This window comes from Pseudorca crassidens, chromosome 17 (genome assembly GCF_039906515.1).
Source record: "Pseudorca crassidens isolate mPseCra1 chromosome 17, mPseCra1.hap1, whole genome shotgun sequence".
Classification (NCBI taxonomy): Eukaryota; Metazoa; Chordata; class Mammalia; order Artiodactyla; family Delphinidae; genus Pseudorca; species Pseudorca crassidens.
The window spans coordinates 12,721,614-13,298,329 of record NC_090312.1 but is presented as its reverse complement, the minus strand read 5'-3'; the positions used below and the strand labels follow the sequence as shown (position 1 = coordinate 13,298,329).

Below are 576,716 nucleotides of genomic sequence, written 5' to 3'. Positions count from 1 at the left end.
GCTCTTCACCCTCTTCTCTGTGCCCCCTCTCCCCATCACGTACCCTACATAACATAGAACCTAGGGTCCCAGGCTAGGACAACAGACTATCTGTGTTTAAAGCCCAGGACCATGACTTATCCGTTGTGTGATCTAATCTTTCTGGGCCTCCATTCCCTTATCTCTACAATCTGAATTGTTATAAACCTTCAATGAAGTGATTCTTGTTAAGTACTAAACATGGTGCCTGACACATGGTAAGCAACTAGAAATGTTTGCCACTATGGTTATTATTCTTCAGCATAGTCTAAAAATACAAGTAAGGTTGCCTCTTTATTTTGTTTTCCAGACATCCACAGAAAAGTTTTAAAGACCATCAGTGAATCATAGCAGCCCAGGCTTAGGAGGAACCTCAGAGATCATTTGCGCCAACTCACGTTTAACCACAACAGGTCAACATCATTGTCACTCAGGGTAGAAGCCAGAGGGCTCTGTTTATGTGACCGACAGACCCAAGACAAAACAAAACACCTTGCAAAAGTCATTCTCACAACTTCCTTGAGAAACAGGTGTGAAGCAAGGACTCAGAGCCTCCGTTTTTAGATGAGGAAACTGAGTCACGGAGGTAGTGTGAACGGCAAAAGGTCACACTGTCAGCCAAGAGGGCCAGTTCCTAGATAACCTCCTCCATCCATCAGCTGATAATCTCAAGACCAGGAAGTTGTTTGGGTCACAAATAATGTTCTTGTGGGAAATGAATGTGAGGAGATAAACATGAGGTTATGAGAGCCAGAGCAATGAGGTAATGTTCAGGTTTTTTGTTGTTGTTCTTACTGAACATTTGTTTTCTTTAATTCCAGAAAAGCCTTGTAATAAGAATAGGTGATGAAGCATCTGGGGAGGCAGCATGGCCTCAGAGAAAGCAGGGAGGAGATGTAATCAGACGGAGCTATGCTTAAATCCCCTGCCTGTCACTGGATGGACATTTGGACCCATCCTGCAGGCTCTGAGAACTTCATCTTCATCTGTAAGATGGAGGTAATGGTAATGCCTCCCTTATGGAGTTCTCAGTAGAATCTTAGATGGTGTATCTAGAATCCTTGACACATAAATTCACTCTATAAATAGCTACTATTGTCACGTTTGGAGTTGTTAGGACAATTGTAAATGTAAACTCTTTAGAAGGAGGTGGAAAGTGTTTGAAAAGATTGGCTTGAGTGTTAAGGAGTTAGTGCCTAAAGGAAGTAAATATTTGTTGAGCACTTGCTATGTGCCAGGCACTGTTCTAGAACTCTACAAATGTGCTCTTATCTTTGTCTGCTCCACCCCAGGCACAGCACCTAGGAAACATTCAATAAGTATTTGTTATTTATTGTATAAGTTGAAGGTATGAATTGAATGAATCATTCATTCATCGAATCCCCACAGATATGCCAAGTAAATATTATCATTTTCACCTTATAAATGAAAAGAACAGAAGCCTGGAGTGAGGAAACCCCTCCTCCCAAGTCACATAGTAAGTAGAGGAATCAGCCGATCTTTTGAAAGTGTTTTTAGCTAAAACACAAAAGATGGGATGGATATAGCTAAGGCAAGAGCACAGGGAAGAGAAGTCTAGGTCGAGGAAATAGGCCGTGTGAAGGCTGTGAGGTTGGGTGGAGACCAGCATGTTGGAGGGGCCAAGAAAAGGCCAGTGTGGCCTGAGCACATGGACCATGGTCTCAGATGAACTTGAGGAGCACGTGAGGGTCAGAGCAAGTAGGAGATTATGAGCTTCAGTCAAGATTTTGGACTTTATTCCAGGCACAAAGGGAAGCCTTTGAAGCATTTGAAGCAGAGAAGGGACATGATTCAAATCTCATCTTGGTGCTGTTTCGAGAATGGCCAGGAAGAGGGACAGAGTAGAATCGAAGAGGCTATCGTAGCAGAAGCCCAGGCAAGCATTGCTGTGGCTGGGTCCCAGGTCGAGGGCAGTAGAGAGGGGGTAAAGTGGAGAGTCTGGAGGAAGCTTTGGTTAGTAGACCCACTAGACCATGCTGAAGGTTGACGTGGAAGCTTATAAAAAAGTGACAAATGAAACTTATTCCTCTGGCCTAAGCTGTTTCCTGGGGCTTTAGCTCTAGATGAAAAGCAGGTGGAGAGAAGATTAAAAGCCTTATTGGGGCATTTTAAGGTTGAAAGCCTTGTGAGACATCCAAGTGGAGGTGCTGGGATGAGACCTGAAGGCTGGCTGGAGACCTGCCTTAGAAAGTTCTTCGTGTAAGGATGGTATTTAAAGCTGTAGCAATGTATGAACTCACCTTGGTCTGGAGTGGAGGACAGGGGAGTTCAATGTAACAGAAGAAGTGGGCCAAAGCCTGAGCAGCACTAATATTGAGAGGCTGGGAGGAGGAAGAGAAAGAGGAGGAGAACAGTAAGAAGCAATTAGTCACCAAGGAGGAAAACCAGGAGAGTTTGGGATGTTTCAGAAACCAGGACCAGTCAGAATGGCCATCATCAAAAAGTATACAAACAAATGCTGGAGACGGTGCGGAGAAAAGGGAGCCCTGCTACAGTGTTGGTGGGAATGTGAATTGGTGCAGCCACTATGGAGAACAGTCTGGAGAGTCCTTAAAAAATACTAAAAATAGAGCTACCAAATGACCCAGCAATCCCAATCCTGGACATCTAACCAGAAAAGACAAAAAACTCTAATTCGAAAAGATGCATGCACCCCAATGTTCATAGCAGCACTATTTACAATTGCCAAGATGTGGAAGCAACCTAGATGTCCATCAACAGATCAATGGATAAAGAAGATGGGGTATATATATGCAAAGGAATATTAATCATAAAAAAAGGAAATATTGCCATTTGCAGCAAAACGGATGGACTTAGAAAACATCGTACTAAGTGAAGTAAGTCAGACAGAGAAAGACAAATATTATATGATATCACTTATATATGGAATCTAAAAAAATAATACAAATGAACTTATTTACAAAATAGAAACAGACTCAGAGACATAGAAAACAAACTTATGGTTACCAAAGGGGAAAGAATGGGGGGATAAATCAGGAGTATGACATTAACAAGAGAAAAGAAAAAAGAAACAAGGAGAAGAAACTGTTGTCGACTCAAAGGACATAGAAATCTAAAATTAGAAGGTCAAGTCAACTTGTTCAGCTGCCTTGTTTTCATATGGGAATCTGCAACGCAGATAGGGGAAGTGGCTTACCAAAGATCACACAATAGATAACCTCAGAAGAACTTTCTAACGATGAGAACTATCGCCCAGGAGTGAAATAGACTCTCCTTAGGCAGTGGACACTTTGCCACAAAGAGAAGCTGGATGGGACAACTGGATGCTAGAGGACAGTCCTGTGTGTCATCAGGACGATCGGGAGGGGCAGGGGGTAGGGGGATGACAGTGGAGGAGATTTCTCTCAATTCTAAGATTGTAAAATAGGTGACTCTCAAATATAACTAGAACACTTTGGATCTCAGGACCCCAGCGGTCTCTTTCATGAATGAAAACATCAAGATCCATAAATACAAATAAATGACCCTGTTGATGAGCAATAGAATATTTGCACAAATCCGTTTACAAAAGCATGCATCGCAGAAATTTCTTACTGATGCTCTCTAACGATGCCAGGAAAGAGATAAATTGTATTAGCGGGCTTCCATCTGACTCCCCACCCTGTTGGGGAACCTCTGCATCTGTACTGTGATTGAAAAGTATCAAGAGCTTAGAGATGGAAGATTCTGCATCTCCAATGTCCCATGAACTCAAGATGTGAATCCCAGATCCCACCACTCGCGGGAGCCCAGGTCCACGGTCCCCTCCAGGATTCGTGGGCTGGGGCCTCTGTGCAGGCATTTGCAGAACAGAGCGCACGGCCTTCTGTAAGTATTATCTTCATAACTTCTCTATGAGATAAGCGGGTGAAGCAACTCATCCCCAACGCTTGGAGGGAAGTGGGGAAAGATAAGGCCACTGAAAGAGCCCTCAGAAGTAAACCCCAAAAAACCTTTAGAACATTTTAGGAGTGGGGCTAAGTAGCTCTTTCACTTTTCTTCCCTTTATCACCACTTCTATCTTCCTATGTGTTTTCTCCTTTCCTCATTCTCTTCCCTCTCCTTCCTTCCCTTCCCTTCTCTTCGGCCCAAGTGCCCATGTCATCTGGTCACTTTATTTAGTCCCAGATGCTAGGAGTAGTACAATTTCTAACATGACAAAGATCATGTGGTCCCTAAAACATAAAAGAAGGAGGTAAAGGTGAGTATGAATGAAGATAAATTTTTAACTGTACAGAGGATGAAAGAACGAGAGGGAAATCACACTAGGGGCAGTGATTCTATTTTCTCCCAAAGTAACAATATGGGTTGAGGGGCATTAGGAAACTGAGGAAGAGCTGCGGAGTGGAATAAGAGAGAGAGCTGGCCAAGGGCCACCATGAGGAATATTAGACGGCACTGGGCATCAGTGGAGTTGAGATGCTATGAAATCGTGGTGACACCAACCAGCCCAGCTGTATGTTTTGCTCCAGTAATGCTCAGAGGCCAGGGTACAGGAGGAGAGAGCTGTGGAACTGACCACCTTGGGGGTTTTGGTGAATGATTGTGGCAGACCACCAAGGAGGCAACGGCATTATCAAGAGAAGCCTTCTGATAATCAACCAAGAGCCCAGGTTGAGTAGGGACACAGTCAAGGTGAGAGCCACTGACTAACCAAGAGGAAGATAGATGGGAAAACATGAAGGGCCCAGACATTTGGAAGCCAGAGTCAGAGGAGGAGAGACTGAAGGTGAAGGTTTCAGAGGTGGAGGTATTTGGTGTTGACATTGGACAGAGTATGACTATGGGGTTGGGATGGAGCAGAGGTGAAGACCACTGGAGTCGAAAAGGTCAAAGAATGAAGAAGCAACGATGCTGAATGCATTGTTCTCATGGACACTGAGTTCAGTCATGAGGATGGAAAAAGTGAAGTGAAAGGAAAAACACCGAGCCAGGACCAGTCTCCAGTGAATGGTGGGGAAGGAAGAACAGCAGTTAAAGGATGGTGTGAGCCCCAAAGGAGAAGCCAGCATGATAGGAGGCAGGAGAAACAAATGTCTGAAAGTACCAATGGGAAGTTATGAGGGAGTTGTTCCGCCACTGTGGATCCACCCAGGTGATGTGTTCATGCAGGTCCATGATGCTATTAGTCTCTCTAGTTTTGAATAAGTTGGAAGCCTTCCATAATAAAAAGTTGGCGGAAAATGGACTTTGATGGGATAAGACCAACAAGAAGACACTTTAACGGGCATACATAAATCCTAGGTTTGAGCTCAGAATGGGGGAGGGAAACCAGGTGTCAAGAATTCCTATGAAAATGGTCTGGGAATTTAGTTGGCCCCAGGAACAACGGGCCAGCAAAGTGAGGCATCTGCTATAAAAGTCAATCCAACTTTTGTCCAAGATCCCAACAGGATCCTCTGTGTCTAGGTTTGCTAAGTCATGTCTGGGGTAGTGTGCTCAATTCTAGACCTAGAATTTACAGGGGACATTGTCGAACCCTACTTACTGCCAAGTTCAACCTAGAGAAAATAAGACTCAGTTAAGGATACAGAAGGACACGGTGGTGGACTTTCCAGGGAGGCAGCTTTGGGCTAAATAAAGGGATTTTCTCCACATCAGGAAGTAGCCTGGAACATCACACTGCTTCTCGACATTTTTCACTCTATCACCCCTAAGAATACAGGAGGAGGGTAAATATATCCCTTGAGGTATCAGCACAGACTAGAAATGTCTCAGAAATGTGTCTGGTCTTTTAAAACCGTGTGGATTTGCACTCTATTCAATGATATCTTGGAGCTGGCAAAGATGATGATCTAGAACCTTGCATTCACCTTGCAGCTAGTCTGCCACTAGCTCACTATCCCATATTGGGGTGTAAGAGGTGATTTACCCCAGGGTTAGACTCATAAACATGTAGATAGAGCTCTTGCCGCTTCCTAGCTCTGTGTTCTTGAGCAAGAGAGTTAACCTCTATGAGTCTCCATTTTACTCATCTGCAGAATGGGATTCTTTATATGAACTTTACTGTATTTAATGAATGGATGAGATACTCTACATAACAATTACAGCTATCATTCATTGAACATTTACTGTGAATTCTGTATAGTCAGTTCTGCTGTAACGCTTATTTGGAAACATGAATTTGTCTCAGCACAATTGCTGTATTCGAGAACCATTGGACCATCATGCAGTCTGTGTTTGCTTATGTGAGATTTCACCTACAAGAAACACTGGATGCACCGAGCTGAACCAAACTATGTAGGAGTGTGCAAAACACCCTTCAAACATCTGCCAGTGATCTCAGTTGCAAACACAGGGTGTGTGTGATGAGCTTCACCTGTGCACATCTGGCATAACAACTTTCTGAGTGATTTCAAATAAGCCTCCTACCACTACTTCACAATAACTCACAAACTGCAGCCCTTCGGACACCCACTTACCCAAGTAAACTTTAGCCCTCTCTTATGATAAAGTACCATATTTATTATAGTATTTATGCACCGCTTAACCATTTAATGTGTAAAACTGTATTACTGGGTTTTTTTCCAAAGATTCTTTACTGAAGCAACATGTTTTGTGAAAAAAAGCAAAGTACGAAGCAAATAATTTCAATCTTGCTAAAAAAGATACGTATGCATTGCACAAACCGTAGCTTGGGAAGAAACAGATGAATATGTTCAACACTTGCTATCTTGGGCTGATGGGATTATGGGTAAATTTATGGTAAATTTTCCACGTATACAAGGATGTATACATCTTTTGTATACATCTGTGTACCAAAAATGCACACAAAATGTTGTATCGCCGTTTTGTTAGGTTTCTATATCTACCCATCTCACTTGTGACATTTTTAAGTGTTTTTCCCCAATCCCCTTTTTCCCATAAGCCCTGTGGTTTTTATTGTGTGATTTTTTGCATAGTACCGTGATTTTTAGGAACACATATATTTTGTTCTAACAGATCTGGCTGTACTAAGCAATTGACATGCTTTCTGTTTTCACTAACTCAATGAGATGGATGCTAATATTGTCCTCACGCTGTAGGTACTCAGTAAATGACAGCTGTTGCTGTTACTAATAATAACATGAAGTAAGTCCAGGGTTGTAAAAAGGGCCCTTGTCAGCACTGCCCCTTATTGATGGTCAAGCACTTGAATGATCAATGATGGGTTTTTGTTTGGGTGGTGGGGGCCCTTCCATTGCTCACAGTCTCCAGTTCTGGAGCTCTCTGGCCAAGGAGACCTAATCGGAGGCCTTGCTGAGCCAGCCCCCTGGCTGCCATTCACCCAACCGAGCAAGCCCATGGCTTGGCAGTTCCCTCCTGTTCAGACCTGTGGGATGTCTTCTTGATCTATCCCTTCCTCCGTGACTCAGTGACTTCACTGAAAGATCAACTGATCGATTTGCTGAAGAAGTGTATTATCACAACTCAGCCAGATGCTTTCCATAGAATCTACGTAATTACTTACGGCCCAGATGTCTGCAACACCTGCCACTTCCTGTCCTGTGTTCTCCCTGAAATGAAGACCCAGAGTGAGTCACTGGAAGATTCATGCAATGGATTGGGACTTGCTCCAGATGACCACCCAGGTCCCTGTAATTCCCAGTGTCTATTTCTACAAACCTTCCTTTTGGATTGCTTTTTTGGAATAAGCGACCTCTTGAAATCAAAAGCTAAGAAGCTCATTTGTTCATCAGTCAACACATTTGACTGAGAGCCTCCTTCGTGCTAGGTTCAGTGCAGGGTACTGGGAATAGAGCTGGAAGCAGCACAGCTGACATCATCTACCCACATGGAGCATACAGTCTAACGAGTTCATAGAAATAATATAACCCAGCCTACATATTTTAGGCATGTTTTCAAATTAAATTGTGGGAAATGTGCCCACAATTCTTCTGTTCATCGGATTTCTAGGGCAAAAGAAATGGCAAGGTAAAAATGTCAGCTTTGTTGCTTTCCAGATGTGTCACCTTGAATAGTGTGGTTACACTCTGTGAAAGCCTCCACTTTCTCATCTATGAATGGGGACCATGCCTATATTGAAGTGCTGCTATTTGAATTACAAAGTATATGGCACATAAAGCATCCAGCACAGTGTTAGATGACATCGAAAACATGTTAGCTGTTTGAAGCATGTTAGATGCCTCCCCTTTCAACTCAACTAGCCCTCATCCTTTAGGGTAGCAGGCACCTAGCACAGCGGCCTCCAAGCCAGTGTTTCCTGAATGTTTATCCATGAAGGAGGGCTTCCCTTATGCTTGGGATTCTCACTCCAGCCCTGGTCCTTGTGGGTCAGGATTCAGAAGACTGGGAAGTGTTAGCCTTGGGCTAAGTTTAGGAGAAACAATTGACCAAAACATCTTGGCATGAGATAGCCTCACCCCTCTGCAGCTCTCTATCTGGGCCTCCGGAAGAGCCTCTGGTGTTCTGGGTGTGGTGAAAACCAATCAGTCACTTGGATGGGAAAAGAAGCAACGGAGGAAATTCCCTGGTGGTCCGGTGGTTAGGACTCTGTGCTTCCACTGCAGGGGGCATGGGTTCAATTCCTGGTTGGGGAACTAAGATCCCACATGCTGTGCGGCACAGCCAGAAAAAAAAAAAAAAAAAGAATTTCTTGATGGTGACAGCAGAACATTAAATCAAGTGTGGGACTTCTTAAAAAAAAAAAAAAAGCAGCAACAGAAGCCATGGCTCTCCCCCATCCACATCTGCTTTGTTCCTCTGAAACTGAGTTTTCTTTATCTCTCTTAAATGGTCATTTTAATCCATAAATCCACTTCTCGACTGTGTGCGACAGAAACATTTCATTGCTGATTCATTTTTCTCCAGGGGCTAAGGAGGGAATGATTCTGATATCCATCAAATTCACAAAATTTTTTTATTTCATTAAGAAATAAATGATAGCTTATTTTCCCAGCATTGTCAGGAAATGAGTTGTGAGAAACCAACATGTATTACTTGCAAGCTGCAGCTTTAGTTTTGGGTCTAGGTATATCAACATGCGAGAGAATTCCAACTGCAGTATCATCTCACTTGAGTCACTTTTCCTGAGGACTTACCAGAACTGCATTAAAAGATGTTAAGTACACTATGTACTAGGAAATTTAAATACAGTATCTCTAACCTCTCAACAATCCTGGAAAATAAGAATGATTACTCTCAGCTTACAAATAAGGAAATTGAGATCCAGAGTGGTTGAGACCAAAAAAATGCTTACTAGCACATTTCTTGGGATGAGTCAGGAAACGGATGGCCTTTCTTGCCTCTTCTGTGTCCCCAAGGAATTCGGGGCCAGAGCACCCAACTATGTTCATATAATTAAACTCATTGAACTTGTGTTCAACAATCCATTTCATTTTTTGTTAAGTGCCCACTTTCCCCGTGGTCAGCAAAGTCCACACGGGTAAGGATGGCATTTGTTTTGCTCATTTGGTCAACAACTACGTGAGTCCCCTGGATGCCAAGCTCCAGTCTCACTGCTGGAGACTCAGTGGTGATCATGGTGACATTAGGTCCTCGAGACATTACACTGCAGCCCTAGCTCCCAGCTCAGGACCTGGCACATAGCAGGCATTCAGTAAACACCATTCACTCCATTAACACCTGAAGTCAGGTTCCCCGCTCCTGAGTCCTCATGTGCACAGGCCTCCACCACAGTGCCTCTTGGTGTGTCCTTCACAAGGTCTTTTGTGATCTGGCTACTTCCTCCTACTTCATTCTCACCCTTTACAACCCAGTAGTGCCAAACCAAACAAACAGTAATCAAACAATGCTCTCTCAGATCTCCCTGACTTTGACCTTGCCATTCCCTCCGCCTGCATTGGAAAGCCCATCTGATTCAAAACTCCACCCAAATCCACCTCCTCTCCAAAGCCTTCCCTGATCCTAACTGCAGACCTAGCTCACTCACCTACACCCTCCTGAAGCATCTGGTTTATACCTGCATTCAGGCATGTATCACAATGTGCTGACATTAATTATTGCCTTGCTGCTTTTGCAACTAAGCTGTGAGTTTTGGTGGATAGATAGGCTCCATGTGTCCCTCACTTGCTTCATCTTGTATGTATTAGGAAACTTCCAGCTGTAATAGCCAACCCAACTAAATGGCCAGAAGAGTAAAGACATTTCACAAAATAAGAAGCCTTGGAATAAAGAGACTCCAGGACAGCTTAATTCAAAACCTTAATGAACCCTTCGGGGTCCTCTCCACAATTTCTTTCTGCCCTCCCTGTTAGCAATACCTCTCCTTATCCTTACAAGATGGCAGCCACAGGTGCGGGCATCACACGTGGACACAGCAATGTCAGCAAAGGTAAAACGTGGAGAATGGAGAAACACTCCCTTTCTGATATCTCTTTTTAAGATTGAAAAGCCCTTTCTCAGTCATCCAAGCAGATTCTCCCTTACTTATGGGCCAGAAATATGTCACATATCCATAACTAAACCAATCTCGGGCAAGAAGAACGAGACCATCTTGATGGCTGAAACTAATTCTTTTTTCTCCCTCCGAAAGACATAGCTTCAGAGGTGGGTGAACAAAATCAGGGCTCTGTTAACAGGGAAGAAGGGTTGGAAATGGATTAACTTGACACACCAGTAAGTGTCTGCTATGCTTCTTGTGACTTTTTCCTACACAGAGTCACCATTCTCCTAAATAACCCAGTTTCGCTGGCTACAGTGAAACTCTTGCTTACGGTAGACCTAGGTAAAAACTGGCTGGTTTATTGGAGGAAGTTACCAGGTCCCCTTTTAGCTAGTGTCCACTATGCAGGACCAGCTCCACCCAGGTCCTACTGCTTGCTCTGGATTAGTGCTGTGAACTTATTCATTCGCTAAGCAGAAATGTGTTGCGGCCCATCCTGTGACGACTCGTGAACAAGGTGCTGGGGACAAAGAAAACAAGCCCCAGACCTCATCCTCAGGTAGCTTAGTCTACTGCTCAGTCTCATTTGATTTTTTCCACCAACTATGAGACAGGCAGGGAAGACACTCCCCTTGTACAGATTAGGAAATCGAGTACAAATTAGCAATGTAATACTCTTCCCAACACAGAAGCTCTTCTCCAACAGAAATGATCAGACATGCCAATTATAGATCCAATCCTTGATTCTGGTCAATTTACAGACAATGACTCTATCTGAGATCTACTCCATGAGATAAAGTGGAAGATAAAGCATCTCATCCTGTGAGATGTTCCTGGCAAGAAAATGGTTCTAGGGTCAAATAATTTTGTGACATGCAGCCTACTAGCCCTACCGTCCCTTGAAGATTCACAAATCACTTTAATGCACTTAAGGCTCTGAGAAGCCCTTCAATAAATAAGCTAGTTCAGCTCAGTTAGTCAAAATTGTATTTGCTCACAGAGCACTTTCTCATTTCATAACCCCTCCTAATATCATTCATACCTTAAATAAATAGTTATTGAGCATCTACTGTGTGACATGCACTATATACTTTTGAGCAAAAACAACATGCCTTCATGGAGTTTATAAAGTAATGGAACAAAATTCCACACTACCAAGAGCAGTGCTTACTGGGGTAATAAATATCCATATGAAATTTTATGGTTTACTAAGTATTTTTATAACTAATTATTTAAATTGATCCCCACAGGTATTATTATCAATCCAAGGTGGCACAGATGAGAATCAAATCCAGGACTATCTCCCTGAGAGATTAGTATCTACATCATCCATGTGCTCCAGAATATCCTTGGACGTATTAGTCAGATGTAGGTACAGTAACAAGAAGCATCAAAATCTTGGTAGTTTAAGAAAACAAGAAACCTAGAGGGGTGGGATTGGGAGGGTGGGAGGGAGATGCAAGAGGGAGGAGATATGAGGAGATATATATATACATATATGTATAACTGATTCACTTTGTTATAAAGCATAAACTAACACACCATTGTAAAGCAATTATACTCCAATAAAGATGTTAAGGGCTTCCCTGGTGGCACAGTGGTTGAGAGTCTGCCTGCCGATGCAGGGGACACGGGTTCGTGCCCCAGTCTGGGAAGATCCCACATGCCGCGGAGCAGCGGGGCCTGTGAGCCATGGCCATTTTTTTTAAAAAATAAAAACAAGAGAAGGACTTCCGGGAAGATGGCGGAAGAGTAAGACGCGGAGATCACCTTCCTCCCCACAGATACACCAGAAATACATCTACGCGTGGACCAACTCCTACGGAGCACCTACTGAACGCTGTCAGAAGACCTCAGACCTCCCAAAAGGCAAGGAACCCCCCACGTACCTGGTTAGGGCAAAAGAAAAAACTAAACAGAGACAAAAGGATAGGGACGGGTCCTGCACCAGCGGGAGAGAGCTGTGAAGGAGGAAAAGTGTCCACACACTAGGAAGCCCCTTCGCGGGCGGAGACTGCGGGAGGCGGAGTGGGGGAGCTTGGGAGCCGCGGAGGAGAGCACAGCAACAGGGGTGCGGAGGGTAAAGCGGACAGATTCCAGCGCAGAGGATCAGGGCCGACCGGCACTCACCAGCCGAGAGGCTTGTCTGCTCGCCCGCCGGGGCGGGCGGGGCTGGGAGCTGAGGCTCCGGCTTCTGTCAGAGCGCCGGGAAAGGCCTGGGGTTGGCGGCGTGAACACAGCCTGCAGGGCATTAGTGCACCGCGGCTAGCCGGGAGGGAGTCCGGGGAAAAGTCTGGACCTGCCGAAGAGGCAAGAGACTTTTTCTTACCTCTTTGTTTCCTGGTGCACGAGGAGAGGGGATTAAGAGCGCTGCTTAAAGGAGCTCCAGAGACGGGCGCGAGCCGCGGCTAAAAGCGCGGACCCCAGAGACAGACATGAGACGCTAAGGCCGCTGCTGCCGCCACCAAGGGGCCTGTGTGCGAACACAGGTCACTGTCTACACCCCCTTCCGGGGAGCCTGTGCAGCCCGCCACTACCAGGGTCCCGGGATCCAGGGACAACTCCCCCGGGAGAACGCACGGCGCGCCTCAGGCTAGCAACGTCACGGCGGCCTCTGACGCTGCAGGCCCCGCCCCGCACTCCGTGCCCCTCCCTACCCCCGGCCTGAGTGAGCCAGAGCCTCCGAATCAGCGGCTCCTTTAACCCCGTCCTGTCTGAGCAAAGAACAGACGCCTTCCGGCGACCTACACGCACAGGCGGGGCCAAATCCAAAGCTGAGCCCCTGGGAGCTGTGAGAACAAAGAAGAGAAAGGGAAATCTCTCCCAGCAGCCTCAGAAGCAGCGGATTAAAGCTCCACAATCAACTTGATGTACCCTGCATCTGTGGAATACATGAATAGACAACGAATCATCCCAAATTAAGGAGCCCTGTGGATGAAAGGCTCTTGGTGCTACAGCCAGGAGTCAGTGCTGTGCCTCTGAGGTGGGAGAGCCAACTTCAGGACACTGGTCCACAAGAGGTCTCCCAGCTGCACATAATATCAAACAGCGAAAATCTCCCAGAGATCTCCATCTCAATGCCAGCACCCAGCTTCACTCAACGACCAGCAAGCTACAGTGCTGGACATCCTATGACAAACAACTAGCAAGACAGGAACACAACCCCACCCATTAGCAGAGAGGCTGCCCAAAATCATAATAAGTCTACAGACACCCCAAAACACACCACCAGACGTGGACCTGCCCACCAGAAAGACGGGATCCAGCCTTATCCACCAGAACACAGACACTAGTACCCTCCACCAGGAAGCCTGCACAGCCCACTGAACCAACCTTAGCCACTGGGGACAGACACAAAAAACAACAGGAACTACGAACCTTCAGCCTGCAAAAAGGAGACCCCAAACACAGTAAGATAAGCAAAATGAAAAGACAGAAAAACACACAGCAGATGAAGGAGCAAGATAAAAACACACCAGACCTAACAAATGAAGAGGAAATAGGCAGTCTACCTGAAAAAGAATTCAGAATAATGATAGTAAAGATGATCCAAAATCTTGGAAATAGAATAGACAAAATGCAAGAATCAGTTAACAAGGACCTAGAAGAACTAAAGATGAAACAAACAATGATGAACAACACAATAAATGAAATGAAAAATACTCTAGATGGGATCAATAGCAGAATAACTGAGGCAGAAGAACGGATAAATGACCTGGAAGATAAAATAGTGGAAATAACTACTGCAGAGCAGAATACAGAAAAAAGAATGAAAAGAACTGAGGACAGTCTCAGAGACCTCTGGGACAACATTAAACGCACCAACATTCGAATTATAGGGGTTCCAGAAGAAGAAGAGAAAAAGAAAGGGACTGAGAAAATATTTGAAGAGATTATAGTTGAAAACTTCCCTAATATGGGAAAGGAAATAGTTAATCAAGTCCAGGAAGCACAGAGAGTCCCATACAGGATAAATCCAAGGAGAAATATGCCAAGACACATATTAATCAAACTGTCAAAAATTAAATACAAAGAAAACATATTAAAAGCAGCAAGGGAAAAACAACAAATAACACACAAGGGAATCCCCATAAGGTTAACAGCTGATCTTTCAGCAGAAACTCTGCAAGCCAGAAGGGAGTGGCAGGACATATTGAAAGTGTTGAAGGAGAAAAACCTGCAACCAAGATTACTCTACCCAGCAAGGATCTCATTCAGATTTGATGGAGAAATTAAAACCTTTACAGACAAGCAAAAGCTGAGAGAGTTCAGCACCACCAAACCAGCTCTACAACAACTGCTAAAGGAACTTCTCTAGGCAAGAAACACAAAAGAAGGAAAAGACCTACAATAACGAACCCAAAACAATTAAGAAAATGGGAATGAGAACACACATATCGATAATTACCTTAAACGTAAATGGACTAAATGCTCCCACCAAAAGACACAGATTGGCTGAATGGATACAAAAACAAGACGCATATATTTGCTGTCTACAAGAGACCCACTTCAGACCTAGAGACACATACAGACTGAAAGTAAGGGGATGGAAAAAGGTATTTCATGCAAATGGAAACCAAAAGAAAGCTGGAGTAGCAATTCTCATATCAGACAAAATAGACTTTAAAACAAAGACTATTAGAAGAGACAAAGAAGGACACTACATAATGATCAAGGGATCGATCCAAGAAGAAGATATAACAATTGTAAATATTTATGCACCCAACATAGGAGCACCTCAATACATAAGGCAAATACTGACAGCCATAAAAGGGGAAATTGACAGTAACACATTCATAGTAGGGGACTTTAACACCCCACTTTCACCAATGGACAGATCATCCAAAATGAAAATAAATAAGGAAACACAAGCTTTAAATGATACATTAAACGAAATGGAGTTAATTGATATTTATAGGACATTCCATCCAAAAACAACAGAATTCACATTTTTCTCAAGTGCTCATGGAACATTCTCCAGGATATATCATATCTTGGGTCACAAATCAAGCCTTGGTAAATTTAAGAAAATTGAAATTGTATCAAGTATCTTTTCCGACACAACGCTATGAGACTCGATATCAATTACAGGAAAAGATCTGCAAAAAATACAAACACATGGAGGCTAAACAATACACTACTTAATAACGAAGTGATCACTGAAGAAATCAAAGAGGAAATCAAAAAATACCTAGAAACAAATGACAATGGAGACACGACGACTCAAAATCTATGGGATGCAGCAAAAGCAGTTCTAAGAGGGAAGTTTATAGCAATACAATCCTACCTTAAGAAACAGGAAACATCTCGAATAAACAACCTAACCTTGCACCTAAAGCAATTAGAGAAAGAAGAACAAAAAAAACCCCCAAAGTTAGCAGAAGGAAAGAAATCATAAAAATCAGATCAGAGGGCTTCCCTGGTGGCGCAGTGGTTAAGAATCCACCTGCCAATGCAGGGGACACGGGTTCGAGCCCTGGTCCGGGAAGATCCCACATGCCACGGAGCAACAAAGCCCGTGCACCACAACGACGGAGTTGCACTCTAGAGCCCGCGAGCCACAACTACTGAAGCCCACGGGCCTAGAGCCTGTGCTCTGCAACAAGAGAAGCCACCGCAATGGGAAGCCCACGCACCGCAACAAAGAGTAGCCCCCGCTCGCCGCAACTAGAGAAAGCCCGAGCACAGCAACGAAGACCCGAGGCAGGCAAAAATAATAAATAAAATAAATAAATTAAAAAAAAAAATCAGATCAGAAATAAATGAAAAAGAAATGAAGGAAACGATAGCAAAGATCAATAAAACTAAAAGCTGGTTCTTTGAAAGGATAAACAAAATTGATAAACCATTAGCCAGACTCATCAAGAAAAAAAGGGAGAAGACTCAAATCAATAGAATTAGAAATGAAAAAGGAGAAGTAACAACTGACACTGCAGAAATACAAAAGATCATGAGAGATTACTACAAGCAACTCTATGCCAATAAAATGGACAACCTGGAAGAAATGGACAAATTCTTAGAAAAACACAACCTTCTGAGACTGAATCAGGAAGAAATAGAAAATATGAACAGACCAATCACAAGCACTGAAATTGAAACTGTGATTAAAAATCTTCCAACAAGCAAAAGCCCAGGACCAGATGGCTTCACAGGCGAATTCTATCAAACATTTAGAGAAGAGCTATCACCTATCCTTCTCAAACTCTTCCAAAATATAGCAGAGGGAGGAACACTCCCCAACTCATTCTACGAGGCCACCATCACCCTGATACCAAAACCAGACAAGGATGTCACAAAGAAAGAAAACTACAGGCCAATATCACTGATGAACATAGATGCAAAAATCCTCAACAAAATACTAGCAAACAGAATCCAACAGCACATTAAACGGATCATACACCATGATCAAGTGGGGTTTATTCCAGGAATGCAAGGATTCTTCAATATAAGCAAATCAATCAACGTGATACACCATATTAACAAATTGAAGGAGGAAAACCATATGATCATCTCAATAGATGCAGAGAAAGCTTTTGACAAAATTCAACACCCATTTATGATAAAAACCCTGCAGAAAGTAGGCATAGAGGGAACTTTCCTCAACATAATAAAGGCCATATATGACAAACCCACAGCCAACATCGTCCTCAATGGTGAAAAATTGAAAGCATTTCCACTAAGATCAGGAACAAGACAAGGTTGCCCACTCTCACCACTCTTATTCAACATAGTTTTGGAAGTTTTAGCCACAGCAATCAGAGAAGAAAAGGAAATAAAAGGAATCCAAATCGGAAAAGAAGAAGTAAAGCTGTCACTGTTTGCAGATGACATGATACTATACATAGAGAATCCTAAAGATACTACCAGAAAACTACTAGAGCTAATCAATGAATTTGGTAAAGTAGCAGGATACAAAATTAATGCACAGAAATCTCTGGCATTCCTATACACTAAGGATGAAAAATCTTAAAGTGAAATAAAGAAAGCACTCCCATTTACCATTGCAACAAAAAGAATAAAATATCTAGGAATAAACCTACCTAAGGCGACAAAAGACCTGTATGCAGAAAATTATAAGACACTGATGAAAGAAATTAAAGATGATACAAATAGATGGAGAGATATACCATGTTCTTGGATTGGAAGAATCAACATTGTGAAAATGACTCTACTACCCAAAGCAATCTACAGATTCAATGCAATCCCTATCAAACTACCACTGGCATTTTTCACAGAACTAGAACAAAAAAATTCGCAATTTGTATGGAAACACAAAAGACCCCGAATAGCCAAAGCAATCTTGAGAACAAAAAACGGAGCTGGAGGAATCAGGCTCCCTGACTTCAGACTATATTACAAAGCTACAGTAATCAAAACAGTATGGTACTGGCACAAAAACAGAAATATAGATCAATGGAACAGGATAGAAAGCCCAGAGATAAACCCACGCACATATGGTCACCTTATCTTTGACAAAGGAGGCAGGAATGTACAGTGGAGAAAGGACAGCCTATTCAATAAGTGGTGCTGGAAAAACTGGACAGCTACATGTAAAAGTATGAGATTAGGTCACTCCCTAACACCATACACAAAAATAAGCTCAAAATGGATTAAAGACCTAAATGTAAGGCCAGAAACTATCAAACTCTTAGAGGAAAACATAGGCAGGACACTCTATGACATAAATCACAGCAAGGTCCTTTTTGACCCACCTCCCTAGAGAAATGGAAATAAAAACAAAAGTAAACAAATGGGACCTAATGAAACTTAAAAGCTTTTGCACAGCAAAGGAAACCATAAAGAAGACCAAAAGACAACCCTCAGAATGGGAGAAAATATTTGCAAATGAAGCAACTGACAAAGGATTAATCTCCAAAATTTATAAGCAGCTCATGCAGCTTAATAACAAAAAGCAAACAACCCAATCCAAAAATGGGCAGAAGACCTAAATAGACATTTCTCCAAAGAAGATATACGGAGTGCCAACAAACACATGAAAGAATGCTCAACATCACTAATCATTAGAGAAATGCAAATCAAAACTACAATGAGATATCATCTCACACCAGTCAGAATGGCCATCATCAAAAAATCTAGAAACAATAAATGCTGGAGAAGGTGCGGAGAAAAGGGAACCCTCTTACACTGTTGGTGGGAATATAAATTGATACAGCCACTGTGGAGAACAGTATGGAGGTTCCTTAAAAAACTACAAATAGAACTACCATATGACCCAGCAATCCCACTACTGGGCATATACCCTGAGAAAACCATAATTCCAAAAGAGTCATGTACCAAAATGTTCATTGCAGCTCTATTTACAATAGCCCAGAGATGGAAACAACCTAAGTGTCCATCATCGGATGAATGGATAAAGAAGATGTGGCACATATATACAATGGAATATTACTCAGCCATAAAAAGAAACGAAATTGAGCTATTTGTAATGAGGTGGTTAGACCTAGAGTCTGTCATACAGAGTGAAGTAAGTCAGAAAGAGAGAGACAAATACCGTATGCTAACACATATATATGGAATTTAAGAAAAAAAAATGTCATGAAAAACCTAGGGGTGAAACAGGAATAAAGACACAGACTTACTAGAGAATGGACTTGAGACTATGGGGAGGGGGAAGGGTAAACGGTGACAAAGTGAGAGAGGGGCATGGACATATATACACTACCAAACGTAAGGTAGATAGCTAGTGGGAAGCAGCCGCATAGCACAGGGAGATCAGCTTGGTGCTTTGTGACCGCCTGGAGGGGTGAGATAGGGAGGGTGGGAGGGAGGGAGACGCAAGCGGGAAGAGATATGGGAACATATGTATATATATAACTGATTCATTTTGTTGTGAAGCTGAAACTAACATACCATTGTAAAGCAATTATACTCCAATAAAGATGTTAAAAAAAATAAAAAAAAAAAACAAGAAAAACATATTTCTAGATCATGTTGCATGTTGATGGCTAAAGGACAGCAGTGGTAGATCTGCATAACGGACTAAATGTTAAGTCCCCCACAGTTCATGTGTTGAAACCTAATGCTCAGGTTGACGGTATTTGGAGGTGGGGGACTTTGGGAGGTGATTAGGTCATAAGGTGGAGCACTCATGAATAGGATTAGTGCCCTTATAAAGGAGGGTCCAGGGAGATCACTCATCCCTTCCATCATGTGAGGACACAGCAAGAAGACAGCCCCCTATGAACCAGGAAGCAGACTCTCACTGGACACTGAATCTGCCAGCACCTTGATCATGGACTTCCCAGCCCCCAGAACTATGAGAATAACTTTCTGTTGTTTATAAGCTACCAAGTCTGTGGTATTTCTGTTACACAGCCTGAACAGTCTAAGACACTCTGCTCCATGTGTCTTGGCATGTTGGGATCAAGGAACAGCCTTTATGTGTAGTGTGCTACTCTCATGGCAGAGGGAAAAGGCAAGAGAGCTCACAAAAGCTTGTAATGATTCATGAAGACTTCTGCTCAGACATGGCATGTGTCACATCTGCTCACAAGCTACTGACCAAACACAAAGTCAGTCAGGAAGGCAGAGAGTTGTCCTCCTTCCTCCTGTGGGAGACACTGCTGGCCACATGGCATTGAGGAGGAGGGACTCATGCAGTCTTTTTACAGGGAAGGGTCAGGGAGTGAGTAATTTTGGATAACAACACAGTGACATGGAAGGGAGAAGAACAGTATTGTGTAGGTTATAAAGCTGGACTCTGAAGCCAGATCAACCTGAATTTGAGTTCAGCTCTGTCAGCGATTAGCTGGGAGGTCTTGAGGGTGGAAGATAAACTTCAATCCTCAGTTGTTTCATCTATAAAATGGGAATAATGGTGTCTACCTCATCAGGTTCTGGCAAAGATTTAATGAGATAACTCTTAGGTTCTCAGCACAATGTCTGTTATAGTAAAATCCCTGGTGAATGGCACACATATTCATGCCAGAGTTTCCTTTGCAACTAAATTAGTGGTCTGCAAATGAAATCGCATGAGTGCTTACAATTCTTACTCCTCCTTGTGCCATTCTGACCCTCGCTCTGCAAGTCTGCATCTCCCAGCCTAGAAGAGGCCACTGGGTCCACAGTGAAGTGAAGGAAGAAAAACAAAGAAAAAGATAATGTGACAGGTGTGATGAGCTGTTCCTTTAGAAGCTGCTTAATCATAGACAAGTCAATCCTAGTGGCATATGCAAATGACATGCCCAGGAACAAGTAAATATACCTTGGACTCCTGGTATTCAAATCTGGCTTTGGAAGGAGAAGAAAATTTTCTCAGGAATCAAAAAATGAGTAAGTGAAGGCTTGCAGGAGGAAGGTTAGTGTGGAAGGCCCCAGACTCTCTACTACCAGCCTGGGTTACAGGAGGACCGGCCATTCTCACCCTCTCTACTCAAGGAGGAAAACAGCCCTGTTCCCACAAGTTCTAACTGTTAGGGGCACAGGCTAGGTACACCTCCTTCCTCTTTGATAAGGGGGGGCTGGTTTCAGCAACATGAACTCATACCCTTTCAAACTGCATCAAGGTCATTAACAATGGAGATGTTGCCTCACCATTTTCAGTGATGACCCGTTGAATCTTTGGGTTAAGATGTAGTGTAAGAAGCATCTCAGGGAACACTGGGACTCCTCCCCTGCTCTGTCAGAGAGAGAGCAGGAGTCTCAGAGTAGCTTCTCTGCTTCTTATGAGAGTGTCTGCAGAGGTTCTGAGTGTCAGGAGTCTAACACCAGCTCTGCAGCCTCTGCAGAGCCCAGTAGCTATGAACGTAGACTCTTGCATCAGCCAACCTAGCTCAAATCCTAGCTGTGTGACCTTGGGCAAGTTACATAACATATTGAGTTTTGGTTTTTCCATCAGTAAAAATGGGGATGTTCATAGAAGTTATTTTTTCCTCCTCATCTTTCAATCATCCTCACAACTCTCATTACCACCATCAGACAGGTGACTGATAAATCATCCCCTGAATTAATCTATAAACTGGAATCATTTCTCAAATGAAACAGCAGGACATCAGAGACTTACTTTTTTTTCTATTTTTTTCCAGCTTTTTTGCGACACTGTTGACATACAACGTATGTAGGTTTAAGGTATACAATGTTATGGTTTGATACAGGTATGTATTACACAATGATGACCAAAATAATGTTAGTCAAAGGCTCCATCCTCTCACATTACCATTTTTTTTCTTTTTTCTGGTGATAACATTGGAGATCTACTCTCTTAAGAACTTTCAAGTTTTTTTTTTCTCAATTAATATTTGTGTCTCGAAGGACAACATTTTTTTTTAAATTAAAGTGTAGTTTATTATATTAGTTTCAGGTGTATATTGATTCAATATTGTTATAGATTATACTCCATTTAAAGTAATTATAAAATATTGGCTGATATTCCCTGTGCTGTACAATATATCCTAATATCTTATTTTATACATAATAGTTTGTATCTCTTAATCTCCTACCTCTATCTTGCCCCTCCCCCATCCCTCTCTCCACTGATAACCACTAGCTTGTTCTCTATATCTGTGAGTCTGTTTCTGTTTTGTTATATTCATTCGTTTTATTTTTTAGATTCCACCTATAAGTGATAACATACAGTATTTGTCTTTCTCTGTCTGACTTATTTTACTAAGCATAATATCTTCCAAGTCCACTCATGTTGTTGCAAATGGCAAAATTTCATTCTTTTTTATGGCTGAGTAATATTCCATTGTATATATATATACCACATCTTCTTTATCCATTCCTCTGTTGATGGACGCTCAGGTTGCTTCCATATCTTGGCTATCATAAATAATGCTGCTATGACATAGAGGTGCATATATCTTTTTGAATGAGTGTTTTTGTTTTCAAGTATTGCTAATTATATTTACCATGCTGTGCATTAGATTCCCAGAACTTTTTCATCTTCTAACTGGAAGTTTGTATCCTTTGACCAACATCTCCCCATTCCCTCTACCCCCAACCCCTAGCAGCCATCATTCCACTTTCTGTTTCTATGAGTTTGACTTTTTAAAAAATTCCTCATATAAGTGAGAACATACAATACTTGTCCTTCTTTTTCTGACTTATTTCACCTGGCATAAGGGCCCTCAATATCTACCCACATTGGTGCAAATGGCATTTTATGGCCAAATAGTGTATATATTTTAGGCTAGAAAGGGACATTAGACCCAGTAGTCAGACTGGAACCAGGAAGTTTGAATGGATGACACACTTATTGCCCAAACTATTCACATCCTCTTAGCACTACAACCACCATCACTCAGGTCCTTCCCAGGAAAGGACCAGCGGCAGACTGAGTTGCACAGCTCAGCCCACTGGTACCTCAAACTAGGCCCATCCCAAACCAGCTTCTTAATCTTCTTCTCCAAACCTACCCCTTCACCTGCATTTACTGTCTTGGTAAGGGCACCACTCTGCGCAGTCACCCAACTCAGAGACCTGGGGATTATCTCAGCTTCTTCCCTTACTTCCCAGACCTAGTTAGTCACCAAGTCCAACTGATGTGTGAGATTTCTCTTCATTCCCTGGCTCTCCTGACTTCATCTCCTCTCACCTGGACGTCAGCAGGTGTTCTCTCCATCCCAGCTCCCTGGATGCTCTAAAACACGGCTGCTGTTGGACTTTAAAAATAAACAAATCATACACGTGTATACAAACAGTCATCTCCCCTGATTTAAAAGGTTGGAGGGGGTAGACTTTAGATTTTGTCTGGCTCTATGTTTTTCAAACTTGTTTAATCATAGGAATTACCTTAGGCACTTGTTAAAAATACTGGTTCCTGGTCTCCACCCTCAACCTACTTACTAGGAATCTCCTAGGGAGGCGCCTGGGAGTCTCTTTTTAATAAATGCCTCTTATGATTAGGCAAGGTTAGGAAACACTGACATAGCCTACTAGTTAGAATGAGATTCAGCTGGACTGGCTATAGGTCCAGAATCTTGACATAGAGAGGCTTAAATCGTATAAAGATTTCATCATCTTACACAACAGAAAGACTGGAGGTAAGTCATTCTGGGTTTAGTTTAGCAGCAGAGTAACATCACTACACTAGGTCATCATCTTTGCAATTTTCTTGGGCTTTCCCTCATGGTTACAGAATGGCTGCCACCACTCCATATATCAATCTAACATGACAGTATCCCAAAAAGGAAAAAGAAATAAAGAGAGAGAAGGCACAAAAGAAGCTTTCCTTCTGCCATTTTTTTCCTTTTATCAAGGAGAGAGATTTTTTTTCCCCAGAAGTCCACAAGCAGGGTACTGGTCAGAGCTGGGTCACGCGTTCACCTGTAGTCTAGACCAACAACAGGAAAAGAGAAATGGAATTGCTATGATTATATTAAAGCAATGGTGACTTTTCCCTGTGGCTTGGCACACTGCCACCCTAATAAAAACAGGGTTCTGTTAGCAAGGAAGAGAGGGAAATAGCTGTTGGAGGCTCTGGGAATCATCAGTGCTTTTCACCAAATATCTCTAGTTCTCCACCCATTCAAGATACATGGTGGGGTTGCCCTTCGCGTCTCTGTCCAGAGAAATGTGAGCAAGAGTAACCTGTGTCATTTCTGGAAGTAGCTTTAGGAGCCAGTACAAGATTTACCACATTCCCTTTTCCTACCTTGAAATTCATAGAACTGAATCCAAGGAGCTGGGTCCCTGAATGACAATATGAGAATCCCCTACCAACCCCCAGTGGACAAGTAAATAAGTAAGAAACAAACCTGTGCTGTTATAAACCACTAATACACAGGGGTTATTTGTTACTGCAGCATAGCCTGGCTGGAAAGAGAGCCTTGTAGCCCACACAATCTGGGAAGTACAGCATGGAAACACCCGCTGGGAAGACTGCCCAGAAGCACCTGCAAGAAAATTTCATTTGTGGCAGAAGGCATTTCTCCCTTTGAAAGAAGAAAGTGGTACCCATGGAGATGTGGCCATTTTTCTTCCTCTTCCCTGCTAATTCTGCCCAAATCCAGAAGGCAAGCAATCTCTGCAACATTACTATGTGCAGAGGCCTTCAAGTCTATTGTCCACCAGCAACCCCATGAGATTGCTGTTATCACTCCCCTTTTCCAAATAAGGGAATCAACATTTAAAGAGTTGAAGTAACTTGCTCCGGAATGTATAGGTAGTGAGTGTCAAAGGTATGATTCAAAGCCAGTCCATTTGACTCCTCTCATGCTTGTTATACGACAAGGACCTGTGTCCTGGGGCCAAGGAGAACACCAGCTGTGAAATCTGAGAAGATGTGGAAGATGCCTCTCTTCCCCAGGGACCGGGTAAGTCCATAATCGGCACATAGCCCATCAGGTCACGTGGTTCATATGAAGTGCACCAAATCACCAGCAAATGGGACAGATGGAAGTAGAAGCAGCATCCTCCCAAGTCATCCTCATGCCCACACTATTTGTCATCTTCTCTCTATCCCTCACCAGCAGCTACAGGATGAAACCATAACAGCAACAGCGTCCATCAAGATTATTTAGGCAGGCCCCGGGCTGGCCCAAATCATAAGGAATACAGAATCTCAGGTTCTGGAAAGGGCAGGAGGGGTGGAATCTAGACAAACAAATGCAACAAGGCTCACAAGGCAAAAGATAACCCTATAGTTGCCACTCACCATCCCAACCTCTATAACGACATATGAAATTTTGTCCATATGGGATGTTCTTTCCAACTCCCATTTACTACACTATATCTCTAGCTCCCCCATTGGACTAAAAAAGTGTGAATCACAGGGAGTATGTTTTATTCATTTTCACATCCCTTGAACCCAACCCATTGCTTGGTATCCAGTGAGTGCTCTGTGAATACACACATGAATACTATAGCTCAACGAGGTCCTGGATCTTCATGTTTCTACAGCACTTTGTGCTTCTCAACAACTCTCTGAGTCAAGCAAGGCAGATTGTATCCCCCTTTTACAGAGGAAAAATCAAGCCTCCAAAACATCAAGTGACTTGGCCAAGATCACCAGTAAGCAAGGGGTACAGCCAAAAAGGAGACCTTGTTAAACACACAGCAGGAGCACAATAAATACTTACTGAGGAGACAGGAAGAGAGGAGGAGAAATCAAGAGAGAAAGGAAAGACAGAGGTGATCTGGGTCCAACTCCAATTCAATAGTCTGACCACCTGCTCATGATAAGCTGGTGATACCCACGTTGAGAGACTGAATCAATGATTGCTTTTATTGCCAGAAATAAGTGGACACATTTTCACTTTGACGGATTATCAAACAGCAATTTGAGTAATGTTGTTAGACTGTAGTAGAGATAGAATGAAATTTAGATATGCATATCCTCTTTCTAATCATCATTTATACATCAGCTTTGGAGGTCAAGTTGAGTTTAATCTTCCTCAATGGCCGTATTTTTGGTTTCAGTCTTCCCATAGTCACTCTGACTCCTGTAACTTCCATTCCAGCACATAATGGGAAAGGCTTGTGTCCAGAGTCTGGGAGGGTAGGGTGGTTCTTTTTTGTTAAAACAAGACAAGGAAGGTTTGTTGTAACACTGGTTTTCCTCAGATATCCAGCCTTGTCCACACCTCCACAAACATACCCTCTTGAATACACTGTTGTAGAGTTTAGGAAACTCCTCCTGGCTCTGCAAACAGAGATGGCTGTTTGCATGGAGCTTTTCGGCAGCCTTAGCAAGCATGATGTTTTTGTTTTTGTTTTTGTTTTTGTTTTTGCGGTACGCGGACCTCTCACTGTTGTGGCCTCTCCCGTTGCAGAGCACAGGCTCCAGACGCGCAGGCTCAGCGGCCATGGCTCACGGGCCCAGCCGCCCCGCGGCATGTGCGATCTTCCCGGACAGGGGCACGAACCCACGTCCCCTGCATCGGCAGGAGGACTCTCAACCACTGCGCCACCAGGGAAGCCCAAGCGTGATGTTTGAATCTTTGGAATCCTCTATTTTTTATGTGTAAATAAACAGTGGGAGGAAAGGAGAAGGCATCCGTACAATCTTAATGAACAAGATCCCCACTGGTCACCAAAAGAAAAAAAAGACAGCTTAATGGGCACAAGGAAGCTATTTTTCAGTCATTTTTCTGCTCAGCTCTCCTGAGAAGAGGAGTGTCTTCTAAATTAAAAAGAAAAAAGGGTCCTCTGAGTATATTGTTTTCTGTCATTTCATTGTCTTTGATCTTGCGTTTCCTAAGAACGAAGCACTTAACCTCAAGTGTCAGATCCATGTTGGAAATGGATGCTTTATTTTAAGATCCTTTTCTGGTGCATAGAAACTCTGTGAATCAGGCCAAATCTGCATCTTCACCTATGAACTTAAACAGAATCAAACGGTGGGTGGCATTCAAACAACCAATATGCTTCAGAGCCATTGGCTGAATGCAGGCATATTACTGGATTTTCCATCCACTCTTCATGAATTATTTTTGAGATAGCAACTATTTTCCAAATAAAATGTGTTTAACTAAATTTAACCATTCATAATGTTTTAAAACCAGTTTACATATGGATACTAAACAAGTGGTGTCTCCCTTCACCAAATGGCGGATTCTCCACCGATTTCTCCTGAAGGGAGGTGAAAGTCCCCTCCAGTCGCTCAAGCAGTCTATCATGGATCTGTCTGAATTCCCTTTTCAAGTGAATGAAGTGTATTGTGTTGCCGTAAGGACACTCCATCTTCTATAATAAATATTCATCTGCATGTATCGGGCACTTGAGCTGCGTGACTGATGAACTCCCGCTGCGGAAATGAATGGGAAACTCGTTAAGACAAATGTCACTTTTCAGTACCGTTCTTACAGATAAATTGCAGTTAGATTTAAACAAAGTCAGTCATTGCATGCTTTCCAACTGGTACCCGATTCAGTTCAGGCAACCCCAAACTCTCTACATAACAATGCTAACACCCAATTTGATTGGTTGGGTTTTGGCCAGTTCTACCAGGGAAAAGTCAACAATTTCTGCTCAGTGGTCTTATTACTGAAATAGAATTATGCTAAGTACACTTGCCCAGGTATTTATGCAATTTGGCCAATTTAAAATTTGGGCAGGTTCATTCATGGTTGGTAGGAATATACAAAGGCACAGCTCTTTGGGAAAGCAATTTGGCCGCTATGCTAGAAAACTGCATTCACTCTTTGACTCAGGAATCCTCCATGGGATTAATCCAAGCTACTTGTAAGGGGTCTATTTATCCCCCAGTCTTCTGGGCGATTTTTATGGAGGGAAAATTCCGCACCCTAGAAGAGTCAGAATCCTCTCGTCTCTCGTGCGGTTCCAAATGGGAGAGGAAGACTCTTCTGACGGGTGCATTTGAGAGAGCGGGTCCAACCAGAGCCTTCTCACACATCAGACTCCCTTTCTCCAGGCTGCCTTCCAGGAGGTTTGTTTTGTTCTACGTTGAACAAGAAGAGATGTGAAGTTTAATTCAGGGAAAAATGTATTAGGAAATCCGTATGGCTGATGTCTTATTCGCTGTCCATCCAACCCTAGCATCTCTCTCTCACTGTATTGGATCCTGTGAGAGGAAGAGAGAGGTTTCATATATTAGCCTTCATCAAACATCAGCAAGTACTAGACTCAAAGATATCCATTGTGGAGTTATTTATTACCCAATAATGGGAAAAAGTGTAGGAGCATGATCCACTCTAGGTAACGTACAATGTTAGGCAGCCATTGCAAATAATGTAAATACAATGTGTCGAATTTGCTCTAAAATAACGAAGCAAAAAAATGAAGGGACAGATAAAACAATACTGGGAAAATGTCAATAAATGTTGAAGCCACGTGACGAAAATGTTGGTGCCCATCATACTGACTTCTCTCTAAAACTAATCAGAAAACAAATGAGATGTGTGTCACACTCATTTAACTTCTATGAAAACTATTTGAATATTTATTTTATATAAATTTTTATTTATTTTTCATATACGGTAATAAATGGTGCTTGTTACCTGCAGAGCAAGTTTTATAACTTGTAGCAGGGCAGAATGGGCAATGTTTACTGATGTGACCTAGTTCAAAACAGTATGTACTGAAACATTTAGATCTGGAAAGTGCTATGGTGTATACATGCCAAGGTGTTCACTTTATTTACTGTTTTGAGGAAGTAGGAATTGATACCTTCACTCCTAGGCACCTCCCATTCTGCCCCCATTGAAATGTTTCAGGTGCAATTTTCTTGCATAAGTTTGTCGAGAACTCTTAAAAATAAAGTGTATCTAGACTTAACAAATATAAAAGCAAAAACTCTAACACACAATCCAACAGTTGTGCTGCTTGTTATCTACCCAAATGAGTTGAAACCTAATGCTCAGAAAAGCCTGCATGCAAATATTTATAAGCTTTTTTCATAATTACCAAAGTATGGAAGCAACCAAGATGTCCTTCAATAGTTGAGTGGGTAAGTACTCTGTGGTACATCCAGACAATGGGATATTATTCAGTGATAAAAATAATTGAGCTATCTAACCATGAAAAGACATAGATGAACCTCAAAATACTGTGTTATTCCAACTATATGATATACTGGAAAAGGCAAAATTGTGGAGAACTAAAAGATCAGTGGTATTGCCCGGGACACAAGGGGAGGAAGGAAGGGATGATGAGGTGGACCACACAGGACTTTTCGGGCAGTGAAATTATTCTGTTTGATACTTTAATGGTGGATACATGTCATTTGTTTGTCAAAACCATGGAATGTACAAGGCAAAGAGTGAACCCTAATGTAAACTGTGAATTTCAGTTGATAATAATGTATCAATATCAGTTCATCAATTGTAACAAATATACCATACTAATGCAAGAAGTTAATAATAAAATAGAGAGTGGGAGTTGGGAGATATAAGGAACTCTACTTTCTGCAGAGTTCGGTAGACCTAAAACTGCTCTTGAGAATGGCCTATTAATTTTTAAAAACTGCTAATTCTAACACGATGGCTGCAATATCATCTCTGCAACCAAATACACAGAGATAGCATCAAAAGTGGTTAAGAGGTCAGTGGAGTCAGCCAACATGATTATCAGAGCATCACTTCTCTAACACAGTCTTTTCATGGCCAAGGCCAAGAGAAGTCCTCAGTGACATCTGAGACTGCTTCCTTGGATTCTGCCAGCACCTGCAGTTCCTTTACCTCTGGGAAAACTTAACATAGTTGGGAATGAGTCAGTGGGTAAAGCGTTTGAAAGACTTAAAGCCAGACAACTCATACATTCAACAGCTATCATCTAATCGATGATACTAATAATATTTATTAAGACTAAGCAGCAAAATCAAAATGCTTACATAGTACTGAATTCATAAAGGGAAACACAAGGATGCAAAATCTTGTAGGAATGAAACAATGATGAGAGTATGTTCTGAATTGAGTGTTATGATTAATATCTGATTCTGGACACCTGTGGTCCTAAAAAAAATCATTATGTGTGAAATTTGATTGAAATGACAGTTTAAACTGCACTTGAAAATGTAACAGGGAAAAAAAAAGAAGACAGGCAGAAAAATTCAAAAAGAGAGTTGTGATGTCAAGATGCTGCAATGTGTGTGATTGTAACACGTCTATACAACTTTCACCATTTAAGTACATTTTTTAGGGAAGTTGATCATCAATCATTTGATTGTTAAACAATGATTCTATGTAAGTACTACGCATTCTTAGGAATTGAATCCTTGGGTATGGAAAACATCTTTTACGTCTCAGGCTCAAATATAAAATGAGGAAATTAAGCCCAGAAATTTGCTGAAGTCCTCTCATTAGTAGCACCAGGACTAAAATGCAAAGCGTGGATCTTAATTCTTTTCTTGGGGAAACATTTCTAACATTGACTGTACCAGCCCTTATTGAAATTCTTGTCTACAGACCCCACTAGATTGTGAGAAATGTTCTTCTGATTCATTTCTGTCACCAGTACTCAACCTGGTCCCTGATACATAAAAGGTGCCCAATAAACGAACAAATGATTTCTATTCAGTAGTGCCCAGGCTTGTCTTTGAGTTGATCCCTCACCAAAAATTGTCAATTCTTTGACATCCAGCCTGATCTCATCTTATATTCTTTTAGCATCTTTCTGAACACACAATATAAGGCTAGGAAAACTGTTGAAGACTTGATTGATGTCTGAAGAGAAATTTAAAACTGACCAATTTACCAATTCATTTGGCCTCATTGTGGTTCATTGCCCTTGAGCATTTTAAACCTTACAGAGTTATAATAATGCTTCACATTCTATGTTCCAGAGACTGTATGGGGCATTTTATGTACAATTTCTTAGTCATCACAGTTCTAGGCAGCAAGTATTGCTTATGCCCCTATTTTCTAGTTGAGTAAAATGAGGCACAGAACAGCTAAGTCCAAAGTCCACTAAGAAGTAAATCAGGAATTCAAACCCAGACCCCAGAGCCCAAGTTCATAGGCATCACTTTGTCACACCTGTTCCTTACAAGTAAGGTCTTCTCTGGCAGAATTTTCAGGACAGGAGTAGGAATTTTATCCACAAAGGATCCTGGTATGTGTTTGTGATTACCAAGTAAATCTAACTGGCGTTATAGTGTATTTCATCCTTGTTTCCATACAGCATAAAGTCCGCCAATGTGCTGCCATACTATTTGACTTAACATTGACACAAGGAGATGAGAAGTCAGATCACGGAGGTAACACTGTCTTGATTTCCAAACAGATGAAGTCTGTCAAACAACATATTTTCCCACTCGACACTGACTACGACCCCCAAAATTTCTGAAGCTGGCAGGAAACTGGCGAAACAAAATGTAAACATTGTCAGTGCTTTTAATAAATGATAGTTAATAAAACCTGAAAAGATTATAGCTCAGAAACTTCACTTCCTGTGTTTCCCATTATTTAATAATTTATTATACGAAATCCATTGACCTTTCAGCGGGCTTTTGTTTTAGAGGAAGGTTGAGTCTGAATTATGGTTTAGTTACTTTACTGAGCAACATTAACATACAAATAGGACATCAATAACCAATTACAGTCTCCATCTTGGCAAAGCAGTTCTCTTCCAGAGCCTCTGTGACTGCTAACTCGGCCACTTAAAGGTCTCAGAGCTTAATGACGGTGGCATTCAAGGCTCTTCTCCATCAACCCACAGGGGGTCTCTCCAACCTGATGTTTCCAATATCCTGTTCCTCCCTCTGGCCCAGCCGGTCCACCTGCTTCATCCAAGCAGAGTCCATGCCCACTTCCCAGTGTTCCTAAACCTGTTCGCCCAATCTCTGGCCCTTTGTGGGTTCCATGGACCCACCTCCCATTCTTCGTTTATTCAGCAGATGCTTATTGGATCCTGGCTAATACCAGTCACTGGGTGGCTTTGGGGAAACACCCCAGGGTCCAGGTAGACATGATCCCTCCCCCTTGAAGCTACAGGCTAGTGCAAGGGTCAGCAAACTTTCTCTCTAAAGAACTAGGTATTTTATATTGTAGCTGCTGCAAGGCCATACGTTGTCTGTCCCAGCTACTCAGTTGTGCTGTGGTGGTGGAAAGTGGCCATTGACAATACAGAAATGAATGGATATGGCTATGTTCTAGTGAAGCTTTAACTACGGAAAACAGACAGGATGCTGGACCTGGCCTGTAGGACACAGTTTTCCAACCTCTGGCTTAGAGCCTGGACTCTGGAGTCAGAGAGAACTGGGTTAGAAGTCCAGCTGCCCTTGCTTACCACTGTGTGGCTTTCTTCAAGTTATACTGTTTCTCTGCACCTCAGTTTCCTCATCTGTGAAATGAGGATAATAAAACAATCCATAGGGAAGGCCGTGAACAATCTCTCTCTCGTTGATCTCTCCTAACCCCTTTGTAACCCGTCTCCCATTCCTGACTCCATTTCTGCTGTGCTGATCTGCTTTCCCAACCCAGCATCATCATAGTGATGCAGTCCCCAGTGCCCGGGACTCTCTCCCTCCTGCTTGTCACGTGCTCAGCTCCCATCCTTCAGGGTCCAATTCCAGACTTGGTTTCCTCTAAGGGGCCTGCTATGCCCATCCCATCTAAGGGCCCCCATGCACACAGGGAAATATGTCACTGGTCCTCCTCTGTCTCTGCCCCTCATTTCTTCTTATTGGAGCACTTAACGCAACTTGTATTTGTTTAATTCTTCATCTTATGTGCCGCCACTAAAATATCAGTACCCTGAGTGCAGAGACTTTACCATCGTGTCTCCAACATCTAGCCCAGTGCTTGCCATGAATTGTCAGTCAATAGATATTTGTGTTGTTAATAAATCAATCAATAAACATTAGTAGGTGAACGCATCTCCGTCAAGGAAATGGCCTGGTGTTTTCTCTCTCCCGCTGTTACATCAAGCGTGGTAGACCACGACTCACGTTTCTTCGCAGACTCCATTTCCTTTAATATTAATTCTACCTTATAGCATGGCTATATTGTGATTTCTGGAAGAATTAAATCACCGACTTTCATCATTTAATTTGAGTGTGTCCCAATGTCCCATGCTGAGCTACCTCTAGGGTTCCTAGGGCTATCTTCTTATTTCTGGTGAGATTCACTTCCTTCTATGGCAGAACTGCTTGAGGCCAAGGACCAGAAGGACCAAGGTAAGAAAAGCTGAGAGGCCTGGGTTCTGGTCGCAGCTCTCTCCAACTAGCTGTGTGACCCTGGACAATCCAAGCAACCTCTCTGAACTTGGTTTCTTCTACTCTAAAGGAAAACTATGAACAGTTTTAGTAACAACAATCTAATACTCTTTGAAGCACTCCCCAGCTGTTGAGCCACTGGTGTGGGCAGATAAAAGTGAATAAGAAAAATAGTTGAACACACCTGCTTCATAGGAACAAACCGCTTCAAAACACATACTCCAATGCTATCCACTCTTGCAGAGCTCTCAGCCAGAATGGACTTTCCGAGGCCAAGCCAGCCTCTGAAATGATTAATTATTGTAACAGCAGAAAGGTAGATGAAGCGACAGATGGCCGGTGCGAAATAGTCTAGAATCACCTGCTATGAAATTAATTCCACATCTTGGAGGCTCGGGGCTCAGAACACCATGCAAAAAAAATGACTGTTGATAAATCGTGTGTGTTTGTGTGTCAGCCTCTCTGCAAACACGTAAATAATATATGTCGTGTCATGTTTTCTTTCCTCCATCTCGTTTTAATACATTATCATTTATAGAAAACTGTGGGGAACTGTGGACCATCAATCAAGCCATTAATTACTGAGATTATGCTAATGAGATGCCTGGAGTGTTTGTTTCCCGGAATAGCTGCTCCCCCCCCACACACCCCCCACCACCCCGGGGAAGGATGCTCTCAGCTCTCCGCAGCTCAGCCCTCCCTGCTTAGATCAGGAACCGGTGCCGTGGTGTTCTTCTTAAAAGGGCACCCTGCACGTCGGCACTGGCAAGGGGAAGATTTACCCAGCCAGAGAGCAAAGGCCAACAGCTTCTCTGGCAAACTGCAGATGAAATGGGAACGTTTGAAACACAAAGGGGAGAACCCAGCTAATGAGTTTAGAAGGCCTCTGCCAGTTGTCACTCCCGCCAGGGAGCAAAGTGGAGGAGGAAAACAAAAATGAAAGAAAGCCTCCCAAATAAGATACCCTGTCAGCTGGGATGGCAAGAGGGGGCCAGGACAGCCGTGATTTCTATTCGTGCGGAAGAAAATGAGGGTAATGAGGTTGGTGCCAAAGGAGAAAACCTCGATTATAGTAACTGCCACTCACTAGGCATTTGTTGGCCACTGTACCACAAGGCTGTTCGTCATCTCAAGGGTGTCATCCCTGCTTTTATCAATAGAGATTGGAGAGGTGACTCAAGGTTGTACGGCTGTGAGGGGCTGTGCCCCACCTCATACTCAGGGGTGCTGGAGTCCAGAGTTTGTGTTCATTCTGTTTTGTGTGTTGTATACACATTAAAACTCTGTGGACTTAAAGTCACTCTTTTGAAGTCCTCCAGAGAAACAGAAAATGGGTGTAGCGGTCCATATCTTCAAGATGCTTCAAAACGAAAAGCGCAGACTAGCTATGGGTAGCACAAGGGAGGCTTGTGGCGACGGGGCTGTTCTGTATCTTGACTGTGGTGGTGACTGATTAATCGAATCTATATATGTGATACAATTGCATAGAACTACACACACACACACACACACACACACACACTCAGGAAGGCAAGTACAACTGGAAGCCAGATTAGGCTGCTGAGTAGCTATTAAATGGGAGGCAAGATGAAGAAGCCATGTATTGGCCAATGTCCATGCTGAATGATTTCCAGAGGTTATCTTGTTTAACATAAGATCATTTTCCCTCCTTACAGAGATGTGGACGCTGAGCTCTAAGGAAGGCGGCGCAACAATTTCCTGGTTGTAAGTAATGGGTCCAGGATCCAAACCCAGGCCAGCTGGACCCCAGAAATCACCATCCTTCATCCCTTGTCACCTCATTGCCTTTCCTTAAGGTAAATTCTTTTGCAAACAACCTATTCATTTGTACTTTCGTTGGTGGTATTTTGAACCATGAACCCAGATTCAGGGCTGGCTGGGAGCACTGACTCACCTGAGTTTAGCAACAAGACTAGCTGGGGGGTAGGAGCAGGGTCTGAGGAGACAGATGGATTGAGTTGTCTTTGGAAAGGCTCTAAAACTCTCTGAGCCTCAGTTTCCTAGGCTACAAAATGGGGATAAAAGCAAGAGTACTCATCTTGTAGGATGAAAAGAGAGAGTACCGTGGGTCCAAATTGTGTTTGGCATTTAATGGTGGCAAGAATTAATTTGCTATGTGACCTCAGGCAAATCTTCTTCTGTCACAAACTAATCCAAGCCAACTTGCTCATTTACTAACTATATTATATTAATAAATATTTACTTCTTAATTTTAAAAAAGAAAAGAGATAGTACTTATAGCAGGCCCAGCCTGGTTCCTGGGACAAGGCAAGAACTCCATAAGAGTTAAATATTATAAGTACTTTATGTGCAACCATCTTCTTTCTCCAGCTAGATTCTAAGCTCTTACTGGATGACTAGTTAACTCCTATTCATTTTGCATTCTGTGCAATGCCTAGAACGATATTTTCTATCTGTTACAAGTTAATCCACAGTACATTCCCCCAAAACAGTCTTTTACTGGGACTGCGAAATCTGGGAGTGCCCTTTCTATTTCCTGTGGCTTTCCATTCAGGACTCTTGGAAAACTTCAGCCCCAGAACAAATATTAGGATAGGCCCACCTGAGCAGGGTTGTCACCAAAAGCTGGAAATTGTGTACATATCAGAACTAAACGGCACATCTTTTAAGTGCTGTTTGGTTGAAGGTGGTTGGTTCACCTTGTGTTTATCCAGGAAAGACTTTCCCTCCTAAATTTCAAAATCCTAATAACCCATTTTATTACAATTGGAAAACATATACCTGAAAGCGCACCTTAAAACGTAGAACGTGAAGTCTTTTGAGAAACAAGTTGCGAAGGTGGCCAGTTTTTTTGGTTATTATGTCACAGTCAATTAACCAAGGGATATCAGACAGAAAAATGCCAGCAACAAAAGCATCCCACATTTGTCTGGCTCCAGCACATACAATGTTTCATTTGACCATAACTATAACATTGTTAGACCCATTGCACAGAAGGGAGAAAGTAAGATATCCAGAGGAATAGTCACATGACAAGATACAGAACCATGAGAGGGAAGAAGCAGAACGTAAACTCAAGGCTACTGACTCTAAACCAAGGTTCGTTCCTTAAGACCTATTACAGCAACTTCATTTCCAAAAGAACCTCTCCTTTCTGATCAAAGATCTTTTTCACTTTTTACAGTTCAAACAGCTGATTCATTAGTAAGTTTCAACTTTTGCTTGAACCCGAGCAATGACTTTTCCCATTCTTGACAGCAGTATTCAGCCTTGCCCACCTAGCAAACAAGATGCTTTTTTTTCTAGACCGATAGAACAAACACACCAGTTAAGAGGTAGGCACTGTAGACGCCAGTCAGAGCTCTCCCATTAATCTGCTGTACAGCTCACTGTGCTCTGCGTTAGTTCTCCAAATGGGAACTCCAGCCGTTAACCATTTCATTGGGTTGTTGTGAAGAGAAACCGAGATAACATATGTAAAGCATTTTGTAAATGTTGCAAGCACTATACAGATTTAGGCATCATTATTACAAAGGCAATAAAAGGATTGATCCCACTGATAAATGGTGAGCATGTTTTCGTGCCTGTGTAGTTTCCAAGAAAGACAGTAATTGCACTTGGCAGATAAATCCGCGGCAGTTAACCAAAGCCGAGAGTATTGGAGAAAGGCACAACTTGGCCACATCCAAATGATTTTAAAAGGCTCTATAAAAATAAACATGTATTCCAATATAATTAATTCCAGTTCCGTCAATCCTTCCTGCTACTTGGAGCAATGTAGCTTGCTATGAAGCAATTATCCTTTGAATCCTTTCAATCCCTGCTGACCATTTTCAGTTTTAATTGTCTTGCCGGGTTTGAATGTTATAGTTCAAATGCAGCCAATTAGCACAGGCCCGGCCATCTCGTGATGATCCCTGTGCAAAGAACACTCCTTGAAATTCCTGGTGGACTTTGTTCCAGATTATCCCAGTAGCCACAGTTTATACCCTCAGGTGCTATTTGGGGGAGGTAGGGCCAGCAGAGGCTCAGAGAAAGCCACGTTCACCAGGGCTCAACAAAAATGTATGCAATTCTTATAATGCTAGTGTCCAGGATATCTGGGCAGGACGCAAGCCCTTGTCACTGGAGATGTTTAAGCAGATGACACAGGAGCGATCTGAGCATCTGGACGAGGGTGTGGAGAGGCAGGAAGGTCACCTTTATGATCACAAAGATTTCTTCCTTCCCTTAGGGTTTATGATCCAATGTGAATTGGTAAGTGAGAAAACAAACATGGTGGAGGAAAAATGGCTTAAGAGTGTCAGCTTTGGATCCAGGAGACATAAATTCAAGTCCCAGTTTTGCCATCCACTAACTGAAAACTGTGAGATTCAGAGCAAGGGGGCACATCTCTTCAAGGCTTGTTCCGTTATGATAGGAACAGTTGGTATTTAACCTCTCTGTGCCTCAGTTTCCTCATCTGGAAAGTGATGAGAGTAGTAATATTCACTTCGTAAAGTTGTTGTGACTATTGAATGAGTGAGCACACGGAATACATTTAGCACAGTACCTAGCACTTAAGTGCTCAGTCCTGAAGCCATCTCATCACCATCATCTTTATTCTCTGTTTCTCACTGGTTATATAACTGCTGTTCCTACCTCCTGCCTGGCCCCCTGCCCCCTGCTCCTCTGCCCTCTACCCTCCACATTGCTGTTGGATGCCCTCTCTGAATATAAGTCTAATCATGTTCTTCATTTGAATAAAGCCCTTCTGTTTTCCCCAGCACCCACAAGATAAAGCCCATGTTCCTCAGCCCAGTGGATAATGCCCTTCAGAGCCAGTTCTGCCCTCTCTCTCTCATCATCATTCCTTCCCCCATTCCTCCCGTCTCCCTTGCAGCTTTTTTCCCAACCACTCATTGTTCTTCAGGTCCCCAGTGCCTGCCACACAGTAGGTGCTTAATGCATATTAGCTATCCGTTTTTTAATTCAATGATCTTGGTATATCATTCAGATATTTACGGAGGGAGTTTAAAGTATTGGGAGAAGTTTGAGTCCAAATCTCAATTCTGCTGGGTGGCATTGGGAAAGTGTCTTAACCACTCTGAGCCTCCATTTCCTCATCAGTAACAGATGGGAATAATAATTCCTTTGTCTTAGATTAATGATAAAGAATATATGGGATAACCTGTGTGTTGCTTCTACCGCGATGCTTGGCACACAGTGGGAGCTCTAGAACCTCTGGCTTTCCTCCTTTCACTGAAATCTTCCCTGGAGCCAATATGCAGAGCATCACCAGGAAAGACTTAAACACCCAGAACAGGCTTCACTTGGCAACGGATTTGGCTGTAAAAATACTCAGTGGTCAATGACCGACACAGGCACTGTGCTTGTTGCTGGGCACACAGAGGAGGAGCACAGACAGTGTTCCCATTCTCGGGAAGATTAGTCTCACTTCAAAGACCTCAAACCAGACCTGCGGGAACTCACTTAGTGAAGCAGGTTATAAGGCAAAGAGGAAATGCTGCTCACTGGCGGGTTCTGAGAGGGCATAAGTTTGAGAACCTAGTCCTTCCCCAAATTGGGGATAATTAGTCAAGCTTGTCATTTCCCTCATTAAAAGGCCACCAAGAATGAGGGAAGAATGTCAGAGACCCCTTCAGGGACTTCCTGATGAGTGGAGAAGTCCAAGCCACATTGACAAAGGCCATGGTATAAGGCTTCACCCTACCCAGCTATGTTATTCAAATCTGAACTAAGTAGCAAAATTATAGAAAGACTACTTGTCTCAGACTTTTGGGATCACTCCAGGTAGGTGGAATTCAAGGGTGATACATCTTCTGAATCCGTCATCAGCCAAAGCCCACGCTCACCATTGGGTCCACCGACTGCCCCATCATCTTCTAGATCCTTCCCTCCCACTGTATGCTAGGTGGATTTCTTTCCCCTTCAAGGTTGATTTTGATATACATTTCATTTCACCTGGTTATAAATATAGGGGAAAGCATGATGCATGACTTATTTGTCTACGTTACTATGCCCCTGGGGGATTATCTGGTGCCTGGACTCCCATATCCTTTCTTGAGAAAAGCCTGGGATTGGGGAAAATGGAAGAGAGAATGGGAGAGAGAGTTAGGAAGAAGAAGAAAGGAAGAAAAAGAAAGGGATGAAGGAGGGAGGGAAGAAGGGGGAGGAAGGAAGCGGGGGAGGAATTTACCAAATTTTGACCCTGAGGTAAGCACTACCACATGCATGTATCTCATTGGAAGCTCTTCGTAATGCAAGTTCTAGTAACAGTATTTGACTTTTATAAACAATGGCGTACATGAATTGAATTAAACAAATATATGGTTTTAAGTGTCCAGAAATGACCAGGCACCCATTTACAGATGAGGACACTAAGACAAAGATTCAGCAACTTTCCCAACACTCCACCATCGGATGGAGGAAAAAGGAATCAAACCTAAGTCTTCTGAGATCAAGTTTTTAGCTCTTACCCCACCAAGAAGGGGGTATTTGGTGACCTCTCTTTTAATTGATGTACTGCCTTGCTCCCAGAAGGATTTAAGGCACCTTCCATGACTCTTTCCAGTTTCAAAATCCCAAATTTTCCTATTGCATCATCCCTGCACCTTCCATGACTCTTTCCAGTTTTAAAATCCCAAATTTTCCTATTGCATCATCCCTGCAAGAGCAAGCCCAGACCAGGTGACTGCACTTATGGTCAAGATCACTTGACCCCTGTGTGGAAGGAGCACCCCTTGCTGTGGTCAAAGTTGCCACCCTCAGACATTGAATGGGACCCATGTTAATATGACCATGAACATCAAAGTTTGGAACAGTATCTCCTGAGTCCCTTTCTGAGCTATTTCCTCACTGATACTGGTCCATCTGAAGTCGCCCTGAAGGTTTCCTCTCAAAAGTTAAGACTAAAATTTGGAAGAAAAAATAATAGGGAGAGGTTATTCAAAAATTTATACTGGTACTTCTGAAACTCTAATATCCATACAAATCACCTGACATCTTGATAAAATATAGGTTCTCATTCAGCAGGTCTGGGGTAAGGCCTGAGATGCTGCATTTCTAATAAGCGTCTAGAGCTTGATGCTGAGCTGTGAACTAAAATTTGAAAAGCACGAGTCTACACAACTCATTATTATTTTAACTCAGAGATGCCCAGTAGACTCCCATTTTTGTCCAGGGACCAGATTTACCTTCCAACCTTAAGTTAAAAAAAAAAAATTTTAGACAAAGCAATAATTTTCAAGACGCTGGATCTCAGGCGCTAGACAGTGATCCCTGGGAAGTGGAAAACAAACAAGACGAGCCCTATAATTGCCCCAGCTTATTGCCTGGAGAGAGCTCCCAGGTCCTAGCACGGGGAGGGGCAAGCCAGGTGGAGCGCGGCACACCTCCAGATTTGAGGAGCTGGAGCTGACTATCCAGAGAGAACAGGGTGACTACACTTTGCAGGACTGAGGACCAGGGAGGAATGATTTGCACAGAGAAGGAAACCCAAAGATCTACACAGGGTTCCCTTCAAGCAGTCAGCAGAATACAATTCAGCTCCTGTTTGAGGAGCCTACCCAAGTCCAGGGGAAGAACAACCTGCAGAGATTAGAGGGAACACCCTACAGTACACAGCACTCTTACAGAATCAGAAAACGTGCCTGTTGGCACCAGCCAGACTAGAAAACTCCATAACGCACAGGATGTGGTGTGGAATACTCAGAAGTGTATTGCTTCAGTGGGGGAACATTAGCCCTTTACTAAACACAGCTCTAGTTCCACCTAAATAAGCTTAAAAGTGAGGAGAGACCTGAAAGAATAAAACTATTTCCAAGGAACTTAACTGCATCCCATAACCACACTCAAGAATATTTGTAATAATACAAAAGTATCCAGCACATAACAAGGTAACGCTACATTCACAATGTCTGGCATGCAATCAAATATCAGTCAAATTACCAGACAGAGAAGCAGGAAAATATGACCTCTACTGAGGAGAGAAAGCATTCAATCAACGCAGAAGCCAAACGGACACACATATTAGAATTAGCAAACAAGTTATAATAACTGCACCCCATAGGTTACAAAAGTATGTAGAGACATGGAAGGTTTAAAAAGAGCCAACTGAGCCTCTGGAGAGGAAAACTACAATGTCTGAGATGAAAAATACACTGGATAGGACTAACAGTAGATCAGATGTTATAGAAGAAAAGACACAGCAATAGAAACTATCCAAATGAAGCATAGAAAGTAAAAAGGAAATGAAAAAAAATTAACACAGCATCAAGGAGCTGTGAAAAAACTTCAAATAGCCAAATATACATATAGTTTGAGTCCCCAAAGAAGAAGAGAAAGAAAAGGTGGCAGACAACTACTGAAGTCCCCGTGCCTAGAGCTTGTGCTCCGCAACAAGAGAAGCCACCGAATGACAAGCCCAGGAACTGCAAGGAAGAGTAGCCCCTGCTCGCTGCAACTAGAGAAAGCCCGCGCACAGCAACGAAGACCCAATGCAGCCAAAAATAAAATAAAATAAAATAAATAAATTTACAAAAAAAAAAAAAGAAAAGGTGGCAGAATATTCTTTGAAGGAATAACGACTGAAAATATTCCAAATTGATAGAAACTACAAAACCTACCTGCCCAAGAAGCTCAAAACAAAAACAAAAATAAACAAACAAGCAAAAAAAAAAACCACCCAAGTTCAATAAACACGAAGGAAACTATATCCAGGCACATCATAATCAAACTGCTTAAAAACAGTGATAAAGAGAAAATATTAAAGCAACCAGAGAAATTGACATTTTAAAAGCAATACCATTTACAATAGCATTAAAATAGAAAATACTTAGAAATAAATCAGACAAAATATGTGCAAAAACTAAACAATGAAAATTATAAAACGTTGCTGAGAGAAATGAAAGAAAACTTAAATAAATGGAGAGTTATATTATGTTCATGAGTCAGAAAACTCACTCTTATTAAGATGGCAATTCTCCTTGGCAAAATCCCAATTAAAATCCCAGCAAGCATTTTTGAAAAAATTGACAAGACAATTCTAAAATTCATATGGGAATGCAAATGACCTAGGATTTATAAAACAAGAATAAAGTTGGAGGGCTAATATTGTCTGATTTCAAAATCAGATAATACAGAATAATCAATAGTAAAGCTACAGAATCAGAACAATGGAACAAGAGTCCAGAAATAAACCTACACATATATAGACAATAATGTTGACAAGTATGGAAAGGCAACAATGAAAAAGGATAGGCTTTTGAACAAATGATGCTAAAACAAATGGATTTTGACATTGAAAAGAAAGAAAAACAAACACATTGGTCCATACTTTACTTCATATACAAGAGTTAACTTAAAATGGATTATAGACTTAAATGTAAAACCTAAAACTATAAAACCTATAGAAAAAAAATTAAGAGAAAAACCTTCATGACCTTGGTTTTGGCGAAGATGTCTTACATATGACCCAAAAGCACAATTCGTAAAAGAATAGAATGATCAATCAAACTTCACAAGAACTAAGCATGTCTGCTCTTCAAAAGACACAGGCACAGACTTGAAGAAAATCTTTGCAAATTACAGATCTGACAAAGGACTTATATTCAGAATATATAAAGAACTCTCAAAATTCAACAATAAGAGAACAAAAAAGAGAAACGAAAAGAGATTAGAACAGACACTCTAAAGAAGATCTGTGGATGGTCAATAAGCACATGAACATATGTTTGTCTCCTTTAATCATTAGGAGATGCAAATTAAAACCACATCGAGATGCCACCACACATCTATTAGAAAAGCTACAATTAAAAACTCTGATCATACCAAGTGTAGGTGAGGATGTGGAACAATTAGACCTCATAAACTGCTGGTCAGAATATAAAATCGTACAATCACTTTGGAAAAGTTTGGAATTTTGTTTAAAGTTAAATATATACTTACCGGGCTTACCTGGTGGCGCAGTGGTTAAGAATCTGCCTGCCAATGCAGGAGATGTGGGTTCGAGCCCTGGTCCGGGAAGATCCCACATGCCACGGAGCAACTAAGCCCGTGCACCACAACTACTGATCCTGTGCTCTAGAGCCCGTGAGCCACAACTACTGAGCCCGCACACCACAACTACTGAAGCCCACGGGCCTAGAGCCTGTGCTCCACAACAAGAGAAGCCACCGCAATGAGAAGCCTGAGCACTGCAACGAAGAGCAGCCCCCACTCGCTGCAACTAGAGAAAGCCCGTGCGCAGCAATGAAGACCCAACGCAGCCCAAAATAAATAAATATATACCTACCACCTGATCCAGACATCCTTCTTCTAGATATTTATCCAAGAAAAATGAAAAGATATGTCTATACAAAGACTTTTATATAAATGTTTATAGAAGCTTTATTAATAATATCTGAAAACTAAAAGCAACCACATGTCCACTCATAATGAATGGATAAACAAATTGTGGTATATCCATACAATAGAATACTACTCAGCAATAAAAATGAATATAACTGCATCAATATGGATGAATCTCAAAATAATTATGCTGAGTAAAAAAGCTAGACCAGGGACTTCCCTGGTGGTCCAGTGGTTACGACTCCACACTCCCAATGCAGGGGGCCCGGGTTCGATCCCTGGTCAGGGAACTAGATCCCACATGCTGCAACTAAGAGCCCACATGCTGCAATGAAGACCCAGCACAGCCAAATAAATAAATAAAATATATATTTTTTAAAAAAAGCTAGATCAAAAAAAAGAGTACACAATATTATTCCATTTATGTAAATTTTTAGAAAATGCAAACTAACATCTAGTAGGGAAGGGGGCAAAAAGAGAAAGAGAGATTACAAGGGGATGCAGGATGCTTTGGGAAGTGATGGGTGTGTTCATTATCATATTTGTGATGATGGTTTCATGGATTTGTACATGTGAAAATTTAACAAATGGGTCACTTTAAATGGGTCAATGTATTGTGCGTCAGTTATCAGCTCAGTAGAGCTGATTCAAAAAGAAAAGATGCCTGATATACTGAAAAAACTGTCAAATGAGAAAAGAAGCAATAGCAAAGAAATAAATAAGAGGGGGTTAGGGGGAAACCTGAATCTTAGGTGCGAATCATGCTCCCCAAACACTATTGCCAGAACTGGACTTTGGCCTCCCAGAGTTCAACAGATACAAAGTAGACTGAGAAAAATACTGAGAACAGATCAATATGCTACAGCCTCGGGTAAAATCCAAAGTATTCAGGCAGAGCTGGGCTCCTCAGAGATGTGTTTGACTGAAAAACTTGGGTGACTTATTTAGAAAGAAGCACATACATACACACACACACATACACACACACAGAAGCTTAAAAGCAGCGCCAGTAACCAGTGTGAGAAGATGAGAATACATTTGAAACCAACTGATCATTCTGAACTTCTGATATTGGTGATGCGTCAGATAGTGGCAGCTGGAAGATAGGAATGTGAGTTGAGAAACCAGAGAGGTTTTAGTGAGTCAAAGGTTCAGACCAGAAAGAGGACAGGAGAGGAGGCTAAGCAGAGGGGCAGCAAGGGGCAAGACAAAACAGACCTGTGTTCATTTCATGGCCGAGAGGCGCTGCTGAAATGACCAATGGACAAGCGTCAGCTTTTTTTTTTTTTTTTTTTTTTTTTTGCGGTACGCGGGCCTCTCACTGTTGCAGCCTCTCCCGTTGCGGAGCGCAGGTTCCGGACGCGCAGGCTCAGCGGCCATGGCTCACGGGCCCAGCCGCTCCGCGACATGTGGGACACGAACCCGTGTTCCCTTCATCGGCAGGCGGACTCTCAACCACTGCGTCACCAGGGAAGCCCAAGCATCAGCTTTTAGCATTTGCTACTACTTGACACAAGTTAAGAAAGGCTGAAAGGGTTCACCTGAATGCACCCCTCATTTGGGGGATAAAGAAGCTGGAGTCCTGAGGGGAGAAGTGATTTTCCCCCTAAAATCGAGCCTGTCATGACTATACACCACCCTGAGCTTGTCTTTTTTTCTTTTTTAATTTATTTTTGGCTGTGTTGGGTCTTTGTTGCTGTATGTGGATTTTCTCTAGTTGCAGCGAGCGGGGGCTACTCTTCGTTGCAGTGCGCAGACTCCTCATTGTGGTGGCTTCTCTCGTCGCGGAGCACAGGCTCTAGGTACACGGGCTTCAGTACTTGCAGGACACGGGCTCAGTAGTTGTGGCTCGTGGGCTGTAGAGCACAGGCTCAGTAGTTGTGGCTCATGGGCTTAGTTGCTCCGCGGCATGTGGGATCTTCATGGACCAGGGCTCGAACCCGTGTCTCCTGCATTGGCAGGCGGATTCTTAACCACTGCGCCACCAGGGAAGTCCCTTGACTTAGACCATCCTGATTAAAACAATAATAGCAAAAAATTATATAAGGGACTGCCCTGGTGGCGCAGTGGTTGGAAGTCCGCCTGCCAACGCAGGGGACACAGGTTCGAGAAGATCCCACGTGCTGCAGAAGCAGTAGATGCTAAAGCCAGACTGCCTGGCCTTATGTCCTCTCTCCCCCTACTTCCAGGGAGTTTGACATGTTATTAAGCCTCAGTTTCTCCATTTGTAAAATGGAGCAAACCGATAATACCACCTTGCTGGGGCTGTATTAGTCAGGTTCTTCAGAGAAACCGGACCAATAGGGTGTGTCTGTGGAGATAGATTGAGAGAAAGAAATTTTAAGGAGGAATTGGCTCACACGATTGTGGAAACTGGCAAATCTAAAATCTGCAGAGTAGACTGGTAGGCTGAGACCCAGGGAAGAGTTGCAGCTTGAGTCTGAAGGCAGTCTGCTGGTGAAATTTCTTCCTCCTTCAGAGAGAAGAGAGAATAAACACACTCAACCAAGTAGAGCAGCTTACTCCAACTTGGAGTCCAAGGAGACACATGGATTCAAATTTTACCCATATAGGACGAGTAGTAATAAGAACTGCCATTAACTGGGTGTACTGCCAGACCTCACATTCAGTTTTCATGACCTCAAATCCTTACGACTCTAAGAAGCAGATCTTTTAATCCCCAGGTTAAAGATGAGGAGACTGGGACTCACAAACCTCTTTTTTTTTGGCCGCACCGCGCGGCTTGTGGGATCTTAATTCCTCGACCAGGGATTGAACCCGGGCCCCCAGCAGTGGAAGCACAGAATCCTAACCACTGCACCACCAGGGAATTCCTTGGGGCTCACAAATGGTAAGCAGTGTGACCTGGCCTGTCCAATTAAGAATAATAAGAATAAGAATAATAAGGATAATAAGGGGGGCTTCCCTGGTGGCGCAGTGGTTGAGAGTACGCCTGCCGATGCAGGGGACATGGGTTCGTGCCCCGGTCCGGGAGGATCCCACATGCCGCGGAGCGGCTAGGCCCGTGAGCCATGGCTGCTGACCCTGCGCGTTCGGAGCCTGTGCTCCGCAACGGGAGAGGCCACAACAGTGAGAGGCCCGTGTACTGCAAAAAAAAAAAAAAGAAGAAGAATAAGGGTATGATTTGCAAAGCATTTTCACATCCATCATGTCATTTGATCTTCAAATCATCTTAACATGCTTCCTTTTTCTCAGAACACTGTGCTTTTTTCTCTACCATTTCACTAAGGTATATATTTCACAGATAAGGAAACAGAGGCAACAAGAGCTTTTGAGGTGTCTTAGCCCAGGTCACATACCTGGTTAGCTGCAGAACCAGGACTTGTGCCCCATTTCCCCATGACAGCTCTTCCTTGCCTTCACTTGTATACGACCCTGTCTTTCCACTCACTGCCTTCCCAGAAAGCTGAACTGCTGGTATCTACCACTTTACCAGGGTGGCTGAATATTGGAGAAATTGCTCAACTTCAAATAACCCCTTTAACTTTCTCCACCACCTCCCATCCAAACAATGGGCTCCCACCAACCATATTTGACAATATCATACCTTATCCCCGCCTTGGTGAATTAGGCCAGCAATGGCCCTCTGGCTCAAGCTGAGCCGATCAGATTCTCTGCCTCAAGAATTTGGAATTACACTGAGAGAACGTCTCTTTCTCCATGTGGCCAGTACTGTCATGTGTCTACTTGGAAGCTTAGTCGTAATAATAATGTGGAAATCATTAGTGATGTTTGCCAGATATTTCCAGCTCCCTGCTTTCTGGGCATGTGGTAGGATTGCATTTTCTAGGCCCCTTGTGATTGGGTGGGTCCCTGTGCCTAGCGACTGCCAACGAGTCCTGAGTGGATCTGCTACGTGTATTCCTGTGCAGGCTCATTTAATCATTGCTGCAAGACCTTCCAAGGTTCTCTCTGCTTCTCCCTCAGAGGCCAGGAATATTTGGCTGCTTTATCAGCCTGGGTCTCAAAACAAGGAATTCCTGAGTGGAGCTCCCAGCCAACTTGCAGTGGATATGTAGTGCGAGCAAATACACAACCCTTCTTCTTTGGATAAACCGCTAAAGCTTTGGAGCTGTTTGTTAATGCAGCATAACCTAGCCCATTCTGATGGATAATTATAGAAATAAGAGTAAGCCCTTACAAACCACTGAGGTTTGGGAATTGTAACTGCAGCATAACCTAGACCAAGGGTTGGCCAAGTATAGCCTGTGGGCTGTAGTTTTAGAAATAAAGTTTATTGGAACGCAGCCATGCTGATTTATTTACATATTGTCTATGGCTTCCTTCACGATATAACAAAAGTACTACTGAGCAATTGCAAAACAGGCCTAATGGCATGAAAAGCCTAACAAAATTTACTATTTGGTTCTAGCTAGAAAAAGTTGGCTGACCCTTGACTTAGACCATCCTGATGAAAACAACAATAGCAAAAAATTATATAAGGGACTGCCCTGGTGGCGCAGTGGTTGGAAGTCCGCCTGCCAATGCAGGGGACACGGGTTCGAGCCCTGGTCCGGGAAGATCCCACGTGCTGCAGAGCAACTGAACCCGTGCACCACAACTACTGAGCCTGTGCTCTGGAGACTGCGAGCCACAACTACTGAGCCCATGAGTCACAACTACTGAGGCTGTGCTGTGGAGCCTGTGAGCTACAGCTACTGAAGCCCATGCGCCTAGAGCCCGTGCGCCGCGACAAGAGAGGCCCGCACACCGCAGCGAAGAGTGGCCCCCCTGCTTGTCGCAACTAGAGAGCCCGCGTGTGGCAACAAAGACCCAACGCAGCCAAAAATAAATAAATTTATTTTTAAAAATTCTATAATAGTGTGACTGTGACAGGTGCTATTCTATGTATTTGACATGAATTAATTCACTCAGTCCACACACTGAATCTGGTCTCCCTGTCTCCATGCTTGCCTCCCCTGGTCTCCTTAAATTTGTCACCCACACAAGAAAATCAAACCACGTGGGTTTAAAATTATTCAGTGCCTTTCCATCACTACCTCCCACCTGCTATTAAGACAAAAAAGAAAAAAATCCAAACTCTTTCCATGACTTACAAGGCCCTCCATAGCCTCATTTCTCTCTCGAGCCTCATCTTCACCACTCTTGCTATTAATTTTACCCTCAACACATTTTGCCAATGATGTGCCCTCCACCTGGAGCAACCTTCCCCTCCTTCTTGGCATAATTAACTCTTCAAGTCTTGATCAGGTTCTATCTTCTCAACAACGATTCCCTAGAACCTTCCACCCTGACCCCTCCAAACCTGGCCATGTGTCCACAGTCTGGGCCCACACACTGTTCTGTATTTATGTCCATCTTCATCACTTATCACATTCTTTGGCAAGACTAGTTCTTTATCTAGCAATCCGCTAGATAAAGAATTTTCTTAGAACCCGCGTTGATATTTATTCCATGATTATTGACTTGGGGAGGAGTGGGAAGGTGTTTCCTCTCCTAAGTTCAGAACCAGTGGAGAAATAAGGCACAGGAGACCCAGATGGAGATCAGACTATCTTCCAGATGGAGATGTTGCTACTGAGAAATCTAACTGGAGAATTGAGCTTTAGAGCTGTAGAGTACAAGATGCTGTGCTGCTTTAGTGCCCTGAGTTAGGCAGACCGACCACCCGCCCTGGCTGAGCTGGAAAATGTGGGGTGTCCCCAGGACAGGCAGAGCCTGCCCCAGTGAGCTTGAAGAGTGGGGTGTGGAGAAGGTGTGTATCCTAGGCAGGCTGCCCCCAGCAACAGGGAAGGGCACCAAGACAATGCTGCTCAGTCCTCCAAAACGGCCCTCCTCAGAGAAGGCGAGAGAGGTGCTAGAAAGGTTGTGCTCCACGGAATCCCCTCGTCACGCAAACAGGAAGCCTGGGAAACGGGGAACTCCAATGTTATTTTTTGCATCCACAGAGAACTTTGCAAGTAATAAAGTGCTATGAAATACACGATCTCTCCTGTTCTCCGATAGTATAAACTGGGATGTGCCTGTAAGTGGATTCAACATGCTTCTTCTTCCAGCCATCGATGGGTTAGCTGAGGGTTGGTTGTAGCTCCTACGCTGCCTCCTGGCATGGATTTGTGAGACTTTCCCAAAGGCGGCAGTGCTGTCGGTTGACATTCTGGCTCTCAGCATGACCAGGGCTGGAGCGAGCAGGCAGGGGCATTTGCACACATGCCCCTCCACCCCCACCACCATGAGATCTGGACAAGATCTTCAAAGGCTGAGGAGCTGAGGGGTGGCATTTTGGAGGATGAGAGACCCAAGATTACATCATGGCACTGCCTTTACTGGTTGAGTGTCCCTGGGCAATTGACATACCCTCTCTCTGAATCAGTTTTATTTTTAGCCAAACCATTTCATAGGCTACCACAATTGTTTAAGGCAGGGGTAGCGGACATCAGACAAGGGTTGTGAGTAGGAAGAGGGAAGAAGTTCAAAAAATACTTCCAAGCTAATTCTGCAAGAGTCTGGGTGTGATCATGAAGGTGAGGGAGGAATACAGACTTTAAATTGGGGGTATTGGATGGCTGGTGACTCTGTGATGAATTAATATTAACAGAATCAAACTGGGGGAAGAAGACACGATGAAGACTATTAATTCAGTTTGGGACATGTGGAGTTTAAGGTGTCCGAGGTGTCAAACAGACAGATGACCCTAAGGCTTAGGGAAAGAGGACCAGGCTGCAGGTGGACGTGGGCATCATAATCACCATGTGGGATTTACAACGAGTTGAGTTTCATTGAAGTATTTAAATAGTGATATTTTCATACAGTCATCTCTCCCCAGACCCCATTTTATTGTCTTCATAGCAGCTATTATCATTGATAGACTATATATTTTGAGTGTGTTACGGCTTGCCTGTCTCCACTATAGGATGTGACTTTCATGAGAGCAAAGATTTTTGCCCATGTTGTTCACTGCTCTATCCTAGTGTCTAGAAAGTTACCTGGCACATAGCAGATGCTCAAAACTTTGTTGAATGAATAACTAAATGACCCTACCATGGAAGTTTACCACTGTTTTAGTTCAGGAATGTAACAATGCTAGTTGCTGTAACAATTCTCAATATCTCAGTGATGCTATTGACATTTGCGTCCATACGCTATTTGAGTTGTGGGGACTGTCTCATGTCCTGTAGGATGTTTGGTGGTATTCCTAGACTTTACATCCTGGCTGCCAGTAGTATGCCCCATCCCCCACTTGTGACACCATAAATGTCTCCAGAGCTCGCCAAGGGACACGGTTTATTTTTCACTCACATCACAGTTCATTGTGTACGGTCCAGTGGCCTCCAAAGTACGTATTCAAGGACGAAGTCTCCTTCCATCCTGAGGCTCTGCCATTCTCTAGGGCCTCAGAGAGGATTATGTGAGAGCCTAGCCTAGAAGCGGCATCCATCATTCCACCCACATGCTCCACCTAACTGCGAAGAAAGCTGGGAAATGTAGTCTACCTCTGTGTCCAGAATGAAAGGAAAGGAAGTTGAGTGAAGAACCCTTATACACTGCTCGTGGGAATGTAAATTGGTGAAGCCACTATGGAAAACAGTATGGGGATTCCTCAAAAAATTAGGAATAGAACGACAATATGATCTAGCCATTCTACTTCTGGCTACTCATCCAAAGAACACAAATACACTAATTGGAAAAGATATATGCCCCCCATGTTCATTGCAGCATTATTTACAATGGCCAAGACATGAAAACAACCTAAATGTCCATCAATGGATGAATGAATAAAGATGTGATGTGTGTGTATACACACACACACACACACACACACACAATGGAATAAGATGAAATCTTGCCACTTGTGACAACATATATGGACCTTAAGTGTATGATGCTAAGTGAAATAAGTCAGACAGGGAAAGACAAATACCACATGATTTCATTCACATGTGGAATATAAAAGACAAACAATAAATAAACCAACCCCCCCCAAAAAAATAAACACATAGATAACAGAGAGCAAAGTAGTCGTTACCTGAGGGGATCAGGGGGAGAGCAAAATGGGTAAAGGGGGTCAACATATGGTGACGGATGGAAACTGAAGTTTTGTGGTGAGCCCACTGTAGTGTATACAGAAGTAGAAATATAACGATGTATACCTGAAACTCATATAATGTTATAAACCAGTGCTACCTCGATCAATTAATCTATCTGTCTGTCTGTCTCTCAGATACTTGTTGCTGGGAGAACTCAACAAACACAATCCAAGGGATTCCTGAAGCCAGCCACTGTGCTAGGCATGGAGGCCGTTCTCTCCCTCGAAGTACTCAGTCATTCTCTCCCTAAGTCCAGGGCAGGCTTTTCCTGAATTAAAGTCGATCATAAACATAGAAGACCTACCTCAACGCTCATTGTTGGATTACCACCCAGCATCAAGGGAGGAACCCTCCTGGTTAAAATGATCAGATTTGCCCCACCTGAGACTCTCTGGGGTTTTACAGTTTACCTCTTGCAACTATCTCCTCACCATCCCAGAGGTACTATCTGACTCACCTTCAGAACCCTGGTACTTCCTTCCCCAAATCCCTTTTCATCTAACAGGTGAGAATATTCACAGTGCTGTGTAATGCCAGCCCATAGTAGAGGCTCAATAAATATGTATTGAGTAAATGCATGTTTACTATTCTCATGCCTGATTCTGACTTCTGGGAACGGTGCTAGGGGTATCTCCTACCTCAGTCCCCAAATAAATACCATCCTCATTTGCTTCCCTGGCCCCATGAATGCCACTGGGCAATTCCCTCTGAAGCCATTTCCACTGCTGGGATGCTATGAAGGAGGTCGTTCCGTTCACTGTGTGGTGACCGCTGTGTCATTTTTAAGCAATGTATATTTTGAATGTCAAAGGAAATGTGTTATATAAAGAGGAACATTGTGTCGTGAATTTCCTCCAATGTTATCTTATTTACCTTTTAACTGGGCTTATGTTTAAACTTGCCTCTGGAGTCTTAGTCACTCAAAACACAAACACATACTTTGTAGAGAGAGTTTGCCACCCATAAGATCCACGGGGCAGAAACATTTGATGATTTTTTTCTTTCTTTTTTTTTTACATGCACTTTCCCCTTCTGTCGCTCTGAGCTTAGCGTAACTGTACCTACTCTCCCTTCTGAAATGCTGTCTCTGTGAATCTCGTCTTGCTCATGCTCTTAAGCTGCTGTCTTTCAAGAAGCATTTCAAGGGAAATACACCCTGAACAGTCTCATCAAACCTCAGTAATGTCTTTTGACTATACATGTGTGATCAATACAGACTCCATTTCTCTCTTCTGCTTTCCTCATCACAATAACTACAGTCCCTCCCAGATATCATCAACACACCAGCCCCATAAGGGACATAATGAGGAGTCCTTTCAGGAGATTAGAGTGAACATCTCTAATTGGTCCAAATTTCATTACAAGAAGCAGAGGAGAGGAGACAGTCTAGGAGGCTGAAAGTGCCCAGGACTCCTCTGAACACCAGCCTGGGGCATCTCTAGGAACAGAGACAGGCTGGCTGGAGCGTGTGGAGTCTGTCCCCAAAGCGCTATCCCTGTTATTGCCACCTCTAACCCACTTCGATGTATGTTAATTCCCAAAGATCAATCCAGAAGTTAAGAATCTAAAATTCCCCTTTTTTTTTTTTTTTTTTGCGGTACGCGGGCCTCTCACTGTTGTGGCCTCTCCCATTGCAGAGCACAGGCTCCGGGGGCGCAGGCTCAGCGGCCATGGCTCACGGGCCCAGCCGCTCCGCGGCACGTGGGATCTTCCCGGACCGGGGCATGAACCCTTGTCCCCTGCATTGGCAGGCGGACTCTCAACCAGTGCGCCACCAAGGAAGCCCTAAAATTCCCCATTCTTGATAATACTCTGCATAGCGCTCATGCTCCAGCCATGACGACTTTTTGCAATGCTTCTGTCATGGGTTGAACTGCATCCCCGCCGAAAGATACACTGAAGTCCTACCCCCTGAAACATATGAATGTGATCTTATTTGGAAAGAGGGTCTTTTCAGGTGTAATCAAATTAAGATGAGGTCACACCGTAGTAGGGTGTCCTTATAAGAAGAGGAGATGTGACACAGAGACATGCGGGGAGGGCGCCATGTAAGGACGGAAGCAGAGATTTGAAGTGACGCATCTCCAAGCAAGGAATGCCAAGGATTGCCAGCAACGCCAGAAGCGAGGAGAAAGGCGTTGAACAGATTCTCCCCTAGAGCCTTCAGAGAGAACGTGGCCCTGGAAACACCTTGATTTCTGACTTCTACCTTCCAGAAGGATAAACAAATTAATTTCTGTTGTTTTAAGCCACCCAGTTAGTGATACTTTGTTATGGCAGCTCTAAAAACCTAAAACAGCCTCCACCCTGCTCCCTCCTGCCTCTTTTCCTCTGTATGGGACATTCCCTCTGCCGACATGAGTGCACCGTCCCCTCGAACCTGCCCCAGGCCCTGGAAGTTTGCGCTTGGTCTTTCATAGCCTCTGCTTCCACACCCTAACACTTGCCAGGGTGCATTCTGATGGTCTCTCTGCGCCCACAAGTCTGTGTCTTGGTCAACTTTGAATGCTCTGCACAGAACCCATTGCTTCGTGGACATTCAATAAAGGGTGAAAGAGGAGAAAAGTAAGGGAAGCTGCCAGATGGAGGAGGTGGGTCATGTCTGAGGTCAAAAGTGAAAAGGTTCAAAAAAAAAAAAAAAAAAGAACAACAAAAAAAGTGAAAAGGTTCAAACAAAGGACGTGGCTTAAAAATCGGGGTACAAATGACTAAGGTCATCGTTTAGTAAACAAAATTTTTATACAGTTGTCTGGACAGAGACGTCTGGAGTCGTCTGGAGTCGTCAGGACAGAGACAGGAGCTAAAGCAAGGTACTCGGGGGCGAAGTCGACAGGGATATCCAAAGGAACTTTGAATTGTGCAGAAACATATACTGCTGGCCTGGGACACTTACCTTCCAGTTTCAGCCTTGGACCCATCTTAAAGACAGTGCCCACATGTGACTGGCATGAACAAGGATTCATTTACCAAATCCCAGCACACTCACCCTGGGGGACAGCAGCAGGTGATTCATCTAGGAAACTTGGGAGGATGGCTCTTAGCATGAACCTCCTGAAATGACTAGTAGTGGGCTTATGGGACTCGTACCCCATAGGATAACTGCTGCAAACAGGTGTACAGTGATAGGGCATCATGGGCCTCCTGTGGGCCTCCATAAAATTGTTTCGTTTAGACTTCACATCCACCATGCTTTCTTCTTTGTATTAATGTTACTGTTGAATTAATCATTGATACTCAAAAGCAGTATGACAAGAGGCCAAGCCTGAGATCACCAAATAGACCACAGTTGGAGAACATTCATTCCTAGTTATCCTTCCAGACTCATGTAGGATTTCACTTCTTATAGGAAGCCTTCCTCTATTCCCTGTTTTATTCAACAGGATAAATTCCTCCTTACCCTTTGCCTTCAGTGTATCACGCTGCACCATCATTTCTCTGTGTTTATTTGTGTATAAGTCCAGCCTTGGACCACGGGCCAGCTTCCCAAGGGTGGGACTGAGTGTCTGCCCTTGCCAGCTCCCCAGGATTTATCACTCTGACTAATGTCATCAGTGAGGCCTAGTAATGGTCTGTTGAATCAAACTGACATGAGTGTAGAAGAGAAACCCAGTTCACAGGCTGTCGGGTCTTATATGTTAACCGTCTGAAAGCCTTAACCTCGTCCTCAGCACAGTAAATGTGCCTTGGACAGCCCGTCAATCTGAAAATCAGAGGCCAACTGGAGGGATACGTCGCCTTGCAGAGACACCAACCAAAATGACAGCCAGCTTTCACTGCTTTGAAGTCACCTACCTGTGTGAAACTAAATTCTCCACTAATAACATGGAAAAGTCTACTGAGTCATTCTTGACCAAAACGAGGTTTCCAGTTACCTAAACTTCTCCAACAAAGACATAATCCATCACCTACGCAGGTTCTTAATTCTCTCAGGGGAGTTTAATAGACTGGCTATTGGCCAGATAAATCATCCAATTAACTTCCCTGCTTGGCCTCAGCCCAGATGGCCCGCCTCCTGCTGCAGGGGCTGATTCATGCCCTATGACACCTGCCAGTGGGGCCCCTGACCTGGTTCCCAGGGGAGGACAGGGCAGCCTAAGAGAGCAAGGCAGAGAGGCGGGGGGGTAGGGGGTGGTGGGGGGCACAGCCCATGGCCCTCGGGGAGGGAGGCTTCCCCAGAAGACAGTAGTAAGCAGGGCTCCAGGCGCACGGAGCACCTGTTTACCTGGGAGCCTGACACTCCGCGGCGTTGCGAGAGTTCCTTCATGGACAGATTGCAGCCTGCAGATTACTCAGCAGCAGCGTGGGTGAGCCCGAGGGAAGCAACAGCCTTCACAAGGAAACAGGCCCACGCCCAGGTTGCATCTTTTCCCCGGGAAATTTGCCCGGGGCCACTTCCTGTGCCCACTGCCAAGAGAAGCCGGGCTGATCTGTGCTTGGGGAGGTGGGGCTTGCTGGCGGAGCTACTTCAGGTTGGGGACTTGCTTCTCATCGCTTCTCCATTCTCCCTCCACTTGTCTGACTTTTCCTGTGTATTCTAGGGCCTCCCCTCCTGAGGGCCCAGGATGAACCGGAAGCACGGAGGTCCCAAAGAAGGTATTACCAAGGGAAGACGGCAGTGGGTGCTCGCAACGGCCTTGACCGCCCTCTCCCTCAGCTACTGTCCTGCATCATCTGCTCCATCCTCCACAAAGCTCCAGAGTGAATGCCTGAGAAGGCTCATCAAAACCTCTCACTCACCTTCAAGAACCCCTTCAAAACCTCCTTGTCTGCGCTCATCAGAACTCATTAGGAAGACAGACACAACCTCGCCTCTGCCTTCAATCTCCCCAGACCTGCCTCCAAGGTCCAGGGTAGCACCAAGGAGGGATGGGGAGCTGTGACCCCCATCACCTCCATTAGTCGCACCCTATGACACGTCGGTCTTTCCACAATCTCACGTAGAGGGCTGCGCCCACACAACTTCACGGTCCTCCCAAATACCCCCCAAACCGTCTTGAATACAGAGAATTCAGAACTATCATGTCGAAAATGCCTAATCACATTTTAGGCTCCGGAGTAAAGCCAACTTGCATTTTCCCAAACACACCATGCTGGTTTTTGTCCGTCAAATAGCAATATTTGTGGAGCCAGACACTGGCAACGCCATCAGGAACCACAGTCAGACGCAGCCTTCTGAGTCCCCAGAAGGGAAGATGAAACTGAACAAGCAAATATGCCTTTGCACGGGCTGCTCCCTCTGTCAGGGATGCCCTTTCTCCTCTGCTTCCTGGCCCAGTAGCAAACTCCCACTCCCTCTTCAAGACTCAGCCCAAATGCCATTTTATCTGTCAGGTCATTCTCAGCCTTTTCCCGGTGATATACCCTCTGGGTTCTCATCCTATCTTGGCCCATTTTGCTGTGTGTCTCTCCCCATAAGGATGCAACCTCCCTGGGGCTAGGAATCACATGACCTCATTTCTGCAGTCTCATGATACGTGCCCAATAAATATTGGTGGGTTGACAGAGCGTCATCTCATAGCCTTTTGGATCGCCTTCAAAATAGAGCCCCAATCTGACTAGCTCACCGCTCCACTGCCCCTGCTAGGGTCCAAGGCCCCCTGGACCTCCACATCACCCACCCTGGTCTCCCTGCTTCCCATCTTTCTCCCTACACAGTTCTCCATTCAGTGGCTCGTAGACCCCTTACAGCATAAATCCCATTACATTGTTCCCAGTTCAAAATCCCCCACACTGAGTCTTACCCCAAGTCCCCGCCATCGCCCATAAGGCCCTATGTGAATGGGCCTCAGGTAATTCGGGTACCTCCCCTCATTTTGTCCCCACTTTCTGTACCTCATGGCAGCCACAATGACCTGCTTCTGAAACCCACCCAGCATGCTCCCACCTCCCAGCCTTTGCCCTGCCGTTCCCTCTTCCCAGACACGTTTCCTCCGACACCTTCACGCCTCACTACTTCCCTTCCCCAGTTCTCTGCGGGCTTCCCTGGCCTCTATCTGAAACAGCATCCTCCATGACCCAGCCTCCCCTTGCCTGTTTCATTGCTATGTTTCTAGCACTTCTCCTCATTAGCACTGGGCTTGTTAGATGTGTTCATAGACTTGCTATTGGCCGTTGCCCACGCCCTGTGCCCTCAGGGGCCTGAGGTTTGCCCCAGGCCATATGTGCCACAAGTCTCTCCTGAGTAAGATGCTCTGGAAGCCCCATTTCCCACTCCTGGGGGCAGACACTAAGGGATCTTGGCGGGGGGTGAGACCGCCTTCTCCTTCTCCCCCGTTCTGGGGTGGAGCCGTGATCATGGAGCTCCTGGGGCAACAGTGAGGCTGGAGGACCCACTCACAGCTCAGCACTGATGAAAGGTCTATTTGTGGGCCCTCTCTCACCGCAAGGGCTGGCTCAGGAGGGTGGAGTGTAACCCAGATACCATCGTGCTTTGGCCAAATCACACTCCTCAAACCATTTCCTGGCAGAATATGGGGCAAGTCGAGCAGCGAGGACTGTACAGATTCATCAGTGTCTATACTGAAGCCAGGGACATTACCTGGTCACAGTCTTCCTCTGCTTGACAGCCCTGAAGGACCCCCTTCGCTTCTTTTCTGGGGCTTCGTGGAGCTGACAAGACTTTCCAGACGTGGCTCCTGACTTCCTGTCCACGCCCGACTCTCTGCGCAGTCAGGAGCTCTCCCCACTCCGCACATTCAGCACTTCCTACTCTTTGCTCCAGCTCTCCTAAACACTGCGGTTCCCCTGAGGCGCCACGCTCTCTCAAGCCTCTGCACCCTGGCTTAAGCCGGTCGTCCTGCCTGGGTCACCCTTTCCTCTGTCTTTGGTGAATACAACCCATTCATCTTTCAAGCCTCACTTCAAAGACACCACCTCCATGAAGTATTGCCTGACACCTCCTCAGAATTTGCCCCCAACCAGACACAAATGCTCTCCTGGGTGCCCTCCTGGAGCTGCCTCAGAGCAAGATCAGGTGAGCAAATACTTTGTAACCAAGAACAGGCATCATTGGCGACTTCCCCATCGCTAAAGATTGAAGTGCTGCGGGTTTTCTACCAGCAGATTCAATTTAGTTCAACAAGCATTTATTATGTAACTGTTTAAGCCAAACACATTCACAAATACCTACTGAATTATAGTAGATCCCTAAACTCATTACCTGGATAACCAAAAATGGACTGTTTTTAAGGTTCATGACTTTTTTTTTTAATATTCCTAAGCTTCTATAATCTTAGCCATATTATCGGAGTCTCACTGTCAGAAGCATTTGATGCTTGTTCCTAAAAAGGAAGACTCTAACAGACTTTTCTGGAGTTGGTGCACAAATGAGCTAGTTTGCATACTGTTTGAATATAGTTAATGTTGATTTCAAGGCTGCAACGTTAAGCACGTAAGAAGATGAAAAGAAATTAAGTAAGAATCCATCCAGCACTATGGTCCACACAGCCACTCACTGATGCTTAAAAAAAGTGTGGGTTTTCCCTGAGGTTACAGAATCCATTCAAAATAGGAGCTGAATGGACCACATCCACCATCACCACCCTGACCCCAGTCATCACACATATAAATTATCGCCATAATTTTTCAACTGTTCCACTGGCTTCTTCTCTTGACCCCCAATCGACTCTCCACACACCATCCAAGGTGACACTTTTCAAAATGTCAGATCACATCATTCCTTTGCTCAAAAACTTCCAATGGTGTCCTAGAAGCATTGCTGTCCTGACCTTGTGCCCTCTGCCTTCACCTGTGCCAACCAAAGGACATTCACCTGCAACTCTCTGCCGCAGAGCCTTTTGTTGTGGCTGGGGAAGCTCACATAGCCAAGCACAGGGCAAGCAGAACATGCCGGATAGTTAATGCCCTTGGACACAGCCCTCAACCATCAATGGCTGGGGAAGAGTGGACCAGGACAGCATGAAGGCATCCTCTACACCGGTCCCCAGAGCTCCCAGGAGGACCAAGCTCTAGTTGCTCACAGCTTGATGATGCCCCTTTTCTTGGTTTCCTTCTCTTCCCTGTCTTACTTCTCCACCCCTCTCCTGATATTTCCTGGAACCGCTTCCCACATAGACCACCCAGATGCTAGTCTCAGGATAGGCGTCCAGGGGACCCTACACAAGACAAGTGGCTTTACTGCCTCGAGAGTAAGGGCCAGAGTCTGCGCTGCGGCCCACAAGGGTCTCCACGTGCGGCCCCTGCATACATTCTCCCCCCGTTCACTCCATCCCAGCCACTTGGGCTTCCTGGCTGTTTCTAGAACATTCTAAGCATGTGTTCAACTCAGAGGCTTCTCTGCTACTTCCTTTTCCTGGAAGACTTACTTATCTGTTTATAAGTTTTGTGTTTATACGTTTATGGTCACCACCACCGTCTCTCCAAGTAGAACAAAATCCCAAGGAGGGGAGTGACTTCCTCTGTTTTGTTCACTGTACCATCTTCAGTGATCAGAATAGTGCTGGACACATGGTAGATGCTCAAGAGATATTTGTTAAATTGCTGAATTCGTGATGACACGAGTGAAACCTGATTAAGACCAGTGAAAATCCTTGTGAAACACCTGCAGGCCCCCAGCTACTAGTATTGGAACCACTGCAAGGAAGATTTCATCTCAGCATGAATAATCCAGTCCTTTTACTTCTTCTGTGATGAGGGCCAGAGAGGGTGAGCACAGTACCTAACATCACACAATTCCTCAGCAGCAGAGCCAAGAGAAAATTCCAGCTCCACCTGGGTTGTGGAGGGAAGCGAACCAGTCAGGCGACGTGTAATCTCGGGCATACCACTTGTAAGCTTTGTGACTTCAATAAATAACCAGGGCAAATTTCTTAACCTTTCTGAGTAGATGTTTTGTCATCAGTAAAGGAGGATGGTACAGCTATTTCAACAAATTCAGGTGATTACATACAATAACAAGTATAAAAAAGTTTGGCACGTAGTATTAAATAGATGTTCATCAAACCTTAAGAAACACTAAGAGACGCTCAGTAAAGACAGCATGCTGACAATAATAACAGTCATACTTTGTTGAGGCTGACGATGTCCCAGGCACAGTGCTGGGAGACTTCACCTGCACGATTTCATTTAACCCTTACAACATCCCCTGAGGTTGGTACTGATTCTATTCCATTCTACAGCTGAAGAAACTGAGGCTCATAGAGGTTTCCTAGGACTTCCCAGGTGGCGCAATTGTTAAGAATCCGCCTGCCAATTCAGGGGACACGGGTTCGAGCCCTGGTCCAGGAAGATCCCACATGCCGCGGAGCAACTAAGCCCATGCGCCACAACTACTGAGCCCGCACGCCACAACTACTGAACCCCACACGATCTAGGGCCCATGCTTCGCAACAAGAGAAGCCACTGCAATGGGAAGCCCATGCACCGCATCGAAGAATGGCCCCCGCTTGCCGCAACTAGAGAAAGCCCGCACGCAGCAACAAAGACCCAGTGCAGCCAAAAATAAAAATTTAAAAAAAAAAAAAGAGAGAGAGGTTTCCTAGCTTGCCCAGGATTACAAAGATGAACTCCCATTGGTCTGACCCTGGACGCTGGGCTCCCAACCACTATACTGTACTGCTTGAAGAGCATGGCCGTTATGTCCTTGGAGATCTCTTTAATATCAAAGACTTGTGAAATAGAGAGGACACACTTTGCTCCCAGCAGGACCAGGCTAAAGGCATTTCCCAAATCTGAGAATAGCTAACCCTTTGAAATTGCGGTAGAGGGAAACTCTTTGAGCTGCATTAGCCATATGTTCCAGGGCCTCCCAGTTCTAAAACCGGGAATCCAATTTGCTATCGTTTAATCCCATCTTTACCCTAGGTAGGAAACGTTCCTTCAGAGAGTAAAGTCACTGCTTGTGTGTGTCTGTGTGCGTGTGTATGTGTGTGTCTTTGTCTCTATCTCTCTCTGGTCTCTCTTTCTCTCTGTCTCTGTCACTGTCTCTCTCTCTCTCTCACACACACACACGCACACACACACACACACACACACACACACTCTATCTCTCTCTCACCTTAATTCACTGATCTCTCTAGCGCAGTGATTCTCAAAGTGCAGTCCGTGGACTCACGGCATCAGCATCGTCTGGAAAGTCACGGACATGCGGCATCTCAGGCCCTGCCCCAGACCTACAGAGTCAGACCCTCTGGATTCTTTGCCTCCATGAGCCCTTCAGGTGATTCTTACATATACTAAAGTCTGAGAAGCACGGCGTTAGCCGGCAAAAAGCAACGTCTCCATTCTCCCCGCCCCCTTCTCCCAGCTGGGCTTAAGAATAAATCACGGCTCTTCTTGGCCTTTAAATGTCAAGGATCCTGAGCTCAGAGAACAAGGGCTCTGCTAGAAAGGCCAAGCCGAAGTCCTGGTCTGGGAGGGTCGGGGCTCCAGCCTCCGCCAGAGCTGCATGTGCAGCTCACTCAGAAATCACAGCTTCTCAGAAAGGCGCCTCCCTTTCACGAAGAAAGACAATAAAATCCACAGTTGGAGGGACAATATAAAAACGGACCTGGTAGGGAAGCAGCAACCTCCAAATGGAAAGAGCTGGCTTCAGGGCGGGGAGGAGGGGCTGAGATGAAGGGGCCCCTGGGGCCTGGCAGCCTCTCCAAAGTTACCCCTCCACACTTGCTCAGCTCAGCCACCCAGATGGCCTCGTTCGCTGCGGCCCCACTTCAGTCACATAAAGAGTGATAAAGGAAGACAAGGGCGGAATAACCTCTAAATAAAAGATGAGGTAATTTTGAAGGCACATTAGGGTTTTCTGTGTATTGTGGCTCGTGGTGTTTTATTCAAACCCAGGGAGAGGCAGCTGCTCGACCGCGCGGGGCTGTCGCCCTCGTAAAGCACCACGGCCGGCCATGCAAATGGTCCAGGGCTGGGCTCCGCGGCCCCGATGGCTTGGGGAAGGATGGGAAAAATAGGGAGAAGACATTTGCCATCCTCTCGGCCTGGATTTCTTTGCAACAGGCATTGCCACCGCAGGAATAAAAATGAAGTATTCTGGGCTTTGCCCTTCCTCTCGGGCTTGTGTCTTGCAGAGGGGAGGGTCGCCGGGAACCCTCCCATAGTACAATAGAGACCAGTCCTGAAATGAGCTGGCTGACAGTAACACTTGACAATTCAGAGAGCGTTGCTTTTGCAGAATCGAAACGTCCAAATATCCCAGAAGCCTGGAAGAGGACAGGAAACGCCTTTTCAAAGGGGCCAAGAAGATTCTGGGAAGGAAAACGTGGGAGGACAAAGTGGATGACCCAGTGCAGGGTATTTCACCATTTATTTTTAGGCCCCTCAAGACAATAAGGAAGTCGAGCTTTCCTAGCAGACAGTAACCCTAAAACTGACCACGGACTCCTCTGCTCCCTGTTTATCACATATGAAACTGGGATTGTGTCACAAAGTCGCAGCTTAATCACGATCTCCATGAACGCCATTAAGGCCAAGGGTGTTCCCTGAGCACTTCTTTGTGTCTGCCCGAAACTAGGGGCTTTACAGGCATATCTTCAGCCCCCCATAGGGTAGAAAATTTATCCCCACTTTACAGATGTAAAAAGAGGTGCAGTAACTCACCCAAGACACAGCAGAAGAGCTAGGACTCAAATCTGGGTCTCCTTGACTCCCAGTATATGCAGCAAATGGTTTGAGGATATTACGTCTATGTTAATAATATTAGGGATAGTTAACACTAGTGGAATACTTACCAAGTGCCAAGCACTGTTCTAAATTCTGTATGACCTCATTTAATCCTCACAACAGTAGGGAATTGAGGCCCAGAGAGGCAAATGGAAGAGTGAAGTTCTCCCAGCTAAGAAGCCGAACATCTAGGCCACAAACCACAAGGGAATGTACACAGGAGTCACGTTACGTTCACCACTTTTTACGTTATTAATGCGTTTGCAGCACCTCCTAGGTACTGAGCACCATGGCAGGCACTTGCAGTGGATAGAAGCCCGCAAGGATGAGTCAGATGTGGTCCCTGCCTTCAGAGCAGCTTCTAATCTTGTGAAAGGGAGACTGAGACATGCCGACGGGGAATGAAAGGGGCAGGGTGAGTTTACACTCGGATCTTCTGTAAACGTGAGGTCTTCTGTTGACAGTGAGGTCTCCTACACCTGGCCTCCTAGATGGTTTCACTGGATTTGTTCCCATAGATACATGTAGACACAAGCAAGCTTTGAAAGTCCCCAATGTCAGCCAGCCTAATTCCCTGAGTTAGCGACAGCCAAATACAGAGGCTTCCTGAATCCTTTCAAGGACTAGCTAGCCCAGTGTTTTCCAAATCCTGGAGAGGGCATCCAGGTCTCCACCCTCACCCCTGAGATGCAAGAACTGTACTGTTTTGAGACTGCCTTGGATATCTGTTTGTACCCCCTACCCTGGCCTGAATTCCCCTTACCCTAGCAGAAAGGGGCATGGTGAAGGAAGGAAGGGCGAAGGGAAGGGAGGGAGAGAAGGAGGAAAGGAGGGAGACAAACTACAGGATCATAAATTGGGGAAGACCTGGGATTCCTCCTACCCAGGACTTCTACTCCAGAACTATATGATCTTAGGCAAGTAGTTTAACCTCTCTGCACGGCTATTTATTTTTCCATACAGAGATAATAGTTGCAGTCCCCTATGGCGAGGTTGTGAGGAATAAATGGGTTAATGCATGGAAAGCTCTTAGAAGAGGGCTACTATCTGGAAAGCACTCCATGAGCATTGCACATTGCTATTCAATTTACAAATATTTATTGAGGACCAGCGAGGGTTAGGACAACTGATGTGCACATGGTTCATACAAAGCACGGTGTCAGACATATTCCAGCTTTTGCAGCAGCCCTGGAGTGAGGAATCCCAGGATCTCCTCAGGCAGAGAGTTCCAGCATAAAGAGACCAGGGCTTTCTTAGCAGGGCTCAGCGGTCCGTTGGCTCCAGACAGCCTAGGACCGAGTCCTGATCCCTCACTTACCAGCTATGAGAACTTGGATGACCCAGTTATCTGTTTCTTCATCTATAAAGGGAAGGATAATGACACTGCCTCCTGGGGTGTGTTGCAAAGAGATAATCCATGAAAAGCACATACTACAGGGCACAGAGCAAATGCTCAAAAATGGGAACTATTATGATTATGTTATTATCATCTGACCCATCTTTTCCAACCCAGCTTAAATGGCACCTCTTCCAGGCAGCCTTCCAAGCTCTCTCCTGTTAAAAGTTCTAATCTCTACCTCTCTCTAGGCGAACTTATGACTTTTTATTCGATTTAAATTATCTATCTTTTATTTTATCCACCCCACTGGACTATGGGCTTCTTGAGGGCAGGGATTTTGTCGATTTGTTACCATATGCTCTGACCAGTTTCTGGCAAGTAGCAGGTACCCAATAAGTTTTGCTGAATAAATGCATGAAGAAATGACTGAATGAGGGAGGTGATTAGTCTCTGCCTAGGAGGAGAGGTAGGGTCAAGGCAGGTGGGAACTGGGGTAAGAGTCAAGGTTTACAGGAGCTTAGAACATGTGGGGAAAGGCACGAACACACGTTTTTGTGTTTTGCTTTGAACTGACACTTTGCGCCAGAGACTTGTCTAAGAGCTTTACGTGCATTGAACCATTGACCCCTCTCAAGAAACTGGTGAGGCGGTTTCTATTGTCATTGTCATTTTGCAGGTGAGGAAACTGATAAAGAGAAGGGTAATTTGTCCTCGGCTATGCAGCCAGCAGGAGACTGAGATGGGATTTGAACCCAGGCATTTGCGCTATGGGTAGTAGCATTCAGGTTGAGCGTCATAGGACACGACGACCTGTGAAATGGGCTGCTTAACACCTCCCAGGTGGCAACCCCTCACTGCAGCTCTAGCTCCTTCCTTCTCTGGCCCCGGGGGATCCAGCCCTTCCTGTCACCACCTCCTCTTCCCACTGCCAGGGTCAAGAGCCCTCTTCAAAGGTCTCCCCCCAGCAAGTCCCATCCAGGGCCAGCCGCTCAGCAGGTACAGTCCTGCAGCAAATTTTGCAGACCCTGTCCCAGAGCGGAAAAGGTGAGGGAATTGCACGCTTGGGGTTGCCAGATGAGTGAGTGCGGTGGGAACACCCTTCGTGCCAGCTGAGCTGAGCTCTGCACACCTGGCCACTGGCAGCCCTGGGACATCTGGAATCCTGTAAATGGGGCCTCCGTTCCATCCAGACAGAAACTCCTTCTCCTTATTTGGTCCCTCTGCTCAGCTGAGGCCAAACCTACCTCTGGGTAGGACGGAGGGTGGAGAGGCAGGGCCACCACACAGCCGACACGCCTACCTGGGAGCTCAGGAAGGAGAACGGGCGTTTCATTCCTTCCCCTTAGCCAGACTGTCCTGGTGGATATCCCACTCAAGTAACTTCTATCCATCCAGCCCCAGATCTGTGAGCCCCTCTCCAGCCTCTGCCTGCACCCTATTATTCACCCAGGAAGCCCAGGTTCTCATCAGAGGCTGTCCATTGCCTTGAACCTCAAGCCAGTCAGCCAGCAAACGTGCAGTGAAGACTCCCACGAGCCGGGGCCTCTGCTAGACACTGGGAATCAGCCCCTAGCTTCTGGTCTGACAAGCATGAAACCAATATTCGCAAATAATGAATTACTATGTGACGAGTGTTTCAAGACACAAGACACAAAGGGAGAGTGAAGGGGAAAAGGCATTTGAAAGCAGAGGGCCGGCTGGGAATCATTAGCTGAACACTGCTATGGGCTGGGAGGCCTTTCCATCCCTTTGAAAGGCTTGCCAGGTGCTGTCTGTGGACACGGTTTCCTGAACAGCCCCACGTGACCTACATGTCATGCAAGGCACAGGAGATATGGCCTCTGCCCTCCAGGAACATCGCCTTTGATTACTCGTTAACCAATGCAAAGATGGCAAATGAAGGCTACCAGGAGGTTCGCGTCCACCTATCCAGGGTAGCTAGTCAGTGTTCACCCCGTGCTTCTGGAAAGGAGCCAGGATGCTTCATCCCCGGCAGCCCAGCACACCGGGAACGGAGGCGTCCAGTGCATGACTGTCCAATAATTGAATGAGTGCATGATTCGGAAGAAAGTGAGGACAGAAGGAAGAATCTGAATCCAATTAGGGAGAGGGATGGCTCGTGGGTATGATGACTATATATCCCGGCTTGCCAGGGACAATCCCAGCACATACCTGTTATCCTAATGTAATTATGAATCACACCCTCTTTCACTCTCAGAAGTGTCCGGGGTTACATGATCTATTAGATGGCCACCCAGTTTAGAGTACCTTTTGTAAAGAAATGCAGCTTTATTCTTATTCAGGTAGTAACTGCCGATGCAGGTAAACGTTACCTAGTACAGGTGAGCTGGAGAGAGGTCAGCCAATGGCGGCTTGTGTGGAGGGTCTGGGGTGTGCCCTGGAATCGAATCTTCAGCTGTGAACTTTGAAAAACTCCAAGGAGGATGGAGATTTGGGTAAAACAACTCACAGGAAGCGAATTCGAAATGGATGGACCCAAGAGTCAGGTCCTTTAATGTATCATCAACAGTGGGCATTATATCTCACAAAAAGCAAATCATTCATTTACTTACCTTTCTTGAGCTTCAAATTCATGGTCTTTAAAATGTAAGCGATAGTACTGGTTCCACCTCCTTGCAGAGCTGTTGTGACTATCCGATGAGTTAATGCATACGCTTTCTAAACTGGGAAGTGCTGAATCAGCACAAGGTGTTATTGGTTATCATGAGTTAATTAGATATCATTATTAAGTCTGAACTGTTCAATTATATCAGCTTTCACAAACACAGCTCACACCCACTGACCTCCCCTTCCCTATGGAAGGCATGAGAACCAGATCACACTCTTTTTTTTTTTTTCTCACTGCCAACAGCTGACCTTCCTCTTTGCTATTCGTCTCCTCCTTTACCACAGGCAAAGCCTGCTGCTTGGCACCTTACAGACGCTCAATAGTTTTGCTGACAAATAAATAAAAGAAATCCCAGCTCCCAGGTCACCTCTAGGAAACCTGCCTCAACCTCTCCAGGCAGTTATTCCCCAAAGCCTCTGACAGATTCTATCTTCTTTCCTACATTTGTTCTCCAACTGGACTCCAGTGTGAGAACTGAATTAACATCACCTGAATCCTGCTTCTCCAGGGCCTGTGGAGAAGTTTCTCACCCGTGCCTCTCTCTCCTCCTGGTGCCTGGCAACCTTTCCAAACAAGGCGCTTAGTAATGGGTGTTAAGTGAATGCTTTTGCATCTCTTTAGTTTGGTGTGTTTCTGCATGTGCTGTTCCCTCTGGTGGTACCCTCTTCCCTCTCTTCATCACTTGTTTATCTCCTATCGCCCTCTGCAACCCAGCTGGAGCATCACTTCCCCTGAAGAGCCCTTGATGCTTTCCCAGATTTGGAGGAATCCTGGTCTCTTAACCCCCTTGGGAACATCACAGATCTCTAGTGCTTACCTCAGCAGGAACATTACATTATGGGATTCTTTTTTTAATGTTTGGCTCCTGAACTGAACTGTAAGAAGCCAGAGGGGAACCAGAGACCAGAGCCCATGCCTGTTTTGTGCACTGTCATATTCCCAAAACCTAACAGAGCACGTAAAGGGCAATATAGTGGTCAAATACATGAATCAATGTGATGGGAGGACACTCTAGCGAAAATGTCCAGAAGACACTCCGAAGACCAGGGTGGGCATTCTGCCAGCTCCCCCCAAATCATCATTGTGACCACGTCTGATCAAGTGCCTCCAATGAGTCTGGTCCTGAGATTCATGCATATATATATATACACACTCATTCATTTAATCCTCCCAACAACACACGGAGGAAAGATTCTTATTTTACCGATAAGAAATATGACACACAGCTCCTAAATCTGAATTATATCACAGAAACACTCAACTGAACAATTTTCTCCACCACGTTGCCCACAAGTCCTTAAAAACTATGAAGAGAGTCCTATTCCTTGAGAATACATTAAAGGGCCTTAGAAAATTCTAAGAAATATTATTTAATGATGACTTTTACTTTTTTGTCCTAGTTTTTGTTTCTTGTGCATATGAGGGTGTAGGAGGGAGAAAGCAAAGTGATCTGAATTTGTTTTCCTGCTTTCTCCTAAAACTGCATTCTAGCTCTGTTCTGAGAATCTTGAAGGAGGATGGGAAGGACACCCACCTAAGCGTCGTCCTGGGCAAATCTCTTCTCTCTGTGACTGAGTTTCCCCACCTACAAAAGGTGGATAAATACTACTTACCTCACTAGGAGTTTGGAGATTTAATTAATGCTTGCAAAGCACTTTGAGATTGGAGATGAAGAGGCTTCTTAGGGAACTGTTAGTATCAGCACCTAAGAGCAGTCAGTCTCTGAGGAAATGTAATCAGGATGAGGGATGCCGTGCAGGCCCCTCCTGGACCACCCTTTCCTCCTTAAGAAGCCATATTGGGCTTTTCCCTGTCTCCTAAACCTGGCATTCTTGCCACCAGGCCCCTGGCCACACCATTTCCCTGCCCGCAATTCCCTCCCTCCCCTTCACATATTTAAACTCTCTAGGAATACCTCAGGTCCCATTTGCTCCGCAGTCTTCCCTAACCGGTGACTCAATCATTCATTCATTCCTTCAACAAGGCTTGGTTGAGTGCCTACTGTGGCACTGGGAACACTGTTAATTAAAGATTCTTGTCCCCATACAACAGGAGTGGAGACTGAGGCTCAGACAAGTTATACAAGCCATCCAAGATCACACGGCGAGGTAGTGACTGAATCAGGATTGAAACTCACATTTCCCAGGCTCCAAAACCCACAGCATTTCATTTACTTTGTGCCACCTTCTGCCACAAATCACGGTACGTGGTCCAACAGGGAAAGAATTCTGACTCACCTGATTATAGTTTGCAAGCTCTGTACAAACTAGGTGGCTAAATCTCATGCACGGGTTGTCCTTGAAGTTCCTTTCATAACTAGGTCCCTTTCAATAGTGTCGCCAAGGGAGCGCCTTGAAATTGGAGTGAGAGGAAAGCAAAACACTTCATTCTAAGGAAAAAACAACCAAACAAACAAAAACACTTCTCACTCTACAGGCTCCACTTCACAAGTCCTCTGGCCAACGCTGCTTCAAATCAGTCTTCACCTCTCAAATGAAAACTCCAAGCATCTCACACTCTCTCGTTTTTGATGCCAGGGAAAAAACTACAGGGGAGTAGATAGTAATGTGGGTTTTGAACAGACCAATAAGAGATTTCTGCCCTGCCCGTTACTGACAACAAGACCTTGGGCAAATCAGTAAAATTCCCTGGCACTCAGTGTCCTCATCTGTAAAATGGGCACAATGATGGAGATTGGCACCTTCCCACGGTCACACACCAGTATCTCAAAAAATCATACAAAGTAACCAGGCCTGGAGTCTAACTATAGGCATTGTCTTCAGAATTGCACACAGGGATTACGGTCCACAGTATTCAACTACCTTACGTTCTGCGATTTTGCTCTGACACTTCTGCCGTTAAGAGTAGTAGGCCACAGACGGCTTCGCCGAGGTGCTGTGGAATTCTGCACATGGACTCATTCTGACTTCCTTTCCTCTTACTGGAGCTCGGTGGAGCTCGGCTGTTATCAAGACAGTTAATCATTGCACCAGTCCCATGGGACTCAGGCTAACCAGGAGGCAGAGGACAAAGTTTTGTGGTCAGCACACAAGAGAAGCTAAGTCTCCCCCAGACTTATAAAGAGCTCCTGAACGAGAGGCTGCAAGTGGGGTGCATTGGCCACTGAGAAGTTTGGGTCGGCCGCCCTTTGAAAATTAGATTTTATAATTAAAATTCAATTTCTGGCTTCTCTTGACACATTAGAAAAAACTGGCACATTTGGGCCTCTATTTTGGCATGGCAGCCATCAGCTGGAGCAGAGGGACCTGGGCTGTCCGCTTCTCCCCGACTCCACCCCTCAGGCACGGCACGCCACACTGGAAACCACCTGCTTCACTCATCTGCATTACTCGCCTAGGCTTGACAGGCATTTGTTTTCTGTCCCTAACCGAACAATATCCAGGACTCAGAACATATTGTTCCTTCTGCCTGGAAGGGCCTTACTACCCCAACACTCTTTCTCTGACACTGACTCTTACTTAGGACTCCTACTCATCCTTCAAGACAAGCTCATGTGTCACCTCCTCCAGGAAGCCTTTCCTGACGGCCAACTCCTCCCTTCTCTGACTGGTTTCCTGAGTGTTTCCGTTATCTACCGTTGCCTAACAAATTACTTGAAACAATAATAAATTAGTACTGGCCTTTGAGAGGAGGTGTCAGTTCCTCACCACATGGAACTTTCTATAGGGCTGTGTAAGTGTCCTCATGATGTGGTAGCTGATTTCTCCTAGAGAGAGTGATTCCCAAAAAAGGGCGGAAGCCACAACGTTTTTTCTGACTTCACCTTGTAAGTAAGTCATGCCCCATCACGTCTGCAGTATCCTCTTTTCTACGTGGGTCAGCCCTATTCATGGGAGAGGGGACCGACTACATAAGGGCATCAGATATGAGGGTCACTGGGGGTCGTCATGGAGACTGGATACCACACTGAGTTCCAATCGGCCTCCAACCTCTGTCCTGGCACTTTTCATGCTGTATTAAAGTTATTGCCTTACCTATCTCTCTCACCAAAACTGTGACTTATTAAGGAATTGTCTCTTTGATCCTGATATTCCCAATGCTGACAAATAGTGACTGTAAGCTCCCTGAGGGGACGAATCTTTGTCCGTCCTATTTCCTGATAAAGCTCTAGCACCTAGAACACCGTAGGTGCTCAAAAACTAATCGCTGATGTAAATGAATGGGTGAACCAGTTTACTGGGACCTCCTGGTCTAGATGTCAGAAAATTTGCCATATTATTTTAAATCATAGATTAAGAAAATTCAAGATTCTCTTTTGGTTTACAGAGAAGGTTCTAGAGATGCTCAGAGGTGGATCAACCTATGAGCATTTGTTCAGGACACAAAATGAGATCATGGGCCAGAGGCTTAGCCCTGTGCTCCGCATGCAGTGGGCACCCATCCAGGCTCAGATCTTTTCTGTCACCTCTTGATATCCCTCCACCCAGCCTCATCAATCCCCATCGCTCCTACAGCATGATGCTAAAGTGCGTGAACTCACTGAGGATGACTGGGGGTCAATCCCCACCTCCCCTCTTCATTAGCTAAAGGAGCTTCAGCAAATCACTGAGCCTCTCTGTGCCTCAAGTTTCTCATCTGTAAAATGGGAGTTAAAACAGATGCTTTCTCACATGTTTGTGGTGAGGACTGAATGAGATCGTGTGATCATGTGTTTCCCTTAGCACTGTGCCTGGCACAACTATAAGAAGCATTTCATAAATGCTAAATATCATCATTATGCAGCACTGAAGCCACAAGCCTGCGATGGATCATATTACAAACGTCAAGAAAGGGGCTTCCCTAGTGGCGCAGTGTGGTTAAAGAATCCGCCTGCCGATGCAGGGGACACGGGTTTTATCCCTGGCCCGGGAAGATCCCACATGCCACGAAGCAAGAAAGCCCGTGCGCCACAACTGCTGAGCCCGCATGCCACAACTACCGAAGCCAGCGCACCTAGAGCCCATGCTCCGCAACAAGAGAAGCCACCGCAATGAGAAGCCAGCGCACCACAATGAAGAGTAGCCCCCGCTTACCACAGCTAGAGAAAGCCTGCACGCAGCAGCGAAGACCCAACATAGCCAAAAATAAATAAATTTTTTTAAAAATGTCAAAAAGATAAATTTAATAAACAAACAGGGTTTTTAATGTCCCCATTAGTATGGATTAGAGGATTAAATCTATTCTAATTCCTGCTGTCTGGGTAATACGCCAGCTAGGCATCCTCAAATATAAAATCACTTCATCTACCTTTCATTTGAGGAGGGAAAAAAAAATCAATGCATTCTTGTTTTCCTCTCTTACCCTTTGCTTATCTATATACCAAAGAAGGTTACTGTGCAAACCACCATTGTGTGACCCATAAATAATGACCCGCCCGTTCGTGTAGTCAGCATCAGCACAGAAAAGTTCTAAATGGATTTCTTTTGTCCAAATCTTTTTTCTGTCCCAGATCTGGCTCTAAACTTAAATATAGGCAACCTGGCTGGCATATAAAAGACCCAGTTGACCTGCTGACCCAGTTTGCAGAGACAACACCGCACAGAACCACTTTAGCAGCGGCTGTGGAGAAACCTCCTGGCTGCACAAGCCAAAGGCTGCCGCTCACTTATTCACTCTGATTAGTCCTGGAGCCCTCGCTGTACGTGGGCCCTGGACTCAGAGATGTTCGTAAGCTGTGCCGACACCCAGCTCTGTCCAGGGCTGCCTTGAGTCTTGTATCTGTCATGAGCAAAGAGTAACAAAGGCTTTTCTGAAGTTCCTAAGAGAAGTGGCCAATGCTACTACTTCTAGATCTGAGAAAGCCCACCCGTGTCGGCTCCAGGATCCAGCTCTTCCCAGTAACAGCGGATCTTCTCTATGGAGCCAACATCTGTCTTTTATTTTTTCCTTTCTGTTGCCCTTGTCTGCTGTGCTATTCCTGCTGAGGAGGCCAGAAAGGCACAGCAATCCCACTGGGCACGGCTCTACCCACAGGGATAGGAGACTAAAGTAACGGGCAATGTGGGCTCTGCCCTGGGGATCACCCTAAAAACATCATCTCATGCCTACCACCTCACCTTTTGGAAGCTGGTGGTCTGGTAATCCCAGCTGCTCTGTCTTTACTTCCGTTGGAATTCAGAGTCCCATAGTCATTGAAGAAATCGCAGTCGGTCTGACTTCTAGCACTTTCCGGCTGACAAAGGCTTATCCTGTGTTGTTATTTCATTTGCTCATACGACCACTCAAGTATGTGTGTCAGCCCCAATGTGCAGATGGCAACACTGAGGACTTGTGAGACAGAGTAGTTTGCCCCGGGCCATGTGGTTAATAGGCAGTAAATCACGAGGCCAAACCATGTTTATCCGCGCTGGACCTTGTGGTGCGGCAGAGTAGTTAGGTGTGTGGCCCCTGCAGCTGGCCTGCCTGCGATCAAATCTGAGCTCTTCCCTAGAGCCACCTCATCTGTACAATGGGCACAATGCTAACAGTGCCTGTCTACCAGGGTGACTGTGAAAATAAAAGAAGGAAATGAATACCTGTGGCTCGCACATAGTAAGTTCATATGAAGACTTCCCAGCTGTGACCATCTAGGACCCACTGAGATGGGGACTGCTACTTGGCCCCCTTCTTCCAATAATAAAACCCCAGTTTTCCAGCCTTCCTGGCAGCAAAGTGTGGATATAAGCTAAGTTCTGCCCAAAGGGATGTAAGCGGAAGTGGGGTATCTTCCGGGAAATGTCCTTTGGGTCAGGAGAGGCCCATCTCTCTGCCCCTTCTCTTGGCTGTGGTTCTGAGCACATGCTCTTGAGAGAACCCTGAAAGGAGAAGATGGAAAGGAGAAAGTGGGGCGGGGGGGGGAAGAGCTAAGCAAAGGGGTGACTTGAGCTGAAATCTAGTCTCAGCCTCATCCCACAGGGAGCCCTAGGATGTGAATAGCACCATAGATCCCCCATGGGCTGTGAACCACCCATGCAGAAGGGATGTGCCCACCTGTGGTCAGGGAGGGCACCTCCCAGACATCTCAGGGGGAGGGGGCTTGTATTGGTAGAGGACAATTCCCCAGTGAATGGTGCAGTTGTTGGCCTTAGGGACCACCCACCCCAGCAGCCGGATCCAACAAAGGAACTCTGAGTGAGGCTCCATTAGCATCCTCTGCGTTACTACAAGTAACCAAATACCACTTCCTTCACAAGGTCTGTCCATTCTCCCAGCTAGAAGTCATCTCCAAGCCCCCACAGCAGTTTTACTTCACCATTCTTATAGAACTTCGTTTTTTTAACCTTGTATTGTAGCCACTCTTTATGTGTATTCTCTCCCTACCCCATCCTCACCCCTACAAGAGTCCCATGAGAGCTAAGATGGAATTGTCCATCAAGCCTACCACTGTATCCCCAGTAGCTAGCGCAGTGGTTGGCACACGCTAGGCACTCAACACACTTGAGTGCTACCTTAGACATCCCAAGATGCTGTTAATACAATGCCAGCTCTTGGAAATATGTAGAAGAAAAGATTAATATTGAAATTTGAAAGCCCGATGCCAATAAAAACTATCTTGTGCAATGAGTGTAGAGGGAGTGTCTGGTGTTTTCAATAACTCAGGGTGTCTAACAGGATGACCTTGGAGTAAGGACCTCTTTAATTTTTTGTCTTATGCACCTCACTCACATCACCCTTGTCCCAGCCCCAGTGCCCCAAATCATAAGATTGGTATCCAGTATATTCCCTGGGGGCAGCATTAAATAATTAATGTATTTGCCAATGACTTATCCCCGGGCCAAGCACTAAGGTCATGAATTGAGAAACACAGTCATTTTCTCAAGGAGTTCCCAGAGAAGGATAAAAACATGAATAAAGACAACTTCAACACAAGGGAAGAGGCATCAAGATGGAAAGAGCTACAAACAACAGCCCTGAACTCTGCATGGGTGGAAGTGATCATGGCAGGCTTCACAGAAGAGGTGATGCTCAAGCTATGTCTTGAAGGTTGAGGAGGAATTTGACACAAAAAGACAATGTGCCGGTCGTTTGATACAAAAGGACAATGTTGAGGTGAGAGAAGGGACAACGTGGATGCAAAGGGCAGAATTATTCAGAATGGTCAAATCTTCTGGGTCAGAAAATGGGTCACCTCAGATTCCTGCAAAGAAATGTTCATCGAGATTTCAAGTTGGTGAACACATCAAGGTGCTGGGACGGTGACGCACCTGGAGGGGGCATGAACGCCCTGGGCCACCACCCCCATACCTTGTCCTATGCATCTCTTCCATGTGGCCGTTGCTGGGCCGTATCCTTTATAATAAACCCGTAAATGCAAAAGAAAAAAAAGAAAGAAAGAAAAAGAAACATTTATTTATTTATTGCGGTACGCGGGCCTCTCACTGCTGTGGCCTCTCCCATTGCGGAGCACAGGCTCCGGACGCGCAGACTCAGCAGCCATGGCTCACGGGCCCAGCTGCTCCACGGCATGTGGGATCTTCCCAGACCAGGGCACGAAGCCATGTCCCCTGCATCGGCAGGCGGACTCTCAACCACTGCACCACCAGAGAAGCCCGAAACATTTATTTTTTAAACATTTTTATTGGAGTATAATTGCTTTACAATGTTGTGTGAGTTTCTGCTGTATCACAAAGTGAATCAGCTATACATATACATTTATCCCCATATCCCCTCCCTCTTACGTCTCCCTCCCACACTCCCTCTCCCACCCCTCTAGGTGGTCACAGAGCACGGAGCTGATCTCCCTGTGCTATGCAGCTGCTTCCCACTAGCTATCTATTTTACATTTGGTAGTATATATATGTCCATGCCACTCTCTTACTTCGTCCCAGCTTACCCTTCCCCCTCCCCGTGTCCTCAAGTCCATTCTCTACACCTGCGTCTTTATTCCTGTCCTGCCCCTAGGTCATCAGAACCTTTTTTTTTTTTTTTTAGATTCCATATATATGTGTTAATATACGGTATTTGTTTTTCTCTTTCTGACTACTTCACTCTGTATAACAGACTAATAAGTGAATGGACGAAAGAAGGGAGAAGGAAGGAGAGAGCAAAAGAAGGATGGAAAGAGAGAAAAGAGGGGACATTGTTGCTCAAGTAGATAGTAACATTATAATATTATAATAATAATAATCATGTTTTGAGAGTCAACAACATTTCAGAAACTTTACGTCCATTCCTTATCTCATTTAATCTTCACCATGATCCTGTAAGATAAGAATTAGAACCCTCTGTTTGACAGGTGAGGACCTCCAGGGGTTAAGCGACAACCCAGCATCCTCTAGCTGATTGGAGGCGTTGCTTGGGTCCACATTTGGGTCTTTCTGACTCTCTCCAAAGAGAGCTAGCTGCTACCCACTGGTATTGACCTTGGTGTTTGAAACCTGTACATCTGCACCTGAAAGGGTTTATAAAAGTTGGTTGAATCCACTGAATTTCTGAACAGTCTTCTTCCCAGTTGATTGTTAATTCCTTAAATATTTTCCCTACCTTAAAAGGATGACAGGTTCATTAAGCTATGAGACAGTATCTGCTCATTAATGCATGCTAAATTGCCATGCAATTTCTATAGAATTAAATTACATATTCAATGACTAAGCAAATAATTCATCAAGACTAATGTTACTGTTATGAATGCCAAAGTAAGATTTGGGCCATTTACTTATCAAATGCTGATTTTTAAAAACTCACAATGAAATAGTAAATAAATCATCAACTCAAAAGTTTAATTTGGTGTTCTGGCTCAGTCAGGAAAATACGCATAGTACCAGGTACCCTCCTTGCTTTCCAAATAAGGTGGCACTCAGAAATATGTGCCCAGGTGGCGCAGTGGTTGAGAGTCCGCCTGCCGATGCAGGGGACGCGGGTTCGTGCCCCGGTCCGGGAAGATCCCACATGCCGTGGAGCGGCTGGGTCCGTGGGCCATGGCTGCTGAGTCTGCGCGTCCGGAGCCTGTGCTCCGCAACGGGAGAGGCCACAACAGTGAGAGGCCCGCGTACCGCAAAAAAAAAAAAAAAAAGAAAAGAAATATGAGCCCATTCATTTTCATTCAGCTGTGTGATTACAGGTTAAGGCTGTACGGCCAAAATACACACACGCACAAGCTCACGCACACGCACATAGCCAAGCACAGCATCTGTGCTCCTTGATAGGAGCCATATGCAAAGGCAGTGAAAATAATTAAAGCAAATGTGATATTTTATGGGTTCTGCCTGACCCTGAGCACCAGCAGACCGAGATATGGAAGAGAGTCACCGCCCTGCTCTAGAATTCTTGAAGTATAGTCCCTAGACCCGCAGCATCAACATCACCTGGGAACTTATTAGAAATGCAAATCTCAGGTTCCACCCTAGACCTTCTGACTCAGAAACTCTGCGGGGGCGGGGGGGGGGGGGAAGGGGGGAGGCGGGGGGGGGGGAGGGGGGAGGCGGGGGGGGGAGGGGGTGATTCTTCCAGGTGATTCTGATACAGCAAATGTTTGCACCACTAGTCGAGCTGTAAAAAATAGCAAAAGACCTTGGGATTATCCCTTACATAGAACCAGGTTTGAATCCTGATGGCTAAATACCGGTTGTATAACCCTAAAATTTAAATTTTCTGAGCTTTGCTTTCATCGTTTTTTTTTAAAGGTTAAAAGATGAATGTGACCTCCTTCCTAACATTGCTGGTGGGTTCACAGAGACGACATGGGCGTTGCTGGCACAGGGAGAGCCCTAAGGTTAGTTGCCTTCTCCCTTGCATTGGATTGTGTTAAAGATTCAGCGTCATCCCTCCCCCTTCTAAGTTCACCTCCTCATTGCACAAAGGAAAACAGGACTCATCTCCCAGGATGCCTTTCCCTGTGTGGTTCCCGGCGAGAGCTGGCCAGTGAGAGAACTCAGGATGATCCGGAATACCCAGGGGAGGGGGGACCATTTGCTTGGGAAGCAGTAGCAGCCAGGCTGTGAGCTTCGCAGCAGCTTCCCAGAGGGTTCCTGAGAATACCAGCTTTCCTGCCATAGTCCAAGAACTTTGGATGGTGGCTTTCCAGACATTCTTGGGAACGAGAGCTCATGAGAACCTGTTTGGCTGCTTCAGGCTGAGACCAGCCATGGTAGTTTCCCTGATCTTTCCTCCTCCAGCTATTCCAATAGTCCTACATGCCCCTAATGCCTTTTAATAAAACACTTATTCCCTGAAATCTACAGAGTAGCTCTTGTTCTCCCAACAAAACCCCGACTTATTCACATCTATTTACCTCCCTTACTGGGAAAAAATATTCTTCCCATAATAAACTGAAGGATTTCACTTCCTTTAGAATTGGGAGACTCTCCTGGTTACCTAAGGGCACCCCAGGAAAACATGCAGTCCTCACCACACACAGAGCGTTCTTCCAAGAATCCAGTATGTTCACTGGCATGTTATACTCCTATTTCTGGCCTATTTTTGCTGAGTTACATAACTGCTTAAAAATTTTCTACACTCTGAGTGTGATTTCACATTGTTGCAAACCCCCTGCCCTCATGGAAACCAATCATCATTCTTTATGCAAATCGATGGGGAAATATGATTCAATTAACAGAAACTTGCTTAACAGTCATCAGGCAATGGCTCTGTTTTTTTTGTCCTTTTATTTTATTTATTTATTTTTATACACAGGTTCTTATTAGTTATCTATTTTATACATATTAGTGTATACACGTCAATCCCAATCGCCCAATTCATCCCACCCCCGCCGCTTTCCCCCCTTGGTGTCCATACGTTTTTTCTGTGTCTCAATTTCTGCCCTGCAAACTGGTTCATCTGTACCATTTTTCTAGGTTCCACATATATGCATTAATATACGATATTTGTTTTTCTCTTTGTGACTTACTTCACTCTGTATGACAGTCTCTAGATCCATCCACGTCTCAACAAATGACCCAATTTAGTTCCTTTTTATGTCTGAGTAATATTCCATTGTATATATGTACCACATCTTCTTTATCCATTCGTCTGTCGATGGGCATTTAGGTTGCTTCCATGACCTGGCTGTTGTAAATAGTGCTGCAGTGAACACTGGGGTGCATGTGTCTTTTTGAATTGTGGTTTTCTCTGGGTATATGCCCAGTAGTGGGATTGCTGGGTCATATAGTAATTCTATTTTTAGTTTTTTTAAGGAACCTCCATACTGTTCTGCATAGTATTTTTATTTGACTTTTAATGTTTCTATAATGTCATATAAGCCATTTTTCTCCCCTCTTCCGGAAAACGATTCTAAATATAAGAGGCAAAATAATAATGAAACCTCCAATAGGTAAAGCATTGACAGCACTTCAAAGCCCTGTGATATTTTATCTCTGGTCATCAGGTATTCTCAGATTCATACAGAGGAAGCGACTGAGACACAGAGAAGGCATGAATGTTACATCGGATCACAGAGATTGTGAGAGGAAGAATGATAGCAAGTACTCTAGTTCCCCCAAATGCCCCAATAAATCCCAGGTCCCTGTTGGTTGGAAATGTCTGTGATTAGATGCTAAATAAATTCTCTGCTCCTTAGGAGTAAATTCTTTATTAGCAGAATCAGGTCAGAACCACAGAAGTGGCTCTCTCTCTCTCTCTCTCTCTCTCTCTCTCTCTCTCTCTCTCGGAAGAGACTTTTTGGAATTTTACTCATGCAAATCTGAACAGGGATTTGAGTACTTTGGCTAAAAGGTCTTTTCCAGAACATGGGCAGGTTTCCAAACTTTTATTTTCTAATGAAAATTCCTACCGCTTTGGACTTCTTGGTTTTCCAAGGCCATGGTTACCCAATCTAGCTGTGGTAGGGATGTCGTTACACTAAATCAATTAAGTTCTGCAATGCAGAATTTTCCCCAAAACCAATTCATGGAAATGGTATCATTGAGGATATGAAGGAGGGGAGTGTCCTAACCAAGACATTGGCCCCATCGATTTTCAAGTTGGACACAGAAAATATATGGAGGTAAAAATGGAAGTCGTGGAATATTCGAAAATGAGGTCTTTAAACAAGATGCAAAAGATCATCAAAATAAGTGGCAAAGATCTCTACGTGTTCAAATCTCTCATACAAAATTGAGTGTATAGGGCTTCCCTGGTGGCGCAGTGGTTGAGATTCCGCCTGCCGATGCAGGGGACACGGGTTCGTGACCCAGTCCGGGAAGATCCCACATGCCGCGGAGCGGCTGGGCCCGTGAGCCACAGCCGCTGAGCCTGCGCGTCCGGAGCCTGTGCTCCGCAACGGGAGAGGCCACAACAGTGAGAGGCCCGCATATGGCAAAAAAAAAAAAAAAAAAAATGAGTGTATAGAAAGAATCCGTGCCGCCCAGAAAATGACAGCTTTTCTCTTCTAGAATGAGTTTGTCCCTCCAGGTCACCCTCTTTCTTGATCAGGACCTAAAATGATCCCACAGATAGTCTCTCCCCACGGTCCGTAGGAGGTATAGAGACTGACAGAGGATACTGGGAGATTTCTTTCAAGAGAGCTATTCCCCCATCCAAAGGGAGGTTTGCTTCCCGGTATTAGTTATCCTTTGCTGCATATCACACACCCCAAAGCTTAGGGCTCGAAACGACACTAAGGGTTGGTGACTGCTCGTGGTCAGCTCTGGCTTGGGCTCTCCTGAGGTTGCAGTCAAATGTCCAGGGCTGCATCCTCCAAACTCTCGACTGGGGCTGAAGGATCCGCTCCGAGGTGGCTCACTCCCACGGCTGGCAAGTTGGTGCTGGCTTTCGGCCAGGTCTTCTGTATGATGTAATCACCACAGGGCATCTTGAGTGTCCTGACAGCACGGCAGCTGCCTTTCCCGGAGAGAGAAAATCAAGGGATCAAAGACCTACCCTCGGAAGTCACACCCGCGGCTTCTGCAGTATTCTATTGGTCACACAAGTTAGCCCTAATTCTGTACAAGAGAGTGTGAGAAACAAGAAGCTAGGATCATAGAGCCATCTTGAAGGCGGCTAGCATTCAGCACGCTGCGTGTGACTTATGCTGAGAAATCTAAAAGGAAAAAGGCTGACGGAAGCAGTAGAGTCAGCAAGTGCGGGGCAAAGGGTGTGGGTTTCCCATGGACCAGATACGGACGTCTCTGAGAAGGAGCCCTGCTGTGGAGTCATCTTAGATTAGACACAAGGTGAATGTGATGGGCTAGAGACAGGGCCGGCTTCACACACGCTTCTCAGACCTGGGTTTAATGCTCAGCTACTGCCATTTTGAAATTCTTAATACTTTTTGAACAAAGAGCCCGATGTTTTCATTTTGCACTGGGCCACACGAATTATGTATCCAGTCCTGGCTAGAGGCTAAGGAAGAAGATAATCGTCCATGGAAATAAAGGTGCCATTGCCTTGTCCAGGAAGTATGGGTGAGAGATCCCCAGTGATGGGGTTCCCTGAACAACCCATGAATGCACCTCCAAGAGAGCCATCCCTAAACCGCTGAAAATCTGAAAAAGTATCTAATTCCTAGATCTCTGTTTTAGCCTGGGTTCCTCCAAAAAGCATAGCTTTAGACAAGGTCTTGCAGGCAGGTAGTCTGTTTGGGAAATGACCACTAGATACAGGATTGGGAGTTCAGGAGGAGCACAGCGTGGGGAGGAGGGAAAGCGGGTCCACGGTTGCTTCATTGAGCTCACTTGTCTGTGGGTGACCCGGGCTCCGTCTCACTGGGAAACGTCTGGGGGGTTTGTAGGATATGCCCCTCAGGATTAACCTTCTGAGACATGGGAAAGGGGAGCATTTGTCTTTCAGGTGCCCACTGGCCAAGTGTTGCCCCACAGGCTTCTGATCCCCTGTGCAGACATCAGAAAGGCTGAGCGGGTTGCATTGGCATCCTGCGGAGTGACAGCAAAGAAACCCTGGGACAGGAAGCAACGAATACGCTTGTGTTTCCGAGTTGCTCCTGTTTGCTACCGGCTGTGGAAGCAAGGGGTGACGTAAACCGTCAGGCTAAGAGGATGTGAGGGGCTCACGTGGCAGTGCCATCTCCGTGTCGGCATCAGCAGAGTGAAAGCCTTCGTGCTCCTCCCTGAATTCCAACGCTGGAGGGCTCAGAAGCTTTGGGTGGCGAGATGGCAAAAGAAGGACCAGCAAAGGATTGGAGAAGCCAACTCTCTACCCCTTCCCCGACCGCTGGCTTCCCTCCTGAGCTGGAGGAAGGCCAAAGTCTCAACCGTAATCAACTTAGAATAATATGGTATGAGACATTTTAATTCCTCCATCGAGGCGCTGTTTGATGATAAAGGGAAGAGGGACCAGGACACTCCTGGGGCCTGAGTTTTCTTCTAGGACCATGAGGATTAATAGGCCCCCAGAGTGGACTTAAAGGGATGGGGGACAGGCCAAATAAAGCTCCTTTCAGCTCACCCCCTAACCCCCAACAACTCATATGCTTGTACAGCCTAACAGAATATATTCGAAATATCCAGACGGTACTTGGGTAGAACAAGAAGACGATGCTAAGGGGAGCGAAACGTGTTGCTGTCGGAGTCCCCTTCACAGCACTGAGATGGAAGCCAGACCAGGTCCCTTTCACAACTTCTTGCTTTTCCATAGGCTCTTTATTCTGCCTAAAACCTCCTCTTCGCCATCCAATTCACCTACCCCCATCATGTGTCAGCTCAAAAGTCTCTTTCTGACAGAGAGGGGAGGTGTGTTATTATTTATTGCTGTCATTGTTATTATTATACCATATTTTTTTCTGCCTATAGCAAAAATATCCAAGGAAATTAAAAATTAGAGCAAAAAATGACACAAATTAAAAGGATCTGAAGAGGAAAGATAGAAACTTAAGAAAAGCTAGGAAATTACAACAGCATCTAGAATGACCGTCTGTAGCTCTATGCACGCCTTCAGTTACTGACAGGTGCTACAGGGGAGCTGAAACTTTGGTTCAAATCCCATCAGCAACTGATCTGAAAAGGGGCACCCGATCCCGTCCTGTTAAGGCAAAGCTGAACCATTTCTCGGGAAAAAGAGATTCGTTCCTGATGCTGAGGCCAGTTGGTTGATTGCTCTCCCAGCATTCTCCTGAAGAGGACACACAATGTCCACATTTTAAATACCATTCTCCACAGCATCTTTTCACCAATACTTTTTTATAAGGTCTCTTATGTGACAAAAGCTTCACAACCAGAAAAGAATCCCCTAGAACCAGATTGGTCGCCAACACCTTCGGGCCACCCTAACGCCCCTGCAGAGCACTTACCATTTCCTGTTGTAATCGTTTCTACACGTGTCTTTCTCTCTTTTAGTCTGGAGTATTTTGATGTCTCACACATCCCTGTGCCAACCCTGGCAAACATTTTGCTTGGTATACAAGCAAAATGAGTTCTGCCTAAGTGGGAGAATTCTGCCTAAGTGGGAGAATCACAGATTAACGCTGTTATACTATGTGAGGCAACATTCGGAGCACCAGACAAATGATGAATAGGTGTCATTTAGTCTGGGGTTCTGGAGAAATAGAAATCATAGAGTAACTGGATCAGCTGGCCTCTAAGATGCAAGAAGCCAGGTAGGAAGGCATAGTCTGAGTGAGGGAATTAGAACACAAAATGCAGAGATCGCAGCTGCAAAATTTCTCAAGACTTGTGTCAGTGCCCATGTTGGTTATTTATTTCTCCTGGTCATTTCCCCATAGGGGTGAGTGATAAAATTCTTTCAAAATAAAAATATCTTTTGTGTTCATCTTGAGGCAACAGAGAAGGAAAAACTATCCCGTGGTCTGCATCCCTCTTCATGTTGAGTGGATCTGTCTACCCAGAATTTCTAAGACTGTCTATAGAATGCACGGGCCAATGGTATCTGATCTTCATTCCTTCAACAGTCATTAACTGGACCCTACCGTGCTTGGTACAGGAGATAAAATAATGAACAAGGCACAGCCTTTGTCCGCAAAGACTATTGGTCTATTTGAGTCTCTTTAACGATGAACTAGTTTCCTTCAAATCCTAGTTTGGTCTTTTGTTTACCAAAAAAAAATACAATTTACCGCACACCTAAGTCAAAACCCACACCAAGACTGAACACACTGCAGTCTTGTCAAGAAGACACGTCTGGAGTGAAAACCAGAGACGGTATGAATCCTCAGAAGAGGGTAGCAGCCTACCCTGCAGCTTCGTGGTTTCCTGCTCAAACCTTGTATTTTCCCGCAGCTCTATGGGGTAAGCCTTCAATGGCCCTCTTGGGTGATCACGTTCTGGAGGACTCCTGAGATACGGAATGGAAGAACTAAGAACGAGTTATAACAGATTCCTCCTACTCCACTTTAATTACAGAAAAAGCAAATCCACTGCTCCCGTCACTCAGAGGGGACAGAATTCTCTTCCATGATGTCACAGTGTTACCTCCTTACTCACATGAGTCCAAAGGTACAATACAATTTTCAGAGAGAAAGTTGGCTAACATGTCCCATCTCAACACAAATGTGTGTTATTAAGTGTACTCGAAGCAGAACCCCAAACCAAACCTAAATGTGCTTTAAAAAAATTGCTGGGCTGGCTTAAAATATGCTGAGACCTCCTTCCAGAACACTGGGGAAAATATTATTACACAAAGTCTCATTGCTGGCCAGTGAATACCTGAACAGCGTTCCTCACTATGAACATAATTTGAGAAGAGCGGCTCCCTTCTAAACCCCTATTTTTGGTTCACTCAAAAAAATATTTCTTTCGGCCTTAAGTTTCTCTGCCTTGGTCTCTAGTCTGAGGACCGTATCCTTTTTGAAGACTTCGGCAGTTTCTGTGGAGCCATGTTTAAACTGGGTGAGTGAAAAACTAACTCTCTTTAATAAAAGTGGCATTGTTTTGCAGTCAGGTAATTCCAAGTGGGCTCACTTTTTACTTTCCATGGGAATAGTCCTTGAGGAAGAAAGGGCCTTTGTTGAGATTTGTTTTGTTTTGAGAACAGTCAATTGGTTCTTTCTACCCTTGCTTCTGGGGTGCCAATCTCTCCGAGAAAAACCACAAAGTTCAAGCAGAAGCGGTGAAAAAAGAAAGAAAAGAAAGAATTTGTACTGTCTGTAAACCCAATTTGTCATTATCTGAGGTTGTTTTGTGGCATTCCTGCCCCCCACGCACAGACCCCAGCCCGCACCTTGCACACAGAGAACCCCCAGCCCAAAACTCTTTGTTTTGTCCCCACTTCTGCATATAAAGACATGTGGAGGTGAAATTTTGTTATAAATGTCCTCTTTCTGAAGGAATCCTGCTGTCTGAGTTTCTGTATAAGGGACTTCTTACCTTCAGACTTACAGAAGTTGTTCTTGTTTGGCTTCAGATAAGTGGTTGCGATTTTAATTGTTCTCAGTTGGTCCGTTTATCAGTGCAACTGTTTCAGTTTCTTCAAGACAAATGATTAGGTCCTCCAGTCTTTATCAGTGTGTTTAAGTATGTTCTTCAGGTGTGGACTTAACTTTGACCTCCACTGCCAGCAGCCGTTTCCTTTCTATAACTAGGGTGTAGATAGTTTGAACACACACACACACACACACACACACACACACACACACGCACATTTGTTCTGAGTTATTTTGGAAAGTTTATTATCTACCAGTGACACCAAACCAACCACAAAAGAGTTGATGTTTTCTCAAAAAGGAAGCAATATTCTATTTCTGAGTATGGGTTGGGAATGGAGGAAAACGAAAGAAATGAATAAAACAGAGTGATAGGAAAAACTAGGAGATCTCAATGGCTGAGAAAAAACAGAGAATAAAGTATACGAAGTGCCTACACTAGACCAAGCACAGGAATAGATTCTTTATATTTTCTAATTTAATCCTTGGGACAGATTTGAGAAATAGGGAACATTACTATCTCTTCTACAGCTGCAGAAATTGAAGTTCAGAAAGATGAGTTGCTTGCTGAATGTTATATAGGCAGTAAGTGGTGGAACCTTGCAATAAGCCCAATCACTTTCAACTTTTTATCAATGAAGTAACAGAGGTTCGGAGATGTAAAGCAACTTGCTCAAAGTTATCCAGTGAATCAGTGGCAGAGCTGGGAGTCAAGCTAGGTCTGATTCCTTCAAAATACAGTAATTTCAAGGCAAAGCCTAAAAAACAAGAAATGAAAATTATATAAATGTATAAAACAAGACAATCTTCGGCTTCCCTGGTGGCGCAGTGGTTGAGAGTCCACCTGCCGATGCAGGGGACACGGGTTCGTGCCCCGGTCCGGGAAGATCCCACATGCCGTGGAGCAGCTAGGCCCGTGAGCCATGGCCGCTGGGCCTGCGCATCCGGAGCCTGTACTCCGCAATGGGAGAGGCCACAACAGTGAGAGGCCCACGTACTGCAAAAAAAAAAACAAGACAATCTTGCCCTCATTTAAATATATCTCAGCCAGCAACCATCCTAGGAGTCTACTGGAGGAGAAATATAGGTGTTTATTAATCAGGATAGGCTAAGGTATGCTGCAGTAACAAATAAACCGTGAAGTCTCAGTAGCTTAATATAACAGATGTTTGATTCTTACTCAACAGCCACTTCAGGTCACGCAGTTCTTTGCAGCTTTCTTTGGTGACTCCAGGATCCAAGCTTCTGCCATCTTGTGGTTCCACCATCTCATTAGAGCAATTCCATGGTCAGCCTAAAAAGAAAGAGAAAAGGGTAAGTGTGGTGCTCTTAATTGCCTGGGCTTGGAAGTAACACATATCACTGCCACTCACAGTTCAGTGGCCAGAACAAATCACTGGCCCGACCTTCCTGAAGGGGAAGCTGGGAGACCGTCTTGTGTGCACTCAGCACCGTTCTTGAGTTTTGAGTATCCCTGTAAAAAATGAACACTACTGAATTCCCTTATAGGCCCATTGGGAGAGGCAACAGGTTAACTGCAAAATGCTTTGCAAATTAGCAGCAGAAAGCTGAGTGATGATGGTTCTCTTTAGAGGCTCTAGATATTCCTGAGAAATCTGGAGATGACTACTGCAACCGTCAATGCATAGCTAAGGAAATGCTGGGGGACCCTCCCACCTCTACTTTGAAGAAGAGCTGATGACGCCTACATTTTCAAACACACTGTGACCGGTTATCCTCAGAACAAAAGAAATATTCCACCTTCAACTTCTTTAAAACAAATGGAGTGTTTAATATGTCAGACCTTTTGATTCCCACTGGAAGAAGTATCAGGAAAGCCTCTATTGTTAAGTGAGATATGTTTAGGGAGGGATCTCTTTAAATAGTCACAGGACTCGATCTGAATGGAGAGGTAATCAGTGAAATCGATCCAAGCTAGCAGGGGATTCAGATTCTTCATCCTCAGGCCTCATCTTCTTTATTCATCACATATATCTACAGCACGCCACACTCTGATTAGGTGAAAGAGTATTAGTCAGTTCCTTTTATTTTTCACAAGTGACAGAAACCCAACTCAAACTGGCTTAAGAATAAGAAGGGAATGTCTTGGCTCATACAACTAAAAAGTACCACATGGGAGAGACTGCCTGGGAATGAAGCCAACACAGAGGAAAGCAGGCCCAAGAGAAGGAGAGGGTAGAGTTTTGATGAGTTGGCCAAACCCCTTGATCCAACTGTGCCTGAAGGAAACATGCAGTTAGGTAAACAATAAATTCGTTTGTTTGTTTTTCAAATGTAGTGTATATTGTTTTGTCTGTTTAGACTCATTAGATATTAGCTTCTAGTGTTTACAACTGAAAGAGCCCTGACCAGTAAACATGCTGAAGTATTTGGGTGTGGTTTATAGACCATGGGGAGCTATGGAAGGATAGGATTAGGAACAAGAGCACACAGTCAAGTTTTCCTGTGACAAAAGCCACTGATCTGATCTCATGGTCCTTCCTGAATCAGCATTCACCTATTTATCCCATTGATATTTATTAAACACCCACTCAATGTCAGGCTCTGTTCTAGGTGTTTTATATAGACCTGAAGAGGGCAGCCACTGAGAACTTCTGCCACTGAGAAGTTTATATTCTAGTAGGGGAACCAGACAACAAACAAACGTGTAGAATGACTGTCTTTGGTCAAGTGGGAAAGTCTGATGAGCACTGCTTTAATTCCAGGGAAGCCTTATATGTGGAATCTAAAAAGAGGGTACAAAGTAACTTATTTACAAAACAGAAATAGAGTCACAGATGTAGGAAACAACCAGGGGGTAAGGGCGGGGGGAGGGATAAATTGGGAGATTGTGATGTACATATACACACTACTGTACATAAAATAGATAACTAATAAGGACCTACTCAGCACAAGGAACTCTACTCAATACTCTGTAACGGCCTATATGGGAAAAGAATCTAAAAATGAGTCGATACTTATATATGTATAACTGATTCACTTTGCTGTACACTTGAAACTAACATGACATTGTAAGTCAACTATACTCCAATAATTTTTTTTTAATAATAAAGGAAATAATAATTTTTTTAAAATTCCAGGGAAGTCTCAATTCCAGGGAAACCAACTGGTCTCAAATTCGACCCTGGAGGAAGAACAATTTTAGGGTAAATGTCATTCCAACTTCCCTTCCTCACCCCTGAGATAGTAAATTTCCTCTTCTTTTGAGCGCTGGTAGCCATTCCTTTTCATTAGCCAAGAGAGCAGTGGGACTTATGGAAAGAACCTCAAGTTATATGTTCATGGACCTGAAGTGGAGTCCCAGCTCTGTACCAATAAGCCATCCCTCCAGCGCCTCTCTTTCATAGTTTAGCAATAGAATGGATTGGATAAGACAAACCCTGCTTTCTGTGGCTCCAAGAGCAATGTGAGAGATTCTATTGTAGACGTCTACCATGTTTCCTAGTTCATGGCACGTGCACAATAAATATTTACTGAATTAGTTCTTTTTTTTTTATTTTGCGGTACACGGGCCTCTCACTGTTGTGGCCTCTCCCGTTGCGGAGCACAGGCTCCAGACGCGCAGGCTCAGCGGCCATGGTTCACAGGCCCAGCCTCTCCGCGGCATGTGGGATCTTCCCAGACCGGGCCACGAACCTGTGTCCCCTGCATCGGCAGACGGACTCTCAACCACTGCGCCACCAGGGAAGCCCTGAATTAGTTCTTGACTGACTGATTACTGAGGTGCATGGGAAGTTAACAATCTAATACCTGCAGCATGAGAACGTGGATATCAGAGAAGACCACAGTTACATAATTCTCTCCAAATTATTTGGCTACAGGGTTTATTGTGTAATTCCCTCCTGGCAAGTTTCCTGAGAGCAGGGATTTTGTCTGGTTCATGGCTGTGGCCCAAGACCTAGAAGAGTGTCTGGCACATAGATGGTGCTCAATAAAATGAATAAATGAGTGAATGAATACACTAAGGGTTTACAGAGTGAATCCGGGAAGGTTTATGAAGGCAGCAGCATTTGACCAGAACCTAGAAAGAGTCTTAGAATTTCAAAAGTGAAATTAAAACTTGGCTTTAGCACTAGCAAGGGAGGAGCAGTATGACGATGGATTGTTCACCAAAAGACTAAAATTGGAAAATGGTCCAGCAAATAGGTTGGAAGAGCCAGATTTGGAGAAGCATGAATGGGACAAGGAAGTAATACATAACGGTATCTACTGCTGCACACGAGCCACCCAAAATGTAGTGCCTTAGAAAAAAAGAGTAACTTTATTGTTAAGAAACCTGGCAAACACTCCTTTAACCAAGTGTCAAAGTTAACATCACCAGTGCTGTCCATTGGATCGCATGATAAGGACAATTCACTCCTGTGGTATTTTTTTTAAAAAAACACCATAACCCTGGCCTAATCATGAGAAAAACGTCAGACAAACCCAAATAAAGGGACACTCTACAAAATACCCAACTAGTACCCTTCCCAACCTCAAAGTCATGAAAACAAGGAAGACTGAAAAACTGTCACAGATTGGAGAAGACTAAGGAAACACACTAACAAAATGAATTTTGGTGTCTTGGTTTGAATCCTAGAATAGAAAAAGGGTATTAATGGAAACACTTGTAAGATCTGAATGATATCTACAGTTTTGTTCATACCAATGTTGGTGTCTTAGTTTTGACAAATGTACCACAATAATTAGGGGTAATATTAGGGGTAATTGAAGCTGGGGGACAGGTATATTACCTTTTCAACTCTTTCATAAATTTTAAATTGCTCCAGAATAAAAAGTTGATTTTAAAAATGAAATGCTTTCAAATGACAACCATTCATTTAGTGCACAGTCATGTGGGTAGGTGGTTTAGACTGGGCTCACTGGCTGGCTTCACTCATGCACACACAGTCCACTGTGGCTCAGCAAGGCAGCTCCGCCTCTGGGGCTTGGCTGGCTTTGAGCAGGTGCACCTTGGCTCTGCCCCACCTAGTCTCTCATCCTCCAGCATTGTAGCCTGAGTTTGTCTTCATGGTGTCTGGGCAGGTTTTCCAGGAAAGAATAAACAGTAGTACACAGAGCTTCTTGAGACCTAGAGTTGAAACTGGCACGCCATCAACTCCATCTTGTTTTAATGGCCAAGGCAGGTCACAAGGCTGGCCCAGATCCATGGGAGAAGAAACAGATATACCTCTTGATCAGGAGCTGCACCGGCATGTTACAAGGGGCACGAATTCTTATCATTTCTGCAATCTGTCTTTCATGTGGTGTCATTTAATCCCATTCTCCTTGATCCTTAGGGCAGTTATGTGTGGCCAAGAGAAGTTCAGTGGAACAGTTTCTTGTCATCTGTTTGCAGCCATTGGTAAGTAGAGTCTTGGGGTAGGGAAATCAAGCATCAGCAGTTCTCATTAGGACCCCTGGTATCTGCAGAAGAGCACAGACCTTGCAGACATAAATCTGAATCCCAGCTCTTTCACTTATCAGCTCTGTCACCTTTGTCGAATTTTACCTCTCTGCACCTCAGCGTGCTCCTTTATAATATAGGGATAACAGTAACAATGTTCAAGTGTCCTTATAAGGAGAATGTATATAAGGCAGTGTCTGGCCCCGCCTCCATCCCTCTGTCCAGCATAGACTTGACTGTAGGAGAGGAAAACATCACCGTGCAAATCTCACTGAATAATTTGCAAGCTCAGTGAGACATCACAGCTCTGCCAGAAGGGGCAACTCAGAGCAGCTGCTGGTTCTGCCTATTCTCTTGAAGGACCGGACCATCTTCTGTAGAGTCTGAATTGAACAACAGTTAACTAGACACTAAACTTCAGGTTAAGACACCCAGTTAAGATGGTGCTACCATTCTCCCTTTATGGAGAGCCAGGAATGGAGAGCTTGTCACATAGCTATGGAGTGAGAGAATAAGGGTTAGAACCAGACTGTTGGACCCCAAGCCCAAGCTGACAACTACAGTTATTGTCCCCACCCCTAGCTATGTTATCCTCCAACACCCAGCCCCCGCTCAACTACAGGCTCAGTTCCAAACACAGTATAGTCCTTGATGGAGACTGGGTTGCCCTAGCGACAAACTCGGAGCAGCGTTTGGTCACTAAGGTTCTACGTTGAAAACTCCAAATACCCTTTACTTTCCCCAGTGGAACTATTTCCAACATTGTTATTCCAACTGCCCTTCCACCTCCCCCAAGAACTACAGTTGGTTTCGAAGCAAAACTTTAGGGAGTAAGATAATGAGAGTTTGAAATTACCAACATGATTCAACCCCAAAGCTCAAATGGAAGAACTTACAGCTTCCTGTCTTCCCCCACTGATAGTCAGCATCTCTAAGTCACCACTGAGGAACGCAGGAGAGGTGTGAAGATGCAAAATCCTACACTTGCAGAGCTGGAAAGGAGCTAGTGCATTGCATCGCTAGTCCAATGCTTTTATTGCACAGATGCGGAAAGGTAAGCCCAGGGAGACCAAGTGACTTGTCCACAAGGCTAAGTGGAAATGTGAGCAATCCAAAGTGCTTATCCGCCCAGGACGGCCTTTGACAAGGACATTATGAGGCAGTAGAACACATAATGTTATTTTGCAGCAAAGAGAAGGAGTTAGCAGATCAAGGGCATCCGGAGTGTCTGGGCAAAAGCTGGGAATAGGACTGCCTTCTGACTCCTAGTGCATCACGTAGACAGCAAAGACTCTGTCTTGTCATGACTCTGACTCTTTACTGTGTGTCTTTAGGTAAATCATGACTTCTCTGAACCTCAGTTTTCTCATCTATAAAATAGGGATAAGTACAGTCATACCACAGAGCTGCTGGAGGGATTATAATGAAAGAATGGTAATCATGCTCCCTGCTATTTATCCAAAGGAGCTAAACACCTATGTGCACACAAAAACCTGCACACAGATGTTTACAGCAGCTTTATTCATAAGCTGCTTGCTTATGCTTTGCCAAAACACGGAAGCAACCAAGATGTCCTTCTGTGGGTGGATGGATAAATAGAGTGTGGTACCTCCAGACATGTCTGTTATTCAGTACTAAAGAGAAATGAGCTAAGAATGCATGAAAAGACATGGCAGAAACTGAAATGCATATTACTAAGTGAAGGAAACTAATCCAAAAAGGTTATGTAGTGTGTGATTCCAACTATGCGACATTCTGGGAAAAGCAAAACTATGAAGGTAGTAAAAATATCATTGGTTGTAGAGCAGGGGGTTGGGGGAGAGGATGAATAGATGGAACACAGAGAATTTTTAGGGCAGTGAAAGGGGCCATCATGATACCATGATGATGGATACGTGTCATTACACATTTGTCCAAAACCGTGGAAGTACAACACCAAGAGTGAACCCCAAGGTAGACCACGAACTTCGGGTGATTATTATGGATCAGCGTAGATTGATCCTTGGTAGAAGTGTACCATTCTGGGGAGTGTTGCTGATAATGAGGGAGGCCATGCATGAGTATATGGAAAATATACTCCATATGGAGTATATGGAAAATCTCTGCATCTTCCTCACGATTGCGCTGTGAGCCTAAAACTGCTCAAAAAATAAAAATCTCTTGAATTTTTTAATTTAAAAAACTAGTAAAATGAAATTATGGTGCACCAAGCTCTTGTTGTAGAAGGTAGCGTGTAGCACACACTGCACGAGTGGTAGCTGCTTGTATGATGATTTTAGTTCCAAACCCCAAATTTTCACAAAACATTACTTAGTAATGGAATATTACTTAGCCCTAAAAAAGAATAAAATAATGCCATTTGCAGCAACATGGATGGACCTAGACAATGTCATACTAAGTGAAGTAAGTCCAACAGAGAAAGACGACTATCATATGATATTGCTTATATGTGGAATCTAAAAAAAAAAAAAGATACAAATGAACTGATATACAAAATAGAAAAAGACCCACAGACATAGAAAACAAACTTATGGTTACCAAAGGGGAAGGGGAGTAGGGGGAGGGATAATTTAAGAGTTTGGGATTAACAAATACACACTACTATATATGACAGATGACCAACAAGGACCCACTGTATAGCACAGGGAACTCTGCTCAGTATTTTGTAATAACCTATAAGGGAAAAAAATCTGAAAAAGGATAGATAGATAGATAGATAGGTAATGTATAACTGAATCACTTTGCTTTACACCTGAAACTAACACAACATTGTAAGTCAACTGTACTTCAATAAAAATATATTTAAAAAAATATTATGCTTGGGCTTCCCTGGTGGCGCAGTGGTTGAGAGTCCGCCTGCCGATGCAGGGGACGCGGGTTTGTGCCCCGGTCTGGGGGGATCCCACGTGCCGCGGAGCGGCTGGGCCCGTGAGCCGTGGCCGCTGGGCCTGCGCGTCCGGAGCCTGTGCTCCGCAACGGGAGAGGCCACGGCAGTGAGAGGCCCGCGTACAGCAAAAAAAAAAAAAAAAAAAAAAAATATTATGCTTTACCTGGAGTTTTAAAAAGGCTTTGATTGGCTCCCTGGCCTCCATTCAACTCCTTTTCTTTTTCTTTTTCCACAGAAAAAGTAATTTGAAGTGTCACTTTAAACACATAGAAATTTTGTTTGAGCTCTGATATAATATCTAGATGATTTATTCACAGAAGGTAATCCACTAATTCAGGCACCTTGTTTCATGGCCCAAACTCTTTCCAACTCATACAACTCAGCTTTAGCCACTTCACCAGGGACAAAATCTAAGTGCTGCTTTCTGTGACGGAGATCCCCATTTTGATCCTAAGTAGCAGAAAAGCACTAGGTTTTGTTTTTGGTTTTGTTCTTCCCAGGCAGCCTAAAGGAACACAATTCACAATCCACGTGAGAAAGCCTTACCTCTGGGTGTGTCTGAGTCTGTGTTCCCAGTAGACCTTGGGTCCACTCCCTTTCTCCTGATCTATCGCTATGCTTAAATAAGTTATGCAGTCCTATCTCTCAAAAATTCTCACCCATCAACACATTTCACAGCAAGAGGCTTTGTACCTAAAACCTTTGACCTCAGAATTTTATCTTATCCCCTTCCTGGGTCATCCAAGACATTTCTACCAACCCAATGGAGTACAGGTGAGGCTAAACAAATATGTGTTGAAAGAAAGAATGACTAAATATTAACAGGTAACATTTATTGAGTATTTATGATGTGCCAGCAGTAGGACACATTATATACGTTATCTGATTTATTCCTCCCGAGAACTCTATGAGGTAGATACCATTATTATTCCCATTTTAAAGATAAGAGGACTGAGGCTCAGATTTTGGACCCAATTTGTAGAGCAGGGACAGCAGGATTTGAACCTGAGGGCTTCTTTTCTCTGACCACTCACTGCCCACTTCATGAATTACGAACATGAGAATAAACAGGCGCATGGATTACTGATAAGAATGTCCCAATTCTTTCTTCAGGTTCTTGGCCCTCAAATGGCTATGCATGGGTGTGTTGATCTTCCCTGACATCCTATTTCAACTGTTTGATTTAACTGATATCTTTCAGGAAGCCAAGGTTGGCTAAGCCCATCTGCAAGGAAAATTTAACTTTTTTTTTTTTTCCTAAATCAGGAAATCTACCACAATGGATCACATCTTCCCAGTGACTTAATCATAATTTTTGCTCTCCAATTTGGAAGTCTCTATTCTGCCTTCTTCACACTGCCTGAGTTTGAATCCCAGCTTCGTTGTTTACTAACTGATCCTAGGCAGAAGATTTAACCTTCTCATGTAGTAGTCACCTCTTCTGCAAGGTATAAATAAGAATGATATGCATCTGAAGGGGTTGCTGTGAGGTCTAAGTGATGAATACATGTCAGTGCCTAGAGGAAAGTCTACAGATGGAAATCTTCTCTCCATCCTCTCAGTGTGTCTCTGGAATTGCATTTGTAACCTCATGTGGAGACGAGGGACAACATCTCCTTGTGAACGAGGGAATATGGACCAAGTGGGCCTCCTGCTTCCCCCTCCCACTCCCCATCTGGGGTTCCATGTTGAGATATCCCGAAGAAATAAAATATTCCCCTGGTAAACTAAACTAAAATAAAATGTTGGAAGACTCTTAACCTCCCAGGGTTCGCTAAGGCTCTTCTAATCACGACATTTTCCATCTTAAGTCCCATCACACACTCCGGGCACAGCCTCCAGCAGCTCTGACTGTCTACCGCAATGTGCAGATCTTTTCATTGCACTGTCAAGTGTAGCCCGTCATTTACAGGGGAGCAGGCCTCTATTCTGAGAAGGTGTAAAAAATGAGCTTCAGAGTAATAATCCAGCGTATGTCCTTCTGCCTCATCTGCAAATCCCCTTATCAGCAGTTTTATTGACGCTGTTCAGGCCACCTCACTCTCTTATCCTCACCAACAAATGCCCTCATTCAGTCTTTCTTGGGCTCCTGCAGGAAAATGCACCAATAATGTAGTATCTGCTTTCTTAAATTGACATATCAATTAAGATGTGCTTCCATTGTTTGTGTAATTATTAGATTTGTCCCCACTGTTAATCAAAGAAATGCAGATTAAAGCAAAGCTTTTCTTAGAATGATAATATTCCCAGTGCTGACACTGTCATCTATATTGGGGGCAGTCTAAATCACTACAGTATCTTCTCTCTGCTAGTACTTTAGCAATGGACATCAAGGGCCTTGCAAATGCCTCTGAGTCAGTAATTCCACTTTTGTGACTCCACCTTGAGGAAATAATCCTAAACACAGAAAAAAACCTTTGTGCCCCAAGATGTTCAAATCAGTGTTATTTACCATAGCAAAAGCGATGAAACAATTTAAACATTTTTTAAAAAGGAAATCGTTACGTGAGTTATTTTATAATCACTTCACAGAATACTTTGGAGTCATTTAAAGTTATACTTTCAATTACACTGACAATTTTGTAATATCATGTGAAATGGGGAAAAAAGCAGAATACAAATGTACATGTACAGTCTAATTATAAGCATACAAAATAAAACCTTTTGTTTAAAAGAAAAATGAGAAAATATAAAGACACTAATAAATGAATGTTGTTATGGTAATGGTTCAGAGTGCTGTGAGAGTGAATAAGTGTTCAGATTTAGACTGGAGGGTCAGGGAAAACTCTCAGAGAACCTAGAAGTTAGCCAGGGAAAAGGACTACTCGAGGCAGAGGAAAGAGCGTGTGAAAAGGTGCTGAGTCAGGAAAAACACAACAAATGGGAGTTACTGAGGCACTGGCTACTGGGTATTAACTACGCATCTGAGTCTTCTTTCCAGATTTGCATTTCTATCCAGAACTGGGAACTAAAATTTCCTTGTATATAATAAGGGTTAATGTCATCCTCTAAAAAGAAAGCTTGCAACTAAAAGTCTGACCTTGGCATGTCATGGGGAAGTGTGGTAGTAACAGCACTTATCTCACGCAGTTGTCATGGAGCTAAGGATTCCTCCACTTAAGCACTTAAAACAGGGCTGGCAAATGACCAACAAGCACACGAAAAGATGCTCAATATTACTAGCCATCAGGGAAATGCAAATCAAAACCACAGTGAGATACTGCTTCACACCAACTAACATGACTATAATAAAAAAGACAGATAACAACAAGGGTTGGTGAGGTTACGGAGAAATCAGAATCTTCATACACTGCCGGTAGGAAGAAAAACTGGTGCAGCCACTTTGGAAAACAGTTTGGAAGTTCCTCAAATGGCTAAACATAGAGTTACCATGTGACCCAGCATTTTCATCCCCAAGAGAAAGGAAAACCCATGTGTACACAAAAATGTGCATAGGAAAGTTCATAGCAGCATTATTCATAATAGTAAGAAGTAGAAACAACCCAAATGTCCATCAACAACCCAATGGATGAAGAGATAACAAAAATGCGATATATCCCTACCATGGAATATTATTCATTAATAAAAAGAAATGAAATGTTGATAGATGTTACAACATGATTATTGGAAACATTATGCTAAATGAAAGAGACTGTCACAAAGGACCACATATTGTCTGATTCCATGAACATGTAATGGCCAAAATAAAGAAATCTGTGGAGACAGGAAGTAGAGTACTCAATGCCCTGGGCTCGGGTGTTGATGGGAAATGGAGAGTAGCTGCCAGTAGGTACAGGGTCACTTTTGAGGGTGATGAAAATGTTCCAGAATTGATTGTGGTGATAGTTGCATAACCCTGTGAATATACTAAAAACCATTGAACCACGCACTTTTTTCCTTCAGCCGCTGCCTCACGGCTTGCACGATCTTCGTTCCCTGACCAGGGATTGAACCCACACCCTCAGCAGTGAAAGCATGGAACCCTAACCATTGGACAACCAGGGAATTCCCTGAACCATGCACTTTAAATGGGTGAATTGTATAATATGTGAATTTTATCTCAATAAAATTGTTATCAAAAAATAGGGTCAGACAGATAGGCACATGGTATATGTTTAATGTTGGCTAATATCATCATTATTCAATAAATATTTCTTAAATACCTCTTTTCTCAGGATGAACTTTTTCCTTATAATGAGAGCTATGAATCGACCAGGAAATTTTATAAATCAGGGTCATAAACTCAAAGGCCCACAAAGACCAGGCAGAAGCCAGAAAGAGGTCATCAATAAAGTGAGGGTGGCCAGCATAAGGGAGTGGTAGAGACTGAGGCAAAATGAAGAAGCCAAGCCCCTTCTGAAACAGCTGACTGCTTATCACCTCCATCCACATGGGAATCTAGGCCCCAAATTACCAAAACTGACTTTTCAAGGGAAGGCAGACATTCAGATTTTTATGTGAAACCTATCAACTTCTAAGTATTGGCACCTGTTTTAAAATGTTATAAATACTGAGAAGGTCAAACCTTATATCTGAGGCAACATAACAGCAGGCAAATTGTGGTCTTCAAGCCAATTTGCTGTCTCTGCTCGAAGTACTTTAGCATGATTCCCAAAACGGTCCCCTACCCTCCTCCTTCCTCCCTAAATTCTGGTTAACCCTTCACCTCCTCTGTCAACATCTATCCAAGCTACAAAGAGAGACAGAAGAATTCATACATAAATAAAGAGTCTCAAAACATTCTGGTAGATACCAAAGTAAGGGTAGGGTAGCGAGGAGAGGGGTTGGGGGCACATAGGTTTTGATCCCTAATTCAATTAGAGAATCCTACAACAGAGTTTTTGTTCAAAGACCAAACTTAATTTGCAGTCGTTTATCTCCAGTGAAGGCAGTTTTCATTAATTTCCAGCACAACGTTCAGGTATACTGGCCGGAACTTCAATATGTTCTTATTTAGTGTTTAATCCTTTAATGCATGAAAACAAATTATTTCAGTTTTATGCCACACTGTCTGCAGCAAGCATCCAAACGGGGCACCCCCTGCCTCTCCTCCCACCCAGTCACGCAGAGAGGTGTCAATGTAATTACTTAAGGAGTTGAAAGGTAAAGAGCAAGGAATAGGAAGGGAACTGAGCCCGCAATTATGCACAAATGCTTAGACAGGGAAGCAGACGGCATGCCTTGTATAAACTGTTATTTATCCACGGAATTCCCCTCTGCCTATTACCAAGTCAACCCTTTTAAAAAATTCTTTGTTGGGCCTGTGAGGTCCCCTGGCCAGTTTCCAACATCGACTCCATCTCCCATATCCCTCCCTGCAGAGATGCAGGGAGGGTGAGAATTCCAAGATGGCCCGCAGGCAGCAGGCAAGGGTTTCTCAAGGCACTGATGTTGTAAATATGTTTGGACTGAGGTCACAGAGAGGAGTCCACTGTCTTTTGCAGAGCGAAGGGGGGGGGCAGCGACCGCCTGCGTGTGCAAGAAGAAAGCAATGAGCAGGTCACCCAGCCTCTGCTTCCCCCTCAGTAATAAGACCTACTGCGCATAGGCGCCCACCAAGATGCCAGCTCAGGCAACACGGCTCGGAACTTCCTATGCACGCTCTCACAGAATCTTTGCATAAGCCCCCGAGGTAAGCGATAGCACTCTTATCTGGAAAAAATGAAGAAACCAGAAGCTGTGAGATAAAGAATTCTGCTAATCCTAATGACAACGAAACAGCTATGATTTTTGAGGACAGCTCGTCTTCTCAGTTAACCTTCAGGACAGCTTGGGGAGCAATTATGGCTGTCACCATTTTCTACAGATGGGGAAACTGAGGCTCAGTTCAGTGAAGTCATCTCTCAAAGGCTCCACACCCAAAGTCAATGCAAGAATTGACTTACAGGGGCTTACAGGGATTCCTAGGACTGCCAAGCTGTGTTCTTTCCTCTGTGCACCACAACTGCCTCTTTCTCTGCCCTCATCCCCTCACCAAACACAAGAGTCTACTTCCCAACACAGATATTAGCTGCCTCATGGAATTTTCCAGCAGAGAGAGAACCAAGCCCCTTGGAGAACAGGACTCATCTATTTCTCTGTATCCGCTGTCTTGACACTCACGTTGCCCTTGATCCCTTGCCATTATACACCAGGAAAAGGGTAGCAGTGAGACGTAAAGTGTTCTATTTGACTCCTCCAGCATTTTCTAAAGGAAATTGGCCCTGGTCAGCAGTAGCAGCAGCAGAGACATGGCAAGTGCTGGGCATCAGGGTTGACTGGGGCTTGTGGTGGAGCAGATTCAGCCAAGGCTGTGGAATCAAAAGGATTTGGGTGAGGAATTCCACCTCTACCACTCACTGTGTGAGTTTGAACAAGTTCCTACGAGACCTCAGTTTTACCCATCTGTAAAATGGAATATTAATCTACACCTCATAGGATTACTATGGAGATATAATGAGATAATGCAGCGGCTTTCTAACATTTTTAACGGACAGTTAGAGATGCATTGCATCTCACATTATAACCAAATCCATACAGAGAAAGAGAGAGAGGATTCATAAAACCCCACTTAGTAACATTCTTTGATTGCTTTAATATCTTCTATGCTAGTCCACTTCTGTGAACTACCACACCACCACCAATTAAATTGAATTCATGACCCAGCAAAGGGTCATCCCTTTCCCTGTGAAAAGTCTGACACGAGCTTCTCCCTGGCCCAGCTCCTATGACCATGTGCCCACACCCCACACATCCCTTCCTCTCTTCAATTCTGGTAGGGTTTTCCTCTGGGTGGGATTATAAAATCGTGAGGAAAGAGGCCTGCAGGGGGTGCTGTTTTAAGCTGTTGTGAATTTCGGTTTGGTTTTTATTTTCTTGTTTTTGTTTTTTGGTCAGTGAGTCCAGTTCTACTCATCTGGATGACTTCTGTCTTTATCCTCTTCCCCAACTATCTTGGGGCCTCACCTATCATCAAGCACACACAAACAAGGCCCACCCATCAGTGGAATGGAAGCAAGGAGGAATTCTCAAAGCTTCTCTCTTTGGATTCAAACTGGGCTGAGCTGGGTATGTCTTCCTCTTGGGAGCTCCCTCTAATAGTGTTCATTCAATAAGCACTTATGGAGGGTCCACCATGTGTCAGGCACTGTGCTAGGCCCTGGAGATCACAGACTCCGTGAATGGCAGCCCTGGACTTGGGCAACGTGGAGGCTTTCTTGGTGGATGCCAAAGTGAATAAGACACAATCCATCCTGGACTTTCCTGGTGGTCCAGTGGTTGGGACTCTGCACTTGTGATGGGGAGGTGTGGGTTCGATCCCTGATCAGGGAACTAAGATCCTACATGCCGTGCAGCGCAGCCACACACACAAAAAAAGGATACAATCCATCCTGGCCAGAAGCTTCTGAGCCAGGAGTCACAAAAACCCATAAGAGCAGTAAACTTTTAGATTTTCTATCACAAAAGAATGAGGGAACAGTTAAGAATCTCAAGGGAAGGGGAAAGTCATCAGGAAAAGCTCCTAGAAGGACGTTCTTTAGCTGGCTTACTAACACCTAAAAGCAGAGATCTCAGACAGGCAGCCTGAGGGCTGAATCCATTCCACAGGCAGGTTTTGCTTCTACATATAATTTTTTAAATGAGTTGCCAAGATTCGAACATCTGAAGTTCCACCTTCCCTGAAAAACTGGACACGTTTCCACCAAAGGGCCCATATTGAAGGGCAACACCCCATAGATGCTGAGTAGCTGCTGCCAGCTTCACACAGGCAAAATGTTCTCCCGTTTTTTCACAGTCCCCACCACTCCCTATTGCTTCCTCATCAACATTCCCTGCTGGGCCCCTGTAATCATCCTAGTTTGCAAACCTTGATCTAAAACATGATGGGGGAAATGTGGGTTCGAAGTTAGAAAGAGTTTCTAAATCTGGGTGTTAGGCTATGCTTTAAAGGAAAAGCTTTTTCAATGTCCGGGTCAGCTCACCAGGACAAGAAAACAGTTGCAGATTCCAGCAGAAGCCTTATCCGGCCAGGAACCAAAATACTTCCTTGTGCTCCAGGGCTCCCAGGACCACACCCTGGTGCTCAGCCACTGGACAGCACATGAATTCAGTCAAAGGAGGGAAATTCTAACATAATGCCTGGATTTGTATTAAATAAGAACAATGCATAATTCAACCTTTCAGATCTTCCAGAACTTTGCTTTTTCTGGATGAAGGGGTCTATAAAATGGCATACGCTTGGAATGGTCAGTCAGTCTTGCAGCAGATGGAGACAGGAGAGGGGTGGGTTAGGAATTAGTCACCAAACGTTATGTGATCTCTTCGGGAGGAGAGACTCCAGGTTCTCCTCTGTCCAAAGTCAGGCTTGTATTCATCCACCATTTTTCATGCTTGATGAAGTGATAGGGGACAAAAATGTCACGGAACTCTCTGGGGAGCACCATGAAATACTGATACATTAAACTTAAAAGAGCTCGATCCAGGGCTTCCCTGGTGGCGCAGTGGTTGAGAGTCCGCCTGCCGATGCAGGGGACACGGGTTCGTGCCCCGGTCTGGGAAGATCCCACGTGCCGCGGAGCAGCTGGGCCCGTGAGCCATGGCCGCTGAGCCTGCGCGTCCGGAGCCTGTGCTCTGCAACGGGAGAGGCCATAACAGTGAGAGGCCCGCGTACCACAAAAAACAAACAACAAAAAAAAACAAATGTCCTAATGACCGGTAGTCCCATTTTACCGATGAGAAAAGTGAGATTCAGAGAGATCATGCAAATTGTCAGATTTAGCAATGAATGAACGAATGAGCAAGATTGAACGGAGTGGGACACTAGGAACTGTTAGGAACCCACTGCAAGCCGATTCTAGCAGCTACCTGTAGCAGGTGAAAGAGGAAGGAGAGGCAACAGGGGAAACGGAAGAAGCAACTGGAAATGTGGCAATAACATCCGGAGAAGGGGGAGTTACCCTGGGATTCTCACCTTGACATATCAGGGCTGATACCCTTCTGCTGCGGGGCTGTCCTGGGCACTGTAGGACATTTAGCAGCATTCCTGGCTGCTGCCCAGTGTATGCCAGCAGTAATGCCCCTTTGTAACAACCCCAAATGTCTCCAGACATTTTCAAATGTCCCCTGGGGGCAAAACTGCCTTCAGTTGAGAACCACTGATTTACAAAAGAAGCAATTATTTCCAACAGCCATCAGTTTCCCTGGCAGCAGCAAAGTCAAAAAGGAAAATGGGAAAGGGCCATTGGCTTTGGTGATCCACGGTCTCTAGGTACGTTCCAGAAATTTCCTTCTGTAACAAAGTCCATTTAAAAGTAGTTACGGAGGGAACAGAATTTAAAAATAAGAGCAACCAAGGGTGAGCTACTCTCAGAAAGCCAGAAGATTTGGTTTGGGATCTCCACAAGCCTGTAAAAGGAACAGGCTCCTAGCCCCCTGGCTTCCAGACACAAGTCGAAAAGCAAAAGTTTCCCCCTGTGAGTCTCCTTTTCAGTCATCTCCACCTCCAACCCAGCGAGGGTCCATCCTGGAGACAGATGTTGCCCAAAAGGACCATAGCGAAGACAGGCCAAGTGAGCGAAAGTGTGGAAACTTCTGAGATTTGCTTGGGTTTGGCACTTACGGAACAATAAACCGAGCCTTTGAAGAGGCTAAACAAAGGAACCATTTGTCTACTCCAGCAGCTACAAAGTAAGGCAGGATTACAGCGAAGCACTCAGGAATAAAAGAAGAATGCCAAGCTAGAGAGGAGACTAGAGTTTACTGAGTCCAGCTAGGACCCTCCACCAGAACCTAAGGTCAGTCGGTAAGAAAGCAACTGAACGTACCCAACGCGACACAGGAAATGCAGGGTCTAGAGCTTTATGTTAAAAATACTTGCTAATTTTTTTCCTTCTTGGCTGCTTTAATTTATGCAGTATGCTAGAAGCGAGAGTAGGTGGGGCAACATTGAAAAACATGCATTTTTAAAAAGACACAAAGATTTTCTTCGCTGCCGTTTTTGATATCATTCTTATGAATTAATGATGCCAGCTTTTATTTGCTTGTCTGCTGGAGAGCTTTCCTGTACTCCTCTCATCGGGACACATGGTCGGCATTAAAATGCTTGTGAGACTTTCTATTCCTCTAACGTTCCCTGGCTAGCTTGGATTTTAATCTAACAGCCCTTCTTCCCAAATAATCTTTCTGCTGGAGCTATGTATTTCTCATTCTTCCCCCACCCCTTCCTTGACAGGCCTCAATGACTTGAAGAGTTTTTGAAATAACATGCCAACCACCTTTGAGGGGCTTTCTGTCTCATCTCCAGGTTGGAGCTAGCTTTTTGATCACGGGGGTCCAGTTTCTTTCCACTACTCTTATCTGTGGAAGACCCACAGGAAACTTTCTGAGGGGTGGGAGAAGAGATATTCAAAGAAGGGGTGGGGTACAGGGAGGAGACATGTTATGTCATACAAGTCACACATTCTGAATCTCTCCATTGTGTGTCTGCAAAGAAAGGAGAAAGTCTGGTCAAGTTGTTCATTCTTTCTGTACTTCATTTTTCCTAAGTATGAAAGTGACACACGACTGTCACTGTGAGAATGTGCAGTTGTGAGAATGAATGACTCTTAGTTACACCATCCGGAGGAAAATATGTTCCCTGTAGTGACACAATGTTCTCTTCTGTGAGGCAATCTTACTGGACTGTTTACCTGGAGTCCCAACCCTGTGGGTGATAACAGACTTGCCTCTTCTTTGAAACCCAGCAGCACCCAAAAAAGGAAGGAGAGACACAGCCTTAGAATCTCCTTAGACCAGCAAACCAGGAATATTCACTTAATAGACACTTTCTACTGACTTCCAAAAGGAAGTGATAGAAAGACTGAGGTTGTCCCATAAAAAGTTTTCTTAAAAGACAAACTTCATCAGCTATCTTCAGGTGATCAGGTTCAGAAACTCTTTCCCTTTTTTTATTCCTTTTTCTACTTATAATGTTTCTTTTACAATAACATACATCCCTTTGGTAATCTCGAATGATATTATTAGTTTCTATTTACCCTGCCGTTTCTCAACCTAGTAAATGTCTCTTCTAGGTCAAATGGTTCTTAAAAATTACTAAAAGAAAGATAGTGAAGTCCCTTAAGTCAAGTCTTGCTGAGATGTGACTTTCCATTTCCTCGGCTGTAAAATGGGATGGCTCCTACCTTACTTGGAAGTACAAAATAACTCCAGGCTGGGGCTTCCCTGGCGGCGCAGTGGTTGAGAGTCCGCCTGCCGATGCAGGGGACGCGGGTTCGTGCCCCGGTCCGGGAGGATCCCACATGCTGCGGAGCGGCTGGGCCCATGAGCCATGGCTGCTGAGCCTGCGCGTCCAGAGCCTGTGCTCCGCAAAGGGAGAGGCCACAACAGTGAGAGGCCCGCGTACGGCAAAAAAAAAAAAAAAAAAAAAAAAGGTCCTTTACACTTTGTTTCAATGGAATCTCAACCCCCCCCCATCATTATGAAAAGATCTGGCTATTCACCTTTTTTTTTTCATTTAAAAAAATAATAAATCTAGTGTCTTTCTCTAAAACGTGGTCGTTAGAAGATGATGGCTTTCTAAGATGTGTAGACTAAAATGTGTTTTGCTGCCTTAGAGTTTTGCTGGAAAGTTTTTTCGTGTGTGTACTTGTTAATCATTTCGCGTTGCCCATAGATAGCATCATTTCTCTATAGGGTGATGCTCATTGCCCATAAGTAGTGATGGATCCATTTTCACCACCACTTATGCGGTTGAAGAGCCGCCTCTGAACCACTTTTCTCTCCAGCGATTCCTCTTCTTCCGCCTCTCCGCAGTCGGCCTGAAGGAATCTGAAGAAGGCGGCTGGAAACTCATTTTAAGGAACCGTCCCATCCTTCGCCCCGCTGGGTACCCTGCACTCCGGCCGCCCCTGCCCCCTCCCGACCCGCACGCCCTCGGGCGGCATCCGGACGCAGCGTTCGAGGCTGCCGGTAGAGGGCACACTTACTTTACTTTCGCAAACCCCGGGCTCGAGTGCAGCCCTGGGAGGGGGCAGGGAAGGACGCTTTGCAGCAAAGCCCCGACCAGGGATTGGTCACTCCCCGCGTTTGCGGCAAAGGCTTGGAGGTTGGAGTAATCTGCAATCCTTAAAACTGAATTGTGCCGTGTACCTGATTTGGAGGAAGTCACTACTCATTTAACAATTGAACGCCGAGCAGCAAACTCAACGGGTAATAATCTATCTCGAACACAAGCATGTTATACGCGAGCCCCTCCCCGCCCCGAATTTTTTTCTCTTTTGGAATGAGGGGGGAGGGGCGTGGAAAAGTTTACTTAAAATGCCTCTGGGTGAGGGACCAGGGCTGGGGAAGATTGCCTCTGTTTTTAAGGCCTTAGTGTAATGCAGAATAGCAAATCCCGAGGGAATATGTATTGTATACGAAATATAGATTCACTGAGGGAGCGAGCAAGTCATGTGCCGTGTTGGGCAAAATTCTAGGTCGACGTGTACGTGAAATGTACATAGACGTACGTGGATTAGGCATACGCACTTCACTATGGTATTCAGAAACAAATTTATAGTCAGTGAACTAGGAAATCAATGCCTGAAATTCGGCCAATTTTTAATTGGCTTTTTTAATTGGCGCAAGACACCACCCCTCCAGAAAAAAAGACACGGAAGTAATACTTGGCCCCTCTCCTTAGATCAGAATCGATGTTGGGGTTTGTTTTGGTTTTTTTGGGTTTTTGTCCAATAATAAAGAGGAAAGCAGACCCAGAAAGGAAGTCAACGTTCGATTTGTCCGAGGAGGAAAGAGTTAACGGTTTTCTTCACCAGGGACTCTGCTGACTCCCCAGGGTGGATCCACCAGCTCGCCTCCTTCCCTCTTCTGGGGAGTCTGGTCCCACGGCTCGCGCCCACCCCCTCCCCAGTCAGTATCCTTCCGTCTAGCGCCTTTGATTTCCCCCAAACCTGGGAGTCCCAGAGTGGTGCAAACCGACACCACGGGGCGCAAAGAGGATTCGTCTCTTTTCTGAAACCCGGCTGCAGAATTGGGAACTCAGAGTGAGAGGCGCGGGCGGGGGACTGGGGGTGCAGACCGGCCGAGAGCGGGCGGGGGAGGGGCCCCCGCGGCGCGCACCCGCAGGCGCGCTCCTGCCTTACTCCAGCTCCGGAACCCACAGAAGGATCTCAAGGATTAGCGCGTACTGGGGTGGGGGGCGGGAAAGCGGGCTCACGCGGAGATCCATGTAGGTCTGCGCGGGCGGGGCCGGGGTTGGGGATGGGGGGTCGTCTGCGGCTTTGGCGGCGATTTGGGGTATTCATTCTGGGTGGAAGGTACCCAGCTGAGATAGCTGCACACACACAGAATGCATAACACCCCCCAACAAATACAGTGGGTGTTTATTCATAACGCGTCCTCCAAGTATACGTGGCAGTGCGTTGCTGAATTATTTTAATAATTCCAGGCATCATTTTCCTCCCTATACCTCTGATCGTTTATCCCCATCGACATTCAATGCCCCACACACTCAGAGCGCGCGCCAGTCAATACCCCCTTCCTTCCTCCTCTCTTCGTAGGACTTATTTTCCAAATGCTACCCTTTTCCCGGCCTTAGGGAGGCGCCCGTCCGCCCGGGACGTGCGTGGCGTGGCCGTGGGTACACGGTGTATGCTCAGTGCAAAGAGTTCAGCTGTTCTGCCCGCGATGATTGAAGCACAGAGGACAAGTATGCTGTTTGCCAAACAGAGCGCTGCCCCAGAGGAGCCAGCAGCAGAGAAAGAGAGAAGGTTTGAGCGGGAGCAAAAGAAAATGGTAGGCGCGCGCAGTTAATTCATGCGGCGCTGTTAACTGTGTTTACATCCGAGAGCTCGGCGCACTGGAGTGCCAGCCTCAAAGGGCTGAGTCTCCTCCCCTCCGGCCCTCCCTCCCCACCAGCGCCCCTCCCGGGTTCCCAAAGCTGAGGGCGGGGGAGAAAGAAAAAAGATCCTCTCCTGTGAATCCCCGCCCACCGGCCTTTTATAGGCGAGGGTCCGCGCGGCCAAGGACCCCCGGGCTGTGCAACTCGCGGCTACCCCTGCTGCCGCCGCGCCCCGGCCGCCGCCTGGCTCCCCAACTGCCTCTGGAAGGGCAGGGCTATTCAGAGGCTTGGCGGGAAAAAGAGAACAGAGGGGAGGGGCCGTGCCTTAGCAGTATAAAAGCCGGTTTTCTGGGCTTTATCTGACTCGCTGTAGTAATTCCAGCGAGAGGCAGAGGGAGCGAGCGGGCGGGCCCTCGAGGGTGGAAGAGCAGAGGCAGCCAAGCGAGCGGAGTCGCGCTCCGGGCGCCCGGGGAAGGGAGATCCGGAGTGAAAGGGGGGCTTCTGCGCCTCGGGCCCGGCCGCCCCCACCCCACCCTTCCCGCCGACCCCTGCCAGCGGCCCGCCACCCGCGCCGCATCCGTGAAACTTTGCCCACTGCCCGCTGGAACTTACAGCACCCGAGCGACAACGCGACTCTCCGGACACGGAGAGGCTCTTCTGCCTATTGGGGGAGTCACTTTTCCCCGCCACTGCCCACGACCCGCGCCTCTGAAAGGCGCTCCTCGCCGCTTTTTGGACGCTGGATTTCCTTCGGAGAGTGGAAAACCCGGTGAGCACCCGGACCTATTGGCCTTTTAATTTATTTTTGCTACCGCAGTAATGCCGCGATGAGTCGAATGCCCGGATCGGTGTCTTTTCTCCCATTCCAGCGCTATTGACACTTTTCTCAGAGTAGTTGTGGTTGGTCGGGGTGGAGTGAAGACGAACCAGAACTGGGTCGGGGTACAGTGACTTGTCAAGATGGGAGAGGGGAAGGCAGAGGGAAAACAGGGTACGTTTTTGAAAGTAGCCTTGAGAGGTTTTTGCTTATGTAGATGGACGCTGACCCCGGCCGGTTGGACATTCTTCCTTTATTGCATTAATTGCTTTTGGCCTTTGGGGAGGAGAAGAGAAGGGTATGCTTCTCGGTGGCAGAAAACCCTTTACATCCTGAGCTCCTTGGAGTAAGAATTACATATTGCCGTGTGTGAGCGAGAGAGCTCCGCAGCCTCTGACTTTTCCCCGTCTCGGAAAGGGCATTTAAATTTCGGCTTACCGCATTTCTGACAGCCGGAGACAGACACACTGCGGCTTGTCCCGCCCGCCGATCCCCGCGGCGTTTCCAATTCGCCCCCGGCTCCTTTTAGAAGTTGGCATTTGGCTTTTAAAAAGGATAATAAAATTAAAGATCTTGGTCTACAGAGAGGTTAGGATTTGGTGTTGGCGAGGCGCGGGGAGGGGGGTGAAGGAGGCTGGGGCAAAGATGTGTCCGATTCTCCTGGAATTACTGACTCGGGGGGAAACGAGGACAAATCTCTGCACCCAGCCTTGGCTCCCAGGCCGCCTCTGGTGTCCCCGCGCGGGTGTCCCTGCGCCCCGGAGATGCGGAGGACGGCAAGGAGCGGGGCTCGGGGCTTTTCCAGAACAGCTGCTACCCTCGGCGGGTGAGGGGAAGACGCCTGGCTCTGGGCGCGGAATCGTAGCAGGGTCTCTGGCGCAGTTGCGGCGCCGTATTGGGTGTTGAAGGGAGGTGTCCCTGTTATTATTTAACACTCCCCTTTTATGTATTGGCGGGGCGGGGCGGGGGGGTCGGTTAAGGCTCGAAGCTGAGCTTGCCACTCCAGCCCGCGAGGGAAAAGAAGAAAAGCCGGCAGAGGAAGGAAGGGGGGCGCGCTGGGGGTAGGGATGCAGGAGGCGGAGAAGGGAGGCTGGGAGGGGCGGTGGCGCCGGCGGGGGAAGGAGCGCGGCAAGGGCGCGAGTGGGAACGGGTGCGGCGCGAGGGGCCCCGGCGCGGGAGGGGGCCGCGCGCAGCCGCTCCCGCCGTGGCGCCTCTCGCAGCCTCCTTCAGGTGGCGCAAAACTTTGAGCCTCAGCGTTTGGCAGATCGTATTCCTCCCCCCCCCGACCCCGCGCCGCCTCCCCCGGCCTGTTAAGGAGGCCAAAGCCGATTTCGATTGCTCGGCGGTCGCCGGGCCGACTCCCGGACTTGGCGCTCCGGGCTCCCGGGGGACGGAAGCTGCGCGGGCGCTACGGAGCTGCTTCGCCAAGTGTGTGTCTGAGATAGTAGAGGGTCACCCAGAAAGGGTAAAAGGGTGCCTTTTTGTTTTGTTTTGTTTTGCCCCCCCCGCCGGCCCCATTTGGGAACAGCGCTGGAAGGGGAGTGGTTCTGGATTGTGGCGCGCGCGGCGCGCTGCGCGGGATTTCGGCACCAACCAAGACCCCCTTAACTGAAGACTTGCCCCCGCCTTTGTGTGCCCCCTCCAGCAGGCTGCCGCGATGCCCCTCAACGTCAGCTTCGCCAACAGGAACTATGACCTCGACTACGACTCGGTGCAGCCTTATTTCTACTGCGACGAGGAGGAGAACTTCTACCAGCAGCAGCAGCAGAGCGAGCTGCAGCCGCCTGCGCCCAGCGAGGATATCTGGAAGAAATTCGAGCTGCTGCCCACCCCGCCCCTGTCCCCGAGCCGCCGCTCCGGGCTCTGCTCGCCCTCGTACGTCACGGTCGCGTCCTTCTCCCCCAGGGGAGACGACGACGGCGGCGGCGGCAGCTTCTCCTCGGCGGACCAGCTGGAGATGGTGACCGAGCTGCTGGGAGGAGACATGGTGAACCAGAGCTTCATCTGCGACCCCGACGACGAGACCTTCATCAAAAACATCATCATCCAGGACTGTATGTGGAGCGGCTTCTCGGCCGCCGCCAAGCTCGTCTCGGAGAAGCTGGCCTCTTACCAGGCTGCGCGCAAAGACAGCGGCAGTCCGAGCCCCGCCCGCGGGCACAGCGGCTGCTCCACCTCCAGCTTGTACCTGCAGGACCTGAGCGCCGCCGCCTCCGAGTGCATCGACCCCTCGGTGGTCTTCCCCTACCCGCTCAACGACAGCAGCTCGCCCAAGCCCTGCGCCTCCCCCGACTCCGCCGCCTTCTCGCCGTCTTCGGACTCTCTGCTCTCCTCCGCCGCGTCCTCCCCGCGGGCCAGTCCCGAGCCCCTGGCGCTCCACGAGGAGACACCACCCACCACCAGCAGCGACTCTGGTAAGCTGGGACCCTCCAGGCCCAGGTCAGAGGGGGTGGCTGGCTGCCTTTCCTATTCTCACTGGCGACCACTTCAGTTAACCCTGCTTTTTCTCTTTTCTTATATTTGGAAAAGAAATGGCAGGCCTGGAAGGGTTTGGGAGCTCATCATCCCTGAAACACTGGGCTTTAGTGTGCCTCCCATCCCTTCCCCTAAGATCGCCCTAGTAGCCAGCCCCCTCCTCTTCCCTCCCTCCCCTTAGGAATTTCATTTGGGTTTTTAAATCTTCTAGCTTATCTAGCAACTCTATCCGCTCCCTCTTACCCCTCTTAAGCATTTTAATTGCCCTGGGGGGTGGGGGGATCGTGATGAGGTTAAGAGAGGATTGATCTCTTCGAGAGTGAATGAATTACCTCCCTTAACTTCTGAGAAGCTGTTGGAATTTAATGGACTACAGATCAACAAAAATGAAGAGGGGCAGTGGACAGAAACTGGGCAGCCACCCACCTGAGTGCTATAAGCCAGTGAAAGTGCCTTAAAAATGTATGGACTGAGGAATTGGGATCTTTTCGGCCTCTTTTGAACACTTAAAAGCAAGTCCTTTCCAAAACTGTACTCCTTTTTTCCATCCCCCACCCCCTAGGACTTTTGGCAAAGCTGCAAGACTTTTTTTTTTTTTTTCCCACTTCCAGTAAAATAGGGATTGCTAAAGTCATACCAAAGATTTGCAGCTATCATTTGCAACACCTGAAGGGTTCTTGGTAAAGTCCCTTGCAAAGAGGAGGTGCTTGGGAATGTGCTTTGTTTGGGTGTGTCCAGCACCTCATTAAGTCTTAGGTAAGAATTTGCATCAATGTTGTATCCTGGTAAATTGTAATTTTCTTGTCTGTGCCATAAACCCAGCTGTCATTTTCCTCCCTGAGACTGTCTCTTCATGAGAAGAAGAGCAGAGACGATTGGCTAGTTCTCTGGGGATAACTTTGTGCCAGGGTCCTTTTTTTTTTTTTCTGGCCGTGCCACACAGTGTGTGAATCTCAGTTCCCAAACCAGGGATGGAACCTGCACCCCCTGCATTGGAAGCATGGAGTCTCAACCCCTGGACTGCCAGGGAAGTCCTCCGCGTCCTTTCTTACCTAATTATGCCTTGTATTTGTGCACAGTATTGATTTAATCTGGTCATTGATTGCTTTAAGGAAACCGTGGCTAACTGGGCGATTGCTTTTTCTTTTCTTACAGAGGAAGAACAAGAGGATGATGAAGAAATTGATGTTGTTTCTGTGGAAAAGAGGCAGCCCCCTGCCAAAAGGTCAGAATCGGGGTCACCCTCTGCCGGAGGCCACAGCAAACCTCCTCACAGCCCGTTGGTCCTTAAGAGGTGCCACGTGTCCACCCATCAGCACAATTATGCAGCGCCCCCCTCCACTAGGAAGGACTGTCCCGCCGCCAAGAGGGCTAAGTTGGACAGTGGCAGGGTCCTGAAACAGATCAGCAACAATCGCAAATGTGCCAGCCCCAGGTCTTCGGACACCGAGGAGAATGACAAGAGGCGGACACACAACGTCTTGGAACGCCAGAGGAGAAACGAGCTGAAACGCAGCTTTTTTGCCCTTCGTGACCAGATCCCGGAGTTAGAAAACAATGAAAAGGCCCCCAAGGTAGTTATCCTTAAAAAAGCCACAACATACATCCTGTCCGTCCAAGCAGAGGAGCAAAAGCTCATTTCAGAAAAAGACGAGTTGCGGAAGAGGCGAGAACAGTTGAAACTCAAACTTGAACAGCTACGGAACTCTTGCGCATAAATTGACCGATTGGAGGGAGGAACTGGAATGAATCCCTCATGAAATTCTCATTTGTTACTAAGGGAAAGTGAGGAAGAAGATTCCTTCTGACGGAACTCCCGACGTATGAACTTTCTGCATATGCATGACCAACCTCACAACCTTGGCTGGATCTTAAGACTGAAAGGTTTAGCCATAATATAAACTGCCTCAAATGGGACTTTGGGCATAAAAGAACTTTTTTTATGCTTACCATCTTTTTTTTTTCCTTTAACAGATTTGTATTTAAGAATTGTTTTTACGAAATCCTGAACTTTATCCAATTTTCCTTTGTAAATATAGCCATTAAATGTAAATAACTTTAATAAAACCTTTATAGCAGTTATACCATAATTTTTTTATTTAAGTACATTTTCCTTTTTAAAGTTGATTTTTTTCTATTGTTTTTAGAAAAAAATAAAATGCCTGGCAAATATATAATTGAGCCAGATCTTCAGTTGTGAGTGTTTTGTTTCTTTTCTTTTCTTTTTTTTTTTTTCCTCATTCTCTTTTCATCAATGACAAATTAACAGAATTTGGCCCTTAAGGGAGTGAGCTTTAGAAGATGGGAAGAGAAGTTATTTAAGAAAGGGTGAGGGCTTTCCTTTGTTCTAATGGGTCTGGGGCCTTAAGGTCTTTAAATTCTCAGGGTTATAAGATGCTTCCTGGAGATTTGTGATAAGGGCTAGAGTTGATACTTCAAAGAATGAAAGGGCAGTAAGCTGGTGAGGGTTAGAGGTAGGCAAAAGGGTTAAAGATAACAGTTAAGAACACAAAGGGGGGTGAGGACTGGGGTTTGGGAGGAACATGAAGGAAAAACTGGAGTTTCCATGCCATTCCCCAGCTCCATTGCAGGCCAGGGGTCCTGCCCATTGAAACAGTTGATGGGGGAAGAGCCGGGACCAACTTTTCTGCTTGCCTGCTCCTACCAGGTGCTCTGGGAGGCAAGTTATTAACCCTATTTTACAAACAAGGGAATATAGAAGCTCAGAGTGGTTATATAACTTCTCCTCAGCCACACAGTAAAAGGCTGAATCCAGGTCCCATGTTTGTTGAAAAACACTTACCACTTGGCTATCATGCTTTAGCTCATCCTGTGTCTGCAGTACAAGAATGCTTTGGGTTTGGGGCCTGATGGACCGATCCAAGGGGTAACTGTTTAAGTGCCAGGCATTTTTCTATGCATTTTCCTTATGCTAACTCCCCAGCAACCATATGAAGGAGGTACTGTCGATTTCCCATAATAGGGAAACTGAGGCACAGCAAGGCTTATCCATGTGCCCAAGGTCCACTGATAATGAAGGGTAGAGCAAGGATTCCAACCCAGGCTTGACCTGTGCTAGACCACCTCTCAGACAAGCCAGTAGCAATCAACTGGCCAGTCACGAGGACGGGAGTCACCCATCAAGTGGAATACGTGACTTAAGTTTCAGCATTTAGGGCTGCTGGGACTCGGTTCCTCTTTTTCCGTTTTGTTTTGTTTTTGTTTTTATTTTGTTGTCCATTGCTTAATTATTCCTTTCACAATGAGAAACCCACGGCTCATCCACTCCTACCTTAGCCATTTGTTAAATGAGGTTCACCGGTTGCTCCTGGGAAGTGGCCAATATGGAAATGCTACTGTTCAGATCATAAAATAAAACATAGTTACTCTTTGTCATGTGAGTCATTATTTTGGAAACAACAAACTCCCCTTCTTCCAACCTCTTTCACACGGGGACATGCATGACACATGCTCATCACTAGAACATGAAAAGGCATTTTTGAATGTTGTTATTATTAATCTTAAGCCTTTGAAAACCCCACGGTCCAAACCAGAAACTAGAACACTGACTACATAGGCAAATGGAAGTTACTATCACTGTTCTAATTATCTCATTGTCTCAGCGTCGGAGTAGATCTTGAGATCCCTGTACTCACTTGGAGATTTAAATCCACCATGACCCATAAGTCAATAAATAATTACAGTCTTTGGCTTTGACCCCTAGAATAACTTATTCAAGTCCTTAATGTCTTTTTCTTGATCCTTTATTCTGGATCCTAAATCCTACCCTAATAGCTTCAAGCTGTCACACCCTACACCCTAAATTCAAAGGGGGATACAATCCACAGAAGTTGAGTAGCTCGAAGTGTTACAGAAGTGGGGGCCATCTTAAACGATTCACTCTGCCGCTTTGTGGCTGGAGTACAGCCCTGGAGTGACTCACCTGGGAACAGGGAAGGTGTTAGTTTGAATCACGCAGTCCGGGCAAGCCTGAGGAATAGGAGAGAGTGTTCCTCATTAGGAAAACAACTCCCCGTTCCAAATTATCAGGAAACAACTTTCGGGATGCAGAGCTTGGCTGTGGAGATGAAAGGGAACCACGCCAACTACCTATCAGGCCCTCTTTTAGCTTTAGGAAGCCAGGGAATGTTCTGAAAACAGAATAGATGCCAACTTCTTTCCAGAAAATCAGGCTGACCTTGACCTCAACACAAATTGGCCCTCATAGCCAATCCAGAGAGTCCCCAGGGTTTATGCCATTGTGTAATCTATTTTGTAGATAACAATGATCAAGAATTGGAGATGGAGGGGCGGAGCTTATGATTTGGTCAGGAATATACAAGAAGGAATAAGTTAGTATTAACTATGCGTTTTACCCAGGAGACTGTCCAGGAATTAATGCCTTCCCCAGGGGATTCCCGGAGTGGTTTTGTTTAGGGATGGAATGTATAAAGAGGAAGGAAGTGTTACTTTACGATGCCATTTGGAAGCAACAAAGGAGATCCACATTATAAAAACAATCAATCAAATGTTTAAATGCACAAAGTTCTCACAACCCCAGCTTCAGAAGTAGGTTACTCACAGCTAGGATGTGTAAGTAGAGTTCTCTGCTGGTCTTTAAGACAAAGCTTGGTAAAGACGACAAAATAATTGTATTAGGGGGTTTTCTGCAGCTTGATTGCAATAGCTGATGAGAATTTGTTAGTATACACGCTAAGGGCCTCTGAAACATTTCTTCCCGGCAATGCATACCCTTAGGTTAAAAGAGGCTGAAGGGTGTCCCCTGACACTATCTATAAATGCACTAGGAGCTTTACAAGTTTCCTCTTTTAAGGTTATAGACCATTACACACCTATTTCAAAGGAGAAGGAGTGTAGACACAAGCCAATAGAATAAGAACAGGGACCTGTTTAAAAAAAAAAAAATACTAAAAAGACTCTACCACCCACCACGAAAGCTGTAGCAATAACCTTTCTCTAGTCTAGATCCTTTGGTGGAGAATCTAGACTAATTCCATTTGTTTATTTTTGGTTTTATTTTTATCACTCTAGAGACTAATTCCAAATGTAGAAGAAACACCCAAGAATGTTCACTTTGCCAAACTGGTTTGAGGTGATTTACAATGACTGAGTTGATTTCTCATTTTGTTTTAAATTTTATTTCTTCAATATTAGTCTACACTAAGCTCTTTAGGAAGACACAGTTGAGGGGAAGTGTTAACGGGTTGTAGATCTTCTGAGGTTAAAAGGAATGTGCTTTGTTTTTACACAATGCCTAGGAGCAGCTCAGTCACAGTCCCCAACACTTTCTTCCCCTGTCACCCCATCAGCCCATCTAGGGATAAAAGAGGCCAGTGCAGTCAGGGGTCTCTAGGGGCAGGGAATGGGAGAGCTCAGGGAGAGAGAATTAACCTTGTTTATACACCTCCTACCTGCCAGACCCTCCTTCTCACTGGACTCTCCCAGCAGCCCAGCGGGAGAGCAATTTCTGAATGTGACGACACTGATGAAGTTCAGACAAGTTCAATAGTTCTCCCAAAGTCACACAAGCGTCAACCATAAAAACCAAACAACAATAGTAGTCAGTCTTTACTAGGTGCTAAATACTTTATAGGCATCTAATTTCATCCCCAAAGCAACTCTTAGATGGTAAATTCAATTCCTAATCCCCAATTTACATATAAGGGGATTGAAAACTTTGAGAGATTAAGTAATTTGCCTGCATTCACAGAGTGAGCAAAATGGTGAGAGCAGGAATTATTCGTTCGTTCATAAATATTTATTGAGCACCTACTGTGTGCCCACAGTGTGCTGGGGGTGTGAAGAGATGCTAAGATAAATGAGATAGATAAGGTCCTAGCCCTGAGTCACCTATGGATTACTGGAGAACAAAGGAAATGAAGGCAATTAGACTCTAAGTTATTTTACAAACACTTTTTGAGTGTACTAGGTAGGAGGAAGGGGTTAAAGCTCTGGGAGCTGCTGAAGACCACCCCCCACCGCCCAGGGAAAATGAAGTCAAGGAAAGAACTCAGGAAATGCTGAAAGAGGAACAAAGGAGAAGACACTGTTTTTTTCTTTTTTTAGGAGGGAGACAACTCTAGGAAGAAGCTCTTCTATCAAAAGTATCAGAGGCAGCAAGAGGGGCAGCAGGATGTGCAGAGAATGGTCCACTGGACTTGGCAATATGGAAGTGTCTTCTTGACCACACCTCCTCCCCAGTGGACAGCAGCCCATCCACCCAAGATCCTTCCTCTCCTTCTTTCCTTCCATTCAATCCATCACTTGAAACATCTGCCTAACCATTCTCCCAGTACCCTGCCCTCCTGTAATACCTTCTCCAGGAGTTTCCAAAGTGTGATTCCTGGACCATCAGCACCGACGTGACCTGTGAATTTGTTGCAAATGCAAACACATTGTCCCTGAATTAGAATCTCAGGAGATGGGCCCCAGGAAACTGTGTTTTAACAAGCTGCTCTAGGGCTTGAAAAAGTTGAGAACAACTCCCCGGCTTCTCCATCATTGCCACCCCCAAGATCTCTCTAAATCGCAAATGTGATTATGCCCCTCCCTTGCTTAAATCCCTTCAGAGGGTTCCTGCTACCCACCAGATGATGTCCAAAGCTGTCCTACACCTCCAAGTCCTCCACACACTGGCTTCCACTGACTCAAAGATTCCATCTCTCTGGTTTCCCAATCAGATGCTTTGTCCCCTCTGCTCAAAACACTGTTGACCCAGCATCCACCCATCCACCAACACAACGCCCACAAGCCTGCCATGCTCTTATTCATCCTTCATGGCTCACCTCCTAGGATTCTCTGACTACTAGACAAGGTTCCCTAGGAAACCACAACTGACTACCCAAACACTCCCCACTCTGTATAGAAATCGTTCGTCTTGCCTTGAGGAATGGAATCACATCAGTCCTGTTCACCAATGAATCTTCACTCGGTGCCAACATGAATGCCTGGCATTGAACAGCGACTCAACAACGTCTTGGTGAACGGCTGAATGAAGGGCCTTTTGCATGCTGTTGTGGGCATTGAAAATGAGTAGGAGGAAAAGTAGAAACAGATTCTCAACAACCTTTTCAAGAAGTTAGCTCTCAAGATAAGGAAAGAGATGGATTTATCAAATGAAGACAAGGGTTTGTATTTGGTTGGATTTGCTTGATGGGATCTCGATTTTATCTTACTGAAGATAAAGAGATCATTAGTTTGTAGCCTGGTGGGATGAAGTTGAGAGGGGGAGAAGTGAAGATACAGGAGAAAAGGAATGATGGAGCTAAATGTAAGTATGTCAAGGGCAGCTTCCATCTTTGCCTGGTGCCAAGCACGTTGCCTGGAAATCTAAAGGGGAATATAAGTGGACTCGGTGAGAGGGGGATGCCTTCTTGAACATGGCCACTCCTACAGAGAGTGGCTCTTCCCAGTCGCAATGTTAAAGTCAAGGCCGAGTCTCTTCCTCTAGGCTCCCAGAGCCCTGTGCTCTTGCTCTATCGCTCTATGTTCATCTGTATGGAAATAACCCGTTTAATTCTCTCTCTCTTGCTAGACTCTAAACTCCTTGAGGATACATACTATGACTTTCTCCATCACTGTACACCATAGGGCAGGCCTAGTATCTAGCATATAAGATTGTGCTGAATGAATGAATGAGTGTATCAACAAATGAATGAATGTATTTGCCGTATATTTTAAGTTTCTACATCCCGGAGTTGTCCATCTTTTTTACCCTGTTCAGTCCAATGCTCTGTGCTCAGCTCATGCCAAATCTATTCCCCTCTGTGATGTCTACCTAATTCATTCCAGATGGCAGAAGCCTCAGCAAAAGTGTCTCTGAGTCTCAGTCAGGATCTATATGTCGCAAGCAACAGAAAATCAGCTTTAACTGGTAGATGCGGGGTTGGGGGACAAAAGGTATGTAATTAGTTTATGTAACTGAAAAGGCCCAAGTGTGATTGGATCTAGGGGCTCAAACAAACAGTGGCTTCAGGATTCTTTCCATATCTTCATCTCAGTCAGGATCTCCCCACCTGGGGCAAAGATGGCTGCCAGCAGCAATAGGCTAACACAGGCTCCTCAGAGAAAGCGGGTCCCTCTTTCCCCCTCAAGGAAAAGCCTCAGGAAGGATTCTGATCGGTCCCCTGGTGTCACATGTCCACCCTGAGGCTGGTTGATCAGCTTGGTTCCCAGCCCTCCTCCTTTGGTGGAGTTGGGGCCGCACGTGTGATTGAAAGCCCCATCCAGCAGGGGAAAGACGATTCCTGAAATGCAAAGGTTTGCTCACAGAAAGAACGGCTGTTCCCTAGACTGACCCACTGGGTAACGGTAGTGCATGGAAGAGGCCAGACGTTTTCAAAGCCTGACGAATTCTCAAAATCACCTGAGAATCTTTTTACGAAAGATCCACCTCGGAGCTCCTAAACCAGAAGGTCCAGAAGGGTGGGTCTAGGATCCGTATTTTTTTAAAGTTCCACAAGGGATGGGGATGAAGAAATAAATTTGGGAACTAATGGTCACCGCTGAAGACACCTGAAGTTTCAGTCTGGCTGTGCCACCTGCTGGCTGTGTGACCCAGAGCAAAGGACTTTGCTGCTCTGAGCCTGACTTTCCCAATTTGCAGGGAGAAAAGGAAATAAAGGGGAGGCTGGGAGGATATGGGAATCATACCTCTCTGCCAGGGCTGTTGAGAGAATTAAATGAGGTTGTATGTGAGAAAGGGTCCAGCACTGGTTCCGTAAATGAGAATTTCCTCTTCCTCTTCTCCCTCTCTCCTCCTCCATTTCTAACACATCAGCAAGTCCTTTAGCTCCTATCTCCTAACTTCCTCTCAGCTCTGTCCCCATGTCTCCTTGCTGATTGCCCCCACTGTCTGCTCACCACCACCTCGTGCCTAAGTCTCCACAAAAGCTTCTCACTGCCCCTAACCTGATCTCCTCAGAGCAACAGGAGTGGTCTTTGATGAGATCCCTCCCTGACATACAAGAATTTAGGAGCTCTCCTTACTCTGACTATAAAGTACAAGTATCTTTGTACCTCTTCATGACCTGCCCTAGCTTACCTGTCCAGCCTGCTGCTGTATCACTCCTTACAATTTTATTGAGGCAATTTGCATTTTTTCTCAAATGCCAGGCACATTCCCTCCTCTGGATCTCAGTTCCTCGACCTGAACAGCGTTCATCACACACATTCCATGTCTCGTTTTGAATGTCACCTCTTCAGGGAAGCCCCCTCTAACCGGAGGAAAGGGAACCCCTTTCCTACACTTTTGTTCATAGTAGCTAATAAGAGTTAAGCACGATGACAATCATCAGCAGGTTATTTGCCTATTTTATTTTATCTCACAACATCCCCATGAGATGAAAACACTTGCTTCCATATCATACACTTTAGGGTCCTGAGATTCAGAGTCATCAGGTGACTTTCTCAAGGTCATAGAGCAAGGCAGGGTCAGAGCAGCGATTCAGCCCTAGGTCACCTGATTCCATGTCACCAGGTTTCTCAACTTGCTGCTGTTTCCCATCTAAAAACTCCACTGGAATGGCCCAGGTTCTCCTCTTGCTTCCCTGCTGGAATTGGAGCTACTTGCTGACGTGTCTCCGTATCCCCAGTGCTAAGCACTGACCGGGCATATAGAAGGTACTCAATTACTGTTGCAAAATAAATGCAGTCAGTGAGGTCACGTACTAAGATCCATGGCCAGAAATAGGCAATAGGTTGATGTTTAAAGGAGTTTGTTCCTGCCATGCTCCTTGAGGGACACATGACATAGAGCTGGAGACAATGTTAGCCTTGGCTTTCTAGAAGGCCCTAGAGAAGCTGTAATCTTCCCAAGGGCCCTCTACTCATTTTGGGCTGACTTGGTTCAAGATCTCAGGTCTTTTGAGATAAAGGATTTGTTTCCTCGGCTCTGTGAATCCAGGATAATCTCCTAAACTAGGGACAGCTTACCACTGGGATGGATCTTCCAAACGCGCTCAGTTCCAAGGCCACACCAGGTCTTCTCCCCACGCCCGGGTCAACAAATATTTATTGTATACCTCCTGCATACAACGTAGGCACCAGTGTGGAAGAAATAGTTTCAACGATCTAGTGAAGACTCGTGATATTAAACAAGTGTTTACACAAGTAATTAACTAAATAAATTCAAGAACCCAACATAATGGCGTGAGGAAGAACAGAGTGTCATGGGCGTGTCTGATAGCCTAGGGGTTCAGGGAAGATGGGTATGAGTTAGTCAAGCCAAACATTCCGAGAGAGGAAGAACCTAGAGGAACGCAGAGCACACAAGAAGGGAAGGAGCAGGCAGCACACGGAGAAGAACATCCCTGGTTGGTGCTCAAGGGGCGGAGTCCAAGCCGGGTCACCCAGGGCCCCGTGAAGGGACTGGGACTGTTGTCTCAGGACAGACTCTGCCGTGGGGGAGGTCGTATCCTTCCTACTATGTTCGTCTGGATCCTCTGTGGCCTTGGGTTGTGGTCCAGTTGAAAGGCATGATGCTGAGAGCCAGGACACTGCATTTTCCTCATGGCCATTTTCGGAATGCATGGTATTCCGTACCTTCGTCTGCAACGTGGATCAGTGGGCTCAGACCAGATAATCATAAATATGACATTCTTTCCAACTGGGACACAAAAATAAGAATCCAAATGATAATAACAGCACTAACATTTATCAGGTGTTTTCTACGGGGCCAGTACTGAGAAAGCACTTCACACGCATTTTCTCCTTGAATCTTCACAACAAACACACAAATGGGAGACTGTGATTATGCCGCTTTTACAGACTAGAAGAAAGACGCAAAGGAAATTTAAGAAAATAGCGCGAAGGCCCTCAGTGAAGAAGCAGAGGTGGAATTCAAGCCCAGGTCTGCTCCTCAGCCTGACTTCCTTACCGGCCACTTCATCCAGCGACCATCCTTCAGAAAGTCCTGAAGCCTCGAGCACCATGATGGCTTGTGCCCGTCTAAACGTTTTTACGGCTGCTTTGAATTTATGACAAAGTACCCTGTGTGATGCTGGAAGGTCCCAGACGAAGCACTACAGAAGCCTTCCGTGATGGCTGGGAGCCGAGGCGGGTAGGACCACAGTTGAAGAACCTGGAGTCAGACAGGAACCACATCTTTGCCTCTTAGGTCCCGAACCACCACCAGATTAACCCAGGCCAGACAGGCATCCAGGGGCTGTTTCTCCAGGAGGCGGGCAGGCCCCTGTCTCTCTTTTTAACAAACTAAGCTGTCATTTCCCTCACCTCACAAATCTCCCTCCCAGGCACGGAGACTGCTGCCTTTTCCACAGGAAAATTGAAAACTTATCGTGGAATGCTTCCCAGGCTAGCCCGGGGGATTTCACCAGCAGGCTTCTCTCTGGCAACAGGCTCCTGAGAAATGGGCCTCTGACCTGAAGAGGTCAGGACTGTGAGCTCAGGGGTGGGGGGATGAGACACAAGGAAATGGGAGGTCAGAGCAGTGGGAGCTGCCAGGGGGCTGGGAATATTCCGGATGGGAAGCCTCCAGTATCACACGAGCTGACCATCTCCTTTTGCAAAGGAAAAACTGAGGTGCAGGCAGGGGAAGGGCTGTGTCCAGAGCACACGGAGTTCCAGGAGCAGGTTGGGAGAGCGACCCTTGAGTCTCCTAGGCCCGCTTTTAGGAGCCCTTGAGGCGCTGGGGCTGCAGGCATCCTCCTCTCTTCTTTGGATAAAGTACCCACATCCACTTTTGGAATTTCCTCTTACCCAATGTAGGTGATCTGGGCAGGTCCAAGGGAGTGCCCTGACCTCTTCCAGCCATGGAGGTGACCAGGGGAGACCAAGCAGATTTTTTTTTTTCTCCCAGCACTTTGAGTCTTGAGTGAACCAAGAACAGAACAGAGAGGTTTGAGCACATTCTTTCTGGTCGCTCCCTGTCCCCGGGGAGACTGAGTTGTCTGGCTCTGTAGGTGTTTGGCATTGCCTGTGTCAAGCCTGTCTCAGCCCTGGCTTCCCAGGTCTCCATCAGTTCTGGGAACTCCCCAATGTCCTTCTAGAAAATTCTATTTAGGATTAAATAACTCAGTAGGAGTTTCTATTTCTTACAGCTAAAAAGCTCTGTATGACGAAGCATTCTTCAAGTTTTCCCCACAATAGCAAAAAAAAAAAAAAAACAAAACAAAACTGCAGTGAAACAGGGAACTGAAAGCCATAACAAAGTGTAAATACAACCAAATCCTGGGGCCTAACATCTCCTGAGTCTTGTCTCTTTGGCTGCATATTTTGTTCTTTGATTATCTATAATTAAGGATAATTTTTACTGGGGTCCAGGCCCACAGATACAGCCGACACCAGGCCATCTGGATGCTGTAGCATCTGTACTCTTACTGTCTAGACTTCTTCCTCCAAGCAAACCTGAATAAACTCTGCACAGTTTAAGGGCGATTCTTTTTTTTTTTAACTCCCATTTAAGAAATAATTATTTTGTGACAGGTATTATGCTAAGGGTTTTACATATACCATTTAATCATCTTAACAATTCTATGAATTATGCACTGTTATTAGCTCCATTGCATTAAGGAAAAAACTGGTCCCCTGAGATTGGGGAGAGGAATGGTAAATGAATTGCCAAGGTCACATAGCTAATAAGCGGTAGACCTTAGAGGTAAACCCAGTTTGGTCCAATTCCAGAAGCTTTGCTCTAAAACCCTAAGCTAAATTGTCTGGGAATGAACCAAAGACATCTCATTCGAGTGGTTCTCAGTCAGGAAACCTGAATATCAGAATCTCCAGGGAAGTTGTTGTTTGAAAAGCATATGATATTATTATTTCGTATTTGAAAAGTAGAAAATAAAAGCAATCCCAAAGTTTTGTTTGTTTGTTTGGTTTTTATTTTATTTTGTTTTGTTTTGTTTTATGGCCGTGCCGCAGGGCATGTGGGATCTCAGTTCCCCAGCCAGGACCAAGGATTGAACCTGCGCCCCCTGCAGTGGAAGTGTGGAGTCTTAACCACTGGATCTCTAGGGCCAAGGAAGTCCTTTTTTTTTTTTTTGGTTTGGTTTGGTTGGTTTTCAATCCAAACCAGGGCACCATTGAGAGTGAAAGGGGCTGCCATGAATGATCAGGTCTGGGTATCCCTCAGGGGTACCCTGATTTGTGCTCACCATTTCACAGGTGAGGAAACTTAGCTTCAGGTAGAGAAGATCTCACAGCAACTAAGTGGTAGAGTCAGAATTGGAACCCTGAAAGAAATAAGGGAGGCCCCCAACATTCCGCTAGATGACTTTTCTGAGAGCCTGTCCTTCTAATCTTTCAAAATTCACTTATATCAGGAAGGCCTTCCTGAATCACCACAGTTGATTATTCTACAACTCACCTTGTCCTGCTCTTTATTAATTTTCTCTTGATTATAAGCAATTTGTGCTTTCCCAGGTTGGGGGGCAGTGCTGTGTATAGACAGTCGTTGCTTTACACGGTTCCATGTTAACTGAAACTGGACCTCAGTTACCATAGAACTTGCAAAGCGAGGACATGATTCTGATATGCACAAGTTTTGGTTAATACGGTACCTTGCAAAGTGAGGAGTGCCAACGTTCTGTTTTCCTCCTACAATGGTATAGCAGATTCTTGGGGCTGCCATAACAACTTACCCCAACCTGTATGGCTGAGTGAACAGAAATGTACTCACACAGGTGTCAGCAGGGCCATGCTCCTTCTGAAGGCTCTAGGGGAGCATCCTTTCTGGCCTCTTCCTAGCTTCCGGTGGATTCCAGCAATCCTTGACATGCCTTGGCTCGTAGCTGCATGGCTCCAGTCTCTGCCTCTGCCTTCACGTGGCCTCTCCCCTGCATCTATCTCTGTGTCTCCTCTCTTCTTATTATAAGGATAGTCATTGAATTGGGGGCCCGCTCTAATCCAGTATGAGCTCATGTTAACTAATTACATCTGCAGAGATGCTATTGCCAAACAAGGTCACATTCTGAGATTCCTGGTGGATATGAATTCTGGGGGGGGACACGATTCAGCCCCACGAGTCAGTGCAGGTGGGTAAGCTCCTCCAGGGCTGGATTTGTGGCACCGATCAACTCCACTCTCAGTGCCCAAACTGGGGAGCATGCGATAGGCCCTCCATGAGCCTGCTTGGACCCACTGATGTGGGCAGAGCTGGGGGAGGGCAACCAGGAACTCAGTTCAGTGGAGGCGGTTTCCTCTCGACTCCAACACTCTGCCCAGCAAACCACTCCCAAGACCCCTTCCTTCCTTTTTCTGCATGGCTTTGTCTTTCTGCTTCCTACCCACCCTCACCTCCTTTGCTCTGTCCTTCCTCCTCCCAGCCACGAAGGGCTGAACCCCCAGGGGGAGGTGTGTGTGTGCCACCTTCCTGAGAGGAGAACTCCCTCTCCATTCGGGGCCTCTGTTCTCTGCATTTTGAGCTCCCTCACTCACCCAAGCATGTCTTCACTCTGCGCCCTGAGGCTGCACGGCCATTTGTAGCCCCCCAGAAAGCCCAACGCAATTCTCGGCCCTTAGTCAAATAGCCTCTCTCGGCCACACACCCTTCTGATTTTTTTTCTCCAGAAGCCCCAGGTGAAAAGTTTCCTCTTGGCAAGCTCTGCTGGTGTCTTCCTCTTTCTTTAGTTTCTGGATACCAGTTCACTTTTTCTGATTAAAAATGATTAGCATGTTGTCACTTAATGACACTTTTACTCTGTGTCAAGCAGTGTGCCACACACATCACACCCATCGTGTCACTTACTCTGTTTTTTTGTACGTTGATGTTTTCCTTTATTATTTTTTTATTGAGGTAAAGTTGATGTACAAAATTATATGTTTCAGATATACAACATAGTGAGTCACAATTTTTAAAGGTTAGAGTCCATTATAGTTATTATAAAATATTGGCTCTATTCCCTGTGTTTTACAATGTATTCTTGTAGCTTATTTATTTCTTTTTATTTCTTATTGAAGTATAGTTGATGTATAATATTATATAAGTCCCAGGTGTACAATATAGTGATTCACAATTTTTAAACGTTATACTCCACTCATAATTATTATAAAATATTGCTTATTCCCCTTGCTGTACCATATATCCTTGTAGCTGACTTTATACTTGAGAGCTTGTACCTCTTCATCCCTTACCCCTGCATGGCATTTATTCTTGATGTGATTCTCATCGCACAGATGAGATGAGGTCTTGAGCAACTGTGTAGTTTGCCCAAGGTCAGGAAGCCAGCTCAAGGTGGAGTCAGAATTTGAACCTACATTCATCAGATTCCACAGCACTTTCTCTTCCTCACACTAGGGTTAAGAAAGGAATTGTTGGAGATTATCTTCCTTCACAATGCTTGCCAGCCAAGCTTCCGGAAAACATATGAGACCATTGAGTGTGATCTGTTGCTTTCTTTAAAGAATTAGGCAGTCTCTTCCCATTCCCCTCTCCTCTGAAATCATTTGGGGGCGGAGTTGCTATTAAAAGGGAACCCTGCAGACAAAGTGACAGCCTGCAGATCTTTATCAAAGGTTCTCTTGGAATCAGTTTTTCTCAGAGCAGCTGCTTTGGGCTTCTGGGTGCAATAACTTAAGCCCTAAAATGCAAACTTCTCACTATTTCAAAAAGCTTGTTGGCAGGTTTCCACTGAGCTTGATTCAGCATGCTCTTCGTGCTGGGGACAGCCAGCCAGTGATGCTTCGAATCAGAGTCAGCTGACAGCCTCACATAGCCAGCGCCCCAATCCTGGTAACTTTCTTGCAGTTTCACGAGCAAACCAGTTCACTCCTGTTTCTCTGCACCTGTTGGTCCCTCTGTCGAACACCTCCCCTTGAACCCAACTCACTGGGGAGTTTGTCCTTCAGGACACCATACCACCCAGGAAGGCATTTCTCCACCCTACCCCACCCTAGAGGAGTCCTCATCTGAACCCTAAAGCAGCCCCCTGAGGGGTTAGTCTCAGGGTAGTAGCGGGGAGGGGCTTTAACACCTGGGCCTTGCCCCAGATCTGCTAAGTCAGAGTCTCTGAGGTGAAGCCTGGGAAATACACATCTTAACTAGGTCTCCAGGCTCTTAGGAAGATGTCCCAGGCTGGGCTTCGTAGCTTCCCAGAGTCATTTAAAATTTTTACCCTGTACTTAAAAAAAAATTAACAAACACTTATACTGGGCTTACTGTGTTCCAGACACTGTGTGCATTTCACATGATCAACTCACATGAGAGTCAGAACAACCCTAGCGAGGAAGATACCCTATTATCCCCACTTTGCAGATAAGGAAACTGAGGCACAAAGAGCTTAAGGAACTAGTTCGAGGTTACCCATGGAATAAGTGGCAGAACGGGCTTATCTGTGGATTTCTTTCTTTAAATCATCTCGTGTTTTAATAAGTTATTTGGATTTGATGTGAAATCTATGAAGGCCAAGATTATTGGCCGTTTGTTCACTTCTGGACTCTCAGGGGCTAGAATAGCGCCAGGCCCAGAGCAACCATCACTACATATTTGTTAAACGGATGGATGAATGAGTAAATGAATAAAAATGGAAGCATTTAACATGGGAATTGTTTTCAGTTTTTATAGACTTAGTTTTATTATTTTTTTAAAATTTTTATTGGAGTATAGTTGATTTACAATGTTGTGTTAGTTTCAGGTGTACAGCAAAGTGAATCAGTTATACATATACATATATCCACTCTTTTTAAGATTCTTTTCCCATATAGGTCATTACAGAGTACTGAGTAGAGTTCCTTGTGCTATACAATAGGCCCTTATTAGTTATCTATTTTATATATAGTAGTGTGTATATGTACATCCCAATCTCCCAATTTATCCCTCTCTCCCCTTACCCCCTCCCAATTTATCCCTCTGTCCCCTTACTCCCCTTACCCCACTATGTTTGTTTTCTACATCTGTAACTCTATGTCTGTTTTGTAGACAAGTTCATTTGTACCCTTTTGTAAAATTCCACATATAAGCGATATCATGTGATATTTGTCTTTTCCTGTCTGACTTCACTCAATATGACAATGTCTAGGTCCATCCATTAACATGGGACTGAGGTGTTGGATATATATTTTTTTCTCATTCTTACTCAACATATACTGACATAATTATTGCTATTAAAAAAGTGTGGGGGCTTCCCTGGTGGCACAGTGGTTGAGAGTCCGCCTGCCAATGCAGGGGACACGGGTTCGTGCCCAGGTCTGGGAAGATCCCACATGCCGTGGAGCGGCTGGGCCCCTGAGCCATGGCCGCCGAGCCTGCGCGTCCGGAGCCTGTGCTCCGTAGCGGGAGAGGCCACAACAGTGAGAGGCCCGCGTACCGCAAAAAATAAAAAAAAAAAAAAAGCGTGTACCACCTAAAATCATGTCATATTTCCATACTGGGATCTCTACCTCAGCTTGGGAAGCCCGGTGCTCCAGTTTTCCCCTATCGTCATTATACTGACCACAGTTGATTGTAATTTTCTCTCCTACACTGTGAGCTCCTGGAAATAGGAGCTGGATTTATTCAACTTTGCACCCCTGCGCCTGGGGTAAAAGTCAGCTACTGCATTCTGCATTCTTGCCAGAGGGAACTGATTTTAGATTTGGAATCTAAATCCTTTCAAATCCTTTAAGATCAGAAAACAGGCAATAGGATTGAATGGATGGCAAAGAATAATTAGGAGTCTAAGGAAGCCGGGAATACTGCCCCAAAAGTGAGGACGCCCTCCTTTGAGATATTGGGATCCGGAGACCTGAACTCTGGCTGATTCTTCGTACCCCGGACACTGTCTTCCTTGAGCTGGTGGCCTTTCTCAGGTTGTAGATTCCTTGCAGATAAGGATTTGTCCTTCTTGTTGCTCCCCACTGTATCTTCAGAACCTGCTTAGTGCCTGGCAGATAGAAGACACTGAATAAAAACTGTGAGTTGAGGGCTTCCCTGGTGGCGCAGTGGTTGAGAGTCCGCCTGCCGATGCAGGGGACACGGGTTCGTGCCCCGGTCCGGGAGGATCCCACATACCGCGGAGCGGCTGGGCCCGTGAGCCATGGCCACTGAGCCTGTGTGTCTGGGGCATGTGCTCCGCAACGGGAGAGGCCACAGCAGTAAGAGGCCCGCGTACCACAAAAAAAAAACCGAAACAAAAAACTGTGAGTTGAATGAATAAAGGAATGAGAAATTATTAAATATGTTCTCATGAGAAAAGTATAACATGCCTTCCCACTCATTTCCCTGTTTCCACAGTCTCCTGTGGCTCTAATATTTCCAAGTAAAATGCCTTTGTGGTAGGCAATTTTGTTGGAAAGGCTGACTTGAAGTTGTCTGAGAAGAGCATTTTACAGAAGCTGGAAAAATAATAACATAAAAGGGGGGGAGCACTAGAGACTGCCAAGGAGAAGATTCTATGTCCAGTCCCACCCCAAGCCCCACTAGGTGCCTGAACTCCATTCTCTGTACTGTCAAATTCTGGGGTTGGTGCGGTGACCTCAGCAGACAGCATAAGCTCTGGCTGATTACTCAGCATATTGGTTCTGCTTTGGGACAAGAGGCCAACGAGAATATCATAAGCTGATGGCAGGGAGGCAGGCAGGCAGGAAGTCAGTGGTAATTAAACTTTCCTTGGTTCACAGCAGCCAAGCTCAGAGCACAGAGGAAAGATACAGGGCAGAGGCTGCCGAGACCTGAGTAGTGAGGAGAGCATGAAGCAGCAGAACTGAAGAAAGCACCGAGGGCCCCATCTTTGCAAGGAATACCCAATTTTAGAGAATATCCTGATTGGCTGGGGAGACAGCCAGGCCAATGGGAAAAAGAAAAGGAAGGCTGACCGTCACACAACAGGCCAGTAGAAAGATTAGATGATTTGTTAAGTTCTCTCCAACCCTGAGACCCCTGATAGAATGATGAGTGCCTCTAATAGCATTTACCCAACAGCCTGCCAATTCCTTTTTATTAACAAAGAGAGTCATCATCCTCTAATAGAACAAAGGGCATACACAGGGTCGAAGGAGGGGAAAGGAAGAGAGAGAGAGACGACAAACGAGAAACGGAGGCTTGGAGAGTGTTCGATACCAGCCAGGCCAGCCGTGTTCATATGTATAAGGGAATATTAAACTATAGCCCCCAGGAGGGTACATCCTATTACAATTACCCTCTTGTGTATAAGGAAGCTCAGGTGGGTTAAGTTGCCTGCCCGAGGTCACCCAATCAGTGGGCGGTAGAATTGGGATTTGACAGCAGTCTGACTCCACATCCCACTGGGGTAGGCAGCCTCTAAATGGCTCCCGCTGGCCCTCATCTCCTGGTATTCTGATCCATGTGTAATTCCTCTCCCCAATTGTGAACTGGACCTACAGTGACTCACCTATGACAAATATAATATGGCAAAAGTGATGGGATGTCACCTCTGAAGTTAGGTCATGAAAGGACTGCAACCCCCTTCTTGCGCTCTCTTAGATCACTCCCTTCACTCTGGGGCAGCCATACCATGCAGCTGCACTGTGGGGGGGCTTGCTTGGCGAGGAATTGATGTCTCCAGTCAACAGGGAGGACCTGAAACCTGTCAAAAGCCACAGCAGTGACCCTGGAAGGGAATTCATCCCCAGTCCAGCCTTGAAATGCCTGCAGCTCTGACCAGTCCCTGGAGTGCAGCCTCAAGAGGAAACCTGAACCAGAACCACCAAATAAACTGAGCCTGGGTTCTTGCCCCAGTGAAACTCAGAGATAATAAACATCTGTTGTTTTCATTCACTGACTTTGGGGATCATTTGTTACACAGCAGCAGATGACAATACACCTATTTTTAAAAATTACTCCATCAGAATAGTCATTAGTTCTGTTCACCAAATATTTCTAGTTCTTCCTTCTTCTGGGAAGATGACAGGATTACCTGTCCTATCCCTTGAGTTGGGTGTGGCCAAATGACCTGCTTCAGCCAAAACAAATGTGAGTGGAAATGACATCTGCCATCTCTGGGCAAACTTTTAAAGAGACAATATGGAAGTCACTAGGTTGCTTTTTTCCTGTGCGGCGATCCTGGAAATAAGGAGGTAGAGCCTCCTCATCAGGGCTCCTGGCGAGGATGACACAGAGCAGAACCACCCAGTAACCTAGGAGGGACATGTCCTGTGAGCAAAGAAGATCCTTTGTTGTGGCAAACCTCTGAGATTTTGCAGTTGCTTGTCACTCCAAATAACAAATATAGGCGGCATTACCTAGCCTATTTTGACTAATACAACCCACACTGTCTCCTTGAGAATTATAACTTAACTCAACCTTCAGTTCATCAATAGACCACATTATCATTTTGCCCACCTGAGTTGTTAACAATATTTGCATAATCAAAACTTACCTCTAGTCACATGATACCACAAAGAAGTCATGTCAGGAAGGACTGGTTCACCATACTCATCTTTATAAGGTTCCATACGAGAAACTTCTCTTCTGTCTCAGTACCAAGATAGCCCTTCTTTTTGGAGACAGACATTATAATCTTAATTTTTAAAATCTTTATTTTATTTTATTATTATTTTTTTTTTTTTTTGCGGTACGCGGGCCTCTCACTGCCGTGGCCTCTCCCGTTGCAGAGCACAGGCTCCGGACGCACAGGCTCAGCGGCCATGGCTCACGGGCCCAGCTGCTCCGCGGCATGTGGGATCCTCCCGGACCGGGGCATAAACCCGTGTCCCCTGCATCGGCAGGCGGACTCTCAACCACCGCGCCACCAGGCAATCCCTAAAATCTTTATTTTAAATTCTGGAGGCATTAGGAAAAAAATAACTGATGCTATTTCTTGCTTTACCTTGGCTGCTGGGAACTGAGAGTCAAGTTAACGTCCATCTGCAGCAAAGCCTGTAAGACTCTATGGCACTTATTTTCAGTATTAACCTTGTCCTGGGCTTTATTTTATTTTTCTTATCATTATTTTTCCCTTTCTTACTTTCCTTACCCTGATTTCTTTACTTATTCTTTCCCTTGGTATAATATATATCCGTAAGTTATGTAACATCCATTTCGAAATGAAGGAAGAAAACCAAAATACAAGGAGCATCACTTGGGAACATTGGTGACAGAACACGCTTATGCGTTGGCATTAGAAAAGAATTGGGGTTTCCATCTCCGTTTGACCACCTTAGTAGCTCTATGAACTTGCAAGAGTTACTCTGCCTCAGTTTCTTTGTTTTAGAAGAAACAGCCTTGAAATGACTTGCTTGGGGCAAGGGGAGTACTAATAATACCTTCCCTGAAATTTTGTATAGAGGATTATATTGGGAAAAGTGCTTGGCCCTTCCTAAGTGTTCTTACCAAATTCTAGTTCCTTCCTTCCTCGACTCAAAACCCCTTGAACAGCTATTTGCTCTTGAACTTGCTCAATCATGTTCCTGGGTGACCTGGTGAGCTCAGAAATATCTGCTGCTGAGGAAATGGATTTTAGCTGTGTCAGGAGAACCTTTGGTCAGAAGGAAGCTGGGGAGAAAGGGCTGGATAAGAGGAAATCACGGCCGTCCAGTGCTTGCAAAGGAAGTTAACATATATGAGCTCATAGAATCACAATGGGAGACAGGGCAGAAATTCAAGGCTGGGAGACACTGCAGTGTATCCTAAGGACAGCTGTGGGGCTGCCTCTGAGCGGCTTCCTGAAAAAGAACCTCTGTAGTGTGGACCTCCTGGAGAGTAGGGGATGGTTTTACCAGTGAACGTTTAAAAAATATTCTCCATGCATGTAATTGTGTATGATATGCAGAGTATAGAGCTCTATTGACATTTTGGGCTGGATGATTCTCTGTTTGGGGCAGGGGTTGCGGTGTATTGTAGAACGTTTGCAGTATCTCTGGCTTCTACCCACTAGATGCCAGTATCCCCGCCTCACCCCAGGTTAAGACAATCAAAAATGCCTCTAGATATTGCCAAACACCCCTTGGGGGCAAATTCGCTCCCTCGCCTCCTCGGAGAACCACTGGTGTAAACTAACAAAGCATCTGACATCTTTCAGTGTCTACTAAGCAAAGAGTTTGGGGAGACAAAAATGCCTACCACGTGGTCTCAGTCCTCACGCAATTTGTAGCCTGCGCTCCAGGTGGGGAGATGGACAAGTACACATATAATCTCTGTTAAGTCTGGCCAGCACGATAGCAGAGCAATAAACTAGGAATGAGCTACAAACTGGGCTCAAAGGGGGAGTGACCAGCTCTTCTGAGAGTAGAGAGTAAGCTTTCCTAGGAGTGGAATCTTGACCTGGAACCACTGGTCCCCTTTCGCCCCTCCTCCCACCTTTGTGATTCTTTTTATCAGCACTGTATGTTTCCTTCAGAGCAATGACTATAATTTGTAATTGATTTTTTTGGTTTGTTTCCTTGTGATTTCATTTGTTTCCCTCCTTCACCAGACTATAAACTCCATGACAGCAAGGATCTTCCGTCTTGTCTACTCTAGAAATCCTGGTCCCTGGCACAGGGCAGAGCCCAAGGCAGGGGCTCAACAACTGTTTACAGAGGAAGAGAACTAGAAAGGAAGGAAAAAAGGGAGGAAGGAAGGGAAGAAAAGAAAGAAGGAGAGAAGAACTAGGGATTTCCCAGGCAGGTGTGGTGGGAAAAGCACTCCAGTCAGGGAAGAGCATATGCAAAGGTGCAGAGGGGTCAACAGGCCTGGCTGCATTATCTGTAGGGCTCAGTGCAAAATGAAAACACCGGGCCCCTTATTCAAATGTTGTTATGACTTTCAAGACAGTAATAACAGAGCATCAGACAAAATGTGGGCCCGTCTACATTCAAGGCCCCGTGTGACTGCCCCGGTCGTCGGCCCACAGAGCGCGCTCTGGGAGATAAACATCATGGGTCATCGTCTGTGTGGCTTGTCTCTCACATTGGTCCCATGAGGTCGTCAGTGTGACCTCTAGCCACCACACCATGTTATTTCTAACAGCGAAAGCCGCTTTCTTAGAAGAGAACAGAGCCCAGCTAAGTGTGTTCTTCCAAATTCGATGTTGATATTGAGAAATACTGCAGCACTGGGGAGCTCGGCACAGGTTCTACAAAGTGCTGCTTGGTGGAAAGCTCGAGAAACCCTCAGCAAGCCCCAGACAAAGCCACAGTGTGTGGAGCTCTGGATCCAAGCCTAGGAGCTGAAGGAGGAAAGTGGACTGAGTTTCTACTTACCGAGGCTCATTCAGAGTCTAGTCAAGTCCTCCTCGACTCTGAGCCTGGAGAAAACGACAATTTGTTATCAGCCCAGAGAGTGAGCTGTAGATAAACGCCCTCTGATCCTGTCTTTGGTAAAACTATAATTTACAGGCTATCTGAAGGGATAACTTTAATTAGGATGTACGTGCTGTGTTTTACTTCCAGCTGTGATTACCTAAGTCACTTGCTCAGGTCCATCTAAAGGGCACTGTTCCTGGAGCAGGTGACTGCGCTGTGTGTCGTGTGAGTGGGTGTGGGTGGATGTGAGGGCGTGTGAGTGTGTGTTCATGCACACACGCATGCCCTCTCACAAGATTTGCACATATAGGATTATGAAAAGGATAACTTGTCTCTTGTAAGCCTAGAGAAAGCTGGTAATCCAAGAACCCTTAGAAATTGCATTTTCACAGGTCGTATAGAATATAACCTGATTATTAAGATCTCCTTCAGGAATGGAAAGGAAAAGGAAAGAAAGTCTCATTTCCTTGACACTTGCCTGCCACGCGTCAGGCTCTTTCATGTACCTGATTTCATGAACTTTCACAAGAACCCATTTCACGGATGAGAAAACAAAAACTCAGGGTTTTGGTGATATCTTCAGCTCTAACACCACATCAGGATTATAACCCAGGACTTTAAAGCCCATGTTCTTGCCATGAACCCACATTGGCTCTCAAAGGGGGTGAAAAAGGGATGGAAGAGAAGTGGCGAGTTAATTTCTTTTCCTTGAGTATATAAAAAAGCATCCTTAATATGGCCCCATGACTTAGGCATTATTAGCCTAGACCTAACACCCTACTTAACTGGCACTGAATGCTCCATCTTTTTCTACGTGTTCAACTTCAGAGAGGCAGTGGGAAATCAGTTAGGCATCATGGGTGATTATAATCCATAGTAATGGAAAATCCAAAAGAATAGTAATTTGGATTGTGTATGATTTCAGAAGACATCTTTCACTCCTTTTTTTTTAATTTATGTAGTTATTTATGGCTGCGTTGGGTCTTCATTGCTGCACGCGGGCTTTCTCTAGTTGCAGTGAGTGGGGGCCACTCTTCCTTGCGGTGCGCGGGCTTCTCATTGCGGTGGCTTCTCTTGTTGCAGAGCACGGGCTGTAGGCGCATGGGCTTCAGTAGTTGTGGCTCACGGGCTCTAGAGCGCAGGCTCAGTAGTTGTGGCGCACAGGCTTAGTTGCTCCGCAGCATGTGGGATCTTCCCAGAGCAGGGCTCGAACCCATGTCCCCTGCATTGGCAGGCGGATTCTTAACCACTGCACCACCAGGGAAGCCCCTTCACTGCCTATCTTTTGATATTGTTTGAAGTTTTTACTTTGTGCATGATCTGCCTGATACTTGCTTAACTAATTAAAATACATAAAAATTGTAATGTGGTTTGAGTGTGTAATGAAAACTCATAAGGACATGTGTATTACCAGTAGTTGTCTTGCATTGGAGATCACATGGAATTTTTTCCCTTAGTTATACTTTTCTGGATATTCCAAATTGTTTGCAACAAACAGTCATAACCTACAATGAAATAAAACAAAACAATAAAATACTTTCTGTTTTAGAAAAGCAAAAGCAGCCTACCAGCCCTAAACTCTTTTTACTTTTAGAAAGCTTGAAATAGTTATGAGATTATTATATTAGTTACCTTACTGTATAACAAATTACCCACAAACTTAGTGACTTAAAACAGCAATAAACCCTCATTATCTCAAAAAGTGTCTGTGGGCCAAATTTTAGGGACAGCTTAGCAGAGTGTTTGGGCTCAGGATCATTCTTTCTTTCTTCCTTTTTTTTTTAAAAATAATTTTTATTGGCGTATAGTTGATTTACAAAGTTGTGTTAATTTCAGGTGTACAGCAAAGCCAATCAGTTATACATATACGTATACCCACTCTTTTTTAGGTTCTTTTCCATATAGGTCATTACTGAGTAGAGTTCCCTGTGCTATACAGTAAGTCCTTATTAGTTATCTATTTTACACATAGTAGTGTATGTATGTCAATACCAATCCCCCAATTTATCCATCTCCTCCTTTCCCCCTCTGGTGACCATAAGTTTGTTTTCTACATCTGTGACTCTGTTTCTATTTTGTGAATAAGTTCATTTTCATCTTTTTTAGATTTCACATATAAGCGATATCATATGATTTTTGTCTTTCTCAGTCTTACTTCACTCAGTATGAAAATTCCTAAGTCCATCCATATTGCTGCAAATGGCATTACTTCATCCTTTTTAACGGCTGAGTAATATTCCATTGTATATATGTACCACATCTTCTTTATCCATTCCTCTGTCAGTGGACATTTAGGTCTTCCATGTCCTGGCTATTGTAAATAGGGTTGCAATGCACATTGGGGTGCATGTATCTTTTTGAATTATGATTTTCTTCAGATATATGCCCAGGAGTGGGATTTCTGGATCATATGGTAACTCTATTTTTAGTTTTTTAAGGAACCTCTATACTGTTCTCCATAGTGGCTGCACCAATTTACACTCTCATCGACAATGTATGAGGGTTCCCTTTTCTCCACACCCTCTCCAGCATTTATTGCTTGTAGACTTTCTGATGATGCCCATTCTGACCAGTTTGAGGTAATACCTCATTGCAGTTCTGATTTGCGTTTCTCTAATAATTAGTGATGTTGAAGTTTTTTCATGTGCTTTTTGGCCATCTGTATTTCTTTGGAGAAATGTCTGTTTATATCTTCCACCCATTTTTTGATAAGCTTGTTTGTGTTTTTTTGATATTGAGCTGCATAAGCTAGGATCTTTCAAGAAGTTGCAGCATGAGCTATGACTACACACATCTGAAGGTTTAATGACTGCTGGCTATTAACAATGGGTCTCAGTTCCTGGTCACGTGGACCTCTCCACAGGGCTGCTTGAGTGTCCTCGTGACATGGCATCTGATTTTCCCAGAGCGAGTATTCCAAGAGGGGGCAAGGCAGAAGCCACAATAGCCTTTATGACGTCAGACATCAACTCTAATCAGCATGGAGGGGACGACATAAAGGCATGAATACAAGAAGGCAAGAATCACTAGGGGCCATTCTGGAGGCTGGCTACCATAATTATATACATGAAGAGACTTCCAAAAACTTTCAAGCGCTACACAAATGAGAGGGAGTCTCACATTTTCCTCTTCTCTTCCCCAGGGAGCTTCCTGACAATAACGTCTATGTTTTTTCTTACTTGACCATTCCTTGTTTCAGCCCTGTGTCTTCAAAGAGCCCTTTCTTTGACATATTCTAAGTAATGTGTAGGACAAAGCAAGGGGTGGGGCCCTAAGAACTTACCGTCCATCTTTTTGCCCATGCACCATCCATTTTGCAAATGGTATCAGAACACTTTTCACAATCACTGGTGTCCTTCGCGCACCTGTCCATCTGCCTGTAGCTGTCCTGGACTCTCCCCAGAAATAAAAAATAGAGCCCATACCAGGCTGGAGCAACCAGGAGTGCCTTCAGGTTAGTACCAGCACTGTATTCATCTCTGTATCCCAAGGGCTTGGCACAGTGCTTTTTGTTAAGGTTGTTTGGGTTTTTGATATTGAGCTGCATGAACTAGGATCTGCTAGATCCTAGCAGCTGCTAGACAGTTGCTTGCCAATTTTAAGGAACATAAGGAAACCATAATCTGAAAGGCAAGCCTCCAAAAAAGTAAATGCAACCAATGGCAAAATGATCACTTGACCTCGTCAAATCTCATCTCCAATGTTCTGCCTGCTTTCACCTTCTCTGATCATCCTTCAACCTTGCCCCTGTCTACGGCTCATCTACCCTTAATTCCCCAAGCTCACCTCCTTGGGTCTGATCCCTGGCTCCGCCATGCATTAGCTATTTGATTTTGTGCAAGTTTCTTAATGTCTCTGAGCCTCAGTTCCCTGATCTGTAAAACAAGGATAATACTTCATCATATAGTACTTTTTAAAGCTGAAATTAAAGAATAATACATACAGTGCTGGGAACTTAGGAGAATTTAAATAAATATAATTTCCTTCTTGCTCTTTATGTTGTTGTGTGCTTGGTGCACACTTCGTTCTGTGGTTTACTCGTATCACTTCATATGATTTTGTAATCAGTTTTATAAGTTGTCACCTGGTGTTCATAGCCATATTTTTTATTGACTGCATAATATTTTATTAACCATTTCCGATTATCGGACATGTAAGTCTTTCAAAATTGTTTTGTTACCTATGACGTGTCCTGTCAGAGTTTTTTTTTCCATAAGAGAACTTCCCAGGATTGATATTTTCTGTCTACAAGGTAATTTGAAAATTTTTTTGAATTTTTAAATTAATGTATAAAGTTTAGGTGTCATTTCCCCAAGTGGCGTTTATACCCCTTGATAGCAGGGGTTATATCTCATTTCCAATGGGCAGTAACAGGTGTTGCTTAGGGGCACAAGATTTGGAAGCAGACAGACCTGAGTTTGGATTCTGGCTTTGCCACTCACCGAAACTCAGCATTCCCAATTGAAAAATAAAGATATCTACACCTACACGTTGGTATTAGTACCGGTTATATATTGCTGCATTACAAACCACCCGAAAGCCAAATGCCTTAAAATAACAACATTTATTTGGTTCCTCTATCTGCAATTGATCAAAACTCAGCAGGGACAGCTCATCTCTCCTCTATGCAGTGAGTTGAGGCAGCTTGGGGGATCCACTTTCAAGATGGCGCATGACTGCCAAGGAGGCTGGTGCCAAGTTTCAGTTGGGAGCTCAGCTGAGGCTGTGGTCTGGGATTCTTGGTTCTCCTCCACGTGGACTTTATCATAGATTTCTTGTATTTCCTCACACTACGGTGACTCATTTCCAAGAGTGAGTGTTCCAAGAGCTCCAGTCATTAAATGTATTGTCTTTTTATGACTATACCCCAGAAGTCCTACAGTACCACTTCTGTTATAGTCACAAGCCCATCTAGATTCAAGCAGAGGGAATACGGACCCCATCTCTTGATGGAAGGAAAGCCAAATAGCACTGTAAGAAGAGCTGATGGGACGGGAGATTGTGCTCAGGCTATTTTTGGAAAGTAAGTGGTTGTAAGGATTTAAAAATAAATGAATAATATATATTTAAATGCCTGAGAGAGTACCTGGCTCATAGTAGGTTCTCAATTCCTAGTGGACAGTTGACACACGGACAGAGAACCAAGAGTATCAGGGACTCAGGGTAGATCTTGAATAGGTATCCTGGGTTAAGTGATTTTCAGATTATCTATGTTGCTTTTATCAGGATCACATGTTCTCACCTCACAAGAATAATGAAGAGTTTGTCTGCCCTGATACTTTGCTTACCCAAACATTCTTCTCTCTTACAAGCTCATAACCCACTTTTTTGGTCAATCATGAAAATCCCTAGAAACAGGCAACACTGCGTGGCATTGTTCAGCCACAGCACATTTGTGTTGTGGTTGGGTCTTTCCAAACTGTCCTGTATGGCTTGGCCCTAAAATAATTAGTCTACAGTGTGTGAAAGAGGATGTTAGCGATAAGACAGGATGTGGACCTGACCCACTGTCAGACAGGAGGTTTTGCCTTGGACTCTTCCTGAGCCACTCAGTCTCAGCTGCAGAGATGCGAGCTGTCAAGCAGAACTTGCCTTTGTCCAGCTGGGTTGGGTGGGGCTAGAAAGAACTGTCCAAAGTGGCCTAGAGACAGGATGGCATTCGCCCATGGTCATAAAGCAAGCTGATGTCGGAGTTACAGATTAGAGCAGGGTTTCTCAGCCTCAGCACTACTGACATTTTGAACGAGACGATTCTTTGTTAGGAGGAGAATCACAATTCTTTGTTGTGATCAGCGGATGAGCAGGATGTTTGTTAGGAGGATGAGCAGGATGTTTGTTAGGAGGAGAATCACAATTCTTTGTTGTGATTAGCAGGATGTTTAGAAGCATCCTTGGCCTCCACCCGTCAGATGTCAGTAGCATCCTCGTCCCCATTTGTGACAACCAGAAATGCCTCTACACGTTAGCAAATGTCTCCTGGGGGATACAACTGCCCCCAGTAATGAACTACTGGACTAGGATGCAGGTCTTCCGGTTACTTGTGAATCTACCCAGCTAAAATATCATTTCCATAGACGCTGAGTTGATTTACAAAGAGTAAATTCAGGGTTTCTGAACTGGTCTTTGTGGACTGGTAAAGCTTTTGCTAGAGAAAGAAACCCCCCCCAAAAAGGCAAATCTAGAATATAGGACATTGTATGAAATGACTGCCCTGATCCCTTCTAAATATCAAAGTCATGAAAGAAAGGAGGTGAGGATGACTGTTAGAGACTAAATGAGTCTCTTTTTTTGTTCTTGATTGGGTCTGGGTAAATACACACACAGCGCTATAAAAGATATTTGAGGGATAATTGGGCAAGTTTGAATATCCAATTATTGTCTAACTTTTTTAGGTGTGCCTGTGGTATTGTGATTAACAGAATGTCTTTGTTTGCAGGAGATGCATGCTGAAATATTTAGGGGTGAAAGAAGAGTTATACCTGTAACACTGTGAAATGGATCAACCATCAAAGGTAGGAAAATATGCCAAAATGTTAATAATTGGTGAATCAACATGATAGATCTGTACTATTCTTTTATATTTTTCCATGTATTAGTAATTTTTTCTGAATTAAAGTGATGGGAAAATAAGTACACATAAAGGTAAAATGAAAAGAAAAAAATTGAAAAGTTTACGAAAAGAAACCCTCACATACATGCACAAAGATGTTCACTGCAGCATTGTGTATAATATGAAAAAATCAGAAGCAACCTTACTATTCCTCCCTAAGCAATTGTCAAATAAACTGTGACATTCTACATGATATAGAATACCATGCAACAGTTACAAAGAGCAAGACACAACCCTGAATCTGCTCATGGAAGTGAAAATATTCTGACCTGGTAACAACTGCCAGGAGTCCCCCCATCCTGGGATGTCAGTTCTCATGACGGTGGTCATGACTCACTGACTCTCATTCTCAGGCTGGTAATCAGCAGCCAAAGGACAGCAGCCACATAGATGCTGAGCAATGCAGATGAGTCCCTGCATAGTGTAGATGGAGGTCTCAATTCAATAATAACCCACCAGGCAAGAAATACAACTTTTATTTTTCTAAAACATACTTCGCATTTTAAGCTTACATTCCACTGAGATGGTAAGAATTCCACCTTGGGCCATTTAGCATTTCCCTTTTCTCAGAAATTGTGGCTAACTCCTGGAAGAGGTTTTGGGTTGAACCATCTGAAATGGTTAATATTTTTAACATTAAAAATGTCAATTTTGTATAGTTCAACAAAAAGCACAAGACCATTTTTATTTGAATGGAATTGGGAAAGGCACTGGGGAGAAGGAAGAATAAGACTGATCTAGATGTCCTACTAGGAAGAGCTTTTCAAGGTATATTTATTGTTGAGTGTGATATATATGTATATTTAGTGAAAACAGATACAGTGAAGACCACTGAGTAAAACAAGGCTCTATATTTTCCTTGATTGAGTGTGTGTGTGTACTTACGTTTGTATGTATGTTTTTTTTTTTTTTTTCTCTCCTTAATCTGACTACTTCTTACCACCTGCCACTGCACCCTCCCTGGTCCAAGCTAAGATGCCTGTGTTACTGTTTCCACCTTTGACCTCAGACAGCAGGCAGAGGTAGCTGGAGAGGTATGCTGGAGAGGATGTGGAGAGAAGGGAAACATCCTACACTGTTGGTGGGGATGTAAATTGGTACAGCCACTGTGGAGAACAGTGTGGAGGTCCCTTAAAACACTAAAAATAAAGCTACCATATGATCCTGCAATCCCACTCCTGGGCATATATCTGGAGAAAAACATGGTTTGAAAGGATACATGCACCCCAATGTTCATTGCAGCACTGTTTACAATAGCCAAGACATGGAAGCAGCCTAAATATCTATTGACAGAGGAATGGATAAAGAAGATGTGGTACATACATACGATGAAATACTACACAGCCATTAAAAAGGATGAAATAATGCCATTTGCAGCAACATGGATGGACCTAGAGATTGTCATAGTGAGTGAAGTAAGTCAGACAGAGAAAGAGAAATACGGTATGATATCGCTTATATGTGGAACCTAAAAAGAAATGATACAAATGAATTTATTTACAAAACAGAAACAGACTCACGGGCTTTAAGAACAAATTTATGATTACCAAGGGGGGAAGGGTGGAGGGAAGAGATAGTTAGGGAGTGTGGGATTGATGTGTACACACTGCTATATTTAAAACGGGTAACCAACAAGGACCTACTGTATAACACAGGGAACTCTGCTGAATATTATGTAACAACCTAACTGGGAAAAGAATTTGAAAAAGGATACGTGTATATGTGTATAACTGAATCACTTTGCTGTACACCTGAAACTATCACAACATTGTTAATCAACTATACTCCAATATAAAATAAAAAGTTTAAAAAAATATGTATTTGCTGAATGAATACAAAGAAAGAAACTGAGTCAATTTCTCATCTCTCTCTTTAGTTTTTTACACATTGCTGAGGATCAGTGCTAAATAAATCCAAATGCTCACAGGTTATTAAAGCTTTAAAGATCTCTAGTGATCATTCTGTACAGTTGTCCCATTTTACTGATGAGAAACTGAGACCCAGAAGTAGCAAGTGTATAATCCAATAACATAGTAGGAGCAGAATCCAAATGTCCTCTTTCCTGACCTTTGAACTACAGCCCCTGTCTTTATTATATGTAATTTTCCCAGCAGCTAGGAAACTCTATGATGACAATTTAAAAGCAATCAGCTGCTTTGTGTTTGACCAATGACAGATGGGCGCATCATTCTGCTTGCCCTAGATAAGCTGAGCTGATCAAAACATCAAAGACTGCATACCTGATGGGTCAGTCCAACCAGCCTACGATATTTAGGGTTGATGTCAATCCATTATAAAAGGTGATAAACCAACCCCATTCATCTTGGCCATTTATAAGGAAATGCTTCTGTTTAAGAGAACCTGTGCTTCTGGTTCTGGACCAAGAATTGCTCAGTCAGGACCTCACAGTGGGGCAAAAGCTCACAAGATCTTCTACCTGGCTTGGATTACCTGGGAGGCTGGAGGAAAGGGAACATCAGTCTCAGAGCTGGAAACACCTGGCATAATGCCTGGCACATAGTAGGCTCTCCAAAGATATTAGCTGAATCTAAGTTTAAAAAAAATGCTAAACTAAAGTGTTCTACAATGTTTTTGCCTCTTTCTTCAAAATCTAGCGATTACAATTACGGACTACAGAAATAGCTGAGTAACCTTGAACAAACCACTGAAGCTTTTGGTGCCTTTGTTTCCTCTTCTATAAAATGGGAATAATGATAGTGTTTACCTCATAGGTTGTTGTAAGACTTCAATGTGGTAACCCACAAAAATCACTCAGAAGGGTGTCTGGCGCATACTAAGCTCTATGTAAGTTTTGCTATTGTTTCTCCCTTAGTTCACCCATACATTTATTTGACCATATATTAGCATGTTTGGGGTTCTAAGCTCTGTTCTAGGCATTGGGGAAAAAAAAGTGCAAAAAACATGGTCTCTGTGCTCCTGCAGCCCATGGCCCACAGCAGATATTATTCATTGAGAATCCACAGACCCACAAAATTGGGGGCACAGGTATATGACTTCAAGGTGGAGGACTCATACTCTTCATTATTGCTCAAAGAGATGCATGACAACCTCCAAATTAGATTTTTAAAAGCTGGCTAAGTGTCATCATTTTTACAAAAGGAAACAGAAAATTCAGTACATGATCCTAAGGCTACGTGTTAGCTGCTATCTTTGAGGTCCGCACGATGCAGAAAGGAGCCCAGAGGACCAAAGCCTGCCTTCAGGTATCTGGTCTGGCTTCATGTAGGAGGCGGTCATGTTGAGCATAGGATGGCATCTTGGTGCCTTTGTTGAGGACTGGAGAACCTCAGACACACATGGGAAGGTAGGAGAAATGGGAGTGAGAACGTAATGACGCTCAGACTTCTTTTAGTTCTGGTCTCTGGAAAAAGAAACAAACTCACAACACATCGAACAAGCCTTTTTGTGATCTGACACTATTAAGAGGGGGCAAGGAAAAGGACACGAGTTTTAAAGTCAGATGGATCTTGGGTTGAATTATGGTTCTGTCGCTTACCAGCAGTTAAGAAGTTGGACAAGATTTAATCTCTCTGGAACCCATTTTCTCAAATGCAAAGTTGGGATTCATGAAATAATATGGTTATATCTTCATTGTGGCATCTGGCCATGATAGATTAATAGATCATAGCGTTTGTTCACCATTATTCACCTTCTCCCCATTCTTGCCCTATATCGCTATAGGTAGAACATACTTCTGTGCCCATTGACTTTGGGCTCAGCCATGTTAATTACTTTGACCAGTGGACTGTGAGTGGGTGTGACATATGTCAAGTCTGAGGAGAATCTTTAAATACACATGCTAGGTTTGGAAATGTCTACCCTGCTCTTACACTCTGCTGTGAGAACAATTTGTCCCATATCTGAGCTCATCAGCTCAGATCCAGGAACGGCTCAAATAGGCAACACTGAACCAAGTTGAGCACAGCCAACTGCACGTCAGCAAGAAAGTAAACTGTCAACCACTGAAATTGGCGGGATATTTGTTGCTGCAGAAAAAACTGACTAGTATACTGACCCATAATTCCTGCTCAATAACTAGTTTCTCCCCTGTTTCCTTGCCAAAAACAAAACAGAGAACTTGGCGGTGAGCTCCATAAGGATATAGAGGCTACAACACTTAAAGCTGTTAGAAAAAACTTCAAATATAAAGACAAAGGAAGAGAGTTACATGGGGGTTGGATGGAATCCATTGGAATGTGTTCCAGAGACTACTAGCTGTACACCAAGTCCATTTCCTCTTTTGGGGGCACACAGTATGTCACTGAGTTCCAGCAAAAGAATGTGAATGAATGTGATGGGAACCACATCTGGTCTGGCCCAAGCTCACTCCTGCCCTAGGATAACTAGAATGGGGATCCCCAGGGCAACTTGGAAGCTACACATTAAAGATGAGCTGTTATCAGCCTAGAGCTCCAAGTGACTGGCTGGCAGGGCTGCCTTTCCACCTGAGCATCTGCTGGGGACTATTACTGTCAAAGATGAACACAGTCAGACTTTAGTCAAAGCAGTGAAAACAAGTATTATTCAGTAACTACTGACAGTAGGGGAAGAGCTGAGCTCCACTCTGACTTGTACACAGGTGACTGGGTGTTTTAAAGGGAGAAGGAAGGAGAAGGGAGGGGGTGAGCGGGGACTCAGTAGAACCAGGGAAGTGAAAAATTACAAAAATTGGGAAGTGGGGCTTCCCTGGTGGCGCAGTGGTTGAGAGTCCGCCTGCCGATGCAGGGGACACGAGTTCGTGACCCGGTCCGGGAAGATCCCACATGCCGTGGAGCGGCTGGGCCCGTGAGCCATGGCCGCTGAGCCTGCGCGTCCGGAGCCTGTGCTCCGCAACGGGAGAGGCCACAACAGTGAGAAGCCTGCATACCGCCAAAAAAAAAAAAAAATTGGGAAGTGGAAGGGGTGGTGGGCCATGTGAAACCCATCTGGGTTTGCTAACGGGTGCTTGTTGAAATTAGGGTCCTTCCCTCCCAACAGAGGCTGGGAAGCAGGGTCCCTATCTTCAGGTGTTGGCTGGAACAAGCAGTCAATTCTTGGGCAGCCTTGAATTTTCTCAGGCTGATACTATTAGCAGGGCTAGGGTCATCCTAGGGGTACTGCCTTGAGCTCTTAGAAACTATGTTAGTGTTTGTTCAAGCCTTTATGGTCTAAGGTTAAGGTCTAATAGAGAAGAGAGCTCAGCAGAGCCTGGCTAGAGTTTGGTCAAGGACAGAATCTTTGTTATCCCTCTACTGGGTTTGTTCCATTAGTTTACAAGTGAAACCTAAGAGACACTGACAAAGATAGAAACAGGCCAAGGGTTTAAGTACTGATAATTCTTAACAATGTTTATTAAGAGCTTACTGTGTGCCAAACACTGTACCACAACCTACACCCACAAAGCTTCTTTTAGCCCATTGTAGGACTCTGAGAAATAGACGTTTTTATATGTTTATATATAAACACACACACACACACACAAGTTGAAGATCTGTGTGGTCAATAACATTTTTCATCATGTGTCTGGAGAGTGGCAGAAGCAGATTGGAATCAGGTCATTTTGGCTCCAAATTCAGTGTCATGACCACACAGCATTGATTTCTGTGTTCAACAAGTTTGGAAAGACTTGTAGATGCCAGGTAACCCATTTTGACCTGAGACCCAAGTACAAAGACCAAAGATGTTGAAAGGAAAAGATTCTACTTTTCCAGGGACCCCTGAGCCTGAAAGACCACTGAGTCTGGGTATTGGGGTGGATAAAGTGTAGAGGAGCCAGGAATGACAGGAAGATGGTGACCCCAAGAATCAGGACTGAACCAACAGCCAAGGAAACGTGGTGGGAAGGGACAGCATGTGCCTAGATTAGACATTAGCTAATGTTTAATCATGAATCGAGTCATAAGTGCCACACAAGACCACACATCTAACTTCCCTTGACTGTGTACATTGGAGGACCCCTAACTTCTCCCCAAACAGAGAAAGGATATCTATGCATTGAAATGATTTGGAGACCATTCTTCTGACTTCCCTTAACTGTGCAGACTGGAGTACCCTAATTTCTCCCAAAACAGAGAAATGATACGCATTCAAATAGCTTGAAACCCAGTGGACAGATAAAAGGCAAAGACACATCCAGAAAAATGAAGAAGTACTGGAGGCATATATACAGTAGAGGAAAGGGACTTTGGGAAAAATCTAACTCTAGTCCTGGTTTGGCCTGTAACTAGCTGTGTCACTGTGGGCAGGTCAGTTTCACCTTTCAGAGCCCATGCACACAGAGAAGATTGGTTTGGAAATTTTCCAAGGTCTCTTTTAGCCACGCCAGTCTGGTCATTGGCAGTTGTTCATCTAGGCTAGATTCCACGGGAACAGATCTCTCCATAAGGCGTCCTCTCTCCTCTGACAGGACAAGTAAGATAAAAAGTGTGGTCTTTCTTATGTATAGAGGCTGCCACTCGTTCAGAATCACAAGACTGTACCCTGTGGAAGAGCTAGAAGTGATCCTCTCCTTAGGCCCTTTCATTATACAGATAAAGAATCAGAACAGAAGCACAGAGAGGGGAAGTCATTTACTAAAGTCACACAGCTCTACACGAGCAAGCCTGTAACTAAGACCCTGCCTTTGGATGCTGAGTATGGGGTTTATTTCAAAACAGCCTACTGCACGGGTGTTGGAGAAAGAGTAGAAGGGAATTACTGTTTACTAAGCACTTACTACGTGTGAGACTCCACCTTTGATTCTGTACTCAGTGTACAAATATTTAACAAGTTTTACTGAGTACCTGTTATGTGCTAGGCCCTGGGGATACAGAGGTGAACACGACAGACAAAGTCTCTCCTTGGAGCTCACATTCCAATGACGGGGGAGTGAGGATAACCAATAAACCATAAATAAATAAATAAGAAAGTATCAAATAGTACTAGCAAGTATATACCCAGAAGTGATATCTAGAATATAAAAGTGCTGCGTACAGACCAGGCAGCTTCATTGTGTGAGGGGATGGGGCCCACCTCCCAGAGTTTATCTTATCTTATCCTCACAAAAATGCTGAAAAGTAGGTATTTTATTATTTTTATTGCTCAGATAAGGAAACTGAGATTCAGACTTGCCCCAAGTCAGATAGATAGTTATTAAAAGTTCACTGCAGATCCCATTGCCGATTCTCTCTGGTCCAAAGACCATGCCTCGCTTCATTGTATCCTGCATTGAGTTTTCAAAAAAATGAAAATATATACACAAAGCATATACATATTGGTACATACCATAGCTGACTGAGATTAGATGTTTGATAAATGGTAGCTGACTTGTTTCCTTGCAGTTCTTGTCTACTGGAGTCATCTTTAGTATCTCAAACCTAGTATCTATTTTATTTTATTTTATTTATTTATTTTTTTTGTGGTGCACGGGGCTCTCACTGCTGTGGCCTCTCCCATTGCAGAGCACAGGCTCCTGACGCACAGGCTCAGCGACCATGGCTCATGGGCCCAGCCACTCCGCAGCATGTGGGAGCTTCCCGGACCGGCTCTAGCAGCTAGCTCTGCAACTAGCAGAGGCCATGTGACAGCTCCAGCCAATGAGACTGGATGTCTACCAAGGGCTGCTGGGAAGACTTGCTTTTTTTCTGGTAAAAGGGTCAGACTTGGCTATTGCTGCTCATTTCATTTTGCTCTGCTTTAACCACAGACGTGATGCTTAAGGCTGTAACAGCCACCTGAGAGCTACAAATGAGCCACTGCGCTAATACCAGGTAGGCTCCAGACTAGTTTGTGGGAAATATAAATTCTTATTTGTTTAAAGCACTTCTCCTAGGATTTTCTGTTACCTGCAGCCAAAAGCACTCCTAAGGGTAACCATTGTCTTAAACAACAAAGAAATGTATTCTTTTTTTTTCTTTTTTTAACCTAAGAAGAGAAATGATACCTTCTTTCACCTCTCCCTTAGGATTAAGTTTTCACAGCAGTTCCCCAATAGCTTTCCTTTCGCATGCTGTTGTATAGAATTGGATCAGCCAGTCCATTCCTGAATTGATCACTAGCAAGGGAGATAGAATGACATTCTAGACTTACCCTGATTGTCGGGTGGAATAGACATTTATTTAGGCATCAACCAAAACATGCTCAACAGTGGATAAATGTGATCACAGGATAGGTAGGGACTTCCTGAACATAAAAAACGGTAGGAACACATCACACACTCAAGGACTGGTAGATATGAGCTTATTGAAATGAAAGAGTATTCATAAAGCAGCCCATTACAAACAAAAAGAAAAAGCAAATGAGAGAGCTGGGAGACATACTTGCAATTTATATAGCAAATGAAGTGTTAATATCTCATAAATCACTTCTGAGAATTTACCCTAAGGAAGTCATTGAGGACATATGCAAAGATTTAGTCACAAGGATGTCTGTAGTAGTACTGCGTTTAATAATGAAAATTTGCAAGTGAGATGAATTTCTAGCAATAAGGTACTAGTTAAGTAAAATATGATACAAACTTACAATGGAATGCTTTAAGACTGTTAAAAAGTAATGTTATTGGGACTCCCCTGGTGGCACAGTGGTTAAGAATCCGCCTGCCAATGCAGGGGATATGGGTTCAAGCCCTGGTCCAGGAAGATCCCACATGCCGCAGAGCAACTAAGCCCATGCGCCACAATTACTGAGTCTGCACTCTAGAGCCTGCGTGCCACAACTACTGAAGCCCATGCGCCTAGAGCCCGTGCTCTGCAACAAGAGAAGCCACTGCAATGAGAAGCCCGTGCACCACAACGAAGAGTAGCCCCTGCTCGCTGCAATTGCACGCAGCAACGAGGACCCAATGCAGCCAAAAACAAAATAAATAAATAAATAGATATAAAATAAAAAAATAAAGTTATAAAAATTACATTAAAAAAAAGAATCTGCCTGACAATGCAGGGAACACGGGTTCAATCCCTGCTCTGGGAAGATCCCACATGCCGCGGAGCAACTAAGCCTGTGCGCCACAACTACTGAGTCTGCACTCTAGAGCCTGCGTGCCACAACTACTGAAGCCCATGCGCCTAGAGCCCGTGCTCCGCAACAAGAGAAGCCACTGCAATGAGCAGCCCGCGCACTGCAACGAAGAATAACCTCCCTCGCCGCAACTAGAGAAAGCCCGCGGGCAGCAATGAAGACCCAAAGCAGCCAAAAATAAATAAATTTATAAAAAACAAAAAAGTATTGTTGTAGAAATATATGTACTGTCATGGAAAGACCATTGTGGTGTATTATTAAGTGACAAAAGTAGAATACAGATCATGTATATCATGTGATTCTATCTTCCTGTGTGTAAATAAGTATCTAGAAGGTTTTATGTCCAGAGTTAACAATAGCTATTTCTGGTAGGTGATATATTTGTTGATTTTCTTTTTATAGTGAGCTACTTTTCTTAAAAAAAAAAAAAAGAAAAGAAAAAACTAAATAAAAGGAACTTAATTTGGGGAACAAATACCGAAAAGTAAAAGAACACCTCCACAGAAAAATGGGCAGTGGGTCTGAGCAAAACATGCTCATAAAAAAAGTGCAATGAGCCAAAAAACACATATGGGAGTTTTCATTCTTGGTAATAATCCAACATGCAATTAAAACAAAACTGACATGCAATTATTTTCTTCCCTTCCTTTTTTTCTTTCTTTCTTGCCCATTGAACTGGAAAGCTTCTCCCACAAGAAAAGAATGCTGTCTTGGGGGTGGAATGAAATGTGCAATCTCACAGGTAAAACTTTTTGATGAAAAATTTGTCAATGGGCAGTTTCAAAAATCCTCATTCTCACTGACCCCACAAGTCTACTTCAGAACATGGAGTCTATGGAATGGAATAGAGGTTCCCAGTAAGGCTCATGTCCAGAATTTCCATGTCAGTTTTCCACGTAACGAAGAATGATTGATTGGAAACAGTCTAATTGTTCAGGGAGAGAGAAAGGGTTAAATCTCTTATGCTGGATGCACATGCTGCATTATTAAACAAGTATTTGAAAGCGTATTTAATTACAGAGATTTAATGCCCTAGGGAAATGTTCAGGATATGAAGATGAGTTAAAGAAAAGCAGGTTATAAAGAAGCATATGTGATATCCTAATTTTGAAGAAAAGAAACAAAATCATATTCATGTGCTTAAATTCAGCATACCTTTAAGAAAGATTGAAATAGTATAAGTCAAAATGTTACTAATAGGTATTTCAGGTAGTGGGATTATGAACAAGTCAAAATGTTACTAATAGGTATTTCAGGTAGTGGGATTACGAACAAGTCAAAATGTTACTAATAGGTATTTCAGGTAGTGGGATTACGAACAATTTTGGTGTTCTTTACATTTCTGTACTCAAATTTTGCATAATAAACATTGATTTGTACATTACTAACCAGAAAAAAAATCTGAAAACTATAAAGATATGCAATGAGCCCTGTGTGACAACGCTTGTTGAAATTAATAAGCACTAATATCTTTCAGGTACCTACAAAGTGCCAGACACTGTGCTATATGTGAATCGTTTCCATTCATTCTCACAACAATTCTGTGATGAAACTACTCTTTTGGGACCCATTTTATAGATGAGGAAATTGAGGCACAAACAGCTAAAGGGATTTGCCCCAAGTCATACAGCTAATAGATTCAAACTCAGGTGTGTCTGACTCCAGAGTCCATATTCTGAACCAACTCATAAGGACACTATTTCTCCAGAAGGAAAGTCCAACGCGCAGGCTCAGCAGCCATGACTCACGGGCCCAGCCGCTCCGAGACATGTGGGATCTTCCCGGACCGGGGCACGAACCCGTGTCCCCTGCATCGGCAGGCGGACTCTCAACCACTGCGCCACCAGGGAAGCCTTTGATTAACTATTATTTCAAAGTATAGGTCAAGAATCTTCTGGAACTTGAGTGATTCATTTGTGATATAAACAAGTCCTCTGTGAAATTTAGTAAAGAGGAAGAGTGTGTTTTTTTTTTTCCCCAGAGTCACTTTTTAAAAAGTTGAGATATAATAGATATACAACATTTTCTAAGTTTAAGGTGTACAATGTGTTGATTTGTTATACTTATATATTGCAATATGATTACCACCCTGTGTTGGCTAACACCTCCATCACGTCACATAATTATCATTTCTTTTTTGTGGTTAGAACATTTAGGATCTAGTCTCTTAGCAACTTTCAAGTATGCAATACAGTATTGTTATCTATAGTCACCATGCTGTGCATCAGATCCCCACAACTTATTCATCTTCTAACTGGCAAATTTGTACCCTTTAACCAAATCTCCCCAATTCCCCAACTCTCAGCCCCTAGTAACTACCATTCGACTATCAGATTCTGTAAGTTCATATTTTTTAGATTCCATATACATGATACCATACAATAGTTGTCTTTGTCTGACTTATCTCACTTAGCATAATACCCCTAGGGTCCATGCACATTGTTACAAACAGCAGGATTTCCTTCTTTCTCATGGCTGAATAATATTCCATTGTATATATCCATGTCTTCTTTATCCATTCATCCATTGATGGACACTTAGGTTGTTTCCATATCTTGGCTATTGTGAATAATGCTGCTATGAACATGAGAGTGCAGATATCTTTTCAATATCCTGTTTTCATTTCCTCTGGATGTATACTCAGAAGTGGGGTTGCAGGATTATACGGTAGTTCCATTTTTAATTTTTTTGAGGAACCTGTACTTTTATCGGTAATAGCCAAACCAATTCACATTTCCACTGTCAGTGCACAAGGGTTCCCTTTTCTCCACATCCTTGCTAGCATTTTTTATCTCTTGTCTTTTTGATGACAGCCACTCTAACAGGTGTGAGGTGATATCTCACTGTGATGCATTTCCCTGATAAGAAGGGTTTTAAACTACTGACTTAAATGCAGGTAAATGATCAGTTTTGATCAAAGTTCATAAGATTCTCAAAAAGTAGCTGGATTTAGTGTACCAGGCGATCTAGGTGTCAATGTTGGTGAGACATAAACTATGATGGCTCATTTAATTACACATAACCTGTGAAATAGGTATGTCCCCATTTTACTGATGAGAAAACGAAGACTTATTAGGAAAACATCAGACAAACCCCAAATGAGGGGCATTTCATACAATACCTGACCAATTATCACCAAAACTGCCAAGGTCATGAATAATAAGGAAAGTCTAAGAATCAGACCAGAAAAGACTGAGGAGACATACTGACTAAACAATTTTGTATTGTAGATGTGGTCCTTGAACCAGAAAAGGATATTAGTGGAAAAACTGGTGAAACCCACATAAAGTCTGGGCTTTAGTTATTAGTGATGTACAATACCAATGCTGGTTTCTCAGTTTTGATAAATGTACCAGGGTAATGTAAGATGTTAATAATAATGGGGCTTGGGTGATAGAGATAAGGGAAGGTTCTACACTATCTTTGCAACTTTTCTGAAAATGTAAAATTATTCCAAAATAAAAAGTTTATTTAAAACACCTGAACAGTCTGTGATTCCTAGAAAATTTAAAACTAGAGTTGCCATATTATACAGCCATCCACTTCTGGGTGTATACCCCCAAAGAATTAAAAGCAGGATCTTGAAGAGATATTTATACACTCATGTTCATAACAGCATTATTCACAATAGCCAGATGGAGGAAGGAAGCCAAATGTCCACAGCCTGATGAATGGATAAACAAAATGTGGCATATACACAGAATGGAATATAATTCAGCCTAAAAAAGAAGGACCTGGGCTTCCCTGGTGGTGCAGTGGTTGAGAGTCCGCCTGCTGATGCAGGGGACACGGGTTCGTGCCCCCGTCCGGGAAGACCCCACATTCCACGGAGCGGCTAAGGCCGTGAGCCATGGCTGCTGAGCCTGCGCGTCCGGAGCCTGTGCTCCGCAACGGGAGAGGCCACAACAGTGAGAGGCCCACGTACCGAAAACAACAAAAAACAAACAAACAAAAAGGAAGGACCTTTCAAAACTTCCTACGACGTGGACGAACCTTGGGGACATTATGCTCAGTTGAAATAAACCAGTCACAGAAACATAAATACTGCATGATTCCACTTATTTGAGATGCTTAGCATTGTCAAATTTGTAGAGACAGAAAGTAGAATGGTGGTTGCCAGGGGATGGAAGGAGGGGGGAATAGGAAGTTATTGTTGAATGGATACAGAGTTCCAGTTTTTCAAGAGGAAAAGAGTTCTAGAGTTGGTGATGGTGTCACAACAACATGGACTGTACACTTAAAAATGGTTAAAATGATAAATTTTATGTCATATGTATTTTACCACAATTAAAATAATCAATGTTTTAAAATCTGAGACTTTGATTAAGCAACTCACTAAGGGTCACCTGATAACTACTGGATTCAAACTCAGGTCTTTCTGACATCAAATTACATGTTCTTTCCAGTTCCCCCTGTTGGGGTGGTGACAGGCTAGCGATGATCTGTGTGGTTCCGGAAGTGTCCATTCACTGAGACCCTGCTTTCTCTATCTCTGCTGCCTGAAATACAACCCATCCTGGCTTCATTTCACCAGGAGGCAGGTGAGCTGTCGGGGACCCAGGCAAGTTGACTTGGTGTTAAGCCCTGGTTCTGCTACGTCCTGATTGTCTGACCTTAGTCAAGACCAGTGAGCTCTCTGGGTCTCATTTTCCCTGTCTGACTTGAGGAATGAGGGTTGAAACAAAGTCTCCGCTTGAGGGCTGTTCAGAGGCTGAAGAGCGAGGCGAGGTTGACTCACTAACCACTGGAGGTTGCCAGGCAGGGTTGGTGCCAACGTGACCATGAGTCCTACCAAGAGAAGGAGATGCAGCCTAGAGTATTCTCTGAACCGCTCATGGAAGAGGAGACACTGGGCTCAAGCCACAAAAGACAGAGCACAGGTGACCCTTAAAGAAGGATATTCTAGGAGAAAGAAAAAGCTAAGGAGACAGGGACCGTTAGATACCAGGTGGCTGGGAGCGGTGGGGAGAAATCTGCTCCTTTTTAAGGTAAACCTGGAGAGACTATTTTTTTTTCTTTTTGGCTGCATTGCATGGCTTGCGAGATTTTAGTTCCCTGACCAGGGATTGAACCAGGGCCCTTGGCAGTGAAAGCGCGGAGTTCTAACCACTAGACCGCCAGGGAACTCCCTGGAGAGACTGCCTAGAGGCTATAAGAGCAGAGAGATTGGAAGGCAGAGAGACCTGTTACCTGGCATCTTTCCACTCTCATTCTGCAGCCACCAGATCCAGGATGTCCGTTCATTCATTCACTCATTGGTTCTACATGTATTTACCGAGCTGGAGCAGTGGATGAAACGGTGAGCTGAAGACATTTGATTCCTGCCCCAATAGAGAAGGATGGCTGCAACTGTTTGCCTGTCTGGCTCCATGCACCTTTGTGGAATGACTGAGGATCTTGTTTTCATATGCCTCCAGGCCTTGGCCCTTGTGGTTCCCTCGGCCTGGAACACTCTCCAGTCTGCATGGCTTCTTCTTGCTGAGATGGTGTGGAGTCAGTTCCCCGCCTGCCCCTCCCCCTTTAGCTCTTCAGCCAGATTTACGAATCTCAGTACCATTTATCACTGTTGAAGTTCCTTTGCTTGTTGGCTTGTCTGTCCTTTCTCAGTAGAATGTAAGCCACTCAAGAGCAGGGTCCTTACCTGTCTCACTGCCCACAGAGTCTCAGGGACTAGTCCGTGCCTGGTAGCAGATCGGGGCTCGATAATGTGTAATAAGGGAATGCATGGATTTTGTAGATAAGGAAGCAGATGCAGAAAAGGGAAAGACTGGTCATGAGCGTGAAATTGTAGAATTATAGACCCAGTACTAAACGAGCATGGGCATTTCAGTGATGGAATGGAGGGTGGCAATTTAAAAACAATAACAAAACTAAGAGACAAAGGAGGTGAAGTAAGGGCAGGTGGGAGCAAGGAGTTGCCTGTTTTCTAAAATGGAGATATCTATAATCAACACCTTTTAACATATTTGTCGGCCATTTGTATGTCATCTTTGGAGAAATACCTGTAAATAAATAAATAAATAAATAAAGTGGAGAGATCTACAAAGAAAACACCATGACTTCACTCTCCTCTTTTTCCTCATCTCTTTTCTGAACCTTGGTTGCTGAATTATTTAGGAAGCACTATCTCTCACGTGGTAAAGGAAGATTTAAAGTTTAACAGTTCCTTCAGCTTCATGTTGGCTTCCTCGTCTTCTATTAAAAGAAAATGAAATAAATTAAAAAATAGCAACTATAAGGTATTAAGATTTAAAAATAAATGTATTTTTTCTGTCTGTCAACCCTGCACCTATCTCGATAAATAAATAAATATGCTTAAAAAGATGTTTGGGATTTATCTAATATTTATGAAAGTTATTTCTGGCTGATAAAATTTTGATTTTCTGTATTTTCCTGCATAGTTTTAAGTTTTTACAATGTACATGTATTATACCCCTTTTGCAAGAAGAAAACGATTTTTAAAAAACAATTGAGAACAGGTACACCAAAATGTAATTGATAGTTAATTTTGGATGGTAGGAATATTAAGAGTTTTTTTTCTTTTTTTTTTTTTTTTTGCGGTACGCGGGCCTCTCACTGTTGCGGCCTCTCCCGTTGCGGAGCACAGGCTCCGGACACGCAGGCTCAGCGGCCATGGCTCACGGGCCCAGCCGCTCCGCGGCATGTGGGATCCTCCCGGACCGGGGCACGAACCCGCGTCCCCTACATCGGCAGGCGGACTCTCAACCTCTGCCCCACCAGGGAAACCCTAAGATATTTTATTTGTAATTTTTCTGAAATTTTTTTATTTTAAAGAGGAATTTATAAAAGGAAAAATGTGAATTTAAGATTAATGCTTCAGGGATCCAGAGAGGGCAAGCAGAGTCAAGGTCAAGGTTGATGAGTCCTGGGTCAAGGCATCTTTTCAGCCAGGAGAGGCCCCAAGGCAGACAGCTAACAGGAAGGATACTGTAGCCAGATTAGGGTCTCAGGGAATGGAATTGAAGTTGCTATTGGAAGCTGGACCTCTCCTGGCTTGTGGGCACCCAGCAGGAGCACACCGGCTTCCCCCTGGGTGACAGAGGTCGGTTCCGGGGAGAATTTTTAAGCAGTGAAAGGGCTAAATTCTCACAGTTCCTACAGTGCCTATACAGATGCTGAGGTTTGACAACTGGAGCTCAGAGACCTGTCCAGACCCTCGCAGGAAGCCAGGTACAGAACAAGTGTTCCATGATTATAAATGAATCTGTGTAGTAGGCGGTACGTGGAGCATCACGTGAAGTTTGTTTTTTTTTTTTTTCTTTTTCTAGAGAGGAGAGCCATTCACTTTGGGAAGAAGCCACTGGAATAGGAGAAACTGCATAAGACAGGGGAGGGAAGGAGGGGCCCAAGGCCACTGGGTGGGTTAAAATGATAGGGGAGGTAAGGCACTGGGTGGGGGACAGAGAGGCAGCCTTCACTTCCATAATGTTGAAATCACAGACTTGTGTGTCTGTCTTTTCACCGGACTGTGACCTCCTTCTACAGCTTGTATCCCCATCGCCTAGCAGGGCGCCCGGTTCCCCTAAGTGCTCCATAGATGATGAACTGAACGGAGGCAGCTCCTCGCTTCGGTCCGGTCCCGGGCTCTTGTAGAGAAAGCAAGATAAACGCATTCCCCGCAGGAGGCCAGGGTTCTCTTGTTCCTTTGGGGGAGACTACTGGGCATTCACAGGGGTAGTTTAATACTCCGGAGTGGAGGGATTGGTGCAGACAGCCGGTCCTCTGCACGGATTTGCCAACCTCAGCCCTGGGGGACAGCTGGAGACGTCGAAGGAGGTGGGAAGGTGCGTGCGCCCCTCTTACCAGGCCCGCGGATGCTGGTGGTACCCAAGGAGGCGCCAGGATCACTAGGGATAGAGCACTTCTTCTGCGCGAAGTGCAGAAGTGCGCGAAGTGCTCCCATCTCAGAGCATCCTGGTTCACCTATTTCTCCAAACTCGCCTTTCCCATCTGGCAAGTGGGAAGGCTCGCTGCCTCCAGGACCCCTGGGGGCGGGGCGGTGGGGGGGGCAGAGAGCAGGACTGCTGAAACAGCTGCACGCAAGTGAATGGGCATCACCACGGGGTTCGAGCTGGCTCTCTCGGGCCGCGGCGCGAGCGCGGCCAGGTTCCCCAGCCCCGTGCGGAGCGTGCCCTCCCCGCGCCGTCTGGGCCCCCGGCGGCCCAGGCCCTCCCCGCCTCCGCGCGCGGCCCTCCGCGGCAAGATGCTCCGAGCTGCTCCGGTCGCGGGCGGAGGGGCTCGCGGGGCGGCGGGCCGGGCGGCGGGGAGCTGAGGGGCGCGGGCAGCGCTGGGGCCGAGGACGCACGCGGCCAGTCGGGCGGCGCGCGCTTTCCCCTCCCCCGCAGCCCGGAGCGCGAGCCGCCGTGACGTCACGGGCCGCCCTCCAGCCCCGCGCTCCAGCGGGCCGAGCGCGTGCGGCCGCCGAGCACATGGGCCCGCGGGCCGGGCGGACTCCGGGCGGCCGGGACCCGGAGTATCAGCGAGGGGCCGCGAGCGAGGGTGGGCCCCGGCACGCGCCCGGAACCCCCTGAGTGGATTTCCACGCGGAAAGGCTGTTGGCGGCCCCGGTGACCTGCGGAGACACGGCTGAATCCACCTTCCAGTAAGTTAGAATTCTGTCCTCTGCCTTTCTGGAAACTCGGAAGCCTCGGCCTTGCGGGTCGGGATGCGTGGTGAGTAACTGGACGGAAGGAAGGAGCTTTCGGATGCCAATGGGTGTGTTCACCGTGCACTTTTCTCATCCCCAGACTCTGGACTGGCAGCGAGTTTGGGCGTTTGGGGTGGGGGGAGGGGAAGAGGGTGACATCAAATGGCCCTTGCAGGGAGATAATTCTGGATTTGTGCTCTTGCTGAAAAGCGTGTTATTATCTAACCTCCCAATATAGACCCCCTCCCGTCGGTACGGGTTTGCATCCGCAGAGACGGTCTGGAGGCCCCTTTTGCTAACCGAGAGGTCTGTGAACCATACGATGCGACCTCCATCCTCTGACCGTCTCCTCCCCCTTAACCCCTACAAGGTGATTTCCGAAAACTCAGCAACTCTGTTTCTTGAAACTTTCTCAGCTTTTGCATTGCACTTACTGATTTGCCGGGGCCCTCCCACCCCTATCGTGGTAATTCTTTTGGCATGGATTGTTGATTTGGTTAGATTTACCCTCCCTAGGCTAATGTGCTCTTATTTATGCCAGTGTTTGTGGTCCGGAGTGTAGACTCTCGGGAAGGGCAGCCATGAGGCTGCATGTGTTCGGTGCGCGGATACACCATGAATTTTCCTGAGAGTTGGCAGGCATGGAATATTCTTGTGTTCACTCGAGCCCCTGATTTCAGGCCCTTCTGTAAGTTGGGAGAAGAGAGGAAATCCCTTGTGAGGGGTTTTAGGGAGAAGAGGGTGAGGTTGTGGTGTTTCCTTTCTGCTCTTCTGTTCTCCAGAGAGAGGCTGGCAGCCCCGTCTCATCCCTCCGTTCCCCCACCACTTGGCGTCCTGGCTACTGGAGCTGTTTAGTTGCTGGAGAAAACCCTGAAGAAACGTGTGTTTGTCTGCGGTGGCTGGGCGGGGCTCTGAGGAGGTAGGGACTGCATCTGCTCTGCTGCTTGTCATAGGGTGTCGCAGGCCTCTTTTGCATACTGGCAGCGACAAGTTGAGGCTTGTTCATTTGACACAGTCCTGTGGTCACAGCGAATCTCTCTAAAGCTCTAACCAGTGGAGAAGGGGGGTGTATGGATCCTCTGAACTCTGAGTGGGACTTCCTGAAAGATTTATTAGGAGAAAAACCTTCCTGGAAGCAGCAGAAGAACAAACACAGAATCTCTGGCTGGGCAGAGCCTCGTGGCCTGGTCTCCAGTATCTGGGAGCAGTTACATCTTGGAGGTGAGGAGTGCCTCGTGGTCTGAGGCCTTGGCACGAGGGTCCGACTGGAATTCCATGCATGGGTCTGGTGATGGAAAGGCTCGGTGGGTGCAGGGCCGGTCATAATGCTGTACCCAGTGAACTCCCCGGGGGGATTTGTTATGTGATCACATTTTTGTTTTGCCTGGTTAAGCGTGGTTTTTATTCTTGTTGTTGCTTTGCCGACTTTGAGTGCAGAATTTTGCATAAACCAGGCTTCCCCTGAAAAGTAGAAGAAATCAGTTTCTTTTTCTGGTTGCTTTTCCTCTCTCTTCCTCCGTCTCCTCTCCGTCCCTCCCCCATGCTGTCCGGTTTGTCCTTTCTGTCCAGGGCTGGAGCTTTTCTGGACTGGAAAGAGGGAGTTCTTCTCAGCTCTGAAATATCAGAACTCACCCCCTCCCGCCCCCTCCAGCCCCGCAACTGATTTCTGTGATTGCTGGTCTGAAACCCGGTGATTCCTCACCGTCCATATCCAGTTGATCTCTTGTGCTTTTAGCTTCTTTTTCTTCCTCCTAAATGGTAGGCAGGCAGGCTGGGTTTGGGAGTCTGTGTCCCAGGGCCTTCTGCCTGCCCGGGATGGACAGTTTTCTCGGACAGCTCAACGAAAGAACCTCCTGGACGATAAGACAGCCTTCCTTTATTCCTCTTTGTGTGATTCTCCCTGAATTTGGTCACACCAGTGGCGGTGTTGACCCTTTCCTGCGGAAGTGAGGACCTGGGATAGTTGCTGGTCCATATTCTTTGGCGAGGTAGCCGCGGGCCTGCTAACGAATGGCCGCACTTCACTGTGTTAGATGTCAGATGGCTTTCTGGATGCTCGAGCTTTTTACTTTGTATTTCCTTTCCTAGTTGGCTGGAGACATGGCATTCTCCCTGTTTTGTTTGTTTTTTTTAAACTCCGGATGCTGGTTTGTAATCTCTGTAAGAGGCCAGGACTCCTCCTTTATATACCCTGTGTCTGCGGCGGGGTGGGGGGAAACCCTGAATCAAGATGGAAACAGAGCAACAACGTGGAATAATTTTGACCGTAGATGAGTTCCGTTGATGGTCACTTCTACCCCTTCCCTAGAAAACCTCAGAAACTCTAGGCCTTACAGGAGAATGCTGCTAAAATGGGTCCTTTGACGGGTTCTTCCTCTCTCTCTTCCGTTTTTCTGGTCCCCAGTAATCTAAGGATCTAATAACAGTAATAGTAAATGATAATAATAATAGTTTCTTTCTTTGTTTTTTTGGCCGTGCCGTGTGGCACACAGGATCTTAGTTCCCCCACCAGGAATCGAACCCGCACCCCCTGCAGTGGAAGTGTGGAGTCTTAACCACTGGACCGCCAGGGAGGTCCCAATAATAGAAGTAGTTTCTATAGTAACATTGAAATCGTATATCAGGCCAAGCATGTTCTTCCCATTTCATGCTCGCTATAGCCGCACCAAGGCAGTTATGATAAAATGTCTAGCAGTGATGGAGTTCTTATGACGGGCCAGACTCAGTTCTAAATGCTTTAGATATGTTATCTCATTTAATCTCCCAACCATCGCATAAGGTATTATTATTATTATTATTATCACTGTTTTGCAGATGGGGGACCCACAGCTCAGAGAGATTAAAAATATCCCTACCCTCACCGCCAGGTCACACAGCTAAGGAGTGGTAGAGCCACTGGGATTTGGACCTGGGCCATCTGGCTCCCTGGTTCTCTAACCACTCCTAGAAGTTAGAGGACAGTGAAACTAAAAGTAAGCAAGGATGCTTCTCGGCCTGGAGCGGGAGGGATCAAGTGTGTTCCCCAGCCTGCCCTCCTTACCCGGCACAGATGCAAACCCCAAACCCTGTGTGAAGACACTGCCTGCTCTGGCTGCCGGCCCATTCCACTAACGCTGGGGTCAGGAAGCCATGGGAGGGGGGGCTGCAGCGTTTGGAAGATTCTGGACGGGGGTCTGGGGAGCCTGCGCAGAGCCTCAGTCTTGGTGTGAAATCTATGGGCATTTGCAAAACGCTACATCCAGGCGTCCTGCCTGGCTTTGTGACCAGCATATAATCACTGTGAACATTCAGAGCAGATGGGAGACAGAGCTCTTTCTGCAAATGATCACATACCCTCCCCCCCATCCCCTGCCTCCGCCCCCCAAACTATCTGAGTACCTGTCTCTCTCCTGCGTGTGTTCTGGTCCTGTAGCAGCCCTAACAATACAAGGATTGTGGTGGCCCCTCTCCCAACCCTGTCATTAAAAACGAAAACAATGCCAGCCCATAAACACAAGATTCACATACACGAGGCCAAAATGGTCTCAGTCACTTTTTAATTCCAGAATTCTGAATGTTTTTCTTTTATTTTCTCTTCCTCTTTTTTCTGAGGGGGGCAGGCAGGGGTATGGGGTGTTGTTTTGCTGGTGCCTGGTGGGTAGTCCGAGCCCCAGGGTTATTTGTTGACCTGCCTCTTTTCCCTCCTGGACCATGCATTTCTTGGGAGCAGCAGGGGGCGGGGAAGGGGTGGGGGATGCTGGCAATCATCTTCATCTGGTGGCTCACGCAGCCCTGGGACTTTGTTGGATCAGGTGGCTGTCAAGAACTGCTTTATTTTCAAGGAAACAAGCGATGCCCAGTCTCCAGTCATTGTCTTCTTAGATGTGAAACAGCCCGACAGGGTGGGAAGCAGAGGGTTTGCCCTGAGGGAAGGGACAGGGAAGAAAGGAAGGAAGACTGAAAGCGGCAGAAGGCACCTGGGTCGCCTGAGGGGCCGTGCAGACCTGGGTTCCTTTGGGGCAAGTTACCTGACCTCTGTAAGCCTGTTGACTGGCCTATGAAGTGGGGATGGTAAAGCACCAGCTTCACCGGTGGCTATGAGGAGGAAATAGGGGATGAACAGCTGGCGGGTGTTCAGCACAGCGCCTGGGCTCCTGGTAAGTGCTCAGCAAGAGTTAGCTAATATTATTACTGTTACAATTATTGGGTTTTATTATTACTTCCTGTGGCTGCTTGGAGTGGTGGTTTCTGAATACGTTATAATGCGTAAAGGTAACATTCTGGTTACATAGATCATAAAATGGCAGTGACTTCACTAGTGTTCTTTGCAAGCATCTGAACAAAACACTGGCTAATAGATGTAAGAAAGAGATAGAAATGGGGAGAGGTCTCAGAAAGGACAGGAATCAGAGGGTGCCCCTCAGGTGTCAGCCTGCATTTATATGTATATATAAAGTTTTTTTCTTTTTTTGGCTGCGTTGGGTCTTTATTGCTGCGCGCAGGCTTTCTCTAGTTGCGGCAAGCCGGGGCTACTCTTCGTCGCGTTGCGCAGGCTTCTCAATGCGGTGGCTTCTCTTGTTGAGGAGCACGGGCTCTAGGCATGTGGGCTTCAGCAGTTGTGCATGCAGGCTCAGCTGTTGTGGCTCGCGGGCTCTAGAGCGCAGGCTCAGTAGTTGTGGCGCACGGGCTTAGTTGCTCCGTGGCATGTGAGATCTTCCTGGACCAGGGCTCGAACCCATGTCCCCTGCAGGACATTGGCAGGTGGATTCTTAACCACTGTGCCACCAGGGAAGTGCCATCAGCCTGCTTTTGCAGGTTACTTCAGCTCTCGCTGCTGCTGAGAGGAGAATAGTTTCCCCCCTCCCAGGGATGATGCAAAGCACTTAGCACAGTGGAAGTAAGCTCTTGAGGAAGACATAAAAATGATTGTTATTATTGGTTATTCTTCAGTGCTCCCTTTCCCTGGTAATTTGGCCCTAACATTTGCTACTCTGTTTAAGATGGATTGGTTGAGCCATTCATTTACTGAGCAGTTGCTGGGTGGCAGGCACTGTTCTAGCTCCTGGAGATCCAGCAGGGAAGAAAAGAAACAAAAATCTTTGTCCACCTGGAGTTTCCATTCTATCCAGGCCACACAGTGGGGTCAGGGTGGTCCCCACAGGGAGTTGGGGAACGGATAGAGGCAGCGCAGGCAAAAACTACACTGACTCCTGACACCACTGTATTAGTAGATGTAAGGTGCTTAGCACAGGGCTGCCATGTGGTAGTGACTATGTAAGTGGTGGTTGCTATATTTATAATTATTGCCTTCCTTTGGGGGCTGCCTCATAAAATAGCAACCTCCCTAACTCCCATTTCCATTCCTGAGTCTCACTGTTGTCCATAGTACTTGTTATGGACTGAATGTTTGTGTTTCTCCAAAATACATATGTTGAAATATTAACCCCCAATGTGACGGTATTTGGAGATGGGGCCTTTGGGAGGTAATTATGGATAGGTGAGGTCATCAGGGTGGGGTCCTTGTGAGGTGATTAGTGCCCTTATCAGAAGAAATACCAGGGAGCTTGCCTCCTCTCTCTGGCCATGTGAGGACACAGCAAGAAGGTAGTTGTTTACAAATCAGGAAGAGAGCTCTCATCAGAAACCAGATTGGCCAGAACCTTGGTCTTGGGCTTCCTAGCTTCCAGAACTGTGAGAAATACATTTCAATCATTTAAGCTACCCCATCTGTAGTATTTTGTTATGGCAGCCTGAACAAACTGAGACAGTACTAATCGTTACCTGATATACCGTATATCTGTCTTCTCTCCTGAAATTGTAAACTCTGTAGGGCTGAGGGCATTCATTCATTTATTCATTTTCATCAATTCAACACATACTTATTGCATGCCTACTCTGTGCCAAGCAGGGTTCTAGGCGCTGGGAATGCGGAAAGGAACAAGAAAGATGTGGCACGAATGGTGCTTGCATTGCAGCTGAGGTAGACATTGGGAACAGTAGACATAATAAACTGAGGACATTCACAGTGTATTTGAGGGTAATGTGTTCTATGGGAACAAGTGGAGCAGAGTCAGGGTCTGGAGGACTGGGGTGGGCTGCAGTGTTAAGGTGGCTTCAGGGCAGCCTCTGTTGACAAGCTGTTACTGGAGCAGCCTTGAAGGGGTTAGTCTTAGAGGATGGTGTTCCTGGCACAGGGAAGCGCCAGGTTCGAGGCTGAGGGCAGGGGTGGGCCTGTGAGAGGGAGAAGCAGGATGAAGAACGGATTGGAGTGGTGAGAGCAAGGTGGACAGAGGTGGAAGGGGAAACCAGAGCAGCATTCAGCGGCGTTGCACGTGAAGTCTCCAGGCCTTTCTAAAAGACTCTGTCTCGTGCACAGTAAAATGGGGAGCGACTGAAGGGTTTAAAACAGAAAGCTGATTTGCTCTGACTTAGCTTTCAAAATGATCAATCTGGCTGCTGTGTTGAGAAGAGACTAAATCTAGGCCAGCAGTCAGGGCACCCGGGTCAAACTGCAGGGGATGCAGGTGCTTGGTCCAGGCTGGTAGTGGTGGACAGGAGCTTCTGGACTGCTCACTGGTGTATCCCCAGGCATCTAAAACTGCCCTATCCAATGCGGTAGCCACTACCTTTATGTGGCCGCTGAGCACTTGAAATGAGGCTAGTCTGAATGGAGATGTACTAAAATACACGTCGGATTTCAAAGACTTAACACAAAAAAAGTGATATATATTCCGTAACATCTTAAGGAAAAACCCGAATGAACTTTTTGGCTAACCCAATATCTCATTACTGAATTCGTTAACGTTAATTATGTGTTGAAATGGTATCTTGGATATATTGGGTTAAATATGATACATCACTAAAATGAATTTCACCTGTTCCTTTTTTTTTTTAAAAAATGCGGTTACTGGAAAATCTAAAATGACCCGTAGCTCAAACTCCATTTTTATTGGGCAGTGTAGCTCTACGACAACGCCTGGGCCGCGATGAGCATTCAGTGAATCCAGAGTGAGTGAGTGAGGGCCAGGCACAGGGGATTCTGCACGGAATAAGGAACCATCCCTGTCTTCAAGAAGCTCCCAGTGTGGGGACTTCCCTGGTGGCGCAGTGGTTAAGATTCTGCCTGCCAATGCAGGGGACCCGGGTTCGAGCCCTGGTCCGGGAAGATCCCACATGAGGCAGAGCAACTAAGCCCGTGCGCGACAATTACTGAGCCCATGAGCCACAACTACTGAGCCCGCGTGCCGCAACTACTGAAGCCCGTGCTCCGCAGCAAGAGAAGCCACCGCAATGAGAAGCACGTGCACCGCAACAAAGAGTAGCCCCCACTCGCCACAGCTAGAGGAAGCCCGTGCGCAGCAACGACTGCTGACCAGAGCGGCTGGGAGGCAGGGAAGACAGGGGGAAATGGAGCTGCAGGCAACTAGGTCTGGTGTGGCTGAGAAGGCTCGAGCAGGAGGGACGTGGGAGATAGGTCTCCAGTCTTAGTGAGGGCCTTGCAGACAGGGAACAGAGAGCTGAGGACCCTGGGCCTTGGGCCTGTGCCTGAGGTGGGAGAGGCAGGAGTGGCCAGTGGGTCAGCCCCACCTGCTGGCCCACTGGCCACTTAATGACCAGCAGAAGTGATTTAAATGGGTCCTGCCAACCCTGGGATTGTAACCAGGAGTAAATTCCCAGGTTTACATTTAGAAGGATAACAAATGTAATAGAGGATGGCTCTTCGGAGGGAGGTACCTGAAATGGCCCTGGGTGGACAGAACTGTAATTAGGGAAATTGGAATTATCTTTCCTCCGATGAAAAAAATACAAGCTTATCTCTAAAATTCTGGGGGGAAAAGTCTATAAAGATAAGTATTATTTCTTGAGTTAAATCTAATCACTGTTTTGTCTTTACTGTAGCTTTTTTTTAAAAAGGTTGTAATTATGGTATGTATCAATATGTTTGTGTCCTGGCTTTTCTTAGTTATCATTAAGTTGTAAGCATTCCTGAATATTATTACATATGCTTTTGTCCATGTCATTTTTTATTGGGTAGATGATATTTCTGCAATGCTTAGCTCATAATAGAGCTACATATAGCTTACATATGTAAGTTTTCTATTTTTCGTTTCATTTTTTGATAAACCCCCTGTCCTAGGATTATTGCATCAGAGCATCTCACTATTTATTTATTTTTGGCTGCGTTGGGTCTTCGTTGCTGCACACGGGCTTTCTCTAGTTGTGGTGAGCAGGGGCTACTCTTCTTTGCAGGGTGCAGGCTTCTCATTGCGGTGGCTTCTCTTGTTGTGGAGCACGGGCTCTAGGCACACGGGCTTCAGTAGTTGTGGCCTGCAGGCTCAGTAGTTGTGGCTCGTGGGCTGTAGAGCGCAGGCTCAGTAGTTGTGGTGCACGGGCTTAGTTGTTCCGCGGCATGTGGGATCTTCCCGGTCCAGGGCTTGAACCTGTGTCCCCTGCACTGGCAGGCATATTCTTAACCACTGTGCCACCAGGGAAGCCCCACATCTCACTATTTTAAAAGTTTTAGTTAAATATTGTAACTCATGAGATTTGCACTGAAGCTAAATTTGCTGTTATCTGGTGAGACACGTGATGTTTGTTGCTGTCCATGATACTCTATGTCATGAACAATTACGTATAGCGTGTATTAAATGCTAGACACGTGTGCATATACATCATATGCACCTGTGTTAGCTTTTTCTTAACTTCCATTTATTTAGCAGATATTTGTGGGATGCCTGTTGTGTGCCAAGCACTGTTCAAGGTCTTGAGTGTTCAGTAGTGATCACAACAGGTATGGTACCAGTTCTAAAGGAGCTTATTTCTTAGTGGGGAGACAAGCAAACATACACCAAAAAGTAACACTACTGTCAGGAATATGAAAGACTATGAAATCGAATAATGTGGAAGATAGTGTGTATGAGGTGAGGGGATTCACACTGAAATCCTACATTTGAGTGAGACACGAAGATTTGGGGGAAGTTAACCAGAGAAGGAGCAAAGCACAAAGGAGAAGATTGATAAATATGACTGTATTGTAAAGAAAAAAAGCCTAAGAAAAAAAAAAAAAAGAACAGCTTTAATAATAAAGAATAAAGAGTTCCCCAAAGTCAAACAGTTCTCAAAAGAAGAAAGCAAAATGGACAGTACCTGTGAAAGGATTCCAAATGTCCCTAATATAGGCAGGTGTACTGAGGTCTGATCCGTAGACACTAGGGTCCACCCTGTTTAGTGGACAGCGCTAGGTGGTTTGGTAAATGCGCACAGCTGTGTAACACAGTTGTGTAATCATCATCATTAAGATACAGAACATTTCCATCCCCCGCCAGAGTCCCTCCTGCTTCTTTGTAGTCAACCCCCTCCCTGACCCTCAGCTTCTAACAATCACAGATTTGTTTCCCGACCTCACGGTTTGGTTTTGCCTTTTGTGTGTAAATGGCATCGTCCAGGATGTAGCTCTTTGAGCCTGGTTTCTCTCCTGCAGGTGAGATCTTCCACGTAGTATGTGTCAGTCGTTGGGTGGATTAGGTTGTAGAGTAGTGTCCTGTTCTCTGGATATGCCACTGTTATCCATCTTCCAGTGGAAGGACACTTGCGTTGTTTCTGGGGCACGTTTTTTCACGTTTTAAAACGTGCCCAAAATAGGAAGTCTGACGCAAGTCTTGGGGAGGCTGTGTGGGGCATGGGGTCCCCTGACTCAGCTGGTGAGTGTGGGGTTGCTTGAGAGACCAGTTGGCAGAACGCAATGAAATCAAAACATACGTGCAGCCCCACGCCTCGGTACATTTGAGAATTCACAGCTCATGTTATGTGTTGTTGAAGGCTACTTCGAGGTGGGTGTGAATGTCTAAAAGAAAATGGACTGGAAGGATCTAGATCAAATGCACTCTTATCCTCCTGAGAGGGAGGAGAGGATGGGGCTGGTGGTGACGGTCAAAGGCTACTTTAACTTTACCTTTCATGTTTTATAAAAGAAGAATATAGGCACATATATCACTTCTGCATTTTGAAAACATATAGTAAGGAAAGCAGACCGTGTGTATATATGACAACATGTTCATGGTTGTAAATTCTGGGTTTTTAAAATTTCTTTTAAAAACTAGTTTGAAGGGACTTCCCTGGCGGTCCAGGGGTTAAGACTCCAAGCTTCCACCGCAGGGGGTGTGGGTTCGATCCCTGGTCGGGAAACTAGGATTTCACATGCCACCAAAGCAAACAAACAAACAAACAAACAACAAAAAAACTAGTTTGGGGGGAGGTATTCTAGCCTGAGAGAACAGCATGCATGAAGGACCCAAGGCAGGAAAACGTTTGGGAAGTTCATGATGTCAAGAGACTCCTGTGGGTGGAGTGGAGTGAATGTCCAAGGGTAAGAGACACAGGACCTGGACGGGGTCCAGGGTGGGCAGGTGCCTGGTCTTGGAGGCCTTAAGCACTAGTCCAGGCCTCTGTGGGCTGCTGAGTGGGGCAGAGGCCTGGTTTGATTGACATTTTTGCTCGGTAGACAATGGATTGGATGGTTGACAGTGGTAGCTGGGCCCGTTTGGAGGCTGTGTGGCAGCCATCCAGATGAGGACCCTGGAGCCTGGCTCTAGCAGTGGAGAGGGGGAGAAGAGGACAAATTCAGTATTTATTTTGGGGAGAGAAAGGACTTCTGCCTGGAGGGCAAAGTTGGAAGGGATCCAGGTGGGACTGAAGAGGTAGCTGAGGACCTTCCAGTCCCCGTGAGGAGCTTGGACTTTATCCCGAGGGCGGTTGGGAACTGTGGGAAGTTTTGAACAGGGGCAGGGACGAGATCAGAGTGGCATTTCAGGGAGACCTGTGCACATGTGGTGTCCTGGGCCTGGGGTCACTGAAGAACATTCTGTAGTTAATGTGGCTGAGAATACACCAGCGACCCTCTGGTTGGATGCTTGGCTTTTCCTGTTTTTTAAAAGGAAAGAGGAAAAAGAAAAGGGCCTCTATGTGGGAAGCTCCTGAACTTTACGGGAGAGCAGCTGTAGGAACAGGGGTCCCTTCTGGCATTTATCGTGTCGGGGTTTATCCCACAGTCCACGTAAGTAATCATTCATCCAACCGGGGCCAGGGGCAGTTTTGGGATCACTTAGCCAATCTTCTCACTGAGAGACTTCAAAGAGAGATCACTCTATCCTTGTGGTGTATCACTTTTTACAAAACAGACGGTTGCATTCGGTCCAAGAACAACCTATGAGGCTAAGGCCAGACTGTCCTGGCTGGGTTGACGCTCAGAGAACACCTCCGGTGGAGACCTGGGGCTTCTTCCGCACGCTGTGCTTCTCAATGTCATTGCATCCGGATCACCAGCCTTGCAGCGCCGCTCTCCCCTCAGCACACTTGGGAGGAGATGGCCTCCCAGGAAGTGCTCTTGAAATAGAAGGGGAGCTCGGGGCTTCCCTCTGGGCTTTGCTTGGTGCAGAGCTCCCCTGTCCTCTCGCCACGCCTCGAGGTTGGCCAAAGGCAGTGTCTCTTGCCTGTCATTTCCCTGGACAGTCCATATGTGCTTTCTCAGCTAGAGAAAGCACATACTTATCCCACTTTTCCCTGCAAAGGGTTTTGGAAAAAAACGAGGGGTGCCAAAGGATAGGGGAGATAACTGTATCAGTCATGGTAACGTGTGGAGGTGGTCTCGCAGCCGCGGCTTACACAGCAGCATACGACGGTTTTCACATTTTATACCTGAGCCGTTGCTGACACCCTTGACCCTTGATTACGCAGCTCTTTCCCCTTTGGTCCAGCAGTGAGACCCGGCATCACTGGCGCCACAACACCCTCTGGAGAGCATCCACTACCGGCCCCAGCTGTCTCCCTGCTCCCACGCCTGGCTTTTAAAAGGGCAAACTAGATCCTGAGACTCAACGACTTAAAAGCTTTTATGGCTTCCCATTATTAGTTCGAGTACCTGCTGTATAATAGACCCTCATGAGTATTGATTGAATTGCTGAGTGATGTGAACCCAGTGATGTGTATCTGGGGTAAGGACCCAGCCCTCACCAACCCTCCAGGCTGAGTGCTTTCTGCCAGACGGATGCCTCTGCTTGGATCAGAAGGAGGGCTTGTCTGATTAGAGGCAGCTGGTGAATGTCGGTTTTGAATAATGAAGGTTTGGAATGGCGTTATTCTTTGGAGAGGGTGGGTGCCTGCAGATTCACTTCTGACAGTCACGTCTCACCCAGCTGGGGAGATGGGACAGGTTTCAATTCCTTTCCCACTTCCTCCTCTAATTAACTCCTGTTGATGCTTTATGACTCAGCCTAGGGGTCACCTCCTTCAGGAAACATTCCTTCATCCCCTCCATGCGCCCTGAGTTATCACAACTCACATCCTGTTGTATTGTGTTGTGGCCATGGATTCCCAACAGGGCTTGCAAACTCAGTTGCTTAGGAAGACGAGCAGATGATATAAATGCACCAGGTAGGAAGGGTGTGGACTGGCCGACAACTGGTCCCCTCTCTGGACCAGAGGCGGCTGCTCTTTGATTCCAGCTCCCCCTCTCCGCCTCCCCATTTCCCCAGGCCAGAAAGGAGATTCACGGCTGCCAGACCTTCTACTTTTGAAAGAGAAGCTGGGTATCATTCTTTTTTTTAATGAAAATTCTCCTGATTTTCAAATGTTTCAATTCAGATTTTTAAAGAAGGCTCACAGGCCAAACAAAACACGTGTGGGCCCGACGTGGCCCCTGGGACCAGCAGTTTGCAGCCCCTGCTTATGGCTCTCCCTGTCCCATTGCACAAGCTCTTCCAGACATGACGTGCTTTTCTGTGCCCCCAGCACCTTGCAGGGAGCCGGCAGGGCTTGGTGGGTGCTCCCTGCTTAAACCCTTATTGACTTGGGTGCTGCAATAGAGCGCCTCCCGCATAGACGGCATTAACATTTTTTCCCTTAGAACTGTTTGCACGTAATGCTGTTCTGAGTTGCTTCTTCAGCCCCCTGCATGCTTTTGTGATAGGCTGTGTGTCCCTGGAAAACTAATCATTTCCTGTTAACTGCTCTTTTCCTTTTCCCCTTCCCTCTCCACCCCCTCAACACATGTTGGCCTTTTTTGGGGGGTGTTGGGGGGGGGAAGCCAGACGTTTCCTATCCTGCTGGGCTCCTAAAGTGTTGGTCAGCTGTTATTAGGCAGTGGTGGTTTCCGGCTAGCTCATGACTTTTGCCCTCCAAGTTGGTGAGCTTTTGCTCATTTCCATCGGGGGAAAATGCGTGACTTTCAGATTTCTCTTCGTTTACGGTGAGCCGTGGTGGCAAAGTTGCTTAAAGAAACGAGCCAATCAGCTACCAGGAGGAAGCAAAAGCCCCACCCTGTTTTGTTCCGTGTTTTCCATCTTGTTATCTGTCTTCACATTGTGGAGGCAAAATTCAACAAGGAGCTTAATATGTGCCTGAAACTGAGCAAGGCTCTGGGGAACTAGAAAAGAACCCTGGATTTGATAGGCTGGAAGATCCATCCTTACCTTTCAGAGATGCAGAGGGAGAGCAAAACCAACGACAGTGATGATACGGTGTTAATGCAGTTATAGTGCAGCGTCACGTTCTTTATTTAGCATTATTAGGAGCATTATTTAGCTATAAAATGGCATCATAGAGATATTAAGCCCTGACTCTGTGCCACCGTTAAGAACTTGTCCATATTAATCCATGTAGATAATAACTATGAACTGATTACACGGAAAAATCACAGCGGAACAGTGACATTCAATGACCCGGGATTTACTGTGCGTCTCACTTGCTGGTGCTGTGCTAGGGCTTGTAGCTACACTTGGGGAATCCCTTGAGATCCCCACCCCCCTAGTCCAGTGCAGGTATACAGACGTGTGCTTTTGCACATGTCGATGACACCAGGGTGAGGTCGTGGTTGTCAGAGAGGGACAGGGTGATGCTGGTTCTCAGGGGATGAAGCAGCTGATGGCTGAGGTCCAGCTGGCCTGGGAGGCTTCTTTTAGAGGAGGTGAGCCTTGCGATAGGGTAATGGGTGGCAGAAGGAGAGGGGTTTGCCTGTTACAGAAGGGCTATAGTCTCTGTTTCTTATCTTGGAATGGGAATACTATTTCCTCCTTCTGGTTGGTTGTAAGGATTTGTACCAATAACAATAGTATGATTACTGACAACAGCTAGTGTTCTGTGAGAGCCCACTGTGTGATGGGCACAGTGCCAAGGGCTTCCCTTCCATTACCCCATATACTGATCAGCAATACCTCATGGGATAGGAACCATCATCAGCCCTGTTTTTCAGATGGGACAAACTGAGGCTCAGAGACGTTAACTGACTTGCCCAAGTTCACACAGCTATTAAAAGGCAGGTTGGAACCCAGGTCAGAGTGCAAAGACTAGGTTTGGAACCAATCCATTAACCAATCTATTAACTTCAGATACCCAGGAAGTATAAAAATGAATCCTTTTCCCTAAGAAGTTTCTTTTTATTCCCAGCCCTGCTTTCCCATCCCCCTCTTCTTTACGCCCCCCCCCCCAAAAAAAAAGGGCAGGACAGTTTGACTTTGGCTGCAAATTTTAGCTATGATAACCCACATCTCTGGTTCTAAACTAGACAATCTCTGGATGGAGACTGAGAAAGAAAAGGGGAAAATTAAAGTAGCAGTTGTCCTAGGTGATATGAATTACATTAAAATGGCTTCCAGGGCTTCCCTGGTGGCGCAGTGGCTGAGAGTCCGCCTGCCGATGCAGGGGACGCGGGTTCGTGCCCCGGTCCGGGAGGATTCTACATGCCGCGGAGCGGCTGTGCCCGTGAGCCATGGCCGCTGAGCCTGCGCGTCCGGAGCCTGTGCTCCGCAGCGGGAGAGGCCACAACAGTGAGAGGCCCGCGTACGCAAAAAAAAAAAAAAAAAAAAAAAATGGCTTCCAGGTTTTGTTGTTTCTGCGTCACAAACCCGTTTTAATTATACCTAGAAATTGGTACTGGTGAGTAAGAGTGGGGTTGGGGAGGGCCACGAGCAGACTGACAGAGAAGCCCCGAGGGCGAGGAAAACGTTTAGGTCTCTGGACCAGCATTCTCCTCTCTCGCTCTGGTCATTATTGTAAGTGGCTGGCAAGCTTTAGGCAGCACGGGTGCTTCTGTCTTCTCAAACTCTGACCCCAGACTGTCTGCTTGGAACCTCAGCTTTGCCACTGAATAGATGCATGGCCTTCAAATCTCTGTACCTCCTGGTTTCTTCATCTGTAAAACGGGAGTAACAGCCCTGCTGTTCTAGGACGGTTAAGAGGATTAAATGAGTGAACACACAGAACGCCCTCATCCCCGATGCTGCTTTCTCTGTGAGGTCACACAGTGCGCACCTGACTTTGCCCAGTTTTTTACCTTCCAGTGTCAATCTGTGCTTTCTTGGGGAAATCAAGTCATTATAAATGATCATTGGTGTGGCTCTCCGTGGTTCACTAAGTTCTCCCAGCAGCAGAATCGTCTTGAGGAAATCTAGGTCCGATCATGTAAGTCCTGTTCAGAACCCTCCCGTTAAGTCCTGGTCTCCTTCGGGATGAGCCTGTGACCTGGCCCAGCTCAGGGACGTACGACAGGCTGCCCCCCTCCTGTCATCACTTTCCGTGTGGCTTCTCCACCTTCAGTGTCACTCACCCACCCCAACACATCCCCGGTCCTCTGAGCTGTTTTGTTTCCCTGTTTAGCATCCGCCACAGTCTAAAGTCCAGTCTGAGTTATCTGTCTTGCCTGGGATCCGTAACCCCCAATAGAAAACAGGCTTCAAGGGAATTTTGTTCACTTTATTGTCTCCTGTATTCCCCGTTGTCCCAAGGGTCATTGGCTGAGTGAATGAATGCAAATAATCTTCGCATTTTAGTCTGACAACAGACCTGTGAATTGGGGCTTCTGATCTACGTTTGACAGATAGGAAACTGCATACTGTTTTCCACAGCAGCTGCACCCTTTTATATTCCCACCAACCATGCACAAGGATTCCCAAATCTCCCCATCCTTGCCAACACTTGTTACAGTCTGTTTGTACACTTGCTATTCTGTTTGTTTTTAATTTTATAATAGTATGTATGTAAGTGGCATCACATAGTGGTTGTGATTCGCGTTTCCCTAATGATGTTGAGCATCCTTTTTTTTTTTTTTTTTTTGGCAGCTCCCGGGCCCTAGCAGTGCAAGTGCCAAGTCCTAACCGCTTAACCACTGGACCGCCAGGGAATTCCCTTAGCATCTTTTTATATGCTTACTGGCCACTTGTATATCTTCTTTGGAGAAACTTTTTTTTTTCGGTATGCGGGCCTCTCACTGTTGTGGCCTCTCCCGTTGCGGAGCACAGGCTCCGGACGCGCAGGCTCAGCGGCCATGGCTCGCGGGCCCAGCTGCTCCGCACCATGTGGGATCCTCCCGGACCGGGGCACGAACCCGCGTCCCCTGCATCGGCAGGTGGACTCTTAACCACTGCGCCACCAGGGAAGCCCAAGAAATGGGTTTTTTGTTGTTGTTGAGTTGTAGAGTTCTTCATATTTTCTGGATAGAAATCCCTTTTCAGGTAGATGATTTGCAGATATTTTCTCTTGTTCTGTGGGTTGTTTTTTTCACTCTCTTGAAAGCGTCCTTTGATGCACAGGGGGTTTTAATTTGGATGAAGTCCAACTTATTTATTTTTCCTTTTGTTGTCTGTGCTTTTGGTGTGAGGTGCAGACAATTGTGCCGAGCTTAGCCAGGGCCGTCCAGCCAGGAGTGGCAGCGCGCGTGTCCTGACCACTCTCTGTACTGCTCTGAGGCTCCATCCTTTGGATTCCCATGGCCCGTGCTTACCCTGGGTTGGTGTCTCAGTTCAGCTCTTAGGTGTGTTATCTTGTTCATCTTCTCAGCATCTCTACCAGCTGGATGCTGTTACCCCATTTCCCAGCAGTGGAGGGGTGCACCCAGCAACCTGGAGCCTGGTAGAGACTCACTAATGCAGCCATCAGCAGCGTAGCTGGGGTCACAGTGCACCCACCGTGGACGTTCCGACTCACCACGTCACTTTCCCACAAAATAAATGATTTGGGAGTCGTGCTTCCCACAAAACAAATGATTAGCAAACATTTTCTAATCATTTGGGGACCGAATTTCGTGTCGTTTCAACAGTTAGTCCACGATATTCTCTCGATATCTACAAGGAGATGGCATCATGAGCGTCATAGGAAACGAATTCCCGTGAGTCCCCCACCCTGCTTAGGGTGTGACCCGGAACGAATTGCGTCCTTTTTCTAGGCTCTCCCAACTACCAACCCCTAGTATTCTCCCCCTGAGCCGAGTTCTCCTGAATTTTGGTGTGTATTATGTCCTTGCTTAAAATTTTTTCCCTATATTTTTCTCCCTAATTGTGACGTTACTTTTCTTCCTTTTGACCTTTTACAAAATTCCACACCGTACGCAGCGTGCTTTCCTACTCGGCATGTGTTGATAAGTGCACGTGGATGTGGTGTTTCTCACCGCCGTCATCTGTTCCGTTGTGTGAACAGACCACAGTTTATTCACCCGTTCTCCAAAGACATGTGAGTTGTTGGCGGCTTTTTTTTTTCTTTTAATTTTTTTCCACCACACACAAGCAGAGCTGCTGTGAGCGTTCTTGTACGCGTGGTCACAAGGGCCAGAGTTTCTGGCTAAGGTGGTAGGACCCCAGGCTGCTTTTGGATTTTCCTGGGATCACAGACTTTCAAAATCGGAAGGGATGTCTTCGGCTGCGGACTGTTGACCCTCATCAGTAATCTGAAAAGAAATGCTGTTGGTGTGATGGTGAGCAGTGTAGCTCCTGGAATGGGACGGCCGCGGGTTCACTCTTGCCTTTGCCTCATCCTGTTACTTAGTTCATCGTGCAATGAACTTAACTTCTCTCCGCCCGTTTCCTCAGGTGGGAACGGAGGACAAAAGGCCCCCCCACCGCATCATTTTGAAGTTTAAATGAGATAGTGCGAGACCCGACCCAGGGTGGGGTGATAACAGACCCTGAATAAGCCCTCCCTGCTGTTAGCATTGTTCCCTGTTGGCGGTTAAGGATCTCTTATACCCGCCCCAGACTGATGCTGGGGTAGTAACTGACGCCCAGAATGGTCATGAAACAACCCTGGTGCAGATTACCTTCCCCTCCATGTGGGCCCAGGATTCCAGGCAGGTTCCCAGTCCAGCTGGATCGCTGCCCTCTGCCAGGTCATCTTGGCCTGCCCAGGCGGGGTTTCCCCCTTTTGCCTTCCATACTTCCCAAGCTTTTCTGCATGGAATGTAGGAATGCCGGGCACCTCTTCCAGTGTTTACAGTGGCCTTCAGCTTAGATACCCCCAGCCAGGATAAACCTTTCCGAAACAGATAAACTGATTGCAGTGGAAGAGAGTGGGCTCCCAAGAGGTCTCACCTGGCCTGTAAGCCTCCACGAGGAAAACGTAGGCACGTCATTCCTGCGCTGCCGCATGCCTCGCATTCCAGTCTTTAGGCCCAAATTATGAGAGGAGGGCAAGCCGGTCCCTCTTCCAGGAGAGGGACTGGCTTCATCAGCAAGATTTATTCATTCGTTTATGGCTTAGATCCAGAGCCTGGGCTTTTTGCAGCCGGGGGCTCTGCCTTGTGTTTTGAATCATTCTGATACTTGGTAGCAGAGGGCCACCCAAAGCCACAGGTAATCGCTCACCTGCGTGAGAGGCATAGAAACACAGCGTAATGGATAAGAGCGCGGTTTTCTCCTTTGCACAGCATCGGTTTGAGATCCACTTGCCTTCAAAAGTCTCAGATCTCCCTGGAGAAGTTACCCTCTTGAGTCTCAGTTTCCTCATCTGTAAAACTAGAACATAAGTAGTACCAACTAGATACTTTGTTGTGAGCGTTGAATGCGATTCTGTACACTAATGGCTTCCTCCAGGACTGGCATGTCGTAGGTGCCCAGAAAGCACTGGTTATGGGCCCCGCATAGGCACACGAGGGCTGGGCCTCTAGCCTCCAGGGGGGTCAGGAAATGTGGGCTGACTGAGCGAAGGTGTTGAGTACTTTCCAGTTTGAAAAGCACATTGATAGACGTGTTGCTTCCTTTCTTAAATGTCTAGCTTTGGAGTCCAGTCCTACTGTCCCTGCAGGATGACGCCGATCACTTCCTCCCTTGATTTTCTCATCTGCCAGCCCCTGTCGGCTCTCACGTAAATAGCTCCACCTGTTTACCTGCCTCTGTTCCGAGGACTCTGCCTCTGTATCTAATCTGTGTATGTAATCCTGACCACAGTCTGTATTAATGTCCCCATTTTACAGACGGGAAAGCTGAGGCAGAAAGGTAAGTGACTATCCAAGGTAACAACTACTAAGTAGCAGGGCCAGAGCCAAGATGCGAAGCCAAGTAGCCTGCTTTTCAGATCTGTTGGTCTAACTGGTTTGCTCTCCTGCCTTGAGGTCATCTCTCCCTCAGGGCTCCAGGTCGTTGATTGAAATGTGAGATGAGGATAGAGCTTGGGGGCATTGAGAGAAGGTGGGGGGAAGCCCCTCCAAGGTGAGCTGAAGGGGCAGAGGCGGGATCAGAAGACAGATGTCCCTTGGGCCATCTTCCCTCTGGTGCCTGGAACTTCACCAGCACGAGGGGATTAGCAGCAGACTCACTGCGTTTACTCTAGTAGGCCAGGGGCCCAGGGCAAACGCACTCCCTCCCGGCCAAGAAACTGATAGCTGTAAAGTCGCACCCCACCCACCAGATTGACAGTCTGGTTTTCATTGTTGGCGTAATGAATTATGCTTCTTAAGGACGAGAATATCTTCCAGCTGTTGAGTGGTTTAAATTTCCAGATGTTCCTCTGCCCAGGAAGCGAGAAGGATGCATGATTGCATCTCTTTAAAAGTTGCTGCGCAGAATGGCTCATTACATTTCAACAACTTGCCTGTGGTCCCCAGAGGAGGGAGGGAAGAAGGGACCCATTTACTAGAGTGGTAACGGTAAGTGAAGATAAGTGAACTGGATTTGCAGGCAGGAGGCCTGAGTTCTGGTTCACGCTGGCTGTGTGACTTTCAGCTGAGCCCACGACCACTCTGAGCCTCTAGTTTCCGTAGCACTTTTTAAGAACTAGAGGAAGCATTGTTTGGTATCATCTGAAAGGGGCTGTGTAAACATTAACGCTTACAGTCAATGAAAGCTTGCTGAAGTGTAGTTGACAATGAAAGAAGACAGAGGTTAAGTCCATCCTTGTTTTTAACATACGAATATAGAGGCCAGAGAGGTTAGGACTTGTGCTGGCCCGTATGGTCACTGGCATGTAGCTACTGAGCACTTGAAATGTGGAAAAGTCCGAATTGAAATGTGCTGTAAGTGTAAACTGTGAGTCAGATTTCTAAGTCTTAGTACAAAGCAGATCATGTAAAATATCTTTAATAAGTATTCCTATTGATTACATGTTGGAGTGATAAGATTTAGATATATTAGGTTAAGTAAAAATACATGATTAAAACTAATTTTACCTCTTTCTTTTTGTGATTTATTAACGTGGCTACTAGAAAATTTTAAATTAGTTTTATGTGTCTTGCCTTTCTATCGGACAGCGCCGAGCTAGACCGTGACACGGACGGCAGGCTTCCGAGTTCTGCAGTGAATACACCCATAATTCAGACTTCTGTGCTTTACTTGCAGAATTCATTCTAAAAGTCGCAACACTGGTAAACAGGGTTTGTGCCATCGCGCCTATAAATGGCCTTCCCCTTGCATCAGCGGTAGATGCCCAGGCGTCCTGTCTGGAGCACCCTCTGTCCTGGGATTTGAACTTGCCTCCTTGTCTTGAACTACTTGGCTTTATCCTGAGAGCAGCTGCTTTTTGAACCCTCAGTCAGCTTCCCAACACCCACCCCCCCGCCCCCCTTTCTCAGGTCATTCCCTTGGGAACCCCCCTGCGCCCTGCTCCCCAGTGTCTGGTTCCTGCGGACCTGCCGTGGTGTATGTGGTCCCTGGACTCCCCTTCTCTGCTCTCCACGGCTCTTCTGGGCTTGAGCCACTTCTTACTGGATCCCCCCATCAGTCTCTACGTTGGCTCCCTTCTTTTGCAGGACCATGTAACTTGTTAGGAGCATACTCTGAAAAGGAAAGCAAATTCTTCTCTCCATCTCGGATTACACCTGTTGCTCATCTTATCCAGCAGCATGGGCCATCATTTCTTTCAAATAATGCTGATTTTTTTAGGGATGATTTGTCTAATAGAAAAATCGGGAAATGTTAAGAGTATAAGGAAGAAAATAATGTTAACGCATTTTGCTGCATTTCCTTTCTTTTTTCTGTGTGTATTTCTTCTGAATGTGAGATCACCTAATGTTGACACTTTTATTGGAGTTTTCGCTTAATGGAAGTATTTCCACGTGGTGTTAAAAGCAGGCTTTTAAGTATCCTTTTTCAGGCAACATGACATTGTAACATCCCGTTGCAAGGACAGTTTGTCATTTTCCCAATTTTACCTGTAATCCTGAGTATTAGGAATATTTCCCTGTCATTTTCTTCCACAGTAGTGCTGAGATGCATGTTCGTGTGTGTGTGTCTGTCTGTGTGTGTATGCAGGTGTGTGTATGTAGGTGTGCACATGTGCGAATGAAGCTATTTCCGTCTTTCGGATTTCTTTAGGATAGATTTCTAGAAGTCAAATGACAAAGTCAAAGGTTCTTGATACATATTGTTAGGGCGCTTTTCCCATTTGGTTTTGCTGCATTGCAGCTACAGAGTGATGACTGACATCTCCCCTTCAGGGAGTTGCTTTCTTGTGAAGTTGGGTTTCTGGGCGAGATGTGGGTCTTGTTGAGGGGAAGGGGATAGCTCTTTCGTGTTTGTCATTGCTTCTCATGATGATTTTGGGTTTCCCTTAAATGCCACACTTTGCTGCTTGGGAGATGGGAGCAGCTTCGTAGACCTGCAGTGAAGGTTATGCCCTGTGGTTTGCTGTGGCTCAGTGGAGAGAATTCTGGCCTGAGCCTGAGGGCCAATCACTGTCAGTCTCCCCTAAGAGAACTTTGGAAGGTCACTCAGCTTCCATCAGCCTTGTTTTTCATCGATTAAGGGTAGATTATGACACCTACTTTAGGATTGCTGGAGGGTGAAACTAGCTAACGTAAATCCGACGGCTAAGGAGGGCCCTACCCTATTCCATTTTCAGGCTGCTTTAGTGATAATCAAAAGCATGGGTCTTGGATGCAAAACCGAAGGGTTTAGGTTCTGCCTCTTACACATTGTGCTGGTTGTGTGTTCCTTGCAGTCAGCCAGCCTCACTGGGGATGAATACCTATGTCACATGGCCTGCAGCTCTCCCCCGGTTATGTGTGTCCCCCAAAACGATGAACAGGAGAGAAGTGCTTTTGCATCTTAGCTACCTACCACTTACCAGCTACGTGACCTTGGGCAAGTCGCTTTGCTTCTTGGACCTTAGGGTTGTTTTTTGTTTAACCCTATGAGATGGGAGTAATAATACCAGTCCTTACCTCGTGAGGTGGATGGAAGGCTGGGCGAGGTGGGGCCTGTAACTTGATTGGCTCAGCGCCTGGCCCTGGGGAGCGCTCAGTAAAGGTTAGCTTACTAGTTACTAGTTAGCTACTAGTGCATTCCAGCAGACCTGAGAGTGCCCCAGAGTTGAGTCCAACCAAGCTGCAGGTTAGCTCCTCAAGCTGGTTGCCCATGGCTCGTGGCAGGTGGGTTCGTAGCTTGGACTATTCCAGGTCAGGAGGCAACCATCCAGGTTTGTCATTTGGTGGATGACAAAGTCAGGCTCCAGATGGTGAGTTGTTCTTTTGGAATTTCCTCTGTGTTTCCATTTGTGTGTAAGAGGAAGACCTCTCTCTCTCTCTCTCTCTCTTTCTCTCTCTCAGATACACACACACACACACACACACACACACACACACACACACGCACGCTTGGACTAAGTCATGAAAGATACACTAAAAAATGATAATAGCGCCTACTTCTCAGGAGGCTCACGGGGGCAGGAGGGAAGCTTAGCATTGACCCGATGAGTCTTTTCAACTAGTTGGAAGTTTTTACCAGTTGTATGTATCGGTTCTTCAATCAATAAGAAACAAGTTCTTAAAAGACCACTGGGTAGTAAAAGATCTTTGAATGCCATCCTGCTTCCTAATGCATTAGTAAGAAGCCCTAGGAGTTTTAGAAAATCTGTTTCATAGCTGTCCTGAGCCCACGTCCCCTGAATCCCAGGCCAGAGGGCTTTCCTCCACTCACACAGACTGGCTCCCGCCCCGTGGCTGGCCTCCCTTTCTGCCTTCCAGAATCTGCCAACCCGTCCTAGACAACCGCCCGCCCCCCAGGCGGCCGACCACCCATCTGTTCCATCCTCTGGGGTGGCCTATGTGGGGGGGGAGCCCTGGGCCTGACCGAGCAGGCCTGAGGCTGGAGGCCTTGGCTTCCTCCTGCCCAGCCGGTCCTGCCCAGGCGCCTCCCAGCATAGAAGGAGAAGTCTGTGCAGCCTGTTCCCTACCCTCCTTTGAACCAAGCTCTGTTCCAGGAATTTCAGGGCCTCTCTGCTTGCACGGCAGGGTTGAGCTGCTCCCTCAGGCCCCATGCGTGGAGCTGGCAGCTCCTTGGAAAAGTTTCTTTTCCCTTCTCTTTCTGGCATGTAGGGTGGATTCCCCTGCCCGCCCCAGACTGTGCATCTCAGGGGTTATTTGAGTTGAGTCCCGAAGGAGCATCTTGCTCTGTGCCGTCAGTGGGGCAGAAGCAGACGCTGAAAACCCCTATCTTCCTCCCTCCCCAAAGCCTTTGATCTCCCGTCCACCCCAGCCTGAAGCCCCTCCCTCATTCCCCCAGCTCCTTTGTTGTCACATCTGTTGAGCCCGGCGGCTAGGCTCATTGTTGTTTTTGGAGGTCATCTAGTCCATTGGTGAGCAGCTTTTTTTCTGCCCGATGACCAATTCACGAAACACGAAAGCATTTCTAGGTCCACTTTTTATTTTTCCATCTAAGTTGAAAATGGCCCTGTTGATCCCAGTGTCGGAGGTGGGCAGGGCAGTGGTGGAGCCTCTCACTACTTGGATGTCCACTTCCTAAGAGAGAGGACCCTTGCTAAGAAGTGACAGTGCTCTGGGGCCATTCACACCTAGGCACATTTCAGCAGAGCGGGGCAGAGCCAGCCTTTTCCTCTCTTCCTTCTCCATGGGCACCTCAGGCCGAGGGCTTCTGAATGTTTGTCTAGTTCCTTGTTTTACAGATGAGGGAAACTGAGGTCCAGGGTGGCTGTGACATTCCTGAGGGAGAGGTTCTTGTAGGATGCTGGGTATTATCGATAAGAAGAAGAAGAAGAAGGAGAAGCGGTAGCGTCCAGGGCTTTTGCTTTTCCGCTGGGACAGTGAAGCCATCTGGCTTTCCCTCCCTTCTGTGTGGCAGCACAAGCCTTGTGGTGTTTGTGTTTCTCCTCAGCCAGGGGTGTACTTTGCAATTTAAATGATAAAGAAAACAAGCTCTGTTTTCACAGAAGCTTTAGAAAACTTGCATGAAACCTCTCACGGTGGTTTTGGGAGCCCAGATAGGCCAAGTTTCCCTTGAAACGTGGGGAGGGAGGGACATTAAGGACAGTCCATCATTCATCTTGATGAGGCTCGTGGATTAGCGTGAGGATGATGCGTGCACGGCCCAGCACACCCACCCTTTCATGTATGTGCTTGTGGCCAGTTTGTCTCAGCTCAAAATGGAAGGCTGACAAGATGGGCTATTTTTTCCCGGTAAAAATAATTACACGCCAGATGCCCTTCCAAGTTCTGCGCCTCAACCAGTTAAAGATTTTTGGATCTTTTGCCCAGAATGCTTGTTCAGAAGGTAAACTTGTTAGCATCTGAACCAAGTATAATAATAATGATTCAACCAGGGACTACAAAGTACTCTCTGATGAGCAAAAAAATAATTACTGCATACTGCCTATCCTGAAACCTTTTAAATGTGTGTGTGTGTGTGTGTGTGTCTGTGTCTGTGTGTGTGTACATACACACATACATGTACATGAGATGGGATGGTCTCAGCGACAAAAAAATTTATGTTACAACTTCAGAATTAAGCCTCCATCTGCCTTTGTTTGTTCTTAGAAGCAGTTGGTAGCCAGTTCCTCTCTCCCTGGTACCCAGAGCTTCCCAGAAACCCTTTCTGACAGAAGAGCTTCCAGAGGCCTTGAAGGAAGCAGGACGTTCATTCAGGTGTTGCTTCGCAGGCCTCCATTCTATAAAAAGAGGGTGACCCCTCAGCCCAGTGTAAAGCACCCGTTTTTTCTGGGGTCAGACTGGGGTTGGAGCTCAGCTCTGCCACTTACTGGCCGTGTGAACTTGAGCAAGGCTCATCTGCTTCCCACCTGGAGGGTGAGAATGAGAATTCTGCCTTTGCAGGGTTGGGGCAGGGACTGGAGAGAATGTTTATAAGATGCTGGGTTAGTTTCCTTAAGACCTTACCACAAACCGGGTGGCTTACAACGGACATTTATTCTCTGACAGTTCTGAAGGCCAGAAGCCCCCAGTCAAGGTATCGGCAGGGCCACGCTCTCTCCAAAGGCCCCGGGGAAGCGTCTTCCGTTGCCTCTTCTAGCTTCTGGGGGTTGCTGGCGTTCCGTGGCTGGTGGCTGCATCCCTCCAGTCTCTGTCTCCATCTTCACACGGCTTCCTCCCTGTGTGTGTCTCTGGGTTCTTTCCTCTTCTTATAAGGATGCCTGTCACTGGATTTGGGGCCCACCCTCATACAATGTGGCCTCACCTTAACAGATTACTCTGCAAAGACCCTTTCCAAATAAGGTCCCCTTCTGAGGTTCTGAGGACATATGCATTTTGCCGGGGGGGGGGCGTTATGGAACCCAGTAGAGGTGCCTTGCATATTTTGGCGGATAATGTTTTGGCACATGACAGCATTTGGTATCTTTAGGGTTGTCCCTTATCAGAGGTCTGGAGAGAGAGTCCTCAAATAAGATGGGAGCAAGCTTGGCTGCTTGGGGAACAGAAAGACGGCCAGACAGCAGAAGCTGATGGAGGGGGTGTGTGGCAGGATTGGTGGCTGGAGACGAGGCGGGACGGGATGAAGCAGCGGGTCCCGGAGCTGGGGAAACCACGTTTGTTTCATTCCAGGTGACGGCAGTGGTGGCCTGCTCAGGGTGGTGACCATGCAAGTGGAGAGAAGAGGCTGCATTCTGTGATTCCCTGTCTGTTCCCTTGGCCGCCCTGGGCCCTGGTCTCTGCCTCGCCGCGTCATCTTGGATGATTAATGCCACTGAGGTTGAGAGGAATGCGGAGAAAATGGAATGCTTTCGAGTCTTTGAGAGAAGTCTGACCCCAGGGCCCACGAAGGGAATGGTTTTTCTGGCCTCTGCGCCTCTGGGTCCTGACTCTGTTACCTGCTAGTTGCCCATAGCCTGCTGGGCCCTGCTGAGCTCCAGGGAATAAGTGGGCGAGGGCTACAAGGCTTGCTGAGGGATTCAGTCAGATTCCATAGGTCACTTTTGGTCCACCAGCAGGCACTCCGTAGTCCTTTGTACCTCAGGACGACCCTGCCCCGGTATCTGAGACATTGCCGGCATTCTCCTGGGACTGGAGTGTGGCCGCCATGACAGTGGCTGCAGGGGAGTTTGAGCGTTTCCTGGCCCGGTTGCCCTCTGCTCTGGACCCCCAGAGTTGGTCATGCCAGCTCCCTTCTGCTTGCTCCCCCTGCCCAGTCCCTCCCACGCCCTCCGGCCTGGCCAGGGCTGGCCCCAGCCGGGGTAGGTAGACATCGACCCCGTGGACAAATTATTTTCTAGAAACCACCTTGAGGATCTCAGTATCTTGGCCACCGGGCTTGGGGTTTGCTTGGCCCTAGAGGGAGAGGAAGGCATTCCCCTGGGGACACAACTGCATGTTGGTTAATATTATCAGTCTTCCTGTCCAGGGCTTCTCAAACTTGAGTGGACATCCGAAGCACCTGGAGGGCTTGTTACAACCCAGGTGGCTGGGCCCCGCACGCAGGGCTCTAGGGTGAGCCCTGAGCGTGCGTCGGATGGCTTACCGGCTCACAGGGAACGCCGAAGTTAAGGATCTCATGTCGCATCCTGAGGGAGCATTCTCCCTCCAAAGTCCCCTCCTCTCTGCCTCTGATGCTACCCGCCCCAGTGCAGGCCACCTTCATCTTCCACTGCCCGTATGCAGTTTATTACCTGACTGGTCCCCCTGCTTCCACCCTGGCCCCTTTACAGCCCATTCTACACGTCTGAGCAGGCAGAGTCGTGTCATGTTGCCGCTTGAACCCTCCACAGCCTCCCCCTGTCAACCCCTCACTCTTAGGAAACCCTGAGCGGCCCTGCCCATCACCCAGCCTCATCTAGTTGCCCTCCCACCCCGGTCTCTTGCTGCTTCCCTGACACCCGACGCTACGTGCCACGGGACACGGCACTCTCTGGTCCCTCTTCCCGGAAGGAACACTCTTCCCCCAGCTCTTTGAAAGGCTGTTTCCTTCTCATCTCAACTTCGGTCACCTGCTTAGACCGCTTCATCTCATAGGCCCCTTCCCCAGGCTCTGTTATTCTGAATCACCAGACGCTGCTGATACTTGTCATGGCACCAATCACAGTCTTCAAACAACTTTTATTGATGTATTTTGCTTCTTGAGTTTGCTGTGTCTCCTCCACTAGAGGGTAGAAGCTGTGGTTCTGACCTTCTTGTTCTCTGTGCCGTTTGACGCTTAGTGTGTGGTTAATAAATATTCTTGCACGAATGAAAAATGAATGAATGCTTGAGTGCAGATTATAGAGGGTCAGGTCAAGGCTGAACCGTGTCGTCTGAACTTTTGAGGGACTGCATTTGAGTTCCTTCATTGTGGAAGAAAATGGGATGTCCCCACTGGAGCGGACCAGAACTAGACAGTTCTAGAGGCTGGATATGAAGGGAAAAATGCTAATTGCTAATCATAAAATAATGAGAACTTCCTGAGCGCTTGCACTGCGTCAGGCACTGCTTTATGTGCGTTATGTGTCTATTTTACAGAGGAGAAGACAACACAGAGAGGTTAAGAAATTTGTTTCCCCGACAGTAAGCAGGGGGCCCTGGCTTCGAACCTGGGCACCAGGGCTGCAGGGTCTCGACAGTTAACTCCTGCACCATGTTTAGGGAGGCTGTGATGAGGCAGGAGAGAGAGGAGATGGTCCTCTCACTCGCTCCCTTTTTACAAAGCTTCCATGCCAGGTGATGCAATGAAGTCCTCTAGCTGGAGGGGTAGGTGGGCATGGCTGGTTCACGTTACAATTAGCATTCACTAGCCTGTCCCACACCGGACAATACGGACTCAAGTGGGCTCAAGTCCACGGGGCCAGAAGCCAGGGCTCCCGAGGCTGAGTTACTATTTGCCTGGCAAATGCCAGAGCTCTTTGGAGTATTGTTCCATTTCACGACTGACAAACGCCCTTCTCCCCAGGGCAGCCGTCATTACCACCCAGTACCCACAGGCGAGCCATGGATGAGCTGACTAAGGAGATGCCATCTGGCTGGGGCCACCAGGTGGGAGAGAAGAGGCTGGGCTCAGGCCTTGCTGGTGAAGGACTGGGCTTCAAACAACACCTTTAACCTGGAAAGAATCAAAAAAGGTTGAGGGTGGACACACCTCAGCTGCTGACATTTTATCATTTAAGCACTTTTTTTTTTTTTTTGAAAACCGGAAATTAAGGGGAAGTTTAGAAACTTCATCATGGCCTCATGAACCATTATTGCTCTTGGAAAATGGACTTTTTGAAAAATGCCCTTGATTTATTGTTTTTAGGAGGCTGCAGATAACTTTATATTATTCCTGTAAAATTTCCTGAGTTTTCCATGTCAAGCATTTTGTTTTATTAAAGAGGAAAAGAGAACTAATATTGATTGAGCCCCTCTTGTGTGCTGGGCAAAATGGTCCTTCCTTTTACTTTGGTTTTGTCTACTCCAGAGTTATCCTATGAGGCGGTGGGATAAGAATCCCTACTTTACAGGTGAGGGTGGCCCAGGGGAGGGACTTGCTCATAGCCAGGATTCACACTGGGTCCCAGCATTCGTTAAGTGTGGGGCTGCCGGATGTGATGGGTCCATGTATTGCTTCCTTGACTTTGTTTTGGGTGGGGTTGTGGATATCAGATGTAATATTTAATATATATATATATACACACACACATGTATATATACACACAACATATATGTGTATATGTTGTGTGTATAAAATATAATTAATATTTTAAAATACATTAACATTATAAAATATATTAATAATATGTATATACATACAATGTGTATATAACTATGTATTGCGTCATAATTTGCCTGGAGACGGAGGGTGGTCCTTTCCAAAGCAGTTGTCTCGGGAGGCTGTAGACAGATGTCCATAGTGGGCCTGTACTTGGAAAGTATTGGGGCCATGTAGTTTGAAGGTTTGTCATTTGGAGGACTATTGAGGAATTAAAGCAGGTGACTCAGCTCAAACCATATGGGATCAAAACAAAACCTGCCTCCAGTGATAATAGTAATAATAATAGCTTTTATTTATAGAGTGTTTACCACTCTATAAATTGCACCACATGCCAGGTGCAATTCTAAGTGCTGTCTGTCAATTAACTCATTTTATCCTCGTAACAGCCCTATGTTCTAAGTACTGTTAGCACCATCCCCATCTGACAGATGAAGAACATGAGGCACAGAGAAGTTGACTAACTTGCTCCAAGGTCACCCAGGTAATAAAAGGCAGAGCTGCGATTTGAACCCAGGCAGTGAGGCGTCGCCACAGGCTGGGAGGTTAACTGCTGGGTTAATGTACCAGTGATGGGTCTGCCTTTCTTGTGGGTCTCATAAGCAGGCACTGAAGGTCAAGCACAAAGAAGCATTTGTTCATTTATTTAAGGAACATTTCGGAGTGTCTTGACAGTTTGTCAGACACTGTGCTAGGTGAGCCGGGTTAGAAAGAGAAATTAAAAAAAGGTCCCTGGGCTTCCCTGGTGGTGCAGTGGTTGAGAGTCCGCCTGCTGATGCAGGGGACACGGGTTCGTGCCCCGGTCCGGGAAGATCCCACATGCCGCATAGCGGCTGGGCCCATGAGCCGTGGCTGCTGAGCCTGCGCGTCCGGAGCCTGTGCTCCGCAACGGGAGAGGCCACAACAGTGAGAGGCCCACGTACCGCAAAAAAAAAAAAAAAAAAAGGTCCCTGTCGTAAACTGTATCACTGCTCAATATCACTGTATCACTGCGCCTCTTTCTATGGGTGGGGTTGCATCCCTCCTCCTTGAAGTGAGGCTGGGTCATGTGACATGCTCTGGCCAATCAAATGTGAGCAGATGGGTGTCACTTCCTGGTGGAAGCTTTAAGCGTCCCATATGCTCTTCCCTCAGCTACTGTGGGCGGAGGGTTCCAGATGGTGGCTGCTTCTGCATCCTGGGTCCCAGGATGAGGACGGTGCTGAGCAGAGGACCCACGACAGATGGGCGTGTAGTGCAAGTGAGAATTAAACCTGGAGCAGGGTGCTCCATGCATGGATTTTAGTGGGTCCGTAATTGGGACCGATATTTAACTTCCTGAAGTGATGGCATGTATTGAAAACCACATGTATGTCCCCTCAACGCTGTCACCTTTATATAAGACCAGGATGCCTTTGATTGTAATGCCACCTCTGTACACAATTGGGTGACACCTCAAAGTAGGCAAAAGCTCTCTTTTCCTTAAAAGGCAGGTTTCTCAAACTCATGAATTATATCCCTAAAACTTCACAGAACCAGGTCCTTGGGAATGACTAAATATAGTTAATGTTTCTTTAGCTTGGAACTTCCTCTCCCGCCCCACCCCATGTATGCATGCTATTAAAAATAATGCATTGGGAAATTATCCCAGCATTTACCCTTCAGAGACACAATGATAGCTGTTGCTGCTTTTTTTTTTTTTTGGTGCCGTTTTGCTTTGTGCCAGACCTTTCACAGTCAAGAGTATTGAATCTTCATGGTCATTCCGGGAAAACTAAAGATGATTCTGCCCATTTTACGGATGAGGAAACTGAGGCCTCAGAAATGTAAGGTACCTGGCCCGAGGTCATGCAGCTGGTGAGTAGTGGGGCAGGGATTTGAACCTGTCACACCTGACTTGAGCAATCCCGAAGTCATTAGAAGCCAGCACAGGACACAGAGTAACCTGAGCTCCCACTTCAAATCAGATCTCCCCCGCCCCCACCCCGCCCGCGCCACCCCACCCTGGCTTATTCGCAAACATCTGAAGTCAGCTGCCTAGTGGAGGGTCCAGATGGCCTGGGAGAGCAGTTCTGTGCCTTTACTATCAGGCAGGCTGAGTGTTTGCAGGCAGCTAGCTAATCTACAAGGACATTCAGGCTCCAGATCTGGACACAGACCCTCAGAGGCAGGGTTGGACTGAGCAGGCCAGAGTTGGAAGATGCTCTTTTGAGTGGGGGCTGGCGTGTTACTGTGTTGGCCACCGTGTATCCGTAGCATCTTAACAGAATCTGGCATGCGGCAGGTGCTCGGTAAATACTTGTTCGTCCTGTGATGGCCACAGCTAACGAGCTCAGCCTTATAAGTGTCCGTTAACAGATTCATTCAACAAGTAGGAAACACTCACGTGGCCCCGCTCTTGGCGTTGGGAACAAAGTTCGTGCCCTGATGGCACTTAAATCTAGAGGGGGTGGGAGTTAGAGTATGTTAGGAAGTAATTTGCACTACGGAGAAAAAGAAAACGAGAGACGGCTTAGAGGGGCAGGTGTTCAGAGACAGGAACGAAGTTGGGGAATGAATCAGCCAGTAGCTGGGGGAAGACCGCAGGCAGAGAGCCCAGGAGATGCCCAGACCAGGCATGGGAGGTTGCATGAGGCAGCGTCCCAGTTGGCTCAGCTGAGGAGGGTTTGATGAAGGGGCCGTGGACAGAGGTTTGGCAGTTTAAGAACCAACATGGAGCATCGTGCAGGCTCGGCCCCGGCAAGGGCGGCAGAGGAGGGGCCGCTCGGCAGGGCTGTAGTGTGGTAGGGCCCAGGCTCTGCCCCGTGGAGGGGGGTCCCGGAATTTCTACCCCAAACACTTCCTCTTTCCGCCCTCTAGCCTCCTGCTGGTGCCTCCCATTGGCTGAACTCAGCTGACAGCCGGTGCATCGGGGGTGGTGGATGGAGCCTCTAGGCTTGCTTGGTACAGAGTGCGGTGGAGAAGGGTAGGCCCCAGACTGGAGCTGTGGGGAGAGGGCAGCAGGAGAATAACCCAGAGAGTGGGGAGTTCACGTGGCTGGAGAGGAACGAGCAGGTGGGTCGGGGGGGAGGTCAGGGGGATGGGGGTCCACACCACGGGCAGCCTTCGGGCTCTGTTTGGAAGGAAGCGGGAAGCCAGTGCAGGATTGGAGCAGATGTGCTTAAATATCAACGCTACCATCACAATAATGTCTCTGTGGTGGGTGTGGACAGAGGCCCCTTACGATGAGTGCTGGGACCCCAGAGCCGACCCCCGGGAGAAACCGGTCCTCCTCCAAACCCCTGGGTGAGGCATTTGCCTGGTCTACGTGCTGTGTGCCTGCCAGCCCGTAAAGGACAGGAAAGAGAAAGGAGCAGTGCGTCTCGAAAGAGGATATTCTGGAGCTCTTGATAATCAGATCCCATTGTAAAGTCATGCTTTGAGTTACAGCATTGAAATCTTTGTTCCAGTGGAAAACTTTTACAGACTGTCTCTGGCGAGCCCGGAATCCTGTTTGGATCTCAGAAGGCCTTAAAATAGTGTGGGATGCTGGTAGACAGACTCTGAAGGGACAAAGGTCGTGTGCTTACTGCACTGGCCACACCTTGGTGGGACAGCCCTGGCCACTCCTGCCGCTCCCAGAGCTGGGCGCACGGAGGCCTTCTCGTCTGGTTGAGTTCCCCGAAGTGGCCCTGCCCACGTGGGAGGCTGGTCCAGCCCAGCCAGGCATGAAGCGTTGCCTGGCGTCTTCTCAGGCCAAAGAGCAGCCAAGTCCCTGTTGGTCAGCTGGTTCTCACAGATGCCCAGAGGCGGGAGGGCACGCTTGTGGGTCTCGGGTCCATCTCAAGGGGGCTACTGAGTGAGGAGGGAGGGCTGGGGCTCGAACAACTTCTTTTTCTGTCCATTTCTACCACTGTGTCCAAGTAGACCAGAAACCCTTTGCTGGCAGGAATCCTCTTTCTCATCTTTTTTATCCCCCAGAGCTTGCCCCGGGAACGGATGGTTTGGGGCCGAGTGTTAATGTCCTTGAGTCTCAGTCTACCCTCCTGTAAAATGGGGATGATAGCCATCTAGGGCTGTTGGAAGTGAGGCGAGGTGCTTGGCACATAGTACACACTCAGTGAATTTCCTTTCAACTCAGAATTCTATCTTTATCCATCTCTCAGTGGCCAGGAGGAAGGGAAGCAGATACTGCTGGCCCCATTTGATAGGTGGTCAGATGAGAAGGCAAGAGACTGGACACCATGCCTGAAGTGGGATCCATGGAGAAGCCAGGTCTTGACCCCAGACCCTGTGTGCTCCTTATCACAGCAACATTTTTGTACCCTATCGTCTGACCAAGGAGATGTACACCTGCATTTTTATTTGCAAAGGCATTTTAGTGCATTTAAACATTTTTTAATTAACTACTATTAGTCTTTTTTATTATTTATTATTTTAAAAATATTTTATTTATTTATTATTTTCCTTATTTTTTATTTTATTTTTATTTTTTTGACTGCGTTCGGTGTTAGTTGCGGCACGCGGGCTTCTCTCGAGTTGTGGCGCGCGGGTTTTCTCTCTCTAGTTGTGGCGCGTGGGTTCCAGAGCGCATGGGCTCTGTAGATTGCGGCACGCAGGCCCTCTCATTGAGGCACGCGGGCTCAGTAGTTGTGGCGCACGGGCTTAGTTGCCCCGCGGCCTGTGGGATCTTGGTTCCCTGACCAGGGATCGAACCCTGGTCTCCTGCATTGGAAGGCGGATTCTTTACCACTGGACCACCAGGGAAGTCCCCTATTTATTATTTTTTAAGTTGAATGATTTATGTTTACATCCTTGGAATTTTATGGCTTTCCTGTGACCTTTTATCCATTTTGGGTTTTTAAGACAAAAGCTGGAAAACTGTTTTGCTCTTTGACGGGACTTCACACTGAATTTGTTAAGGCCCCAGTCCGGGCAGCAATTCTTGACTCTTCGTGGAAAGGCCATGTCTCTGAGTCACAGTGTGTGCTCCCAGACCCAGCTCCCTGGAAGGTCACCTATGCGGGGCCCAGCTGGGTCCACAGGAACTGGTGTGCATGAGTGCTCCCTCTCGCTTCAGAAAAGACCTGGTTCATCCCCCTGTTGATTAATCAATCTTAGAGCATCGGCATCTTGACCCAGCTTGGCCACCTGTCCTTCACTGGATACCGAGGGGAACTGGACTAAGTGGCCTCCACGGGTCTGCCCTGTTCCAGACGTCCTAGATTCACTACTGGACAGCAAGAAGGGCTCAAGGGCCAGGTCAGAATCCTTTCTCTGGAACCTTCTGTCATATCGTCCAACACGCCCTCAGGTGAGAGTGCCGCCTTCCTGGTCTGCAGAAGCCACAGGCAGGACCCTGCTACCACTCAGGTTGCTGTGAGGATGAAAACAGGTGATGTGGCTGGAAGAGGTTTCTAATGGGCCAGGTGTTCAACAATCAAACACTTCGTGAGTGATGCTTGCTTTTTATACGAGGTCGGAATTGCTCATCTTCCTGGGCAGACTTAGAGATCCTCATGCGGAACTTGGGACAGATTCCTTGAGAGAAGCCCCTTTCTTTCCAGAGCTCAGCCTCAAGGGCCATGCCTTCTGAAGCTGCTAAATCCGGGCGGGGGACTCTTTTGTTTTTGTTTGTTTGTTTGTTTTTTTGCGGTACGCCGGCCTCACTGTTGTAGCCTCTTCCGTTGCGGAGCACAGGCTCCGGACGCGCAGGCTCAGCGGCCATGGCTCACGGGCCCAGCCGCCCTGTGGCATGTGGGATCTTCCTGGACCGGGGCACGAACCCGCGTCCCCTGCATCGGCAGGCGGACTCTCAACCACTGCGCCACCAGGGAAGCCCCGGGCGGGGGACTCTTGATGGTCTTCATGGTTCTTTTGGGGAGCCTCCTGGCCTCTGAATTATTGATGCATGTCTATGTTATTCAGAGGCTCTATTTGCATTAGTTAGCTGAATTTGGTGCCCCTGTGAATAGGAAAGCTGCCTGGGAAAGCCAGTGCTAATTGCAGCCTCACGACTGGTCTGAATAATAACTGTGGAGCAGTCTCTGCTCTTTGGCGCTTCTGCTCCAACCGTGCACACGGCTTGTTTCTCTCTTCTCCCTTACCCACGGGGCCTTCGGAACTGAGCTCTCCTCCTCCCTTACTTCTACAAGCCACACAACCCTCCTGCAACGTAATCCTCTTTGCTTCTTAAAGATGCGGCAACTCAAGTGCTGCCTCCGCCAGGAAGTTCTCCCTGACTTCCAGACTTGGGGTAGACTTGATAGCCGCCTGTAGTAACTGAACAGAGCCCTTCTCATCCCCTTGCGTCAGAATGTCTGTCTCATCCACTAGACTGAACTCCATGGGGATGAACCTGTGTTTCATAGGCATCTCATTGCCTGGGATGGTGCCTGTAACCTGGCAGGTGCTCTGTGTGGGGTGTTGATTGCAGTGATGGGGAAAGATTTCATCAGGAAGGAGGGATGGGAATTGAGCTCTTCTTATGGTCTGGAGAGCGCGTGGAGGGTGTGTGTTGTGAGGGGGCTTGACACTGGAGGACAGAAGGAAAGGCTTCATTGTGGGTGCTGAGATGACCCCTTTCCTTGGAGCTGATGGGCTGAGTAAGAGCTGTCGGGGATGAGCTTGGGGAGGGAGCATAAGGCTGGCTTACGGATGCGTTAATGGCCTAAGTGAAGAGTATGATCTTGAGTTTTTAGGGACTAGAGGGACCCTCAGGGCTTTTGAGCAGACACTCCCCAAGATAATTGGCTTGTCTCTTTGGTGGACTGGCTGGGGTGAAGAGGAGAAGGTAGAGGGGAAGAGGAGGTCTAGATGCATTTGACATCCTAGACCAGCTGTATCCTGGGAGGGAGAGGAATGACGTGACAAAGATATTATTTGAGTCTAGAAATCGAAGAGCGCTAGCCCTTGACCCTGAGCACACACGTAGCTGACTCAACCTTGCCATCCTCCATCTGCCAGAGGAGGTTATACAAGTGGCGTGACCCAGCACACTCCGGACGCTGGCAGGAGCATAAATAATGCATCAGATACGCAGAGGAACGGCCCAGGGTGTCTCTGGTCTGGGGCAGAATTCTTAGCGGACCTGAGATATTTGCGGAACGGAATGTTCCATTTCCCACCCAGTCCACAGCCTCAAGGCATGGCACAGAGTCGTGAGTGCGAGAGAGCTTTCCAGTGTGGACGTCTCTCCAGCACCAGTGGTTTTCTGTCCTGAACAGAACTTGAGGAAAGGTCATTCCTGTTTGTCAAAGCTTCACCTTCCCATCTAACCTGAGTTTCTGAAAGATCCTGTTCTCCCTGGGGGCCCAGGTAGGGCTCTCCCCACCCCTGTCAACCTTGGGGCCAGGAGTGGTCCTTTATTAGAGATGTCCACCCACCTGGGACCCTTTGCCAAGTACACATCCCGGACCCCACTCAGGGCTGCAAGGTGTGTTTTAAAGGCTCTTCAGGTGATTGAAGCCTTAAAAGCCACTGAACTAACCAGTCATAAAAGCGAACACAGTAACTGTTGTCAAAATACCAATAGAACGTAAAGAAAGGACGTTTGCGTTGCGCTCCCCTCCACTTGCACCGTGAGACCCAGCTGTGTGGTCTGCTTGGCGTGACTTCGAGGCCTTGGCCGGCATCCGTGCTGCCTTTAGTCTTTCCCTCTCTCTAACCAGACCCCAGAGTCTGCTGTCTCTTCAGGTCTCCCTGGAGCGTTTACCTGTGTGGGGCTCCTTCTGAGTGAGGTCCTTTTCTCTCTGCCCGTCTCTCCAAGGAACAGAAGAAACTTGGAGGCCTTGGCTTACGTCCCACCTTCCAGATGTGAAACCTTCCCTGGCCACTCTAGCCACGGCTGAGCTTTTCCCTTCTGGAACGGTCCTGATTCTTAGCCTTGCATTCTCGCTCTGGACTTCCTCAGTCTGCGTTCCACAACTTGAGCGCATGTGATGTGTAGCACCTACAGAGCCTGGCCCGTGGCCGAGGGGCAGCCCAGGATCTGAAGACACTTCACAGAAGAGGAATCTCATCGAATAGCACCTGAACATAAACCCATCTACCCTGTCATAAAAATGGAAATGTAAATGAAAAATGCCACTTTTTCCTATGAAGATCGCATAATGCACAAGTTGGTCACGTCCTGGATGGCAGACAGAGCTGCCGAGCAGCAGCCCCGCGTGCGTCCGTCGCCGGAGGGAATCGCGTGGGTCCAGCCCCGTCGGGGGCCACTTTGGCGTTCCCTATCCAAACTGCACATGCGCGTGGTTTTTGACCCAGCAGCCTCACGTGGGGATGCTTTTCCTGGAGATGTACCTGCCGATATTTGTGTGAAACGAACAGTGCACACGATTATTCACGGTATGTGTGGAGGAGCATTTATATGGACTCTCTATATAGAGGACTAAATGGAAATCAAACGTCTGTGAGTCGGAGACTAGTTCATTCAGTGAACGATGGCCCTGGCACAGTGGACCAGGTGTGGAAGAGTGAGGAAGTGCTGTGTGCATGACGCGGGCAGATCTTGGGATGTGTCGTTGAGAAAAAAAGCAAGGAGCAGAATAGTGAGCTGTGTAAAACGTGTGCGTGTGTGGCAGGGTTGTAAGAGTTTGTATGTGCCCCGATTCTGTAAGGAGACCCCAGAAACTAACACAAGTGAAAGCCTGTGAGTGTTGAGGTGGGCGGCTGGGCAGAGAGGGAAGGGGGCACGCAGGTGACTTGACTGTGGGTCTTTGGGCATCGTTTGAATTTTGAACCATATTGAGTGTATTATCTATCATACATTTTATTTTAAAAATTCATGACCTTGTTAAGGTGAGACTGGGGTTATGGGTTTTGGGGAGGAAGACCACAGAGGTGGCATCACTTTTTTTTTTTTTTTTGCGGTACGCGGGCCTCTCACTGTTTCAGCCTCTCCCGCTGCGGAGCACAGGCTCCGGACGTGCAGGCTCGGCGGCCATGGCTCACGGGCCCAGCCGCTATGCGGCACGTGGGATCTTCCCAGACCGGGGCACGAACCCGCGTCCCCTGCATCGGCAGGCGGATTCTCAACCGCTGCGCCACCAGGGAAGCCCTAAGTGCCATTTCTTATCCATTCACGTCAAAGGTATGTACCATCAGCACAGCTTAGACAAATCCCAATGGAGGGACATTTATAAAATACTTGACCAATATTCTTTAAAACTGGCAAGGTCACCAAAAATAAGCAAAGTCTGAGAAAACGCCACAGCCAAGAGGAGCCTGAGAAGAGAGGACTAAATGTAATGTGGGGTCCTGGATGGGATCCTCGAACAGAAGATGACTATTAGGAAAAGACTAAGAAAATCTGAATCAAGGGCAGACTTCCGTTCATAATATTGTATCAGTATTGGTTCACTGTGTGAAATGTGTCATCTAATACTAATATGTGATGGCAGTAGGGGTGGAGGTATATGATAATATAATTTGGTGTGAAGTGTGTGAGAACTCTCTGTGCTATACTTAAATTTTTCTGTAAAATCTAAAACCGGGCTAAAAACTCAAGTTTATCTAAAAATAAGCAGAAAAACAATCATGGCCTCATTGGATTCTCTCAATACCCTGTGAGTCATTTCTACCTTACAGATGAGAGGACTGAGGTTCAGAGAGGTCATGTCATGTGCCCAGGTGCCCACAGCTGGGACATGGTGGTAGGAACCCAGGTGTGGCCCAGCCTGGCAGGGGAGATGGTGCCAGGCGAGCATGGAAGGGACCTCTGGGATGTTGTTGGGACACAAGAAAGGGGAGCTAAGTCCTAGCCCAGTGTGTGGATGTGGGCCATCTTGTAGGGAGCTGGGGTTGCAGATACAGCCGGGGGTCAGATCCCAGGGGTCCCCTCGAGTGCTCTCATCACATAAAAATTGTCACTATGTGAAGTGATTGAGGTGTTAACCAGCATCTTATGGTAATCATTTTACAATATATACATGTATCAAATCTCATCACATTGTAAACTTAAAACTTACTGTTTTCTGTTCATTTTCTTAGACCTCAGAAGACCTTTACCTTCTCAAGAGTCTGTAGTGGGGTCAGGGCAGTTTGGGGATGGACCCAGATAAACCATGAGTGAAAAACCTCCCAGGGTCTTCCTAGGCTGGCATCCTTTGAGTCCCTGAGGATAAGGCAGAACTTGCCCCCTCGCCTGGCTTTTAGAACAGGGTGTTCCCAGGAGGCGGAAAGACGGATTTTCAATCAGATAAAGGTAGGATCCTGCAGAAACTTCCAGGGCCCTGTGGTCCCCAAGAGGTATGTCATCACACTCCGGGCCACACCGGTGAGGTAACGGTGGGTAGAAGAAGAAACAGGGCAACTTAAAAATAGGAGAAAGGAGACTGTGTGTGCTTGTGTGTGTGCCTGCGTGTGGCGGCACGTGCGTGTGCGCGTTGGCACGTGGGGCTTGCATGGCCGTGTGGCAGCCGTGAGGGCCTGGAAACTTCTTTTTTTTTTTTTAAATTTATTTTTAATTTATTTATTTTTGGCTGCGTTGGGTCTTTGTTGCTGCGCGTGGGCTTTCTCTAGTTGCAGTGAGCTGGGGCTACTCTTCATTGTGGTATGCAGGCTTCTCATTTCTTCTCTTGTTGTGGAGCACGGGCTCTAGACACGCGGGCTCACTAGCTGTGGCTCACGGGCTCAGTAGTTGTGGCTCGCGGGCTCTAGAGTGCAGACTCAGTAGTTGTGGCGCATGGGCTTAGTTGCTCCGCGGCATGTGGGATCTTCCTGGACCAGGGCTCGAACCCATGTCCCTTGCATTGGCGGGTGGATTCCCAACCACTGCGCCACCAGGGAAGCCCCAGGCCTGGGAACTTTTTAAACGGGCAGTTAGTCAAAGCTTGTGCCTCCTTTGAAGGGAGCCTGATGGTCAGACATCCAGTTTACAAAATAGGTAACTGGGGAGCAGCAGTTTGACATTGGTAAGGAACCTTTATTTTGTAAAAGATTTTTAATCTCTCTGGTTTCCCTGATACAACATCTGAACCTTGACCTGGAACTTGGCCGTGTGTACCTGTTGGGGTCATGCGGGTGGTGCTTTCGGTGATGATGCCACTGCTCCTGGTTCAGGGACTCTAAAAAAGATAACGACTAATAAAAACACCTGATGTTTATACCCAGACCCTGTGATTTGGCTTAATGACACAGCAATGGTGTGGACCGGTGCAGAGCTGGCTTTGAATATCGAGAACAGTCGCTTTGCCTAATCTTCGTGGAGCTCATGGCAGTTGTCAAAGCACATAATTACATCGTGTCTACACATGGGGCTGAGCATCGTAAGACAGATGATGTGAATTTTGTCCTTTGGTCTCTTGTGTAGACTTATCGGTGGGTCGTAATCTCTTTGCCTTAAATTAAGAACATGCTGTTCCAGAAAAGTCTAAACCTTTTTTTTTTGTTTTTTGCTTTGAAACAGAACTTTAATTTGGAAGTATTCCCCTATATTCTTTTTTTTTAACTTTTCATTTTATATCGGAGTATAGTTGATCAACAGTGTTGTGTTAGTTTCAGGTGTACAGCAAAGTGATTCAGTTATACATATACATGTATCTATTCTTTTTCAAATTCTTTTCCCACTTAGGTTGTTACAGAATATTGAGCAGAGTTCCCTGTGCTATACAGTAGGTCCTTGTTGGTTATCCATTTAAAATATTGTAGTGTATACATGTCCATCCCAAACTCCCTAACTATCCCTTCTCAGAAAAGTCTAAACATTTTATATGAAAGCAAGAAGGCAGAGGAATAAAAACAAACTCAAAAAACTGGGGAATGTCTCCTAAATTTTAAATATGAGACCTTTATGGGGGTCGGTGACAGTGAATAAGGGTGTTGTGAATAATTTACGGACTTTTTTGTCACCGTAGCCTCTTGTGCGTGTTGGTCAGGTCAATGTGTTTGGGAGTGGGTACCTTTCCGCGGAGGTTTTTCACTTTCTTTGGGATGCACTGTGGTTGTGTGGGAAGGACAGAGGTCGTGCAGTGGGATATTCCTGAGCTTCTCCAGACCAGTCCCAAGCTGTGTGACCTGTATGTGACCGCTGAGGACCCCGTCATGGGCCTCATCTGTCTGCCGGAGATGGTGGTTCGCACCTCGCAGGCTTCAGGACAGAATCAGGTGACGGCCATCCAGTCCACGATGCTCCAATCCAGAGCAGAGATGTGGCCTCTTCTGTCTCCAGTGAGAGGACGCAGGCCAGGGAGCGAAGGGCTCAGTTTAAGAGGCAGGGGTCATTTCATCTCAGCCTTGGAGGAGGGGCACTTTGGACCAGGGGTCAGGAGTGGCAGAGATGAGACCTGATTCATTCCGTGTCAGGTCACTAGGTTCTCTAGACCATGATTTCTCCATGCAGGAGTGAGGTTGGCACAAGTGGTCTTCCTGGGCTCTGTGCCCTGCTCTTCTGTGGACTGGCTGCATCGGAGGCACCTATCAGGTTTCTCCAGCCCGTCTCTCCCAGGCTGTAATCACCGTCTCTACTCTCGCCGTCCTAGGTGTGGAGTCAGTGCAGTCGCTCAGGTGAGGGCTCATCTAGATTCCCAAGTGCTTGTAGCTCCACTGGTGCTTTACGAGGATGCCCTGGAGCTGGGTTGCCTGTCAGCCAACCATCTGTGATTTAGGGAGCCCGTACTCAGGCTCAGGGGCACTGGGGGGGCTGCCTTGATTTCTGACTTTAGAATCCTTGGGGCTGAATCACAGCAGCAGTGATTGTGGTGGTTAGTTGTGTTTATTCAGTGAACGATCCCAAACTGAAGCAGCGGTGAGTGCAGCTGGCACAGGGCAGGTCTGCAGTTTCCAGGCAGAGCTGGGAGGCATCGCAAAACCACATCGCACTAACCCTGCATCCTGTTGCAAGGGGCTGTGAGCCCAGCGGCCCGCTGGAGAGGCTCTTGGCGGCTTGGCCGGCTGGACGACTGTCCCTGCCACGAGGAAGCTTGGGGCTCCTGTGAGTTATCTAAATTCGGTTCATTTAGTTATTTTTTTGAAGTCTACACAGTTATTCAAAAGCATCTACAGGGGCTTCCCTGGTGGCGCAGTGGTTGAGAGTCCGCCTGCCGATGCAGGGGACACGGGTTCGTGCCCCGGTCCGGGAAGATCCCACATGCCGCGCAGTGGCTGGGCCCGTGAGCCATGGCCGCTGAGCCTGCGCGTCCGCAGCCTCTGCTCCACAATGGGAGAGGCCACAACAGTGAGAGGCCCGCGTACCGCAAAAAAAAAAAAAAAAAAAAATCTACAAAATGAAAAAAATTACATAATTATTATATATATTTTATTTACACAAATATAAAATTTCAAGGTTATTCAAATTTAACCAGAGGACTAAGTCTAATGAGAGAAGAAAAATTAAAAGTAAAGAATTACTAGTCCAACAAAGACATGGTTTTATCCTGTTTCTGGTACTTTAGGGGACAGGAAGCGTTGGGAAAAAGAATGAGTAAGGGAAGGGCATGCCACTTAACTCCAAATAGACAATAACATTTTCTTCCTAAGCAAATGTAAAACCTCTGTATGGTTTTAAATTTAAATGATCATTTTCATGATTATAGCATTTCCAAATATCAGCTCTTCTAATCTATAAAAGAGACAAAAAGTGAAATAAAAACATGAAATTCCTAACCAAAGTTTATACATCCTCATAATGGTAAATGAAATTAATTTGTTCTTAAAACCTAGTACAGTTTCATATGAAGGTATACCATACACACATAAAAGAGAAAAATTAAATGAAAATAATATTTGGGATAATCCTGATCAATATCACAGGCCATAAATTTAAGAGTGAAAAAGACATCTTGAGACTTCCCTGGCGGTCCAGTGGTTAAGTCTCCGCGCTTCCACTGCAGGGGGTGCGGGTTCAATCCCTGGATGGGGAACTAAGCTCCCATATGACGCATGGTGTGTCCAAAAAAAAAAAAAAAAAGACATCTCATCACACAGAATGATTACGTTTTCTCTAAGAAATATAAGATTCAGAGGAGTAAACCAATACTAAAATTATGTCACAGTAAATTCTTAGTAAATAGTCTCACAAAATCTCCCGCCTTGGTGGAAGTACTGTTGATGTACTTTTAAAAGCACTTTTAAATAGCACATCTTGAAGTGAATGTTCTTGCAGTCTACTCTGAATCACCTGTAGCATCCTCTGCCACTCTTTTTGCTATCACGAAAGATGAAATATTTCTGGTTCATAAACTAGACCATTTGCAGATGCAACCATTGTTTCTGCTAAATCCAATACATCTGCTCCAATATACTGACACTTCATGGCAACAGTAATATCTATATTGATTCTCAATTTGCTGGAAAAATCCTTGTCTAGTTCATATTCATTCTTCTTCTATGTATCTTGATATACTGAAAATTCCATTATAGTTAATAAAGCCATAGTGGTAAACGCTGTTAGAGAAACTGTACCCCCCACTGGCTGAAGTCTCTACAGAGCTGTCAGGAACTTTCGGAAAGGCATCCAAATCTTTCGCCAAACTTAAGGTTTTCTTCCGATTCAGTTGCCTCATCTTCAGGAAAACCTTCTTCTTCTTTCACATGGTCATGCTTGTGCTACGGTCCCAGCCAACCGCCATGTTTCACAGCAGCCTGGTCGCCCAGGCTCCCGTTTACCTCCCATTTAGATATGTCATGTCATTAATCTGTTGGAAGCTTTGGGTCAAGAGGCAGTGAGGTGTAGTGGTTAGTGCATGGCTCCCTGGTGCTAGCCTGCCTGGGTTCGAATTCAGCTGTGTGATCTTCAGTGTGATATTAACCTCTCTGGGCTTCAGCTTTCTCATCTGTGAGAGAGGGAATTGTGACAGTTCGTTCAGGGAGGTAAAGCCCTTGGCACAAACTAAGGGCTCAGTAAGATGTGAGCTGATGATGCCGGACCTTTATTACTATTAGTGAACCTGCCCTGGCTTCTCCTCCCTCCCAACCCCATAGCAGCTGACCTCACAGGTCTGCTCCTCTTGGACAGTGGGGCCCCTGAGGGCAGGGCTCCTGGGTCTTGGCCCTTTCCGCTTCTGCGGCGTCTGGTGTGGTGAGTGCCCAGCTGCGTGGAGAGGTGCTCAGTCAACAGTGACCAGGTGTGACTCTGGGGGTATAGAGTTGCAGGGAGAATGAACACTCTTCTCTCTAAGGCTCTGGAGATTTCTGATTGGAAAAAGTTGGGGGCGTAAGGTTATTGAGCATCTCTCATGGGCAAGATCGTCTGTTGCCAGAGCCTAGAAGTACACAGTGGAAGGACAGTGGGTCCTGGGGGACCTGGGCTCCAGGAGAGGAAGCCACATGGAACCTCCTAAAGAACTAGCAGCAGTGGAAATGCGGAGCATTAGTGAGAGTGAGTAGGTGAGTTGTCCCAGTAGGAGGCCAGGCAGGGAAAGGGAAGGGCTGGCTTTGAGGATCTCTGGCAGGCTGCCTGGAAGAGGTGGCGTGGGATTGACCTAGGATTTTGGGGGGTAGAATGGTGTGTAGGGGCTTCTGCCGGTAGAGGCTTGGGTTTACCTAAGGGGGCTGCAGGGGAGGCCCCACGGTGAGTCGGAGGGGGCTGCTGGCTGTGGCAGAGGCTTTCTGTAAGGGAAATGTTTATGACTGAACTGTAAAAATGAGTGAGAGAGAGGCGGGTAGGGAGAGAACACGAGGAGAAGGAGGAGGGGAAAGAGAGGGATCCAGAGAGGGACAGAGGAGCGGATGCTAGTTAAGCCTCTGAACAGCATCGGACTAATGTACGCTGCTGGCGGTCACTGTCCCCCAGGGGCATGCTCCAGCCCCGCCCTCCTCTGTCCTGGCGCCCCCCACCTCCCTGCACGGCCCCAGAAGCCAGTGAGTGGGCATCCCGGCTATTTCCTGCCCCACGGGCCGCCCCCCTCCTCCGATCCCAGTAGCCCTGTGCAGGCAGGACCTCGCCCCGTGACCGGGAAGCGGGGCTCCCGTTCCCGCCTGTTTACCCTGGCGCAGCGGCAGGGAGATGGGGTCACGTGGGGGCCCCCCACTCCCACCCTGGCATGCCAGCTGCGTGAGTTGCCAGCTGTGGGCACAGGTGGGCGGGCAGGGGGCATTCCTCAGGACTGACTCTCCCCAGCCCGCCTGGCATGGGACCCCCTGCTTCTGGGGGTGGCTCTAGGGCGATGGGCCAGCCAGTTCTGCACCGGGCCGCTGAGTCACGGTCCTGAAGTGTGGCCTCTGAGTCACCCTGCAGCCCTGTCCTCCACAGCGAGTCCTTTGTGGGACTTGCCTGGGCCCGAAAGGGCGTTTGACCCAGTGTGCCGCTGGCCACCCTCGAGTTCTCTTGCCCCACCCACCCCGTTACAGGCCCCATCCCAAGTCCTCCTCGCAGGATCGGCTGCATTCCTTCGTGATCCAGAACCCAGGAGTTTGACTCTAGCCAGCGGCTGAGTTATAGGAGGGAAGCGTGGGCAGGTATAGCAAGCTGGGGCAGGAGCGAACCAGGCAAGATCTGGGGGAGGACGGCCGGGTCACCTGTCATGACAGGGCCACAGGAGGAGTGTTCAAATCTCCTGTGTCTTGCGTATTTTGCGAGCATCTTGAAATGACCTTGAAAACCCACCCCCGTGAGGGACCAGGTGAGACAGTAACATCTATGTATTGGCACTGGCTGTGCTGTGTGCAGTTAATTCCTGTCCAAAGATGTCAGGCTCTGTCCTTATACCCATTTCTGGTGGAAGAAACTGAGGGTTTAGTAGAGGACACTTGCTCAGGGCCCGTGAGCTAGAGAGCGGTGCGTCTGGAGTTTGACCCCAGACCTCAGTTGTGTGTTAGATTCTCTGATTCAAGTTCATTGGTTTGTGTGCTCCTTTCATCCTCTCTTTCCTTTTTTTTTTTCTTCTCTCCTTTGCCGCTTAGCTGCTGGAGTCTTCCCCATGGAAGGCAGCTGTCAGCAGTGCAGGAAACCACTTAATAGTGGCAGCTAGTGGAAACTAAAGTGGCATCTGGAGTCCTGCTGTCACTGTAGGTTCAGCCTGCAGCCTGAGCCCTGAGGGCAAGCTGGGGCGTGGACTTCAGCCGCTGGGATGGAGAAAGCAGCTGTAGGCCTTGACAGTGACGGACCCCCAAGGGTCTGTGTCTGGGAGGCGGGCACGGGGATGCGGCACCGTGCGAGGAGATTGAGTAGCTCCTTGACTCTGAGGGGAGACCCATGTTGAGGCTGCAGGGTGCTGGGGAAGCCCCCTAGGGTTCAGGTTCTAGATGTACCCCCTCTTTAGTCAGGAGGTTTTGGGAGCGTCCTTTTCTTTCTGCTGTTCTCGGTTATCCCTTACACAAAGAGAGGAAGTTGGGCTAGACCAGGGTGCTAGCACCCCCCTTTTTTCCCAGGAAGGGCGAGGGGGCGGGGACATCTGCATGGGGGTGAGGGGAATGGAATCTGCATTTGTAATGAGCTCCCCAGGTGAGGTGGAGAACCGCTTTCAGGTCAGCCCCTGAGATGCAGGTAGTCTTCCTGCCTTTGGTGGTCCTGCCTTCCGCCAGTCTTCCTGCCCTTGGTGGTCCCAGCCAGCGAGGATGCTCAGGGCTGACTGGGCTGCTCCGATAGGGTTTTCTCGGGCCTGTGTTTGAAATCACTCACCGTAACAGCCCATATATTTCGTGTGAAGACTGGGATTTCTGGCTTCTCTTGGGGTGGGTGGTGGGTCCTACTTTCCCAGGGCCACCCTGGCTGGAGCTGCCTGTAAAGGCCCCAGGATCTGAATTCAGTTATTATCTTCACAGTGTAAAACCCCAGAAGACTCAGGCCAGCAGGGTGGCTGTGAGGTTTCTGTTAGCTTGAGGTTCTCTCCTGCAGTGGGTGCGTGAGTGAGACGGGGAGTGGTATTGAAGTGGATGCTTTTTGAAGACAGAAGTATTGGCAGAAAGGCCAGATGTTGAAGTGGGGTTTCTGGTCTTGATTGAAAGTTTCAGTGCAGTCTTCTGTAAGGGAATGATGGTGATCCGAGTTTCTAGAACCGTGGCTGGCCCACACGAGGTAGCCAATATCATATGAATTTGAGTGAAATCTGATATAGAGCATTTCTGTGACCTTTTCGACCACTCCTGACTCTTTCTCCTGTTACTATACCTGAAGATTCATTTAAAAAAATTTTTTTTTATTTTATTTACTTTATTTTTGGCTGCATTGGGTCTTTGTTGCAGTGCGCGGGCTTCTCACTGCGGTGGCTTCTCTTGCTGTGGAGCACGGGCTCTAGGCGTGCGGGCTTCAGTAGTGTGGCATGCAGACTCAGTAGTTGTGGTGCACAGGCTCAGTAGTTGTGGCTCACGGGCTCTAGAATGCAGGCTCAGTGGTTGTGGCACACGGGCTTCGTTGCTCCGCGGCATGTGGGATCTTCCCGGACCAGGGCTCGAACCTGTGTTCCCTGCATTGGCAGGCGGATTCTTAACCACTGTGCCACCAGGGACGCCCTGAAGATTCTTTTTTTGAAGATTCATTTTTTAATGGCACTTTTATTTTACTTTATTTTTTTAATTAATAGTCATCTTTTATTTATTTATATATTTAGTCTTGGCTGTGTTGGGTCTTCGTTTCTGTGGGAGGGCTTTCTCTAGTTGCAGCAAACGGGGGCCACTCTTCATCGCGGTGCGCGGGCCTCTTCATGATCGCGGCCTCTCTTGTTGCGGAGCACAGGCTCCAGACGCGCAGGCTCAGTAGTTGTGGCTCACGGGCCTAGTTGCTCCGTGACATGTGGGATCTTCCCAGATCAGGCTCGAACCCGTGTCCCCTGCATTAGCAGGCAGATTCTCAACCACTGCGCCACCAGGGAATCCCAATGGCACTTTTAAATGGAAGGAAAACTGAGTATTTTTTCCTCCCAGTGTTATCATGCTTGTTGGCAGTTGGCTCCCTCATTTTGCACAATTTCAGGTGATGGCTGTCCAACTCCCTAACTGTATTCTTGCATTCTTAGCACAAACAGAACGACTAAGTGTGGGTCCTTATCTTATTGGAAAGTGGAAGAAAAAATAAGAACCAACATTTCCTGGCTGGCCAACCCATACAGGCATGATGGTACAGGCTCTTTACTAAGGATCGACATGTAGGTTAAGCAACTCGGTCACGGTCACACAGTGGCAGAGTCACAGTTTGAGCCCCGGTCTCTGTCTCTTGAGCTTGCTTTCCTCCCACTATCCTGGACTACTTCTCCTAAATAACTAAGTGACCAGTATAGTACAAGCCGTAGTGCATAAGAAGCTCTGAGGCTGGGACAGAAATGTCCACAGCTAGCCTGTGGACTGTTCACACAGATCCGATTCCCCACTGGGTCTTGTTCAGTATCTTTGTGCTTTCTGTCTGGATTGAGTAGACAGGCAAGGCTGAACTTGGGAGGCATTGGTGCAAAGTCTGATCTGGGCTGTAGAGTCATATGAGGTTGATCTTGGGTCTGGTATTTGTTTAACCTGCCTTAGCCTCAGTTTCCTTATCTGTAAAATGGATGCGATAGTACGTAGGTCAAAGGTGGTTGGATGAGCCTCTCACAGATGCAGTGTCTGGTATCGATACATGGGAGGCCCTCAGCCATCATTTCTTTCTTTGTCCCTACAAGTAGAGGGGCTGAGTTACAGGTCCTGAGGGGAGATCGCTTTCTCTTCCCACCTTCAATGTGTCATCTCCCTCTCCTTAAGCTTGTATCGTCTGGGTGTGGTGAGCCCCAGGACTAAAGCCGCCCTACAAACCGATTGGTGACAGAAAACCCGTGAACACTTCCTTTCCCGTGGGGCCCCGTGACTGTCTGGCAGCTGCCAGCAGTGATGGGAACGGGTGGTGCCCCAGGGGCTGCGGGAACGGTGTGTGCAGATCCGGGCAGGACGACTTACTGGAACCACTGGGCAGCCCTGTGAAGGGAACTGGCTGCCGGGCGGAGAGCGGAGGGACGGGTTCTGGCAGTGGAAGTGGTGCTATAGGACGCAGAGCTCCTTCTGGCGGAACGGGTTCCCCGCTGTGGGCTCTGGGGTGTGGTATGGGACCAGGAACGGGCTGCCCCCCGAAGACACCTTTGGGAGGCACAGAGAGGTCTGGGCATCCCAGCTAGGGGCATTTAGGGAAAGGATTTCAAGGGCTTTAGGAGTGGGAGGGGACGTACACGGGGGAGACTGGCCAGGCTGAGTGGTCTTGTAACGAAGAGGGGTTGATGACCGTGTACTAGCGTGTGAGTTCTCACTCTCCTGCCGAGTTCATCACTTTGCTGTATGGCGGTGTCTCTCTCTCCTGCTGTGTGACCTTCTCAAGAGCAGGCGAACTCCTTGCAGAGTGCCCTCCCCATTGAAACACGTTGATGGCCGTCGATGACCCACAGGCAAGATGTGAACTTTGATGCCGCTGTGGATATGTCACCTCGCCTTCCTTCTCTGTGACAGAGTGGCATATCCCGAGTGGTGTCCCAAAGACAGAGATGTCTTACTTCATCTCTTTCTGATGGTTTTACCTCCCTCTCTCCTTTCTTCTGTGCTTCTATCTGTTCTTCCATCTATACTTCTACACTTCCTCCCACCCTTCCGTGCTTTTTTTCTTCCAACCATCCTTGTATATATTTCACTCCACCCAGCCACCCTTCCATCCAGCCATCCTTCTACCCAGCTACCCAGCCATCTAATAGTCATTGCCTACCTACGATGCATGGGACACTGTGCCTGGCTCTGGAGATGCACAGATGGCTAAGAGCCAGCAGGGTCCCTATTCTGAAGGAGGTCATGTTCTGGTGGGAAGCCATGCATATAACTAAGTCCTCATAGCACAGTCAGGTAGGTGCTATAATAGTACTAACAGGGGTATACTGGAGCATGGTGGGGAGTGAGGGTTCAGTGTGGGTGGCCCAGGGACGGTTTCGCTGGTGAACTGCTTGAATTGAGTCTCAGAGGATGACGTGGTTCTCGAGGCCTATGAGGGTCAGGGAGAGGAGGCAGAGGTGAGTATGGAGGCCCCCAGACCTTGCTATGTATTGATAGAACTGTAAGGCATGGATGGACTCAGGCCAGAGATCCACCTGCAGATGTTTATTACATCTTTGTTGCCTTGTCACCCTAGTGCCCAGCACACAGTATGTTCTTGATAGCCATTAGTTCACTTCCTTTGCTGTCCTTTCCAGAAGTGAGTTCCATTTGCATCCTTGCCCTTGTCCATAGTTCTAGTCATCGGCCTGGTGAGTTAGCAGCTGCTGTGGGAAGCACGTGCCCCAGTGGGGTGAGGTGGGCCGTGTCCTGGCAGAATAGCTCTGAGTCTCCCCCTTCAGGTCCACCTTCACTCAAGCCCCAGTCTCAGAATCAAGGGGGAATTAACAGGAAAACAAACCTTGCCCCCCCCACAACCGAGCTTGCTTATTTGTAGAAATGTTGGAAAATACAGATGACAGATAATCCTGATAGTTGCTCTTACCATCTGGCTTACGATGGTTTCACATCTCGACGTTGTTCACTTAACATTACATCCTGACCCTTTCCCAGTGTCATTCAGTCGTGAAAACTTGTTTTGAGCAGCTTTCCCACGTGTCGTCATGTACCTGTGCAAGAAAGGTACTCTGTCACTCATTTTTGCTCCTGTTGTAAAATGAGGATGATCACAGCCCTTTCTCCGTGGGGTTGATGTGAAGGAGAGGTGAGGAAAGTTCGTCCAGAGCACGTGCTGCCGGTATTGCTGTCCTCGTCATCTTTGGCCAAGTTAGGACTGCTGGGCATTCGTATTTCCTTCTGCTTTGCCTGGTATAACGCACGAACCTTTTCACACATCTCTGGTTGTTTTCCTGGCAGAGCCCCCCCAGAAAGGTTTGAGGAGTTTTATAGAGTCTTGATACAGTGCGGCATAACTTTCCAGGTACAGTTCCCCCACAGCCGCTCCGCAGACGGTGCTAGGGGTTACTGAGGCAGCCTTCTGAAGTGTGAGCATCTTAATTCACGCAAGGGACCCCATAGCGGGCGTGGAGCTCTGTGATCGGCAAACACCCAGAACAAAACCGTGTTCTTGTTGCTTTTCTTTGACTACTGCTGTGATCGACCAGCTTTTCATGTGTATTGCCTACTTGTGTTTTCTCAACTGGTCATTTCCTTTGGCGTGTTTAGCAGGGTTTTTTTTTTCATAGAGTGGTAAGATCTGTCTCTACCAACTTGCGGATTTTGCAGATGGGGCACTGGTGAGTCCCACTGGACTCTTTGTTAGGCATACGGAAATGACGCCTTCGTTTCTGCGGGGTACATTTCATTACAAATCTGCATCTGATTGTGGTAGCAAAACCGTGCTTTGCAAATGAATGTAGGGGGGCCTGTCTCATTAATCTGGGCTGTTGCCAATTTTAAATATTCCTCCCTAAGCGGTATTTGCCAGAGAGCTTCTCCCTTCTCTCTTCCTTCCTTTCCTCATAAGCAAAATAAAAAGTGCTGCTAACTTTCAGGTGTCATTGCAAACGTCAGCTCCTCAAAGACCTCCACCCTGGAACCCCCAGATCCACTGCTGATGGGGGTGAGCTGGCGTCTCCTTCACAGCATTGGTGGCAGTTTCTAACGCACTGGATGCTTTGGGAACATTTGTTTACATTCCTCCCGTGGACTCAAATCTTTTCCAGGGCAGGGACCTTGGCTCTTATTGCATTGTATGTGTTCCCTCAGCCCCGCGTGCAGGGCTTGGAAGTGGATACCCAGCGTGGGAAAATGACTTGTGTGGAGATGGCCAACCCAGAGCTTGACTGGGCCACCTGTGAGCTGGATCTCCCAGGACCCTTTGCACCTGTGGCCAGAGCTTGGCTTTGATGTCTGGGTGAGCAGAGCAAAGGTCGCCTGGCATGGCAGGGCCTTGTCCCCGCGTCCCACTGGCGTCAGTCCCTCTGGGTTGTTTTGGCTCGTTGAGGACAGAGCAAGATGTAGGGGAAAGGTTGGGACTGGCTTCTAGGTGAGTGCCCAGTGACAGCCAGCTGTACCCTCTGCTTGGCTACACCCAAGTCCTGTACTCCACGTGGCTTCCTCGGGCCTGCCATGGAAGGAGAAAGAAGCTTCTTCGTCATGAGCAGAGGCATGAAACCACTGGAGAACTCTGGTTCCACCACTCCAGGGCCCATCCTGCTGGCAGGAGGAACCGCAGGTGGCCTGGAGGTTGGCAGTGCGGGTGGGGAGGGAGAGGAAGTCTCCAGGGTGGTCGGGTAACCAGGTTGGAATGCTTGGTTCCTGGGTGGCCAGGGCTGGGGGAGGTCTCGGGTTGGAGGGGAGAGAGCCTGCCAGCTGGAATTGGAATCGGGGTGCCGCCAATCCCCTTCTGTGTGAGTGTGGGCTTGGTACCCATCTCCGGGAGACCCAGCCTCCTCTCGGGAGAGTGGAACTAACTAGGCCTCCTCTCAGGGCTTGTGGGCAGATGCAGGGACTGGATGCCTGTTCTTGGCACTTAGCAAGTGCCCGGTGGATGTTGCCTTTACTTTTGTTCTCCCCATCCACCTCCCGCTTCCGTAATTGACACACGTTGAACGTGGCAGAAAATTGCTAACGTTGGAAAATTCTCAGCAGAGTCAGTGAGAACTCAAATTGGAGGTCCTCAGGGCCACCAGAGCACCAGACAAGAGTGGCAAGGCTGCCCCCGTGCTGGAAGGGATCCTGCTAGGAGGCTGAACTCACAAGTCCGGGACCCGTCTGAGACCTTGGGGTCCCTGTGGGCCGGACCCCCACGTTGCACTCCCAGGCCCGCTCCTTGGAGCTGAATGACCCTGGGTGTGTGTCTTGCCACTCTTCCCTCACCCGTGAAGTGGGCGTAGGGGGGTCACTGCACCACAGGTTGGATGTAGACCCTTGGGATGGGCGGTGGTTGGAACCGTTGAAGAGCCGCTGGGATCAGGGCTGGCCTGGCTTTTCCATAGTGGGGGGTAGGTAGCGATTTGTGGGGTTTCTTTTTGTGGAGCTTCTTTTCTGGGGGCTTTTCAGGCACAGAGCAGCCTGGGGCCTGACATAGATATGGATGTAGTTGGGAGGATAATCCAATAATTACCCCCTGCCCCCCGAAGACGTTCCCATCCGAATCTCTGTGAATATTACATGTTATGTGACCAAAGGTGTTAAGATTGTAGGTGGAATGAAGGCTGACCTTAATATAGGGAGATTATCCTGGATTTTGCTGTGGGTCCAGTGTCATCACAAGGGTCCTTAAAAGTGGAGGAGGGAGGCAAGGAGGAGGTCAGAGTGACGTGATGTGAGAAGTAACATTGCTGCTTTGAAGATGGGGGAAGACACCATCAGGCAGGGATTCCCCCCACCCCCGCTCAGAGCCTCCAGAAAGGAATGTCGCCCTGCTGACAGCCCAGTGAGCCCCCATTTGGACTTCTCACCTCCAGAACTGTATTTAGTTCATTTGTGTTGCATTTAAGGCATGGAGCTTGTGGTGATTTGCTCCGACAGCCCTGGGAAGCTAATGTGATGGAGAAAGCATTTTTGGCCACCCTTTGTTTCCTGGGGGGGTGGGAGCTGGAGACCATCAGAGGGGAATGTCCTTTGGGGTGTGGCACTGGCAGACAACCCTGTATTTGGGCATGATCATCGGGGACTGGGTCCGCCGAGGCCTGCCCGGTGACCTGGCGGGGAAGGCTTGGCTAAGCAGGTGTGCTGAGATCCGGGTGATAAGGGCTTGTGTAAAGGCCAAATGCCCATCACCTCTCCCTCTGACAGCCCAGCCTTTGGCTCTAGCAGCTTGGGAAGAATGGAGTACTGGTGCGTTAGGTGCTGGGAGGGACCCCTCCCCGTCCTGCCCTGCTCTTTTAAGTTTTAATTGTCGGTCTGTTAGAGTATTTCTTAAAGCATCTCGGGAGTGCTCGACAGGTGCACACTAGGCTCAGGTGATGAGCCCGTCCATCCAGCAGGTTGGCTGTGCCTAGGCTCAGGGCCTGGCACCTTCTCAGTCTTTCCTGCCGGGGCCCTGCTGAGCTGCCTGTCCGGGGTGTGTGGCCAGCAGCCCCGCTGCCTGTCTGCTTTCCTGCCCTGACCCACAGGAATGGGTGCTCAGGCAGCAGTGGGGGCTGGATGGAGGTGACCCTGGCCCCCAGCGGTCCCACTCTTGGAATGCAGGTCCTGAGCCTTGCCTCAGTGAGGAGGCCATTTAAGAAGAAGGCATATTGTGTCTGTGAGGGGTTTCTCACTAATACTGTGTGTGTGTGTGTGTGTGTGTGTGTGTGTGTGTGTGTGTGTGTGTGTGGTCAGGGGTGGGTTCAGTGTATAGGATGCCATTAAACGCCTTTTTAAAGCCAAGCCAGGACAGCGCCGGGGTCTTCATCACCTGGGCCTGACGGGTCCTGGGGTGGAGTGGGGCTGCTCCCCTGAAGGGTGAGGCTGTCCCGAGTGAGTGGCTCTTTCTCTGCCCCGGGCCTGGCTCGGCTGGCCTCAGGTGCCCTCCTGGGTCCTGCTCCAGAGCTGCCCGGAGCAGCTGGCTGGGTCACCCAGAACGTGAGGAATGGCTGGGGACGCCGCCCGGGCTCGTGTTTGGCCTCAGCCAAGGTCAAGTTGTCAGGGAAGGTGAAGCGGCAGAATCTTAGCTGCGGGGAGGACAGGTCTCGCGGGGCCGAGACTGCTTTCTGGCAGCTCTTTTATATGCAAACCCGACCGATCCGCTCCTCTGCCCGGACCGCCCCCATCGCCGCCGCCGAATCCTGGGGCTGGCCGGCGGCATGCAGACACCTGGCCGGAATGACAATGAGCGATTGTGGAGGACGCTCCGCTGGGGGGGCTTTGCTGAGCCAGCACTGACTTCCCTGCATTTCCAGCCCGCTCTCCTCTCCTCTGGCGAAGGCCGGGCCTTTGGGATGGTAATGCCCTCTCGGCTGGCCTGGGCTCCAGGTGAAAAATGAACTCGGAGGCCTGCCCTTGAGGCTCTACAGTCTCATTTTTTTATGCAGATGTGCTGGGGGGATTGGGGTGCTTGGGGAGAGTGGAAAAGGGGCCTGGGGAGTCCTAAGGCATGAAACGGAGGTGGTCTGAGCTGTCACCCCTCCTGGGGCATCTCCTTTGATGTGAATGTGGCAGAGGTCCCAGGTCATCTACGCCCGCCCCCGATCAAATTACCTTGTGCTACTTCCTGGTGAATCTAAACTATGCCTTCCCTGAGGGTGGGAGGTCCACCGCAAACCATTAATGCAAGGAAACTGTAAGAAAAGAGCAATGACACAGTCCCAATGGCATTATATTGAGGTTCCTGTGATACTGTCCTCATCTACCACTAGATTTTTCCTTGACTTGTAAAATAATATTTTTTCCTTATTATAAAATAATTCTTTGTTTGCCAAAGAATTATGTAGCACTTCTTATACACTAGACAACTGTTCTAAGCCCTTGGCAAATATTAACTCATTTAATTTAATCCCGTGGCAGCCCTGGGAGACGGTGCTGCAAGGCACAGAGGTTAGGTGATGGGCCGAGGGCACAGGGTCGCTTCCTGGAAATGACCAGGCAGTACTGCTTCTGGGTCTGTGACCTTCTCTCTGAAAAGCAGAAAATTAAAAATGTTAGTTCTGCCACCCAGAAATAAAGACTCTCAGTATTTCCAGAATTTGGGGCATGGTATAGATGTATCATAGTTCATTTAACTTTATTAATTGCCCATAATTTGAATCAGTTTCTTTTTAAAAAAATGGTCCTTGCATATATACTCGTGCATCCTGGCCTTACTTCCTCTTCACATGTTAATTTTTTTAGTGGCATCTCTTTCCTTTTGAAAAGTTTACTAGACTTTAAGAATGGCTTAAAATTTCCCCAAACCCTCCCATAGGCACTGCCTCAAGGCAGTGTCTTCAGAGCATACTCTGCTGTTGCTCTGGAGCTGCTTCTGGTGGACGGAGTTTAGTTGTAAGCAACTTAGGACAGTGTTGACGGCAGTGATGAGAGTGACCAGAGGCTTGTGGGCCAGGTTTGGGAGGAAGTCCAGTGAATGAGTTAACAAACTTGCAGGTTGCACAGTACATCTTAAAATTAATTATTTAAGCCCTCATTAGTAAATCATTGAAGCTGACATTATTATTCTTTATTATTAAATAACAGGATGTTGCTAATGCTATCAAGCATTAATTATTTAAGTCTCATTACTGGGTATTAAGCTTTATAGTGTTTGACTAACATTGAAAGTCAGAGGAACAAAGCCGATGTGAGACAATGGCAGCTGTTTTCTGTTAAGATAGCCTCCCTCCTGGTTTCCCCGAGAGCTTGAGGACCTGGTTTTATAGTACCGTTCCTTGTAACTCCATGACCCGAAAGTCTGAGAACGTTTGTCAATTTTTTTTTTTTTTTTCGGTACGCGGGCCTCTCACTGTTGTGGCCTCTCCCGTTGCGGAGCACAGGCTCCGGACACACAGGCTCAGCGGCCATGGCTCACGGGCCCAGCCGCTCCGCGGCATGTGGGATCCTCCCGGACCGGGGCATGAACCCGCGTCCCCTGCATCGGCAGGTGGACTCTCAACCACTGCGCCACCAGGGAAGCCCCAGCCTCCCTTCTTGAAGGAGAAGGTGAGGAGAAGGCGGCCGGGAGGACAGGCAGAACTCTCTCCCTTAGGTACAGGCGTTTGGTAAATGTTCGCTGAATGAAGGAAAGGCGGAGCATGCGGTGAAGCTGGTGATTTCATTGTGCGCTCCTGGCCGCAGCTCCGGGTGCTCTTGAGCTGTCCACACAGATATCCTCTTTAGCTAAAGGAACCTCCTTCTCCCACGTACTAGCTATGGGATTTTGAGAAAGTGGCTTAGCATTCTTGGACCTCGGTAACCTTATTCGTAAAGTACAAACCCATCCTGGGTCATGGTGATGATTAAACGTGATGATGCTCGTAGAGCCCTGGTGAGTTGTTGGTGCCCCGAGAATGTTAGCATTTATTAGTATTGTTTGCAAAGAGAGGAGTGGTGTCGCTGTGCGTGCTGCGTTCCCTGTGAACCCTGTAACCACTGGAGTCTTATCTCCCCCCTGTTCGTCCCCTTCCTCCTCTGTCCGGTGACTGGGGAAGGCAGGAAGCCCACAGGATAAAATGCTGGATCAGTTTCTCTCCTCTTAGACTGTCTTCCACATCATCTTGTAGGTGGGTCGACTAGCCATGCCCTGTCTATGTCCTCCATGAGAAAAAAATGATAGTGAGGGACTTCTCTGGTGGTGCAGTGGTGAAGAATCTGCCTGCCAAGGCAGGGGACATGGGTTCGAGCCCTGGTCCGGGAAGATCCCACATGCTGTGGAGCAGCTAAGCCCGTGCGCCACAACTACTGAGCCTGCACTCTAGAGCCTGCGAGCTACAACTACTGAGCTTGCGTGCCGCAACTAAGGCCCGCGCGCCTAGAGCCCGTGCTCCGCAACAAGAGAAGCCACCGCAATGAGAAGCCCGCGCACCGCAACGAAGAGTAGCCCCCGCTCACCGCAACTAGAGAAAGCCCGCGCGCAGCAACAAAGACCCAACGCAGCCATAAATAAATTAAAAAAAAAAAAATCGCGAGAGCAAAGCAGAAATATGCAGTGAAGAGGAATGGTTATTGCTAGATGGGGGCTTCTTCAGGCCCACCACGAGGGAAGAAAGGGCGTTGGAAATTGACGCTGCATAGCAGGTACCACCCATCTGCATTGTGGCCTGTGTTAGCGTATATAAGTGCCCTTCTGCTGATTGGACACCCAGGAGTGCTCCCAGGGGATGGCAGCCTCAGGATAAATGGGAGAGGGGCAGTGGATATCAACACTTTCGTAATCAAATGAACATTAAGGGGCAGAGAGGAATTCTCCTGCACTGGGAATTCTCCAGTGTCTCGCCGCCCCTGTGTTTGGTCACTGCAGGTCACTGGGGTGAAAGAGTTTTGGGGAAGCGTTGAATTTTAGCTTCTGCCATCCCCACAGCAATCCTGTCTCACAGGTTAGGAAACGTGGTCTCAGGTGATTTTGGGTTCATGGCCTTTTCCCAGAGCTGGGGAAGAGCCCGCACGCTCCCTCATGCCTGTGCCCTTGTTCCCTCCCAGTCCTGGCTCCTGAGGTCCGGGCGCGTTGGTGGCAGGGCCAGGTTGGTTCAGATCAGCCCTGCCCTGCTGCTTCACACCGCAGAAGCTGATTGCGTCTCTGATTTAAATCTTGTTGCTGGGGGCTGGATGTGCTAGACTCCTGGTACCCAGGGACCCCAGGCTTTATCTGTCCCCAGGCGGAGTCCCTCAGATCAGTTACAGGGTGGGACTGCCCCTCAGCGTGGGTCATGGAAAGAAATGATCAGGATACAGTTCTTTGGTGCTTTTGGACCTACAGCCAAGAACTGTTCTGGTACCCAGAGAAGAATATCTGCAAATTCCAGCACCAGATACGGATTCAGAAAGAAAACCAAGCAAAACATCTGGAATTTTTTTCCTAATTAATATATGCTTGTTGAAAAATGGCCTCCACAAACTTACAGAAACGTAAAAAGGAGGAAGTGACCTTCCCGTGTAATGTCATCCCTGTAGTTTGGCAGAGAACGTTAACGAAAGGAGTCAGAAAAACCCCGGCTTGGAATCCTGCCGTGACTGTTTCAGTTTCTTAAAGGTCTCACATGAGGGAAAAGTCCTGCCATCTCCAAGGTACTTCGTGAGAGTTACAGGAGACGTTTGATGAAATTCTGTCCAGGGCTGTCATTGGTCCTTTGTGGGTTCAATAAGCGTTCTTTGTCCCCATCCCTGCCCCTTGCTTCTGATCTTCTAGGAATCCAGACATGTGAGAGTATCCATTCTCTGACCTGTTGCACGGGGCCGCCGTCTCCTCCCCCACCCTGTCCTCTCGCTTGGCTTTTGCTCTCCCACCCACCCCGGTTAGGCAAGGACAGTGGAGCCTCAGGCGTCCAGCTGGGAGCGGCTGTGGTGTTGCAAGACCTGGGCCTGCCTCTGGCTCCAGGCGTGTCCCCCTGAGGGTTTTGGAGGGAGTCCGGGCAGGTTCCGGCCCAATGCACGCTCCTCTTTGCAGACTCTCGAAGGTGCCCACGACACAAACCTCAGTAAGCACGACGTGTGTGTACTTGGCGCCTTGAATTGCCTGAAGGACACCACTTTCTCATCGTTAGCTAATTTGGAAATTGAACGGAAGGGAGATACCTTTGAATTTCTGGAAGTGTGAAGAATGACGTCTGTCATTCAGGTGTGTTCTTGTCTGCTGAGAAACCATTGGCTGCCTTTCAGTTACCGAGCTGCCGGAGCTGGTAATAATGGCTAATACGTGCTGAGCACCTTCTGTGTGTGCGGGCCCTGCCGTGCACTTTGCCTGCATTATCTCATTTTATCCTCCCAGCAGCCCTATGAAGCCCTGTAAGGGCAGGTGTTAATTTCTGCGGAGGAAGGTGAAGCTTCCAAATGCTAATAAATAAGCCTCCTGGTGTGCACAGTGAGTAAGGAGACAGGATGCAAGTGGGCTGTTGTGATTCCAGAGCCTGAGTCTCCAAGGGGCTATTTCCCTTCCAGAATCTCTCTGCTCCACTCCTTCAGTGAATCGGTGATGCAGAACCGTTCACTTTTCCTTTGGAATCTTTTTGCCTTCTCTCCATTAAACAAACAGTCTCCATCATTCTGGCCAGGCACAGTAACTGACACAGTAGGTTTGCAGTAAATGCCCAGTGGATGACTATCCAGCATGAGCATTAATTGAGCAGCTACTAGCTGCTAAGCAGCTGCAGGATTGGGTTCTGGGAAACGGGGAATTTAAGGATAACATAGTTGCTATCCTCAAGCTGCTTACCCACAGCTTTGTAATGGAGAAAGCTCAGATACAAATGATGGCAGCTCAGTGTGGGACTAGGGCCGTGGAGAGAATAAGGCCTGTGTGCTTTTAGAGCATGCCAATTCCGCATATTGGGTCACTGTGCCGGAGCAAATGGGCCAGAGGTGACAGGCTTGGGATTTGAATTGATATGGTGTCTGCCTTTATGCGGTGGGAGCGCTGGGGAAGGGGCAGCAGTGGATTTAGCTGTAAGGCACAGGGGGATGATGAGAAGATTGGGGAAGGCACAGTGAGAGAAAGGGCTTTGCAGGATGAGTAGAAGTTCACCAAGAAGGCTGAGCAGTTGGAAAGACAGCAGAAGCAGAGGCCCAGGGGAGAGTCAGTGAGTGACATGTCCAGTGTGCTCAGACTGCAGGGGTGTCTGTAGCTAAAGTTGAAACTTTAAGAGCTGGGACCCTGGGACCTCAATCCCAGCTCAGTTTATTACCACCTGTGTTATAGATTTTGCGTTTTTTTTTTTCAATACACCAATTTGAGGTGTGTGCTGCCTAGAAGACAATCGGTAAATGTTAGCCGTGGGCATTACCTTCAGCCTGACTGTGAAGCAGTTGACTGTCATCCTGCAGGTTTGAGACCGAGAAGCAAAATGATGAAATGTGTCCCATGATCCTGTTCACCCTCAAAGGAAGGTCCTCGTCCTTCTCACGGCTTATGCTGAGGTGCCGCTGGGCGCTCAACGTGCGGGTTTCTTTCGACATGACCCTTTGGGTGCCTGTGTGTTTGTAAGAGGAAGCAGCAAGTGATGAGATGTGTTGTGAGCTGTACTGAGTTTTCTGTGGTGACTGGGGGAGAAATCAGAGTATTTTGGTTGCACAGCGTCCCCTCCTGAACCATCTGAGATCTGTTTCTCCTCCCGTTGCTATGGTTTGTGGGGTCCAGGGGGTCTGCTGGGGCTGCATGCTCCCTGGAGCCCGTCTAAAGGATTAGAAGCGCTCCAGCCAGGCGTCGTGAGGAATAAGTGCTCAGGCATCTATTCTCCTTTCCCTTTTTCCTCTTCCAGTTCCTTCCTCTCCTCTAAACCACTCCACGTTTTCAGGATTTAGAGTGTATCCTTTTCCTTTTTATCTTTTCCCTCCTCGGAGACAAAAGGAAGTTTCCAGTTCTGCTACTTCCTAGGTAGGTGACCTTGGACAAGCCACCCTGGTGAGCCTTAGCTGTTCATCTGTAAGATGCACCAGTAACTGCTTCGGAGGGGTGGGTGGGCACAATGCGAGACCCTGAGCCCCAGGAGCCCAGCTCATGGCTGGCCCAGAAGAGTGCTCGGTAAGGGTAACCCCCTCCCTCCCTCCCAGCAGCAACCACTCACAGCCTCACTTTATCTCAAATGCCTCACACTGAAGAGAGAGCAGTTAGCCCCCCAGGAAGAGAGCTTCTCCAGTGAGCCCTGCGGCATCCCTGCACCACTACATCACCCTGTATCACTATCGCCCTGTATCACGTATCACCCTGCATCACTGTATAATCCTGCATCCATGTCGCCTCACATCACTATCACCCGGCATGTCTGTCACCTGAGGGACCTATGGGGTAGACCCCTCCCCAGGCCTACTGGTCAGAATTGCTGTGGGTGGACCTTGGGGGGGTCTGTATTGTGACAAGCCCCTAGGTGGTTCTTAGGCACACTCAGGTGTGAGACCCACTGGCCCAGAGAAACCTTTCGGGAGCCTAGTACCGCAACTCACACTGTGAAGGCACTTGGTAAACATGGAGTGATCCACGTACACCCCACACACAGCAGTGCGTGTGCGTGTGTGTGTATATATGCGTGTGCGTATGTGCGTGTGTGCGATGTTGAACTTGACTTGCCACGGATGCTGTGATGCCATGCCACTCAGTTCCCACGGAGCTCTGGAGACTTAAGTTCCCCAAGTCAGTGTTTTTATTTGGACTACGATTCTGATATGTTTTTAATGCGTTTGGATTTCTGCTGCTTATTTTAAAATTTTCTTTTCCTCCTTTTCTACCTTCCTTCCTTCTGTCTCCTTTCTTTCCCTCGATAATGTTCCTGTTGCCCATGTACTTTCTGTCTCCTGACCCCGGATGCCGACGGGATGGGGTGGAAGAGGGGCTTGCCTTTGGTGCAGGGGAAGGAGAGGCAGGGGCAAGCCGCTCCGCTTCCTTCGTCAGTCGCTGGATGTTTTAAACGACTCCCTTCTTCCGTGGAGCGCTGGGGTGACAGCACAGTGGTGATCACTTCCCGAACCTCACACCCAGTCTGTTGGATTTTTGTTCTGTCATCTCTGCCTCCTGTCCCACCATTGCCACTTTGGATTTACCCAGTGTCCCGTGGGCAGGCAGCTCGCCCCCCCGAGTTTACTTAGTGAAATGTGCCCATGTGACTTGAAGGAAAGACCTTTTTTGTGAAAGTCAGAAATGCATTCCAAAGTCACAATCGTGACCTCCCCGGAAGCCCAGCTAATCCAGGTAATAAGAGGAGTTGGAATAAAGGTGATGATTATGGGATGTATGGAGCCGTGAGACGGGTTGGGGAGGGAAGGTGCAGCAGGGTTGCCGGGTGGAAAGGTCTGCTTTGAGGAAAGAGCTCAAGCAGAGGAAGTCAGTCCCCAGCCCCCGAGAGCCCGGGAGCTCAGGGTGCTGGGAACGTGACCCAAATCCTAAAGCAAGGCCAGGGTTTGGTGTCATGGTGGATCTGAGGAGGCTTGTAGGCTGATGGTTCCGAGTTCAGTTCCACCCCTTGAGAGCTGTGCAACAGGGGGTAAGATGCCTTCCCTCTCCCTGCTGACATTTCTGTAATTTGGGGATTTGAGACCTGTCTCTGGGGTTGTGAGCATTAATGGGGATTAAATGGGGGAATTAAAAAGGGCCTCTTCTGTGACTGGCGACTAATAAACGCTGTTTCTCGTCTTCCTCCTTCTACCGCTCCCACTACCCTGAGCCTCTTTTCCCTTCTACTCAACTTGTACACCTCTCAGGCTGCCCATGATCCGTCCATGAAAACAGCTCCAATCCCGTGCAGGGCTCCCTGAGGTCCTGGAGCACGTCCACTGCAGTCTGTGGGCTCAGTCCTTCAGTGGACTGTTTATTTCCTGTAGCCGCGTTGCTTTAATGAGAAGCTCTTTGCAGGCAGGGTGTGAAATCTTGACTCTCCTTCAGAGTTACTTTCTTGGAGAATATAATGCGTCCTAGAGCTTCTCTCTTTGGAGTCTTCAAGGGTGAGTTCTGCTGTCCTGTAAAGAACTGTCTCTTTAGCCCCTGTTGGGTGGCTCAGGTCCGTGGCCCTTTGTCCCCTTTCTTCCTGGGATTTGACTGACAGTTGGGTCTTTGCTGACCTTTCCCTGCGGTTCTTTATGAGCAAAAGCAAACAGAAGGAACTTTAAAAAAAAAAAAAAAAAAGACTTTGAAGGCTTGTCATTTGTAGAAGGAAAGTGTTCATGGCTTTCTCAGTTCATTTCAGTGTCTTAATCACCTTCAGGGTGTCAAGGATCATGGAGGTGAGCTGATTAAATGGAAGGTTTTCTTTTATTGAGGACCTATTATGTGTAAGGGCTTGTATAGGTTAATTCTAATTTCCCGCCTAATTGTGCAAGGCAGGACCTATTTTGCAGGGAGGCAAGTAGATTCAGAGAACTGAAGTTCAAGGTTTCACAGCTGCTTGGTAAGCACTGGAGCTAGAATTCTCACCCTGGTCTGTTTGTCTGTAAAACGCTGGTCATTGCTGGGCACGGCTTCCCTCCCGCCCACCCTGCTGTCTGTCTTTCCATCCATCTGTCTGTCTGCCTGCCTCTTTGTCTCTCTTACAATTGTTGGTGCTATTTCTCTCTGGTCTGGTCTAGTTAATGAAAAAGAAAGCTATTGTGAAGTAATCCCAGGAATCTGTAATCAAGACAGCTGTACCCCCCAAACAGGTGTGTCTGTAGGACAGTCTATGACAAGTGAGGTGTCATCACGTTCTACCTGGGTGGGCGCTGCTCCCAGGTTTCTCCAGGACCATTTGTCTTCTCACCTGCAGGTGGGGAGAAGCAGTCAGGGGTCAGTTATTTTGGGGAGACCCACTGCCACACTCCCACCCTGTCATCCCTGAGCCTGGTGGGAATGATGTGATGGGCAAACGTCCCACTCTGACGAGGAACCTTCTGGAGCAGCATGTTGTGGGCAACAGGAGACACTTACCTCGGGAAAAGAGCAAAGCCCGGGACCCACCGACAGGTCACTGGGCCGGGGCGTTCTGGTCAGTTCCTGGCAGTGGATACTGATGCCTCGGGAGTCTCTGTTCGTTGCATTTTCTAGCGACCAAACTCCCAAGAGCCCTCCCCAGCTCTATCTTCCAGAACCTTCTTATCCTGTCACCCTGCCCCCGGTGTTTCCCTCCATATCCCCCTTCTAAGGCAGGACAGCCTAGTGGTTAGGCAAAAAGGCTGTGGAGGCAGAGCGCCAGGGCTCCTATCTCAGGATCTCCGACTCCCGCATGGCTTTGGGCGTACAGCTTGCTGTGTGCCGGTGTCCCCTTTTGAAAACGAGTTTACTACCTCACAGCATTGTTGAGGTTACACAGCGTAAGACAACCAGTGCTCTTGGAGCGAGCTTGCAGGTGGTATGGCCCTGCTCTGCCAGGCCTCTGGTCACGCTGGCTTCAGGAGCAGTGCCTGTCCCAGGCATCGTGTGCCCAGCCCACCCTTTTTCGCTCAAGATTTGCTTCTTATTCTGCATCGCGCAAGTCTTAGCTAGGCCACCCTGGGCAAGTCACTTTACCTCTCTGGGCCTTGTTTCTCAGCTGTTCAGTGAGGAACCGGATTATTTGCAAGGTTTCTTGTGCTCTGACATGCTGGGGCCTCTCACATTCAGTGTGGTCCAGCCTCTCCTCCTCTGCCGAGCACCCACTGCCCTGCCACGGGTGCCCGGCCATCACCAGCATATCCGATTGCGGCCATGCACCATCTGCCCGTTCATATCTCTGGATCTCTTGGTATAGCCTGAGAGCTCCCTGAAGGCAGGGATCCTGTCTTTCTTGACCGATGTGATTTCCAGCTCCTAGCACCATGCCGGACATTGTGAGCATTCGATGTGCAGTTATGATTAGTCACTTAACTATTCCAGCCAACATTTGTTGAACCTCTGCTGAGTTCTCAAGGGCTCTGCAGGTCTCCGGGAGCCTGGCTGGACCCGAATGTCAGTATTTTTGAAGAATGGCTCTAATCGGTGGAGGTGGAGGTGGAGGTACCTGGCCTTAGATGGTTCAGTGCAGAGGAACTTCAGTCCGTTGCTGACTTTGGTGAGTGGGGCGGGGCTCAGTCTGCATCTCCCAAGCAACAGTACCGGCTGATCAGGACGGTTGAGGTGATGCTGACTTTCTGCTGAGTCAGGAGCCCCCGTGGGCAGGTCTGGGCCCTGAGCATTTTGTATACAGTCTCCTCCACATACGAACCCCAGGGGACATGCGTTTCGGTTCCTCGTTTTCATTCAACAGGTGAGGAAACACTTCCAAAGAGCCTAAGGGCTGTGCCCGTGGCCAGCGAGCGACTGACCCCATTGCGATTCCCACCCGGGTTTATCTGGCCCCCGAGCCCCCATCCCCTGAATGAGGAATTGGGCGAGTGGGATGGGGGCGAGTGGGGGAGCATGGGCTGGAAGGCTTGGAAATTCCAAGGCAGCTGATCCGTATCATCCCAGCACACACTGTGGAGAAACTGAAACGAAGCAAAAATAGAGTCAGTCAGCAGTCGGACGGCTGCCGCTTTCCCTGGGAACAAATCTGCTTGATTTATCTCCCCAGGTTAGGCAGGCCCCAGCTCTCGGGGTATCACTGAGAAATAATACGGACACGGCTGGAGAAGTTGCCGCCACTCCCTTCCTCAGAAAAAGATAAAGCAGACACCTGCTTGGTAGCATCCGTGTTGATGGAGTCTCGCGTACCTGAGAGAGAGCGAGGCCAGCTAAGACGGTGCGAGCTTTACCGACTGGATCCTCCCCTTGGGGAACCGGTCCCTCCTCCCCACAGCTGGCCCCCCTCCCCGCCCCGGCAGCTTTCAGAGGTGGCGCGGTCAGCATCTGCTGACTCTTGCTCCTACTAAAATGAACACTCTGACTGATCACTGCTGCAAGAGAGGGAAAACATACACCCGGAGTCCAGGAGACCCAGAAGCAGAGAGAGGGCTTGGAAGCCAGGCAGGCACCCACTAGGAGACACGCTCTCCGGCTCCCACCATCACAGTCAGAGAGACTGTGTTTCTCTCCCAGTGTCGGCACCGGGGGCTGCGTGACCTGGCTTTGTGCATTCCGGTCTCTGCCAACCCAGGGTCCCTTAAGCCTTCCTATTCCCAGAGCACTCCTCTGTGCGTCCCGTCTTTAGGGGAAGCTGGTAGTTTAGAAAGATGCTCTCTTGGTGTTGGGTAGGAAATAGAGGCAGGCTGTTTCTCGCTCTTCTTCAGCATGTTCACTACCGGGCAGCGGTCAGCTGTTGGAAGTACCTGCTAGGGACGGTCAAGAACGAAGTGACGTATTTGGGCCTGACGGAGGCAGAGGCTAAGAGGGGAGAGACTCAGCCAAGAGAATCGGGCCAGGGGCTGTATTTTCTTGTGGGGCAATTCCATGTCAAATTCCGTGTCACTAGGCCAGAGCGAGCTTATTTGTGAAGTGTTTCCCTGATCACCCTCCCCGGGGCAGGGTCAGCTGTAAGGCAGCAGGGCATGAAAATACAAGGCACAGAGACCTAGAAGGGGCCATTCCCAGGCCTGAGTGGGTGTTGCCACGTCTTCAGTATTCCAGCAAACGTACTTGCGCGGGAGACATTAAAAAAAAAATGTTACTTAACTTTTTATTGAGGTTACATGCATAAAAAAGCACACATATCAGAAGCATATAAAACAGCTTGATAAGACATCCAGTGTAGCCGCCACCGGGATGGATAGAACACTACCAGCGTGTGAGAAGCCCCCTGCTGACCCCTTCCCATCACTGACTGTCCCTTCCCCCCCTCACTCAGGTAACCTTGTCCATAGACTAGGTTGACTTGTTTATGTTTTTAATATAAATGACATCACAATGCATTCCCTTGTATCTGGCTTCTTTCTCTCAAAATTACATTTGTGAGATATATTCACATGCTACGTGCAGTTGTAGATCATTCTCGTTGCTCTGTAATATTCCTGTGTGTGTGTGTGTGTGTGTGTGTGTAGTATCCAATCTCCTGCCGGGAGGCGTTTGAGTCGTTTCCAATGTGTGGCTGTCATGAGTAGCGCTGCCATGAACATCCAACAGCATATCTTTTGGCGAACATCGGTACACATTTCTGTGAGTTTATACCTAAGCGTGGAATATGTAAAGCATATATTCAGCTCTGGTGGATAATGCAAAACAGCTTCCCAAAGTGGTTGTTTGTCTTTCTTTCTTCAGAATGTCTGTGCACCGGCTTGTATGAAAATTCCACTTCCCCAGCCAAGCCAGTCCTGGGTATTGCCTGGCTTTTTTTATTTTGGCTAATCCATTACAGGAAGAGCAAATGACCCAAAAGGAGTCACCTCGCAGAGGAAACAGAACTGCTCCCTGAGGGAGAAGTGTTGCTGTTTGATGGTCCTAGAAGCCGTGGTGTGCAGCGCCCTGCATCCTAAGTTCTCGCAGGTGGAGTCCGTGGCAGAGCTGCCTTCATGCGAGAACGTCGGCACTGCCCCTGCCCCTGGTCAGGGACCACCGCTTTGCTGCAGTAATACCCAACAGACCATGGAATAACTCTTCCCCAGGTGACAGAGCTTTAATGTACCCAAGGCCAGCAAAACAAACTGGGCTTCATATTTGCCTGTGGGCCTCGGTAAACATTTAACAGACTGTGTGCCCCCTTCCCTCCCCTGCCATTAACCGGGGCTGGTGCCGTAAATCCCTGCCCCCCTCCTGCCGTAAGCAGCCCCTCTCAGCCGACCCGACTCCAGTCCTAACTTTCTGGTGCGGTGCTGCTCCTGGGCCGGAGCCGAGGAAGAAAGAGGGGCGGTTGTGAGGGGTCCTGGGACAGACCGCCCTCGACGGGTGGGAGGCCGCCTCCATTTGATGTGTGAAATAAGGGCTGACCCTGAGCCCTTAGTGTGTGCCCAGCAACATGCTGAGTGCTATGTTGCTTATTTCATGTCAGCCTCACAGCACTGCCAAGAAGTGGGTAGATGTGATTTACTCCCATTTTACAGATGAGGAAACCAAGGGTGAAAAATATTTCCCCAGAGTAACATAGCTAGTGAATTTGGTAGCTTGACTTCCAACTCTAACGTTTCAGCCACTCTCCTGTACTTTTGTCTTGACATTTAAGCTTCCTTTTGAACCCATCTTCCTCTTGGGTCTAAAAGCTGTGTCAGTTCGGTTTAAATGGAGCAAGGGGACTCACTCTTTGACCTCTGGTCGCTGAAGAATGAGTAACACAGAGGATGGATGCCCTTTGGCATGGCTGCAACGATAGATGGAATAATGACCCCCAAAGATGCCCATGTCCTAATCCCCAGAGCCTGTGAATATGGTACCTTACTTGTCACAAGGGACTTTGCAGGTAAGATTAAGGTTCAGGACCTTGAGATAGATTATCTTGGATCATCTGGGTGGGTCCAGTGTAATCTCATGGGACCTTAAAAGTGGAAGAGGGAGGCAGAAGAGTTAGAGGAGATGAGATGATGGAAACGGGCTGAGAGGTGCTGTGATAGAGGAAGATGGAGGGAAGGGCCACTAGCCGAGGAATGTGGGCAGCCTCTAGAAGCTGGAAAAGACAAGGAAGCGGATTCTTCTTAGAACCTTCAGAAAGGAACACAGCCTGCCGACACCTTGATTTTAGCTTCATGGGACCTGTGTTGGACTTCTGGCCTCCAGAACTGTAGGCTCATGAACTGTGCTGTCTTTTACCACTAAGTATTGGAAAATGTGTAATTGCAGCAACGGTTGCTGTTGATGACAGTTGACGTAATGGTCAAGCTCATGGGCTTTGGAGCCAGGTTGCCTAATTTCAAATCCCTGTTCTGTGGTTTTTCTAGCTGTGTGACCTTGGGCGAGTGGCTTAAGCTGTCTGGGCCTCAGCTTTCTCATCTCTGAAGTCAGATGAGAATGTTCTATAACGCGTAGGGTTGTGGTGAGGATTAAATGAGGATTCTATGCAGGGGGAACGTCCGGAACTAAGTTTTAGCCACGGCCCTTCGGGTAGGCATCCCGGATCAGGGCGCAGACTCAGGAGACAGGTTGGGCTCAGATTCGGGCTCTACTCTTCCTAGTTGTCTGTGGCTATCTTTCCTCATCTGGAAAATAAGGGCAGGAGTCTCAGGGTGGCTGGGGATTGTATCAGATGGGGGCCAGAGCTTTTAGCAGGGTAACTGCTGTTCCGTAAGGGCAGGTATTGTTATCATGGGTGGGTAGGTGGCTGTTGAACCCCAAGCCCTAAGCATTGTGGATCCATCTGTTTTTTTTTTTTTTTTTAAACATCTTTATTGGGGTATAATTGCTTTACAATGGTGTGTTAGCTTCTGCTTTATAACAAAGTGAATCAGTTATACATATACATATGTTCCCATATCTCTTCCCTCTTGCGTCTCCCTCCCTCCCACATCTGTTTGTTTTTCAGTTATCTTTAGAGTAAGTTAAGTACTCCGGGTTAGGAGACCAAGGTGTCCCCATATAGCTATAACAGTACTGAGTACCTGGTAGGCGCTCAGCAGTTGCTGAAGGAATGAATAAAAAAGGAACAGGCCCCAGGCCCTGCCCCTGAAGACGTTCATAGCACAGGACAAGGCCTGGAAGGACGCCAAGGCTTTGTGGTTATCTTTAAAAAGAAAACAGAGAACTACTTCCTACCAGCTGACCCCAAACCCCCTCAGCTGGGACCTCTGGGCCCTGCAGGGGAGCCCAGGGCAGGGTGCCAGGCCTGGCTGTGCCGGTCACTCCCTAAGCCAGCCACCTAACCTTTCCGGAACTTTCTGTCCTCCTCTTTATAACGGGCGTACCTCAGCCCCTTTGCCCTACTTGGATAGTTCCTAAGGAGGAACCCTAAGCAGTAGAAAGTTCCCTTGGTGAGAGGGCTCTGGTGCCTGTAGGACATTCCCCCTCGGTCTCTGGCCTCACCTCTATTTTAGTGTCAGAGCTGCAGGGCCTTATTTTTAGTGATTCCCCTCTCAGCGTCTTAGGTCAAACATAAGGAAGGAAGAATAACTGCTGCTCTGGGTCCGTGATTGTAACAAGGTCAATTTTTCTCCTTCCCATCCCCAGGCTTGATCTTTTGACCAGAACGGAATTAAAAAGATGGTCCCTCGTGATGGCCGCGCCTGTCAGCTGCGTGGAGCTTCCCTGAAGGCTTTTCTGAGCCGTGTGGATGTACAGTGATTCTCGGCCGCCTGAGGAATAACGCTGGTGGAAGCCCTCTCTCCAATGACACACACCCGCCCCGTTTCTGGATGCTAAAGGTGGTTTTGGGAAGGCCCTGGCTGAGTGCCTCGCGGATTCCTGCAGCCCGGATGCCCCTGGTGGACGAGGACTGAAGCTTCCTGCCTTTGCTGCCGACAGGAATGTTCGGTTGGGGCTCTGCCAGCTCCCTTGGGGGCTCCCTATGAAACGTAAGGCCCACCTTCTCCTTGTTCTCGTATCTCCCGCGTGTTCTGTCCAGCACCCACCTGGGCTTCAGGTGCGAGGTCACCACCACGTGGCCGGCTCTCAGAAGGGGCTGGCATTTAACGGGCTCGCTCTGTGTGTCTGGCATCGTGCTGGGTGTGTGTGTGGGACAGATGGAAATGGAAAGTTGCCTCCAAGGAGCCGTCACTGATGTTGTCATCGTGCCTGTCACCCTCTACTGATTTGCCCGGTTCGTGTGTCTGTCCTCATCTACCAGATCATACGTGCCTTGAAGGCCGGGGCCTCTTCTGTGTGGCTGTGTGTCTCCAAGACACTGGATAGTGCCTGGCACGTCTCCTGCTGCAGAAAGGGTGAATGAGGACATGATCGTTGGCGAGTTAAGACACTGCAGGCACCGCTGGGGTCCTGTGGAGCCAGAAAGGCCTGGGTTGGAATCTGTGACCCGTGTCTGTGGAGTGACTCGGGACAAGGGACTCCTGGATTCCTTGCCCTTCTCTACTCAGTGGGGGTGACTCATCGTCGTCCTTCATAGGGTTGGTGTTGGTCCCAAAATAGTCGTGCACGTGCCGACACCCAGTGTCGTGTCTGGCGCACAGCAGATGCTCAGCACGTGGTAGGGAAGGTCACTCACGGCTGCCTGGGGGAAGGCTTCCAGGAAGGAGGGGTGTTGCTTGGGCCTTGGAAGTCTTTCTGAGCAGAGCAAGGTGGGCCGTGCTGGCCTTTGAACTGGGAACTGCTGGTTGGCGTGGACAGTTGATCAAAGGTCCCCGTCCCCAGAGCCCACGGGAAGGCCGAGCGGCCGGCCGGCAGCAGGCAAGGGAAAGGGGCCTCCTGTCCGCGAGAGGGAGCGAGTGGCCGGACTTGGGCCCGGCGACGGAGGACTGCGGCAGTTCTGCAGTTGACAAGCTGTCCTGACCAGGCAGCCGTGAGGTTGGTGGCTCTGAGGGATGTTGCCTTAGCGTTGTGCTGCCCACAGGAGAGTGGCGGCTCTGACAGCCAGTGCCCCGTGCGCTCAGGCCACCTGGGACCACCTGGCACTTGGCTGCCAGGACGGCACGAGGGGCGGTGCCTGGGGTTCGATTTTGGTTGCGTTCTTTCCGGTTCCGCTCAGGCCCGATGGCACTTGTGAGCACGGCTTTCCCTGACCTCCTCGTGGAAGTAGTGGCCCTCTGGTTATTCCCCGCTGTCCTGGTCCACAGCTCCACCATGCGTCATGATATTATAACCACTTAGGCAAGGTATTTGATTTCCTCTCTTTCTCCCACCCTAGGAGGTAAGCTGAGGTCAGGAGACCTGTGTGCCTTGTTCACAGCCTAAACACACAGCAGGCCTCTTATTTACTGCATCGTAGTTGATCAGGCCAGGTGGTGATCCACAGAAATCAGGTGGTGATTTCTTTCGGCGGCTGTGAAGAGGACTGACTAGAGGGAGACACGCTTTTTGAGCATCTGTGTAACTTGGTCAGCCCAGCAGTTCCCCCGGCGGACAGCAGTGTGCCCATTTTACAGTTGAGAGCTTTGAGCGGCCGTGTAACTTGCCCAAGGCTATTTATCCAAGAGAAGGCAGAGCAGGAGGCTGAGAAGGGTGTTGTGTGTGTGGTGTGCGTGTGGTGTGTGAGGTTTGTGTGGTGTGTGAGGTGTGTTTGTATGTGTGTGTGTTTGTGGTGTGTGTGTTGTGTGTGTTGTGTGTGTTGTGTGTGTGGTGTTTGTGGTGTGTGTGGTGTGTGTGGTGTGTGTGTGTGGTGTGTGGTGCGTGTGTGTGTAGCACTGCCTGCTGTGGAATGCTGCTGGGGTCCTTAGGTCGGGGTTCCTCTTTGTCACCTGGGAGAGACAGGCTTTCAGTAAGAACTCTGTGCTCCCTGTATGGAGGAAGCAGGCCCCATGCTGGGCGGCAGGACCAGGTGTGGCTGGGGTCACAGTACAGCCCCCAGGGGTCCACGGTCTGCTGGGAGGAATTGGAGACAGTTGCTATGCTTGCTGCTGTCCACGGCCAAGCAGGACAGGGAGAGGAGTCCTCTGGGGCGGGCTCTTGAGGGTCTGGGGGTCCTTGGAGGGTTGGGAGGTTGGGCTGGGCTTGCAATGGCCATCAGAGCTCTTCCTAGGGACGTGAGGCGTTCAGCTAGGCAAGTGAGTGGGGACACCGAGGCACAGCACTGTCCCTTCCGCTTCTGCCCTCCCAGGCCCCTCGCATGTCTTCTGCCATCTCCCCGCGCCCTCCTGCTGCAGAGTTGTGCCCTCACTTATCACATGGCCCGCAGCCCTGCTTTTTCTCCTTTTATCAGTTACTCCCTAGAATAACCCCATTGTGGTGGTCTGGGTTATCTCACGCTCCTCCCGGGAGGGGGTGGGTGGGCTCGGGCACCAGAAGGCACAGAATGGTCATGGCGAGAAGTAAGATGCCCGCTTTCCCCCCGCTCTAGCTGCTCCGAGCAGCTGCCCCGTGTCTGCGAGGCTGCACCCTGCGGGCACAGATGTAGGAATAATCGCCATTTGTTAAGCCACGTGCTGTGCAGGGCACATGTCAGACCTTATTCCATTCCAGCCCCAGACCAGACCTATGGGGTGGGCACTAGAACAGTCTCTTTTAGTGCTGAAGTAACTGGGAGCCCAGACAGGCAAAGCAGGTCTCCCCCAGGGAACACAGGCAGGATTGGAACACAGTTCTCACTGATTCCAAAGCCGCTGGTTCACGCAGCTTGGAACTGAGAGACACAACTTCTACTCCCTTCTCAGCCCCCAGTGACTGTGTGACCTCGGGCAGATCGCCTCCCTTCTCTGGGCCTTGGTATCCTCATTGCTAGGGAGACCGTCTAATTTCTCTTCTAGCCTGGGAGTGAAGGCAGCAGCACTTGCTCTGGGAAGACAGGTGTAAGCCAGGATGCCTCTGGTGCTGTCGGTCCTGGTGGGCCTGGCGCTGCTGCTATGCTGCCATTTTCTGGGTCCACATCGGCTCCTCCAGTTTTTCCTTTGCAATTGTGTGGCCAGTTCGCATTTCTTCTTGGCCTTATATCATCTCACAAGTCTGTTTTTAGCTGCTTGGAAGAACCCATTTTTCTTTGAGCCCTGTTACCCCAGGCTGCTGCTAGAGCATGCCCGACCTTTTTTTTCTAAAATTTAATTAACTGATAGGCCCTCGTGGTGATTGATAGCACACATTCTAGTTGATGGGGGAGGGTCTGCGGGATGCAGGGCTGCCCCCCACCTCCACGGACACCCCAACCAGCATTCCTGGAGATGGCTTAGCAGCCGGGACCTGTTCTCCCATGGCGGGGCCTGGGCTCCTGGGGTCCACACAGGCTGAGTCTGGAGACCAGGCTTGTCACTGAACAGCCATGGGGTTGCTTAACGGATGGTGTTTATCAAAGCTTGATTAATCTTCCAACCTGGGGAAGTGGGTGGAACCCCACTTTTACACATGAAGAAACTGAGGTTCAGAGAGATCCAGAAAACTACCAAGATTATCTCAGGAGAGCGCGGAGAAGCTGGCATGCCCTCCTATCTGTCAGCATTCAGCCTCCCTGCTCCTGCTTGGCCTGTGGTTCTCAAGACTGCAGTGAGATGTACAAGGTGCCTCTAGGTTATAGAGGGGCAAACTTAAAAAAAATTGTTTTATATTTATTTTAACTTGAATTAGAAAAAGACCATGATTGGCACAGGAGACCTGTGATTTTTCGGATATTACTGCTTAGGATGTAGTTATGTAAGTTACAAAAAGGTCAGTTTTGCAAAAATGTTAAGGTAGCAACATGTGGACACAGCCCTCCTGCAGAGCGCTGAATTTGGAGCACACGTCCTTGCTTCGATTGGTGGCACTTTGGCTGTGTGGCCCCGGCCACATCACTGGAGACAGAGTGTTCCTCAGACTGACCTGAGTGGCTCTATGTCACTGTGCTGTTTAGTCCACTGTGATCCTCCCTAAATCCAGAAGATTCATGATGAAACGATTGCACAGCTCAGTCTGAAACTAGATTGAAAACAAAAAGAATCTCGGAATGATAGTGCTTTGTAATCCTATAATTCTGCTCGAATTGACAAAGTCAGCTGATCTCAGCTCTGCCAACTCTATTCTACTTATTGAGCACCAAAGTTTTCCAATCAACTCCTGTATTACTCTCTGGGATTGAATTATGAAGTAGTAAATATCACCACTATGCAATCAATCCATGACTCATTCATTCATGTTTTTTTCATTCATTTCTCCTCAGTAAATAGGGGATAAATACTACCTACCCTATGGGCTTATTGTGAGAATTAAATAAGAGATCATACTGAAGGGCTTACTTCAGTGCCTGACATATAATCAGCACTCAGGGATTATTCGCTATTTTTAAACCAAGTGTTAAAATGGAGTTAGAGGATCAAAACATACAGACCTATGGAAATAAAGACCATTGAGGATGCGTGAGTTACTAATATTGAACAGTAACTTTAGTTCTGAGTTCCTGGTTAGCAGGACACACTGACTAGATTATATTTGTGTCTAAATCAAGGCTTGGCAAACCTTTTCTCTCAAGGGTTGAGTAGTAAATATCTTTGGCTTTGTGGGCTGTACAGTTCTGTCACTACTAGTCAGTTCTGCCTTTGTGTCTGGAAAGCAGCCATAGACCGTATGTAGATGAATGGACATGGCTGTGTTCCCATAAAACTTTATTTATAAGAACTGGAAATAGGGACTTCCCTGGTGGTGCAGTGGTCAAGAATCCCCCTGCCAATGCAGGGGACACGGGTTCGAGCCTTGGTCCAGGAAGATCCCACGTGCTATGGAGCATCTAAGCCCGTGTGCCACAACTACTGAAGCGAGCCACAACTACGGAAGCCCACACGCCTAGAGCCTGTGCTCCGCAACAAGAGAAGCCACCACAATGAGAAGCCCGCGCACTGCAACAAAGAGTAGCCCTTGCTCGCCGCAACTAGAGAAAGCCCACACCAGCAATGAAGACCCAATGCAGCCAAAAATAAATAAATTAATTAAAAAAAAAAAGAACTGGCAAAGGGCCTACAGGCTATAGTTTGCCCCTTGGTCTAAATGAAGGAAACCTGTTTGTCTTTGAAAGTGAGAGACTCCTCCTGGATATAAACACTAAAGAAAACTTGTTACAAGATGTAGTCTTTATATGAGGCTCGTTAAGCAGCATGTGGATGGTACTTTCTTTGGGGTTTTACGGAAAATCCAAAAGACCTTCACACTGCTGGTTCTCTTACCGTTTGCATAGCAGACATTTGTTGAAGGCTTATTACGTGCCATCCTCTGATGCTCTGACCCACAGTACAACCTAAAGACACGTGCATTGTGTCAGGGGCTGCAGCGTTAGCAAGGGGTCATCTTGGTGACTCTTCAGGGTGTCATTTCACAGGAGTGTTTTCAGTGTTGGATGCTCTTTCCAGCCCTGGAATTACACACAGGCCTCAGTGCTAATTTGAGTGGCAGGCCCGGGCGCCCAGATCCTACCACACAGGGTGCCTGGGACCGACTGGGAGATCCTTGCCCTCCTTTGGCTGAGAGCTGCAGTTGTTGGAAGACGGCGGTCTTTGGAGCAAAACACAGCCAGGTTGTGAAACTTTGCTGTTTCATAGCTGTGTGACCTTGCTGTAGTTCCTAAACCTCTCTGAGCCTCACGTTCATCATAGGCAAAGTCAGGACCATAACACCACTGAATCTCTAGTTCTTACCTGAGTATTTGCTCCTTCAGTGTTAGCTCCTCCCCGTGGGGGCCCAGGGGCTGCTGCTGGCCCTCCCTCATCCCAGGAAGCCAGGTCCCGGCTTTTTCAGCTGGAGCCTGAAGTGTGAGAATGGCCGTCCCCTCCTCCTGGGTGAGTGTTTAGTGTAAAAAGGCTTGAGAAAACACTGGCCTGCGGAATTCCAAAGTTAATGAAGGGGGCAGATTCCAGGAGGGTCTCTGTTTGACCTCTCACCCTTTCCCCAACACCCTGTTATCCCTGAGCGGGTTTGGAGGCAATGGAAGGTTTATAGCTACTACACAAAAAATTTCTCACGCAGTGGGGCAGGGCCATGGCCTTGGCCGCTGGAAGCCTGGGTCAGCGTGGGTGAGTTTGAGCCTCTTCCCTGTGGCGCCTGTTTAACCTGGCTAATGTGAGAGGCAGGGCAGGCCATCGGGGGAGAAGGGGAGCATATTTGAGAAAGCTGGGGAATGATTCTCAATTTCTCCAAAGGAGGGGCAGAGTGAGGGGCTGTGTGAGAAGTTTGAAAGGAGACTCGGCTGCCTTAAAAAAAAGGGGGAACATTTTCTTCATTATTCTGACATTAGAACCCATACATTCTATTCAGTTAGGACTGGGGGTGTAGGATAAAGAGAACACGCTTTTGTGGGTGGCTGCAGTTTCAGGAGATGCTGTCTGCCTCTGCTTTATAGAACCTTCAGGGAAAAGGCTTTGGAGGCCAGAGCTAGGCAGTGACGTGCCATAGCTTAGGACGCTGGAGGCTGGAGTCCAGCTCTGTCTGTGTCTGCCACTCTGGGACTCGGGTGGCTATGGTGGGCCCTCGAGGAGCTTCGGGGCCTTGGCTTTGCGCTTGCGTTCCCATCTGCCCTGGTTGCTCTCTCTTCTCACCTGTCCCCTTCCTGGCACCCATGGTGGTGGGGGGAAGCTTGGTCCCCCTTTCTTGGTCCTGTTAAAGTGTCAGCCGTGCTCATAGCTGGTTTTGCAGGGCAGTTGCTGGCAGTGGGGTCTTTCCCTCCCGTCTACCTATCTGCTACCGTCTATGACTCCGCATGGGGGTGGGGATTTCTGGGGAGAGGGGGTCGGCTCCACCTAGTTACCAGGAACGGCCCTGAGCCTCCCCATCTCCCCCGTGAAGGCTTATCTGGCTCCAGCCAAAGAGCAGCTGCTCCCGGTGAGGTCTCTGAGTCACTCAGAGGTTCAGGACTGGCTTTGACAGGCGATGACGTAAACAAATAAACAGAGCCAGGACAAGCCCCCAGCTTTCTGCTCACCCAGGGGCCCTGGAAACGCCTTGTTGCATGTTCGGGGAATATGAGGATGCTCGTCAGAAAGCGAATTTTCCTGATGGAGAAATGCTCCAGGGAGGTGATGGGGGTGTGTTAGAAAAATCTGGTGTTTCCTGGCTGTGTAATCTTGGGGAGGATGCTTGGCCTCTCTGGGCCTTCATCGCCTCCTCTGTGAAGCTGGTTATTGTGAAATTTAGATGACCTCAGTCTAAAACCCAGCTGGTGGTTAGTCCCCCTTCTCGGAACCTGACGCAGAGTAAACCCCGGACTTGGGCCAGATTTGCGAGGCGGATTGCTTCTGAGACTGTCCTGTTTTCCAGTCGTTGAGTCAGCTCACGCTGTTCTTCGGACTTCTCTGAGGCTTCAGCTCCGCGCCTTTCACTGAAGGGGCGGTCCTTGCCTTGTGCCCCTCGTGCGCTTGTTGAGAGGACCGGGTGAGTCACCACTGGGAAGGTGCCTGAGGGCTGGGCAGCATAGCCGTGTCTGGTTGAGTGGCAGAGCCCAGCGTTGGTGGCTGAGCCTGATTCCTGGGGAGGGAGTGTGAAGGGGGCGGAGGTGACTGGGTCGAGCACATGCCAGAGGGTTAAGGCCAAGTGGCACTGGACCGCTGAGGCGTGTTCGGGATGCAGGCAGCCCCGGCCCCCTTTAAAGTAGCGGTGCTCTGGGTGCCCCCAGCTCTCTGCTCCGCTCCGTCCTTCTCGGTGACTCTGCTGCGTTTGGGGGTTTCTTTGCATGATGTGAGTCATCCAGATCTGAAACACAAACCAAGAAGCCACAGAGGGCCACTTATCAATGACCCTGTTCCCACCCCCAGGATTAACAAGTGTCACGTGATGTTGCGTGTTTGCTTTGGATCATTGCTTTTGTAGATATTAAAAAAAAACTAGAGATGAGGGCTTCCCTGGTGGCACAGTGGTTGAGAGTCCGCCTGCCGATGCTGGAGATGCGGGTTCGTGCCCCGGTCCGGGAGGATCCCACATGCCGCGGAGCGGCTGGGCCCGTGAGCCATGGCCGCTGAGCCTGCGCGTCCGGAGCCTGTGCTCCGCAACGGGAGAGGCCACAGCAGTGAGAGGCCCGCGTACCGCAAAAAAAAAAAAACAAAAAAAACAAACAAACTAGAGATAAAATGGACGTTTGTAGGGCCTCTTCTCCCATTCCATTTCCTTCCCTTCACAGAAGTACCACTCTTCTGAACTTGGTCTGTCTGGAGGGCATTCGAGCACCCTTTGGATACTTGAAATTCTTGTGGAAGTGGCGTGATGTAGGGTGTGATGGCTGCAGTTCGCTCCTTTCACCCCTCATTATGTTTGGGTGATGCCGCCGCTGTGGCTGATACTTCATGCCCCTCGTGGTAGACTTTGGGCTGTTTCCAGGTTTCTGCGGCCACAGGCAACACTGGGGTGAGCTTCCCTGCACACATCTCCAGGTACACGCGTAGGTGTCCCCAGGGACGCAGGGCATGGCGTAGGCACACTTTCAGCCTTGCCACAGGTTGCTGCACTGCCGTCCTGAGGCTTCATCTGCTCCCTAGGTAGCACCACCTCCACGTGGCTTTGAGGTTTCCAAGTTGACATTGCGTTTGAATTCAGATAGCATTGGTGTTTTGCATCTTCCTGAGGTTGATAAATGCTTCGATAGCAACACAAATAATGGTGAAAGGGGAAATTAGGGGAAATTCAGGCTCAGGCTAAGCAGACTGTGGTGTGGTGAGTAGGTGAGGAAACACTTACGGACACATCGGGCGTCCTGTGCTCCCAGGTGTCAGGATGCGGGGCATGAAGGGGAGGACTCTTTTCTTGCTGCCTGGAGAAGCCAGTGCTTTCCTGATGCTTCTATGGTATAATGTTTGAGTCTTGTTCTCAAATGTTCTGTCAAGTGGTCACGTCTGGCACAGTGGGCATAGCAGGGGTCGATGTGTAGGCACTGATGGTACAGTGCTTGGGTATCTGTTACCCTTTGTTGAGTTCCCGCGATGTGCCAAGATGGAACTAATTCTCCCAGCCACCCCGACAGGTGTAAATGCTATCCGAATCTAACGTCACAGGTTTGAACACGCAGGCTCAGATGGGTTCACATACCCAGCGAGTAAGGCTGAAGCTGGGATTCTGACCTTCCCTGGGACCTGACCAGGTTCCCCAGGCTGCCTGCTCCCTGCCCCAGAAATGTCAAAACGCATCGCGGGAAAAGCCAGGACTCTGGTCCCAGATGGACAGAGGGGATCCTGCGGGGGGCCTGGCTCTCTGTGCCTGATGGGAGTGACACTAGCCTGCTCTATTTACAGTCCCTGGTTCTCCCGCGGTGTCTCCGGAAGTCACGACCTGCTGGCCGGCACTTGGGGAGGACAGGAAGTTGTAACCCTGGCTCTGCTGGCTTGCTGGGGGCATGTTGTTCCCGTGGCCACAGGGGAGACGGGGTGGGGCAGGCAGGACATGTGGGAACAAAAAAACCCCTACAGCAGACAATTCAGGTCATATAGTGGACGACTCCTGGATTATTAGGAGATGACTCAAATTTGGGTCAGGAAGCCTGGGCTGCAGGAAGATAATGTGAAATCTTTGGATTTTTCCGGGAGTTCTTGCCTTTTAAAGGATTTTTTTTTTTTTCTAAGTTATCAGCCGAGGGATCATGGATTTTGGATTTTCCGAGGCAGGGGTTTATGGGGAATATGGGGGTGTTTGGAGGGGGCGGGTGGGGGGGAGGGGTGGGAGCTGAGGAAGAGGAAGATGGGGCAGGAATGGGCACATTCCATCCCAGCTTCTTCCGGATTCAGTTTCTCTCCCAGGAACAAGGGGCCGATTCACGCGGCTCCAGCGGCCTCGCCGGCCTGGAGTTGGGCCCGTGCCTGCCAGTGACTAAGGAGGAAATGCCATTTCACTTATCCTGTGGCCCCGCATCCTTCAGGCTCTTGTCTATCTGCATTTTGCGGCTGCTTCATCTTTTTGGCATTTGCCTCTTTCCTTTCTTTTTCTTCTGGGTAATATGCTGAGGCGACGTGGGCTACGACTCCATGAAACCCAACCAAACTTCCGTCTTCCACACACCGTTGGTCTCGGGCGAGCTGGGCTTCGTGTTTTCAAGGCGGTCTGCAGTTTGGAGAGTTGGTCCGTGTGACTTGTGCGTTGTCAGTCCTGTAGCGTTCCAGGCAGTTCTGAATCCGAGGTGGGACTTCTGGTTAAAAACGTCCAGGTGGAATTTTTAGATGGGAGAGCCGCCACTGTCCGAGGGTCACTGTCACAAGGGGGTGAAGGGCACCACCATCACTGGTGGTGAGAGGAGATGGCAGATCTTCTGGGAGGCGTTCCACCTCTGCCAGTCCCTGCTGGTCTTGGCTTTGAGCCCAGCTGGGGGGTCTGCAGGGCCTCCTGGCTCCCCTGGCACAGCCAGCTGCTCTGTCCTGTGTGCTCTTTTCTCTGATATGCTTCTGCCGCGTGGGTCTGTCTCTGCCAGGAGCCCGGGAGTGTTTCTGGTGGGAGGACAAGGTTTTGGCTCACCTTGTACTCAAAGCCCTTAACGTGGGGCCAGTTCGTGTTTGTGGATGAATGCAGAGCTCTCCAGAGACCCGGTTGGGACTTTTCAGATTTAAAGGGGATGGGATCCTGCAGGCTGCTTTTCCCCTTGTGTACCAGTCAGAGGTTGTAAGTGAGTGTCTGCTGTGTTCTCAGGGTTGGTCTGAGAAGGACATGCCTCCCCCTCCCTAAATCAGATGAGACGGCAGGAAACCAGTATAAAAGGGGATTAATAAAATGGTGTGTCTCAGAGTGAGGAAGCCTGCGTTTGCACTGTGGCCTTGTTACTTATGAGCAGGTGACCCTAGACCGGGCAGTTCTCCGAGCCTCAGTTTCCCCAGCTGCAAAATGGGAGCAGTACTACCCTCCCACACTCAGGGGATGGTTTCCTGAGCTGGCGCATGCAGATTTAATATGGGGAGGGAGCTGTCTGGGGAGTGACCCATGGACACTGCTTTTCATTTATGAGCTCAGTGGGCGGGATGGACCTTTCAGAACCGCTGGGAGCTCTGCTGGGGGTCAGTGCTGTCCTTAGGGGGCCTGGTGTGTGGGGGGCGGGTATGGGGGTCCAGGAATGGGGAGGCCTGCATGGTGGAAAGCCGGGCAATGGGCAGCCCCTGCAGAGACACAGGGATTACCCTCTGGGAGGCAGTGACCAGCCATCTGGAGCAGAGGTTGCGGGGAAACTGTTTGGCCAAAGGATTTTGGAACCAGACAGAAACAGGGCCCTCCGAGCTCTTTCGCTTCTAGGATTGTTGTTCTGGGATTGTCCCCGAGGCTGGGACTCACCCTGTGCCTGCAGCTCGAGAGTGAGAGCGGCAGGAGGTTTTTCTAATTGGGGGCGGGGCGGGGGGCGCAGAGGCTGTGCTTATGGGGCCAGCCCCGAGGCTCCCGCGCACCATGTCCATCCTCGACCCTGCCTCGAGGCCAGCTCTGCTACATTAGGGCTGGGGGAGCGGTTAGCGGGGTGTGGGTGTCCCCTGGCTGTTTGGGGAGGGCGATGGGGTGATGGGGGTGCTGAGAGGTGTGGAGTGATGAAAACATGCACAACGGGGTGACGCTTCTGAAGCTGGTTTTTCTTCCTTAACACATTTCCTAGCTTTGGAACCTGCTCTGTTGCCTGGGCCTCTCTGAGCTTTGGTGTCCTGATCTGCAGACTGGGGGTAGGGACCTCCGTTTTGTGGGGCAGGTGTGAAATTCTGACCTGAAATGGTCATGCTTGAAGGAGGCCGACAAAGAAGCCTAATAATCCCTTCCTATTTTCTTTTCTTTTCTTTTTTATTTTAATTAATTAATTAATCGGCTGCATTGGGTCTTCGTTGCTGCGCGCGGGCTTTGTCTAGTTGCGGCAAGCGGGGGCTACTCTTCGTTGTGGTGCGCGGTCTTCTCATTGCGGTGGCTTCTCATGTTGCAGAGCACGGGCTCTAGGCGCACGGGCTTCGGTAGTTGCGGCTCGCGGGCTCTGAAGAGCAGGCTCAGTAGCTGTGCCGCACGGGCTTAGTTGCTCCGTGGCATGTGGGATCTTCCCGGACCAGGGCTCGAACCCATGTCCCCTGCACTGGCAGGCGGATTCTTAACCACTGTGCCACCAGGGAAGCCCCCTCCCTAGTTTCTTAGCTGTTCTCTGTCACTGGTAAATCTCTGTTGGACTGATACCCTATGAAGCCCATACCAGTCAGATCAGTGAAATTAAATGGCTCCCTGATGATAGTAATTAGATTAGTAACAAATAATCAGAGCTAACATTCATCTAGTGCTTATTAAGTCCTGGGCAATGCACATCAGGCCTCATCTGTTATATGATTTAATTCCCTCAATCATCCTAGGATTGCAGTGCTATAATTTGCCCCATTTTACAGATGAGAAAAATGGAGGATCAGAGAGGCTGAGTACAGTGTCTGAGGTCACACAGCTGAAAAGTGGCTGCATTGGTATTCCAGCCCCAGCAGTCTGGTTCCAGAGCCTGTGCTGTTAATCACTGTACTAGCTTGCCAGGAGGAGGGAGAGAGACAGAGAGAGAGAGAGAGAGAGAGAGAGAGAGAGAGAGAGAGTGTGTGTGTGTGTGTGTGTGTGTGTGGTGGAGGGCATTAGAGATCATTGTAAGGCATTTCTGTGCTAACATATTGGTGGGGGAGGCTTGCTTGCAGAAGCTCTGACAAAGACACCACAGTTGAGGATTCTGGAAGGGATGGGGATGTGGGCTTTACTCAGGCTCCCACAGCTTGTCAGTCCCAGTGCCTGCACTGGGAGGGTCTGGGGCAGCACCTGCGGACACCCACCTGCTCCTCTGCCGGCTCTGCACTGTGTGGGATGAGGCGGGGGCCCGACAGGACTCCCGGAACTGCCTGACCTCCCCATCTGGGCTCCATGTCTGCCCAGCTCCTCTCAGGAACTCCTCCCTCTGGTTGACCGCCAGGGTCCTTTGATCTGGACATTGCTTTTTCGGGCAGTGTGTCAGCTGAGTGGATCCAGGTGCATCTGTTTCGGGGACATCCCCCCACCTCCAGGAACACTGCCTCCTGCCTGCTGCGCCCCGGACCCGCACAACAGAGTGGCTGCTGCTCCCGGCTGCCAGGCTTAACCTGCTGGCCTGGCAAAGGCTCTGCAGGGCTGTAGACCATGACCACTGCAGCCGCTGTGAAGTACGGAGCTGGAGCCCCCAGGGAGACGACGGTCCCAAGGAACAGGCTCCTGCGAGCCGGGCGCTGCTTGGGGCCCTGTCTTGTCACGACTACAACCCCTGTGTACTCACTGTCTTACAGACAGGAGACTGAGGCCCAGGGAGGTTAAGCAACTTGCCCAGCGCCAGCCGTGTATCTGCGGGCGTGCTTAGTGCGCCTGTCCTGCTCTGGGAAATCGAGTGTGTCTGTTGTGACCCGGGGTCGGGGCTGCACGGGACCTCCTGGCTCCATCCGGGTCTCAGATTCCTCTTATCTTTCGGCGAAGACAGAAAGTGCGGCTTTCCTTCCCATAAACTGTTTTAACTGAACCTCACCGCAGGTCCCTGGGCGGTGCTGGTTTCAGGATGGATAAAGAATGGGCGCGGCTGGGGCGGGACGTTGGCGGATGGGGAGGGGGCAAGGGTGCAGCCGGCCTTTGGAGGCGACTTGGATTTGAGTGCCCCCGGTTGGGTGAACCTCGGGCATTTGGCCATCTCTTCACTGCCTCGAGGGGAGAGTCCGTTTCCTCAGATGCCGCCTGCTTTTCAGTTCTGTGACCCCGCAGTTTGAGCGTTTGGAGCTGGGACTCAGCTCGCTGTGCAGAAATCTATACTAAACACATAGACAGTTTAGGAAGAAGGATTGTCTGTTTCACTGAAGGTTATATAATCCTAATAGCTAAAGTTTAGAGCAGTTCCCAGGCGTCTTTACACGTGTCAGCTCATGAAACCCACACAGCTACTCTCTGAGATCGATACTATTATCACCGCTCCCATTTTACAGATGAAGACACTGAGGCTCAGGGGAGTTAAGTAATCTGCCAGAGATCCCTCAGCTAAGTGGCCGAGTGGGGATTTGAACCAAGGGAGAGGCTGCAGAGTCATGCAGGTGACACTCTGCTGGGTTATAGCACTGCGCTCAGAAAGGGGCATCCAGCCTTCTGGGGCTGACTCTGCCCCATGTTACCGGAGAAGTCGGATTATCCCCATTGTGAGAGACGAGGAAAGACGGCTCCGAGCAGTTAAGGAATTTGCCAGAACTCAACAAGTTGTAAATGGCGGCATTAGGATTGAACCCAGGCAGACTGACTCCAAATACAGGGTCACTCTTGTATCCTCTCCTTTCTTCCTAACTCGGAGGCTCAGCTCACGTCACCTCGTCCAGCCAGCCTTTCCGTGCAGGTGCCTGTGCTCTGCTGTTTTGGAGTGGGTGGTTTCCCCAGCGTCCTCCCCGTCAGTCCCGCAGGGTCAAGCACAGTGTCCTCGTTGCTTCTGCTCCCCGGCACCTCCATTCAAGCCAGGATTTCCCCTGCATGTAGGATGATCAGAAAACGTGGTCCATTGAGCTGGGCCCTGTGTGTGCCCTTTGGTGCCGGCAAGCCACAGGGTGTCAAGATGAATCCCGGGCCATGTGTGCTTCCCTCGTAGCCAGGTCCCTTGAGGTCCAGCCTGCTCTGGCCACCCACCTACAGGGATCATTTTCTAACGTGGACTCCTCACATCCCTTACAGGGAGGCAAAGATTTGTAGCTGAAAGAAGACGGAAGACGAGGGTTTGAGTCATGGTTCTACTGTGTGATCCTGGTTGATTCTCTTAAACCCTCAGTTTCCCTAAATGTGCAATGGGAGAGAATGAGGAACACCTACCTCATGTCCTTCCTGGGTCATCCGTGCAGGGCAGGTCCGTGCTGGCGCTCGACAATGATTTGTCGCACAAACAATTCAATGATGAGTAGTAGGCAGTCAGGGACCTCAGTTGTGGGCTTGGTCCAGGAGTTAGACTTACAGTTATCCTTGGTATGCACTCAGCCCAGGACTGAACGCACAGTAGGTCGTCAGGAAATAGTTGTGAATTGACTTGTCTGTACAGGCGTACATCGTTCTATTGCTCTTTGTAGATATCGCGTCTTTTACAAATTGAAAGTTTGAGGCAACCCTGCGTGGAGCAAGTCTATCGGCGCCATTTTTCCAACAGCGTTTGCTCACTTCGTGTCTCTGTGTCACATTTTGGTAATTCTCGCAATATTTCAAACTTTTTCATTGCTGTTATATTTGTTATGATGATCTGTGATCTTTGGATGATTACAACTGTAATTTTTTGGTTTTCTTTTGTATTTTTTTTTTTGCGGTACGCGGGCCTCTCACTGCTGTGGCCTCTCCTGCTGCGGAGCACAGGCTCCGGACGCGCAGGCTCAGCGGCCATGGCTCACGGGCCCAGCCGCTCCGCGGCATGTGGGATCTTCCCGGACCGGGGCACGAACCCGTGTCCCCTGCATCGGCAGGCGGACTCCCAACCACTGCGCCACCTGGGAAGCCCTTCTTTTGTATTTTTAAATTAAGGTATGTACATCGTTTTTTTTTTTTCAGAGATAACGCTGTTGCATGCTTAACAGACTACACTATGGTGTAAACGTAACTTTTGTGTGCACTGGGAAACCAAAAAAATTCGTGCGCCCCTCTTTATTGCCGTATCGCTTTATTGCCGTGGTCTGGAACCAAACCTGTAGTATCTCCGAGGCATGCTTGTATTTATTCATAACCGAGCTGGAGACGGGCGATTTCGTCCTGGTCTCTGGATTTTGGCTGCGTTTTCTTTCATAGCAGGAGTTACTGCAGGGAGATGGAATGGAGGAAGATCGAAGTGCCCTGCTTTAGTCCCCACTCACCCCAACGAGGACAGAAGCAGGACTGGCATTCCTGGTGGGCGGCGTTGGGCTGTCTCCTGAAGCTTCCCTTATAACGGCGGGAGACCTACATTTCTTCTGCCCTGATTCCATCACACGTTTAGGAGCAAGGAGCTTGACATGGCGGAGGCAGTGTCAGTGCCTCTCCACGCGCAAGTCAGGGGAGCGTGAGTGCCATCCTGGTTCTCACAGCAGGATGGATCGCATTTGTTCTTGCCAGCTGAGGCCGCCCAGAGGCCCTGCGTGTTACTGGGGGTGGCTGACCCTCAGTCATGTGACCTGGGCAAGGCCACACGTGTTGGAGTCTTAGTTTTCACATCTGCCACATGAGGAGTGGGGGTGAGGCTTAGAGGATCTCTCAAGTCCCTTTTGGCCCCAAAGTTCATCATGATTCTGGCCGTCTACGGTGGGCGTGTTCCATAGCCCCATCTTCTGTCTCTCTTTCCCTTTTCTGCCTGTACGCACCGTCTGCTATCCACCCACCCACCCACTTTTACTAAACAGCCCCCCTGGACCTGGCATAATGCCAAGTCCTGAAGCTACAGAGGAGATTAAAACCGGGTCCCTGGCCTTACACGCTCACAGGCATGAGTGGGACAGAGAAGCTGGCCTAAAAGAGGACAAGCAAATGTAATGAGTGCTGTGGTCCAGAAAGGCACAGCCCTGCTCTGGTAGCAACAGAGGAGGCCAGCAGCCTCTTCTTGAGATCCTTTCCAAGGACTGTGCCTCCTTCTGCCACAGCTTCAGGACAGGCTGGTCTCGATGTGGGGGAGCAGTGTCGGTGATGACCTCAAGTGGCCCCCTCTGGCCACAGGAATCTGTGATGTGGAATTCTCAATTGCCGGCTTTGCTGGAGAAGAGGGAGAGGAAGAAAGAAGGAAGAAAGAGGGGCCGGTCGGCCCTCCTGTGCATTTCTGTTTGCGGTCCCAGCCCTCCATTTCCTGGGGCTACGTGTAGGAGGCGCGGTGGCTTTGCCGCCCCAGGACGGCCATGTGTTGACAGCTCCCTCCCCAAGCAGTAGTGGCGGCCGGGCCCCGGACAGACCTCCTGTCTGTCCCGTGTGTCAGCATCCTGTGGCGAAGGGCAGAGTGGAGCCTGTGTTTCCCACAGCCCAGCCACCCCTCAGAGTGATCCTGAGGGTGCAGGGACTCCGAGGGTGACGCCGGCACTTACCCCTCAACCCCGTCCCCCTCAAGGGAGAGTGCGGACAAGGCAGCTTTTCTAATAAGCAGCCTCTGCTTGCCGGGTAGGAGATGAAAGACTATGTGTGAGGGTGGGTAATTTAGGGCTTTCCTGATGAAAGCAGCTGACATTTGTTCGGACCTCATGCTCACTGCAACCCTGCCTTTCATCTCTGCTATCAAAGCCCAGCTTATATTTGGCCTGCATCCGGGGTGGGCAGTGCCACTGGAGTTGAATTGGGCCAATAGTAAAGCATAAAGGAAACGGCAGAGTGACCCTTGCCGGCTACGGATGGTTTAGTGGAGGCCGCAGGGCAAGTTTGACTCTCCTGGTGGAGCGACAGGGGGGTTGCCGTCGGTAGCAGCTTGTGTATGGCTGTTCCCGGCGGGACCGTGGAAAGAGCGTGCCCTTTGGAGTTGGGTAGGGCTGGCTGGATTTGAATGCTGGTTTCTCCACTTACTCACTGAGTGAACCTAGGAGGTTTGTCCTCTCTGATCCGTGTCAGTGGGATAATATCACCACCAACTGTAGTGGTCTTTACAGTTCACCGTATGCGCCGTCTGAAGCCCAGGAGACTCTCAGAAGTGTTCATTGGCTTCTACCCTAATTGATGAACTTGACCCATTGTGGTCTAGGCATTAGAGGACTGGAACTGGGACTTGCATTTTTCACTGTATTCTCCACACAGCGCCCGCCACGTCGTAGGTCCCTGTAAGTGACTGGCAGATGGCTCGATGAAGAAAGGAGTCTTTGCGTATGCCACCCGTACAACTCTTCTGGCTTTGCAGAGAAAGAGAGAGAGGGAAGGAAGGAGGGAGACAGAGAAGGGGAGAGAGAGAGAGAGAGAGAGAGAGAGAGAGAGAGAGAGAGAGTGTGTGTGTGTGTGTGTGTGTGTGTGTGTGTGTGTAAACCAACCAAGAGTTAGGCCATGTAATTTGAGTCTCTGAAACACGCCAGGTTGTGTATCTTTCCCATGTCCATTCCTGATGTAAGGAGCAAATGCTTAAGACTTGATTCATTCATAAAACCTATGCTGTTGGGGCTTCCCTGGTGGTGCAGTGGTTGAGAGTCCACTTGCCGATGCAGGGGACGCGGGTTCGTGCCCCGGTCCGGGAGGATCCCACATGCCGCAGAGCGGCTGGGCCCCTGAGCCATGGCTGCTGAGCCTGCATGTCCGGAGCCTGTGCTCCACAACGGGAGAGGCCGCAACAGTGAGAGGCCCGCGTACCGCAAAAACAAAAAACAAAAAACAAAAAAAACAAACCTGTGCTGTAGTTCCATCTAATCACCCATGAGATAAGTTGAATCCCCAGTTGTAGTAACCTGGCTTCCTGTCTGTCCCATCAGCCCTTGATTACCTCCACTGACGGGGTACTCACTGCCCCTGAAAGATGGTGCTGACAGTTCCAGTGGTCCTCCCTCTCCCAGGGCGTGGGTGCTCTGTCCTAGCTCTCTGGGTTCTGATCCTTGGGGCCCTCTGATGCAACAGACCTCTCACAGACAGCTTTTAAGTTGATGAAGGCAGATGCCATGTCCTTTCTGAATCTTCTCCTCCAATGGGTTAACCACCTACCTAGCTGGGTGGCACGAGTTATGAGTTATACCACTTGACCTTGAGCCTCTGTTCACCCAGCTCTTGAGCACTATTTAAGGATGAAGCTAAATGGCATCATCTACATCCAGCACACAGGATGTACTGGCTGCCCCTTTTCAGTCCACTGAGGAGCAGAAAGGTCCCTGAGGTCCTCTTTTTTTTTTTTTTTTTTTTTTTTGCGGTACGCGGGCCTCTCACTGTTGTGGCCTCTCCCATTGCGGAGCACAGGCTCCGGATGCACAGGCTCAGCGGCCATGGCTCACGGGCCCAGCCGCTCTGCGGCATGTGGGATCTTCCCGGACCGGGGCACGAACCCGTGTCCCCCTCATCGGCAGGCGGACTCTCAACCACTGCGCCACCAGGGAAGCCCCTTGAGTTCCTCTTTGATGCTGATGATTTCAGGAAATAGAGGGAGAGGTGACTTCTTCTATCACATGGAAGGGAATCAGGTAGCAAAAGCCATTCCCTCTTCTTAACTCTCTAGTCTGGAAAGTTACTTATTTAGTGACACTGTCAGTTTGTCTGGATTCCAGGAGGTGGCCCTTGGAGACTGAGTGCTTCTCCCTCCTTTTGTGAAATTGTCTGAGGGGGGCCTTCCTGTCACCGCTCAGGCTCAGTTAGAGACTGTGGCACAGGGCAGTGGAAAGGACACTAAACTGAGAGCCTGAAGATTGGATGCGTTGTCGCTGCTCCGCCTGGAAGAGCCTCTTTTCAGGGTTTTCACCCTCTCCGAGCCTTACCTCTTTAAGGTGTGGGTCAGCCTTTCCAGGCCCAGCAGTGTGGGTGCCCCAGGAGTCTCTAGGAAGGTCAGAAGGTGGGAAGAAAGCCCACAAGGCCTCACCTAGAAGCTCACCATCCCGTTTTCTGGTTTCTCTCCCCTTTCCTCCTGCACTGCCTTGCATGCCAGCAGTTTTTTTTGGGGGGGGTGGGGGGTGTCTCTGACTCTCAGGCCATCTGCCAGAAGCTTCCGCAGGCCGGGAGCATTCTCTGGCCAGTCCCCGCACAGGAAGGAGCATCTCTAGACGGGGTTAGATCCAAACCCCTTGGCCTGACACATCTGCCCTTAACTCTGAACCCAGCCTCAACTCTTGCCCCCCCCCCCCCCCCCGCCACCTACTAGCATTCACGCTCCGGCCACACAGAAGTTGAGGTGTCCTCCCTATCTGTGCTCCTGCAGACAGATTGCCCAGGGAAGCAGAAGTCATCATAACATGAAACTGTGCGCTCATAAACTCACCGCTCATGTCCGTCCCACCCACCCACATCTGAAGATAATCAGTCATTTGCTGATTGCCAGACATTGTAAACATCTGTCAGTCCAGGGCAAGGGTAGCAGCATCTCTTAACTGACCTCCATGTGGCTCCCTTGCTGCGCATTCCCTTTGCACAGCAAACTGAGTGAGACCCCAGGCTCACTGAAGGCTCGGGGCTGGTGGGCTACTCACAAGCCCAATTTCCCCTATTCAAAGCTTTGTTCTGCCCCACCAGCTGTGTGACCTTGGGCAAGTTAAATAACTCCTCTGTGCTTGTATGCTTTATCTGTAAAATCAGACTAATACTAGTACCTACCTTCCAGGGTGATTATGGCATTCAGCGAGTTAATACACGTGAAGGCTTAGAACAGTGTTTCTTTAACACCCGTGAAATGTCAGCTATTGATCCTGGTGTGCCGGCAAGGCTTTACCACCCCTTGATTCCTGCGCTGGCCAAAAGTGAGTTGTGTTGGTAACTGCATATTACATAAACTGATGAGAATTGAGCTGTTGCATGAATACTAAGTTTAGTACTTTGGAAGGCACGGAAAAGGTTGATTTGCTCGAAAGTTGTCACCAAATCACTTAGAGGCAAAACAGCTGTAAAAAATAGGAAGAAAATATTGTAAAACTCTAAGGAAGCTGTATTCCATATGTTTTGCAGATGAGTCACTTTTGCACTACTTTAAAGAAATGGAAATCAGAAATTGTAGAATTGTGAGTATGTATTTCTAAAGAAAGACCATCTGCGTCTCGAAAGACCCTGCCTTTCGATCGGCTCATCCATGTGCAGCTGATAAAATATCTAAGGGTCCGTCCTGTTTATGGTTGCCCACTTGTTCAGTGACATGGCACTGGGAGAGTCGGGTGACAGGGCTTGTTCTATCCGGAGCGGATCCACTGCCAGAAATGGCACGTCTTGCCCAGACTGCAGGGTTTTCCTGATGCAGAAGGTGCTGTGGGTGAGCTGCTTGAATCACGTGCCCTTCCTGCTATGTGCCAGGCACTGATCCAGTGTCTGATATACCAGGGGTGACACAGGGAGCTTCTAGCAAAGTGGACGCAAGTCCCTGCCCTCATGGGACCTCACGATGGGTGGGGGAGGGGGGAACTGTAGATGGAACTGAAGGGTAAATATCAGGTACTTGACCTCAGCCATAAGCTCTAAGGAAAGAGAAGCAGGAAGAGACTTGAGTCCTGCCCTTGGGAAGGCCTCAGGGAGCCCGGCAGAATCAGACCGCCTAACAGTGGAGAAGAGAAAGGAACGATGTTGACCCTCTAGGCAAAATAAGAGAGTGATTGAAAAATCCAAAAGACTAAGAGAGGCCTGGGAACATTAACAGAGTCCCCAAAGGTCTTTTGCAAACGATCCTTTTAATCATGAGGGATGAAGGAATTTTGTATTTTGTGAGAAAACATGTGCTAAAGTAGCCTTGGGGTCAGATTCATTCATTCTTTTTTTTTTTTTTTTTTAAATTGAAGTATAGTTGATTTGATTCATTGTTTTGGTGGCCTAACACTCAGAGCAGAGTTTAAAATGACAACTTCAAGTTTAAGTATAAGACAGACGAAGCTTATTTTATATTTAGAATTAAGTTACCAACGATATATTATACGCTTATAATGTATAAAGGATAAATTAATTTATGAATATAGAACAGTTTATATTTATAACTGTTTCCTTTTTCAAGGTAAAGTTGTCCCCCTAAACAGGCTATAAGACAAGCGACATGAGTGGCCTAAGATCACAGCCAAATGAGAGGTAGAGCCGGGAATCCGAAGCAGATGGTGGGCAGTTTGTGTTTTCGAGATAAAGTTCCTCCCCGCCCCCCATGACACACACATGCCCTAAATATCTGGACCTTATTTTAAGTGGCTTCACCTCAAGTGGCTTTATTCTGGGTCCTCTTCTCCGCTCGGTCCCAGGTCCCCAGGTCTTTGCTTCCTCTGCTCCCTCTTCCCTGCCTGCTCTGCACCTCTCAGCCTCCTTCTTCCCCCGTCGCTGCATTCATCAGAGACCCCCCTATGTGTCTGGCTCATGTGCAGGGGAGAACCCCTGGACACCCGTGTCCCCCGGGCCCAGCGCTGTCCACCAGAGGGACAGGGCGGCAGGCTGGCCCTCCCTCTCCCTTCACTTCTGGACCGACCTGGGGAAAGCAGGATTGGTGCGGGTTCCTAGAATGAATGGAGAAGGCGGTTTGGAGATTCTGGTGAAGCTGTCCCCCGGTGCAGCTGGCAGTGTGATTTCCGTGTATTCGCCACTCTCCCGAGTGTCCAGGCCCCAGAGGAGTCATGGGGGCCCCAGAGCTGGGAAACATGAGTGGCCGCCTCCCCAATCCTTCAGTTTCCCGGCAGTGCCGAGAGCACCTCACGTGTGTTTTGGGCAGCGTTTTGTAGCCTGCAAAGAACATTTCCTCCCCCTGTCTTGTTTATGCCCACGTGCTGATCAGGCCACTGAGGAGGGCTGGGACGGTGACGGGATTCTCCAAAGGTCACAGTGGGGTGAGGGCAGAGCCAGGAGTCAGAAGCATGTGGTGGTGGTCGCCCTCATCATCGCAGTAATGATGCCTTAAAGGACCGTGTCTTATTGGGCTTCCCTGGTGGCGCAAGTGGTTGGGAGTCCGCCTGCCGATGCAGGGGACACGGGTTCGTGCCCCAGTCCGGGAAGATCCCACATGCCGCGGAGCGCCTGGGCCCATGAGCCACGGCCGCTGAGCCTGCGTGTCCGGAGCCTGTGCTCCGCAACGGGAGAGGCCACGACAGTGAGAGGCCTGCGTACCGCAAAAAAAAAAAAAAAAAAAAAAAAAAAAGGACTTATTAACGCTCCAGAGTAACTCTGGAAGGCAGGTGGGCCTTTTGGGCGTCTTTCGCAGCGGGGGCAGCTGAGGCGGGGCAGGTGGAAACGGGATGAGAGAACCAGGAGTTGCGTCCGAACACGTGCCTTTGCCGTCCGGTGTTCAGATTGGGGCTGCCTGGTACCGGGCATCAGACAAGCGCGAGGAGGACGACCCTGGCGAGGCCTCATAACGTGTTCCTCGTCTACACGTGCTTGCCGCCAGCCCAGTTGGGAGTCCCCGACCCTTTCTGCGTGGTGGGGTCTGTGAAGGCAGACCTCGACCCTACGGCACCCCAGTTTCTCAGGAGCTGCTTACACCCCAGGAAGAGCCATGCGACCTGCAACTTTTGGGGAAAAGGGCTATTTTGTCTTCTGCCGTGGGCACTGGGGAAGAGGAGACTAAACACTGGAGACCGCTCCCAACCCGCCGGCACTTTGAGGAGAGAGGAGGAGGCCGGCTGGAAGGTGAGGCCGGAGGCCTGGGAAGTGTCGGTCTCCCCGGCCTGGTGCTTCCCTGTGTTGTGTAATCGGCTGTCTCTTCAGCACATCCCTGCGTCGGGCTTCGCAAGTCCAGATTGAACATTACATAAACAGTGGCTGCTTTATAAATATTTAACTCCCACTGCTTAGGAGCGGCTCGGGGCAGGAGACACAATAAGAGCTCCTGGCTGGCTGTTGTGTTGTCCCTGTTCAGTGGCATCGGATTGGGCGGATCAGAGTTTTTTGTGGGGCAGGGGACAGCAGCCCTTCTGACAGCCTTTTGGCCAAATGAATTGCAGATAGGGGCCGTCTTCTCTCTCTCTTGGGTGGGAGGGTGTGTGTGGGGACTTGTCCAGACCCAGCACGCTGTACTCAGGGGCCACCGGCTAACAGCCACCACTGTTCCTTACAGTGGCCGGAACCCATCATTGGTGGTGATGTTATTGTCATTCCTTCGTATGACAGCAAAACTTTTCCTTTCTTTTCTTCTTTTTTTTTTTAGTAACAGCTTTATTGAGATGCAATTCACATACCCTACGAGTCACGCATTTAAAGTGTACAATTCAGTGGTTTCCCGTATATTCATGGAGTTGGGCAACCGTCACTACAAACCATTTTAGAACATATTATCATCCCAGAAAGAAATCTTGTATCTATTAGCAGTCACCCCCGAGTTCCCCAACCCTAGGAAACCACCCGTCTACTTTCTGTTTCCATGGATTTGTCCATTCTGGACGTTTCATACACATGGACTCAAACTACACAGTGGTGTTTTGTAACTAGCTTGTTTCGTTTAGCACAGTGTTCCCAAGATTCATCCTTGGAAGCAGTAGCATGTATCGATACTAAATTCCTTTTCATGGCTGAACAGTATTGCATTGTATGGACAGACCACGTTTTGCTTATTCTCGTCTGTTGTCGGACATGTGCAGACAACAGAACTCTTTAGTTGCAAAAAAATCAAGATGTGGCCGATTCAGAATCATGAGATGAAGCCAGAACTCATTCACAAATGAGGCTCCCTGCCATTCTGGAAAAGGCTTAGGAAGTTCACTTGAGGTGGAGGTTAAAAAGTGTCCAGCTGACGAGCCACTCGGCTTTTATTTAGCACTCACTGCATGCCAGGCCTACAGTCAAAGCCCATCTGGTAATTCGTCGGAAATATCTGACCCTATAATCTCTTGGACAGATCTCCACACGTCTCATAGGCCATCCCGCTAGATTTTTGCGGGCGGGAGAGTGGGAGAACGAGGTTGTTTTCTCGGCCCGTTTCATCTGATTTCACGTGCTGACCCTCTTTAGGAGGCAGGAGCAGAGAAGAGAGCTGACTTTCCAAAGCAGCCTTCTTGTCTCACTCCCTCCAGGCGTGCGTCTCCGTCCAGCTCTCTTGTCCCAGGGCTGTGCTCACCCTCGGTGTCTATCAGAATCCCAGATGTTTCCACATTCCCTCGAGAGGCTGATTCAGCCCAGGCCCAGCCTCTGGCTTAGGCAGCCCAACTCTGCAGGAAATGTTAAAAAAAAATGGGGCCTGTTATCATTCCTGGTCATCTCGCAGTCATTTAATTATGACGAATTGTAATGGATGCTGTGGGTGTCCTGCCTGGGCCCCCTTTACCAGGCCGGCACACTCACCCCCCAGCTGTTAAAGGTCACGGTCTGGTGTCCCCTTCTCTGGAGATTCGCTGCCTCATCCAGGAAGTTGCTCGCCCCCCCGGCCCCAGCCCCTGCTGACTCAGGGGTACAAAAGGCTGACCCCCTTGCTTCAGTGTGAGGTGAACTCCGTTGTACCATTTACGCACCAGAGCTCCCCGTGGGATCAGGCTGAGGCTGGGGGCCAGCTGAGGAGACCGCATCCTCACTGAGCCCCCCCGTCCCCTGCCCTTCCCGCGTCCCTCGCTCCCTTTCTCCCGAGCACACTCCCCCGTGAGCTCACACACAGGAATTTCCATCTCAGGATCTGTTTCTGGGGAGTGCAGCCTAAGACACTACCTCGTGACAAAGTGCCTCCCAGGGTCCCCTCAGAGGACGTTTCGTCTTGGAGAGTCTCTGCCTGAGCTTCCTGGCTTGGCTCCCTGAGTGTTTGGTTTTGTTGGTTTGGGTTTCAAAGTCTTTTCAGGCTAATCGGACCCTCGGAAAGGTCTGCACTGAATCATAGTCCTGGCGTGGTTCCCCTCCTCCCTCCCCTCCCTCTCTATTTCCTTTCTTTCCCTCCCCCCTTTCATTCCCCACGAGCATCCTTTCCTGTGTCCACAACGACCTCAGCAGAAAGGAAGAAAAAAGAAACACTTGAGAAGGCACACGGGCAGCTAACTAGCCTTGGCACAGGACGGCCTTGGGTCAGGTGTAAGCCCTGCCCCCCTGTAACCAGGGAATCAGCTGCAGTGACTTCTCCAAGCCTTGGCTGGTAATCTCTGTTTCTCGGCATTGTCCCAAGGCTCAGGGTAACTTGGATGGGTAGCACAGTGCAGTGCGGCGATGGGCAGAGTCCCGGTTCAGCACACGGGGGCCAGGAGAGTTTCCCAAAGGACTCCTGGACTCCCGCACCCACTCCAGGCTTCAGGCTCAGCAGCCAGTTATCATCTGTCCATCCAGGCCCTTTTCAGGTCTCATTGCTTTTGTTCACATCGTACTTTCTTCCTGGGCTGCTCTCCCTTTTCTCCCCGAGCCCCATTGAAGGCGATGTTCAAATGCCATCTCCTCCTTGAAGCCCTCCCTGGCGCCTGGCAGGCGGGATCAATACTTTCCAGCAAAGCAGGACCTGACTTCCCGAATGTGGGGTGTGTGTGGAGGGTATGATGAAATAGGAGAGTGTGTTCTGGAGTCAGACAGGTGGGCATTGGAATTCTGACCCCGCCCCTCACTAGCTGGGTGACTTTGGGCCGGTGAGCCGTGCCCACCACCCATGCATAGGACCCCATGCACATTGCAGATGCTGTGTCAGCGGTGATTTCTCCATACCTATCACCTCTGAATCCAGCCTGCAGCTAGTGGGAAGAGTAAGCAGCTACCAAACGAGCACGTGGAATTAAATACATGCAGAGCTGTGTGAGTTAACACCCAGCTAAGGGTTAAACACTTTCAAAAGGTTTTGTACATGGTCGGTGGGTGAGACGGGCTGTGGTCCCTCTGGTCACCTTGTAAGGGGGCCCAGGGGCCACTTCCTGCTGCCTGTCCTCTATCTGCTCCTCCAGAGCTCAGGCCCAGAGAGCTGAGCTAAAAGGGGGCCAAAAAGGACGATTATGTCCCTGGGAATTGGGACCGAGGCTTGATTCTGAGATGTGATCGTTGCTTTCAAGGCTCAGCCGTGGAGGAGTTCACTCGTTTAACCACCAGTTGCCCCCGCGAAGGGGGAGGCGGCCGGTCACTTCTCACCTCCCTCTCTCTCTGGCCCTGGCCCTGTCGCTGGCGCTGCTCGCCTCCCTTTGAAAGGAGCACAGTACTGCTCACGGCCCGGCCCGCTGCGGTGGCTGCAGAGAGGGGCTGAGAATAAGCTCATGTTGGCGGCAGCCCTCCAAATACAGCAGGGCTGCTGGGCTGACCTTTAAATAGACGGGCTCTGGGCCACTCAGTTCCTGGAAGTTTGAAGAAAGTCAGCCTTTCAAGTGATGCGACTTCCAGCCTCAGGAAAGGTCCCTGTGTTTGCGAAAGCCATAATTGACTGTTGCTTTTGCACTTCATTGTATGTGGCCGTGAAGCCACTGGGAGCCAGCATGCCAGGGCTAGGAGGGGAAAATCCTCAAGTATTTTAATATCCCCCTTCTTAGAAGCAAGATAAACATACGTATTGTACTTTGCGACAGAGGCAGGGGCTGGGAAAGGGAGCGTCCTGCCACCGCATGAAAGGTCTTTTTAAGCTGAACTCTGAGGTTTCTCTTTTTTTTCTTTCTTTCTTTCTTTTTTTTTTTTTTATTTGTAAGCAAAGCTGGCATGAGTAAATGATGCCAGCATCTCCGTGGCTGTGTAGAAACCGTAGTCCCTCCCCAGACTGCAGACCACCACATCCCTCCCTGAGTCATAAGCTACCCCCTGACTGGCGAAAAATGATGGGGTGAAGGTTGTCATCACGATCACAGTCGACTTAGAGGATTTACTTTCATCCAGGAAATCTTCCCTCCAACTCTTGCTTTGCAATTATGGAAAAAAAAAAAAAGAAAAAAAAGAGTCAATGAAGATGCGTACCACGAGTCTAAGCAGGGGAAACATCAGACAAACCCAAGTGGAGGGGACGCGCTCAGACTAAATAAATGCCTTATCATCTGTCAAGGGTCAAGGTCATGAGAGTTAAGGAAAGACCGAGGAACAGTTCCAGATTGAAGGAAAGTGAAAACGTGTGACAAGTAGATGCAGCATTTGATTATGGACAGTTGGTGACACTTGAATGGGGTATGAGAACCGGATGTTAGTTATGTATCAGTGTCAGCTTCCGGATTTTGCTGGTGGAATGTGGTTCTGGGGAGAACATCCTGGCTTTAGGAAATACACGCCAAAGTCTTCTGGGGAGGGCTTCCCTGGTGGCGCAGTGGTTGAGAGTCCGCCTGCCGATGCAGGGGACACGGGTTCGTGCCCCGGTCTGGGAAGATCCCACATGCCGCGGAGCGGCTGGGCCCGTGAGCCGTGGCCGCTGAGCCTGCGCATCCGGAGCCTGTGCTCCGCAACGGGAGAGGGCACAACAGTGAGAGGCCCGCATACCGCAAAAAATCAAAAACAAAAACAAAGTCTTCGGTGGAGATGGGGTGTCAGCCAGCCACTTTCTCCCACACGGTGTAAGGAAAAAGGATCTGCAGTCTACTCCCAACCTTCCTCCAAGTTTGTGATTATTTTAAAAATATTAGCTACTGTGTGTGCCAGTGGATGTTAACTAGACTTGTGATCATTTCACAATATTTGCACACAGCAAATCATTATGTTGTACAGCTGAAACTAATATAATTTTGACTAATATATGTCAATTATATCTCAATAAAAAAGGAGCTCTCAACAAAATAATAGCAGTCATAATAATTTAACCAACCAGTGGAGGAGGAAAAATCCCTTTAGTGGACAGTGAAACAGACCTGGATTTGAATTCTGACCCTTAAAGCTTAACCTAAACTCCCTGTGCCTTGGTTTCCTCATCTTTCAAAATAAAGGGTGTGTGTGTGTGTGTGTGTGTGTGTGTGTGTGTACACGCACACACGTATTTGCGCATCTGTGTGTGATAGTATCTCCCTAATCGGGTGGTGGTGAGTAGGAAGCGACACAGTGACTGTACCTGAAGGGCATCGTGGGTCACTCTGTTCTCTGTGACGGGCACCATGTACAGAGCAGTAGATGGATCTACAGACTCCACGGAGAGATGACTCCCTTTGGGCCTCTTTCCCCCTCAAGCGTGGCATCGTGGGCCATGACCAACTGTGCCAGTTGAATTGGAATGAATTTTAAGATCTTCCAACGCCTCCAGCAAGAACCTAGTGTTTCTTATTTCCGTGTCTCCCTCCTCTGCTGGCTGCTTCAAAGAGGTCCTTGTCCATTTTCCTTTCCAAAGTGCCCGGGGGAAGGGACCACTCTGCTCCTCCACGTACAGCCAGTAGACCCTGTCCAGTCTGCCACAGACCCCAAGACCCTTCATTTTACTTTTTATTTTGTCACCTGTCTTCAGAGGTGCGGGCAGCATGGTGTTTATCCCCAGCACCCCACTTGGAACAGCGTTGCAAGCTTCTTTTGCGTGACGCGTTGTTCTGAGCACTGTGTATGTAGGTACGATCCCAGTTCATCCTCAGCAGCCCTGGGGTTCGGGTGCAAGGATTTCCCTGCTTCAGGAGGCGGAGGCACAGAGCAGTTGAGCAACGTGTCCAAATCACACAGCTGGCAGGTGGTGGGGTAGAGACTGGTGGCCTGGCCCCTGAACCCTGGCTTACCCACTGGGCTGCATGGCCGCTCAGCGGATGTGAGCCGGTGGAATGAGGGCTGCTGAGACTGAGTCAGCTTCACTCCTAGCACTGAGCCAAGTAGGACTCTGGTCCAGACCTCTCTCCACCACCCTAATAAAGCCGGTGTTTACACAGGGTAGAGGTGCTCATCAGATGCCTTTGCCAATCCCCAAATACGGCCATGGCCAGAGTGCAAGGGGGGTGCCTGTTATGTAATGCCCTCGGCTGGTCCCCAGACAATGCCACTTCCTCGCTTGGCGATGTGTAACTGCCTAATGACGGGTTACTCATTTCCTTTGGAAAACTTGGCAGGGCCGCTGTGCCCTGTTTCCTTCTCCTGCCACATCCCGGGGCTTCGTGTGTCAAATGTGCTCCAGATTGCCGGGAACACCCCCGTGGAGGGCCTGGCCTTCGGCTGTGGCCAGTCCAGGGCTGTTGCTGGGAAGGGCCGCGGGGAGCAGGGCCTGCGTCGTTGCTGGGAACGGCACGCGCCCACAGCCCACCTCCCCAGATTCTAGCGCTCACAGCAAGTGGAGGTCCAGCCGCAGGCGTGGGGAGACGCCCGCCTGCAGATGCTGGGCAGCTCAGGCCGTGTTTCAGCTCCTCCCCCGTCCCTGACAGGTGTGCACTGAATCGAGTGTCCAGTTTAGGTTTTCCCTCCTTCCTCTCTGCTCGTCTCCTGGCCGAGGGATGAACGGAGGGATGAAGGAATGACGAAGGGGTGGTTTGAGGTGGATTTCCTCAAGTGGGCGTGAACAGTAGGGCATGTCAGAAGTGTCCTGGTATGAGTTTCCTTTCCATCCTGCAAGACTTGGAAGGTGAGTCCTGAAGACAGGCAGCCCTGTTCACTCCTCTCCCAGCACCAGCTTCATCAAACTCCCACAAGAGTGGCGGAGTCCCAGCCTTCGGCGGGGTCACTGGATTCCAATTCAGTCTGTGCAGGTTCACTGTTTGGGGTCAGTTTCCCCGATGAGCACCGAGTCCAGCTTTGCTAGCTGCATCTTAGGCCCCTTCTCCTGTTGTCAGTTAAAAACAGCCACGTGCACGCAGTTCTGTCTTGATAAGTATGTACGTACACGCACACATACACCACACAAATGCACACGTGCCCACACATACGTATGTATATATGTTTATTTACCCCCAGTGCATGTGGGGAAATTGTGCTAAGTTATCGCAACTTTAATTTTTCTCTTTCTGTTTACCAACCATAAAGGTTGTTAGAAATTAAGGATGTATTTATACCAACGAGGACCCTAGTTAGCAGTTCTTTTCATGGGCTATTTTATCTTCCCAACAACCCTGGAGGTGATCAATTGTTCCTTCCATTTTATAGACGGGAATTGATCCATTGTGTAGCTCGATGTCACGGATATTTATTAAGTGCCTCTGGTGTGCTGGGTACCACTAGATCCTGGGCTTTTTTTTATAAGAGGACTCAGGCCTGCTCCCTGCTTTCCCAGGAGAGAGACGCCAGCCCTGTGACCACAGTCCCCTGCGAACAGCACTCCGGCGGGGCGGAGACTCTGCGTGGCGGATGGGTTGGATGCAGGAGATGGGCGGCGTGCTGATGCCGTCAGGCCAGAAGAGGTCTTCCTGGGCTTGGGGTGAGGGGAGCCTCTAGAGACACCTGCCCAGCGTGTGGTCACCTTGAGCCCGAGGGCCTTCTCTCTTGATTTGCTTCCTGCCTTCTCTAGGGCTGGCTATGCTTCCCAGTGCCAAGGAAGAGCCAGGCAGAGCCAGGTGCAACTGCCGCCTCTGCCGCTGTCTAGACAGTGGCTCAGCCTCTCCTGCCCAGTTTCTCTCAGTCCAGACCCAGAGCGAGCTCTCCGTTAGCCGTGGTGCCCTGGACCTGCTTATCTTCCTCAAGTCAGCGTTCGAAATCACCGGACTCATATTCAGCTGCGGGGGATGGCGTGTATTTCACTGCATTTTGGCGGGTCTCCTTTGCACCAGTCTTGGCTGTCTGCTGAATGCAACTGAGGAGGTGTCTTTTACATTTGCCAAGGGACAGAGAAGCCCTTATCTCCTGGGGGGCATTTCCCTTGGGTGGCAGTAACTGCATGCAATTCTTTTTTTGGGGGGGCAGGATCTTGCTCATTCAATTATTGAAGAGAAATTTATTGGAGACCTGCTTTCCGCAGGTACCTGTGTTGGCAAAGGGCAGTAAATAGGACAGCCCCACCTTCATCTGCATACAGCCACCAGGCTGGGGGGACGCATGGGATCGGGGTGGGCGCCCACTGAGAGGTTGAGCCCCCCGGACCTTTCCCTCTGAGCCTCCTCTCCCCGGGGAAGGTCTGGGCTCGGGGTGGTTCCAGACTGCCTCCTTCAAGCAGTTCAGTTTCCCTTATCTCTGCAGTGTTAGTTTGCAAGTCCCCTTAATGGCTTTCCAGCAGGAAAGCTTAATTCTTCGGGGAGGTTGAGAAGCCCCTGACTTCCTGACGTTTCCTCGTCAGCAGTTTATCGGAGCACCCGGCGCTGGGGTGGAACTGATCGTCGCTTAGACATTCTCCACTTTGGTTGCCCTGGGGTCCAGCTGGGGTTGGCTAAAAACAACACTGGACAGTTCGGTATTTTGTTCTGTTTTGTCTTCACTGCTGCACCTGGATGCTCTGGTGTCCGATCCAGCTAGGTCCTCCTGAGTTTTCTCTTCTTTTTGGACCTCACTTCTCTTGGGAAGGAAGAAGATAGCCTAATCTGTGTGCTGGCTGGCTTCCCCCAGCAGTGGGTGTCTTCGGGTGTTTGTGGGCTGCTACAGACACCTGAAGAGTGGGTTAATTCGTTGTCTTTTTCAAAAGGCCAGCTCAGTCTGCCTGCCTGTCTGCCTGTCTTTCCGTGTGTATGTCTCTCTCCCCTCTCCCCTGTGTACCCACTGAGCAGTTGCCATTTCTAGCACCTACTGTGTGCTGTGGGCGCCTTCATTCATCAGCGCTGAGGCAGCCAGGCGCAGAGCAGGTGTTGTTATGCTCTCGTGTTGTAGAGGGAGGAGCGAAGCTTCAGAGAGAGGTGGCGCATCTTGTCCGAGGTCAAGCAGCGTCAGAGTCGCACTTAAACCCAGGGGCCTGGCGCACAGAGCAGGGGAAGGTGAGGTGTGCGGGGCCCAGTGGTGTGGGCTTTGGGTGCATGACAGGGGGAGGTTCCTTAGCCTCGCCGAACCTTGGTTTTCTCACCTCTAAAGTGGGGCAGTCATAGTACTTACTCCGAAGAGTCACTGTGAACATCCGTGGAAGTCAGGCCCTCCGCAAGGAGCTTGGGACAGTGCCCAGCAGGCAGTGTGTGCTCCGACGCGCTTGGCTGTTACGGTCATCCTGGTTCAGGTGGATTTGACCAGAGCTGGGGTGACTACCTGGGAGCCTGATGATTCTGAAAGGGGGTCGGTCGGTGGGAGCAGCGGGCCCGGGAAGGAGGGTTTTGTCAGGGGGCAGCCAGATGGCTGGGTGAAGGCGGTGAGGCGGGGGTCCGAGGGACCACTGGTCTGGGAGTAAAGCACGGGGCAGACACTGCTTTCAGACACAGGACCGAAGCCCTGACCTGCCCAGGCCAGAGCTGTTCTCTGTGGTGCGGAGCTCCCCACCCAGCCACCGCCTGTGCTGTGCTTTGATGGTCTTTCTCAGAAAGGAGGAAGGCTGGGCCGCTGGGTGCGGCCTCTGACTTCCTATGGCTGCCCTGGCGCCGGCCGTGCTCTGACTTTGGCGTGTTGCTGCATCTTTGCCTCTTCCCGGCCTTTGGCCCGGGCTGGGCCCCCAAGCCGTGGTCCTGGTGACGTTACTGCCCGCCCCCATGGGTGTCCATCCTCAGAACCACAGAAGGCAGTGAGCGCAGTTGATCGCCTGCAGCCTGCAGGGCAAGGCTGCTTCCTCTCCAGCTTCTGGGTGAGGGCGCGGCTTGGGGCCTTTCCAGGGGGGCCTCACCGTGAAGGTAGCCTGAGCGGGTCTTTGCCCCACACCTTTGCTGGGAACATATCCTCCTTTGTGACCTGGCTTAGCTCCCGTCTCTGCGGGCCGCCTGCCCCACAGGACAGCCCCTTCTCCCTTCGGGTTCATTCTCCAGGTGAGCAGCGCTGGCTGTGTATCACCCTGTGTGCATTCATACATGCACCTCGGGAGTGTTTTGCACAAAAAAGAATTTGGAGATCGGGAAAAGGACCACTACTGTCCGACTCCCTGTCCCCATTTTTATTTATTTATTTTTTTGCGGTACGCGGGCCTCTCACTGTTGTGGCCTCTCCCGTTGCGGAGCACAGGCTCCGGACGCGCAGGCCCAGCGGCCATGGCTCACAGGCCCAGCCGCTCCGCGGCATGTGGGATCTTCCTGGACCGGGGCACGAACCCATGTCCCCTGCATCGGCAGGCGGACTCTCAACCACTGCGCCACCAGGGAAGCCCCTCCCTGTCCACATTTTAAGTCCACACTGAAGTGGCCGACCCACGTGAGCTTGGAGTCGGCGTCTTTGGCCTGGTCATAATCTTCAGTTATCCGGTTCAGTCACTTTGTAACGGGCACCCACTTGGCTTCTCCAAGTAAACCGTGAGCGCTGGGATAGCAGGCACAAGGCAGCTGACAAGTCTTGAGTGCAGATCTTGGGACGCTTGGCCACATCATCCCATGTAATCTTTCTGAGCATCAGACCAGGTCGTTGTAACCTACGATTCAAACCCTGAAAGCCCGAGAAGTAGGGCACTTTTGGTTTTGCTCACCGGGAAAGTATCAGAGCTGGGGTTTGAACCCCGGCGCTTCTGTCACTCCAGACCGTGACCTCTTCCCCGCTGCGTCCGGTTCATAGCCCCCTTTGGAGATGGATGATGAAGTAACCAGAGTCTCTCCTTTCTTCCTCTCTTGGCTGTTGTCTTGCATCTTCCAAGACCAGCCTCTTTCACTCCAGGCTGAGGTCCCTGGAAATCCTTGGCTTTGCAGCCAGCTCCAGGAGCCTCCCTGGGGCGTTCAGAGGAGTAGAACTGTTCAGAGAGGGATTGTGTCTCTGCACAGGGCTGGGCTTCAGTGTTCTCTTTGGCCCCCTGACGTCATTCCTGAAATGGTGCCGCCCTTGGTTTACCAGCTGGAGCTGAGAGGAGAGGGCGATGATCAAACGTGAGCGAAGTTGAAAACCTCGGTGCTTTCCAGAAAAAAACATGACTGTGCGTGGCTTTGGGCCCCTGAGGAGGTCCCGTCCTGGGATGGAAAAGCCCCAACCGCCTTGTGTTTCTTCTTGGCCAGAGGTTAGCCTCATTCATTTCAAACGGCCGTATCCATCGCTTGCTCCTCAAGGGCAGCTCTTCAAGATGAAAACAAGAGATGCCCCCAGAGTTTTGAGGGGCTTGTGATGTGAACGAAAGGTCATACCCTGCGGTTCCATCCTGTGGCTCCCCCCAAAATATATATATTTGAAAGCTCCCAGCAATACAGATTACACAGAGGTTAAATGTAAGGTTCCTTTGGGGTTCTGATATCTTTTTCTTAACGTGTTTAAAGGAAAAAAAAAAAAAACGACACCTTTAAAAAAGAAGGCCATTTGTTCTCAGAGCTGCAAAATGGAGAAAGATCGAAGCTTCCCTGGAAATGAATGAAAATTCCAGGCTATCTGTGCAAATGGGCAACACCTTGGGTTGATTGCACTGTTGTGACTTCCTCCTGGGGTCTCCGTACAGCAGGTGTGTGGCCTCTGTTAGGTGGTACTGTCATCGCGTAGTCGAACGCACCTGACCGTTCACGAAGGATGTTCCCGTACGGATCTCCCTTGAGCAGGCCCTCCCCCTGGCGAGGCAGTCAGTGGGGACATCGTGCCCATTTGATAGATGAGGGAACTGAGGCCAGGGGTATTGAGCGACTCAGGGCTGTGTGGTATCTTAGAAGCCCCTTCTCTTCGCTGCTGTTTAATTTCTCTACTGGTGAGGTTAGATTGGGCTTTGGGGACTAGGGGGGTCTTCTTGCTTCATCTTTGTCTCTGCCAAGGCTTTGTGGTTATACGAAGGAAAGAGCTGGTGTGTTTCAGCTGCTCAGTGACTCTTCTCTCCCACCTTCCTTCTCATTTAACCAACATGTGTTCGGAGTCCCCCACTGCAGGGGCTGGGTTGGCGCCCTTCCCCACTAGCACTGTGGCTCTGAACACTGAGCTGGGAAGGGAAGGTGTACCGTGCTTCATGGGCAGAGGAGACGGAAGGAGGGGCACAGGTGGACAGGGGTGGCTTGAGGCTGAGCCAGGTTGGGGGTAGGGGGGACTCTCAGAGTCCCCGGGAGTGCTTTGCTGCTCTGTGACACTTGACTTTGGTTTGCTTCTGTTTCCGCGGCTGTGTCACTCCTCGAAGCCGTGTCCCAAGGTGCCCTGGTGTTCTTGGTACATGCCAGTCATCATGGTGGTTCTTACCAGGTGGAGGCTGAGTCCACAGGTTTCAGGCGGCCCTCTTGGGGTTTGCATTTTACCACGGGGTACACTGAGATCTGGAGAAGTGAAATGGCATCCCCGAGGCCACGTGCTAATAAGATGACAGAGGCGAACTCAGGCCCAAGTCGAAGGGTCTGTGCATTTGCCGCGTACTTCCCAGACCCTCTGAGGCCCCGAGGAAGGAGAGCTTTTCCTTCCTTTTAGGTAAGTTCAAGGTCACCTTTCTGCGGGAACCACGGTTTTTCACCTCTCCCTTGGTCTCTGGGGGTGATATTCAAAATATTTTGGCCTTCGCAATCGGGACGCACGATGCCAGGGTCCAGGAGCCTCCCAGCTGTGCCAGGCCTGAACGCTGCATTTTGTGGAAGTCTAGGGGGTGGAGAGATGTGGTGCTCAGGTGACAGGCCCAGATAGTGGGACAAGAGTTATCCTCTTGGGGAAGCAGCTTTCTCTCCACCACTCTGAAAACCTTTCAGTAGTTTAACTTAACTGCAGGGTGGGTGATTTCCTGCCGAATACCAGGCCCGGTCTCCCCGGGCTCATTTTTATTACCATCATCCAGACACTGGCAGGACAGAACTTTCCCCTTAGTTTTCCTGAGGCAAGTTGCAGTTGCACTATATTATATTATTCTTTTTATCCATTTCAGTCATTTCAAGTAATAACTGTACTTTTAAAAATTTTATTTATTTATTTATTCATTTATTTACGGCTGCGTTGGGTCTTCGTTGCTGTGCGCGGGCTTTCTCTAGTTGTGGCGAGCGGGGGCTACTCTTCGTTGAGGTGCACGGGCTTCTCATTGTGGTGGCTTTTCTTGTTGGGGAGCACGGGCTCTAGGCACGTGGGATTCAGTAGTTGAAGCATGCAGGCTCAGTAGTTGTGGCTCGCGGGCTCTAAAGCGCAGGCTCAGTAGTTGTGGCACGTGGGTTTAGTAGTTGTGGCTCGCGGGCTCTAGAGCGCAGGCTCAGTAGTTGTGGCGCACGGGCTTAGTTGCTCTGCGGCATGTGGGGATCTTCCCAGAGCAGGGATCGAACCCATATCCCCTGCGTTGGCAGGCGGGTTCTTAACCACTGTGCCACCAGGGAAGTCCCTGTCCCTGGTTTTTATGAGGACCCAAGTTCCATTCTGGTGGATCAGGCTTCCAGAGGAAGGATGGCTCCCAAACGGAGGCAAAGGCAGCCAGCCTGTCCCCTGCACCGCTGGTGCCGAGGAAGGGGATGCCGGCCGCGGGAGCTGTGGCCATATGGCCGGCAGGATGCCTCGTTGAGAACAGCCAGCCCGGCCCCTTTGAAGCGGCTTTAAGATCAATTTGGTAACTTGATTTGGAAAGTGGTATTGATGACTTCAGGGCGTGGGCTCATTAGCCATATTCTGGGCCCTGCAAATCGGGTTAAGTGGAATGAAATCGGCTTCTCCCCTCCCCGGGCTCAGGACTGCGGTCCAGGGCCCATTGTAAGGGGAACCTCTCCTGGGCAAAAGACACTGAAAAGCTTTCCGGGGAGTCTGGCGCTCTGTTTTCACATGTGAATTCTGCTTTCCCCTGGAGGGCAGGCAGGAGGCTGATAAGAGCTGAAAATGAGCCTGGAGCAGGCGAGTGAGTGCCTGCGGGGGAGAGTCGGGAAGAGAATGCACAGTGACTAGCTGTGGAGCGTCTCTTCAAGCACCTGTGATCCTTCTGCTGTTGAGAGATGCTGTGCTTGATGGCTTTTCTCTCTTCTCCCCCCACCCCCGGCCCCACCCCACCCCGCTGTGTAGTAGAAACAGGGCTGCCGGGACCCTCTTGTGTTCCCTTGGGCACAGGTGAGCGCACCTTGGGTTTATACCCAGAGGTGACCTTGCTGCCTCTGAGAAGCTGATGAACATTCTCCGTTTTACAGATGGTACCGATTTGCTCCCCAGAACAACCATGCCGATTTACATTCCCACTCGCTGTGCACCAGATCCCCCTTTTCCCCTTGTTGCCTGCTTTCGATATGTTAGATTTTCACCATTTTGCCCATCTGATGGGTGACATGTAGTTTCTGGTAGTTTCCCCTATGACCAGGAGGCGGACTGCCTGACCTTGTGCCCTGGCCCCATGAAGAAGGGCCCCAAAGGCAGCCTGCGTCCTCACAGCCCTCCTGCCTACCCCACCCCCGGATCCCCAGGAAGATGGGCGGGGCGCATTCATTGCTTATCTGAAATGATTCCCCTTCCCAGTTCAATTTTGTTGCTAAGAAGTGTCTGTTTTGGACCCACCGCTAAGCAGTTTTCTCTACCGTTTAGGTGCAGAGAGGGCTGGATTCTTTAGGAAACTATTACCGTTGTTTACATTCATTCATTTTTTTTTCCCCCTTCAACCAGTCCACATTTATTTAGCATGTTGTTGAGCACAGAATGTGGAAGCCAGAGACCTGAGATCCAGACTGGCTTCCAGGACTCTTGCTGCCCTTTGTCAACTCTGTGGCGCTAGGGAGAGATCCGTGAAACTTCTGGGCCTCGTTTTGTTTCTCTGAACTAAAAGACTAAAGCTGCTAGCCTCACAGTGGATTAAAAAGGGGAAAGAGAGAGTGATCCCTATGGACGTGTACGAAGGTGTATGGAGATGGGCGCAGGCCATCTCTGCATTGCACGGGGGCACAGCTAGCTGGGACACTGGTGCAGGCCCAGGCCTGAATTGCTGCTAGGCTGCCGTGTACCCGCTTGCCATTTCTTGAATTTAGAGGCCAGATGTGCATGGAGAGGACTTATGGTGACTGGCCTTTCTGCACAGAGCTATTCACCCAAACTTGTGGAGCGATTATTATGCACCAGTTATTCCACCAATTCTATTGAGTACCTAACGTTACCACTGTCCTAAGTGCTAGGGGTATAATGGCCAGCAAGTAGATGTGCTTTCTGGCCTTGTGGGGCCTGTAGGCTAGTAGGGGAAAGGAGCAGAGGCTTAAGGATTTGTAGAAAGATGAACTCAATGCTAAGAAAGCATCTTTAAGTCTCCCGGGTGTTCCCAGGTAACCTTGTCCCTCAGAATAGAGAAGAAACAGTGGTGACCTTTATTTGATTTTACCAAAGCAGTAAAGCATACCACCACTTCGTTCACTGTCGTTTGTCTCTGAGAAAGTGCCGATTCCCAAGAAGAGGAAAGAAAAACAGACCACAGAGGGATACTGGCTGTAACATTAAATAGCAATAAGAATACCTCACGTTTGTTGAGCACTTACTGGGTGCTAGATTCTCTTGTAAGTACTTTGTACCAATAAGGCAGGGAATAGCGTTATTTCCATTTTACAGACAAGAAAACTGAGTATGGAGGGGCAGTCTGTCCCCAGAGCCAGTGCGCAGGGGTCAGAGTTTGGGAACAGTGCTCCTCTTTTATCTGGAAGTGCCTGTGGCTGGTCCCATGCTGCTGGAATCCCTGGAATCCCAGAAAAGCAAGTCCCAACTGTCTCGTACTGCCACCGCTCAGCCTGCATTTGACCCATGACCCCCATGACTCTCTCCCTCTGACCTTTTCACCTTATTCTTGAATTCCTTTTTCTCCACTTTTCTCCAAGCAGCAAGCTCTGGAAATGATTCTATTCATTTATATAATAAATATTTATTAACATGTAGACTTCATTTTCACAGTGGCTTCACAGAGTTAAACCCGTGGTCACGTTTTCACGATGTGCCTCTCGTTTATGACAAGGGGTGCCCCCGTCGTTGAAAGCCTCTCACGTGGTGGGTATTTTGCTCAAATTGCACGTGAGAAACAGAGGCTCAGAGAGGGTAGGTGGCCACACAGCTGGGTTGAATGGATTCAGAACCGTGAACGTCTGACTTTTAATGTCGCACTTATATTCCCTTGTTGGAAAAGAATTGGGCAAGGGGTGGCAAATGAAGTTGATCGAAGCAAAGTGGTAATTACTGTTCCTCAAAGGCTGGTTGAGACAATCTGGGCTAAAATATAATACAACTGTGAACAAGCCCTTTAAAAATTCTTTTGTCCTGAAACCCTATAGTCTGTCCTTGGTAACTGCTCTTTCTGCTGTGTTTTCTTCTTCCTCTTTCCTGCTCAGCCCGAGGCCAGGCACACAGTGAGCTTGCAGATCTGTGGGCTTCAGTTTCCTTACCTCTAAAGTGGGCATAGTAGTCGCTGCCTGATTACGTTTGGAAGGATGATGGAGTCAGGTACAGCCTCACCCGGCCCTGCCTCTTAGTAGCTTTGATGCCTGGGGTGGGTTTCTGGACCTTTCTGGACAATATCACATGTCTACTGAGTGCCTACCAGATGCTGAGCCTGGTGATAGGATATAGAAGAAAAGAAAATGGTCACAGTTGAGTGACGTTTTCTGAGTCCCAAGGTGACGTTTCCCCTGTATTTTATAAAGCCTGGCAAAGCGTGCCTGCTTTACATGTGTACCCTTTGGAGGGGTGGAGGGGCAAATATTATTGTTCCCATTTTGCAGATGAAGAAAGTGGGGGCACAGAGCTGTTAACTAACCTACCTGATGTTACTCAGCACATAGCGGGACAGGCTGGCATTTGAACACTCCTATTTGGTCTCTGGAGCCCACACACCTGATCACTCTATATTGTCCTGGCTCTTGTTAAAACGAGACAATGTACATGAAGAACTCAGCACAGGAGTGCCTGGCCAGTGGGACATGTTGAAGGTAGATGCCCCTGTGACTGACTGGAACTTCTGTTTTCTGCAGCGAGTCTGGGACGTGTGAATCCCAGGAACCGTGTGTGTGTGTGTGTGTGTGTGTGTGTGTGTGTGTGTGTGTGTGTGTGTGATTCTTTCTCTCTCTCTCTTCTCCCCTCCCTTTTTTTGGGTCCCAGCTCCTCCCTCACTGTTAACCCCACCAGCCTCCTCTCACTATTTATCCTGCACCCCCCTTCTCCCCCCACCCCCCATATCTGGTCTTAATTGACTTGGCTCCTGTCCCAGAACAGCCTGGCACCCAGACCTGCCATGCTATCATATCACCTCAGGTGGTTAAACAAACAGAGGGTGGCATTTATCAAATGCCATGCGCCTGTGAATCTGTCCTCTCCTCCCCAGCTCTGTCCCCGTCTTTCTCACCGTTTGCAGTTTTGAGGGCTGTGGAGTCTTTGCCTCTCTTACGAAGCATCTCTCATTGCTGGCCGGTGAGCGTCAGGCCCCAGGGACTGGGAGGCCAGTGCTAGCTCTGGAGTTACCCAGGCCTTATGGTAAAAACGCATCACCCTGAATGTGGGCCAGCCGAGGCCTCGGCCCAACCCCGCCCTGCCCGAGCAGCTGAATCCTGCTGCCCCAGCCTTAGTCACTGGCCAGAGAGACTCTCCTTGTTCAAGCTGGGGCCAGCCCCTCCTCCGACAGCCCGGGTTCCTGGAAAAACTTCATGCGGAGGACGTGGACTTCCCCTCCAACTTGAATCGTTAGAGCGCTCATTTGCTGGGCACTTACTGAGTGTCAGATACCGCGCTAAGCACTTTACAAGTATCTTCTCATTTAATCCTCTTAATCAATTCTGGGGGCAGGTGCGCCTTTAATCTCCCTCTTACTGATGGGAATGCCAGCTCAGCCTCGTGAATACTAACAATAGCAAGTGTGTCACCTTTCTTAGGTGCTCCTGTGTGCCAGGTACCTGGCCTAACTCCCAGGAAGCCTGCAAAGCCATATGCTGTTACCATTATGCCTGTCTCAGAGACGGGGACACTGAGACCCAGGCGTTTCTGGGTCCCCTGGCTCGTGTGTGCGGTCTGCCTGTCGAGGCCTCAGCCACGGGGCTGTGCTGTAATGAGGAAACGGGAGCAGAGTTTCCCGAGTGAGCGGGCCTGGCCGGTGCCCCGACTTCAGAGCCTGAACTTTGCCGGCTGCTGCACGCTGCCTCCAGGGGCTGGACCTGGGGCTAGCGGAGCGTCTTGCTTTCTCAGATGGGCACCAGGGAAAGGGCTGTGTGGTCACCAAGCGCACACAGCGAACTTGCTCACGGGGCTCTTGGGAGAAGAGCTGGCCGGAGGGCGAGGATGTGGCCGCTGAGTCATTTAGGGGAGAGAGTAAACACTGACCTGGGCAGGACTCGCCTTCCACCCAGGAGGGCCTGGGCCCCTCCTTCCTGTCCCCTTTGCACACATCCCAGGCTCGGGCTGCAGCCTTGGGACCAGGTTCCCTCCATGGGCTCCCTGGAGCACCCCCACCAGCCCCTCGTCCCCAGTGAGCATCCTCCCGCGAGAAGGTATGGGGGGAGGATGGCTGACAGAGCCCTCGCCCGCTCAGCACTTTTCCCGGTTAGGAAACATTTCATAGACGTGATCTCATTCCATCGAGCAGTCACACGGTGATTCAAGCGCCCGCCTACCAACAGGGGAACTGAGGCTTCCGCAGAGAGGGGTCCTGCCCATTCCACCCCACCACGCTGCCCGGGCTCAGTAATCCCAAAGCAGGGGGTTCCCTGCACGGAGATGTCCGGGGCTGTGGTAGTCATTCGACCTGAGCCCCAGCGGTGGACTCGGGAGCAGAACTCAGCTAGGAAGCCCAGGCGAGGCCAGTGTGTGGAGTCGATGCAGTCTTAGAATAATAAAAAGGAAGGTAGCCTCACAGCGGGGGGCCGACATCTGCGGCACAGCAGGGTGTCACAGCTGGTCTTGAAACCAGAGCTGAGTGAAGACTCCTAGAAGGAGAAACCAAGTGGCGTGTAACAGAGCGGTAGCAGCCACAGCCCCATCCCTGGGAGGTCACGTGCCTGGACCGTCCTCACTGCACGGGTCCTCCGCACAGCCCCACGAGGGGAGAGCTATTTGCCCCATTTTGAAGACTGGGAAGCGCATCCAGGATTAACCCCGGGGCTGAGCCCAAACCTCCCTTCTTCCCTCCCTGCTCTGCTCTTTAGAAAAACAAACCCAGAATTTCTGTCGTGTTGCTCTAGGAAGTTTATTTTTAAAAAATTAATTTCCTTCTGTGATGCCTGGCTTGTGACAGATCGTAGATCAGGAGACAGATCTTGGGTCCTTGCCGCTCCGGCAGGCTCTGAGAGGCTGCCCCTGCCTCACCGTGTCAGGGGAGGCTGGGGAGCCGGCAGTTTCACTGTCTCGGCAGAGATGCAGGAACCTGTTAACCTGCCTTAGAAGCTAATAAAAAAAAAATCCCAGTGAGATCATGTCTGTTACAGCCCTTTGAGCTCCCTGAGCTCCGAGGCTGTATTAACACATGCTGTTTTTACTGCTTACTCAGCAAAAATGTCCCCAGGATGCAAAGCGCATTCCCTCCTTCCAGCCCCCTTGCTTCCTTATGCATTTTATCTGATGCTTCCTTTGCATCTTGAAGACCTGCCGGTTTCTTTGCTAACGCGCTGTCCTAGAAGGAGCTGGCACATTTTGGGGTGCTAATTTTGTGCTAAACTTTTTTTTTTTGTGGTACGTGGGCCTCTCACTGCTGTGGCCTCTCCCGTTGCGGAGCACAGGCTCCGGACGCGCAGGCCCAGCGGCCGTGGCTCACGGACCCAGCCGCTCCGCGGCATGTAGGATCTTCCCGGACCGGGGCACGAACCGGTGTCCCCTGCATCGGCAGGCGGACTCTCAACCACTGTGCCACCAGGGAAGCCCTGTGCTTAACTTTTTTATTCATTGACTCCTTCGACCCTTACAGCCATCCTATGAAGCAAGATGTGTGTGTATTCCCGTTCTCAGGCGAGGCAATTGAGGTCACATGGCTTAGAAAGGTAAACAGGGTCCACTCCCAGGATGTGTATTTACTGGGTCATGCCTTGCTGTAGTCATACCTGCTCTGCTTTTCCTTAACTGGAAGAGAAGGGCCCTCCTGGAATTTGGCCCTGAGATGATGCTGACAGTATGTTGTTCAATTTTGCTGTGAGGGCTGGGCTGGGCCACCTCTGTCCTTTTTGTTCTGGAGAATCTTGGCCCTGATCTGCTAGGAGGTCACCCCACTGCACCCCACCACCCCCAAAGAGGAACGCCTTTGCTTGACTCTTTGCATGAAATGGATGGACAGGTGGACCTTGAAGTTGGAGACACCAGGCTGTGACTTGCCCTGGGAACCTGACCCTACCCCACCTCTGCTGTCTCCATCTGCAAAAATCAGGCTCTTTGTGAAAAATACCTTTATCAGAGAGTGGCTGTGGAGATGGGTGGAGGAACAGTTAGCAATAACTAACATTTGTTATGCGTTTCGTATACGCCAACCAGCCTTGCAGACACTGTTCTAGTGTTTGCTCTGTCAGGAACATCACTGGCCACACTGTTCCCAAACTCACCATAGGTTGAGCAGGTAATTTGCTCCCATTTTACAGCTAAGGAAGCCAGAGCTAGCTCAGAGTTGCAAAACTGGGGCTGAAACACAGATTGCCTGACTTCAGGGATGAAACATTCCCCTATCCTGGCACTGTGAGACCATTTCTGTGTGGATTTCTTAGATGACTGGGATCCTCTCTCTCTCCCCCCACCCTCCTCTCTTTTTTGGACAATAGCTCAGCTTGGATAGGTGGTCAAAAGCCACCTGGCACACTCTTTCTCCTTCCCGGTGGAATTCTAACTGCAGAAGACGCATAGATAAAGGCAAAGCTTGGCCAAGGGCGTTGGCTGCAGGGCTTTGGAGAAAACACCCACCAAATTGCAAATATTAATAATCCTAAGGAATCATTCTTAGGGGCGAGAGGGGCCTGGCAATGCCTGTACTGTAAGTGGCAGAGACGTTTTCGATGAGCTAATATCTAGTTGTGGTGGTGTGTTCATTGTGACTCAGACTCAGTGTGCAGCCACTTGTACATATGTTGTGCTCTCAGGCCCCACAGAGCCCCTCCCGGTGGGCGGTGTGGCACACGTGGCCTGGGCCAGCAGACCGCCTCGGCACGACCCCACGGGCATGGTCTCCGAGTTCTCCATCTCTCATTCAGATCATGTCGGGCGGGCGGTGTGTCTGAGCTTGTGATGTTTTGAGATTTGAGAAGGGCAGCACAGGGCATATATGTCATACTATGCACTATGGGCTGAACGGTGTCTCACGCCCATTATCTGCCATGTATCTGTTGAAGCCCTACACCCCAGTGCCCCAGATGTGACTGTATTTGGAGGGAGGGCCTTTAAAGAGGTAATTAAGTTAAAATGAGGCCGTTAGGGTGGGCCCTAATCCAATCTGTCTGTGTCCTCATGAGGAAGTTTAGGTGCACAAAGAAGCACCAGGGATGTGCACACACAGGAAAGACTGTGTGAGGACACGGTGAGGAGGTGTCTGTATGCAAGCTAAGGAGAGAGGCCTCAGGAGAAACCAACCCTGCCAACACCTTGACCTTGGACTTCCAGCCTCCAGGACTATGAGAAAAATAAATTTCTGTTGTTAAAGCCCCCAGTCTGTGGTATTTTGTTATAGCAGCCCTAGAAGACTAATTAATACACCATGTATCTGGGGCAATGCCATCAACCAATCTAAGAGTTCTATAGATAAACATATTAATTTTCATATTAAGTGGAAAAAATAAAATCAATAAGTAGCCTTGGGGCTTCCCAGGTGGCACAGTGGTTGAGAGTCCGCCTGCCTATGCAGGGGACATGGGTTCGTGCCCCGGTCCGGGAAGATCCCACATGCCGCGGAGCGGCTGGGCCCGTGAGCCGTGGCCGCTGAGCCTGCGCGTCCGGAGCCTGTGCTCCGCAATGGGAGAGGCTGCAACACTGAGAGGCCCGCGTACCGCAAAAAATAAAAAAAATAAGTAGCCTCATGTTAGTTGAAGGTTCAAAAATTACCATAAAATATTGCTCTTGAGACCTTCTTAGATTTGGGAAATGTGCACGAGTCTGTGTTAATCATCGTTACTATTTTGCAGATGCAAATCCAAGCTCAAAGAGGCTTGGTAACTTGCCCAAGGTTCCTCCTTAGTTTATGCGAGAGCTGGATTTGAACCTAGGTAGTTGGGCTCCATAGCTGTGAATTTACACACAGCACTGTGCCACCTCTTGACAGAGATTGCCTGGGACAGTGTCTTGGAGGAGCTCCGGGTGTGGACAAGTGAGTCAGCAATTGCAGTACAGTTAAAAGGGAATATGAGAAGGATGTCTGGGACCCATGTTCAAGCGGGGAGAGCCCCGGCTTTGGCCTCAGCACTCAGCTGCTCCAGGCTGAGAGCCCTAGTACTTGTCCCCCAGGGAGGACCATGCTGAGCCAGGCTGGTCGCGCTGGGGCGGTAGCTGTGGCCACAAATGAGCTGCCCGTCCTCTGTCCAACGCCATCAAAGGCTGTTTCTTGGCTGGCACAGTGGGAGCGGCAGGCCACAGTGTTTGCTCTGGACAGAGCCTGGTCTGTCTTTCCAGACTGTGCAGGGACAGGCAGGGAGCTACGGCAGGGGAAAGCCCGCCTGCCTCTTTCCCATCTTCTCTGCCACAGCCCATAAGTTTAATTTGTTTTCATTAAGTCCCATATTTCTCTGCAAAAGAAGGAAGACAGGGTCTTCTTTGAACCTAAGCTAGAACCCCCCTTTTTGTAGAGGCTCCTTTTTGTGTATTCAGTTGGCTTTTTAAAAAAATAGTCAATTCAACTCTAATTCAAAAAGATGCATGCACTCCAGTGTTCATAGCAGCACTATTTACAATAGCCAACACATGGAAACAACCCAAGTGCGCATCAGCAGACAGATGGTTTAAGAAGATGTGGGATACATACACAATGGAATATTACTCAGCCATAAAAAAGAAAGAAATATTGCCATTTGCAGCTGCATGAATGGACCTAGAGATTATCATACTAAGTGAAGTGAGTCAGACAGAGAAAGACAAACATTATATGATATCACTTATATATGGAATCTAAAAAAAATAACACCAATGAATTTATTTACAAAACAGAAACAGACTGGGCTTCCCTGGTGGCACAGTGGTTGAGAGTCCGCCTGCCGATGCGGGGGACGCGGGTTCGTGCCCCGGTCCGGGAGGATCCCACATGCCGCGGAGCGGCTGGGCCCGTGAGCCATGGCCGCTGAGCCTGCGCGTCCAGAGCCTGTGCTCCGCAACGGGAGAGGCCACAGCAGTGAGAGGCCCGCATACCGCAAAAAAAAAAAAATATATATATATATATATTAAAAAACAAAAAAAACAAAAGCAAACAGAAACAGACTCACAGACAGGGAAAACAAACTTATGGTTACCAAAGGGGAAAGGCGGGGGGAAGGGAAAAATTAGGAGTTTGGGATTAACAGATACACACTATTATATGTATAAAACGGATAAGCCACAGGATTTACTGTGTAGCACAGGGAACTATATTCAGGATCTTGTTTTTGTTTTTGTTTTTGTGTTTTTTTGCGGTATGCGGGCCTCTCACTGTTGTGGCCTCTCCCGTTGCAGAGCACAGGCTCCGGACGCGCAGGCTCAGCGGCCATGGCTCACGGGCCCAGCCACTCCGTGGCATGTGGGATCTTCCCGGACTGGGGCACGAACCCGCGTCCCCTGCATCGGCAGGCGGACTCTCAACCACTGCGCCACCAGGGAAGCCCTTAGCACCCCCATTTTATAGCTAAGGAGACAGAGCCCCAGAGAAGCTGACGCATTTGTGCAAGGCCACACAGCATTTACACGGTAGCAGCAGTAGGGGAATCGACCCCAGGCAGCCTGGCTTCATTGCCCGTGCTCTGGCCCACAGTTAGACCTGAGCTCGTCTTGTTCCAGGGGTGGTAGCATGCGTTGTGCAGTTGATGCTGCTGTGATCCCCAAAATTGTCCACAGGCAGGCAGTGTCAAAGGCAGGACGGAGACAGCAGGGTGTGGGCTGCCGTTCCCAGGGTCCCTGCAGCTCCTTGTCCCGTTAGGCAAGGCCCCGGGGTCGGAGCAGCTGTGCGATCCACGGGCGCACCTGTTCTCAGGTATTGGCTGCGGTTTCTAATTCCCTGGCGCTGGAAGCCCAGCTGAGCGATCAGAGCAGATGCACCTTCCAGAAGGGGTGTGGTGACAAATGGGAATGACTAGGCTTGGGGGCTCGGCGGATGGGCGAGGAATCAATCAAACAGGAACGGACAGAGTGGTTCGTTGGCCAATTGGTCTAAGTGTGAGCGAGGCTGTAATTCTTTCATTTAAATAAATATAATTACTTAGCACCTTTGGTACCCACCTTAGAAAGCTTTATGCTTTCTGTTTTATTTGATCCTCCCTTTGGGGAAGGCAGAGCAGGTTTATAGATCTGTTTTCCAGATGAGGAAGCTGAGGCCCAGAGGCTGCATGGGGAAAGCCAGGATATGACCCAAGGATTTAGGATTCCAAGTTTAAAGTTCAAGTGTGTCTTGACCTCTGTGATCTAGAATTAGGGTTGTGTGCCTTCAGTTGCTCAGTGACTCCCGAACTGTGACTACCTGCTACCTCACTGAATAATAGTTGTAGGAATCATGGTTATGTAGGTACAGGCATGGGCCCCCTGTGCCAGGCCCAGTTCTAAGCACGTTGCATGTGTTAACTCACGGGGTCCTCGTGACTCCCTATGAAGGAGGCACTCTCGAAATGGGGACCTTGAGGGCTCAGGAAGTTGTCTCTGGTCACACAGCTTGTAATCGGCAGGACGAAGAATGGAACGCAGCAGTTGGCCTGGGTCCTTACATTTTTGCCGCCGCCCTGCACTGGCTCTGAAGGCTAAGTATTCAGTGGAGTGGGGAAGGCTGGCACCCTGAGGCTGTAAAGGAGGAAGGGCCGGAGGGGCTGGGGGCGTCTGCTGAGCGCTCAGCCACTGAGTGCGTTTTACATCATTCCTCAGACGGCTTCCCGTCTGTGTTTTCATCTTATTCGTGCGTTTACTGAGCACTTATTAAGCAACTGCTGTCTTCCGAGTGTCACTCGATTCTGGAGATACAGACGTTACAAGACCCAGTACCTGCACTCAAAGGAGCTCTTCCTCCTTAAGGAGAGGAGACAGGAAGCCGACATCTGTTGCATGCCAGGCGCTGCTTTAGATGTTACAGACATCCTCCGTCAAGCTGCTCAGCATCTGAGGTTCAAGGAGGCTGAGAACAAGCCAGGTGGGAAAGAGGGAGTTAGGAGCCAGGTCAGCTGGCCCCTCAGGAGCCCACGTTCCTGCTTCTCTCCCAGGAGATCACCCCTTCCCTGCTGCCCCGAGGCCAACATACAGAAGCCCCTACAGAATTCTTATTGGGCCGAGCTCAGGAATTCTGGGAGCAGGGAGTTGGCATTCATGTAACTGTCCCTAATGCTGGCTTTCTCTGGTGTGTCTGTCCTTGTCCTGGTCTTTCCCGGATGCAGCAAGTGAGCCTTGGAAGGGCTGTCCTGCACACGGGGATGCTGTCATCTGCAGCAACCCAGGATAACAATTCCTGGAAAAATCCCTGATCTCTTTCTGCCTAACAGTTCCCCTCTTTCGCTGGAAGGAATTAACAAAGACAGTCATGACATAATCCTGCCTGTCTGGCCTGGCCCCTGAAATTATTGTTAATGCAGTTTCCGAGTTGGAGGGGCCTTGAACCCACCCCCTTTCTTATCCAAAGGAGAAAATAGGGAATGACGAGACCCTGAGAGATGGGCTGATGCGGGTCACGCAGCTGGCGTGGCAGGCCTGCAGCGGGGAACCAGGGTCGGGCCTCGGGGGCGGCTCCCTTCCATTTTCTTCCCTGGTCTCTCTCCTCTGGGGGTCTGCAGATAAGAGACACCCTTCCTGGAAGGACAGCAGTTTGGGGACTTGGCAGATAAGGCTGAGTTGGGTGTGCCTGGCAGGCCCAGAATAAAAGGATTACCCAGAGAAGTTAGGAATTGACCTTCCTTGAGGTGGGTCCTCCCGATAAAGATGCTTTTGAAGTTCAGTTGGCAGGAGATAGGATCTCTGTGGCAGAACCTGACACCCGGGAGCCTTCTGGATGGAGGCACCCTGATAGGGAAATCAGCAAGCTAACGATAGGGAAAGAGAACACTTATCAATGGAGGCCTCTGCAGGGCTTGCTTTGAGGTACTTCCTTCCTGTCCACCAGCTTCTGGAATCTGTCTCCACTTTGCAGATGCAAAAAGTGAGGCATAGATAATCCTTTTCCTTTATTTATTTATTTTTTAATCCTGATGGAGGTATCACTGTTTCGATTCTTGGGACTCCTCAAAATGCTGAATGCTCCTCATTAGGCAACAGTTTAATTGAGCATATACTACAGGCCAGGCACTATGCTGCGTTCTGGGAGTACAAAAATCAGTAGGACCCTCTCTTTTCCCTTAGGGAACATTGATTCTCCTGTCAGGGGAGCTTTAGATGAGAAATCGGGTAAACACAGCAGATGGTTCAAGGGCAATGCTGAGGATATTGGTTGCCCTAAGCACACAGAGGGTTGCACCGTGTGGACTCGGGGTGGTCAGGGAAAGAAGAAGGTAGCCCAGAGAGGAGGAGTGTTTTAGGTCAGAGCGGGGGAGAGAAGAGGCCATTGGAAACAGAGACCCAATCCTGGAAAGTCCATTTTGACCTTGTGCCGAGGGCAGCGGAGAGAGATTCCCCAAGTTTAAGCGCTGGCGTGAGAGGATGAAGCTGGCGTTTCAGAAAGCTTATTCCCCTTTGCTGCATGACTGAGACAGGATCAGAGTGGGGGCTGAAGCTGGCAGTGAGAGGTGATGGGGGCCTCACCTGGTTGAGATAGGAGTGGATGGGAGAGACCCAGTAGAGACAGAATCCCCTGAAGGTGGTGTGTGATGAGCTTGGGGGTTTACGGGAAATGGAATTAAATGTGCTGCCACGTGTTTGGCTTAAGCCCCTACACGGAGCTGATGCCACACGCTGCTGCGTAGGACATGCTGGGGTGTGTGTGTGTGTGTGTGTGTGTGTGTGTGGTGGGGAGATGACCTGGTAGATCTGGAGCTGGGACGGGGGTGGATCTGAGCTGGACCACGGAGGGGGCTGCACCCCAGCGCAGTGGCGGGCGAGCTGCTGAGGGCTGGTGAGACCCGTGCCCAGGATTCAGGGCACCGGCCAGGCTAGGTTCTTTCTGGCTGCTGCCTTGAAAGCTCTGAGACCGAAGACCTGTAGCCTTGTCTGTGCCACAGGTAGAACCCTTTGCCCCTCACCCAGCATGCGTTTCTCTCCTCAAAACCACTGAACAGGGGCTTCCCTGGTGGCGCAGTGGTTGAGAGTCCGCCTGCCGATGCAGGGGACACGGGTTCGTGCCCCGGTCCGGGAAGATCCCACATGCCGTGGAGCGGCTAGGCCTGTGAGCCATGGCCGCTGAGCCTGCGCGTCTGGAGCCTGTACTCCACAGCGGGAGAGGCCACAACAGTGAGAGGCCCGCGTACCGCAAACAAACAAACAACAAAAAAAGAACACTGAACAGCATGAAGGAACGTTTTACAAAATGGAAAAGCGAATACGGCACCTCTTCCTCTTGTCCTGTGGTGTTTCTCTTTAGCCTCGCTATCTAGTCCTCGTAGGAGGGAGTGGTGGGAGCTCCGGGGTGCCCCTGCCCAGGCCTGACTCCTGGCTTCAGTGGTGGCTGACAGTATAACCCACGTTCTGGTCTGTGAAATGGGTATAATCATAGCATCTCTGTGTCTTACATGTTTGTTGCGTGGCCAGAGGACACAGTGAACGTAGAACTCTCAGCACAGTGCCTGCCGTGCCTTTAGGAGTTTGTCACATTACCCTCGCTTGCACTGCTTTCCAGTTTGATGGATTTTTTTGTTTGTTTGTCTGTTTTGGTTTTTCTTTGCTTTTTATTTAATTAATTAATTTATTTAAACATCTTTATTGGAGTATAATTGCTTTACAATGGTGTGTTAGTTTCTGCTCTATAACAAAGTGAATCAGCTATACATATACATATACATATATCCCCATATCTCTTCCCTCTTGCGTCTCCCTCCCTCCCACCCTCCCTATCCCACCCCTCTAGGTGGTCACAAAGCACAGAGCTGATCTCCCTGTGCTATGCGGCTGCTTCCCACTAGCTATCTATTTTACGTTTGGTAGTGTATATATGTCCATGCCACTCTCTCACTTTGTCACAGCTTACCCTTCCCCCTCCCCATATCCTCAAGTCCATTCTCTAGTAGATCTGTGTCTTTATTCCTGTCTTACCCCTAGGTTCTTCATGACATTTTTTTTTTCTTAAATTCCATATATATGTGTTAGCATACAGTATTTGTTTTTCTCTTTCTGACTTACTTCACTCTGTATGACAGACTCTAGGTCCATCCACCTCACTACAGATAACTCAACTTCGTTTCCTTTTATGGCTGAGTAATATTCCATTGTATATATGTGCCACATCTTCTTTATCCATTCATCTGTTGATGGACACTTAGGTTGCTTCCATGTCCTGGCTATTGTAAATAGAGCTGCAATGAACAGTTTGGTACATGACTCTTTTTGAATTATGGTTTTCTCAGGGTATATGCCCAATAGTGGGATTGCTGGGTTGTATGGTAGTTCTATTTTTAGTTTTTTAAGGAACCTCCATACTGTTCTCCATAGTGGCTGTATCAATTTACATTCCCACCAACAGTGCAGGAGGATTCCCTTTTCTCCACACCCTCTCCAGCATTTATTGTTTCTAGATTTTTTGATGATGGCCATTCTGACCGGTGTGAGATGATATCTCATTGTAGTTGTGATTTGCATTTCTCTAATGATTAATGACGTTGAGCATTCTTTCATGTGTTTGTTGGCAATCTGTATATCTTCTTTGGAGAAATGTCTATTTAGTTCTTCTGCCCATTTTTGGATTGGGTTGTTTGTTTTTTAGATATTGAGCTGCTTGTAAATTTTGGAGATTCATCCTTTGTCAGTTGCTTCATTTGCAAATATTTTCTCCCATTCTGAGGGTTGTCTTTTCATCTTGTTTATGGTTTCCTTTGCTGTGCAAAAGCTTTTAAGTTTCATTAGGTCCCATTTGTTTATTTTTGTTTTTATTTCCATTTCTCTAGGAGGTGGGTCAAAAAGGATCTTGCTGTGATTTATGTCATAGAGTGTTCTGCCTATGTTTTCCTCTAAGAGTTTGATAGTGTCTGGCCTTACATTTAGGTCTCTAATCCATTTTGAGCTTATTTTTGTGTATGGTGTTAGGGAGTGTTCTAATTTCATACTTTTACACGTACCTGTCCAGTTTTCCCAGCACCACTTATTGAAGAGGCTGTCTTTTCTCCACTGTATATTCTTGCCTCCTTCATCAAAGATAAGGTGACCATACATGCGTAGGTTTATCTCTGGGCTTTCTATCCTGTTCCATTGATCTATACTTATGTTTTTGTGCCAGTACTATACTGTCCTGATTACTGTAGCTTTGTAGTATAGTCTGAAGTCAGAGAGCCTGATTCCTCCAGCTCCGTTTTTCTTTCTCAAGATTGCTTTGGCTATTCAGGGTCTTTTGTGTTTCCATACAAATTGTGAAATTTTTTGTTCTAGTTCTGTGAAAAGTGTCAGTGGTAGTTTGATGGGGATTGCATTGAATCTGTAGATTGCTTTGGGTAGTAGAGTCATTTTCACAATGTTGATTCTTCCAATCCAAGAACATGGTGTATCTCTCCATCTATCTGTATCATCTTTAATTTCTTTCATCAGTGTCTTATAATTTTCTGCATACTGGTCTTTTGTCTCCTTAGGTAGGTTTATTCCTAGATATTTTATTCTTTTTGTTGCAGTGGTAAATGGGAGTGTTTTCTTAATTTCACTTTCAGATTTTTCATCATTAGTGCATAGGAACGCAAGAGATTTCTGTGCATTAATTTTGTATCCTGGTACTTTACCAAATTCACTTATTAGCTCTAGTAGTTTTCTGGTAGCATCTGTAGGATTCTCTGTGTATAGTATCCAGTTTGATGGATTTTTAACCCTTATTTTCCTTCTTCATCCTTAAGCCAGCACCTTGAGATGGGCGTAATTAACTCACTGATTTTTTTTTAACTTCTGCTGCATCATTGAAGATCATCTAGTTCTTCTCTGACCTTACTTTGTAGATAAGAGGGCTAAGGATCAAAGGCCCTCTTAGGGACTTGGACACGGATCTCCTAAATTCCAGGCTTGGGTTGTTTTTTTTTTTTCCTGTCTTATGGGAGTTCTTCTCCATTTTAGTGTCCTGCTTTTACTGAGGAACAGGCTGAGACTTACAGCTGGGTGACTGGTGTCTGATCTCCATTGGGGTGGTCAGGGGAGAGTGTGGACCTTTGAGTTGTGGGATCCAGGTCTGACCCAGCTCACTGCTCCTCTCTGTCTCTTTCAGAATTGGGGTCTCACCTGGCCTTGAAGGTCTATCTTCCTCCTGGAGGTGTCTTTCAAGTTCTAGGACCTGCCATCACCTCCAGGCAGCCTTCCCACCCCTGCGCCAGGCTGACCCTTCTCTGTTGTCCTGGGCTCTTAGCCTCCTCTCCATCCCTTACCATCTGCTTTGGTAACTGTCTTTTTTTTTTTTAATTATTTATTTTTGGCTGCATTGGGTCTTCATTGCTGCACATGGGCTTTCTCTGTAGTTGCGTCTAGCAGGGGCTACTCTTTGTTGTGGTGTGCAGGCTTCTCATTGCGTTTTCTTCTTTTTTGTTGCACAGCACAGGCTCTAGGTGCTCGAGCTTCAGTAGTTGTGGCGTACGGGCTCAGTAGTTGTGGCTCGCGGGCTCTAGAGCTCAGGCTCAGTAGTTGTGGCTCACGGGCTCTAGAGCTCAGGCTCAGTGGTTGTGGTGCATGTGCTCAGTAGTTGTGGCTCATGGGCTCTAGAGCACAGGCTTAGTAGTTGTGGTGTACGGGCTTAGTTGCTCCGCGGCATGTGGGATCTTCCCAGACCAGGGCTCGAACCCGTGTCCCTTGCATTGGCAGGTGGATTCTTAACCACTGCGCCACTAGAAGAGTCCTGGTAACTGTCTGCTCTTCCTTTCAACTGTGCGTTCTGTGCCGGCAGCGAGGGGTTTGCCGTCTCCAGGCCCCTCGTGTCTCTCTCGGTCTTGGGACCTAGTAAGACTTGGTAAATGCTTGGTGAGTGAATGAATGCAGTGAATTGTATCACAGTTGTTATTGGACAGCGTTCCGTCCTGCTCCTCTCAGCCTTTCCTGCCTTCTCAGAGGAAAACGTGGCAGAGAAGTTCCCAGAAGTACGAGCCCAGAGGGAAGTAGTACCCTTCGCTAGTCGTTATTTTTCCACTCAGAAGTCTGTCCCTGTTTTTGAGCAGCATTTACGATATTAAGACCAATTTTTCCTACCCTCTCCCTGCTTCTCCCCAGTTCTGGGTTCATTCAGGAAATGTTCATTCAGCGGATGCACACATGCCCCTACCGTGCGCCAGACCTTTTTAGGCACTTGGGGACACTTCAGGGAACCATCTGTTGGGGAGGAAGCTGATCGAGCAAGGAGTCCGGTTGGCTGGAGGCAGAGGCAGCGAGGCCTTGGGTCTGGGTGTCTTGGGTCTGGCCCAGTCCTGGCCGTTCACTCCATTTCTCTGGCCCTCGGTTTGCACACACGTGGACTGAGCAGTTAGATTGAAAACATCTTCCGAGTCTCTTTCCAGTAACTCTCGTCGAGGGCAGGGGGACAGTGGAGAGTGGATGTGTCCCCACCGTCAAGGAGTTCACGGCCAGTGGAGGGGAAAACCGGGCCAGAGTTGGGGAAGGAGAGCCACAGTTGTAAGGGGCAGGGCGGTGGGACCAACAGGGTACAGCACAGCAGTCGGGGTGGCAGAGGGGGACGGAGAAAGTTATGCCTGCGCCGGGTCTGAGGATAGCAGCGTCTGCCAGGAGGCTTTTTCTCCGGTTATCCTTCCAGACTCGGGGGGCCTTGTGCCCCACAGTGGGCCCGCTCTTCACGTCAGAGCGGAGGGCAGCAGTTCTTTCATTCAAAGGTGGCCGTGTCTTTTCCTGCCCCGTTCTCGGCTCGCAGGTACAGCCGCCCACAACCCAAGGCACCAATGGGTCCGGAATCAGACGATGGAGGTTCTGGAGGTTCTCAGGATGCTCTCGACCCTGTTGGGCTTCACACCTCCATCCTGAGTTGGCACGGGCTTCCTTCCTACGCTGGAGGCGAGGGTCCCATATTAGTTTTCTATGGCTGCCAAAACAAATGACTCTAAACTAGATGGTTTAAAACCCTGGGCATGTATTCTCTTACAGTTCTGGAGGCCAGAATTCTGAAGTCAACGCGTTGGCAAGGTCGTGCACCCTCCGGAGTCTCTAGGGGAGAAGCTTTCTTTGCCTCTTCTGGCTTCTGCTGGCTACAGGCATTCCTTGGCTCGTGGCTGCATAGCAGGGTGTAGGAAGGACTTTCATGGAAACCTCTTGTCTGTTGAGTTTGACCTTGTCTCTTTTAGGTTCACAGCAGGTAAACCCTGCTGGTGGGGACATCAGAGTGTCGTCCTCCTTTCTCTCCCTGGGATGTGCTCAGACTCCTTTCCCTCCATCACGGGTCTCTGATCCACGGCAGGTATGCTGGCTGGCTGAGCCAGCCCGAGCCCCAGGCCCCTCACCCCCAGAAGGGGACCCCCCCCGCCCCCGGTAGGCCGCTGGATGCCAGCTTTGGCAGGCTAATTGGAGGGTGGGACTGTGACAGCTCCTCGGGTAATGAGTGTTTGTTTCTGGAGGCTCCTGGGACATCACCCCGGGCTGATTGTGTGTTGTGTGTTTTTTACAGAGATGGGCATCCACCCACCGTGACAAAGGGAGAGGTCAGAAGGAGGGCAGGGCCTTTCCTCCCATGGAAAACCAGACCTGAAGCCTCCAGTGGGAGATAAGGAATGAACTGGGCAATGAATCAGGAGGCAGGGAGGTCCACTCCCAGCGGGCTCGGTGGAGGGGTCAAGGGAGGGGAGGACCCTGGGATTAGTCCATGAAGCCTGGGTCTCTGTCTCCTCCCCTCTCCCCCCATCCCCCCGGTCCCAATCTGGGGCACAAAGTAGGCTTGAAACACACTTTTGGTGGAAAGGAAGATAAATGGCAGAGGCTAGGGTGGGCGCCGCCCTGAGAAGGTGGGCCGTTCACCAAAAGGTGTGTGATCCGGACGGAACCACAGGGTCTGCACATGGCCCTGCCCAGCCCCTGACATGCGGCTTGGTCCGGCTGGGTCCAGAGCATGCTCTGTGGCCCTGCTAAGAACGAGGCCACTTCAAGGAGGGTTCACACTGTGTTTTCCCTGCCCACTTGGAGACATCTCCCAAGGAAGGGGCAGCTTCCCTGGTCACTGCTACACGTTCCATAAAGACAAAAAGGAAAAGTGCCACGTGCTGCAAGACTCCTTTCCATCTCAGGTTCACACATCTGGGCGAGGAGAGGAGCTCGCGCTCGGGGCTTCTGAAACTCGCTCAAGGTCACACAGCAGGGTCGATGGGAAATCTGTGAGCACGTGGAGGCCTCGTTTATGGACTAGAAAAGTCTCGTTTTGGACTTCCCTGGCGGTCCAGTGGTAAGACTCTGCGCTTCCACTGCAGGGGGCACGGGTTCGATCCCCGGTCGGGGAACTAAGATCCCACATGCCCTGTGGTGTGGCTGAAAAAGAAAAAAAAACCGTCTGCCTGCTCTCTTTGCCACAACTAACATTTATTGATGCCTGTGGATATGCCTGGGCGCTTCCTTGCGAGGCTGCTCTGGGGTTGGCAGGCCTGGCATCCCTTGACCTTGGAGTGCCTGGTCACTTTCCACGCTGTCCTCCTCTGTTCAGGTCTGCGCCCGGCCAGCAGTCACACACAGGAGAGCAGGAGAGTGGGGCTTGAGAAATGTCTGTGGAAGGACTACCTGGCTGATTGGACAAACGGATTCCATGGAGTTTTCCAAATGGCGGCTGGGGAGAAGTCCGGGATCTTTCAGAAACCGGGCAGAGGCTCTTGCAGACGCCCAGGAGCGCATGCACACCCAGGAGTGCATACACACCTTTGTCTGTGATACCTGCCCACCTGTTCTCTTAGGGAACAGGCTCTGTGTTCAACTGTCCCTTCTAACAGGTGCAGATCTGGGGACCTCTGTTGTCCAGACACCCTGGCTCTGGGTGCCTCTTGAGTGCAGAGCTCGGGGCCCGTTGTGGGGTGGGGTGGCCCCCTTTCAAAAAATACCATTAGGAGGAGAAAAATGGGTCTGGGGACACAGTGGTAGGGGCTTCATTGAAAACCCTTTTATCCCTTCTGTGCTTCAGATTGGTTTGTTGTTGTGAATGCAGCAGCTCAGACTTCCAGAGATGAGGGCCAGGCTGGCACGTGCAGCCTCTCTGGTCTTACAGACGTGCTGTGTGTCCTTGCTCCGTCAGGGACTCTGCGTTAGGGACTGTAATGTGTCCCTGTTAACTGAAGATGCTGGGAGGTGACAGCTAACGCGGACGCTGGTTTAGGAGAAAGCTGACCAGGGGAGCATATCTGGGAGGTTGTGGTGAAGGAGGTATAGTGGGTGGAATGTGTACCCCGTAAAGGTATGTTCACATCCTAACCCTCAGTACCTGTGAGTGTGACCTTGTTTGGAAGTAGGGTCTTTGCCAATGCCATCGAGTTAACGTGAGGTCATATTGGAGTAGGGTGAGCCCTGAGTCCAGTGCATGGTGTTTTTATAAGAGAAAGGGCGCGCGCGCACACACACACACACACACACACACACACAAAGGCCATGTGAGGATAGAGGCAGGCTGGACTCTGCATCTCCTAGCCAAGGAACACCAAGGATTGCCAGCAAACCGGAAGCTAGGAAGAGGCCAGCAAGGATGCTTCTCTAGAGCCTTCTGAGAAAGCACGGCCCTGCTGACAGCTTGATTTTGGACTGTGAAAGGATTGATTTTGTTGTTGTTTTAAGCCACCTGGTTTGTGGTCATTTGTTACCTAGGAGCCCCTAGGAGCCTAACACAGAAGGGAATCCCATTCTGTCCCAGGCAAGGGCTTTCCCAGACTATTTAGGGCCTGCAGTTGTAGGCTGATAAGTGCACCTTCCTTATTTGCCTCTGCTGATATGACCTGGCATTCCCTCATTCAGTCATTCATTATCATTGGGCAGTTATACTGTCATGGGATCTGTTGTGAAATCCGCTGAAAGCCGTTCTTCCCTATACTAGTCATTCAAGTCTCCAGCCTGTAGTTTGCTTCAGCCAGGTGGAAGGCCGACATTGCTGATACGTGGCCCCATTGGTGTCTAGCCCCATCCTCTGGCTCTCCTACCTCCTTACCCTGATTCACGCCTTTCTCCTCGGCGTGGGGGCTTCTGACCTACCTAAAACCTGCCCATCCTTCTCAGGCGCAGACCGCTCCCAGGTACCTTCTGGGATCTCTCAAGGGCTCCCCGCCCCACCCAGAAGCCCAGCAGCCCTCTGAGTCGGACCACCTGTGGCGCTAGTCCTCGGGTTGGCGTCTGGTTGTGCAGACGTGCCCCCTGGCTTACTGTGAGCGCTCTGCAGACGCTTTCTCATTTACCCCTCAGAGCCGCTCTGGGGTGGGGGGTCCGTTCATCATCCCTGCTCTGCAGAGGAGGACCGGACAGGGGCGAGCCCGGCTCACAACACGTCTGCGAGCAGATGGCATTCACGCCCAGGTCTGCCCGGCCTCCCAGGCTGCCCCCTGAAGCCCATCCCCGTGGCCCCCACCCTGTGCCCAGCCCCTGCGGGAGGTGGCCCCGCTCCTCACTGCTTAGAGGGGTTTTCACGAGTTCTCGATCTGTCTGGGATTGTTTCTGAGGGCTTTAGGAATATCTGGATTAGGTGAGCTCTTGAGAGGGTGGATTGTGTCTTTACCCATGGAGATTCACGCCCCGCCCCACCCCCGGGCTGGCATAGAGCAGGGGCCTGATAATGTAGGTGACCGAAGGGAGGAATCAAAGGAGGAACAACCCTGGAACCAGGGCACCGTAATGTCGCACGGGAGAGCCTGGCCTCTGGAACCCCCGAGGCTCCAAGATCCGGCTCTGTCGCATGACCTTGGGCAAGGTAGCTGCCCTCTCATGCCTCACCTTCCTCATCTGTAAAATGGGGATAAGAGTAGCGTCAACCCCAAAAGCCTACTGAGAGGGTTCCAGGTGTTACTGTGGCTAAGTCACGGGAGGTTCTTAGCCGCCTGTGAGTGTGATAAAAATGGGGGCTCTTGGATTGAAGCCCAGGCAGAGTCTGTTGAGGGTTCTTTAAGAATGGAGATGGAAGAGCAGTGTCCTGGCCTTTGAACAGTCTTGCAGTGAGACCTCCAGGCAGGCCAGAGTATTGCAAAGGGCCCAGCGAGCCCCTCTCCTCTCAGGCAAAGCCAGACTGAGCGCCGTGGTGCTGATCACTTCTCTGGGGAGGGAGGGCACCCTCGTCCCGGGCAGCCCTACAGATTCCTCAGCAGCTCTGGCTTTACCTCTGGGGCCGAGGTGGAGGCAACAAGCCTGGAAGCCTGCGCGCTGCGGGGAGGAGGGTTGAGTTTCGTGCAGGAAGAGTGGCCCCCATATCTCCCTTCAGTGGCATTTCATGCCAACCACAGCGCCTGCCACGTTGGTTGAGAGCCTGGCCCAGGGCACTTTCCCAGCCCCTCTGCTGGGAGGGCTTTGCCCGTTTCACAGATGAGGGTCTGCGGGGGCTCAGGCTCAGAGATGTGGTCCTCCTGCAGTTTACACACGCCTCCTCCAGAGATGCTGGGCTCGCGCCCTCTGAAATCAGTGCCGCTCCCGGAGGCCTGTCTGCTGTCACTGCGCCAGGGACGCACAGGGAGTTCTCAGATGATGGGAAGGAGGCTGAGGTTGGGCAGGGACCGCCCGGGGACTTGTGTTCACTGCCGGCCCATCAGTGTCACTGCCCGCGCTGGGCAGGTGCTTCCCAGTGGCCTCTGCTGGGCAGGCGCTCAGCTGGTCCAGTCCACTGCCTTGCAGGAAGTCACCAGGCCGAGCAGGAGGGCAGAGAGCCGGGCAACTCCTTGCCATCTGCCTGTCACTCAGAGAGTGCTTGATGGTTCCAAAAGGAGCTGCTGAACCATGCCCTAAAGAGATGAAGAAAGGCTCCTGCCTCACGCGCTCTCGGGCTTGGGGGTTTGGAAGAGAAACCACTGGTTGCTCTCGCCTGAGTTAGATGTGCCCCAGGCCAGTGGCACAGTGGATTCCGCTTCACAAAACAGCTGTACCAGCGCCCCACCCGCAGTGAATCGGATATATTGATAATTGCGCTGGGAGGGACCGGGACGTCTGGGCGTTTTGAAGCAACCAGGTGATCTGAATGTCAGCCAGGGTTGAGCTGCATTTGGTCACTGACAAGTGTGCCCTCCCTTGGCACCTAGGCACACGTGGTCTGTGAAGACCTCAGACGGATCTGTCAGACGAGGTGACTCCGGAGTGAGAGTAATGGTGAGAGCCAGGAGTGAGTGAGTGCCTCCGGCTGGCTGCCAGGCGCTGTGCTGAGTGTGTGTATTTCTCTCAGTCCTCACCGTGCCCCTCTGAGGAAAGTTCTGGAAAAATCCCCATTTTATGGATGCGTAAACCTGAGGTCACAAGGGTGAAATACGTACCCAGAAGCACAGGGCTGGTAGGGTTGGAGTTGGGCTGTCCACCTGGGACTTCAAAGCGCTGACCGCTAGCTCGACCGCCCCTGCCCGGACTGTGGGCGGGGACAGCGGTGCACTGAGATCGCTGTGGCTCTGGAAATCCCATCTGGATCCTACCCTACAGAAAACGAAAGCTCCAAGAGACCTCGAGCACCACGTGTAGAAACTCATCTAAGTTGCCTTTTTGAGAAACACCTAGCTGAGGAAGTTCAGTATTTAAATGAGCAGGGTTTTGTGTTTTAGGAAGACGGACATTTGCATATACACAGATCCAGGGGTTTCTATTCCTGTTTGAGAGCTGTGGGCATGGCGGGGAAGAGCCAGACTGACTCTCAGAAAGCTGAGATGATCAGATGCTGCCGGATGCTCTCTGGGGCCTGGAAGGCCGACGTTGCTGATACGTGGCCCCATTGGTGTCTACGTTTTCCATGCTCTGCCTAGGGCTCGCATTTCTTTGCGTGTATCCTCACATGCCTCTGGGTTTGATCGTTTCTCATACCCTGGGTGCTGTTTCTAGTGCAGCAGAGTTCCACTCACTCCTTTCCCGTATGTTATTGAAGTTTGACCAATAAAAATCTTCATCATCATCATCATCATCATCGAGATCGTTGTCATTTATTGCACAAACAGCATTGTGATTCCCAAGAACACAAATGGATGAGAAAATGAAATCACTAACCACCCTTCCCCTGACCAATCAGATTTGCATTCAGATATCTGATATGTCTGTCCATACATTAACTTAGGATCTGATACAGGCATAGGTGTAGGGAATATTCTGTAATCTGACATATCCTAAGCATTTTTCCATTTTGTTCAAGCACCTTACGAATGACCATTTTTAAAGAAGTTCACCAAGTCGATACATCATCTTCTAAACCAGTCCTCTGTCGTTCCGAAGGAAGGTTCCTAGTAGTTTGCTGTAATGTTGACACTTAAGGGTGCTTTGCGCGGCTTTGTGCATATAACTCTTCTGTTCTTGGAAAATCCTCTGGACAGATTCTCAGCAGAAGGATTATTGAGTAAAAAGGCACAGTTTTATGACTCTCGACCCATATTGCCAAGTTACTCTCAAATAAGGTTTTTGACACTAGTCCCACCAACATGTGGCCATGCCCGTTTCACCACAACTTCATCAACGCCCGGTATCATTAGCTTAAAAACATTATAATTCAGTTGATGCTGAACAGTCTCCTGTTGACGGTCTTCATACTTTTTTATCCTTAATGAGGCCAATTGTTTTTCTGTTTTGTTTCATCTGCTTGTTTACCATCTGTCTTGGGGAATGCGGGTGCGGGCTGCTCTTCCAGCCAGATGCGTGACTTTCCGTGTGGACGCCTTCAAGTTGAGCCAGTTGCAACGCGGCCTTTACTTAAAACGAGTGAGCTTCAAAATTGAGCCTTTGTGTGAACTGCTGATGGGCACATGGGCTCCAGGGCTTGGAGGCTGGGATTGAAGCCCCCTGCTCCTCACGTGCACCGTGGAGTTCTGTGCGCGATCTGAACTTGCCCCTGTGGGCTTCAGGACTTCAGACTTCGTATTTGTCCCCATAGATTTGTTTACTGAACAAGGCAGGATTTGTCTTCGGAAAGCTCTGCGACATGGCTTTCAACTATTTTTGGGCTTCCTAGCTTCAAAAAAGAAATGAAGAAAAGTCTCAGTGTTTCCTGTTAAGTCGCTTTATTTGTGGTGCTGTTTGTGTTTCTAGATTGCTTTCTCTGATTCTTCTCTTCTTCACCTTGCCACATCCTGTGGGGCTGGGAGGCTCCCCCAAGCCCTGTTTAGCACTCCCTGTCTGTCGTCGGGTGCCTGGAGTCCTCGTCTGGCTCTCCAGCTGGAACCTTCCTCCCCAGGATGGCTGAGGCCAGTTGGGAGATGCCAGGATGGATTTTAAAGAGCCTTGTTGTCCCTAAGGAAGAGCAAAGCTTATGTTTTGGGGGTTGTAGGAGTGCCTACATTCAACTCAGGGGGAATAATTGGATGGGAGTTGGAATTTCAGTTTAGACTTAGAGAATCTTAGAGTGACAAGAAACCTCCAAGGTTATCCCCTCCACAGTGTTTCTGTGGGTGGTGTCACTGTTGCTTGCATCCCACCCATGCTGGACAACCTGTGTTTTTCTTGTTGAATAAAACAAGGTCGTACAGACCTAATGTTCTTAAAACAAAAGTGGGAGGGGGGCTTCCCTGGTGGCGCAGTGGTTGAGAGTCCGCCTGCCGATGCAGGGGACACGGGTTCATGCCCCGGTCTGGGAAGATCCCACATGCCGCGGAGCGGCTGGGCCCATGAGCCATGGCTGCTGAGCCTGCACGTCTGGAGCCTGTGCTCCACAACAGGAGAAGCCACAACAGTGAGAGGCCCGCGTACCACAAAAAACAAACAAACAAACAAAAAAACCCAAAAAATAAGAGTGGGGGGGAAAAAGGGTGAGGGACTCGGGAAAGGGCTTTATTAGGTAGATCTGGCTACAAACACAGGACACTCCACACAGTATGTGTTCAAATCTGGCTGTGTGTTGAGGAAGCTCTGTGAGCCTCATTTCACCCACCTGTCACTTGGGGACACTGTAGCTGTGTTTCAGGATTGGTGATCACGTGGAAAGCCCACCGGCGCCCAGCACTGAGGAGGCTGGAGACGCGTGGCTGTTATGAGTGATTTCTGTAGGATTGATCTGTTCTTCGATGCCAGGGTTTCCTTCCTTTGTGCTGACTCTTGGGTTGACAGTTGACCTGTGGTCACGGGAGAGCACTTCCACTTGTGAGAAGTCTTGCTCTTCTGCTGTCCTCCCTGCCTTTGGAGAAGCTGCATGACTGCTTGGCTGGCCCTATGATGTGGGCAGGTAGAAACCCATGGGTGACTTCGGACCAGACCCGTCCGAGTGTCTGGGGGCTGTGATTTCTTGACAAGGAAGGGACTGGTTTCTTCTTTTTAGTTTCTTGCCTCTCTCATCCCTGACGTTTGTGGACTGAGTCCCATTTCTGCCTCAATGGCTCCTGGGGCGGTGCTTACCAGGCCCCTGGGTCTACGCCCTGAGCCCAGCTCTGGGGAGTGATCTGAGGAAGACTGTCCCTCTTTTGGGAAGTGGAGGGGTTGCTTTTCCTCCACCTGGGATCGGATTCTCCACTTGATGTTCCTTTCGCTCTTTGAACCAGGCTTTGAGGGTCGGGACTTGTGGACTTGCACTTGCGGTGCCAAGGCATTGGGGGGTCACCGCCCCCGTGCCCACAGAGTGGGAGTCTCATACCCCCCGAGCAGCAGACCTCAGAGGATGCATCCAACAACCCCAGCCTTTGAACTAACTGTTGGGAGATTCAGGGTCCCCAGCTGCACCTTCCCTACCCTACTGCTGACCTGCTGTGTGAGTTTAGATGAGTCCGTTGGTTCTTTTTTTTTTTTTTTTAAATAAATTTATTTATTTTATTTTTGTCCACTTTGGGTCTTTGTTGCTGCACACGGGCTTTCTCTAGTTGCGGCAAACGGGGGCTACTCTTCATTGCGGTGCGCGGGCTTCTCGTTGCGGTGGCTTCTCTTGTTGCGGAGCACGGGCTCTAGGCGTGCAGGCTTCAGTAGTTGCAGCACGCGGGCTCAGTAGTTGTGGCTCACGGGCTCTAGAGCACAGGCTCAATAGTTGCGGCGCACGGGCTTAGCTGCTCCGCGGCATGTGGAATCTTCCCGGACCAGGGCTCGAACCCGTGTCCCTTGCATTGACAGGCAGATTCTTAACCACTGCGCCACCAGGGAAGTCTGCCCCTTGATTCTTGAAGCTTCCTTTTTTTTCTTTAGTAAAGAAAGAGGATGAATGTTCGAAGCTTTCACGCTTTCTTAAAGCCCTCAAACCCCTTTGGCCCAGCTGAAGTCTGTGTGCAGGCCTTATGTAGATAACAATTAAAGCAGGGCTGTTGGAGTCAAAATGGGGATATGGTCCCCATGCTGCCCCCTCCTCAACTCCATTAAGCCCCCAGGAGGGGCCTCACAGGAGACTCTTGAAGCTCAAGGGATTTGTGGGATGCAGTTGGAAAGGGTAGCACCAGCTGGTTCTTACGTATGCCTGTGACCGATGATTAAGTAACAGCAGCGTCACTTTTGGGTGCTCGCTATACGTCCAGTGCCTTGCATAGGTGCTGTTCGGTCCCTGTGGGCACTCTGGTAGGTTTGTATCGCAGAGGCTCTGGGAGGTGGGTTCTTCCTAGCCCAGGTCGTGCAGGAAGGAAGTGGTGGAGCCTCAGTTCCAACCCTGATCGCTCGGCAGCAAAGCCTGTCTTCCTGAACTCTGGGCTTTACTGCCTCTTGAGATCTGTACAGCCTGACACTCAGCATCCCGCTGGCCCTGGAGGTGGGTCTCCTCCGCCTACCCCCTGTGATGGCCCCAGCATTTAGCCTTTTAGATGCTCCCAGCTCAGGGATGAGTAATAGGCCAGAGTCCTCTGTGTTTTCTAGGATACACTGTCCTGCTGAACAAATAGCCTCTGTGACATCACTCGTTTCATAATTTTCCCGAGTAAATTTTATCCCTTTCCCGTTGTCCTCACAACTTACTCTTGTCTATTTATTCCCCCTTCCCTCGGCGCTCCTGTCTGTTTCCCTGGGCATCACCCTCAGAAAGGAGGACTGTCAGCGGGTTGGGTGGGTGCCTGGGTGAGGATGGCCCCCCAGGGTCTGTACATTTCTTAGGGGGACTGAGGCTGGCGCCTGGGGTTCTCCAGTGTTGATTCTGCCTCTGAGGCTGCTGTCTCAGAATGGAGGCTCTAGGCGCCTCCCAAGTCCCCATCTGCTTCGGGAACACGGCAGCCTAGGCATCCCAAGCAACCGTCCAAAACCTAAGGGATGGATGATTGAAGAAATCTTGCACCAGTTCTGAAGCGTAGGTTCCCAGCTGCCACCTAACGCCTCTGTTTCATAACCCCGATGTCTTCCTGTCCCTGTAGGATTAAGTCTCCAAACTGCAGTACTGTGTTCAGGCCCTTCCATCAACGTTGCTTCCCTTGGTAATGGGAACATCACAGCCCACATACACGGTGATGGATGTAATGTTTACGGAAGGCATCCCCTATCTTACGTCCTGGGCTGTCACGGCAGCCCCACGATGAGAGTGGTTATGTACCAGGTATCTGACGAGCAGTCAGAACTCAGCTGACCAGTGCTAATGCCTCGTTTCTCTTGTTTCATGTGCTTTCCTCCATTCTCTCACTTCTTTCAAGCTGCTGATTGCAGGTCACCTTCTCTAGGGAGTTCTCTGTGAGTGGCTCTCTTGTCATCTTCATCGTGAATATTTCTTGAGCACCACGAGAAATGCTTACATGGATGACGTAATGTAACCTATACAGAATCATTATTTTTCATTTGTTGTCTAGCTGCTTTAGGTGTGACTTTCTCGTCCAACCAAGTATGTCTGTTTATATATCCATTGGTCCATCCAGTCATCACTGAATCATTCAACAGAGCTCCTTTCCTGTACTGGGTGCCAGGAGGACACAGATAAAGCATACGCACCTCTTCCTTAAGGACCTGGGACTCATCACATGTTAAGACTACTGCAGGTGTTTGCTCATTCACAGCTCTCCTTCATTGATCACAGCCTTGAGCCCAGCCTCGGCATCCCTGTCAATAACGTGGCTGTCCCAACTAGGGGTGGTCCGTTCACTTGTCCTGGCCCTAAACCCTTCATCCTGGTGGCACAGGGCCTGATCATCAATCATGAGGACCTTCTTGCTGTAGGTTGGGTTTCCTGGGAAGCAGATGCTGAGATTGAGGTTAGTAAGTGGGATGTTTATTGTGGGGTGCCTTTGGAATCAACAGCTGTGAAACTGAGGGGGAAGAAATCAGGAAGGGGCAGAGGGAGAAGCTGAGCTGTGACGATGGCTAACCAAGACCCCAGCCAACCCCCTGGGAGCCCTGGCGCTAGAATGGCCTTTGAGAATCGCCCAGAATTGAGACTGATCAGTCATTGTCTGAAGGCTCCCTCGGGAGGGTGTGCCGCCGTGGGCAAGGCAGCGTCTACAGCCAAGACAGTCGCCAAAGGAGGCCGACAGCTGAGGGTCATCTTCTGCCAGCACGTTGGGCAGTTGCTTTGGGGGATGGCCGGATGGATCTATGTCTACCTTGTTCACCCTTCTATCCCCGGTACCCAGCACGCAACAGGCACCCAGTATTTTGGGGGATGGAATTACTTAAGCTTTATGGAAACGGCACGATTAAGTCATCCAGCAAGTATTTATTATTTTACAATGAATTTTTCAGCGTCTGTTGTATGCCAGCCCCCATTGCTGCGCTTATGGGGTTTATAAGCTACGGGGTTTGGGGAGGGTGGTGGTGCAACATTGGCTTCCTGGAAGAGGGGACATTCATTCTGGGGTGTGACTTCCTGGAAGGTGGGCCCCGGCCCAGTGTTGGACCCGGTGTTTCCTTGGCTCCCTAGGAGATGACTTATCGAGATGGAGAGTGAATGGGTAAGGGCTGTTTTTCTCAGGGAGGGAGGGGACTCTCCCTCCAGCCCACCTGTTGCTGCACCTGTCCACCATGGGAAATTCCCTGCTGAGCTTACGTCCACTGACATTTGAACTCCCGGTAGCCTGGAACTTCCCCAGGGCTCCCATTGGCCTAGTGACTTTTGAGTAATTGGAGAGTGGAGGGACCACTCTTTTGAGCTGAGTGGAAACATGTATGTTTTCCTTTGTGAGTCACCAAAAACTACAGCCCAGTGTATGAGCGACCTCGTAGTTGCTTTTATTTTCCTGTATGTAAATCAACTGTCATTACAGTTCAGGAAGTAGAGACTCTGAGCAAGGAGGGTGAGATGGAATCAGTGAATTTTAGAGCTGAAAGCAACCTAGAGATTGTGCCATCCAACCCCTTCCTTGGCAGGAGGCCCAAGTGGGGAAGGGACTTACAAGGTCACCCAGCGGACTTGGACTTGGAGGGGGGGCAGGGCGTTGGACTCCCTGCAAAGTGTTGGCCAGTACAGCTCGCCGTTTCTTCCCAGCCCACTCACCTCCCCACTGGGCACCAAGGTGTGCTCCACAGCCTGGCATGTGGCAGGTTGTTTTTATCTTCACACGTCACCCAAGTGATCTGAAAGGCTTTTACCGAAAACGCTAGCTTTGATGTTCTGGGTGACAAGACCCAAGTGCAGTGGCAGGAAGGGAGGTTTTTGGGGTTGGAGAATCGAAAACTATTTACCTTGGGGTTGATTTAACAATCTGACACCCCTGGGGTGGGAGGGGCGGTGGGAGGATGTTCGTGAGAGAAAGTTGAATGTAAGTGCAGGTATGAAAAAGAGAGTTTGGGGTAGAAGGTCAGGAGGTGAAATGCTGCCATGCTTCAGGGAGAGCTGCCTGGTAAGGCTGACCCTCCCGAAGCCTCTTCCTCCCCCGGGTACCAATGCACCCTCTCTTTTGATGGGAGGATCTGCACGGAACTTTACAGTTTACAAAGCATTTTCACAGATATTATCTTCTTCCGTTGACACACGGGGTAGTGCTGTCAAATGCTGTCTCCCCCATGCTTTCAGCTTTTGTGGGGAGCTTGGCTGGGAACCCGGGAATCTCGTGACTCTAGATCCTTTCTTCATGGGACAGAGGTGGGTCCTCACTCTCCCTCCTGGGGGAAGGGTAGGGTTTAGGAACTGTTTCCGGAGCTGGACTTCTGCACTCCCCACCAGCCTCTCCCCTGCGGAGGACTTGGGCACTGTTCCCACGTATCCCGTGCCTTTGTTTCTTGAGCTGTAACATGGCCATCCCAAGAGTCCCCACCCGCCTCCTGGGTGGAGGTAGGGCTGAGAGCACCGCCCAGTTCCTGGAACTGGAGTTGGAAAACTGGGAGAGGACTACTTTAGGTGGTGTTCCCACCTCGCTTTCACAGCAGCCCTGGAGTTCTGCTGTGAACGGCACGGGCTGGTCTCTTGGCCACCGGATCTTAGCAGCCTCAAGTGTAATGGGTTGGGCTGCTCCTTCTGGGTCTTTAATCATTCTGGTCCCTCCACCCCTGAAAATAGGAGGATGTGTAGTGAGTGACAGCTGTGTACAGCGACGCGGCATTGCACAGCGCGGAATGGCTCACACTCAGAGCAGGCTTACACAGGAACTGGGTTGATTTCCTTTCCTAACTTCGTATTAAAGAAATAAGTGAACAAACATTTTTGAAGAGGTAAGTCATTCACAGGACAAGACACAGAAGGGATAAAAGAGTTTTCATCGAAGACCCCTACCCCTTCTGTCCCCAGATCCAGTTTTCTCCTCGCTGATGACACTGATGTCCCCAGTGTGTTGGGTCTCCCCACACAGTTTGCGTTGCTGAAACTCCTTGAAAAGGAAGCTGTGTTTCTGTGAACGCATCTCAAAACAGGTGTCGAGCATCAAATGCGTACAGTGCTAGGGTGGCCCTGAGGGGAGAACGCAGGACGGGGAGCCTGGATCTCAGCCCCCTGTGGCTGCACTGGAACCTCAGCATTATGGGGCCTGGGGCCTCGGCTTCAGGGGCAGGGCTGGGCTTGGTGCTGGGTGCTCCCTGGCCTGGAGTGCCTGCCTCCCTGCTGCCTGTGGAAATCCTGTGGCTGCAGCTCGGGCGCAAATCCCAGCTCACTCGTGCTCCAGATTAAACCCTGGGCAGGGGGCTGTCTCCAGCCTCAGTTTCCTGCAGTGTGGAAGGGGAATAACGGTAGAATCTGCCTGGAGGGTTCTTGGGGGAATCAAATGACTCGAGATGCAGACAGCTCTCATGTCACTGCCTGGCACGTAGCGAAAGCCAGCCTTGGCTGCTGTGGTCCATGCTGCCTCTCCCTTCCTCCAGGGTGCCCCCCGCCCCCCGCTGCGGGGCAAGGATGTGGGCCCCCCAAGCCTGGCCCTGGGGCGAGAAGTAGCCCTCATCTGTCTTTCTTTTTCTTGGCAGGAGGGGTGGCAGTTCAAATTCAACTTCAGCCTTATCCTTTGTAGCATTCTACCCAAGAAATCATAACATTTAGACATCAGGTGACTGGGTTTTGGTGGGAAAGGCTTACGGTTTGCGCCTGCGTGGACGGTCTGTACTAGACCTTTAGGCCTGTTACCACCCTCCTGCGCACCCCCCTACCCCCAGCTCTTGGGCATCTTTTACTTGGCTATGAGTTCAGACCTGCAGAAAAAATGACAACGATGATACGAGAACTACCGTACACCCAGATTCACAGATTGTTAACTCTCTCTGCACCCCGCCCCCTGCACACACACGCGCGCACACACACACACACGCACACAATTTTTCTTCTGAACCATTTCAGGGTAAATTGCAGACATTGCCCTTTTATCCCTAAACGTTCTGCGTGTGTTTCCTAAGAACAAGGACATTCTCTTACACAACCACAGTGTAATGATCAAATGCTGGAAATTTAGCATTGCTACAACTGTATTATCTAGTCCACAGGCCATGCACAGTTTCATCAGTGGCTCCAATAACAGTCCTTTAGGACTGTTTTTTTCTGATTCCAGGTCAGCACTGTGCTTAGTGGCCATGTCTCTTCAGCCTCCTATTATCCTAGAGCAGTTCCTCGGCTGTTTTTGACCTTGACATTTTGGAAGAGTCCAGGCCAGTCGCTTTGTAGAATGCCCCTCGGTTGGGGTCAGGGCCTTCATCCTTGAAAGCTCATACTGTCCCCCTTGCTTTGCTACGTGTGCCCCTGTAATCCTTGCTGGTGCCACGTGGCTGGTCCATCTTTTGTAGATGAGGAAACTGAGGCATAGAGAGGCCAAGTGACTGGTCCCTGGTCACATTCCCAGGAAGTGGCAGAGGTGGGATTCAAATCCAGGACTGTCAGTCTGCCTGCTAGGCAACAGGAATAATGACAGCGATTAGACACTGAGAATAACAAAAGTGTTAAGCATTTACCCTGAGCCACACATCGCGTTATACTTTCTACGTACATTGCTGTGGTCCCCACCCCAGTCTCGGAAGGTAGCTGCTCTCACCAGCCCTGATTTACAGATGATGATCAGAGAGGTTAAGTAGACAGCCCAGGGTGCACGGGTGCGGACTGGTGGGAACTAGCTCTGACCCAGGCAGCCTGTGTTCTGAGTCTGCACGCGTTGCCTCTGCGCTCTGACCTGCTGGATCTCATAGAACCCGGGGCAAGCGTGTGAGCCAGGCTGGGGCCTTCACCAGCTTTGCCCCTCCAGGAGAGGCACAGCAGTACCTGTGTTTATGTCCTTTTCCGGGGCCTTCTCCGGGGGGAACAGACACATCCCAAGGCCAGGGCCTACTCTCGGGGGCTTCCTGGGGGAAACTGTCCTGTCCTCTGTTCCTGTAGGCACTGCAGCCCACCACTATGGTCCGTTTGCTGTGAACGGGTGGCATTTTGATGATTTCCAGGTCAGGAGTCCCCGTGCGGTCGCTTATTTCATGGCTGGCTCACTCTTTCCTGCCAAGCAACCCGGGGCCCTGTATGGGGTGGCTGGTCCTGGCTGCCATCAGTGTGCCCAGGTGGCCCTGCTGCCCAGGCGGCATCCATGTGGCGTCTGGGCCGGCTGCCCAGTGACATGGTGGCCTTGCTCACAGCAGAGCTGGCGATTAATCACTGGTGCTGTATGTCACACTCTGTGCCCCTTACCTTCTTGTTGGAGAAAGGAAGATGGTAGAGCCCGATTTTTCAGGTGGTAGAAAGGAGTAGATGCTCTGGAACTGTGACACGCTTGAAATGCTATAGGCAGAGCAAGGAAGGTCCCGGCCAGGGGGCTGGTGTCTGGGCCCCCATCCGCCTCTCGCTTCCTTGGGACCTTGGGGGTCACGGGTCTGCCCATCATGGGCACTCAGGCTCCCTGTCCATCAGAGCACAGTGCTGGGCCCCAGCAGTGATCTCCCTCCGTCCCGGGAGACATCAGGGAAGTACTGTCAGCATCCCTACGAAAGCCCGTGGCCCCCTTGGTTCAGGTTCAAGTGTAGAGTATCTCTGAGAGCCACAGAGCAGGTGGAAGTCTGTCCTTTGGACAGCGTGTCAGGCAGGAAGGTCTAGGAGCAGCAGCCCCTTCTCCCTTCAGGCCCAGGCCCCGGGCACATGCTACCTGCTGGGCGTCGTCCTGCCGCCCCGCTTCCTCTTCTGCTGCACTTGCCAGATTCCTGGGAGGAGCAGCCGTGCGCGTCCTGTCACCCTGTGCCCAGCCAGTCTCCTTTCTCCCTGGCTTGTCTCTCTACGTGACCGCACGGCCTGTCAGGCTCCGTGTGTTGAGGCAGGGCTGTGACCTTCCCACTCGCACCCTGGCCAGCCCAGGCCGCCCTCCCCTCCCCGTGCTTTGGCCTCGCGCCTCTCTCTGGCTGGGCCGACCCCTGGGAGAAAGTTAGAAATTTTAGCTCCCTAATTTCCATGGAACATTGCTCCGTGCATATGGTTTAAAACATTAATTAAAAACATTAATCAGTCTGGCTGCCTTGGAGAGAGGCTCTTTTTCTGTAGGAGCTGACCTTCTGGTTCCTGTAGGCTCCTTACAAGGAGAAGGGGTGTAGGGATGAGCCTGCACACCAGTTCATACCTGTGACCTGACCTCTGGGGTCCTGGTAGGTGCTCATTGAGGCCGGGAGGATATTACATTTCCCTAGTACTCAGAGTTTACAGAGCCGCTCTTGTGTGCACTATCTCACTTAATCCTGGCAGCACATCTGGGAGATGGGGTAAGTGTCATAATCCATTCCATTTCACAGATGAATAAACTGAGACGTGAGAGCCACAGCCAGGCCTGGAGCTGAGTAGCTGTGACGCAGACCTCAGCTTTTAGTGCTGTTTGCGTTGGCTTCGCTGGTTCCCTTAGCCCCCCGTGTACTGAGGCCTTGCACTGAACAAGTCATGGTGGTGAGACAGGAAGAGGGGAGACCTTGTTTCCCCCCCCTTATTGGGAGGAGACGAAGAATTTAGGGCCCGGGCATTTACTTAAGTGCGGTACTAATGACAGCTGACGTTTCTAAGTGTTCGTAAGGCACCAGGCCAAGAGCTAAGCTCTGCGGAGATTCTCACCTCACACTAAGAACAAACCTTTAAGATGAGAAACTGAGGCTCAGAGAGCTGAAGTCACTCGCGCAGGCTCCTCAAAGGACCTTTTCAGTCGCAGAACTGGGATGCCAAGCCAGGCACTCTGACAAGAGCCTATAGTCAACCAGGAAGCTGGGCTGCTGCCTTTTTTGGGTAATGAAGCGAATGCATTTCGACAATGAGGCAAAAAGTGCTTTCCTGGTCAAAATGTCTGAGAAGCGTGGGAGGCTGCCCACAGAGGGAGCGTGGATGTGCTGAGGGTGGCATCTTTCTCAGCGCATGGCTAGTCCAGGGGGCTTCTCTGAGGGAGGGGGGATTTGCCCTCTCCTGCTGGGAACTGGGACTCGGATGGATTAAACCAGTGCTTGATGGGAGCAGACAGGAACTCTCTGGGGCTTGCAGAGCTCTTGTAGGTCGGTCCGTGATGCTAACGCATCCAAGGGAGGAATGTGACAATCAGAAGTCTTCAGAGAGGCGAACCGGGGCCAAGTTTTTTTTTCCTGGAGGAGAGAGAGGGAATTGATGGCGGGGAATCCGAACTGTCTGGCTTCCTCTCTCTCAGCTGAGCGAGCAGCCTGTGTGCTGCTCTGCTTCTTCCCAGACTTGAGGGCAAACTCCCCTTCAGAACTTGTCAGCCTTCTATCTCCCGAGTCTGTGCTCACTGAGCCTCATCTCCTTGACGATCTGGCAGCCACGATGCTGGGAGATTTTGCGGGGAGTGGGGGGGGGCAGGAGGGAGGTCTGGAAGGGGAAAGGATCACCCCATTGTAAATGTGACAGTGTGGCTTTCTGTGGGTGCTGCACCGCCCCTTGAAGGAGAGGAGAGGGTCCGTGTCTGCGCCCACCCAGCTGAGCGTTCAGCCCTGCTTCCGGGGATTTTAGGAGGTCCTCCCAGAGCTGGTAAACCAGGGGCGGCCCCTGGGTCCCATTCCCCACACTCCACCCTTTTGGCCTCCATTAGCAGTTAGGATAAGAATCTCTGGCGAGGCTACGTTTTTGGTTTCCTGAGTAACGCATGGTGTCCACTGATCCCATGTTACTACATGACAGTGTTGAGGGCAGATGAAGCTTACAACCAAGTGACTCTGATGCAGCTCCCATGATTCACGTACTCCCCACCGTCCCTACAATGGGTTGGGCTTCCAGGGACTGGCCATTCTCAGAATTAAGTTGTTGGGTATGTTTCTCCTTCCCCTCTACCCAGAATTCCTGGAATCAGATGAATGAAAAAGCTTTAGCGGGGAAGGAAGGGGACCATGATTGATGGAGGGGGGGCTTGGGAGTCAGGAACACCTGACCCTCTGTGGCCTGGCTGCTTACGTGACTTCTGAAATACGTGGCTGCCAAGACCGATCTCGTAGGGTCAAGTGGCTTCATGTGGTCAAATGTCCAACACAGTGCTTGGCACATAATAGCTACTCAATAAATGCCTGCTCTTCAGATGCTTCTCATTTAGCATAGAGTAAATATGCACTTCTTATTTTTTAAATGAATGAAATCTCTCATTACCAAATTCATTCATGTGAGCAGTGACACTAATATTCCCTTTTCTTGTATGTTTCTAGCATCCTGCTCCACCTGGGATTTAGGTGCCTTTAATCTGACAAAAAAAGAATACGTATCCATTCAGTACTCCAGAGGGACTTGAAAACTGTTCTTCCCTGAACTCAAGCTGGACTATCATGGGATGTGAAGAATCAAGGTAAGGGATTTTCTCCTCTTGAGCCTTATGGAACCAAAGATGGCTGTTGGAATTGGTGATCTCTCGCAACACAGCTTGGGGTGTGGTTTTTGACTGCTCGGCCCAGCTTCCTGTGCTTGGGAAGCTGGCTTTCCATAACCCTGATACACAGGACCCGGTTCTCAGTGCCTGGACCTTGTGCCGGGGGGGCGATCCCTCTGTCCCCAGCTGAGGAAGGAGTCCACCATCTCCTAGGTGGCTGCACCACACTTTCCCCCCTGGCAGAAGGTGGGGATGGTCCAGCCGTCCTGCTGAGGTGCGTGGAGCCCACGCTGGGGAGAGGATGGCTGAGTTTGCTGGGATTACGTGATCAGGTCAGCAGGCCTTCGGGGGCATCCAGAAGTGACCTCTTCCTCTCTCCCTGCCTGCTTGCACTGCGCGCGCCAGCTGCCACGTCTCAGGCTGCTTGGGGTAAAGGGTGAGAGGTTAAAACTGACGGCTTTAGGCAAACCCCGGTTTTCCTGGTTTTGCTACTTGCCTCGGCCTCTCCCCAGGCCTCAGTTTCCTCATTTGTAAAATTGGGGTCCTATGAGTGCCCCAGGAGGATGTTATGGGTGCTGAGTGAGATGGTGGAGATAAAGAGTTTACCATTCTGCCTTTCACGGTGGAGGAAATGCTCCCAAACGGAAGAGGGTTTTGTTTGTTTGTTTGTTTTCAATGCATTAGTTACACCATTTAGAGGTCCTGCCATGCAGCAGGCTCTTTCCCAGTCCTTGCTCTGCTGTTCTCTCTGCCTCTCACCTGCCACCAAGTCTGCCTGGGAAACGGCTTGTGAATCACCTTCGGTCGTGCACAGCCCCCTCCACCTGAGCAGAGTTGATTCCTCCCCACACTGGGCTGTAGCCGGCCGTTGAAGGCATGGCTTTATGTGCCATGTGACTTCTCCTGCCCTCCCCTGCCCGTCCCCCTACTCGTCCCCCCCGGTCACTGGTGAGTTTGTTTAGAGCAAGGACTCTTAACACCCCAGCGTTGGGCCTCCCACTGTGGACATTGAAAGAACAAATGAATGAGTCATTGAAAAAGAGGGCATAGAGAGAAAAAGCCAGAGTGGGAACCAAAGGGAGAAAGTTGCTGAAGATTTAGAGCAAAGAGTGAGGTCGGTCACATTTTCTTTTTCTTCAGCAAGGTGTTGAGATGATAAGTAACATGATGGAAAAAGGAAAAATGAGTCCTACCACACACTGGAAAGCTCTTCGAGGGTGGAAACTTGGGTGAGAAAGTGTGAGCTGGTGAGAAGCCAGTTAGGGAGGTAGGACTGAGGACGCGGCCGAGGGTCGTGCTGATGTGCTCCTGCCCGTGTTGACGTGACCCACAGAGACGGAGGGCACGAGGCCTTGCCCTTCGGTCAACGTGGCGGCCGGCCCTGGCGCACAGAGGGTTCTCCAGATTCACCAGGCATCTGGGAGGCCTGGGGAGGGTCCCTTGTCCATTCCGAGAGGCTTCCGGGAGAGGGTGCTGCCCCTTGAGACTCTTGGAAGATGGCGTATGAAGAAGACCTACCAGGAGCTGAGCTGACGAGCCTTTCCGTCCTCGGGCGCTCAGCAGCCCTGCACGCTCACGTTCGCCATTCGCTTTTATTTCACCATCTACTTACTTGCTGATTCTGGTGTCAGGAGGCAGCCACAGTGAGCGCAGCTCTCAGGCCATCCTGTGAAAGTGCTGCATGCCTTTCTTGGGCCCTCGAGCGCTCAACCAGTCCTTGAGTTTTGTTTCAGAAGCCCACGCTCCCGGTCCAGGCCATGAGCTTGGGGCGCAGGAGTGCGTACGTGGACGTGCAGTCACCTGTTCTGGGATTCCCTCCCTCCCGGTAGCACCTGCAGGGCTGGAGCGAGCTGTTCCCGCGTCCGGGAAAACGGCAGATAGCAGTCCAGTCACTGGGGCGGAGAATCTGAAAGCTGGAAGAACCGTTCTGTTGATGGAGGAAAGCCTTGGCAGGTCTGTCTGGGGCTACTGGGAGAGGAAGTTCCCTAGAATTCAGCTGCTGGGAGCAGACAGAGCAGGAGTAGACGCTGGGAATGCGAGGCTCGCAGACCTGAAGGCGTCCCCGGTCAGGGCTGCTCTGTCCGAGGGGCTCTGAGAAAAGCCCAAACATCTGTGCTTGCGCCTGTGGTGCTACGTGTTCTAAAGGCACTGCTCTCCCACTGGGAGCCCGTCTGCCCTCATCCTGCCTAGAAATCAGCTCACCTGGGCTGCACGCCAACAGCAGGCCTCCACACCCTTCCCATCCCTGGGACTGTTTGCACTGTTCCTGCCGTAACCGGGACTTCACCCCAGTTGCACTTCCCTCTACCCGCTGTGACCCTGGGCAAGTCCGTTATAGCTCTCCACGCCTCTTTTTCTCAGCTGCAGAACCTGGCCTGAGGAGATGCTCAGCGAGAGGGAGCCCTTGTTATCTGCTTCTCTCCCACCTCCTTACCTGTCTGGCTCCTGACTGTGTTAATTCTGTCGCATCCCGGCCCCTCCTCGCACCTGCGCGCAGCGTTGCCTTCTTCCCTTTGACGCTCACCTTGCCTTTTTGGACTCCTCTCCTGGGCCCGCCTCCCTCTGGGAGCATCTCTTGGGTCCTGCCTGATACTCCCAAGCCAGCCCTCTCTAGCCTTTGGTGAGAGGGTGTCTGAAGGCACCTGCCTGCCTGTCCTCAGACACGAGCCAGCCCTGGTCTTTGGCCACAGGCTATGTGTGTCAAGGTTGCTTCCTTTATTCAGTGTCCGGAGTGTTTGCTGAAAGAATTCCCGACCCACTCGGAACTCTACCCTTGAAACAGAAACGGATTCTCAAAACACCTCTGCTACTGGCCCATTTTACTATTACTGTTTCTTGTGGTTTCATATTGAGGTTTTTGGCTCATTGCATCTGACCTGGAGTTTATTTTTAGTAGTGAAGACAGAGTTCAATTAATGTCAAAACATGAGGGCAAATGCAGAGGAGGGATTCAGAAGTCTAGGGGAAAATGTGCCTAGTTTTGCTTCTTCTGATAACTTCTGTCACACCAGCAGACGCCGAGCTTTCTCGACGGTGCCCGCGATGGGCTTTGCAGAGGCTGGGAGTCCGAGCCACCCCCGGAAAGCGAATGCGTTTCTGGGTCTCTTTCAGTCCAATTTACCCAGCAGCTGGCCGCACAGATGAGTACCCACTGCAGTTATCATGGCGGGTGATAGTTATTACAATCAATATTAAAGGCCAGGCTTTGGAACCTTCAGTTCTTATCTCCCCCGTGGCTTCGGGTTCCTTCTGTCTCCGGAAGAAGCGTCCACCTTGTTTGAACACCAGCTCTTCTCCCTGGATTGGGAATGTTTGGAGAACAGGCTCTGGGTCTTGCTGTCTCTTTCGCCCCAGCTTTTGGCACCGTGACAGGCGTCCAGGACGTGCTTGGGGAACGTTTTCTTGGACTGCCTGCACTTTTGGACCCTGAGTTGGGGTTAGAAAGTCAGAAATCATGCACACAATGCTCTTTCGTCAAGGGCTCCCGGGTCTGTTCTGGGATTTTGGGGAAACTGAGCACTGTGTGCTTAGGACTTTAGAGTTTCTAAAAGTTCTTTTTCGTTCTTCCGTCCTGCTTTTATCCCTTGGCTGTTTACGGAGAACCTGCACTGTGCCGCTCTGCAGGGTACCTGCAAGGAAGGAGGGACGCACCACTGTTCTGGCCCCGAAGGCAATCCGGAGACGGAGGCTGGCTTTATGGACTCCCGTTATGGACTATATTTTCGTGTCCCCCCCCCCCCCCCCACCAAAGTCAGATGTAGAAACCCTAATCCCCAGTGTAATGGTGTCAGGAGGTGGGGCCCTTGGGAGGTGGCCGGGTCTTAAGGGTGGAGCTCTCAGGATGGGATTGATGCCCTATAAGAAGAGGCACGGGAGAGTAACGTCTCTCTCTGCTCTCTGAGATGTGCAGACACAGCCAGAAGACAGCCTTCTGCAAACCAGGAACTGAGTGAGCTTTACCTTGATCTTGGACTGCCAGCCCCCGGAACTGTGAGGAATAAATTTCCATTGTTTAAGCCACCCAGTCTGTGATATCTTGTTATAGCAGCCTGAGCAGAATAGGACTCCTGTATTTCACAGACGGATGAGTTGGAGACTCAGAGCAGTTGTGCTGCCGGGAGCTCCCTGCTAGTTGGTGGTGGACCTCACAGATGAGCGTGGCTCTTCTGAATCCAGGCACCTGAACCTGCTCCCCCGCTACCTGCCGCGTGATCCGCAGGCGTGTCTGGACTTTCTCTTGGCTGCCCCTCTCTGCTCCGTCATCTGTTTCTCCCTCCCCTCCCCTCCCCTCTGCTCTTCTCTCTTTTTCTCTGCTGTCTCCCTTTCCCCCTCTCCCAGTTCTTGTTTCTTCTGAAGATGAAGATCTTTCTCTCTGTGGTGCCTTTTGGGGGAAGGTACCTGATGATAATGGCGTTGTGCTTGAGCTCGTCCCGCCTGGGGTGGTGTCTGTCTCACTGAATCCACTTCCCCAGCGCCTACTGTGGGGACTGGCGTGATGTAGCAACTTCCTCCGTCCCTCCCTGCCCGCTTCCACTGTCCCACTGTGAGCCAGGTGTTGCACCCAGCCGTGGGACGCAACAGACTAGGTAAAAAACGCCCTGGGGGAGACACAGTATATCCGAACAACTGTTGTTTGCGCAGCGTCATGGGCCGGATGTTTGGACACCCTCCAAATCCCGAGCTTCATATGCTGAGAGTCCTAACCCTGAGTGTGGCTGTACTGGAATTAAGGGAGTAATTAGGTTAAATGAGGTCATGAGGGTGGAGCCCTGCTCTGATAGGAGAGCTCAGTGGAGACCTCCCTCTCCCTCTGTCTCTGCCACGTGAGGACACGGCGGGAAGGTGGCTGTTCGCAAGCCAGGGAGAGAGCTCTCAAATCTCGAGACCCTCGATCTCGGACTTCTGTGCTCCAGAACTGCGAGAACAAACGTCTGTTGTGTGAGCCACGAAGCCTCTGGTGTTCCGTTATGGCAGCCCGAGCTGACCAAGACGCACGGTGGATGCATGCCTCAGGCCATGGGCTGCAGGGTAGTTTGGTTGCCTTGGTCCCAAAGCCTCTCTGGTGGTGTCGAGCCGCGGCTCATGCCTATGAGGTTTCCCAGTCCCATCTCTAAAACCAGGAGCCCAAACCGAGCTCGCTTGTCCTGCTCTGTCTGTATCCGGACGTTCAGGGTTTCCCTAAGCTGGGCCCAATTCTATGTTTTCACTCTTCTTCCTTGCTCAGGTGTACTTAGGTGTGTACTGAACTCTACTGCGGTTGCAGCGTCAGGCTCCTGGAAGCAGCAGCAGCTCTGGACTCCTGGTCTTGCGCTTGTGATCCACTGGGCTGCCTCCCTTTTAAGATGCTCTCCCCGTGTTACAGGAGATTGTTCATTTCGTTAGTCGTTTGTGCATTCTATTGGCCAATCGGTTTGCCTCTTGAAGTACTAAGCACTGGGTATTCTAACAGCTCCTATTACGCACCACTAATGACGTTCTGTCCTTACAGGAGTAGCAGTGGTGCGTATGTGGTATGATGAAGGTTCTGCTACTAATACTACCAGTAATAATAGTAAAAAGAATAATAGCTCAAATGTATTATTCATAGTGTTCCCGACACTTTACATATATTATCTCATTTGCTTTTCAGAGCATATGAGGAAATGGGGATTAACTAATATGCCCAAGATGGCAACTGGAGGTGTCTCCCCACGGGATGGATGTGAAGCACACGCTAGTGCTATGTGCTTTTGCATAATTTCAAGCTTTCTCTTTTTTTAACTCGAGCCTAACGTTTAGAAGCTTTTACTAATGAGAGGACTCTTTGCTAAATTGATGTAAGCGCTACACATCACCAATAACTCCGTCCTGGTGTGTCTCTCCGTGCCTTTTGCCGTAGCCCTCAGACGCCTCCTGTTCCTTCCAGGAGACCTCCCAGCGTGGGCTCTAGGTTTTCTCCAGGTTTCACCCATCCTTTTCTGCTCCCCTGGGACCCAGGTTTACCTGGCGGAACTGGACAAAATGTGAGACCCAGCAGGTTTTTTTTTTTTTTTAATTTTATTTATTTATTTTTGGCTGCATTGGGTCTTTGTTCCTGTGCGCGGGCTTTCTCTACTTGTGGCGAGCGGGGGCTACTCTTCGTTGTGGTGCGTGGGCTTCCCATCGCAGTGGCTTCTCTTGTTGCAGAGCACGGGCTCTAGGCATGCGGGCTTTAGTAGTTGTGGCTCGTGGGCTCAGTAGTTGTGGCTCGTGGGCTCTAGAGCACAGGCTCAGTAGTTGTGGTGCACGGGCTTAGTTGCTCTGCAGCATGAGGGATCTTCCCGGACCAGGGCTCGAACCCGTGTCCCCTGCATTGGCAGGCAGATTCTTAACCACTGCGCCACCAGGGAAGCCCCCAGACCCAGCAGGTTTTATCCCTGGTTTGTAATGGAGTGAACAGCAGAGCTCCACACAGCAGTCTAGTGGCCTGGCTTCTTCTGGGATGTGGGTGGCTTTCAGAAAGCCTGAGCTGCCAAGCCTCCAGGTCCTCCTTGCTGCTCTCAGTGATGCCTGGTCTGCTGGGAATTCACTCTTTGGCCCCCAGCCATTTTCTCTCCAGTTCTGTCCCTTTCCTGGAGCTCGTTGTAATGGGTGCCTTTATGAAGAAAGTACCCATCGTGGGATGCAAGGCATCTGGAGGATGTTTTTTTTCTCCCTCCAAAGATGAAACCTTAAGACTGAGGGATCCACCCTCAGTCTTGTAGGCCAAGCATCCTACAATGTCTGGCCGCAAGGACTCAGAGGGGCATTCTTCTGCTGTTGCAAAGCAGAGGCACCTGGCTTCATCCCCGTGGGAAATCAGAAGTGGGAGGGCCTTTAAAAAATGTTGGCTTAAGGAAAAGTTTCATCAAAATAGAAACGAAAACGCCGATCGAAAGCGTCACCCTCCCTGAGCTGGCCTCTTCCCTGAGTATCAGCACCGCCCCTGCTGGAGTGGCCGGGAATTGGGAAAGCCACCGGCCATGGGGGCGAGGTGGGGGGAGGGCTGCTGCACAGGGAGCAGAAAGGAGATGCGTGCCCAGATCTCTCTGCTTTGCCACCTGCCAGCCCCTTGCCAGCTGGGATTCAGGCTCTAGGTGCTTTTGAGCCTTGGTTTCTTGCTCTGAGGACCAAATGACACGGTTGTCTGTGACTCCTCGAGTCACCGAAGATGCTCCACCCACGGGCGCTGCGCTGAGGAACTCATCGGTCATTTGCTTCCAGGCTTTGAACCTCATTTTCCTCAGCTCTCATTGAAAGCAGCGTGCCGGCCGGCTGCCCTGGTCTGTCAGTCCCTCCCAGCTTACACATTTCACATCCGCGCCACTTGCCTTTTCGGGATTGATAGAATGTTTTCAGAGTTTAATGGGAACCGTATACAGCAGCCATCAGGAGGGGCAGAAATGGAAGGAAATAGTCCAGGTGTCATAATTTTTCCACTCCCCCGCACACTTCCATCACACATGTTTGAAAACAAACCTTATTTTCAGAACAGTTTCTGATTTTACTGAAAAACTGTGAAGATAGTTCGCAATTTTGAACTGTCTTCAAAGTATGTGGGAGGATCCCATATATCCCACATCCAGTTCTCCCTACTGCTCACTTCTTACATTAGTGTGGCACAGCTGTTACAAGTAGTGATCAACGTGGGTGCATAATTATTATCGACTACAGCTTATACATTGTTTTTTAGGTTTCCTTAATGTTTCCCTGATGTCCTTTTTCCGTTCCACCATCCCATCCAGGATACTGTGTTCCATTAAGTTGTCATGTCTCCTTAGGCTCCTCTTGGCTGTGAAGGTTTCTCAGACTTCCCTTGTTTTCGATGACCTTGATGGTTTTGAGGAGTACAGGTCGGGGATTATATAGATTGTCCCTTTATTAGGATTTGTCTGATGTTTTTCTCATCATTAGTCTGAGATGATGCATCTTAGGAGGAAGACTGCAGACGTAAAGTAACCCTGACCGCCTGGCTACGCTACTGTTCGTTAGATTTCTCCACCATGAAAATGCCTGCCTCCGCCCCATTTCCTCACCGTACTTGGAAGGATGTCACACCTCTGGAGTTGGGCGTTTTGCCCCCCCTTGATGCGAAGTATTGACACAAATTGTTTGGAATTCTCCTTGGGAGATTTGTCTCTTCTCCCCCATTTCTTTATATCCATACGGACTCGTGGATATTTTTATAGACTTTGGATTCTAGTTCAATATGACTTTATGTTGCTCATAAAGCAACATTGAGCCACGTTCTGTTGCTCAAGTTCTTTCAGCTTTGGCCGTTGGGAGCTCTTTCAGTTGGCTCCTGGGTCCTTTTGATATACAACCATCATCGTTGCCGGGCGGCGGGGAGGGTGTTGTTTTTTCCCTTTTTTTTTGAGCGTTTCCTTCCTTTCTGGCATGACAAGGTGCTCCGGGCTCATCTTGTATATTTCCTGCCCCCAGACCTAGAATCAGCCATTTCTCCAAGGAGGCCTGGTTTGCTTTATTGGAACATGGCATTAGAAACCAACGTATGGGTGTGAGATGTGTTCACTGCTACTGGGGCATCACTGCTTCTAAGTCTTCTCAGCCAACAGAGCAATGAAATACGTGTGAGTGTCCTAACCCACGTGTATACACATGTGTCTAATCGTTTCCATAGGTATCCATCGTATCTCTGTTAAGCTAACCATGAATTCATACTGATGTTCCAACTCTAATCCATTACTACTCCATACACTTTTGAACAGACATTTTTTTGCCCATGTTGGTCGGCAAGAGGAAGTACTGAATGGTAAGTTCTAAAAGTCCCCATGGGCAGAGAGCAGTGGGATGAGAACACTGGACTTTTCCCTGTGGACAGTGTAGTCTCGTGAGCAGAAGTCAAGAGTTGGACACAGTTGGACAGAAACTCAGAAACACGTGCCGCCCAGAATGCTTGCAGACCAGAACGCTGTCACATTCGCAGGCCTTGTGTGCCTTTTGTCCTCCTGGGAAGCCTGTCCTGTCCTCCCTCCCCTCCCACGTTATCCCCACACTATACCCTCTCCCCGCGCACACTCCTAGAGTCCCCTGGGCTTACCCCATCAGAAATATACCCACTTAAAACAAATTCTTTGCCTGTCTGCTGCTCCCAAGTAGACCGCGTCCTTGAGGGAAGCACTGCGCCTCGCAGGCAGTGCCTTGCACGGTCTCCCAAAGCCAAAGCCAGGTCCGTCCATTCACTTTCAGAGTTTGTTGGGGGAATAAAGCAGTGGACAAGACACACGCCCCCCTGCCTTGTTGGAACCTGATACACACTGAATGCGAATGAAGGAATTCACATACAATGCAGAATTCCCTACCCCATTTCCTTTTTGGCCAGGGGTCTCAAACTCAATTGTCTCCAGGGACCAGGCAGGCAATATAAGGCATGACGTGGGCCTGGTGGGCAACTGGAAGGCGTGCATAGCTGATGAAGAGCCAGGACATCTGGTGTGACATACCGACCTGGCCGCCCGGCTCAGGCCAGCGTCCTGCCTGATGGTCCGGGGTCTGTGCCTGACCAGTTGTTCCTAAGTTTTTTGACTCACATGCCCAGTATAAACGGGGTGGTGCCCAGTCCATGGCCGCTGATCATGGTGCTGGAGAACTGCTGGCCTAGCGTGGCTGGATCTGACTGTTCCAGGGAGCCTGGAAGCTGGGGAGCTGGGAGAGTCTTGCCCCTTTCTGTTCACTTCTATTCGTTCCTGATATCACTGTAGCAATACTTCTTCCCCTGCCAGCAGCACTTGGTCCCAATAGCAATAGTTGCTTCCAGTTTGCAGGGATTTCTTTGTCCCCTACTCCCGGAACCAGCCTCATTGGCTGCTCTAGAGATGACATCCCCAGCAGGGCTCCCTAGGGTCCCCCAGACTTCTCAGTTCCGATAATCGTACCCCACGCCCCATCCCCATGTGCTTGCTCTCTACCTCTCGGCTACCTCGGACTCTCCCTCCTGTCTTTTCAGTAAACAGTTTATTCTTTATCTGAAATTCAGTGGGTATGCTTCCTCTTCCCATGTTGAGCCTTGATTAATGCGCGAGGTGTTATTTCTATATTTCCTACCCTTGCCGTTTTCGCTCAGTTGAGCACAAAGCAGGTTTCCAAGTCTGTCACTCTGAGGCCCAGACTGCCGGCCCGCCGCCCCCCACCCCCACCCCACCCCAAACCCACCACCCACCTGCAGCCACGTGCCCGGAAGCCCTGCGTCTTACGCTCATTGCTTGCCGGCTTCACCCGCTCGTGCTGCTTGCACACAACCACGGGCCACTCCCGGGGGGCTTGCCAGTGGCCCCTTTCCACAGCCTGCTGCGTCTGGAGATGATGCTTTGGGTTTTCCACAATGAACACCGGTCCCCAGGGTGTGCCGGGTTTCTCTGTGTCTGCAGGGGTGTGTGTGCCTGCTGCGTGGAAACAACCTTGTCAAAATAAACCAGGGCTGTGCTGACAGGGGGAAGTGAGGCTGGCCGGAGGAGAAGACGTGGGCTGGGTGCTTCTTGGGGGGTTTCCTCTGTGCCAGTGCCCTACAGGAGGCGGCCTCTGCCATGCTTCCTGGACCCTTCCGACTCCCCCAGGGCCCCCGTTGGACACAAGACTCTCCTGCTACCTTCCCACGTTGAGCCGTTCACTGAACAGTGTGCCTCCAAACCAGCTCTTCTGCCATGATTTTCCCCTGTGCTCCGAACTCACCGTCCTGACCTGACACGTCAGCAGTCCTTTTGTCACTCCAGGGATGCAACTTTGTGATTTTCAGGGTCCAATGTGACTGATTAAAAATCATGATATTCCTCGGGAATTCTCATCGATCGTGATCATTGTGGTGCTCAGCTGTGTCGAACGCTGGCCTTTGTGAGCTGGGCGGACTTACTGGGGGTATATATTAGTTTGCACGGGCGGCTGTGACAGAGTACCACCCGTGAGGTGGCTCAAAACAACAGAAATACATACTCTCACAGTTGTCCAGGCTAGAAGCCTGAAATCACAGTGTCAGCAGGGTTGCCTTCCTTCCAGAGATTCTAGGGAAGAATCCTTCCTTTCCTCCTGCCTTCTGGTGGTTGCTGGCAATCCTTGGCCTTCCTTAGCTTGTAGGTGCATCACTTCAATCTCTTCCTCCATCCTCACATAGACTCCTCTCCCGTGCATCTGGTCCAGATTGCCCTCTTCCTGTAAGAATGAGGTCTACCCTAATCTGACTTCATCATGTTAACTTGATTACTTTCTCCAAGACCCTATTTCCAAATAAGGTCACACTCACCAGTACTAGGAGTTAGAACTTGAGCATAACTTTTAGGGGGGGGGACACAGTTCAACCTGCAACAAGGATATGAAGAAGTGTTACAACTTCTAGTTTTGTTTATTTCTTTCCTATAAAATGTCGTATGCTTTATAATAATATAGGTGTTTCTGTGTATAAATTATAAACAAATACACAGATACTGGGGGCTATCCTCAATCATGAGTGATGAGGACATAGTTTAAAAACAAACCAATCACCAGTCCACTGGTCTGGTTTATGGAGGCCCCGGTTCTTAGTCAACCTGGGCTGCCGTAGCAAAATACTATAGATCAGGTGGCCTCAACAACAGAAAATTTGTTTTCTTACATTTCCGGCAGCCGGGAAGTCCAAGATCAAGGTGCAGCTGGTTCAGTTTCTGGTGAAAGTGCTCTTCCTGGTTTGCAGACAGCTACTTTCTTGCTGTATCTTCACATAATGAGGCAGGGGTGGGGGGTGGGATGGGAGAGGAGGCACTAGCTTTCTGGTGTCTCTTCTTATATAAGTGCGCTAATCCTGTGGGATCAGGGCTCCACCCTTATGACCTCATTGAACCTTAATTACCTCCATTAAGGTCCGATCTCCAAATAGAGTTGCACTGGGGATCAGGACTTTAACATATAAAGTTGGGGGAGGACACAATTCAGTCTATCGCAGGTCCCATCTTCTGGATTTTGTTATACAGTAAGATTCCCTCGGTTCTTATGAATTACAAGAAAAACTTAAAGTCTGGTTTGGTGGATAGATCCCAACTTTAGTTCCACATACACCTCGTTTTTATTCTGGCTTTCTTATTCCTTTATATTTTTTTAATTTTATCATCAGTAGCTGGGTGCCATGGGCAAGCTAAATGCCCTCTCTGAGCCTCGCTTTCTACCTCTGTGACGTGGAGATAATGCCTACTTAGGGAATTGTTTGGGAGGGTAAGTGAGGTCACTAAGTAGATGCTTAGTAGCTGTGAGCAGTTTTCCTTTCTGCCCAGATCTCACTCTTCCCTGCCCTCCAGCAACGGCTGCCCTGCCCCTGCCCAAGGAGGGTGGGAGAGTTTTGAGGGGGTAAATCCTTAGTCCTGGAGGTGGCTCTAGACGGCGTTGTGTCTGAGGCCTTCCTGGGCCCTATCTCTCTTTCTCAGCCCTTGTGTTTATCATCCAGCTGTGTCTCATCTGTACTCACTGTTAGTAATGTCATCATTTTGCAATTCAGCCATCATTTTGTTTTTTGTACTTGGATTGTCTTGACTTAGCCTAGCTCGTAAAGCAGATCTGTGGGATCCAGCCCACATGTGTACAGCAGGTGATCAGCGACTGTATTTGTTGGGTTGATTGGGTGGGGGAGAAGGGAGGGCTTTAGCCCGGGTGCCAACCCTTCTTCACTTTCCTACCTTTGTTCATCTCAGAGGAGGCAGGCGGTGAGATGCACAGGCTCTCCTGCTTCCCTTCGCTGCCTACTGCCCTTCTGCTTATGGCCCAGGGCAGGGCCAGCATTAAACAAGGTCTGTATAAGCGTAGAGAGGGGCCCGGTAGTGTGGTCCCTTCCAGAAACATGCGTGGGCCTGGGAGTCACATAAACCCGGTGGGAGTCCTAAGCCTGCCCTTTACTGCTACCAAGGCCTTGGGCAAAATCTCACTGTTCCCTTTTGCAAAATGGAGCTAATAATGGTACCTGTGTCATTAGGTGGCTGAGAGGAAATGAGCTAATGCATGTACGCCCCTAGTACAATAGCCGTCCGGACAAGGGGCAGAGGCCTGGGCGGGGGGAACCACTGCTCTCCCGATGCACTCTGAACTAGGCTTCCAAACACCAAATGCCTCTCTCGTCCCCCCGCTGTGCAACCCCAGCCAAATGCCTTTCCCTCTCTGTCTAAGTTTCTGCTCTTTGTTATCGCTAAAGGTTAGTAATGCTTTCCTCAAAGTTTAACTTGATGTAATTTACATAAAGTGACATGAAGCAGTTTGTAAAACACAACCCAGAAATTCATAATTATCATTAACAAGTTTGATTGGGAAGCTCATGACTGCATCTGTACCCTGTGAGACTGTTAGGAGTTATAACTGAAGTCTGCAGCCGAGGCCAAGAGGGGACTGGTGCAAGTTCAAGCTTTTTAAGTCATTCTCAAGTAGCAAACCTATATGGCATCCTGCAGGTAGATTAGGGCCTTGTCGGCTTTTTTTCCCTGGTATCTTTAATACACATGCCTGCCGTTGACTCCTGCTTGGCCTGGAGCCCTGACCTTGTCCTCAGAAAATCCCTTCCTGTCCAGATGCACCGGTGCTCCGAGCTCTCCTGCTGTTCTCACTGCACCTGCCCAGGGCCTGACCCAGCCACAGCCGGCTTCCTTTGCTCCCGTGGTAGGCATTCGGGCAGGTTGGAGCGATGAATGTTGTTGGCAAAGGAAAGTGAGTCTTCTTCTGTGCTGCTGGGCGGTGATGAATTGAACCAGCCTCACTGAAGGGAGAGTTGACACAACTTCTCAACGTTTAGACTGTGTGTGCCCTTTGACCCAGCAACTCCTCCCCCCCTACCATGAGTCTGTCCTCTAGAAGTAGGAAAACACATTTCAAAAAATGTTCTTTCACAGCATTGAGCAAGTAGCAGAAGCTGCAGGACAGCCTCACTGCTTAACAGTGTCATACTCAGCAGTCTGAAGAATTGAGATTTTGCGACCATCTCAAGGCTAGATCAGGAAGCACATGGCGCTGGCTTGGTCCCATGACCGATGAGGTTCACCTTGATCACTTGATGAGAGTGGTGTCTGCTAGGTTTCTGCACCATAAAGTTATATTTCTCCCTTTATAATTAGTTAGTATCTTATCAGGAGATCATCTGTTACTATCAATATATAAATATCATGTTTCTCATCATACCTAAGTTTCAAACCTAAGTTTAGCCTCCGCTGAAAATTCTTGCCTGAAACTGGTATTACTGTTATTGCCAAACAGTGTCTGTCTCCGTCATCGCTTCCACACTTATCAGTTGGAATTCTAACGTAAGGAAGAACTTTCCTTTCTTTTTCCATTAAAAAAATTCAATGATTGATATCAGTGTGAACTCATAAATTCTTATTTTATTATATTGCTTATAATCCATGACTATCGTTTTTTTTCCTCAAATTTTCCTAGAGTCGGCGGATGGGATGCCCTTCAAGTTGGGTTCTATGTCCTTTTGACATTTCCCCATCATTTTTTGAGCACTGCTTTGCCTTCCGGCGCCACGAGATGTTCCAGGCTCATGCTGTGCTCGCCCTGCCCCAGCCCTGGAGTCAGCCATCACTTCTGTGCTATTCTTGCCAGAAGTGGGTAACCTGGATTTAATCTAGAGGAAATACGGACAAACCCAAATTGAGGGACATTCTGCAAAGCCACTGGCCAGTGTTCCTCAAAAACGAAAGAAAGACAAAGCCAGACTAAGGAACGATGACAGATTAAAGGAGCCTAAGGGGGCACGATGACTAAGGGCAATGTGTGACCCTGGGTTCGCTTCAAAAGACATTATTGGTAAAATTTGAGTAATGTCTCTGGGTTAAACAGTAGGATTATATTAATATTAATTTCCTGATACAACTTGATCATTATAATGTGGTTATATAAGGTATCAGTACTGAGAAGTTGCAAGGCTGTGGGAATTCATTCTACTTTCAAACTCTTTTTGTAAGTGTGAAATTATTTCAAAATGAAAAATAAAAAGAAATTAAATACGAACAATTGAGATGAATTTATATATACTAATATGGAAAGGTGTCCATAATCAATTAATTGAAGGAGAAAAGTTGTAGTATTTTTGGTAAAGAATTAGCCCACCTTTGTGAAGACAAGACAGAACAAAATAGTACATATGCATATTTGCACATGAAATTCTGAGAAGGTATGAACTTCCTGTTAACAGACATTTCCGGGAAATGTAATTGGAAGGTGTGAGAAAGTGGGAACTTGGTGATTTTTTTTTTTTTTTAAAGAAGAAGCATGTTTTAATACTATAATGGGAAAGTGATAAGCATGTGGTTTGTGTGGGGAAGTGCGCTTCTGCCGGTGAACGTTCGGTTTGATGTCTTCCATCCACCTCAATTTCTGTTGCGTTTTCTTCCACAGGCAGTGCCCTGCCAAAAAGTCTTACCCCGTGGACACTCACCCGTGTTTTGCCCCACTGTCCGCTTTCTCGCTTCTGATTCTTAACACAGACACGGAGGGAGCCTGCCGACCGTGCTGCTAGACAGCGATGCCAGCTGACTCATCTTACCTTTAGCCAATGAAGCTGGAAATTGTTCACTCTGGAACACTTTAGAGAGAACTTTATTCTTAAGCGTGTACCCTTTCGGTCTCCCCAGAGGAGTGTAAATCAGAAACCTGACCGTCCTCATATTTGCTCCTCTAAGGAGCAATGATTCCTTAAGTGGTGCTTGATGTCTCTAAACCTGATTAATTAGTGAACCACCATCAGTTTCTCCCAGGAATTTGTAATGATCACTAGCCTTTAGTAGTTAATGTAAAATTTCACTGAGATAGATTTATTTTTATGTATAGGTTTGTTTTCCCATCTCAGAGCAGATGCTCCTTGATTCAAGCATGGAGAAGAGCAAAAATAACATGTCTTGCGGGCCGACTGTGTGCCACGAGCTATTACAGACTTTGACTAATGTGGCCTCCCTACTACAGTCGGCCCTCTGTATTCTCTGGTTCTGCATCTGTGGATTCAACCAACCGCAGATTGAAAATATTTGCACAAAAAAATTCCAGAAAGTTCCAAAAAGCAAAACTTGAATTTGCATCATGCTGGCAACTATATGCATAGTATTTACATCGTATTAGGTATTATATGCAATCTGAAGATGATTTAAAGTATACAAGGGGACGTGTGTAGGTTAAATGCAAATACTACACCAATGTTTTTTCTTTATGAGATAGTGACTCATTCCGAAATGAGCCCTTTATTGTGTGTTTTAGGTGAACCAATCAGTGGGGGCCTGGACCAGGTGGTCTGCGGAAGTTTCTTCCCTTATTTGGCGGGGTGGGGTACCACATGGCATGCAGGATCTTAGCTCTCCGACCAGGGATCGAACCCGTGCCCCCTCCAGTGGAAGCGCGGAGTCGTAACCTCTGGACCGCCGGGAAGTCCCACTACACCATTTTATATCAGGAACTTGAGCACCACCGGATGCTGGTATCTGGGGAGGTCCTGGAACCATTCCCCCGAGGATACCGAGGGAGGCCTGTACTAGGGAACATTCTTCCAGTCTCTCAGTGAGAAAACTGACCCCCAAAAGGTGTGCTGCCACAGGCTCTAGCATGTTCACTTAGTTAGCTCCTGAGTGAACTATCTCCTGCTCTTGCCTGTCTCTGACTCCTCCCGGGGTCCAGAGCAGTTTGTGTTTGCTTCCTTCTGCTCCGGGCTGCCCTGTCACCTCCTGCAGCTCCTAAACACCAGCTCCAGTTTTGCCTTCTAAGTACCTTTATCTTCTTCTGTCGGGGTGTCTCCCTCAGTAATGATTATAATGACGGCGATAAAAGAAAAACTAAAATATTTGTGGGTAAGTGTCTTTATGGATCCCTTGCTGTGCCGGGCAGAATGCTGAGCTCTCCCAGGCATCATGTCATCATTCCTTCCCACCACCTGATGAGGTGTAGGGGCTCACGGTGGCCTGGGGACCTGAAATCCGCAGCCGGGTCCATCTAGGAGCCAGAAGCTAATGTCGGTCCAACACGTGCTTTCCATTTCAGTGTTCACTTAGGTAGTTAATACGCTCTTGCACTAGGTTGGTGCAAGCTAGTGAACACGGCCAAATTATTTCTCCCACAGACTTATAGCCACATATTCCCAGACATTATAAATCTGTGGTTGAACTAATACTCAGACACGTCACCATTTTATCAATGACATAATCAAGCTCATAATGAAGGATCCCAATTTTAAGTTACACAGCTCAACAGCATATAAAATATTAGGTGTGTGCTTACTTCATTAACAGAGGCACTTTTTTTTTTTTAACCAGAAGGTATGGAAAATAAGAGGAAAAACTTCAATCTTTCAACAAAAACGGTAATCATCTTCCCATAAGTATGATAAAAGAAATGACAAGATTTTCAGAAACTGTGATTAAAAATTGGTTTAGCTACAGTCAAAAAATCATCACATAACAAAGTATCTCTGTCTTTTTAAAAATATTTGCTACATTAAAGGGCATATTGTATAAGTTCTGGGTAAAACATAGGTCCCCTTATACTAGACATATTCAATAGCCTCTTTTCATTGTTTCTTTCAGGTCCTCCCTGTCACATTGCACCACAGGGAAAACATTAATTGAACTGTGAGACTTTTTTGTCTGTAGACGTTAAAGACATATACGTGTTATTAAATGAACCTTTAACCGGAGCTTTGTGATTTTTTTCAAAATAGATTTATGTGTGTGTGTGTGTGTGTGTGTGTGTGTGTATACATATATATGTGTGTGTATACATATATATACATATGTATCTATGTATATATACATACATACATACATGTATATACATATATGTATATATATATATAAAACGGCACAACATGAGATTTTGAGAAATACATTAAAAAAATCTCCTAACACTTGGCAAATCTGACAAAAGCAATGGTTTTGCCAATCCTGATGTCTCTGTATGTGAATGTCAGCAGTGTAAACATGACATACAAGCACATGACTATACAGGCCCTGTCTTCATTGCTTGAAATGACCAAAGGGGAAGAACCATGCTGTGGCACCCCAATGTTGTGTCAACTAAAAAGTATGGTATTTTAGTATAAAATATTTTAATATTGTAGTAAATTAATGTTTGTATGAGTCTTAGTATAAACTATTTTAGTGTGAAAATGCACTGAAAACATACAAGTAACGTGCTGGGGATTTGGGCGTCTAATCTTTCTGAATTTCTTGTCAATAAAATTCTGGCACAGGAAATAGATTTGAGTAAGAATCATCGCTCAACACAGTGCAATTTCAGGAAAGTCAACTGATAAAAACGATCAAAGTGTTCTCAAGGCCGAACAGCAAGAATCTCTCACTGAGTGTTGGGATAGACTGACAGGAACCCCAAAGTAGAAGCTGCAGTTGGGCGGAGCTAGTGGCCTGTAGTGGAAGGTCTTTTATACTTCCTGCTCACCGAGGATCCACCCTGCTGATGTGCGCCTTAAACTCAGATTCCACTTCCACAGCAGTAGCTAGAGGCAGCCCAGTTTTACTGAAGGCAACCGTTGCTTCCGTGGCCTCCACATGGCTGCTTTTGCGTCTTCATACTCTGTCCTACCTTCAGCTAACGCCAGGGCTGCGGCCACCAGACCTCTCCCAAGGCCTGCAGCACAGCGGGCAGCAGCGCGGCAGCCCGCTTCCCCACTAGGCTCAGACTGTACAAAATGTAGTCTGCCCTCAAGACCTGGGGTTTCGGCGGCAAGTCGCCGGAAGGCCAAGTCAGTCCTGGTTGTCTACGTGTGTCCTCACGAGAACGGCGTCAGAGTGGCCTGGACGGCTCAGCGCTCCAGGACCCCTGGCTCTCCATCGTCAGCGAGTGGGTCTCTGGCATTTAGGAGGGCACGAGCCCATCCTTCAGCAAGTACTGATTTCTTATCTCTGATGATAAAGGTCGGCTTCAGCGTGGTCTTGGTTTTCCCTCATCGCTTCATGAGATTGCGTCGTTGAGCAGCTACTCAGGGCTAGGTACTTAGCTTGGGGTGAGGGGTGCGGAGAAATTTGGCATGACCCATCCCGCCTTGAAGGACCCCAGGGCCATAGCTGAAAACAAATCCCAGTTCTGTAAGCGTGGCTGGGTTACCTACTCTGCTCACAGCTGCTGTTGCAGCTCGTAGCACCGGGTCTGGCATAGAGAACGTGCACCGTCCATAATGGGTGGGTGAGGATTTCCTGATTTCAGCTCAGGAGTCATCACCTCTACAATAAAAGTTAATCAAAGGGCAGGGCTATGTTTTCTTCCTTCTGTGACCTCTCTGACTTACTTTTGAACTTCCTCTCCCCAGTTTGTGGCCCAGTCTTTCTTATGGTGCAGAGACCTCTTACATGTCGACAGTGACCCTCTTTGGACTCTGGTGTCTTAAGGGCAGGTGACTCATATCTGTTTCCTCAGCATATATAACTAATGCTTTGTAGACATTGTGGGTACTCAATGTCTGAGTAAGAGTTGCTTTTGCTTAGCAAGAGACCCTTCTGGGGAGATGTGCTATGGACTGAATTGTGTCTCCTCCCCCCGCCCCTACCTCCCACCATCCCCTCACACCCCTGCCACCGCAAATTCATTTGTTGAAGCGCTAACCCCCAGGGGGATGGTATTTGGAGATAGGGCCTTTGGGAGGTGATTAGGTTTGGATAAGGTCATGAAAGTGAGGCCCCCGTGGTGGGATTAGCGCCCTGAATAAGAAGAGATGTAGAGAGCTTGATCTCTCTCTCTCTCTCTCTCTCTCTCTCTCTCTCCCCCTACTATATGAGGACACAGTGAGAAGGTAGCTGTGTGCAACCCAAAGAGAGGCCTCAGAAGAAACTGGACCTGCCTACACCTTGATCTTGGACTTTAGTTTCCACAACTGTAAGAAAATAAATTTCTGCTCAAGCCACCCAGTCTATGATATTTTGTTATGGCAGCCTGAGCTGACTGAGACACGGGGACTAGGGCTGCCTTAGCGTCATGGAGAGAAGACTGGAGGGAATTTGAGAGGTGGAGGTGGACTTCCATGATGGTTGTCTCCAAATAATGAGAGGCTGGGAGGAAGGCAGTAGGTCAGATGTATCTCTTATGGCCCCAAAGATTAGAACCAAGATGGGGAAGAGGAAAGAACAGGCAGACAGATAACAACCGAATAAAAGGAGATGGAGCCTTGTGGATGAATGAGTTGTCTCAGACAGTGGTCAGGGTATCATGGTTGGAGGTGTCCACTTAAGAGACCACGTTGGGACGGAGAGGGATCCAAGCATCACACTGTGATGTGACCCTCTAAGGTCCCCATAGTCCCTGAGGTTCTAGGAGCCCATAGTTAATCATTACAAACAAGAACCATCTCCTCTCATTTGTAGAACATGTTACAACTTCCAAAGCATTTTCATATGTACTATCTCATTTGATTCATAGAACAACATCATGGTTGATGCCCAGTCCGAGTTTCCTCAACAAGGGGAGATGAGTAAGGGAGCCATTGCTATACCATGGATGACAGGAGAGGCAGAGTGATTTCTTGACTCGATAGTAAAGGCTAAGCCTGGCTTGAACCCAGGTCTCTCCCCAGCTTCCTCCAAGTTGACAGTGAGAACGCTTTCTCTTAGAATGTTATTTTCCTGTTTTTGTGTTTCATCTTAGTAAATTCTTCAGCCTCCGTATCCCCTTTAATCCTCACAATAGCCCTTTGAAACAAGCATGATTATTCTTATTTTGCAGATGAGAAAACTGATGCTCGGAGAGCAGAGGGACTTTTGCCAGGTCTCCAGCTCCTTACTGGGCAGAGCCTTAGGTTTGGGGGGCAGTGGGCATCCTCTCCAAGCAAATGCGAGCCCATCCTCTTGGCACTGGTGGGTGTGCACGAAGTTCTTGGCCGCAAGGTTACAACTGCAGGTGAATTGAATAACTGACTAGTCCAGCAGTGAAGTCACTCTTTCTTGTACTCATGCCTGATTTCCAGCAATCTCTCTGCAGTTCCTCCTGCCAGAGCCCTGCTCTGTGCTTCTGGAAAGGCAGTGGAGTTTCTCAGCCCCAGCTGCATACCGTAGTCACCTGGGAGCTTGCAAAGAGCACTGGGATCTGATCCCTTCTCCCGGCCCCCTAGGCTAGGGTTAATTGATCTAGGGAGGGATCCGGGCATCAGTGTTTGTAAAAATCTCTTTGGATGGTTAAGAATCACCAAATTGGTGTTGGTGTGGGTAGATTTGTGCAAGCAGGTTATTGTGATGAGGTGTGAAGGCCGTGGTCTGCTTGGTTCCCAGGGTCCGTCTAGTTCTGTGCTGGTTGCTTTTTTGCTCTGCAGAAGTGATTTCATTTCTCCTTCCCTCTAACTCTCCTGGTTAGAGGTCACGCCCTGGCAGGACACCATGTAAAGTCGTACCGTGTAAAGTCACACCGTAACTGTTGTTGTTACTAGCTCTGTGACCTTGGGAAAGCAGCTTCCCTTCTCTGTAACATGAGAATAATACTGCCGATTTCCTCATGAGGCTGCTGTGAGCGTTACCTCTGTGGACCACACCCAGTGAATAGCTCGGGCTGTATAAGGATGGGCTGTGATTATCATTTCAGTAGCTACATGTTATGTGTGTTTATATGGTATTGTTCATGTTTCCTTCATGGCAGAGTTAGCTGCTTCTTCCCATGTGTAAGAATATCACCACTGTGGATACGAACATACATACGTACGTACATACATGATAGATAGATAGATGGCTAGGGATCTATATCTATACGTCTACTATGGAATTACGACGTGTCTTTGTGTCTCTAACTTGGTCTATCCATTCCGAAAATGTTTATTGAGCGCTGCTGGGTGCTGGGGAATGGACAAGAGAGAAGCAGTCTCTGCTCCTTGGGGAGTTTTGTCTTTGAAGGGGGAAGATGATGATCAAGAGGTTATAATAATGTGCAGCGGTTGCTATGTTGAGGCAGGTCCCGGAAGCTGTGGAATAGGTAACAAATGGTCCTAATTTATGCCTAGTCATTGTGGGGAGACCCCCCCTACCAGCACTGACTCCTTCTCCTGCCTTATTTCTTTACATGCCTGATGTTCTTGGATTTACTGGAATTACCTATGCACCCTCCATATTAATCTAGAATCGTTGCATTGGGCTTAGGAAATGTGTTTTTGTTCGTTTTGGTATTCCCAGTGTGCTTCCATCATTCATTCATTTGTCTCAGTTCAATCCAAGCAACACCTTTTGAAAATCTGTGTTATTCGCTGGGGTCACACAGATGAAAAGACCTGTACAGAAACCCTCACAATATTCTGGGAAAGACAGACGTATAAGTGCACGTAGGTTTGGACCATCATGGCTGCTGTGATCGCTGTTGTTCCGGTGAAGAATGGGGACCCAAGGGGTGGTGGCCCCTGGAAAATATGTGGACCCGAGACAAACATGTCTGTGTCTCTCATTAAGCCCTGGGTTTTCAAGCTGAGGAACTGTCTCCACTGGGTTTAGGTCACGGCCCGACACACAGTAAGTGCGCATTGAATGCACGGAGAGTTGCTGGACAGACTAAATACCTTTCCTCTGGGAGTTTGTCCTCATCTCTGAACAGAAGGTCAGCTAATATTGTGAAACTCTCGATCAGTGTTCACACTTTAGAGCCCTGTGATGGAGGCTGAAAGGATCCTTCCTCACCGGAGTGGCCGAGAAGGTCATTGTTTTGCAAAGTCCTCAGATTCTCATCATTGCTGGCAGCTGACTAATTATGAGCAGGGAAGTGAGGGCCTTGAAATGCCCCTGTCTGCACATTTGGCCACATTGTCAAATCCAGTCCTCATTTCTGATAACTTCTTTGGCTTCTGTGAAGCCACCTGGCCATGCCTGGCCGTGGGCGGTGCTCATAATTAGCCCGACAGCCAGGACAGGCCCGGGGTTAGGGGGTGGGGACCCAGGAGGTGGAGAAGATGGGCTTTTTTAGCCCATTTCAAAGTAATGAAAAGACTTTGAGAACGGTTGGTGATGTCTGCTACCACAATCGCTTTCTCTGTTTCCACTGAAAATGAAATTCTGGATGGACTGAACCTGACTAAGAAAAGGGAAGGTGGACAGGAAAGCTGATGACAAATGCGACTGGGTTATTTCTAGAGTGCTTTGTACTTTTTAGAATGTTTCCCCCTGAGCCCTTTTTCATTCGAACTCTCAGAACACTTAAAGAGCTCTTAGCGGGACTTCCCTGGCGGTCCAGTGGTTAAGACTTCGCCTTCCATTGCAGGGGGTGTGGGTTCGATCCCTGGTCGGGGGGGCTAAGATCCCACATGCCTCGTGGCCAAACAACCAAAACGTAAAACAGAAGCAATATTGTAACAGATTCAATAAAGCCTTTAAAAATGGGCCACATTAAAAAAAAAAAAAAAAAGCGCTCTTAGCATGTCAGCAGCTGGGTGTTATGGAAAGAGCACTGCCTTTAGAAACTTTCCAAGGAACTCGTGGGAATCTACAACTTTCCAGCCATGTAACCTCGTCAAGTTCAGTCTACCACTTTGAGCCTCAGTTTCCTCATTCAAGAAGGAAAAAAGAAAAGGTGGCAGCGTTTCGTTTGAGTAACTCTGCTTATAAACCTCAACATCCTAGAGGCTCAGCACGAAAGACGCCTATTTCCGACTCACATGACAGCCCAGGGAGGACGTTCCTGGCCAGTGGGTGGTGTTTCTTCATGCACTGATCGGAAGACTCAGGCCTCTTCCATGTTGCTGGTCTCCCACTCGTCAAGGACTTTGATGCCCATCGAGCCGGCAGAGGGGGGAAGGGAAGGTAGAGATGCGTATACACCTTGTCCTGAAAGTGGCATACAGTCACTCCGCTGCAAGAATCTCCTTGGTGGACCGCAGCTGGGAATGGGCAACAGGAGACTCTTTTGTTTTGTTTTGTTTTGTTGCCTCTCTGGGAATGTTGGTGAAGGACCGTGAAATGCCGAGACATTGGGGCTACAGATAAATTTTAGCAAGTGGGTGAGTTCACAAGCACAGAATCTGCAAGTAGTGAGGATTGACTGAATAGATGATAATCAAGTGTGAGACGCGGAACCCCAGTGAGCTGCAATTCTGGGGAGGGTTGTGGCAGAGATTTCCAGAGCAGGGGATATCTTAGGCCAGGGTCGGAAGACTTTCTGTGCAAAGGGCCTGGGAGTAAATATCTTAGGATTTGCAGGCCACACAAACTCTGGGGCACCTAAACTCTGCCACTGTGGCACAAAAGCAGCTGTGGACAACACAGAACAAATGGGCACGGCTGCGCTCCAGTAAACCTTTATTTTTGCAGACTGAAATGAATTTCACATAATTTTCGCGTCGCGAAATGCTCTTCTTCTACTGATTTTTTTCCCCCAGTCATTTAAAAATGTAAGAACCGTTCTTAGCTTGCGGCTTGAACAAAAGCAGATGGTAGCCAGGTTTGGCCTGAAGGCCAAAGTTTGCCAGCGCCCGCCTCAGACACTGCTAGATAGGGATACTTACTGATTATGAAAAACAAGGAAATAATTCAGAACCGGACAAAGCATGAAGTTTAAAAATTCACCTAAGATCCCAAGACCCAGGGATTTCCACAAACGACGCACGTGGCCGACCAGGACCATCCCTGTGGTCCTGTAATTAATTTATCCCTGGAGGATATGTGGTGGGTATCTTTCTGTGTTAGTAGGGCTAGATCTCCGTCATAAGGATGATAGCTAACTGTCATCTTCCGTAGCTGGATCATGATTTATGTGAACTCGTCCTTTGCTGGTGTCTTTTAGATTGTTTTTTAGTTTGCCGTTACAAAGGGTACGGCATGAATTCTCATACACACCACACAGCTAGGGTTGTGGGGGAGGCATAGATGAGTCACACCGTATTCTGCCCTCAGGACGCTTAGAATTCAACAAGGCACACGGGCGACACGGAGTAGTTATCCTGCACAGACAGTGGTGGTTTCCCGAATCAGAGCTCCCGTGCTATGGAGGTTGGAAATGCAAAGGGTCCTGGTCCAGGTGAGGACACCAGGCCCCTGCCTTTCCTGGGTCAGCAGCTGGCATCTTCTTGGGTTCCAGAACCTTGTAGAGTATCAGAAAGGGGACCTCAGAGGTCATCACCCCATGCACCTACAGATGGAAAAACAGAGACTCAGAGCGGTTGAAGGACTCACAGAGGGTGAGTGCAAACCCAGCTGGCCTCAAATCCAGGAGTCCAAGTGAGTTACGGCCTCTTGATCCTGTATCAAGCTCCCTGAGTGCTGATTTTCCAAACATTGTGTATGGGCATCCCCTGGGCCATGTCAGTGTGTTCCAGGGCAGTGGTGACGCCAGGGCAGGTGTTGCTGGGTAGGTTCACGACACCCCAGAACTCCTGCTGTCTAGTTCATGATACAGTGCGAATTGTGTTAGCTGCCTCCTTCATTTTTTCATCATGCGTCGATAGAACCCGGGTACCAACTCTCTCATTTACATTGGCAGTCATCCTCAGCTGGTCACCTGTCCCCTGCCACACAGAAGCTCGCTCTCTGGTGCTCTCGTTTCCCAGTGTCGGGGACGACATGGCACGTGACGAGCTGCAGGTATCCTGGGGGTTGGTATTAGTCAAAAACTGGTAGATTTGTTTCAGGGTAACTTTTCAGAATCCTGTTTTCTCGTGCACAGAGATCTTGGCTGTAGTGGTATTTATAACAGTGAAAAATCAGAAAAAGAGCTTCGGGGTCATGGCATATGAGTGTCTGAGGGAGCTGGTGCACGTGCAGATAATTCATTATTGGGCCATTTAAACATGGCGATGATGGTTAATAATGGCTACGTTATGGAGAAGGACAGGATGCATGTTGTTCGCATGCATGATGATACGATAAGGAAAGACAAAGATGCTGCGGAAGGTCAGATAAAATCGCCCACAGTCAGCAGTCATGTCATGATCAGGTGCCGTGTGCCAGGCCCCCAGGCTGCGGGGTGCGGGTCAGCGGAGGCTCTCCAGGAAATGGACAGCCGTCTGCCTGTGCCTTGGTTTCCCCTGTTAGGTTCCTGGAAGCCCCTGGCAGTCCGGCTCTGAGCTGATCCCACATCATGGCTGCGTGTCATGGTGTGTCCACCACTGCATGTGATGGCACTCTGTGTTGTTCATTGCATTGAGAAGTCACAGAGGAAGAGAGTCCTGGAGAAACGCCAGGGGAAAGATCCCCCTGAAACGTTCCAGGTGGAAAACTCTGTGGTCCACGAGGCGACAGCCGCGAAATCGGGGTAAACTAGGGAGTGCCTGCTCGGGGGAGCCTCAGTTAGTCTATGACTGGGTCTCCATCCAGCCTCCTGAACAGGGGCCCACCTTCTTACATCTAAGGTCCATGGGGTATGATGAGTGTGTTACTGAGAGCGTGATAAATGAGAAAGCTTCACATCCGCTGGGCTGGTGGTGAGGGTTGCTCTCTGCAGTTCAGGGACCTCCCTGCTGCCTTAAAATCCTCTAGATCTGACAGCACAAGGGGAAGGGCTGGCCAGGGAGCAGAGCTGGCGGGCCCTGGAGAAGCTCTTCTTGTTCCTTGATTATCTGCGTATGATTCATAATGATTGTAGCAGATGAGGCCTGAGGTCCGTGGCTCAGACTGTAGCTGGTCAAGGCTTTTCCCAGGGAGGCGTGCTCAGCCTCCCCCGAGGGCCTGGGGAGGACCTCAGCCATCTGGCTGGCCTGGGCTGCCCGGTTCCCAGCATGCGGTCAGCGAGGAGCAGCCCGTCATCGCTGGGCGGTGGTTCCCGTCTGCCTACGAACGTCAGAGCCCACAGTGCCTGGACCAGCTGGAAGCAGGTGCAGTGTTCAGGATGCTGAGGCCACAGCCCAGGCAGAGAGCCTCGAAAAAGGGGGTTGTAGCAGGCTGCGGGTTGTCTTATGTTCTTTATTTTAATATCTGGAACATAATGAAAAAAATTAAAAATCGCTTTAATCGCACCCCTTTTTACAATTAATAATATAAGGAAGGGAAAGTAACCAACACCACCTTGAAACCCATCGCGCCTCTTCCTGAGATGATCCCTGTTACTAGTTTGGTAATTTATGCAAACCCAGTGGTGCACTGTTCAACCTTTCAGGAAGGAATAAAAACCCTGAATTGTAGGTTTGTCGATATCTGTGGTAAAATCCCACCACGGCCGACTTCAGGCTACCAAAGGTTTAAAACCATTTTGAACATTTAACCATTGGCTTCCACAAGGCCCCGCATACTCACGAGTGATCACTTTCTTTTTTCTTTTGGGAAATTGGAAACCTGTCGTGCACGCTGATGTGCATATCATTTACATTTCCTGTGTCGCAGACCTCTGCCCCTACCAGCACGTGCAGACTCACTTCTCTCCTTTCCCTTGCGTAGTAGTGGGGTTTCCCTGGAGGTACACTGTGTTACTTCTGGAAGGTTCTTGGAAGGGCAGAATCACCCCACCAGGAGGGAGGAGAGTAACAACAGCTCTTAGCGTGCAGGGGGGCTGGCTCTTGCGATACTGTCCACATCTCAGACCTGGGGTGTTTCCTTGGAGTTTACTCTAGCTTCTGGCCTCTTCTAAACACGTTATTCTCATAATCCGTAGGCTAATCAAATCTGGGAGTGACACTTCCCTTCACTCCTGTTCATCTGTATATTCCACTAGGTAATCTCATTTTTCTTCCGGGAAGCCTTTCCTGATATTCCGTTTCTGGGTCTCCAAGGTGGCAAAGTGCCTCTTCTCCAGGATTCCCTAGAACCCGGAGTTACTGCCTGTGATCGTGCTGACCACACCTTATTATTTATTGTGTGTGACGTTTACCAGTTTCCTATCGAGAAGCAGAGAAGCCCTGGTAGACAGGAGATGTCCACATCCTAACCCCTGGTGTTATGCCTGTGAGCGTGTTACTTCACATGGCACAAGGGACTTTTCAGACGTAATTAAGGTTAGTAATCAGTGGGCTGATACAGGGGGATTATCCTGGCTTGTGCCGAGAACCTTCTCTGAATGGGATGAGAGAGATACCTCCAAAGAAGAGTCAGAGAGATTCCAAGTGTGACAAAGATTTGGTGGGCTTCTGCTGGCTTAAAAGTGGGGACCCATGTGCAAAGAGGGAGGCCTCTAGTTGCTAGGGGTGGCCCCCGGCTGGCTGCCAGCAAAGAAACAGGGCCTCAGTCCTACAACCACAGGGAACTGAATTTGACCCCCCATTTTTTTTTTAATTTATTGAAGTGTAGTTGACTTACAGTAAAATATTGGTTTCAACTAATATTAGTTTCACTATGTATAACATAGTGATTCAATATTTTTATAGATTATACTCCATATAAAGTTATTATGAAATAGTGGCTATAGTCCCTGTGCTGTACATCACATCCTCTGTTTTATTTTATTTTATTTTTTTAGTAGATCTTCATTGGAGTATAATTGCTTCACGATACTGTGTTAGTTTCTGTTGCACAACAAAGTGAATCAGCCGTATGCATACACGAGTCCCCATATCCCCTCCCTCTTGAGCCTCCCTCCCATCTTCCCTATCCCACCCCTCTAGGTCATCGCAAAGCACCGAGCCGACCTCCCTGTGCTACCTCTTAATCCCCTTCCCCCATCTTGCCCTGCTCTCCACTCCTTTCCTCATTGGTAAACAGTAGTTTGTTCTCTGTGTCTGTGGTGAGTCTGTTTCTGTTTTGTTATATTCATTCGTTTTATTTTTTTGATTCCACATTTAAGTAAAAACATAGTACTTGACTTTCTCTTTCTGACTTATTTCACTAAGCATAATACCCTCCGGGTTCATCCATGTTGTCGCAAATGGCAAAAATTTCATTCTTTTTTACGGCTGAGTAATATTCCAGTGTGTGTGTGTGTGTGTGTGTGTGTGTGTGTGTGTGTGTGTGTACCACATCTTTATCCATTCATCTGTTGATAGACACTTAACGTTGCCTCCAAATCTTGTTTTAAACTGCCTAGTTTGTGGTGATTCGTTAAGGCAGCTGTAGAAAACTGACGCAGAGTCATAGTGGCTGGGAACACAAGTTCTAGGCCCCTCTTTTCTGACTTCCAGGATGTTTGCTTCTCTTCAGGAAGCCCGTAAACCCTCGTGTCTCCCTGGCGCCGTACCCCAGCCCAGCTGCTGGCTCTCCTGAATGAGGTGATGCCACCGTCTTCCAGACAGTTCATCTCTCCCGCCATCCAGTCACCGCTCAGTGGATTTTCCCGTCACAGCCCGGGGGTCAGCTCCCGATGTCAGGCCCGCTGCGATGCTGCAGCAGCTTCCCAATTCCAGGCCCGGCCTCTCCCCAGCGACCTTCTACACTGCCGCCAGCCGCATCTTCCTGAAGCCTGGCGTGGCTTGCATTCCTCCCTCCCCGGTGAAGGCATCCGTGGTTTCCTGTTCCTGCTGACCCCGAGGCCTAGGATTCATAGTCCTTCGTCAGGACGGAAGCGTGTCTCTGCAGCCTGGCCTCCCAGGTCTCCCTCTGTGCATCTGCATCCTGCTGTTGTCCCCCGGCAAGCCCAAGCTTTCCCAGCCCCACGTCTCACAGGTCTACAAGCCCTGTAGGGCCCTGCGCCCGTGCCATCTCAGCACTGCCCCCCTCACAGGATCCCCAGAGGCACCGCCACTTAGAGGCGTGAGGCACCAGGCTCATCTCCCCCTCGGATGGTACGTGCCTTAGAAGGACCTTTCTCCCCTGTCCTCCCCCAGCACCCAGTGCGGTGCTGGAGACATAATGACATCACCCTTGCTCTCTACCTGGTCAAGGGGGTCCAGAATGAAGGGGAAAAGCAACGGAGCACTGAGTGCCGTCCCCACTATGAGGCATATTCCCTGCAATTGCTCATTAAAATACCCCTTAAATGAGTATTGCGTGGATTCGTTTTGTACTGTCTTCAGATGGATGCCTCTAAGATCTTGAGACGTGAAGTATTTTTAGCTCGCTCCTCCAGCAACAGCTGTTCTGTTTGTAGGGGAGGCTTACACTGAATTCAAAGATGGCCCAAACATTAACGAATAATATTTTACTGAGTGACATAGTATGACTGTCACCAATTTTATAATAATCGCTAACACATACTGACCACGTATTGATCATCATTAATCCTTAGGTCATTGAATCTTTACAGTAATGCACTGAGGTTGGGACTATTAGTATCTACATTTTATGGATGAGGAAACTAGGGCACAGAGAGGTTAAGTGATTTACCCAAGGTCACACAGTTAGTTAGGAGTAGAGCCCATTTTCCCGCCTAGGTGGTTTGGTTCTGGAACTTTGTAGCATCATGCCCCCTAAGCTGTACCACCTCCCTCTGCAGTCACCGTTTTGTCCCACTCATCAGAGGGAGAACAATTCTTTGTCCCTGGGTGAACATCATTAACATTGTTGCTGTAGTTCATTGTTTGTTGCTTTTTTTGTGTGTGTGTGGTACGCGGGCCTCTCACTGCTGTGGCCTCTCCCGTTGTGGAGCACAGGCTCTGGATGCGCAGGCTCAGCAGCCATGGCTCACTGGCTCAGCCGCTCCGTGGCATGTGGGATCTTCCCGGACCGGGGCACGAACCCGCGTCCCCTGCATCGGCAGGCGGACTCTCAACCACTGCGCCGCCAGGGAAGCCCTGTTGCTATTTTTAAAACTTCACAGGGATGTGAGGCTGGTGGGTCTGGCAGAGATGATTGCCGTTTCATAGATGTGTCCCAAGTGAAATGACCAAGTCCAAGGTTGCAATCCCACCGAACCCCACTGGGGACAAAGGACTTATGCCCCGGGACTCCTCATCCCGAGGCTGGAATCTCTTCTTCCACAGAGAGGACCCCTGACCAGGCCCTGCCCCACCCCACTGTGAATGTTGCTATTCCCACACCAGGGCAGATAGTAGCGGCCACGTGAAGTATTTGCAGCAGCCTGAGTCGGAAACGATGGATGATGTTTTCTTTAGCGTTTCCTTCTGGGTCTGTGGATTTTCCATGTGAGTTCTTATCCTCTGTTGGGACAAGGGGGCCCATTTTCTTTCTTTCTTCTCTTTTTTCCCCAAGCTGAGGAAACATGGAGTAGGGAGGGGAAATATCTTCCCATATTCCATCCTAGGGAAGCTTGCCAAAGAGTCTGTCCTGTCGGCTGCTGGCTGGAAGCCCGTCCGTATCCTCAGAAGCTTCGTCCGCAGCAAGCGCTCCTCGGAGCCACAGCCGGCACCCGGCCCTAGGGGCCTCTGCCGTGGCCCTGGGCACTGACCGCTGCAGGGAGACGGACCCTGCCTTGGAATGTGCCTTCCAGAACATAGCATCTTCTTGGCTCCAAAATGCCCCCTCTGCTGGGAAGCAGCAGATTTCCCATTCCCAGTCCTACCCCACCCCCTTCATACTTTTAATAACTACACAGGAAGTTCCTTTTCCTCCAGTAAAGATGGTCATCATGTCTTTCAGCTTACGTCTCGACGTTTTCTTCAAATCCCCAAGAGTCTTGACGTGGGAGCATGATTCACATTTTAGAGGAGGCAAGAGCTCTGGCTCTAGATTAGATGAGACTAAAGTTCAGATACAGGGCTGGGCCTTGGACTGGCTGTGTGGCCCTGGGCAAGTTGCTTAACCTCTCTGAGGCTCCTTCAGTTCCATGTTTGCAAAAGGGAGCTTTTGGTCCTAGCATGAGGAAGGCATGTTCCTCGCCTGGGTGCACACGGTAGGCCCAGGGGTAACCGCTGCTCTCATGGGGCCCCCTCTTTGGATGGTGACTCCACAGAAAGGGTGGAGGAAGCCAGCATGAAGAGGTGGGCAGAAAATGACAGGTAATACGATGCAGCCGTTTCCCATTGAAAAGGTGTCGGAGAAAGTAGTTCATGACCTCAGCAGTTTTGCTCTAAGATGCTGCGGCTGTAAGGCACGTTCGAGAACTTTATTCTCTTCTCTTCCTTAAGCGCGCTAGAGGACAGGCTCAAGTTTCTGGTGGCAGACAGCACCGCCAGGCAGAATTAATGCCTCTGCGTCTCTGCAGCCCCTGCTTGAGAACCTGGGCCCTGGGGTCAGAAATTCTGCTGACTCCGCAGCTTACTGGCTCTGGGCCTCTGGACACTTTATAACTTCTCTGTGCCTTCTTTTTCTCACCTGAAAAATGGCGCCAAAAAAATCCCCTGCCTCACAAAATTACTGTGAGGCTTAGATGTGATAACACGAGCTCAGGCTCAAAACGGTGCTTTTGCCGTGTGAAGTGAGTGCCTGCTAGCTTCCGTTATTACAGAGCTTTCCCTCTTTCTGTATACATCTGGGAGTGTGTGTGTGCACATGCATTTACTTCCGTCTGTTTCCCCCTAGAACGTGAACGCTTTGAGCTTGGAGCACATATGATCTCTGTGGGGTGTGGAGTGATTTAACAGCTGCGTTTCTTCGCCCGTCACGGGGAGAAGGGGTTCAAAATGTGAGCTGAAGGATCCCTGTGCCAGGGTCACCCGGTGGAGTTGATGAGAAATACTCTTTCCGGGGCCCCAACCCAGAACCACTGAATCAGGTGCTGGGTATCAGCTCGGATCCCTATTTGGCCTTTTCTCTCTCGTCTCAACCCAGCAGAGGCAGCAGAGCTGCAATGCAGAGGGGGTTCACTGCCACTCTCCTTATTTCCAGTAAAACCAGGACATTTTGGGGTGGGGACGGAGAAGAGGTGGATCAATGAACATGGAGCTTTGCTCGACCTTGATCCTGGATTTTTGGAGCTTGGAAATGCAGGGAAGATTGCATTCCTTTCCGTGAGACTGCTTCATTCTTAGCCACTCGCCCAAGTAGGGCTGATTCCAGCTCTTTGACTCACTGCTGTTTGCCCTCATTCTGTGTTGGGTGAGGAGAGCATTTGATGGCCAGAGCCTATGTGTGTTCTCAGCCTGAACGTCCACTCTTGGGCAAGGTAGGTACTTCACCACATCTGCTAAGGCCTTCTATACCTAAGGTGCGCCGAAGCGTTCCCTGGCCTGGCCCAGATCTCCCATCAGGTTCGCTTCATTGGTGATCCTCTCCTCTCCTCTGGGCCCGTGCTCTGGTGGCAGTGGCACAGGACTTAGCACAGTCCGAAGAGCCTGGGTTCAAATCCTGACTGGGTCACTTAGCTCAGTAACTCTCTGTAAGTAACATAAATATATACGCCCTCTCTTTTCTCTCTGTAAAATAACATGGTGAATTGATTTCCTGAATGGTCCAACTCCTCACCCATTCCCTCTGTTTCTGTCTCTGGACTCGATTATGTGACTTGTTTCGTCCAAGGAAGTGTTAACAGACACACTGCAAGGAGAGCTTTGGAAAAGTGTTTCCATTTGTCCCGTTGGACCTCTGCCATCACCACGGGAAGGGCATTTCCAGGCTGGACTTCTGGTTCCAGGAGAAGGGTGAGAGATACATAGAACATAACCAGGGTGTTCTAATCATCCTAGTTGAGACCAGCCTAGACAAGCTGACAACAGTCAACTCCCAGACCCCTCAGCGAGCCCAGCCGAGATCATCAGAGCTGCCTGCCTGACCACCCTGGCGCATGAACACCTAGTGCTTATGCCGCTGAGGTTTTGTTGTTATGCAGTAATTTTTGGTGATAGATAGACTGGGAAATCGATGATGACTATTAGGTGACTTCAGTTCTACAAGAGCAGGGGTTGCCTAGTACCACATGCATTACCTGATACATTAAATCCTTGTTGAATGATTGAATGATCTGATAGGGATAAATGAGGTAACCCCTCCGTGAACATGACAAGCGGCTGCCTGTTCCCTCTGCACAGAGCACCTCTAGTCGGCTGGGATCACTGCCATTTCCCTATTCATTCACTTGGTTTTCTGTAGTAGCAGAGGTGCCATTAGTGGATATGCATAGAGTGAAGGGGAGAGAGGGAGAGAGAGAGAAAGTGTGTGTGTGTGTGTGTGTGTGTGTGTGTGTGTGTGTGCAAATAGAGTAGCCAAGGTTCTAGTTTGAAGAAGCTAAAGGGTAAGTCTCTGCTGATCCACTGGGTCCTTCGGGCCCCAAACCCCAAGGCAAGCCTGTTATATTCCTCAGGGGGAAAGTGATTTGACACAGATATCAGTTTAAGAACGGACCGTGGATGAGCTAGAGAAATAGCAACCCCCATATTTTGGGCATTTGCTCCCCACCAGGCACTTTTTGACCTTTCTCATTTGATTCTCACTGCAAGACTGCAGAGAGGAATCACCCTTCCTATTTTAAAGATGAAGAAACTCAGCTCAGAGACATCAAATGAGTTACCGGGGGCACACAGCTAAGAAGGTAGCAGCAGGTTCTTTTACAGATGTCCGGGGCCGCCTGACAGCAGGGTGGCCTCTCTTAAACCCCATCACACTCCACAGGGACCTTAGCCAGCATCCAGGCCAAACCCTTCGTTGTCTCTAACAGGAAGTCCCACCTGGAGAAGGGGCGTGGCTTGCCCAAAGTTCTGCATTGTGACCAAGTTACCTGACACCCCTTCTAGGGCCCTCTGTGTGTCGGGTTGAGATCTCACGGGTCAGCGGGAATCATGGAAATGCCTTGATAGGTTTCCTGTGAAGGCGTTGTCAGTTTCCTGGGTTCCACATCAGCTCCTTTAAATACACAATATAGAACAGCAGAGCCGCTGTGCGTGTGCCGTTTCCACCCCACCGAGGGGAGCCGCCATCCTGGCACTGACTTGCCGGTTCTCCTGCTCAGAGACGGGGCCAGTGCCAGGGAGGTCACGGGCCTTGGCTCAGGCTAGCGCTGGCTGGGCAGGAGGTGGAGGGAGCCCAGGGCACCTGCCATCCTTGTGTGTTTGCTCAGTGGGTCGGGAGAGGGGAAGAAGGACGCTTTCCGTTGGGCCCTGGTCGTTCTGGGCCTCGGGGGCCAGCTGCTGGGGCTGGCAACCTCTCTGAAGAGCTGTCTCTTGCCCTCTCTGTATCTCCCTCTCTCAACTACCTGACAAGCAGGTAATAATCCCACCAGCACCTGATGTCACTCCGGCGAGACAACGGGAGGCCCGGGTAGCGTGCACAAAACAAACACTGGCAAGGTGCCTAGGATTTCAGCATTAGGCATCTTCAGCCCCAGAGGAAGAGAGGCCCCCCTCCGGCAGAACCCCAGGCCTCTCCAAACGGCCCACCTTGTGCCACGTCAGCCAGTGTTTGCTGGAGTTCTGGCGGGAACCCCCGGTGACACACTGCCTGCCTTGGATTAGACATTAGGAGTGATTTAAATTCACCCAGAGTTTCAGCACAGCCCCCTTCCTGGTAGCACCACGTGAGAGGCTGGTTCTGAGGCCACCACTTACAACAAGAGGGTTTCTGCCTTGATGAGACAGAACATGGCAGCAAGCAATACGCTGAGAGCTTTATGCTTTGGAAAGCACCTTCTCATACTTTTGCTCACCTTGAGTCTCCCGCACCCTGCGAGTGAAGCATTATTAATAGCCCCATTTTACAGGTGGGGTAACTGAGGCCAAGAGACCTTAGGCAACTTGCTCAGTGCCTCACAGTTAGAAGAAGCATCACCACAGCAGAGACTGGAAGCCAGATCTTCCCTCTAAAACTCCAGACTTCTTTCTAATTCACTCTTTAGTATTAAGGGACCTTAAAGAAGACATGGGTTTTCTATCCAGGGGGTTTGCCGCCCCCCCCACCCCCCCGCAATAGAGTCGAATAGAGAGAAAGGCATGAGCGGTTCCCTGAGTTGCTTTTTGTTTAGGCTCTACCGTGCGTGGTGTCCCATTTAGTCCCTGGAGGCAGGTATTTGCCTTCACGTCACACCCGAGGAAGCAGGGGCCCCAGAGCTGAAAGGTCTTTCCCCGAGTGCCAGTTACTGCGGACCCGGGGGCAGAAGTTGGACCCAGGTCTCTGCCTCCAGTGCCTCACCCTTCCTCTCCACGTGCCCCGTTGCTCCCGCTGAGACAGATGTGCCAGGGCAGGCGGGCGGGGTGAGCATGCAGGCACACCTCCTGGCAGGGCTGGAGCCGCACCCAGAGCTGCTGATGCTCTGCTGGTCCTTTCGCAGGAAAAGCTCAGACATCAGCCTTCTCTTTACAGCCTCCCCACTGTCCTCTGGTCCAGCATCATGGATCTGTGGTGTGGAAGGAGAGACCCTGTGGGTCCCCTGCTCCGGTCCCCTCGCTTACCAGCCGAGAAGATACTTGAGGGGGATGTGACCGCCCCCATCCCATGGAAGAGCTGGCAGAGCTTGGAGTGGAATGTGAGACCCCTGCCTCCCAGGCCTGTGCTCTGAGGCTCCTCTCGTCCTGCCTCCTGGTCCCTCTTTCTGCGTCTTTGATCACCTTGAGCTCTCTTTAAGGGTCACCTGTTGTGACTCTTTTTTTTGTTTTGTTTTGCGGTACGCGGGCCTCTCAGTGTTGCAGCCTCTCCCATTGCGGAGCACAGGCTCGGGACGCGCAGGCTCAGCGGCCATGGCTCACGGGCCCAGCCGCTCCGCGGCATGTGGGATCTTCCCGGACCGGGGCATGAACCCGCGTCCCCTGCATCGGCAGGCAGACCCTCAACCACTGCGCCACCAGGGGAGCCCCTGTTGTGACTCTTGATCACATGCTGCTGTGCATGGTACCTCCAGTTCCATTCATGCATGATTCTCATCTTTAGGAGGAGCACAAGGCCATCAGAGGGGCCAGGTGTGACTGTGTCTTTGGAACCAGCTACAAACTGGGGCTGTGAGTCGGTGGTTCCCACTCGGCCCGTCTGGCCGAGGGAGAGCTGCCTGCTGTCTCTGTAGTGACTGTTTTCCTTCCCCCTGTGTGTTCTCCTGCTACAGCTACAGCGGCTCCCCAAGGTCGGGTGCCCAGTGCCAGGCTCCCTCAGCCGCCATGGCGGTTATTCCCCCGGGAGCTGGCAGGAGGCACTTAGAAGAGCTTTTGGCCAGTGACTGGAGCCCTACGTCGCGGGCTTACCCACACCTGCCAGTGCGCCTGCCAGCCACACTTAGTGAGCGTAGACTGTGCTCCTGGCTCTGAGGCTTGGGGGTAAGTCCCACGCCCAGGCTCACAGTCGGTGATGGAGTCAGGAGGGGAGCGCAGGCATTCTGTCTCTAGGTCCCACATGGGGTCCGAACTTCCGGGGCTCCACCCGGTGGTCATCCTGGAGAGACCCTGGGATCCCACCTCCGCAGGCCAGCGGGAGCTGCCAGCGCGCAAGCCAGCCGAGGCAGGAGCCCTCTTTTTCTGGCTTACAGCTGGCACTCAGTGCTACTGCGTGTCTGGCTCCTAGAGGCTGGGAGTGCACGCGGGCCCGAGAGGAGAGACGTGAATTCTCTGAAACGCACAGACACCGAGTCCTACGGGTCCCGGACGGGCACAGCACGTGGCTCTGAGCTGGCTGCCACTGCCCAGGTGCCTTTCCCGGGCCTCGGTTCCTGCAGTGCAGGGCCCCGCCCGCTGGGCCCCCAGGCCCCCGTGCCCCCGCCGGCTGCCCAGGGCCCACTGGCCCTCGTGCCGCACCCCACAGCCCTCCCTCCTTGGCCTCCCGCCTCCCGCCGTGGCTTCAGCCCAACCAGCCCACCACGGCCTCCTTTTGTTCTCCCATCTCAATTTCAGGCAGACCCGGCCAGCCCGGCCCCCCCAACTCGCTTTGCCCACCCCGTCGAAGCCTGGATGGGCAGCCAACAGAGTTGGCCAAGCGCACACAGCCCGGGGCTGGTGCCAGGGCCCAGGCAGCCCCTTCCCGCCGAGCTGGCTCCCTGGGCCTGGCTGTTCTGAGGCCCGTGTACATGGGAACAAGAAATGCCCGGATGTTCTCCTGGGCTGGCAGGGATGTTCATCCGGGCCTGCCGGATGGGCTCTTCCCGGAGCCCAGAGCCCTTTCTCAGGCCGCACGGCCCCCGCCCAGAAGTGAGGCCCTCCGTCTAGCCCGTGGCCTCTGGTCCCCCCGGAAGACCGTGCAACGGGAGCAGCCGGGCTGGGCTCTGAGCTCTCTAAGGAAAGGCAGGATGGGGTGGGGGGTAGAGCACAGGCCTTGGCTCCAGACCACCTGTGTTGAGTGCCTCACTGTGCCATCACCAGCTGTGGGGCTTACCTGCCGCTGCCTCAGTTTCCCCTCTGTAAGCAGGGAGAAGAGAGCACCTAGTTCACAGACGCCCAGTGAGGAGGAAAGAAGTGCTGTCGGTCGATTAGCGTGTCGTGTCTGATAAATAGTTGCTGGAGCATGTTATCACTGTGGTGATGGTAGCTGTGGTTGTTGAGAGCATCTGAGCCCCAGGGAGGGCAGAAGGCTGTGCACAAGCCCAGCTTGGCCTCCAGAGGCCAGGCCTTATCCCCTGTACCACCGGGTCCTGTTATTCCACGTGAGAGTGAGGGGTCATCTGTTCTTATTTTGTAATTTTAAAAGCAATACCTCTTCCTTGTACAATTTAGGAGCTTCAGATAAGCAAAAGGAAAAACTGAAAACCACTTGTAGTTCTGTTGCCCAGATAGGTGCAGACACGGGTACACACACTTACGCATGCGCGTACTTAGACATGTTATGAGGGACTGAATGTTCGTGTCCCCCTCAAATTGATAGGTTGAAGCCCTAACCCCCAATGGGATGGCATTTGGAGGCAGGGCCTTTGGGAGTTGATGAGGGTTAGATGAGGTCATAAGGATGGAGCCCTCATGATGTGATTAGTGCCCTTATAAAAAGAGAAGGAGAGATTGATCTCTCTCTCCTTGAGAGCACAGGGGAAAGGCTATGTGAGGACGCAGGGAGAGGGTGGTTGACTGTGGTCCTGGAAGTGGGTTTCATCAGGAATTGAATTGGCTGGCACCTTGATCTTGGACTTCCCAGCTTCCACAGCTGTGAGGAATCAATTCTGTTATTTAGAATTGATTACCAAACCACCCAGTCTGTGGCATCTTGTTATAAAGCGTCTGAAGCAGGCTAAGACACATATATACCGGAATAGCCAGTTTTATAAGATATATGTAATAGTTCACAGACACACATATATTCTTGCATATACATATATTTGGAAAAGTAAAGTACTTGTCACCAGCTTTTGCCATCTAACATACGGTGAACACTTTTCCTGTTATGAAATGTTTCTACAGGACTATATTTGAAGGCCATGAGGCCTGTCATAATACAAACGTGCCATACCCATTTCACAGATGAGCAAGTTGACCCACTGAGAAGCAACAAAAGTCCCTCAATATTACCCAGCTACTTGGAGCACAGCTGACACCCAGACACTTGGGCAGGTCTTTGTGGTTGCCCAGGACAAAGTTAGCAAGAGTCTAAGCTCCATAAGTATAGGGACTGTGTCTGTCTCATTCACCAGTGTCTCCCCAGCACCTGCCATGTGGTGGGCCTCAGTGGTTATTGACTGAATGAATAAAGTCCACTTCCTTCCTTTATTCATTTATTTGGCTGCTCTGGGTCTTCGTTGCTGTGTGTGGGCTTTCTCTAGTTGTGGTTCTCGGACTCTAGAGCGCAGGCTCAGTAGTTGTGGCGCACCAGCTTAGTTGCTCTGCGGCATCTTCCTGGATCAGGGCTTGAACCCGTGTCCCCTGCATAGGCAGGTGGATTCTTTTTTTTTTTTTTTTTTTGGCAGGTGGATTCTTAACCACTGCGCCACCAGGGAAGTCCTCCACTTCCTTTTTGATGCCGTTTCTTGCATTCAACCTATCTTTCCACATGGCCCCCTCACTGGCTTGTGTACTCCTTAGGCCAGGCCCATGTCCAAGGCCAGGCCTGGAGCAGGTGCTCAGTAATGAATACTGGATTGTGGAAGCAGGGATCTCTCCACTCTGGATTTGAGGCAGTGCCCTCGCCACAAAGCTATTCTGACCTCTTTCATCACTTGCAGAGGTCAAGTTCCCTGGACCTATCGAGTTGCCCGTGATCTTCCTACCATCATTGGTCCAGAGGCAACTTGGACCTCAGCCCCTGCCCGTACCACCTGGGGTTGGCACACCTGGGCTGTTCTGGAACAGACCTCAAGGCCGAGGGTTAAGTCACACCCGGAGTAGTTGTGAGACCAGACACCTCCTTTTTGTGAATCTCCCAGGCTGAGTGGCGGGTGGCTGGTAGCTGGCAGGGGCGGGCCCCTTGGCACTGCCGTGCTCTTGTATCTGCTGCCGGCGGGGCCTTTGATGCCCTCAGGGGCTGCCTGACCAGCTGAGTGCATTGTAGAAGACAAAAGCTGCAAAAAAAAAAATAGCGCAAATACCATGAAAACACCCAGGAACTGCCAGGGAGCTTATCACCCTGTTTCCTGGTTTTTGTCACGGGGGTGGGAAGGCGTGGGGGAGTGTTTCTGGGCCTCTTCATGGCCTGCACCTTGCACAGGCGTATACAGCATTAACCTCAAAGCTAGCACCCCCTCCCCTGCTCCGTGCTATAGCTTTCGCGTATGTAAAATGGGTTTAATAAGACCAAAGTCGGCATTCTTGTGAGGATCGGGGCTGGGAGAAAAGAAGCTGCAGGACAGAAAAGCAGTGGCCTCTTCTTCCCAGGGGTTGTGGCAAGACACTGGCTTCCCACAAAGCTCCCCCTGGCCCTGCCCCGCTCCCTGCCCCAGAGGCTAGAACATAGCAGAGGGTTCCTCTCGTAACCCTGGGAGCCCTTCGGAAGAGGAGCTCCCGAAATGTCAGTGTCATGGGGAAATGAGGCCCTGCGGCCACTGATTAGCCGCAGCACGCAGGCTAGGGCCTCACCAGTTACATTTCCAGCCTCAAGGCTGGCAACTGCGTCGGGGCTCTGGCTTTGAAAATAGCCTCTGAGTAATCAGTTCCTCATGGTAGGGTCGGAGCTTTTTCCTCCTCCCCCTCTGCCCCGCTTCACCCATGGCAGAGCCCCAAGGAGTAAAAAATGCCAAATTCAGTCTTCGACCTCAATCCTGGAGGCTGTTCCCTAAGGAGCACTGTTCTCCACTCGCTTGCCTTGGGCGCCTCTCCACGCTCGTGCCTGCCGTCCCAGGCCAAGGAGACCGGCTGAGGGTGGTGGCTGGGTGGTCGGATTTGAGAGGCTGGGGAGCCATCTGCTTTGCAGACCCACCTCCCCGCCTCTGCTGAGCTACGAGCTTGACGTTGGTATCGTCTGCAGCACTTTTGCCCTGACTTAGGCCTCATAAAAGCAAAGTGCAGAGCCTTGAACAGGGGCGATAAAAACAAGAGACGCTGCTCCCTCTCTCCCCTGCCCCCTCCTCTCTGTTCCTACTCTGTGCCAGACACCAACCCAGGTATTTATTTACTTTTCCCAGTGAACTAAAGGCTTATAAAGAGAATGCCCTTTCCTCTGCCAAAATGAGCCTTCTCTTCCTCCTGGAAAACTCCTATTCAACCTTCTACACCTGGCTGCAGAGCCCCCTCCTCCATGAGGCTTTCCTGTCCCCTAGCTGGAGTTGCTGCCTCTCCGCTTAGGACCACCAGACCTCTAGGGCTTTGTTCTGACCCAGGTGGCACTTCCAGCACTGTTCTGGTCTATCCCTGTATGTGTCCACCCAGCCCTTTGAAGGGCGCAGCCGTGACTCTTTTATTTGTCTCAGCGTCGCCAGTGCCCCAGCGCCGAGCGCGCGAGGAGTAGACTTCTGTGTTCACAGTGGGACTGTGTGAGCGGGGACACCCTCACCCAGTTCAGCAAGGGCTTGGGCTTCAGATCGCTCGGCTCTGGCTGGGAGGCTGAGTCGCCTGACTGTCACACCCAGCGCCGTCTGCAGACAAAGCCCGTGGCTCCGCGCATGCAATCCAACCCTCATTCTTGGCAAATGTGTGTCCGAGTGGAAAGAGCCCAGCCTTAGAATTTGATAGACTTCTTCCTCTGCCTTCTCTGAGCTGGTGATTTCGAGTAAGTTACTTCTGCCCTGTACCTCTGTTTCTCCACCTGTAAGATGAACGTAGAAACATTTATTTTGCCCGATGTGTTGACTAGAGTAGAGATGATGTCTGTGAAGCCCTGGTGTGAGCAGTAACTATTATTGTGATCATCTGGTCTCTGAAAAGGAACCGTTCTTAGTATCTCTTGGGGGCGAGGGAACAACAAAAGCATTTGTGGCAAGGATACAGTATGTGAGGCTTCTCTGGTTTTGTTACCTCTCTTACAGGAAGAGTACCTTCATCAGGACACAGCAGTAAGGCCGCTGGCGACTCTAGCCCTGCCTGGATTCCCAGGAAGTCGGCAGGAAAAGAGCCACCCGCTGCTTGCTGGCCTGCTGTTTCGGCAGCAGTAGTTGTGGGAACACACAGGGGCTGGGGAACCAACACACTACGCACTGGGGATTTCCATCCTCTAGCCAGCAAGGTGCCGACAACTTGCACTTTGTAAGTGTTCCCAGTAGACGCGTTTCTGCTAGTTGAACCTTCTCCCACTTGCACTTGTGGGGACTCAGGCATGATGTGGGATCTTTAGGATTGTGTCCCTTCCCTGGGCCCTCCTTTTCTTCCCTGCCTTCTGTCCTTCTGTGTTTACTGGGCACTTACTATATGGGAGGCACCGTGCTCTATGCTAGGAACATGGTGATGAGTGATACATAGAGCAGGAGAAAGACAAGTCAACACACGTGGTTGGCTCAGTAACAGCACCCCAAAGATATCCACATCCTAGCTTCCCCCGCCCCGCTCCCCCTGCCAGGTGACTGTCACCTTCCATGGCAAAAGGGACTTTGTCATGTGGTTAAGGATCTTGAGATGGGAAGACTATCCTGGATGATCTAGGTGGACCCAGTGTCATCACAAGCAACTTTATAAGAGGGACATTTGACCACACAAGAGGAGAAGGCGTTGTGACCACGGAAGCAGGTATTGGAGTGATGCTGCCAGGAGCCCAGGAATGCTCGCAGCCTGTAGAAGTGGAAGAGCAACCATATTTTCCTTCGGAGCCTCCAGGAAGAACCAGGCCTGCTGACACCTTGATTTTAGCACTTGAGGGCTTATTTTGGACTTCTGACCTTCAGAACTGTAAGAGGATAAACTTGTGCTGTTTTCAGCCATGACGTATGTGGTAATTTGTTATGGCAGCAAAAGGAAAGTAATACGTGCTGTTGCCGTTATTATGGGATGAGCTGATGACTGTTAACACTGCTGTTCTCTGGTGACAGAAGGGCCTGCGTGGCTCAGTGATTCATTAGGAGCAAGAGCCCTGGAGTCCCAAAGCCTTGGTTCAAGTTCATTTCCACCTTTTATTGATTGAGGGGCTTTGGGGCATGTTACTTCTCCAAGCTTCTCCTGTGTAAAATGAGGATAATGATTTCTACCTATGTGAAGCCTGAAGACCACAGTGCACACACAGCTCCCGGCCTGCAAGGCAGTAGGTGCTCTCAGCACTTTGGCCCCTGCCCCTCGCCTCCTGGGCGGAGCCTTTCTCTTTCTAATATTGAATTACAGCGGGCTTACGTATTATATTAGTTTCGGGTGTACAGCAAGGTAATTCAGTATGTTTATAGAATATTCTCCATTCAAGGTTATTATAAAATATTGACTCTATTCCCTGTGCTGTACATTACATCCCTGTAACTTACTTATTTTATACCTAGTCGTTTGTACCTCTTCGTCCCCTTGACCTATTTTGCCCCTCCTTCCACCCCTCTCCCCACTGGTAACCTTTTGATGGAGGATCATAGGTATTCAGAAGTTGTTGATTTCTTCGGAACAGTCACTTGCTCCTGACCTTCCCGGAGTCCTGCAATTCACAGGAATCCCCGCTTTTCCTCTTAAGTGACTCTTGAAGAGACATAAGTCCTTTTATTGAATAAACGTGTATCTCGCCCCTGCCACGTGCCAGTCATTGTAGGGCATCCAGGCATCCTGGGTTCGGGCTCCTTCTCGGAGACATTTGGCTTTGCTGCTGCTCTGGTTGGTTTGTCAGTTGCAGACCCACTGTTGGGATTCTCACTTGATGATAGGCGGTCTGGGCCCCTCTCTTCCTGGCCAGTCAGCTGCTGCCATCACCAGTGGTGCAGAGGCTGGGGAGACCCCAGATAGTGGGAGGAGCTAAGGCTGCTTAGAACCAGGCACTTCTGGGGGCTGGCACTGTGCTGGGCACCTTGTGCCCCTGTGGTGGCCACACCCCTGGGAGGGCGGAGCCATCATGCCCATTTTACACATCGTTCTCCCATCTGTCTGTTGGTCTCTTACTGGGTCATGCCATTCTCTCCTTTAATCTTGCACATGTATTTGGAGATGAGGAATCATTCTCAATGCTTTGCACTTGGGGAAACAGAGGAACAGAGAGGACTGACGTGCTCATGGTGACAGCAAGTAAGAGGTGATCCCAGATGTTCGTGCTCTTTCGTTTCATAATAGATTTGGGGGGAGGGTTGCTTTGGTTTGCTGTAGGGTATTTTTCCCTCCACCTGGAAGCACACTTGCCTTTGGTGTTGCGTTGTTGTCACAGTCTGTTGGCATTCCTGAGGCCACATCAGCAGAAGGGTTGGAGAGTGAAGGGCCAGCCTAGAAGCCTCCGGGCTGTAAGATGAGTCTGTCCAGAGGGTAGACTTGGATGCATTTTTAGCGTGAATACCAACCGGGCCAGTTGCGCCCTCGGACAGAGGGAGCCCCTGCCATCCCCGATTCTCTGCCCCATCCCAGCAGCCTGGCTCTGCACCATGTGCTTCACGGGATGCTGCCTGCGAGGTGACAGAGAGCAGCGCCCCTATTCACACTGGGAAGGGAGGTGAGGGTTGCCGTGAGGTTCTGTTGGCTGGTGGAAGAGGGATGCCGTTGGCTCAAGAATGAGAAGCCGCCACGCTTTTCACCGAACGTCCACTCTCTCCGAGGCTGTTCCAGGTGCTTCCCGACAGATCATCCCATGAAGCCCCACCTCTTCTTCAGCCCTGTTTCTCAGACGAGGCAACCCTGAGTCTGGAACGTAAAGTATGTGCCTAAGCATTTACCCAACTAAAGGGCAGGGGAGCAGCGTTCAAGCCTGTCCTCTTCACCGCACTCTGCCACCTCCTGTGAGCAACTTGCTGAGGTTATGAGAAGCAGTTCAGATGCTCACAGGAAAGCGCAAGAAATGCGAGGTACAGTGGATCTTGGCTATTTACACTAATTGAATGAGGAAACAATTTAAACACCGCCATCCATTGCTGTAATGAGGCCGGAGGACAGCAGGCACACATAAACGTGCTGGCCTGGACATTGGTAGAATGCCGAGAGTGGGTTTTTGTTAGCAGAAATGGCCTTGATAGCGTCTGAGTATTTTCAGTCCATTACCTCATTTCTCAGTTTTATCCTAAGGGGAAGGAAGAAGGAAAAAAAAAGAAGAAAAAAAAAACTATTTTGTGAAAATGTCTATTAAATCATGATTTTTTTTTTTTTTTACTTTGGATTATAGAAAATTTCAACCATCCAGGAAAGTAGAACAGTATAGTGAGCACCCATTGACTAGTTTTAACAATGATAAACATTTGCTTTATTTACTTCTTTTTTTCCTAACATAGTTTCAAGTAAATTATAGACATCATGACATTTCACTTCCAGATATTTCCAGGTAACTTCAGTTAGGATAATAAAAAGTTGAAACCAAACTTGATTAAATGGAGAATGGTTAAATAAGCTATGATTACCCACCTAGTATAATATTATGAGATCCTTAAAATTATCATTTTTCTTTTTTTTTTTTTTTTTTGCGGTACGCGGGCCCCTCACTGCTGTGGCCTCTCCCGCTGCGGAGCACAGGCTCCGGACGTACAGGCTCAGTGGCCATGGCTCACGGGCCCAGCCGCTCCACGGCATGTGGGACCTTCCCAGACCGGGGCACGAACCCGTGTCCCCTGCATCGGCAGGCAGACTCCCAACCACTGCGCCACCAGGGAAGCCCAAAATTATCATTTTCGAACTTCTCATTTTACCAGCTGTCTTAGGACTCTACACTTTCCCTTTGTTTGACTTACCATAATTTCTAGTAATTGAATTGCCTGATTATTGAATTAATGTCTGTTTCCCCTGCTCATTTGGTGGGGACAGTGCCCATTTTTTGCTCACCACTTTGTCTTCACTGCCCAGCATGGTGCCTGGGTTATAGCAGGTGCAAAATAAAATTGGTTGAATAAATGCCAAATGAGCATTTTTAGATCCTGGAAATAACAGGCTGGGTGATACAAGCAAAGCCCATCATCTCGTATGAACACGATGTGAAAATGAAAATGCACGTGCATACAGATGACCGCTAGCGACCAGAAGGCCGCTACGGGACCTTCACGTGTCTGTGCTATGGCATGATGGGGCGTGTGGGTGAGGGTTGTTCCTCCCGCTTTCTTTCCTCCGTGTTGTGGTCCTGCGGTCATAACAGCGCAGGAGTCCCTCCCCGCCATCACGGAGGGAGCCGCCGTCCCGCGTCCCGCGTCCCGCTTGCTTAGCCAAGTCCAAGAGAAAAGGAACATCCGCGTGGAGTGGGAAGTGTTGCTTTTGAAGCTGTCACTCTCTTCTACCCCCTGCGGAACACTGAGCAAATCTCTGAACCTCTCAGAGCTTAGTTCCTCCAAGTTGAAAATGCGATCATGGTACCTGCCCCTCTGCATTTCTGTAATTAAATGAAGTGAGAAATGACTCATGGAGGGGAAAACACACTGTAATGTGTTCCTGGGCTAGCTGCTCCCCATGCTTCTCCACCATGACATCTCGGCCCCGGCCCTCAGAGAAGCCCTGCAACTGTCCTGATGCCCCCTGGATGGAGAATGAATGAGAGGCTCCACGGAGAGGCACAGTGCAGCTTAGGTTCTTAGGTGTCCATCTGAAAATCCCCGCTGATGGTAAACGGGGAGGCAGTGGCTAATTACCTCGGAATGCTGCCTCTGTGCTCAGCCATCTTGCTAATTGATTGGTCCGTCGGTCGTCCGACGGTATTTACTGAGTGCTTACTGCGTATGGATTGCGTATTCACTAGCCCTCAGTGGCTGCAGACCCCACCCAGCCTCCGGATTTTCAGGTGGCGCTAGAGTCTCTGGCGCGTCTTGTGCTTAGGCTGGTGAGGGAGAGCCAGGGCGGTTCACCCAGGGAATGAGGGGCAGCCTCATGACTTTTATTTATTTATTTTTTAAATTTATTTTTGGCTGTGTTGGGTCTTCGTTGCTGCGCACGGGCTTTCTCTAGTTGTGGCTCATGGGCTCTAGAGCGCAGGCTCAGTAGTTGTGGTGCACGGGCTTAGTTGCTCCGCGGCATGTGGGATCTTCCCGGACCAGGGCTCGAACCCATGTCCCCTGCATTGGCAGGCGGATTCTTAACCACTGCGCCACCAGGGAAGTCCCAGCCTCATGACTTTTAAGAAGAGCTTTTTTGTCCAGGGATCCTGGCTGACTCTTCCCTTCTTCCAAAGGATCCTGTCAGGGTGTTAGAGCCTGGATTAGTTTCCCAGGGCTGCCATGCACAACAGAAATGTATTCCTTCACAGTTCTAGAGTCCAGAATTCCAAACTCAAGGTGTTGGCAAGGTTGTGCTTCCTCTGAAACCCGTAGGGTAAGGACCCTTCCTTGTGTCTTCCTAGTTCCTGGTGTCACTAGCAATCCTTCGGGTTCTTGGCTTGTGGCTGCCTCACTCCAGCTCTGCCTCCATCCTCACATGGACTTCTCTGTGTGTGTCTGTGAGTCTCTGCATCTCTCTCATTATGAGGACCCTGGTCATTGGATTTAGGGCACCCTAAACCAGTATGGCCTCATCTTAACTTGATTGTATCTGCAAAGACCCTATTTCAAAATAAAATCACATTTACAGGTTAGGATTTCAATGTATCTCTTTGGGGGATACAGTTCAACCCATAACAGAGCCCAGAGCAAAACGAGTTTCTCCAGCTCTTCCTGACCACCAGCACAGCTCGCCCGAGGACCGCCTCTGGCGCACACACACGGATGACTTATTCATTTTGATTTATTTTTTGTTTTTTGGCTGCGTTGTGTCTTCGTTGCTGCACGCGGGCTTTCTCTAGTTGCAGCGAGCCCTGGGGGCTACTCTTCGTTGTGGTGCATGGGCTCCTCATTGCAGTGGCTTCTCTCGTTGCAGAACATGGGCTCTAGGCACACGGGCTTCAGTAGTTGTGGCGCGCGGGCTAAGTAGTCCTGGCTCGCAGGCTGTAGAGCGCAGGCTCAGTAGTTGTGGCGCACGGGCTTATTTGTTCTGCGGCATGTGGGATCTTCCTGGACCAGGGATTGAACCTGTGTCCCTTGCATTGGCAGGCGGATTCTTAACCACTGCGCCACCAGGGAAGCCCCCGGATGACTTATTTTTCACGTGGGACTGGACAGCGCCCTTCCCATTCACTATCCCTTTCGACTCCACAGCAGTCCCATCGTGCCTCCATTCAGACGTGCAGAAAATACTCCTCGGGTGTGTGCGGTGCCCAGCCCTGGAATACAAGGGTGTGAAAGACCGCTGGAACCCTTGCCCTCAGGGATCTTAAAGTCTTTAGTGCAGTGAAGAGGCGGGAACATGGGAATAAACAGTTCAAATAATTGCAACTTCTGATGAGAAAGTAAAGTGCTGGGGAAGAGAACCCTGGGCTCAGCGGCTCGGCAGAGATGGCCACGTGAGGGGACCTCCTGAGCGCCTGGGGACAAGGAGGCAAGGCTTCTCCCCTGAGCAGGAAGGCGTCTGCAGAGACCTTGCAGGGGAGAGGGGCAGCAAGAGGGCCGGGACGGGAGGAGTGCGGGGCGAAGCGGGGAGGGGCTGCATCAGTTCCTGGAGGAGGGCAGGGCCAGATCACCTGTAGTGAGAGGAGTTCGCCTTTTATTGCGATGACTGCTGGGTGTTCATGAGAGACGTTACAGCTAACTCTGGAATTAAGTGCACTCTTCCCTGACTGCCTTTAGAGTCCAGGGTTTCCCAGCCTCAGCACTGTTTTGGCATTGGCGCTGGGTACTTCTCAGTTGTTTGCGGGGGGGGGGGGTCCTCCCCACCATAGGATGTTTAGCAGCATCCCTGGCCTCCACTCACTGGAGGCAAGTAGCATCCCCTCCCCAGTCATAACCATCAGAGATGCCTCCAGACACTGGCAAATGTTCCCTGGGGGCCGGCAGGGTGGAGAGCAAAATCACCCTCCTTTCAAAACCACTTCTGTGAGTAAGTCAGAAAGAGAAAATCAAATCCCGTACGCTAACACATATATATAGAATCCAAAAATATAAAAAAAATGGTTCTGAAGAACCTAGGGGCAGGACAGGAATAAAGACGCAGACGTAGAGAATGGACTTGAGGACACTGGGAAGGGGAAGGGGAAGCTGGGACGAGGTGAGAGAGTGGCACGGACATATAGACACTACCAAACGTAAAATAGATAGCTAGTGGGAAGCAGCCGCATAGCACAGGGAGATCAGCTCGGTGCTTTGTGACCACCTAGAGGGGTGGGATAGGGAGGGTGGGAGGGAGGGAGACGCGAGAGGGAAGAGATATGGGGACATATGTATATGTATAACTGATTCACTTTGTTATACAGCAGAAACTAACACAACAGTGTAAAGCAATTATACTCCAATAGAGATGTTAAAAGAAAAAAAAAGAAAAGAAAAGAGCCACTTCTTTGAACTGGCGAGTCCCAACATTTGCAACTCCAGACATCCCTGTTATTGGTTCTGCCTCCCCGCGAGGGAGTTTTTCAACTAAACACATTTTGTTAAGTGTTCATTTCTCCGCTGTCTTACGTAAGAATATCGGCCAGTTGGCGTTTCTGATCTGTGACACCAGGCTGAGTTGATCTCATTCTGCCCAGTATCCAGCAAGGAAGCTTGGTATTTGAGGGCCTTCGTGTGCAGTCTCTGGTAGGCATTTTAACCAGTTGAGAAATAGCTTGACCCCGGCTCTCCCCACGCTTCCCAGCCAGGGAGGAATCCCGAGACCCAGCTGTAGTCACAGCTTCCATCTCGCTGTTTGAAATCAAGGATTTGGATCCACGTCCACGGAAGAAGTTTCCTCTGAGTTCCAGGTTTCTCCAGGAGTCTCCTTCCTGTCTTCTCCCCATGCAGCCTAGAGCAGCGTTACTGTTCAGCACTTACTTATTCAGCGCTTTCCACGCACTCTGCATTTCCCTGGGCGCAAGGGTGCTGCCGGGAAGGCCTGCGGTCACGTGGGGTGTGCAGATGACAAACAAAAAGACATCAGAGAATTACCGGTGGCGGCACGTGCTTTCCTGGGCTCAAGGGTGGTGGTCTCTGGAATTACAGGACTCTGTTAGTAATCAAGACACCCTCTCACCAGCCCTGAGCCCCTGCTTAGTCCTGGCTCAGGCCCTCTCAGGATCATTCCGTGTATTCATGAACAGTTCCCATTAGCCGACCGTCGGGGGCAAACTCCTTTATTGCTGAGAGGAACAAGCTCTGGAGCAAGCTGTGTCCTGCTCATTGAGAGCCACCTCTGTGAAGTGGTGAGAGCTGGTCTCCCTCGGCCGCAGTGGGAGGGAACCTGCCCTGGGTGACGAAACGCCCTGCTGCGTAGCTGGGCAGGTCCTGGGTGGTCCGCTTAACGTTCTGCAGGAGGAAGGATGGCAGTTGCCCTCTCCCTCCCCCAGAGTCTCCAGACAAGGGCTCAGGACACAGAAGGGACCTTGTAGCATCCGAGCCTTGGCGCTCAGGTCCTGTCGAAGGGAGAGGGACTCAGGAGGGTGGGGAGGGAGAATGAGTCCCCTCTCCCTGCCGTCCACTTGGCACCATGCTTTTCCCCTTCTCTGGGCCATCGGGAGACTTTCTTCCTCCTGGCCACAAACACCGCATCTTCTTTCTATCTTTGCTCTCTCGCTTCCTCTGGCTGCGGGTGTGTGTGAATCGGTAGCAGCCGCTCGGCAGGTGCTCTTAGAAGATGCTGCGCACCTGCACGAGTTCTCACCTCTCCTCCCTTCCCCCCGCCCGTCCTCCCACTGCTTACCTGGCCACCACCTAATTCTTCTTTTACAACACAGTTCAGAGAATAATCCACACCAGCTGCCTTAGGGAGTCTTTCAAAGACGCACAACCCGGCCTGTACCCTCCTCTATTTCAGTTAATACCCTTCGGCTCCCCCTGTCCCCCAGCATTGTCCTCAGGTTAATGCTCTAATGTCTTCATGGTCATTACTTGGCTTATAAGGCTCCGGTGGGCGCTGGCTGGGCTTCAGGAAGTGCCCCACCTGGGAACTGAGAGGTGGGCGTTTCACCCCCGGGGAGAAATGTGGTCCAGCCACAAAGAGCAGGAAAGACTCAGAGATGGAATAATTCACAGAGGGTCGTGGTAGGGTTGTTGGCTGTTACCTCTGCTGAAATGGGGCCATTGGAGCCTTCAAAGCAGATCTGACTTGTGTTTTAACTGGATCGTTCTAGCTGCTGTGCTGGAAATGGTCTGAAAGTGGCAAAGGTGGAAGCAGATGGACCAGTTAAGAGGCTACTGCAGAAATCCAGGGAAGGGATGATGGTGGCCTGGCCATGTGGTTGCAGAGGCGATTGTGAGAAGTGATCAGATGTAAATATATCATAAAGGTAGAATTTGCTGGTGGATTGGATTACAGGGTATCCGAAAAAGGGTGATCCCAAGATTTCACCTTGAGCAAGTAGAGACCGAATTATTTATTTATTTATTCTTATGGGGGATCAGTGGAGAAGTGTGGTGGGTAGGGGTAGAATCATGATGTTTGAGGTGTTAGTCAGGCATTGTTAGACATATAAGTGGAGATATTCAGGAAGCAGCTGGCTATATGAATCTGCCGTGTGAAGGCTAATTTCGTGTGTCACCTTGGCTAGGTATCCAGACATCTGGTCAAACACCAGTTTAGATATGACTGTGAAGGCATTTTTGGTTGGGATTAACATTTACGTCAGTAGACTCTGAGGGAAGCAGATTATCTTCCATGTTGTGGGTGGGCCTCGCCCAATCAGTTGATGGCCTGAGGGAAAAAGGACTGAAGGCCCCCAAGGAAGTGGGAATTCGGCCTCCAGACAGCCTTCAGACCTGAGCTGCAGCATCACTTCTTCCCCGGGTCTCCGTCCTGCTGGCCCACCCTGCAGATTTTGGATTTGCCGGCCTCTACGACAAATGTGTGAGCCAATTCATTAAAATTATCTCTCTCTCCCCTATTATTTCTTTGTCTGTTTCTTTGGAAAGCCCAGACTAGGACATGGAGTAAAGGGATAAGTACTTAGGTACCTATTTGGGAGTCACGTTATTTAAGCCTTGAGACTGGGCGTGAACACCTAGAGGGCACATGTGGATAGAGAGGATTGGTCCACCGGGCTATCCATCCCAAGTGGCGAGATTCAGAAACCGTATGTGTATGTAACATTTACTGAGCACTTACTATGTGCCGGCCATCCTCCATCACTGGATGCTGCCTCTTCTTAAAACCAGACCCATCTATCTCCTTATTTGTTCTGGAAGGTTGGGAAATGGTCCCAGTGGAGCCACTTATTTATTTGACTGATGTTTCGCAATTCCTGTGTCTCAGCTCCTCCACAGTTCTGGACAGCAGAATGGAATCAGCTGTTCCTTCTCCTGTGTCAGAAACGGATTATTCCAGCATCTTCCTCCCAACCCATCTTCAGTTCCCCTAACCTCCAGCCTCTTGAAGCCCTTTCATGTCTCTTGATACCCAGTAATCCCATCTATTAACAGCCTTAGAGCCTCCTCTCTGGCAACTGTTGGTAAAAATAGTTCTGCAGCCCCAAGGAACAGGGTTATTTGAACTTGGCGACTTAAAAAACCTTTGGGGTGAATAATGAAAAGAGCAGGACTGTGGGGATGAAGTTCCCTCGTTTTTTTGTGCGTGAGGCAGAATGTTTAACCTATATTTTCCAAGAACCGGGGACAATTGATTTTTAGGGAAGTATTGTTCCTCTGGATGTGGAAACCATGAAGCAAAGAATAACATTGAACAAGAGGCGTCCCGATGGTGACGATCAGGTCTGGGCTAATGACGGTGCCGTGTGCTGGGGCCCCTGTGTCGCCTGAGGTGTCACTTCTGCCCGAGTTGGATTTTGCTCCGGACTCAAGGTGACACCGGGATCCTTGTTCTAGCCAGATGTCAAATGGATTATCTACTTCCTAAGGCTGTGACTGGTTCTAAATGAGAAGAGGTGCAGCCTGGCAGGTAGAAGGGACACAGACCTTCGTGTAAGGAATACTGAGCTCTAGTTCCCATCCTACCCCTGGCTTGCTGTGTGACCTTGGGCAAGTTTTCTCACCTTTCTGAGCAGTGGCATCTTCATCTGGGTTGAGTTTGGGCTTGGTCGTCTCTGAGGGATGGGGCTCCAGCCAGCGGGAGCGTACATACCTTGACTAAAGACCACCCTGCCCTCAGCATTCAACCAGCTGTTGTCTTGCGTGGGACCAGGGTTGCCAAATACATTTTTGGACCTTGTAATGAAATTTCCTGAATTTTTAGATGTAGGCAGTTAGTTGAGAAATATTTTAAACATCCTGTGGGTGGAGCCTGTAGCCAGAAAGAGCCCGTAGGTTTTCAGTTTGCAGCTCCGTGCAAACGCGCTGTTCTTTGTGGATTTTCACGGGCTGGGGCCCAGGAGCGGAAGGTTGCTCATTTGATTTGTTTTGCCTTCAAGGTACTGGGGGACCAAAGCCAGACTAGAAACGGGGTCATGAGATCACTGTTGCCTAGAGGCCTAGAGGGAAGGTGTGGCCTTCCTTTCCACGTGGGTGGAAATGTCCGCTGAGGCAGTGGACTCCGTCAGCTGATCTCCTTGGGATTTAACCCCAGATCTAGCCACCAGCCTTGTCTCTGGTTCCATGGACTCAATGGCATCCAGATCTAGAGGGAATCAGTTATTTCAATGTATTCGTTTTTCACTCAGCAATGTAACTTGTAGCTTTTCTCTGTGTGTCCACATACCTTACTCTTTTTTAACTGCCGCATAGTATTCCATGGTTTTTTTCAACTATTCCATATTAATGGACACTTTGCTTTCATCTGTTTCCCCTTTCCTTTCTACCTCCCCTGATGTCGTGCCATAGAATTTGTTTTGCTCACCCTCCACTGCACACCTCCTTCCTTCCTCCCCTCCCTCCCTTTCCCTTTTCTCCTTCCCTTGCATCCGTCCATCTCTGGATCCACTCAGATGCGAGGTGTACGGGGCAAACTCCTGAGACCTTGCCTCTGGGAGCTCCAGTCCACTGGGAAACCAGAGAAGAAGCGCATCATGGAGGCTCCCTGGAAGCAGGTTCTTCAACAGTCTTTACAAAGGAGCTCTTTCTGGCCTTTTGGAGGATGAGAATCTCCGAGGCAGATGCCAGTCTTTCAAAGGAGGAGTCCGCCTCGGAATGTTACCACGTCTGCTTCCTGGGACCTTGCAGGACCATCGTCGGCGGCCCGTCCTCCCCTTTTCCCCATTGCTGGAGGCTGTGGCTTGAGCAGAAAACCCCCAAGGTTGGCTCTGGAATGATGACCCTGAGAAGGGAGAGGAGCTATCGTGAGTTTGATGGGTGGCTTTTGCCTTTGGTGTGGAAGCCATCAGGACCTCGCACAAAGCTGCAGGTCGCAAGTCAGCCTAAAAATAGATGCAGAACCTCAGGTCTTCTTCTCTCGAGGAAATTAAGTAAAGATGAATAAAAAAGGGAGTGAAGGTGTTGTGTCTCTCAGAGACAGACAGAGAGGACGAGGCGTCTCCAGTCACCGCGCCTTTATTTTCCAAATGGGTTTCAAATGTGTATTTTGTGCCAGGAGCTGTGCTTCCCTCTCCTTTCGTCCTCTGCTTCTTATCTCGTAGGCATCTTGATGGTGAGCACAGTAACGGTCCACAGAGCATCACTTGCTGGCAAACGGCTTTCTAGGAACGGAAGAATGAGTGTGTGCAGTTCAGAGGCCCACAGCCTACTCTGCTTTTAATCACCTGGGTCACCTGAACAAGTCATTTAAATAATGTTTGTCCGTTTTGTCCTCTGTAAAGTAGGGAAAGTATCGCCGTCTTCCTTCTAGGGATGTTGGAAAGGGTACAATGAGTCAATCCACGTGAAACACCTAACCTAACCCTGGAATGGCTACCTGGAATATAGTAAGTGCTCAGTAAACATCACACACGTGCATGCACACACACACGTGTCTCAAATGTCTCCTTACCTGAGAGGCTGTCCTGGCCACTCTGTATAAACAGTACCCACCTCACCCCCCACCCCCATCTCCCTCTCCCGTTCTTCCTCTATTGGTCTCTGCAACACGTATCATATGACCATCTGACCCCCTATGTAGTTACTTGTTTATTTGTCTGTTTGTTGACTGTCTTCCACCCCCGCCCCCTCTCAAACCCTGCAGATGCCGAGATCTCTGTTACTTGTATTTAATGCTTTAGTCCCTGGAACGTGGGTAGGTGCCTACTAAATATGGGTGGAACAGATGAGTCTCTATTTTAGAGTTGACCTCCAGGCCCAGACTCAGGCACAGGGAGGTAAAGCGACTTACTCAAGATCACCCAGCTACCAGCAGCTGAAGAATCTGGAATCAGATTTAAATCTAAAGGTTTAAATTCTGATTTAAACCATGAATGCCTCCCTGCCGGTAAAACAAAAACAGAAAAACTAAGTGTAGTGCCTGCCACACAGTAAGGATTTAGTAAATGCTAACTAAAGGTAATAGGGGCCATCATTCCCGCAGCAGCTGCCCCCTGCCCCGGGACGCCCCCGTTTGGCTGTACCCCAGCTTTCTGAGCAGCACTCAGGCATCAGTGGGCGCAGTCTTGAGAAGATTAGGCGGCATCCAGGCCGGTGGGCAGGTGCGGCGCCAGAATTAAAGTGAGTTCGTGCCCTTTCCCGGAGGGCTGCCCAGTCCAAGGGAGGGGAACAGCACTCTGTGGAAGATGTCGAGTTCCCGGTGTTTCCAGAGTTGGTGGGAGCTGCCAAAACATGCCAGTGTCTCTCCTGGTTGTCCTTTCACTTGCTTTTTTCTTTCACCCAAGGCTGAGGCGGGGCTTGCAGGGATCTTAAAGGGCAGGAAATTGTCTCCATTTTCTGGACCTCGTCCCAGTTGTCTTTTGGAAGGTTTTATTGCTCCCAGCTTTAAGATGAGTAAACTGAGGTTCAGGGAGGTGTAAATACTGAAGCCGGGATTCAAACCCAGGCCTGCTGGATCCCAAATACCTCACACCCCTGCCCCCCTGCTCAGATGCTCTTATAGTTGGATTCTGATTCGTCAGCATGTATTTTTTTTTAAGCATCCTTGCACTATTGGACATGTTGATTTTTTTTCTTAACTTTTCATTTTATATTGGAGTATAGTTGATTAACAATGTGGTATTAGTTTCAGGTGTACAGCAAAGTGATTGTTACACATATACATGTTTCTATTCTTTTTCAAATTCTTTTCCCACTTAGGCTGTTACATAATATTGAGCAGAGTTCCCTGTGCTATACAGTAGGTCCTTGTTGGCTATCTATTTTAAATATAGTAGTGTGTACATGTCAATCCCAGACTCCCAGTCTATCCCTCCGCCTCACCCTTCCCCTCTGGTAACCGTAAGTTCGTTCTGTAAGTCTGTTTCTGTTTTGTAAATAAGTTCATTTGTGTGTTGTTTTTTTTTAGACTCTGCATTTAAATGATATCATATGATATTTGTCTTTCTCTGTCTGTCAGCATGTATTGAGCAATAACTCCAGGCTGGGTGCCATGCCTCATTTTTTTTCCTTGTTTGCTTGTTATGGTTTTAAACTGTTTTCTCCAGACGAGGGGACGGTGCGTGTAAGAGGTACATGGGGGAGGATACTTTGTCTTGTAATCTTGTGATTCTTTGGATCACAGCAGCTATGGGGAAAGAGCCCAGGCGCTGAAGGAACACTGCCCTGAATTCAGATACGAGCCCAGCCTCTGAAGTTGCTGTGTGACCTGTGTCGAGTAATCAGCCTCTCTGAGCCTCAGTTTCCATACTTGTAAAATGGAACAAGAACTCTTACTTGGAGAAGACACTGAGGATCTGAGATAGTGAATAGAAAATGCCAGGATGCTTGGACCCTGGTGCTGGTTGGCCATCACTAAGTTGTGGCTCTTATTGTTATTGTTGTTGTGTTTTAGCACATGGTGTTGTACTTGAGTGTTCCTTCTTTCTTTGCCCTGTTTATCTTTGTCCCTCTTAAGGGTGCAGGCCGAGCCTCATTCATCGCGGCATCCCCGCCTTCTAACACAATTCTTGATACGTGGTTGATGTGCACTAGTGCGGGGCACACGAACGAGTGAATGAATGAACAAATAAAGGGGCCCATCGTTTGTCAGGACCACGCTGGCCAGCTGTTGGGGGATGTATTTCCTGGAGTCTTATCCCCTCTTGTCAGATCCAGGCTGGGACAACGGTACAGTAGTTCCATTGTTCCCAGATAGCACTTCCTATCTGAATATCTTGGCCAGGGCAGCCCTCGGCCCCACCCTGCCCTGCTGCCCTATCACCCACCCCTACTTGGACGCTGGCGGGCTCCCCGCTAGCCTGCCCCGAAGAAAGCTTCCACGGCCCCTCGTCTCCCCGACTCCCTTCAGTCACAACAGTTGTCGAAGGGGGCATTTCCTCTCTCCAGAACTTTTCACGTTCCAGTGAAGACCTAGAAAACGCTAAATCAAAATGCTCTGCGTGAACCTGACCCTTCAGAGCTCAACCTACGTCCTCCTGCCTTGCACTCCACTCTCCCTTTGTCTGATTGGTAAGTCAGGACTCATCCCTAGTCAACCTCTGAAGAAACTGAGGCTCAGAAAGGTGGGACTGCTAGTAACACAGCTGGTTAGTGAGAGGACCTAGGGCCACTACTAGCTCTCCACACCTAACCGGTGCTTCTGCCACTAGTTCCCTTCCTGGTTGCATCGTTGGTGTGCGGGGCCCTTCTCTGTTGCCAGAAGAGCTTTGAGGGGTGTGTCACAACGTCAGTGACGTGGGCACTCTCAATCTGTTAGCTCAGGGTGGCCTCCCACTGCCCTGTGAGGTGTTCAGGGTCCAGGCATCGTCACACCCACCCAGCCGGGGAGGAAACAAGCCTGGAGGGCCGAGTAGCTGTGACACAGCTTGGGGTGGCAGCACTTTTCCTTCTGCCAGCGTTCCCTTTCCTGCTCAGTTTGACTCATAGATCAGTTGTTCTCAAACGTGGTTTCCCGTTGGAATCATCTGAGGAATTTAAATATCTTGCTGCCAGGACCCAACCCCCAAAGATTCTGACTTAATCAGTCAGGAGTGGAGCCCAGACATTGGGGTTATAACATCTCCCCCCGGGATTCTCCGGTGAAGCAGCTTCAAGAACCACGATCCCAGATCATCCCTGTTACAGGGCTGTCGGGAAAGCTGACAGTTCTAGCAGTTCCCAGACTCTGTTGCAGACCGAGTTCCAGCCCTCCGAAATCAAACCTTGCCCGCCTTTGCTCCGGTTGATGGCCTCTTGCGTTTCAAAAGAACTGGCAGTGCTGAATGAGGACGCTAGGGGTAGGGGCATGGAGAAGTCCCAGAGATGCCATGTCTTGTGTCCCTATTGTGTACTGGACCCTGTTCTAGCACAAAGAGACCTCTGCTGATGTCATCCCCATTTCACAGACGAGAAGACTTGCTCAAGCTGGTAGGGGCAGAGCTGGGGTTTGAAGACAGAGAGCTGGCTCCGGAGGCCGCTGTTTTAATCACTCTGTCTGTTGCTCTGCTCTGTGATGAACTGGTTCGCACTCGGCTGAGAATTTGCTGTCACCAGCTGATCCTTCACGGTGATGCTGAGGCCTCGATCTCATCTGTCACCCTGCTGCTCAAGAGCCTCTAGGAGTCCCCATCACATCTGTGGGGGAAGGGCAAGCCCTTAGCACGGCCTGTGAGGGATTCCCCTTACAGTCTGACGGCTGGCAGACCGTTCTTCCACACTCCATGTCACACATGCTGTTAACACTGTTTGAAAAGCTCCCCACCTTTCTCTGCCTGGTGCACTTCTGCTCTTCAATACCTAGCTCAAATATCCTCTTCTCTCATCTACGGAGGAAGAGTCAGTGATGCCTTCCTCTGGGGATCACGAGCTCCTGGAGGAGTGGGGCTCTGTCTCACTCATGGTCGCTCTCCTCACTCGGCACCTGCCAGTGGATGGCCAGCCTCCCACGTGTAGGATGACGTCCTTTACCTGAGGTTCCACTTTAGTTCAGCCACGAAGACATATTCTTTTTATCTTCTGAATATCAGAGGATTTTTCTTTCTGTAATGAATTCTTTTCTTCAGGGTGCCTCGGGCTCCACATTGCATAATTGACATTATTTACTGTGTTTTCCCAGGCCGGGCTGAGGTTTCAGAGGAGTTCCGAGCTCCTGTGGAGATTTGCTTCTCTCCAGCCTTGGGCTCTCTGCACTCTTGAACATCTCAGGGCCCAGAAGAAAAAGAAGAAAGCCAGCCAGTTCTGGGAGCAGCCTGGGTGAAGAGAGGTAGGTGTCTTGTTTAGTGTCCAGCTCGATTCCTGAACTCAGCCACCACGCACCAGACAAGGCAGAAGCAAGAGGAGTGGTGTCTCAGCAGCCCGAGTGACGTTTGTTTGTTTGCTCATGTGCTGTTGTGGGAACGGCAGCAGATGCTCAGCGAGGAGGAGGCAGGTGCTTTTAGGACAGCCCTCCCAGGCTCTGAAGAGGGCGGGCACACGGGGAGCCCCTAGCTGTCAAGACCCAGTGTGAGACTTTGCCACGGCTACAGTGGAGGGGGCAGGAAAAGTCGAGCTTAAAGTTGCTGGGTGAACTCTTAGAGTTTATTCTGCAGAAATACATGCATAGTTGCAGATGATGTGAATAGGATCTTCATCTCAACATTGTTTGAAATAGCAAACAGTGAGACAGTTTTTATTTACTTATTTCTCTATTTACTTATTGACATACGATGCCTAATTTTTATTTTATTTTTTTATTTAAACTGAGGTATATTTGATTTACAGCAGCAGTCCCCAGACTTTTTGGCACCAGGGACTGGTTTCGTGGAAGGCAATTTTTCCACGGAACGGGGTGGGGGACGGTTTCAGGATGATTCAAGCACATTACATTTATTGTGCGCTTTATTTCTATTATTATTACATTGTAACATATAATGAAACAATTATGCAGCTCACCATAATGCAGAATCAGTGGGAGTCCTGAGCTTGTTTTCCTGCAACTCGATGGTCCCATTTGGGGGTGATGGGAGACAGTGACACCTGACGTGTGTTGCTTATGTCCAGTCTAGTCTGTAAGATACAGCTTAATTGTCCCTTGCCACTCACTGATAGGGTTTTGATATGCGTCGGCAAGCAATTGATTTATTATGGTCTCTGTGCAGTCAGACCTCTCTGCTAATGATAATCTGTATTTGCAGCCACTCCCCAGCGCCAGCATCACAGCCTCAGCTCCACCTCAGATCATCGGGCATTAGATTCTCACAAGGAGGGCGCAACCTAGATCCCTCACATGCGCTGTACACAGTAGAATCTAATGCCACCGCTGATCTGACAGGAAGCAGAGCTCAGGCAGTGATGTGAGCGATGGGGAGCGGCTGTAAATACAGATGAAGCTTCGCTCGCTCTCCCGCCGCTCACCTCCTGCTGTGTGGCCCGGTTCCTAACAGGCCACGGACCAGCAGTGGTCCGTGGCCCGGGGGTCGGGGACCCCTGATTTACAATATTGTATTAGTTTTGGGATGACAACATAGCAATTCAAAATTTTTACGGATTAGACTCCATTCATAGTTGTTATAAAATATTGGCTATATTCCCTGTGCGGTACGATATAGGCTTGTAGATTCTTTATTTTATATGTAGCAGTTTGTACCTCTTAATCCCCTACCCCTATCTTCAGTGCCTAGTTTTTAATTGGATTGCTGGATATGTAAAGAAACAGAAGAATTTGACCCAAACTTAGGGAGAAAAATAGTCAATAGAAAACAGAGGGCTTCCCTGGTGGCACAGTGGTTAAGAATCTGCCTGCCAGTGCAGGGGACATGGGTTTGTGCCCCGGTCCAGGAAGATCCGACATGCCGCAGAGCAACTAAGCCAGTGCGCCACAACTACTGAGCCTGCGCTTTAGAGCCCGCAAGCCACAACTACTGAAGCCCGCGCACCTAGAGCCTGTGCTCTGCAACAAGAGAAACCACCACGATGAGCCCGTGCACCACAATGAAGAGCAGCCCCCGCTCACCACAGCTAGAGAAAGCCTGCATGCAGCAACGAAGACCCAACGCAGCCAAAAATAAAGAAAATAAAGAAAGAAATAGAAAAAAATTTAAAAAAAAAAGAAAACAGAATGGAATTTAGATTTTTGAGCTAAATGCACGCTTGCCTGATCAATTGATTTTATTATTACTATTATTAGGTTCACAGAAAAATTGAGTGGAAAGTATAGAGAGTTCCCATATATGCTCTGTCCCCACATGCAGCCTCCTTCACTAGCAAGAATGGTGTAGTCTCCCTCCTGTGCCAGAATGGTATATTTTTTACAACTGACAAATCTACATTCTCCAACACATCGTTATCACCCGAAGCCCATAGTTTGTATTAGGATTCACTCTCGGTGTTGAACATTCTATGACGACTGTATAATGACACGTATCCACCATGGTAGTATCATATGGCATCGTTTCACTGCCCTAATAGTCCTCTCTGCTTCATCTATTCGTCTCCCCCAGCGAGATACAATTTACATGCTCCTCAGTTGGGGATTGGTTGATTAAATCACAATGCCTCCATAAAATGGAGTACTCCACAGCTGTTAAAAAGAATGGGTGGCTTTACGAAGTGATGCGGAACACTCGTGAAGTTCTATTCACCACTGTCGTCCTTAACAATGTTGATTTTAAAAAATGAAAAGAAGGAGGGCATATCACAGTGTGTAGAGTGTGCTGACCTAACGGCTCCACTGATGCGCCCCCACCACTCCCAAATCAGCTGCCTGTACTTCCTACGTCCACACTTAACGCAGTCTGTGGTTCCTGCCTCTGTTGATCTGTACGTCCCAGAAGACAGACCCCTCCAGGAGGGCAGGATCTGTCCATGTGCAAGGATATCATCACCTGGGCCAAGCCCAGATCCAGGCACACCACAGCCTTCCCATTAGTATCTGTGAACGCATGAATGATGAACGGACGGGGGAGTTTTCTTCCCACAGTGTCCTTCTGCCTCCTGCCCCTCAAACACATGGGCTGGAGTGGAAGCCCCGGGTGTCCCTTCTCCTCTCCTGGGTACCGTCCCTGGCCTACCCACCCCCGCCCCTTGAGTCTCTATGCTCTGCCAGGCTTCATTATCCCCCAGATTACAAAGACTCGAGGGGTTGAGGGGAGAGGCTTGAAACGGACCTTCGAGATGATAACATGTAGCTGACGCTGTCAGTCAGGCCGATCTGACTTAATTGATTAATTTTATTGTATGAGCCAAGCGACCCAGCAGCTGGGAGCGGACTCCTGATCTGACAGCAGGCTGGTGAGTCAGACCCGATGGGTTTGATTCCACGCGCCGGTGTGGCTGCCCATGTGACCTTGGCCACGTTACTTAACCTTGCTGAATCTCAATTTCCTGATCTGTAAAAGGAGGCTAAGAATGCTTCTCTTGAGGTTGTCATGAGGATTAAATGCGATCACATAGGGGAAAGTGCCCTCTGAGGAAAGAGGAAGGTGAAAATGCTTATTGGGTCGGGAGAAAAGTGAGGCAGGCCCGCTATTGTCCTCAGGTGCTGCATCCTTCCCTGGGCAACAATCCTAACTCCAAGTCAGATAGGTTATAATTTGGCTTCCTCTTTTATTCAGTGCACTTCTCTCAGCCTCCCAGGGCTTTCAGCTTAAGCAAATAAATTATCCTGCGCCGCCGGGCTCTGTGTTCTGTAGCCAGCCTATGTTTGAGCATGATAGAGATTCTTATCCGGCCAGGTAATATTACACAGCAAGGGATGACATTTCTTATCAGAGGCCCTGTGGAATCAGAGATAGGAGCCCTTTCTTTTTACCGGCAGCCAGGCCTTCATGTGCACGGCTGGCAGGGAGGGTAAGAGGGGCAGGCCGGGGCCCAGAGTGGGCGGCTTGGGCTGCAGTGGCATCAGCTGGCCCTCTTCTCTCAAGACAGCCACTCCCAATGGCCTGCCTTAACGGATGTAGGCTATCTTGAGATTTTTGCATATGATAGAAACAGGGCAGGGCCCGGGAGTGTGAATGAGGAAGGAAGGAGAGAGCTTGATGCTGCTGGACCAGCTTGGGGTGGAGGCATGTGAGGCGTCTTGCCCTTGTGCAGAGAGGCAGGCGGCCTCCGGCTGCTGACTCCAGGCCGTTCGCCGGCCCTGTGGATTGCAGGGTGGAGGCAGCTGAGGCCCAGGTACCTACCAGAGACTTGGCTGTGGGAGTGACGAGGTGCTGGGCGACCTCCACGTCCCCGTCAGGAGGCCGACCTGTGTGGATACAGCAGGATGGGTACCACACGGGGCTCTGCTGCCCTCGGGCTTCTGTTCGGGAGGCACTGGCAAGTGGGAAGGCAGGAAGAGAGTGAGGTCAGGGCGCTTACTCCTCTGCTTCCTCCCTGCTGGGACCCTGAGTGGTACAGGCAAGGTCTACACAGAGGAGCCTGCGTTAGAATCCTGGTTCTGGGACGCACTCGCTGTACATCAGGCAAGTTGTCTACCTCTCTGCACCTTGGTTTCTTCATCCAGTTTTCTTTCCGTCTCTCACCACTTGCCTTTGGGTTCCATTGATCTCTGTGCCTGTCTTTGGCCCTGAGATGCCAGAGGAAGGGGCACTGCTGGGTCCCCCAGGGTCTGAGGCCAGAGCTCAGTGTGGATGAAGCTCCAGTGTAGACGGAGGTGGTCAGAGTGACCACATGATTTGGGTACCGCGACCTCTGTGGGGGACACATGCTCAGGGCTCTTCTCGTCCTGTGTTTTCGGAAGTCCTGCGCTGCTCTCAAGTAATAATCTTGCCCTCATCAGAAAGAAGAGGGGAAGTGGTTTCTCCCTCTCTTCCTGGACCCCTTCCAGCCAGCGGCCCTGCTCCTGCTTCCTTCCAGTTGGCCTCACTTCCTGTTTTCCTCCCTCTCTCGCCCTGCCTCTCGCGTGCCGGGCCTCGCGTCGGGCATGCCGAGTTTTCCTGTCCCTCACCTCTCCTCCTCCCTATGGCCAAGTACAAATTCTGAAAGCACAGCTCTGACCATGTCCCTCTCCACGCGAAAATAGTCTAACCTCTTAGCGTGGCCTTTAAGGTCCACCTCACCTTCACCCCTCTCTGTGATTTTATCCTGGTCAGCTTTGGGTGGGACACTGGTCCTGGTAAGCAGGTCGCCTCCTTGTCTTTTGACCCCGCCGCCGTCTTTCTTTGACTTTTATGCTTTGTTCTCGACGTTTCTTCCTCTTTGGATGGCTATGGGGTCCATGGGCTCTGGCCACCGACAGGGCTGTGTTCAACCGCAGCTCTACCGGCGGCTGGCTCTGTGATTACGAGCAAGTCGCTTCACCACTCTGAGCCTCAGCGTCCTCTGCCGTGACGTGGGCTGCTAGCTCGTGTGCCAGGGCTCTTGTGGGAAGAACCTGTCTACGGGCTCCTGCTGGGGTTTGGCTCATGGCAGGTATTCAGGGAGTGGAGGCTCCCCTCTGTCTAACGGGCTGTCCCTCTGTATCCAGATCCCGCCTGAGCTCAAGTTCCCTTCCATCTTTAGGTTCTCCCACCCCCAAGGCATCTTCCTCTGTTGGAAGGTGCCTGACGTCCTCGCGTCTGGACAGCAGGAATGGACTCTTCTCTTTCCGCCCATGCTGACTTCCTAGCGTGATGTGGGTCCCTGTAGGGCATTAGCTGTTGACTAGTGGGCATGGTTTTGGCTTGGCCACAGGAACCATTGATTTAGTGACGGAGACGTTGACTCCAAGGGAGTGGAAGAGAGTCATCTGTTCTCTCGTTGAACGTAATTCGACTGAGTGCACGCGATATATCAGGCACTGGGGTTACAAGGGGGTGTAAGCTGGCAGCTGCCCTCACAGAGCCCATCTTCCAGCAGGATGGTTGTCCAGGCCTGGACCACAGATCTGGAAAGACATGGGCCCCTCCCTGAAGGTAGCTCAGAGCCTAGTGTTGGATGGGGGCGGGGGGTGGGGGAGAAGTTCTGTGCCCAAGGAGAGGATGCCTCCCTTGAGATGGGTCAAAGACGACGAGGTCCCACTTCAAGATACCACTCTTGACCTTGTCGGGTTGTACATCTGATTTTCAGACGTCTCCCACTATCCCCACTATGGCTTCCCTTCCTGCCAAGGGTATGGGGGTCAGGTCCGAGGTCACCAGCACCTCTCAGCATGGACCTTCATAAAGCCTTGAGAAGTAAAGTCCACTGAGAGAGATGTTCTAGAACATTCCAAGCTGGCTAAGCAGGATGGTGCCTTGAGCACGCAGGGCAGCTTGTCCGTGGCCAGGACAGTGGGTGAGAGCCAGCCAGCTGACCGTCCTGGCCACAGCTTCTGGACTCTCTCCTCATGGGCCTCAGGCCCCTGGGGCTTCAGTTGAGTTTTTTTTCTTCCCTCCACCACCAACACTCTTATCCAAGTCATCCTGCCTAGATCACAACAACAGCTTCCAGATTTGATTCCCTGAATCCAATCTCACCACTCGGCAATCCATTCTCCACTCAGCAGCCAGCATGACTTTGTTAAGTGGGAATCCACTTGTGTCTGACCCACAACATACGTAAGCCTTCCCATTTCTGCTCCTGGGATAAAGACCAAAACCCCTACGGGGCTCCTGTGTGAGTTGGCCCAGCTGCTCTCCTTCTTACTCAGTGTTCTCCAGCCTCACCAACGTCTGCTGAGTGATACAAAACTACCCTGTTTCCTGCCGCCCCAGGGCCTTTGCATGTGTCATTCCTCCACCTGGAATGCTCATTCCCTCCGTCTTTGTGTGGTGAGTGCTTTCTGACCCTTAAGCTGTCCTGTTGTTGTTTCCTCCCATTCACTCCACTTTTCCTTCATAGCGTGATCTGAAATGACATGTTTATTTGTGTTTGTTTCACATCTGTTTTCCTTCACCAGGCTGGAATCCTGTAAAGGCGAGGATGAAGTCATTTTTGTCTACCGCAGTTACGACAATAAAAGCTAGTGCTTTTATCACACCGGCCATATGCCAGGCACTGTTGTAAGTGCTTCATTTTTACCAAACCCTATAATCCCCAGAAGCCCCTCCTGAGGTGTTAGATACTGCAGCAGTCCCCAACCTTTTTGGCACCAGGGACCGGTTTCGTGGAAGACAATTTTTCCATGGACTGGGGTGTGTGTGGGGGGGGATGGTTCAGGCGGTAATGCGAGCGATGGGGAGAGGCAGATGAAGTTTCGCTCGTTTGCCCGCAGCTCACCTCCTGCTATGTGGCCTGGTTCCTAACAGTACCGGTCCACCGCCCTGGGGGTTAGGGACCCCCGAGATACTGTTATTGCCTTCATTCATTTTACAGGTGAGGAAACGGAAGCACAGAAAGCTTAAGTAATGTGGCCCAGCTCTCCCATCTAGTAGATGGTAAAACCAGGACTCAAAAGTGCAGTAGCTCTGGACCCCTCTGCCAGGGCCTTCCCCGGGGGCGCTCAGTGGATGGGCAGCGCACGAATCAAAGGGCCACGGTCCCATCTCTCAGGGAGGTTCTCCTTGAAGTTTCTGCACTGGGTTCAGGGCTGGCAGCATGGTAAAGAGAAGGGGACCTGGGTTGCAGTGTGGGCACCCCCATTCAATAACTGGGTGACTGTCGGCAAATCGCTCAACTTCACTGAGCCTTGCTGTTCTGAGCTCAGGCTGGGAGCAGTGCCAGTCGCCTGCGTGATAGGAAAGGAAAATCTGAGAGCCTATAGTGTGTGCTCTAAAAGTGTTACCTGCCTCGCTGTCTCAGAGGGCTTCTCGGTTTTGGTTAGAGTGTGTGCCACCCGCTTTCAGCCAGAAGTGGGGAGATCTTGGCTGCGGTGACAAGGAGAAGGACTGAGGCTCAGGTGCTGCAGGACATGGAGGGGGTTGGACTTCAGGCATCCCCTCCCCTCTCTTCTGCCCTTAGTGTGTCATTACCTTAAGTTGGAGTTTTCACTGACACACAGTTACAGGGCCAAGGGAGAGGAGTTTGGTGACCCCCTGCCCATGCCAGGAGATGGAAGGGCCCCCAAGAGCATCCTGAGTCTCTGGACGTTGTGGCAAAGAACTGCATTTTACTGGGAACCTCCCTCTCCCAGTGTCTTTCTCTCACTTCTGGGGTCTTTGCAGCCCCTGGATGACGCCCCCACCTGACCCAGAGACAGGGGCATTTAGAGTCATAGGGCCCTTGCTCCAGCAATTAGTTACGTGTAAGCCCATTCTGAAGGCAGAATGCGTTCTGATCCTGACTCCATCATTTACTAGCAATGTGATCATGGATGAGTTTCTTAATGACCCGGTGCCTTGGGATGCTGACAGTAGTGTGTGTCATTGGTAGACTGAACTATTGGTCCCAGTTCTTCACTCCTCCATAATAAAATTAACACATGCGTTCCTTTGCCGTGGCCTCAAGGTGGGCGAATGCACTTCTTCACCCTGTGACTTTGGTCTTGGCCGTGTGACTTGCTTTGGTTCATGGGATGTTAGCAATATCACTGGAGTGGAGGATGGAAACGTGTGGATGCAGTTGGGCTTGCTTTCCTGTGTGCCTTTCATCGTGACAACATGCCTTTGGTAGTATCCAACCCACAGAAGATGAGAGACTTGGAGCAGATTCAGAATTCACACCTAGCACGGAGCCAAGCTCAGACAGACCTTCCCTGTATCATCTAACTGCTAGCTGACTAACAGACACGTGAGTGAGAAATAAATGCTTATTATTGTATGCTGCTGAGTTGGCGGTATTCTGTTAATGCAGCATTCTTGTAGCCATAGTGACTAATATAACACCTCATGAAATTATTATAAAAATTATAATTAATAAAGTGAGTTGGTTCACATATTAGTTTCTTATTGCTGCTGTAACAAATGACCACAAATTCAGGGGCTTAAAACAACACAAATTTACTATCTTACAGTTCCAGAGGGTAGAATCCAAGGTGGGTCCCACTGGGCTAAAATCAAGGTACACAGGGCTGGTTCTTTCTGGAGGCTCCAGGAGAGAGTCTCTTTCCTTGCCTCTTCCAGCTTCTAAATGCCACCTGCGTCCCTAGACTTATGGCCCCTTCCCTCGCCTTCAAGGCCAGCCACATGACCTCTTTTCACGCCTTTCTTCCTTAGTCACAGCTTTCTCTTCTGCCTCCCTCTTCCATTTTTAAGGACACTGCTGATTATATTGGATGCACGGAAACAATCCAGGATAATCTCACTATATTAAGGTGAACACATTAGCCATTTATTTCCATCTGCATCCTGAATTCCTCTTTGCCATGTAACCTAATGTAGCCACAGATTTCAGGGATTCAGGCATGGGCATCTTTGGGGGACCACTATTCTGCCTACCACAGCACGTCAGGCACTTAGAACAGGACCTTGTACGCACTGTGTACTTGTATACATACATGTTAGTATTATGATCAGCCTTAGTTTCGTCATCTGTGAGATGAGTGAGAGGTAGTCCCATCTGATGTCCACACAGATCCTCAGAAAAGCTTTGTTTTCCTGGACATGTTGCCCCCAGGAGACATATTGCATCCCTTGGTCTTGGATGGACTGGAGGCTGTGGGCTTATAGGAAGGGGGTGAGGTCAGTTTCCTAGCTGGCTTTGGAGCAGACCAGAGGTTCTTTAGGATGATGATGGTGCTTTCTGATTAAATATCGTAACGACTCTCCTTTTGTCCTCACTATCAGTCAGTAGAGCCCCTAGCACAGGGCACTGGCCAAACGACCAATGGGGCTGGGATGAGCCAGTCCAGAGCGGCCAGCCGGTATCTCCATGTGCCCAGCTGGTTCCGTCCTTCATTTGACAGATCCCTCTGACAACAGATTGCAGGGAAAAAGAAACTTCCTGGCACAATTGATACCAATTTGAAGGAAGCAGCTGGCTTTGGCGGGGGCAAGGAAACAAAATCCAGTGACACTGATAATGTCTCACCAGCCTGCGTTAATTGAGGAACTGCTGGGTGGCTGCAGGACACGTCCAGAGGCGTGGGAGGGTGTGAATTCCTACATAGGTGACTTAGAATCCAGTGTAGGAGCAGAGTGGTATTAACCATAGGAGGAGAGTAGCCTGGGTTTGGGGTTCCTGGGTTTTGAAGGTTCTGTCAGTGACTTACTGTGTTACCATGAGGTCAGTGACACCCTCTGTCCCCTGGTTTCCTTACAGTGGCAAAGTAGAGTTTGCTGGATTTCTTCCCCTTCCCAGTCAAAAGTAAACGCTATGGCAATGACCAATGCTTAAGATGAAACTAAGGAGAATCATGAAAAGAACTTGATAGCTCTTTGGACATCACCAAGCTTACCTGGGGAAATGAGGCCAGAGAGGTGAAGTATGGTCTAAGATCACACAGCCAGTTGGGGCTAAAGCCAGGTCCTGGAACTCACCATGGTTTCCTCCCTCCTTTTATTTTATGTATTTATTTATTTAATAAATTGTATTTATTTATTTATTTATGGCTGCGTTGGGTCTTTGTTGCTGCGCGCGGGCTTTCTCTAGTTGTGGAGAACGGGGGCTACTCTTCGTTGCAGTGTGCGGGTTTCTCATTGTGGTGGCTTCTCTTGTTGCAGAGCATGGGCTCTAGGCGCACGGGCTTCAGTAGTTGTGGCATGCGGGGTCAGTAGTTGTGGCTCGCAGGCTCAGCAGTTGTGGCACACTGGCTTAGTTGCTCCACAGCATGTGAGATCTCCCCGGACCAGGGCTCGAACCCGTGTCCCCTGCATTGGCAGGCAGATTCTTAACCACTGCTCCACTGGGGAAGTCCCCCTCCCTCCTTTTAAGTAGATGTCCCATGCTACCGTCTTTGTTGCTGTCACCTGTTGACTGAAGCAGAGATGGTCCATTTCAACCACGCCTGTTGACCTTTTACTCTAGGTTTATTCGCCACGTGGCTTTGGCGGGGCTGGTAGCTTCTTGCCACATGCTTCAGGCACCCCACGGTTCAATTTGACAGGCTCTAACTGCAAGTGTCATTTGTTTTGCTAATTGTGTGATTCATGACGGTAAATCGTGACTGTGGGCTGGGAATGTTGGGTTCAGGTTTGCAGGGCTAACTGATACAGAGTGGGGAAAATGCAGTGTGAGCGTTACTTTTATGTGTCCAGACATCGCTGGACATGGCCTACCCCAGGGTGCAAGTTGTACATTTCAGTTTATGACTCTCGGTCTGTCCTCTGTTTAACCTCTTGGGTTATCTGTTGTAATATAGTGAGGGTGCACAGGAACTCTGGAGCCAGTCTACCTTGTTTCAGATCCAGCCTCTACCACGAACTGGCCCTGTGACCTTAGGCAAGTTTCCTATTCTCTCCATGCCTCAGATTCTTCAGGAAAATGGGCTCTTAGTACTACAGTAGATACATGAGCATTAGTTGAAATACATGTGTGTGTGTGTGTGCCTTTACCTGCACGTGTATATACACGTGTATGTATACACTTGCACATGTATATATATGTGAATGTGAGCGCACACATAGAGATATATATGTATACATAAGCGTATCCGTATGTATACGTGTATATATATATGAAATTCTGTGTATATGTGTCTATATACACATTCGTGGCTTTGTGTAGACATGTATATGTATATACACACATGTGGTTTTGTGCATTATACATGAGTATGTATATATGAAAGCATATGTGTGTATGTATATGTGAATATATGGTTTTATATATATATGCACACACACACATAATATATATAATTTAGTGCATAGCTCATACTGATACTTCCCTGTTTATACATGCGTTTGCAGCCTGCAGAGACATCCCAGCCAGCCTTCCCCTTACTGGGCCCAGTCCCAGTATTTTACAGAGAAATTTTACAACTGGACCTGAGAGCTGGCGCCCCCGCTGCGTCTTGAACCGAGGCCTTCAGAGACCAGCGCCTGGTCCTTTTTTACCCCGGGAGCGGTTCCCATGCCCTTGGGGAGTGTCAGAAGCATCTATGGGGCCTGGTGAAATGCAGATTACTCACAGGCCCCACACCAGCCCTCCTGAAACCAAGAAGTAGACCCAGACTCTGAATATTTAACCAGTCGCCCGGGGGTGATTTGATGGAAACCCACCCCTCGCTGCTTCTGCTACCCGCTGCACTCCCAGCTGCCCGGTGCCACCTCTAATGGTACCATCTGCACTCTCTGGTGAAGATGCGCTCCCTTTCCCTCCCAGAAAAGCCTAGTGCATTCTACTCACGCACGCCAGGATCTCAGAGGGGCACAGACCACAGGGCCGGCCTCGCGTTTGGATTTGCAGTCGAATTTAGCTTTCCCACATCCCTGAGAAAGACATGCTATCCTGGCCTCACCTTTCCCAGGCTGAGCTGAGGTCAGCCTTAGCTCTGGGTAGCCAGACCACCCTGGGCCTCCTCCCCTTTCATAATGAGCGGATTTCTCCCAAGGTACGGCTTCTGGGTGATGCTACCCCATGGCTTTGTTAGCTCCCTGGGTCTCCCCACTAAGAAAAAAACAACTACCATTTATTGAACATCTGCACTGTCTACACACATCGCTCTGATTATTACCCTGCAGGAAAGATATTATCATCCTGAAGCTAGGAGATAATAAATAATCTACAAAAGGGCACGGAGCCAGCATTCAAACCCTGTTCACCTAACTGGAAAACACTTTTTTTTCACTATCCCAGAGGTGAGTTATGTAAGATTTATTTTCAAGGCCGTAGGTCCTAAATACTTCCCTTTAGCATATGTGAACAAAACCTTGCAGAGAATTTTTTTTTTTTCTAATTTAAAATGTACAGACTGTCCTTGGGATTCCAAACACATTCCAAAAGTCAGGAGCTGCTCCAACGCGGGCCGAGTTGGAAGGCACATTAGGCGTGAGCCCGGCTGAGGCCGGTGACTTGGAATCACGGTGCTCACTGCCTTGCTCTGTTCGGTCTTTCAGCGGTAAACATGTTTTCTTCCCCACACTTTGGCATTCATCACGAGTTAAATTCCAGGTTGTCAACTCTTGTAAAAAAGGGGTTCAGATCTTGGCGTTAAATCCTCCCCGTCGTGTGTGCAGGGCTGTGCTGTTGTGGAGCGCTCAGCCGATCCTCGTGGCTACCTGGAGAGGTCCCCCACTTTACAGATGAGGAAAACAGAGGCTCATGTGCTAGAGTCATTGGCCTAGCTTTAAGTCCAAACACTAGTCTCCTCACAGCTACCGGGACTCCTTCTGTTTACTAGATCGTTAGGGGTGAGTTTGTGACGTATAATCGAGTCTGCATTCAAATTAGGGGGAAAGATCACTCCCTCCTTCATGAGCTGGGGTCCCCTCTGCAAATATCGTAGAACATCTGACCACTGACTGCACTGATGTGTTTATGTGACCAGCTTCCCCGTGAAACGGGAGCTCTCTCTGCTTCACCTCCTTCCATCCTCCAGTGCATAACCCAGACTTGTGACGGCCTCTTCCTAAGATGCATCGGATAAATTAAATGAACAGTGGTTCTTACCAATCAAACCACTCTGGGAGAATTGAACTCTTCTCTGGGCACCAGTTTTCCTTCATTTCTTATTACAAAGCACAAGATATCTCCTCCAGAAAAATCCACAAACCCAGACAAACAAAAGGAAGAAGCAAAAAACACTTGTTATCACTAAGAGGTGACTAATTAAATGAACTAAAGCATATGCATATATATATAATATATGTATACACACACACATATACACACATACATATCTATATATACACACACATATATATACACGTACATATCTATATATATACACATATCTATATATACACATACACACACATATATATGCACACATACATATCTATATATATACATACACACACATATATATACTTGTAATAGTGTGGCTGTCTACACATACACATTAGTTTGTAAATAGCTCTTTTACTAAATATATGATAAATATCTTCCCACATCAACACATGCACTTCTGCTTCATCACTGTTTGAGTGTTGGGACACCCAGCTTTACTGTGTTTCAGCCATAAGTGGCAGAGACCCTCCAGTGTTTCTTAAGCATCTGGGACAGACGCTTGCTTATGAATTCAGCTTCTGCACTGCTATAAATGATGCTCATCGTTAAATCTTTACAACTATATTTTCCTATGTTATTAGGATAGAGTCCCTTAAAATAGAATGGGTGAAACAAGGGCTCTTCAGGTTGTTTAGTTTGCCACATTCCACTTCAGGAAGTTTGGACAGTTTCTCTTTCTACCACCACGTGGGAGACCACCGTGTCCTGAGCCATCCACAGCAGGACCCTCTTCTCTCAGCACCTGGCAAAGCGCCAGACACATGGCTCAGCCCACGTGCCCCTTCTTCAGAGGCCCTCCCTCCCCGTGGACTGTGACCTGCCTCTGCTGTTCCTCCTTCAAGCCCTTGGTTTCTGGAACACAAGTCTCAAGTCAATGAAATCATGATATGTGGTGTTTGGAGCTGAGCCTGAGTAGGTCTGGTTCCCTGTTGTGTCCTGGTGGCCAGCACAGTGTTTTATAATGGTCAGAAGCAAGGGTTTAAGTCAGGAAGACCTGGATTTACTGTGACTCCGCTGCTTCGCTCACCTAAATCTTCACTTTCTCAGCTGAGTTATCACGTGACCCACCTCGCACAAAGATGGTGAGGTTTAAATGAGATATGGCGCATAGCTTAACGTGTGGTCTTTGGTGACTGACTTCTTTCACTTGGCATGATGGTTTCAAGGTTCATTCACATCATCTCCTGTGTCTGTACTTCACTCCTCCTTATGCCCAGACAATGTCCCATTGTATGGATGTACCACATTTTATTTGTTCATTCGTCAGCTGATGGACGTGGGGTTTTTCCATTTTTTGGTTATTATGAATAATGCTCCTCTGAAGGTACACGGTTTTGTGTGGATGTATGTTTTCATCTTTCTTGAGTGTGTATACCTGGGAGGGGAACTGCTGGGTCATATGGTAACTGTCTGGGTAACGTTTTGAGTAACTGCCGGATTGTTTTCCGAAGCGCCTACAGCTGTTTTTCGTTTCCACCAGGACCTGCCTGTTCTTCCTCATCATTCATGCTCATCTTTAAACATAACATGATTCCATTTATATGAATTTTTGGAGCACGCAGAATTAATCAGCGGTGCTAGAAATCAGTCCAGTGGTTGCCTCTGGGAGGAGGGCAGAGGGCGCTTTCCGGGTGAGGGAAGTGTTTTGTGTCTTTAGTTCGTGGTTTAGTGTGTTTGGTATATGCATTTGTCAGAACTCATCAAACTGTTCCTTTAAGATCTGGACATTTCACTGAGTGTTAATTATGCCTAAATTAAAAAAAAAAACATACAAATGACAAAAACCTAGGTGCCAGGTGGGGGGGGGGAGAAAAAAACCCCATAAATTATGTCCTGACATGACTTATCTTACCCACCTTCCCTGGACAGAGAGCCTGCGCCTGGCAGGCAAGGCCAATTGTAAAAGGTTCTTAATTGATGAGATTAACTGCGTCTCAGTAGGGAGCCTCGTTAACATCAAGGTGGGGGAGAAAAGGAGGTTATTTTTCACTCTGGAAACTTGGGGATGGCTGGAAGGGGGGCCTGGGGTGCATTTGGAGGGCTGTTCCCTACAGTGGGGGAAGGCGGCAGTGGGAGATCCTGACTCAGACCCTTCTGCATACTAGAGCTGCATTTCCCTTTGGTATTAAGATCCTTTTTTTTTTTTTTGGATCATTTTCTCAGTTGGTACAAAAACCTATGCTCCATTTTCATCTACGGGGAGGAAGAGACCAACCTGATTTTTTTTTTCTTTTTTTTTTTTGGTACGTTTTCTAAGGCTGCATCATCCAGCAGAACAAAGGGTTTAGACAGAACACTGTTTAATCCTTCTGAAATGCATTAGTGGCTGATGAACAGACAACAGGAAACAAACAACAAAGAAGTGAAAGGTTTTTATCTCTCCCTCTCAGAATCTGCGAAGAAATATGGATTGACATAAATTCACAGAAGATTAGGATTGGATAGGCATCACTAATTACCCATGTTTAAAAAAAATCGGTATTATAAAATTGTTGATAAAATTGCAAAACTTGTATCGTTTTATTTGTAGGATAGAAAAAGTATGTTATTTGGTGGGAAGAAGAAACTAATATAAACAATATAAACACCATTATTTTGGGGGAGGATGTGATTACTTGCGGGTTTTTTTCTTATTGCTTATCTGTGATTTATTTTTCCCAATGACCATTTATTGTTTGTGAATTATTATTTTTTTTATTATTATTTTTTTTTTGTGGTACGCGGGCCTCTCACTGCTGCGGCCTCTCCCGTTGCAGAGCACAGGCTCCGGACACGCAGGCTCAGCGGCCATGGCTCACGGGCCCAGCCACTCCGCGGCATGTGGGATCTTCCCGGACCGGGGCACGAACCCATGTCCCCTGCATCGGCAGGTGGACTCTCAACCGCTGCGCCACCAGGGAAGCCCTGTTTGTGAATTAAATTTTTAAGGAATTATTTTGGTTTTCTCACTGATTGGAGAGATCAGTTTCCTTCACCTGCCCTCTCTCTAAAACAGACCCTCCTTTTCCCTCCCAGCCATGCTTGCGGCTTATGAATTTTAAGGCAGCACTGCATAACGCATTGAACATGAACTTTGGGGTTAGCCAGATCAGAGTTCAATCTTACAGGATGGTGGGCAAGTCACAGATCTTTTCTATGTCTTGGTTTCCTCATCAGAAGAATGGAACTGATAATCCTTTCCCCGATCAATTGATATGAAACGTATATGGGAAAACCCCAGCACGGTACTCGGTCCTTCCTATCAGTTCATTCCTTTGCCAACCCCTTTTCGCCTGGCATCTTCCCAATACCTTGGAAACTAGCATTCAGCATTACAGTCCAGATGACTTCTGCTGACTGGGCTACATCTCTAATCACTGCAGAAACTTAAAGACACCCGCGGATAATGTTTGGTGTGTGTGTGTGTTCACGCACACCCACAAGCACCTGTGTAGCACTTGTGCGTGTGGCTCGACATTAAACAAAACCTCCCTCCCCGTGAGTGAGTTAGGACTGCTGGAGCCGGAGTCTGTCACTAACCAAAGGTAGAACCAATGGCAACAAACAGCTGGGTCACAGCACTATTTACACATCCTCCTGCAGTACCAGCGCTTTGCAGCGGTGGTTTCGGTCTTCAAGCCTTGTAGTCAATATGCTGGAAACGTTCTCTTCCCGCAAATCTTGAAAGCAGATGCAGACCCAGGCCGCCTGAGTGTGAGCATCCGTTTTTCCAGGACTAGGGGAGGGGCTCAGTAGAGGGTGAGTCAGGGTTTTGCAAAGTGTGTTTACACTGGTGGAACGCGCAGGGCGCACGTGGGCAGAGCGATGTGCACACATGCAAAACAGGAGCCGCTGCCCTGTCATCTCTGTTTCACCTCCCCTGCTTCGGTCCCCTTCACAGCCTTCCTTTGTCCTCCAGAATTACCTACACTAGGTCCTTTTCTCAGCTTCTTTTTATGGCAGTGGTTTTCAAACTTTAGTTTGCAAATGATCACCTGGGAATCTTGCCAAAGTGCAGGTTCCTAGGTTCCTCCACCTGATTTTCTGATTCAGTGTCTTGGCAGGGGGCGTTGGGGGTCGGGGAGTGGTGATGCCTGGAAAAAGGCATTTTCACCAAACATCTCAGATAGGTCTGTTTGACTAGGAAAGCACTATAAGCAGAGTGCCTGGGACCTGTCAGTATTTCAGGCCCCTACAAACAAGGTAGAAAACTAACAGATACAATTGTTAGTATCGAAATATAAAAAGGAAGCTGCAAAACCGAAATAGTGTTACCTGTTTGTATGTAACTTTATAGCAGCTTATCAAGTTCTACTCAACTTTTGCAGTTACAGGGGAATTTTTTTTTTAGTGGAATTTGGGTAGGTTTAATATATTTGATATGCTGTATGCTAGGCCTACAGAAGCCATGAAAAACTCCAATCCCGTGGTCCCTGCTCTTAGAAGTATAGCCCTAGGTGATTTCTTGTTCCTAGCATTTTCAGTCTGGAGGCACCCTTAAAAAATGTTCTTCTGGGGCTTCCCTGGTGGCGCAGTGGTTGAGAGTCCGCCTGCCGATGCAGGGGACGCGGGTTCGTGCCCCGATCCAGGAGGATCCCACATGCCGCGGAGCAGCTGGGCCCGTGAGCCATGGCCGCTGAGCCTGCGCGTCTGGAGCCTGTGCTCCGCAACGGGAGAGGCCACAGCAGTGAAAGGCCCGCGTACCGCAAAAAAAAAAAAAAAAAAAAAGTTCTTCTTCGATGGTCAGGTTTTACCACCAGGGAGCCTGAGGCCTGGAGGGAGATTGACTCACCCATGGTCACACGGCAAGTTCCTTGAAGCATCCAGACTAGAGCCAGCATTCACAACTCATGTGCGTGTGCGCAAGTGTGCGTGGGTTTGTGATATCCCCCCAGCGGTCTCTTCCTCATCTCTCTTTCATTCTGGCTTCTCTTCCATTTGGTCTCATCCTCAGGCCAGTCGGATATCCAGTCCCAAGCCCTGAGGGGAGGGAAGGAAGGGAACGAGGGTCTCAGGGTCAAAACTGTAACAATAAATAGACTTTGCACGTGGCAAGGCCAGTCTTCAGCTTAATCCCCAGCAGGGGAAAAAGGGCCGCATCACTCCCTGAAGCTGAGGCAGGAAGAGCTGAAAGGCTTCTCTGTAGCCCCTTGTGCAGTACTGCATGCTGGGTGTCGCATGCACTGGGGGCACTGATGTAAAGCTGACACAGCCGCCACCCTCAGGGAACTTACGTTTATTCATTGATCCATTCATTCCACAGATACCTGCTGAGCACCCTGCTAGGTGCCCCGCACTCTAAACGAGGCAGATGCAGAGTTCAGCTCCTGGTTGGAGAGACAGGCAATTAGCAAGGTGACGGATCTCCACACACGGGAAGACACTTTCAGGGAGTGCCAAGTACTAGGAAGGAAATACAAGAAGCTAATGAGAAGGGGAGGGAGGGTGCAGGGCACGCCCCGAGGCAGGGTGGCACTTACTCCAGTGCTGGGTGGCCTCTCCCCCTGGGCATAGACCAGCAGCCCTGTCAGCAGTGCACGTCACCTCGGAGGCCAGGTGACATATTGGAAAGTAGACGGTCTCTGGGTTCCAAAGCCTGTGTCCTCTCTGAGCTGTGTTCCATGTCCCTGTAGGAAGATGAACATGTTAGTGTTATAACTGGCCTCGGTTGGCTACTGATTCTGTGCTAGAGACGCCTTCAGGGGCTCCACGTGCATCATCCCCCTTAGTGGTCCCAGCACTGTCACGGCGGGTACTATGAGTATTGGGCCAGTTTGCAGAAAAGGAAACTGAGGCATGGGACGATAAGTAGCTTGTTCACGACCATGTGCAGGCTAGGGAGTGGAGCCAGGATGTACCCCCAGATGACTTGCCTCTAGAACCCTTGTCTTACCCACTCTGCCTTACGGCTTCTGGAATCACTCCCTTCTTCCCCTGGGAGCTGTGCGAAATCACTGTGATGTTGGGAGGAGAGCCCGGACTGTGGAGCCAGGTCCAGGCCGTACCATCTGAGCACCTCAACCTCTTTGAGCCCCAAATCTCTCTCATTTATAAACTGAGAATAAGGATTTCTACCTCGTGGGGTTGTTAAAAGGACCCACGGAAATGGCAGTATTTGAGGGTGTTCGGCACTTCATAAATGCTTTTAAACACGTTAAAATAAATTCTTTTTTTTTTTTTTTTTTTTTTTTTTTTTGTGGAGCCTGGGCTCCAGGCTCATGGGCTTCAGTAGTTGTGGCACGGGCTCAGTAGTTGTGGCTCGCAGGCTCCAGAGCGCAGGCTCAGCAGTTGTGGTGCACGGGCTTAGTTGCTCCGCGGCATGTGGGATCCCCCCGGAGCAGGGCTCGAACCCGTGTCCCCTGCATTGGCAGGTGGACTCCTAACCACTGCGCCACCAGGGAAGCCCTAAAATAAATTCTTGCTGGTTGAATGAATGGACAGTAAATTCCATGTTCTCTGAAAGGTGACCTGCTTCAGGACATTCATTTTTTTCTGACTCTCTGCCTTTTGGAGATTAGGATTCCACTGCCTGGCCTGCTGTGACCAGTTGTGGCCAACGCGTCGCAAGCAGACGGACTTGCCTTTTCTGGCCTTCACGTGAAACGCTAGTGAGGGACTTTCCAGGTACCTCTCTCTCTCTCTCCCTCTCCCTCTGTCTCTGTCTCTCTCTCTCTCTCCCCCACCCCCATCAGGCCCTGGCACCCAGCAGTGTAGGGGCTTCCCTGTCAGCCTGGTCTGGGTGGTGCTGGCACTGGCATCCGTCTCTGACTCTGATGGGCATACAGCCTGAATGAGCCGTGAGCCCTCACCGTTTTAAGACGCTGGAATTTGAGGATGTGAGTTAGCGCACCAAAACGTCACCTGACTGATAGGACCTGCGAGGCAAAGACATTTGACCCGTCACCCTGGGTGGATCGGTAGGGGCTGCCAGGATCCCCAAGTGGCAAAAAATTCTGAGGTCCTACCTGGGGTCACGGGGAAGTGTGCTGTGATGGGTGGGTGACGGCAGCCATGCTGGCAGATGGGATGTGAAGGGCCGGTACCCTGCGCCTCCCTCCCTGCTGTGCCTTCAAAGGGGTTTACTAACTGAGTTCTTTCTCTAGTCCGCCCTGAGGGCTGCCCCCAGACCCATCTCCCCATAAACTTCTCTCGTCGGCCACAGGACTGTCTGCAGTCCCCACTCTGTCTTTCCCGGCACTGATTCCTCTGCCTTGCTTTCAGGGTCCTCAAAATTCTGGCCCTAACACACCCTCCCAGGACGCCCAGATGTTTTCTTTCTGTTCTAGACTTCAGGGGCTCCTCACCTGACGTTAGCATGCAACACCCCTCCCCACATCCAGCCCGTCACCTCCTAAGTGCTGCCGCCCGTCACCCACTCCCCTACCGTATCGCCATCCTTCACATCTGGGTTCTCAGAGGACTTCCCTTTGCAGCCCGCAGGGACCTGCCCTCCTGCCCCCAGACCATACAGTGCCCACACGCCATCCATCTTCCACTGTCTTGTCTTGTTATCTTTCACTCCATTCTTCACGGTTATCTGACATTCCTCATGTCAAAGCTTTGACTCCCTACCTAAGTTTGACACTCAAAGAATGGCCTTGGTGTTGCAATTCCGCATCACAGTGTCTTGGCGATAACAGGCACTTGAGAAACAAGTTTTTAAAGAATTGGTTGGATCAGTGGTGCAGGGGTAGGGAGTAGAAGGGGAGAAACCAGAGCCAGATCATCTAAGGATCTCTCCCTCTCTTCATTTTCCAGTCCACTCTGGCTCTCCCCTCTCCCAGGCCAGACTGTCCTGCCGTGGCTGGTACCGTCCAGGTGTTTCTGTCCACTCCCTGAAATGAAATGCTAAGCTTCTAATCAAAAGGTCAGCGTTGAAGCAGCCCAGCTCAAGCCATCGCTGTTCCAGACCCTGGGACCAGAGAAGCACAGGATGTCTGGGTAGGGTGAGAGCAGGCAGCGAATCAGCTCTCGGAGGCAGGGGGATGCTTCCCAGGGAAACTGATGTTGAAGTTGAGCTGGGAGGGAGGTGTAGGAATTAGCCTGACTGAGGGCAGAGGAGTGCTCGGTGAACACCCCGGTCTGCAGAGAAGCCTGAGGGCTGGGGAGATGGAGTCAGGGGTGCAGGAGCCACCAGGGAAGTTAAAGAAAAATTCTAAAGAATGCCCGGAACCCCAGAGCCGTAATCCACTGCATTCCAGCTCTGATTTTCACTCCTGCACGTTCCCTTCCATCCCTCAGGTATGTGCAGAGATTTTATAGAGTTACTTTCTCAGTGAATGTAGGACTTTTAAATTGCAGTTTTTCATGCAAACATTTCCGTTGTTATTCCTCTGATTTTCCTTCTTTCCCAGGTGGACTTAGGCTGCTGCCCCCTCCCGCCCTAACTTTCCCATTAGCCCACTACGCTCTTCAGAACTGCCTGTGTGAGAGCGGTCACTCTATGTGCAGACAGATCTCATAAGAGGAAAATAGAGCATCAGGGAAGTCGGGGGTGGGGGGAAGTGGCGCTCACCAGAACAGTGTGACTGTGGCGACCCGTTCGCCGCAAGTCACCAAGAGCTAGAATGATAGGATTTGGAATTCATTCTAAGAATTGGTAAGGAACCTCCATGGCTAGTGGCGGCATATATCGTTCTTTGGGCAAAACTATTTGCCAGGAGTTGTCAAAGCATCACTTTGACCTTGTGTCCCTATTTGGGGAATGTATTTGAAAGACATGTTCCAGGAGGAGAGAAGGGGGTGGTGTGCGGGGAAGGGGTTTTTTTAGAACCTGATGCATTTAGGGGCAAAACTGGAAACAAAATGGCGCTCAGGGACACATGGCATTTCTGTCCCACCAAACCTTGCCCAGACTTCTGGGGGATCATGGCGCAGAAGAGGAGGCCACCTTAAGGACAGCAGTGACAATCTGCGATGTGACAGTCACATACGGCATTATATCCTTCCCGGGATTGTGGGAAGTTAGAGAGAGAGATCAGCTCTCCATTGGGAAGAAACTGTCAGACTCCTTCCTACTACTGCCAGCGTGTTTGCTCTGTGCCCCAGATGGTACCTACTGTTCTGTTCTGATTAGGTATCTGTTTTTCATTTTGACAAACAGGATTCTGTTACAGATCTCCCTCTGTTTTTCTTTTTACTCAGTACTGTCTTTTTTTAGATCCTTGTTGGTCTGTGTGCACCTAGCTCATGTGAGGGGCTGTGTCTGCCCTCCCCTTGCTGTAGGTCCTGCCTTGTTTATCTCCTTCGGCCCCTGCTGACAGCCGTTAGGGAAACCCAGCCAGGTTCGGTGATGAACACCTCACATCTGTCCCCGGGTGGCCTGTGGGAGAGTTTCTCTGGTACAGATCCAGGGCTGGGATGGGTGAGTCATTGTGCCACTCAGACTTCATTTCACAAGTGCTGCCAGATTGTTTTCCAGAATGACTGTACCTGTTTGCCTTTCCACCAGTGGTGCTCAGGAGTTTCTGTTTCCCCATGTCCCTCCCAGCACCTGGTGTTGTCAGCTGTACCAGAAGGATGCCTCTGATGGCTCAGGCACATCTGGGCACAGGATTCGCTTCTCTGAGACGCCCTTTTCTGCTGCAGTCGTCACCTTATCAGGAAGAATGTCAGGCAGGAAAAGGGGGTCTTTCACTGCAACTCTCTGTCTTCTATTAGGGAAGAAAATGTCCCCAGAAATCTCCAGTTGACTTCCCCTTATGTCTCATTGGCCAGATGGGGCCAGATGTCCTCCTAAGCCAGCCTCTGACAGAGGTAATAGGAATGCCTCTTCCGTGGGTATTGCTGCCTGCTCAGGACCCGAACAGAACAGGGACTGTCTGCGTGAGGATGAAGAGAGCGTCGGACAGTTACTCCGCCACCCGTAGAGTCTTCCACGCCAGATCTCTAATTGTGCCAATTTTTTGAGTGCACGCTGCCACGCTGCCAAATGGTGATGAACCATTTGTGGAGAATTTCAGAAGCACGTGTCTACAGCCTTGGAGTTAGAACTGGGCCCCTCGTTTCGGAATCTGTCATTCTTCTTGGCAAGTGGACATCAGACCTGGTCCCCCACAGCTGCCCCTACTTAGATTTCTGTACGAGCTCCCCACAGAAGAGGTCAGTATAGAGACTCAAGGGCAGAGCGCCACTGTTCCTGCCTGTGCCGTGATTGCAAGGCAGAATGCCAGCTGAGGACAGGTGGGGAAGGACACCAGTCCAGGAATAGTACCATCGCAGGCAGCAGCGTCCTCATCGTCAGCCACGTGTGTGCTGTAGTAACCTTTGTGTTTGTGCTTAACCAAAGAAATTAACTTGTAATGATTAACTTCTGTAATTTATTGAGCACTTACTCAGTGTCAGGTAGCCCAGGAAGCATTTTACTTTTATGATCTTGTAACACACACACACACACACACACACACACACACACACACACACACACACACACACACACACACACACCCCGACAGCCTCGTGAGAGCATTTTTTTGTGATGGTTAAAGCACGGGCTCCAGTCAAACCACCTATGGAATCCCAGTGATGACATTTATTAGCTGTGTGACCTTGGGCAAGATACTTAACCTTTCTGTGCCTCAACTTTCTCATTTGTACACCAAGAACAACAATGGTATGTTACAAGTACTCAATGAGTTGATAAAACGCTTAGAATAACACTGGCTTATAGTACACACACAGCTCACACTTGATAAATATTAGTTGTTGTTGCCATTTTAAAAAACGAAGAAACCAGAGGCTCAGAGACATCCACTTACCAAATGTCAGACAGCCACGAGCAGCAGGGACACAACCCAAGAGTTTCTGATTCGAGAGCTGGCCCCTTATCCATCCAGCTAGACATCATCAGTAGCCACGTGGCTCAAGGGAACACCATCATTTCTCTCCTAATCAATAGCATAACGTTTCAGCTGAAGACCCAGTGATACTTTTGGTAAAGAAATAGCTTCCAGCCACCAACCATAAAAACATAGCAGGGCTTCCCTGGTGGCGCAGTGGTTGAGAGTCCGCCTGCCGATGCAGGGGACGCGGGTTCGTGCCCCGGTCCGGGAAGATCCCACATGCCGCGGAGCGGCTGGGCCCGTGAGCCATGGCTGCTGAGCCTGCGCGTCCGGAGCCTGTGCTCCGCAACGGGAGAGGCCACAACAGTGAGAGGTCCGCGTGCCGCAAAAAACAAACAAACAAACAAAAAGAACTGAGCACAGCCAGTGCTGCTTGTTCCATAATTAGGGTTTTCCACATTACCTGACATTTTGTTTCTTATCTCAATTTGCACGTACACATTTACACAAAGTAGAAGCGTTATGTCCCCCGACTCCATTTTAGTCACTGGAAATCTCTGGAAACCAGGGCTTAAGGATCTTCTGGAAGAGATTTTTCCTTGCCTACCTAAGTGAGCTGGAATCAGGAGCCGCTGGGATTTTTAGAGAGTGGGGTATCTCTAGTGTCTGTTGGTGTGAGGCAAATAGGCAGGGTGAACACCCCGCTCTGCAGAGAAGCCCGAGGGCTGGGGAGATGGAGTCAGGGGTGAGCAGGTCTGCCACACAGGACGTCCCCTCGCTGAATTCCTCCACATTTCTGAGCATTTTCAGACATAGGCTTGCTGGGTGTGTGGTCAGCCTGAAGAAGGGGTCGCAGGCTAAGTGGTGCGGCTTTAAGCAAAAAAGTTGGCTTAATGGCCTGAATTTCCTGGGAGGACTTTTAAACCTAACCCTGTGTAACAAGTGACTCAACTATCTTTTTTTTTTTTTTAATTGAACGTCCCTCCCTCCCTTTACTTTCCTTCTTTCCTTCTCTCTTTCCTCCCCTCCCTCCCTTCCTTCCTTGGCATACAGTCACACCACTGAAAAGAGTCAAAAGGTCCAGAAAGATATGCAATGAAAGTAAAATGTCCCCCTCAATTTCCACTTCCCCAGCCAACAGGTCTTCCTTGCAGGAGGCAGTCAGCGTCAGAAGAGTCTTGTCTGTCGTCCTAGAGACGGTCTATGCATATACAAGACAATCCGTGTGTGTCTAGCGTTCCCTTTTTTACTGGACGCATCTGTGTCTTATCGCTCCATGGTCTGTCGTTCTTTCCCACCCTCCTGAGGCCTCCACGCCCATTCGCTTCTTACCAGCTATTGCCATTGTCCTCTTCGAAGGCACACAGGGCCTGTTCCCCGGGCATGTGTGACGACATGGGGACATCCATGATAACGTGGCTTTGGACCCCAGAGTAGTCCAGCCTGGTCGGTGGAGAATGCCTTGGTTTCGGGAGGCCCTGGGCTCTGCCTGATGTCCCCCCTGCAGGCAGGAAGGCTGGGGGGCAGAGTCCAGAAATGGTTCACACCACGGGTGGCCCTCTGGGGAACCCGCTTCTCCCCCTTAAAGGGCAGCCTGAAGAACACTTTCTCTTGATTCGGGTCACCAGGTGCAGAATCACACACCCAAGCGATAGCTGAGGCCATTGTTCCTCAAATTTGAGCCACACACCAACTTCCAGGAGCCCTTAGTAAACGCAGATTCCGTGTCAGTGAATCCGTGTGGGGCTGAGATTCTGCACTAATGAGGAGCTCCCAGGCGCTGCTGCTGCTGCTGGTCTGTGGCCAGCCCATTCTGAGTACCAAGGAAGCACCTGGTGGTCCTTCCCACCCCTCCCCACCCCGCCAGCACGCGGTACCAGACCCCATCCATGGAGCGCTAGGTCTCTCGTGCACAGATTCCAGCTCCGACCCCAGGGAGCAGTTTCATGTACATTGTCACAGTTCGTCTTCCTCACCATCCACTGAGGTGTGCTAGTGTAATCCTTTTTTTATTTTTTAGATGAGGAAACTGCTACTCAGAGACGTTAAACAACTTGGCAGATGTTGCACAGCTAGTAAGTGACAAAGGTGAAAGTCCAAGTGTGAAGGTCATTTCTTGTCACTGTGGTCCCCCACGAGCCCATGGACGAGTGTGGTCCTCCTGGAATGGGAGGGGTCTGCTCTTAATGAACAGGTTTGGATGGTGAGTGTCATTTTCTCTTCTCTCCCACTCTTTATCTCCGAGATTTTTTTTTTTTTTTTTTTTTTTTTTTTTGCGGCACGCGGGCCCCTCACTGTTGTGGCCTCTCCCGTTGCGGAGCACAGGCTCCGGACGCGCAGGCTCAGCGGCCATGGCTCACGGGCCCAGCCGCTCCGCGGCATGTGGGATCTTCCCGGACCGGGGCACGAACCCGCGTCCCCTGCATCGGCAGGCGGACTCTCAACCACTGCGCCACCAGGGAAGCCCCATCTCCGAGATTTTTATCCTGGCTTCTTCTTTTCAGGAGACTGGGAAACACTTCACAAAGGGGATGGTCCCAGCAGTAACACTGGCCTAGAGAGAAATGAATCCTTTTGCCCGGTAACTAGAAGACACATGAAACTGGAAAAGGGAGCCTAGAACATCACCGCATTTCCCTCATATAGGAGAGCATACCCCCTCCCTTTCACCCCCTCTCCCCAAACACATAATACCTTTTACTGGTGATTTGGTCAGTGCTGAGCTATCTTCATTTAATGTGGTTTTGACAGAATAGTTGGTCTGGAAATTTTCTTTTCAATTAAACTTCCTTGTTGAACTGCCTTGGTTTTGAAAGGATTCCATTAGGTTGGCTAATTATATAGCAGTTGTTACAAGGAGATATTTGCACCCAATTTCAGCTTTTAGGTAATTCAAATCAAATGCTTTCTCTTTTCCTCCCTGGAGCTGTGTGCAACCATCTTCCTCTCACACTGCAGGCTTCTCATGAGTTATTTTTGGAATTTCAAATCAAAACAGCAATTTTGGCGGATGGGAGAATGAGTGGATGCTCCAGCCTAGCAGCGTAAACCATATGTACTGATAAACACAGCCAAAGAGTCGGTGCCTTTAAAAAGCAGCAAAACCATCTCCCTCTGTGAACAAGGTTCAATTTTGGGGACCTATAAACTATTCCTGGTACTATCATATTCCTCTGTGAACTCTAACCGAAGTCAAAGACAGTTGAAATTCTTTTAAAATTACCGGAGGTTTGTCCATTTGCAAAGTGGTGTCGTGGTCCTTTTGTTTCAAGATGGCGGGTCTTGGCAGAATTTACTGATGACTGTTTCAGCTGCTGGATCTGCCGTGAAACATGGAAATCACTTCATTTTCCCCACTCTGTGCTGTTTTCTTCTTTCACCAGAGCACATATAACATACCTGATTGTGCATATACCAAGCGAGCAAACCTCCCTGCTCACCCGTTAGAGTATAAGCTCCTTGTGGGCAGGGGCTGTATTTTTCATCTTGTTTTATTCCTGGTGCGTAGTTGGTGCTCAGATACTTGAGTGAATAGATAGATGAATGAATAATATCCTATTTCTATTTTTCTCTTTTTAAAAAATCAATCACTTATTATATAACTAGTAACTGAATGTTTTCACCTTGGGGAAAAACAATCTTTCCAAATAAGGCTAATGTCCTTTTTGATCACTGGCCCCAAGTCTTGTTTCCTCATCCCCTCTGCTTAGGTTATCACTTTGGAACACATCCTTGCAGACCTTTCCAGTGCATTCACACACACACACACACAAACACACAGAGTACTGTTTTTGATAAACAGATTTTTTTTCAACTTGCCTTCTCGAACTCAGCCATATATCAAGGAGTGCTATCCATTTCAGCTGCCTTACCCTTTTTTTTTTTTTTTTTTCCCAGTACGCGGGCCTCTCACTGTTGTGGCCTCTCCCATTGCGGAGCACAGGCTCCGGACACGCAGGCTCAGCGGCCATGGCTCACGGGCCCAGCCGCTCCGCGGCATGTGGGATCTTCCCGCACCGGGGCACGAACCCGTGTCCCCTGCATCGACAGGCGGACTCCCAACCACTGAGCCACCAGGGAAGCCCCTGCCTTACCCTTTGTAACTGCTACGTAGTTTTATTACATTGTGTGGTTATAATATCTTTTATTTGGACCAAATGAATCCACTGTTTAGCTGCTTCCATGCTCATTACAGTTCAGGATCCCTTCTCCTGTACACATTGACAGACTAACCATGTCCACTGCTGTCTTTTGGTAGCTACAATACATTTCATGAAAATCAGCCACCTGCCTTGGAGATTATGCCAGACCTGTGGATGGAATCATGTGAGATGCTCAGGATTCCCGGAGGCACCTGAATGCCCTTGTCTGCAGAAGCTCGGGAAGTGCTCTCGGGCCTGGGAATTCCACAGGTCTGGATATGGGAGTGATGTTCGAGCCGGAGTCAGCTCTGCCCCTAGCTGACTGGGTTTCATTGGGCAGGTCATCTCCTCTCCCTGTACCTTACTTTTCTCATCTGTACAGTGGGCTCCGTGAACCTCTTTCAGCTCTTAGAGTCTGAATAATAGGGTTTAGACAGTACCACCAGATTGACCTACAGAATATATTAGTTTACATGCCACTTTGTGTCGGAATGGGAAAGGGGATATTTAAAACTATATTTAAATTTTCATTTGAATTAATTCAATATATTTTATTATATTTTCATTAAAATATATTTTAAAATTTTAAAATAGAGATTTGGCCCAGAGCTCTTAGATGTCATCAACAATCCATGATTGCCAGGAACGCATTGACTTTGGGTCTTACTCTTCTTTCTTATTACTTTATTATCCAATTAAAACGTATATATTTTTTCCTTTGCTCTGTGTGGTCTTTTCATTCTAAGCAAGGCAGGGTGGTATTGGGGAAGGGGTTATGGACCCCTGAGTTCTACCTGCAGGTTTGTCTAGTTCCAGCTCTGTGTCCTTAGGCAAGTCCCGAACCTTCTCTGAGTTTCCATCTATTAATATTATGATTCCAAATTAGCCAAGTATCCACTTTATAAAAACGTTAAAAAAAACACACTCACTTGTGAATGTTTCACCTGACATTTCTGAGCCCTGTCACCTGCGGATAGATCATCTCATGAATTGATGAGGCATCTTAAGAGACCACCAAAACCCATGAAATGGTCTCATTTCACATGAGAATCGTGCAGCTGCCTTGGCCCCTGGTGACACACACCAGGCCTTTCAGTGGGTTCCCAGGGAGGCCCAGAGAAGGTTCTGCACTGCCATGATTCATTAGTAGAGTTTCCCCCCTGAGCCCCAAGGCTGGGTTGATCGTGTGTTCCCCTGCTTGGAGATGCAGGACCACAGGGGTCACAGGGGCTGAATCACACCCCAGTCGGTTTCCCTGGGGGTCCCAGGAAGGCTTTCTCACGTGGGGCGAGAGCTCTGGCCCCTTGGCATTTCACATGAGTCTGGAGAGAGCAGGGGTTCTGCAGGTGAAAGGTCAGGGTGAATGGGTGTGAAAGCTGCGTGGGAGCCCTAGCCCACAAGGTCTCTGGGGCTTTGGTTTTCCTGTTCCCAACATGGTTTTGCACCTCTACTGTGAGCTTTTGTTTCTGAACACCCCTTGGGCTAAGCGTTCCCTGATTGAGCAGGTCTGTATGGGAATGGGGCCGGTCTGTGATGCTCTCCTGAGAGCTCCCGGGGCAGGTGCTTCCACCTCTCCAGCCTCTGCTTCCCGCGCTGCTGGGTCTTCTATGAGAAAACTCTGCGCAGGTGCTCAGCCCTTGTTACCTTCCTTCCCTTTCCCTTTCTTAAATGGAAGAACATAATCTTATAGGCTCTGAATCTGTAACTGAGCTTCCTGAAGGCTAACATAAACATTTTCCACGTGAACCAAAAGAAAACAAAGAGCACAACGAAAGAATATCATCAATACCGTACATATCTTAAATTACAGGAAGTAATACAAAGGAATGATGGGTGGTTTCCATTTACCAACCCTCACTTGCTGCAAAGTTTTCAGCAGCTGCCCACCCCCTCCCCCCGGACCCTGACCGCCCCCCACCCCCACCTTTTCAATAAAATACTTGTGAATCTGGTTTCCATTGTTGCAGATAAACGCAGAGCAGGTTGCGTTGTCTCTCACCGATTTGATCCTCCTTCAACTGATCAGTGACGCTGTCATTCACAACCTGGAAACTTTAAGAAGTGAGTCAACCTGACCTATGATTCACAGATCCTTGATCTGAAATGCTTGATGTCGTGGAGGTAGGGTGGGAGGGAGAGTCAGAAATAAATTCCCTGACCCCCCACATTCAGCTTAAGTGAGGTAACATGGGTGGTGTGAGGGGGGGCAGTTATCATCTTGTGGTTTGTGGGGGGGCTTCCTGCCCTCCGGGAGCTGCACTTCGTTGGGGGGACTTAGGGTGACCGCATGCCCAGGATCGCTGAAACAGTTCCAGCTGATGCCTGTTATTCCATCCAGCCTTTTATACGGGTAGTGTGCCTTTCCACTAACAGAAGTATCACAGTTTGGAAATACAGGGTTGTGGGGAGACTAGACTGCGGGCTCTTAAAGGTCAGAGGTTTCCTTTTATTTGGAAGTGCATCCCCAGTGCCCGGCCTCTAGGAAGCAGTAAATAAAGGCTTTCTGGGTGGGTGAGTGAGCGAATAGGTTCTTCAACCCCTCTCTTGGCCTCTGAACTTCTATTTCCCATCTGCCTTTGTGTGCCTAGGGTAACTCCTGACTCTGGCTCTCAATAGTATCTTTTGACTAAGCCAGAGCTTCAGGTGGCAACTACTTTGGTTGCATGTCCCGGAAGGGCCACGCAGCTCTGTGACTTTCAGTGAGTTACCCAAATGAGTTAACAACGGATCAGAGTACCAAGAACCCTGGCTTCCATGATGCAGTGAGCTCCTAAGAAATGGTGGTGGAGGTGGACGTGGTGCTATTGTTATTAGCTGGCTGGCTTTGCCGCCTGTTTTTGTCTTTTCTTTCCCAGTTAGCGGATTCATAGACCTTTGTTTTAAAAAAAAAATAATAATAATATCAAAATCTTATAAGAAATTGGGAAAAGACTAAAAAAGCTAAGCTAACCGTACTGTCATGACCTTTGGTAGCATCATAGAAATTTTCATTATAAACCATTGGTGTTATTTTAATGCAGAAATTTTCCATAGTGGTTAATATCTTAAGGAGCGTTGCATTTTTCTTCCATTTGCCTTTTTTGGCAAAGCACTGTTCACGTTATTTCAAAACCTTTTCAACTACTTCTTTTTCATTTGCTTTTGTCCATGTGGTTGTTGGTGATGAACCATAGGTTACTTCATTTTTTCCCTTCTGTAAATGAAGCTTTTCTTCTACTACATCGTACATCGCAAGAGACTCTCAGGAGTGAAATCACTGGTTCAAAGATATGAATGTTGTTAAAATCTATCTATATTTAAGTAAATAGACTATGTGTTAGAGAAATTTTAGGTTTACAAAAAATTGAGTAGAAACTGCAGAGAGCACCCATATATTCACCCCCCCCACCATTCCCCGTATTCTTAATGTTTCGCATTAGTGTGGTACGTTTGTTACAGTTTATGAACCAATATTGATATATTACGATTGACCAAAGACTATGGTTTACATCTGGGGTTCACGCTTTGTGTTGTGTAGTTCTGGGTTTTTGACAAATGCATAATTTTATGTGTCCACCATTACAGAATATTTTCACTGCCCTAAAAATGCCCTGTGCTTCACCTATCAATCTTTCCCTCCATCCTCCCAAACCCATGGCAACCACTGATCTTCTGCTTTCTTTGTAGTTTTCCTTTCTCCAGAATGTCACAGAGTTAGAATCAGAGGGCATGTAGCCTTTTTTGAGTGGCTTCTTTCACTTAGTAATATGCATGTAAGATCCTCCATGTCTTTTCATGGCTTGATAGCTCATTTCTTCTTAGTGCTGAATAATTTCCATTGTCTGGCGATACCACAGTTTAATGATCAGTTCACCTACTGAAGGATATCTTTGTTGTTTCCAAGTTTGGGCAATTATAAATAAAGCTGTTATAAACATTCGTGTGCAGGTTTTTGAGTGGACATAAGTTTTCAGCTCATTTGGGTAAACACCAAGGATCAAGATTGCTGGATCACACGGTAAGACTATTTTCACTTTGAGCATTTGTTCAGCGATTTTAGTTACAATACCACTAGCACAGTTAATCCTCAAAACAATTAATGTCATTCGGATTAAGGTCATCGAGTGTTATTACTGAAAGGAACTTTGAAGATCTTTAAATCTCTAAGTTTCCTGAGAGCAACATCTGTCTCTGGTATCACTGCACCTCCATGGCATACTGCACGCAATAGGTGTTCAATGAATGTTCATGACACGTTGAAAAACCAACTCACTGCACAGATAAAAACATAGAGGTCCAAAAATGGAAAGCAAAGTGCTTCTGGCCAAACAGCATTTTACTCTTGGCAGAAAGAATGCTAAAAGCTAACTCTTATGCTCTGTAGATTGGTGGACCAACATTTTGAGTGACCAGACTCTGGGTCACTAAATGCAAGGAAAACAAGTTTCAGGACTCAGGAATCTATACGTACTGATATAATGAGCACCCTCTCCTCACTTTCAAGCCCACCCGCTACCATGTCCCCCAGAGATTCTCAACGTGGTGTGTTCATCTGGATAGAGTACATTGTGGCTACAAAGTCTCACAGCATACAAAAGCAACAACAACAGCAATAATAGTGACAACAATAAAAAAGGCCCAACATTACTGATTGCTTAGTGTTGACAGGCTCTTTACGTGTATTATTTCATTTCACCATCACAGCCACTCTCTTGTTAGGTACCACTGTTAGCTACAATTTAGAGATGAGAAGATTGAGGCTGAAGGAAGTTGAGTGGCTTCCCAAGGCTCCACAGCTCTTAGTGGAAAGCCAAATTGCATCCATCCAGTCTTGAGTCCACTCCACAGTGTACCTGGCCATCGTCAAGAGCACGAGATTTAGAATCAGATGGACCCGGGTTAGTATTCTGGGGCTACCGTTTTGCCAGCCATGTGATTTTGACCCTGTGATTTCTAGCTTCAATGAGTCCGTCTGTAAAATGGGGATAGTAATACCTACCTGTGGCCCATGCTTTCTGCTGTCTCCTCTGTAGCCACTGCCTCTCTGCTGCACAGAACCTTGATAGGTTCAGGTGAGAGGAAGGAGGCCCCAGATCTCAGGGAAGCTGCAATCCCAGCCTCATGAGATGAATCAAGATTGGTTAAAACCAAATACAGTAACGGCAGGTATGTTATCTAGTTTTGTTAGGGGAAGCATGCTAGGGAGAGGTTCTCTTTCCAAATAAAAAGACAAAGCCCCCCCCCCCAACAGGGGGAGCTCATTCTTATCTTTTCTTCCTGCCTGGATCTTGGACACGATACCTGGAGGTACAGCAGCCGTCTTGCAACCGTGAGGCGACGAGTCAACAGACTAAAATGGTGGAGGGGAAAAGATAGAGTCTGGATCTTTGACAGCATTCTTAAGTGGTTCCACCAGCCCAAGACAGAAGACTACTACTTCCAGACTTTGTTACTGAAACACTTCCTACTTGTTTATGCCACTCTTAAGTGGAGTTGTCTTTTATTTGCTGCTGAAAGCATTTCTAATAGATATGCAGATTTCCACCAAAGCACAGTGTTGGACAGCTTCATATGGTGCTGAAGAGCCTAAATTCCAGAGCCAGAGTTTCTGGGTTCTGATCTCAGCTCTGCCACTAACAAGCTGTATGACCTGGGCAAGTCGCTTAGCTTCTCTGTGACTCACTGTCCTGATCTATACAACGCTCACTCAACGTGTGCTGAGTATTGGGTGAAGGATAGTAGCTGTACGTCCCTTGTACGATAGTTAGGAGCATTAAATGACTAAATGTTTTTTGTTTTTTGTTTTTTGTTTTTCTCTTTTGTGGTACGCGGGCCTCTCACTGCTGTGGCCTCTCCCGTTGCGGAGCACAGGCTCCAGACACGCAGGCTCAGCAGCCATGGCTCACGGGCCCAGCCGCTCTGCGGCATGTGGGATCTTCCCGGACCGGGGCACGAACCCGTGTCCCCTGCATCGGCAGGCGGACTCTCAACCACTGCGCCACCAGGGAAGCCCCTAAATGCTTTATAAAATGGTTAGAACATTGCCTGGCACATAGTAAGTGGCTACACACATGTTTGTTAAAGAAATTTTTGACAGAAAAATAGCCACTATCATAGTCTTGGGTTTGGACCTTGATCTATTGGGCCACTTGTGGTCCTTAAGCAGAACACTGACCCTGTCGCCACCAAGACTCGTGGAGCATGAAAATGCCCCTAAAGTCTCTCTCAAACCAGCAACAGTGGTGGTTTCTTTTTGACGGAAAAGGCTCCTCAGAGAACACTGACTTGTAAAGAAGGAGGGGCTGTGACTACCAAGTCAGGTCATGGAGTAAAAGACCAAATTACCCCAGACTCGCCCATGCAAATGGGTGTGGGTCTCCCCTGACAGCCCTTTTAGAAGGCTGTAGACATTTTTGAACTTGTTTTTGAAAGGGTCTTTCCAGCCAGTGTCTTATTCTTTTGCATCTCCTCACATCTTTCTTGCCGGCGGTTGGGAGGCTGGGGATGGGAAGGAAGGGGTGATGCTGGGAGTCCAGGCCCTTTTGTGCCAGGAGGGACAAGCCCCCTGGCCAGTGCGTGAGGGGGCTGGTTTCACCTGGGGCTTTCCCACTTTCTACTACCCACGTTGCCACCCTCTGTAGAGACTGGATTTGAATTCAGGCAATGACTAAGCGATTTTTGGAAACCTATCATGTTCCTGTAGTTTAAGGGTCAATTGGTAGATGTGTCCATTGCCAAATCCTGTGGAATCTGCCTTCAGTCTACGTACTCATCCACTCCTTCTACTCTCTCTACCAATGACAGTCCAGACCTGGGACTTACGTCATTTCCTTTAGTCTTGGTAATTGTTCAGGCAGTCAAGTCACAAATGGTCATGCAGCACCCTCAGGTTTCCTTGGATACTGCTTCTGGGGAAGCACGGAGACTGCCTTGTGAAAGAAGCTGCCTGTAGGTGCTCTGGTCTATGGTCTCAGCTGAGCTCCCAGCCAGCACCCAGGGTTGGCCGATAGCCATGCAAGCTGTCATTTTGGATGTTCAGACCATCTGTACTTTCAGATGACCAGAGCCCAATATCTGACTACGAGGACATGGGAGACCCCAAGTGAGAACCACAAAGCCTAGTCCTTCCCAAATTCCTGATCAAAAACTCACGAGTAACGTAAAACGATTGGTTTTAACGAGGCTAAGTTTTGCAGTAATTTGTGTTCAGCAACAGTAACAAGAAGTCCGTGCTCTTTCTCCTACGTACTAGGCGGTCATAAGCAAAATTTTCTTAAATATTTTAGGCATCAGATATCTCAGATGTAAGTTAGGAGTGACAATATGTTTATGTGGTGGTTGCTCCTAGCGTGGTCCCCAGCACATGCTGTATTTCCTCACCTCTGAGATGCTGTCGATTATGCAGCTCACGATTAATTTGTGTGCCACAAAGAAGAACGAAGCAAATGCTTCCACTTGACCTACTGAATGCCGTTGGTTGCGGGACACATAACATTCTTTGGAGATGCTGAAATTTGAAAGATGTATATCTTAGGACCTTTGATTCAAAGGGTGAATAACACAAACACCTTAGTTAAGCCTGGACACTGAACGATACTGCCCCCTCCACACACACACCAGAATTTGAGTTTACAAGGAACGAGAGGAGAGCTTAAAACAAATCTGCCTTTGTAGGAAAGTTTCTCATCGGCCCTCCCATTCGATATGCTAAATTCTAAAAATTAACAGAGGCAACCTGTGGTCCAGGCAGAAAGTACCTTCCTTGGGCAGCTGTCAAATGGTTACAGTTCAAATTACATTGCATCACAGTTATTTAAGAGGGATGAGTCAGATCCCTAAATCTGGCTGTGAGCAGATAAGTTCTTTTTAGTGGAAACTTATCTCGAGCAATAGTCATAGACCAAGCCCCATTTCTCGTTGATTTTGCAGTCTCTTCTTTTCTAGGACTTTAAGTAGTAGTTTCTTAAGGGATGTCAGCCAGGGAGCAGAAGAGGTCTGAGCAGTGGGAAGGCCGGCCGAGGAGACCCAGGCCGCATCAAGTAGAGCAGAAATGCAAAGAAGCATCAGAGCGCGAGCAGGCTTGAGGCTAAGCCTTTACACAGGGAGCCCCGTGGAGTCAGTCTAGCTGCCCAGAGTGTTGGTATGTTGACCCTCATTTGAAAGGTGAGCCCCCTTCAGGACAAGAGAGGTTAAGTCTCTTGCTCAGGGTCACACAGCTTTATTATGTCCCCTTAGTCCATCAGACACAGAGCCTGTGCCCTTACCCACAGTGCTGTAATGATCAGAATGTTTGCAAAGACATGGAAATGAGACTCCAGGTAGCCCAGGTCTCTCAGCACAGCTGTCTTTCCAGCCTGACCCAAACAGGGAATTCCTTTTAATACCTACCTTGCCTTTGCCACTGTGAGTTTTCCACCCATAAGGCTCTTCTTGTCTTCTCCTCTTCCTGTGAGAACCAAAGCACCTCTCAAGGCCCAACCCTAATGGGGCACCTGAACCCTTGTTCCTACAGGGTGATTCCTGTCTGTCCTTGGATCCCAGTGCCTTGTCCCTGGGGCAGCGTGGTGGCCCTCCTGGCGTTGGTGGCTTTTATTGGTCATTCCTATTAGACTGGAAGTTTGTTGAGGCTCTGGAGTTAGATTGAGTTCGAATCCCACCTCTGTGACTTACAGCGTGTGTTCTTGGGCATGTTTCTTAGCTTTCCCAGGCTTAAATGTTCTTATCTACAAACTGGAAATAACCTGAGTATCCACTTCCCAGGACTGTCTTGAAAATGAAGAGCGTTTGGTTAGGTCTCATGGTAAGGGCTTGGTATTGTTATTACGTGAGAGGCACTTGGAAAGTATCTTGAGGCGTCCCCTCGCTTAGTCCTCACAACCAGCCCGGGAAGTAGGTGCTTTTACCATCAGCCCCATTTTACAGATGAGGAGACTGAGGTGGAGTCGTTTGCTCGCATCTCCACAACTGGAATATGACAAAACTGGACTTATATTCTTATCTTCTTGAACTCCCCTCTCTCAATGGAATCCCACTGGAAACCTCCCACGGACTGAGTTCTGAGGAGGTTTTATCATGCCCCAACCTCTTCAGGTGTGCTTTCATTAAGGACATAATTTTTCACTCATTTTTGTCTCAGTGGTCTTCACCTTGATTTGTAGAAAAATGATGCTGCACTCAGCCTTTTCTCAGTAAAACCCTGTTCCTTTGTGCCCATAAGAGGTTCCTCCACCTTCTGGGTCCTACGGGTAGTGGACTGTGAGCACCACAATTGCCCATTTATATTATGAACTAAAAACATGGATCAGATCATCAGCCTTGAAAAGCTCACGTAAACTCTTAATGGAAATTCAGATCCCACTTTATTTCCCAGCCCAAAGGATGTCAGGGCCGCAGTCGCCATTTACCTGGAATGACTTGGCCTGTTGAGTTTCCTTCTGGTAAACCACGTTGCTGATCTCATAGGAACCCTCTAAGATGGCAGACAAAGGAAAGCAGGCATTTCCGATGAGCTGCTTCATTTCTTCCTCAAGAGGTATTAGTTAAACTCCCTAAACAAAATGGATTCTATCTGCCAGAGAACATTCTGAGTAAATAGAGCAAAAGTCCAGCTCTCGGGCCACACCCGGGCAGCCCCTTGAGAAGGCTGGGACTCCTGAGAGTGGAGAGTGGGGGGACCCCATTTGGGCAGCACGGTGGAGACCTTCCTGTCTCAGTGTGGACCTGGTGAAAGTCGAGGGGCTCAGAGGGGGCTCCGGAATGAACACGTCGTCCCAGCTCCCTGCACAGAGAGGGCAGCGAGTCCCAGGCTGGGGCCACAGCCGTGTCCTTGGCTGGCAGTTGACGTTCCCAGTAAGCTGCAGCTGAAGGATCATAGCCGTGGTGGAGAGAGACGTCGGGGCAGAAATGATAGACGACCTAGTCTGTGTCCAGCACCGAGAGAGTTCCTTCCAAGAGTTCCTTCAAATTTTCTCCGTATCTACCCTTGCTAACTTCTAATTTTTTTCCCCACTGTCCTCAGAGATGTTCTGTATGATTTCAGTCCTCTGAAATGTATTGAGACTTATTTTATGGCCCAGCACATGGTCTGTCTTGGAGAAGGTTGCACGTGCGCTTGAAAAGAATGCGTACTCTCTGGGTCTGGGGTAGAGCGTTCCCTGGATAGCAATTGTGCAAAGCCCGGTTCTCTGCCTGGTCAAGAAGAGTCTTCACTCTGTGTGGTGCTCAGAGGAGGGGAAAGAGGAACCGTCTGTGTGGGTGAGAAGGCACGGCCAGCCCCTGACCCCAGAAGGCAGACCCTATGCCAACTTGTCCTCCACGTGGCCCAGGTGAGAAGAAAAGGCCACGACCAACTCTGAACAGACCTCTGAGGCGGCGAGAAAACATCTAGGGATTTGCCCGAGGGAGGGGAAATTTTCCCATGGACTCGAGGAAAGAAGCTGTGTGCAGTAAAACCCTCCCTCTCCCCGGCTGGTCTCTCTCGTGCGCTCAGCAAACACTTATCAGAGACTTGCCCTTTCTAGTTGCTGTTTCAGGTGCTGGGATATAAGATTCAGCATTGCTCCTGCCTTCCCCAAATTTGCAGGCCGTGAGGAATACGTGCAATCAGGCTTCTCAGGGCAGGGAGCGTCACTGGAAAAGGATGTATATATCAGGATAGATTCATCCTTGCTTTGTTTCTCCCCGTCTCTCGGTTATGCACATCTGCAGACAAAACCGGAGGTTTCCACAGGGATGCTGAAAGGTGAGGCAACGTGGTGCTATCTGTAAACCTATTAGAAACCTTCAGGGAGTTACTTCATGAAGGACAGGGAACTCGTGAGTTCCTAGGGTCTGGTCGTGCCAGGTTCAGAGAGCTTTGGGATTTTTTTTTTCTTTTTGGTGCCATGGACCCCCTTTTGACTAACTGGGGAAGCTATGGACGCCCTTTTAGAATAATGCTTTCAAAATGCATATAGTAGAACACTCAGGACTACAAAGGAGAGCAATTATGTTGAAACACAGTTCTATGCATGGACCAAGCCCCCCGCTTCCCCTCCCCGGGAGAGGGGGACCTGGACGGTAATGGAGGAGTGGCAGCATGCTTTGTACTTACGGTTCCTTGGTGGCATAACACGTAATATTACATATATAATATACATAAGGATGCTAAGTTTCTGATTCACTCTTCCATTGTTATGAATGGAATGACCTAGGGCTCTGTAGTTAGCCTCGTTTAGTCTCAATTTTCCAACCTGTAAAATGGCAAAGGTGATACTTACCAATTTGGGGGGTTGTGGAGATTAAATCAGCTAATGTGTCAGGTGCCCAAAAACATAGTACCTAGTCATCTATTTTTATAATACAATAACTCATGTATCTGTCAGTTTGGGAGAGAGAGATTCAAAGATCTGTGGTTACATGTTGTCTGTCGTTCCCTTTGAGAGTCAGGACCCACAGTTAGGAGGCTCTCGGGACCTTGGTTTTGTGAAGTGGTGACAGGGATCTTCCTGGATTGAGTGGCATTTATCAAGCGCTCTGCAGTTTTCACTGGAAAGGATTCCTGTCCACTGTGCCAGCTGAGCCATGCTGGCTGCACCCTTGTTCTGCTACCTTTTCATAGTCAGCAGATCTTTTTCTTCCTTTTCCTCCACAAGGACAACACAACAGGCTCCCAGATCCCTCACCCCAACCAGAGGATAAGGGTGGAGGTGGTGGGGTGTGGTCGACTCCTCAGCCTTGGCCCCTCGGTAGTACCAGGGCTGCGACTGAGACCCTCCCATCCTGGGAAGAGGCGGAGAAGCCTCTGGATTTAGAGCGTCACAAGGAATGGCGCTGGAAGCTTCGGAAACCGGAGAACAGTGCACTTTCAAAACTGGGCAGGTGGGTGGTGCCTCTGTGATCAACAGGCTTGGCGCATGGCACAGAAGGAGGTGAGAATGGAAAAAGAGCTGCCGATGGAAATAGAGAGCTTCTCAAATCACCCTCGTTCCCTCCCCACCGCACCATCAGCGCTTCGACAACACCTGCCCTTCCGGTGGTGGCCCCTCCACGCCAGTTGCTGGAAATCGCTGTCGGCAGAGTGAAGGCAGAGAGGCCGTTTTCTAGCTGTGTGACCTTGGGCAGGTTACTCGGAACTCTGCACCTCGTTTCCCTCTTTTTTCAAATGGTGAGGATGATAACTACCTGGTCGGGTCTTTATTAGAGATAATACGGTTCCTGGCACACAGTAGGTGCTCAGTATGAAAATGTTTTCTGCAGGGCTCCCCTTCATCCACCGACCCCTCCTCTGGAGAGACTTCCTTTATGACCAGCAAGCTGGCAGCACCTAGTTTCCTAGCTGGGCACATCCTTATGGGTATTCTCTCTATTGCCATCTGCCCAGACCTCCCTCCCTACCCCCACCATGTGTAGGTATACACATAGAAAACATGCAGCTTTCTAATTTGCTTTTAGTTAGAAATGTGTCATAAGCGTCATTCTCTATAATTAAATATTCTTCTACAGAAAAACTTTGCTAATGGCTTCTTTTGGTTTTCCGTGTCCACCGTCGTGTTACGTGTGTGCTGGTTTACTTCCTCGGTTGTATTGTAAGCTCCTTAATTATCCATATTCCCCAGCATGGTGCCAGTCCCAGGACCGGTTTGTTCACTGATTGATGGAAATATGGAGGCAAGGAAAGTAAGTGGGATTTGAAGTAGAAAGACCGGGGCTTAAGCGCTGAGTCTGCAAATTCCTCAAATTTTCCTTCCTTCCTTCTTTCTTTCCTTCCTTCCTTCCTTCCTTCTTTCCTTCCTTCCTTCCTTCCTCCTTCTTTCCCTCCCTCCCTCCCACCCTCCCTTCCTCTCTTCTGTCCTTTCTTTTGCAAATGCTTTGTTAAACGTTTTAAGTATTTATGCAACTATGCATTTATTTAAATATCCTGTGAGTGCCTCCAGTGCTGGGTCCTTAGCAGGTAGTATTGTACCTAGTCATGGACCAGATCCCTGCTCCCCTGGAGTGTGCTTCCAGTCGGGGGTGCAGACCCAAACTAGATCAACAGATGAAAAATAAATAGATCACTAAATCGCGTTTAAATACACCAGGAGGGACTTTCCTGGCGGTCCAGTGGTTAAGACTTCACCTGCCAATGCAGGGGGTGCAGGTTTGATTCCTGGTCAGGGAGCTAAGATCCCACATACCTCACGGCCAGCAAACCAAAACGTAAAACAGAAGCAATATTGTAACAAATTCGATAAAGACTTTAAAATAAATAAATAAATAAGTAAATACACCAAGAGTGAACACAGGGCTGAGAGAGATGATAAAGGGGAACACACTTGAGATGGGCACCCAGTGAAGCCCTCTCTGCAGAGGTGAGAATTAAGCTAAGACCTAAAGGAGCGGCTGCAGGGAACGGGGAAGATGTTCTGACAGAGGCCTTGAGATGGGAAACACCTTGTCATCCTGGGAAACTGAAGAAGGCAGGTGTGGCCACCGGTAACAGGGAGGGAGCAAGGTGCCTGTGGGGAGGCTGGGGGGTCGGCAGGAGACAGGTGATGCTGGGCTCGTAGGTTCCGGTAGGGAGACCGGCTTTGCAGTAAGAGCAGTGGACGGTCACCAAGGGATTTTCTGTGGGTAATTTGTATTTTAAGGCCACTCGGGCTGCTGTGTGGAGATTGATCTCTCTGGTTGGGGAGGGAAGAGTTGAAGCCTCTGGGACTTGGGAATGCAAGAAGACAAGCTTTATTTTGGAGCATTGAAGGAGATATGAGGCCAAGGACTCTGGAAAATGGGGCAGAGAAAAATATAATAACATGGAGAGCTGGGGATGCCAGGAAGAACTCACAGGTGTGTCCCTCCCACTCCCGCCTCCTGCCCACATTCCTTCCCAGTCGGCTGGCTGTGGCTGTAACTCAGAATCACTCGGAGCTGGAGTTGGAATCCCAGAGCTACTGGGGACCCCAGCGTGATGCGATTCAGTCTTGTCACTTTTAGTTTGGGAGACTGAGCTTCAGCAAGGGGAGGTGACCTGCCCAAGGTCACCCAGCTAGAAAGTGGCGGACAAGAACTTGAAACAAGTCAGGTCCCCCAGGCTCAGAGCTCTTTGCACCTCATCTCAAACCCATTCCCACCCGGGGCTGTCCTAGTTGGATGCTGTGTTTAACCTCACCTGTTAGAAGTGTGCTCTGCAGTTTCTGTGCAGTGTCGTCAGCTGCCCGGGCGGGAGTGCTTTCATGGTGATTCCCTGGTGGCAACGACAGCTTCACATCCAAGCTCGAGGAGGCGTGCCTTCCAGGCCCTCCACAGCTGATGTTCCAAGAGCTGTCAACAGCCGAGCCCCTGTTGGGCCTGCAGAGATACAGCCATGCTGCCTCCTGATGGCCGGCACCTAGACACGCTTAAGAAGGCTGGCAGGTCTCTCAGGGGAGATGTCCAGAGCTGGAGAGGACTTCTGCCCACCTCCCTCATCATCTCTTCCCTCTTTTGCATCCTGGCTGGTGATGTGGTCCATTGACCCCAGGACAGGTCCCATCACACCTCATCTCTGGTGCAAGAGAGGCTTGTTCTCAGTGTTCCCCCTCCTTCACATACATTTTTTTTGTGCACCCCTAGCACCCCCTCAGGAAGGCTGCAAAGACCGTTTTTATTCCAGTTTCCTCCTTCCTGCGACTGGCTCCCAGTGAGGACTTCTGGCTGTGGTACCTCTCATTTGCAGAGGAAATTCTCACTTTGCTTGTCTAGACCAGTGGTTTCCAGCCAGCTCCCTGGGATGCTGTGTAGAGAGGCCCCTCGGGAAGGTTGGTTGGGCTGCTGTGCCAGAGACAGCTGGTTACAACACTCTACTGGGAGAACTCATGGAAGAGTACCTGGAAGGGTTACATTTTCCTTTCATCTTAATAATAGAATCCCTGGTTTTTAGCTGGGCGCCTGGCTGCCCAAAATAAAGACTACATTTCCCAGCCTCCCTTGCTACTAGGTATGGCCATGTAACTAGTTTCTCATCAATGGAACAGAAGCACAAGTGTCTTGAATGTGTGTTTTGAAGATTTCTTAATAAGAGGGAAGGAGGGAGCACCCCTTCTTTTTTTCAGCTCGCTAGAATAGAGAAGTGACGGTTGACACTTAAGCAGCTCTATTGAAACATGAGGTGGAATGTAGCATAACGATATTAAAGAATCTCAAAAACTAAGGACTCCTTTGCTCGTCCTGGACTCCCTCCCTCTTGTCTTCACGTACCTGAAGGAAAAATACATTCCATCTTGTTTGACAGCCAAACCTAATCTTAAGGAATACAGCTATTCACATCACCGTATGTTGGAAATCAAAAGCCCTGTTGCCCTTTTATTCAGTGATCATTTGCTTCGGGGGCCATGATTTGTGTTAGTACCAGAGATGTAAAGCAAAAAAAATAGTTTCCTATTTTTCAGTGAGATGAGTTTGCTAGGCCACCATAACAAAATGCCACAGACTGAGTGGCTTAAAAAGAAATTTATTTGCTCACAATTCTGGAGCCTAGACGTCTGAGAGAGGTGTCAGCAGATTTGGTTTCTCCCGGGGCCTCTCCCCTTGGCTTGCAAATGGCCACTTTCTCACTGTGTCCTCACGTGGCCTTTTCTCTGTGAGAATCTCCAATGTCTCTCTTATGGATTAGGGCCCTACCCTAACTGGCTTCATTTTAACTTACCGCTTTAAAGACCTTATTTCCAAATACAGTCACATTCAGAGGTACTGGAAGCGAGGACTTCAGTGTATGAATTTGAGGGAACACAATTCAGCCCATAACACCAGGAGCGTTCTAACACTAGGAGTGAGTGGACTCCTAGTGGGAAGGACAGACAGAAACTAAGATTAGATTCAGACTTAAGATAACCTAGTAATGATTGTGTCTGGAGCAAGAGGTAAGAACAGAAAATCCATGTGTGTCAGGAGGCCCCTCGTCCTCAGTTCCAAAATTCTCCAGGGTTTGTTCCGAGTCTGCTTTTGACTTGACCTTCACCTGTCCTTGACACAGTTAATATGTCCTCCCTTGTCACATTTCCCGCATTTGGCTCCGAGGTCTCCACTCTCCTGGGTGGCCTCCTCTCCCCCCCGGCTGCTCCTTTTGGGCCCCTTTGCCTGTTGCTCATCCTTTCCCTTGGAGAGCTCCTTTGGTCTTAGGGTTCTTGTGTCCTCCTTACACTGACACCTTCCAAGTGTTCCCTCTCCACCGGCCTCCGGACTGGGGCGTTCAGCTGCTTCCCTGCCCATCTCCACTTGGGTGTCTAGCCATCATGGCAAAATTCTCATCCTCCCCGTCTCCCCATTTGTGATCTTCTCCATCTTCATGAATGGCAATGCCAGATTTTCAGCTGCTCAGCCTACAACCTTGGCGTCGGTCAACCTTAGACTTCCCTTGCTCACCCGTCATATCCAGGCCGTCAGTAAAATATACCCAGACCACCACCTCCTCTCACCCCCCACCACCCCTACCTTGGCGCCCGCCATCATATTTCTTGCCCGCGTGATTGTGACAGCTCTTTCTGTCCTCCCTGCCTCTGCCCTTGCCCTTCTACAATCCATGCTCGAAACAGCCCAGGGTGACCCTTTGAAACAGAAGCCAGAGCGTAAGCCTTCTCTGCTTCCACCGCCCTCCGCCACCAGCCCCCATCCTATTCGGAGTAGCAGCCATGGTCCTTACAGTGGTCTACGAGGTCCGTGTGACCCAGCTCTGCTGCCCCAGTCATGTTCCATTTCCTTCCATCTAGCTCGTCCCACCATGCCATCCTGTCCCATCGTCTCGCAGACACCCCAGCAGCCCCGCCTCGGGATTCCGCAGCTGCTGTCTCTCCCCCCACCCGCACTGCTCTCTCCGGGTCTTCCGCAGGTGTGCCCAGCCGTCTCCAGCAGTGAGGCCTGCCCCGGCCGCTGTATTTAACACCCAAAGTCCCCCACGCTCTGCAGTGCTCGCTCTTCTCTTCCCTAGCTGGATGTTCCTCTGCTGCTCTCGGCAGCCTTTAATATGCCTTACAATTGTTTGAGTTGATCCATTGGTTTCCCCGATCCTACTAGAAAGTCAGCTGCCTGGAACAGCGTCTGTGACATGCTAGGCACTCAGTAAATACTTGTGGAGTAAATACCAAAGACAGCCCGCACAGAAAGCAAACCTTTATTTCAAGCATAAACCTTTTGGTCTATATGATATATATATATATATATATATATATATATATATATATATATATATATATATAAAGTGATAAGATATATGTGTTTTATATATTAATATATGCTTGAAATTTTCAATAAATGCCATAAATATAGCATATATATCAAGACAGACATTATATATATATGTGTGTGTGTGTGTGTATATATATATATATATATATATATATATATATATATATATATGGCATATATCTCTCTCAAAGGCCAAAATATATTTTTTTATATATAGCCAAGGTGCCGTAATTTTTGCAAAGGAGGACACTTTCTCATTTTCTGGTTTCCCCGGCTGCCTGTCAGGATGCACTCAGGCAGCAACTGTGCAGTAAACGGGACAATTTTAGCCTCTGGTTTTCCAGAGCAGAGAGCACATCATTGCCAGAAGGTTTCTGCCTCACATCTGGTTCTCCAGAGTGGCAGGCCAGTCACAGGTGTGGTGCATCAGACTATGAAAACACCAGTGGCCATGACTCCCTGCCTGCGGTGTGTCAGCCTCTTTCAGGCCCCCTCCAGCATGAGCTGGAAAAAGTGGGCCTTTCTCAGAGACTGAAAAGCTCCTCCGCGTCTCCTAGGACTGTATGTTGTGGCTCCATTCCACTTTCCAGTTCGCCGGGACCGCTTTCCCTCCCCTCACCGTGCTCTAGGCACGCTGGCCTCTTCGTGTCCCCAAAGGCACCATCTCCAGCTCAGGGCTTTCGTGGCTGCTCACACACCTGTGTTGCTCCCTGCATTCCATAGAGCTGGGTCACCCCCACAAGACAGTTTCCAGTCGTAGCCTGTGAATGTGACCTTCTTGGGAAACTGGGTCTTTGCTGGTGTGATCCAGTTCAGGTGAGGTCATCCTGGTTGGGTGGCCTCCACCCAACGACCAGTGTCCTGATAAGAAAGGCACAGACACATAGGGGAGGAGGCCATGTGAAGATGGAGGCAGAGATTGGAGCGATGCTTCTACAAGCCATGGAACGTCAAGGATTGCTGGCAGGACCACCAGAGGCTAGAAGAGGCGAGGAAGGATCTTACCCTACAAGTTTCAGGGGGCGCGTGGCCCTTCTGTGCCCTTGATTTCAGACTTCTCGCCTCTAGAACTGTGAGAGACTACACGTCGACTGTTTTAAGCCACTCGATTAGTGGTACTTTGTGACGGCAGCCCTGGGAAGCCCATACCCAGCCCTTTCATCCTTTGCTTCTCAACCTAAATGCTACCTTTTTGAAGGGCTTGCCTGGACTCCCAACCACAACGCTGGTTGGATACTTGTAACACCTTTTACTTTTTCTCTACTTTTTCTCTTTTAGAAACCTCCCCGATAGAATGTCTATGCTCTGGGGCGTCCGTGTTGTTCGCTGCATGTCCTCAGTCTCTGTGTCCAGGGAGAATCTTCCACACTTACAGGTTTTCTTCATTTAAATCCATCTGTGTCATAAGATCCCCAGTCAGAAAGTTGCCCTGGGTGTTTCCCCTGGAAATCCTCAGTGTACAATTATTCAAATTGAGTTGCTTAACCAATGTCACTCCTCAGTTGCAGTAGACGCCAGAGAGATGTGAGAACCTTTGAGAACTTTCCAAGCCAGGGTCCATTCTTACTGTTTAGCCTGAATGTGTTTTCCTGCTAAGAACATGAACCAGAAATGAGTTTTACCAACGGGTTAGCAAAACCTTAAATAGAAAAGAAACTCCAAAAATGTCAGTTCTCTCACACTCCCTTTCCTCCTCAACTTCCCCTCCCCACCTCCTGTCACCAGGACCTCCCAGTCTTGGCTCCTGGGTCAGGACGAATGGTGGACCTCTCCAAATTCTGCTGTGTTTTCCCTCCCTGGCTTTTTAGATGGAGATGTCTGTTGGGTGCTCTTAAGTCCTTTTATTTATGCATTTATTTTTTTCCCCAGTGCATATAAAAGTCATGTTTACACCATACTGTAGTTTGCCAAGTGTGCGGTAGCGTTGTGTCCCTCCAAAATGCAAGTTAGTTCAAAAAATGCATGAAATGCCCAAACAGCTATAATAGTAATATCGAAGACCACTGACCACAGATCACCATAACAAGCACAATAATGACGATGAAGTTTGAAATATTGCAAGAATTCCCAAAATGTGACCCAGAGACGTGAAGTGAGCAAATGCTGCTGAAAAAAATGGTGCCCATAGACTTTTAAGTCCTTTTAGAATTGACATTTCCCCGAGACTCGTCTGTCACGTGCTATGTAGGTTTGGACTCTGACAGAGACAGAATGGCCTTTATTGAGCACCTACTATGTGCCAGCTTTCAAACTAGGCAGTTTTACCCTCTGTAGCTCCTTTTTCGTTTAATCTGTTCCAGAGATCTTCATTCACTATGAAGTGATCTCAGTTCAGAGACATTTTACTGATGAGAGCACTGAAACTCAGAGAGGTTAAGTAATTTGCCTAAGGTCACACAGCCACTAAGTGGTGGAGCCCTTTTCAAATCTAGGTCTGTCTGACTTAAAAAGTAGTGGGGTTTTTTAAGCTAAGTTTTGCAACTGTAAAAAGCAACCCTAACTAGAAATTGCCTTATTAGTAGCAAGGGACTTTATTTTATAAGAATTTCACTGTGCCTGGGACTGCTGTGTCAGTGGTTATCAAGGAGTAGCCTGTTGGCAGGGGTTTTGACTGTTGGATTTATGGACCCAGGACCCTTGGTATGTGCTCAGGACATCCTACAGCCCCGGCAAGCACTCCGGCCAGGGGTTATCTGCTCCTGGGACTGTGCTTTCTGACTCTGGGACATCAGGCTAACCACATCTCTGCTCCAGCCTCAGTGTCCCCGATCACAAAATCAGGACTCAGATTCAATAATCTTTGTGCTGCTGTCCTGCGTTGATGATCAAGGATTTTAGCATCGTGAGGCTACAACACCCAATTCTTTCATACCCCTCAAACTCAAGCCTACCAATTATATCTAGAGCACATGGCCTACACCAAAACTTCCAAGGCAAGTCCCTTCTGCCAGAGGCCCAACTCTCACCCTCTCTCCTCATCTCCTTAGCTCACCTCCTCTCCTCTCCCGGAGTCAGTACTGCTGAGGGCCCTGGGGTAACTGTCTTAACGTCTCTGAGCTCCCATGTCCTCTCTGAAATGATCTCAAATGAGTATAAACCCCTACCTCATTGGCTCATTGTGAGGCGTACATGAAATGGAACAATAACCTTTGTTCACTTTCCAGGGACCTTGAACTATGCCGAGTCTTGACCTAGAAGCACATATTCTGGATGTGTTCAAACCTTGGCTGCGCCTCTTACCCACTTACCCGCTGTGTGGAGTTGGGCAAGTCGCTTTACTTCTCTGTGCCTCAGCTGCTTCTTTTGTAAAGTGGGAACAATACCAACCTACCCATCAGCTTGTTATGAGGGTGAAATGAGTTCCTACTTGTAGAGCACATAAAACAGTGTGGGGCGCACGGCAAGTGCTGTTCTAAGAATTACCAATTCCTTTTTTTTTTTTAATTTTTTAATTTATTTTTGGCTGCATTGGGTCTTCGTTGCTGCGCGCGGGCTTTCTCTAATTGCGGCAAGCAGGGGCTACTCTTCGTTGCAGTGCGCGGGCTTCTCATTGCAGTGGCTTCTCTTGTTGCTGAGCATGGGCTCTAGGTGCGTGGGCTTCAGCAGTTGTGGCACGTGGGCTCAGTAGTTGTCGCTCGCGGGCTCTAGAGCGCAGGCTCAGTAGTTGCGGCGCACGGGCTTAGTTGCTCCGCGGCATGTGGGATCTTCCCGAACCAGGGCTCGAACCCATGTCCCCTGCATTGGCAGGTGGATTCTTAAACTTTGCGCCACCAGGGACATCTCAAGAGTTAACAGTTCTTGTTAGGTCATCTAATTCTCAAATCAGCCTAATGTACGGGGTCCTGGTATTATCCTTATTTTATAAATAGGGAAGATCAGTAACTTGGCTAAGCCCTGAACCCATGCTGGCTGGCAGGGTCTTAATCTTAAGCTATACTGACACAGAGATGAGAGAGGTCGACGTTTGGAGTTTAAAGGTCTGCCAGAGCCATCTTGAAATTCTCAATAAATTTTATCTTCGAATGTGTGCTTTGTAAGTGAAGTCCTGCCCCGGTCACCTTCTCACCCCCCAAGATGGGCTCCTGGCTGCCCCATCCCTTGCCCTGGCCAAACCCGGCAGCTGCCCTCTGCTTCTGGTGGGGACCTGGGCACGGGGAGGGGCCCGGTGGTCGGGCAGAGCTGTGGACGTCTACAAGGGGCTGCGCTCCCCTGCACGTACCCCCGGCCTGAGGGCACAGGACACGAACTAGCAAATAAAAGCCCCACAGCCGATAAAGACAGAGATCGCAGAATAAAGTAAAAAGCTTTTCTTTTTCCTTTTTGAATAAGAGGCCTTGCGTTTTCATTTTGCACCTGGTGGACCTTGCTAGTTACGCAGCCGGCCCTGGGTGCATAGCAAGTCATGGGTGGGAATGAAATGGCAGCTCCTTTCCCCTTCAAAACAGCGACAAGGGTAACAACGAATGCGTATTCCGGGTTCAGTAATTCAGGGCGGTTTGTTCTGACTTTTGATCCACAGGTAGAGACAAAGGCTTTTCTTGCAGGCCCCAAAGGGGGGCACTTTTGCCGCTTCCCACAAAGATGGCTTCCCTGAAGCCTCCTAAGTCGTCAGTGTGATTTGCACCCAAAATATGGGCTGTTTTCCAGCCAGCAGCCCTGTTTGCTAGGGGATGATAGGAACATCTTATTTTTCCCTCCTTCTGTTGCTGTAATTCCCAATGCAGAGTGTTCTCTTTAAGAGATGCTGTGGGCGGGCTTCCCTGGTGGCGCAGTGGTTGAGAGTCCGCCTGCCAATGGAGGGGACACGGGTTCGTGCCCAGGTCCGGGAAGATCCCACATGCCGGGGAGCGGCTGGGCCCGTGGGCCGTGGCTGCTGGGCCTGCGCGTCCGGGGCCTGTGCTCCGCAGCGGGAGAGGCCGCGGCGGTGAGAGGCCTGCGTACCGCAAAAAAAAAAAAAAAAAAAAGATGCTGTGGGCAACTACTTTAAGCAAATATGGGCATCTCTGTGGCTTGCAAGGCTGCAGCCAGGCCTCGGAGGTCTGGAAGGTGGACCCCACGGCCTGGGCATGGAGGCCCTGCCGACGGTCTCGGCAACTCAGTGCCACCCTCGGGACTCCTGGGAGGCAACTTAGGCCACAGCGCTAGAAGAGGGAGGAATCTCAGAGCTATGGGGCGGGAGAGCTCCTGGTCTGGTCGTCCTCATGTCGAACAGATGAGAACCCCGGGAGACAGAGTCAGCAGCAACTCCAGACGATTCCAGGGCCACTGTGATGGGCGTCCAGTGAGAGGCCTCAGATTAGAGTACAGCAGCCAATGTGCTCTGCTGGGAGAGACGTCTCCTTGCTCGGGTACAGGCCCACATCCACCATATCGGGAGGATGGAACAGTCCAGGAAGAGTGAGGGATGCAGGGAGATCCTGCTAGCGGAGGCCCGTAATGGGGAAAGTTGGCCTGGGATTGGATGGGAGTTTGGGGGACAGCTGGGCCTCAGCCAGTTTCCTTACCTTGGATACTGTTCTGTCTTCAAGAGCCCGCTGCCTAAGCAGCTGGGCCAAACTCATTTCCACAGCTGCCTTGGGCATCTCTGAAACCCTGGATGTAACCGTGTGGGCTGTGGACCCACTGAGGCATCTGTGTATCTTTATAGTTAGTAAGCCTGTTCTCACCACTCCCCCAAAGGTACCCTTTCCGTCCGCCCCGCTGCTTCTAAGAAGAGCATCTTCAGCCAGCAAAACACTCCTTTTCTGTTTCTCTGTTCACAGGAGGAAGAAAGGAAGAGTGGGGAGCTGGGCACAAAAGGCTTAGCCCATGGTGCCTTTTTGTGAGTTTTGCCACATTTCAGATGGAGTTCTCACGTCAGAATCCAGATTAGCACGTTGAACTCCCAACATACAGTTGAATAACTCATATGCTTTTTACTTGTTTTTACCATTTTCTGATCGTAGTTGACCTTTACTGAGTCCTGTCTCTCCACTTGGCCCCCTTGCTGAGCTTTTCTACACACATGGTCCCTTTCCATTTGTATTGAGATTTAATTTACATACAGCAAAATGCAAAGATCTTAAAGTATAGATTTTGGTGAGTTTTGATAAATGTATACACCCATGTACCCATCACCCCAATACAGGAACATAGCATGTTTCCATCACTGCAGAACGTTTCCTGGGCCTTCTTCCACTCAGCCTCCTTCCCCACCTGTACACGAAGGGGGCCACTGCTCTGATTTCTGTCACCGCAGCTTCGTTTCTCTCTTCTAGAACTTACGAATGGAAGTTTTGCTTTTTCATGTCTGTCTTCTTTTACTCCATGGAGCGTTTATGGCCTTCATCCAGGAATACCAGCAGCTGTTCCTTTTTATCACTATCTAATATTCCGTTGCCTGAAGAGCCCACACTCCGTGTATCCTTTGATCTGTTGACAGACATTTTTTCAAATTTTTGGTGATTATGAATAAGCCTGCTATGTGCTTTCACATACAAGCCTTTTTATAGACATGTGTCTTGGGGAAATACCTAGGACTGGAATCATTGAGTCATATGCTAAGTGTATTTTTAACTTTATAAGCAGCTTCCAAACCTTTTTTCCAAGTGGTCATATCAGCTTTTTACTCCCACCATGAGTGTGTGAGAGTTCCAGTTGCTCCCGCATCCTCACCAACACTTGATATTGACAGTCTTTTTCATTTTGGCCATTCTAGTGGGTGTGAAGTGGTATCTCATCATTGCGATTTGCATTTCCCTGATGACTAATGACATTGCACACCTTTTCATGTAGTTATTGTATACATCTTCTTTTGCGAAGCGTCTGTTTATGTCTTTCCCGCATCTGGGGAAGGGTCTTGTTTGTCTTAGCGCGTTGCAAGAGTTCTTAACACATTCTAGATACAAGCCCTTTGTCAGATATATGTGCTGCAAATATTTTCTTCTATCTGTGCCTAGACTATCCCTTTTAACCCTCCCAGGAAACCTAGGAAGTGGATATCATCTCCACTTTGTTTTACAGAGCCAAAAACTGAAGCACAGAGAGGCTAAGTGAAATGCCCAAAGTCACACAGCTACTCAGTAGCCGAGTGGGAATGCAGACCCACTCGTGTGTGACTCAGAGCACTGACATCCAGAAAATTCCAGGGAGGAGCTCTCCATACACTAAGCCTCGTATCTCCCTGGCAGCCTGGGTGTGCCAGTGCCGGGGCTGGGTTATTTCAGTTCACACTCGCTCCCTCTGCCTTGCAAATACCAGACCATCCTGGGAAGTAGCCGGCTCCCAGAACTCAGCTGGGAGCACTGTCTTCTCGAGCGGATGCCATGGGGCTTTGAGCTGCTCTGATGAAAGACAAACTGCGGGTATTTTTACGGGTCTCTGAGGATGCTGGCAGGATTACCTCGTGCCAGGAATAACAATGAGGGGCCTAGGCGAGCTCACTGCCAGCCCTGCTCTGGGAGACATCACTGGAGGAGGCGAGCCAGGCGGTGGGAAGGGAAGGGGGCCTGCGGGTGGGAGGGCAGGGCTGGGTTATTTATCCACAGCTGTCTCCAAGGAGGGCTGCTGGATCACCCCAGGGACTCTGAGCACGGGAAGGGGCCCCTGTGGTAGTCAGAGCAAAAGGCTGGGAGGTGTGTGAGAGTGGGAACCACAGCCATGCCAGTCATCAACATGCTAGTCAGAATAGCGAGCCTTTATTGAGGACCCCTGTGTGCCAGGCACTGTGTTTGCTTTTTGCATCCCCATTAGGTGCCAGATATGGTGTAGCTGTTTTGCACTTACTAGCTTAATGCTCATAATAACCCCATGAGATACGTATTATTAAAATGCCCACAGGAGGAAACTGAGGTTCAGGGGGGTTAAGTAATTTGCCTAACGTCACATCGTTTGTAAGCGGTTGCGGTTTGAATAGAGGTTTAGCTAATTCTAAAGCCCAGTCACTTAAATGCTCTGCTGCCTTTCTGTTCACAAACTTGTGTCAAATTCCTATTTGGGTCAAGCACTACACAGGGTGACTTGACCAGGGGAATATAATGTTGAATAAGACCCATCCCTGTCTTTGGGCCGTGTGGTTAGTTGAACAGTGGCCCCGCCAGAAGGTACGTCCACATCCCAGAATCTACGAATGTGAGCTCATCTGGCAAAATAGGTTTTGCAGAGGTAATTAAGTTAAGGATCTTGAGATCGTCCTGGGTTATCTGGGTGGCCCTAAATCTAATGACAAGTGTCCTTACAAGAGACAGAAGGGAAGACAGAAGAGGCGAAGGCCATGTGAGGATGGAGCAGAGACTGGAGTTGTGCAGCCACAAGCCAAGGGATGCCTGGAGCCTCCAGACACTGCAAGAGGCAAAGAATTCTCCCCACGGGCCTTGAAGGAAGGTTCATCGGACCCGACTTACTAGGTCCAGCCCAGACACTGGAGGGGGTTATTCAAGGGCTTGGATCCTGGGAGGTGCGATCACTGGGGGCCATCGTCGAGGATGCCTCTCACAGTGGCAGAAGGCGGACTCCCACCTACTATTTGTGTGGCTCTCCCAAGTCATCTGGCTCCGGACTGTAGGTGGAACGTGTGTGGGCTCCTGAGCTGGATTCTTTATACATATCACACCACGTAGTAACGTTTAATGCTCACCTGAATTCAGCAAGGGGAGGCGTTCACACCCCCATTTGACAGAGGGGGTAACTGAGGCTCAAAAGATGAAGGCCACACGGTAGCATATAGAGTAAACCAGTGGCTCTTGACTTTGGCTGCATCAAAATCCCCAAAGAGAGTTTCTGGGCTCCGTGCACAGAACTTTTGATTTGGTAGGTCTAGCATGGAGCTGGAGAGTTTGCATTTCAGAGAAGTTCTCAGGTGAAGCTGATGCTGGAGGTCTGTGGACCACACTTTTAGAAGCACTGGAGAATCAGTGTTGCAGGGACAGGGGAACCCTGGAATGTTAGTGAATTAACAAATAAAATGTATTTCTTGCTCAAGTTGCAGTCCTGTTGGCGTTAGTTGGCTCTCCTCCATCCATGCACTGTTTGGAGCCTGTGGTCCCCAGAGTTGCCATGGAAGAAGAAAGAAGGCAAGAGGGTCTTGTAGGATGTTCTAAAGGGTGAGGTCCGGAAGTGACTTTCCTGCCTTCTGCTCACACCCCATTGGCCAACACTCAGTCACGTGGCCCCAAACAACTGCAAGGGAAGCTGGGAAATGTAGTCTTCCTCAGGAGGAGGTGATGGTGCGATGAACATGCAGCTGGTCAGAGCCAGGCTAGGACTTGATCTCAGGCTCTTTCCCCCTTCATCTTTTGCTTTTTCAAGTGCTCTCAGTGGACTTTCTCATATTAGCCAGATTCAAGGGACTTTTTTATCCTGTACAAATTGAAAAAAGAGAAGAGGAAAGAAACGTTTCTTGGGTCCATCAGTGCATTCGGTTGCCGGCAGCCTTGCCTTCTACGGGGCCCAGGTGCTCAGCTGAACAGCTGCTGAGCACTTTGAAAGCCTGTAGCATTTCTGTAGGGGTTTCTTGCATGAGTTTCATTTCTACCATCTTAAGCAACGCAGGGTCACCCTCTCCAGCATTGGAGGAGCCCTGTGGCTCCTGCTTCTTCAAGGCCTGAAGCCTGAACTCAGGGCCACAGACAAGCTCCAAGTGGAAGACATGCCGTTCCTGCCTCTCCCCACCCTGCTGCTCCAGACTGTTCCACACGCCTGCAACACCTGCACGTTCCAGTTTTCATGCCTTTGGACACACGGTGACATCTGCCTGAATGCGCTCTCTTCCCTCCAGACTCAACTCAAGTGACACCAGCTCCATGAAGCCTTCATCGGTTAGTCAAATGAACATTCAACTTGCCCTCATTTTGGAGCAGAGGTGGGGGAGACAGGCCTCTTTGTCTATGCCTGTGGTCCAGCACTTGTCATGGCCTGTGCAGACTCTAAAGGCTTTTGCCCGTGCCTGTTTCTCCTCGCGGAATGTGAGGTGTTTAAGAGCAAAGACCGCGTGGCCTCCTTTCCTGGCTTCTTCATTACCTGCAAGACTGAGGTCAAAAGACTTCCTGTGAAATGCAAAACCCTCCCCAAGATCCAGAGGTGAAGAGTGAAGTCTCTGGCATGGGTTGGAATCCCAGCTCTGCCACTTGTGCAAGTTTGGGCAAATTCTTAGCTTCGCTGGACTTCAGTTTTCCCATCGGTACAGTTGGGCTAATGATGTTGTACGTATTCCATGAAATAATATGCCTAAAGCCCTTTGAACAGTGCCAAGCGCATGGGAAACTGTCGAGACGTGCCAACTATCTCTCTGTTATCATCATTACTCTTGGTATCACCCTCTCGACCTTGGCACACACCAGCCACAGCAACTTATTTCCTTGCTGACGGTTTTGGTGATTTTGCACGTCTCTCTGCTTTTGCACTTGGTGTTTTTCAGCTTGGATGTCCCTGTCTCTCACCTATTCATTCATTCATTTAACAGAGTTTTTGCTGAGCTCCCAACTACTCACACTGGAAACTCATCTCAGTCAGCCCTTCCTGGCCAGTCCCACTGGATTTACCACTCCTGTTTCGAAGTCTATTTACTTTTTCTGTATCTCTGTGACTAATTTGAGAGCAAGAAAAAAAAAAAAAAAGTTCTTTTCCCCACTGGATTTAACTGCTCTGAATCCAGGTCCTAATATCATGGGTGGCACGTAGTAGGAGCTTAATAAATATCTGTTGAATGAATACATGAATGTTGATCATCTCCAAATCTGGCCCCAATGCCAGAGAATGCAATAACTTGGCATCAGGCATAGCAGGGGGATCTGCAAAGCTCGGGCACTGGGAGGTCCTTCAGGAAGATGAAAACAGCAGCCGTGGAACAGCAGCCTGAGCTGGAATCTCTTTCCTTTAGGTACCAGGGGCTCAGCATCTCCAGAGGTGGGGTGGGGGTGGGCAGATCCCATGTGACATACTGTTTCCAGTGGGTCTGGGCTTTTAAAATGATGATTAATATTATTATTAATGATATTTCCTGATACAAGGAGAGAGGGCATCCTTTACAAGCACAGGGCTTGCTTCATGGAAAGCACCCAAAGTATGTTTGAATGGTGAATGCTGGTCCAGTCTACAGAGCACATCCAGTTAGTTGACAACTATGTATTGATTGCCTTTTAGGGGTCAGGTGCTACTCTGGGTGCAGGAGATGGGAGTTCTGCAGTAAACAAAATACAGAAGACCCCTGCCTTGGGGAGCTCACCTTCTAGAGGGAACAAGGAATTGAGCTAAGCTATTAGTTTGAATTTTCTCTCTCCTCCAGGGGTGGCCAGCTGCCCCCCCTGCCCCCCACCCCCCGCCCCCCAGAATTTTCCTCTTCTTTTGTAGAGCAGTGGTTCTCAACTAGGGGGTGAGTTTGCACCCCAGAAGATATTTGACAATGTCTGGAGATAGTTTCGTTTGCCTTGAGCTAGGTGTGTCTGTGTTACTAGCATCTAGGAGATAGACGTTGAAGAGGCTACCCAGCATCCTACCATGCACAAGACCGCCCCACAAGAAAGACTCTTACAGCCTGCAATACCAACAGCTCGACGTGGAGAGAGAAGGGGCTTCTTAGCCAGTGACTGCATTTCCCAGCTTCCTGTGAGGCTGGCTGTGGCCACGTGACTGGTTCTCGCCAATGGTGTGTGAACAGGAGTGCGGTGCCCACACCCGGGTGCAGAGCTTTTAATAAGTGGACGGACCTCCTTCCGCTTCCTCAGGTTGGAAGAAGAGAACAACAAGGTCCCAGGTGACAACGGAGCCACCTGGGGCCCTAAATCGCCACGTGGGGAGAGCTGTCTAGCCATCAAAGACGCTCTCCTTGGACCGTCATGGGAATAAGAAATAAACCGCAGCGTTTCAACCCTATGCACTTCTGGGTCTCTCAGTGATAGCAATTTAACCTACCCTAACTTCTGTAGTCTTGACAATAGTTCTTCAATGAGAAGAATAGCCAACATTTATTGAGCACACAATATGAGGCAGACACTAAGCTGTTTAAATGTAAGATCCCATTTTGTCATCATACCAACCCTATGAAATAGGTACTATCATTACCCTTTTTTTTTACAGATAAAGAAACAAAAGTGTAAGGAGGTGAGCAGGGCACTTAAGTACCAAATGGAAGTTTTATGTCAGATCCCAGCCTCAACCACCAAAAGCCAGTTCCTTTCTCCATCCTCAATATCTCTTCACTTGAGCATCATCTCCCCACAGGGTCACCGTAACTGTTCTCTCTTTGGTCCCTCTGCCTCCATTTTGGACACTGCAGGTAGGCTGACGTTTTGAAAACCAATCTGCTAACTTCATCATCTCTTGCTGCTTCTCCTTTAGGCCATACACCCTGGGCTTTGGCTGTCCTGCAAGAGGAAAGGATTATTCTTTTTCCAAAATTATTCTTGCTCTGCAGAGGGAATCACAGTTAAAGTAACAAGCTTCCCCTGTGTATTCTTAAGAGTTCAAGCAAGGATTGTTTGACCATCTCCTGGGAACACTGTTGAAAGGATTCTTACATTGGGTGGGAGGTTCATTCCAACCAGCCATTGCTACGGTTCTGCAAAACACAGCTAATTGCATAATGTAAAATGAACCCAGTTTTTCAACTTCGTTCAGCTCTCAGATTCTATTTGTTCTATTAAAGACCGTATTGACTTTGGAGAGCAATGTGGCAGTCTCACACTCTAGCAACTTTACTCCTAACTACACTCCCCAGAGAACTCTCGTGTGCAAAGGAGAAATGTAGGATTTATAACGCAGAAAACTGCAAAGCTAAATGTCCATCCACAGGAGAATGGACAAAATAAACTCCTACAAAGAGTATGATGGAGGAGTGAAAATAAATAAACTAGAGCTACGCGTGGCAAATACAGATGAATCTCAAAAACGTAATGTTAAGCATAAAAAGCACTTTGAAGAAGGATGAGGTAGAGTATGATGTCATAAATCATGTTATATATTGTGCCAGTCCGGGTCCCAGCAGGAAACAGAAGGCACCCTTGGAATTCTAAAGAGAAGGAAAGGAAAGAGCCATTTACAGAGGTGGCAGGTGTGATAGATTGTTTCATGGCCACAGATGCCTCCCATCCCATTATGTATTCCTCCTTTGCTGCTCCTTTCATCCAGATGTGGAATTAGTTTCCATCCCTTTTAATCTGGGCTGGTTTTGTGACTTGTTTGAACGAATAGATTATGGCAAAACTGACTTGGAGTGAATTCCAGAGGTCTTGCAATTTCTGCTTTCACCCTTTTGGAACGCTTCAGATATCACGAAAAGAAGCCCACGCTAGCCTACTGGAGGCCTCATGGAGAGAAAGACCCAACCACCAGCCAACAGCAACCACCTGATACCCGAGTGAGACCATCCAGGGCCAGCCAGCTCCCAGGTGAACATCGGTTGGTTACAAATGTATCAGTGAGTCCAGCCATGACTGCTGCGAGCAGAAGAGCTTCCTAGCTGAGCCCTGCTCAAATCACCAGCCCACAGAATTATGAATTAAAACACGGGTTAATGTTTCAAGCCGGTAAGTTGTAGGGTGGTTTGTAATGAGCATACAATCAACCTTGAAGAGTTAAGGAAACAAGAAGTACTGAGGCCTCTAGGAACTACCAAGGTGGGAGTTTCCACAGCAGTGCAGTAGCATTGGCTACAGGAATGCAGTGGGGGGCTGGAGTCTCATCAGGGGGGCCACCTCAGAACCCCAGAACCGCAGCAGAGATGGAGTTGGGGAGACGTGAGTACTCCAACCTCTCTCTCTTCCTCCCACCAGTCTCCTTCCAGGCCCTCCTACTGGCTGAGCCTGGTCAGAAACCAGAAGGCAAGGGAGACCGGGAGATGCCATTTTTGGGGGTCAGCCCCCTCGGGCACAGAGAATGGATGTGGCTGGGACTGGGGGCAAACGGAGAATATACCAGGACGGGGTTGCTCCCAAACAGCAGACTGTAAGGACTGCTGTTCTCGTTTAAGGGAATGAGAAACCACACATCAGGAGAGAGGTTCTCTCTGGGGAAGGAGGGATTTCTACCTTGAAGAAAGTAGGGGGTGCTTTCATATATGCATGTTTCCATATAGGCTCCACGTGCAAGGGAAGGAAAGGCATTTTAGGCAGGCTCACTGCACCTGACTCTCCACCATGCCCTTTCACAGGAGCCGTATATAAACTAGGTGTGTAGAACCATCCCATGAGAGTGTGGGCTAAATTACCTCTTCTTCCCAGGTAAGAGGGTCAGAGGGTGAGAGCGACCCCCGGCCCTGTTGCTCGGCGCAAGGGCTGCTGAGTTTCAGATTTAAGTCCGTCCACCTCCAGCACCTTTGTCTGGATGAAAGACCCTCCCTGGTGTCATGGCAGGTACATACCTTTTGCCCATATCTGTCTGTTCCTTCTTCTCTGTTTCTCCCTTCTTTTTTTTTTTAACATCTTTATTGGAGTATAATTGCTTTACAATGGTGTGTTAGTTTCTGCTCTGTAACAAAGTGAATCAGCTATGCATATACATATATTCCCATATCTCCTCCCTCTTGCGTCTCCCTCCCTCCCACCCTCCCTATCCCACCCCTCTAGGTGGTCACAGAGCACCCAGCTTATCTCCCTGTGCTATGCGGCTGCCTCCCGCTAGCCATCCATTTCACATTTGGTAGTGTCTATACGTCCATGCCACTCTCTCACTTCATCCCAGCTTCCCCTTCCCTTCTTTTCTTTTCAGCTGGAGGAAGAGAGAAAATGATCCCAGAATATTATTTGTCTAAGAGGAACGTTTAAGATAAAATAGGCTATGTGAGGCCTGCCATTAATCGTCCCCACAGCACCTGGCCTAGGTGGGAGCTGGGATCTATGGTGATGGATAGGAATGTTTTTCGAATTCAGCTGTCAAAGCCCGGCAATCATCCCTGCCTCCTGGGTGGAACATTTACAATCTTCCTCTTTAGCGCGTCTTAAGACACACAGGCACTTTTGTTTCCATGGAGAGCCCACTCTTCCCTCTAAGGTAAATTGCCCGCTTGCCTGCCCTTCCTCCCGTCTTTCCCTCTTTCCCTCTGTTTCTCCCTTTCCTTCTCTTTTTCCTTCATTTGCTCCCCAATTTCCTCTACCCTTTCCTCCTTCCACTGAGCTTCCCGCCAGCAACGGGGTGGAATGAGAGCCTTTATCCTCCCCGCAGGGGAGGGCAGTGCGTGTCCTCCCCTGATGCTCCTGTGGAGAGGTTCTCAGAAGCCTCTGGGGCTGAGAAATCTCACCTAGATCTTTGCATTGTTGTCTTCCTAAGAGCTTATTTTGCAAAGAGCTCAGAGCCAGGGAGTAAGGCGGGCCCCAGGCCCCGGGAGGATGTTGCTGGTGGCCCCAGGCGTCTCACTTCATCTCTCAGTTTCTTCACTTGCAAAGTGAGACTCAGTCTCCCCAGAGCCATCGTGAAAAAATGCTGGCGAGGGTGGAAATAGATTCCTTCCTGTTAGTCACCCAGGTCACTCAGCTGACACCTCTGCCTTTTGGCCCTGAAGTTTATTTATTAACAGCCTTCAAAGGGGGGCCAGGGGCCTCCTGGGGGTGGAGCCCTAAGAGGCCGAAAGCCATGGGCGTGGGCAGGTAGAGCAGGCGGGGCGCTCTGGGGCTGCCTTTGTAGTTTCTGGGGAGTTTCAGAGATGCCAGTGACCATCAAGAGCGGTGCCTGCGTGTTTGGAACCAAAGAGGAAGATAAAGCTAGTCTCCGAGCGTGTGTCTCTCGCCTGTAAGGAGCTCTACATATGTGCCTCTGAGTGTGTTTGTACAGTGTGAAGGCGGCTCTGTGCGCACACACGAGCACACCTATATGTGCCTGTGTCTGTGTGCATGTGTCATGTGTCTGTGAATGGATAGTATGAAGGTGAGTCTGTGCATACGCACGAGAGTCTGCGTGATGTATAGTATGAAGGTAGGTCTGTGTACACACAAGCACCCGTACGTGTGCACGTGGCAATGGTGTGTGCGTGTGCGCACGTGCGTGCTCCCCATGGGTGGGCCTCGAGCACTTTGATCAAGAGCCACCACATTTTGCATCCGGCTCGAGGGTCCAGTTACAGAATAGGAATCCTCAACATATAGCGAGAACGTTCAGATGTTCAGCTGAGGGGATGAGGTTGGTTTGGGAGGCTCGGTGCCCTAAACGGAAGCCCCTCTAGCCCCACACTGCCCGCGTGGGAGTGAGGCCTTTGCCTGAGAGCAGATGTGTTTCCCTGTGGCCTCGTTTTGCTCTGGGATGGGACTTGGTGGCAGGGAACACAAGCTCAGGTGTTTTATGCATTTCCAGAATGTGTCTGATTTGAGTCGGGATTTCGTTAGGAGTAAGTGCGTGTGTGTGTGCTTGACTCCAGCTAAATATGTGGTGATGCCTCTTTCCTTTTATCCTCCCTCCCCCGCGCCTTCCCTCTCCCTCTCCCTCCCACACATACTGTGCATCTTCTCTTTGCCGGGCCCTGTTCCATGGGCCAAGGCTGCAAAAATGATTCAGAAATAGTCCCCATCGTGAGAAACAACCAGTGTATTTAGGGTAAAAGATAAGCAAGCCGTGGAGGGGGACACCGGGCATTCTGGGGGCACAGACGGGAGCCCCTCATCTCTCAGGGACCCCATGAAAGGCTTCCTGGAGACAACGATGCTTGAACTAGGTCTAGAAAGTGGAGGAATTCACCAGCTTTGTAAGAAAAGCTGCTATTGTTTCCAGGAGGTGGTACTTTGGGGCACAGGACAGAGTCATCTACTCACGTCTGGAGGACTCTAAGAGGTCATAGGGCCTTTGTTAAAAATGATTGGTCTGTGATACAGCTTTGCACTAGAAAGATCCTGAAGGGGGAGGGCAAGCACTGCAGGGCAAGCAAGGATTAGAAGACGAGCCCTCTTTACTTCTATTTGCCAAGTTAGACTTCCGAAGGGGGAAGGAACGAGTGTGAAGCAGGGAATGTGCGCTTACTGAGCACCTACCGTGTGTCAGGCGCCTCTTGTCTCATTGTGTCCTCACCGACAGCTCTGTAGGTAGGAGGTTGGTTAACCCCATTGTACAGCTGGGGAGACTGAGACTCAGGTCTCAGACCAGGCAAAGAACAGGACTTTGAATCACAAGGTATATGGCTCCATTCCCAAACCTGTGCCTCTTTCCAACAAACCCCATTGCCTACAAGAATCTTCTCTAGAGAACATAGCACTGTGGCCAATAGACTTCTTGTCAAGGATCATAAGCTTGGAATTCAATATAAAGTCACTACTGTTCCTCCCCCAAGGAAAAACCCGAACGCCTGCCCCTTTTGAAAAAACAGCATGTCTTGGTGGGACGGACTATTAATATACATCGTCATGACATCAGTATCGCAGGCTCTTTCTTTTGGGGAGCCAGGATGTTGCTGATTTGCATACTGCTTTGCATTCATTTGCATTTACTCTCCATATGCAAAATCAAATGCCGCTAATTAGTGCAACCTTGTTACAATGAGAAGCAGGCCCAACCTTCTGTGCCAGGGCCTATGGAGCCCAGAACTGGGACCCAAACCACCCAAAGCCAGTCACATCTTGGGTCAGACACACTGGAGCGTTGAGAGGGAGATGTACGCCCTGAATGAAAAACGGGATGGCTGAGTATCATTATTTTTCAACTATTGTCCCTTTGAAGTAACTATGGCAGAGAGAGAGGGTGAGGGGAGAGAGAGAGAGACAGAGATCAAAGGATGCGGCAGAATTTCCTCGGAGAAAGAGCACAGAATTTGGAGCCCAAAGGCCCCAGATGAAATCAGCATTGGAGTTTGGCTTTGCCACGTACAGGCTGGGGGACTTTGCACTTACAGGCTGTGTGGACTTGTAGGGATTACATGGGAATAAAATGGACGAGAATGTACTTTGCAAATGTTAAAGCACGATATAGAGGTCAGGGCTCCAGGCCAGGCCACCTTGTGACAGAAGGCAGCACCAGGGTCAGCTGGGGACAGAGGCTCACAGTCTTGCAGGGTCCAGACCCCAAATATGATGGGAAATATATCTATGTCTGTGTCTCTATCTCTATCCCTATCAGCTAGCATTTAATAAGCACACGAACCAAACGCTGTGTTAAGCACATCACAATCATTATTTCACTTAATGATTCCCATGAACACTCTGAGAGGCATGGATTATTATGACCCCACTTACAGATACCACCACGGCAAAAACGTGCCTGCCAAGCGCACCAAGATAACTCTTTCCAAATGGTTAAGAACCTTCTCTCCCGAGCGGTGATGGTGACATTCATGGTTTATACTGCCCTACCCCGCCCCCCTTTTCTAGCCTCCATGCAGACTATGGTCTTTTTACTAAACAACTTCTTTCACATTTGCCTAGTTGGGACCATTTGGATTTGGTTTTGGCTTTTATTCTATGTCCTCTGAGGACTCTTTTGTTTTTTTTCTCACCTGGTCATTTTGATTAGACTTGAGTATTTCAGCTCCATAGTCACATTTCATTACTTAGGACAGTCTCTGCAGAGAGCAGCTCCCATCGACCAAGGTAGATTGCATTATGGTTCACAAATTGGGATCTGTAAACCATGATGGAGGTGGGATTATACCCCGTGAATATATAGGCTGGCCGTGTGGCTTTGCTCTGGCCAGTGACGTGTGAGTGGAAGCAATACGTGTTGCTACTAGGCAGAAGACAGCGTGCGGTTTGTCATGTATTTCTTTCCCTTCTGACCTGTTGCCCAGCTATGTTCTAGACAGAATCTGCTCCACAACGGGGCCCTGGAATAGACGCACCGTGGAACTTCTGGTGGGCAAGTTACGTGAATAAGAAGTAAATCTCTAATTTTGCAAGCCTTCAAGCCTTGGAAGATTATTTGGTTCAGGAGATAACAGCCTATCCTGATGGAAACATTCTCTTTCTATTAAATATTATGAGATTAGTGCTCGTATGAACTGACTAGTTATATTGTAGATAACTGGACACTTATCCCTATGATATTGTCATCACTCAAAATATTGTGTACTTCCATTTTGAAAACGGCTTTAAAATTATAAAATATTACTACTACTGACAACAGCTAATGCTTTGCAAGCATTATCATATTTAATCTTGACAACAGCCCTGTGAGGTAGGTTCTCTTAACTTCCATTTTCCAGACAAGAGAAACACAATCTCAGAAATGCTCACTAATGAGTCAAGAACACACAGCTAAGAGGAGGGTCAAGATTTAAATCTGCATTCTTCTCAGGTACAAACCCTAATGTCATTATTTTCTACTCATACTTTCCCCGACAAAATGGATATTAACAGGCTGAGTCACACACCTGACTCATCAGAGATGATTACAGGTATTTTGGCTGCTTATAAAAAACCAAAATAGTTTATTGAGTAATGAAAATCACATTGGTCTTGATATTAGAAGCTACCGGGGGCGGGGGTCGGTTTGTAGCTATTTCTTATAAGTGACCTTATTATGTGACCTTGGGCTAGATTTTTTTTCCCCTCTGCACCCTGGTATTTTCATCTGTAAAATGGAGCACTTTGCTTCAGACCACATGGTTCACGAATCTGAAGGATGGGGTCCTTCAACCCCCTAAAAATGTATGCAAAACATTGTATGTGTATTTTTTTCTGGGTAGAGGATGCATAATATTCATCGGGTCCTGGAAAAGTTCTGTGACACCCTATTGATGAGGAACTCGAATTCTCTCCTTTGTTGAGTATGACTTATCCCTTTCCCCAGAAGAAGTGGGTGTAGGAGCAAGGAGAATTCAGGCTGACTAAATCACATTTGAGTCGTATGCGTTGAGTGTCAGTCTTATCAAAGAATAACTGGAAGGCAAGCTGTATCAGTTTAGTAAAAATAATCATTAAAAAATGTTTCTGTCTCACATTCCTGTGGCTCCTTGCAGCTTACACTGCACAGAAGCTGTTCTTTTGTCTTCCTGGCCAGGGACTGTGTCATTAGTTGTGGCTATTGGTCATTTCCTGTCTCCCTCAGCCAAATAATCATGTTATTTTGACTGGGATGAGAATGGGTCCAGAGCTGTGAACTTGGTCTCACAGTAACTGGTAGATGCCTTTCCTGGAATGTGGGAGGAAAAGAAAACAGGGCAGGAAAATAACATTCACGGAGTGTCTGCCCTAACCAGACTCTCTGTTGGCAATTCATTCATCGTGATAAAGTCATGCATGTCTCTTTCCAAGCAATGTTTATTGGGTACCTATCATACCTTGGCCACTGTTCTAGGTTCTGGGGATATAAAAGTGAGCAATCAGACGAAAAAGTCCCCACATTCCTGGAATCTATATTCTGGTGAGAGAGATAAAATATATTAGTAAGAAAATTACTCAACTATATATGTTTCACATATGCTGCTTCAGGACAGTATGGCAAGATGTCCTACATAGTATGACCTCAATATTTCAGGTGAGGAAACTACGGATTAGAGACATGAACTAACTCAACCAGTGTCACATAACAGGTAAAAGGGAATGACGTGAGCTTTCCAAGTTAGATTTTTCTGACTCCCAGATTGCTTTTCCCTCGGAAAGCAGTGGCCATGACCTAAAAGATAATCTTTCAGCTGGGAGCCTTTGAGTCAAATGTTCCTGAGGCTAATTCCATCCTGATGGAGATCTGAGTTTATACAGAGAAGGCTCACTCCCCTACCCTATTTGTACCCAGTTTGAAGAGTTTGGGGCCATAATTTATTCAAATCAGTTTCTTCCCCCTTCTGTCTTTTACTTCTTCTTGGATTCTAATTACACACGTGTTGGATCATGCTTGACATTGTCCCACAGGTCTCTGAGCTTCTGTTTACTTTTCCTCAGTATTTTAAATCTCTGTTGTGTGGATTGGAGAGTTTCTATTGATCTTTATATTACATCTTCGCTGGTTGTTTTCTTCATTCTTTATCTGCTCCTTCATTAATACCTTATTTTGAAATTTTGTCTGATAATGACAACATCCTTTCCCATGCAGTGACATTTTGTATTGCCTGACTTTTTCTCCTGAGTATGCATTCCTCTTTTCTGTTTCTTTGCACGTGTAGTAATTTTGGGTTGAAAACTGGACATTGTAGATAATACATAATAGTAAATCTGTATCATGTTGTCTTCTTCGGAGGATTATTGGAGTTTTGTTATAGTAAGCACTCGACCTGCCTGGATTCAAAGGTATGTAGCACCTGATATTTTTGCTCTATTCTTTTTTTTTTTTTTTTTTGGCGGTATGAGGGCCTCTTACTGTTGTGGCCTCTCCCGTTGCGGAGCACAGGCTCCGGACGCGCAGGCTCAGCGGCCATGGCTCACGGGCCCAGCCACTCCGCGGCACGTGGGATCTTCCCGGACCGGGGCACGAACCCGTGTCCCCCGCATCGGCAGGCGGACTCTCAACCACTGCGCCACCAGGGAAGCCCTTTGCTCTATTCTTATGGCTTCCCACTGCTGCTCTTTTAGTGTGGCTCTCTGGGGGTCTCCCAGGTGCCCGTGTAAGTTGGTTATTTGCCAAGAATTTGGGCAGCAATGGGACTCACACTTTCAGTAGTTATTTTTTTCTTCTATGATTCTCCCCTACTTTCTAGTTTGTCTGCTAATCTCGGGTTCTATTTCCTGCCACGTCAAGCCCATAAAACTTTAGTTTTCTGCTACCCAGGCTGTGCAAAATTGGGCATACACGGAGTTAAAGAACAAAACACACCCCCGGAGTTAGAGAACAAAACAAACAGATCTCACCCGTTGCAGCTCTACCTTTAGAGTAGGCTTCCTCCTGATCTCGTCACGCTTTTTCCTGGCCCCTCTGAATCTCTTCTGTAAATGCAGGGTTTAGTGTCAGCCAGGGATCTGGGCAGAGATTACACTCAGTATTTGCATCTCATTCCTTCTGCGGTTCTCTCATTGCCAGGAATTCCTCTTTCAATTTTCACCTGCTTTCCTAGCCCTATATTCTGATCTCTGGCACCTTGGGTCACAGAGGCTTCGGGTTTTCACAGTTGTAGCCCTGAGGGTTGTGGAGCACCTACGGGTCAGAAATCCACAAATTCCCAATTCTTTCCCCTTACAGTTGTGGTTTTTTCAAAATTAAACTCTTCTCTGGCTTCTGCTTTTGGATGCTTTCCAAAGCCTTTAAATAGTTTTTTGTTGTTGTTGTTTGTTTGTTTTTAAATCGGGTTTTTGTAATAGTCATCTACAGGAGGAATCATGTGACCATTCTATTCCTGTGCCATTTCTTCTAATTGGATTTGACTCTGGGAAAAATTTAAGACGTGCAGGGTGGGGTGAAGTGTTTGTCTAGTTCAGACATCTTGCTAGGCTGAGTCCCTTCTTTGGACTTTGGTCTCATTTCATCTCTCTTTGTCTCCTGTGTAAGTCATAGAGGCTGTGTCCCCAAGTGAAATGTAAGCTCCGGAGGTTAGGGTTCTATATGCAATTGAGCTGGAGTAGACAAAGAAGCAATAATGACCGTAATCCTTGCCTGCAAGGAGAAGTCAGTCTTCCTGGGGTGACGTGTAGATGAGCCTGGAGGAGCTTTGATGGTTCAATGCTGAGTAACCTGTTGCTGACCGTTGTGCTATAGAAGTTCAGGTGCCATTTGCTTTGCAACACGTTGATTTAGAGATGCAAGTTTGAACGTAATAGAAAACACCTGTATGCTTTCTTTTGCAAACTCAAGTTTATTCAACTCTGTCACTCTCCTCTTTTGAATCTATGATTGGAATGTATTGTTTTTGCCTATCCAGTACCTACCCTACCTTCTGGTCCAATATCCCAATTTTTCCTTGGGGGACCGTCCTGGAATCATCCACAGGAGTGGTGACTGAGTGGGGTGGACATGTATTCAGGCTAATTAGAATATCCCCTCCTCTGACTACAATGATTAGAGAATGTAATGTGATCCACGTTGGTCCACTGTGATTCGTTCCCTAGACGTTTGTTAGAAACGTAGGGAAAAAGATGTCCTTCATCTGGAATTGATGAGAAGATAGGATATAATCTTTACTAACTTTGCACTATTAATAACTGCAGATAAAAATAAAAAATAAAATAAAAATGTGGACCTGGCCATTTGTCCTTTCAATCCTATTTCTGGAGCTATGGAAGCCACCTTGACATCTCTTGGGAAGAGTCTGCTTCAGAGAAAGCAACACAAGAGAAATCAGACGTGAGAGATGAGATAAGGCATTCATTTGGGTTCCTGAAAGTAGATATGTCTGACCTTTTTTATACCTGAAGTTTATACCCAAACTTTTTAGTTACCCGAGCCCATAAATTCCTTTTATGCCTATGCCAATTTGAGTTGAGTTTCTGTCACTTATAACCCAAGGAGCCCTGACTAAATAATAATAATTGGTTGTCACTTTAAGCCTCTACGAGATAAGATTAGAACCGATGGGCTTCATGATTACAGTGGGTTTAATAGTGTCCCCTTAAAATTTATGTCAGCCTGGACCCTCAGAATGTGAGCTTATTTTGAAATAGGGTCTTTGCAGATGTAATTAGTCGAGGTCTCTAAATCCAATGGCTGCTGTCCTTACAGGAAGAGGTGAGAACACACAGAGACACAGAATAGATGAAGATGGAAACAGAGATTGGAGTGGTGCACCTATAAAGACAAGGAAGGGAAGGATTGCCAGGAGCCACCAGAACTTGGAAGAGGCAAGGACGGGTCCTCCACTAGACCCTTCAAAGGGAGCAGAGCCCTGCCAACACCTTGACTGCAAACTTCTGGACTGCAGACTGTGATGGTATAAATTTCTGTTATTTTAAGCCACTCTATTTGTAGTAATTTGTTATGACAGCCCTAGGAAATTAATGCAATGATCTAACTCCTGCTTCTTTTTCCAACCTCATTGTAGAGACAGCAGATAATAGTACAGACCCTGACATTGGGCTTTCCGGATTCTACTTTTGGCCTTTTCGCTTTAACCTTTCTGAGTCTCCGTTTTCTAAGGGAGCTAATGACAGTAATAATTCACTTCTTAAGTTTGTTGTGAGAATAATATGAGTCATATTTAAAGGCATTTAAAACAGCTTCTGACACAAATGATACACTCAGGAAATGATGGTTGTTGTTATTATTATTATTTTGTGTTTACATTACCATCACCACTGTCTCCTGCGAAGTTCCCACAAGCGCTGCTTATTCCAAGTATAGGAAACTATCTGTACTTCCGCAAATGAAACCGAGGCCGGGAGAGTTTCAGGAACTTCCTGCCCGTGATCGAACAGCTCCCGTGTGTCAGATTTGGAATTCAAATCCTGGTCGGCCTGCATCCATGCCAGGCGCTATGGGTCATTCCAGAGTAAGAGTAGTGAGTGACATAGAAGGACCCCCGTATCTCCCTCTCTTTCCCTTTATCCTGAGCCCTCTCCTCTAGCTCTGTCGAGACTTTTGATGCCGTCCAGTTATCAGACTGTTGTCCGGGGTGATGGTGTGCACTCTGAAAGGGATTGCGACTCTTCCTGAGGCTGACTGGAGTTTTCTTCTCGAGGATAGTAGGCCCCTCTTCCTGTCTCTAAAATCGTTAAATAGCTTTGTTTTTTGGAGGTGGGGGGGAACTTAGAAATCTCATCACTCCCATTTGTGCTATTTGCAATCAGTAAAGACATGCCCTAAAAGCACATTTTATATGCTCAGAAAGAGACAGACTGGGAAGGAAGCGTCGTAAACCTGAAGCAGACATTTCTGATAAAAGCCTGCAGAAAACACACTCTTATTTACCTCAGTGTTCTGCAAACTTTGCTATGGAAACGTTGTATTGATTCTGTCTCCGTCTCTGTCAACATGGTTACCCTTTGGGTCAATACATCCTGATTATCTATTGCAGGACAGTTTGGAATGAAGAAATGGGTTTCTGATGTTTCTACCCAAGAAGTTTTCTTTGTGTTAAGGTCATTTTTTTGACACTCTGCCAAAACCCCAGAGAGGAGCTACCAGCATCTCTCTCTCTCTCTCTCTCCACACACACACACACACACACACACACACACACACACACACACACAGATACAGACACACACACACACACACAGACACACACACACAGACACACACACACAGACACATACACACACATACACACACACACAGAGACACAGACACACACACACAGACACACAGACACATACACACACAGACACACACATATGCTGATCTATTTATCTATCTATGCTGATATCTATATTTACCTGTTTATAGATAAATATACTTATTTATCTATAGATAAGTATCAGAATATATAGAGATATAGATACAGATGTGCATACGTATACAAATATATAAATAAATTATATAAATACAAATTACATTATATAAATGAACATAAGTATTCGTATAGATAAATGTAACTATAATATTTCAATATTTAAGTATAATTTGTATATATATTAAAGCTCCCATCTCTCTCATCATAGGTGTTTTTCTTCATGCCTTCCTTCTGCCTGGCTCTCTCCTCTATGGCTCTGTTTCTCTTCTCGTGTCTCCATGGTTCTTGCAGTGCCTTCAGTTTACCCAGTTCTCTCGTCTGCATTTCTCCATTTTTATCTCAGTCCTCTTTATCTCTCAATACAACTGCCATTGTCCATCTGCCAGGAGAAAATAATTTTTTCCCTAAGTCTGGGAAGAATTGCCAATCCCATTAGCTTTCCCTCCTTCCTAAGTTGTTATGTGTGTATCAAGAAGTCGTCTTTATTTTTTCTCTCCTCCTGCCCATTGCCCATCCTGTTACATCAAGTTTTATTCCGTAAGACTCTAGAGCAGGGGCCGCAAACGTTTCCTGTAAAGGACCAGACTGTACTTATTTTAGACTTTGCAAGTCATATAGTCTCTGTCACTGTTACTGGTCTTGCCACTGTTGCGTGCAAGACCACGTGTAAACGGACAGTGTGTACAACTTCGTTTACAAAGATAAAGTAGTTTGCCAACCCCTATTCTAGAATACCCGCTGTGGGAGATGGGGCACCTCCTGATGTAGCTCTGATTTTCTCCCTTGCTCTCACCCTTGTGGTGTGGTTGCCCGAGATGACACAGAAAGAGCAGAGCCAGGATTGGAATGGACTTCCTGAACCCCAGCTTATGCTTATTTCCACTTCACCACACTTTTCTGAAGAATACAATTATGATCTGCTGAGGCAGAGAGTGGAAGTCCTTCTCCTTTGTCAAAAACCTTTAATGGTTCCTCATCGCGCACTTGAGAAGGAATCGTTCCCTAAGCCTGGCATCCAAGTCCACCAAAGCAAGAATCCATCGTCCTCCTTTGAGCGTCTGGCCCATTGTGCTTTACCTAAAGTTTCTGGGGCATCCATCCATATTTGCTCACTCACTCTCCTCTAAGCATCTCAGGTGCATTTCCATTGCTGTTCCCAGCTCTGTATGGCTCCCCTCGATGGAGCTCTTTTTATTTTCCTACCCACTTATATATGTCTTTCTCTTTCCTGATGTCTGTGCATCAGTCCAGGAAAAGATGCTGATGGTCGCCATTCAGTCACACCACCACCACTGGGCAAGTCTTTATTGCAGTGGGATTGGTTTTTGTGATGGGGCTCCTTGTATCCACTCCTGAGCCTGGGGGTTGGGGTGGGCTACTCTGATTGAAGTTATATTAGGACCATTTGCAACAGAGGAGGGGAAGGTCCTCCAAGGTTGCAGAGGTCTTGGGCAGACAAAAGCAGCGTATATCCACTACACAGATGCCCATAAGTGTTCTTAAGACATAGCTTTGATTGTGCCGCTTCCCTGCTGCAAGAAATAAAAGGGATCAATGCTTCAGCATGGCTATCAAGGTCTGGGGTCATGAGGCTCCAGCACTGTGGATGTAGGACCTTCCTGGAAGAGCTGGTTGGGTCACTGAGTACTTGAGGCCAAGGTCCTTGTACTCCCAAACGCTGTCTTTACACGACTATCAAACTGGACTTTGTAGAAAGCATCAGTCATGTTCCAGCTTCCTTCTTATTTGTTTCTGATATTCTCTCTTTCTGGAATGATCTCTTCTCACTCCTCTGAACCCTCATGGAAGAAGTGCTTTACTTAAGATGTATTCTGATCATCTTCTGAAGTCTTTCCTCATGTCCCTCTGCTTGAATCTTCACAGCCTCCAATTTATGTTGATCTTTATTTTGTGCACTTTGTACCCTGTCCTCTAGGATAACACTGAGTAAGCTGAGTGCAGGGGTTCCTTTTTCTGATATATTTTTGTATCCTCTCTTGTTCGTAGAATGTTCCTTTCACATAGAAGACACAGTTAGTATTTGCTGGATTGAGCTTAATTGAACCGAATTGAACATTCTACAGCCTGTGCCGTTCATTTAGTATTTACATTTGTCAACTTCTATTGTTAATTACTTGTTTAGGCGTATTCTTCTAAGTTGCATCACCATTGCCTAGGTCATCACAAGATGTATTATTCAATGGGCTAAGTGTTGACTGTGCGCCTGCTCTGTGCCAGGCACCATGTGAATTGCTGTGACCACAGCAGAGAACACGGCAGGTCCGGTTGCTGCCTCCGTAGAGCTTCTGGTCTGGAGTTAGACAATAAAATGTGTACCTGTGGAACCAGGTGCTGAGTGCTAAGATGCGAGAGGGTTGGAGGAGCTGCCAGAGAATATGAGTGGGTTTGGAGGAAGGGTCACTTCATCCACGTGTGTAAGGTGAATGACTTAGCAAAGTAACAGGTGAAAACTAGCCATTTCCTTTCCTGGTTAGATCGGGTATCCCTTCTCCAGTTTACGCTGAACCCACGCAGGGCTAAGCCCCTCTTCTATTCTGCTGGGTTTCCATGGTGCTCTCTTTTCTTCTTTCTCAGTGCATTTAACACATTATATTGAAATCTGCTCTTTAAAGTCTGGCTTACAGAAAACAGATTGCATCTTACTCAACCGGTCCATCTCTGAGCGTCTAGCACTATGCTTGGCACATGGTGCACAAGAAGCGTCTGTTTAATGCAAAACTGAGCTAACCAGGGTGAGCCTGAGTTGGGTTGGGAGAAACGAGAGGTTTATCTGCACAGACAGTGGTCACCTTGTGGCCTGCATAAGGCACTTCAACTGTTCATAATGGCTCCTCGTTACAGAAGGAGGGCGGAAGGCGCCAGGTTACAGGGACAACGGCTGATGTTCTGATGTTGTTTGAAGCCGGATAATCTCCCAGCTTCAAATAGGGAAGCCTGTGACCCTCTGTGCTAGACATGAGGACAAGTGACCTTGACATATAACTGCTGGTTGAGAGATGCAGTTATTATCTTCCACCAAGAGGTTACTGGAAAGTACACCTCCCTCCTAATTCTGAAAGCCAGGGCCGTGACCTTGTCTCGGGCTCTGTCTTGTTTTGAAGAAGTCTGTGCTTTGGCACGTGCATCTGTTTTCCTTCTTTAGAAACGAAAATAGACTCAGTCCTTGGGTAAACTGTATTTTCTGGCGGGGGAGGGGTGCCGAAGCGGCACCAGCAAAAGTTGAAAATGAACCCTGGACCAGCAGATGCTCTTGGGCATCGTCAGAGATACCCCGTGCAGTGGGAAGGAGTAGAAGAGAGAGGTGTGGTAGTTATATCCACTCTCGTCAGTGATGTGATAACTACCCACTGTTATCATTGTTCACATTTCACATTCACTGTGCCCTAACTGTGTGCCACGCACCGTGTCAGTCACTTTACATGGACATTCTCATTTGTTCCAGAAAACAACCTCATGCAGTAGGGACTACCGGTATCCCCGCTTTGCAGAAAGGAAACTGCGGCATGGAATAAATGACTGAGCACCGTTCTGTTCCAAGCAGCATGCTAATGGGCACATAGAGCCCGCGAAATCCTCCCAACAGCTCCCCAAAGTAGGTCCCAGTATCATCCCTCTTCTACCAGTTATCCATGAGATAACTGAGACCCTGAGAGGTGAAGTCATTCACTCAGGGTGAAGCAGTGAATGGAGTTGGAGTTGGAACCACATTTGCTTGTGTTAGGGACCCACTGAACCCCTCACTTTACTTCATAGAACAAATCTGCCTCTTCTGCCATATATGTGTTTGCAGGTGACAAGCAGCTTGGGGAGTGTCTGGGGTCCTAAGAGTAACCAGGACATCTGAAGTTCAGAGACCTAAGTTTTTGGGGTTTTTTTGGTTTTTTTTAATTAAAAAAAACAATAGCACTCATTAACTTTGTGTCCCTATATGCAGGGACGTGGCCCAGATTATTTTAAATTCTAGCAGCTCCTCTATGATATGGTAGCCATTACCCCTGTTTTACAACATGGGGAATTGAGACTTTGGAAGGCCAAGCCACCTGCCAAAGGTTACTGAGCTACTCAGTGAGGAAAGAGGGCTCTGAATCTGGCTCTACCTAAGCCAGCGTGAGCTCTACTATGAGAACTTTCCCCTGGCTTTCAAGTCTATACCCATTACTACCATTTGATATGAAAAACCACAGGGCAAAAATCTCTAGGAAGATTAACATTATACCTGGACAGGTTAAATCTTTTAATACAATCCAAACAGTTAGCCATATTAAATGTTTATAGTCAAGACTACTGCCTAGAGTATCATTCTTCAAGGGCTGGCTTCATGTGTATCCAGCCAGGGGATGTCATATAGGGCCCTGTGCTCAGCTGAGCTCCATGCTTGGTGTAATGTTCTGCCATGGCCAGCTTGAAATTCTCAATCATTTTATCTTTGATCTTGAATTTTATAAGTGAAGTGTGGAGGGCAATGGAACACGTAAGTGATGAGAGGAGACAGGCACAGTATCGTACCTGTGGTTTAGTGCCACTCCATTCACACACAGTGTTTGCCGTGCACCACGATTCTGGAGGAAACTTAGAATCATGCACATTTAAGTTAATAGGCTGGGTTCCAGTTGCTGCTCCATTCCTTTTAACCGTGAGACCTGGGATGTCTGCTGAAGTACCTCTCACTTGGAACACTTTCCATCTGGTTCTTCATCTTCTAATCTGCCCAGACTAATCAGCTCAAATGTGTCTCCTCCCTGAATCCCTACCTGACGCTACTTGAGAAAACTGGGTGTAGAGAATTCAGGCATATCCTTCAGGGTCCCACAGTTTAATCTTGGATTCACATCTACCCATTATGCTATACTGTTATAGTTTCTCAAACGTGCCATTCTTTCTCCTGCCTCAGGATCTTTGCACGTGCTGCGACTTAGGTAAACCACACTCTCAAGCTGGCCTCACAAGACTGCCTCCTTCTGATCCTTCAGTCCTCAACTTCATTTCCCTCCTGCTTGAGGAGTGCTTCCTTGGCCTCCAGTTTTCAGGTTGCCCTGTGGCTCTTCTCTCCCAAAGCACCTTCCTCTCCTTCCTTCATGGTGCTGATCACAACTCTTAATTCTGTATTAATTCCTTCATTTGTTGTTTAATTCCTTAATTTGTCTTAATTTGTTAATTAATTCCTTCATTTGTCTTCTTCCCTCTATAAACTCTAACAAGAACAGGGAAAATTATGGTTTCATAACTAGACCTTAACCATTACTCGACCCGTGTCAGGTACATAGTGGGTTCACAATAAATCTTTTTTTGGGGGGTATAGGATTAAACAAATTAAAGAGAAGCTATGAGTCAAGGGAGAGAAGGAGGAGAGAGCTGGAGAATGTAGAAATGCTTATTCTCCCCGTGGAATTTGGTGATGGAGTCATGCGTGGCTGACTTTCAGAGGATATGGGAGCAAGGTACCTGGGCACATTTGTGAGGCTGTTGTGTGCTTGACGGCTTGGCCGTCTCTGCAGGCACAGTTTCCTAAGGATGCTGCTGGGGCTGGAAAGGGGATTTCTGGTGAGCACAGCCCTCCCTGCAGTGTGCAGCTGCTGTGGAGGCCGGGGCCCAGCTGGAGCTTGTTGGAGGTCTGGCAGGTGGAGCAGCCTGAAGCGGTTTTCTTGCCTGGGCACTGACAGCATTCTGACTTCAAAGCTGGAACACACTGACCGGGAACACTGTGACCTTTGGCACAATTCCTTCCCTTTCCCTCCCCTGCTTCTGAGCGGGGAGGAGGGAGCCTAGCTCCCTTGCATGGGCTCGCGCCAGCCTGGAGAGCAGGTTTTCCTTAGATCCAGAGACGAGGGGAGAGGAGAGGCAGAGGAGGGCCAGTGGCAGCTGCTCTGTTTTTTTTTTTTTTACATTTCTTTTTTTTTTTTTTTTTTTTGCGGGGCTCTCACTGTTGTGGCCCCTCCCGCTGCAGAGCACAGGCTCCGGAAGCACAGGCTCAGCAGCCATGGCTCACGGGCCCAGCCGCTCCGCGGCATGCGGGATCCTCCCGAACCGGGGCACGAACCCGCGCCCCCCGCACGGGCAGGCAGACTCCCAACCACTGCGCCACCAGGGAAGCCCTTTTTTTTTACATTTTTATTGGAGTATAATTGCTTTACAGTGAGCATCAGGGTAGCCAGATTGGATTCCACCATATTTGGAATTTGGTATTTTGGTAAACTGCATTGTCATGAGAGGCTCTCTCTCCTAGGCTCCAGCTAGGAATGGGACCTGCTCATGGGAGTATCTGCCTAGATAATGGAAAAATTAACGAGTGGAGCCACCTCCCACCTACCAGTCCCTGTCATCCAGCTCCTCAAGTGCCATCTGGTAATGGATGAGCCAAGTTGGATCTGACTTAGCTGATGACTATTAAGGGCTCATTGAACCTCAGTTTTCTCATCTTTGAAATGGAGATAATAATAAATTTCCTAGGGCCATTATGAAGACTGAAGCTAATATGCATAAAACGCCTAGCACAATGGCTGGCATGAGGCAGCAGGCACTCGGTAAATGATAGCTGCCCTCCCCTCACAGAGTCATCGTAGTTATCCTAGGCTACCTTTCCACTCTGGGAAATAGGGAACCTTACTGACATAACAACTTCTTAGCGGGGAAAACTGAGACTGGGTGGCTATCAAATGACTGTCTCACAACCACACTGCTAATACATGTTAAAATGGGGCCATCCATCCAGATCGGTCCCACTCCAACTTGGGGCTTTCTCTCTCTCTCTCTTCTTTTTTTTTTTTTTTCCTTTGGCCTTGGCTTACTTCCCTGAGCAATAGAAGTAGAATATGGTTTACGTTGTTGACATCTGCAGAAGGCTTATAATTCTCACTATCACCACTACTATCAAAAACAAACAGAGACAGAGCTGCCAGCATTTGTAGAGGACTTGATAGTTTATGGGAAACTTTCACCTACATTGTCCTTTTAGGGAATCCACGATCCTGCTTTTGTAGATGGAAAGAATCTAGAAAGGACTGAGACAGTGACTTCCTGGGGATACTTTCCTCCAAGCTAAGGCCTTATTTGCATGTGCCACAAGGAGTAATCAGCTAATTCCTGGGACATACACTTATGCGACCTGCTTTAATCTCAACTCTGCCGTTTATGGGCTACCTGACTGCAACCATTCTGTGTCTGTTTCTTCATCTGTAAGATGGGGATAATTAAAACAATATGAGACAACATACAGAAACCACTATCATGGAAGCTGGCACTCATGAGAACTCGATAAATAGCAGACACTATTGTTAGGCTGAGAAACACCCCTGTTCTTGTCTTCCACTTCTGTTTTTGCAGCAACTGGGCAAAATCAGACTTAAAAATATTAAGTTGGAGGATACCAAAGAAACCTATGAGCACTGGGGGAATTCAGCAGAAACCCCCAGTGTTCCAGGATAACCAGAAATAGCAGTGACCAAGGGGGTGGCTTTGGTTCAGGACCAAGGACAGCTCCAACTTGCTCCCTCCCCTCTATGGGGACACTCCATGTCTATAGAGTCTGTGGAAGAAGTCTACTTCACGGCTTTCCTATTCGGTACTTGTCACAATCTTCCAATCTCTCTGCATTTGCCCATGCCATTCCTCCCCTTCCTCTCTTATCATGAACTATTTCTAACATAGCAAGAAGCACAGGGAATAGAACGGTCACCCTTGCACCTATCACTCCACTTTAACACATGTTGGCATTTTGCCACAGTTGCCTCTGATGTTTCGTTTTGTTTTTGTAAATGACACCTGGCAGATGCCACTGAAGCTCCTTTGTGGTCCCCTCCCCCCCATCACGTGCCTCTCCTTCCTGCCCAGAGGTCACCGCTGTTCTAAGGCTGGTGTGCAGCCTTCCGTGTCTTCCTTCTACCACCACCAGCTTCCTTCCACTCATCTGAGTCCTCCGCACTTTTAAGATCCAGGTCAAAGCCCCTACTCCCCAGTTCATGATGACCTTTCTTTTTTTTTCTTTTTTTTTGCGGTACGCGGGCCTCTCACTGTTGTGGCCTCTCCCGTTGCGGAGCACAGGCTCCGGACGCGCAGGCTCAGCGGCCATGGCTCACGGGCCCAGCCGCTCCGCGGCATGTGGGATCTTCCCGGACCGGGGCACGAACCCGCGTCCCCTGCATCGGCAGGCGGACTCTCAACCACAGCGCCACCAGGGAAGCCCCATGATGACCTTTCTTGCAGAGCATTTTGGAGGGTTTTCGAGGATTTCTCATTTATCCTTTTAATCAACTATCAAACATGTGCTGAACAGGCCCTGTTAGGAGGCAGCGCTCTTTTACTTGCTGGAGTGACGAAAATGAGTTCCACATGGCCCCTGCCTCTGAGAACTCACAGAACATGGCACGTGGCTTAATAGCATCTGGCAGTGAGAAAGGAAGCCTGTTGGGAGAGGGGCCCACCTTCGGAAGTCTGCCACAGCTCCCACACAGGAATCAGATCTCACACAAACCCTTGAGACCTTGAGGCCAGAAGACTGGAAGCAGTATGAGAATAGGAAGCAAGGTAGGAGTTCCTGTGACATGTCAGGCCTTGTGTGGGGCAGTTTAAACATATCATCTCGTTTCATGTTCCACAAATTAGGGAAATGAGTGTCACTCCCTTCCAAGGCCTGGAGAGCCACCAAACCTGGTCAGAAGTGCAGCTCACGTTTGAGTTACGGCTTTCTAATGTCAATGTCTGTATTTATCTGGCTTCCTCTTTCGACTATGAACAACTTGAGACAGACATGGAACCCAATTCATCTCTGGTTCCCGGGCCCAGCGCTGTCCCTTAGCAGATACGTCATTCATGAAAAGTTATACTGTGATCGATCTCTGGGATACAAAGGAAACAAGGACATGGGGGTCCTGCCCTCGAGGAGTTTACCATCTAGATAAAAGGCAGGCTTTGGTTACAATGCGGGAGAGTAGTGTACCAATGCCAATCACATAGCATGGGATTACTACTCTCGGTGAGAGATGGAACTATATTTTCTTGGTTGGCCTTGCCTTTTAAAAACACCAGACCAAAGCACCTCGGGACACAGCATTCCCTGGGGACTCCTGCATTGCACAGTCAGGTGAGCTCTGTTTTCGCAAGGTCTAACACACCTGGCTCCACCCCTGGCTTCTCCGTCTGCCCTTTGTTCTGTCACCCTTCCGACTCTGGGCACAAACTTGCCATGTGGGTTCTCTGCTCTCTCGTCTCCCTTTGGCATCTCTTGCTGTCTTTTTTTTTTTTTTTTGTGGTACGCGGGCCTCTCACTGCCGTGGTCTCTCCCGTTGCGGAGCACAGGCTCCGGACACGCAGGCTCAGCAGCCATGGCTCACGGGCCCAGCCGCTCCGCGGCATGTGGGATCTTCCCGGACCGGGGCACGAACCTGTGTCCCCTGCATCGGCAGGCGGACTCTCAGCCACTGCGCCACCAGGGAAGCCCTCTCTTGCTGTCTTGATGAACATCTGCTCCAACCTGTGATGCCGTGTCAGCTGAACCAAACCCCACCCACCCTGGTTCTCCTTTCTCCTTCCGTTCACTACCTCCAAGGTCAGAAGGATGTGGTTTCAGATGTAAGCTACAACCTAATACCCCTTCCGGGACCCATGTCTTCTCTGAAGCAGAGTCTAGGGCAGGGGCTCTTAACCTCTGGGTGGCATGAACCACCTTGGCAGATTGGTGAAGCCTGTGACCCCACCTCAAAAAGAACTAGTTATACGGAGATATAGTTATCAGTCAATAGATAACTATATTTGTTACCATTACTGAGCATCAAACACATATTAAAACAACAGACATCTATTTTCTCACAGTTTCTGTGGGTCAGGAATCTGGGCGTGGCTTAGCTGAGTCTTCTGGTCCAGGATCTCTCATGAGGCTGCAATCCAGGTGTTGGCCAGGGTCACAGTAATCTTAAGATCAACTGGGGATGGACCTGCTTCCCAAGCTCACTCACCTGGTTGTTGGCAGGATTTGGTTTCTCATGGGAGGTTGAACTGATGGCTTTAGTTCCTCTCTGACTGTTGACCAGAGGTGACCCTTACTTCCTCTCTCTGTAGAGCAACTCACAACATGGCAGCTGCTTCAGGAGAAGGAGTAAGTGAGAAGAAGTAGGATTAAGATGGAAGCCACCATCTTTTATAACCTCATCTCATAAGTGGCATCCCTTCACTCTCGCCATCCTCTGTTCACTAGAAGCAAGTAATTAGGTTCAGCTCACACTCATGGGAGAGGATTATCCAGGGCATGAATACCAGGAGATGGGATCTTAAAGGATCACCCCAGAGGCCTGGGCTACACAAGTACAGTATGCATTTATTTATGAAGGTGTTAAATAAGATCTGAGAGGTCCAATAACTAAGGTGACTTTGAAGTAGATGGGAGTACAGGCACATCTTAGAGATATTGCAGGTTCGGTCCCAGACAACTGCAATAAAGCAAATATCACAATAAAGTGAAGCACATGCATTTTTGGTTTCCTGGTGCATATAAAAGTTACTTTTATACTATACTGTAGTCTATTAAGTGTGCAATAGCATTATGTCTTTGAAAAAAAAGTACAGACCTTAATTAAACAATACTTTATTGCTAAAAAAATGCTAACCGTCATCTAACAACTCAGGGTTTTCACAAAACTTCTATCTGTTAAAAAATGCAGTATCTATGAAGTGCAATAAAATGAGGTCTGTCTGTACCTGCAACAGCTGACATACGATAGGAAATTATCTGTGATTTCTGTGGTTGATAAAATCATAGATACTGTTTATACACTGGGGTTTGTTGCCTACATTCACAAGTAATGAAAATGTCAAATTTCAGTTAGAGGTGAGTGAAAATAAAGCTGTATATTTTTCTCATCCAAACTCACAGTCCCCCCACCCTCCCAGAATTATGTCCCCTGACCCTTGTAGAATCCATGGACCCAAGTTAAGAACCCCTGCTCAAGAGGTGGGAAGCAGATAGAAATAGCTTATTCGTTGATCGCAAATGATGTGGACCACTCGCTCTAATTCAGCCTGCTTGGAGCTAAAAGTTGTTCCAAGAGGGTTTACAATGCGGCCAGAAATGAGCAGGGTCACTGCTGTCTAGGTTCTGGTTCCCTGCCTTGAATATTTGTGAATTCAATTTTGGGGTATATATCCTAAGGTGATCAGGAATTAAGATTAGATTAAAATTAACCAGATTCGTAAGAGACCGATGTATAATGCATATTTTACTCAATCTGTAATGCATTTAATCATTCATACAGTCTTCCATTCTTTTTTGCTCCATCCGTAATGCATTTAGTCATTCATACAGTCTTCCATTCTTTTTTGCTCCATCCGTAATGCATTTAGTCATTCATACAGTCTTCCATTCTTTTTTACTCCATCCGTAATGCATTTAGTCATTCATACAGTCTTCCATTCTTTCAGCACACATTGTTAAGCACACATTTACTGACCACTACAGTTTTCTAGGCACAGAGATAACACTAGGGCCAGTGGTATCCAAGTAATGGTGAAAGACATAATCCATGACACCCAAAGGCTCATGGTTGCTCAGGGTGGTTCTTGGCTTCCCTTTTCACCCAGACACATGCATGACCATGACATTGATTCTACGGAGAACCATTCTCTTTTCCAGCCATTCCTGTGTTAACCCATTTCCACATAGGAACTTCTACAATTTCAGAAGAATTTGGAGAGGAAGCTTCTACCCTGGCTTGCTTCTTTCCGTGACAGATGGCTTTTCTGACCGGTGAGGCTGGGACTGGGGCTCTGGCCGCCACTGACATGCTACTCATTGTTTCTGTCTCTTCAGAGTCACACGTGTCCTCTTGCCTCCTACCTTTGCCGTAAGGTCAGCCCACTGGAGCAGGCCTCACCCTGAGTCAGGGTGATGGAGGGATAAGAGGGGAGGGAAGGATGGAGGAAGGCCTGAAGTTTTAGAGCTGCAGCTGGGTGAGTGAACCCATCAGAAGGAGAAAGCGCAGTTAGCCTCTTCTGGACTCAGTTCTAAGCCATGTTCCCCCATCCATATTTACTACCAAAAGGCAAACAGTCTGTCCCTACTTAACTCCCAGGTCTGCAGCTCAGCCAGAGAAGAGAGGGGTATAATTATCACCAAACATTTTACATCCTCCCACGGCCATATCCAGGGTGGCACACAATTCGCCATGCTCTAGCCACAGCTCGGACTTTTTTCTCCTGTGCAGGAATGTCACTATTAAGGCCATAGTTCATTTCGATGGCTCTTCATTCAACAAATATTTATTAGATAATCTATTGTGAGCCAACCAATGGGCAAGATGCTGGGAATTGTGTGTGTGTGTGTGTGTGTGTGTGTGTGTGAGTTAAGTTTTATCTGGGGCAACATGAGGACTGTAGCTCAGGAGACAGCATCTCAGAGAGCTCTCAGAAACTGCTCCAAAGAGGTAGGGGGGAAGGTCTGTATATATGTGATTTTGGTGAAGGGAGAGTACATGCAGTCGAGCACATATGTTTTGAAGAACGCTGCTGCTAGCTACGAGGAGCAGATGTCACCATGAAGATTTTAGTGCTTTTTCTAGATAGGACGAGATGCAAGAATTGGGCTCATAGAATCTTCTCCTGAAAATATCTAACTATCTGAAGACCTGTTCTTCCAGTTTTTCCCAGAGCACAGAGGGCCTCATTCCTGATCTCTACCCTGAACTCCTTTCAGGGGGTTTTGAATGTCAGCAGCTGCAGCGGCTCATCATTTAATCCTTGTACAGGTAGATGGCAAGTGCCAGTTTCTAGCTGGCAGGGCCCTCTCATGGCCATAAATTCGACCATGGTTTAGGAGGTCGTCCCATGGTAAGATGCTGGGAATTGAGGCAAGCATAAGTCAGAAGAGTTCCTGCCCTTGTGAAGCTTACATTCTAGAAGATAGAGACATATAACCATCAAGTAAACTGAGATATGGACAAGACCCTGGAAGTGCTTTATAAGAAATAGACAGCAGACTGGAGTAAGAACCACCAGGGGATACCCATGTTTGACATGGTGGTCAGGGAAGGCCTCTCTCTGTGAAAGAGGCATTGGAGTGTGGCCTACAAGGCAAGCAGAAGCTGGGTGGGTGAAGGTTGGCCAGAGGAGACTTCAGGCAGAGAGAACTGCAAGGGCTCCAAGGCTTGGTGTGTCTGGGGAAAGAAGTTTGCATCCTTTGACTTAATTGTGTGTGAAGAAAAAGAACGTGATATGATGCATTCCATATTACGAGTGTATAAATGAATATGTAACCACTAAAATAAGTTTTCTTTCTGTGTATATGCCTTAATCGTTTGACCCACCACACTTTAGGAAAAGGAATCACTTCTTTTAGACCCACACCAGAGAACGCAGAATAATTCTAGAGACTTGAGTAGCTGCCAGCCGCAGCACCTGTCTTTCTAGAACAGGGCTGGGTAATTCCCATCCTGGCTTTTTATTCCAGGCTCTCCGCGCACCATCTCTACGTTGATCTACTTCATCTTCGACGGATATACTTAGACTTTTAAACAATCTGCTCATGTGGCTACTCCTTCATGCAAACTCATCCAAAGAGATTTCTGGATTTCTGTGAAGCTCTGGCCTTTCTTTTTTGTCCTTGGCCGAGATCCTTAACCTTTGAGGAGCTCTGCAATATTATGAATACTTGCCATTCTGGAGGGCTTTTATTAGCATTCTTTTTTCCGGTTGTTTGTAAGTTTCCACCCAGGGGGTCCAGCTGTGCCAGAGTTTCCTTCTCTCTCTGCCTGTCTCCCACAGCTGCTTAGTCAGACCACACTCCATCCAGCTGGCAGATCTTTCTGCCTCCCTCTCCTCTGGGTCCCCTTTGGCCTCAAATGCTAATTGAGGAGCTCAGAAAGAGGACGTTAAAAAGAGGGCTTCCTGGTGGGCATCAGTGAATCACTGTGCAGACAGGTCCTTCTCACCCTCTGATGAGTCATGAGTGGGGCTGAGCAGATGGCCACCGGAACAGATAATGTGTCAGTCTCTCTGTCAACTCTGCTTGGCCCCAGATGCCAAAATAGCCTACATCTGGGCCCACTGGAGGCATGTGACCCAACACTATAAGAAATTTCAACCAACGAGGAGGGTGGTACAGCCGTACTTTCTAGAAGGTCGAGCTGAAGGTTAAATATTGTCACAGAGATACTCAAGATAACTTTGCCATCCCAGCCAGCAACTATCTGAGCAATGTCTTGCTGACTCAAGTCCATTCTCTCCACAACTATAAATGCTCTATTTTTCATCTGAATGTGTTCTTGTCTTTAAGGTCTCATTTCATTTGTCAGGAAACAATGCAGAGCAAATGAGGGCTACTTCCTACAAGGCAGAGAATAATAACAGCTTCTGTGAATAAGGCACCTACTCTCCCAGGCACTCGGCAGCCATGACCTCATTTACTTCTTACATCTTTTAACACACTATCGCTCACCCTGGGGCACAGACCGTGAGACTGAGGCTCAGGGAGTTTTAAAAATCTCCCCAAGTTCTCACAAGTAGGAAGGGTAAAGCTGAGTTTAGAATAAGGTGACCATATAATTTATTATCCAAACCAGGGCACTTTTGAGGGTGCAAGGGGAGACTCTTAGGACTTTCACCAGGCAACAGGTATAAAGGTGGAATGTCCCAGCTTGTCAGAATATACAGATGCCTGAGTTCTGAACCAGTTTTTTGGCTCAAAAACCCAGTTTTCCCCACTTATCCTATTGATTCCCAGGAAGGTAATCAGGAGAAATTGGAATTCAGCTCCCACTTCCTTTTGTAACATTTTTGCTTGCTGATTCCTTCCCATCTCTTCCCATCCCAGGATACCTCTGTGCTTTTAAGAAGCCCCGAGGGTGATTCTGATGTGCTGCAGGGTATGGGAACTCCTGCACTCAACGCTATGGTCTTTGAAGACAGCAAGTCCCTCTTATTCAACATTGTATCGTAGCAGCTGACATAGACGAATCCAGTATCTGCTTAATAAATGTTTGTTCAATGAATGAATGAAATTACATACAGAGGCAATCAGGTATGAGTGTCTGTGGAGTGTTTGGGGGGTAGAAATTAGTGGAGGATGTCCAGCATACAAAGAAAAACAAGACAGAGGTAAACAGGGGGAGCATCTGCCAGGCTACGCTTCAATTTCATCCTAAAAGTAGAGCCACCAAAGGTTCTGAGTAGCAAAGCGACTTCGTTTGGTTTGCATTTTGGAAAGAACACTCCCCATGGTCGTGTTCCAGGTTAAGCCCATAAGAAACTGGACACTGGAGGTATTTATTTATTTATTTTTGAATTTTATTTTATTTTTTATGCAGCGGGTTCTTATTAGTTATCTATTTTATACACATCAGTGTACACAGTTCAATCCCAATCTCCCAATTCATCCCACCACCACCACCACCCCCGCCGCTTCCCCCCCTTGGTGTCCATACATTTGTTCTCTGTATCTGTGCTTCTATTTCTGCCCTGCAAACCGGTTCACCTGTACCACTTTTTCTAGATTCCACATATATGCGTTAATATATATGTTTTTCTCTTTCTGACTCACTTCACTCTGTATGACAGTCTTTAGATTCATCCACGTCTCTACAAATGACCCAATTTTGTTCCTTTTTATGGCTGAGTAATATTCCATTGTATATATGTACCACATCCTCTTTATCCATTCGTCTGTCGTTTAGGTTCCTTCCATTACTTGGCTATTGTAAATAGTGTTGTAATGAACATTGGGGTGCACGTGTCTTTTTGAATTATGGTTCTCTCAGGGTATATGCCCAGTAGTGGGATTGCTGGGTCGTATGGTAGTTCTAGTTTTAGATTTTTAAGGACCTTCCATACTGTTCTGCATAGTGGCTCTATCAATCTACATTCCCACCAACAGTGCAAGAGGGTCCCCTTCTCCCCACCCTCTCACTGGAGGTATTTAAAACATGTTTTCAGAAGGGCTACTGAGTGCCCAGCATAATAGAACCTTTTACATATTTGAGAACTCTCCAAGCTGGGGCAAGCAGCAGCCCGGCCCAGCCTCAGCCTCTGGACACACCCTCTGCACAGTGATGAGTCACCCCGGTGGAGCATCTCAGAGCCACACTTCCAGGGGAATAGTTCCCCCCTGGTTGTTCACTGGCTTCTCCCCCAGGATCTGTAGTTCTAGCCCGTGGGTGGCTGGGTGAATGGGAGGCACCCCCCAGAATCAGGAAAGTGAGGAGAGGTCTCTTTGGCCAGAGCAGATCCCTTCATGGGGAACTTTCCTCTTCTCTTTTTGCTGCCCATGACCTCCATGCCATCACAGGGCCTGGGTTCAGTGTTGTCGCCGGGGACAGGGTACCTGAGGGGCTTTCAGACACGGCAGTTTGCTTCCCATCCCCCTCTCCCACCTCCCGAGTGGGGCTCTGGTTACTACTGCTCTTCCAGGCCAGCCCAGGGGACCTTGCTGTTTGCAGCCCTCTGCCCTGGGGCTACCCACAAAGCTTTGCCCCGTCTGGCTAGCAGGCTGCCGGGCAGTGTAGATGAAAGACACTGTTCACACTTAACGGCGACTGGAATGCTCTCTCTGTAAACCAGGCGATGTGGAGACCAACTCATCAGCACTCAAAGTCTGATGATGAATGGTGGGTCCCTGGAGTCGACCCTTTCATTGGCTTCCCTCGAGGGACAGGCTTCTTCTGAGATGGTCCTGGGGCAGCTTGGGGTGGGAGTGTCCAGGCCCAGAGCTCAAGTATGCCTGAACACATGCTCTTCCTCTCCTGGACAAAGCCTGCGTCCTGTGTCCACCCTCCTCTTATCCTCTCTTCTAGAACCATCCACCGCCCTGAAGCCTTCTCCTAGCGCCCCAGCCCTCACCTCATCCCTCTTGCTGAATTCTGACTCATGCACAATTTCTCCCTTTCTACCTTCATACCCCAAGCATTTATGCACCGCTTGCCAAGCCTGTTCCTAAGCATTGACAGCAATATGATCATTTCAATCCCAAGCTCTGTCAGCACTTACTGGCCGACTTTGGCTTGTATCTCTTGGGCCAGAAGGAGACACACACACACCCCTGGCTACAAGGAGGGCTGGGAACTTTGAGATTTGGGTTCCAAGTTCCCACAGGGAAGGTGGCAATGAGGCGGGAGGGGAAGGGGGTGGGGAGAGGCTTTAAAGCAGTCCATCAACAGCGTTTGCTCCGCGGCTAGCATTGTCATCCCCATTTGGCGGATTCAGAAACTGAGTCCCACGGAAGAGAAGTAACTTGCTCCAGATCACCCAGCTAGAGAGTGATGGAGACATGGTTAAAATTCCAGGCTGACAGCTCCTGAGTCTGTTCTTGTAACGACCAGTCTTCTGTGGGGACCCTCACAGGGAGAGGGAGAAGTAGATGGATTCGTGATATACTAAGAGGTAGAATGGTTCCAGTGGTGGTCAGTTGTTCTGGGGAGAGAGTGGAGTCCAGGACAACTCCAGGATTCTGCCTGAAATGACACACTGGAAATGTAAATAATAATGTCAAATTTCTGAAGGACTTCCATGGACAGCTGTCTTTAATATGTTGGTTATAATTCTGATAACAAGTGTGCATCATTACCTTCCTTTAAAAGATGGAAAAAACCGAGGCTCACAGAGGTTACGTGACTTGTCCAAAGTCACAAGGATGGTAAATAAAGATGACAGCTGGACATGAACTGGGTCTGTGTGGCTTCAAAGTCAAACTGATGACAACATTTCTACGCACTGCCTTCTTATGAGGAAAAAGCAGGAACGGGAGGCAATGGCCGGCTCCTGCAAATCACATGTTGTTGGGATTCCTGTCCTTCTTTGACCCAGATTTGTAAACAGAGGCTTTGCAAGCCAAAGTACACATGGGCAGATGCAAAGAAGCAATCTCAGCAGGAGAAAGTCGCATGTGTCCTGGTGGTGTGAGTCCGCCTGAATCATGTGTCCCCATGGAGCCCTGCTGTCTCCATGGCCGAGCTGCCCCAGACCTGGAGGTCTGCAGATGGCCGCAGAGTGGCTGCCGGCTTGTCCAGCTGCAGCCTGGGCAGTCTGGAGGGAGGGGGGTGCTGAAGGGGCAGTGTGGCCAGCTGACAGAGCTTCCTTTGCTAGGCTCCTTGCTGAGCCCTTTTAAAGGGAAGAAGGAAAATAAGAAAAGATATTTGTCACAGGAACCAGAAAGTCCCACTTTAACAACAGCTGTCATTTACTTATTCATTCAGAACTATTGATGGAACCCCTGCCATGCGACAGAGTCTGTCCTAAGTACTGGGGATGCAGCGGGAGTTCGCAGAATCCTTGCTCTCAGGGAGCTTGCGGTTTAGTGGACGGAAAGGAAAGCTGTAAATAAGTGTATATATTGTGTGCTGTAGGAAAAGCAGTGGGACTTCCCTGGCGGTCCAATGGTTAAGTCTCTGCACTTTCACTGCAGGGGGCACGGGTTCTATCTCAGGTTGGGGAACAAAGATCCCACATGCTGCATGGATGACGCGGCCAAAATAAAAGCAGCAACACAGGCTAAAGGCAGAAGGACTAGAGAGGCTGGGGATGCTCTTTTTAGCAGGGAAGGTCAGGAAAACCACTTTGACGAGGCACCATTTGGGCAGAGACCGGAAAAACATGAAGGCATAGGCTGGGCAGATACCTGGGGCCGGAATGGTCTCTGACAAAGGGAGCAGCAAGTTCCTGAGAAAGGAGTAGGACCTGGGCTGTCTCGGGTGAGTGGCCAGCATGTTGATGGGGGAGGGTCTGGTAGCCAGAGATGGAAACAGGTGAAGGAGCAAGGGTGTTGAGGGTAGGAAAGAGGAGATGCACAGCTCACAGAAAATGGTTCACATTGGGAAGGGAGGAAAGATTTTTTCTGGGTGATATCAGAAATTGGGATGAAAGACCAGTCGTGGAAATCACTGGAGGCTGATTTCAGTTCCATAAAAAGGCACCAAGCACCAGCTCTGGAGATAAGGGACAAACATGAATTCATTCATTTGAATATTTATTGAGAACCTATTATGTGCTCAACAAATATGTGTGTGGGATTCAGTTATTTGTTTGAATCATTATTTAAATGAAATCCGTCCTTTGCAGTTGGTTGATATGTCTCTTAGTTTTCTTTCCATCATGGAGTCTCCTCTTCCGTGTTAGTTAGCCAGGGCTGCTGTAACAAAGTACCACAGGTGGGTGAGTTGGGGTGGGAGAGGTGCTTAAACAGCAGAAGGTTATTTTCTCACAGTTCTGGAGACTAGATGTCCATGAGAAGGTGTTGGCAGTTTGGTTTCTTCTGAGGTCTTTCACCATGTCTTGTAGATGGCCGTCATCTCCTATCTTCACATGGTTTTTTCCCTTTGTACCTGTGTGTCCTAATGTCTCCTAAGGACACTAGCCATAGTGGATTAGGGTCAACCCTAATGACCTCATTTTAACTTAACTACCTCTTTAAAGACTCTGTCTCCAAAGGTAGTCCTATTCAGAAGTACTTGGTGTTAGGGCTTCAACGTACGAGTTTTAGAGGGGACACGATTCAGCCCATGGCATCCCCCTTTCCTCACACTTTGTTTATTGAATAAACTGAGCTGTCTGCTTTGTCTGAGATTTTCAGGTTGCATCCCTGTGGTTTACTCTGTTTTCTGTAAATGGTACTTAGGCACTTGAGTGGATTCAGGTTTGATTTTCAGGCAAGAATGCTATGTTATTGGGGCTGTATACTTCTGACAGGAGGCAAATGAGGCCTGGTTATCTCTCTTTCTGTCACATACCATATGGTTTCAACAAGAAATTTAGATACGTAAGAACCATGACATACCTTGAATATTTCCACACCTGCTGTTTGTATGAATGGCCTTGAGCCATCAGAATGCTGAGGTGCCTCTGAATCAAAGCAAGATTCAGTTATATCCAACATCATTTTAGCAGTGAGTATTTTATGGGGTTTTCCTTTTGCAGATATCATTACATTTGCATATGAGATGAGATTGCAGGCTGGACCAGAATCCCCCACTGATCTGTGATGTAATGGGACAGAAATTTTATGGAATGGCAGCTGGGAGGAGGGAAAACCTTCCAAGTCACTCAGAACTGGATCCTGGTCCATTCTAGGGGACTGAATTGGTTAGTTGTTGCTATGTAACAGATCACCCCAATACTTGGTGACTCCAGCTCACAACCACTTTTCTTACTCGTATGTCTGTGGGTTGGCTGACTTAGTCTAGACTTGTCTGAGGGGAAGGAGTAGGGAAGTACACTCCATCTTTAGGGAGAAGAACTAAAAAGTCACCTGGCAAAGGGCATGGATAAGAGCAAAAAAAAAAAAAGGGATAAAGAATTGAGACCAATAATTCAATCTGTAACACAGATTAAATGAAATAACATATGCAAAGTGCCCAAGGATTTCTGGGCATATGGTCTATGCCTTGTGAATGCTAGCTATTGCTACTACTATTATTAATTATTAATCTTTATTTTGCACAAATTGTGGCTGGAAATGGAATGCAGAGGTCCGTTCTTTGGGAAGGCTCTTATAGACATCCACAATGATGGGTGTCACTCACCATCAGCACCGTGACCACAGGTGTAGGTGTCATCCGTGCTGGTTGCCGGTTGACAGAACAGTTTGTTCTCCATGCTGGGTGGCTGTTTGTTCAGAGGAGGCCCTGGGACTGACTTGTCGCCTCACCATCAGGTGCTGTCAGAACCAGGGAAATCATCGGGATTTCCCTGGCGGTCCAGTGGTTAAGACTCCACACTTCCAACGCAGGGGGTGCGGGTTCGATCCCTGGTCAGGGAACTAAGATCCCACATGGCGTGTGGTACGGCCAAAAAAAAAAAAAAAAGCCAGGGAAATCATTCCTGATAGCCCATGTTCAGTAGAGATGGCAACTCAGACCCTGGTTTGAAAGAAGAAATGAATTGCTTGATTGGAGCTCAAACACCTGGACATTCTTAACTAGTGAGAGTGCGTTTTTGGCACGTGTTAGGGGGAAGAGGCAAATGAAGAGGAAGCAAATTGGTCTTAGAGATGTATTTTAAAAAGCAATGGTTTACTTGTATGTCCTGGGCTCAGCACAGCTTTCACTGGAACTCCTTCGCTAGCGGTTCCCACGTGCACCCTGCAGACCGTTAGCACCAAAATCCCCTGGGGTTAGCAACACATCCACATTCTGATTTGGGAGGCTGAGGGGGCGACACTCTGGTTTTAAAAGCTTTCTGGTGTATGTGATGAGCAGTCAGATAAAGGGGACGCTGGTCTCCCCGTTGGTGCATTCACGTCTATTTACACCATTGCACAGAAACTGGGTTCCCACTCATGGCTGATCAGGACTAGGAGCAAAGGCCATGTCTTATTCCATCCTTGCATTCGGAGCAAGGTGCCCTGGAGGGGTGTGATGTTGAGCCCAGCATCTATGGGGCCTTCATTGTGCAGGACAGGAGACAGAGGCCCAGCAAGGCTAAGTGACTCACCCAGGGGTGTACTGCTAAGGCATTCCCCACTCAGTCTCCCCTGCCCCTTGGGATCCGGCCCTTCCAAGCTTCTTCTCGGGAAGGGAGCTCCTAGGTATGAAACACCTCTGACGTGTTAGGCCTTGGGCTAGGTGATTTAAACATGTTATTTCATTTTCTTCTTTCATTAACAAATAAAACTTGTAAATTAGCACTATTAACTCCACTTTATAGATGAGAAAATGTACCAGAAGACACACAGCTAATGGGGAGGAAGTGGAAATCCAGTCGAGGTTTGTTGGGTGGATGTAGTGATTGACAGGGAGTACGAGGAGGGCTCCTGGGGTCCTGATGATGTTCTGACCCTCGGTCTGGATGCGGGTCACTTGGGAGAGGGGGCTCAGGGTGTGAAAATTCATCACTGTGCACTTAGGCTTTGTACACCCTTTTATGTCGTTTCTCTTCCATGACAAGGTAGAAGAACCAATCCCGGTGAATCTAGGTTGCAAAGCCCTGCTCTTCTGTTATGTCTTGCTGCCTCCCACGATGAAAGCTTGGCCCCTGCCCCATCAACTCATGACAGCATTTCCACGCGAAGACACACAGTGTGTAAAAGGGGGTCTGAGCTAGAAACCAGGCCTTTTTTTTTTTTTCTTGCTTAATATTCTTTTCTTCTATATCAGCCACCTCTGGGGAGGTCCCAACAAACGCTTGAATGAGACTTTTCCTGGGATAACTGAATCATAGGGCAGATGTGTCTCTTAGAGCTCATTTTATGCAAGACTGAGGAGCTTTCATTATTACTGACATCTACATCTCTGTTTTCTTTAAAAAAAAAACCAAACCCAACTTTATCTATGTATAACTGACAGATTTAAAGTATACAGTCTGTTTTGACATACGTATTTACACCCATGTAAACCTCTCTACATCAAGACAATGAAGATAATGAACATATCAATCGCCCCAAAAGTTTTCTTGTGTCCCTTTATAATCCCTTCCTCCCACCCCTACCTGTGTGCCCCTCCCTCCCCACGTATCCCTGAGGCAACGAATGGTCTGCTTTCTGTTGCTGTACATTAGTTTTCATCGCTTAGAATTTCATGTGAATGGAGTTAATCACTATATGCCCCTTCGTATGTGTGGCTTCTTTCGACCAGCGTGATTAGTTTGAGATTCACCCACGTTGTCGCCTATATCAATCACTTGTTCCTTTTTACTGCTGTGTGGTATTCCATCACAGGGCTGTATCTCAGTGTCTGTGTCCATTTACCTGTTGATGGACATAAGGGCTGTTTCCAATGTTTGGTTATCTCAGACAGAGCTGCTACAAACATTCTGGCACAAGTCTTTGTTGGACATAGGCTTTCACTTCTCTTGTGACAATATCTAGGAGTAGAATGGCTGGGTCATATGGTAGGAATACGGATACCTTTTAAAAACGCTGCCAAACACTTTGTTTTCCAAAGTGTTCATACCATTGACATTTCCATCAGCATGGAAGAGAGTTCCGGTTCCTCAGCATCCCTGCCAGCCCTTGCTATGGTCAGTCTTCTTCATTTTAACCATTCAAATAAGTGTACAGTGCGGACTTCGGAAGATGTCTTTTTGAGCAGCTCTCTCCTGTCTGGTTCTGGGTTCTGTGAGTTCTAGCCACGTTGTTCTACTGGACTTCCAGCTTCATCTCTTCAACTCACCCTGGTTGCCGGGCTCTGACTGAGTTCCTCCTTCCTGTGCTGAGGCCTGGAAATTTTCTCAAGGCGGTAAGTTGGGGCGATTGTGGGGCTCACTTGAGCTAGAACCCAGGTCTTTTGCCTCCTTGGCCAATATTCTTTATTTCCACACCAGCTTTCAGGTATCGTGCCCATTGCCTGATGTCCAGTGTTCTGTGAATCATTATTTCATTGTCTGCTTTTTGCTTATTTCAGGTGGAAAAGCAAATCCTATCGCTGTTACTCCTATTTGGCTGGAAGTAGAAACCTCTCTTTCTTTAAGGGTCTTCAATTCTCTCTGGTCCTCTACCAAAGTGACTCTGGTTTCTCTTTCACACAGAGGTATCAATGACTCAATCGCTTAAAGCATTACTGTTTCAGGTCACTTTGTATGTAAAGAGAGTTCGAATTTTTACATCAAAGTGAGGATACTCTAAGGATGAAATTTAGGCATCTGCCTGTGGGTATGAGATAGTTATTGTATTCTCCCAAGAACACCTCCCCAGTCAGGGTTATGGACAAAACAAAATAAAACCAAGAAGAATACACAAAAAACAAGAAGCAGCTCATGAATTTAATAGTCATCTGATATTGATAACTCAGTAAGCCTTTATTGGGTACCACTTTTTTGCCAGGTGCTTTACTAGGCAGTGAGGATCTAAATATGCCTGTCCTCAATGAGTTTATGCTCTACTGGGTAAAGATATTCATGAACAAGTAAATATAATGCATTTTAAGAAGTATAGGATTTGAGTATGTGTCAGGGTGATTCCCAGGAGTGACAGCTTGGAAATCTGCTCCATGTGGGCATTCAGAGACTCTGAGTCTACGTCCATCTACATGCCATCCACATCCCATGGCTTCCAAGATCACGCTGACCCCTATCCCAGTCACCTGGAAGCAAAAAGAGCATGGAGGAGAGCATCCAAGGAAGGTTCTTAGGGGCCAGACAAGGAAGCATTGTGTATCATATCATCTCAGTTCCTATTGGCTATAGCCTGGTCACATGACCAAAACCAACTGCCAGGAAGATTGGGAAATGTCGTCCTGTGTGCCCAGGAAGAGGAGGTAACAGGTTTTGGCAAACTGCTAAGAGAGTCTGTCATATTAAGGATCTCTCTAATATAAGTTTATAAAATACATACTTTTTTACAGCTACTGGTTACAGTGACACTTACTCAGCATTTGATAAGGGGCTGAGGCTGTCACGTGCATTTGAAACTGACTTACGGCCTTTCTGCAATCAGAGGCAGGTGGAAAGGAACAAGTGGAGTACGGAGTGGTGTCCAACTGGGCTGCAGAGGTACGCATGTGGCTAACATCTGCTCCCTGCCTTTTATAACTATCTGGAATTAGCAGCTTGTGACAAAGAAACAAAAGGCCTCCTTAGTGAGGTGACCTTGAAGCCACATCAGGGCAAAGAAGGGACAAAGTCAGACCCCAGAGAGATAGCTGTCCCCAAATAAGCTGCAGCCTTCAGTGTGACCCAGGAACAATGTCTATCTTGTTACTGTGAACCTTGCCTTTAGGTCACTGTCAGGTCTCGTCTAACTGGCCACGTTACAGAATGACTTTGCGTCAGAGTCCCAGGTTTGAATCCCAGCTCCTCAGTTGCTAAATTTGTGACTTTGAGAAGATTACTTAACCTCCCTGTGCCTTGGTATCCTTGCCTGTAAAATGGAACTAAAAACACAGCTGCTCATCATATTGTAGCCAAGATTAAAATGAGTTTATATTTATAAGACACTTGGTACAGCGCCTGGCACATCATAAGAGTTCATTCTGTGACAGCAATTACTATTAGTCAAGTGGGAATCCCAATTCCCATCTCATAGAGCTGTTGTGAGGGTCAGTGAGAGGCTGTCACAGAGCCTGATCACAGAGCACGTGTTCAGTAAGTGGTTGTGATGATCACGGCAGCTTCACCAACCATGTACACCGGCAAGGACGGGAGGTCTGAGATGCCTCAAGGGACACTCAGAAGGTAGGACCCCCAAATGGTGCTCACACGTGGTAGGCAGGTGGCTGAGTCATGGTGAGGAGGAGAGAAGCGAGTCAATTACTGTAATTAATACCAAAAGGAAGGGATGAATTAAAGTGTCCTATGGTGGGATTGATGCTGCTGGGGATTTGGGTAGAGTGAGGTTTGGACAGAGTTTTTATAGGAATGAAGGAGGAAAATATTCTGAGATTCAGGGATAGCAATGTGTGTGTGTGTGTGTGTGTGTGTGTGTGTGTGTGTGTGTGTGTGTGTGTGTGCATGTGAAAAATAAGGCTCAATTCAGCAGGTGTTATGATGCTTATATGGTGTGTCCATCCTTGAACTGGACCCCCTGAAGAAGACATAGAGAAGCTTCATCCAGTGGAGAAATGACCTACAGACACACAGTCTCTTCCAGTACACAGCATATTAACAGTTCCGAAGCACTTTCCCATACATTCTTCTGTTGAATTTTCTAGAGTCCCGAGGTTTGGTTATTAGCATCTCCATTTTACATACAAGGAAATAGAGACTTGGAGATGCAAGATGTGAGCTGAGCAATAATTAGGCGGTCAGTCAGTATGGAGACCAGAGCTCAAGCAAGTGAGATGTTGGCTGCTGTGCCAGTCCGACCCCTTCATGAGTTTCAGAGGTGGGATGACCTGCTCCAGGTCAGCACAGACAGAAGTAGAGTGTTACCTAGAACACAGATCTCTTGAATCCTTGAGTAAAAGGTTTTTCCTTTATCTCACCCACCATTCAAAACATCTTTGGGGTGCTGCCTCCTTCTGGAAGGCTTCCTGAACCCTCCGTAACCCAGAAAAGTTAAGCATTTTGTAACATTGAAGCATCTTCCAAGCTCTTATTGTTGTTCTTATTAGCTCTGTTGCCATGTATTTCCCCTTCCTGTTAGGCAAAGAGGGCAGGGACAGTCTTCCTTCACTGCATCCTAATATTTTCCATGGTGCCCAGGAATTGCAGATGCTTAACAGATGTTGTCCAAATGAATCACTCTAGAGGACTCACTCTTCTGTACTAGGCTAGGTCTGCTAGAGCTTGTGGAAAGGAAGACTTGGGTTCAGCTTTTTTTTCTTTTTTAATTGAAGTTTAGTTAATTTACAATGTTGTGTTAGTTTCAAGTGTACAGCAAAGCGATTCAGTTATATATATAAAACACATACACACATATGTGTTCCACTTTAGGTTATTATAAGATGTTGAGTAGAGCTCCCCGTGCTCTACAGTAGGTCCTTGTTGCTTATTTTTTATACAGTAGTGTGTGTATGTTAATTCCAAACTTCTAATTTATCTTCCACCCCGACCCCGGGCAATATGGGTCAGATTTAGAGAGGCAGAGGAGAGGTCTAGAGCGTTCCCAGTGGAGACCATTGCAGGACGAAAGAGCAGAGGCTGAATGGGGGTCCTCATATTGGTGAACTGTAGGAAGGCTTGGTTACGAACAGTTTGCATCTTAGGAAGTGGTTTGAAATAAGGCTGGAGTTGGAAACAGGAAACCAAGATATAGTCCCTTTGGGTCCTAAGCTTGTCAGAAAGCCTTGACACTGTTCTTTTTGCATCTGGGGCTGCTGTTAATTAAGGCTTCCTCTTTAACCTGGAAGTCACCATGCTGATTCATGCCCCAGTCACAACCAGTCTGGATTCCCCTCCGCAGTACTATTCTAGAAACCCCACTCCCCCAAGGCAGACACTTCAGCTGTCATTAGATGCTTATTAAGGGGAGTGAGTCAGGGTGGTGGCTTAAGACACAGTGTCCACCCTGCTGCACATCCCCTTCCTCTCCTCTCCCTGCTGTGCTATTTCAAGCACACAAACTCACAAGGTTTTGTGGGGAGTGGAAAGGACATGGGCTCTGAGCTTCTAGACCTCCCAGAAAATCTCAGTTTTGCAGTTCATTACCTATGCGACCTTAAACAGATTGCTAACCCACTCTGGGCTTCGGTTTCCTCAACACAGAACAGGGGTGTTGTAAGGATTGAATGGGGTTAAACATGAAGGGTTTTGCGTAGGATTTGGGGTATGGTAGGTCTGCAGGAAGTGCCTAGGGTGCCTGTGGGTTGACATGCATGTGCCCTGAATTGCCCCACTTCAGAATGTTGTCCACAGGGCCATTTTGATGTGGGTCTCCAGCAGGATCCTGGGAAACCATTCCCTCCTTCCTTCCTAGGTGGCTGTTTGTGGATCAGCCTTGCAAAATTCCTTTCTGTGGTTCTCTGGGGGTGGGAGGGACACGGCTCAACTGCTCCCCAAACAGGAACCTTTCACAGCTTCCTGGTCAGCTGCCAGACCCCAGGGCTGGCGGGGCCACGTGAGCTAGTTTCTGCTCTGTGGATTTCAACCAGGTTGTCCGGACACAGAGCCTCGGGTCTTGCTTCATATCAGCTCTTTGGTGACCCGAACAAGCGCCAGAGCGAGCACCCTTTACCTGAATGCCCTTTGCTCAAAAACGGTGGGGCTGTTTGTGGAATTTGCTCTTGCTTCCTGCCTTCCAGATGGTCTTTCAGACCCTGCTGAAGGGCTCATCCGTCCAGCAGCCCCTGACTCTTGTGTGGAGTTCCTACTCTTCTTTCCTTTCCCCATTCCTCGCCCTAACGTAATCCCATTGGGCATAGACACATGCTAGCATTTTCCTGCCTCTGGTACACCCAGCTCGCCCCCAGCCCGGACACACACTGAAAGCACGCTTCCTTATTAGTATCCCCTGACCATGGCATTCAAAACTGTCCTGTTTTGTGCCCCATCCACCCAGGCGTCCTTTCCTAGCCTTGACTTCCCCATTGTTAGGAGGTAATGGGCACACAGACGCTGTTGAACAACCATTCTCACCTTCCAAAAAATAGCTCTAAGGGAGGGAGCTGAGGCAGTGAAGTGAGAGTCAGAAAACTTGCATTCCCAGCCCCACTACTCACCGGTTTTGTAATCTCCAGTGGGCCTATTTGAAAGGGTGGGGCTAATGCTAATTGCCCGGTTCCCTCCTCCCCCGACTCCCCATTGACTGTGAGAATGTCTGTGAAAGTGCTCTGTGAACCAGAGCTGTTATTAGATGGAGGAGACCTATTATTATTAAGAACTGGTTTTCCTGATTCTTCCAGCTTTCCCTCCCTCTCCGTCTCCTGCACTGGCTTGAGGCTGAGGCTCCGTGGAGGTGTGCCTTTGGGACCAGAAATTGGAAACATTCTGCTCTGTTTACCAAGGGAGTCTTCTGAATTGCTATGATTTAAGCATTGTGGAACCAAAGAAGGATAAAGGAGTCTGACACCAAAATATTTCTTGGTTTGGCCTTTTAACATCCTAGTGGAAACGAACACGTTAAGCTCTACACAGAATTCAGAAAGAAAATCTCTGTGCACCCGGGTGCTCTGGAGTGAAGCTCTCCCTGAAGCCTCTGCCTCCAGGCTTGCCCCCCTTAGTCCACTCATGTACCCCAGTGAGCTCTCTGAATGTCAGTCTCTTTCTATTCCTTCTTGGCTCGAACCCTGCACTGTGGAGCCCCATCGCCCTCAAGGTGAAGTCTAATTGAACTTACAGGGGCTCTTGCTGTAAGCTTGAGGGGCTCATGGTAAGCTTTCCAGCCTTACCATGACCTCTCACTCCCTCATGCTTATCCCTTAAGTAATTCTGCTCACCCAGTACCTTGTTCTCTGTCACCACCTCCTCTTCCTGTAGGGATCAGCTTAGAGAACATCCATTTATGAAACTTACCTTCACTCCCCTTGACAAAGTGAGGTGCCTGCAATGTGTTCCCACAGCACCTTGCTTTTCCCTACAGTAGCCTCTCCACCCTTGACTATTGTCCCATGTTAGGATCTGTCTTCTCCACGAAGCTGGAAGCTCCATTAGGCCAGGCTCTACCACCATATTGGTCATTCATTACAGTCACGGCACCTAGTCCAGGGTCCAGCAGTGAATGAATGAATGAATGAAGTGTATTAGTGTGTTACAGACTTCATCTCAGGAAGCTGGGGAGCTCAAAAGTCTTCATGGATAACACAGATGGGCTCGTTTTAGAGAAGAATTAATACTTTACTGAACAAAGTATGCAAACTTTATTATTAAGTGAAGGAATATTCTTGAGCCCAAGTCTATTTTCCTCTAAAAGCCATTCTTTTAATCTTCTTTTAATCACTATATCTGACTGCAAGGGTTTTAGTATCAGAAAAATCTAACTTTGAATTCCTGGGACTTACCAGTGGTGTTCATTGAAGTAAGTTAGTTTATCTCCTTGCGCTCCATTCCTTATTAGAGCACTCTGTGAATTAAACAAGATATGTTTGTAAAGTGCCTGGTTTTTAGTAGGTTCCCAACTTTAACTGTAAGTTGGTAAGTCAGAGATGGAGTTTAGATTTTCCAAATTCAGGCAATCCTAAAACGAGGACTGATTACTTTCTTCTATAACATCCCTGAGGAATGGGGGAGGTCAGCATGAAACTGAGCTTCTTACATCTTGGGGAACTTGTCATTTCTTGAGGCAGATTGATTAACACGTCCTTTGACAATTGAGTTTGTGGAGAAGTGCTTTTGCACAGTCAGCGCAATTCTACTGCCCTGTGGTCCTACTCGCTCAAGATCACTAGAGAAAGCTCAGTCGCGGTGCCAAAGGCACCTCCCCAGCCATCGGACGACGGTGGTCCTGTTCCCACTCTTGCCTCTGGAGTCTGACCTCTCTAGGTAGGATGACACCCGTCAGTCCCTCCACAGTTTTCTCAGGGAACAGGGCATAAAGTCTCATTATCCACCCAATTGCTAACCTAGAACCAGCCCCAGTGCTTCTATACAACCTTAACAATAATAGTTAAAAGAAAGACTTAGCTACAAGGATGCGTACTGCAGCGTTGGTTACATTTGTGAAAAACTTAACGTAACCACTTAAATACCGGTGATGGTGGTTGAATAGATTACAGCATGTTCACCGTTCACATGAACAGATACTAAGGAGCCATCAAGAATGACTACAGGAATAAATGTCTATTGACCTGGAAGTAGGGTTATAATACGTCCTGGCAAATGTAAAAAAGCTAGTTATAAAATAGAACGTATTATTGTTCGACTTTGAACAATAATAGTTACGAATGTGCAGATGAAAATCTAAAAGTGTTTAAAAGAGTCAAAGCGTTTATCTCCTGGGTCATGAGATTCTGGGGATTTTCTTTTTGTTCTAAATTTTCTATTGGAGGAGGAAGTACAGCTTAGTGGTCATGAAAACGGACTTCAGAGTCAGGCAGACCTGGTCTTAGTCATTTTCTGCCGCTTTGTCACCTTCGTTTCCTAATTTGTAAAATAGACTAATAGTACCTTCTCTTAATGTTGTTGAGAAAATGAGAAAGAGGGCTTTGTTTCTGGAGGGATTCCTATGTGCTCTGCTAAGCAATTTACTTGCTTGTTCTTTGTCATGAGCTCCATTCCACGAACAAGGAAACTGAGGCTCAAGAAACTTGCCCTCGTGCTACATAAAGGAGCTTGATTACTTTCTCCGTTCTTGGTACTTTAGTCCTTTTAATGTTGCTAAAGTTCAAATTTGTTCTCCTGTCATCCACATCTCCCTGCTGACTCATTCTGGACCAACTTTGACTAAAACCCCCCAGACATTTTCATACTGGTCATGTCTCCTCTATCCTCTACTTGTTCTTTTTCTTTTCTTTTTTTTTTTTTTTGGACATGAGTGAACTTATTATGGAGCAGACAGGTGGATGAGAAACCTGGGCATTCAAATCATACCATGAACGATGAGGAAGTCCAAGAATAAGCCTTGTAGTGAGAAGTTGCTGATCGCACTGGCTTCACACGCCGGAGCCCCAGGGGTAGTAAAATGCATGAGCTTTGCATTTTCCTTCTCAACTCATCTGGAAAGAGTGACTTCTGATGTGAGAGTGGGTGAGTGGAGAGGCCAGGACTGGTCTAGTGGGGATGTCATTGGCCGGCCAGGACTCCCAGGAGAAGCTGACGGACGGTGGCCATTAGAACTGAGCGAGGAGCACATTGCAGCAGCAGGAGCTGGGATGCCTGGCAGTTCTGAGTTCTAATTCCTGCTCTGTCACTGTGTGGCCCGAGCATGTTAATGAAGTCTCTGAACTTCATCCTCAGAATGCAGCCAGTAGTACATAGGTTCTGGAGGTTTTAGGAGGGTCAAAATGAGATCATGAAAGACTCAACCCGGTGCTGGGACCAGTTTGAGCCAGCATCTTCTCTTCCCTGTGAGCCCCCCATTCCCTCCTAAGAGATCTGGTAAATGTTGAAATGCAAGAGAATCTGTGCCCCCAGAGGCTCCATGACTAGGGTGGGAAAATCATACAGAACAGAAACTCAGAGCTGCCAGGGAGAAAGAAAGCCTTTGAGGTCAAACCGTCCCAAACTGACCATTTATCCCCATTTTGACAACTTTATTAATTTTTTTTTTTTCCTTTGCGGTACACGGGCCTCTCACTGTTGTGGCCTCTCCCGTTGCGGAGCACAGGCTCCGGACGCGCAGGCTCAGCGGCCATGGCTCACGGGCCCAGCCGCTCCGCGGCACGTGGGATCTTCCCAGACCGGGGCACAAACCCGTGTCCCCTGCATCGGCAGGCGGACTCTCAACCACTACGCCACCAGGGAAGCCCTATTAATTTTTTAAAATTTCAAAATTGATAGGTGTTTGTGTTGAAGAAAAATCAAACTAGGCAGGAGCATCTGGAGTAGATAGTAAAAATTCCTTTTGGTCACCCATCAATCCCTCCAGAGAAAAGCACAGTGGCAAGTTTCATGTGTGCCCTTCACGACATTTTCCTGGGGATTTGAAATGTACGTATTCAGACATATATACTTCCTCACCAGAAGCACGAATGTTCTGTGACCTGAATGTTCACAGAACTTTCATGAAGAGAATAAAATGCTGGCAAAGAGAAGAAGAGGTCCCACTGTCTCCGTTGCTTCCCCACAACTTTCCTGTGTGGGGTGGATGCCCACTGAATTTGGAAATGGCTGGAAGCCCCTTGATACTCTGACTTTTCTGCATGGCCACCACTTCTTCTAGCTCTGGTCCTTGGGCTTCTGCTTTGGAGGTTACTACCCTAGACCAGATCTGTCTCCTGAAGGACTTGGCCCCTTTGGCTAGAATGATCCTTCTCCATCCAAGGGGAAATGGGACAGGCCCAGGAGGAAATATGTGTCTGGATGACAAATTCCATGAGTCAAAGGGACTTGTGAAAATGACCAACATTAGTTGAAAACATATACTGTCTCCGGAGGAGGAAGGTAGTTGCTTCTGCTTTGTCTTTTCTTTTGAGCGTGGGTAGAAGTCCTTCAGAGATGGTGTTGGATACTGTACTTTAACATGGTTAATATTTAAGGGGTGATACTGGCGTTAATGTCCCTTTTGGATACTCAGTTTTAGAGAATGTTATTAATTGGGCTCAATCCAAATAGTCTGAGGGCTGTTGGGAGTACAACAAAAGCTACGTGGATTTTCATTTTCTAGATTTTTCCCCTACCCACCTCCTCCAAGACGTTTTCTGTGAAATGTGATTCTAACTAAAGGCAGGGGCACAGTGCCTTATACATCGTAGGAATCTAATTGCTGTAGACTGATTTACTTCAGTTGTCTGTATTTTTTTTTTTTTAAAGCAGGGAACAACAGTGGATTTTTTTTTTTTTTTTAAAGATGTTGGGGGTAGGAGTTTATTAATTAATTAATTTATTTTTGCTGTGTTGGGTCTTCGTTGCTGCGCATGGGCTTTCTCTAGTTGGGGCGAGTGGGGGCCACTCTTCATTGCGGTGCGCGGGCCTCTCACTATCGCGGCCTCTCTTGTTGCGGAGCACAGGCTCCAGATGTGCAGGCTCAGTAGTTGTGGCGCACGGGCCTAGTTGTTCTGCGGCATGTGGGGTCCTCCCAGACCAGGGCTCGAACCCGTGTCCCCTGCATTGGCAGGCAGATTCTCAACCACTGTGCCACCAGGGAAGCCCCGGTTGTCTGTATTCTTGCTGACCATTTATTTATTCATTTGCTTATTAATCAAAATGTATTGAGGTGGCTCTGTCTGCCAGGCACTGTGCTCTGTGCTATATATCAAAGTGCAGACAAAAGAGGAAGCCATCAGTTGTCCTTAGAGCTGCAGCAGGAACAGGCTTTCAGTAGAGGGAATATTTGAGAAGGTTTTCAAAGTAGGAGTAGGAGTTTGCCACGCCAATGTGGGGGAAGAGCATTTCATAGAGGGGAAACACCATTAACCAACCTAGGAAATACAGGATGAGGGGGCAAGACTGTGGGGATGAAAGTCATGGCCTGGATGGATTGACTGGCTCAAGTTGTCCTAAATGGACAAAATCCCAAGTATTCATTGGAGAAAGATCTCCTTTTACTCCGTCTAATTGAGTTCCTTTGATTCACTCAGCAAAGATTTACTCAGCAACTGCTACGTGATTTGCACTGTGCTGGGTGCTAGGAATAGGATGCTGACCACTTCCTTTTGGCCATTTTCCTAAAGCCTCAGTAAACGATATTAAAGTTTAACTTCGCAGTGATCACCATTCTCTTCCACCCATGACAAAGCATCTTTCTATTTAAGGGGCATCTATTGTGAGAATGGCATTAGTTTTTACGTTCTGGGCAAAGCAAGGGAGAATCTGAAACACTCTTTTATTGCCTTCTCAAAATATAAATCTAGATATCAGTGTGACTCATTGTTTTATCTATTGATGATATGTCAATATGATCAGCCCTTATCTTGTGATAGATAACTCATGAATGACTTGATAAAGATTATAAGATTATGGCTTTGAATGCCATCATTTGGTTCAACGCTTTTTTTCCCACAAGGGGGAAATGACTTTACACAATGAGTTTTATAGACTGTGTGGGAGAAACATGGTGGCTGGTGCCCAGGTCACTGCATTCTGATGCCTCCATAAATAAAATGTCCGTGTCACACCGTCAGTCCATAACCAAAACAGCAGTGGGATCTGTCTTGAGGTCAGTGTTATCGCAGTCCAATCTCGTGACCCCTCCCACCCCCACCTCCTTCTCCCCAGCTCCAGAGGTTAAAGGGCAACCAGCTCAATTCTGGACATCCTGCCTTTAGTCTCACTCCTTGGCTGGCTGCCTGGTATCTTGCCCACCTGTCAGTCTTCCAAAAAGAGACGCTTCACTTCATTCTAAAATCTTCTTTGAACAGCCCTTTCACTTGCTACTCCAAGTGTCTTTTTGGTTGACAAAAACCACAAACCCAGATGGGCAATTAGGGATTGAGGGTAACAGTGGTTTGGGATTTATTTCAGCTAATTGCTGTCCTATGTGAAAGATTGCATCATCTGTGACAGCTGGCCTGGATAATCACCCCTCTTTAGCAGTAAGTTTTCACCTTCTGTGTAGTGGGGACTTCCAAGGCTATTTTGACTAGTCTGTCCTAGGGAGTGGCAAATCTGAAAAGGTATTGTAGATACCTCATTGGTTGTTGTGAAAATTAAATAGGATACAGCCATCAAGTTCTTGCCATCTGCCTTTTCACGGTAAGCATTTGATTTAGGTTATTTTTATTTTCTAGAACTTGTGTATCCCTGACCCTCACACACTGCACCCTGCACTCAACTCCATTGTTCTCTGTTGCTGATGACACAGAGCTTGTGATGCCTTCCTTTTTTTCTGTACTAGTTTTAGAGGTGGAAAGGAGGATGCTGTGATTTGTATATAGTTAGTTGGAAGGTTCTGCCAAGCGGCTGGGGCACTGAGCTCTGGAACATGCTGCAGAGTCTAAATGGGTTTTTTGGATACATTGAGTTACATTCTCATTTATACTAGTGTGACAAGGATTGCTCCCTTGACTATTTAAGCCAAGGTGGGAGGGGTCCACGGGCAGGGGGCAGAATGGGGAATTAGGTGCCCTTATATGTTGCTCTTAGAGTTCTTTGGCAATAAGCGATTGTAGCAGATTTTTTTGTTTTGTTTTTTTCTTTTTGCAAACAAAAGGTTTTTTTTCTGGCTCGTATGGCCAAGTATAAACCCAGAGAAGGAGGAAGTTAGTTCACATTCTTGCTTTCTTCTAAGGACCAAAAAATCTGCCAACCTGTTCCCAAGGGCTCCTTTTCCATCTCTGCTGGGCTCATCAGAGTGTATTGTGGGTCGGTACAAAGGCCTAGGGGGAGGAATGCTGTTGAGAGCTTAGCTTTTGGGTCCCTGCCTTTTTTATATGAAATGTGCCCAGGGCTCTGCCTCTGCTCTCCTGACCAGTGTGTTTAGAGTGGATGCAGCCTACTGGGCCACACAGGGAAGCTGCAGGGGGTGTCCAAGTTCACATGTCCTGCATTCCAGTCGAATGTTTTTGACATTGAGCAATAGAATAACTCTTCCAGGTTTGGGTCTGTCCGATTGGAATGTAACCAAAAAGGAAAGTCCCAGAGTGATTCAAATACTCACCTTCCCACAACCTCTTCTTGTCTTTTTAATTCCTTTTAATTCTCCGATGACAAACTCAGCCCAGAGCTCTTACCGACCCAGCAGCACTTGTTGGTGCTGATAAGTGAAACTTCCCAAGAGATAGGAATGTAAATCAGAATATTCTGTTGAGTCATGTGTACTCTGCGGCTCTTTCCCAAACATTGCATCAGACCGGTAATTGGCAGCTCCCAGGACTCTGCTGGATGACATTGAAGGTCCAGGAAAAGCTCCGTCCATTTCTCGAAAAAGAGTCCTCTCACTCTCTCTGTCTGTCGGGTTGTAATATCCTGTTCTTAAGAAAGCCGAATCCCTGGAGAGAGCAGAGGCACAACCGGTTTTGTAGATAAATTTGAAAAATATGGCTGTTGGCCTTTCCCACCCACTCCCGTCTCTTAGCAACAGGACAGCTGATGGTATCCATCAGGGAAAAAAACAAAAAGCACAGAACATGTCGGGGAGCCTGTCTGCATTCTTGCCTGCAGTCTGATGTATTTAAACCTTCCTGCATTCTTGGGTGTGGAGACCCAGGAGTCATGTCATGAGATCATTCCCCTGCCCCTCTTGTGACCTCTGCAAATGGGCAGATAGAGGAAAATCTCAGAATGCGATGGACATTCTTTCTTTGCAAAGATCTGCTTTATCTGGGGCGGCCGTTTCCTTTGATTTGGGGGGTCACCATTTGAAAACTTGAGCACATTTAGAGAGGGAGGTAGACTGGGGTGTGGCTCTGGAAAGAGCACCGGAGTGGGGGGTCTGATGCCCCCAGTGCTCCCTCCCTGGTGGTCTTCCTTCCAGCCAGTGTTGGCTTTCTCAACTGCTAAGTAAGGACATTGTATCGGATGTTCTCTAAGGTACGCTTCCGCAGTGAATCTATTGTGAGTGTGTATATGTGTATGTGTGCGTTTACATAAACTTTCTATTATGTGATGTATCCATCTGACTTTCTCTCTCTCTTGAACTTTAGAGGTGCTAAGTGGTAGAGCAAGAATGTGAGGCCAGGTCTGGCCGAGTCTGAAGCCCACATTCTTAACCACTACCCTATACTTAGGATAGGCACATAGATGTACCATGCAGTTGGTATTTTATGTTACATCTCGTGATCTTTATATCTACATCTACGAATTCATGCGAGTAGAACTCGGATGTTACAGAGGACTTAGGCTCTAATAGAGAGATCTGGGTTCACATTCTTGCCCTGCCTCTTTTTTTTTTAGGTTTAAGATAAACTTCTATTCCCAGAAACATCAGAGACACCCCGGGTTGCTGGCCTGATGCTCATGGCCTATCTGCTGCCAGCAGTTCCGACAATTTACTCTTGCTAACTGCTTCATGCTTCCATTCTTTGTCTTTGAAATGCTCCTCTTCCGGCATTGAACTGGAGACAGAACACAGCTTACGAGTCGAAAGTACCGCATCAGATGTTTGTTTGCAGCTTACGCCTTCTCCTGCTTCCACATGTATGGAATCTAGGGAAACTCACGCTTCTCTGCCTCTTCATAGTTATGTGGCCTTGGGATTCTTGACTGTGACATGAGAATAACAAATCCTATGTGACCAGGTTGCTCTGAGGATTAGGTAAAAGGATGTCTGTAAAGTACCTGGCCCAGTGCCTGCTACATAGAAAGTGCTCAGTAAAGAAAGGATTGAGGTTGAGATATTCATTGATTATAGGTTTCCTGATGGAAGGGACTTGCCTAAATTATCATGTAACCCCAACAGATTTTGTGGCACACAGGAGACAGCTGTGTTTGCTGAGCCAAAGAGATGTCTCTCTCTCTCACACACAAACACCACACACATTCACACACACCCCAAAGAGTGATGAATTTTATGACTGCATGTTGCTGGAACTTTCTGGTAGGGCTCTGCATTTTAGAGCACTAAATCATAGCTAAGAAAACCAATATGATTTGGTTGTGGTTGGATGTTCCTTACACAACTTGGAATGTTCTTCAATCATTTTCAAAATATGAACAGTTGCTTTTCAAAGTACCTTTTTTTGGCCAAATATTGTCAGGGTGTTTCTCTCTCTCTCTCCTTCTGTGTCTCTCTCTGTCTCTGTTTCTCTGTCTCTGTCTCTCTCTTTCTCTCTGTGTCTCTTTCCTTTTTATTGAGCTCTTACACTGTGCCAGTTGTTTTACATTCATTATTTCGACTATCCTCAGAGCAACTCTGTCAGATAGGTTCTGTTATTCCCATTTCACAGCTGAGGATCTTGAAGTTCAGAAAGTGTGAGTCAACCAAGACCACTGTTAAGACCACAGCTCTCACGTGGCAGAGCAAAAATTTGAACAGAGATCCCTCTGACTATTAAAATGGGGGAGGGAGAGAGATCAATCCACATTTTGTCTTGGTTATCGAACCCACTCCTTTGAAAAAAAAAAAGCCATCTACTCCCTTATTAATACTAAGGAACTCTGACCACTCACTGTGTACCTGGCTGTGCTACATGCATTATATGCACTATCTTATTTAAGCTATTAACCACCCTGAAGGGTAAATACTAATGATTAGACCTAAATATCAGAGGAGGTAATTATTGAGATGCAGATAGATTAAGTAAGCCCAAATAACCCAGGCTGGCATAACTGGGAATTTAACTCCGGTAAGTCAGACTCCAGAGTAAACTCTTCTCACAAGCTCATCTACTGATTTCATTAGTGTCCATGAGGGCACGTGGTCTCCTTTACTCTTGGGAGCATTATTATCGCTTCTCTAGAACTTAACTTCCGCTCTTTCTGGTGGTGCCCATCACCAGCCTCTCTCATCCCTGAGAATAAACAGTGGACATTGAGGGTATGAAAGCTTTAGAACAATAGACCCATAGAGTTTCAACATTGAAAGATCTCTTTAAGAAGTCACTAAGTCCAATGGCTTCTAACTGTGGGACATGATCGATTTAGTGGGTTGTAAAATCAAGACAGTAGTTCATGATCAATATTCCAAAAGTGAAATGAAAGGAATAGAAAACATAGAATATATTGAACTGATGGTGAAGTTGTCTTGAGAAACAGTTGATTTAGTGATCTGTGTGTGCGTGTGTTCTGGGTCACTATGTAAAATACGTTACTTATTGAGGGTCATGTTTGCCAAATTTCAAAAACACTGGTTTCATCCAGTGGTTTTCAAATTTTGTTCCAAGGAGGCCTCAGATCCCTTAAGGGAGATGGTGATGGAGGTGGGAGAAGTTGAGTAGGAAGAGCTTCAGGAATGTGCCCTCTTCTAGCTAAAGTAGTCCCATGTTTATCTGTTTTTCAAGTTGGATTTTCATCTAACAGTTCATCTTTTAAAAAAAGGACTCTACTGAAAAAATAATCGAAGAGCCACTGATTAACCATTGGAATTGTGTTATATTGAATGTTGATTCATCCTTGTGTGACTTCATGTGGTAACCAAGGACCAGCTGTGCACCCAGCCAGTATGATGGTTGCCATTGAATATACAGCAAGATTAGAAAACGTGATCACCCCTGTCTTTAACTTGTTGTTAGAACCAATTGTTAAGATAACAGCTGTTGCTTACACCAGATATAGTAAGGGAATACATGACGATATTGTTCAGAATTTGGCAAGTTCTTTAAAAAGTTATACAGAGGATTGTTACAAGAATGGCTATGGAAGGATCAAAGCTGGCTGAAGCAAAGGAGATGAAATTGAATGCAAAGGATTATACTTTGGTTCAGATCAACAGCATAAATACAAATGTAATATGAATTTACTTGACAGCAGTTCATGACTCAAAGTCTGAACTTGCTAACTGACTTCTAACTCTGTAAGTCAATAGTGCCATGTAGACCAGAACCTAAGGTAAGCTTCGCTACGTTTAATGCATTCATGGACATATGGTATAGAGGACCCCTGTAAGGGGAAATTGCAAACATGGCCAAAGTACTTTGCAACTTTTCCCATATTAGGTAAAGTCTGTTTCCTTACTTCTTGGTTTTGTGTGGGCCCTGTGATTTGCTTTGGCCAATAGAATGTGGCAAAAGTGACGTGCCCTCTGGAACCGATCCCTCAAGCATGCTGCCTGCATTCTGGAACTCTTGGAACTCTGATATGGGCATGTGAATAAGTCCTGGTTATCCTTCAGGAGGAAGGCAGACAATGTAAAAGAGACCCCAGGTGTCATAGCCAAAGTCATCCTGGACCAACCAACCTCTAGCCAATCTGCCAGCTGATTGCAGATATATGAGTGAGCCCAGAGGGGTTCAACCACACCCAGCCCAGACCGGAAGAATTGCCTCGCTGACCTCCACAAGAATGAGCTAGCTTTGGGAGTGTTTTGTTAGGCGTCAAATCCTTACAGATGCACCCACTCTCCTGCACTGGCAAATCCACGCTGGAAGACAGTACCACGACCACATCCGATCACCATCAACATTAGCTAGAGATGCTAACACACTAGAACGTCTGCAGGTCGGGATCAGGAGAAGGTTTCTGAGGACGTACCAAGTGGAAGGTGAGGATATTTGTAGGAACATATGCTATACCTTCTGAGAATTGACATTAGTGGGCGAAGTGGGATGGATTCCTTGTAACTTCTGTGATTGCAATTTTTATCCCATTGCATCTATTCTTGCCATCACCTTATGGTGGGCAGAGCGTAGGTTCTCTTGAGCACTATCTTTGTACTTGGGTTTGGATGCGTATCTTGTTTTGGCCAATGAAACGTAGGCAGAAGTTAGAGTGCTTCTAGAGGACTCACTCTTCTGTACTTCTGTTATCACCACCATAACAAAATCCCGGTTGGCCCACTGGTCCCAGAAGAGGATGAAGAACATGTAGAACAGAGACACCCTCACCACCCTGCAGCATGCAACACAGCCCTACTGGGCAACCCATATATTCATAAGTGAAAGATTGATGCTTACTCCTGTATGCTCCTATGGTTTCAATATTGATTTTTACCCAGCATTTTTAGGTGACCAAAAATACTTCTGAGATTAAAATTAGAATCAAGGAATGCAGGACTTCCCTGGTGGCACAGTGATTAAGAATCCACCTGCCAATGCAGGGCACACGGGTTCGATCCCTGGTCCGAGATGATTCCACATGCCGTGGAGCAACTAAGCCTGTGAGCCACAACTACTGAGCCCACGAGCCACAACTACCGAAGCCCGTGCACCACAAATACTGAAGCCCGTGCGCCTATAGCCCGTGCTCCACAACAGGAGAAGACACTGCAATGAGAAGCCAGTGCACCGCAACGAAGAGTAGCCCCGGATCACTGCAATGAGAGTAAGCCCGTGCACAGCAATGAAGACCCAACACAGCCAAAAATTAATTAATTAATTTAAAAAAAAAAAAACAATCAAGGAATGGCCGCATCAAGGAAGCAGCCTTCCACTGCATTTAAGGACGGATCCCTTTGCCGAGAAAAAGAACTGTCCCAACGTGAAACACGTGGTTATATTAGGAGTCTCCTACCCACGGGATATTCAACCATCAGGAATCTGTACATGGTCTTCTTAGTTGGAATGGGGATCAGACTTTCATTTCAGAGTGACTAAGAAGCTAAGCAATTTGGGGAATGATTAGCAGATCATTTCATCTGTGTTTCAGCAGGGAGGGAAGATGAGCCGGAGGGGTAAGAGTGTGTGTGTGTGTGTGTGTGTGTGTGTGTGTGTGTCTGTGTGTGTGTGTGTGTGTGTGTGTGTGTGCAGAGAAGGTGTAGGTTAGGAGCAACAGATGCTGTGGGGTGCCTCGAATGCCCCACCAAGGTGTTGACCTTTGATTCTAACCTGTGCCCATTTGTTCTTCAACCGGGAACCCCTCCTGCTTACATCCAAGTTCTACTCATTCCCAAAGATCCAGCTCAAGTCCAGTTTTCTCTCTGGGAAGTTTCCTGACCTTTCCAGCCTACAGCGACCAACTCATCCTCTCAACTCTTCATCTTGGCTGTAATTCATATGCTGTCTTAGCTTTTTCCTTGACCTTTCCCGGGGTTAGGTGGTTGATTTCCATGTGCTCATGTAGCGTTTCCTCAAATTAAAGACCTTGCTGCTCTGTACTGTGGTCTTGTATCTTTCCTTAAAGCCATGTGCTGGTTGAAAGCAAGGAACATGGCTTATCCATTCAGGTACCCCCTCTGTCTGCCACAGTGCCTGGCACACTCTAGGGCATTTGTAAATACTTCTTAGATGAATGGATGTAGATTTCTTTCTCTTTCTGACAAACCGTAAATTCCTGAAAGGCAGTTGGTATTTATTGTACATTCCTATAGTGCTCCAAGACCTGTGTATTTATTCATTCAACAAATATTTGATGAATGAGGCTTACCCTGACTTACAAAGCCCTGTGTCATCTGGCTCCTACCCGTCTCTTTAACATCGTCTTGTGTAACTCTCCCCCTCACACCTTCACCTGCTCAAGCCATACTGGCCTTCCCCCCCCCCCACCCCGGTTCTTTGTGTCCTTATATCTCCCGTCCACCTCACGGCTTTTGAGGTCTCTTTGGCTGCAATCTCTACCCTTTGGTCTTCTATGACTTCCTCCTTCTTGTCATTCAGATCTCGGCTTAAAGGTCACCTCCTTCAAGAATCCTGTCCTGAGTGTCCAATCCATGGTACCACCTGCCTCTCTCCATTACATCTTTTAATCCCAGTTCCCTACATGACATTTACCACTTTTGGATAAATGACTTCCTCCCTTTTTTATTTCTTCCTTTCTTTCCCTCCCTCCCTCCCTCCCTTCTTTCCTTCCTTCCTTCCTTCCTTAGTTGCTTATTGCTTGATTGATTGTCTCTGTCTGCTAAAATATAACCTTTGTAATAATAGGCACTTTTTAAATTCTTACTGCTCTATTCCTAGTGTCTGATAAATATATGTTGAATGGATGAATGTACGAAAGAATATGGGTCCAACATGGAGCTGTGTGTTGCAAATCTAGTGGGAAGAGGACCGATGAGGTTCTTGCCTTCAAGGATTTTATAATTTTGCTGAATGAATGATCAATGTACACACGGTACCACAGAAAAACCAAAACCAAGCCAACAAAAAGACAAAACAAAAGACTGGAGTGTATGTAGCCCATTGAGGTACTGAAGCCTCAGCTTCCTCTGTGAGATGAGGATAATAACACCTAGTCTGCAGGTGTTTCATGAGGATTAAGCGAGAGAAAGAACAGACAGCACCCAGCATCGTGCCTGGCGTGCAGCAGGTGCTCCGTGAATGGTATTCTCCACCCTCCCCCTCTGACAAGGCAAATAAAATGTATTAAGAAGCTTCTGTTGGTCTACCCAGATGATCCACTCACGAGAACTGAACTTCAAGTCCAAGGATGCCTCTTAGGCTTAAATCCAGTTATGAAAATGTTTCTGCTGTTCCAGAATGTTGGCAGGGGAGGTGGAGCTGATTATAGTTCATTTGTGAGCCATGTACTTTGATTCTTTGAAAGCTTTTGTGTAACCCAGGAGGTCTCATTAGTTGCTGTTCTAGCACGGTGTGGTAGGGAGCTCTGTGATAATTGGCCACAAGCCACTGAAAAAGCATGAAGAGTCAGGAATTGTGTAGCGGGGCTGATCTTTTTCAGAGGTGCAGTTGGTAACTACTGGTGTTACCCGAAATGCCATCCTTGGAGTGTTAGTCCTTTAGCTTAAATCACTGCTGGCTTAACAACAACGATTTTAGCTGTCACTTGCATGTTAATAAGAGTTTGCTGAATAGCACTGTTCCATTCCGGACCCTGAAATAGATTTTATTCAATTCTCACTTCCAAAACAATGGTGGTATTGAGTGACCAGGGTTAGATCAGGTTGAGTTCGTGTCTTGGGATAGTTCTTTCTGGAGACTGGGTGGCTGAGTATCTGGGGAGTCAGGTCCCATTGAAACCCTGGAGAAGGGGCAAGTTTGACCAGTGTGGGGGCAAAGGTCAAGGACAATTACACAACACAGCTAGCTCCCAAAGTTAACTCGTATCTGTTTCTAATCTGTTTTCCTCTCCCTGTTCCACCTACACAGATGTGCCCTTTAAATATTTATTCGCCCACCTCTGCTGTGTGTGGCACTTGATCCCTTTGAAGGTGTTTACTAATTAGATCAGGCTGGGAAGTTGGGCAACTTCAGATGTATTTATCCTGTGTAAGGTAATTTATCCTGTGTAAGGGCACAAGACCCCTGGACAGCCCCAGGGAGGTCAGCTGTAGCTCCCTTGCTTACTTCCTTTATTGGAGGAAGTCCTAATGATTGCCCAGTTAAGCTGAGTGACACTGGCTCTTTTTCTGCCATTAGCTCCTGACACAATTCTGAGACAGACATCAGAGAGGCTGGAGCCGGAAGGCTAAATGCTCTTAGTGAACACGATTATGGATCAGTTGAATGCTGGGCTCAATTTGACACCATCCACATGTGATTCTTACTCAGTGACACAGCATCTGATCTTGGCTTGAAAGGAAAATTACTGCTGCAGTGATTCAAATTCAATAGACCTGCAGGTCACTGGCCTCAAATATTTTAAAATAATATTTGCTGCAGGAGAATCTGTGCTCATGCATGAGCGGATGTGTTTCACTGGATGGGAGTGGGTCGTGTGTGTGTATGTTTGGGCATATAGATCCTGTTGAAAGAGATTTAGGAGCGGTGATGCATAGAGTGAGGGGGGGAACTCTGTTGTACTGGGTCTTAAGGCAGCCTTGGTCTGTGGTTCAGGTTTATTTGATTCCTTTCAGCCATTTTGGCTATTGTCACTGTTCTGACTGTCAAGGAGAAAGAGGAATAGCTGATGATGACCCCATGGGATATCTATCTGGGGTCTCAGGGGATCCCTAAGAGATCCTTGCCTCAGACATCTTAGCTTGTTTCAGTGGTGAGACCAAGTACTTCCCACTTCCAGCAGTGGCAAGAAGCCTGAAAACATGCTGGGATTCATGCCTGCTGGCCCGTGACAGAGAGGTAGGTGTCCATGGGCTTTGCTTGCCGTGGCCCTCCTCCCTGCTCTGTAGACCCCTGTTCACATGTCTGCCTCAGTCCATAATTTGGTCTCTTGGTATGTTTACCAGGAGGCTGGGAACACCTTAGCCTTGTAACCTTAGCACCTCACTTTATTTCTGGGTCAGCAATGTGTATCAGATGGACCAAATAAACCCATCTCATGGGGAGATCTAGGCTTCCTCTTGACGTTACTAAAGAATGAAATGGAAGGCAGATTGCCCAAAGTTAGCATCAGTTGGAGAGTCTTGGGGGTGGCAAGGTGGTGAAGGACAGGCCAGCATCCATGTCCCTGGGAGATTTGACTTTCCATTTGGAGAGCGTAGCTTCCCTTTTAATCCTTCTGCCACCATCAGGTTGGCCTCCAGCGTTATTCTGTTTCTTGAGTCAACACTTTGACCCGAATAGGGATAAACCTCCTTCTCGTGTTTCTGTCCTTTGGGAGGAGAGCTTCGTAGTTAGAGCTTCAAGGGCCATACTGCCTGGATCTGAATCCCAATTCCCCACCATAAACAAGCTGTGTGACCTTGGGAAATCTATTCGTCTCTCTGTAGCCCTTCACCAGTTTCCTCAGTGGTAAAGTGGAGGTGATACTGTTATTTCTAAAGGTAGTTATGAGGATTACATGAGAATCTAAGTAGAGGTCTTAGGAGAGTATCTGGCTTAACATAAACTCTCAGGAATGTTAGCCATTTCTTCCTGCGACACAGGGATGCTCTCTCCCATCTCACACGTAGCAGTGGGGATGATTGGATAACAGATACAAAGCACCTGGCCCTGCGGATGGTAGTTATTACTATCACTTATACTGACTCCCCAGAACAGATGGAAAATCGAGAAGATTTTCCTACCTCCTAAATGGTCAAATGACCCAGAATTCAGCACTGAGAACACCTGGACATACTCCTTCCTTGACTAGTTCACTCTCAAGTGTTATGGGTCGCAAAAAATTTTGAGGACTGTTCCAGGGACAAAAGACCAAAGAAGGAAATCTCTCTTTTTAATGCTTAATTTCTAAGAGACACCCCTTTTTTTCCCAGGAGACGGATAGCAGGCAGGATGGTACCTACTTCTGAAAAGACCCTCTCTCTTCTCTCAGGGCTTTAGAGTTACCTGAATCCAGGTATGCAAAATCTTAGGGCAATACCATCACTGTAGCAATAATTATACACCAAGCTACCCCGGTGCCACCATGCCACAGGTTTTTATTATATTCGTAATATATGCACTTAGGAATATATGACTATTTCAGTGTGTTATATTTTTGAACAAAAAATGCCATACGACTCCAACTATTATTTTAACATCTTTTTTCTCCACTTAAAAATATATCAGAAGCTTCCTGCCAGATCAATGAAAAGAGTTTTTATACCATTTTGAATGACTGTTGAATATTACATAGTATGAATATACCTCATTGTTCGTAACAGATCCCCTGTTTGTAGATATGTGGGTTGTTTCTAAGTGTCCTTCACTATAAATGACGCTGTAATAAGCATCCTTATACCTGTACATTTTCATGCCTAATCGTTAAAATAGAATAAATCCAGTAGTGGCATTTCTGGTTTAAGGGGCATGCGCTTTTTGAGGCTTTTGATAAATACTGCCTAGTTGTCCTTGAAAAAGGCTTCCTCAAATAATCTATTACAACCCTTCCCAATCTAAAAAAAAAAAAACTTTTTGGCACATATAAGAAAGGATAATTTAGGCACACACAAGAAATGACAGAGGGCAAAGAGAAGAATCTACCAGGGACCAACTCCCCTGGGGCTTCAGCTACCCAAGAGGGCTGTGGAGAGCAATGTCCCGGCATGATCTTAACCCATCTTTTGTGTATCAGTTCACTGTTCCATACTCTTGGGCAGCTCCTGTCTGTAAGAGTTTAGATACACCCCAGAGCTGGATTCTGGTTTCAGAAAGAAGCCATTTTCTTAGGGAGCAAGGCTAGGAGGTGGTGTTGGCAGAGAATTGGAGAAAAGCCACGGGTAGAGAGGTGTCAAATTTGTGAGCTTTTAGTGGAGTGTAAGCAGCTGTTTGTGGCGTTAAACTCAAGCACGTTTTTCAGGCAACAATTTCTAAGTCACTAGTTATGGTGGAGGCTAACTCTGGATCATTTCCCGCTTGTCAGCAGAACTTGGTGAGTCTGAATGAATCATAATGAAGATGCATAACTTGTTGGAGCCTCCCAAGACCTGGTAGACACAGAAAGGAATCTGGACGACATTTCTATTGAAACTTTATTTTATTAGAGAGGTGATGGCAGCAGCTGGTCTTTGTGAAGGCGACTATGGCTCAGAGCCTTTGTACTTCACTGGGTCTCGTAAAGCTTTTCCAAAATCTCTTCATCCCCTTGGCCAGTCCTGTATCATGAAGAAGGATGCTAAGCATAAAGAATACACCGTCTATGACTTCTCCCAGGTTTCTGATCCTTCCAGGGAGGAAAACTTAGCATTTTTTTTCTCTTCCCAAGAAACCAAATTGCTGAAGCTATGGGACTTGTTCCCAGTGGTAAGATCTTGTTTAATGAGAATGACTATAGCTTTATGTCATTCTGGGGCTTATTGGCTTGGGTGACAGCTCCCTGGCATCTGCTGGAATTTGATGACTGAATGATGCAGGGAGGAGAACTGGAGAAGGTGGATGTTTATTGACCCAACACAGACTTGTTAAAACAATACCAACTACATATATGAAGTCTCTTTGCATTAAAAAAGCAAAGTTACTAACTCTCAGGAGAGAAAATGATTATCACTCACTGCTAACTCTCCTAGGTAAGTAAGTGGTTATCCATACCAATGGCAAAGAGAAAAGTTTAGCATAGGTTCAAACATGGGTCCCCACTGTGGTACAGCCCCACCATGTATTTTCTGAGGCATCTACCAATGAGACTTCTTAGGATTGACTCTTTCTCTCTATTTCTCTTTCTCTTCATCTCCTCTCTTCTTTTTCCATGTGGGAAAATAGAAAAAAAGAAAACAACCAGGATTTAGAATCAGTTTTCCTGGAGTCAAGTCTCTGAGCCTCAGTTTTCCCATCAGCAAAATGGGCATAATAAAACCTATCTTTCTGTGTTTGTTTATTCACCACAGGTAAGTTGAATATCAACTACCCAGTTAACAAAAAGGTGAAACATTAGCTTTAAAATTTAGCATGTGTGGGCTTCCCTGTGGTGCAGTGGTTGAGAGTCTGCCTGCCGATGCAGGGGACACAGGTTCGTGCCCCAGTCTGGGAAGATCCCACATGCCACGGAGTGGCTGGGCCTGTGAGCCATGGCTGCTGAGCCTGCGCGTCCGGAGCCTGTGCTCCTCAACGCGAGAGGCCACAACAGTGAGAGGCCCGCGCACCGGAAAAAAAAAAAAAAAAATTAGCATGTTAGCTTTTATATTTTTACTTTCTTTTTTAAAAATTCTGCTTTTCCTTTTCTTCTCCTGACTCAATCTCTGTACTTCCAGAGATATGCACAGGCATCTTTAGCTCTGCTGGCAGAATTATGGGTTCTTGAATTTGGAGGTTATTTGAAGATTTTTTCCCCCTTGGTGTAAACTCTGCTCAGGAAATAATGCTGGAGTTAGAATAACTCTTTTTTCCTTTTATGATGTCTTTTTCATTGCTTCCAAGCTTTCTAGAGCTTTTCTATTTCTACCTATATCATCTAGGCTGCTATTGTGATAGGATCCTAATTGGTGTCCTTGGTTTTTTTCTCTTTCCTTGTCAGCACATCCTGTACACAGCATCCATTCATTCCCCCACTTAGTAAACACATACAGGTTCCGAGCACTATAGTTGGTGCTGGACATGTCCCTGACTAGTTCAAATACCTCCCTCAGATTCCCTTCGCTTTTACTATAAATGTCAAGCTCCTTTACCTCAGATTCAAAATCTCTGCAAATACCTATTTCAACGTGCTTTTTAATTCTCTCACTCCATAATATCATCAACTCTCAGCTCTAGCTGGAACAATCTCTCTCTGCCTTTGCATTGACCATTATCTCTTCTAGGTATATGCCGTCCTATCTCTATTTCACTTGTTCAAACCTAATGTTCAGTGGAGAGCTCAGATGTTAATTATTTTGTGAAACTGCCCTGAGTCTCCTTCCTTGGGACCCTTGTCACTTCATATCTGAGCCAATATAATTCAAATTGCTAGTTACCTTTTTAAGCATATAGGAAGAGAATGAGATTTCAAGGCGTTTGAATGAAAACAGAGAAACATGTTGGCTTACACGTTCTTTCATCCTCCGTAGGATCTAACAGTACAGTGTCTTGCTCAACACACACTTGCCTATTTATAGTTTGAATCAAATAATAAAACATACACATTGGAAATAATGTACTGATGGCACTATCCCAGTAATTTATTACTTCTCTCTCATTTTGGGGGATGATGTCAGTTGCTCACTTTGTTCAAACTCTTATCAACAGTGTCTTCTCCAACTTGGTTGCCATGGATTCTTCATTCCTCTTCCATCAAAGTTCTCTTGCTATGGAAACACATGGTACCTGGTCTAGCCAGGAGATCATGGGATCAGGTAGTATAAGGAGCTGCGGTTCCGCATAGATGTCTAGATCTGGGTTGTAATTCTAACTGTAAACTCTGTAACCCTGGAAAAGTTGTCTTGTCTCTCTGAGTCTCAGGTCCCTCTTCTGTGAAATAGAATTAATAAAAACCATTACAGGGCTGTTGTGAAAATCAAATGTGATCATATGTGTAAGATAATAACTTACTGCCTTGCTCAGTCCATACTAGGTACTCATTAAATTATAGATACTATCGATATTGACCATGAATGCGAGAATGCACCACAGTTTCTAGGGCACTTTGGAAGAACCATTGGATTTATACGGGTGCATATCAACCTCACATGTGGTGAGCTCTCTTAGACTTCCATTTAGGGAGCTGTCCAGCATCCAACCTCCTCCTCTGTCGGTATGGAATCTCTTTTTTGTAGTCTTGGAGAGAAGCGCCCTTCACCCGCCACAGATGTCAGAGAGGATAGACTCAACCCTCATCCCTAGGTCACCAGAGCTGAGCAAATGTCCAGGGCTTGGCCCATCGGACGCTTCTGGGACCTTGCTTCTCAGATTTGGAATCTTGGCTGTATGACTGTTGCTTCTGAGATTTTGAGGCTAAATGGTCACTTAGAAATAAATACGACTAGGTCAACTTTGATGGTGGTATTCAGCTGCATTCTTCCTTTTTCCTCTAAGGTCACTGTTGAGTTTCCTCTTCTTTAATCATCCAGACTGCTATGATCTTGTTCTCTAAGCCTCTTGTTCCTGTGAGTCTCTGGTACAGCTCTAGTAAATCACTACCTGTCCCCTCTACCCCATTTTTCCTCTATATGTTACTGGAAACCCATCACTGACAGTGATGTAACCATGCATTTCAGACTCTTCATTCAGTGACAAAGAATCCACTGTTCATCAGCCTGATCTTTGATCCCATCCGCATGATGGCCAGGTGGGTTCTTCTGCTGCCATTGTCTTTGTAGCTGGGCTTCTGCTGTTTACTTTCTGGGAATCCTGAAAACAGAAAGGATGCTGGGTTGTTCTCCAGCTAAGCCACTGGCTTTCAGATCACCTCCCTTCTGTCTTCATAGGGTGACACTTCTCACCTTGAATTGTTGCCATGTTCCAGTCTTTCTCTCCTGCCTTTAGAAGGGTGGTTCAGCCAATGAAACTCTGATGCCTTTTCTTTCCACACCTGAGCTTGTTATGGAGATGTGGGTTGATAATCTTTACGTAAGCCAGTTCATCTCCTTGTTCTTCAGTCTTTTCACCTGTAAACTAGGCTAAGTAGCCACGAGGGTCAGTTTGAGGAGGAAATAAAATGACCGTCATGCTGGGATCTATGCAAAGCAAGACTGATGTGGCGATATGAATATTTTTCACAATAACAATGGTAATAAAATCAATGATGAGAATATTAGGAAGGATTGGGCAGCTGTTGGTGTTTGGTTATTAACCACTGAGAAGAACTGTTCATTAAATAGCAGTGGGGGGACTGAGGGCTGGGGTCAAGCTACTGTTTTCTTAATCAAGTAGTGACCTCTTCTGGGGAAAGAAAGAGGCAAGCAAGGCCTTAGCACTGGGGGACTCTTAAAACATCTGCACCAAGGAAAGCAATGACAGAGTAGATTGTCCCCAGGGGGAGAATCTCTCAGGGTAGATGTTTGCTCTGGGCAACCAAGTGAAAAACAACATTGAACGAACTGAAGATGAACATCATTTGCCCAGTAGCCCTGTCTGGAAGAGCTCTCATAGAGCGAGTGAAATCGTGTAGACCCATTGCATGTACTACGGTGAGGCCACTGGTCATGCAAGCTGCCCAGATCTGGGAACCCAACACCAGCCTTTTGGGAGAATGGTTCAAAAAAATGTTCAGATGGGAAATGTTCTGTTTTGTTTTGTTTTTTGTATTCCTATCTAGAAGAGAAGAGAAGTACTACTTCTGATGTAGGAAGTAAGGTTCAGAGCATAGCGAGGTCTAGAGGAGCAATGGATTTTGCTCAAGTGTCCTTCTTTGGGGACAGGAAAGAGGCAAGCTCCTACTGCAGGCTTGTCCATTGGATTGAGAGGAAGGAAAACAGGAAAAGGCTTTTCCTCCACTGAATCTCACCATATTCATTTGTTACTTCAGGCTCTTGGAAGGAGGAGGAAGGAAAACCTCCAGGAAGTCCTCTTGGTGACTGCAGTACTAAAGGACTTAGGCTCTACTAGATGATGGATCATTTGGTCAGACATGGTCTGTATTGGGCGGTGCTACATGGCACATTCCTGAGGACACAGGTCATGCTTCTACTTAGACTCATGGGCGGGAAGGCTCAGAGTTGATGGAAATTGTATTGTTCTACCCCTTGTTGGATGGGGTGGAAGAACTGACTCAGAGAAGGGAGGGGACTCACCCAAGTACAGAAATATAGGGACAGGGCTCCCATAAGAACTGGGTCTTCTGACCCTCTTTTCCTTCCCATTAGCAGTCACTCCTCTCGCACCTTTCTCCAACACCCCACTTCATACTAAATCAACTAGTAATGTTAATAAGACCTACATACTAGGTAGATTAATAATATGGTAGCTACAGTTTGTTAAGCGGCTGCTACATGGTAGCCTCTGTTCATTCATTTATTCAGCAAATATTTATTGACTACAATGTGCTAGACACTGGGGTGCAGTGGTCAGCCAAAAACTATAAGCTCAACCACTGTAAAGATCCCAGCCCCAAAGGTAAAAGTAAACTGTGCAATCTCTGAAGGCAAGGGGTCTGCTGCTGTAAGATAAGGCGGGGTTCTTAGTCCAGGGAGAGCTTCTCTAAGGAAGTGGCCATTCTATTCATCTATTTGCTCAGACCGAACATCTCCAGGTCATCCTCGCCTCCACTCATTTTCTTACCCTTTACCACCAGTGAACCCGACTGGCTCTGCATCTGAAATATTCCAGAATCTACTTGTCTCAGCACCTCTGCTACCATTCCCCTTCGCTCAGATATCCCCAACCTCTTGCCTGTATTGTTGGGATGTAGTCTCTCTGCTTCCACTCTTACCTCCTCATGGTCAAATATGTTCAGAGAATTCTGGGTCATACATTTGTTTAAGTCGTGTACAGCAGGACTTCTCAGGGGCTGTCATGTACTAATCAACATGGTGAAATACAGAGGGGGACATAGTATATAACATAGTCCAGACGTATTTGACCACAAATTTTTTCTTATAGAGCATCTCACACAACTGCAGGTCAATGGAAAGCATTCCAGATAATCCAGAAAATGTCAGCGTGTATATAACGCATTATGTAAAGTATTATTATTATTCCACCTGATGGGAAATGGAGCCACTCACAACAGTTTGGCTGACTGGGAATCAGGTTGGCTGAGTTTTAGCCACAGTTAGCTTTTTTTTTAAATTTTGCGGTACGTGGGCCTCTCATTGTTGTGGCCCCTCCCACTGCGGAGCACAGGCTCCGGACGCACAGGCTCAGTGGCCATGGCTCACGGACCCAGCCGCTCCGCGGCATGTAGGATCCTCCCAGACCGGGGCACAAACCCGTGTCCCCTGCATCGGCAGGCGGACTCCCAACCACTGCGCCACCAGGGAAGCCCCACAGTTAGCTTTTTTTGAGCTGTGTCACTCTGGGCAAGTAAGTCATGTAATTTTTCTGAATTTGGGTTCCTCATCTGTGAAATACAGATAATAATTCCTGTCCTGTCTACTTTGCCAGGCTGTTGAGAGAATCAAATGAGATAATGAATGTTAAAGAAGGGACATCCTTACCACCACCCCCCTCGCTAAACCAAACCAAACCAAAACCCAATACTACTACTGTGCTACTGTGGACGCCTAGAAAAACATTATTTCTGGTTATCCCATCTCTGTACTTAATTATCATCAATGAGCAACACATTAACATTTAGTTTATTTATTTGAGCAACCTGGAGTAAAACCCAGGGAGTGGCTGGCTGTTGGCTAGAAGTCAAACAAAACAAAGAATTAATTGGAGCAAACGCTGTGGAGTGTGCCAGTCTGTGACATGCATGGAAGCAGGCAAGAAAAGCCAGTTGCCTGGACAGCGTAGCGGAAAGAATGAAAAGAACAGGGATTGTGTAAAAAAGGCTCAGGAGATAAGAAAACCTGAAAACACAACACTGTAGAGAGCCTGTAAAACTGCAGTGAGGGGACTTCCTTGACGGTCCAGTGGTTAAGACTCTGCGCTCCGAGGGCAGGGGGCCCAGGTTCGATCCCTGGTCCGGGAACTAGATCCCACGTGCCGCAACTAAGACCCGGCACAGCCAAATACATAAATATTAAAAAACAAAACCAAACAAAACTGTGGTGATGTTGATAAAGAATGAAAGATCATCTTAGCTATGGTGGTGGCATGGTGCCCTGCAGAGTCATCGAAAGGCACTGGGTGTGGTCATTCAGTGAGTGTCAGTGGGACAGTGTGGAGACTCTAAGCGGGCAAAGGTCTGTGGGTTTTTGTGAAGTGCCTATTCAGGATACTTGGTTCACACCAGGTCAGCAAGCTCTGCTGACGTTCCCTTTCAGATCCTAAACACTGCCAGGTTCTCTTTTTCTCTAGGGCTTTTGGTTGTGATTGACCAGTGACCTTGGGCTCAGGACTCTGATCCCACGGACTAATTCACACTCAACAAATCGATGTACACATCTTGATGTATTTGTGGGCCAAGCCTGATGATGATGATGACAATGATAATGATGATAGTGTTAATTATGACAATAAAAAATATAGCATCCATGTGACAGCTTAGAAAGGCACTCATATCCAGTGCCCTCTGCTGTCAGCAGAAAATGAAAATGCCCATCTCAAGATGCCTAGAAGGGAACAGAAATCACCCAGGTGGTATGTGCAGAAGGAGGGGTGTATGTCAAAGCTAGGAAGGGGCTGCCCCCTTTACAAAAGAGCCTGGAGAGATTTGAGTGAATGCATTCATGTTAGCTCTGGGTATTTGAGAACGTCAGCCAGGAGAGCTAATTCTCTGATACTATCATTTCCCACGCCTCCATCTCAATACATACGTGTATCTCCTCGAGTCTCTGCACAGATATCTGTCCCTGCGAAAAAGAAGCTCTCCTAAGAGCCCAGAGCGGAGCCTCAGTGTTTTATATTTTCATAATTTCATGCATAAAAGAATCAGTAGGGAGTGTATTTATCAGTTTTGCTGCATAACAAAGAACCCCCCTACTCCTTAGATCTCAGTGCTTATAATCACTAAAATTTATTTTCCTTTCATTTTACATGATGCCTACAGTCAGCAGGACCTCTGCTTCAGGCTGTGTGTTGATTATGGGTCAGTTCCATAGGGTTTTGTTTGTTAGTTTGTTTTTGCTTTATCGATTGATTGATTGATTATTTTTGGCTGTTTTGGGTCTTCGTTGCTGCACGCGAGCTTTCCCTAGTTGCGCTGAGCGGGGGCTCCTCTTCGTTGCTGTGCGCATGCTTCTCATTGCAGTGGCTTCTCTTGATGCGGAGCATGGGCTCTAGGTGCGCGGGCTTCAGTAGTTGTAGCATTTGGGCTCAGTAGTTGTGGCTCGCAGGCTCTAGAGTGCAGGCTTAGTAGTTGTGGCGCACAGGCTTAGTTGCTCTGCAGCATGTGAGATCTTCCCGGGCCAGGGCTCAAACCCATGTCCCCTGCATTGGCAGGTGGATTCTTAACCACTTTGCCACCAGGGAAGTCCTCCATAGGCTTTTTTGATCTGTGACTGCCTTGGAAGGAACAGCCCCAAAGCACAATGGGCAGTTCTGGCCGAAGGCAAGAGTCTAAGAACGCAACCTCGGGTAGGCAGAGTCACCTTAGACCTTTGCAGGGTGTGGCTCACAGTCCACTGGCCAAAGAAATCCAATGGGCCAAACCTAACAGTAGAGTTGAGAAATTCACTGGCCCTGCAGGGGGGTGTGGCAAGGGTTTGTATGCACAGACCTTTTACAGAAGACTGAATTGTAATACAAATCATCACAGGGGTTTTCTAAGCATGCCAATTCCAGGGCCCATCTTCAGCTATTTTAATTCAATAGGTCAGAGTAAGTAATAACAGTAGTAGTATTAATAATAATAAAATCAATGGCTAGCGTTACTGTTTGCCTTTTATGAGCCTGACACTGTGTTAAGTACTTAACGCATGATGTTTAGTTTAATCCTACGATCTCTGTCTGAAATAGGAACAAGTATGATCTCCGTTTTACAGGTGAGGAAACAGAAGCTCAGAGAGGTTCAGAAACTTCCCCAGGTCACACAGCTAGTAAATGGTAGAGCAGGCATATGGATCTGTGGAGTGGAACTTCTGAGCCCCAAGTCTTTTTCAGTTTCCCAAATATGCCCATCTCTCTCCTGCCTCAGGACCTTTGCACTTCCTTTCACCTCAGCCTTTATAACATTTCCTTCCTTTCATTCACTTTATTTCTCAAGTTTCAAGTGGAAACATCACTTCCTCAGAGAGGCTCCCTGACCTTGGCCCCTGACTGATCCACTTTGTGGGTCTCCTAGATTTTCTAAGCCTCTTCTGATCTTCTGTGCTGGAGCAACTTTCTTGATGGGCAGCCCAACCTTCTGAGTATCACCTGGCCTCCTAACACCTCAGGCTGTCTCAGCGTTCCTCAGGGAAGGCAGGAGAAGGGAACGAGCCAATAGATACATCTCTCTCCCTTCCTTCTCCTGGACAAGCTGTCCAAGTTTTCCCATCTGGCCCATCGTCTGAGCCATTGGCTGTACTTTCTTGCAAGGCTGGTGCCAGCTTGGTAAACATCACCTTGCATCTGCTTTCCCTCATTCCTTGCCTCGCTGCCCTGGACTCCACTTCCCAATAAAGCCTTTGCAAGTAAGCTTACTGCAGGCTCTGCTATCTTGGAAATCCAGCCTGAGGGACGACCCCCACCGCCACCCCGCCTCCTACTTACACTTGACCCCCACTCTTCTTTCTCTAATACCCTTTACCCTATACTTTTCTCTCACAGCTTTTCTCATACAACTGGTAACCATATATAATATGCACTTTTTTTTTGTCCACACCATGCAGCTTGTGGGATTTTAGTTCCCTGACCCAGGCCCAGGCAGTGAAAGCATCAAGTCCTAACCACTGGACCGCCAGGGAATTCCCAATGCAGTGATGCAGTGTTTTGTTTTGTTTTTTACCACTGTGTTCTCTGCACTTGGTTCATGCCCAGCACATAGCAGTTGATCAACAAATATTAGTAAATGAATGTACATGTCTAGGCTTGAGTCCTTGCTTTGTCTGTGTTGCTTTTTTGTAGGTTGCTAAAGGTCTCTATGCTTCATTTTGCTTCCGTTTTGGGAAAATGAGACTGGGTATCTGTTTCAGAGGGTCTGAGACCAAAATGTGGTGATCAGTGCAGATGTTCAATAACCGATCATCATCGCTGATATTGTTAAACTAGACCAGCGATGGGCAATCTTTTCCTATAAAGGGGCAGAGAGTAAATATTTTAGGCTTAGCAGGACAAATGATCTCTGTCACAAAGACTCAACTCTGCCATCGTGGTGTAAAAGCAGCCATAAGCAATATCTAAACAGGTGGGCTTGGCTGTGGTCCAATAAAACCATATTAACAAAAACAGGGGGATAGGCCAGATTGGCCCTCGAGTTATACTTTGCCAGCCTCTGCACCATACAGTCTGAGCAGTGTGAATCTAAAAGTTCGTAGTGGGCTTCCCTGGTGGCGCAGTGGATGAGAGTCCGCCTGCCGATGCAGGCGACACGGGCTCGTGCCCCGGTCTGGGAAGATCCCACATGCCGCGGAGCGGCTGGGCCCGTGGGCCATGGCCGCTGAGCCTGCGCGTCCGGAGCCTGTGCTCCGCAATGGGAGAGGCCACAGCAGTGAGAGGCCCGCGTACCGCCAAAAAAAATAAATAAATAAAAAAAAATAATAATAAAAGTTCGTAGTAAGCCACATCAACAGATTGCAAATATTCGTGAACTTTCTAGGCAAAGCTTATCTCTGCATTTCTTTCCAGTGTTAAACACGTGCGATATTTTCCTGGCAGTGACAGTGTACTTTCAGGGAAATCTGTGTTTTCAGAGTTTGAGTTTGTTTACAATATTTCTCTAACAAGTGTGAGTGGGGAGAGTCTCCCCACATATTTCCTCTCTAACTCGTTTTTCCCTGGTAATGGTGTACCTTCTTTACCTACCTCCAGAGCTAGTCTGTGGAGAGAAAACTTGGAATTTGGGAGACCGGAACTTTACTTGTCTCTCAGGTAGAAACTTTGTTATATAGCAAATCTATTTAGAGTAAGTGGTTTCCTAGAAAAGATATGAAAGAAATGATCCACTTGAAAAAAAAAATGAGTCAAGTCTTTGGAAGAGGACAGATTTTTTACATATAAACATATATAAAATGGAGTCAAGAAAACAAGACAAGTCTGCTTTAGAGAGACCGTTAGTAGTTTTTCAGGCCTTACTAAGTGTCAGGTATGTGGCAGAGGGACCAGGATACCATGATTGATGGTTCATCCAGAACTACGTGGAATGTGGTTCCCCACAGGAAAACTGAGGTGCTGTTAACAGAAGAAGGGGGGAAGGGATGCTAGAGATTAAAAATTGCAGCTGGTGTGGGTAAGTAGGAGGTGGCTGTCTCACCTTTTTCCTGTGAGCATCAGCTCACCTCTGTTGTGCTGATGAAAAAAGATATTGTGAAAAGCATCTTATCCATCACCTGGTACAAAATAGAGCTGGAATAAATGGAGGCTACAGGTTTTCACGTTTCTTTATTGTAATTATGTATAAAACATGACACGTCACACATCCTAAGAAGGATTAAGCCCATCTGAGCTGATCACATGTTTGCTAGACTCTGATGCACATCACCGAGGGCCCATGCACTGCACACCTTTCTGTTCTTCCGTCCTTAGAGTTTTGACAATGACTCTCCTCATGGTTGCAACATGGCTGCCTCAGCTTCAAGCATCATGTCTTCTTCTTAAGACATCGTTTCAGATAAGAAAGGAGGGAATGTGTGCGAAAAGGGCTCCTTTCATGTATTAGGGAGGGAATCTTTCCAAGAAGTGCTCCTCCTTACGTGCCATGGACCGGAAGTATGTCACATGTCCAGCCCCAAACCCGTCTCTGGCAAGGCGAGTGCAGTTACTATGATTAGCTGTAAAGCATCGTGATTCATCCACTGGGGCTGGAACAAGGAAAGGGTCATGGCCATGGGGCAGGCAGTACTTTCTTTGGCATCTCTCTTTCCTTCTCATGACTAGAGAACATGTCTGTTTTGTTCACAGTTCCTAATGCAGTGCCTGACCTAAAACAGGCACTCAATATATATTTGTTGGGGAATGAATAAAGTAATGGATGAATATACTGACTAGGTTGGCCTTTTTTCTCATTTATTCTGGTTTCCTCATTTCTCTGAGTCTGGCTGTCCTGGAGCTATTCTTCCTGTCTGAAGATGAGCCCTCCTAAATTTGGTAACATGGTAAGAAATGAATCTGACCTATCACAGTGCTCATTTGCAGCCTTTGGTGTGGGTTGATCATTGTGGTCAAGGAGAGGACTGGAAGGTACATTCAAGGCCTGCTTGCACGGGCATGACCAAGACCATTCTCAGCAAAATGAAAAATCACGGTACCTTGTTCTCTTTCATCTTCTCTCTGGGCAGTTTCCTATGGCTTTTCAAGCTCATCTATTAGAATGTCAACAAAATCACAGAGATCTGCAGAAAATATTACAGAGAGATGGTTTGAAGTCACCAAGCACCTTGGAAGCATTAGTTTATTAAGCATTTAATGAGATAATTATAAACCTCTTCCACTGAGCTCATAGCTCAAAATGTCTAAACACCCTCTCTAGGTATCACTTAGTTCATCCAGTTTGAATGAAGCAGTAGAAAATATTTTCTTTTAAGTAGGTGATTCTCCTGGATTTTTCATGATTTCAGTCTTGTTTGCCCCCATTATTGGGTCAAAATGGGCACTTTTATGCTCGATTCTAGAGTATTCTTGGGAAGGAGATAGAATGATAGAGTGATTGTCTAATCTCAGTTGAATCTCATCTCTATCACTTATTAGCTGTGACTCACTAGGTAAGTTGCTTAATATCTCCAAGCCTCAATTTTCTCATTTGCAAATTGGGGCAATAATTGAGGGCGTTCTGGCACAGTATTTGCAGCAAAGTACGGGTGCAATAAATGCTATTATCGGTAATTGCTTTTTGCCACAACATGTTATGGTCTTCAGTCTGCCATCGAAATGAGCAGCTTCTACAAAGACAGCTGTAACTTTGTCATATTTGAAAAGCAGATATTGCTCTTTGGGAAACCCCAATGTCAGTCCAATAATTGTGAGGCAAAGAATACATCTGTATTGTTGGCATGGTTCTGGGCACTGGGATTATATTCAGAACCTGATGGGGCCTTTCAGGTTGCTGAGAGTGACTCTGACCAGTCAACTAAGGGTGGTTGAAAAATACCCATGGAATTGATGTCTATTTGTTTTGCGTAAATGAGCTTCTTTAGGTTGAGTTGGCTAATCATGTCAGTCAAATGGCCACTTCAGGTTTCCTGAGTTGATTCCGTCCTGCGGTTGGGTGTGAAAGATGAGGTTATGTAATGTGGCAGCATGGGAGACATAGAGGACCAGGGGCTGGACGATGTCGGTCTTCACCGTGCTGTCCACTAACGCATGGTCACTTCATCAAGTCACCTCAGCATTCTGGGACCTCTGACCTCTAAAGTGAGAATTTGGTACCCACCCATATAATTTAGCTGGTTACTGCAGAGTAAAGATGAGAGGATTTTGTTGTGGTAACTATTATTACTGTTACTCAGCGGGATCTGAGAGGAGAGTTTCTTCAGATGCCAGAAATTCCTTGGGTCAAGGACTGTGAGAACACTTGTCTTTCTATGATCAGTTCTTTCCAACTATCTGGATAAAATTCACACTAAATGTAAGAGGAGCTATTAAAAAATATCTCTGACTGGATCACCTGGAAATCTGAATGGACTAATGTGGAAGTTTGGTTTCTGAGAAGCACACACTAGGACAGGAGGAAATGCCCAAGAGATTTGTTGGAGGAAACACCTGTGAAGAAAGAGGAGGAAGTAGAGGAGGCAGGGAGAGCTTTCAGACCCCAGTACAGGTCTCACACCTGTGAAAGGAGAGGGGGAAGGAGGAATTGGGGAGAAAGGATCTCACATCGGAGTGCACATCTAAAATCTAGTATTTGGCTAGCCAGTGGGAGTCCTTGAGCCCAAACTGCCCATGACAGCAGTTCTCTGTCCTGCAGAAATGGGCTACGGCTAGTCACCTTGCCATCCTCGGTCATTTGCAGGGAGCATCCTTTGGGGGGTGTGTGGTCTTGGCACGAACGCAGTAGCGGGCCCAGCAACAGAGCATTTAGTCAACTATGCTTCTCATCGCGGAAGAGTTGAGCAGTACGTTTTCATGGCCACCCACCAGATTGTCAGAGGTTTTCTCTTTGCAACACAGGTCTTAAGGTGTTTGAAAAACAAACCCAAACATTTGTGATAGTGTAGGTTTTGTACCCCAAATCAATGTTCCATTCTGTCCCTTGACTTTCACTTCCCCCTCTGTTTCAGCTAGACCAATCATGTTGAAAACCCCACCCAGGTTTGTAGAGTTCCTCATTTGACAATTAAAAAAAATCTGTATGTGAATAAGTCACAGGAACTTCCTTTGTTTTACCTCCTCAATGAATTATGATTTACTCTCTTGGGTTTCCTATGTTTTCCGCCTCTTTACACACCCGTCACTCTTTTAGATGGGAAAGGTCACTGAGGTCAGTTTGCTTCTCTGCCTTCCAGTCGGACCAAAGGGACCCAGTTATCCAAAGGGTTTGGACAAGAAGCAGATCATCCAAAACGATGTATGATAGAAGGGAAGAATTCTAAGGAGGTAATCCACAGATGACGAGAGGGAGGCACTGGAAGTGTCTGTAGGCTTTGCTGAACGTACAGCATTCTTGAAATATGTCATCATCATGGGATACTGCCTGGGTGATCACTGAGGGACTGCACTAGGATTTTGACTCTAGAGTCAAAGAAAATGGTTGTTTATTAGCTGTTGGAACAGTGGTTGCCTTCTTTCAACAGAAAATAGGTTATTTTTCCCATTGAAAACTAAGTTTTGTTGATGGAGATTGTTTCAGAGACTAGCCAGACACTCCCTAGACCTCCTTCCTCTTCCTCTGAGCATACCACTGGATGAAATTTCCTGCCTCCTTTATAGTTAGATGTGGTTGTGTAATCAAGTTACAGCCAATAACAAATGGGCAGAAATGGTGAATATCACTTTCAGATCTGTCGTCCCTGCCAGGAAATTCTCATGTTCTCTCCCATCCTTTGCCTGCTGGTTGGATGCAGAGGGTCCAGTGGAAACTCCAAGGTCCTAGAAAATGTCAGAGCCATTGAATATAGAGCCAGGGTCTCTAGTGGTCATGGCTCATAGGCCCAGCCACTCCGCAGCATTTGGGATCTTCCTGGACTGGGGCACGAACCCGTGTCCCCTTCATCGGCAGGTGGACTCTCAACCACTGCGCCACCAGGGAAGCCCCACAGCCGAATTTTTGAGTAAGTCAAAGCAGTTGTCTCATCCAGATAAAACAGAGAGTGTGTGGACGCTGTTGATGAAGAATCATGCCAAAGGAAGGGAGACCTGGTGGAAGGTCAGTGAGCTCAATTCGGCAAGCAATGTTTGAACAACATCTTGAGTGGAGCACCGTGCTCAGTCTTGAGACTAAGGGTGGGTGAGACGTGTTTGCTGCCCTCAAGGGCTCAGTGCTATAGATACAGACTTACAGTACAGCTCGACAAGGCAACAGCTATTCGTGCAATGTACAGAAGAAGCTAGGAGCCAGAAAAATTAACTTCCCCTGGGAATGGGGTGCAGGAGTGGATTCTCAGAGGTGGCACCTGACCTGGGCTTTGAAGATTAACAAGGTGGGTAAGGACCCAAGCAGGTATGCAGGGAGCATTTCTGGCAGAGAGAGGAAAAGAGAAGAGCAGGGATGAGACCGACACGAACTCACCGTCCCTTATGTATAACCTTGAAATCTAATATACTGTGAAAAGCAAAATTTTGTCACCCATTTTGGGTAAAAACTGAGCTGACAAACTTATTTGTCAGTAACACTTGCCTTGAATGGCCACGAAGTTATCTGTACCCTTTATTTATCCCACTTAGTGTGTGTATTCACATGCTTCACTGCAGAAATATTAATGTGTTTGGTTACGGGGTATACTCTAGTCCCTGCTAAGGTATTTCATAACTTTTCTATACTCACTACATTACCTCTCTAAAATCTAAAAATGTGATGAATAATACACCAGGATTCGAGTTTTTAGAACTGTACTAATCAGTTACCTTTGTGGGGTGTTTACCATTCACAAAGTGCTTATGATCACATCGGATGGACAGCTTCTTTCTACAACATGGAGTCACATGGCGGTTTTCCAGCCCTCCAACTTCACCTGGCATCACCCCCATCTCTCTTGCTGGGCCACATTGGCCTCCTTTCTGTTTTGCGAATCAGCCCAGTGTATTGCAAGTCTCGGGGCCTTTGCGCTAGCTGTTCTCGCTACTCTGAAAATTCTCCTGGCCCATTACGAATCTCATTCTCGTTCTTGAGGTCTCCAGTTTAACGTCTGTCCCTCAAAGAACCTTGCCCTAAGTCTACCGCAAATGGTGGCCTTCGTCATAGCACTTATCACAGTCTATAATTATTTTGTTTATTTCTTTGTTTATTACACATCACCCACTTAATGTAATGTCCAAGATGGCAGGACCCCTGCTTGCTCTTCACAGCTGTGTTCCTGATGCCTGGTGCGATATTTGTAGAATGAATGGATGAATATATCAATGAACAGGCTATAAAACTCAAATCCTTTCTAAGTCTATGAGCTCCTTGCTGTCAGGGTTTTTGTCTTAGGGTGATGACATATAATGGAAAGACCATAGGTTTTGTTCTATGATCAGACATAAATTTGCTGTGTGACCTTGGGCAAATTGTACCACCTCTCCGAGCCCAGGTTTCTCTTTTTTCGCCTAACGAAACTAATAATAGTACCTCTCACATGGGAATGTAAGTGACAGAATGATAATAAATGTAACATTTCAGCATGTTGCCTGGCACATTGTAGGTGCTTAATAAATGCTGGATGAAATGAGTGAATGAGCCTGAGGAAGACATAGAAGCCTTTGCTCCTTTCCCTGCCCTCACACGGTGCCCCTACCCCTATCTAGCCATAAAGGATCCAGGTGAGATTAGGTAGATGGATAAAGGATTGGAACCTAACAGCAAACAAGCCAATATTGAGCACTTACTGTGTGCAGCTGCTGGGTTAAGGACACTATAGGACAAGTGGAGATGACTGAGGCATATTCCTTGTTCTCAAGGAGGTGGCATTTCAACATGGCATTTAGCATTTGAAGATATTGGTGGATGGAGACGTGTGGGTGAGAAACAGCATGGTCAAAAGGCATGGTCACAGGAAGAGGATAGCGGTTTGGGGAATATTGAGGAATCTAGGATGTGAGAAAACAGAGGGAAAGACATAGCTGGAGAGCTGGTTGAGCTCAAATGCACGAGAATTCTGATTGCCGAGCTGAGGAAACTGGACTCGATTCTGTAGATAATGGTGAGTCAATAAAGGCTCTTGAAGAGAGAACAGAAATGACCCGGCTAGCAATAGGAAGGATGAACTGAGAAGAAAACCCTGAAATGGCCCCAAAGCAGGCAGTCCCTCTCAGTGGATTGGGTCAAACACCTTTGTCAATAAACGAGGGTTATAACATCTTGAATTTCATTTTCAATCAGTGCAGGGACTCTCTAATAGTGGACCATTGGGAACTAGAATTGTTCTCTTCCCTGTGGGGAGAAACATGGGAAGCTGAGGTTTTGATCCCTGTCCTAAATGATCTTCCTTCAGTAGAGGGGAGAAGAGTCCTGCTCACCTATTAAGTCACACTTGTTCAATCAACTCGCAGTTTTCGAGCTCCTGTCACAAGTCAGCACTGTGCTAACGGCAGGGGTGTAAGAATAAAGGCATATCACCTGTTCTCAATGGGTTTCACAATCTACTGGGAGAGGAACACAGTGACTGCAGTGGGTGGCTAAGAGCCACCAAGAATGGAACCAAAAGTGATATGAAAATTTAGGAAGAGAAAACGAGTCATAGGGGCTGAAGTAGTGGAGAAAGACTTCTCAGAGCCCATGGACTTCAACTTCAAACTCATTCAAGGGATTTTGAATGATTGCTTTGGGGAACAACACAGAAGAGTAGGAAGACAGCATTGTATAGAGTAGGAGAATGAACATTTTGGAGTCTGACTACCTGGGTGGTATGGATTCTGAGTCCACTCCCTACCTGTGTAATAGTTAACTAGAGAAATCACTCTATTTCCTAGTCTCCTCACCTGTAAAATGGGAAAATGGGGGAAACTCACTAGTATGACTATGGAAAGCATATAGCAGGTGTCAGCAAACTTTGTCTGTAAAGGATCAGATAGAAAATGCGTTAGGTTTTGCAGGCCACGTGGTCTCTGTTGTAGCTACTGAACTCTCCCACTGCAGTGTGTTATGACCTGCATATTTGTGTCTCCAACATTCATATGTTGAGACCCTAAACGCCCAATGTGATGGTATTTGGAGGTGGGGCCTTTGGGAGGTAATTAGGTTTAGATGAGGTCATGAGTATGGGGCCCACATGATGGAATTAGTGCCCTTATAAGAAGACAAAGAATTAATCTCTCTCTGCTCTTCACCATGTAAGGACACAGTGAGAAGACAGCTGTATATGAACCAGGAAGAGGGTTCTCGCCAGACACTGAATCTGCCAGCACCTTGATCTTGAACTTCCTGGTCTCCAGAACCTTGAGAAATAAATTTCTGTTAAGTCACTGGTCTCTGGTATTTTGTTATAGCAGCCTGAACTCGGACAATGGGGAACGCATTGTAGACAATAGATAAATGAACGGTTATGTCTGTATGCTAATACAATTTTATTTATGGACACCAAAATTAGATTTCACATAATTTTCACATGTCACAGAACATCATTATTATTTTGATTCCTACCCCCATCATTTAGAATGTAAAAATCATTCTTAGCTCTTGGCTATACGAGTGGTGTGCTGGATTTGTTGATTTGGTCTACAAACTATAGCTGCCGGCCCCTGAGATATATAATAGAGCAAAGGGTTCTAAAGGTTAGCTGTTATTATTGTTAATCCCACTTATCATATAGGAAAATGGACTTTAGAGAATTCATAAAAGACCCTGGACAAGAATGTCAGTCCTGTGGCTCTTCATCAAGTGCTCTGCCCAGTGAAGGGGGAAGAAGGGCACAATTCAAGGTAACCAACTCTGGGTTCCTTCCGCCCCTCGAATTTCTCTCCACTTATCATCTCTCTTTACATATTATTTTTAGAACTCTCAAAATGGCAGCCCCAAGAAGGCAGAATATCCAAAACAGAAGAAAAAAGGAACTAAGATGAAGGGAAATACCTTTTTCAGTGAACACTAGTTATTTACTTTGAATTTGGCCATTAATCCCAGGACGGAAATGAACCAAAATTTACCCAAAGACACTTAAGTATGAAGAGTTAAAAGAAAAGAGTATGTTTTGGATTTTTTTAGTTTAAAATACATTAAAAAAATTTTATTGGAGTATAGTTGATTTACAATGTTGTGTTAGTTTAAAATACATTTTTGAATTTAATGGTCTGTGATTTGCTCCCTTCTCTTAGCTCAGCCAGCTTCCGTAGTACCTTTGTCCTCCTCATTTTCTGGGGAACAATGGATGTGGCAAATAAAACTAGGTGTAAATCACTGTGCAAATAAAATGAATAAATATGATGTGCCTGGAAACAGAGCTTAATTTGAAGTGGCCTTCTTCCCTTAGCCTGGGGAAATACATATCCTACATTTGTGTGTTGCCTTGGTTTTTTGAAGGCTTCCATGTACAGTTAGCTCATTTGTTTTTTGCAAGTCTTTTTAATTGTCAAAAAGGTGTTTGCATGCTCTCCAAATGTACCATTTCTTCTTCTTCCACCCCAGGGTAAATCAAAATGAATTGTATTGTCAATGAATCGCAATGAACTTTCCCTTAGCTGGTTGCCCTGCCCCTTCCTAGTCTTTAATCAAACCACATTCAGGGTCATCTTTCAGAAGCACACATGCTTAACATCCTTGGGTAGCTCCCCATCTGAAGATTTCTCTACCTTTCCAGTTACATCTCCTTTTCCACTGTGGACTCGGCACTCAAGTCACTCCACAGTTTACAGGAGTCAATGCTCCCTCACATCTTTGTGCCTTCTTTCACACTGTTTCCTTGGAATTGAATGCTTTCCATCCAAGAATCAGCCTACCTTGAGTGCAGACCAGAGAGAACAAAGGATGCAATCTGAGGAAGTTCTATAGCCATCAAGTCTCTCAGTTTTCCCTCACTCCTTTCAAACCCCAGTTTCGTCTATTATTTTGAAGAATGAGAAATCCAAGAGTGGGAGTACCAATCCACGCTACAGTCTCAAATGTACTGGGTGCTGGGAATATACAGCAATGAATCATCCTTCAGTGAGCCTGCAGCTAGCAGGGAAGATAAGGCCAGTCCATGAATTCCCAGAACACCAGGCAGGAAGTTATAAGAAGAATATGTATAAATAGAGGGTTCCGTATAAAGCTCAGAGGAGGGAAAGGCTATATTAAGCTGGAGCAATCAGAAAAGACATGTTGGAGCATTTGCTATGTGATTTGGACCTTGGAAATGAGAAAGATTTGAATAAGTGAAGATGCTTTGGAAAGTGGAAGAGTGTTGATGCCAGAAGTTCATTCCACGCAAAGCCAAGGAGGTGGAAGAGAGCTGGGCTTTCAGAGAGAACAAAGAGACTCCGCTTCTGAAGAGCGAGAGGAGCTGAAGAAATAAAAGGAGGAAAGATGGATCAGGGCCAGGTGGCGGAGGAAGCAAAGGTGTTAGCTGATAACTCACCCGCAGATCCCCAGACAACAAGCCAGCTGCACACTCAGAAAGTTTTCCTTCTGATTCAAGCTGGCAAAAGAGGTTGCCTGGCAGGGGTACCCCAGAACTTCATCAGAATGTGGCTTGTCTGCTTTTAGACAATCGGCACAGTGGCGCCAATACTTTAGAGCTGTATTAAAATACTTTTGTTAATTTTGGACTTGTATTGAGTTTATTAGAAACGTGCACCCTGAAATGAGAGTTAGGGACCCCTTGCTGATAAGACCCCAATACTGAACAGAAAAAGCCAGAGAAATGTCAAGTTATTCTGTGTGTACCTGTGTTCACCTCTTGCAGAGAAATCATAGAGCTTTGCTAATGTCATGCTCCCAGATGGCTTTTTAAACGTGGGAATTACAGATACCTGAGCAGTAAAAGAAAACTGTACATGAGAATGAAGATAATCAAAGAATTACCTTTATTTGGACATTTTCTGTGTAAGACGGTATTCTGTTGGCCAGAGATGGACCTTGACTCCTGGGCTGATCAGACTCTAATTAGATCCTGAGTCCCACCACCTATCACAGCTTTTCTCAAGTGGTAAATGGATTACTTCTTAATTCTTGTCAGCAAACATTTTCTGGTCCCCAACGAGGCATCAAGAACTGTGCTATATGCTAAAGTAGGTGGAGGAATGAAATGAAATGAAAATCGTCTTACTTCTTGACGTCCTTGCTGTCTATTGGGGTAGACACAGATCCACAGACCTTGTGAAAGCAATGTATTAAAGGATCAGATGGCAGTAAGCACAGGTGCCGTGGGAGCCCTGAGGAGGAACATCTCCTTAGTCTGGACTAAAGATTTTGAGAAGGGCCAGGGAGGGTTGACTGAAGAAACTGACACATCGGTACAATTAGAATCTTCTCTCCTGTTGGTCCAGCTTTAAAATCACAGCATCTCAAAGCTGGCTCTCCTCGAAGTTAGAGCACCTATCGAATTTAATTGTCATCCCTTGCTTCACCGTCTGAGCTGTGGTAAACTTCAAAGGACTTCGACTGTTTCTATTTTGTGCATGTTGTGTCTCCACCACATAACAGTATCTGACGCCTAATAGCTTCTTGTAAATATGGGTTGTGTGTTAAGGAAGAAAATATTAGCCTAGGAATTTTCACCCTCACTCTCCAAGCGCTAAGGGGAATTCTGCTGTAATATTTAATGCATTCCTCATTCTGAGCCAAGTCTGGAAGGAAATGACAAAAGAAGGAAAAGCAAGTTAGAATGTTGGACCAAAAGGAACTTGGAAATCAGCTGATTCTATGCCTCATTTCTACAGATAGAAAATGGAAATTCAGAGAAGTTATATTATAACTGTTAGTGCAATGTCACCCATGTAATTAGCAGCAGAGCGGGTCTAAACACAAGGTATCCTGATTGCAGTACTCCTTTCCTGTGAGGCATACGTATTATTTTTCTATCAGTTACAGATATGTAGGGAGGGAAGTGCAAAGGATTCTGGAAAGGGCTTATTTCTTTTGCCACCGTATAGAATAGTCTGGATCCTAAAGGAGCTTCACGTGGCAAGGAAGGCTTTGTTTAACGGAACATTTTGTGTGATAGGTTTATCCTCTACAAAACCCCCACATTTTAAAGGATGTGTTCTTCCATGCTAAGTAATTGCTTCTGGCAGTAGCGTCTTTTACTTTATAAAAAAAAAACCCCTTCTCTTGCTTCCATCTGATATCTCAGTAAGGCCCCAGAGGGAGAGGTTGGGAACAAATGCTTGTGCGAGCTGTGATGTCCCCTTGAAAAGTGAAGCTTGAAGTCCTTTAGGGAGCCCAGTGTTCTTTCAAAATTGATTTTGACATTGTAGAACTACATCCTAACTAACTTCCATGCCAAAATATGTTGTGACTAGTGTTTGGATAGTTGAAAGAATATTAAAAAAATAAGTTTTCGTATCAAGAGCAGAAGAACAAATGACTTGTATGCTGTGTGACCTGGGGATTATCCTTAAAAAGCGTTTTCTAAAGTGGTTATAGGAAGAAATGATGAGAGTAAAAGATTACTTGGCAGGTATGAGATACTGTCCTAATAGAAAAGATTAAATGAATCCCCCACCCCCGCCAAAAAAAAGCACCAGGGAGAAACAAAATAAGAAAACTCGTTATCATATTATCAACAATAAAAATCCATGATTTCTAACATTTATTAAACACTCACCATATGCCGGGCACTGCTCTAAGCCCTTGTAGGAATTAATGCCTCTAATCTTCCCAACAACCCCATGAGGAGGGTGCAGTTAATAGCCTCATTTTAAAAAGAGTGAAATGAGGCACAGAAAACTACTGTAACTTGCTGGAGGTTACAGTCTAGGAAGCAGTGGGGTTCACGTTCAAACATAGGGAGTCGGGCTCCAGAGTCCATGTATTTTTTATTTTTTAAGTTAAAAATTTAAATACCAAACTAACATGTGTCCTGTGGGCACACCTCATGATCCCAAATTCCACTTAACATGAATGGACAGGTACGCATACAAATATTTATGTACAAGGATGTTCAGCAAACCATTACTTCCAATAATGGAAGCTGGAAACAATCCAAATACTGAACAATTAGGGGTGTATTAAGTGCTCAGTTGAAAAAATGGAAAAAAGAAAGCAAAACACAGAGAAAAAAATGAAATCCCTCATAATCCCTATACTCTGAAATAACCAGGAAGAAATTGCTGAGCTTGTCTTTCCAGCTTTTTTCTATATTTTGTTTCTGATACAAAATTGGGATCATACTGGATATATTGCTTTATGATTTGACTTTTCTATGCAGATAGTATTATAAATCCTTTTCAAGCCACTAGTTATTCTTCTACCACTTATTTTAATGGCTTCAAGGTGTTCCTTTATTTGTACATATCATGATTTATTTAAACGTTTTATTGTTGGATCTGTGCTCTTTTAACCATTATTCTATGATGCCTTAATGGATGGTAACCCACTGATCTCTAAAAGTAGCACAGGCTCTCTAACTTGGAGCTCAAGACATTGAATGATTTGCCCTAACTATTCTAATTTAATCTTCCTGTCTTTTATAATTCACTGACCCTGAATTATAGAATCATTTGTTCTAGAAGTGTAACTGGGCTTCTCTTACAGCACTCGTGCAATTCCTCTTATGGCATGAGTAGATCTACCTAATGATCTAGCTATATTCTACTAGGCTGAAAACTTATTGCAGGCAGAATGTCTGCCTGAATCAACTTCCTAACCACATACGAGAGAATTGTGTCATACACTTAGTAGATGCTCAGTAAGTGTTTATGGAATAAATGAAGGTCATACATATTATTTTTAACAGTGTAAAAATTTCAAATATCTAATGATGGGGGCAAGTTGAATAAACTATGACATACTGGTATAAAGAATTTTGAACAATAATTAAAAGGAGAAACACAACAAAAGAGAAAAGGTCTGAAACAAAGCAGAAATAGAGTTAAATTCTTAAAACCAGATCCCTTCATACCTCTTCCAAACTTCTGTTCACTATTCCTCCACTTAGTCTGACTTCTTTGAATGGTTCACTGCTCACAAGCCTACAGTTCTCAGCCTCCTTCTTATCTGAGAGCTTCTGTAGCTCTTTGTATCACAGTACATATCAGAGAAACCAGAGCACAGCTGGGGTTTAAGGAATGGTTGTTGAATGAATGATCAATGGAGAAATATGGGTAGACAACAAGACTTCGGGCCCTGGTCTTGATGCTGGCATCATTATTCTCCTATCTTAGCAGATTTTCTTAAACTGTTCTGCCTGAATCCCCAGGAATCCACACACACACAAATTGTGGCGATTATAATAGAAAAAAATATATTTAAACTTATTAGTAATGCACAGGCTCAGCAAAATGTCAAGTTTTTCTAATTTTGCTGGAATGAAATCAATTTAGTGTAGCAACACAGCCTCATGCTAATTAGAAGCCTTAACTGGCATCTTCAATTAAGAAAACTGTGAACCATCAAAATCACTTAAAAATAGTATTTTAAAAAATGGGTACCTGATCTTTTAAAAACTTAAAGCCTGTTGGGATAAAAATAATTAGTATAAAAAACTGAAAACTGTTTTTAAAAATTGGGATTCAGTTTTAAAATCCATAAAATGGAGATTGATTGATCTTCTAGGTAAATCTCAGATATTTATATCCTAGGTACAGATTAAAATTACCTCAGTTCCTATCTTTGTCCATTGTTATACCATCAGAAGGCCAAGGTCCTGTCTCTTTGTCTATTCCCAATTCCTATATCAGAGGTTGGGCTATGTTAGTTGCTAAACAAATACTTGTTGACTAGATAACTGAACAAGCTTTGAACACTTTCTGAAAAGGAATTATATCCCAGGATATAAGTGAACCATTTAGGGAATAATGATGAGTTAGACCATATTGACTTTTACAAATGGGAACTGTGAGGCCACTTGGAAACAGACAATTGGCAAGTTGAATAACTGCATTGCTGGTGGGAAGGGAATTAGGTAGGAACTCAATGAACCAAGCATCTCTTTGGGAATGGTCACAGACAGTGGGAACAAATAGGTAGCAATTTTTAGAAAGAAGAAAAAGAAACACAGACAGTTATTGCCTACCGAATTTATCCATCCTTGCTGCCCACAAGTCTCTTTCTTTAGTTCATGAATGAAGAACTAAAAAGAACATGACCCATGAAGACTGAAGCAAGGGCTCAAAAGATAGAGTTTGTAATGTAAGGATGAGGATGTTGATGAGGACGACAATGATGCTTATCAACATTTTATGATCATTTGCTATGTACAAGACACCTTGCGTAACGGAGTAGGGCCTAACGGAAGGAGAGAAGATGATAGATTAAGGAGATTAAATAAAATCATTAAGTAAAGGACCTTAATCTAAGAGGAATCAATCAACTTTAAGTCTTCTTTTCACCCATTAGGGTCAAACAGACCTATATTTGAATACAAGTGTACCAATTACTAACCATGTGAAGCTTGGTGAGGTGCTTAACCTCTCTGAGCCTCAAATTGATTACCTGTAAAAAGGGGAAAGGAACACTTAGCTTACAACACTATTGTGAGGATTTAATGAAATATTATATATGGAAGTAAATTGTTAACTGCTACGCAAATATGAGATTTCAAAGATTAGCTATTCCTATTACTCAACAGTTAGATAAGATGTACACAAACATGAATAGTAAGCAGTGGGTGATTGTGTAGGAGTGGGAAGGAGAGCCATGTGGTAAAAGCTGAGTGTTGAGAGGCGAGAGAACTAATGGGAACCATATCACATCGGGTCTGCAGACCCATTGTCTACAAAACACTTGACTTTTATTTGAGTGGAATGGAGAGCCGGTGCAATATTTTGAGCAGGGCATGAAAGGCATAAAATAATGTGTATCTTAAGAGGATCACTTTGGCTGCTGTGCTTAGAATAGACCGTAGGAGGTTAAGGCAGGAGGGGAAAAGTCAGGAGGTTATTACAGTAATGCAGGTGAAAGATAATGGTGGCTTGGACCAGAGTGGTAGTGGTGGGTTGGTGAGAAATGGCTGAATTTTAATATTTTCTGACGATAGAGCCAAGAGTATTTCCTGACAAATGTGGGGTATGAGAGACAGCACAGATAATTCCTATTCCTGGATTTTATTTTATTTATTTAAAACAATTTTTATTGGAGTATACTTGATTTACAATGTTGTCTTAGTTTCAGGTGTACAGCAAAGTGAATCAGTTATACATATACATATATCCACTCTTTTTAAGATTCTTTTCCTGTATAGGTCATTATGGAGTATTGAGAAGGGTTCCCTGTGCTATGCAGTAGGTCCTTATCAGTTATCTAATCTTTATATAGTAGTGTCTATGTGTCAATCCCAATCTCCCAATTTATCCCTCCCCCGCACTGTCCCTCCTGGTAACCACAAGTTTGTTTTCTACATCTGTGACTCTATTTCTGTTTTGCGAATAAGTTCATCTGCACCATTTTTTCCCCTTTTTTTAAAGATTTCACATATAAGCAATATCATATGATTTTTGTCTTTCTCTGTCTGACTTACTTCACTCAGTATGACAATCTCTAGGTCCATCCATGTTGCTGCGAATGGTATTATTTCATTCTTTTTTATGGCTGAGTAATATTCCATTGTATATACGTACCACATCCTCTTTATCCATTCCTCTGTCAATGGACATTTAGGTTGCTTCCATGTCCTATCTATTGTAAATAGTGCTGCAATGAACATTGGGGTGCATGTGGTTTTTGAATTATGGTTTTCTCCAGATATACGCCCAGGAGTGGGGTTGCTAGTTCATATGGTAGCTCTATTTTTAGTTTTTTTAAGGAACCTCCATACTGTTCTCCATAGTGGCTGTATCAATTTACATTCCGACTGACAGTGTAGGAGGGTTTTCTCCGTACCTTCTCCAGCATTTATTGTTTGTAGATTTTTTGATGATGGCCATTCTGACCGGTGTGAGCTGATACCTCATTGTATTTTTGATTTGCATTTCTCTAATAATTAGTGATGTTGAGCATCTTTTCATGTGCTTTTTGGCCATCTGTATTTTATTCCTAGATTTTCACCTAAGCAACTGGAAAGCTGATTGCCATCTTCTGAGATGGAGAAGCAGCCAATGGCCTAAGCTTGGATAGGAACGATCAGGAGTTTGGTTTAGGACATGTTGAGTTTGAGAGGTTGGTTTGGTATCCAAGTGGACATATCAAGTTGAGAGCTGAATTTTAATCTGGAGTTTGGGAGCTAGGTCTGGGCTAGAGACATAAATTTGGGCATTGCTGGCATGTAGATAGACGGTATTTAAAGAGATGCAGTGCAGCAGACAACTGCTCTTTTCCCAAGATTGATTTCACCTTGTTTTAGCCTAGGTCTAAGAAGTGGGGTTTTCCCTAATTTCTCTTCCCTCCATTCTTCCTTCTACCTCTGCTCTACCCCAATAACTCCATGATACATCATAGGATAGAACCATCCATTCACATCTTAGGTCCCTTGTACTTTGCTGGTTTATTTTTCTGTCTCTACTCAGCTTTCCCAGTGCAGTGACTGCCACATGTTGTTGGGATTTTGGTCCAAGCCACAGAAGAAGACAGTGAAGCTAAGTGATGCAGGAAGTAAACTCATGACCTTAGATTCGGGAAACTGGTGCACCAACCACTGAGAAACCAGAGATGGAGGATTTTTGCACAAGCATGAGCAGAGTATAAATCAACATCTCTGCCTTCAACAAAATCCGCATCGTAAGTGCAAGTTTGTTTACTCTGTATATTCTGTGGGACAAATGTTTGGTCTTTATTCAGAGAGGATACTGGAGAACCAGGAGAATTGTCTTTTGCTTTCAAGTAGTGTATACTTTAGAGGCGGAGGTCAATGCTTATTCACGAGAAACCATATCACGTACTCAGGGGAAAAGAAAGGGATGGATGGAGGGGTTGCTGAGAAATGAATTACTCTTATTTGACCATCACGTTCTAGAATAAATGTCAGGCCATCTGGAAAGTCTTCATTAATTCCTCATAAGAATGGTCAATAGATCCATGATCCTCCAGAGAATACTCCTATTATTTTATAAGATTTATTTTATTATTGCAAAAATAATGTACCTTCTTTGTAAAAAAACCATAAAATAAAAATAAACAAGAACAAAAACACAGAAAATTTCATGACCAGAGACGACTGTGAGATCACCTTTTGGGTATTTTTTTCTATGTATTTACTTATTTTACAAAAATGAGATCACACTGTGCTTCCTTGTCGCCTTTTCTCTCACTTGACAATAGAGCTGAAGAATTTTCCATGTCGTAAGCGTTTGCCTACAACATCATTTGCATATCTGCCTATTATCGGTGTCATGGCTATATTATGAAGGTGATGGTGGGCTTGGGGCTTGTTTCATTTTATTTTTCCTCAGCATCCAGGACAATGATGGGTAACAGGATGTTCTTATAATCACAGAATATTAGAGAGCTCAAAGCTCCCTCAGGCATCATCTAGTTAATTTCCTATTTTGCAGATGGAAAAGTTGGGACTCAATGTGTTAAATGGATTGGCAGTTCAGGTGGTCAGAAAGCTGCAGAACCAGAATCAAACCCAAGTGCCTGGACTCCAAGCATCACATCCTTTCACTACAAAGTTCACACTCAGAGTAAACCCAACATCTGTGAAACAGACATGCAGTAAAAAGAAAAGGGTATACTTGGGCAGGAGAAGTTTGGGGAGGAAAGGTCTCTTGTGGTCCTTTTGGAACTTTCAGTTTTACTTCAAACCCTGAGATGTCAGAGGTTCATAGAAGGGTGAAGTTGCAGCATGAGGTACAGGGAAGAGGCAGCTTGAGGAAAGAAACTTAGGAGCTCAGGTTTGCAAAACCCACGGTTGTGCAGTCACTCAGCTCCAGCCAACACCCTGAAGGATGCAACAAAGCACTAGGAAAGTGAATGGCCACCCAGAGTCTCAATTCTGGTTTCACACTATATCTGAAGGGCTCCCATCCCTCAGCATTGGCCTCTAGGAAGCCTAATAACATTTCAACTTTGCTCTTGGTCAGGAATGGTTTTTCAGTTTGACTTTGACAACCCAGAATGTTCCTGACTTCCCAGAATCACTCTCCAAGCCTCCTTGCTGTGGAGGGAGGAGAGTGGTGCTCAGAAAGCTTCAGAACATATTCAGCTGTGAGTGAAGAGCAAGGAATGCTGGGAGTTCCAGCCTGCTGTTGACATGACATCATCCTGCCAAATCCTCTTCATATTTCCACTGGTGTGATTGACCTGAAATGCACATGGGCTGCGCCACTTCTTCCCTAAAACCTTCCACGGCCTCAGGGTAAAGTTCACACCCCTTTGCGTAGCATTCAGGACCCTCTACCACCTGACGTTTGCCCACCTCTGCCTCATCTCTGCCATTTTGTCTTCAGCAACACCAAACTTCCTATGGGTTCCTGTACAGAACCATCCTACTTTTTTCATCCAGTTCCTGCTTTCTGGAGTGTGCTTCCTCTTCTTTTATCCAGGGTTAATCTCACTTAGCTAGATGTTGTACCCTCTCTGTCTACTTAAGTAACTCTAAAATTCCGTAATCTGTGATAATGTCTGAAATATTCTTGGGAATTTTCAGTCAAATGATTGAACTTCATCCTGAGTCTTATACTCCCATCTGGCATCAGTGCTCTTTCACTCAGTGGCACATTCCAGATGAGATCAGGTGCGTTCAGGGTGGTCACAGAGTAGTGGCACATTCCAAATCACTGGACACCTGTGGGGAGCAACAACTTACCAGACTTAGAATCTAAACAGAACCCTATTGCTTATTTTTCCCAGCTGCAAATTATCTGGATGGCATAGACGGTTTTCTCTAGTCCTGCACTTAGAATATTTACTTAAATACTGGCAGTGATAAAATTGTGGGAAAGAAATTGCACATTCATCAAAAGTAGGCAGCCTGATAGAAGTGCCTAAACATGGTAGTCATCTCAAAGTTAAATTACCATATGTACATGGTTGGCTTGTCATTTATGTACTTATATATTTGTATACCCATCATCCTTAATCACTTACAAGAATGAATGTGTGCATTTAAGAACAAATGTTTGTGACATAAGCTAATGGCTAATTGAAAATTTCTTCTTAGAGGAGAAAGCTGGAAGACAATACCAGAAAGGACAAAAGCTTTGTAGAAAGAACAGCAATACTTGCTAATACCATACAGTTTGATTTTAGCTCAGCCTAAAGGAAATTCCTGCTGAGATGCCTGAAAATTATTATTTTTAAAGCATGCAATACCTAGCAAAGAGAGAGAGCTCATCTTGTCAGAAGGAACACGGAATTTAGCATCAGGAAACTTGAGGCCAACTCCTTGCATAGCCTTTTCTGGGTGTGTGATCATAAGAAATTCATGTAACTTCTTCAAGTCTATTTCCTCAAATTTAATCTGGAAATAATGCTGCAGCCTTGCTATTAGATTTGAAAAACACAAAATACATGAACTTACGTTGAGGTGCTAATTAAATCTCATTTGCATTAATATGTTATTTTTCTATTCCCATCTGTATCGTAAAAATCAGGGTCATAGAATCCAAAAATACTACTGCTACTAACACTGTTACAACTGGTGCTACTATTATAGCAACAATAACAACAACTACTATTACTAGCTGATATTTATTGAGAGTGCATTATACATCTACATTGTTTGGGCATTTTACATGAATTAATCATTTATGTCTCTTAAAACACCTAGGAAGAGGCTACTATTATTTTCTCCATTTTATGAGCAAGCAACTGGAGACCCAGAGAAGTTAAGGAACTTGCCTAAGATCACACAGTTAGTAATTGCAAGACTGGGATTTGAACCCAGGCTTAAACTCCAGAGTTTTAGCATTAAGAATTATACTTTCTTCCCTATCTAAAAATAATAGTAAAATTACCTTACCGTTGGATTGTTCTTCGTTCTCTCATAGAGATAATCTCATTTTATCCCTCCAGCAGTCCTTTGAAATAGAGGTTATTATCTTTTACAGACATGAAACTTGGGTCAAAAAGATTAGGGGATTAGCCCAATGTCACCCTGCTCCAGAATAGTAAAATCAGATGGCTGTCCCACTATGGTGGGAACTAAGAACTTCTCCCATCCTGTTTCTGGCTCTATTCTGCTTTTGCAGGCACGTCCCCCATTGAATATGCCTTCCACGAAGACCCCAGCTGAGTCCTGGTGTGTTTTTATTTGTTTTGAAAGCTCTCTCTTCTCTGTCATTCTTTCTGGCACTGTCTGTGACGCGTGAGACTACTTGTTTCTTCAAGCATCATGTGGTTCTGCAGAGCTTAGATGGAGTTACAATGGACTTCCAGATCAGATGTCATTGGAATTTAAGGGAGTCATCCTGAGAGGAACACTCCAGGTGAAATGAACCTCTGAGGTCAAGGTCACCTCCTCTCCAGACTCTGAGCTCACCACTTATCCACACTTCCTCTGAGGGAAACACAAGTTCCTCCTTAAATAGAGCCTCCACGATGTCATTGCTCTCTGCAAATTTTAAGCGTGCACTCTATTTTCTATTGTCTGCAGTTCTGAATACTCCATAATCTGGCCTTGATTAACCTGCCTAAGCCTGCCAGCCTTTTGTCTCACAGTTATGTCATCTTTCTCTGCGCTGTCTCAGAATCCTGTGCTTAGGATGTTCCTTCAATTAGAACTCTCTCTTTAAATGCTTGGCTTGGCTAACATAGTCTCAGCTTATATGTGACCTTCCTTGACTCCCTGAACCACTCCTCTGCTCTTCCATGTCATGTAATCTCTTTAAAAAAGGATGCTCTTCTCATTTCAGCATTTGTTACGTTGCCTTGAGATTGCCTGTTTAATTGTCCATCTCCTGAACTATGCAATGAGCTCTTTGGGGACAGTGGGTTTTGGTATCTCCTATAATGCCTGCACATAGTAGTTGCTCAATAAATAGCTGTTGATTAAATGCTTATTTCTCTTTCTGAAGTCACCAAATACTTTGAAAGGATCTCTTATTGATGTCCTTGCCTTCTAGACTGTGAGTTTTCTGAAGACATTCTGCCTTATTCAGCGCTGCATCTTCAGTGGCTGGCATGGAGGAGGCACTCAGTAAATGAGGAATTGACCAGAATTTCAGATCCTCTAATCCTGCCCATCAGCCTCTCCACAGCCTGCCCTGCCTCTTCTGAAATGCATTCCTCTCCACAATTGCTCCATCTTCCATTTTCCCTTTATTTTTAATGACTTCACTTGTGGTTTGATCTACATAATTTAGCATTTGCTTATACTATCTGCTCTCACTTTTCCTGTGTTTTATGTGTTCGTATCCCTCCCCTGCTAACGAAAATAAGTGTAAGCATAAATGGGGTAGTAATTTTTTGTATTATTATAACTTCTACCAACCTTCTTCTTCATATTTCAAAAATTATATACTCATCAGTGATAAATGCCCACATTTAATGAGCTCTTAAAATGTGCTACTTGTGAGTGCTTTTCAGACAGATTACGTCGATCTGCACAAGAACATGAGAAGTAGGCACGGGGGAAACTGAGTCTTAGTAAGGCTCTGTCTTATCCAGGTGGTGAATGACAGAAGCAGAATTTAAATACAGAGCCCATGCTTTCAACCATTTCTACCTCTGCACCATTGATAATTTAGAAAAGAAGGCGAACAATAAAAATAATATTAAGAGCACCCATAGTTCCGATCCACTACTAGAGGCAGCTACTGCTACCATTTTTGTACATGGCTTTTTTGTCTCTGCCTATGGTAAACGGCCTCTAGCTTGACCCCCCACCTCCAGCCATTCACTCCCTTGTGTACTCCCCTCCTGTTGAGTGAGGGCTAGATCTAGTAACTCACTTCTAATGAACAGAATAAAGCAGAAGCAATTGAACATAACTTCTGAGATGAGGTTATAAAAAGACTGCAGCTTTCATATTGAGTCTCCTTTTCTTCTTCTCTCTGAGATCGCTCATTTGGGGAGAAGCAAACTGCGTACTGTGAGCAGACCTATCGAGAAATCCCTGTGGTTAAGTAACTGGTGACTCTGATCCACAGCCAGCAAAGGCCTGAGGCCTGCCAATAGCCAGATGGGTGAGTTTTGAAGCAACTCCTCTCCCGTCGAGCTTGATGATGGCTGCCCCATCAACACACGAATTCTGGCTTTTGTGTGTGAGAAAGAGCGAGCAGAGGCAGCCAGCTCAGCTGCGCTTGGTGCCCTGACCCAGCGGCTGTGGGATAAACAAATGTTTGCTGGCTTAAAGTGGTAATTTGGGGGGTATTTTGTATATATTGCAATAGGTAAATAATACACTGTCCTATAGACATTTATCTAAATATGGTTGATCATCTATGTTTTACTATTTATCACAGGTCAATATTTAATTTATTGAGTGAAACAAGCTGATAAACCTTGCTAACAGGCTGTAAAATTCTTTTTTTTTTTTTTAAATTGTGAAATATAGCCACATACAGAAAGTACGCAAGGTATCCACGTGCACCTGAAAGAATCATACACAAACACCCTGGTCCCAATTTCAGTGTATTTTATATTTTAAATAAAATAAATCTGCAAGGTATATGTAAAATCAGTCACGATATCATCTCCAAAGAGAATATAAAAGAGAAGAGAAGATAAAAGGCAAGCTAATAGAGGGTACCATTTCAGGATGGTTTAGGAATCAGGGTCTCTGAATCTTTCTTTTGTAAAATCTTTCTTATGCACTTTTCTTTAACTGTCTAAAGAGGAAAAGCTTAACTTTGTCCTCGGGAAGAAGTCTAGGGATTGTGCCATAGTGGAGCGTATATAATATGTGGGACAGAGTGGGGCCTCTGTACAAAATTGATAAAGGAATGAGTGGACTTGGAATTAAGAACATGGATTTGAGCTCCTTTTCAGCTGATTGGAAGTGAGTGATGTCATCACTTAACATATATGAGATTTAGTTTCCTCATCTTTAAAATGGGGACATGCTCATGAAGTTGTGAGGTTTAAAAAAGATAGCATTGTCTATATGAGGCCCGTTTACAGGGTGCTCAGCATATATAGCAAACCCTCAATACATCAATTACTCTTGAGTAATAATTCTGATTTCAGAACACCATCAAATATTGATTTATTACTATATAAGACTTAAGTAAACATATTTAGTTTATTTTATTATTATAATATTTTTTGGCCGCACTGTGCAGCATGCAGGACCTTAGTCCCGTGCCCCTGAAGTGGAAGCACAGAGTCGTAACCACTGGACTGCCAGGGAATTCCCAACATATGTATTTTAAAATATCACAACTTTATTTCTTATTAAATGATAAATGTTCATAATAAAATAATTTTAAAGAATTTTTTTTTTAAGTATGAAGAAGAAATCAGCAAACCACTTCAGAATTCCACCAGCAAGAAATAACCAACATTAACTCTGGTGGACATCATTCCAAACATCCCTGTGTGTATATGGATGGGTTGGAAGAATGGAAGGCTAGTTAGGTAGATAAAAAGCTAGCTAACTAGTTAGAGATCATAATGCTTTTTAAAATAAAAATGTTGTGTAATTACACTTGATTGTAACTAAAGAAAAATGAACTGAAGTGAAACTGTATTATACACTTGTAACTTCTATAATATTGTACATCAATTATACTTCAATAAAATAGAAAAAGGTAAGTGATTCATCCTCTGACTTTCTCCCACCTCCTTTCTTTAGTCCTGAGTTTTGTTACTTTTACAATTTTAAAGTTAAAATGATTGATAACACATTGTGTTCAGCCATCAAAAATTTTGCTGTTATGCTGTTGTTTAACCTTATTTAAATGAATGTGATCCCCATAACTAGTTCTTTGAACTATAACTTCTTCACTCTAGAGGTGTGTGTTTTAATAAATTCATCTTGCGATTGGATTAGTCTTCCAGTATATTTTGCAAGAGGGCTCATATAGTTTCTGAGTTCTTTCATGTTTCAGAATGTCTTCAGTTTTAATATTCTTGAGTTACATTTTCCTTTAGTCAGGGCTTTGGGACATAAATCTGATTTCTTCTTGAAGAATGCTGCTGTGGTGAAGTCTGAGGCCAGCTGGATCCCACCTCACTCCCTTTTTATCTGTCTGGATAAAGTCTTCCTCTATAGATAATGTTGATCAGGATAAGTTCAGTGCCTCCTTGTAAATTGTACTGTTTTTTTCTAGTATATTAATTTCTTATGATTTGCAGATTTAGTATTTTTCTAGTATCACAAATATATATGAAATGACATCTCTGAAACACTCTCCCATTTGTTAGTTGCTCTCCTTAAAAAATATAAATGATTCTTTATGTGGGCCAACTTTGAAGTCTATTTATCATCATCTGTAACTGATTTGTTCATTTATCTTTTTCCTTTGCATTCACTGTGAGGTGCTAAAGCCTTTTCTTTTTGTCATTGTTTGAATTTTTAGTTGTGCCTAGTCTGTTCTCCACGGTTTACATTTATTTGTTTGATCCATAAGGATGCTGCTTTGACCTGCAATTGTTTCCTTAACCTGGTAATCTGCCTTTTCAACCCAGCATATTGCTTCATCATCTTGTTTTTGAGTCTTGTATAAATGACTCCATACTGAGTTTTTTATTGTTCTTTTGCAGATTGTCTTTCCTTTCCCTTTTGTGTTCTAGAATCCTTGCATAGTTGAAATGCCATTTTCTTCCCTTTTTTCTCACGCTTAACACGGAGAGCTCTGCCCAGATCTTCTCTTTGCTCTGATCCAATGTGGAAAGATACTATTATTCCTTTTTGGCTTTGTCTTTGATCAGGTGGTCTTGCCTTGTTACTTTTAGTTAAATTGATCAGGCTGAATGTTTCTTTCTGAACACTCTTCTGGAATCAGAGGATGCAGGGCATGGGCTGAGAGCTTGGCTGAAGCTTCTGGTTGACCTGACATGGGTTTTCTTCTAGGGTCCCACAAAGTATCCTGTTCTGGGGCCTTCCACCGGCCATTTAGGTGTGTCTCCTGTTCATCCCACCATCTCAGCATGAAGCCACAGAAAAAGCTGGTCCCCAGTGGCTCTTCCTGTTTCTGTTGAGTCCTCTGTGCCTCACCAGTATTTTATTTTCATTGCAAGTGTGATAACTCTTGTTTAGTGTTATTTGTCATATCGTGTTACGCCCCTGCCCAAAATCCTTCCAAGGCTCCCGTCTCACTCACTCAAAGCCATAGTCCTCCAGTTTTTACTGGGCCGTCAGCGTGATGCCCCCGGTACCCCCATCCCAACCCTTGGCTCCCTGGGCTTAAGCCACACTGGCTTCCTTGCTGAGCTTCAAGTGTGCCAGGCCCACATCTTCCTTAAGAAGCTCCCAGCAGTGGTTCTCCCTGCCTAGAACCCTCTTTCCCAGAGAGCCTCATGGCTTCACCTTAGATTCCTCAAAGCTTGACTCGGATGTCAGGATTTCAATGGGATCTTTCCTAAAGATGCTTTTGTGAACAGCAGGTAACTGGGAATTCCATCCCCCTTCTCTAAGAACAGACCCTGGCTCTGGGGCTCCAGTTCAGCCACCTTGCCCAGGAAGAAGCATGCGGGCCTCTAAGTGAGAAAGCGCTTCTGGAGGTTGTATGACTGGCTATGAGAAAAGGGACTTCACCGACCCGGCCTGGGGCACTCAGCAGAGTAGTGGAGAGCCCTCCACTGGGACAGCCTACAGAGGCTGAGACGTTGAGTGAAAACTAAACTTGCAGTTTGAAAGATTCTGTGAAGAAAATTTACAAAATAAAATAAACGAATCCAAACTGAACTAAAATTTTGTCACCTTTTTTCTCTTGCTCTGCCAAGTTTTCACCCAGACTGTGTAGAGGAGACAAGGACAGGCCCCCACGGACTTCAGTTTTGGGCTTATACATATTTTTGACCCTTTGAATGAATAGCTGCTTGGAAATGGAAAAAGATTGAAGTAAACTACCTGCTGACTTCCGGTTCCAAATGCTAGCTGTCTGGTGGGTCCGGAAGCTAAGCCGTTCGGCTCTTCTTGTGAAAACCGTAGATGAGATGGAACGCTAAGACTGAATGTCATTAGCTAAGCTAATGGAACGCTAAGACTAAGCCTGATGACAGAAGCTAGAATGGTTCACGGTCATCATGGGGTAGATGGATCTGGACTGAGGATCAGCTACCTCGACTCCAGCATATGGCATGCTCTTGCTTTCCTTCATGAGAAAATTCCCCTTCTCAGGAGTTGTCCTTGAAAATAGTATTATCTCCCCCTCTTCTCCCATTTCTCCCAGTCCAGCCAGATGCTGGGAATCACAGGAAAGCCTGAACAGAAAATAGGGAGAGACTGAAGTAGTGTGGGGAGGCAAGTGACCCTGCGGAAGCTGTGAAGTAGCTGACAAGGCATGAAGTCTCTGGTGGCTTCTACCTGGCAGGAGCTGGGCTGGTCCCATCCTGCATTGTCTCTGAGAAGCAGAGGCTGGGCTGAGATCTGAGCAAGAGGGAAGCATATTCAATGCATGGCATCCCAGGGGAGAGCCAGCTATTAAGCAAGGAGTGCACTGAAATCTGTGAGCAGAAATTGCGAACTGGAGAAGAGAATTTGACCCTTAGGGCATGCATGGAGCAAATCACTCTTCCTGGCTTTAACAAACACTGACAAACCAACCTTGTCCTGTCCAAGGATGAGTAAAACAAACAATATCATTATCAATACAAAGAAGGGGACAATGAAAAATCTTGCCCCCCAAAAAGGTGGGCGGGAGGAATAAGGTAGAGAAATACTGAGAACAATTTATCACAGAATCCAGATGGTCATTTCAGAAAACTGTATGGTACTCCCACATACTGCATGAAGGTCTCTCTGAAATGGAAGCAGAATGTCTGGAGGAAAGATCTAGAGGGGAAAAAGGCAAAGCAATTAGATGGAGGAATCATGATGGGAGAAAGCAAGAAAAATATATGTGCTCAATGGGCAGTATCGCCATTTCCTGCTGTGTGAAGGTTTACCACGGGTGTGGAGGACATATCTGAGAAAGTCCCTCAGAATTTAGGGAAAAGGAGACAAAGGGTTGAAAGGACGAGAGTAACAATAAGTGAGATTTCAGAAATGTTGGCCAGAAAATGTAGAGCTGTGTGACACCAGTTAGCATTGCTGAGCTAAAGGCGCAGAAGGCTCATGGGAGGCAGGAACAAGTAGCCCTGATTCAAGAAAACCCCAAAATAAGAGCCTCAAATCTATGTAGCCTGGCGTGAGAGGATTAGCCTCCCGAGATACATACAAAATCCCGTAAATAGGCAGAGGTGAAACAATGGGGTTGTTTCATATTAATAAAAATTAACCTAGCCTTCGTCTTCTTTCCAGCACACTAAATGACAGAAGATAATTTGGTAGCATCTATAGAGTTTCAAGAAGCAAAGGATGTGATCCAGGAATGTTCCATATATGTTCCAGTGAACATTCACGTGTGCAGTGAATGGGATGATATCACTGGATGTGCAAAGGAGACAAAATATATTATCTGCAGTCCCTCCTTGAAACACTTCTTTAAGACACATTTGCAAACTGAGTAATGAAACACAAGAGCTCAGAATTAGATGGTCACCATATAGAAGGACTCACAGTGAGTAGTGATAACAATTAAAGAAGAGATAAACTTCAATGTCACCATTATGGTTATAAAAAGGAATTAAAGCCTGAAGTTCATTCAGGATGCAGAATGCTTATAATATATAAAATAATAGTGTCATAACTATGAGCTGGATCCCAAAACTTCAAAGAATTATTAAAAAAGACTGGGAAGTACATGAGATGGTGTGTGGAAAAGAAAAGTAAAGTGCTGAACTTATTGTCTTACAGAGGACCTGTGATTTCATCCTTGTAATGTGTTTATAGATTTTAGTTTTCTTTAGGTGTACATGTATCTTCTATTTTTCCTAACTCAGATAAGTATTTACTTGATTCATAAAGAAACAGTAGAAGATAAAGAAGCTAACAAAAAATTAAATTCCCTGAGACGAATGTGACCTGAAATTTTGAATATCTACATGGGCTCTAGTCTCAAAGGAGCCCTCTCTTTTTTTCATGTCTTTGGGAAAATGATACAGAGAGAGCTTAGGGTGGAAGTGGAACCCTACTGTGGCTAATGTCACTGACAATGTTGAGATCTGGCTGTCCCACGTTTTCCTGGGATGAAGGGGGAAGGAGGGGAAGGACAAGGGATGAGCTCAAGCTTCTCCATAGTCTTGCAAAGCTGTAAGGATGTTTCAACCTCCGTGTGACCCAGGAACACTCCATGGAGCTCAGGATTCACTTATAGTAGAAGAATGAGGGTCTCACTCTTTTCTCTGGAGGAGAGCAGTGGCTGTGTGACCTCAGAAATATTATTTTTACCTTTCTTGATCTTTGCTTCCTCATCTGGAAAGCGGGGGCAATAGGTTTCTCTCAGAGGTCCCTTAGAGGATTTCAACACATTAGGTACATAACGCATCTAATGTAGCAAGGGAAAGTGTAGGTGTTTAATTGATGCATACCTTTACCTTCCCAGCACTTCAATATTTCTGTCAATCTAAACTTTGAGGGAAAGATGGGCAGTCAGTGGGCTGGTGATCTGGAGAGTTCTGATGTGTCTCTGGGAGGGTTAGGAGGGGGCTACCAGGGAGATGGAGGACAAGGTCAAGGTGGAGAGGCTAGGATCTCACTCTGTGCCTTGCACTGACGGCCACCGTAGTTGACAGTTTCTTTCTCTTGACACAACTCCAAACTGCCTATGAAACATGTTCTGAGAGAAATCCTCCCCCACTTACATTTCCAATGAGGAAGGTATTGCTGTTTGATGCATTAATTATCATTCCTAAATCTTTTCCTCTAGAAGGAAGTTATTTGCAGTTATCCATTTTGAACACAGAATGGTGAGAAACTCAGGCTATTTATAGCTACCTATTCTTTTGGTTGCAAAAGACGAGCGCTTCTTGGGAAGATGGTACTTCCCTAATTCAGGCTCTTGCAGCCTAGAAAGGGAAACTCCTTTGATGAATCATTGACCAAGGCCAGGCCTTGGCCAACCTTGGTCTTTCAAAACCCGGTCTCTGGTACTGTATTCTCTAGGAAGTCTTCCTGAATCTCCCCCAAAGCTGGGTTATTTAATATCAACCCCACCTAGTTCCCTGATTCCTTCTACATTCTCCTCTGCATGGGAGAAGCTAGCCTGGAAGCACATTCCCTAGAATTTTGCCGGCAGGGGTTAGGGTTAGATTCTGCTAAGGAGAGGTGCTGGGATGGTGTTTTGAAGGCCGAGAAGGAGAAGTTCTTATCTGCTGCAGCAGCTGTCAAAGAGTAGGTGTCAGTACGTGCGGGATGTTGCCAATGGCTTCCTCCCAGTCATTTTCTTGAGAATTCACCACTTCAGCACTACTGCCTGGATTGCGGGGGTAGCAGCTTCCTGGATTCCAGCCCTTGAAGGTTTCCCTACTGACATGACTCTAACCCGTACCACAACTGTTCAAACTTTTAATTCCCTGTACTAAGTCGCTTTCTTCTTGAAATACCCAGAAAGCCTCCCATCTTCCATTTCAAGCTTAGAAACACCAGACCGAGCTAAGCACTCTCTTCTGGACAGTTCTTTAGCACCTTTGACACAAATCAACAGCTCGGAGGTTGAGTCCACGGACTGTGGAGTAACGCAGAAACGTTCACAGCATCTTCAGCTGCTGAGACAAGCCAAAGGCTCTTAAAAAACCCCAAAAAACCTAATTGGGCAAAGAACTCGTCAAAGAATAGATACATGTATATGTATAACTGAATCACTTTGTTGTACACCTGAGACTAACACAATATTGTTCATCAACTATACTCCAATATAAAATAAAAAGTTAAAAAATATATATATATTCATGATAGAAAAGACATTCAGATGTTTCCCTCTCTTCATGTTAACCAAATAAAAAAATTTTAATTTGTTAAAAAAAAAAATGTGAGGGTGGGACTTCCCTGGCGGTCCAGTGGTTAAGACTGCGCTTCCACCGCAGGGGGCACAGGTTCATCCCTGGTCAGGAAACTAAGATCCCGCAAGCCCCATGGTGTGGCCAAAAAAATATTTTTAAAAATGTGAGGGCAAATCAAGAGCCTCCGCAGCTAACGCTGGCATGGAAGTTTTCAGCAGTATTTGTAGAATTAACAGAGTACCATGAATATGGAATGGGGACCTAAACCCGTGAAATCAATAGTAGTAAGTTCACAGACCCCGGTGAGTCATTTCAGTATCACAGGGTTAACCACTCAGATACACTGTGACTCTTCGTGATTGGCCTCTTAGAATGTTGGTTTTTTTCTGTGTTTAGGATACAACAAATTTATCTACCAGTGGAAAACCAATAAGTTTCCCAACCGCCTGCCACTTGACAACCACATTACTCTGGTTTTGCAGAACTTGACACCACTCACTAGCATAAAGAAAGGTGGAAGGAATTTGGTGAAAGATGATCCCTAGTCTGCTTTAGAATATGAGGTCCTCCTTCTTTCAGCTGTTCTTGCCATTTTACACCACTTCATCTTGGAGATCTGGGGAGGAAAATGACAGGCGTCAATCAGCCTCAGATAAAATACCACATACACCCTAAAGCAGGGGCAGGCAAACTTTTTCCGCCTCCAGTTGGATTCTAAGACCTTCAACCTTCTTTGTAGACGCTCACTCAGGCAATGTATTTTTCTGCTCAGAATTACTGTTCTGACTCCCTACTCCTGCCATCCACGCACGTTAATGGAGGAAGACCCCCTGTTTCCGGTTATTCAGGCCCCTTGTAAGCCCCTCACTCACAAAGGCTGAGCACCTGAGCATATGGGCCTAATTTGAGGAGTGCACAAAGCCTGCCTGTTTGGTACCTGCAGAAGCCATGGTGAACGCTGTTCCTCTGCAGACAACTGATTCCTTTCCTTGTATTCCAGCTTCCACTCTCCCTCACTGCTTTTCTCTCATTATGGGGGTATTTTTCAAGAACCTTAACTACAGGTACATTTTTAGCTGTATAGTTCGTTAGTGTTAAGTGTATTCACATTGTTCTGTAACTAATCTCCAGAACTCTTTTCATCTTGCAAAACTGAAACTCTGAACCCATTATACAATAACTCTCTATGCCCCCTCCTCCCAGGCTCTGGCAACTACCATTCTACTTTCTGTTTCTGTGTATTTGACTATTTTAGATGCCTCGTATAAGTGGAATCATAAAGCATTTGTCTTTTTGTGACTGGCTTATTTCACTTAGCCTAATATCCTCAAGGTTCATCCACGTTGTATCAGAATGTCTTCTTTCTTAAGGCTGAGTAATATTCTAGTGTAGGTATAGACCACTTCATCCACGGATGGACACTAGGGCTGCTTCTACCTTTGAGCTATTGTGAACAGTGCTGCTATGAGATATACAAATATCTCTTTGAGATCCTGCTTTCAATTCTCTTGGGTATATACCCAAAAGTGGAATTGTTCACAACAGCTTTGCAATGAGCCACAACCTGTCACAGAAGTGTTTATTTCAATGATGTTCATGAAAGCTGAACTTTAGAATTGGTTGGCCATTAGAAAAAAAAGTGGGACATCAAAAGCACAGGCAACAAAAGGAAAAACAGGAAAAGCCATTTTTTGAATGCCTGCAATAGAAGAGTTTGGCCTCTGATGACTAGGTGCACAAGATATGCTCTTCAGGGCACAATTAGGGTGTGAGTAATGTCTACCTTTATAAGGTCAAAAATAGATTATTGTCCAGAGCCTCCATGAAGATGGACAGCATGTTGATGGCAATGTTTTCATCCTTTAGGACCAACACATCTGGTCTCAAATATAAGAAGAAATTATTGCAGCAACAATATATAGTTTCCAGATGTAAAGATCAAAAAATTTATAATTGCATTTTTATATTTCTGAGGAATCCCTATACTGTTTCTCACAGCAGCTGCACCATTTTACATTCCCACCAACAGTTCCAATTTCTCTACATTTCCAGTTTCCTCACTTTTTATTTTCTGGTGTGTGTGTGTGTGTGTTTGTGTTTTAATAGTAGCCATGGTTCTCCATTTCTCATAATTAAAAAAATGGAATCACACAATTTGGGAAACTGCATTTTTCCCTTTAATATCATGAGCATATTTTAAAGTCAACAAATATTCATTTATAATAGAATTTCCGACGTCTGTGTAGTTTTCTGATCCATCACTTGCTTACTGTGCAACCCTGGCCAAGTTCCTCAACCTCTCTCTGCCTCAGTTGTAAAATGGCATAATGAACACTTTAAGAGACCTTAGGAGAATGTTGTGAGGATTAAATGAGAAGAACCTATAATGGCATGTTGTCAGCAATCAATACATGTTAGCTATGATTATCAATACTTTTATTATTGTTTGCCTACTGCATTGGTGGATGTAAGTAATTCTTTATCGACCTTCAGGTTGCTTCCGATTTTTCACTTACATGGACATTAGCAACATAGTTGCAGTCATTTCTTTCTTTAAAAACCATCCAAACAGGTCCCTCTTTTCAGGGATTAGTTGACTGAAGGAGGAACTCCAGCCCAGCTGAGACCCAGCCTCTATTCTTGGCTTTCTCAGAACAGCTTTTGGTCACGTAGAGCAGGCCTCCTTACCCCTTCCAGAAATACATTGCTCTGGCCGTGGTTTTTAAACAAGCCCTCTCATAATTCATTGCCAAGGTATCTCACCTGCAGATCTGTGGACCTGAAGTTTTTCTGGGGGCTCGGCATAATGATGCATGGCCTGGAGAAAGCTTAGTCAAATATTTACACGGAGGAATGTGGCATTTCCTACCCTGGTGCTCTGATTACCATCAGAGTCTTATCTTTCCCCATAAAAGGAAGTGTGGACATGTATTAAGTTGTCAACACGAGAAAAATATAAGGTCCGGAATAGAGGGCCTGGGAGACCTCTGCATGTTCTTCTATGTAATAACATCTGAGGGTAAGAAGGAGATTCAGCTGGAAGCGGGGGTTGTGGTGTTGGGGGGTTTGTGAGGTGGGAAATCTATGAGGTCAGGTATAATTTGGTGGGTCTGCCTTCTCATTCAACTCAGGGGGTTTTGAGTGGTCAGAAGGGAAGATGAGAACACCCATTGTTCTCACCAAAGGGAAGGAAATGCTAATGGCCAAGACTGACCCCCATCTGAAGCATCTCAGTGAAAGACACACACATCAGAGAAGCCTCCTTCTCTGAAACGAAGCCGAGTATTACGTGGGGAGAGCGTGAGTTTAGAGGCCAGGCAGAACTGGGTCGAAATTCTGCCTCTGACGCTCTAAACTTCCATTACTGAGCAAGTCACAAAACCCTTCTGAGCCCCTATCTTCTTGTCTATAAGCTACAGACAGCATGCCCTAACATACAGGTTTCACAAAACGATTAAATGAGATGATACGTCTGAAGTTCCGGTGTGATGGTTTGCTATAGGAGATAAAAAGTGACCACACCAAGTCGATAAATTCCCAGCTAAATGCAGAGAAACTGGGTGGTTTCGAATTTGGGGCACTCTGTAACATGGACAAACACCAGACTTTTATTAGCTTTTTTCTTAATACTGAAAATAGGACTTCTGGGAGTTGAAAGACTCCAAGTTGGAAAGTATCAATCTAGACCAACATCATCACACACGAGCCTCACTATGAAATACTCATCTTAGCCGGAACTTAAAGACATCATCCCAACACCCCCAGCATAATTCCTTCATCCATCCAGTCATTCCACCAGCACTTACTGAGGGTTTACTGTGCTCCGGAAGCTGCTGCGGGCACTGAGAATCTCAAGTTAGAGGAGGCTCAGTCCTTGCCTCTTGGATGACCCTAGTCTAGTGGAGGAGAGAAAACTCTAAATCAACTGTCTCATGTCATAAACTGACAATGTGAGCAACACACATAGTTATAGAGGCGTCCCCAGGGGCAGCAGACAATGAGGTTTTAGAATTGGAAGGACATTTAGAAGCCGACCAGTCCAAACCTCACTGATGTGTGGACTCTGCCTCCATGGTCTCCCAGCTTTGTTTTCATCATCTCTAATTTCAAGGGTTTCACGGCCCACTTGCACTCCCAGCCCCAGGCAGCCTTTGGGCGGCTCTGACAGTTAGAAAGGTTTTCCTTAGGTTGAGTCAGTATTTGTCTCCTGGAAACCGTCACACAGCTCTATGGAGTTAATCCCGTTCTTTCGCCTGACAACCCTTCAGGTACTGGAAGTCAGCTCACGGGCGACAGGCAAGTAGGGATAATTTTAGCCTCGCATTGCACAGGGGAATACTGGGCAGTCCGGGGACGCATCTGACTTCAAGAAGGGACTCTATTCGACACTGAAGACATGGTAGGCATGTCTCACTTTGGATTTATTTGGATTTTAACCACTAGCCTTAATAATTACACTGGACTTTATAAAGCACTTTAGTATACATTATTCCGCAGTGACCTCACATTGACCTGGTGAGACGGTTCGGCATGATTTATTATTTCCGCTTTGTTCATAAATGAAACAAGACTCTGAGAGGTGGTGTGCTCAAGGTCACACAGATAACATCTGGTTGAATTGGTCTTCTCCCTTCCATACAAGTAGTCCTGCATCCATTTAGTCCTTCCCATAATCTACCTGTGGTCTCCCCCTAGATTTATCTTAAAATATTGATTATATTGTATTGCTCCCTTTATCAAAAATCCTCAGCAATTCCTCTTACATTCCAGGGTTAACTTCCAAGCCCTTAGAATGACATTCGAGGCTCTCAAAATTGTTGACTTGCTTGGAGTTTCAGGGATAGCGGGATGGGTGGATGAAATACCAATAAACATTATCACTACAGTGATAGTTCAGCAAGAAATATATACAAAGGGTATCTTGAGAACACAGAGGAGCAAGGTGAAGGTCACAGGGGGATTCCAGGAGTTAGGGATGCCTGGGATGGACTTTAAATACATGCATACCAGTAGAAGGTTAACAGGAGCAAAGAGGCCTTGGAGGAGAGAAACAGCCTGGTGGCTGTACGCAGGACACCATACAGAATGTGCTGGACAGGTAGGTACAAGGCTGGACTCAGAGAAGGATTAGGCTATATGGGAGGCAGGGCCGCTTCCTGTCAGCTGTCAGGTTAGAGGCTTTGGACGTTATCCTGCAAACTTCGATGTGCCAAATAGGATTAAAGCAGGCCAGTGTCAACTGCATTTGGTGGCCCCGGCTTGGAGGGTGGACTGGAGTCCGAAGTCGATGAGATGGACGGGAGCCAGTCTGGCTAGAGATGAAGTAAGGAAACTGTTGCCATGAATCAGGGGAGTAAAGATAAAGGGCAGTGGAGGTAATCACAGGAAAAGGAAGGATTTTCACATATTTTAGGAGAGAAAAGCAAACAAATCCGATGACGGGGTGCCTGTGGAGATAAGGAGAGGGAGAAGCCAGGCTGCTAATACGCTCTCAGGAGCCTCCAGGTTGGGAGGAACATAATGGCGCTACTCACTGCTATTGCCACACCTACCCCAGCCTTCAAGGAAGTGCTGCAGGAAGGAGGTGTGTAGTACCTACTTGTAGGTGCGCTAATTTACTTAGGCTAGTAACAAAGAGCTCCCTCTCATCTTGGTGGGGTGGCCAAGACGACTGGCCAGTCACTTACGCCCGTTCCCTCTCCTCCCCCAGGTATCCTGCAGGTCTTGATTTCCTACGGTTAGGTGTGGCCATGCAACAGGGCCCTGATAGTCAAGCCTGAATGATGTGTGGGCAGTACTCCTTCACATTTTATCCTTTCTGCCGACTTGAGGCAGAAGAACCTGATGGAGACTTGAGAGGGAATGAAGGTCCCTGGACTGTGTGCAGAAGAGATCTGGCCATCCGCCAGGAACACCCATTTTAGACATGAGTGAACAGAAAGTAAATTCCTCTCATGTTTGAGCCATTGTGCATAGAATTTCTTTGTTACGGCAGTTAGTCCCACGTAACCAGCGCACCTTTCCTGTTTCCTACCTCACGTGGGTAGGAAAGAAGGGGGCGTTCAGCACATAGCTATTTGTGCCGGTCACTGCACTCAGTAGATTTCTGTACATCACCCCCTTAATCCTATAAGTGCTCGGAGATGTTTGAATGCTCCAGTTTTGCAGAAGAAAGGGAAAATCCCTGAAACGCATTGCTTTTGCTCAAGGTTATACCGTGTTCCCTTAGAGACATCCATGAGGCTGTGCAAAACAGATTTTTTTCACTGTTTTTGAATTTTGTTTTCTTTTTCAGCTTTATCGAGATGCAATTGACATAAAACATTGTGTAAGTTTAAGGTGCACAACGCGATGACTCACTCTGTGTGTATATTGTGAAGTGATTACTACAATAAGATTACCTCAAATCGTTACCTTTTTTGGTGTGCGTGGTGAGAACTTTCAAGATCTACTCTCTTCCAACTTCCAAGTAAGCAACACAGTATTGTTAACTATAGTCATCACACTGCATATTACATCCTAAGAACTTATTCATCTCATAACTGGAACTTTGTACCCTTTGAACACCTACAGTTTCTTAGGAAATTCGTTGTCTCTATGTTTCCTACCACACTTAGAAAGTAGAATCATGATCAAGAAGAATAGAAGGTGGAAGAGGAACAGAGGGAGAAAAAAAGTTCATCATTTGAACCCTTCGTTTGTTTAGGTCTAACATCTGTAAGTATCAGCTATATTCAAGAGCATGTGCGTGGGGCCGAGTATGTATGTTCACAATGACTAAAGCCATTACCGATGAGTGCTTTTGAAAGCAATGCCGTCCCTCTGTTGGCCCGGTTTTCATATCCTTTCCTTCCATTTTGGGTCTCTGTGCTTTAGTCACTCTGGTCTCCTTTCAGTTCCTCAAAGAAGAGCTGCTCCTTCTTGGCTCTATGACTTTGCAAGTGCTGTTTCCTTTGCCTGGAGTACCACTACCCTCATTCAGTTGGCCAACTTGTACTCATCCTTCTGCTTTCCCTTGAAGCACCATTTTCTCAGGAAGCCCTCTTTGACCCCGAGATTGTGGTATGTCCCTTGATAGCACTCATTGCATTCTAAATGGGGCAGTCATCAGAATTTTGATTATATAATCACTTTTACAGTTGGGTGGTTAGTAGTCCAGTCTTTCCCGGTAGACTCTCAGCTCCGTGAGGGCAGAGATGGAGTCTCTCTGGTTGGCTTCTCTCTCCCCAGAACCTAGTTAGAATGCCGGGCACATAGCATTCACTTCATAAATTTTGGGTGAATGTGAAAACAACGAAGATTTTTCTCTTAGTAAAATAATAAAAAGCAAACCTAAAGAAAGGCTAGTCTTCCAAATGGCTTTCTGGGAAACATACTACACAGGCGAAATTCTGAAATGAATCAGGCCACTTAGTAATTTGAGACTGACTTAAATCTAAACCAAGTGAGGTACTGTTCCATTTCACAAGTAAAGAGGCAGAGGGCATGAAGGTCTGACACGGATTCCCCCTGGTCGTGAGTCAGTGATGGGGGCCTCTCTCACTCTCATCTGTCCCTGCTCACTCTTGGTACTTTTTGTTGGATGCTGACTTTGATGGAGACTTGGCAGCCGTATGGCAGTGAGCCCCTTGTCCTAAAGGAAAGGGGAAGAACATTAGAAGTGGAACCCTGGCTCAGCTACTGTAGGTACTGTGTGACCTTGGGCGACTCTGAGCCTCCACTTCGTAACTTGTAAAATGGAGAGAATCTGCTTGTAGGGATGCTTGCAAGGCTCAAATGTGCCAATGTGGCTGGAAGTGCTTTACAGAGAGACTGGCACTTAGCAGTGCTCACAAAATTTTAACTGGCATCTAGCACTTTCCCAGTATTGGGGTTTATTTCAGATGCTTAGGACATGTTCCATGTGAACTAATAAGTCAGCAACTCCATTAATAAAGAAAAGAAAGACTTGCCCTTTTGCTGGTGGATAAAAAGGCTGATTTAATTCCTCGCCCAATGACAGAGATCTGAAGACAATGATTTGATTCCCTAATCGTGAACGTGCCCATGCTTCACAAAATGTGAGACGCTGAGCAAAGAGCAGTGCCCTGGTGGGGCCGCACTGCCTGAAGCCACTCTTTAAAAGAGCTTGTGAGTGCTCTGTTCATCATTAGCTGATGTGATGTGGTGAAGGAGTTTGTTTCTCCAGATTCGGACATTTTTGAGGACTTACTATGTGCCAGGTACACCCTGTTGAGCACTTTTCACATGCTGTTTTGTTTACTTCCTACCCTATTTCTCTGATGAATCTATTATCATCCCTATTTTCATGATAAGGAAATTCAGATTCAAAGCAATTAACGTGTCCTCAGTCACACAGCTAGTCAATAGCAGAGCTGGTGTTTGGATCCACGTCTGATGCCAAATCCCATGCATTTCCAGATACATTTTATTCTCTTCCTACTAAAACACATTCCATGGAGAGTGAAGACCAAAAGTCTGGATGAGAAAACCTAGTCCGGATTTATTATTAATAATACAAAATATTATCACCTGATAGCTTCAGAAACAACCAGTTTCCTTTGGAATGTAGTACTTTCCATTTTCTTTTATAGAAGCTCAGTGGTTCTGATTTTCTCTATTTGATGGTGCATGAAAGCCCCTGGGTAGAAAGCTGTTTAGTGGAGTGGAAAAGGGTCAGACTGGGGACTGTTTCTAGCCCTGAGCTTCTCCTCTGCGTGACTTTGGGAAATTCATTCAGAATCTTTGAGCCTCATTTTTCTTATGTGTGAAATGAGGACAATTGTGCTGCTTACTCACCTACGTTGATGGATTTTGTGAGGATCTATCAAGATAATTGTTGTACAATGTTATGCAAAAGACTCCATGTTATTATTCTAAGGCAGAGTCATCACTTTGTTCCCACTTTCTCTTTGCCTACAGATTCTCTTGGCATCCCATACCTGACGAGAATTTATGGCTAGTTGGATGTAACAGCCAAAGCTCTCTCCCTGTGACTTATATGCATCCTGATGTATTTCAATTTTTGCATACAGGAAGGTTTTCTGGTTGGAGGAGATGCAATTCTATTTCGAGGTTGTGGACTCAAGGTGCCACTAAACAGAGATTCATGTGCTTTCATTGACGTAAAGTGAATCCTTCATTTGTGGACAGCTTTGCTGCCCAAACCCAATCTGTTACTGCAGCCAATGGGCTTATCTGGTGAGTCTTGTCACTGTCAGAATCAAAGCCAAATATGGCAGGGACTAATGATTTCACTGAGGTGGTCTTTCCTGTGACCACAGAAACCTGCTTTGGGGGTTTCTGTCACTATCAGAGACCCTTGATGGAATTACAGCCCCTGAGTTCATTTTTGTTCTGGTTTATTATGTGGATAAGCGCCGTACCCAGCTCTCTTTGCCTTATCTGAGGGAGCCAGAGCCAGCGGTGGGTGAGTCATAGGATCTGGTCAATTGCGTTTCTACAATTTTATTAGAATGACTGGGTAGATTAGCTCTGTAAAACATGGAATAAGTGTCTTGGGCATTCATCAGAGTCTCCCACAATTCCTAGAATAATTTTGTATTTTTTTTCACAGAAGCATCTGTGGAAAGAGAGCAGGGGAGCCAAGAGACCTGGATCGTGATTCTGCTAATCCCAGGGGGTAACCTTGAGTATGGCCAGAACACTTTTGGTCGTGGCTGGTGGTATGGACAAAGTTCCATAGAGCTCAGGGCTTGGCCAGGGAGGGGCAGGGAAAGTTTCTCTAGGGGAACATTTGAGAGTAGGGTTTTCAATTATGAACTTGACTTCACCAGGCAGACAGAGGAAAGGGCAAGGGGTTTTCAGAGAGAGGAAGCTGACTGGACAGAGCAATGCAAAGTGAAAGTCGGTAAAGGGTCTCAGGAATGGCATCTTTGACTGTGGTGAGAAGGAAGGTTGTGCTGTGGAGCCTGGAGAGGCAGGGGGTAGAAGCCAGCTCGTGAAAAGTCTGGAGGACCAAGCTCAAGTGGTTGCTCTGGGCAACTGGCAACTCCCAAAGGCTGCTGAGCATGGGGAAGTGGGGAGGGAACATGATTAGAATTTGTTTCCATTAAGCGGTCGACACCCAGTATGAGACCAAAGGGATCATTTGTTGCTCTCATTAGCCCTGCATAATAAGTGAACGACCATTGATCTCCCCATTTAGCAGATGAGGAAGCTGAGGCTTGGAGAGATTAAGTGTTCAAGGACACACTACTCAAGGAAAACAGAAGATAAAAATAATTCATACTCTGCCGGATAGGATTCCATTGAATTCTTATAAACTTCAGTTCGAGATTAGGTAACATTTGCTCTGAGGCATTACCAGGGTTTAGACATTCATCCAAGATTCTGAAATGGAAAGAAGCCAACACTGCATAAGTAAAATTCAGAGTCATTAGTAGAGATATCATTAGGCCTCTCTTTTAATCATTTCTAAGAACCAATGTATCATTCTTCTCATTGGCTCTAGGGGAGGCTGGAACTTGTCTAAAGGTGGGTGTGCAACTAAAATTTTTGTAACATTTTCTGTGTCAGCTCTGCTAATGCAGAGTTCATCCACTGATGTTAATGCCACAGTGGAGGTCTAAAAGATTCTGGGAGAGCAAAAGAGATTTTAGTCTTTACAAATACAGTAGTTGGCCCTTATCCACGGGGGATAACATTCCAGGAAACCCAGTGGCTGCCCTGAAACCACAGATAGTACTGAACCATACCATGTTTTTTCCTTTATACACATACCTATGATAAAGTTTAATTCCTCAATTAGGCACAGTAAGGGATTAACAACAACAACAAATAATAAAATAGAACCATAATAAAAGTTATGGAAATGTGGCCTCTTTCTCTCAAAGTAGCTTATTGTACGGTACTCACCCTTCTTCTTGTGATGTTGTGAGATGATAAAATGCCTATGATGAGAAGTGAGGTGAATGATGTGGGCATTGTGACATAGTGTTAGGATACTGTTCACCTTCTTTATTATTATAATTTTTTGGCGGTACGCGGGCGTCTCACTGCTGTGGCCTCTCCCGTTGCGCAGCACAGGCTCCGGACGCGCAGGCGCAGCGGCCATGGCTCACGGGCCCAGCCGCTCCGCGGCACGTGGGATCCTCCCGGACCGGGGCACAAACCCATGTCCCCTGCATCGGCAGGCGGACTCCCAACCACTGAGCTACCAGGCAAGCCCCCTGTCGACCTTCTGATGATACTTCAGAAGGAGGATCATCTGTTTCGGGTGATCCTGGATCATTGAACTGTGTCGATGTTGATGATTGGATGCCAGGAGCAGATGATGGTGATGGCTGGGGATCCCAGGCAGGATGGAGTGGAATGGCACGAGATTTCATTAAGCTACTCAGAATGGCACAAAATTTACATATCGATTGTTTATTTCTGTAATTTTTCATTTAATATTTCTGGATCAAGGTTAGCCATGGATAACTGAAACCGAAGAAAGTAAATCCACAGATAAAGGGAACAACTGTACCTCCAGAGAGGGTGAATCCACTTGCCTGGCTCGAGTTTAACAAGGGTTACAATGTTGCATCTCAGGGCAGGAAAGAGTAGGACAATGAAAGAACTGGAATTTTTTTTCCCTGAGTTGTATTTCCAACCATCATAAAAACGAATTCCTGCTTTTGGGCATGGCACTGGGAGTTGGCCAGTCAGGGTTGAAATACTCACTCTCAACTCACAAGTATAAACTTTGGGAAGTCACTTACCTGCCATGAATCTCAGTTTACACAACTTTAAGGTAAATTTAATATCCCCTTCCGTATAGAGGTATTGTGAGAATGCAGTTTGCAAACATACATCTAGCGTGGGTCCAAAGTACTTATAAAAAATTATGTAAATTTGGAATTAGTTCTTTTCCTCAGGTCCTGGATGTTTTTATTGGTTTTTGTTCTCCATAAGATTTTACTACAGTGACTAATTTTCTTTTGTCTGCTAGATTCCTCTCCAGTGGCTTGTGACACTGCTTCAGGAAGACTTTCCCAACACCTGAAGAATTTCTATGTTCCTTTTCCCAGTCTGGGATGTCTACTTACCATATTGCCAGCTTCTGGACCTGTTGTGTCTGGGATGCAGGCTGAACCAAAGGCAGGTATCCTTCAAGGCATCCAGATATAAAAATAAGTACGTCGTTGAGATTAGGAGGAAGTTCACATTTTGGGGCTCCCCAAAGTAACTTTATCCCAAGATATAAATGGCATTCTAAAATGTATGAAAACAGACTTGATAGAAAACCAAACTAAAGCTAGAACTTAGTTGGAAAGAGGTTTATTTTTCAAATATATAAACTAAACCATTGTACATCTATTACAAAAGCACTAGGAATCTATAGCAAAAAATGAGTCAAATTCTAAAATATCACAAGTTTCTTTTCAAAATGTGTTGGTGCATTTTCATCGTCATTGGGTTTCAATTTAATGTCGTCTGCTCTTGAAATTAACACCTCCTCTCCTTTTCTTATCCACAGCTACACCCACCCTCGTGCTCTGGGTTGCTCAGAAATTCCAAGAAATTCCAAGTTTCCTGCTGCCTCACTGGCTGGAACAGAATGGAATGTGCACCACTGCTGATAACAACAGGAGAGGCCCCAAACCACAGAGGCAGGCAGCCCCGGGGTAAATCCTTGCTCCACCGCTTCACGTGGAAAGATGTTGTACAAGTTACTTAGCTTTCGTCATAGGTCGGATTTCCTGGGAAAGAGAGTCTAGGTCTCTGAGGGTTGTGTGGAGGAGGCTAACTGGGGAGTGAGCTCAGAAACAACGACAACATGGGGAGGGATGCTAGACTGGGCAGAGGGAGAAGCCGTACCATGATGCAGTTTCAATGGAGATGTCCAGCAATCCCACAGGGAGCTGAGATGGCCCTTCAGAGTTGTCCCAGCTGAGGACAAATGGTTAGGCTTTTGTACTTCCATGTTGGCCAGTCACGGATGCAGGCTGCCTTCTGAGAAATGGTCTGGGATGAAGGCTCTCTTTGACTGAGTCTTGGAGCAGCAGCTAGAGGTCCTGGTAGTAGGCGGAATGAGTGCCTACATCCTGAGGTGTATCTGGGCAGCCCACCGTACCTGTGCCTACATGTTCAATATATCAGAGACCAAGGAAGTCTACTTGGCCCCTCTACCTGAAATTGCAACCCCTTAATCTCATATCCCCTGTACCCCATCTCACTTTTATCCATCGTATTTATCATGAACTGACATACATTTTTTTAAAGATTTTTTTGATTGGACCATTTTTAAAGTCTTTATGGAATTTATTACAATATTGCTTCTGTTTTACGTTTTGGTTTTTTGGTCACGAGGCATGTGGGATCTTAGCTCCCCGACCAGGGATCAAACCCGAACTCCCTGCATTGGAAGGTGAGGTCTTAGCCACTGGACCGCCAGGTGAGCCCTGCACTGACATCCTGTGTAAGAATTCATCTGTTGTCTTTCTGGAAATGCTCTAGAACACGCTCCAAGCTACTTGAGGGCGGGCATTTTGTTTTACTCATGACTGTATGCCCAGTTCCTACAACAGGGATTGGCACAGATTGAACACTCAATAGATATGTGTTAATTGAGTGGAATAAATGAGTGAATAAATATAACATATACTGAGTATTCATCAGAAGCACTCAAGTTCTAAGCACTTGCAGTAACTAATATAATCTTCACGACAACTCCATGGAGGGGCACAATTATTAACCCAATTCTGCAGATGAAAACACTGAGGCACAGAATGGTTTTTTTTTTTTTTTGCGGCACATGGGCCTCTCACTGCTGCGGCCCCTCCCGTTGCGGAGCACAGGCTCAGCGGCCATGGCTCACGGGACCAGCCGCTCCGCGGCACGTGGGATCCTCCCAAACCGGGGCACGAACCCGTGTCCCCTGCATCGGCAGGCGGGCTCTCAACCACTGCGCCACCAGGGAAGCCCCACAGAATGTTTAATTATCTTGCCAAGGTCTTGCAGCTTAGAAGTGCTGTATTCAGGATCCGAACCAGGCCACGGGATTCATACCATTGCCTGGAATGGATAGAGCTGGTCCTCCATCGAGCGAGTTAGCCCTACCCTTCCTCCTCTCCCCTTTCTGCTGTCTCGTAGAATACTTGCCCAGTAATCACAGCATTGCATGCTCCAGATATTTTGTTTTATCGCTTCAGACCAAAAGGCGAGAGCTCAGCTGAGTTCCAACTCCTGCCCTTTCTTCCCACTTTCTCAATATTATTACCTTAGAACCTGATCAACTCGCACATCTTTTTTTTTTTTTTTTTCTAACACTGCCATTGACAGATGCAGATGCAGAGGCTATTACGGTTTATGGTGCTCTTTTGCATGCATTGTCTCATCTGATTAGCCCAGTAGCCTTGGGATATGGGCCATACAAGGGTGGCCACCTGCAGTTTATAGATGAGGAAACAGAGGCTCAGAGAGGTTACATAAAGCTATTTAGAATCAGAATTTTTAGTTCTAAGTCCCACGTTTGCTCTAATTTGCACTTTCTTTTTCCTTGTTGGGGCCCGGAGGGTAGAAGTTAATCCCGAAGCATTTCTGCCCTCCACATTTATTGAAAGTCACTTGGAACATTGGTGAGTATTTATCATTGGCTTCTTCCTACTTGACAAGTGGGGAAACCGAGGCACAAAGAGGTTACATGATTTCCTCAGGTTTCATACTGATGTCTTTGGAGCTGGGATATTAATTTCAAAATTCACGTGCCTGTACTCCTTAGCATGCTCACTGCTTCTAAGTTAACAATTCTGGGGTCTATTTCAAACTTCCATCCACCTTTCCTTGAGTAATGTAATAGGATTCATATTTAACATTTAAAAAAATAATGCTAGTTAAAAATAGAAAAGCCCAGTTCACTTTAAATGCACTCAGGATGCATTACCTCTCTGCCAGCCTGAAAAGATGTCTAAGGAGACAATGCTGGCAAAATTTACGTATTATAAAGAGCTCCTTTTATCCAGTTACATCAGCAAAATTTCACGGCATCTTTCAGAGGCCCAAGGAGAGCAGGAACATTTATTCTCCTCTTTGAATTTAATCATAAAGACATCAAGGTCGTCTTCCTGAGGCTGAGCTCCAGGCCACAGATTCCAGACTGGAGAAAAGTAACTTGAAAGAGCCTGTTTTACACAGGCCAGTGGAATGCTTTGTTTTTTTGCTTCTGAGCCTCCTAAGTGGACGCAGATCCACAGAAATAAATATTTACTTCTTGAGAGGGATGGTTAGGAGAATAGATGTTAATGTTCTGTCCTTACAGTGGAGAAACTCAATTCAGTTCGTGGACTCTCAGAGCTCCTTATGGCCCCGGTTTGAGAACCATCATTCCAATTAGAGTGATGGTAGCTGTGGCAGTTTTAAGACCTGTCTACATCTTCTTTCACATGCCATCAAGAGGTGAAGTCTAGTTCTCCCTCTGGCTTGAAATGGGGCAGGAATTTATGGCCACCTTGACAAATAAAATGTGAGAGAAGCGACCTTAAGTCATTTATAACACTAGGCTAGAAACAGTGATGCAGCTTCAATCTGGCTGTCTCTTAGGACATGGCTTTTGGATGGCTACCCTGGCCATGCTGGAGAGACCACGTGGAGAGAGAGGTGCCTGAGGACCCTACTCGATGCCACATAGAACAGAGATGAGCCTTCTCTGTTGAGTTTGGTCCAAATTGCATATTCATGAACTATGTAAATTGTTACCGTTTTATTTACACATTGCATTTAGAGCAGTTTGTTGCAGAATAACAGATAATCTTAACAATAGCCCACGCCATATGCTGGAATACGAGTCATAGTTCATAGAATTGAACAGGTATGAATCCAGCATCTTGCATCTGGATTTAAATAACCATTTATACAATGCATGGAACACAAGAGTCACTTCACATGTCTGTTGAATGAACTGATGGGCGAATGAGTAAAGAATCTTGGGGGAGATCTCTCTCAGTAGAATAACACTTGGGGTTATAACTGACCACATTTCTAATTGAAGCCATAGGTTGAGGTTGTTAAAAACCTGTGTAGTCCAAGTTAAAGGAGTAGATGGTTTTCCCATTTCCTGTAATGATTTGATCACAAGGAAGACTATGATAGCTTTGGGGTTGGCAATTTGATAGGAACTGACAAGCTGAAGGAAGGCAAAGATGATGTTGGTGCTTGAAAACCTATTTTGGGAAAAGGTGAGAGATATTTATTAAGCCTGAAGAAAAGAAGGGGAGACAGAAAAGTTGTCTTAAATCCTTGAAGGAGGTGACAGATTTCTTTTCTGTTATCCAAAAGCTGCATTAGAACAAACAGGCCAATGCTATAAAATAACAGTTGACCAGCTTTTTCAGTAAAGGGACTGATAGCAAATACTTTAGGCTTTAAAGCCCTGTGGTCTCTGTTGCAACTATTCAACCTGCCTTTGTAGCACAAAAGCAGACACGGTCAATATGTAAACGAATGAGTATAGCTGTGTTTCAATAAAACTTTATTCACAAAAACAAGCTGTGGGCCAGGTTTGGCCCTTGCCTGTAGTCTGTCAATCCTTGCTATAAAGAAATGGTCTTTTTTCTACATAAGCCCAAGATTCCTAATACATAGAGCCATCAAACTTCAGAATTGTCTTGGAGGAGAATGACATTTCCTTAGTATGTTTAAAATAGGCTGGATGTACAGATTGGAGAAAAATATTCTTTTCTCTTTATATATATATATATATATGGCATACATTATATAATAAAATATATATAAAATAAATATACATAAAAATAAATATATATAAAAGTAAAATATATATAAAAAATCAAACAAAAGCCCTTTGCCATATATATATGAATATATATAAAGAACTATGTATAGCGAGAATATATAAAGAACTCTTACAACTCAATAATAATTATAAAGTACCTGCCCTTTTCTCTCCATGGGTAGAAGTTTTGAACTGACACTTCACAAAAGATATAATGATGGCAAATAAATATCAGAAAAGATACACTACCTAATTTGTCATCAGAGAAATGCAAACTTAAACCATAATAAGTTACCAATGTACTTATTAAAGTGGCTGGGATTAAAAAGACTGACCATATCAAGTATCAGTGAGGATGTGAGCAACTGGAGTTATTGCGCCTTGCTGGTGAAAGCATGAAATACTATCATCACTTTGAAGGGGTCTTTGACAATTTCTTATAAAGATCAACACTCACATATCATCAATCAGCCATCCTATTCCTAGATATTTATCCAAGAGAAATTAAAACATGTGTCCACAAAAAGACTTGTACACAAATGTTCAGGGCGGCTTTATTCATTATAGCCCCCAAATGGAACAACAAGCCAACTGCCTGTTAACAAGTGAATGGATAAAGAAATGGTAATATACCCGTGCAATGGTAAATATTACTCACGATAAAAAAGAATAAACTATTGATATTCTCGACAACATGAAAGAATCTCAACATACGTTGAGGAGAGGAATTCAGACACAAAACACATATACCAGTATTCCATTTACATAAAAGTCTAGAACAGGAAACAATCATTTATAATGACATCCCAAATTAGTGGAAAGCAGACTAGCGGTTGCCTGGGACTGGGGCTGGGACAGATGGACTTTAAACGGTTAGAAAGGAACTTTCTAGTGTCATGGACACGTTTTATATCGTGATAGTGATGGTGATAGCATGAATGTATAAATTTGCTAAAACTCACCAAACTGTACCATGTACCTAACAGGGGTACATTTTATTGCATGCATACTTTTCCCCAATAAAGTTGATTTTCAAAAAGTAGGCCAAATGACCATCTTTTGGGGATCCAGTAATAATAATAATGATATTAATGGCTAATATTTATTGCATGCTTTCATTGTCCCACATGTTGTACCATGTTCTTTATCTGTGTTAATTTAATTCTAGAGCTATCTTTTGAAGTAGTAGTAGTGTTATCTCCATATAACAGATGGAAAACCCAAGCCTTAGAGAGATTTAATGATTTTCTCAAGGGCATGCACTAGTTCTTTGCAGAGGTGGGGTTTTAAACCAGATCTTTCAGATCCTCAAACTTCCAGGGTAAGAATTAGGTATTACAAGGCAGGAATCCTGTTCTCTTTGCTCTGCCACTGACTTGTTAGAGCCTTTGGGCAACTCACTGTCCGATCTCAGCTTCCTTATGTGCAAAATGAAATAATGGGCATTTAGTTACTGTTCAAGCTTTCATAAGTGTTTAATTTACAAATTTGATAATAAACGTACCATTTCCACAGCCTCATTGGCAAAGAAGTGACCTGTGTTAGTCAGATTTACTGTAGCATCAAATAACCCCCAATATCAGTGGCCTCTCACTACTAGATTTACTTCTTGCTTATGGGCCTGCTGGTCAGGTTCGGTCTGTGGACTGGGTCTTGTCTGCACTTCAGGTTCAGAAGTACTCTACGTGGCTCTCATTCCTGGACCCAGGCTGAAGCAGCAGCAGACACTTGGACATCCACTTCTCACGGAGAATACAGGAGTGGGAGAGATGGATTAGAAATACACAAAGCTTGAAACTGACCTCCTATCGTTTCCCACCTGCAGCCCACTGGCCAAAGTAAGTCACATGGCCAAGCCCAGTCATGGAGGCTGGGAATTATGCCCTGTCCATGGTGTTGGAGCAAGGAGAGTGAATATCTCTTGACCAATAATGCAATTTCCCAATGAGTGCAACCTCAAAGACTTAAGAAGAGTCAAAGAGTCTTCTTTTTCACTTACTCAGAGTCTTATTCACGAATCTCCAGTTTCCTTACCTTCTCATCCCGTCCCTGGGTTCACTGGCTGTTAAGCGTAGACTTAATGCCTCTTTTAGACTCAGAAGTCAAACTGCAGGTCCTTTGAGGGCTTAAGATATTGGTTTTTAGCATTACTGATCATTCATGCAATTTACTGAGTTAAATATCATTTTAATAACATTGATTTGTAGTATTAGTAATCTTTTGTGATCTTGATGGAATTAGGAAAACATTTACAAGTGGGGATTTATTTTCTGATGAATGGGGGTAGGTCCTATGATATATCTTGCTCCCATACCAGCTGTAATATTCTCTCTGACCGCATTGGTTCATGAATGTCAAACAGGCAAAATGAGGAGGCGTGCACTGAATAAACTACCCCTCGTTACTGACCCTTCAGCTTTCTTCTTCATTAGGAGGAATTCACAGGCTGGAGGTGACTGATTCCTGCCTTGCAAGCCAGTTATATTGTCTATTGTATTAGTTGAGTCAGGCTTCAGCCATTGTAGCATGAAAGCACCCATAGAAAATATGTAACTGAACAAATGTGGCTGTGTTCCAATAACAATTTGCTTACAAAAACAGGTGGTTGGCCAGATGTGGCCCATGGGCTGTAGTTTACAGATCTCTGCTCTAAATGGCAGCTCCTCGATAAAAACTGATATTGTTCTGATCGAGACTGATGTTACAACAGAGGGTGATGGGTTTCCAACAAATTCCTCTTTTCTGGAAACTTGATGGTATGCTTTTCTTGGAAAAGCAAGTCTTTCATATCGTCATTCAACCCCTTACTGTGTGTGTGTGTGTGTGTGTGTGTGTATTTTAAAATATTTAAACAATTATTTTCCAGCTGTACTGAGATAAAATTGAGATATAACATTGCATAATTTTAAGGTATAATGGTTTGATATATGTGTACATTACAAAATGATCACCACAATAAGTTAGTTAATACATTTTTTGAACAAAGAGTCGTTGGGTAGGGTAACTCTTAAAGAATAAGGATGCTTTTCATGAGTGGAATGAAGGAGAGAGAAGAAGTTATCTCCCATCATGTAGCATGATCCTCACTGTCACTGACTGGAAAATCTGTGAACTGAGATGTAATATGGTATGCCTACATTTTCACAGAAAAATCACTAGAGCTAGAACTGGAGCCCAGATAGCTTTTCTTTTCTTCAAAGTTTTCTCTACTCACCCATGGTTTCTCAAATACAAATTATCATTGGAGAACCAGTTCAAGATTTTTGACTCAGTTGGATACCATCTGTATTACTGTTCATTTTATATTTTCTTTAGAGTAACTTTTTAAAAACCTAAATAGAAATATGACAGAAGAAAAGTCGCTCTTTCTACATTAAATGGAAAACAAGTATCAATACTTATCAATAATTATTTAAAATACACTTCTAAACTTTACAGCAGAACAATAACATTCATCTAGTAACATTCACAAAGGAGCATCTCCTGAGTGTGGTCACACTTGAGGAAGCTGAGCAGGACGTCCTGCAGACCTCACCTGTCAGAGGCAGGCTTTGCATAGATGCTGCGGGTTCCATGATTCACCCTGCTCCATCTCAGGCTAACTTAACAAAATTACGGTCTCCAAAAAGCAAATGTAAATCACATACAAATGAGCAAAGCCTTGACCCTTACGAAAAAACAACAAAATGACCAACAAAAAAACAACTCTTATGAAACTTCTGCCCTCATTTTCTTCTCTCAATAAACATAAATGGCACAAAAAGCAGCCTTGAGGAAAGAAAAGGATCAATGAATCTTTTATTCCCATCTCTGGCATCTGCAGCATTTTTTGATCACCTGCAAGACTGAAAGCCCCTATAGTGAGTGACAAGACCTTGCCCTTGGGGATCATATTTGAGGCTGAATTTGGGGTTCATGATGATTTGCATACAACAATCTGGACTCATGATGATTTGCATACAACAATCTTCACTAAGCAGTTGGTGACCAGCTTGCTGCCAAACCTCACCCAGTTATAAGGGCAACTCTGCAGGTGGACAGCCTTTTTAAGAATATTTTTCTTTTATTGAAGTATAGTTGCTATACAGTATTATATAAGTTACAGGTGTACAATACAGTGATTCACAATTTTGAAAGGTTATACACCATTTATAGTCACTATAAAATATTGACTATATTCTCCATGTTGTACTTGTAGCTTATTTTATACATAATAGTTTGTACCTCTTAATTCCCTACCCCTTTCTTGCCCCTCACCCCTTCCCTCTCCCCACTGGTAACCACTAGTTTCTTCTCTATATCTGTGAGTCTGCTTCTTTTTTCTTATATTCACTAGTTTGTTGTATTATTTAGCTTCCACGTATAAGTGATATCATACAGCATTTGTCTTTCTCTGATTTATTTCACTTAGCATAATACTCTCCAAGTCCATCCAAGTTCCAAATGGCAAATTTTCATTCTTTTTATGGTTGAATAGCATTCCACTGTATATATACACTACATCTTTATCCGTTCTTCTGTTGATGGACACTTATATTGCTTCCATATCTTGGCAATTGTAAATAATGCTGCTATGAATATTGGGGTGCATGTATCTTTTCAATTAGTGTTTTTGTTTTTTTCAGATACATACCCAGGAGTGGAATTGCTGGGTTGTTCTATTTTCAGTTTTTTGAGAAACCTCCATAATGTTTTCCACAGTGGATGCACCAATTTACATTCCCATCAACAGTGCACAAGGGTTCCCTTTTCTCCACTTCCTCACCAACAATTTGTTATTTGTGTTCTTTTTGATGATAGCCATTCTGACAGGTGTGAGGCGATATCGCATTGTGGTTTTGATTTGCATTTCTCTGATGATTAGCGATGTTGATCATCTTTTTTGTGTACCTGTAGTGGAGAGATTTTTTTAATTCTCATTTCACAGATGAGGGTCAAAGAACTTGAGCTATTTGCCACGGCTCACACATTTAGAAAGAAGAGGGAACAGATGAAATGGTGAGAATGCTGGGGTGAGGGGTATGGTTTTCTTTTGTTTTGGGGGTGGCAGGTGGAGAGGATCTGAGAGGCAGCCTGGAGGTAGTGGCTAAAACCCAGCCTACTCTTGTGTCTGTCATTGAAAATTGGGAGGGCGTGTTTCTCAGTTGATGCTGATTTATGTGTAACTAATAGAGTGACGGGGAAAAAAAAGGAAGCCCGGTTTCTAATTTTATCTTCGTGGCACTTTACTAAAAAGCCCCTCAAGGTGGCCGGAAGTTGGAAGCCCTCAAGGCTTGAAGTCCTGGACCAGCATGCAAAGGTGCTGGGCACGGAGTGAGGGCCCCCGGAGATGAGACACCGCACAGCTTCCCATCTGGGTATCTGGCTCTCAGTAGCTATTAGGGTGTCTTCTCTCTGACTTCTCATTTGCATAATGTCATACCCATATGGTGTTATTTTATTTACCTCTTGAAAGCGGATGACTACTTTAGAAAGAGAGGAAGCCAGAAGACTTGACCTGAAGGCTTCCTCTGTCCCTCTCGCCCTGCTACCCTCAATCGTTTACTCTCTCTCGTCTTTGCCTCTCTTTCTCTGGCCATCTTGACTCTTGTAAATGAGGACCTTGCTTGAGTGATAGGATCCATTTCTTCCAGTGAATGGTTGCCAGGGGCGCTTGTCTTGTTGAAGGGTTTATCCTGGCAACATTTACAGCCGGTGGTGAATTTAAGCGCGACCTACTCCCATTTCTTCACGATGGAGGAACCTTTGAAAGCTTAAGAAGTCTACCGTGGCTGATTCTGCTCAGATAGATCAAGGGCTTGACTTATTCTGCTTTGCTATTTTTCTGGGATTTCTGAAAACAGACTTCTTCAATTTTGCCATGTTAGGTGTGAATTTTGCAGTTTACACATAGTTCCTTAGAGCTCTTCAAGACAGAGTTTGCATCCTGTGTTGGGGGTAAGAGAGCAAATGTTTCAACCTTCCTTTGTTCTTGAAATAATTCTGGGTGATTCACTTATTCATTTATTTGTTCTTGGCTTGCTAACCTGTGGTGGTCAAATGCCTGAGAAGTATTAAAAAACAACCCAAAAATAAAACAAATAAAAAAGACCCTTAGAGATACAGCTAAAGGAGGATTCCTTGTTCTTTTAAATACTTTAATTCCGTGTTTATCCATTAAACAAGCACTTATCTTAGGTGCATGACTTGCCGGGCACTGAGCTGGATGCCCAGAATCCGGAGGTGGAGATCTGTTGTCTGCTTTGAATCTGATCAGAGTTAGATAATTTCAAAATTTAGAGTATACAGCTACACAAGAGCTACAGAAAAGGGCCCAGGGAAGACAGAGCTTTTGGAAATTTGTGAATTCCACACATACTTCATGCAAGATTTCATTTGCATGTGTATTTTTCTGGGAAGGGGGTTAATAACTTTCATGGGATTAAAGTATTCATGAACAAAAATGTTTTAGAAACATGACCTCTGCAATTGCAGCAAAAATTTTAGATGACCTATCCCTGGTGTTCTATAAACAAGATCTCTCCTTGCTCAGTCCTGGTGGGTTATCTGCATCTGGGACTTGGTCTACTGGTCTTTAAGTGTATCTTCTGAGAGTAGACTTCAGAAGATACTGACTCAATGTCTTTGTCATATCTGTCCTCCAGTGCAGGACCTTGTATCCATGACATTTTTACATTTTCTTTTGTGCTTAGCTCATGTCTATAGCAAATAGGAGAAATAAAAACTGCATTGATAACTGCATTGATCAATTATGTTCCAAGCTTGTCATCGAATTCTCCCTTTCGACACTTGCATGTCCCTGATTCTGCTCCATCTCTGGCCTCTGTGACATATCCTGCCTCTCCCAAGGCAGGGTGAGAATAAAGAACATTCCTCAATTGGAGTGTGTGCACACACATGCTTACTTGCACCCCTAATGCTTTGTTCTTTGACTATCATGTGGAGAGAGGTGTTTGGGCACCATATTAATAATAGCTCTTAGTATGTATGTGGCACATTCCACCTTCAAAGGCATTTATAAACATTGAAAGATGAAAGCGTGCACCACCCATCTTGGGAAAAAGGGAATGTTAATCACCACCACGTCTGTTCTTTGGAGAGGGTCACAGAATCTGAGAGCTGGAAGGGATGTCAGAGGTCACTTTTCAACCTCTGGTCCCTAGAGGAATTCTTTCCTTTGGAGCCCACCAAAGTTGGGGTAGTCCTCAGAATTTCTTCTTGAGTTCAAGCCAATTCTGCCCTTCTGTAACTTTTCAATTATCTATCTACCTATTTACCTATCACCTATCTGTCTATCATCTATCTATCTCTATCTTTCAACCGATCGTCTATTCCCTATCTCACTTCCTCCCTTTTCTTTTTTTCTCCCTCTCTCTCTTTCTCTTCCTTCCTCCCTTCCTCTCTCTCTCCTTCTTATTTCCTTCCTTCCTTCCTCCCTTCCTTTCTCCCTTCCCTCCTTCCTCTTCCTTCCTTTCTTTTTGCAGAGCCCTGCCAAGATTGCAAATGCTTGAACAAAATTATGCTCTTTTAAGACATAAATTTGGGGTGCTTGGTTATGTATCAAAAGATAACTGTAATGCCTGGGCAGACTGGGATATAAGATCACCCTGCTTGCAGTGACATTTCAGGCAGTATAGTGTCTTGCTACCCTCATGTTGGACCCAGCCTTGATTCTGCTTTCTTTGTTGCAGTTCTCTGATATAAAGGCACTGAGGATTTCAATTCCATGCCTCTGCTTCTCTCACTTAGTGTAGCATCTTCAGATGTTACTCTTGTAACTGCTGCTCTGCCTGAGACAAATGTATTCTACCCCTTAAAAGACATAGAGAACTTTAACTAGGTTGTTTTTCCTCTTTTTTGTATAAGAGTCAAAATAAAGGGGACATTTATGTAGTGCCTGATATTTCTCAGGTACAGTGTAAGTACTTTTCATGCCCTAAGTTTTCACCAAAACATTATGAGGTAGATGATATTGGTTATCTCATTTATAGATCAGGAAGCTCAGAGAGATTAAGTAACCATCTAAAGCTGCACAGCCAAGAAACAGGAGAACTAGGATTTGAACCCAGTTCTGTCTAGATCTATTAATCAATTAATGCAATTAATATCATGCAATTAATATCATGCAATTAATATGCTATTAATATCATGCAATTAATATGCTATTAATATCATGCAATTAATATCATGCAATTAATATCATGCTATTAATATCATGCTATTTGTATGGCACACAAAAGGCATTTAATGATTATGATGCATTCCTTTCTACCCTTTTACTACAAGCAGCCCTTCCATTATTTTTTCCATCAGCAATTGTCTATCTATTTTAAAAGAGTTTATCTACAATATAACTATATTTATAAAATAGTTATTAATTTATTCTCCAGTGTCTTTTTACCTAAAGCCATCCATATTTTAAGAACAGTAAAAACCTAATCATAGGTATTTTATTAGGATTTGTAAAATGCCACACATTATTTTATTAGCTCTTCAATAACCCAGGGAAGTTGATCTTATTGTCCCCATTTTATAAAAGAGAAAACAGAGTCTTTAAAGAGTTGAGTTCCCCAAGATCACACAACTAGTAAGGTGCAGAGCTGGGATTTCCACTCTCTCTCATTCTAACAACTCCGTTCCTTTGAGTTGGCTCCTTATTTCTGAGCTTTGCAGTTCTGCCAAAAAGCACAAAGAATTAAAAAAATTTAATCTCTGCAACTATATCATGGATAGTTGTATTATTTTCAAGGACTTCATTGATAACCAGTGAGTTTGCACTAAGATTATCTATAGGAGAGATATTAGCAGCATCATTGCCAAACTTTGCAATCGGATTTAATACAATTTTTGTGTAAAGAATAGAGGTTTAATAATAACAACAATAGCATAATAATGTAACAGTAATGACAATAGCTGCTATCTATGGAGACCTACCATGTGCCCAGTTTTGTGCTAAGCACTCCATTCCATTTTCTCTTTCAAATCCTCCACCCACAATATTTAATCTCTCTTTTACAGGAAGCTCAGCATCTAAGAAGTTAAGTAAGATGTACAAGGTAGCGCTAATGTGGACCTTAGGATCTGGGTCCAGGTCTATCTGGCCCTAAAGCCTGAGCACTTAATCAGTGCAATAGACTAGAAAACATAATCCACTTTGAAATAAGCATACAGGACTTCCTTGAGAACAAATACCTTATACCTTGAGACAAATGAGGACCGTCTTATGCAGTTGTCTGATTCTGTTTCTAAATCATCATGCCCTTGGTAGCACAGGAGTAGGGGTGAAGGTGGGGATGGTTGGCATTTCCGAGATCCAGAATTGTAGCCATGGCCATTTTGAATGATCCTTTCTCAATCTTGGTTCTGAGGAGCAGTGGTAAGAGCTGATGCTCACCTTTTCCACTGGACATGAAGCTTCTTGAGTACAAGATCCTTGAAGATATTCCATAGACCTTGGGTACAGTGTATGGCACACAATAGGGGCTCAATAAATGTCTAGAGTTGCTGTGGAGTTACGGGAGCAAAAATAAGAGATGCCATTCTTTGCCTGGAATGTGTAGAGGGAGAGAATGCAAACATGCTAGACTTAAAAAGTCTTTTTCTGTAGATTGTTTTCTGGTCTATTGCACTGATTAAGTGCTCAGGTTTTAGGGCCAGATAGACCTGGACCCAGATCCTAAGGTCCACATTAGCACTCCCTTGTACATCTTACTTAACTTCTCAGATGCTGAGCTTCCTGTAAAAGTGAGATTAAATATTGTGGGTGGAGGATTTGAAGGAGAAAATGGAATGTACTGCTTAGCACAGAAGAAGGAAGAGAGGAATTATGAATGAAGCAGGGATGATATAAAGACAGCACGTGGGCTCCTCCCTCTTCTGACAGTGATGAGCTCTGTGGTTTTAGGTGAGTCTGTTTTCTCTCTCTGAGCCCACATTTCCGCAGAGGGTAATATTACCTGCTTACCTCTACAAGAGGACTGTGATGAACCCTGTAAGACACAGCATGTGGGAAATATATGGAAAATAATAAAAATCTAATGGCAATGGTATCAACCACAACAATGATAAGGAAAGCTTTCTTGTGTTGATTGCCACCCTGGCATTCTTCATACTTTGTCCTCACAAGAACCCTGTGGTCCATTATCTCTAGTTTACAGATGAGGAAACTTTGAGATATTATCATTATTAATTACATAATTATCAGACACATGCAAAAATCCTGACATTCACTCAGTTTTCTGGGAGATGGTAGAGTAAGAGAGTTGGGGATTCAGAGACAGCACTTTGTTGGCCAAAAAGCCAACCTTCCAGTTAAGTCTAATTCAGATTGTGCTGGGTACTTCTGTGCAAAATTAGATTCACAAGGGATTTTTTTCTTTTATCTAAAATCACTTCACTGAGTGTGTGATTGACATGCAAAAAGCTACACATGTTTACAACTTGATGAAGTAAAACCATAGCACAATCTATGCCATAAACCTATGCATCTCCTCCAAGCATTTCCTCTACCTTCTTTATTTATTATTTTAAAGGATTCTTGGAAAGTGGAATTACTCTTCTCATCAAACATTCTGTACTACTCTATGATCCAAAGAAATGCCCAGATTCTTCTAGAATAGGCCCACTAGTGATGCCTGGATTGAATTAAAGCAACTGATTCTCAAGCCAAGTGGCCAGAATTTGGACAACTCTACTGGCTCATCCTCTGTGCTGTATGGAAGAAACCAAGATAATGACACTTTCCCAAGCCTGGGACTGGGTGAGTCTTAATTTGTGAGTGTTTGTAAATGGCTTTGAAGATGGTGGAGGTTATTTAAGTGCTAAGTATTATTATTATTTATTGTGGTTTTAAGCACTGTTTCTCCTTCCCATTGTCAGGCTACAAAACAGTAAGGGACCTGGTAAAAGAGCCTCTGGAAGTATCCAAACGTCAATAAATTAGGTAATTTTGGCCTGAGTTCTGTGATGGTATCTGCAAACCTAGCATTAGCTTTGCAGCCTTTTTGCGTGGGTTGGTGGTTGCCTAATTTGCCCTTAAACTTGCCAGCAGCAGGCCCTGACATACGTTTGGCACACGCAGGTGATACAAGCACTCTTTGGACAGACCTGTGTTGTTGACATCATGCTTTACTGTGTGCTTTTTGAGATGCAAATTAGGTTCTGGAGGAGACCCTGATCCTTTCATCGTTGATGATTAATGGAAGAGAATTAACATTTGTTGAGCCTTCCTGTGTGCCAGACACTTTTACAAACATGATCTCATTTATTCTCACAACAATCTAGTGACGTAGGTCTGAATGGTTCCATTTTACAGAGAGGAAACAGAGGCTCACAGAAAGTTAAATGATTTGCCCTTGATCATATAATTAGCAAAGAGGCTTAACTAGAATTGAAATTCAGGACTGTCTGGTTCCAAAGGCCATGCTCTTTTATTATATTAAACTACAGGCAACATATTTTACTTTACTCTTCACCCCAACTGCCCAGTCAAGTTTCCCCAACCCCCTGCTAAAAATCTCTTCAGTGCCTTTCCGTAGCTTTCAATGGAATAGAGACCATGCTTCTACAATAGCCCTGCACAATCTCTCTCTGGCTCCCTCTCCAGCTTCATTCAACCCCATGTTTGTTTATTTCAGCTACTTGAACATGACAAAACTTCCTACTTCTGCGTTTTTGCACAAACTGCATGCAAAAGCTTATCTTTCCCTTTTTCTTCAGCTAATGCTCTCTGGGCCTTTACACGTCATTTTCTGGGGATGACTTCTTTGAAAATGCAGACCAATAGTTCTCCAAGTGTGGTTCCTGGTCCAACAGAGAGTAGCATCACTTGGGAGCTTATGAGAAATGCAATTCTCAGGCCTCACCCCATACCTCCTGAATCAGAAACTGGGCAAGTTTGAAAATTACCAGGGTTTTTTCAACCTAGACACTATTGACATCGTAGAGTGTTTAGCAGCATGCTAGCTCTTACCTACTGAAGGTCAGTAATACTCTCGTTCCTGTCCTCACCTTCCTCCAAATTGTGACAACCAAAAATGTCTTCAGACATTGCCTAATGTCCCCTTGGAGGGTAAAACTGTCCCTGGTTGAAAAAAGTCACTGCTTTAGGCTGAGGTATGTCTGCCTGTGAGACACTCCTATAGCATTCTGGACAGTTGAGGTTAATTAGTTAGTAACTTGTTGGAATAATTTGTTTAAAGCATGTCTCCACTGTCATAATCCAGCAGCTAATGCGCTACCGAACACCCAAGTTGGTTCTCAGGAAATACCATTGTACCCAGTGACACGGTCAACTTGCACCATTACCTCCTCAAGCCCAACCCTATATCTGAATTCTGGGGAGGAGACAGAACTTAAGGCTAAAGCGGGATCACAGGCAAGTGGGATCCTTGAGATTCTTCACAATTTAAAGGTAAGTCTCCTCCATCAGAACCCTGGGAGCAAAGGGGCTCTTTCATGCCCAGCTCAACAGGATCTAAGCACCGCTTTTTAAAAAGTTTAGTGGCAGAGAATACGATTAAATGCAGGAGAAAGAAAAAAAAGTCATTTTAGGATGATGCAGAAGGCCCTGACCAAGATAGGCTCAGTGTCGCTCTCACCGAAAGAGAAACAAAACCTCATTCTGCCCGCAAGAGCAATAAGGAGATTGCTGGCTACGAGACCTGACTCAGCTTGCCTTCTAGTAGCTTGTCTTTTTATCGGTGGTACAGTCTACCTTAAAGAGGAGCGGGAGAGGCAGATTCTGGTCCTTTTGCCGCCTTATACTTCCTCAGCCTGAGAAGTCATTTCTAGATCCAGGGTAAAGGAGAGCTGCAGAGTTGAGGAAGAATGGAATTCTTGCTTGTGTTCCTTTCTAAATGGATACTCAGTGTCATCATCCTTGCTCCATATGAAGTGGTTGTGGACCTGAGACACTTGATTGGCTACATGGACATCCGTCCCTCCTAGGGCTCACACTGCTTCTGGGAATGAGGCCCGCCCAGTTTCATAGGAGGTATTGCAGTCGCCTGACTCATATCAGGCTGCGTGTAACCTACATGATTGTTACAATTTGAGAGTTGCAGTCAAGGTATGGGAAGGTATAGACCTAAGAGGTAATTTTTTTTTTAAGTTATACATATAACATATCTTTTCTTTTTTCTCAAAGAAAATGTTAATTTTTTTGAAGAAATTTTGAAAAGATGAAGGAAAGTGGAAAAAAATAGGATTTTTTTCTATTTCAAAATGTTCATTCCTATTTCATTTTTTTGTTACCAGACTCTACCAACAATTTTCCTTTCCTGCTTTTTCACTTAACATTATCTTTTAAGCCTGTCTCCAAGTTTTTGTAAAATGACGTCATTTTCAAAGTGATCCCGGCATTCAATTTCCATTCATTCCCAAATGTAATGCCATTAAAATGCCCCAAACTTAGAAACAGGAATACAATATTCTAGCCGCTCAGAAAGCACAAACTAAAGTATTCATTTAAAGCTAAAGACTGAGGTCTCAATTACTTTGACACTAAGAGCTCTAAATATTCAGTAATTACAAGTTTACTGATTCATGACGGGTAATAAGTTGCATAGGACCAAAACTACAGCATAATTTCAAATATCTTCATTATAGTCTATATGCCAAATTGATTGAAACTATCCCATTGTTGGCATTTGCTGTCATAAATAGCTTTGCAACAAACATCTTTTTTTTTTTTTTTTGCAGTATGCGGGCCTCTCACTGTTGTGGCCTCTCCCGTTGCAGAGCACAGGCTCTGGACGCGCAGGCTCAGCGGCCATGGCTCACGGCCCAGCCGCTTCGCGGCACGTGGGATCTTCCCGGACCGGGGCACGAACCCGTGTCCCCTGCATCGGCAAGCGGACTCTTAACCACTGCGCCACCAGGGAAGCCCAACAAACATCTTATATATGACTTCTTCCCCCTGAAATTAAGAGCATTTCCTTTGAAATGAGGTTAGAAATTCAATCATTGGTTTGAAAAATATGAATGCATCTAACGTTGACAAAATTTCCAAAAAAACTACCTTCCAAATTGTATTTCCATTAGTGATGTTTGAGTGCATTTATTTCATTTACTCTAATCAATATCAGTTGATACTGAGCCTCAGTATTTGCATTTCTTGGATGATGGCTCAGATTGAAGGGGACAAGCTAGTATGAGTATTTGGTTTTTCACAGACATGCATGACACTGGAGCACAACCCATTCGTCTTTCACTCTGCACCCCTCCAACATCAAGAACATCAGTTTAGCTTCGATTAGAGTTAAGGTGTTTTTCTGCCAGAGACTTTTTTCAAGCTTATAGTCACGAAATCTGTTTTAAAAACTGGTTAAATGAGTGCTTTCCTTCCCATCCCACTCTTGAAATAAATTCAGATTCCCAAAAGAACTGGATCTCTTCTTGCAGGAGTGAAAGATAATTTGTTGGCATGTATATTTTCTTATAGAACCAAATTACTGAGGGGAGTTGTAACCTGGTTTCAAATACTTTTGGGTTTCTTCACTCAGAGCTACTTTTTGTCATTGCAATTAGAGCAGGGGAGACTGATTTTCAAAGCCAAGTGTAGTTGTCCAGTGGACAAATGATGGAGAAAACACCGACACAGAGGGGAACTACTTCTTTCCCTTCCTTTCCTTTTTTCTCTCCCTCCCTTCCTCCCTCCTCACTTCCTTTCTCTCTCTCTCCCTTTTCCTCCCTCCCTTCCTTCCTTCCTTCCTTCCTTCCTTCCTTCCTTCCTTCCTTTCTTTCTTCCTTCCTTCCTTTCCCTCAGCTTCTATTTAATCTCAGGTGGACTATATGTAAATAGGAATTCATTAGTATAATGAATACTACAATATCGCTATTAATAACCATGGCTTATTAACTGGTTAGGGTAACCCCCCAATTAACTAGCTTGAATGAGAATGTACCTTTTGGTAAATTAAAATTTCAAACTAATTAGGGATATTTCAATGATTTTTTTTCTCCTTCAACTCTTGATGCTGAAACTCTTTTTCTTCCTTAAAATACATCTTTGTTTTCATTTCTTAGGAGTTTTCCCATCATGGTGATGAAATTTTCTTAGAGAAGAAAAAACCTTACAAGATCTTTATTCTACACAGAGGTCTTGTGTAGGACTGAAGATGTAGTTATTAGAGACTAGGTCTCACTTCTGTAGCCTCCAGGGTATACTCTGGAAACTGCAATTTTGTTGTTATTGTGCTGATGTTAATTTATTTTCCTATTGTCATGGAGACTGTCTAGCAATAAAACTCACCTGTTTCCTCTTCTTCCTGGACACACAGCCTACATTTCCCAACTTCCCTTGTATAAGGTGTGGTCATGTGACTGAACTCTAACCAACAGAGTGTGATCAGAAGTGATATGTCTCACTTCCTGGTCCAGCACATACGGATTTCTCATGGTCCCTTCCATGCTCTTCCCTGTTGACCAGCCTGGTGCAGACACAGATGAGCCATTAACCTGGGGAGCCCCATGTTGAAGATGATGGAGCCATGAGATGGAGGAACCTGTTTCCTGGAATCAGGAAGAGGACCACGGCGGATCGATGTCACCCATTTTGGCTTTTACATTTGTGAAGTTTTCTACTGTTTGGGACAATACACATTTTTGAAATCTGTTTATAATAGCAGATAATGATACTTTAATTAATGTTATCACTTATTAATAAAAGGAAGATCAAAACCTAAATTTCAATTAACTCATGTTTTTGATGAGTTGATTTCCAGGGGATTAAAATTTTCTTACAATCACTGCCTAGAGTTGTCTCTCAGATTGTAGAGTCAGTCAGTGCCCATGCAGCGGGAGAGACGGAGGTTCAGAAAGGTGGGATCAAGGGCTTCCAAAGTTCTTATGGCCTTTCCCAAGCCATTCCCCAGCCAGAGAACTAATGCCTGGAATGGAAAGGAATGAATATCACCTCTGTTTTTGACCTTTATCTCTGTCAAAATGTAAACCCTCCATATCACGTTAAGCTTTTATTTATTATTTAAACTGTTGTGTACAAGAAGGGTCTAAAGAACAGACAAAACTAATACTGGCCTCTAGATAACATCCATGAAGTGCATTGAGATCCTGGATAAAATTCAGTGTCTTGTTCCTGAATTAAAAATAAAAAAGTATTCTGAAAAAAGGACTGCCTTTAAGTAGAGAATTGTAAGGTGGGAGGCACAATTCTTCTCCTTCCCATTGACTGCACACTATATTCTCAAGGTGCATCAGGTGTACGTACAAATCATCCCTTTGGCATTTGGGAGTACAATTTTGGGGATTTGAGTCAATAATGTAGTCAGCTACCAATTTCTGTCTTTTAGTGTAGGGGTTTGGTTGGGGTGGGTAGAAGGCAAGGATCCAGGGATTTAGGAAAGAGAAATAGACCTTGCCTTATTTCTTTGAACACAAGAACTCAGCGGAGCAATGAATGACATCCTAAATGCACAATGGAGATTCTTCTGCAACAGATTGTTGCTAAATAGCTCTCTGGGGTTTTTTTTTGTTTTTTGTTTTTGTTTGTTTTGTTCTGTTGTATCTGGGCTGATGAGGTGCTCTCTGCCCTGGGTGAGTTACTTCTTTCATCTTTGTGGATTGATTCTCTTGTAGCTCCTAAAACATTCATGCCTTTCATAAATATTTTTTGACTGAAGGTTGTATATATTTAACTGGGGCTCATAAATATGCCTTTAAGTTTCTTTTTCTTCAGTGTTCTGATTCTTCCTGATATTTTTGATTTCCCATCACCCTTCTGAGCTCCTAAGTTAAAGTAAGTTTGCATATATACTCATATATTTCATAGATGTACTTCTTTATCAGAAGGAACCCTGAGCTGGAGTTAGGAGGCCTTGATTCAAATCACTGCTACTAACTACACTTGTGATGGTTCAGTGTAATTCCCCATCTACACGATGAGAGTTGCAGAAGTGTGGGAGACTGTGTTCTCCATGAAATGCCTGCATAGTGCCCAAGAAATGGGGGTCCATTTTCCATAGCATGTGTTCCAGGTACAATATGCTATGATCAAGGGATGTAACCTGTCCCTTATTGCACTTCATTCCTGAATCTTTTTCCTCCATTCTCTTCTCCATTTTTTTCTCCTTCCTCTTTCTCTTGCTATCTTGGAGAGATCACTCAGTGGTGGAGCCAGGATGATCGATATGCCAGGGCAGCTGAACTGTCAGCTCATCAGGAATTGCCCAGATTGTGGACCATTCATTACATCACTGGACATCTACTGAGTATCTAAAATTTGCCAGGTACTACACTCAGTAGGTGCTTTTTAAACCTAATTTTTACCGTGCTATTTTCCTTATCATACAAAAAACACAGGTATATTGAGTCTTTTCTGAAAATACCAAAAAAGAGATAATAAGAAGAAATCATTTATAGCCCCACTTTCTAGAGTTTACCACTATGAATCGTTGAATGTATGTTTTTTCTACGGTTTTTGCTATGTAAGAATACAGTTTTAAAAGGGGAGTTAATATGAAATTACATTGTACATCTTGATTTTTCACATTAATTTTTCACATTAATAATCCATTGACTTCATTTCACTTCCTCTTTACTTCTGGCTGTTGGATTGGAAGAGGTGATCTTTCCTGTGTGTGATGTAAATTCACTGCAGGATGTGCATAGCAGAAAAACACTACCACTACAAGAGTCCACTCCAATGGACTATAAACTCCAATTTGGCAAAAAGGAGATGAAGGCATAGATGATGTCCCAAAAGGCCCTTTTACTATAAATGATTTCCTGGAAACACCATGGTCAAGTCAAAATCTTTTTGTGAGTGAGAAAAAAATTACAAGACTGAGCAGATGCAAGAGTGAAACTCATCTGTGTCAATGTGTGTTGGCCCAAGTAGGACACACATGCAAACATACTGCCCTTTTACTAACAGATCATCGTTTCAGATGCAAAATAAACAGCTGAAGGATTTCTCAAATGTTCTTCCTCAATAAGATAGGAAATAGCCTGCTCATACAAAATACCCTAGTCCAGTCCTAATCTAGCACACATTATTATTATTATTTACAATTAATGTGCCATGTACTGTGAATTATTTATTATTATTATTATTATTTTGCGGCACGCGGGCCTCTCACTGCTGTGGCCTCTCCGGTTGCGGAGCACAGGCTCCGGACGCGCAGGCTCAGTGGCCATGGCCCATGGGCCCAGCCACTCCGCGGCACGTGGGATCTTCCTGGACCGGGGCACGAACCCACGTCCCCTGCATCGGCAGGCGGACTCTCAACCGCTGCGCCACCAGGGAAGCCCACTGTGAATTATTTAACCATGATTTTACTTAAAAAGTTCTATACAGCAGAAAGTCAAGTTCATAAAGATTAAAGGATTTACCCCAAATCAAATAGCTAGTTAATAACCGGTCCAGGAGGCAAACTAAAGCTGCCTGACTTTAAATCTGGAGTTCTGAGACTACCACATGCTGCTGCCTCTCCCGTGTGAAAAGGACACAAACTATATTGAATGAATAAATGAATCAAATATAGTATGGATCTTAATAAATGTTAACTGACTGGGAACCACAATCCTCTCACCAAATTTGATTCTCCACACCAAATGAGATAGTAAATTACATGTAATGAACTTACTGGACAAACTACATTTCCTAGTGTTTGAGACCAGCTGAGGTCTCCTGGGGACAGCCATGAGAGTGAGGGGTAAACCGCTGGAGGCAATGCACTGTCAGCATTGCCTCTGAGTTATCATCACGGCATCAAGCCAGCGAGCCCTCCTTCCCAATCATTGCTGTTCAGCACTCAGCTGAAACCAAGACACCAGGATTTGGTACAGCACTGCTGCTTGGGGCGTCTTGACTCTGTATCTCTGGACCCATTTACTTAACTTAAAAATGACAAAATTGGTTCAAAGATGGCAGAATAGGGGTTTTCTGAGGTTCTTTGCCTTTTCCTGACTCCCAGTATAAACAACAAAGAAACAAAGATTATCATACTAAGTGAAGTTAAGTCAAGCAGAGAAAGACAAATATCATATGATGTCACTTATATGTGGAATCTAATTAAAAAAATGATACAAATGAACTTATTCACAAAACAGAAAGACTTACAGATATTGAAAACAAACTTATAGTTACCACAGGGGAAACATTGTGGGGAGGGATAAATCAGGAGTTTGGGATTAATGTATACACACTATTATATATAAGATAGATAACCAAAAAAGACCTACTGTATGGCACAGGGAACTCAATATTCTGTGATAACCTGTATGAGAAAAGCATCTGAAAAAGAATGAATATATGTATATGTATAACTGAATCACTTTGCTGTACACCTGAAACTAACAAACATTGTAAATCAACTATACTCCAATAAAATTAAAAAAAAAAAAAAGAATATGAGTAAAGGCTTCAATGAAACTAACAGAGTGCTGGAGGTCAACCTTACAATGGCCAAACATGGTGATGTCTGGGCTAAGGAAAGGAAGGAACATTATATCTTGACCTTGAACAGAATGACAATTACACAAAAAGCAACTGCCAATATTCCAAAAGGCCCATTCCATGAGCTTTTGAATGAGTCACAGAAGTAGGGTCATGGAAAGATCTAAGGAGAGGTGACACATGTCTCTCTGGAGATCAGTTTAACTTCTCAGAATAGTATGAAAGAGAAACCAAGCCAACAAGCCATTTCTATCGTCCACAATCCTCCTGGCCAACTAAGACAGATGATGCATTTCTGTTTTTTCAATACCTACCATAATGTCTTGCTCATAGTAGCTTTAATAATCTAAAGGAATAAAAGGCTTAAGTGTGAGGGATAGTGTTGAAGAACCCACAAGAATACTTTAAACTTTGTGCTGGGTTTGAACCTCTGGCTTTAACTTACCATGTAATGCTGTGAGGTTCTTCTGAGTCCCTGTCTAGGAAGCACCGTCAGGGATATGAAATGTGAAGAGTATGAGGTCATTCCTTAGTTCTAACATCCAGAGCCTGTGTTTTTTTCACAGGGTGTCTGAGGTAGCTGATCTCCTGTCTAACCCCCAGTTGTATCTGTAGGCTTTGTAGAGAATGAACGTAGATACTGAATCCACCTCCTAGTCAACAGGAGAATGAGACCTGGTGATGCCAACCCCTCTCTGACACCTCACTATGTAACTGTCTTAAAGACCCCGAGGCCCTGGAGGAGGAAGACCTGGTGCAACCCAGGCCTCCCCAGGGCTGAGTCTCATCGAGCCCCTGAGATGACTGTCTCTGAGCCCAGGGATGCCTGGATCACGTTGTCATTAGCTCTAGTGAGATGTTCTAGAAAACCTATGGGAGACAAGATGCCTTTAGGTATTGGCCACTGTGATGATTTCTAGAAAATTGGACACCAGGACCATGGGGGCTTGCTTCTCCTCAATTGATTCTTTTTGTCCATGAGCTGGTGGGAGGATACTCTGCTTCAACTTCATCTCTGGGCATCCTCCAGTCTGTATCCTGACCCCTCATAGTCTCTCTTCTGATGGTGGCTTAAGGGACCATTCTTTCCAGGGATCAAAACTTTACAGTAACAATAGCTAACTTTCCTTGACTATTTCCCAGGAGCTCTGAGAAAGGCTTTACATGCATTATAACATTTAACTCTACAAGGAAGATAATTTTTTTTTCTTGGGACAAATGAGACACAGAGAGCCTAAATAACTTGCCCAAGGTCACAAAGCTAGTGAGTCCTAGAGCTAAGAAATAAACCCAGATCAATCTGGTTTTACAACCTTAACCTGTACTCTCTTTATCCTGAATAACTCTGATGGTGAATCTTCAGAAATTTACATAAGGATTTGGGGGTTCAGCTGTGCCTTCCCAGCACCACTGGAGTCAGGGGACATGGCCTTGAACTCTATGTTCTCTTCATAATAAATTAATAAATATGTGATTATAAAATAATAAATATGTGATTTGGAGATTTCTTTCTTCCTTCCTTTCTTTCTTGCTTTGTTTCTTTTCTTTCTTTGTTTCTTTCTTTCTTTCCCCTTCCTTCCTTCCTTCCTTTCTTCCTTCCCTCCCTTTTCTTTCGAGTTTCTTTATCCCTAAATCACAGCCAGGGGCATGGTAGGGTCCTCCCATGTGGTTGTTGTGGGAATTAAATGAAAGGATAAATGTGAATAGAGTCCTCCAGAGGGTCAAAATTCAGAGGGGGAGACAAAACCCCACATAGCTGGTTCTTTAAAACAACAGGCTAATAGCAACACAAAAGGACACATGTTTCCTGGAACTGACAAGTTTCTCTTTACTGTATTAATGGAGACAGTGACCCTGATCATGTCAGTGGTTTTTAGGGTGCCCTTGGTGATGTGTGGATCTACGAATTGGATATTGCAACTGGACTTTGGCTGTTCAAAGATGACAATGGCTGGGTTGGCTGGAAGAAGTCTTTCTGCATTGCCCATGAGGTTGAACTTCTTACCTAATGTGATCAAAACTTGGGAGGAAAGCACTTGCTGGATTCACATATTAGTGGATACCCAAAAGACAAAGAAAAATGTTTATTACATAGTGGGTTAGGGAAAATGATTGGAGGAGGATGAAAGAGAAAGGAAGATCTAGGAAGAAAGAGGAGAGAGAAAAGAATATGGAGGGACTGAAAGAAGAGAAAAAAATTTGAGACAAGAGGAAATGACTGAAGGAAAGTCTGAAAATATATAAAAGGGAGAGAGAGAGAAAGGGAGGGAGAGAGAAAGAGAGAGAGGAGAGGGAGAAGGGGGGAAGAAAGAAAAAGGGAGAGGTAAGAAGAGAGGGGAAAGGGAGGGAAATGAGAAGGGAGGGACACTGAGAAAGAAGAAAAGGGAGATAATGAAAAGATACCATTTTAAAGAAACTATTGTGTGCTAAACTCTATACTAACTGCTAGATGGGGGGATGTTCTTTAGCTGTGGTGGAGCCTTCTTGAAGTCCCAGAAGGTTACAATTGAACAGAGGTACAGAATCCTTATCTTTCTCTTAACACCTTGAACCTTGAACTTCATGCTGACCCCAACTTTATGCATATTCAGGTGATTCATTTCTGAACCCAAATGTTTGAAGAGCATTGAATCTGCTGAATTCTCCTTTATCAACTCTCTCCCTTTCCTCTTCATTACTTACTTATTTAATAATATTTATTGAACACTATCTAGGGGCCAGGTTCTATTCTAATTGTTTTAATAACTTCTTCTGAGACTTCTGAGATGTGTTCATTCTTATGTGTGTGTGTACCATTATCATCAGCATCAATATCTTCACCATTACCATTATTTCCTCATAACCTTTTATGTGCAATCCTCCCCTGAGACTTTGCAAATGATCTTCACGTCAGTTATCACATTTTGTGCTCCCAGTACTCCTGAGGAGACAGAGGTTACTCTCTCCGCCCTGAAGATAGGAGAACTAAGGCTCAGAAAAGGTAAATGACTTACTCCAGGCCATGTCATTCATCAGTAACAGACCTGAGACTATAACTCATCCTGATTCCTCATCCAGGGCTCTTCCCACTGTAAGCCTGGGAGGTCAGTGCTGCTAATGTAAACTGAAAAGGGTAAATACTGTATACTGCTAAGAGATGATAGTGCATAGTGGTTGAGAGCAGACCTGCATTCAAATCTCCATCACTTCTTAGTTGTTTGACCTTGGACAATCACCTATCATCCCTGAGTCTCAGTTTGCTCATGTGCAACTTGGGAGTTCTAATAATATCAACCTTCCTGGATTGCTGGAAGGATTAAATAAGGTAATATGTGGAAAGTGCTTGCACAAGTGCCTGATACAGAATAGGTGCTCAATAAAAGTTAGTTATTATTGTTGTGGACACTGTCACTCTTTGTTTTGGACAACGAGGTGTGGCAGAGAGGGTAGCTCAGGGCACACACATGGTGGTGTCCTCAAGGATCCCACTGACTGAAGACTCCTTTGCCTGACACTTACCCTACTGGGCACCAACCACGAGCTCTAAGGATAGCCATTGCTTATGCCAGCCAAGGGGGATTAGCTGCCACTTGACATTGTGAAATGGGGCTTCACCCATGCCAGTTACAACTTCCTGGGGTCATGTGCCATTAGGTCAGCACTCTTGAAGGTCTTTTCTTTCCTGAGGACCTGGGATTCAGCAGCCCAGGGGAAATGGCTCAAATGTAATGTGCCTGTTTGTGTGCTAGGTGAAAACATGTTGGAGATGCAGTTGGTCAAGGAGAAAGAAGAAAGAAAGCAGGGTGGGTGGAGACCTCAGGACCACAGGATCTTGGCTTTGCAAATCAACTAATTATCTCTGTCTCTTGAGAAAGCCTAACCTTTATGAAATTGGCCTTTCTGGGACCTTAGTATGACATTGGACCGGACCAAGGATTTGGGGTCATACAGATAAGGGCCTTATATACAAATAGAATTTAATTTGTAAAACTACCTTTTGGGGTGTCAGCTATTACCTCTATTTTATAAATAAGGACACTGAGGCTCACAGTGGCCATCTTGAGATGGTTTGAACCTAATTTCCCCTTCTCTCTCCCCCCAGGGTGATTATCCAGTCACATGCCAGACTTACCATCTATATGATGAAAAGGCCAAAATCTTTATTTCCAGCCTTGTCCTATCCTTTGAACTGTGGATTGATTCCTGCATATTAATGCCTACTTGACATTCCTACACAGATGTCTAATAACCATCTCTAACCTATTATGCCCAAACTGAACCCTTCACTTCCCTTCCCAATGGCCCCCAAACTGGCTCTTCACTCAACTTCCACATTTTATTGATCGACACCACCACATATCCAGTTCCTTAGGGCCAAACCTAGGGATCTTCCTGGATTTGACAAATTCTCTTATCCTCCCCACATCCACCCTGTCAGTGAGACCTCTTACCTCTACCTTGAAAACATTTTTCAGACCTTTCTGCTTTGCTCCAAATAAACCCAAACACCCTAGTCCATGCTCCATCCTCACCCACCTTCACTGCTGTAATACCTTCCTCACTGGTTTCCACCTTCCTTTGCCCCCTATAATCCGTTCTCTACACAGTTGTCAAGTAGATGCTTTCCCCAGTAAAAATAAGCCCCTTCTCTGGACTGCTTACTTCTTACCTCAAATGGCTTCTACAGCACTTCGAGTCGAATTCAAGCTCCTCGTACCATGTCTACAAGCTCCTTTCTGATCTGGTTCCTGGAGTTCATCACCTACTATACTCTCCCTGACGCACTGTGGTCCAGCCAAACTGTTTTTTCCTGTGTTCCTCAAATACCCCAACCTTTCGTCAGTATTAGGGTCTTTGCACTAGCTGTTCCCTCCCCCTGGCTCCCTTTGGCCTCAGACCTTCACATTGAGGGTCCCTTCTTTCTGTTCCTTCCCAGGTCAAGCATCACTTTCTCAGGGCCAACCCTGACCACCCAGCCTATTATACACCTTCTACCCAAATAGCTTTTTTTCATGTTACTCTATTTATATCCGTCCAAGGATGTGTCTCAATTTGGTATCATCTTATTTATTGGTTTCACATTTATCGCCCACCTCTCCCAAATAGAATGTGAATTCCAGGGGAGCAAGGATTGTGCCTCTTCTGGTTCACTGCCATGTCTACATTGCCGGGCACGTGGTCTGACACAGGGTAAGTGCTCAATAAATGTTTGTTGATTGAATGAGTGACTGTCATTCTAAAGCTTCTGTGATTGCTTCAGGTGAGTACTAATCGGGGGGGAGGCAAATGGGTGTATAAATGTGGCCCCCAATATTGTCCCAAACACAAAGTAGCATTTAAAAAAAGTTTTATTTATGTAGGAACACTTTGGAAGAAACCAAATAAAAACCAAAAGCTGTCTCTCTCAGTGTTCTGTCTTCTGTCTTGTACACCTTGGTAGAGATGACAAAACAAAATGCAACTTCAAAACAAGACATTGTAAACAAGTGTGGGTCTCTCCGTGTGGTTTTTCTTGGGTGGGGAGCTCTGGGAGGGCAGGGCCAGGCTCCCGCCTGACAGGTGGCCCCGCTCACTCCTCCCTGCCCGCATCTCTGCGGATGCACCTCCATCCAGCCTTCTTCCCCAGCAGCCCCTCTTCTCTGTGTGCCCTGGCTTGTCTTCTTCCTTGTCCAAGTCTGATCCATCTCCACCTGGGTTGTACTTTACCCTCATCCCAGTGGCCAGGTGAGCAGAATTAACAGCTCTGGGTTAAAATCCTGGCTTGTCTACTTACTCAATGTGTCATCTCGAGTAAACAGTTTACCTTTTCTGAACCCCAGTGTTCCCATGTATGGAAAGGGGATAAATCAGTATCTACCTCACACAGCACTTGTAAGGAATAAATGACCTTGTCCTTGTGATGTGCTTGCTATAGTGCTTTGGGTGTGCTAACTGTGCTCATAAGACTTAACTATTATGTTTCTTCCGCACTGACCCTAAAAGATGGCATTTTCACAAATAACTTGGTTCTTGGAAATGCAACTTTTGGATTTGAAACTTAAACAGTTTTTATTCTAAATTGCCAGCTGTATGATGTGTGGGTCCTTCTTCTGTACCAAGAAGTGGGTTTCATGAGAGCGAAACCATATGACACAGAAGTAAAGAACACTTTTCACCTTCCTTCTTAGAATGCGTCTGAGTCCAGACTAATAATAACTACTGGCATTTGTAGAGTGCTTTATATTTTGCTGTTGCTACTACTATTATTACTACCACTACCACTGCTAGTACTACGAGTACCGCTATTACTATTTCATTACTACTTTTGCTATTACTCTTACTGCTTTTGCTACTACTGCTATTACTAACACTAGTTAACATTTATTGAACGCTTGCTGTGTGACAGGCAGTATTCTATAAACTTTACATTTGTTACCTCACTTGATAAACACAATAGCCAATGGAGAAGGCAGTGTACATGGTGCTTAGAAATGCACACTGGAAGTCAGACTTCCCGGCTTCAAATCTTGGCTCCAATGATTACTTAGCTGTGTGATTCTAAGAAAGTTACCTAACCCCTCTGTGACTCAATTATCTTAAAATAGGGATTAATAATAGAATACAATCAATGAGATAACAGAAGTAAAAAGTTTTGATAAGCTCTGAACAGTGCCTGGCATTTAATGAACACTCAAGTTACTGTTGATATTAAAAACAATTTTTAGTGTATTTAGACGTTATTTATCACCCTACTATCCCATCCTCACCTCTGCCCCTGTCACACTATGCTTTCTGCGCACCTAATGAATATCATAAAGGATTGTAATAGTCTTTTTCTCCTTGAATTCTCCTTCCGGCCTAGACACGTCTTTAGAGCAGAGGAATAAGCTTTGTTCACTGTTGTATCCACATCTCCTAGCATAGACCTGGCACGTCCTGTTTTTAATAGACACTTGTTGAATGGACAAAGGACTGAATTTCTGAGTGTTTGTTGTGAACCCAATCTTATGCTAACTTGTTATAATATTGATATTATATCAATATTATATATAATATTGAATGCACAAAACAACCCCATAAGTTCGAAGACATTCCTTCCCTTGCTCCTTCCTTTTTTCTTTCTTCAAGAGTGACAAAGGTCTTACTTTCCCCATTTTATAGATGAGAAGACTGAGACCCATGATTAAGTAACCTGGCCAAAGTCAAAGAGTTTCTGTATCAAAAACCCTGAATCTACAACTTTGGACTCTACATTCCTCAATCCATAATATAGATTGAACGTACTGGATAGACTGGATTGCAATTTGGGGGACTCAGTGAATATTGTTGAATGATGAGGCTTATCTAAGAATAGCATCTTGGCATCACTGAAAAGAAAAAGAATACAGAATCCCTCCAAGGGCCTCTGAGCGTGTCCATCAATTTGAATCCGCCACTAACATTGTCTATGTGATAAGAAAATACCCGAGTCCATGTGTTTTGGCTCTTGGCTGCCAACTGAGTTGACTGCATGGCTGATTCACATCAACGTAGGGAAATTGCCTGTTAATCTTTTATTACCATGTTCTTTTTTTTTTTTTTTTTTTTTGCTGTATGCAGGCCTCTCACTGTTGTGGCCTCTCCCGTTGCGGAGCAGAGGCTCCGGACGTGCAGGCTCAGCGGCCACGGCTCATGGGCCCAGCCGCTCTGCGGCATGTGGGATCTTCCCGGACCAGGGCACGAATCCGTGTCCCCTGCATCGGCAGGCAGACGCTCAACCACTGCGCCACCAGGGAAGCCCTATTACCATGTTCTTGTTCAAAGAACACTGTGTCTAATTTGCCTGTAGTGTATGGACCCAGTAATTGAAAGAATATAACGTATTTTTTCTAGCTGGAGAGAAATCTCCTGGTTTAAATATTTAAAAGATTAAACACACATAACACTCACATCTTCATTATTTATATTGGTGATAAAGTAAACCACATAGTAGAAACCATATAGTAGAAAAGTTTGAAAAGAAAAAAGAATCACCCTTAATTCCATGACTTTAACCACATTACTCTTAGCACATTGATGATTTTTCTTCTATAAATCTTCCTACTTATTTTCACATTTTCATTATAATAGTATTTGTAAAACAGTTTCCCTCCCTTCCCTTAGCATTTTACCAGAATATTTTTCCTTATTATTATAATACAGTAACAATGACCATAACAGTTAATATTGATAGTTAAATACTATTCCCATAGACCATTGTTAATTTTCCACTTCTCACTATAAAAATGGCTTATTAGATCTAATTTGGATTTGCAGAGCCAATGGTGAAGAGATATGGAAATGAACATTTTTCTTTGCCATTGGTCAGAACTCATAATATTGCCCCATCGTTAGGCCTTGGGGTTTCACGGTCTTCACTTTTTGCAGATGAAAACAGTTACAAAGTCATAATATCTTTGTGGAGGGACCCAAGAGATCATCTGGTTCAATTACCTTGTTTAGTAGGTGAGGATATTGAGGCCTACTAATCTATGTGATTAGATCACACCCAGGTGAGAACTTGTGTGTCATTTTTAGGAAAAGCAACAAGATCAGTGTAGCTAGACTGTAGTTGACAAGGGAGAGATGGCAAGGATATAAGGACAGAGGGAAAGTGTGTGTGTGTGTGTGTGTGTGTGTGTGTGTGTGTGTGTGTGTGTGTGTGTGTTCATGAGCTCATGTAGGGCCTTACAGTTACTAGCAAGGACTTGGGCTTTTACTCTGTTGAGATGGAGAGCCATCATCACCACTCAGGTTATTGTGAGAATAGAACGTAGGGGACCAGAATGGAAGCAGGGAGATCATTGAAGGCAATGCAGAAATATAGGCAAGTGATGATGGTGGCTCAGGCCAGGGTGGTAGCAGAAATGTGGCCAGAAGTGCTCCTTTTCTGCATCTGTTTTATAGGTTGAGATGATAGTATAGCATTTGACAGTAGATGAGATAATAGTAGAGATAGATGGACTGAATGTGGAGTATGAGAGAGAGTGAGAAGTCAGGGGTTGACTCCAAGTTCCTTCAGCTTAAAACAACTGAATGCCTGATGTTTCCATTAACTGAGGCTGAAAAAAACTTTGGGAGGAACAGATCAGGGATGCAGACAGGAGGCAAGGAGAGGCCCAAATCAGTACTTCTATAATCATTCAATTGGGACTATGTTAAGTTTGAGATGTTTATCAGACCTTTTTTGGGGGGGGGGTCAAGCCGAAAGTTGGATATATAAGTCTAGTGTGCAGGAGAGAGGTATAGGGACAAAATTTGGAGGTTTTGAGCATTGAACGGTGTTAAAATCCGTGAGATTAAATGGGTGAGAGTAGATTAGTAAAAGGACCAAAGACTCCTCTTTGGAGAGATGAGAAGGAGCCTGTAGAAAAGATGGAAGAATAGTGTCCAATGATGTAGTTAACGGCTACCTACCACTTCACTGTATGGAGGAAATACAATTACTTAGCCATTCCACTGGGGAAAGGCATTGAGTTGTTATTTCTATAAGCACTTTAAGATTTCTACTACCCATATTTTAACAATGCTTTCTTATATTTCCCTGGTCTTTCACACAGACATCAGCTCTGTTAGTACCTGGTGGTCTGATGCCCTGGGAATACCTCATTAGACCTTTGATGAACTCAGTATTTTGTAAAATGTTTTATAATTAGCCTTGAACTGGGCTAAAGCTAACCTTTACACTGTCTCTGAGGAGAGAGATATTCATTCAATTCACTCCAATCATCCTTATTCATTGTATAAATTAGCTGTAAATTAGTTAATCTATACTGGGTAATGAATAGTATAAGCAGTGCTGGCAGTGAGAATAATCTACTTACAGGAATGAACTGCTTACAAAGGCTTTCAGTCATTCACTGTTTTGCCTACAAGGACAGAGACTCTGGTACTATGGTTTTAACCATTGTCTGCCGTGGAGCTGACTTCAAACTGACTTGCAGAAACTACAAGGCAAAAGGGGAGGCAAAATCGCAGGCTCTGGGATCATCCAGGCCCATGTTAGGATCCTGAGGCCTACTCTCTGGTGGTGCGGCCTTGGGAGAAGCACCTTCTTATAATTCTTTATAATGAGAGTGTGATACGGATAACTACTTTAGAGACCTGTAAGAATTAAATGAAGTATAGCATATAAAATACATGGCACAGAGTAAGTACTCAACAAAGATGAATGCCTTAACTTTTCCTGTGAGTTTCATCTTCAAAGCCCAGCTAAAATGGTATCTCCTCTAAAATAGGAAATTGGTTACTCCCAACTACAGCAATTGCTCCATCCTGGAAGCTCATACAGTCTGCAGTTTTCCTCCACTTTGTGTTACTTCACTCTATCTTAAAATGAAGTTAGGTATTTGAACGCCTTTCACCCAGCCAGGGAAGACCTTAGGTCTCTTTCATGAGTGTATTCTCCCCTACCCCCTAGAGTGGTATAGCACGTATTGTGTGCTCAGTATTCTAATCTAGTATATATTCTATCCAGGGAATTTCAGCGTGAATCTGTTTAATTAGTAGTGAGGTAGCTGAGGTCCCCATGTGCACTTGAAGGTAATAGAATGGCATTTTTTGGAAAACACTTCAAATTCATGATCTGCCCTTCCCTCTCTATTAGCCTGAATTAAGGAGGTTAACTTGAGAATATTTAATGGGATTTCCTTTCTTCGATCAGTGTTCCTGTATCTTGGGTAATTTAAAAGCACCACCATCTAAACCGAGAACTAACCACAGTCGCCACTTAGAAAGAATAACGTGATTTTAACTTTTCACTAGGCTTGGATTCTTTAAATTTTTTTCCTTTTCTTTCTTTGATTAAATGACTCCTCCATCCCACACCATCTCCCTCTCCTGCCACACATACCTGCATTTGACAGCAATGAATCACTTACTAGGCTTACTTGTTTAGTGATTGATAAACCCTGAAGAAGGTGGTATATGATTAAGCACTCGCTTTTTCAACCTTAAATGCTGTTTCTTTATTAGTTTTGGGGTCAGAAAAAAATCTGCCTTGCAAGAGAAATATCTGTGATACAGTTTTAATTAATATGGCGATTATGCTTATATGCATAGATTTGGACTAGAATAAAATAATTCAAGTTCGTACGTGTTCACATGGGGCTATTCTTGTGTACTGGGCTAAGAAGTATGTAAAATAAGTAAATAATCACTGACTATGTATCAGAAATTCAAAGCTACCACTTACTGAGATTTTGCTGTGTGCCACATGTGGGAATGAAAGGAGTCTTACAGAGGTAATTTAACTAGTTCAACCAAGGTCACTTAGATCATAAATGGTGGAGTTGCCTTTTTTTTTTTTTTTTTTTGCATTACACGGGCCTCTCACTGTTGTGGCCTCTCCCGTTGCGGAGCAGAGGCTCCAGACGTGCAGGCTCAGCGGCCATGGCTCACGGGCCCAGCCACTCCGCGGCATGTGGGATCTTCCCAGACCGGGGCACGAACCCGTGTCCCCTGCATCGGCAGGCGGACTCTCAACCACTGCGCCACCAGGGAAGCCCCTGGAGTTGCCTTTTTAATACTCATTTGCTCATTCCAAAGTCTGTGTTCCTGCCCACCATCGAGGACTTATTTTGTAAAAAAAATTCAAAGATGAAACAGCACAGATATTGTCCTTCAGGAGCTCTCAGTGTAGCAGGGGTCATAAAATAGATGAAAAAAAAAACCCTATTAATATAAAGGAGACAGTGGCATCTTAAGAAAGATCAAGAAAAATGCTGTGGATGTTCAGAGTAAAGGGAGATGGTTTCTAACTGCTAACTTCTTTGGTTTCAACCAAGCCATCACCTCCTCCAGGAAGGCATTCCTGATTGGCTAATGCCCCTCCTCTGTGCTGTCGCCCACAACCCTGTACTTATCTTGGCAGAATACTTACTGCAGTAAATGCTGAACTGAATGGAGAGTTGACATACTAAATGAATGGAAAGAATGAGGGAAGGATTTGCATGTGTAGAGATGAGACTGGCGGCCTGGAGAACATGCCCGACAGAAGGACTAGATTAAACAGGTGCACAGAGCTTGGCAAATGCTGGGCTTCCATGAAGAACAGTGGACAATGGTTTTGTTTGTCAAGTCAGTTTCACGAAGGGCAGCAATGAGAAAAAGACTTGACTTGTTGGCTGGAATCAGACATAAAGAACCTGAAATTCCAGGCCAAAGGATTTACATTTTTTCTTCTCAAATAAACAGGGCCGATTATAACATCACGCTTTGCCACTAGGCACTGCCATACAACACAGGAGCCACTTTAATGCTGAGTTACCTTCAATTTCTTTAAAATGAATGGAGCTCCATTTGATTAAATTTTTTGTGTTCCTAGCTTTGCAAAATAAACTTGCCTAAATCAGCGGATCGTTTTAAAAGTGGGATGAGTAGACTAAGAAGACATTGTGGACAAAGCACTTTATTTTACTACGAAATCTCTAGGCACCAGAAGTCAGGATGTCTCTGTAGACAAGGTTTACATCACTGCCAACCATCTTCCAAGTATACATGTAACTTCAAATTGGGGAAGCGGTGAAAATGTAAAGAATTAAGTGTAGGGGGAGAAGGTTCAGGGAAGGTGTTTTCCAGGAGACTTAATTTACCAGGCACGTTAAAAAGAAAACATCACTGTAAAGTGCCAGGAATGGCTTTGTCATTAGGGTACAAAGGACATTCAGCAGAGGTCCCGTGGGTTGTGTATGAAGATGTCCCCCAAGGGCTCGGAAAGTCCAGATTCATCCTGAAAGAAGACATATTTGTTTAGTTATGTGCTTGCTGAGTAAAAATGACCTCTGCAGAACTGTTTTTAGCTGTGTCTTTTCGAGGGGCAGCCCATCGAGTTTGATGGCCCAAACATGTTAGGTTAGGAGTAGAATTGATTTTCCCCAAATATCCTTTTTATCTTCTTGTTCCACAGTTCAGGAGTCTTCAGTGGCTCCCTAAGGCCCACAGTCAAATTCCTTGGAGTGTTACCCCAGAGACCAACATAATATGACCTTGGTCTATTTTTCACATCACCTCTATCCTTTCCCATCATAGCTACAACTAGGCTTTTCTATATATATCCACTAAACAAGATGTCATGTGCCTGCCTCCAGTTTTTCACCCCATGATCAACATACGTACTCTTGCTTCCACTTTCTTATTGCCTGATTAGGAAACACCATCCTTTAAGGCACAGCTTAGGTCTCACCTTTAGAATGTCCTTTCTGAACTGCTGACCCCGCAGTGAACCCTCCTTCCCTTACATGAACAGATGTATTCAGGGCCCTTCCAGCTTTGAGACCCTAAGTTTATGAAGCGCCATGTGTATCACTCCTTTGTCCTTCATTTTTATCCCTCCAGGCTGTCATCCTGTAAGTATTTATGTACTGAGAGTATTGATTTCAGTTTTAGTTCATCTATTTAACTAGGTCACAATCTCCCTTGTGGGCCAGACTCTATGTTGACTTATTTAAGTTACTTAACTTCTCTGTTCTTTAGTTTCCTCATCTTAATAATGGGGATACTAATAGAAACTACATTGTAGGATTGTTGTGAAGATCAAATGAAGAAAAATGAAACAGTGCTTAGACGAGAACCCTGATTAGGGAATATGCTTAATTCACTATTATTAGTAGTTTTATGTTTCTTTGCTTCTACTACCCCCAGGACAGTAATATCATAAATGCTCAGCTTCTATTTAGAGTGGAGTTTTCCCATATGTCTATTTAACCCATGCAAATTCAGCTACATACTTTTTTGTATATAATTATAATACTGTAAAATTATATATGTGCATATATTTTACATACATACTGACTACTGTATGCATCATATATTTATATGTTTATATTATTGTGGCAGATTAAATATAAAAGAAAATGTATATGGCCCTTTCTGGGCAATTTAAGGGAGTCTCAAGGGTAATGTGAGCTATATGTAACTTCTATTTGTCATATGAGATTCAGCTCCATTACTATGTGTTGGATGCTCTACACACGTTATTTCATGTAATCTTTGGGCCCATTCATTTTACAAAAGAGGAATTTAAGGCTGAAGGAGGCTAATCAACTTGCCCAAGGTCACACAGCTAGCAAAATCAAGGTTTTATAACCACAACCGTCTGAAACCCAAGCCTTTGGCCATTCATTCCCATCTGCATTGACCTATCTGGGCTGTGGGCAACAGGCATGAGCAGCGGTCAGTGGGCAACAGCAAGGACGGGTAACTGGTCATCTCTGAAAATGTAGTCTTGTCATTTGGCCTCATGGGAGCTTTGTCAGGCCTCCATGACCGAGGGCATCTACAGGAGGCTGGGGATAACTCTAGTCTGATCCTCTGGTTCTCTTAAGGACATCCATCCTTGGTTTGGTACCCAATGGCTGATCTAGACGAGGCTCTGATTTCATCAGCCTGATGTCATTTAGTGCTTCTTTTATTGCTCTCAAGGAGACATCTCCTGACAGCACCTGATGATGTTGTTAGGTGAAAGGTTGCAAAGGATTCTGTTCAGGAATATTTTCAGCCCAAGTATGAGCTCTCGATTTGATCTGACTTGATAGAGTAATTGGAAGAAAGTTGACTCATAGCTCAGGACTCCCCCCAAACACTTTGTTATCCAAATAGAATAGTAACACGTTAGTTGTCGAATTCAACAAACATTCACTCTGTGCTGAGCTCTAGGCATACAAATGTCAACAGGACATGGCCCTTGCATTCAAGGAGCTTATAAACCATCTGTATTCCATAATAAATTCCACATTTACTTTATACTAAGACAGATGACTAACTGCACTTCTGTATGGTTTGCTCATTATCTTTAAGTTCAGTTTGTCCATCCATGTTGGCAATGCTTGCCTTGGGTGGAAAGGAAGAGTGATCAAAAATGTGGGGCAGGACATTGCTCACTGAGTGAGGAGTTAAGAGACACAGCTCAGATTCTAGTTCTGCTTCCTATTTGCTGGGTGATCTGGGAAACATAATCAAATCTCTCCAAGCTTTTCTATCTCTAATGCAGATAATCCTGTTATTTCCCTCATGGCGTTGTTGTATCATCTTTGGCAATGTTCTTCAGAGTCCTCTCTAAGCTGTAAAGCATTCTTATTTCATATGAAGTTAAATGTATTACATTTTATTGTATTCTGGAAATCTAGAAATCCATCTTTTGTTATCTCTAGTCTTTTTAAATTCACCAGACTATTAAATTAATGAGACTATTCCATCCCCTGACTTTTGGGTAAACGGGAGTTAATGGTCACATTTCCCGTCTTTTAAGAGCCGGCAATTGGTTAAGATCACAGTGATTAAATTCCCTGGAATGGATCAGACACCTAATATAATTATTCTTTCCAAAGAGAATACTTGAGAAAGTCTGAGAAAGGATTTCAGGGCTACCTTTAGATAAAGAAAGACAGCAAGCAGGCCTGATGGGACCTATATGAAAATTCAGTTGTTCAGGAGACCAACTCTAGCGCACCTACCCTCTAGCGTTTGTTGAGGCATCTCTTTCAGACTTTGCCTCTCAGTGTTTAAACTGTAAAAGACTGTAAAGACTGCAACTATCTCTTTGTCGTCCTGGTATCCTCGGCAGGTAGTAGGTCCTCAATGAATCTTGCTGGATGATTCAACAAACGAATCCCAGAAACTCCTTATCTTATTGGAGTCAAGGTGACTTTTAATGTAAAGCCCTCTGCAAGATTTTTTTTAAACCCTAGAGAAGGTCACATCCCTTCCAAACCAGCTTTTATCTTGACAGAGCTCATGCAGTTGGGGAGTTGTGTAGACCTGGCTGCTGGGCAACGTGCAAACAGAAAACTCTTATGATGGACGGGAGGGAGATTGCCATCAAGTCCATTGACTTGATAAACCGGTATTTTTACAGAAGCAAATACAAACCGTGGTTACCCAAGCAGATAAATCCTAGGAATCCTTTCCCTGTCTTAAACAAGATTACTTGGGTGAATTCTTTTGTCTTCTTGCAAATATTACTGTGTTCTCTGCTGCTTTCAACTGTGGTTTTCAAATCCGGGGGTCTAAGTCTGGGTCCATGTAGCTCAAGGATGAGTGATTTGCAAGCCTGAGAAGGGGTCTTTCCGTAGCTCAGGGTAGCATAGAGTCAGTGTAGCAGAGATTGTGGCGTCAGGACTGGATTCTGATCATGGCTCCACCCTTGTAACTTTGGGCAAGTCATGCTGCTCTTCTAAGCTTCAGTTTCCGTATCTGCAAAGGGGAGTGTTCTCCTGGAAGGGGCTTGGAGAAGATTAACTGTGATAGCCAGAAGGGGTCCTAAAATAAACTGGGTGTATGCTGGGCACCTGATAAAGCTTACTTCCTTCTCCTTCCAGGGAAGTGAGGAAGTTGAGGCAGACAAGAGATGGTGAGATAACCTTTTTTTTTGAGAGTGCTAAATAGCTGCTAAAGGAAGAAGCACTGTGCACTAAAGACCACTTTTTTTTTTTTCCTTTTTTGGATAGAGGCAAGGGTCAGTGTTTTCTCCCTAATAGGCCGTCTCATTTCCCGCCTACCCTCACCTCAGCTGCCTGAAACCACCAATTGTTCTTTTTCTGAATGGAGCCCCCGTGGACCCCCCTTCCCACCACAGTGGTTTTTGGGGTCCTCCCCTCAACTCTTGCACCCCAGCCGGTGCTATTCAGTGACCATTTCCCAAATACCGGGAACTCAGGCGGACTACCGCGAACAGCAACTTCGCTATTACTTTGGCACAGGGTTTTGGCCCCAGTCGGCACATCCTGTTAGAAAAAAATAGGTACTGAAAGCAGTAATTATAACACTGAACACCACTCCCTGTCACACCCCAATCTGTGAAATTCCCCAGGAGGTGTTAGAGGGGTGAGACTGGTAGGAGGACGGTTCTTGGGAGCTGGGGGGCCCTCGGAAAAGACGTCTCCTTCTCCATTACTTGTTCATGTCTGAAAGGAGATACCTTGTCCATTTCTTTGAATTGGTAATCTACGCAGATAGATCAAAAATAGAAAGGTGCAAAGTGGTATCCAGTGAGAATCTCCCTCCCACTCCTGTCCACCTTACATTCTCCACCTGAGAGCCCATTTCCCGTTTCTTGTGTCTCTCTGCAGTATTCTGAGCACATACACATTTATATTTTTTCACACAAAAGTAGGATGATATACACATGACTTTGCAGCTTCCTTTTTGTACTCACTACTGTATTCTGAAGTTCAGCCCCACACTAGTAGATACAGCCCTTGCTTTTTCTAAACGGGGAGATAGAACTCATGTATATGTATGACTCAGAGTATATTCAAGAAGTCATCTGTTGATGAGTGTTTAAATTCTTTGCAAAATGCAATGAATAACTGTGCATAAGTCATTTCCCCTGATTTCGTTCTAAATTCATTTAGAAAATACGAAGGTGGTGATACTGTAAGCTGGCTCAGAAATGCAGACACCTGGAATTCCTGGAATGTTCCTTGCCAGGTCTGCGTGTCCTCCTGGAGAACTCTCACTCTCCTTTGAAGACCTGGCTCAAAGGCCACTTCCCGTCCTAAGCCTTTCTAGACTGTCACCAGCCAAGGAAAGATGCTCCTGCATCTTTTGGGTTTCTGGGCAGTGGTTCCCAAACTAACGATGTAAGGATGGCCCTGAGGACTTGTTACACCCAGACTGTGGGCTCTGCCCAGCTCCAGAGTTTCTCATTCACGAGGTCTGGGGTGGGGTCTGAGACTGTGCCCTTCTAACCAGTTCCCGGGTGGTGCTGTTGCAGCTGCTCAGGACCACACTTAGAGAACCACGGAGTCAGTCATTTCCCTACCTCTGGAACCACTTGCTTAGTGCGTCTTCTTACTGACCAGCCCCCATCCCCACCCCATACACCAGACTGGGTTAGCTCCCCTTGAAATTCTCCCTTATCTTTCTTCTTTAGACTAAAAAGTCCATAAGGGCGGAGACTGGCTGCATGTTTATTCCACACTGAATCTGCCGGGCTTGACACACCCTCAAGGGTATAGCAGGTGGACAAGATGAACGCCTCCAGATGAACGCCTTATTATTGTGCCTCTTCCCTAACATTAAATTTCATAAGGCCAAGGCCTCTAGGTCCTTAAATATCTCTCGTCTCCATCTCCGTTGCCACCAGCTGGTCTCTTAGCTGGTCTACTGCTTTGTAACTGGTCTTCCCAGTTTTACCCCCCCCCCTTCTTTTAATCCCTTCTCCTGGAGACAGACACACCGATATTCTAATAATATTGATTGGAAAGATTGGTAACCACCTTTAGTTTCAGTAGTAGGGGGCTGGTTAAATAAATTACTGTTATGTCCATGTCAACGCATAAAGAATTTCCCAATTCTTTATTATGGTCGCATACCCTCTCTCACTGATGTCATTCAATTTAGTTAAATGTTATGGCATTGGAGGGTAGGGTAGTTTGGTATGACTAAATGATGTGTTCCAAATCTCTCTTTCATAGATCGCATTTCCACCAAAGGTTTTTTTCTTTAATTACTAGTTTTCTATTGCCATGAATTGTGCCTGAATTCAGTGAAGTAATCGAGGGTATCCAGGTGTTCATTGGTGGATGATTTCTTGTGGAAATTGACGAAGGGACTTCAGAGTCAAGTCAGGGAGGATTGCAATGGCCATGAGTAAGAGCTTAACCTTATTCTACAGGCAATAGGTGATGTGGAAATGCATAAAGTGGGAGAATTATGGTTGATTTCCATTTCAGAGACGTGCCTCTGGCTGTCATATGGAGCTTGGATTCAAAGGAAGGAGGGAAAACAGTCAAGAAACTCTCCCAGGAGTCAGGTAAGCAATGACGTGGGTCTCAGCTCAAGGGCAATGGTAGCAGGGTTGGAGAGGTCGGGGGGATACAGAGGCAAAAGTGACAGGATTTGGCCTTTGACTGCATATGGGGTTTATGTGTGTGTGGGTTCTTATATGTGTGTGTGGGTGCAAGTGTGTGCATGTGTATGTGTGTGTAGGAGAGAAAGCATATGGGTGGTTGTGCCTGTGTGTGCATGAATGATGCATGTGTATGTTTTTTATGTGTGTGCATGTATACGTGTGTGCACATATGTGTAAGAGAGAAAGCATGTGTCTGGTTTGTGTGTATATGTTTGTGCTGTGTGTGTATGTTACGGAGGTGATGCTTATGAGAATCAGTAAGGATTAACAATGGCTCCCTAGTTCCTGGCTTGAGTAACTGGACATTTAACAATGTGGTACGTGTAGTTTTGGAACATGGAGGGAGCAGCTTTTGGAGAGGTGAAGATGAGTCCAGTTTGGACCATGTGGAGTTTGAAATACTTAGAAGTCCTGCAGGGACTTCCCTGGTGGCACAGTGGTTGAGAGTCCGCCTGCCGATGCAGGGGACACGGGTTCGTGCCCCGGTCCGGGAAGATCCCATGTGCCACGGAGCGGCTGGGCCCGTGAGCCATGGCCGCTGAGCCTGCGCGTCCGGAGCCTGTGCTCCGCAACGGGAGAGGCCACAGCAGTGAGAGGCCCGCGTACCGCAAAAAAAAAAGAAAAAAAAAAAAAAAAGAAGTCCTGCAAAGAGTTGGATATTGCAGACTGAGGTCGAGAAAAGAAGCCAGCGCATGACTGATATATATTTGAGATATTGGTATGTGCAGATGGACCAGCCCAGAAGAGTGTGGACTGAAACCTGAAGGGTTTGGAGGTCACCAGCATTTGGGAGTCAGGCAGAGGATACGGATTCTAGGAGGAGACAGAGTTGGAAGGATGAGAAAGGCAGAGGAAACACAGGGGAAGGATTCAAAACCAGTGAATGGTTGGAGTAGCAGATCGCTGGTAGTTGCTGCAAAGAAAATGCAGTGAAGTGGAGCAGAAAGGCGGATAGAGTGGAGAGGAAGGTGAAGCTGGGGTGAGAGGGGTGTCAGTGCTACCAGCAAATGCAGATGCAGAAGGACAGAGAGCAATGAGGCTGCAACTAACTCCTTCCACTCTGGACTAACTGAACGTTGCTCAGTTTCTGATTGCTATGAAACTGAACATTGCTCAGTTTCTGTTTGCTCTGAAGGGATTTTGTAAGTCCTTTTATAATACCACTTTATCACTTTACCACTGAAAAATCTTGAAAACATTAAAAAAGCTACAAACCCAAAGCTTTAAAAATAGGAGGCAAAGAAACCCTCTAGAAGGTGGTTCTTTGATTTTTGATGGCATTTTCTTCTGAGCTGTGTGACAATCCTTGCAGGGAGGCAGAATGAGTAATCATTCTGAGCGCAGTGTTTCAGCATCTGCTAAAACCACTTGGCAGTCAGACTCATTATTGGTGTTAAAAGGGACTGCATGGATTGCCTCTCCAACCTCATTCTGCAGCTGGGTGACCTTGGGCAAGTCACTTCACCTCTGGTGTGGTTTCTCCTCAGTACGAGGCCCTTGAAAGAGAACACCTCTAACAAGGCTTATTATACATTGATGGCTGGGAAGAACCTCACTTAGTTCAGCCCCAAATGAGCATACAGACATTTCTCCAAAGAAGATATACAGATTGCCAACAAACACATGAAAGGATGCTCAACATCACTAATCATTAGAGAAATGGAAATCAAAACTACAATGAGGTATCACCTCACACCAGTCAGAATGGCCATCATCAAAAAATCTACAAACAATAAATGCTGGAGAGGGTGTGGAGAAAAGGGAACCCTCTTGCACTGTTGGTGGGAATGTAAATTGATAACAGCCACTGTGGAGAACAGTATGGAGGTTCCTTAGAAAACTAAAAATAGAACTACCATACGACCCAGCAATCCCACTACTGGGCATATACCCTGAGAAAACCATAACTCAAAAAGAGTCATGTACCACAATGTTCATTGCACCTCTATTTACAATTGCCAGGACATGGAAGCAACCTAAGTGTCCATCGACAGATGAATGGATAAAGAAGATGTGGCACATATATACAATGGAATATTACTCAGCCATAAATAGAAACGAAATTGAGTTATTTGTAGTGAGGTGGATGGACCTAGAGACTGTCATATAGAGTGAAGTAAGTCAGAAAGAGAAAAACAAATACCATATGCTAACACATATATATGGAATCTAAAAAAA

At 47.1% G+C, this 576,716-nt stretch overlaps 1 protein-coding gene, 2 long non-coding RNA genes and 1 pseudogene across 10 annotated transcripts; 3 read left to right on the top strand and 1 right to left on the bottom strand.

The window, feature by feature from the left end:
* Nucleotides 1–85,448: 85,448 nt before the first annotated feature.
* On the bottom strand, nt 85,449–109,771 carry LOC137209866 (uncharacterized). Its single transcript, XR_010936156.1, has 3 exons — nt 108,573–109,771; nt 86,385–86,498; nt 85,449–85,962 (listed from the first exon to the last, which is right to left on the bottom strand). It is a non-coding gene; the product is annotated as an uncharacterized lncRNA (long non-coding RNA).
* On the top strand, nt 100,659–108,115 carry LOC137210659 (uncharacterized; annotated as a pseudogene).
* On the top strand, nt 107,556–112,802 carry MYC (MYC proto-oncogene, bHLH transcription factor). Of its 3 annotated transcripts, none has more exons than XM_067711280.1 (3): nt 107,556–108,086; nt 109,783–110,548; nt 111,765–112,802. In XM_067711280.1, the coding sequence occupies exons 2-3, from the start codon at nt 109,792–109,794 to the stop codon at nt 112,325–112,327; spliced, it is 1,320 nt and encodes a 439-aa protein (XP_067567381.1). In that variant the 5' UTR covers nt 107,556–108,086; nt 109,783–109,791; the 3' UTR covers nt 112,328–112,802. The 3 variants fall into 3 exon arrangements, with proteins under 3 accessions (XP_067567381.1, XP_067567380.1, XP_067567382.1); XM_067711279.1 differs by having other exon boundaries at nt 109,780–110,548; XM_067711281.1 differs by lacking the exon at nt 107,556–108,086 and adding an exon at nt 109,173–109,195 and having other exon boundaries at nt 109,780–110,548.
* A 46,171-nt stretch (nt 112,803–158,973) lies between these two features.
* LOC137209863 (uncharacterized) lies at nt 158,974–552,421 on the top strand. Of its 6 annotated transcripts, XR_010936151.1 has the most exons (30): nt 158,974–159,241; nt 227,966–228,309; nt 302,663–302,799; nt 331,766–332,365; nt 335,001–335,583; nt 361,757–361,903; nt 387,847–388,029; nt 390,085–390,238; nt 416,085–416,205; nt 419,177–419,375; nt 420,365–420,624; nt 421,318–421,449; nt 421,805–422,086; nt 430,592–430,799; nt 506,198–506,408; nt 509,822–510,058; nt 511,630–511,756; nt 525,853–526,026; nt 526,175–526,274; nt 528,480–528,758; nt 529,135–529,243; nt 531,514–531,662; nt 532,042–532,959; nt 534,085–534,142; nt 537,961–538,130; nt 546,825–547,051; nt 547,171–547,234; nt 548,517–548,704; nt 549,994–550,241; nt 551,723–552,421. It is a non-coding gene; the product is annotated as an uncharacterized lncRNA (long non-coding RNA). The 6 variants fall into 6 exon arrangements; XR_010936149.1 differs by lacking the exons at nt 331,766–332,365; nt 335,001–335,583; nt 390,085–390,238; nt 416,085–416,205 and adding an exon at nt 412,888–412,980 and having other exon boundaries at nt 158,977–159,241; XR_010936150.1 differs by lacking the exons at nt 331,766–332,365; nt 335,001–335,583; nt 390,085–390,238; nt 416,085–416,205; nt 419,177–419,375 and adding an exon at nt 412,888–412,980 and having other exon boundaries at nt 158,976–159,241; nt 419,438–420,624.
* The last annotated feature ends 24,295 nt before the right edge of the window (nt 552,422–576,716 follow it).

Bases quoted from the DNA above. Each gene is read 5' to 3' on its own strand.
- MYC (XM_067711280.1), top strand. From the start codon at position 109,792: ATGCCCCTCAACGTCAGCTTCGCCAACAGGAACTATGACCTCGACTAC. The intron at 110,549-111,764 runs GTAAGCTGGGAC...CTTTTCTTACAG, and splicing joins CACCACCAGCAGCGACTCTG to AGGAAGAACAAGAGGATGAT.